Genomic DNA, 576,716 nt, shown 5'->3' with positions numbered 1-576,716 from the left:
CTATTTAAGCAATTTTCTCTGCACTGCTCACTCCACTCCAATATCTCCCTGGCCTGCCAATCCACCACTGGATTGTGCGCTACCAACCAGGGAAGACCCAGCACTACCGGAGTGGGAAGCCCCTCCAGAACATAACATGAAAGCATCTCGTTATGGTGGTCCCCTACCCGAAGGTGTAAATTATGAACAATGTGGGTGAGGTTTCTCTGAGACAGAGGAGCAGAATCAATAGCGAATATGGGAATAGGTCTCTGTAGCGTACAGAGAGACAAACCCATAGTGCGGGCAAAATGGGCATCTATCAAATTTACTCCTGCTCCACTGTCTAGAAAGAAAGAAATAGTCTCCGTCTTATCACCAAAAACAATAACCGCTGGTAACACAAATTGCGATGTACGTATGGAGGAAACGTATACCCCCCGGCTGACATCCTCCACACAGCCTGGGGTTAGTAGTTTTCCGACGGTCTTTTGTTTCTGAGGAAAGAAGGACAGACATTAATGAAATGACCCCTCTCCCCACAAAAAAAAAAAAAAAACACGCCTACGGCGAGCCTCAGGAGGATGGACCTGACGAGTAGTTCCTCCTAGCTGCATAGGCTCGTCTAAGTCCGTACAGACTAACTGCTGCTTGGGAGGGGTTACCAATGGTTCCGGTTTTTTCAACCTGTCCCTAAGGCGTCTATCTATTCGGATAGAAAGGGACATAACCGCATCAAGGGAAAAGGGGGTCTCATATAATGCAAGCGCATCCTTAACCCTTTCGGATAACCCAGAGCAGAACTGACTCCTGAGAGCCGGGTCGTTCCATTGGGTATCCGTAGCCCACCTACGGAAGTCAGAGCAATACTCTACCGGCCGCTCTCCTTGTAGGAGTCTCCGTAATCTTGATTCAGCCAGTGCGACTCGGTCAGGGTCGTCATATATGAGACCCAAGGCCCCGAAAAACTCATCCACTGACCGAAGAGCCTGGGAATCAGTAGGTAAAGAGAACGCCCAGGACTGCGGGTCCCCCTGCAGCAGGGAAATAACAACCCCCACCCGCTGTTCTTCATTACCAGAGGAGCAAGGGCGCAGTTTAAAATATAATTTACAGGCCTCACGGAATGTCAAAAACTTGTCCCTTCCCCCAGAAAATCTGTCAGGGAGAGGGACCTTGGGTTCCGCAACAACCTGGTTACCAGTAGCAACCGCTGGGCTTGCAGTCAGTTGTAATTGCTGCTGTTGCTGGAGGACCGACGCCTTCAATCCTGCCACCTCCAAAGACAGGCCATGAAACGGTTTGGACAGAGCAGCAATTTGATCCATACTGGATTCTAAGTAGGTAAAAAAAAAAAAAGTTTTTTTACCTACACAAAATAAGGGCCAGATATAATCTAATGACCGGCGTCACGCACAGGGAGGGAAAAGGGAAAGCCCTGCCCAAGGGAGAAGGAAAGGTGGTGACCCCTGACTCACCTTGCGGCTGGCACCTGACTGCCCTGACGTCCCTAGACGGGTTCCTCACCCGTGCGGCGATCACGTGCCTAAACCCTGGCTTTCCCTGAAATGAGCCCTAGATAGTGAACGGGCCGGTGGGATCGCTAGTCCGCACCACTCACACTAAGAGGGAAACACCAGGGAGAGGACTAGGGTGGCCACTTGCAGAGCCCCAAAAAGGAGGACACCACATCCTGAAAAGGAGGACATCGTACCGGGGACAGTGGCGCACAATAGTACTACATGCTCAGGTTATACCAGCATGCTCCATATAACTATATACAAGAAGATGTATAACTTATACCAGCTGTACATATATAATTCTATACAGGTGATACACAAGTTATACCAGCATGGTCCATATCACTATATACAAGAAGATGTATAACTTATACCAGCTGTACATATATAATTATATACAGGAGATGCCCAGGTTATACCAGCATGGTCCATATCACTATATACAAGAAGATGTATGACTTATACCAGCTGTACATATATAATTATATACAGGAGATGCCCAGGTTATACCAGCATGGTCCATATCACTGTATACAAGAAGATGGACTATGCTGGTATAACCTGGGTATCTCCTGTATATAATTATATATGTACAGCTGGTATAAGTTATATATCTTCTTGTATATAGTGATATAGTGCATGCTGATATAACAATGGGCATCTCCTGTATATAATTATATTTGTGTAAGGGGCTTACGGTAGTACAGTGAAGAGTCCTGGGAAAGCAGGGAATTGATGTATCAATAGCTTAACCCGACATGTTTTGGAAAGCCACTCTTAAACTCTTGTGTTGGATTGGGAATGTATTGCGCGTAAGCGGATGACTCCCAGCGCCCCAATCCCCTGATGACATGACATGAGTGAGGATGTTGGCACTGGAGGCCGTGGACGCTTGATGGGAGGGTCAGAATAGATGTCCAGGCAGGACATAATTATATACAGGAGATATCCAGGTTATACCAGCATGGTCCATATCACTGTATACAAGAAGATGGACTATGCTGGTATAACCTGGGTATCTCCTGTATATAATTATATATGTACAGCTGGTATAAGTTATATATCTTCTTGTATATAGTGATATAGTGCATGCTGATATAACAATGGGCATCTCCTGTATATAATTATATTTGTGTAAGGGGCTTACGTTAGTACAGTGAAGAGTCCTGGGAAAGCAGGGAATGAGTGCAGTCGGTTGTGGTGTGCAGAAACCGAGGATGAGGTAGGCCTGAGAAAGAATAGGGCCTACCCAATGGAAAAGATATGGAAGAAATGAGTTGTAAATGAGTGGAGTGGTGGGAGGGTCAAAAGCTCAGACCTTAATGATGCAGAAGCCAGGTATGGGGAGTGCCCTAAATAGGCTGGAGGCGGACCTCAGCCCCTCCCACAAATCCAGGCAATCTGCCTTAATACTTGTGTAAGGGGCTTACGGTAGTACAGTGAAGAGTCCTGGGAAAGCAGGGAATGAGTGCAGTCGGTTGTGGTGTGCAGAAACCGAGGATGAGGTAGGCCTGAGAAAGAATAGGGCCTACCCAATGGAAAAGATATGGAAGAAATGAGTTATAAATGAGTGGAGTGGTGGGAGGGTCAAAAGCTCAGACCTTAATGATGCAGAAGCCAGGTATGGGGAGTGCCCTAAATAGGCTGGAGGCGGACCTCAGCCCCTCCCACAAATCCAGGCAATCTGCCTTAATACTTGTGTAAGGGGCTTACGGTAGTACAGTGAAGAGTCCTGGGAAAGCAGGGAATGAGTGCAGTCGGTTGTGGTGTGCCGAAACCGAGGATGAGGTAGGCCTGAGAAAGAAGAGGGCAAAAATGGAAATAACCAGTTTATTGTAGCCAATTGATGTATCAATAGCTTAACCCGACATGTTTTGGAAAGCCACTCTTAAACTCTTGTGTTGGATTGGGAATGTATTGCACGTAAGCGGATGACTCCTAGCGCCCCAATCCCCTGATGACATGAGTGAGGATGTTGGCACTGGAGGCCGTGGACGTGGCTTCAATGCGAAAGGAGTGCCCTGAGTAGTTGGCTGCGTTGAGGCCTAGTTGTGTGAGGGATGACCCGACATGGGTCATGAAGGTGGTGGTGGTGAGTACCGAACCATGTAGTTGAATTAGCGGTTGAGAGGGTAGAACTTGTGACGCTGATTGTGAGCATCCAGGACCCTGACTGGACACCATCTGTTGTGCGTGGGGTAATATGAAATGTTGACGGGTAAGTGCTGACTATTCTTGGAGTGAGGTAAGGACAGGATGTAGTGAACCATGTGTTTCGACAAGTGGGAGACAAGAAGACAAGGTGAGGTTCGGGTCGTGGAGGCTGTAGTGAATTTCCCGGAACTCAGGAATCCGTAGAAGGCCAAGTAAATGCCGTATTGATGATGGAGTTGGTATCTGTTTCCAGAGGCGTCGTGTCCAGTAAGTCGGATAATGCTTTGAAGATATGATTGATTATGGGTAGCCCCTGGGCTGGACGTGCGGGTTCCGTTTCCTGAATACCTCTGAGTATGGATTTGATCTGGTGCGAGGACATGAAGCTGATGTTATCGGGGTGTATGATTAGCATATGATGTTGAAATGCCAGTGAGATATGGTTTGATGGTGTTGTATGACATGAGTTTGAGGTGGCAAAAAGAAGCCAACCCCGGAAGAGACGTCATGACAAAAGGGGGTGCGTGATGTTGTGTTCCAACAGGACCTGTTGAATAGTGTGAATGCTCTGTCGTATGTTCTATGTGTAACGTCTGATAGTGCTAAGCGGGACAAAGACTGGCTATGCCGCATGATGCCTTCTAATCCAGAATGAGCTGTTTGAAATGATGGAGTGATGGAGGCCGTGGGTGACGCTTGATGGGAGAGCTTGATGAAATGCCTGAAATTTGACGCGAGACAGACTGACAGCTGCCGTATTGCCCACCCCCGGAACATGGAAACAATGTAAGAAGAAATTATTGCAAGTGGCCAACCAAGGAAGTCTCTGCAGAAACCTCCCGATTGTGAGAGATTTGGAACAATCCTGTTGAGAACTGGCAGGTCGTATGGTTTGTCTGAATAGCACCGGACCGACATGTTTGCCCATGAATGACCCCACGCTACGGCAGCCGCCACGATGGGGTAGATCTGAAAAGCGCTGAGGCAGTGGAGAATCCTTCCAAACCCCGGACCGCAGGAGGCCAGCTGCCCCACAGCCAATCGTTCCCAAAAAAAACCTGCGAAGCCTGGTAGATGCCGCATCTGACCAGATAGAGGGGGAAGAGTCCGACGGCTGAGGGAGAAACAAGCTCCCGCCATTCCAGGTGGACAGAAATCTCCCCCACATGCCCAGACCTGCCTGTAGCGTGGGCATCCAGGGACAACCCGTGCGAGTCGTGTAGGAAAAAAGGGGAGAGGTGCAGGAGTCGTGATATAAATGAGCGACCCTGAGGTGGATGCGCATGGCAAAGATCAGGGAGCCCATCAGGGACTGCAATTCTTTGCGGTTGCCGGTGCTGAGTTGAAGGTAGTTGACTATGTGGGCGAGAATGTCCTGGATCTTCCCGGATGGCAAACTGGCTTGCATTGAGGCTGAATCCAACTGGGTACCCAGGAAAGGTGATGACCGTGTCTGGCCCTTCTGTCTTCTTGGTGGCGATGGGTACCCCAGGTTCCTCCTCCGGTATTATGTGCGCCGGGCTGACTTCTTGGTCGACGTGATCACTGGCAATCCGGCCGGCGCCGGTGACGCTGCCGGTGGTGGCCCTGCCAAGGAGAGGGTCACGGTGACCGATTCCAGCCTCTCCAACCTGGCGTTGACTTTAGACATGGATGACATTTAGGGAGGACAGCATGGTATGTATATCCCCTGTGCTGGACTGGCTAGGTCCTTCCCCTGCCTCCCTGTTATCGATTGGCGTGCGCAGCAGCCGGAAAAGCTCTGCTTCCCTCGCCGTGGCGGGGAAGGGAACATGCCGTCACCTTAACTCCGTCGTTATGCGCGGGATTGTCCAGGATCTGATGGGTGCTGGACTGGCTAGACCGTCTCCCTGGGTAGCAGTGACGGATCTAGCAGGGGTGCCAGGTAGGGAGAAGTTCTCTATCCCTTCCAGAGACATAGTAAAACAAAACAGTTGATTAGCTTGGGAAAACACAGGATCGTGCTGGCAAGCTAGCTAGGCCGGACGGCGAAAAATTATAATTGCATGGTGACAGATGAGGCCCTGCTAATTTGCCAAGCGGCTTGAGAGGCTCTACCTATGATTTGGCGCGAGGGGATAATGAGGCCGCTCGTGGTAGTGGCAGGAGCGTTGGCCTCTCGGTGACTGTAAGACAGGACTAGGGGAAGGGAGTGACAGGTGAGGCCCTCTCTGTGCAACACGCGAGGCGGCTTACTAACGAGTTGGCGCGGTGGGCGGTTGCCTCTGCACGTTTGAGGCGGGGTGTCGGCCTCGCGGGACCAATAACTGATGGCGAAGCCAAGAAGGGGGTAACCTAGTGGGATGATAGTGCCCCTAAAGCCAGCACGCTGACCCTAACTGGACCTTTCGAAATGTAAGGAAGATTTTGGTAAATGAGCATGTGAACGTACCTGGTAGCAAGAAAAATTCTCCGGATACACAGTAGTGTAAAACCAGTATGGGTTGACCGCCTGAAAAAGGGGGAGGGTAGACATAACATAGTGTGATGAAATGTGCAAATGCATATGGTACATATACATGACTCGGAAGATCATGGCGGTTGTTCATGAAATGACAGCTTGCGTCTGGTGTGAAAAGAGACCAGTGCGGGCCGTGTGGCCATGCCCAGGCGGAATGCGCGTGCCTGCAATTTAATGGAACATTTTGGTCCCTGTCCCTGCAATTCCCTCCTATTTATTTATTATGACGCAACCAATTTACTATATTTTTCTTTTTTTTTTTTCTTTTTGATGACCAGATGATAACTCCTCCCCCCTGTGCTTTTATTGTTATTTATTATTTATTTATTATTATAATTTTTTTATTTTTTTTTCGTTGGGGCTGCTGGGGTGTTATATGACTGGAGGGGCGTGCTGGAAGGCCCTCCTGCCGCTCGACGGCGGCCCCCCCAACGGATGCGGCGCGCACGGCCGCCGGGACACCGCACATGCGCCAACGGAATCGCCGCGCATGCGCAGAACCCCGGCCGCGCATGCGCAGACCAGGCACCAGGACGCGGCCGGGCGCCATCGGCCGCGCGGCAGGAGGAGCGGTAAAACAGGCAGTAGGCGGGTGGGAGGGGATGTCTGCGCAGCGGTCAGCCCAGAGGAGGTTGGAATGAATAGGGGGTGTGCCGGTTGCACCGCTCCTGGCCCCTGTAGCTGCGCACGAGAATATCTGGGGGGGGGGGGCTATGAACGTTGTTGGTGAAGTAAGTGAAACATGGAGATCATGCTTGCAGTTTATATGATTGTTGTGAGGAGTAACCTTTGGAGCATAGGAAAACAAAACCCATTTATTTTGATCCCATTCGTCCGAAGTCCCCCCACGGCCGCCGGGACACCGCGCATGCGCCGACGAAAATGCCGCGCATGCGCAGAACCCCGGCCGCGCATGCGCAGACCAGGCACCAGGACGCGGCCGTGCGCCATCGGCCGCGCGGCAGGAGGAGCGGTAACCAGGCAGGAGGCGGTGGGGGAGGGGATGTCAGTGCAGCGGTAAGCCCAGTGAAGGTTGAAAATTAATGGGGGGTGTACCGCGGCTGGCCCCTGTGCTGTGTACATGAATACGAGGAGGGGAGGGGGAGGAGGGCATGAATGTTGGATGTTGAGGGGTGAAATGAAATGACCAAAAAATGGGGAATGGGCTGGAACCATCAGGGAGCTGACCGGAGTGACGGTCCTGTGGTGAGACGCCAGAATAGGCATGAGCAATGAGCTGCCGGTGATTGCTGCGAGCAGCCGTGACATGGATGCAGCGTGTGTGAAAAGAACCATGGAAAAAGGGGGGATTTAATCCACGAACCATTGGTCGCATGCTGCCAGAGCTGTTGACCGGAATGGTGGTGTGGTTTGTGAATGAATACGCATGAAACAGGTGTGACAGAAATGAATGCTGGTGACTTGCATGAAAACCGTGACATTGGTGCGCATTGATGAAATGAGATGAACCGGTACAGGGGCAACCGTGAGGCCCTGCTGTACCGTACGAAATGACTCATACGCATTTGTGCTCCTGCAGCCGTGCATATGAACATGAGGAGGGGGGGGCATGAATGTGGATGATTGTGGGGTGATATGGACTGAAAAAGAAATGGGGAACGAGCCTGGAACCCCAGGGTTGCTGCCCGCAGTGTTGTGCCTGTGGGAAGATTGCTGAACGAGACATGACAAAATGAGATGCTGGTGACTGTGAGAAAGCCGTGACATTGGCACAGCGTCTATGAAATGAAATGAAACAGAAATGGGGGATTAGGCCAGAAACCATGCCGCATGCTGCAGAGGTGTGGATAGATTGCGCATGAACAAGGCGTGACAGAAATGAAATGCTGGTGACCTGGGCGAGAAAGCCGTGACATTAGTGCAGCGTTTGGTGAAATGAAATGAACAGAAATGGGGGATTGCCCAGGAAACGACTGCATGCATGCCGCAGGGGTGCTGACCGGAATGGTGGTACCATGTAGACAACTTGTGCATGAACAAAGGCGTGACAGAAATGAAATACTGGTGACTTGTATGAGAAAACAGTGACATTGGTGCAGCGTTTGGTGAAATGAATTGAACCGGTACAGGGGGCAAACCGTGAGGCCCCGGCTGCACCGTATGGATGACTCGCAGTTTAACGGGCAAACGTGACCCACAGTGAACCTGAGTAAAGCCGGAAAAATAGAACCGAAATGCTCCAAATCCAGAACTGATGGCAACGAAAAACTCCCAGGAATTCAGCGACTCGCAGGCAACTCTCCAGACACTCCACAAGAGACCTCCTCTCTCAAAAGCTCAGACCTCAATGATGCAGGAGCCAGGTAAGGGGAGTGCCCTAAATAGGCTGGAGGCGGACCTCAGCCCCTCCCACAAATCCAGGCAATCTGCCTTAATACATGTACAGTATAACTTATACCAGTTGTACATATATAATAATATACAGATATACTCAAGTTATACCAGCATACTCCATATAACTAAATACAAGAAGATGTATGACTTATACTAGGCCAGCTGACAGTAATATATAACTATATACAAGACATGCCCTAACCATGTTGATAAGTTAGGGCAGGCCAGGGGCATAGTCAGTTTAAGTACCTGGGCTGTGTGTGGACACAATAAATAAGTCATGGCCAGGCCAAAGAAAGGAAGACTGGAAGAGGCAGATAGCGGCGCTAGACCGGCATGGATGCTGGCAGTGGCAGCCGTGCTCCGTCCTGCCTGCTGTAGATAACAGTTCTCTCCGACGACGCAGGCAGCGCTGGATGGCGTTGTGACATCATGACATAAAGCACACTGTGCGGACGACGTGCTGCCTGCCTGCCCCTGCCTTAAATGGACCCTGGACCTGTACCACGCTCAAAAGGAGGACTCCTGGCTGTGGGTCCTGGCCTTGAGCCGGACAGAGGACCAGGAGTCTAAAAACCGGACTGTCCGGCCTAAAACCGGATGTCTGGCCACCCTAGAGAGGACAGACAAAACAGACAAACACATGCACCCAGGTGGGCGACCACAGCAGACCATAAAGGTGTAACAGGGATCCGGAGGGTAGCGTTCTGGACCAACAACCAGAGAACGCAGCAACACAGCTCCAGAGGGTCAGAATAGATGTCCAGGCAGGAAGCTCTATATCTGGCAACCAGAGGAGTGTGAGAGGGGAATGTAAGGAGGTTGGGAGTGCTGGACAAGGAACAGCTGAGGAGAAAGAGCTACGGATCCCTGAGTGAGCCAAAAGGGTTTGCAAAGCAAACCCAGAAAGCTACCACAAGGAAACAGCCCTATCTTACATATAAAGCGCAGCCAACCGCTGCGACTTCCTGACCCCGGGTATAACGGAGTCAGGCGTGGTTCTAGACACCCTCGTGACAACTATGGATGCAAACAAACAAGTCTGAGTAAACCCTCAAACTGGTGTTAAAATTGAGAATTTAGCCAATATATCCTTATATGAAGGACATATCTGAGTCTGATCACCACGCCAAGGATACATTAATGGATACAGCAGTTTTTATGGATTCTCTGGGCATCCAGCAACCTCTGGCCAAGGCAAATACTTCCTAAGGATAGTTTCTTCAGAGTTTATTATCTCTGTACAATGGAGCTAACTCTACTGAGAATTAGCATCACTAGTATAGTCAACCTACAGCCTCCTCTCACCAGTTAATTCTACCAACTTTGCCTATCTGTACTGGAACTACGGAGGCAAGGCACATTTTCCCTTTCATTGGATGCCACACCATTAGACACTATAATCCCATTTGAGGAAAGCTGTCTGTCTAGATCTGTATCTGGCAACATATCTGAGGGGATGGACCGAAGAACAGGATTGGTTTCTAACACAACAGTATTATCCTCAATGTCATCTAAGGCTACTTTCAGACTTGCGTTCAGAGAGGATCCGTCTGGTGTCTGCACAGACGGATCCTCTCCTATAATGCAGACGTTTGGATCCGTTCAGAACGGATCCGTCTGCATTATAGTTTAGAAAAAATTCTAAGTCTGAAAGTTGTTCAGACGGATCCGTCCAGACTTTACATTGAAAGTCAATGGGGGACGGATCCGTTTGAAAATTGAGCCATATTGTGTGGAATTCAAACGGATCCGTCCCCATTGACTTACATTGTACGGTGTCCGCCTGCTGAGCGGAGCAGAGGCTGAACGCTGCCAGACTGATGCATTCTGAGCGGATCCGCATCCACTCAGAATGCATTGGTAGCTGGACGGATGCGTTCGGGCCGCTTGTGAGACCCTTCAAACGGAGCTCACAAGCGGAGCCCCGAACGCTAGTGTGAAAGTAGCCTTAAGCATGTAGTGCACACATACTACCTGGTGGACTATTACTTGACACATGAGAACTGTTGGCCACTGTCCCTACCGCAGGTGAGGATGTAGGTGAATAAGCAGAGTTATATTATGACATATTGCCAACAGTATCATCTCAAACCATCCTGCCTAAGTCAGTGCCCAACAAAATATTTGTAGGCATATTGTCAAGTACCCTGACCTCTATCACTCCCTGCCCCGCCACACCCAGACCATAGGCACAGCAGGGTGGATTCCTCCCACTGCTCTCACAGAAATAGTCTTGCCCTCAATTATGTCCTCAACACTCACAAGCACAGGAAGTACAAAGGTAAGGTCAGCCTAGGGTTGCCACCTTTTCTTCAAGCCAAACCCGAACAGAAGGGAGGGAGGGCCCCCTTCCAGGCCCCACCCATGTCCCACCTCCAGCCACGCCCATGTCCCACCTCCAACCACGCCCATATCCCGCCTCCACACCTGGTCGCACCGCGATCGTTACGCCCCTGATCCCATGCCTGCGCCGTCCTGTTTAGTATTTGGCGCAGGCGCGGGATTTACGGGACGAAGAGGAGAACTCGGACGTCAATCAACTGGACATGGGTGTGCCACTGCCAAAGGGTGAATAGACGGAGCCTCTAGGTGCTGCGGCAACGCCCTCATAGCACCTAGAGGCTCATTAGCATATTATAAGTCTTTATTTTAAGAGAACAGCGGCAGGCAGGGAGTTATAAATCACACTGTTATGTAGCTAATGTCAGTCAGCTACATAACATAACGTTTTTTCTGATTGACAGATTCAGAAACCTGTTTAAACACTGTTACATACACACTTCAAATGTTTTATATTTATACCTTTTTAGAAGTGAGTGATTATCAGGTGTCAGGACTCAGGACTGTCTTGGTCAGGTTGAAAAACCACTGCTGCACTGTCTGCAGGCAGGGCACAGTGGGCACTGGGCTGGACACTAGTTGGGCAGGCTGCTGGAGCCTGGAGCTGCTGGACTGGAGAAGAAGAATGATTTCAATTCTCCCTCCCTGCCTCTCTCTCTGATGTCACTTCCTGTGTGGACCTGACTTCCTTATCAGAGAGAAGGAGGGAGGGACTGGGAGGCAGGGGAGGAGCGAGGAGACCGGAGACTGATTGAACAGTGAGTGAGCCGCTGCGCTGCCTGGCATCACTGTAGTGTAGACTGGAGGGGAGGGAGGGAGCGCTGCGCTCAGCTGATCACCCGGCCGCCGCAGTGAGTGAGTCACTAGTGACAGGCAGCTTAAATATGCGATCGGACTCAGTCTCGGTCGGACGTCCACACTGCAGTTTGAATGAATAATCCTGTGCCCGGGTCTAAGAAAGGCTTGTACCCTGGCACAGGATTACAAACCCGGACTGTCCGGGTCAATCCCGGACGGGTGGCAACCCTAGGTCAGCCCCTGTATCTCTCAAACCCACTGTCACCTTGTCACCCACTGTGACCAATTGCAGGTTGTCCTTGTGGATTTCTCTGTATCCTGCTGCACACAGACTGCTGGGGGTGATCTTGAGGCTGGTATCACTCCAGTGGATGCTGGTCTCCTCTTCTTGGGACAGGTGGCACTGAGGTGGTAACACCCCAGAGTTGTGTTGCTAACGCCTCTACCCCGCTACTATCTACTAAGAGCCTTTATATTGTCATCTAATATTATTTTGCTCATGTCTTCACAACTGTTCATCTAAAACTTTGTTAAATGTAAATTTCCTTGTAATTTTCCATGTTCACCAGCAGGTGGCAGCAATGGATTGGTAAGGAATTTGTTTCAGTGTAGTACATCTAGGCTGGAATGGTTCATTCCAGCTTAGCTCCCCCTCTGTGGAGGTGTGGACTGTTTCCACATCCTGAACTTGGGTGGAGAAGGAAGTTAGAGAGTAGTGTAGCCCACCCTATGCTTGCAGTATGGTGTGTGTGTTAAGAGCTCCCCGATATAGGGAAGAAAGCCAGGATCTTGTCTCGGCTGAGACATTGATCACAACCCCCAGCCTGAGCCCTGCAGCCTCAGCTGGATGACAAGACAGCAGACAACCTCCAGAGTTCCAGGATGAAAGCAATCCCTGAGAATATATCTGTTAGTAAAGTCCAGAGACCCAGGAGAAGCCATATTCCTCCTCAGCTAGTCAGTCCCCATAAAGCAGTAGATATAGAGAAGTGCAGAAGCCAAATTCCTGCCACAGTTTCAGAGCAACTAAGCAGACATTCTTTCCTGCAAGCTCCAGATTGATAGAGCAGAAGATTCATTCCTGCCAACCATTGCCAAAGCCTGCTGGGACCTAAGACCAAAGCTGTACATTGCTTGGATAAAAGTTATCTTCAGTAAAAACAAGTTTGAACTTCACCAAAGGTCTGGACCTCAATTTCTGCTGCAAAATCCCTCTATTACTCCTATTATCACTACACTCAATTTATTGCAAGTGAGCCAGGAGTCAGGAGTCCAGCCGTACCCAGGTAGGAGACATATCATCGCCATACAGAGACATTATAGGCAATCACACCACTCTGGCATTCCTAACCTGGGACGTGCGTTGTAACACCATGGGAGGGCCCTGTGATAGTACCCTGCGCACGCTGCAATTGGTGTCACGAACTACAAAACATAGACTATCATCTACACCTGACCCAGTCATTGCATAATTTGGCGTCAGTGTGTATACCCTGTATCCTGCTCATTGCAGGTGCACAACCTCGTGGTAAACAAAATACTGTTATCTTTAATATTAGGCTTTGTTCCCATGCCCCCAGAAACAGAATAAATAAAAGGTGTAGTCTCCTCCTAGCTGCTAGAGATGTTGCGAACATAAAATTTTCCGTTCGCGAGCGGCGAACGCGAGTTTCCGCAAATGTTTACGAACAGGCGAACCGCCATAGACTTCAATAGGCAGGCGAATTTTAAAACCCACAGGGACTCTTTCTGGCCACAATATTGATGGAAAAGTTTTTTTTTAAGGGGACTAACACCTGGACTGTGGCATGCCGGAGGGGGATCCATGGCAAAACTCCCATGGAAAATTACGTAGTTGACGCAGAGTGTGGTAAGTTAAATTCGCAATGCGATTAATATAACTTGTATTAATCGCATTGCGATTACAACTTAGATCTGAGTTCCTAATGGTTGTATTGCTAGAATATAACGAAGATTGAGAATATAGTGCTATATCCGTCAATTCTAGCAATGCGATTAATATAACCTGTATTAATCGCATTGCGATTACAACTTAGATCCAGTGGCGTTGCGAGGGGGGTGCAGTGGGTACGGGCCGCACCGGGTGACACCAGTCTGATGGGGTGTCACCCGCGGCCCGCCGGCGCAGGAGTTCTCACTCACAAGTTCAACTTCTAAACTTCGCAAGCAAGCAAGCACGTCGCGCCGTCACGTGGTAAAGGGGGACGGGGTTGTGACCCACTGCAGCCTGGTGAGTGGTGGGGCGCCGCGGCAGCTGCCCTGCAGGAGTCTCTGGTGCCGGGAGGAGGAGGTAGGTAGAGCGGCTCCGACTTTATAGACCAAATTATTTTAATAATACCCCAATAATAATAAGTTAATAACCTAACCCCATTCATAAATTACTGGATGATTATTATAGAGACGGCCCCAGGCAGGAGACATAAGGGGTTGGGTTGAACTGTGGGCTGAGGCCACCCGGCCACATTTACTCATCTTTGCTCAGGGGGGCCCTCATAAATATAAACCCACATGGTGTGGACTGGTCATTTTTACTAAGGAATATAGTTTGAACGTTTATGTGCAAAAGAGAAAATAAGAAGTCAGCTCCAATCAGATATCTGCACATAGACCAAGACTCTGGGACTATGCAGATATCTGATTGGAGCTGACTTAGTGACTTCATTTTTTTCTCTCTTTATCTCTTTATTATGGCTTCGGGGGGGGAGGGGCGGGGGTGACACCATTTTCTACCGCACCGGGTGACACCAGCCATAGCAACTCCAACCATTAGGAACCCAGCTCTAAGTTGAATTCGCAATGCAATTAATATAACCTGTCAAATTTGTGACACTGCAGCTTCTGAATGAATCTAAAATGGATGCTGTCCAGGAGGTCGGAGGGTATGATGCTGATTGGCTGGAATGTGTCTGCTGACTGTGAGGTACAGGGTCAAAGTTTACACAATGATAAAGAATAGGGGGCGGACCGAACATCGCATATGTTCGCCTGCCGCGGCGATAGCGAACAAGCGATGTTCGCCGGGAACTATTCGCCGGCGAATAGTTCGGGACATCTCTACTAGCTGCCCATATCTCCCAGTGGAAATGCTCCTTTTGTATTTGCTGGTGCCCGAGTAGCAGTATATCAATCCGCCAACCTGGTGACTTCCTCCAATGACGCAGGTTCCCAATCCATCACCCATTCTTTCACATCTGCTGGGCTCAATGGAACTGCTCTTGAATCATAAGATCCTTTAGTCCATCAAAGCTGGTGATTTTCATCCCCTCCAACCATTTGTTGGATAATAGTAGATAAGTTGGCCACAAGTCCACAGTAGGTTTCAGAAGCATTGTGCTTTCAGCTTCTGAACTTTTGTCTGTGAGCCTCTGGGGAAAATTTAAGATGTCGCAGCAGGGCACTTTTGTTTGCCTCATAATCCTGATCCAGCTCAGGTGAAAGATCTACAAAGGCTTTAAAGGCTTTCCTTTCCGTCCAGATGTTAAGTACCGCGCCCAATGACTGCAGGTCAGCTGGTACTGTCTCTAGGTTTTCTCAAATCCCTGCAAGAAAGTGTCAAGATATCCATCTTTCTCCAAAAGAGTGGTCTGTGAAAACTAGTCTCTCTGGTCTCTGGTTGCCTGGAGAGTATCGCAAGATGCATTCTGCAGTGTCTCTTTGCTGATATTGTTGTATAAGCTTTAGCTTTGTATCCAGATCCACTGGGCCAAGAAATTTTATAGCACTTTGTAGAAAAGTATCCATAGTACTATCCGGATGTGAGCAGATAGAATCCTCAGATAATTGTACAGCCCATAACTAGTGTTGGTCAAGCACCAAAGTGCTCGTGTAGAACACTTCCCGATGCTCGGGTGCTCTACAGAGCACCCGAGCACAATGGAAGTAAATGGGAAAACCCGAGCATTAAACCAGGCACCCCCTTCTCTGAAGAGGGGAGGGTGTCCGGACTCTAGTTCGGCTTAGGAGTCCCTGCTCTGACTCTATATATAGCCATGTTCATATATGGAGTCAGTGCTTGGGGACACCCAGTGTACTTAAATCTAATTTAGCCTCTATTTCTGAAAAATGTCTGGTGGGATTTGAACTCACAACCTTCTACATTACAGCCAAGAATCTTAACCACTACACTATAGAGCTGCAGGTCCCGCTACTTGAAAAAAAATAATAATAATAATAAAGTATGAGACTTCTGCTGTATACGAATACTTATTAGTAGTAAGTATTTCTACGCAGCAGAAGTCTCATATTTGTATTTTTGTAACTGGCCATGAAGCTCTATAGTGTAGTGGTTAACATTCTTGGCTGTATTGTAGAAGGTTGTGAGTTTGAATTCCGTCAGATATAGAGGCTAAATTTAATTTAAACATATATATATAAATTTTTAGCCATAATATATTTACATATATTATTATATATTTAAAATATATAATATATGTAAATATATTATGGCTAAGTTTGGACACACCTTCTCATTCAAAGAGTTTTCTTTATTTTCATGACTATGAATATTGTAGATTCACACTGAAGGCATCAAAACTATGAATTAACACATGTGGAATTATATACATAACAAACAAGTGTGAAACAACTGAAAATCTGTCATATTCTAGGTTCTTCAAAGTAGCCACCTTTTGCTTTAATTCCTGCTTTGCACACTTTTGGCATTCTCTTGATGAGCTTCAAGAGGTAGTCCTCTGAAATGGTTTTCACTTCACAGGTGTGCCCTGTCAGGTTTAATAAGTGGGATTTCTTGCCTTATAAATGGGGTTGGGACCATCAGTTGCGCTGAGGAGAAGTCAGGTGGATACACAGCTGATAGTCCTACTGAATAGTCTGTTAGAATTTGTATTATGGCAAGAAAAAAGCAGCTAAGTAAAGAAAAACGAGTGGCCATCATTACTTTAAGAAATGAAGGTCAGTCAGTCAGCCGAAAAATTGGGAAAACTTTGAAAGTAAGGGCTATTTGACCATGAAGGAGAGTGATGGGGTGCTGCGCCAGATGACCTGGCCTCCACAGTCACCGGACCTGAACCCAATCGAGATGGTTTAGGGTGAGCTGGACCGCAGAGTGAAGGCAAAAGGGCCAACAAGTGCTAAGCATCTCTGGGAACTCCTTCAAGACTGTTGGAAGACCATTTCAGGGGACTACCTCTTGAAGCTCATCAAGAGAATGCCAAGAGTGTGCAAAGCAGTAATCAAAGCAAAAGGTGGCTACTTTGAAGAATCTAAAATATGACATATTTTCAGTTGTTTCACACTTGTTTGTTATGTATATAATTCCACATGTGTTAATTCATAGTTTTGATGCCTTCATAGTCATGAAAATAAAGAAAACTCTTTGAATGAGTAGGTGTGTCCAAACTTTTGGTCTGTACTGTATATATATATTTTTTTTTTTACAATTACTAAAAAAAAATATAAAATATATATATATATTTTTTTATTTTTTTTATTTTTTTTTGTAACTGGCCATGCATCTCTATAGTGTAGTGGTTAACATTCTTGGCTGTAATGTAGAAGGTTGTGAGTTTGAATGCTGTCAGAAATAGAGGCTAAATTAGATTTAAATACACTGACTTAAGCATCGCGCTCGAGCACACGCGATATTCGGCCAAACACCGCGATGCTCCAACCGAACTGGTGTTCGTCCGAGCATGCTCGCCCAACACTACCCATGACGCAACTTCCACAGCCAGACCAGTCTCGCAAAACTCTCGGTCATTGGGTAATCCGATTGTTTTTGCACACACACCAAAACGATTATTGACCAGTAGCAGATCGTGCGGTATAAACATGATCTCCTAAACAACAAACAACAAGTCCTTATAGGGAAGAGCGATGACAATAGTGATCGCTCTTCCCCATACTTTGGAGAAGATCGCTGCATGTAAATGCACAGGTCTCCTCCGCTGGTGATCAGCAGATTATCAGAAAGGAATGCTTCCTTCCCGACAATCTGCTGTAATATCATATATATTAGACGGGCAGATTTTCTGCCCAATAATGGTTGACGAGTGTTCCTATGAATGCTTGTTAGCGATCATCTGGCAGTCTAATGCTGCCTTCGATTGCTTGTCCATTGGACAAATCATATCTTTTGGCAATAGAAATATAGGCTGGCTCACAGTATTTTTGCATTTAAAAATTTATTAGTACAATAAATCAAATGACTTGTAACAACATACAGCATACATACATGAATAAATGTGTAAATATAGGTATAAAAGTGCGGAGCTCACGCACAATCCTATATATCTGGAGTACTCCTAATAGGACCAAATGGCTAGAGTGAGGCTGCAATATTTCTATTGATTTAACCCTTTTTTCAGCTGGTAACTGAAAGGCTGAGCTCCAGTAGTTTGCTGGTGGAGCCTTTTCTAATTATTTGATAATAGCTTTATTCCATATCTTTTGGCATGCTGAAAGATCTGGATTTGCTAGTGGCAGATCATGCTGTGTAATCATGATCTGCCACCGGCTGTCACGACTGTGACTGATCCAGACAGGTCTGGGAGGAGAAGGTCGCAGCGACTTGCTACTCGCGATAGCTTGTGAGTTTGCTCCGTGGTTCAGGGTATGTCATCTGGGTTTTGCCTTGTGAACCTTTTTGTCCTGACTGGGAGTTTGTAGGCATCCTTCTCAGGTGAGTCCTGTCTGCCGCTCCCAGCTACTATATTAGTTTCACTTTCACTTGCAGTCATTGCCAGATATAGTCTTTACTTCCAGTTCTATTCTGACCTTTGAAGGAGATCGTTTGATGGTGTTGCTGTGGAGCTCTTGTCCGGCGTGGACTGTCGTGATTGGGATCGCCTTCTCTGCTCGTGACTGGATAAGTCTATCTCTTATATAGTTTGTTTGTTGCTGTCTTCCCCTGCTGTTCTCCTAGACATGAGTGATGGTGACTAGTGCTCCCATCGGCCTTCCCCACTCTAGGCTTTTTAGGGTGACTGAGGGTTTAGGCATCCTGCTCGCCGCACGGGTTCACACCCCGTCTAGGGTATCAGGGCAGACAGGTGCCAGCTTAGGGTTAGTCAGGGGTGGCCATACTATTCCCATCCGTAGATAAGGGTCCCCCTTCCCCTCCGTCTGGTGCGACACGACTGCTGCTGGGGTAGCGGTCGTGACAGTATATCTGGCCCTTTAAAAAAAAAAAAAAAGTGACATTTCTTTTTTTTTTTTTGCTTGCTGTTTTGCTTTGTATTTTTCTGTTCCACTATGGATACGGTTACGGTTTTGGCGAAACAATTGCAGGTATTATCCCTTGAAGTGGCAGGATTAAAAGCAACAGTGCTGCAGCAGCAGCAGCCATCCTTGGGTTCCACCGTTGCTACGGGAAACCAAGGTACTCCTGAGCCAAAAGTGGCTTTACCTGATAGGTTCTCAGGAGGGAGAGACCAATTTGTAACCTTCAGAGAAGCTTGCAAATTGTTCTTCAGGTTACGCCCTAGATCCTCCGGCGGTGAGGAACAACGGGTGGGTATTGTAATTTCTCTCCTGCAAGGAGATCCGCAGGCTTGGGCTTTCTCCCTACCATCAGACTCTCTGGCCTTACGATCAGTGGAGGAGTTTTTTGAAGCCCTGGGTCTCGTATATGATGACCCGGACAGGATCTCACTGGCTGAGTCTAAGCTACGTAGACTTCGGCAAGAGAACCGGTCTGCTGAACTATATTGTTCCGAATTCCGTAGGTGGGCTACTGATACGTTATGGAACGACTCGGCCCTTAGGAGTCAGTTCTGCCAGGGGTTGTCTGAAAAATTAAAAGACGCGCTGGCAGTATACGAGGTCCCTGGGTCTCTGGAGGCTGCTATGTCTCTGTCCATAAGAATCGACAGACGACTCAGGGAGAGACTATTCAATTTTACGGAGGCCTCTATAGGGCAGGGATCGGTTTGTTATGATCCAGTCGAACCAATGCAAATAGGGGGCGCCACTAGACGGGTGAATCCTCCTAAGTTCCGCTGTAGGTCAGAGGTTTGTTTTCGTTGTGGGGGGAGGGGTCATTTTGTAAAGGTTTGTCCCTCAGAACCCAAGAGACCACAAACAAAGGAGCCGCCGGGAAAACTAGAGTCCCCAGATTGTGTGGAGGATAACAGTCTGGGCGTATTCGTTTCCTCCATACGCATGTCTCAGTTTTTGTTGTCCGCTACCGTTGAGGCGGGCAATAAGACTGAGATCTGTTCCGTCTTTTTGGACAGTGGGGCGGGGGTCAACTTGGTGGATTCACGGTTTGCTCAGGCTCTAGGTTTTACTCCAGAACCGATACGCAGAACTATTCCTGTTTTTGCCATCGACTCCTCCCCTCTTACTCAGAAAGAGTTAACTCAGATCATTCATAATATCCATCTGCAGGTAGGGGACCTCAATAAAGAGCATATCTCGTGTTATGTCCTGGACGGTCTTCCGGCTCCTATGGTATTGGGGTTTCCCTGGCTGGTGACTCACAATCCAGTGGTGGATTGGCAGGCCGGGGAGATTGTGGAGTGGAGTGAACATTGTAAGGACAACTGCTTGAGTAGTAGGTGCTCTACACTCTCTGTAACATCTTTACCTGCCTTTCTGTCAGATTTTATGGATTTGTTCTCTGAGAAGGGTTGTCAGGGGTTACCACCTCATCGTCCATATGATTGCCCGATTAATCTACTACCTGGGGCCAAACTACCTAAAACCCGTTTATACAATCTTTCCGGCCCGGAGAGGAAGGCTATGAAAGATTATATTTCGGAGAGTTTGGCTAAGGGACACATCAGACCCTCTTCTTCACCTGTGGCTGCAGGGTTCTTTTTCATTAAAAAGAAAGATGGGGGCCTACGTCCTTGCCTGGATTTCCGGGAATTAAACCGGATAACTATCCGAGATCCCTATCCTCTTCCTCTCATTCCCGACCTCTTTAATCAGGTTGCTGGTGCTAAATGGTTCTCCAAAATGGATCTCAGAGGAGCCTATAACCTGGTTCGCATCAAAGAGGGGGATGAGTGGAAGACGGCTTTTAATACTCCGGAAGGGCATTACGAAAATCTGGTCATGCCATTTGGTCTTACTAATGCGCCTGCGGTATTCCAACATTTTGTCAACGATATTTTTAGTCACCTTATCGGGAGATTTGTTGTGATATATATTGATGACATCCTGGTCTATTCCCCGGATCTGGATACACATAAGATCCATGTGAGACAAGTGCTGCAGATATTAAGGGCCAACAAATTGTTTGCTAAGTTAGAAAAATGTGTGTTCGCCGTAAAAGAACTGCCATCTCTAGGGTATGTGTTGTCAGATTCAGGTTTCCGCATGGATCCAGAGAAAGTCCGGGCGATTATAGACTGGGATCTGCCTGAGAACCTGAAGGCATTGCAACGCTTCCTGGGGTTTGCCAATTTTTATAGAAAGTTTATAAAAAACTATTCCTTGGTGGTCAAACCACTGACGGACATGACCCGAAAGGGATCCGATTTTTCCAAATGGTCACATGCAGCCAAAACTGCCTTTGCATCTCTAAAGGAGAGATTCACCTCGGCCCCTATTCTCGTACAGCCAGATGTCTCGCTTCCTTTTATTGTAGAGGTTGACGCATCAGAGGTGGGGGTGGGAGCGGTACTATCTCAGGGCCCGTCCCCTGGTGAATGGCGTCCGTGTGCTTTCTTTTCGAAGAAATTGTCTACTGCAGAAAGGAACTATGATATTGGCAACAGGGAACTTTTGGCTATTAAGTTGGCTTTTGAGGAGTGGCGTCATTTTTTGGAGGGGACGGTTCATCCCGTCACGGTGATTACTGATCACAAAAACTTATTATATCTGGAGTCTGCTAAACGTCTCACCCCTAGACAGGCTCGGTGGTCGTTATTTTTTACTAGGTTTAATTTTGTAATAACTTATCGCCCGGGGGCAAAAAATACTAAGGCGGAAGTATTGTCTCGAAGTTTTCCTGGAGGGGGTGATGTTGAGGTACCAGAGCCCATTTTGCAAAAGGGGGTGGTGGTCTCTGCATTACACTCAGGTTTGGAGGGGAGGGTGTTGGAAGCTCAGGGGGACGCCCCGGCCTCCTGCCCCTCGGGTAAACTGTTTGTGCCAGAAAATTTACGACTGGAGATACTAAAAGAACACCATAACTCCACACTGGCAGGACACCCAGGTAGTAGGGCAACCTCTGAGTTAGTGTCTCGTCGGTTCTGGTGGCCTAAATGGCGCCAGGAGGTGTTGAATTTTGTGTCTGCATGTGCTACCTGTGCTCGTTCTAAGGTAGATCATACTCGTCCGGCAGGGCGTCTTTTACCTCTGGCCATCCCCAACAGGCCTTGGACGCACCTGTCAATGGATTTCATTACGGATCTACCAGTATCAGCGGGGAAGACTGTTATTCTGGTAGTCGTTGACAGATTCAGTAAAATGGTGCACTTTATTGCTCTTGCCGCATTGCCTAATGCTAACACACTGGCTCAGGTTTTTATTGACCACATCGTGAAGCTTCACGGGGTCCCTTCCTATATTGTTTCGGATCGTGGTACCCAATTCGTTTCTAAATTTTGGAAAGCTTTTTGTTCTCGTTTAGGGGTTCATCTGTCGTTTTCTTCATCTTTCCATCCACAGTCCAACGGTCAGACTGAACGTACCAATCAAAACTGTAACGGATCACCGGGCACCCCGACTGAGTACCTCCGTTTACGGATGCGCCTAGCGTTTCCTGAGGCTTCCAAGCACTCTGGCAGACACCACAATCACCAAACCGAAGAAGCAGATAAATCCTCTTGATGCATATGAATGCTGTAGGCAGTTGAATAGGAAACCATACGAATAGGTTTTCACTCCTAGCAGTCAAACTGGGACAGCATGCAATAAATCCTCCCCCAAGAATGAGACGACACTTCACCTTGAGGGTTAAAACAGGAACTCCCTGTCCTGGGGCATACAGCCTCTTTTATTTACAATCCACAAACATAGTACTGCCCACAGGGGTTTGAAATACAACCAATCAATCCGTACAATAAACACAGACACTCCCACACAAAATCCTCCTCTCGGCCTGTGATAAGATTACTGAACACAATGGCGAATATAATTATCACAGGCAGAGAAATACAGTTTTATAAAACATATCACAGGAACCCCAAAACATGCAATAACCCCATAACCAGTATATCCTCGGAACCGGGGGATCTGGGTGAACCACATATCCAAAATTCACCCAGATCCGTCCAGTAGTTTTCTAGATACAGTTTTATGCCAGTTACACCGAAAATACACAAGTTATACAGAAAATAGTCACTAATAAATGTGTCCCCTGGTTGGTAGTTTCAAACTACTGAATGATGTCTCTGTGCACCAAATACAGGCAAGATAGCACCGTGTTGAAAAGTCAGAACAGTGTCTGGGAGTTAAAATGGCCGCTATCTATTGTTCTCACCATGTGCTTCATCCATTGTTCTCACCATGGGAATAGTAAAATCCAAGCAAGTAAGGCAAATGATGCAATCCAGGGACAGAGGGCTCAGTCCCAAGTGCCTTAAGACCCAATAATTTAAGGGACCATAATCCCAGGGCAAGAGGCGGGCACGCAGCCCCCTCCAAAAGCTCATGGCAAACTCTGGCAAAAAGGTGAGTTTGCTACATTTCTCCCCTTTACCAAAAAGACTATCCAGACTCCAGACCTTCAATCGGTCTGGGGTTCTGATAGTCGGCCGGCCTTTCTCACCCAGTGTAGCTGTCCCAGTGTCCTCCTGCCACATGCTCCGTTATAAACCCATAGTCTGGTGGAAAGGTACCCAGGGCGCGCTCTCCCCCAGTTGGACAAAGCTGTTGCTGAAGGGGAAGACCGACTGTCTCCCCTTGGGATAAACATCCCTGCTGCTGGGGAACAGGACCGACTGTCCCTACTACCCGTATTCTATGTGCAGAGACTGCAGTCCCATCTGTACCGGTGTGGAGCTTTGTGTCTCCCCTTTGTGGGCTAAGCTGCCACTGGGGAGAGGGGGTAACAAGCTCCTCTCCCTTAGATACTTTCAGCCGCTGAGAAGTAGTACTGGCTGTCTCTACTCCGGGTACATCCAGCTGTAGTAGGGGATCTGGGACGACTGTCCAGCATCTCTGTAGAGTTGGTACAGTGACCTCGGTCCCATCTGCACCATCCATGCTGAATGGGCAGAGGCCAGCAGCGCTCTGCACAGTTGCCAGCTCTTCTGCTGGAGGGACTGGAGTACAGTCCTGCTGGGTAGTAAGGGGACAAGTAGGGCAGAGGCCAGCGGCGCTCTGCCCAGCTGCCAGCTCTTCTGCTGGGAGGGGGCCAGAGGGGGCTAACGACTCCTCTACTGACCCCAGTACCTGGTTTGGAGTTGGCTGTGGAGGGGAGGGGTTGCTTACCTCCTCCTCCTGGTACTGCTGCTGTTGGGGAGAGAGACCGACTGTCTCCCCTCCCTGTAAAGCACTTCACCGCTGGGAAGGAAGGACGACACACTTCTCTCCCTGTATTACCCCCATCTGGAGTTGGAGATCTGGGCCGGCTGCCCAGTACCCCTGTAGGGCCGGTAGAGAGATCTCGGTCCCATCTCCACCTGCCATCTGTGGGTCTTCCCAGGACCAGTCGATAAGGTCCCTCATTTCTGGGCTGGTTGGGGAGTAGGAGGTACCGAATGCAGGTCTCCTGATGACGGGCTTAGTTGTTGGGGAGGGGGAACAAAACTCCACGCTCCAAATGGTGTACAGTCCATAAGCCCCATCAGGTTAGAGACAGGCGGTGTCACTTGATCATATAAGTCCGCATAATTCAGTTCGATCTCCCACTGCTCTGGTGGTACTTGCAGGGTATAGGGTGACTGATTGGAGCTGACCAGGTGCTGGTAATTCTGCTCCAGTTCCCATTCCTGGACAGCCAGTTCAATCAGGTCTGGCCTTAGGTCTTCGGCCATAGAGAGATCCAGCACGGCCTCTCTGTAGTCAAGTATGTCCCAAAGCCGTGACTCTGCCGCACTCCCAAATTCCGGTTCTGCAAAGGCCCCCCATAATAAGCCAGGGCCATTATAATCCTTGCCCTCGGGTTTGTCAAATTTGGCCATTCCGGGAACTCGCTGAACCGCGTACCAACATAGCGCTTGGTATGAATCATCGAGACCCAGTTCCCTCCATGCCAGTGAATCAAGTTGCCTCACCAATTCCTCCTGGGCCTGTTCTCCCAGCATAGGTATCCGTAGGGCCACTCTGGCTTGTAACCGCTGCTCCTTGCTGGGAAGACGCTCACCTCGCCAACGCTGGACACCTTCTAGGGTTTCTTCCCACATCTCTTGTCGGGCGCTCTCTCTGCAGTCCAACCTGGTTGCTTCTCCTATTGGCTTGACCAGTGGTGCCAAGAGGTTCTGTAACCTCCGGTTACATTCCTTTTCTACCTCGAGCGTTGTCCAGGGACTCGCTGGTTCTATGCCGCTCCATAATAATTCCTGTGTCTCCAGGGTGTTTTTCCTCTCACACCAGGACGCCATCCCACTGCTTGCCACCAATGTAACGGATCACCGGGCACCCCGACTGAGTACATCCGTTTACGGATGCGCCTAGCGTTTCCTGAGGCTTCCAAGCACTCTGGCAGATACCACAATCACCAAACCGAAGAAGCAGATAAATCCTCTTGATGCATATGAATGCTGTAGGCAGTTGAATAGGAAACCATACGAATAGGTTTTCACTCCTAGCAGTCAAACTGGGACAGCATGCAATAAATCCTCCCCCCAAGAATGAGACGACACTTCACCTTGAGGGTTAAAACAGGAACTCCCTGTCCTGGGGCATACAGCCTCTTTTATTTACAATCCACAAACATAGTACTGCCCACAGGGGTTTGAAATACAACCAATCAATCCGTACAATAAACACAGACACTCCCTTACAAAATCCTCCTCTCGGCCTGTGATAAGATTACTGAACACAATGGCGAATATAATTATCACAGGCAGAGAAATACAGTTTTATAAAACATATCACAGGAACCCCAAAACATGCAATAACCCCATAACCAGTATATCCTCGGAACCGGGGGATCTGGGTGAACCACATATCCAAAATTCACCCAGATCCGTCCAGTAGTTTTCTAGATACAGTTTTATGCCAGTTACACCGAAAATACACAAGTTATACAGAAAATAGTCACTAATAAATGTGTCCCCTGGTTGGTAGTTTCAAACTACTGAATGATGTCTCTGTGCACCAAATACAGGCAAGATAGCACCGTGTTGAAAAGTCAGAACAGTGTCTGGGAGTTAAAATGGCCGCTATCTATTGTTCTCACCATGTGCTTCATCCATTGTTCTCACCATGGGAATAGTAAAATCCAAGCAAGTAAGGCAAATGATGCAATCCAGGGACAGAGGGCTCAGTCCCAAGTGCCTTAAGACCCAATAATTTAAGGGACCATAATCCCAGGGCAAGAGGCGGGCACGCAGCCCCCTCCAAAAGCTCATGGCAAACTCTGGCAAAGAGGTGAGTTTGCTACAAAAACCTAGAGACATATTTGAGATGCTTTGTTTCCGAAAATCAGGAGGAATGGTCATCTTATTTACCGTTAGTCGAGTTTGCCATTAATAATCGTCGTCAAGAATCCACCGATAAGTCACCATTTTTTGGTGCGTATGGTTTCCATCCTCAGTTTTTTACGTTTAGTGAGGGGGGGCCGTCTGGGATTCCCGAGGAGGAACGATTTGCGTCTTCACTTTCTTCAGTGTGGCAGAGTGTGCAAGAAAGTTTGAAGAGAATTGGTGGTAGATACAAACGTGCGGCTCATAGGAAGCGCACTGAAGGTCCGGACCTTGGGGTGAATGACTTGGTGTGGTTGTCTACCAGAAATATCAAGTTGAAGGTTTCCTCGTGGAAATTAGGTCCGAGATTTATTGGTCCTTATAGGGTAATTAAGATCATTAACCCGGTGGCTTTTCGTCTGGAGCTACCTCAGACTCTAAGGATCCATAATGTCTTCCACAGATCTCTGCTTAAGAGATATGTAGAACCTCCTGAACCATTGCCACTACCGCCTCCACCAGTGGTTGTTGATGGCAGTCTTGAGTTTCAGGTAGAAAAGATTGTTGATTCACGATATGTTCGCCGCTCTCTTCAGTACCTGGTGCACTGGAAAGGTTATGGTTCCGAAGAGAGAATGTGGGTTCCAGCATCAGAGATAAAAGCGGACAGACTCATTCGGGCTTTTCATAGCTCCCATCCGGAGAGGCCTGGTCTTGAGGGTCCAGGGGCCCCTCGTAGAAAGGGGGGTACTGTCACGACTGTGACTGATCCAGACAGGTCTGGGAGGAGAAGGTCGCAGCGACTTGCTACTCGCGATAGCTTGTGAGTTTGCTCCGTGGTTCAGGGTATGTCATCTGGGTTTTGCCTTGTGAACCTTTTTGTCCTGACTGGGAGTTTGTAGGCATCCTTCTCAGGTGAGTCCTGTCTGCCACTCCCAGCTACTATATTAGTTTCACTTTCACTTGCAGTCATTGCCAGATATAGTCTTTACTTCCAGTTCTATTCTGACCTTTGAAGGAGATCGTTTGATGGTGTTGCTGTGGAGCTCTTGTCCGGCGTGGACTGTCGTGATTGGGATCGCCTTCTCTGCTCGTGACTGGATAAGTCTATCTCTTATATAGTTTGTTTGTTGCTGTCTTCCCCTGCTGTTCTCCTAGACATGAGTGATGGTGACTAGTGCTCCCATCGGCCTTCCCCACTCTAGGCTTTTTAGGGTGACTGAGGGTTTAGGCATCCTGCTCGCAGCACGGGTTCACACCCCGTCTAGGGTATCAGGGCAGACAGGTGCCAGCTTAGGGTTAGTCAGGGGTGGCCATACTATTCCCATCCGTAGATAAGGGTCCCCCTTCCCCTCCGTCTGGTGCGACACGACTGCTGCTGGGGTAGCGGTCGTGACACCGGCATACTGCTTTCCTGCATAGGGACAAGCGATGGCATAACGATCACTCTTCCCCAAGGGTGCTGAGGATCTCCTGCCCAGTAACAATATATATGTATGAGAATGAGTGGTAGCAGCAGCCATTGCTCATCCTCATACAGGGAGGTGATCTCTGCATGTAAATGCAGCATTTCACCTCCACTAACAAGCAGACACTTCCTTTACGACAATCGTCTGCTCATCGGCACAATGTAAATGCACTTTAAATAGTTAGGGCCTATTTGTAGCGTTTTGTTTTACTGGCCATAAGCGACATCAATATCCCATAAAATGTAGAAGGTGCGCTCATGGACGCATACCGTACAATGTGATTTGGGTACGAGCTTACAAAGCCTGTGGAGCAGCCAGTAGATTGTGGGGCATAGCTCTTATTGGGCATTCTGAGATAGAGTGGGCACTGCAGGAATAACGACATTGGTGCAGCTGGGGGAAGAGGAAACTCCTTCTGGGCTGTGATATATAGCCTTGGTTTATAATGTACCTAAGTGCCAAGTGTTGTAGTCTTATGTACAAAGCCTGTCCACAGGGAGAGACCGTCATATCTCCTGAGGGATTTTCCTCAGGTAACGGCAGAGATGAAATTATGAAACCCAGCACAAGATGTGGTGAAAACCAAAACCTTCCATGCCCAAAAAGATGACTCAAATAAATGAGCTTATAATGTATTGTATTTGTAGGATCATATAAAGGTTCTGAGGGACTGTCTTTTTTTCCCTTTATGTTTCTCAAGCTCATGTAAGAAAGTCTGTTTTTTATTTTTCTGGTATGCTTTTTTCCCTCTTGTACACCAACTACAGAAAAGTGTTTTTTTTCACCCCCTCCATAGTGGTAGAGAGAAGATCCTTCTGGTCTCTTTCACATTACCGGTTTTATTTTGTTTGTATGTCTAAAATGTGACAGCCCCACCACCTCCCACATACTGTAGAGTGAGCATCTGACAACAGGAGGAAATGTTACCGGACATCACAGTTCTGAGCCAGACCCCCAGTCCTACAACCACATAACTGAAAATGGATGTAGTATATACTGCAATTATTCTGTGAGCTATTACATCTGGTCATTGTGCTACTTGTTAGCTTTTCAAAGATCCTCAGTATAGGAAGGGCTCAGAGTAAATCTGGTAAAAAGGCAAATAGACAAAATGCCCTTGGACAACAGATTGAAAGTTGTTTTTGTAGTTGTAACGCCCCAGAGTGGCATTACCACTTTTGCACCTCACTACTGTCTTCATAATTGCGACATATCTGGATTCCGAGTTAAGCTCATTGATCATCTCCTTGAGAGAGGGCAACTGGAGAAAACTGTTGGCTCAAAAAGAGTTACTTTTTGGCTGTTGAGATACCTGTAACCTGTCGGTGGAGTGAGATAACACAAAATAGATGGAGACATACTTACCAATTCATGGCGAATCAATCTGGATGATGTGCGGGATAGGTGTAATTTGTGGACGGTTCTCAAACACTGGATGAATTGATCCATCATTGAATTACTTTTAATACACTCTCTCATTTTTTGCTTTCAATGAATTTACACATATCCTACATAGTTGATCTTGCTGGTATTATCATTTTTGTGAAACACATTTACTTTTGGACTAGTTTGTGTGTATTTTGGTTCACACATTGGATTTCATGCACTGCACTATGCACTTGGCACTTTATTGTTTTGAGTTATTAGTTCATGTTTTATAATATTTACTTATTTTACTTTTGGTGTCAATCAAGGTTAAGCACACTGACATTGTGGTTGAGTGTACATACACGGATGTTAAATATACACTCACCTAAAGAATTATTAGGAACACCTGTTCTATTTCTCATTAATGCAATTATCTAGTCAACCAATCACATGGCAGTTGCTTCAATGCATTTAGGGGGGTGGTCCTGGTCAAGACAATCTCCTGAACTCCAAACTGAATGTCAGAATGGGAAAAAAAGGTGATTTAAGCAATTTTGAGCGTGGCATGGTTGTTGGTGCCAGACGGGCCGGTCTGAGTATTTCACAATCTGCTCAGTTACTGGGATTTTCACGCACAACCATTTCTAGGGTTTACAAAGAATGGTGTGAAAAGGGAAAAACATCCAGTATGCGGCAGTCCTGTGGGCAAAAATGCCTTGTGGATGCTAGAGGTCAGAGGAGAATGGGCCGACTGATTCAAGCTGATAGAAGAGCAACGTTGACTGAAATAACCACTGGTTACAACCGAGGTATGCAGCAAAGCATTTGTGAAGCCACAACACGCACAACCTTGAGGCGGATGGGCTACAACAGCAGAAGACCCCACCGGGTACCACTCATCTCCACTACAAATAGGAAAAAGAGGCTACAATTTGCACGAGCTCACCAAAATTGGACTGTTGAAGACTGGAAAAATGTTGCCTGGTCTGATGAGTCTCGATTTCTGTTTAGACATTCAAATGGTAGAGTCCGAATTTGGCGTAAACGGAATGAGAACATGTATCCATCCTCTGATGGCTACTTCCAGCAGGATAATGCACCATGTCACAAAGCTCGAATCATTTCAAATTGGTTTCTTGAACATGACAATGAGTTCACTGTACTAAAATGGCCCCACAGTCACCAGATCTCAACCCAATAGAGCATCTTTGGGATGTGGTGGAACGGGAGCTTCGTGCCCTGGATGTGCATCCCTCAAATCTCCATCAACTGCAAGATGCTATCCTATCAATATGGGTCAACATTTCTAAAGAATGCTATCAGCACCTTGTTGAATCAATGCCACGTAGAATTAAGGCAGTTCTGAAGGGAAAAGGGGGTCCAACACCGTATTAGTATGGTGTTCCTAATAATTCTTTAGGTGAGTGTATATTAATCATGTATGCGTTCACTTCTATTTTAATCCCCCCTAACTAATAATTGGTGCGTAATTATTATCTATTGATTAGCTTTACTTTTTCCACACAGTCACTTAAAATCATGTTAATTATCTTGCAATATGTATTTTGCACAATCGTGAGTCAAATTTGTATGTATTATGTCTTTGATCACAGGGCTATTATGCTTATGAGGTGTCTTCTGTCTGGCAATTATTTTCTGTACTGCGGGAGTGTCTTGGGCCTGCCCGCCCCACGCTGGAGCGCACTATAGTTCGACTTTGCTGGCTGTGCGCTCCAGCGTGGAACGCGTGGCAATGTTTTCTTTCGAGTGTGAGTCATGTGATGCGCGTGCTGTGGGTCACGTAGTGGCGCGGCCCTGATGCTCATTCCGGTGTAGTCCTGTCTCCATCCGCCGAGACGTAGTTTGATTATACAATGGGTAATAGCCGTACATGTGTTTTTAATTGGTTGAATTGTGTGGCAATAAAAGGAGGAGGTGATATTCGATCTACATCCCCTGAAGAAGTCTTTGAGGCGAAACGGCGTTGGGAGGAGGCGGCTGCAGAGTTGGCGTGCTACACATGGTACCATTATTTTATGTCATTCCACTTTGTCCTTCTTTTATTCTGTATTTAATGTTGTGGGTTATTCTCATCATTGACATTTAAGGTGTACAAGGGGCACCTATAAGTGGTATTGTTTCATTGTCAAGCTGTTCCATTTGTTTGTGGCTGGCCGGCTTTGTGGCCCCCTCGGGATCGTCATCTGGGGGGTCTCATTTGCCGCTAATTGTTTGCACGTGTTTTAATATGTATTAATTGTGTATCTAATAAAGATTTTGGTATTTATTCTGAATGGAGGCTAATAGTCTATTGTGTAGGTTGTAGTTTAAATGAACAGTAGTCCTTCCAGTTATAACTAACATAGGCACACGAGTTTATTATTTGGTGTTATAAAGTTTATTCAAGTAAAGCTGTTGTTCAACGTTATAACAAGTCTGGACTCCAATTTATTTCTTCATCCCTGCATTCAACCATCCCTTTTATGCAGGGAGGCCGCTGTGTGCTGGTGTCTTCTGTGTAATGTGTTGTCATTGTATCTTAATGTCATGTCCATTGCTTTGTCACCTCTATAAGTATTTTTAGAGATAAATATCTGCCAGGGTTGTAGGTTGCCCCTGGGGTGTTCTTAGGACTGGAGGGAGTGTATATGACACACAAGGTAAGTGAGTTCTATAGGAAACAAAGACGACAGCCTAGGAACGAGACGGAAAACGCAGATAGAAATCTCCCATTTCCAAGACACATTTCCTTTATCGATAGCGAGCCATTGTCCAACTGTTAAATCAAAAGTATAAAACCCTCTAAAAAATGTCACCTTTTTATTGTAGATATTGAATTATGTCAGAAGTTAATGTAGTCAGCGCAACGACTTGGATGACTGAAGTGCATGTGGCATAACTGATTTTAGCCTTTAGTCTTCTTCAGTTTAGCTGTATGAGACCTTGAATTTTGCGGGATGAGTTATGTTTTTTTCTAGGAACTATTTTATGGTATATATGGTGCAGTATATAACTTTCACTATTTTCTTTTTAGTGGGAAAGATTAAAAAAACAGCAATTTTAACATTATTTTGTGTGATTTATTTTTAAAGCATTCACTGTGTGGTATAAAATGATGATGTTGGCAAATTTATTTTATGCACTTATATAGCGCTACTATATTAGCATCAGGCTGTCCCCAATGGGGCTCATATTCTAAGGTCCCTATCAGTATGTCTTTGTAGTGTGGGAGGAAACTGGAGAACCCAGAGGAAACCCACACAAACACGGGCAGAACATACCTAAGAGAATATCTGCCTGGAGTTTGTAAGATTTTAACTTAGGACCCCAGAGCTGCAACGCAACAGTGCTAACCACTGAGCCACCATGCTATATTTTCTCTGCCAGACCCCATTATAGTAAATGGGGTCAGATGGGAAGGCGGTAGTATCTGGCAGTGCCGGATCCGCAGAACAACATGCCGGAGTTCCCTGCCGCAGATGGGAAACTAGCCTTGGAAATCGGGTCGGAAGTGAAAGCATCTGAAATCTTCTGTTTATTTTCAGCTGCTATCCCTCATGACCTGATTTCTAATGGCGGGTTTACATGGCCCGATTGTGGGGCAGATTATTGGGTACATATGAATGCTCCATCTCGATAATCTGCCTGTCTAAAGGTGCAGCCGATCACCTCCTCGGATGAAACATTTTCTTGTGCAGGCAACTAAATGATCGCTTCTGGGCAGCAGATCATGCGGTCTAAACAGCCCAGAAATAATATAGCTGTAGAAGGCGAGCGATCACAGTAAATGCAGCGCTTCACCCCCACTGAACGAGCAGACAGTGGTCAGGAAGGAACGCTTCCTTCCCGATAATCCCCTGCTCCTCGAAGCATGTAACCGACTTTAAAGTATAACTGTCATATTTTTTATTTTTTTTTGGAGTATTGGATTGTGGTGATTAATATCTCCTTGGTGGCCCTATTTCAACTTTTCACTGTGTATTCAATTACCCCTTAAAGGGAATCTGTCACTAGCATATTATCAAAAATTATTTTTTTATGAATCCATGTGTAATAAAGTACCTTATTTCCATATGTCTTGTTCTTTTTATTCTGTGTCTTGTCATTACTTTAAAAAAACGCTTTTTATGATATTCAAATGAAGCTGTAAGGAGCCCAGAGGGGCGTTATTCTTTGTCCACGGTGCCCAGGAACGCCCCTCTGAAGTGCCGTGCCCGCCTAAATTTGAAAACTAAGAACTCCTCCAAGATCGCCTAAATCGCCTCCCAGAGGCGAGGCTAAGTGCTCCCCCCCCCAGCGCCGCGCTCTGCGGCAAACACCCCCGATCCTCCTCCCGCCCGCATCCGAAATCCCGCGCAGGCGCAGTGCCGGCGATTGCCTGCGCGATGATAAGACGACTGAGGGCAACAGCTTCAACAGTGTCACTGGGCATGCGCCGATCCCAGTGACGTGTTCGCTGTTTCCTCAGCCAGCTGGGATAGGCGCATGCCAGTGACGCTGTTGAAGCTGTTGCCTTCAGTCGTCTTATCATCGCGCAGGCGCAGGCAATCGCCGGCACTGCGCCTGCGCGGGATTTCGGATGCGGGCGAGAGGAGGATCGGGGGTGTTTGCCGCAGAGCGCGGCGCTGAGGGGCGGAGGACTTAGCCTCGCCTATGGGAGGCGATTTAGGCGATCTTGGAGAAGTTCTTAGTTTTCACATTTAGGCGGGCACGGCACTTCAGAGGGGCGTTCCTGGGCACCGTGGACAAAGAATAACGCCCCTCTGTGCTCCTTACAGCTTTATTTGAATATCATAAAAAGCGTTTTTTTGAAGAAATGACAAGACAGAATAAAAAGAACAAGACATATGGAAATAAGGTACTTTATTACACATGGGTTCATAAAAAATTTTTTTTTGCTAATATGCTAGTGACAGATTCCCTTTAATTCCACAGTTTTGTTCCCTGTACTGCCTATTTTTACCTCTGCTTAAAATCAGGTTGCTAGGCATGGTCCGTCCTCTGTGTTGAAGGACGGAGGACGCAGAAGCGCAGCCTGCAAGGTCAGATTACAGACAGCAAGGGACTGTAAGCAAATGATAAAAGCCAGGTCCTCCCCAGCAGCTGATAACAGTGCCTGGGCTGTGTGCACTTCTCCCTGTCCCTGCGCTTGTCAGACGCTCCCTCACTCAGCAGAGCTGGAGAATGCAGTGTTGAAGCAGCGCACAACAGGGAAGGGAGATCTGCCATCTGCTCAGTGTATAAATGAAAGCAACATGTGGTAAGAGGACCCCTTTGTGCTGCAGGAGATTAACCCTTTAGGGGGAGGGCTCTGGTTACTGACACTTTTGGGGGGCTATTGTTACTGGCTAGTGAGGGCAGGCGGGATTAGCCTCAGGGTGAGGGCAGTGGCGGCCATCTTAACTGAATAGTCAAATTGTAGTTTTATGCAGACTGGTTGCTAAGGGCTGAATCTTATTAAATATGGGGTAAGTCAGTCTAATAGTAACTGATTCTGGAATATCATGTTATTACTAACTACATATATGAAAATTGAAATTAGGGTCTAAGTGTGACAGTTATCCTTTAAAAGGGTTTTCAGAGATTTTTATACTGATGACCTATCCTGTGGATAGCAGAAAAAGGAAGGCAGGAGCAGCACTCAAATTGGCTTATCCAGAGCTGTAGTGTTATCTCAAACTGTCACGGAAAATACAAATCTACCCGAACGGAACCCCAAAGTGTATCGAGTATTCATAGGAAGAGAAGATCACATGTCATAAGTTATTATGATACTTAGTATAGTAACGCTCCCACAATAGGTGCCCCGCAATACCTAGGCATAGAGATCATTACATAGATATATCTGCATCAATAAGATGATTTAACCAGGGGGTGCACATAAATATCAATGTAAAAGCATATATAACAATATTCATGACGGATGAAGTTCAATGTTGCAGGGATCGGTTAGGCCTTCATCCGTCATGAATATTGTTATATATGCTTTTACATTGATATTTATGTGCACCCCCTGGTTAAATCATCTTATTGATGCAGATATATCTATGTAATGATCTCTATGCCTAGGTATTGCGGGGCACCTATTTTGGGTTACCTTGCTATAGCGTTACTATACTAAGTATCATAATAACTTATGACATGTGATCTTCTCTTCCTATGAATACTCGAAACACTTTGGGGTTCCGTTCGGGTAGATTTGTATTTTCCGTGACAGTTTGAGATAACACTACAGCGTGGCTATTAATAACATATAAACTTACAGCGGTCATGTGATCGAGATCTTCGTTCACGTGACTTGCACGTCGGCTATGATGCCGCCGGTGCGGGCGTCTCTCATTGGTTGTTGACGCCGCTGGTCTAAGCCCGCGAGATTTGACTCACTGTCGCGGACGATTGACGTATATTGACGTGCGCAGTTACTGTTGCGGACAATTGACGTATATTGACATGCGCAGTTACTCTATGGGCACGCCGAGGGTTGCACGAGTCCCGATCATGGAAGCCTATACAGGTGAGCCAGATAGGCGCATACACATTAAGCAAGTACAGCTGTGAGATCCCATTACTATTGGCTATAACTAGATTTCCTCCATCAATTCTTCTCTTGATTGGGTGAACAACTTTGTGGGTGTGCATGTTTTTAACTATTTATATGTGGGCATTATCACTTGTAATGTATGCTTGACAAAGGCTAGATGTAGCCGAAACGTTGCATTTTATTGTACACCGCGCCATGGATTTTTGAATAAAGAGGTAACTGTTGGGAGATGCTGCTGTAGCCTTCGCTTTCTACTATCCTGTGGATAGGTCATCAGTATCTGATTGGTGGAGGTGCGACACCGGGGATCTCCGCCGATCAGCTGTTTGAGAAGGCACCGGTGATCCTGTGAGCGCTGAGGCCTTCTCCACACTCACCAAGCACAGCACAGTACATAGTATAGCAGCTGTGCTTGGTACTGCCCCCACGATGAGATATTGATATATCGGTGTGAGGTAGAGGACGGCGTGAGGTAGATGACGGCGTGAGGTAGAGGACGGCGTGAGGTAGAGGACGGCGTGAGGTAGAGGACGGCGTGAGGTAGAGGACGGCGTGAGGTAGATGACGGCGTGAGGTAGAGGACGGTGTGAGGTAGAGGACGGCGTGAGGTAGAGGACAGCGTGAGGTAGAGGACGGCGTGAGGTAGAGGACGGCATGAGGTAGATGACGGCGTGAGGTAGAGGACGGCGTGAGGTAGATGACGGTGTGAGGTAGAGGACGGCGTGAGGTAGAGGACGGCGTGAGGTAGAGGACGGCGTGAGGTAAATATCAATGTGAGGTAAATGGTGGGAGGTAAAGGCCGGTGTAAGGTAAAGACCAGTGTGAGGTAAATTCCGGTGTAACGTAAACGCCAGTGCGAGATAAAGGCCGGTGTGAGGTAAAAGCCGGTGTTAGGTAAATGTCAGTGTGAGGTAAATAATGTGAGGCGCAGTAAATGTTAGTGTGAGGTAAATGTCGGCGTGAAGTACAGTGTGAGTTAAATGCTTGTGTGAGATAAAGGCCGGTTCGAGGTAAATGTCGCTGTGAGGTAATTGTCGTTGTGAGGTAAAGGCCGGTGTGAGGTAAATGTCAGTGTGAAAGCACAGTAAATGTTGGTGTGAGGTAAATGCAGGTGTGAGGTGAATGTCGTTGTGAGGTGTTACCAGGGATCTCAAGTCTCCCGGAGGTTCAGGGAGTCTCCCGCTATTAGATAGCGGCTCCCTGACACCCGCATGTGAAACAATATATCCCGGAAAGGTTTACTGATAGCAGAGCAGAGAGATAAGAGAAGTGACAGGACAGAGTTTAGATTACAGGTTGAATTAACCCTTTAGGGTCAAATTGGCTTCTCAAGGAGATATATATGTTAAAGGCATCCCTTCTTCTGTCTCATTCAGTAACTATAGAACTATTGAGAGAGATGTATTTTTTTTTAAATACATTTACACATTTAACCCTCCATTTTAATTATATTATTTACCCCAGTGTTAAATTCACACCCCCTGGATGCTTGATTTTTGTTCCTACAGTGGGGTAGATAATTACACACAGGGTTTTAAAGAATAAACTTCCTGACTCAGACCAAGAGCCGACTCAGCGAGTCAGCAAGTGAATCAAAGCATCCGCACATGCGCATTGCGCAACCTAAGCTTCGGTTCACTTGCTTCTTGTCAGCTCAGCGAATGAACCGAAGATTCGATTCATGAATCGGTTCATTTGAATGAACTGATTCAAATGAACCGATTCATGTGAAAGATCTGAACTTCCCATCTCTAGTTTACTCGCAGTAAACCTTTCCGGCAACCTGTAGCAGTGTCCCCTTCTCAGCGCGTGCGCACAGTGCAAAAAGAAGCCGATACCAGCAGTCCGCAACGGCGCATCAGGCTGAGCCTGTGCGCACGCGCGGGATCTCAAAGCGGGAGGAGGGGGAGGGAGGGAGGGAGAGGGGGCACTGAGGAGTAGAAGGCGGCGCTGGGCACGAACGGCGATGCGTGCGGCCGGGCACCATGCATCCACAGACCTCCCCTGCTTGGGCACCTTAATTCAATGATTGACAGGTTAGTGAAACCTGTTTTTCCGCAGAATAAAGCCACAAATAGCTTTTATAAGGCCACCTTAGAAATCCGAATGCTACCCTGGACATGAGCAGATGTTTAGCTCACAGGGCTTATAGGTGGTGACAGAATACCTTTAATCATATACAGAAATATGATAATTTGGGGCAGGGTAATGAGCCCCGTCCTCCACACCATAGAGCACAGTGTGCAGATACTGCATATGTTTGGAAAATGTACTAAAAAGTTTGTGAAAGAAAAAAAAAAGAAAACCTCCCTGAAATGAGAAGTGCACCTCCCTGAAATGAGTTTTTGCAGGTTGGGATGTCTGTGTTACTTTCAGTTAAATCCTGCTGTTTATTGAGAGGAACAAAGTAGGACAGATTGGAAATTGGCTAATGTCGTGCCCATTCACAAGAAAGGTAGTAGGGAGGAATCGAGCAACTATAGACCAGTGAGTCTGACATCAATAGTAGGCAAATTAATAGAAACCCTATTAAAGGATAGGATTGTGGAACATCTAAAATCCCATGGATTGCAAGATGAAAAACAACATGGGTTTACTTCAGGGAGATCATGTCAAACAAATCTTATAGATTTTTTTGACTGGGTGACTAAAATAATAGACGGTGGAGGTGCAGTAGACATCGCATATCTAGATTTTAGTAAGGCTTTTGACACTGTCCCACATAGAAGACTTATCAATAAACTGCAGTCATTGAGCATGGACTCCCATATTGTTGAGTGGATTAGGCAGTGGCTGAGTGACAGACAACAGAGGGTTGTAGTCAATGAGAACATTCAAAACAAGGTCATGTTACCAGTGGGGTTTCACAGGGATCTGTACTGGGACCAATTTTGTTTAATATCTTCATAAGTGATATTGCAAAAGGCCTCGATGGTAAGGTTTGTCTTTTTGCTGATGACACAAAGATAGGTAACAGGGTTGATGTTCCTGGAGGGAAACGCCAAATGGAAAAGGATTTAGGAAAACTAGAAGAATGGTCAGAACTCTGGCAACTGAAATTTAATGTGGATAAGTGCAAGATAATGCACCTGGGGCGTAAAAACCCAAGGGCAGAATATAGAATATTTGACACAGTCCTGACCTCAGTATCTGAGGAAAGGGATTTAGGAGTAATTATTTCAGAAGACTTAAAGGTGGGAAGACAATGTAATAGAGCAGCACGAAATGCCAGCAGAATGCTTGGATGTATAGGGAGAGGTATAAGCAGTAGAAAGAGTGAAGTGCTTATGCCGCTGTACAGAACACTGGTGAGACCTCACTTGGAGTATTGTGCGCAGTACTGGAGGCCATATCTCCAGAAGGATATAGATACTCTAGAGAGAGTTCAGAGAAGAGCTACTAAACTAGTACATGGATTGCAGGATAAAACTTACCAGGAAAGGTTAAAGGCCCTTAATATGTATAGCTTGGAAGAAAGACGAGACAGAGGGGATATGATAGAAACTTTTAAATACATAAAGGGAATCAACTCGGTAAAGGAGGAGAGAATATTTATAAGAAGAAAAACTACCACACGAGGACACAGTTTTAAATTAGAGGGGCAAAGGTTTAAAAGTAATATAAGGAAGTATTACTTTACTGAGAGAGTAGTGGATGCATGGAATAGCCTTCCTGCAGAAGTGGTAGCTGCAAATACAGTGAAGGGGTTTAAGCATGCATGGGATTGGCATAAGGCCATCCTTCATATAAGATAGGGCCAAGTGCTATTCATAGTATTCAGTATATTGGGCAGACTAGATGGGCCAAATGGTTCTTATCTGCCGACACATTCTATGTTTCTATGTTTCTATGACATGGGACTTGTGACTTGTGGGACTTTAACCCTGTAGTTCCCACCATATATGAACCATTAGACCAGGACAATTCCTATGACAGACTACATATTACGTAGTGTATAAAACCAAACCTCTAAACGGCCTGCACACACTTGTTAGGCTGGTCCTGCAGTTTTGAGGAGGACCTTTGTAAGTTGGAGAAGGTCAAGCAGCAGGAAAGCCAGAGGAAAATGTCTCGGAAACTTTACATTTCCAGTGTTGTGCAGAAAGGGTTAAACAGGTTTGAAGCTTAGAGACAAAACTGAAGAGACCGTAGAGAAAGCTATGCAGATAAGCACGCTGCAGTCTCAGTTATGTGAGAAGGATGATGCAGATGTGGAGAAGGTGTTCATACTGCTGTATAGTGGCGTCGCTACAGGGGGGCGAGGGGGGGCAATTGCCCCCCCTATGTTATTCCTTGCCCGCCCCAAGTGTCCCCCCCGCTGATTCCCCCCAAAGCAGGCCGGTGAATGCTAATGAGCGCTTCCATTATGGAAGCGCTCATTAGTACCGAAGGACCAGGAAGCGGTGAACGCTCTGTACTTACCACTTCCTCGGCTGTGCAGGGCTGCGCACAGTGTGATGGCGCTCTGTGACCTCACGCTGTGCATGCCAGTTCAGAGCACAGTCGACTGGGGAGAGAGAAAATTGCAGGCGGCGTCCAGGAGCAGGAGAGGTAAGTGTTTTTTTATTTTATAAAAAATGTGGCTGCTGGGGGCATAATAGGGGCTAATCATGAGAGGCATAATGGGGGCTAATTGGAGGCATATGGGGGCTAATTAGAGGCATATGGGGGCTAATAGAGGCATATGGGGGCTAGTGAGGCATATGGGGGCTAGTGAGGCATATGGGGGCTAATGAGGCATATGGGCGCTAATAAGAGGCATAATGGGGGCAAATTAGAGACATAATGGGGCTAATTTGGCATATAGGGGATAATAAGAGGCATAATGTGGGCTAATGAGGCATAATGGCTATAATAGGGGCTAATGAGGATAAGGGCTGATATGGGGGCTAATGAGAGGCATGGGGGCTGATATGGGGGTTATAAGAGGCATAATGGGGGCTAATAAAAAGGAATAATGGGGGCTAATGAGGCATAAGGGATTATAATGGGGGCTAATGAGGCATAAGGGCTGATATGGGGGCCAGTGGCGTTGCTAGGGCTGGTGTCACCCGGTGCAGTAGAAAATGGTGTCACCACCCCCCCCCCCCCCCCAAAGCAATAATATTTTAGTCATATAACCATAAATTATGTTATTATAATGTGGGCAAAATATACCTTAATTACATAACTTTCCAAAACTTAAACTTATTGTTATGTGAAAAATGGCTATTTACATTTTTTTTAAAGTGATACACTTTGGTGCCAGGTGGTGTACCATAATAAAAATGCCAGGGTACACCCCTGTCACCAAAGAGTATCACTAATAAAAATGTAAAATAGCCTTTTTTACACATAAAAATAAGTTATATTTATTGGGAATGATATGAAATTAAGTATATTTTTGCCCACATTAAGTACTGTGGGACGCTTTATTTATTACATATAAAAATAGGGGACACGTACTGTGCAGTAAAAATATTGCTATTGCCAAAGTCAGGAGGTAGGCAGGCTGGCAGCTCCAACACTTCGTGGAGCTCTGAACAGCCCTCCGATGCGGCGCTTGCCGGAGTGTCACTGTACGGGCCTGCGCCTGCGCACTGGATACTCCGATGCTTCTGCCAGTAATCGGAAACCAGTGCGCAGCGCGGACATCCGGATCCTCGGCACAGGCGCGGGATTTGGCCACTGGAGGAGAGGACAAGCTGAAGACACTGGGCGGGCCACCTGTGTGAGTGAGTCACACTGCTGTCACGTGGACGAGACCAGGCAGGTGCAAGGATTTTTTGGCAACACAAGCGAACTACATCTTTGGCAAACCCCCCCCCGCAGCTCACCTGGTCCTGGTCCCGACTGCAGCAGCTGGCTTTCTCCTCTGTGTGGTCCTGGTATCTTCGCTCTGCTTCAATCGCTGGTTTGAGGACTGTACTTTTCACCCTATAAGACGCACATAGGTTTTAGAGGAGTATAATAAGAAACAATATTTTCCATTATACCTCAGGTCAGACCAGCAATCAGACCCCCAATGTTAATCATACCTCAGATCAGCCCCCATCTATCATCCCCCCATGTCAGCCATCATGCCCTCATGTCAGGCTCCCATGTCAGCCGTCAGCACCCCATCCATCATGCCCATGACAGCCGTCAGCCCCCATCCATCATGCCCCCCCCATGTCAGCACCCCATCCATCATGCCCCCCATGTCAGTCGTCAACCCCCTATCCATCATGCCCCCCATGTCAGCCGTCAGCCCCCCATCCATTATGCTCCCTAATGGGGGACAATGTTGGAGTCTGCACCATCAGGGGGGGTGACATGATGAGGGACAATGTTGGAGTCTGTGCCAAAGGGGGGGGTGACATGATGTCACCCCCCCCCCCCCCTTCCCCATGGCACAGACTCCAACATTGTCCCTCCCTTCATCATTGTCCCGGGTCCCCTCATCATGTCATCCCCTCCTCCCCCCCATGGGTGGCACATTTCTTTTCCTCCCCTCCAGGCTCCATGGCACAGACATGTTGTACATTTTGTCCCTCATCTCTTTTCTTCCCCTCTCTGTTACAATACAGTCGTGTCCCCCCCCCCCCCCCCCCCCCCCCCCCCCCAATCAGCTCAGCAGCTCCTCTGGGCTGAGAATGATCAGTAGTACTGTACCTGATATATCACTGGGGGTCTGGCTGGAGTGGGGTCGGGTCCTGGCTCCAGTCTCAGCCTTAAGTTGTCTGTGTCCTTCTGCTGCCAGCCTGGTAGAGGCAACTTTACAGGCCACAGCAGAGCAGCTCCGCATCCTCGCCTCCCTCCATCCAGAGTCCTCCAGACAGCTGCGCCGGCTCCTGCCTCCGCCGCGGCCGCCACTGACAGACTCAGTCACGCCCCCTTGGCCCTGAGCGCCGGACGCACCGCACGGCACACACGTAGGCTGGCCAGACAAGACAGTAGCAGCCGCCAGCCAGACCTACCTAGGTGATTAATTTAATTATTTTTAAACACATTCAAATTGCACTGCAGTAAGTCAGTCCGGCGGCCGGTGGGGGCGGGTGACACCCCATTGTAGCAGCCGCCATCCAGACCTACCTAGGTGATGAATTTAACACATTTAAATTGTACTGCAGTAAGTCAGTCCGGCGGCCGGTGGGGGCGGGTGACACCCCATCAGACTGGTGTCACCTGATGCGGCCCGCACCCCCCGCACCCCCCTTGCAACGCCACTGATGGGGGCTGATATGGGAGTGATGAGAGGCATAATGAGGGCTAATGAGAGGCATAATAAGTGTCACCCACAGATGCCCCCATAACAGTGTGTCTTCCACAGATCCACCATAACAGTACGCCTGCGCACTGACGAGAGACAGAAAGAAGGGGAAAGAATCCGCGGAAGCAAGCAGAGGAATGCACAGCAGGCGACTGAATGGCTTCTTTTGTAAGTAAATTGTTTTATTATAAATGTATCCCTGCATACCACAATTCTCTCGTATTTTGTAATCTTATTTATATATACTTATTTTGTTTTTGCCCTCCCCCATTTTTGACTGTGGTATCTTTGTTGCCCCCCCCCCCCCCCCCCCCCCTATATATTGTTCCTAGAGTCGCCACTGCCGCTGTATATGGAGATCACTGGGCTGGTTTCGCACCTCTGGTGTGAATTCCTTCGGTCTGTTCTGGCAGACAATACAGCATGCAACGGTTTGTGTCCAGCTGACTCTCCGCTTGTCTGCCGAAACAGCGCACGGATCTCCGACTGACCCCATTATACTTATTGGGGCCGGTGGGCATTTCGGAGGGATCCAGTAAATTCCATCAGAATGTTCTCTGCCAGAACAGCCTGATAGAATTCACACCGCAGGTGAGAAACTAGCCTTAGGCCTCTTTCACACGGGCGAGATTTCCGCGCGGGTGCAATGTGTGAGGTGAATGCATTGCACCCGCACTGAATCCGGATCCATTCATTTCTATGGGGCTGTGCACATGAGCGGTGATTTTCACGCATCACTTGTTCCGTTTTTTGCTGAACAGATCTGGACCAGATCTGGACCCATTCATTTTCAATGGGTCCTGAAAAAAATCTGACATTGAGCTGTCCGTTTTTTTCCAGGACCCATTGAAAATGAATGGGTCCAGATCTGGTCCAGATCTGTTCAGCAAAAAACGGAACAGATCAGGAAAGAAAAAACGGACGTGTGAATGGAGATGCCATGACTCCGGTGATAGAGCAGGTCAGGTGGAATGTGCTAAATAATCTTAAGACCCTAATAATCAGGAAAAAAGTTAGGGGTTATTAAAACCGGCTCGTAGGCAAATACCTGTCTGCTGTAATGTACCTCCTCTGGGGAAATAGGGGATGTCCGCTGCTTCCACTGTCTACAGTATGGACAAAACAGTTCTGTCCACGGAGACTTCTCAAGTATGTAAGGTGGGGTGTCTCATTACATGGGCAGAGACATGTTTTACTTCTGAGCACACACAGGGGTGTAACTAAAAAAGACTGGGCCCCACTGCAAATTTTTAAATAGCTCCCCCCCACTCCCGAGCAATATACCCTCTCATGGCTAGTCAAGACACCCCAAACCTCCCCCCACTCATTAGTTATGCCTTCTTAATGCCCCCACACAGTAGTGCTCCCCCAGGGAATGAGGCCCAGGCCATAATGGATGACAGACATCGCCTGTGTCCACAATGCAGTAGAGGAGCCACTTTCATAACCCCAAAAGGAGGACATCACACCTCTAAAAGAAGGACATCTCACCCGGGACAGTGGGGGACAATCCTCTATATCCCACAGACACATTACACTAGAAATCTACAACAATCTTCTCTTTTCTCACCAGACTTGGCGTCTCCTGTGATATTTAACGCCTTTCCTCACTTTCCTCCAAGAGATTGCTACTGGACATTACAGGGAGGAGGTATACGAGGAGAGAACTGCAACTCCCAGCATGCCCAGGCTGATATTAAGTGATATCATATGTAGAGTTGAGCGGACACCTGATGTTCGGTTCGACAGTTCGGGCCGAACTTGAAAAAAAAGTTCGGGTTCGGACCCGAACTTAACCCCGAACCCCATTGAAGTCAATGGGGACCCAAACTTTTGGGCACTAAAATGCTCTAAAATAGTCCTAGAAAGGGCTAGAGGGCTGCAAAATGCATCAAAATGTGCTTAAGAGCATGGCAACTGTTCTGCAACAAATGTGGATAGGGGAATGACTTAAAATAACATAAAATACAGAAAAATTAAAAATAACAATCTGGATGCTAGGAGTAGGAGGTTGAGGAGGCGGTGGATGTGGCGGTGTAGGTTGACGTGGCGGTGTAGGTAGAAGCGGCGGTGAAGGAGGAATAGTTACCAACACTGTATTTGTGCTATTTTATATTTTAAATTGGGTATCCCCCAAAATATTGGGACATATAGCAAAATAAAAACAAAGAATAAGTGCACTTGAGTACAAGAATGGATGGTTGAGGCTGTATAAATGTCTGTTCTGCAACAAGGTACGGACAAGTCCTGTGGATCCATGCCTGGTTCATTTTAATAAACGTACGCTAGTCCACATTGGCTGCGGCCTGTGATAATGCTCTCTGCTGCGCTAAACACACGTTCACACTATACACTGGCTGCAGGGCAGGTCAGCACCTCCAAGGCTGACAAAGCTTTTCCACGTTTTCCACATTTGGACCATGCTAACCCTGCCTTCTCAGGTGCTGGCGGTGCCCCAGCTGCGTTGGCGACCCCTTCCTCCTCCTCTGCCTTCGCCTTGTGCTTCCACTGTGCCCCCGCTGTCAGGTAGGAATGCTATCATCAGCTTGCGCTTGTAGTCGCGCATCTTCCGATCAGTAACAGATGTTTTCACTAAATTCAGTTTCCTGTCAGCAATGCAGAGCAGGGGTTCATTCACGGCAAAAGGGGGTTCTTGTCACCCAGCAATACAACAGAGGATTTTGAGAGATTTAGGCCCCTGTCACCCAGGCTCAGCAGGGGTTTTTATACGCCAAAAATGGTAAAATGTCACTCGACAATTGAAAATAAGATTTTTTTCAATTTAGGGCACTAAAATTGGCACTTTTTTGCATTAAAATGTCTATTAAATAGTCCTTGAAAAGGCTAGAGGGATGTAAAAGGCAGTAAAATGTGCTTAAGAGCATGGCAACGTGCTCTGCAAACAAATGTGGATAGGGAAATAACTTAAAATAAAATAACTAAAAATTACAAATGATTAACCTGCAACTCAGAGAAGGAGGTGGAAATGGAGTCAGAGGTTGAGGAGGCGGTGAATGTGGTGTTGTAGGTGGAGGCAGCAATGGAGGAGGAGGAGGCAGCCAACAATGTTATTTTTTAATTTTTTTATTGGGGTAGGTACCCCCCAAAATATTGTGACAAATAAAATAAAAAATAAAACTAAGAATCATTGCACTTGACTTGAGTACAAGAATGTATGTTTGATGGTGGTATAAATGTCTATTCTGCACAAGTTACGGACAAGTCCTGAGGGATCCAAGCCTGGTTCATTTTAATAAAAGTGAGCTTGTCCACATTGGCTCTGGACAGGCGGCTGAGCTTGTCTGTGATAATGCCCCCTGCCGTGCTAAATACACGTTCAGACAATACACTGGCTGCAGGGCAGGCCAGCACCTCAAAGGTGTAAAGGGCAAGCTCAGGCCATGTGCCCAATTTGGAGACTCAGAAGTTGAAGGGGGCAGACCCGTCATTCAGTACATGTAGGCGTGTGCACACATACTGCTCCACCATGTTGGTGAAATACTGCCTCCTGCTAAGACGTTCCATATCAGCTGGTGGTGCTGGTTGTTGTGGCGTGCTGACAAAGCTTTTCCACATGTCGGCCATGCTAACCCTGCCTTCTGAGGTGCTGGTGGTGCCCCAGCTGTGATGGCGACCTCTTCCTCTGCCTTCGCCTTGTGCTTCCACTGTGCCCCCGCTGTCAGGTGGGAATGCCACCAGCAGCGCGTCTACCAGCGTGTGCTTGTACTCGCGCATCTTACGATCACGCTCCAGTGACGGAATTAAGGACGGTACGTTGTCCTTGTAACAGGGATCCAGCAGCGTGGCCACCCAGTAATCAGCACAAGTTAGAATGTGGGCAACTCGGCGGTCGTTGCGGAGACACTGCAGCATGTAATCGCTCATGTGTGCCAGGCTGCCCAGTGGCAATGAAAAGCTGTCCTCTATGGGAGGTGTATCGTCTGTGTCCTTTGTATCCCCCCATCCACGCACCAGTGATGGCCATGAGCTGTTCTGGGTGCCATCCCGCTGTGAACATGGTTCCTCCTCCTCCATCTCCTCCTCCTCATCCTCCAGAACTGTGCCCTAGCTGGACAATTATGTGCCTTGGGTTTGTGGGTGCAGGAACCCACCCTCGGAGCCACTTGGGAATGACTGGCCGGAAACCCTACGAAATGATCCCTCTTCCTCCTCCTCCTCCTCCTGTGCCACATCCTCTTCCATCATCGCCAGGAGCATTTTTTCAAGGAGGCATAGAAGTGGGATAGTAACGCTGAGAACAGCGTTATCGGCACTGGCCATGTTGGTGAAGTACTCGCATGGAGGCCCGGTCATTGGTGGTGAAGTGGTGCTGTTCCGCCCAGCGACTCACCCATGCGTGCTGCAGCTGAAACTCCACTATCGCCTGCTGCTGCTCGCACAGTCTGGCCAGCATGTGCAAGTTGGAGTTTCACCTTGTGGGCACGTCGCATATGAGGCGGTGAGCGGGAAGGCCAGCGCTGACAGGCGAACAGCAGCATGGTGAGAACGCTGAAAGCGCGCACAGACGGCCCGCACTTTAAGCAGCAGCTCTGACATGGGGTAATTTTTAAGGAATCTCTGCACCACCAAATTCAGCACATGCGCCAGGCAAGGGATGTGTGTCAAACTGGCTAGTCCCAGAGCTACTACGAGATTTTGCCCATTATCGCACACCACCAGGCCGGGCTTGAGGCTGACTGGCACAAACCACTCATTGGTCTGTTGTTCAAGGCCCGTCCACAGCTCCTGTGGGGTTTGTCCCCCAAACAGATACGTTTTAAAACTGCCTGCTGTCGTTTACCCCTGGCTGTGCCGAAGTTGGTGGTGAAGGTGTTACGCTGACCGGATGAGGAGCTGGTAGAGCAACAGGAGGCAAACTGAAGCGCCCTGCAATCCTCGGTGGTGGAAGGACATGCGCCAAACTGCTATCCGCCCCAGGCCCAGCCGTGCTGTTATGGAGATATAACGGCCCTGACCGTGCTTACTGGTCCACGTATCCGTAGTCAGGTGCACCTTGCCACAGATGGCGTTGCGCAGTGCACACCTGATTTTGTCCCCTACTTGGTTGTGAAGGGAAGGGATGGCTCGCCTTGAAAAGTAGTGGCGGCTGGGCACGACGTACTGAGGGACAGCCACCGCCATAAGGCCTTTAAAACTATCCATCTCCACCAGATGGAATGACATAATTTCAAAGGCAAGTAATTTAGAAATGCTGGCATTCAGGGCTAGGGATCGCGGGTGGGTAGGGGGGCACTTCCTCTTCCTCTCCAGCGTTTGGGATATGGAGAGCTAAACGCTTCCGTGTGACATTGTGGAGATGCTTGGTGATCCAGGTGTTGGTGTTGCTGGCAGATCCTCACTTCAGAGGTGGATGAAGAGGCCGCGACTGCAGCAGAAGAGGATGCAGGAGGATCCAGAGACCTTTCTTGGTTTTTGAGGTGTCCACTCCACTGCAGCTCGTGCTTTGCACTTAAATTCCTTGTAATGCAGGTTGTGCTCAGGTTGAGAACATTTATGCCTCACTTCAGGCTCTGATTGCACAGCGTGCAAACCACTCATGTCTTCTCGTCAGCACATTGTCTGAAGAATTGTCACGCCAGGGAACTCCTTGGAGCTGGCTTTGGTGTGCTCGGTCACTTGCTGCGGTGGGCAGTAGGAGGCGTACTGTCTAGAGGACGGCCACTCCGCTTTTGCACCCTGCTCCCTCTTCTGCTGTGCTGGTGGCTCTGTGCGACCACCGCCTCTTCCTTCGAACTACATCGGTCACTCGTATGACCTTGATTCCATGTGGGGTCGAGGACCTCATCGTCCTCCACATCATCTTCCACCCAGTCTTCACCTCTGACTTCCTTGTCGGTCTGCACGCTTTCGAAAGCCCCAGCAGTTGGCACCTATGTTTTGTCATCATCCGAGACGTGCTGCGATGGTCCTCCCATGTACTGATCTTGAAAAATAAGTGGTTGGGGCATCGGTGCACTCAATCTCTTCACTTTTGGGGCAGGGCTAGGTGGATGGCCCTGGAAACCCTGCTAACAGAGTCATCAAAAAGCAGAAGAGACTGCTGCATGACTTGGGGCTCAGACTGCTTGGCTGATTTGCAAGGGGGTGAGATGAAAGACTGATGGACATCGGCTGCAGGTGCCAACTGTGGTCTTTCAGCAGGATGCCTGTACTTTGTTCTGGCCTCACTATTCGTAGAGCCGCATTAGGCCCGACCAAATACCGCTGCAGGTTCTGTCGCCTACTCGCACCTTCACTTGTGCGTGTAGCTGGCACTAATCGACCACGTCCTCTCCCTGCAACAGGAGCTCCACCAGCAGCACCACGACCTGGGCCACGTCCCTTATTTGACGCTCTCCTCATATTTTTTGAATTTAGGATCTTGCCCTAAATGGGTGTTTAATTAATAGTAAAAAAGCATTGCTTATCAGCATAAACAGTATACTTCCCTAATCTACATACTGTACACGAGGCATTAGTATATGTTTTGATCAAAATGCATGGTCCCCCTCAACACGCCAAGGTTGCCTCTACGAGTGGGTACCTACTCTAAATTGGTGCAGAGCCACATAGAGACCACCTACACTACAGCACTGCACCAGCAGGCGGCGCGACCCAGCAGTCCAACAGTGCCCCTGCTGTCAGACTAAGGTCCCTTTCACACAAGCGACTTGTCTTGTAGTTTTATTCCGGCCGCCTCTCAGCATGTTTTCCATGTTGTGGACGGACCTCCACCATTATAGTGAATGGGGCCGGAGCGGACTTTAGGTGGCTCGGTGCACTATTGGTAGTACGTATCCAGAAGGCTGTTCCCCCGCCAGAACAGCCTGCCAGAGAAGGCTGCTGCTAGTGTGAAAGTAGCCTAAGAGATGTTGTTTGTAAACCTTCATTTTTGCATCACGCGTGTGCAAAACACATCAAAACGCGTTGTACCCGCGCGAAAAAAACTGAACGCAATCGCAAACAACAGTGAGTGAACTTGCTTGCAAAATGGTGCAAGTTTCACTGAACGTAGCCTGAATGCATCCGGAGCGAATCCGTATCGTTCATGTGAAAGAGACCGCATGACTAGGGTGTCCTAATTAACAGTTTCCTAATCGGTATAACCAGTGAACCAAAGGTCTGCACTAAGCAATCACTACTGACTGACTTTGAAGTATTTTGGATCCTAATACCAAAGAAAGCATGGGGGTGTCTTTACTCCGTAATCCCACCATGGTGTAATAAAATACTTGCAAATGGAAGGGTGGCTTTATCCTGTATTCCCTTCTTAGCAACAAAGTCAAAATATAAGGCTTTAAGCACACGATCACTATGTGACTATGGATAGCAAAAAGGCTCTAAGATGGAGGCGCCATACCTTAGACAAAGGTACAGAAGAGGAAGTCATGAGCTTCTCCAAATGCTTCTGGCAGTCACAGGAGGTGGGTATAGTAATCCCATGGAACTCCTGGAAGACACACCAGGATGCGTGTTTAGTAATCCCATTATCAATCCTGGCACATATAACAAACATGAAGGAGGGGTATATTATTCCCCTAGCCGTTCCCGAAGCAGCGGGGTTACCCTTGCTAGACCTGCCTGGGACTTACCACTTGGTCCTACCTGGATACCCGGGATATATGACTCCAGATGTAGGCCATTAGAATTAAGCGTCCGCAGAGGCAGTCCATATAAAGAGAACAGAGCTGTAAATCAAGGCACTCAGAAGCAAGGTGCTACTGAACTAGCTAAAGAGTCTATACAATGGGCATAAGTACTTGAACATTGCTCAACCTGTAAACATTTAAGCAAAATGAGTGCAAGATTAGAACAGTATAAGTCACAAAGAGCTCAGGTACACGTTTGAGTCCTTTCTTTGGGTGCAAGCTTGTAACGTTGCATAACTTGTAACAAGAAGAAAAAAAACACAAAAATCATTTGTAATCCAACATGAGGTATGGCTTGGCTGATAGTTGGAGTCCATGAAGTCCAGTGCATATAAAAGTCCTGTCTTTGTTTTTGTTGGGCCTTCTCTATTTTAGAGTCCACTATTTCTTTGGCGTCCTCCAGGCGCTTCTGATGCTCTTTGACCCACTCAGATTGGGGAAGGAGTGGTTCAGAGTCCGGTACAGGGACATCAAGGGCAAGATCTGTAGGTAGACGGCCAAGTCTTCCGAACATGAGGTAGTATTGCGTGTACCCAGTGGAGCAATGAGTTTGTATTGTTGTACAGTGTAGGTATTTGCTCTGGTAGGCATGGTAAGCAGACGCAATACAGAGGCAAAACCACGGTTGAAAAGCAAAAGTCAGTAAAAGGTAGAAAAGAAACACAATACTTGGCAGGGCCCTGGTGTTAATTCACACCGCAGGAATCCTCGTGTTAATTCACATAGCAAAAGTCCACAGAACTCAAAAACACGTCACCTGGCAGTCCACAGCAGCTTTAGGGCGCCTGGCTTCCAGCTAGCAGCTCTCATGCAGCTCTCAGCCTTGCAGTATGGCAGAACTCCTCAGCTCCCAAAACACAGAGCTCCACTATCACCTGGAGGTTCATTCCACACCCAGCTCTTTTTTGGCAGAATGAAATGACCGATTGTTACTATTACTTGTATTTTTTTTTTTATTGTTTATTTATTTTAAATTTTACAGTGTTCACCTGAGGGGTTAGATCATAGGATATTTTTATAGAGACGGTCGATATGTACACGGCGGTACTAAATATGTCTGTTTGTCTATTTTTTTACTTTTCTTTATTTTTCTTTAACCACCTCCGGACCGCCGAACGCAGCGACGCATCCTGGAGGTGGTTGATTGATTCCTCCTGGACGCGCCGGCGCGTCATCTCGCGAGACGCGAGATTTCCTGTAAACGCGCGCACACAGGCGCGTGCGTTCACAGGAGCGGAAGGTAAGCGAGTGGATCTCCAGCCTGCCAGCGGCGATCGTTCGCTGGCAGGCTGGAGATGTGATTTTTTTAACCCCTAACAGGTATATTAGACGCTGTTTTGATAACAGCGTCTAATATACCTGCTACCTGGTCCTCTGGTGGTCCCTTTTGTTTGGATCGACCACCAGAGGTAGCTCAGTAATATGTAGCACCAAATACCACTACACTACACCCCCCTGTCACTTATAAACCCCTTATTCACCCCTGATCACCCCAGATCACCCCATATAGACTCCCTGATCACCCCCCTGTCATTGATCACTCCCCTGTAAGGCTCCATTCAGACATCCGTATGATTTTTACGGATCCACTGATAGATGGATCGGATCCGCAAAACACATACGGACGTCTGAATGGACCCTTACAGGGGAGTGATCAATGACGGAGGTGATCACCCCATATAGACTCCCTGATCACCCCCCTGTCATTGATCACCCCCCTGTCATTGATCACTCCCACTTAAGGCTTCCATTCAGACGTCCGGTATGATTTTTACGGATCCAATGATAGATGGATCGGATCCGCAAAACACATACAGACATCTGAATGGAGCCTTACAGGTGGGTAATCACCCCATATAGACTCACTGATCACCCCCCTGTCATTGATCACTCCCCTGTAAGGCTCCATTCAGACATCCGTATGATTTTTAACGGATCCACTGATAGATGGATCGGATCCGCAAAACACATACGGACGTCTGAATGGAGCCTTACAGGGGAGTGATCAATGACGGAGGTGATCACCCCATATAGACTCCCTGATCACCCCCCTGTCATTGATCACCCCCCTGTCATTGATCACTCCCCTGTAAGGCTCCATTCAGACGTCCGTATGATTTTTACGGATCCAATGATAGATGGATCGGATCCGCAAAACACATACAGACGTCTGAATGGAGACTTACAGGTGGGTGATCACCCCATATAGACTCCCTGATCACCCCCCTGTCATTGATCACTCCCCTGTAAGGCTCCATTCAGACATCCGTATGATTTTTACGGATCCACTGATAGATGGATCGGATCCGCAAAACACATACGGACGTCTGAATGGAGCCTTATAGGGGAGTGATCAATGACGGAGGTGATCACCCCATATAGACTCCCTGATCACCCCCCTGTCATTGATCACCCCCCTGTCATTGATCACTCCCCTGTAAGGCTCCATTCAGACGTCCGTATGATTTTTACGGATCCACTGATAGATGGATCAGATCCGCAAAACACATACAAACGTCTGAATGGAGCCTTACAGGTGGGTGATCACCCCATATAGACTCCCTGATCACCCCCCTGTCATTGATCACCCCCCTGTCATTGATCACCCCCCCTGTAAGGGCTGCATTCAGATGTCCGTATGTTTTTTACGGATCCACGGATACATGGATCGGATCCGCAAAACACATACAGACATCTGAATGGAGCCTTATAGGGGGGTGATCAATGACAGGGGGGTGATCACCCCATATAGACTCCCTGGTCACCCCCCTGTCATTGATCACCCCCCTGTCATTGATCACCCCCCTGTAAGGCTCCATTCAGACATTTTTTTGGCCCAAGTTAGCGGAAATTATTATTTTTTTTCTTACAAAGTCTCATATTCCACTAACTTGTGTCAAAAAATAAAATCTCACGTGAAATCACCATACCCCTCACGAAATCCTAATGCGTAAAATTTTTTAGACATTTATATTCCAGACTTCTTCTCACGCTTTAGGGCCCCTAGAATGCCAGGGCAGTATAAATACCCCACATGTGACCCCATTTCGGAAAGAAGACACCCAAGGTATTCCATGAGGGGCATATTGAGTCCATGAAAGATTGAAATTTTTGTCCCAAGTTAGCGGAAAGGGAGACTTTGTGAGAAAAAAAAAATATATCAATTTCCGCTAACTTTTGCCAAAAAAAAAAAATTCTATGAACTCGCCATGCCCCTCATTAAATACCTTGGGGTGTCTTCTTTCCAAAATGGGGGTCACATGTGGGTATTTATACTGCCCTGGCATTCTAGGGGCCCTAAAGCGTGAGAAGCAGTCTGGGATCCAAATGTCTAAAAATGCCCTCAAAATAGGAATGTGGGCCCCTTTGCGCATCTAGGCTGCAAAAAAGTGTCACACATCTGGTATCGCCGTACTCAGGAGAAGTTGGGCAATGTGTTTTGGGGGTGTCATTTTACATATACCCATGCTGGGTGAGATAAATATCTTGGTCAAATGCCAACTTTGTATAAAAAAATGGGAAAAGTTGTCTTTTGCCGAGATATTTCTCTCACCCAGCATGAGTATATGTAAAAAGACACCCCAAACCACATTGCCCAACTTCTCCTGAATACGGCGATACCACATGTGTGACAATTTTTTGCAGCCTAGGTGGGCAAAGGGGCCCACATTCCAAAGAGCACCTTTCGGATTTCACAGGTCATTTACCTACTTACCACACATTAGGGCCCCTAGAATGCCAGGGCAGTATAACTACCCTACAAGTGACCCCATTTTGGAAAGAAGACACCCCAAGGTATTCCGTGAGGGGCATGGCGAGTTCCTAGAATTTTATATTTTTTGTCACAAGTTAGCGGAAAATGATGATTTTTTTTTTTTCCTTACAAAGTCTCATATTCCACTAACTCGTGACAAAAAATAAAAACTTCCATGAACTCACTATGCCCATCACGAAATACCTTGGGGTGTCTTCTTTCCAAAATGGGGTCACTTGTGGGGTAGTTATACTGCCCTGGCATTTTAGGGGCCGAATGTGTGAGAAGTGGTTTGAAATCAAAATCTGTAAAAAATTGGCCGGTGAAATCCGAAAGGTGCTCTTTGGAATGTGGGCCCCTTTGCCCACCTAGGCTGCAAAAAGTGTCACACATCTGGTATCCCCGTACTCAGGAGAAGTTGGGCAATGTGTTTTGGGGTGTCTTTTTACATATACCCATTCTGGGTGAGAGAAATATCTTGGCAAAAGACAACTTTTGCAATTTTTTTATACAAAGTTGGCATTTGACCGAGATATTTCTCTCACCCAGCATGGGTATATGTAAAATGACACCCCAAAACACATTTCCCAACTTCTCCTGAGTACGGGGATACCAGATGTGTGACACTTTTTTGCAGCCTAGGTGGGCAAAGGGGCCCACATTCCAAAGAGCACCTTTCGGATTTCACCGGCCATTTTTTACAGATTTTGATTTCAAACTACTTACCACACATTAGGGCCCCTAGAATCCCAGGGCAGTATAACTACCCCACAAGTGACCCCATTTTGGAAGAAGACACCCCAAGGTATTCGCTGATGGGCATAGTGAGTTCATGGAAGTTTTTATTTTTTGTCACAAGTTAGTGGAATATGAGACTTTGTAAGAAAAAAACAAAAAAAAAAAACATCATTTTCCGCTAACTTGTGACAAAAATAAAAAAATTCTAGGAACTCGCCATGCCCCTCACGGAATACCCTGGGTGTCTTCTTTCCAAAATGGGGTCACTTGTGGGGTAGTTATACTGCCCTGGCATTCTAGGGGCCCGAATGTGTGGTAAGTAGTTTGAAATCAAAATCTGTAAAAAATGGCCGGTGAAATCCGAAAGGTGCTCTTTGGAATGTGGGCCCCTTTGCCCACCTAGGCTGCAAAAAAGTGTCACACATGTGGTATCTCCGTACTCAGGAGAAGTTGGGCAATGTGTTTTGGGTGTCATTTTACATATACCCATGCTGGGTGAGATAAATATCTTGGTCAAATGCCAACTTTGTATAAAAAAATGGGAAAAGTTGTCTTTTGCCAAGATATTTCTCTCACCCAGCATGGGTATATGTAAAATGACACCCCAAAACACATTGCCCAACTTCTCCTGAGTATGGAGATACCACATGTGTGACACTTTTTTGCAGCCTAGGTGGGCAAAAGGGCCCACATTCCAAAGAGAACCTTTCGGATTTCACCGGCCATTTTTTACAGATTTTGATTTCAAACTACTTACCAAACATTAGGGCCCCTAGAATGCCAGGGCAGTATAACTACCCCACAAGTGACCCCATTTTGGAAAGAAGACACCCCAAGGTATTCGCTGATCGGCATAGTGAGTTCATAGAAGTTTCTATTTTTTGTCACAAGTTAGTGGAATATGAGACTTTGTAAGGAAAAACTTGTGACAAAAAATAAAAAGTTCTATGGACTCACTATGCCCATCAGCGAATACCTTAGGGTGTCTACTTTCCGAAATGGGGTCATTTGTGGGGTGTTTGTACTGTCTGGCCATTGTAGAACCTCAGGAAACATGACAGGTGCTCAGAAAGTCAGAGCTGCTTCAAAAAGCGGAAATTCACATTTTTGTACCATAGTTTGTAAACGCTATAACTTTTACCCAAAACATTTTTTTTTTCACCCAAACATTTTTTTTTATCAAAGACATGTAGAACAATAAATTTAGAGAAAAATGTATATGGATGTCGTTTTTTTTGCAAAATTTTACAACTGAAAGTGAAAAATGTCATTTTTTTGCAAAAAAATCGTTAAATTTCGATTAATAACAAAAAAAGTTAAAATGTCAGCAGCAATGAAATACCACCAAATGAAAGCTCTATTAGTGAGAAGAAAAGGAGGTAAAATTAATTTGGGTGGTAAGTTGCATGACCGAGCAATAAACGGTTAAAGTAGTGTAGGTCAGAAGTGTAAAAAGTGGCCTGGTCATTAAGGGTGTTTAAGCTAAGGGGGCTGAGGTGGTTAAAGCCTTTATACACATTGGCGGTTTAAATCTCAGTACGTTAGTTTGTGATATTTATGATGATTATATAGTTTATTAGTTAGTGATTTTTCAGTACAGTATAATTTTATTTTGTTTGTTAGTTAGTGATAGTTATATAGAGTTTAATATTATTTATTTGTTAAGTTAATGGATTTAATGCAGATTAAAGAGTTATTGTCCAGTGTTCTTTTTTGTATTACTATAGTGTATGTTGTAACCTCATTGTTGGCCCTTTTAATGTTTATGTACATGTTATGGATACATAGTCATATTGCTATGTGCACATATTTACCCTCCTCTGAGTCCTGAGATGGGGTGGAGCTGGAGGGTCCAGCACTTTCCACCTCCACCACTTTAACTTCTCCCACATCTGGTGTGGGTGGCTCAATAGGCTGGGAGGGTCCGGCCTCTTCCTCCTCAACCTCCACCACCTTCACGGCCTCCACTGATCGCCTTCTCCGAATGGAGGGAATAGGAACGTCTGTGATCACAGAATGTTCAGATTTTAGATAAACAACTCCAAAATCTTAACACATTAGATATAAAGAAATTCAAATATGGAGGGATCTATATATAATTGCAGTGGCTGCCAGCTTTATGACGCATAACTCATTCAAAAATGAACAGCATGCAAAAAGACATCCCCTCCACAGTGTCTTAATGAAACAACAGGGCAAGAGGAGACCCATGGGATGGGATTATCTACAGAGTGTATCATAGGAGGATCTACTACTCTACACCAGAGTCGGCTACTTCTTAATCCCATCACTAACACAATAGAACAAAGGGACAAATAAACTAACACATTCATTGGGAGTCTCAGAGCAGAGTTAACCCTTATTACGTTTATGGATTCACACCATGCTACTTTAATGGGGAATAGGAAAGATGTGGCCTATAAAATCAACCAAAAAATAATGGTTTATAGTTCCCTCTAAACCAAATAGGTCAGAGTGGGGTCTCCATAGTCCTGGGTCCATAGCCCGTAGGAAGGAGGCTAGCCCTCAGGCTTCTACTGCAGACACAGTGATGGTTCAGTCCGTCACTTGTCTGGCACAAAGCCAACACATCACATCACCCAAAGAACACCATCCCCACAGTGAAACATGGAGGTGGCAGCATCATGCTGGGGGGATGTTTTTCAGCAGCCGGGACTGGGAAACTGGTCAGAGTTGAGGAAAACATGGACAGAGATATTCTTGAGCAAAACCTGTACCAATCCGTGCGTGATTTGAGGCTGGACGGAGGTTCACCTTCCAGCAGGACAATGACCCCAAACACTCTGCTAAAGCAACACTTGACTGGTCTAAGCGGAGACATGTAAATGTGTTGGAATGGCCGAGTCAAAGCCCTAATCTCAATCCAATAGAAAATCTGTGGTCAGACTTAAAGATTGCTGTTCACAAGCGCAAACCATCCAACCTGAAGGAGCTGGAGCAGTTTTGCGAGGAGGAATGTGCAAAAATCCCAGTGGTAAGATGTGGCAAGCTCATGGAGACTTATCCAAAGCGACTTGGAGCTGTGATTGCTGCAAAAGGCGGCTCTACAAAGTATTGACTTTAGGGGGGTGAATAGTTATGCACATTGACCTTTTCTATTATTTTGTCCTATATGTTGTTTGCTTTACAATTAACCAATTTAAAAGAAGGTCTAAGTTGTGGGCATGTTCTACAAATTAAATTATGCAAATCCTCAAACAATCCATGTTAATTCCAGGGGGTGAGGCAACAAAAAAAAGAACGAACTCAAGGGGGGTGAATACTTTTGCTTAGCACTGTATACATTACAGAGTGTTGGCAAAACATACAAAAGTTATTTACGCATCTAACTGGGCATTTCTCGTCCCGGATTCTTTTTATAAACCGGGACTGTCTTCTCTTCATGTCTGACCATTTGTTTATAATGGCCAGACGGCGGTGTTTTATACCCGTTTGGCGCCAGATCTCATAGGCCAGCTCCCGCACAATTTGCTGCTTCTCGGCGTGGGACCGGGTGGGTCATATCCCCGAACCAACATCCGCTGCAAGATAAAAATGCAAGCATATAATCCCAATTTTTAACAATAACAGTATTGAAAATAATTTACTCAAGAAAACTGCAAAAAGTATTTAATGCTTTGAAGTAGAAACATTAGATTTAGGCCGCCTGCACACGGGCGTGTTTTTTCACAACTACGGACTGTACAAACCCGTCCTGCAGAGTGAACGAGCGCACGGCGTCATTGGTTGCTATGACGACGTGCGCTTCTGGCCACCACCGCTGTACTGTGATACACTTGTATGATCTATACAAGTGTATTAATGTACAGCGGTGGCAGCAAGAAGCGCACGGCGTCATAGTGAGTTAGCAACCAATGATGCCGTGCGCTCGTCCACTCTGCAGGACAGCAGCCCGGGTTTTTACGGTCCGTAGTTGTGAAAAAACACGCGCGTGTGCATGCGGCCTTACTGTTACGGTTAGAGGATGGGATTGTATTACGACTGTATGTGGGTGGGGTCTGAGCTATCAGATATTGTCCAGCTAAGCAGAGATGTACCTCTATAGTGAAGTGACAGTACGGTATGGGGTGTATAGCTGGTTTGCCTCCCGGGGATGCACCCTGGGTAACTGTAAATGAACCAGCAAATACTGGCGGTCTGACAAAGAAAGCTTCTCCTGAGTCCTGACCAACAGGACACAAACTATAATCTATAGACTCTGTGTGTGTGTGCGGTATATAGTGTGTGTGTGCGGTATATAGTGTGTGTCTGTGCGGTATATAGTGTGTGTGTGCGGTATATAGTGTGTGTGTGCGGTATATAGTGTTTGTGTGCGGTATATAGTGTGTGTCTGCAGTATATAGTGTGTGTGTGCGGTGTATACTGTAGTGTGTGTGCGGAATATTGTGTGCGGCATGACAATGGATGTGCAATGTGCATGTTAAATATATTTCTCTGCTTTCAATACAATGACTTAAGGAGGTAAGATCATTTCCAGATCCTTCCCACCAACCACTTCCCCCTACCCCCAGTAAGCACACAAAACCTGAATTCTTGGTGGAAAGGCCATAGCAGCCGTTTATTAAATAACAATATTTTAATCCAACATCATTATAATGCAAACATGAGATATACATATATGCAAACATCAACAGTACAATGTCCCAACAATCACTTTGCGGAAGGATCCTAGAAGGTAACCCAAGCAAGCTGCTATCTTCACTCCTCACATCTTATCCTTTTACCCTCGGCCGCACTCTCCGACCCAAGGGCACCGAATCCTCCAGAATCCATATCTTCCTCTACCCCTGTAGGCCTTTTAGCCCAACAGGAGCCCCCCAGTTTTCAGCTTACCAAACCACATAAGATGCACGCTCCAACGTGTCATGCACCTAATAAAACGTAGAATTGCCTTCCAGGACCCCCCGTTAACCTGCCATCGACGCACATAGGAGACACCTCACCTATGGACGTCCCGCCAAACCCTGAACGCTGTCTCCAAACCCTCCTGAAGCCCCAGCGCCCACAAGTCCATCCCAATCTCGTTAAGATGAACCCCATCAGCCCTGAGGAATTGAGGTGACGCAACCTCCAATTCCCGGTGACGTACCACAAAACCACCCTGCCGCTGCACAAAGCGCCCCACCTCCTTGTTCACCTTCGCACGCGCCTTGTTGATACGCTCTACCGACCTTGCAAAACGCCAAGCACTCCTCGCCACCACATCAGACCAAACTACCAACAAATCCGGGAACTCCTCAGTCAAACGCAGCAAATCCAACTTAACATCACGAATGACATCCCTCGAGCGACGAACCCCCAAATCGTTCCCACCCACATGCAGAACCACAATGTCAGGGCACCTGTCCAGGGAAGCATATTCATGGAATACAGGTAAAACACGCCCCCACAGCATACCCCGCACGCCAATCCACCGGACCTGCAAGTCCTCCGGCCGGAAACCTAACTGCCGTCCGTTCCTCCGCACGTCTGCTCTCAACGCTCCCCAATACACATAAGAATGGCCTAAAATCCAGGCCAAACAAGAAGAAGGCGATCCTGAAAACAAACAAAAGAAATTAGCACCCCAACCTACAATAACAAGTTAAATAAAATTAACACACACACTCCACCCACCAACCTTACAACATATGAGGACGAATATAGGAACGAAAGCAAGCGGACTCCCACCTGCCAATCCTCCTAATGGCCTCGTCCCCCAAACCCCATCTGGCGGCTTCAGTTGCCGCCCCAATACGAAATGAATGAGACGCAAACTCACTTGCCGCATAACCCGCCGCTGTCAAACATTTCCGGAAAACCGCAACGAATTGATAACGAGACAAAGCCGAACCGTCCATATGAACCAGCAACGAAGCCGGCCCTTCCGGCCGGACCGCCAGAAAAACCTCCAAACACCGCACAGGGCACAACACTGACCCCAGCAGAGGCCGCAACCAAACGCACACCCCTTTTCCCACCTGGTCCGTCTTGGACCTACGCAACCTACACCGCAATCCATCCTCACCAACGCTCACATCCTCCCGCAGCAAACCACCGCCACTCACTCGACTGTTATCCACAAGCTCCGAGACCCGAAAAGCCCCAAAGAAAGCCAAAGAAAACGCCGCCCGAAACAAACACACCTCATACCAGGACTTGCACACCGCCTCCGCCCGGTCCCACAACGACTGCAACACCTGAAAAGAAACCGGGCGACGGACATCTTTCCCAACCCCACTACGACGATACCCCTTCAAAGCCTGCCGCACCAAAAAACTTCTGGAAACATCCGCCAAACCCCGCAACTTTAACCAAAAGGCCACCGCCGCCACCCTTTTTGCCGCCGCCGAGAACGACAAACCTGCACTAAACGACACACCCACAAAATACACCAACAACGAATGAAAATCCTCAACCCCTTCGCACCCCCCCACCTGCTCTATCAAACGTTCCCACTGAGACCACACAGAAGAATAAGCCGACCACGTACTGCTACTCACGGACCGCTGAATCAGGTCTAACGAGACCCCAAGGCCACGCTCCAGAGCCACTGAGGACACGGCAGACCCGTCACTTCCGCGCCCGGAACCAAACTGCGAAAACGATCCCACTGGAAACGAGAAAGAGCGTCAGCTATGCAATTATCAACACCTGGAACATGCACAGCCACAAAACACGCATTCAACCTCAAACCGTTCAGAACCAGGTGCCGAAGCAACCGCACCACTGGTGGGGAATTGGCCGACTGACTATTCACCGCCTGCACCACCCCCAAATTGTCACAACAGAAACGCACCCGTTTGTTCCTCAACAACTCACCCCACAACTCAGTAGCCAAAACTATAGGGAACAACTCCAACAACGCCAGGTTCCCAAGCAATCCAGCAACCCGCCATTCCTCAGGCCAAATCCCCGCACTCCACTGCCCCTGACAAAAGGCACCATAACCACATGACCCCGACGCGTCCGTGAACAATTCCAAATCTACATTAGAAATGGGCACCTCCATCCAAACCGAACGACCGTTAAATTCCTTCAAAAAACGCTCCCACACTTCCAAATCCGCACGCACCTCACCCCCCAACCGCACAAAATGAAAGGGAGCTTTCACACCCGCCGTGGCTCTGGACAGACGCCTACAAAAAACTCGCCCCATGGGCAAAATCCTACAGGCAAAGTTCAATTTACCCAAAACCGACTGTACCCGCCTGAGCTGCACCTTCCTCGTCTTACGCAAAAACCCACCTCACTACACAAATCAACCACCTTATCCTCGGGCAGCCTACACTCCATAGCCACGCTATCAATCACGATCCCCAAAAACTTCACAGTTGTAGATGGACCCTCCGTCTTCTCCTTTGCTAACGGAACCCCAAATCTCCCCGCCACCCGCTCCATGGTATGCAACAACACTGAGCACACCCTTGACCCAGCCGGGCCCAAAAACAGAAAGTCGTCCAGGTAATGCAACACTGAACTCCATCCCGCCTCTCGCCGCACTACCCACTCCAAAAAAGAACTAAGCATTTCAAACAACGAACACGAAATCGCACACCCCATGGGTAAGCAACAATCCACAAAAAACCGCCCTTCCCACTTAAAACCCAGTAAACGAAAACTATCAGGATGAATTGGCAACAGGCGAAACGCCGCCTCAATATCCGTCTTAGCTAACAATGTCCCTTGCCCAAAACGCCGCACCCACCTAATCGCCTCGTCAAACGACGTATACGACACGGAGCACAAAACCTCATCAATGCCGTCATTCACGGAACCCCCAGCCGGGTAAGACAAGTTGTGAATGAGCCGAAATTTGTTAGGTTCCTTCTTAGGAACTAATCCCAAAGGCGAAACCCACAAATCCGGCAATGGACACTCCACAAAGGGGCCTACCACCCTACCAGCAGCCACCTCTTTCGCAATCTTATCAGACACCACCTCAGGACGCTGCAACGCGGAAGCCAGATTACGCGCCGCAACTACCGAACCCACTGCTGTGCACGGAATCCGAAAACCGTCCCGAAAACCGGCCAATAACACTGCCGCCGCCTCCCTATTTGGATAGTTCTCTAGAAACGGCTCCATCACGTCCACCCTCACCGGGGTCACCCCTCTTCTGCGTAACCTCCAATCCCTTCCCCCTACCGCGCTTGAAACACCGCGCAAAACTATGGGCTCCCCCACAACCTGAACACTCATGCTTGAAACGGCACTCCGAAAGATACTTGCAGTGTCCCTCATTGAACTGCCAGCAACATCCCCTTTTGCTCCCTCCAGCCGCATCGGACGCCGAGGGACCCCCGGCCGCCCCACGAAAGGGCTGGCTAACCCCTTTTGGCGCCGCCATCAACCGCATCCACAGACCAATGTCCTTATGGTCCCAACGAATACTAGGCCTAACCGCCTTCCTCTGGCGAAACTGCTCATCGTACCTGAGCCACGCCACCCCACCATATGTACGATACGCCTCCCCTATGGCGTCCATATAGCAAAAAAGGGCCGAACAGTGTTCAGGCGCCTTTTCCCCCACCACACTGGCGAAAATAGCAAAAGCCTGCAGCCAATTAAAAAACGTACGCGGAATCAACCTGTACCTCAGCTTCTCCTCCTCCTCCTTTTTACTCTCATACGGCTTTCCACTATCCAAATTAAATTTGTCCAACGGAAGTAACGAGAATATCTCGACATACTCGTCCTTCCAAATCTTCTCCCTGACCTCACTCTTCAAATGAGCCCCCAACGGCCCCTCAAAGCACACATATACCTCCCCTTTTGCAGCATCCGCCAACCGAACCTCGTCCACGGCAGCCCCTTTACCGCCTCCACTCCCGGCGACCTCAACCACCGCCGACCCTGCCCCCATGACAGGGGTGTCACCAACTCCAGCCCCACTTAAACGCACCCCCTCCTCAACTGCCGGCGCAGCAGCCCAAACGGCGGCTCGAGACGACACCGCCCCGGTCTTCCACCGCGACAATAACGACCACATACCCGACAACAATTCGTGAGCCAACCCCTCCTCCCTGGCAACGAAGTCCCACCCCCCCCCCACCAGGAACCTGACACGATGTCCTCTCACCTGGCTGTCCCTGGGGCATCCTCCCAGCAGCCGCTGACCTCACCGATGTTCCTCTCTGCGTCGACCCAGCCGAAGACCTGGACGTCGAGGGACCCGCGCCGTCCGCATCATCCATCCGACCTCCGATCTCCCACGCTTCCTGGCTGACTTCTCCTTCCTCCAAAGACTGATCGGCCGAGAAACCCCCGCCAGAATCCCCGTGGCGTGGCTGCGTAGGCGCCAATTCCCTGTGTGCCGACCCACCGTCAAGTGGCCGCTGCAAAACTCTCGATCCAAGGACATCCCGCCCAAGCTCCGCAGCCTGTCCGCTGCGAGCCGCAACTTGCGATCCTGTGAAAAAATCGTTAGCTTGCTGCACCGTGGGTGAAACAAAGTCCAGTCCCCCGGCCAGCGCATCACTCAGCAAACTTCTGCCTGGTACAGAGGACCGACCAGCAGGTGGCAGCATAGCATCACTCCTTAGACCACTGCCTGGTACTAAGGATCGACCAGCAGGTGGCGACATAGAAGCACTCCTCAGCCCTCTGCCTGGTGTCGAGGACCGACCAGCAGGTGGCGACATCTCCTCATTCCTCTCACTGCTGCCTGATACCACAGACCTACCAGCAGGTGGCGCCGATCCCGAACCATCCAGACAAGACTGCACTTCAGAAGACTGCCGCCGTCCCTCAGACCTGGACCGTGACGCTGCTCGCCTTCTCCTGGAATCACCCCCAGCTGCCAGGCCACCACCGGAGGTAAGTGAGGCCGCGTCCGCACATGTCTGCCCTCTCTGCTGCTGCCGCCGGTCACTCTTACCGACCGCTGCGCTGCCCGCTGTTCCATGCCAGATCCGCCGACCACAAGGCCCCCACCAGACACCAGTGAAGCCGCATCAGGCCGGCCTCCTCCATCACTGCCGCTACCGGACTCAATATCAGCCCGGCCGCCCCCCCGCACACCGCGCCGAGACACAGAACCGCCGCGCGCCCCCCCCCCCCCCCGCCGGGAACGGGACACCCGCTGGGCACTAACTCTCGCCTCCACCGCAAGCGCACTACGCTGCACAGAATTCCTCCCGCTGCGCCGGCTGGCAGAAACACTTGCCACCCCAGCCGATCGCAGCGGAGGGTCCCCAGGAGGGCTCCTCAAACGCCGCCGAGCCCGAGGGGTCGCCTCCGGGCTCAGACGTTCAGGCGGCACCGATCTCCTAGCCCTCAACCTCCCCCCTGCCGCAACCGGAGGCACGCTAGGGGCCCCCACTGCAGCCTGCAAACTACTCACCAGCCAAGCCGAACCATGCTGTTCGGCCGCTGCCCGCACCGCCGCCATCAATTCTTCCAGAGACGCCATATCACTACACTATCCCGCACACAACCAACTCGCCTAGGCGCAACGGACACTGATGCCGATCCCGCCCCTAACCCCAGCCTATATACGGCGCGCGAACCCCCTGCCACCCCCACAGACCCTCCCCAGAAACACTCCACCCTTTCCTAACCACATTAACCCTAACCTGCCTGGACACTTCCCCCTTCCAGTCAATTTCCACTGCGCTACGTCTGCGCCTCGCTCCGTTGTCATACATATGCTACTAACATAGTGGGTGTGATCTCACAGGAATACTTAGTGCAACAATCCCAAATATCTAGTGAGACCTTATAAAATGTGAAGTTTTGTGCACTTAAGAAAATGTAGAATCGCAGAAGTTCGCACTGGCGATTTTTTTATAACACTCTTTATGCATATAAAGCGATTGTTCAGACACGCAGGTGAAATGTAATCAAATACACTAATGTAAGATTACTTACAGTCACCAGGAGTTCTTCCTCTTCGTCGCTGAACTTCGTTCCAACCGTCGCATCCATCTAATTGCTAGTCGGTGTAAACCAGTTGCTTTACGCCACGCCTTCAGAACGCATGTGCTCTTGCGATTAATACTTTGCCGAAATATCTCCGATAAAAAAAGAATGCTTGTAGATTGCAGATTCGCTTAATACTTCTGGTATGTCAGTGTCCATGTTGTGGGACTATGTGCGCGCATCTACTAAGTATTTTGTGGCTGCAAATATGACCTGGAGGTTTTTCATGTTCGCCTGCCATTAAAATGAATGGGACACACCGCAAACCTGAGGTTCGCGAACATTTGAGCGAGTTCGAGCAATCGCGTTCGCGAACCGTCCCATCAGATGTTCGTCCATCACTACTTTTCATCCAGTTGAGCTGCAGGGCTCAGACTGGGAATTTGATTAAGTCTCAGCACTAGACTTGGTTCTTGCTGTCTTCCCTATGCAGGGGTCAAAACTAGATCTAACATTCCCTTTACGTCCTACCAGCAGCACAGATGGGGTTAACTGACCCTGTGGACTGGTAGGACCGGCGGAATTTTTAATTTTTAAGCCCAAGAACCAATAAACGATCTTCAGCTCCCTGAAAGGGAGGAGATCGCCCCCCAGCCCACCGTGTTTTTTTCTGTCCTTTGGACAGGTGGACTGGCGTGTCGCTCCTCCTTCAGGGAGCTGAAGAGTGCTGAGGGGGCTCTCTTGTTTTTATCTAAAGAAATCGCCCCTTTGTTGCCCTTTGCCTTTATTTTAGGCTTAATCGCGGCTATATTTGAAACAGGGTACCGTGAGGGGGGGGGTGGCTTCCCTCCCCTCTTCTTCCGCCTGGTTTTTGGCGTCTCAGCGGTGTCCCGTTCTCTTTCTCGCCGCATGTGCGCTACGTCACTTCAGTTTTTTCGTATCTCCGATGCGGTGGGGTTTTCTTCTCACCGCTCGGTTGTTTTCCTCCTAAGGACATCCTGAACTGTCAGGATAGTTTAGGGAGACATATAGGTTTAAACTGAGCCTAGAATAAGGCTCGATTACATCTCTGGGCTTTGTTCCCTTGAGGTCCCGCCCAGGGGGCGGGGCTTCCCTTTTTTAATCGCCCAGAGCCGGTCATTCAGTCTCTGGTTGCATCGCTTTGACAAGCTAGCTCCAGAGTTCCCTGTGCTTGGATATATTGCTTAGATATATTGCTTTGCTTTGGGTATTTTATTCCAGCTCTATTTGCTTCAAGTGCTGGTGGGCGCCCATATGGTCTCTCTTTCACCTCCACCTGGTGTTTGTAGGTGTTATGACCTGTCTTTTTTTCTTTACAGTAATGGCTTCCCCTAGGGATTCTGATCAACAGCGGAAGTCCGGGGCCAAAAGAAAGCACTTGGCCTGTTACGATTGTAACACACCCTTGGACGACAACTGCCCTTACTCAAGGTGTGAAAGTTGTCGCACACAGGCATCCACGGAACCCACAATGCAGAAGATGTTCCAGTGGACGAAAACCTACGTGGATGATTCCATAAAGAGAGTGGTGCGCCTGCTTAATGAGAGGTTACCAGGATCCTCCCAGACTCCCATGGAAGTGGCTGCACCAGTCGAGAGACCTACCCCCTGTTCGTTGGGGTCATCTTCTGAGGAAGAAGAACTAACTTCTTGTTTTTTTCCTCCAGAGAAAACACAGAAGTTGCTGAAGTTCATCAGGTCGGGGGACCAGGATGTTGACATGGGGGAGTCCTCCGATCCCGCCGGACGGACACAGAGTGTCTTTAAAGCGGATGAGACCCTTCTCTCTGTGATGCGCACAGAGTGGAGAAAGCCTGAAAAAGGTCCAGTTCTCACCAGGAAATTCAAGCTGATGTACCCAATGGCTAAACCCTTGGTGGAATCGTGGGGTTCTGTTCCCAAGGTGGACATGGCAATAGCCAAGTTGTCCAGGCGCACTCTGGTCCCTGCAGATGATGGGTCTAGTCTGCAGGACCCTCTAGACCGGAGGGCAGAGTGCACCCTTAGAAGGGGTTACGCGGCGGCCGCTGCCTCCGCATCAACATCTATTGCGGCCACTGAAGTAGCCTCCTTCCTACGCTCCAAACTGAATCAGATCCAGACAAACGTGGACCAGAGCGTTTCCAGAGATGACATCTTGACCGCTTTCAAGTCAGTCAATCTGGCTATGGATTTTTTGTGTGATTCCACCCAGATGCAATTGAAACTGGCAGCCAAAACAATGGCTCTGGTTTCAGCTGCCCGCAGACCACTATGGCTAAAGCCGTGGAATGCGGACAACGCGTCCAAATTTTATTTATGTGGGCTCCCCTTCGAGCCAGATAGGCTGTTCGGGTCCGAATTGGACAAGATTATGGAGGGACTCTCCGACAAGAAAGGGAAGAGTCTCCCCCAGCTGCCCTTTCAGGGACGTCCTAGACAGGACCAAAAAGGCGGAGGCCGTTCAGGGCAGCAGGCTAGGCGCAGAGATTGGAGGGGGCCGTCTCGTAGATCCTCGAAATTCCCCCGCAAACCCACCAAGGAGGCGAAACCCTCCTGACTATGGGCCTCCCCGAGGCTCTTGGTTAAGCCCTGCTGCCCCTGCAGTATCTCCTCTAGTTTTTCCCGTACCCCTCCCCCAGAATCCTGTGGGGGGCCGTCTCTCCTACTTCAAAAACATTTGGGCCCAGCAGATTGCAGACCCCTGGGTTCAGGGTATAGTTTCTGCCGGTTACCGGGTAGATCTCATCTCCCTCCCCCCAGAGAGATTCATCGCCACGCGAAACTTCGGGTCTGCCAAACAAAAGATCCTAGAGTCTTACATTCAGGACTATATCTCCAAGGGAGCTCTGGAGGAGGTGCCGGCAGGGGAGAGAGGCCTAGGGATTTATTCTCCAGTGTTCCTGGTTCCCAAGAAGACGGGAGATCTCCGGATGATCATCGACTTGAGATTCCTCAATCGATTTGTAAGGAAAACCAGGTTTCGGATGGAAACCATACGGTCAGTCAGCCATATCCTCAATCCCGGGGACGTCATGGCTACTCTGGACCTCAAGGATGCTTACCTTCACATCCCGATCCATTCCGCCTCCCGGGAAGTTCCTCAGGATCGTGGTCCAGATTTCAGGGGTTCGCAGGCACTTTCAGTTCGCCGCGCTTCCCTTCGGAATCTCTTCTGCCCCTCTTATCTTCACGAAGGTGGTGGTGTCGGTGGTGGCAGCTTTGAGACTTCAAGGACTGACTATTATTCCTTATCTGGACGATTGGCTTTTCATAGCCTTTTCAGTTCCGATCCTTACCCACCATCTTCAGATCGCAATCTCTTTTCTCCTCCGCCTGGGCTGGATTATCAACTGGCAGAAGTCGAATGTGAGCCCATCGACTTCAATCCATTATTTAGGATTCGTGGTCGACTCTGTGGAGATGTCCCTCCAGTTGACTCTAGAAAGGAGAGCGTGGATTTAGGACCTGGCAAGGGTCCTTTATGTCCCTCGTCGAGTCTCTATCCGGACTCTCATGAAGATGCTGGGGCTCATGTCAGCGGCTGCGGACGCGGTCCCTTGGGCGCTATGGCACCTCCGTCCCCTTCAGTCGGAGGTCTTACACTTATGGAACGGCAGCCCTGCGGGGCTAGATTCCCTGTGCTCCCTGTCCGGTCAAACCCGGAATTCCCTCAGATGGTGGTTCCAGCTACCAGCAGGGAAGTCTATGACCCAACCAGTTTGGCTCATATTGACTACAGATGCGTCCCTTGTAGGCTGGGGCGCTCACCTGGACGGATCCCCAGTACAGGGATCTTGGTCTCCTCTGGAGCGGCGTCTCTCTTCCAATCTTCGCGAGATGCGAGCTATTCGGCTAGCCCTCCTTCACTTCGCCCCTCAGATCCGGGGCAAAGCAGTGAAAGTCCAGTCAGACAAAATGACTGCGGTTCTCTATATAAACAAGCAGGGAGGCACAAGATCATTGCCCCTTCTATCAGAGATCGGGGTAATTCTTCGGTGGGCAGAGACAAACCTTTCCCATCTATCTGCCACTCATATTCGAGGCTCCCTCAATATGATAGCGGACCGCTTAAAGGGTTTCTGTCACCCCGCAAAACTCTTTTTTTTTTTTTGGGATAGTTAGATTCCTCATAGTGCGATATAGGAGAATATAATGCTCTTACTTACTTTCATGCGGCCGATTCTTTATAAAACGAACTTTTATAATATGTAAATGAGGGCTCTACCAGCAAGTAGGGCGTCTACTTGCTGGTAGCTGCTGCAGAAATCCGCCCCCTCGCCGTGTTGATTGACAGGGCCAGCCGTGATCTCCTCCTCCGGCCGGCCCTGTCAGTAATTCAAAAATCGCGCGCCTCGCGTCATTCGGCGCAGGCGCTCTGAGATGAGGAGGCTCGTCTCCTCAGCACTCCCTCAGTGCGCCTGCGCCGATGACGTCTTCTCTTTCGGTGATGTCATCGGCGCAGGCGCACTGAGGGAGTGCTGAGGATACGAGCCTCCTCATCTCAGAGCGCCTGCGCCGAATGACGCGAGGCGCGCGATTTTTGAATTACTGACAGGGCCGGCCGGAGGAGGAGATCACGGCTGGCCCTGTCAATCAACACGGCGAGGGGGCGGATTTCTGCAGCAGCTACCAGCAAGTAGACGCCCTACTTGCTGGTAGAGCCCTCATTTACATATTATAAAAGTTCGTTTTATAAAGAATCGGCCGCATGAAAGTAAGTAAGAGCATTATATTCTCCTACATCGCACTATGAGGAATCTAACTATCCAAAAAAAAAAAAAAGAGTTTTGCGGGGTGACAGAAACCCTTTAAGTCGAGGAATACCGACCATGGAGTGGTCTCTGCACCCGGAGATCTTCAGGCAGTTAGTTCACAGATGGGGTATGCCAGAGGTGGATCTCATGGCGACCAGGTTCAACGCCAAGGTGCTGAGGTTCTGTTCCCTGTACAGGGAAGACAACCCCTTGGCGATAGATGCTCTGTCAATACCGTGGAGGTTCAGGCTGGCTTACATGTTCCCTCCGTTTTCCATGATACCGAGGGTATTGATGAAAATCCGTCAGGATCAGGCCTCGGTAATAGCCATCATACTGTTCTGGCCCAGGAGATCCTGGTTTACCCAGCTCATTCAGATGAGTCGGGGACAATACTGGAGACTCCCCCCGGAGCAGACCCTGGTGTCGTGGGACACTCACCTCTGCCCAGATCTGCACAGGTTCAACCTGACAGCCTGGAGGTTGATCAGTCCCTTCCCAACATAGAAGGGCTTTCCGAGTCGGTCCTGAGAACTTTGTCGCATTCCAGAGCAGAGTCTACGAAGAAGGCCTACTCCAGGATCATGAGAATCTTCGTGTCATGGTGTGATTCCAAACAGGTGGCGTCTGCAGATCCACCCCTTCCTGCGATATTGTAATTCCTTCAAGATGGATTAGATAAAGGTCTTTCTCCAGCTACCTTGAGGGTACAGATTTGTGCCATCTCGGCCTGTCTTAACAGGCCACATTCTCGGGACCCACTCATCAAACGCTTCCTGAAGGGAGCTGAAAGACTAAAGCCTACTATACTGAAACCTATTCCCCAGTGGGATCTTTCAGTAGTGCTCAGGGGGCTAGCATCTCCCCCCTTCGAGCCATTGGAGGAGGTGGAATTCAGATTTTTGATCTTAAAGATGGTTCTTCTTCTGGCTGTAGCTTCAGCCAAAAGGATCTCTGAATTACAGGCTTTTTCTGCAATTCACCCTTACATCATTTTCTTGCAGGACAGAGTACTCCTGAAGTTTTTACCCTACTTCAGGCCTAAGGTTCCAACCTTCCAAAATATTAACCAGGTAATCTCTTTACCAGTTTTGTTTTCAGCCTCCTCCTCTGATACTCCAGCTAGAGACCCGCTGGATATTTCAAGGTGCCTCCAGGTCTATGTGGATAGATCCAGAGAGTTCAGGATAGATGAGAATCTCCTCATCCTGTTTGCCGGTAAGTCTAAAGGCCGTAAAGCGTCTAAAGCTACCATTAGTCGCTGGATCAAGGAAGCCATTAGAGAGGCTTTCGTCTCCCAATCTATAGATCCTCCAGAGTTTGTGAGAGCCCATTCTACTAGGGCTGTCTCCACCTCTGTTGCGGAGAGAAGACTTCTACCCTTAGAGTTGATCTGTAAGGCGGCTTCCTGGAGTTCTGAGTCAACCTTTATCTCCCATTATAGGATAGGTGCTAGGATGGCAGAGTTTTCGGCTTTTGGGCAGACAGTTCTTAGTTCTGCCAGGCATGAGGACCCTCCCTAGGGGATTCTTCTTGCTATCTCCCCATCTGTGCTGCTGGTAGGATGTAAGGGAATCATTAATTACTAACGATAATTTGTTTTCCCTTAGTCCTAACAGCAGCACACAAATATCCCACCCTAAGTACATTATGCTTGTTAAAAACACGGTGGGCTGGGGGGCGATCTCCTCCCTTTCAGGGAGCTGAAGATCGTTTATTGGTTCTTGGGCTCATTAAAAATTCCTCCGGTCCTACCAGTTCACAGGGGCAGTTAACCCCATCTGTGCTGCTGTTAGGACTAAGGAAAAACAAATTATCGTTAGAAATTAACACGTTTTTTTCCTCCCTTGCTGCAGGATGTGGAAGCCTCCATTTCTCTTTAGCAGGGGGGCAGAACAGAACAGTATCGTTCCACTCCGAACGGCCATAACATTAAAACTATCCCTACCAATGATGCTGCCACCTGCTGGTCAACCTAGAACATTACAAGGAAAAAATTATCTTTAACATGGTTTTATGCACATTTCAGAATGACATAATCAAAATCACATCAGATGACAATATAATGGCTCCTGAAGGGCAGTAGCGGAGTAGCGGAGTAGAGGAGTGTAGTAACACAACTCTGGGGAGTTACAGATGTGAGATACATGTTTGTTTAATTTTTTCTTTTTTTAAGCTCAGAGGGTGTGAGAGGCTTCAAAGAGTCTTTCATAACGACATGTTTTTTTTTTTAGGCCCCTTTCACACGGGCGAGTTTTCCGCGCGGGTGCAATGCGTGAGTTGAACTCATTGCACCCGCACTGAATCAGGACCGATTCATTTCTATGGGGCTGTTCACATTAGCAGTGATTTTCACGCATCACTTGTGCGTTTCGTGAAAATCGCAGCAAGCTCTATTTTGTGCGTTTTTCACGCAACGCAGGCCCCATAGAAGTGAATGGGGCTGCGTGAAAATCGCAGTGCGGATGAGGTGCGATTTTCACGCACGGATGCTAGGAGACGATCGGCATATAGACCCGATCATTATTATTTTCCCTTATAACATGTTTATAAGGGAAAATAATAGCATTCTGAATACAGAATGCATAGTACAATAGCGCTAGAGGGGTTAAAAAAAATAAAAAAATAATTAAACTCACCTTAATCCACTTGATCGCGCAGCCCGGCTTCTCTTCTGTCTCCTTCTTTGCTGATTGCAGGAAAAGGACCTGTGGTGACGTCACTCCGGTCATCACATGATCCATCACCATGGTAAAAGATCATGTGATGGATCATGTGATGACCGGAGTGACGTCACCACAGGTCCTTTTCCTGCAATCAGCAAAGAAGGAGACAGAAGAGAAGTCGGGCTGCGCGATCAAGTGGATTAAGGTGAGTTTAATTTTATTTATTTTTTTAATTAACCCCTCCAGCCCTATTGTACTATGCATTCTGTATTCAGAATGCTATTATTTTCCCTTATAACCATGTTATAAGGGAAAATAATACAATCTACAGAACACCGATCCCAAGCCCGAACTTCTGTGAAGAAGTTCGGGTTTGGGTACCAAACATGCACGATTTTTCTCACGCGAGTGCAAAACGCATTACAATGTTTTGCACTCGCGCGGAAAAATCGCGCGTGTTCCCGCAACGCACCCGCACATTTTCCCGAAACGCCCGTGTGAAAGAGGCCTTACTATCCAACCTGCAAAAAAAATCTCAGTTGTCATTGGTGAAAGGATTTGTACCAAGATTAAAACGTATCCCCAATATAAGGGACAAGTATCGGATAATGTCTGACTGCTGGGAACCCTATCAATCTCAGGAATGATGGTAGACTTTGCCTGATTAAACTTCTTCTCTTCTCCTTTCAGCTGAGACTCTGGTCTATATCGCGCAGTGACACCATGTCGGTTCCAAAAATAGATTTTTCGCCTGCAACGGCAGAAGACTATGAAGAACTGATGTCTATCTCTAGTGGGTTATTCAACGGAACAGACTATGTGCCTGGGATGTACCGGTCACCTGAAACTGCGAAACAGTTTTACAGAGATCTGCTACCTCCAATGAAAGACCCTGCATTTGTTCAGTCAAAAGTGAAACCGGATCCATGCTTGAAACGGTTTTGGCGGTTTATAATGTCACGGAAGGTGTACAGCAAACTAGAAGAGACAAAAGGAAGATCCGACTGACTGGATCCAAAACTAAGGAACCAAAGGGATAGCCTTGCAACAGACCTGGCTCTCTCCCTAACTGCTCAGCATATGCAAAATTCTCAATGGTAGAAGATCGCATATCCTCGTACCTCGACTGTATAACCCCTGAACACCCTATAATAGTGAGGGGACACGACCACCGGCTCCCTACACTTGATACGGAGGGAGTCAGGGTCACCTGGGATCCAGCAACCAGGAAAATACAAATGAATGAACAAAACTTATCTGTAGAAGACTCAGTAGTAGCATCCAGCATGTATACACTCCAGGAAGTTGTATAAACCGCAAAGTGATGCAGTATGGGAAGGGATTTAAAGGGATGCAATCAGTGCAACTACATGACAGCTGAGAGAGGCTAACGAGATGAGGAAACTAAAGCAAAACAAAAGAAACCTCAAGTGGGAGGTTCTGAAGAACGTCTGTCAGAGCTTATCAGATGTCTGGTGGTGACAGGGTTTCTACTGTAGGAGTACCTTAGATTCTCATAAAATGTGACATGGTGCCCAAAAACCATTTCAGCTAAATCTGCTCTCCAAAAACCATATGGTGCACTTTTCCTTCTGCGCCCTGCCGTGTGCCCATACAGCACCCCACATAAGGTGTGTTACTGTAGAATTGGTAATATGTTGAAGTTTGTTTGACTTTTAATGTGACAGGCGCAGCACTATAAAGTGCCTTTTGCGCTGTGGCATTAGAAGAATTTTGATATCTCTGACTAGAGATGGCCTTGCGGTTCGCCCGGCGGTCGTTTCGCAGCGAACTTTGCTTGTTCGCGATTCGCCGAACATGCGGACATAAGGAGATATTCGCGCCCGCCATATTCTTTTACATTGTGAAGAACTTTGACCCATGACACATCCATCAGGTGGTACAGGACAGCCAATTGAGACGTTTCAGCACATGGACATACCACCTAGCTTATAAACAAACCTGATCTGGCCGCCATTTTACATTCAGTGTTTTGCAGTGTAGGGAGAGGTTGCTGTGTGGAGCAGGGGCAGGCTGTTAGGGACACAAAATGCTAGCTAATAGTGCCACAAAAGTCCATTTAAAGGACTGGTATAGTATGTGATACACAGAGGGGTGCGATATACTTATAATATACTTTTATAATGAGTCAAAAGCACATAGATCTATATAGTGATAACCTGGAAGTCAGTGGCCTAGGGGCTTACTAGGGCCATTTTTATATAGGGTAAGGTTCCGGACGGGGTCGCATTTATCAGAGTGGGTGGTCTGTGGTTAGGCTATCAGGGCCAGAATAGCACCCCCTGTAGGGCAATATCGGGGACAGTTCTTTGCCCACCCTGTCCTTCAATACCACATCATTATCTAGCCCAGGGATAGATGTTTTTGCATTCCTTCCCGGATTCATGAATGTGCACTGGAACCCCCTGGATTGTGTTACGACATATGGTTTCTGATTTGGTGCCGCCGAGCACTTGTTATTGCCGACCACATCTATGCTTTTTGCTTAACTTTAATAATTTAATTTACTTTCATTTTGAGGGATATCTTTTCTATTCACACGTCTGCAAAATGGGTCCGCATCCGTTCCGCAATTTTGCGGAACGGGTGCAGACCCATTCATTTTCAATGGGGCTGGAATGTGCTGTCCGCATCCGTATTTGCGGATCCGCACTTCCGCATCTGTGCTTCCGTTTCCGCAAAAAAATAGAACATGTCCTATTCTTGTCCGCAATTGCAGACAAGATTAGGCATTTTCTATTATAGTGCCGGCGATGTGCGGTCCACAAATTGCATAATGCACATTGCCGGTGCCCGTGTTTTGCGGATCCACAAAACACTTACGGACGTGTGAATGGACCCTCATAGTAACATTATTAAAGGTTACGTTTTATCTTTATGTATATTCTAATGGATTGCCTTCCTTGTACAATGTTATAATATACTTTCTATGTTAGAAAGTATATTATAGAGCAGGCAAGCTCAACCTGCGGCCCTCCAGCTGTTGTAAAACTACAACTCCCACAATGCCCTGCTGTAGGCTGTTCGGGCATGCTGGGAGTTGTAGTTTTGCAACAGCTGGAGGGCCGCAGGTTGAGCATGCCTGTTATAGTGCATATGTATTGTGCGGCAGTTGTGTGCGGTTCTGCTGCGATACTGCAGGTATATAGAGGGACAAGCGTTATTGGAACAAATAATTTCTACTGGTGTGATATACCAGTCGTCCCCCAAAAAAACTGATTGAAGCGGGGTGTTATATAACAATATACTTTCTTTATAGTGCATTTGGGTACTGTATAGTGCATTTGCGCATGCGCGTACGCGAAAATTATATTGCCAATATTTAGCATTGAAAAAAATAATGAATGAAGATCGCAAATTCGAATAATACATCTGGTATGTCACTGTCCATGTTGTGGAACTATTGGTGCACTTCTAGTAATTATTTCTTGGCTGCAAATATGAGTTGAAAATTTTTCAGGTTCGTCTGCAATTTAAATTAATGGGACCTGCCGCGAACTTGCGGTTCACGAACATTTGATCGCGTTCCCGTCAGATGTTCGTCCATTACTATCTCTGACTGTTAGTCTAACCAGACTGTCTATTTGTCTGTAATTCCTCCAGCGCCGTTTTAAAGAGCACACCAAATGCTGGAAATAACTTCTTTATTAAGGGTACTTTCACACTAGCGTTTTTCTTTTCCGGCATAGAGTTCCGTCACAGGGGCTCTATACCGGAAAAGAACTGATCAGTTTCATCCCCATGCATTCTGAATGGAGAGTAATCCGTTCAGGATGCATCAGGATGTCTTCAGTTCAGTCATTTTAACTGATCAGGCAAAAGAGAAAACCGTAGCATGCTACGGTTTTATCTCCAGCGAAAAAAACTGAAGACTTGATCCGGCATTTTTCCCCATAGGAATGTATTAGTGCCGGATCCAGTATTGAAAATACCGGCATGCCAGATCCGTCCTTCCGGTCTGCGCATGCGGAGACCGGTAAAAATTTGAAAAAAGATACAAGACGGATCCGTCTATCCACATGACAAGCGGAGAGATGGATCCGTTCTTGCAATGCATTTGTGAGATGGATCCGCATCCGGATGCGTCTCACAAGTGCTTTCAGTCACATCCAGATCGGCGGATCTGGCGGGCAGTTCCGACGACGAAACTGCTTGCCGGATCACACTGCCGCAAGTGTAAAAGTAGCCTAACTCCAACTTTTCTTCATATAACACTGTTGCCTCCCCAGCAGATAGTCCATGTACAAAACACGTGTTGAATAAAGTATCACAAAATGGCGGTATGCATAAGATCAACTGTTCAATCTTGTCATTCAACATAAAATGTTATATATATTTCTCTCTTCAGTATCTGTACTCTCACTTTAAGTTATTTAAGCACTTTATGATCTCTCTGAGAGGTATATCTGAGGTCTAACTAATAGTTCACTTGCTGAATTTGGTTGCAATTTGCAGTATGCAGTTAGCAGTAACTATTTGCAGATTGGTTGAGTATGATCTGTAGCGTTGAGCGTGAATTTTCGAATATTCGAAATATTACGAATATTTATAGCGAATATCGCAACTTCGAGAATTCACAAATATTTCGAATATAGTGCTATATATTCATTTTTCAAATATTCGTCATTTTTTTACGCGAAAAATCGGAAATGTAATCACGATCAATGCAGGTGTGGGTCATATATCCGATACAGTGCTATATATTCGTTTTTTACAATATTCGTCATTTTTTTTCCATCTGAAGTTATGATTCCTCACTGCTTAAGTTGCTTGTCAAGCAACTTAAGCAGGGAGGAATCATGACTTCAGATGGAAAAAAATGACGAATATTCTAAAAAACAAATATATAGCACTATATTCAATATAGTGCTATATATTCGTTTTTTTTAGAATATTCATCGATGACCCATATTACGTGATCATTACATTGCCGATTTTTCGAAAAAAGTAGACTATAACGAATATTCAAATTCACGATTATTCATTGAATATTCTACAAAATATTTGTGAAATATCCCAAATTCGAATATGACCCCTGCCGCTCATCACTATATGATCTTGTATGGTTGTATGCAATTTGGATTGCAATATGGAATTTGAATTGTGAACTTTGTAGTTTTCAATTTGTGGAACTATAAGAAAACACATATATAACTGGTTCAGTATACAGTTCTAATCACTATATTACCAGTAGGAACATTATATAACTGTTTTAAATACTTATTTTGGCCTCTCTGCTTCCATAAAACACAGCTCTTAGTGGAGTGAATGTCTGTTCAGCTTCTCTCCTCTGCTGTAATGATTCCAGCTAGAGGAATTTCCCAGACATGGCTGTGTGTGAGGCCGGCTGTGATTGGTCTAGACTCCTGTCCAGCATCAGCAGTTTAACTCTATGCTTTCTGTTTGCTGTGTCATTGAGCTTACCTTACATCATACTGTATAATGAATCTTAAAGGCATATTATCTTTTCTAAACGGAAAATGCAAATGTGATCGCACACTACATCCAGCACTCTGCCCTCCATGCTGGATGAGACATTGGTTTATATTTTGGCCAAAGCATAGTAAGCCACTCACCGCGTCAAGGCTGTCTCATGAGTGGTCCCTAACTCTTGTTCCTACCTGTTCATGGGCCATGACAGCCACATAAAATCCAGGGAATGCAGGTCAGCATGCAAGCCAAGTACACTTTGCTTGTAACCCCGTCCGGTGCCATTACAGCTTTCATCGGATCCAGGGATGCAAGTACCAACATGCATGCTGAACCTACCATATACTTCTCCTGGAGCCAGATGGCTAATGGTAGGTTCTATACAAGCAGACTCAGTTTTATACTGACTTTAAAACCAGCCTCAAGGACAGATTAACTGGTCAGGTGTGCAATGACTCCAAGGAGATCGCCACGCCTCCAATATATACTACAAAGAAAAAAATAAGGGGTTGGGTCAGCACAACCTGCCTGCAGGTGCACATCACTATGGCGAAATACATATACAAACGGAAAATGCAAATGTGATCGCACACTACATCCAGCACTCTGCCCTCCATGCTGGATGAGACATTGGTTTATATTTTGGCCAAAGCATAGTAAGCCACTCACCGCGTCAAGGCTGTCTCATGAGTGGTCCCTAACTCTTGTTCCTACCTGTTCATGGGCCATGACAGCCACATAAAATCCAGGGAATGCAGGTCAGCATGCAAGCCAAGTACACTTTGCTTGTAACCCCGTCCGGTGCCATTACAGCTTTCATCGGATCCAGGGATGCAAGTACCAACATGCATGCTGAACCTACCATATACTTCTCCTGGAGCCAGATGGCTAATGGTAGGTTCTATACAAGCAGAGTCAGTTTTATACTGACTTTAAAACCAGCCTCAAAGACAGATTAACTGGTCAGGTGTGCAATGACTCCAAGGAGATCGCCACGCCTCCAATATATACTACAAAGAAAAAAATAAGGGGTTGGGTCAGCACAACCTGCCTGCAGGTGCACATCACTATGGCGAAATACATATACAAACGGAAAATGCAAATGTGATCGCACACTACATCCAGCACTCTGCCCTCCATGCTGGATGAGACATTGGTTTATATTTTGGCCAAAGCATAGTAAGCCACTCACCGCGTCAAGGCTGTCTCATGAGTGGTCCCTAACTCTTGTTCCTACCTGTTCATGGGCCATGACAGCCACATAAAATCCAGGGAATGCAGGTCAGCATGCAAGCCAAGTACACTTTGCTTGTAACCCCGTCCGGTGCCATTACAGCTTTCATCGGATCCAGGGATGCAAGTACCAACATGCATGCTGAACCTACCATATACTTCTCCTGGAGCCAGATGGCTAATGGTAGGTTCTATACAAGCAGACTCAGTTTTATACTGACTTTAAAACCAGCCTCAAGGACAGATTAACTGGTCAGGTGTGCAATGACTCCAAGGAGATCGCCACGCCTCCAATATATACTACAAAGAAAAAAATAAGGGGTTGGGTCAGCACAACCTGCCTGCAGGTGCACATCACTATGGCGAAATACATATACAAACGGAAAATGCAAATGTGATCGCACACTACATCCAGCACTCTGCCCTCCATGCTGGATGAGACATTGGTTTATATTTTGGCCAAAGCATAGTAAGCCACTCACCGCGTCAAGGCTGTCTCATGAGTGGTCCCTAACTCTTGTTCCTACCTGTTCATGGGCCATGACAGCCACATAAAATCCAGGGAATGCAGGTCAGCATGCAAGCCAAGTACACTTTGCTTGTAACCCCGTCCGGTGCCATTACAGCTTTCATCGGATCCAGGGATGCAAGTACCAACATGCATGCTGAACCTACCATATACTTCTCCTGGAGCCAGATGGCTAATGGTAGGTTCTATACAAGCAGACTCAGTTTTATACTGACTTTAAAACCAGCCTCAAGGACAGATTAACTGGTCAGGTGTGCAATGACTCCAAGGAGATCGCCACGCCTCCAATATATACTACAAAGAAAAAAATAAGGGGTTGGGTCAGCACAACCTGCCTGCAGGTGCACATCACTATGGCGAAATACATATACAAACGGAAAATGCAAATGTGATCGCACACTACATCCAGCACTCTGCCCTCCATGCTGGATGAGACATTGGTTTATATTTTGGCCAAAGCATAGTAAGCCACTCACCGCGTCAAGGCTGTCTCATGAGTGGTCCCTAACTCTTGTTCCTACCTGTTCATGGGCCATGACAGCCACATAAAATCCAGGGAATGCAGGTCAGCATGCAAGCCAAGTACACTTTGCTTGTAACCCCGTCCGGTGCCATTACAGCTTTCATCGGATCCAGGGATGCAAGTACCAACATGCATGCTGAACCTACCATATACTTCTCCTGGAGCCAGATGGCTAATGGTAGGTTCTATACAAGCAGACTCAGTTTTATACTGACTTTAAAACCAGCCTCATGGACAGATTAACTGGTCAGGTGTGCAATGACTCCAAGGAGATCGCCACGCCTCCAATATATACTACAAAGAAAAAAATAAGGGGTTGGGTCAGCACAACCTGCCTGCAGGTGCACATCACTATGGCGAAATACATATACAAACGGAAAATGCAAATGTGATCGCACACTACATCCAGCACTCTGCCCTCCATGCTGGATGAGACATTGGTTTATATTTTGGCCAAAGCATAGTAAGCCACTCACCGCGTCAAGGCTGTCTCATGAGTGGTCCCTAACTCTTGTTCCTACCTGTTCATGGGCCATGACAGCCACATAAAATCCAGGGAATGCAGGTCAGCATGCAAGCCAAGTACACTTTGCTTGTAACCCCGTCCGGTGCCATTACAGCTTTCATCGGATCCAGGGATGCAAGTACCAACATGCATGCTGAACCTACCATATACTTCTCCTGGAGCCAGATGGCTAATGGTAGGTTCTATACAAGCAGACTCAGTTTTATACTGACTTTAAAACCAGCCTCAAGGACAGATTAACTGGTCAGGTGTGCAATGACTCCAAGGAGATCGCCACGCCTCCAATATATACTACAAAGAAAAAAATAAGGGGTTGGGTCAGCACAACCTGCCTGCAGGTGCACATCACTATGGCGAAATACATATACAAACGGAAAATGCAAATGTGATCGCACACTACATCCAGCACTCTGCCCTCCATGCTGGATGAGACATTGGTTTATATTTTGGCCAAAGCATAGTAAGCCACTCACCGCGTACTTCATTCCCTGGATTTTATGTGGCTGTCATGGCCCATGAACAGGTAGGAACAAGAGTTAGGGACCACTCATGAGACAGCCTTGACGCGGTGAGTGGCTTACTATGCTTTGGCCAAAATATAAACCAATGTCTCATCCAGCATGGAGGGCAGAGTGCTGGATGTAGTGTGCGATCACATTTGCATTTTCCGTTTGTATATGTATTTCGCCATAGTGATGTGCACCTGCAGGCAGGTTGTGCTGACCCAACCCCTTATTTTTTTCTTTGTAGTATATTATCTTTTCTGCTTCTGTGAACACAATATATATAACAGTCATATGACATCCAAACATGAAGTCACTGTAAATAACTCTGCTTTTGTCTTTAACACACATACATAGGAACTGTATTTAGGTTATTGGCAGGTCTAGCTGCATAAAGACACAAGCTATATTAGCAACCTAGAACAGGTCTTAGCTGGCCAGCTACAGTTAACCCTTGCTGCTTTCCCAGTTAAAATGAGTTCAAATGGAAAATCAGAAAAAAAATAAAAATATTAAAATTTCCCCTCCATTTTGCATTAATTCTTTTGGAACACCAAAATTTTGTAAAATCTGTTTTAAATAATTTGAGGGGAGTAAATTCTAAAATGGGGTCATTTAAGGATGGTTTCTACTATGTAAGCCCCATAAAATGACTATATAACTGAACTGGTCCTTAAACAAATGGGTTTAGAAATTTTCTTAAATTCAAAAATGCTTTTAAAATTCTAAGCCTTCTAATGTCCTAAAAAAATAAAATGTCATTTGGAAATTGATACCAACATAAAAGACATATGGTGAATGTTAAGTAAAATATTTAGAGGTATTACTATTTGTGGTGAATTTTTCAAAATTTTCTGTAATTTTTTTTGTTTTAATAAATAAAGGTAAAACATAGACTCAAATTGTACTTCATGTTAGTGGTAAATGTGTCAAGAGAAAACAGTCTCAGAATCGCTTGGATAAGTAAAAGCATTCCAAAGTTATTACCACAGAGTGAAATATGCCAGATTTGCAAAATGTGGCTTGATCCTTACGGTCAAAACTGGCTTGGCCTTGAAGGTCTTAAAGTTCCCCACCTCTAAAATAGTCAGATGACAGCAGACAAGTTGCACGTGTTTTTAAGATGCATGACTTGACGTTGTCCCACCAAGGTCACTTTGTAGCCTTACATTGCAATTATCTTTCGAGGACCAGATGGGTGGGCCAGATGGGTTTTGGACTGATAATATAAAAAAGAAGTTCCATTCACTGTCAAAAGGAATTCAAACACAAAGTATACTAGAAAGTTAAAGATGTGTTCACAAAATATGACAAAGTACTGCTTGTATGTCCTCCTGTATGGTCAGATCTTAGAGCAGAAACTCCATGACCTACTCTATGCTCATCTTGTTCTTCTCCTTATGGATCGTCAGGTGGGCTTTGAGTCATTCATACTGGTTGATGATGGAACTACTGCTGTGGTGGAAGGTCTTCGTGTAGCCGCCGAGATGAGAAGACGTGGAGTGGCTGGAGTGATTGAGAGGTTTTGCTTTAAAGTTTTATGTTCTGACCACCCGGAGGTTAAAAAAGTTCGATTCGCTCTATCTGAGAATCCACCAGCTATTATGTTGAAAACATGCAAAATGATCACCTGTAAGGTAGGTTCAATCTTTCTTTTATTTTTCTTTATTATTTTATTTTATTTGTATTTTTTAACTCTTTATTTAATGGCATTTCAGCAAGAAAAAAGAAAAATGCAGAACCCACAGTGTAAGTGTTCCTCCCCATAATCCCCATGAGCAGAGAGATAAAAACGTATCTAGATCATTCACTTGTTTTTGATTCAACCACGGTGTCCAAGAGTCAATAAATGCCTCATAATTGGTTAAATTATAAATAGGTTAAATAGGTTAAATTATTGTCCAGATATCTTAGTGTAGGGGTGTTACGGGAAAGCCAGAACCGTTCAGTTGCCTTGTATGCAATAAATAAAAGGGACTTCAGCAAGTCACATTTATCCTGTAGAGGAAGTTAATACAAGGCACTTACTAATGTATTGTGATTGTCCATATTGCTTCCTTTGCTGGTTGGAGTCATTTTTCCATCACATTATACAGGGTGGGCCATTTATATGGATACACCTTAATAAAATGGGAATGGTTGGTGATATTAACTTCCTGTTTGTGGCACATTAGTATATGTGAGGGGGGAAACTTTTCAAGATGGGTGGTGACCATAGCGGCCATTTTGAAGTCGGCCATTTTGAAGTCGGCCATTTTGAATCCAACTTTTATTTTTTCAATAGGAAGAGGGTCATGTAACACATCAAACTTATTGGGAATTTCACAAGAAAAACAATGGTGTGATTGGTTTTAACATAACTTTATTCTTTCATGAGTAATTTACGAGTTTCTGACCACTTATAAAATGTGCTCAATGTGCTGCCGATTGTGTTGGATTGTCAATGCAACCCTCTTCTCCCACTCTTCACACACTGATAGCAACACCGCAGGAGAAATGCTAGCACAGGCTTCCAGTAACCGTAGTTTCAGGTGCTGCACAACTCGTATCTTCACAGCATAGACAATTGCCTTCAGATGACCCCAAAGATAAAAGTCTAAGGGGGTCAGATCGGGAGACCTTGGGGGCCATTCAACTGGCCCACGATGACCAATCCACTTTCCAGGAAACTGTTCATCTAGGAATGCTCGGACCTGACACCCATAATGTGGTGGTGCACCATCTTGCTGGAAAAACTCAGGGAACGTGCCAGCTTCAGTGCATAAAGAGGGAAACACATCATCATGTAGCAATTTCGCATATCCAGTGGCCTTGAGGTTTCCATTGATGAAGAATGGCCCCACTATCTTTGTACCCCATATACCACACCATACCATCAATTTTTTTGTTCCAACAGTCTTGGAGGGATCTATCCAATGTGGGTTAGTGTCAGACCAATAGCGGTGGTTTTTTTGTTAACTTCACCATTCACATAAAAGTTTGCCTCATCACTGAACAAAGTCTTCTGCATAAACTGAGGGTCCTGTTCCAATTTTTGTTTTGCCCATTCTGCAAATTCAGTGCGCCGATCTGGGTCATCCTCGTTGAGATGCTGCAGTAGCTGGAGTTTGTAAGGTGCCATTTGTGAGTAGCTAATATCCGCCGAAGGGATGTTCGACTAATGCCCCTCTCCAGTGACATGCGGCGAGTGCTACGCTGTGGGCTCTTGCTGAATGAAGCTAGGACAGCCACTGATGTTTCTTCATTAGAGACAGATTTCATGCGTCCACATTTTGGCAAATCCAACACTGAACCAGTTTCACGAAACTTAGCAAGCAGTTTGCTAACTGTAGCATGGGAGATGGGTGGTCTCGTAGGGTGTCTTGCATTGAAATCTGCTGCAATAACCCGGTTACTGCGTTCACCAGACATCAACACAATTTCTATCCGCTCCTCACGTGTTAACCTCGGCGACATTTCAATGGCTGTAAACAAAGAGAAACTTGTAAATAACTCAAGAAAGAATAAAGTTACGTTAAAACCAAGCACACCATTGTTTTTCGTGTGAAATTCCCAATAAGTTTGATGTGTCACATGACCCTCTTCCTATTGAAAAAACAAAAGTTGGATTCAAAATGTCCGACTTCAAAATGGCCGCCATGGTCACCACCCATCTTGAAAAGTTTCCCCCCTCACATATACTAATGTGCCACAAACAGGAAGTTAATATCACCAACCATTCCCATTTTATTAAGGTGTATCCATATAAATGGCCCACCCTGTACACTGATCGTTTCCATGGTTTACGACCACCCTGCAATCCAGCAGCAGTGGTCGTGCTTGCACACTGTAGGAAAAAATCACCAGCCTATGTGCGCTCCCCATGGTCCTGGCCACCAGAGAGGCCGGCGCTTTTTCCTATAGTGTGCAAGCACGACCACTGCTTATGGATTGCAGGGTGGTCGTAACCATGGAAATAATCAGTGTATAATGTGATGGGGGGGATGAATCCAGCCAGCAAAGGAAGCATTATGGACAATCACAATACATTAGTAAGTGCCTTGTATTTAACTTTCTTTATATCAGGAATGCTCAACCTGCGGCCCTACAGCTGTTGTAAAACTACAACTCCCACCATGTCCTGCTGTAGGCTGATAGCTGTAAGCTGTTCGGGCATTCTGGAAGTTGTAGTTTTGCAACAGTTGGAGGGCCTCTTTCCAGGACCAAATTAATTTAGGACGTCTCCAAGTAATGTGGTGGCCCCAGACATCTCGGTACATCTGTTTTTTGTAATCAAGTTTATGAAGAAAACTGGAAGAGTGATGTGTGATGTATGAAAGTACAGTATTGTGCAAAAGTTTCAGGCAGGTGCAGTATAAATTCTGCAAAGTAAAAATACGTGCAGACATAGTGTTAATAGTCTATTGTTATCAATTAACAACATAAAGTCTTCCCTTTGAAGAGACACTGGAGTTATGGGGTCCTCTCACTTCAGCAAAAGGCATTTATCCTGTAGAGAAAGTTAATACAAGGCACTTACTAATTAGAGATGAGCGAATCGAATCCCACAAAGTGGAATTCGATCCGAATTTTAGGATAATTTCCTCGTGCTTTGTGTCAGCGAATCGATTTAACCTGAAATTGTAAAAAAAAACTAAAAAATTCAAACTTACCTCCTCAATTTGTTCACGACGGCCTTGCTCGAAGATCTAGGCCAAAATCCCGTGCGGTGCGAGATTACATCGTCACGCCAGCCCGTGTGATGACGTAATCTCGCGCCGCACAGGATTTCAGCTGAGATCTTCAAGCAAGATGGCGGCAGCCCGGCCCTTCGTGAGCAAATAGAGGTGGTAAGTTTAATTAAAAAGATATATATTTATTGTTCATTTTACACTCAGATTCCGCAATCATGTATGGACCTTGCATCAGTGGGGTACAAGGACGGGGGCGGCGCTATCACAGCTCCCTGTAATTCACACGCTACTTACAAAAAAATGTGCTTCATGACGAGGTAATTAGTCACGAAGCAAATTTTTTGGTGAAATTCGGAGAATCAGCCGAAGTTTCAAGAAATTCGCTCATCTCTACTACTAATGTATTGTGATTATCCAGATTGCTTCCTTTGCTGGCTGGATTCATTTTTCTATTACGCTATACACGGTGGCCGGAATCATGGCACCGCACACATGCTAGTGATTTTCCTATAGTGTGCAAGCACGACCACCACTGATGGATTGCAGGGTGGTCATAACCATAGAAACGAGCAGTGTATAGTGTGATAGAAAAATGAATCCAGCCAGCAAAGGAAGCAATCTGAATAGTCACAATACATTAGTAATAGAAGTGAGCAAATTATAATCCCAATACCTTAGTAAATTCCTTGTATCAACTACAGGATAAATGCTATTTGCTGAAGTGAGACAATCCCTTTAAAGGGCTAGAGTCGGGGAGTGGTTATTTAAGTTTTGTTTTTTTGGGGGGGGGGGTTTCACACTTTAGTGTGGTGTTTGTAATGGAGGCTTCTGAGGGGGATGTCATGGGTCACCGCGCACAAGATTTTGCGCTGGAACTTCAAGCAAGATGGCTGTGGCAGTTAAGTATGTTAAGTATGATTTTATATTTAAAGGGGCTGTCCGAGTTATGAAAAAAATATATATAGCACTGTAAATCTAATGGGCAGCAATATACACTGCTCAAAAAAATAAAGGGAACACAAAAATAACACATCCTAGATCTGAATTAATTAAATATTCTTCTGAAATACTTTGTTCTTTACATAGTTGAATGTGCTGACAACAAAATCACACAAAAATAAAAAATGGAAATCAAATTTTTCAACCCATGGAGGTCTGGATTTGGAGTCACCCTCAAAATTAAAGTGGAAAAACACACTACAGGCTGATCCAACTTTGATGTAATGTCCTTAAAACAAGTCAAAATGAGGCTCAGTAGTGTGTGGCCTCCACGTGCCTGTATGACCTCCCTACAACGCCTGTGCATGCTCCTGATGAGGTGGCGGACGGTCTCCTGAGGGATCTCTTCCCAGACCTGGACTAAAGCATCTGCCAACTCCTGGACAGTCTCTGGTGCAACGTGACGTTGGTGGATAGAGCGAGACATGATGTCCCAGATGTGCTCAATTGGATTCAGGTCTGGGGAACGGGCAGGCCAGTCCATAGCATTAATGCCTTCGTCTTGCAGGAACTGCTGACACACTCCAGCAACATGAGGTCTAGCATTGTCTTGCATTAGGAGGAACCCAGGGCCAACCGCACCAGCATATGGTCTCACAAGGGGTCTGAGGATCTCATCTCGGTACCTAATGGCAGTCAGGCTACCTCTGGCGAGCACATGGAGGGCTGTGCAGCCCTCCAAAGAAATGCCACCCCACACCATTACTGACCCAATGCCAAACCGGTCATGCTGGAGGATGTTGCAGGCAGCAGAACGTTCTCTACGGCGTCTCAAGACTCTGTCACGTCTGTCACATGTGCTCAGTGTGAACCTGCTTTCATCTGTGAAGAGCACAGGGCGCCAGTGGTGAATTTGCCAATATTGGTGTTCTCTGGAAAATGCCAAACGCCCTGCACGGTGTTGGGCTGTAAGCACAACCCCCACCTGTGGACGTCGGGCCCTCATATCACCCTCATGGAGTCTGTTTCTGACCGTTTGAGCAGACACATGCACATTTGTGGCCTGCTGGAGGTCATTTTGCAGGGCTCTGGCAGTGCTCCTCCTGTTCCTCCTTGCACAAAGGCGGAGGTAGCGGTCCTGCTGCTGGGTTGTTGCCCTCCTACGGCCTCCTCCACGTCTCCTGATGTACTGGCCTGTCTCCTGGTAGCGCCTCCATGCTCTGGACACTACGCTGACAGACACAGCAAACCTTCTTGCCACAGCTCGTAATGATGTGCCATCCTGGATAAGCTGCACTACCTGAGCCACTTGTGTGGGTTGTAGACTCCGTCTCATGCTACCACTAGAGTGAAAGCACCGCCAGCATTCAAAAGTGACCAAAACATCAGCCAGGAAGCATAGGAACTGAGAAGTGATCTGTGGTCACCACCTGAAGAACCACTCCTTTATTGGGGGTGTCTTGCTAATTGCCTATAATTTCCACCTGTTGTCTATCCCATTTGCACAACAGCATGTGAAATTGATTGTCACTCAGTGTTGCTTCCTAAGTGGACAGTTTGATTTCACAGAAGTGTGATTGACTTGGAGTTACATTGTGTTGTTTAAGTGTTCCCTTTATTTTTTTGAGCAGTGTATAACTAAGCTAAGCAAGTTTTAGGCAAAAAATCTATATTTCCTCATTTTCCTGATTCTCTTCTGGCCCTTTGTTTACCTGCTATAACAACAATCTCTGCCCCTCCCCCTTCTCTGCAAAGGGAGTGAATACAAGTGCTGCCCTGAGTGACATGTCTGCCTGCTGGGAGACTCTGCAGCATGTTGTATTTGTAGCACTACAAGTCCCATCTGTACAATGACATTGCTCATACACACAGGATATTCCCCCTACCTGTTCTTGTGCAATGCGCTGCAGAACTCCTCTGTCAGTTCCTGTGCCCAGCATTTGCCTCCTGACTTCCTGCAGCTACTCAGTAAAGCCTTCAGCCCTGAGTCTGTGCAGCTGAAGGAGTTAATGTTTTTCCTCAAGAATCCAGGGAGAGAGCAATAAGGAGCACTTGGCAGTGCAGATAGGCGTGGCCAGCACAGTGATATTTTGTGTACAGGCACATATCTGCACTCTCAGGCTTGTGTATGAAACATCATCAGCGCAGGGAGAGAGGCTGACATCACAGGTCATGTGACCCTCAGTGAAATCTGATAAAGCAGCAACTTTCATTTGCCTAGTTATAAACATACAAAGTAAGAAAAAAATATCTCAGACAACATCTTTAATGCCTTTTCAGAGAAAATTGAATTGTTACCATGAAGCACAAGGAAATTTGGCTTCGCAGCAAATTAGATTTTCCCTGAAATTTGGATTGAAGTCCACTTTGAATACTTTATTTCGCTCAGAACTAGCCTTGTTGTTTTCCATTTGTTTCTCTTCTACTTTTATAACAATTCATCGATGTATTTCATGAAATCTTTTGAATCTGAACCTCTCTCCTATGTTCATTGTGTTCCCCATTAGGCAGTGATGCCTGTGCTTGTTTCTGCTGACCAGTTGGAAGCAAAACTCAGGCTACTGGAGTCTCGAGTGAATAATGAAGACAGATCCAAAAAGCTATCTGTTCTGGGACCAGAGGAAATTCTCAGATTCTTTGAGGAATCCAAGACGGGAGAGCAATTGTTTCCTGGTGGATTGCTAGTTCAAGGTTGGTTTCCTATTGCCGCTCAGAAGTCCAACCTAGATCTTCTACTGAAACGAGAGATTGTCTGGATTTATTCACATCCTGGGGATTCTAGTGACTCTGCATCTTCTTCCAAGGTCACACCTGGCAGTGATGGCCCCCATGCCTCTCCAGAAGGGTTTCTTAGCCTTGGTTCTCAACCATTTCCAGTGCCTATTGCAGACAGAGCATACTATATAGATATCGACCTGTTTGGAAATGATCCATCTTGTGCTAAGGTCCATGTTTTAGAGCAGTTGAAAATCGGAGTAAAAGGATTGCCTGCAAGGAGTGGTGTACTATTTGTCCTATATGCAGAGGAGAGTCTCCGGACTGAGCTTGTCCAACTGTGTGAAGGGTTGAATATACTCAATTCTATTAACGAGCAGATTATTTTTGAAAGAGAGACCAGGTTTGAATAAATTTAACTTCCTAGTCTCGGCAAGCTCTTATTTTGCATTTAGGAATCTGTCCAAAGACCTCATTTCTATGGCCTCCTTCACACGAGCGGGTTTTCTGCATGGGTGCAATGTGTGACGTGAACGCATAGCACCCGCACTGAATCTTGACCCATTCATTTCAATAGGTCTGTGTACATTAGCCTTTTTTTTTTACTCATTAGTTCTGCGTTGCGTGCAAAAGGCAGCATGTTCTATATTCAGCGTTTTTCACGCAGCCCTGGCCCCATAGAAGTGAACGGGGCTTCAGTGGAAAAATGCAGTGCATCCGCAAGCAAGTCCGCATGAAATGCGTTTTTCACTGATGGTTGCTAAGATATGTTTGTAAACCTTCAGGTTTTTTTTATCACACGCGTGAAAAATGCATCAAAACTCAGAAGCTGTTCTTCTGTCATCCTTTATTGCATCAGCTTGAGTGTTTTCTGTAACATAAATACGCGGGTGATGATAGTGTATTCTGCAGTTGTCCTTACTGACAAATCTGTTGGCCTATTTGAAGGACCTGAGTATGCAATCTTGATGAGCTGGAGTTGGTGATGAGACAGCTAGTGGGATATTTGCTGCTTAATGCACTTTAGCAAAAGGAATGGCTATGGGGCTGCTCTTGTCCAGCGTGAGGGGGTGTAGAAGCAATGTCCTGCCCTGTTTCTGTTGGAGACGGGCAGATTTCCATTGAGGAGGAGTCAATAGTACATGGCCTCATTGCTCTGGTGCTGCGTCGCTGCTGTGAAAGACATGTCTTGTGCCTGCCTCTAACAGCTGCTTCAGGTGCACTTTGCTCTGCAGCAGCAATTGCAAAGAGCAGCTCTCATTCTCTGTCATGTGAGAGTACAAGGCAGAATTGGCCTTTTTGGAGAAATAACGGTTGCTAGGTATCTTCCATTGCGGCTGGGCAAACGCCATCAAGTCCCTAAAGGCAGCGGAATAAACTTGGTGAAAAGGCAGCAACTGCGCTGCTAACAACTTGTCGAGGTTGGAGATAAGCTTGCATACCATCAGATTGCTGGGCACATCATAGTTGTTTCCTGGCCAAACATTCCATTATGGCTACGTGCACATGACCGTATGTTTTGCAGTCTGCAAATTGCGGATACGCAAAAATAAACGGATTACATCCGTATGCCATCAGTTTTTTTTGAGGATTCATTGTAACAATGCCTAAAAGGGACAAGAATAGGACATGTTCTATTTTTTTTTGCGGGGCTATGGAACGGACATACTCATGCGGACAGCACACGATTTGCTGTCCGCATTTTTTGCGGATCCATTGAAATGAATGGGTCCGCATACTATCCACAAAAAAAAAACGGAACGGACACGGAAACAAACAACGTTCATGTGCATGTAGCCTATCAGTGACTAATGATGGACTGGTCTTACTGGTAGAAGCAGTAACTGTACTACATGTGGATGTGGTCTGGCTGACCCCAAGAACATCAGAAGGAGGAGAACATGTTCTGATTGCTGGTGGTCAGTTCTATTTTCCCACTGGATCTGATAATACCACTTCATATGCTGCAGTATAGCATGAGCGAATTTTTGGTGACCCTTCCGGGCCCTAGCAACTATTCTTCCCCTGTAATACCTCCATCCTTTAACCTCCCCCTTACCAATAAGACACAGAGACTTGAGTCGGATTTAAATCGGCCACAGCAGCCATAATTTATTAAACAAAAATACAATAAGTTAACAATGAATTACCCCAGACGAGGGAGGTCCTAGAAGCCCCAACATGTATACATCCAGAACAACCACCAACTGGACAATCCACCTTGCCTCCAGCCGTAAACACCCAGCTCGGAGCCACCAACTGATGGATGCCTCACCGATTAACCGAGTGTCCAATCCGGAGAATCTAGCCCCACCATTGAGGCCCTCTCATTCTCAAGCACCAACCCATTCCACCAGCTCCGAGGACCTCCCCCCGCCAACAACGCGCAACTTGATCACTCAAACCTCATGATTGCGCTTTCCTCCACATCTCCAGAGCCCTCTCGATTCCACCCTGTATTCCCAGGGACCACAGATCAATCCCAACCGCAATAAGGTGAACACCATCCGCTCTCCAAAACCCCCCAAGGCCCAACTCAAGATCCACATGCCTAACCGCCACCGCCCCACTGTTAGCCACAAACCGTCCAATCGCCCCGTTAATCTTAATGCGAGCCCTGTTCACCCCATCAACAGACCGCGCCTCCCGCCACGTTTTCCTAGGCACAATATCCAACCACACAGTTATCATTTTAGGGAACAATGACCAAAGCCGTAAGAGATCAAATTTGATATCCCTGATCAATTCTCTTGCCGGTCTAACCCCCAAATCATTGCCCCCAACATGGAGCACTAAAATTTCTGGAGCTCTGTCTAACCTCACAAAACGATGAACCTCCCTCAGCACACTGCCCCACAACATACCTCTAGATCCTGGCCACTTCACAACCGCAACATCCCTGCCAAACCCCAATTGACGTCCGTTTTCCCGAACATCCGCCCTCAACGCCCCCCCAGAAAACTAAAGAGTGTCCAATGATCCAAACTAGCGCTGGACTGGAGCCTGCAATAGAACGCAAACAAAAGAAACACATTACTATCACGGTCACCAACACTCCTTACAAACTACCCAAACGCACATATGACCGGAACCTGATAGATTCCCAACTTCGTCACTTAACCCCAACCTAGCCGCCTCAGTTGCTGCCCCAATCCTGAAGGAGTGACCCGTGAAATCTGCTGGGTCCACCCCTGCCCCTACCAGACATTTTTTAAACACCGCCACAAATTGAAATCTGGAAAGAAATGATCCATCACCGTGCCTCAGCAGCGGGCCATCATCAAAAAACACCCCTTCCCTATACACCCGCAAACATCTGACTGGACACAACTTACCCTCCATATCCATTTTTGACGTCCGCAGCCGGACCACCACCCTGTCCTGAAGCAAATCCACATCCTCCCCACACAAACCCCCGCAACCCTGACGCTCCTGGACACCAATTCCCCCAAACGGAAAGCCCCAAAAAAAGATAAAGAAAAAGCCAACTGAAACAAGCTAACCTCCCCCACGGAATTACAAACCAACTCGACCTGTCCACCAATCCTCAACAGCAAAGAGAACGACACTGGCCTTCTACGATCCTCCGTCCGCTGCCCCCTCCTCCAACCTTTCAATACCTGCCTCACCAAAAAGGTCTTCGTAACATCAGCCATGCCCCGTAGCTTGAAACCAAATGCCAGACCAGCTACACACTTATTCAACTGCGCCACAGACCAACCTTGCTCCTTACCCTGCCCCAAGAACAATAAAGGTATCTCCCCCTCATCTACCCCATCCCCAAAACCGAACACCACTGCTCCCATTCTCTCCAAGCCTTCCAGTACGCAGCCCAAGAACCCTTGCTCAATGACGCCCGCAACAATCCTGCTACAGTACCTTCAATAGTCCCCACAGCGACCCCGGGCACTCCAGGCCTTCCGCTTCCGCCTCCGGAGCCAACTGCCGAAATCGTCCCCACTGCAAAAGAGAAAGAGCATCCGCAATGTTGTTGGAAGCCCCGGGCACATGAAGTGCTACCACCCATGCATTAAACGATAAACAAAGCAACACAAGATGCTGCAACAAGCGAACCACGGGTGGAGACGAAGCCGTCAAGCCATTGATCGCCTGCAACACCCCCATGTTATCGCAATGAAACCTCACCTTCTTGTCCCCAAATCTATCCCCCCACAACGCCATTGCAAGAACAAGAACTATGGGAAAAAGCTCAAGGAGACACAAATTCATGACCCACCCCCGCTCAACCCAAGACTCCGGCCAACGAGCCGCACACCACTGGCCATGACAATAAGCCCCAAACCCCACCCCGCCAGCCGCATTCGTCAATAACTCAAAGTCAAAACTATCCACCACCTCGCCCATCATTAACGTTCTACCATTAAAACCCCTCAAAAAACCAGACCAAACCTCCATATCCCTTTTTTAACTCCCGCCCCAACCTAAAGAAATGATGTGGTGCAACCACCCCCGTCGTAGCCGCCGCCAACCGACGACAAAACACTCGGCCCATAGGCATGATCCTACACGCGAAGTTCAATTTCCCTAAAAGAGACTGCAGATCCCGCAACCGAACCTTCGCCGACTGTCTCACCCTCTCGACTGCTGCCCGCAAATCAACCACTTTATCCTCCGGAAGCCGACATTCCATCCTTTCCGTATCAATTACAATGCCCAAAAACGTAATTCCGTCGCCGGGCCGACAGTCTTATCCACAGCTAACGGCACCCCAAACTTCGCAAAAACCGACTGCAACGTAGCCAACAAAAGCGAACAAACCCGCGAGCCCGCCGATCCCAAACACAAAAAATCATCCAAGTAATGGATAATGGATGAACACCCCGCCACATCCACCGCCACCCATTCCAAGAATGAACTAAATGCCTCAAAGTACGCGCATGACACGGAACAACCCATAGGCAAACATCTGTCCTCAAAATACCCCCCATCCCAAAATGTCCGGATCTATACCATCATTGACCGACGCCCCCTTCGAAAAAGACAAATGATGTATAAGCCGAAACTTGTTCTGCTCTTTTTTAGGCACTAGCCCCAGCGGCAACACCCTCAAGCCAGCTAACGGCACTCCCTCAAATGGCCCATCCATCCTGCCCAAGGCAACCTCCTTTGCCAACTTTTCGGAGACTACCTCCGGAAACTCCAAAGCCGATCGCAAATTTCTTTGCGGTACGACCACAGGCAATGGGTTCGACAGAATACGAAACCCCTCAGAAAACCCACGTTTTAACAATTCCGCCGCCTCACGCCTGGGATACCAGAGTCCGACCCTTTTACAGCCGAGTCTGACCCCCTGTGTTTACCGCCTCTGAAGCACCGGTTAGCCCCGTGGGTACCCCTGCAAGTTGTGCACTCATGCTTGAACTTGCATTTTGCGCCAAACCTGCAGCTCCCCTCATTAAAGAGGAAACACAAACCTCTTGCTGACGCTGCAGACACCGCAGACTGACCTGGTGCCCCTCCCGCATCCCCCCGAAAGGACTGCCCCTGCCGCCCCGGTGCAGTCACCCGCAACCCTAAACTGATATCTTTATGGTCCCACCGAATATTAGGCCTAACCGCCTTCCTCTGTCTGAATTACTCGTCGTTCCTAAGCCACCCAGTACCACCATATACCCTGTATGCCTCCCCAATCGCATCCAGATAGCAAAACAAGGCTGAGCAACACTCAGGCGTTTTTTCCCCGATGACACTTGCCAAGATCGCAAACGTACGCGGTATGAGTCTATGCCGGCGCTTTTCATCGTCTTCCTTTTTCCCCTCACCCCCTCGTTCCCTATCCAGATTAAACCGCTCCAGGGGGAGAAGCGAATTTTTTTTGACATACTCCCCCCGCCATATCCGCTCACGAACATCCTGCTTTAAGTGCGCCCCCAACAGCCCCTCAAAACACACATACACCTCACCCTTCGCCGCGTCGCTAACCTTAGGCCTCTCTTCCTCGCCCCCCACCTGCGTCTGAACCGACACCGATCCTACCCCCCGAAACTGCCCGTCCCCAGGCGCCCCCCCTAAACCCCCACCGACCCCCCATGTCGGTAACGGAGACGAACCTGTCACCCCCAAACCTGAAATCCAACCCGCCAAACTCATCAAAAACTGCCCCAAACCCCCCACTATTTCCCCGTGACCTCCCCCAGCCCCCACACCCCCCGGGCTACTAATAAAATTCTGCAAAGCACCCCACATGTTCTCACCTGGCTGCCTGGGCGCTGTGAACCCATCAGCCGCTGATCCTGACTCCAGACGAACGGACCTCACCGACGACTCTACGGATGTTCCCGCTGTGCTGGATCCGCACGATGTCTGCACCCCAACAGCGTCCATGCTGGGTGCGCCCTCAAACTCTTCAGCCCTCACAGACTCCTCCTGCAGACCCAAGCCAGAAGACACCTGCCCGTGATCCCTTGGAGCCCTGCGCCCTCTAGTGGCCACTACCGACACAGGCTACGTCCTCCTGCTGCACAATCTCCCACGACGAGCGGATGTTCCTGCCACTAGGGGGAGCAAGGAACCCGCCGACCCAGCTCCGGATCCCACGCTGGCTGCAGATGAAGAAAGAGAAGATGTGGCCCTGCCTCCTTCTGGGCTCCGCTGCGCACCCAGATTCCTCCCACTTCTAGAGGCCGGGGGCAAGATGCTCCCACCATTTCCTGCATGTGGAGGGTCCCTAGACCCTTGTGCACATGGCGACGGGCCAGCTATACCCGCCGCCTCCCCCTGAAGCACACCAGCCAGCTGCTCCTGTAACCACTCCGGTCCACGGGCCTCCCCTGCCGCCCGCAACCGCTCCAGCATCACCTCAACTGCCTGCATGGTAGGTGCTTCTCCGCTTTTACAACTAACTCTAAAATGGCCACCGGGCTACACCCCCCTTAAATAACCTCCCCCCTAACTCCACCTTTACTATCCCGCCCCTCCGCTTCCCGCCTCACATTAACCCTACCTCTACCAGGCCCCTGGCACCAAATTCGTCATGAAGGCCTACCCTTATGGTAAACCTATAGTCCAGCCTTACTGGAGTGCCTTTGTTGGTGCTCAAATGTTCCTAGCTTATTTTCATCCTGTAGATCTTGCACACAGCAGGGTTTTTGTCTGCTGACACTGGAGAAAAAACTGCTATACAGGAGATACTCCCATACAGCTATCAGAAGCGGAGCTGGATCTAGGTCTGCCACGTTTGGAGCATGTGGCCACAGTATTAGTGGAGTCACTGGTTTCTGAGCAGACCACAATAGAAGCAGATATCTCCCTGGCAGTTTTTTGGAGATTACCTCTGTATTGTTAAAGATGTGTGAATTTGACTGTTAAAGATGTGTGAATTTTATTCTATATTTTTTGTATATCTAGGACTGTAATGAGTTAAACTTTTTCTCTTCCAAGTGCCTCCCTCCCACCCCTCTCTTTGTCTCAAGCCGGAGAAGAGAGGAAGGGGGGCAAAGATCTGTGCTGTGGGCAGTGTCTGATTTCTCACCTTTCTGCAGGTGTCCCATGGAGTGTGGTGGAATGTGTAAACCAATCATATGACTTGATGATATATGTTATTCACTGCCTATAGAGAAGCACCTCTTTGAAGTGTCACATATGACGTATGCAGTAGTAATGTTAGACTGTCCACCATTATAAAATGGCGACACTTAGATGTTTACATTAGCTTAACATTCCAAAGTGGCACCCACTGCGCAGATGTTAAGAGTGTTCTCTGTTTCTCTTATCTCTTTTTCTCTTTGACCAATGAAACAATGGTTTGTGTCTCAGTGAGGACTGCCCTCTTCTGAAGATATATATATGCTTACCTCATGTAATAAAAGTTAGAGATTGCTTTGACCAAATTCTGTGTCAGTGTTCAGTCTTTCTACCACGCGTGGATATTAAACCCCTGAGGGTACATTGATTCGGAACACCAGAGTGTATCTTAAATGCCCTAATTTAGGTGTGACTTTAACAAATGGCGCTGTGAACAGGGACTCTGAGCGAAAGTAGCTTCCAACAGCCGACAAGACGGGCCCTGAGCTTGACGAACGGTAGAGGGGAGAGGACTGCAGCCTCAAAGAAAGGTGAGAAAACTTTTATCTTATCTGCCTTTCTGCTATTTACTTTGTCATGCTCAGATAGCTCATTCTGCTGTGGGGTGGTACTGATGTAAGTATAGTAGTCGGCTGTAATGCTGAAAGCTTAGAGTCTATTGAACCAATAGTCTGAAATCATAGATCACTCTGGTGTGTATATGTTTTGTGTGTGTCTGTGATTTATGTGAGGAGTGAGTTGAGCACAGACGGTAAAACCACAGACAAAGGGAGGGGACAGTAACCTCCTGGTTTGGAAGGGGGCGCTGTAGCGCCGAGGTGTGGGACAAAGTAAACTCTGGCTGACCTGACCAGGAAGATGGTAGAGCCTCATGACCCGAGATGGAAGACTGCGGAGATATTCTCTACCTGACCTGACCCCAGGAAGACGCGGCGGAGCCCGCCTGACCCTCTAGGAGGAAGACGTGCGGGGATCCCAGCTGACTAGTCAGACATGATAGTCAGATTTGAGCAAACCAGTGGGGAGGAGGGTGAATCCTTTGTCTGCAGAGGAAAGGGTTAAAGGTGCTGATCACTCCTCTCCTTGGAGAAGGAGATATACTGCTCCTCAGATTGTAGCGAGAGAAGAAGGAAGTCAACATGTGAAGAATTATAAGAAGTTAATGAAGATTGCAGGATGTGATATAAATGGAGAATTGAATGTTGAAATATTGAAACGACTGGTACAGCGATGTCAGGGAAAGCTGAGTGATGAAGGATTATTAGGTGCAGCACAGGCATGGCACCGAGCGGCAAGTCGATTTATGGCAACTGGAGGGACAGAAAGATGGGATGAAAAAACAAAGATGTATATGTATACTGTGGGACCAGATGAACCACCACCATATCATGGTGCTCACAAACAAAAGAACTCGCAGCCCCTGTTGAAAAGTGCCCTCCCCCAACAGAGACCTGAGGGGTGGGTTTGTACTGGCTGCAGGCAGAAAAATCCAGATGCACATAACACTTGCCTGGCATGTGGAGCCCCCATGCTTCGTAACGCCTCCTCTCTGATAGCAGTAGCTGCAAACCCCTCAGCCCCCCCCCCCCCCCCCTGTGGCTGCAGATAATGTACCGCCTCTCATCTCCCTTGGGGAAACACAGGAGACAACTCAGCCCATGCCACCCCTGCCAGCGCCCATATATCCAGTCTTAAATGCTGACGGCACCTACTACGTACCAGACAGGGGAGTGTCACAAAGAGGGAAATCAGTGGTGTCAATCATGATGGGGGCAGGAGAGGGGGGGGGAGTGAAGAGAACAGGAGCTGCAAAATCTAACAGAACGGAGGATCAGAAAACAGACGATGAGGACAAGGAGAGTACAGGTGTACCAGAAGGTGTAGCAGATGAGGAACCATCTGAGTTGGATGATATGTCCAGAGTAGAGAAAGAGAAGGAACTGCATCTGATGGTAGCCAAACTGCCAACTATGGACAAATAGACATCCTAACACGACAAGCCCAGACCTCAACAGCCAGGTCCAGTGAGGAGTATAAAACAGGAGGAAGATATGTTACGTTTAGCCCCACCCAAGCCACAAACTTAGTGAACTCACTCCCAGATCCAGAACTGCACCCTATGCCTTTCTACAGAGCAATAGAGCAGATAAGGAAGACGCATTCAGCTGCATGGAGAGACTTGTCTTGGCTGGTACAAATCAAAGCAGAGGACTCCTTCTGGCCCACTATGCAGTGAGAATTGAATCAGAAGAACACTTAAAGACATATGAGTCAGGGGAGGAGTTTAGTCAGAAATTGGAGGAATGGCCAAGGGGGAGATTGGCTGATCAAGCTACTCAGATACAAGATATGAAGCAGGATAAAAGTGAATCCGTAGAAAAATTTGCTAACAGGATGGAACAGATGTTCTGGGATCTAGGATTCAATCGTAATGATACAGTACAAGTAAGAATGTTATCCAGTGCCTTTGTGGATGGGCTAAAAATACCTATCCAAAAAGCCTTAAAAATTGCCCGCCCTGAGTATCGGACGGTTGACCTGGAAACACTTGTAGTAATAGCAAAAAGCATTGAGGCGGCCCCTCGAACTCATCCTGTCATGGTTAGCAGGGAAGGGCCCAGGGGAGCAGAAGACAGATTTCAGGACCCAGCCTGGAGAGCCCGTATCACCTGCTATGGATGTGGACAACAGGGACATTTCAAACGGGAATGCCCAAATCGGCCAAGGGAGGGGCAGAGGAGACCTTCCCAATTTCCTTGGGCACCGGCCCAAACTGCCCAGGCAGTTCAACAAATGGGGGCACCCCCAAATCAACCGTAGGACGGGGGCAAGCCAGATCCACAAGTCGGAGAGGCCATTAATACTATGGCTTTGTGTCCTCCCAGTGTGGCCCTACACCAACTGTGCAGCTGCAGGTGGGGGGGAACCCACACACCTTTCTTGTGGATACTGGTGCAGCCAGAAGTGTGCTCCGACTTGAAGAGATCTATGACCCGTCCTTTCTGGACAATATTACTGTACAATGTATTGGCATTGATGGAGCGGCAAGAACATCTGTCCTGACTAAACCATTGCCTGTGTCCTCAGGTTTAGTCCTTTCTCCCACGGTCCTGTCACAATTTGTAGTGTCTACTACCTGCCCTCTCAACCTCTTGGGGGCAGACCTACTCCAGAAAATGCAAGCAAACATCCAGTTCCATGAAGACGGAACAATTACACTTTCTTCCCTCCTACAACCAGAAGAGACAGTTATGCTTGCTGCCCTACAAATAATACAGGATGAGATATCTGGAACAGCTATCCCATCAGATGTAATGAGGCTGATACCTCCCCATTTATGGTCCTCAGGGCCACAAGATATTGGAAGACTAGTAGTCATGCTCAAGCCAGGTGCCATCCTACCACGCAAACCCCAATATCCATTGTCAGTGGCACAAATAGATGCGGTGACTAAGCAAATCCTGGCATTCCAGGAAAAGGGAGCAAAAATTAAACAACCTCTCCGTGTAACACGCCCCTTTTCCCAGTTAAAAAGAAGGGGAAAAAAGGACAGCCAGACACTTATCGTATGGTACAAGATCTACGGGCTGTCAATGAAGTTACAATCCTGGAAACACCAGAGGTATCAAACCCATATACCCTTTTGTCATGTGTGCCTCCAGAAGCCACCCGTTTCACTGTAATTGATTTAGCAAACGCCTTCTTCTCTGTGCCACTTCATCCAGACAGTCAATATCTGTTTGCTTTCACACATGCTGGATGCCAATATACCTGGACGGTCATGTCCCAAGGAGCACAGAACAGTCCTTCTCAGTTCAGTAAAGCCATGTCTTCCATACTGGATGAATGGAGAATGGAGCATGATACAGTGACACTCCTGCAATATGTGGATGATTTGCTCTTGTGTGCTGACACTGCACAAACATGCAGAGAAGCTTCTGTTGCACTACTACTCTTCTTGGCTCGACAAGGATGCAAGGTCAGTCTTGCGAAAATCCAGTGGTGTCAGGACAAGGTGGTCTTCCTGGGCCATTGTCTCAGCCCTGGGGCTAAACACCTGACTGAAGATAGAAAGACAGCGGTTATGAAGATGACTGAGCCTACAACACCAAAACAACTTCAAGCCTTTCTAGGACTCATCTCATACTGTCGACCATGGATTCTGGATGCTTCAATCCTCATGCAGCCCTTGTATGATTGTGTTCCTACTCAGCCTTTCTACCTCACCTCTGAGGCCAAACAATGCTTTGAACTATTAAAACAAGCAGTCATATCCTCTCCAGCCTTGGGTCTCCCGAACTACAACTTACCATTCAGACTCTACGTCATGGAACGTCAAGGATATGCCACAGGTGTGGTAACCCAACTACATGGAGGCCGCAGTCGCCCTCTGGGCTTCTACTCTGCCAGGCTTGACCCAGTGGCCAGAGGAAGTCCATCATGTATCTGAGCCATTCATGCATGTCACTTGCTATTGGACAAAACGGCTGATGTTGTCCTGGGTTATTCACTTCAAATCCTGGCCCCTCATGACATATCAGCCATCCTTCAGCAGACTCAGCCAAAACACTTGTCAGCAGCTAGACATCTCAGAATGCAGTGTTCTCTCTTACTTCCGGATACGGTCACTATCAGCAGATGCCATGTCCTCAATCCAGCTTCACTCCTTCCTTTCCCTCAAGGGGGGTCTCAAGAAGGGAAGGACGACAACATCGATGCCACATACTCACATGATGAGTTTTATAACGGGGAAGCCCATGATTGCCTACAATTAATTGAACAAGAAACTGAGCCCCTATGGAACATCAAAGAAACTCCTATTCTGGACCCGGACTTGACACTGTTTGTGGATGGATCTAGATACGCAGATGAAACAGGAAAATTCCACACAGGATATGCAGTTACCTCAATGGAAACAGTATTACAGCAACAACCCCTTCCACCGGATAAATCAGCACAGGAGGCTGAATTAATAGCTCTGACTGAGGCTTGCAAGATGGCAGAAGGGAAAACTGCAAACATCTATTCTGATTCACGTTATGCCTTTGGAGTAGCCCATGACTTTGGACCAATATGGAGAAGCAGGAAGTTTCTGACAGCAGGAGGCACACCTGTGAAGAATGCGGAAGCTGTGCAGGCCCTGATGGAAGCTCTGAGCCTCCCTATACAAGCTGCAATTTTGAAGATCAAAGCCCATTCAAAAGTGGAAACTCCAGAGGCCCAGGGGAATGCTCTAGCAGACAAGGCAGCTAAAGAAGCGGCAGTGAAGGAAATGAAGGATCTCAGCACCATAATGGCTTTCGCTCCGGGTAAAGTGGCCAGGAAAGAAGGTGGAATTCCAAAGGGATTGTTCCTCACTAAGGATATCTTGGAAGACAGACAATGTGAGGCTACAGATGATGAGCATGAGGTGTGGGCTCGGAAAAATGCTGGCCCAGATAAAGATCGAATATGGAGATTGGGCCACCTTCTGTTTCTACCGAGAAGTTTATATCCAAATGTAGTCTGTTGGGCTCATGGACCCACACATCTAGGGAAGACAGCCATGAACAATCTCATATCCTCCATATGGTTTGCACCCGCCATCTCCACCTACACCTCTCGATATGTGAACAGCTGCATGGTCTGTGCCAAGTGCAATCCAGGGAAGCTGGAGAAGGTTCCCACAAAGTGCCTAGCAAAACCCTTGTACCCTTTCCAAAGGATCCAAATCGACCACATCCAAATGCCCCCTGCACAGGGGTTCCATTATGCTTTGGTGGTTGCAGACATGTTCTCTGGACGGCCAGAAGCCTACCCCGTGAAGAACCAGACAGCGAAAACTACTGTGAAGAAGTTGTTGTACAAAGTGGTTTTGCCGGTTCGGGGTACCTAAAGTGATCGAGAGTGATCAAGGGACTGCTTTCACTACGGACATTGCAGAGGAAATATGGACAGCTCTGGGAACGCACTTGGCCTTTCATACACCATACCGACCACAAAGCAGCGGAAAAGTAGAGAGAATGAACGGCACTCTGAAACTAAAGATGCTGAAGATGGCCCAAGAGACTGGCAAACCATAGCCAGAAACCCTTCCAATTGCCCTGGCCAGTGTTCGCCATACTCCCAGGGAAAAAGACAAACTATCCCCCTTTGAGATCCTATTTGGTAGTGCCCCTAAGCTAGGACAGTATTTTCCAGAACAGCTTGCATTACAGTATGACTGTCTAGCTGATTATGTGATTGCTCTATGTAAACATTTGACTGATCTACATTTTCAAGTTTTTTCCTCAATTCCAGATCCTGAACAGATTCCTCGAAGTCACAAGTTGCAGCCCAGAGACTGGGTCCTGGTAAAGAAACACGTCAGAAAGACACTGGAACCCAGATTTGAGGGGCCTTACCAAGTACTGCTCACCACAGCTACCTCAGTGAAACTTGAGGGAAAAAAGACTTGGATACACGCATCCCACTGTAAAAGAATCACGAATCCTGACCCTCCTCCTGAACAATGATGATATCCTTTTTTCCTTCTATTCATCATATGGGGGGGTTATGTAAGCTCAGACAAATGTTTCTACAAAGATGTGTGCCCAAAACCTCCGCTGAAATGTCATTATTGGGAACCACATTCAGACAGAAGTCCTTTGGTCTTCTGGGTCAACTTAACTAAAGAACTTCAAGTATATGACTTTGATTACTGTGATGTTGCTGATTGCAGATGTTATGATTTGATGACCATACAGGAGTATAAAATCCATTTGGTGAACCAAACCCAGGCTCTAGGAGATATAGTATGGATATGTGCAGACATGAAATTGAGAACAAAAATCAAGGTACAATGGCATGGTCAGTGTGCATTAGCCATGGTATTGATGCCCTTCCATATTTTCGATATCCCTGATTGGAAGAAGGTTGTAAGTCCTATACAGCAGTCTCCAAGATCCCAGGAGCACATAGGGACGAGGGGAAAACGGGAGTCTATTCCAGGTGGTAGTTTGGATGCCCATGTATATATAGATGCTATTGGAGTCCCGAGGGGGGTCCCTGATGAATTTAAGGCACAAAATCAAGTTGCAGCAGGATTTGAATCTATATTCCCAATAATTGTGGTAAACAAAAATGTGGATTGGATAAATTATATCTACTATAACCAGCAACGCTTTGTGAATTACACTTGGGATGCCCTAAAAGGTATAATAGAACAATTGGGTCCCACTAGTACTATGGCATTCCAGAACAGAATGGCTTTGGACATGTTGCTGGCAGAGAAAGGAGGAGTTTGCAAAATGATAGGAGAATCCTGCTGTACTGTCATACCCGATAATCTAGGGCCCAATGGGCAGGTCATGAGTGCTTTAAAGGGATTGACCTCCCTATCTGAAGAATTAAAAAGGAATTCGGGAATAGACAATTCATGGGCAGAAGGGCTAGAGAACTGGTTCAAAAATTGGAAGCAGATGTTGTTGCAAATTGGTATCATAATCATCGTTGTTTTGATTTTGCTTGTTCTAATTATCTGCTGTATTATTCCCTGTGTAAAGAAATTGTTCAACAAGGCAGTTGATGAGGCCACACCAGAGATGATGATGGGAGAAGTGTATGAAGACTTCGATCCAGAAAATCAGGAGCACTGATGACCTCCAGTCCCCCCATATAATGTCAACGCCGGATAGGGAAAGATCATCTGACTTCCCCGTGCTCAAATCCAGTGTCACAGGAGGTTGTTCGCTAGGAATGGCTTGTCGTGGAAGCTGGTGAAGAGGAGGCGGAGCATTGGGACAGATGGTTAGGTTTAGGGAGAGAATGAAATTCAAGGGGGGACTGTTAAAGATGTGTGAATTTGACTGTTAAAGATGTGTGAATTTTATTCTATATTTTTTGTATATCTAGGACTGTAATGAGTTAAACTTTTTCTCTTTCAAGTGCCTCCCTCCCACCCCTCTCTTTGTCTCAAGCCGGAGAAGAGAGGAAGGGGGACAAAGATCTGTGCTGTGGGCAGAGTCTGATTTCTCACCTTTCTGCAGGTGTCCCATGGAGTGTGGTGGAATGTGTAAACCAATCATATGACTTGATGATATATGTTATTCACTGCCTATAGAGAAGCACCTCTTTGAAGTGTCACATATGACGTATGCAGTAGTAATGTTAGACTGTCCACCATTATAAAATGGCGACACTTAGATGTTTACATTAGCTTAACATTCCAAAGTGGTACCCACTGCGCAGATGTTAAGCGTGTTCTCTGTTTCTCTTATCTCTTTTTCTCTTTGACCAATAAAACAATAGTTTGTGTCTCAGTGAGGACTGCCCTCTTCTGAAGATATATATATGCTTACCTCATGTAATAAAAGTTAGAGATTGCTTTGACCAACTTCTGTGTCAGTGTTCAGTCTTTCTACCACGCGTGGATATTAAACCCCTGAGGGTACATTGATTCGGAACACCAGAGTGTATCTTAAATGCCCTAATTTAGGTGTGACTTTAACAGTATATTAACTACCTTTCTCCTCTGATGTCACCTCCTCCTCATCACCCAATCTGGCTCCCAGATCCTGTTGAACATACAATCCTCATTATGGTCTTCCTGCTCACTATACAAACTACACATTGGCGTGGTATTAAAAAGCAGGAAGCGCTCAACCCCATATGCAGTGGTGCATCTATACCGGGGCAGGGCAGATCCTGCACTTGTGGTCCGCTGCTAATGGTAATCCCCAGCAAAAATGCATACAATGGAGGATGCCTGCAGCAGACCACAAGTACCACAATGGACATCCTACACAGAATAGAAAATGTGTGGATGTGATAAACAGTAAAAATAATATAACAAAAACAAAGACAGGTGCACTCTGCAGTCTTACTAATCCTCACACTGGAGTAAAATTTAGAGATTAGCGAACATTTCCTGCTTGGAGGACATGTCTGAGCCTGAGCACCGCACCAAGGTTTCTCAAGTAGCTCGGGACCTAACACTAAACATACCTGAGCCGTATGGGCAGAAACCTTGGCGCGGTGCTCGGGCTCAGACATGTCATCCAAGCAGGATATGTGCTGGGAAAGATTATTTGGGGATCCAAATAGCCATTAGACAGCTCTGTCATTGCAGCTATTTGTTGGTGGGATGCAAGTGCTATGTTGAAAAGCCTTTAGTGGCTTATATCGGTGGAAAAACAAAAATATATATGCACTGCACTGCTGCAGGTTTTTATTGAAAAAGCGTATAGGGAAGTATTTCAGTAAAAAAAGAAAAATATATACGCACTGCACTGTTGCAGTGATTTCTGGTGAAAGCGCAGAGGGGCGTCTTTCAGTCCTACAAGAAAAATCTATACGCACTTCACTGTTTACGTTTTTTCCAGTTAAAGCGTATAGGGGCGTATTTCATAAAAAAAAGAAAAATATATACGCACTGAACTGTTGCAGTGATTTCTATTGAAAACGTATAGGGGCGTATTTCAGTCCTACAAAAAATTTGATATGCACTTCACTGTTTAAGTTTTTGCCGGTGAAAGCGTATAGGGGCGTATTTCATTTTAAAAATAATAATATATACGCACTGGACTGTTGCAGTGATATCTGGTGAAATCGTATAGGGGCGTATTTCATTAACAACTAGAAAAATCTATACACACTTCACTGCTTAATTTTTCCTGGTGAAATCGTATAGGGGCAGTTTTCTTTAATCACAGGAAAAATCTATACACACTTCACTGCTTAATTTTTTTCCCGTTGAACGCTTATAGGGGTGTATTTCAGTAAGAAAAATATATTATCAATTCTCTTCTACAATTATTTTTGGGTGAAATTGTATAGTGCCCTATTTCAGTACAACAAGAAAAATATATTTGTCGCTTTTAAAGGTGTTTTTAATTTTTTTATTTTATTTATTTAGTTCAGCTAAATGTATGTCAGACAGAGAAGTGCCAGGCCATGCACAGAGGAGTGGCAGAGGCCTAAATGTTTCTGGTGCAGGCAGAGGTCGCAGCAGAGAAAGGGGTCATGGCAGAAGGAGTCACATTGAGCGGTCTGAGCTCCCGGTGTCATCTAGCGGCCGTGTCTTAACCAGCAACCCAGCAGTTCTTCATTGGTTAACTCGGTCATCCATGTCATCACAAGTGACCTCAGACACCCCCAGCCAACAGTCGGTGGGTTCGTCAGGCACAACCCTTAGTTAGCATGGCCCTGGAGCAGGCTCTGTGCCCTCACCTATCCTCAACCTGCCTCTGTCATTTGCTGTTCCATCACTCACAGAAGTATTGCATGCTGTGGGCTCAGCTCCACTATACAGCGAGGACGAGATAATAGAGGGCGGTCAGCAGCTACTGACCAGCCAAGATCTGAAGGAGACATCCGCCGCTTCCTCTGCTAGGCGGGCAAGTAGTAATGAGGAGAGTGGCGCTGGAGGTGGTGTTTCGAGCAGTCAGGCTCCTGACCCAGAGAGCATTGAGGAGGATCAGTGACGTGCAGACACTACCCGATGAAGCCGTCGCACTTGCCTGCCGGGTGCAGAAGGAGCTTCATCATTATCATCAGGAGAAGAGGGTGGCAGCTTGCCTGTGAGCCAGCAAGTCAATAGGGTGGCCAGGAGTCAGCAGGGTGGCAGCAGTGTGAGGTTGGGAGCCAAACAGGCACGGGGTAGACCACCTGCTTTGCAGCAGCCTACCTACCCGGGAAGGAGTGGTGCAGGGGTTCACAGAGGCAGTGGTGGTAGCAGTCAGTCAGGGCGGACTGTTGGCGGAAAAATTACCTACTCTGCGGTGTGGCAGTTTTTTGTAAAGCCGCTGTAGGAGGTGAACATGACCATATGTAAAATCTGTGGGCAGAAAGTAAAGCGTGGCCAGGGGGCCAATGTTGGCACAACGGCCCTGCGTCAACATATGCAGCGTCACCATCCAGTGGCCTGGGAGAACCATGGCTCTGATGTGGTGGTACAGCCTGCCGCAGCAACCGCTGCATCACCCAGTGGCACGCACCCGGTTTCAGCCAGTCAAGGCTCCACCACCTCAGACGAAGGGAGCTGTCTGTCATTTCCATCATCTGCTGATCCAGATGCTCCTGCTCCTCCAACTCCTCGTCAGGCATTCTGTCAGCAATCCATCACTAAGCGATTGCCAAGAGACAACAGTATGCGTGCACGCATCCAACGGCGCAGAAGCTGAACGTGCTCCTGTCCAGGTTGCTGGTGCTGCAGTCCCTCGCTTTCCAAGTGGTGGACTCTGCACCTTTCAGGGAACTGATGGCTTGTGCCAAGCCGAGGTGGAGAGTCCCAAGCCATAATTTCTTTGCCAAAAAGGCAGTGCCAGTCCTGCGCAAACATGTAGAACAGAAGGGGACCAGTCCTTGCCCCCTGTCGGTGGCTGCCAAAATGCACGGCAGCGCCGACGTGTGGAGCTGTAACTACTGCCGCCAGGTCTACCTGCTGCTGGTGATAAGTAGTTTCTTCACTATGCGGATGAAGAAAGCTACTTATTAGCGACTGTGGACTCAGGCTCCTGCTGATGGAGGTGGTACTGCTCCCGGAAGACTTCAGGAACCGCTTGACAACCAGATTGAACACGTGTGCCATGCAGGGCACATGGCTTAGCCTTCTTTGATGCAGCGCCGACACCATGTTCTTCCCATTGTCGGTCACCATGGTTCCGATTTCAGTTGTCGCGGAGAAAGCCAGGATTCGATTTCTTGATGAATCACACGGAGCAGTTCCTCCCCTGTGTGACTCCGTTCACCAAGGCAAACTAGGTGCAGAACAGCGAGACACTGCCATGCCCTGCACATGTGGTATGCTGGAGGGGCACTGTGACTTGTCCTTGCAGTGGAGGCTGAGGACATGGTGGAGGATGAGGAGGCTGAGGCGGACATTGTCACTGGACCAACGGCGTGAGAATGTGGAGGTGGAAGCGGCGTCACCTGGCCAAGTTGCTGGTGTGGCTGTGCAGGAACCACATTCACCTAATGGGCCGTAAAGGACATGTATTGTCCCTGACTGTAGTTACAGCTCCACATGTCAGCATTGCCATGCACTTTGACAGGCTCAAGGACTGGCCCACCTTCTGTTCTACATGTTTGTGTAGGGCTGGTACTGCCTTTTTGGCAAAGAAATGACAGTTTGGGACTCTCTACCTTGGCACGGCACAAGCCATCAGTTCTCTGAAAGGTTCAGAGTCCACCACTTGGAACGGAAGGGACTGCAGCACCAGCAAATTGGACAGGAGCATGTTCAGCTTCTGCATCGTTGGATGTGTGCACACATACACTGCGTGCAGAATTATTAGGCAAATGAGTATTTTGACCACATCATCCTCTTTATGCATGTTGTCTTACTCCAAGCTGTATAGGCTTGAAAGCCTACTACCAATTAAGCATATTAGGTGATGTGCATCTCTGTAATGAGAAGGGGTGTGGTCTAATGACATCAACACCCTATATCAGGTGTGCATAATTATTAGGCAACTTCCTTTCCTTTGGCAAAATGGGTCAAAAGAAGGACTTGACAGGCTCAGAAAAGACAAAAATAGTGAGATATCTTGCAGAGGGATGCAGCACTCTTAAAATTGCAAAGCTTCTGAAGCGTGATCATCGAACAATCAAGCGTTTCATTCAAAATAGTCAACAGGGTCGCAAGAAGCGTGTGGAAAAACCAAGGCGCAAAATAACTGCCCATGAACTGAGAAAAGTCAAGCGTGCAGCTGCCAAGATGCCACTTGCCACCAGTTTGGCCATATTTCAGAGCTGCAACATCACTGGAGTGCCCAAAAGCACAAGGTGTGCAATACTCAGAGACATGGCCAAGGTAAGAAAGGCTGAAAGACGACCACCACTGAACAAGACAAACAAGCTGAAACGTCAAGACTGGGCCAAGAAATATCTCAAGACTGATTTTTCTAAGATTTTATGGACTGATGAAATGAGAGTGAGTCTTGATGGGCCAGATGGATGGGCCCGTGGCTGGATTGGTAAAGGGCAGAGAGCTCCAGTCCGACTCAGACGCCAGCAAGGTGGAGGTGGAGTACTGGTTTGGGCTGGTATCATCAAAGATGAGCTTGTGGGGCCTTTTCGGGTTGAGGATGGAGTCAAGCTCAACTCCCAGTCCTACTGACAGTTTCTGGAAGACACCTTCTTCAAGCAGTGGTACAGGAAGAAGTCTGCATCCTTCAAGAAAAACATGATTTTCATGCAGGACAATGCTCCATCACATGCGTCCAAGTACTCCTCAGCGTGGCTGGCAAGAAAGGGTATAAAAGAAGAAAATCTAATGACATGGCCTCCTTGTTCACCTGATCTGAACCCCATTGAGAACCTGTGGTCCATCATCAAATGTGAGATTTACAAGGAGGGAAAACAGTACACCTCTCTGAACAGTGTCTGGGAGGCTGTGGTTGCTGCTGCACGCAATGTTGATGGTGAACAGATCAAAACACTGACAGAATCCATGGATGGCAGGCTTTTGAGTGTCCTTGCAAAGAAAGGTGGCTATATTGGTCACTGATTTGTTTTTGTTTTGTTTTTGAATGTCAGAAATGTATATTTGTGAATGTTGAGATGTTATATTGGTTTCACTGGTAAAAATAAATAATTGAAATGGGTATATATTTGTTTTTTGTTAAGTTGCCTAATAATTATGCACAGTAATAGTCACCTGCACACACAGATATCCCCCTAAAATAGCTAAAACTAAAAACAAACTAAAAACTACTTCCAAAAATATTCAGCTTTGATATTAATGAGTTTTTTGGGTTCATTGAGAACATGGTTGTTGTTCAATAATAAAATTAATCCTCAAAAATACAACTTGCCTAATAATTCTGCACTCCCTGTACTGTTGTCTCTTGGGAATCACTTTGGTGATCGATTGCTGACGGAATGACTGATGAGGAGTAGGAGGAGCAGGAGCACCACGAACAGCAGACAATGGGAACGACAGACAGCTTCCTTCGGCTGGGGTGGTGGAGACTTGACCGCCTGAAATTGGGTGTGGCGTGCCACTGGGTGATGCAGCGTTACTGTGGCAGGCTGGACCACCACATCTGAGCCACGGTTCTCCCAGGTCACTTTATGGTGACACTGCATATGTTGACGAAGTGCCGTGGTGCCAACATTGGCACCCTGGCCACGCTTCATTTTCTGCCCACATAGCCTACATATGGCCATGTTGACCTCCTCTGGCGGCTTCACAAAAAACTGCCACACCGCCGAGTAGCTGATTTTACCCCCAGCACTGCGCACTGGCTGACTGCTTCCGCCGCTGCTTCCGTGAACTCATGCACCACTCCTTTCCGGGCAGGTAAGCTGCTGCAAAGTGGGTGGTCTACCCTGTGCCCGTTTGGCTCCCGACCTCCCACTGCTGCCACCCTGCTGACTCCCAGCCACGCTAGCGACTTGCTGGCTCAGCCGCTGCCTCACGGGCAATCTGCCACCCTCTTCTCCTGATGATGATGAAGTCCCTTCTTCACCCGTCTCGCAAGTGCGATTGGCATCATCATCATCGAGTACTGTCTGCACGCCACTTATGTCCCCCTCAAAGTTCTCTGGGTCAGGAGCCTGACCAGTCACAACACCAGCTCTAACGCCACTCTCCTCATCACTACTTGCACGTCTAGCGGCGGATTTCTCCTTCAGATCTTGGCTGGGCAGTAGCTGCTGACTGTCCTCTAGTAGCTCGCCCTCGCTGGATAGTGGAGCTGAGCCCTCAGCATACATAACTTCTCTGACTGAGGGAACAGCAAAGGACAGAGGCAGGTTGAGGACAGGTGATGGCACATGGCCTTCTCCCGGGCCATGCCAATTAAGGGTTGTGTCTGACGAACCCACCGACTGTTGGCTGGGGGTGTCTGATGTCACTTGGGATGAAGTGGATGACTGAGTTGACCAATCGAAAACCGCTGTGTTGCTGGTCAAGACACGACCGCTAGATGACACCGGGAGCTCAGGCCTCTCGCTGCGACTTCTGCTGCCATGCCCCCTTACTCTGCTGCGACCTCTGCCTGCGCCAGAAACATTTAGGCCTCTGCTACTCCTCTGTCTGACATACTTTTAGCTGAAAATTTTTTATTAAAAGCAGATTAAAACAACCCTAATAGTGACAAATATATTTTTCTTTTTGTACTGAAATAGGCCACTAAAAGCTTTTACCACAAATAACTGCAGAAGTGAACTGAGAATATTTTTTTTCTTGTACTGAAATATGCCACTAAACGCTTTTGCCACAAATAACTGCAACAGTGAAGTGCGTATATGTTTTTATTTCTGTACTGAAATAGGCCACTAAAGGTTTTTCATCATAGCACTTGCACCCCAATAACAAGAACAAATTGCTCGAATGACAGAGCTGTATAATTGCTATTTGGATCCCCAAATAATCTTTCCCTGCACTTGTAAATCGCTTTTCTAGCACTTCCCTAACGCCTTCTGACGTCTCTCCCTGCACAAAGATGCTGTGAAATGATTCCTCCCTATCCTTTCCCTGCACTTGTAAATCACTTTCCTATCAATGTCCCTAGCGCCTTCTGACGTCTCTCCCTGCACTAAGATTCTGTGATATGTTTCCTGCCTATCCTTTACCTGCACTTATAAATCGTTTTTTCAGGGTTTTTTTTCACAATGAGGTTTTTCCTATTGCTGTCTCTAGCGCCTTCTCACATCTGTCCCTGTCACAGAGGTCCATATGGAGTAGGAGGTTGAGGAGGTGGTGGATGTGGCGGTGTAGGTGGAAGCGGCGGTGGAGGAGGAGGAGGTAGCCAACACTGGTTTTTTGTTTTGTATTTTATTTTATTATTTTATTTTTTTGTTTAAATTTGGGTGCACCCCAAAACATTGGGAAATATAACCTGTGATAAAGGGCAAGCTCAGGCCATGTGCCCAATTTGGAGACCCAGAAGTTGAAGGGGGCAGACCGATCAGTCGGTACGTGTAGGCGTGTGCACACATACTGCTTGACCATGTCGCACGTCCCCGTGATGTCCACGATCCAATTGGATATCTTCTCTATCAACTTTGGATGTTCTTTTCTGCGCCTACCATGTTGATCACGGTTAGCCGAGAATCAGGGTTCCACGCTGGAGAGGAAGCGTGAGAACGGGATACCACATCCAAGGGAGGTCAATGGCTGAAATGTGATCGAGCGGAAATGTGGGACAAGTTGTTAAAGCAGAATGATCGAATGAAAGGAGGGGGCGCGCGTCAATTAAAGACGAATTTTAGAAATTTAAGTCCCTGTCACCTATGCAGAGCAGGGGTTTTTCATTGGCAAAAATGGGTTAATGTCACTCACCAATGGAACAGACGATTTTTAAAGATTTCGGTCCCTGTCAACTATGCAGAGCGGGGGTTTATTCACGTCCAAAATTGTAAAATGTCAACCCAAGAATGTAACAGAAAAATTTGTGAAATTTATTAACCTGTCTACTAGGTAGAGCAGGGGTCTATCACAGCCAAACAATGGTTAATTTCACCCGAAAATGTAACAGACAAATTAGTGAATTTTTTAAAATCTGTCTACTAGGTATAGCAGTAGTATATCACAGCCAAAAATTAGTGAATTTCACCCGAAAATGTAACTGACAAATTAGTGAATTTTTTTAACCTGTCTACTAGGTATAGCAGTGGTATATCACACCCAAAAATAGCTGAATTTAACCCTAAAATGTAACAGACAAATTAGTGATTTTTTTTAACCTGTGTACTAGGTATAGCAGTGGTATATCACACCCAAAAATTGGTGAATCTCACCCGAAAATGTAACAAAGTAGTGAGATATTTTTTTTAATTAGGGTACACTCCAAAAGAGTGTGAAATATCCGAAATACATGAATGAGCAATTGCGCTGCAGTATAACAATGGCTGCTTAGTGCCGGTATACATGTCTATTCTGCACAAGGTACGGACAAGTCCTGAGGGATCCATGCCTGGTTAATTTCTAATAAACGTGAAATTGTCCACATTGGCTGTGGACAGGCGGCTGCGCTTGTCTGTGATGACGCCCCCTGCCGTGCTAAACACACGTTCAGACAATACACTGGCTGCAGGGCAGGCTAGAACCTCCAAGGCGTAAAGGGCAAGCTCAGGCCATGTGCCCAATTTAAAGACCCAGAAGTTGAAGGGGGCAGACCCATCATTCAGTACATGTAGGCGTGTGCACACATACTGCTCCACCATGTTGGTGAAATGCTCCCTCCTGCTAAGACGTTCCATATCAGCTGGTGGTGCTGGTTGTTGTGGCGTGCTGACAAAGCTTTTCCATATTTCGGCCATGCTAACCCTGCCTTCTGAGGTGCTGGCGGTGCCCCAGCTGCGTTGGCGACCTCTTCCTCCTCCTCTGCCTTCGCCTTGTGCTTCCACTGTGCCCCCGCTGTCAGGTGGGAATGCCACCAGCAGCGCGTCTACTAGAGTGCGCTTGTACTCGCGCATCTTACGATCACGCTCCAGTGACGGAATTAAGGACGGTACGTTGTCCTTGTAACAGGGATCCAGCAGCGTGGCCACCCAGTAATCAGCACAAGTTAGAATGTGGGCAACTCGGCGGTCGTTGCAGAGACACTGCAGCATGTAATCGCTCATGTGTGCCAGGCTGCCCAGAGGCAACGAAAAGCTGTCCTCTGTGGGAGGTGTATCGTCTGTATCCCCCCATCCACGCCCCAGTGATGGCCATGAGCTGGTCTGGGTGCCACCCTGCTGTGAACATGGTTCCTCTTCCTCCACCTCCTCCTCCTCATCCTCCACCTAGTCATCCTCCAGTACTTTGCCCTGGCTGGAAAATTGTGTACCTGGCGTTTGTGGGTGCAGGAACCCACCCTCGGAGCCACTTGTGAATGACTGGCCGGAAACCCTACAAAATGATCCCTTTTCCTCCTCCTCCTCCTGTGCCACATCCTCTTCCATCATCGCCGGACGAACATTTGCCGGGACGGTTCGCGAACGCAATCGTGCTAACACGATCAAATGTTCGCGAACCGCAAGTTCGCGGCGGGTCCCATTCCTTTTTAATGGCAGGCGAACCTGAAAAACCTTCAGCTCATATTTGCAGCCAAGAAATAATTACTAGAAGTGCACAAATAGTCCCACAACATGGACAGTGACATACCAGATGTATTATTCGAATTCGCGATCTCCATTTATAATTTTCACGTACGCGCATGCACAAATGCACTATACAGTACCCAAATGCACTATAAAGAAAGTATATTGTTATATAACACCCCGCTTCAATCAGTTTTTTGGGGGGCGGCTGGTATCTCACACCAGTAGAAATTATTTGTTCCAATAACGCTTGTCCCTCTATATACCTGCAGTATCGCAGCAGAACCGCACACAACTGCCGCACAATACAAATGCACTATAATATACTGTACTTTCTAACATAGAAAGTATATTATAACATTGTACAAGGAAGGCAATCCATTAGAATATACATAAAGATAAAACATAACTTTTAATAATGTTACTATGAGGGTCCATTCACGCGTCCGTAAGTGTTTTGCGGATCCGCAAAACACGGACACCGGCAATGTTCATTACATCGCCGGCACTATAATAGAAAATGCCTAATCTTGTCTGCAGTTGCGGACAAGAATAGAACATGTTCTTTTTTTTTGCGGAAACGGAAGCACGGATGAGGAAGTGCGGATCCGCAAATGCGGATGCGGACAGCACATTCCGGCCCCATTGAAAATGAATGGGTCTGCACCCGTTCCGCAAAATTGCGGAAAGGATGCGGACCCATTTTGCAGACGTGTGAATGAAAAAGATATCCCTCAAAATGAAAATAAATTAAATTATTAAAGTTAAGCAAAAAGCATAGATGTGGTATGGTAGGCAATAACAAGTGCTCGGTGGCACTAAATCAGGTGCTCGGCGGCACCAAATCAGAAACCATATGTCCTACCACAATCCGGGGGGTTCCAGTGCACATCTATGAATCCCGCAGGGAAAGCAAAAAACATCTATCCCTGGGCTAGATGATGATGTGGTATTGAAGGCCAGGGTGGGCAAAGAACTGTCCCTGATATTGCCCTACAGGGGTGTGCTATTCTGGCCCTGATAGCCTAACCACAGACCACCCTCCCTGATAAGAGCGACCCCGTCCGGAACCTCACCCTATATAGAAATGGCCCTAGTAAGCCCCTAGCCCCTAGGCCCCTGACTTCCAGGTGATCATTATATAGATCTATGTGTTTATGACTCATTATAAAAGTATATTATAAGTATATCGCACCCCTCTGTGTATCACACCTCTCGATAGCACACCTATGCCAGTCCTTAAAAATACTTTTGCGGCCCTATTAGCTAGCGTTTGGTGTCCCAAACAGCCTGTCCCTGCTCCACACAGCAACCTCTCCCTACACTGGCAAAACACTGAATGTAAAATGGTGGCCAGATCAGGTTTATTTATAAGGTGGGGGGGGGGGTATGTCCATGTGCTGAAACGTCTCAATTGGCTGTCCTGTACCACCTGATGGATGTGTCATGGGTCAAAGTTCTTCATAATGTAAAAGAATTTGGTGGGTGCGAATATCTCCATATATTCGCATGTTCGGCGAATCGTGAACACGCAAAGTTCGCCGCGAAACGACCGCCAGGCGAACCGCAAGGCCATCTCTAATCGCCAGCAGCATTTGTTCAAGGAGGCATAGAAGTGGGATAGTTATGCTGAGAATGGCGTTATCGGCACTGCCCATGTTGGTGAAGTACTCAAAACAGCGCAACAAGGAACACAGGTCTCGCATGGAGGCCCAGTCATTGGTGGTGAAGTGGTGCTGTTCCGCAGAGCGACTCACCCATGCGTGCTGCAGCTGAAACTCCACTATCGCCTTCTGCTGCTCGCACTGTCTGGCCAGCATGTGCAAGGTGGAGTTCCACCTTGTGGGCTCATCGCATATGAGGCGGTGAGCGGGAAGGCCGAAGTTACGCTGCAGCGCTGACAAGCGAGCAGCAGCAGGGTGAGAACGCCGAAAGCGCGCACAGACGGCCCGCACTTTATGCAGCAGCTCTGACATATCGGGGTAATTTTTAAGAAATCTCTGCACCACCAAATTCAGCACATGCGCCAGGCAAGGGATGTGCATCTAACCGGCTAGTCCCAGAGCTGCTACGAGATTTCGCCCATTATCGCACACCACCAAGCCGGGCTTGAGGCTGACTGGCACCAACCACTCATCGGTCTGTTGTTCAAGGCCCGTCCACAGCTCCTGCGCGGTGTGGGGTTTGTCCCCCAAAAAGATAAGTTTTAAAACTGCCTGCTGTCGTTTACTCCTGGCTGTGCTGAAGTTGGTGGTGAAGGTGTTACGCTGACCAGATGAGGAGCTGGTAGAGGATGAGGAAGCGGAGTAAGAGTAGGAAGCAACAGGAGGCAAACTGAAGCGCCCTGCAATCCTCGGTGGTGGAAGGACATGCGCCAAACTGCTATCCGCCTCAGGCCCAGCCGCCACTGCATTTACCCAGTGTGCTGTTATGGAGATATAACGGCCCTGACCGCGCTTACTGATCCATGTATCTGTCACGAATGGTGTTGCAGAAAACTAGAAGACACTAATGAAGATCCGACTGACTTGATCCAAAACTAAGGAACAAGAGGGTAAGCCCTGTAACAGCCCTAACACTCAAACCTTACTGCTCAGCCTATGCAAAAATCTCTATGGTAGATAATTGCATGCCCTCGTTCCTCGACTGTATGACACCTGAACACCCTATAATAGTGAGGGGACACGACCACCGGCTCCCTACACTAAATACGGAGGGAGTCAGGGTCACCTAGGACCAAGACCACAGGAAAACAGAAATAAAGGAACAGACTTATCTTGTGGATGCAGCACAGTCCAGGAAGTTGTATAAACCGCAAGGTGAGGCAGTATGGGGAGGAGATATATAGGGAGGCAATCACTGCTAATAGATGACAGCTGGGAGAGGGAGGAGAGATGTCAAAATGAAAGCAAAACAAAAGAAGATCATGCAGGAAGTACTGAAGAACGTCTATCAGAACTTCTCAAAGATCTGGTGGTGACAGTATCCGTAGCGAGGTGCACCTTGCCACAGATGGCGTTGCGCAGTGCACACCTGATTTTGTCCCCCACTTGGTTGTGCAGGGAAGGGATGGCTGGCCTGGAAAAGTAGTGGCGGCAGTGCATGACGTACTGTGGGACAGCCACCGCCATAAGGTCTTTAAAACTCTCCGTCTCCACCAGACGGAATAACAGCATTTCAAAGGCCAGTAATTTAGAAATGCTGGCATTCAGGGCCAGGGATCACCAGGGTGGGTAGGGGGGTACTTCCTCTTCCGCTCCAGTGTTTGGGAGATGGAGAGCTGAACGCTTCCGTGGGACATTGTGGAGATGCTTGGTGACCCAGGTGGTGGTGTTGCTGGCAGATCCTCTGTTTGTGGGGTGCCAGGTGGCACTGTCACTCCAGAGGTGGATGAAGAGGCCGAGACTGCAGCAGAAGAGGAAGCAGGAGGAGCCAGAGACCTTTCTTGGTTTTTGAGGTGTCTACTCCACTGCAGCTAGTGCTTTGCACTTAAATGCCTGGTCATGCAGGTTGTGCTCAGGTTGAGAACGTTTATTCCTCGCTTCAGGCTCTGATTGCACAGCGTGTAAACCACTCGTGTCTTGTCGTCAGCACATTGTCTGAAGAACTGCCACGGCAGGGAACTCCTTGGAGCTGGCTTTGGTGTCCTCGGTCCCTTGCTGCGGTGGGCAGTAGAAGGCGTACTGTCTAGGGGACGGCCGCTCTGCTTTTGCACCCTGCTCCCTCTTCTGCTGTGCTGGTGGCTCTGTGCGACCACCGCCTCTTCCTCCGAACTACACAGGTCACTCGCATGACCTTAATTCCATGTGGGGTCGAGGACCTCATCGTCCTCCACATCATCTTCCACTCAGTCTTCAGTCTTCACCCTTGCCCTCCTTGTCAGTCTGCACACTTTTGAAAGCCCCAGCAGTTGCACCTGTGTTTCGTCATCATCCGAGACGTGCTGCGATGGTCCTCCCATGTACTCATCTTGAAACATAAGTGGTTGGGCATCAGTGCACTCAATTTCTTCCACTTCTGGGGCAGGGATAGATGGATGGCCCTCATCAAAAAGCAGAAGAGACTGCTGCATGACTTGGGGCTCAGACTGCTTGGCTAATTTGCAAGGGGGTGAGGTGAAAGACTGATATATTTATTAATGATCTTGTAGAAGGCTTGCATAGTAAAGTGTCAATTTTCACAGATGACACTAAACTGTGTAAAGTAATTAACACTGAAGAGGACAGTATACTACTACAGAGGGATCTGGATAGATTGGAGGCTTGGGCAGATAAGTTGCAGATGAGGTTTAACACTGACAAATGTAAAGTTATGCACATGGGAAGGAATAATGCAAGTCACCCGTACATACTAAATGGTAAAACACTCGGTAACACTGACATGGAAAAGGATCTAGGAATTTTTATAAACAGCAAACTAAGCTGCAAAAAACAGTGTCAGGCAGCTGCTGCCAAGGCCAATGAGATAATGGGTTGCATCAGAAGGGGCATAAATGCCCGTGATAAGAACATAGTCCTACCACTTTACAAAACGCTAGTCAGACCACACATGGAGTACTGTGTACAGTTCTGGGCTCCTGTAAACAGGGCAGACATAGCAGAGCTGGAGAGGGTCCAGAGGAGGGCAACTAAAGTAATAACTGGAATGGGGCAACTACAGTACCCTGAAAGATTATCAAAATTAGGGTTATTCATTTTAGAAAAAAGACGACTGAGGGGAGATCTAATTAATATGTATAAATATATCAGGGGTCAGTACAGAGATCTATCCCATCATCTATTTATCCCCAGGACTGTGACTGTGACGAGGGGACATCCTCTGCGTCTGGAGGAAAGAAGGTTTGTACACAAACATAGAAGAGGATTCTTTACGGTAAGAGCAGTGAGACTATGGAACTCTCTGCCTGAGGAGGTGGTGATGGTGAGTACAATAAAGGAATTCAAGAGGGGCCTGGATGTATTTCTGGAGCGTAATAATATTACAGGCTATAGCTACTAGTGAGGGGTCGTTGATCCAGGGAGTTATTCTGATTGCCTGATTGGAGTCGGAAGGAATTTTTTATTCCCTTAAAGTGGGGAAAATTGGCTTCTACCTCACAGTTTTTTTTTTTGCCTTCCTCTGGATCAACTTGCAGGATGACAGGCCGAACTGGATGGACAAATGTCTTTTTTCGGCCTTATGTACTATGTTACTATGTTACATGGGCTGCAGGTTCCAACTCTGATCTTTCAGCAGGAGACTGGGTGGGAGACAATGTGAAGGAACTGGATCCACTGTCAGCAACCCAATCTACTATCGCCTGTACTTTGTTCTGGCCTCACTATTCGTAGAGCCGCATTAGGCCCGACCAAATACCGCTGCAGGTTCTGTCGCCTACTCGCACCTTCACTTGTGCATGTAGCTGGCACTGATTGACCACGTCCTCTCCCTGCAACAGGAGCTCCTCCAGCAGCACCACGACCTGGGCCACGTCCCTTATTTGACGCTCTCCTCATATTTCTCAAATTTAGGATCTTGCGCTAAATGGGTGTTTAATTGATAGCAGAATAGAACGACAGTATGTAAAGGTTGTATCTTACACGTACAGATGCAGACTAGGCCGCAATTTAAGTTTTTTGGCCAAAATTGTTGTTTTTCAAGTAACAGAATAGAAACACAGTATGTAAAGTGTGTATCTCACACGTACAGATCCAGACTAGGCCGCAATTAAAGATGTTTGCACAAAATTTGTGTTTTTCTAATAGCAGACTAAAACGGCAGTATGTAAAGGGTGTATCTCACATGTACAGATCCAGACTAGGCCGCAATTAAAGATTTTTTGCCAAAATGGGTGTTTTGCTAATAGCAGAATAGAACCACAGTATCTAAAGGGTGTATCTCACAATTACATATGCAGCAAAATTAAGTTTTTTTGTTCAAAATGGGTGTTTTTTTTTAAATAACAGAATATGACAGCTGTATATAACGCTTGAATTTCAGACGTGCAGATGCAGCAAGGGCTGTAAAATAGTGTATTTTGCCCAAAAAGGGTGTTTTTAAAAACCCAGAAAATTATAGCTGTATTTCTAGCTTAACCCTTTCATGACCAAAGGTCATTGATGCCCCAGTGTCCAGGTCAAAATTTACAAATCTGACATGCGTCACTTTAAGTGGTAAACACTTTTACTTATCCACGCCATTCTGAGATTGTTTTCTCGTGACACATTGTACTTCATGACAGTCATAAATTTGAGTCAATATATATCACCTTTATTTATGAAAAAATCCCAAATTTACCAAAAATAAATAAAAATTAGCAATTTTCTAAATTTCTATTTCTCTGCTTCTAAAACAGAAAGTGATACCTCATAAAATATTTATTACATAACATTCCCCATATGTCTACTTTATGTTGGCATCATTTTGGAAATGTTATTTAATTTTTTTAGGACGTTACAAGGCTTAGAAGTTTAGAAGCAATTCTTAAAATTTTTAAGAAAATTTCCAAAACCCACTTTATAGGGACTAGTTCAGGTCTGAAGTCACTTTGTGGGGCCTATATAGTAGATACCCCCATAAATGACCCCATTGTAGAAACTACACCCCTCAAGTTACTTACAACCAATTTTACAAACGTTATTAACCCTTTAGGTGTTCCACAAGAATTAAAGGAAAATGGAGAGGAAATTTCAAAATTTCACTTTTTTAGCAGATTTTCTATTTTATTACATTTTTTTCTTTAACACATTAAGGGTTAACAGCCAAACAAAACTCAATATTTATTACTCTTATTCTGCGGTTTACAGAAACACCCAACATGTGGTCGTAAACTGATGTAAGGGCGCACTGCAGGGCACAGAAGGAAAGGAACACCGTATGGTTTTTGGAAGGCAGATTTTGCTGGATTGGTTTTCTGAACGCCATATGTTTTTTATTTTTCTACCGATCGTCTTGTGCAGGGGCTCATTTTTTGCAGAAAGAGTTGAGGTTTTTATTGGTACCATTTTTGGGTACATAGGATTTTTTGATCATTCATTATTACGCTTTATGGGACAAGGTGGCCAAAAAATTGGCTGTTTTGGAACCTTTTTTTTTTTTTTTTTTTTTACAGCGTTCATCTGAGGGGTTAGGTCATGTGACAGTTTTATAGAGCAGATCGTTACGGACGTGGCAATACCCAATATGTATACTTTTTCTTATTTATTTAAGTTTTACACAATAATAGCATTTCTGAAACCAAAAAATGATGTTTAAGTGTCTCCATAGTCTGAGAGCCGTAGCTTTTTTATTTTTTGGGCGATTGTCTTAAATATGGGCTTTTTTTGCGGGATGAGGTAACGGTTTGATTAGTACTATTTTGGGGTATATACGCCTTTTTTGATCGCTTGCTGTTGCACTTTTTGTGATGTAAGGTGACAAAAATGGCTTATTTTTTTACACCGTTTTTATTTTTTATGGTGTTTATTGGACGGGGTTGATGATGTGATATATTTATAGAGATGGTCGCTACGGACGCGGTGACACCTAATATGTGTGTTTTTGTTAGTTTTTTTTTTTTTTTTATAGGAAAAGGAATTTCTTTTTTTACATTTTTATTTATTTATTTTTACTTTTATTATTTTCAATTTTTTTTTTTATCAGTTCCCTCTTGGATCTTGAAGATCCAATGGGGCTGATGGTTGTACTATACTTTGCAATGCTTTTGTATTGCAAAGTATAATACAATCAGATGCCTGTAGGTGGCAGCACCGGACGCCTATGCCATGGCAACCATCGGGCGCTGCGATCGCAGCAGCCCTGATGGTTGAGAGAGGGAGACCCTCCCTCTATTAACCCCATGGATGCCGCTACTGCGGCATCTATGCGGTTACAGCAGTGTCAGCATAGAGCTGACACACGCTGCTGATGGCGGCGGCTCAGGAATGGAGCCGCCGCCATCACACACAGAAGGGGGACCGAATCGGGGGCAGCATTTTACTTATTACAGATCGGGGCAGGAGGGGGCGGACCGCATCGGGGGCAGCATTTTACTTATTACAGATCGGGGCAGGAGGGGGCGGACGCATCGGGGGCAGGGGGCAGCATTTTACTTATTACAGATCGGGGCAGGAGGGGGCGGACCGCATCGGGGGCAGGGTAAGAAGAAGGACAAGAAGGGGGCACAGATCGGGGGCTTCAGGACACATTACCGATTTCAGGCTGTGATCTGCAGAGCGCAGATCAGAGCCTGAAACCGGCATTTTAACACTGCCGCGATCCGATTGGTTAGTCTGCACAGACTAACCAATCGGATCGATTGCCGGCAAGGGGCCACTCTGATTGGCCCCTTGCTGGCATTACTAGACTGTATGCTGTCCGTGACAGCAGCAGGGCTCGGGCAGAAGCTTTAATCCAAGCGCTTTGCAGCGCTTGGATTAAAGAGCTGGCTTGACGTCTATACACGTGATAGCTGCACGGGGTATGTGCAGCTATCACGTATATATACAGATTGCGGTCGTGAAGAGGTTAAATTGCAAACTGACTAATCCTGCAAAGGTACCAGATGTTGGATATTGCCAAAAAAGGGGTGTTTTTTTTAAACTAGATTATTATTGCAGTATTTCAAGCTTGGATTTGAATGTCACAAAAGCACAGATGCAGTGCTGGTGCACTGATCTTGAATAAAATGGCCGCGGCCGCCCACCTGACTAACAGATGGATAAAAGTTATTTTTCTCTGTCACTGGGCCCAAGGCAGGGTAAAAAGATTGTGCACTGCACCCACACAACTAAATCTATGTAGATTGCTGAGTTCAATTGGAGTTCTGATAACAGATTCTGTCCTATTCTGTCCCTCACAGCAGCAGCATCCTCTCCCTACATTAAGCACAGCAGAGTGACGTGCAGCGCTACTTGACTCCAGCTTATATAGAGGCTGGGTTACGTGCTGCACTTGCCAATCACAGCCATGTCATTATAAGGCATGGCTGTGATGGCTTCTAAGGTCACACAGTTAAACGCTTGTTGATTGGCTGCTCTGCAGCCTTTCAAAAAGCGCCAAGAAATCGCCGAACACCGAACCCGAACTTTTACTGAAATGTTCGGATTCGGGTCCAGGGTGCAAAAATCCTAAAGTTCGGTACGAACCCGAACTTTACAGTTCGGGTTCGCTCAATCCTAGTTCTGAAGCATTTGGCTGAATATGAGCAAATAATATTGCCCGAAACACTTCAGAATTCATCCTGCTGCTTTTGTCAGCAGTCACATCATCAATAAATACAAGAGAACCAGTTCCATTGGCAGCCACACATGCCCACGCCATGACACTACCACCACCATGCTTCACTGATGAGGTGGTATGCTTAGGATCATGAGCAGTTCCTTTCCATCTCCATACTCTTCTCTTCCCATCACTCTGGTACAAGTTGATCTTGGGCTCATCTGTCCATAGGATGTTGTTCCAGAACTGTGAAGGCTTTTTTAGATGTCGTTTGGCAAACTCTAATCTGGCCTTCCTGTTTTTGAGGCTCACCAATGGTTTACATCTTGTGGTGAACCCTCTGTATTCATTCTGGTGAAGTCTTCTCCTGATTGTTGACTTTGACACACATACACCTACCTCCTGGCCAATGCTGTGAAGGGTGTTTTCACCAGGGAAAGAATTATTCGGTCATCCACCACAGTTATTTACAGGTCTTCCGGGTCTTTTGGTGTTGCTGAGCTCACAGATGCGTTCAGTTGTTTTGGCGACGCCTAATGTTTTTGCTATCTCTCTGACGGGTTTGTTTTGTTTTTTTCAGCCTAATGATGGCTTGCTTCACTGATAGTGACAGCTCTTTAGATCTCATCTTGAGAGTTGACAGCAACAGATTCCAAATGCAAATAGCAGACTTGAAATGAACGCTAAACCTTTTATCTGCTCATTGTAATTGGGATAATGAGGGAATAATGCAGCGTCCCACTCGGTACCCGTGGGAACTGCAAAATAGCTTTAACGGCATTATCCTACTGCATGTCTTACAACCCCTGTTGTATCCCTGTTCATAGGCTGGTCTGGTGTAATTTATACATCCCACCACTAGATGGGGATAGCACTTAGGTCATATAAATACTTAGGTCAGGCCTAGTGGGAGGAAGTTAGGGAGTAGTCAGTTGGTAGTTGAAGTAAAGTGAGAGAGAGAGAGTAGCAGAGTCAGTGGTTACTCTGGGGCTACATACCACAGATTAGTGGGTGAAGCCAAATGCAGAAATGAGGTAGAGCCAAGGTATGAGGCGCAGGAGATCGCTTTCCTCCTGTGACCTTCTTAGATCCCATAACCTACAACCAGAGGATATCGTTTTCGTCCCTGGAAGAAGTTAACCAAGCCAAAGAGAGACATTGGTGATAAGAGCCATTACTAAAGGCTTAATGGGCACCTTTGCACATGGTGAAGGACAATCTAGCTACAGGCAGCCTCACCATAAGTTGAAGAATACAGATTAGCTACCTGTTCAAGGGCTTGGAAGAAATAGAAACGAGAAGGACTAAGCATACCAAATAAGTATTACAGGCAACCTCACCAAATAGCTCTGGTTCACTAGGGACCTGAAGCAGAGAGAACCTACCAGCTAAGCTAATCCCAGCCAAACCTATTAACAGTGGATCAACAGAATTCCTCTAAATTGCAAAAGACTGTATTCTGTCTGGATGTAAATGCTGCAACTGGAACCAACATCAGTAAAAGTTAATCACCAAAAAATGAAGCTGACTTTCGTATATATGAAAATCACAAAAACTTTATTGTAAATATATATGAACAATACATACATGTATGATAAAAGAGGCAGCACAAGGCGGGACACACAGATGAGGAGCAGGACCCAAGGAGAGGCCGGGAGATCGGTGCACGAAATAACAGGGAAAAAGAATGCTAGCTGAAAGAGCAAACCTCAGAGTCTCATAGCAGCAACGCCCCATGACGCTCGGCCGCACCTACCGCGCCGCCCCCGGCCCCTCCTCCATATGATTACATGAGCCACTGATTGGCTTTTCTGGTATGGTCTGGGTGTGCCTTATGATGCACCTCTGACACTGCGGTCATGTGTTTGCTCACATGATCGCTCTGTCAGCCCAGTCCCGCCCCCATTAGGTGCTTTTGCCTCCACTGATTGGCTCTCAAGTACTGGGGCTCCAACTCCATTGGTGCTGACGTCATTCAGGTCCTGCAACCTTAATTATCTTCCACACACCTGTGTGGGCACTATATATGGGGGAGATGTTTTTATATGTTTCCATATCCCCGGAAGAGGCCAGGTCTACTGGTGAAACGGCGTTGGGTCAGGAGTCGGCCGAGAGATCTTTGCACCACTCAGGGTATGTCTAATTTTGTTCCTTTCATCTTAACCTCAATCTCTATAATTGCCTCCTTTGCACTTTGTTTGGGGCGTTGCTGCTATGAGACTCTGAGGTTTGCTCTTTTAGCTAGCATTCTTTTTCCCTGTTATTTCGTGCACTGATCTCCTGGCCTCTCCTTGGGTCCTGCTCCTCATCTGTGTGTCCCGCCTTGTGCTGCCTCTTTTATCATACATGTATGTATTGTTCATATATATTTACAATAAAGTTTTTTGGATTTTCATATATACGAAAGTCAGCTTCATTTTTTCGTGATTATTACGACTCCTTGGGGGTCCGTCTTTTCGATATTATTCTGTCCGGTTAATATTGGTTGAACAAAAGTTGTGAGTTGTATCTTACCACTGTCTACATCATTCTTACCACTGGTTGTACCACCATTAACGGTACTGGTGTCACGACAAATACCATCAAGGGACTCAGCCGCAACAAGCACTATAAGCACCCCTGACATCAAGGGCACCTCAACCTCCATCTTGGCTAATGCTTCCCTACCACAGAGCGTGCCCAGGAGGATTTCATGCTGTCTTCCTCAACACTGTGCTGTCAGCCCAGGGAGGCTTTCTGCTAACCGTGAGTAAACCGATGAACTGTGTGTTATTGTTTGGCCCCTCATCGGCCCACCGTGCACCTCACGTGTTGCCCCTGCGCTACTGGCTGGCTGCATATCTTTTCTTGGCATCACGAACGGGATATTAACCCTTGCGCCATATTTGAGAGACTGTCGCATGTGAATAAGCCCCTTTACTTTATTGAGAGACTTTTGCTTATTGTGCACTGTATTGGGCTACAGAACTGTTTAAACTGCTTGAAAATTGCATGGAAGTGCTATACTTGTCACCAGCATAAAAATTGCAGTGTTAAAAGTGAAAAAAAGCAGACATTTGTGTGTCACTAAAACGGCTTGCTGTCATTGAATAGACTGTTTCTGTACACTTAAGATGGCTGCCGGAGTTCTTGTTTGAAAATATACTGCGCCATCAATGTGGACAAGTTAGTTACACGCCCTGAAGAGCGGGAAAACGTAGTGCCGCCCATTTATGCAAAATTCTCTGATCAAGCCCATCCTACCTTTACAGGCGAACCCTGTATGCAAACGCAGCGCCGCCTCCTCTCTCCTATGAAAAGGGAACGTAGTGTGGACCGCAATACTGAATCTGCGGATTACAGTGCAGGTCAGCGCGCAGGCGCGATGCTGCGACACCAGCCTCCAAAGTATGCCGAAAGGTCCGGTCTGGTTGCTGATGCCCCCGCCATAGCGTGGCCCACTACGGAACAGACAGTCCTTTGGGCTAAGTTGTCCGCGGAGATTAAGTCAGCTCGACACCCGCGCACCCATGCTTGCAAAAAGTATAATGAAGAAGGTCTAACTCGTAAATTACTGGAGGAACCTGTAAAGGACTTACCGGTTCCAGTACGGCCGAGTTCTCGACTTCTGCAAACAACAGAGATTTGGATTTATCCGCGATATGAAGACCAATCGTGACTATTATGTAAATTGCTGGTCTGTGAAGAAGAAGGAGCTCCTGCTTGGCTACATAGCCTATATGTTAACGAGGTGGTTGAGTTCACCCCTGCAGAGGGTACACGTGGACCTTATGCTACCGCAGTATGTCGGCCAGGACAGCCCACGGAGACCCAGGAGATTGACAGAGACTCTGAGTCTGAGGAGGATCTAGAACAGGAACCTTCTACCGCCCCCGTGCGGCCTGCTGCAAAGTATGTGCCACCCAGCACTCAGAACCAGTATGCCACGGGATTTGCAGGTACCAACATTTTATTGCAACCCGCCATTGTTACCAGAGACCCTGTCAGTAAATGTAGACCCCAGAGGGAACGGGTTAGAAGAAGAAGGCCCGAGCCACCAAGCCTCAGTACAGCTGTAGAGGACTGTGCAGTTCTATTTCAGCAACTGGCTGTACAACAGCATCAGGGATTCACTATCCAAGAGAAACCAGCAAATTCTTCATCAATAAAAGATCCACCAGAGGAATCAAACCCTGTAACCAGGATTGACCCTGCGAGAGGGCTGGATTACAACATAAAGGAAGGACAGCCCCCTATCTTTGAAAAGGTGAAAAGGAATTGAACTTGCCATCCACACCTAAACAGCAGATAATGGAGGGACAACCGGAAGGATCTTCCCCTGATTCCGGGGTTTCTGGAAGTCCAATCCCTACGGATGTGTCATCTTCTTCAGATCCCTACTGTCATGCCCTGCTCTGACTATGTGCGGAGGTCGGCCAGAATAGCAGCACGTGTTTAGTTTTGTTTTGTTTTGAAGTCGTGCTGAACCCGCCTCCCATCAGGTGCACTGGGTGGGGTCACTGGTTTAAATATTACTCTAGTCCAGTGTTCTGAGCGGGTTATAGAAATCAGTCTGGGCTCGGAAGCAAGGAAGGAAGGTTGTCTGTTCCAGCTCAGAAAAGATAAGTGTGGTTTCAGTTTTTGTTGATTGATGTCTAGGTTTTGTTTGTGTCATCTTTCCCATCCAGGTTCTGTGCGAGCAGGCTGCTCCTTTTCCCCTTTTCACCATCTCAGGGAATCTAGGGTGTTTTAGCCCAGGCACGAGGACACATCATTCCTACCTTCAAGGTCTGAATGTGGGCTGAGCAGTGCAGGGAAAGAGGTCAGGGTTTAGCTAGGAGGTGACCCTTCCCCTGCTTCTCGCCTAGAGCCTGGTTGTTGTTTTATCTGTGTGTCTGAGTTCCCTGTCCGCCATGACACCTACAATTAAAGTAGGCCGTTGCTGAATCACTTATATGGAGCAGGAGCTGCCATTTGTTTGAGAGGACTTCTCTGATTGTTTTTGTTTTGAGCCCCTCTCTGTGTTGGGCCACTTGAATCCGGAAGAAAATTTTGCACTTCATTTGTATGTTTTATCCTGTTTAACCCCTTTTTAACCCATTTTCAGGTTATCAAGGGACTATGTTAATGCAACGTTTAAAGTATACTACTACCCAGAAAGACTTTTCTGTGCTCATCCTTTTTATACCATATTTTTGCACTTTAAAAATTTTTGTACATGTTTTATACCCCATTTTAGGTATGGACTCTGTCTTTTGAACCATATCATGCACTTTACTGCCCTTATGTGAGATCATTCTTTAATCACCATTTTTGGCCATAACTAGAGTTGAGCGAACACCTGGATGTTCGGGTTCGAGAAGTTCGGCCGAACTTCCCGGAAATGTTCGGGTTCGGGATCCGAACCCGACCCGAACTTCGTCCCGAACCTGAACCCCATTGAAGTCAATAGGGACCCGAACTTTTGGGCACTAAAAAGGCTGTAAAACAGCCCAGGAAAGAGCTAGAGGGCTGCAAAAGGCAGCAACATGTAGGTAAATCCCCTGCAAACAAATGTGGATAGGGAAATGAATTAAAATAAAAATTAAAAAAATAAAAATGACCCAATATCAATTGGACAGAGGTCCCATAGCAGAGAATCTGGCTTCACGTCAGCAGAGAATCAGTCTCTTCATGCCATAGCAAAGAATCTGGCTTCATGTCAGCACAGAATCAGTCTCTTCATGCCATAGCAGAGAATCTGGCTTCATGTCAGCACAGAATCAGTCTTCATGTCATAGCAGAGAATCAGGCTTCACGTCACCCACCACTGGAACAGGCCACTGTCACACATTTAGGCCCCGGCACCCAGACAGAGGAGAGCGGTCCCGTAACAGAGAATCTGGCCTTATGTCAGCGCAGAATCAGTCTTCATGTCATAGCAGAGAATCAGGCTTCACGTCACCCACCACTGGAACAGGCCACTGTCACACATTTAGGCCCCGGCACCCAGACAGAGGAGAGCGGTCCCGTAACAGAGAATCTGGCCTTATGTCAGCGCAGAATCAGTCTTCATGTCATAGCAGAGAATCAGGCTTCACGTCACCCACCACTGGAACAGGCCACTGTCACACATTTAGGCCCAGGCACCCAGGCAGAGGAGAGAGGTCCCGTAACAGAGAATCTGGCCTTATGTCAGCGCAGAATCAGTCTTCATGTCATAGCAGAGAATCAGGCTTCACGTCACCCACCACTGGAACAGGCCACTGTCACATATTTAGGCCCAGGCACCCAGGCAGAGGAGAGAGGTCCCGTAACAGAGAATCTGGCCTTATGTCAGCACAGAATCTGTCTTCATGTCATAGCAGAGAATCAGGCATCACGTCACCCACCACTGGAACAGGCCACTGTCACACATTTAGGCCCAGGCACCCAGGCAGAGGAGAGAGGTCCCGTAACAGAGAATCTGGCCTTATGTCAGCACAGAATCTGTCTTCATGTCATAGCAGAGAATCAGGCATCACGTCACCCACCACTGGAACAGGCCACTGTCACACATTTAGGCCCCGGCACCCAGACAGAGGAGAGGTTCATTCAACTTTGGGTTGCCCCGCAATATAATGGTAAAATGAAATTAAAAATAGTATTGAATGAGGAAGTGCCCTGGAGTAGAATAATATATTGTTAAGGGGAGGTAGTTAATATTTAATCTGCACAAGGGATGGACAGGTCCTGTGGGATCCATGCCTGGTTCATTTTTATGAACGTCAGCTTGTCCACATTGGCTGTAGACAGGCGGCTGCGTTTGTCTGTAATGACTCCCCCTGCCGTGCTGAATACACGTTCAGACAAAACGCTGGCCGCCGGGCAGGCCAGCACCTCCAGGGCATAAAAGGCTAGCTCTGGCCACGAGGACAATTTGGAGACCCAGAAGTTGAATGGGGCCGAACCATCAGTAAGTACGTGGAGGGGTGTGCACAGGTACTGTTAGTGAAATGGGGTGTACACCACCATGTTAGTGAAATGTTGCCTCCTGCTAACACGTTCCGTATCAGGTGGTGGTGCACTTAGCTGTGGCGTGTTGACAAAACTTTTCCACATCTCTGCCATGCTAACCCTGCCCTCAGAGGAGCTGGGCGTGACACAGCTGCGTTGGCGACCTCTTGCTCCTCCTCTGCCTTCGCCTTGGGCTTCCACTGGTTCCCCTGTGACATTTGGGAATGCTCTCAGTAGCGCGTCTACCAACGTGCGCTTGTACTCGCGCATCTTCCTATCACGCTCCAGTGTAGGAAGTAAGGTGGGCACATTGTCTTTGTACCGGGGATCCAGCAGGGTGGCAACACAGTAGTCCGCACACGTTAAAATGTGGGCAACTCTGCTGTCGTTGCGCAGGCACTGCAGCATGTAGTCGCTCATGTGTGCCAGGCTGCCCAGAGTTAAGGACAAGCTGTCCTCTGTGGGAGGCGTATCGTCATCGTCCTGTGTTTCCCCCCAGCCACGCACCAGTGATGGGCCCGAGCTGCTTTGGGTGCCACCCCGCTGTGAACATGCTTCATCCTCATCCTCCTCCACCTCCTCCTCATCCTCGTCCTCCTCGTCCTCCAGTAGTGGGCCCTGTCTGGCCACATTTGTACCTGGCCTCTGGTGTTGCAAAAAAACTCCCTCTGAGTCACTTCGAAGAGACTGGCCTGAAAATGCTAAAAATGACCCCTCTTCCTCCTCTTCCTCCTGGGCCACCTCCTCTTCCACCATCGCCCTAAGTGTTTTCTCAAGGAGACATAGAAGTGGTATTGTAACGCTGATAACGGCGTCATCTCCACTGGCCATGTTGGTGGAGTACTCGAAACAGCGCAACAGGGCACACAGGTCTCGCATGGAGGCCCAGTCATTGGTGGTGAAGTGTGTCTGATCCACAGTGCGACTGACCCGTGCGTGCTGCAGCTGAAACTCCACTATGGCCTGCTGCTGCTCGCACAGTCTGTCCAGCATATGCAAGGTGGAGTTCCACCTGGTGGGTACGTCGCATATGAGGCGGTGAGCGGGAAGGCGGAAGTTATGCTGTAGCGCAGACAGGCGAGCAGCGGCAGGGTGTGAACGCCGGAAGCGCGAACAGACGGCCCGCACTTTATGCAGCAGCTCTGACATGTCGGGGTAGTTGCGAATGAACTTCTGCACCACCAAATTCAGCACATGCGCCAGGCAAGGGATGTGCGTCAAACCGGCTAGTCCCAGAGCTGCAACGAGATTTCGCCCATTATCGCACACCACCAGGCCGGGCTTGAGGCTCACCGGCAGCAACCACTCGTCAGTCTGTTGTTCTATACCCCGCCACAACTCCTGTGCGGTGTGGGGCCTGTCCCCCAAACATATGAGTTTCAGAATGGCCTGCTGACGTTTACCCCGGGCTGTGCTGAAGTTGGTGGTGAAGGTGTGTGGCTGACTGGATGAGCAGGTGGAAGAAGAGGAGGAGGAAGCTGAGTAGGAGGAGGAGGAGACAGGAGGCAAAGAATGTTGCCCTGCGATCCTTGGTGGCGGAAGGACGTGCGCCAAACAGCTCTCCGCCTGGGGCCCAGCCGCCACTACATTTACCCAGTGTGCAGTTAGGGAGATATAGCGTCCCTGGCCGTGCTTACTGGTCCACGTATCTGTGGTTAGGTGGACCTTGCCACAGATGGCGTTGCGCAGTGCACACTTGATTTTATCGGACACTTGTTTGTGCAGGGAAGGCACGGCTCTATTGGAGAAGTAGTGGCGGATGGGAACAACATACTGTGGGACAGCAAGTGACATGAGCTGTTTGAAGCTGTGTGTGTCCACCAGCCTAAATGACAGCATTTCATAGGCCAGTAGTTTAGAAATGCTGGCATTGGGTGCCAGGGATCGAGGGTGGCTAGTTGGGAATTTACGCTTTCTCTCAAATGTTTGTGAGATGGAGAGCTGAACGCTGCCGTGTGACATGGTTGAGATGCTTGGTGACGCAGGTGGAGGTGTTGGTGGTACATCCCATGTTTGCTGGGCGGCAGGTGCCAACGTTCCTCCAGAGGCAGAGGAAGAGGCCGAGGCGGCGGCAGCAGCAGCAGAAGAGGCCGAGGCGGCGGCAGCAGCAGAAGAGGCCGAGGCGGCGGCAGCAGCAGAAGAGGCCGAGGTGGCAGCAGCAGAAGAGGCAGCAGGGGGAGCCTGAGTGACTTCCTTGTTTTTAAGGTGTTTACTCCACTGCAGTTCATGCTTTGCATGCAGGTGCCTGGTCATGCAGGTTGAGCTAAGGTTCAGAACGTTAATGCCTCGCTTCAGGCTCTGATGGCACAGCGTGCAAACCACTCGGGTCTTGTCGTCAGCACATTGTTTGAAGAAGTGCCATGCCAGGGAACTCCTTGAAGCTGCCTTTGGGGTGCTCGGTCCCAGATGGCGGCAGTCAGTAGCAGGCGGAGTCTCATGGCGGCGGGTGTTCTGATTTTGCCCACTGCTCCCTCTTTTGCTACGCTGTTGGCTCGGTCTCACCACTGCCTCTTCCTCTGAACTCTGAAAGTCAGTGGCACGACCTTCATTCCATGTGGGGTCTAGGACCTTATTGTCCCCTGCATCGTCTTCCACCCAGTCTTGACCCCTGACCTCCTGTTCAGTCTGCACACTGCAGAAAGACGCAGCAGTTGGCACCTGTGTTTCGTCATCATCAGAGACGTGCTGAGGTGGTATTCCCATGTCCTCATCATCAGGAAACATAAGTGGTTGTGCGTTAGTGCATTCTATCTCTTCCACCCCTGGTGAAGAGCTAGGTGGATGCCCTTGGGAAACCCTGGCAGCAGAGTCTTCAAACAGCATAAGAGACTGCTGCATAACTTGAGGCTCAGACAGTTTCCCTGATATGCATGGGGGTGATGTGACAGACTGATGGGCTTGGTTTTCATGCGCCATCTGTGCGCTTTCTGCAGAAGACTGGGTGGGAGATAATGTGAACGTGCTAGATGCACTGTCGGCCACCCAATTGACTAATGCCTGTACCTGCTCAGGCCTTACCATCCTTAGAACGGCATTGGGCCCCACCAAATATGGCTGTAAATTCTGGCGGCTACTGGGACCTGAGGTAGTTGGTACACTAGGACGTTTGGTTGTGGCAGAACGGCCACGTCCTCTCCCAGCACCAGAGGGTCCACTAACACCACCACGACCATGTCCACGTCCGCGTCCCTTATTAGATGTTTTCCTCATTGTTCCCGTTCACCACAATTTTGAGAATGGCAAATTTGGGAATAGTTTTTCAACCCAGAAAAAAAAGTGTGCTTTTACGGTCGCTACAAATAACTTGACCAGCTAAAACAGTACAGATTTGCTTGAATAGAAATGTGAGACCTGTTTTTTTTTGCACTGTGTGACAGGTTAAGGTTTATTCACAGAATCAGACTTCTATCTGCACGGTAGCGTGTGTCTTAGGTTTTTCGTAATGACACTACCAGTACCTTCAATGTAAGATATCCTTTTAGGGATAGATTTCAAGTAGGCTTCATATACCAGAAACTAGTTATTTTGAGAATGGCAAATTTGGGAATAGTTTTTCAACCCAGAAAAAAAAGTGTGCTTTTACGGTCACTACAAATAACTTGACCAGCTAAAACAGTACAGATTTGGTTGAATAGAAATGTCAGGTCTATTTTTTAGGCGCAGGGTGACAGGCTCAACTTGCCCCTGATGTAGTATATGGCCAAAAAATAACCACACTGTTGATGGTTAAATGCACTTGGGTGACACAGGCTCAGCCTGCAGCTGATGTAGGATATAGCACAAAATAACCACACTATTGATGGTTAAATACACTTGGTGATAGCTTGTGCTGGCACACCACAAGTCACAAAATGGCCGCCGATCACCCCAGAAAAAAAGTGATCTAAAAACGCTCTGGGCAGCCTCAAAAAAGTGAGCAAGTCAATACTAGCACTTCAATGATCCACAGCTGCAGATCGATCACAGAATGAAGTCTTTTGGAGGAGTTAATCACTGCCTAATCTCGCCCTAACGTCGCAGCTGCAACCTCTCCCTATGCTTGAATCAGCAGAGTGACGTGCAGCGCAACGTGACCCAAGCTTATATAGAGGCTGGGTCACATGCTGCACTGGCCAATCACAGCCATGCCAATAGTAGGCATGGCTGTGATGTCCTCTTGGGGCAAGTAGTATGACGCTTGTTGATTGGTTGCTTTGCAGCCTTTCAAAAAGCGCCAAGAAAGCGCCGAACACCGAACACGGACTTTTACGAAAATGTTCGGGTTCGGGTCCGTGTCACCGACACCCCAAAATTCGGTACGAACCTGAACTATACAGTTCGGGTTCGCTCATCCCTAGCCATAACACATCTACCACGAAAAATAAAAAGTGTATGTGATATTTCTTATATATTTGCCTAGAATGTATTTTTGTGCATAACCCTTTTTTTAAAGGAGGTTATTGAAGAGTCATGATAATGCATTGCAATGTCTATATTCACATGTGCATATTTGGTGGTGTGTATTTGGTGTATTTCAGGAATCGGCTTAGATATCCACAGCTTCAGATATTACCAACGTCGAGGTCGACTTATATTTTACCATGGGTGTATGCAGTGTCCCACTCGGTACCCGTGGGAACTGCAAAATAGCTTAAAATGGCATTATCCTACTGCATGTCATTTTGTATTACAACCCCTGTTGTATCCCTGTTCATAGGCTGGTCTGGTGTAATTTATACATCCCACCACTAGATGGGGATAGCACTTAGGTCATATAAATACTTAGGTCAGGCCTAGTGGGAGGAAGTTAGGGAGTAGTCAGTTGGTAGTTGAAGTAAAGTGAGAGAGAGAGTAGCAGAGTCAATGGTTACTCTGGGGCTACATACCACAGATTAGTGGGTGAAGCCAAATGCAGAAATGAGGTAGAGCCAAGGTATGAGGCGCAGGAGAGCGTTTTCCTCCTGTGACCTTCTTAAATCCCAGAACCTACAACCAGAGGATAGCGTTTTCGTCCCTGGAAGAAGTTAACCAAGCTAAAGAGAGACATTGGTGATAAGAGCCATTACTAAAGGCTTAATGGGCTTCTTTGCACATGGTGAAGGACAATCTAGCTACAGGCAGCCTCACCATACTTTGAAGAATAAAGATTAGCTACCTGTTCAAGGGCTTGGAAGAAATAGAAACGAGAAGGACTAAGCATACCAAATAAGTATTACAGGCAACCTCACCAAATAGCTTTGGTTCACTAGGGACCTGAAGCAGAGTCACCTACCAGAATTACTTCTACAGAACCTACCAGCTAAGCTAATCCCAGCCAAACCTATTAACAGTGGATCAACAGAATTCCTCTAAATTGCAAAAGACTGTATTCTGTATGGATGTAAATGCTGCAACTGGAACCAACATCAGTAAAAGTTGTGAGTTGTATCTTACCACTGTCTACTTCATTCTTACTTCTGGTTGTACCACCATTAACTGTACTGGCGTCACGACAAATACCATCAAGATACTCAGCCGCAACAAGCACCCTAAGCACCCCTGACATCAAGGGCACCTCAACCTCCATCTTGGCTGATGCTTCCCTACCACAGAGCGTGCCCCGGAGGATTTTGTGCTGTCTTCCTCAACACCCAGGGAGGCTTTCTACTAACCGTGAGTAAACCAATGAACTGTGTGTTATTGTTTAGCCCCTCATCGGCCCACCGTGAACCTCACGTGTTGCCCCTGCGCTACTGGCTGGCTGCAATAACACACACCTAGCCATGGAACAGCTGAGAAGCCAATTGTCCCATTACTTTTGGTCCCTTAACATGTTGGAGGCACATATGCAAACTGTTGTAATTCCTACACCGTTCACCTGATTCGGATGTAAATACCCTCAAATTAAAGCTGACAGTCTGTAGTTAAAGCACAGTACAGTTTGTTTCATTTTAAATCCATTGTGGTGGTGTATACAGTCGTGGCTAAAAGTTTTGAGAATGACACAAATATTAGTTTTCACAAAGTTTGCTGCTAAACTGCTTTTAGATCTTTGTTTCAGTTGTTTCTGTGATGTAGTGAAATATAATTACACGCACTTCATACGTTTCAAAGGCTTTTATCGACAATTACATGACATTTATGCAAAGAGTCAGTGTTTGCAGTGTTGGCCCTTCTTTTTTTTTAGGACCTCTGCAATTCGACTGGTCATGCTCTCAATCAACTTCTGGGCCAATTCCTGACTGATAGCAGCCCATTCTTTCATAATCACTTCTTGGAGTTTGTCAGAATTAGTGGGTTTTTGTTTGTCCACCCGCCTCTTGAGGATTGACCACAAGTTCTCAATGGGATTAAGATCTGGGGAGTTTCCAGGCCATGGACCCAAAATGTCAACATTTTGGTCCCCGAGCCACTTAGTTATCACTTTTGCCTTATGGCACGGTGCTCCATCGTGCTGGAAAATGTATTGTTCTTCACCAAACTGTTGTTGGATTGTTGGAAGACGTTGCTGTTGGAGGGTGTTTTGGTACCAATCTTTATTCATGGCTGTGTTTTTGGGCAAAATTGTGAGTGAGCCCACTCCCTTGGATGAGAAGCAAGCCCACACATGAATGGTCTCAGGATGCTTTACTGTTGGCATGACACAGGACTGATGGTAGCGCTCACCTTTTCTTCTCCGGACAAGCCTTTTTCCAGATGCCCCAAACAATCGGAAAGAGGCTTCATCGGAGAATATGACTTTGCCCCAGTCCTCAGCAGTCCATTCACCAAACTTTCTGCAGAAGATCAATCTGTCCCTGATGTTTTTTGTGGAGAGAAGTGGCTTCTTTGCTGCCCTTCTTGACACCAGGCCATCTTCCAAAATTCTTCGCCTCACTGTGCGTGCAGATGCGCTCACACCTGCCTGCTGCCATTCCTGAGCAAGCTCTGCACTGGTGGCACTCCGATCCCGCAGCTGAATCCTCTTTAGGAGACGATCCTGGCGCTTACTGGACTTTCTTGGACGCCCTGAAGCCTTCTTAAGAAGAATTGAACCTCTTTCCTTGAAGTTCTCGATGATCCTATAAATTGTTGATTGAGGTGCAATCTTAGTAGCCACAATATCCTTGCCTGTGAAGCCATTTTTATGCAACGCAATGATGGCTGCACGCGTTTCTTTGCAGGTCACCATGGTTAACAATGGAAGAACAATGATTTCAAGCATCACCCTCCTTTTAACATGTCAAGTCTGCCATTTTAACCCAATCAGCCTGACATAATGATCTCCAGCCTTGTGCTCGTCAACATTCTCACCTGAGTTAACAAGACTGAAATGATCTCAGCAGGTCTTTTAATGACAGCAATGAAATACAGTGGAAAGTTTTTTTTGGGATTAAGTTAATTTTCATGGCAAAGAAGGACTATGCAATTCATCTGATCACTCTTCATAACATTCTGGAGTATATGCAAATTGCTATTATAAAAACTTAAGCAGCAACTTTTCCAATTTCCAATATTTATGTAATTCTCAAAACTTTTGGCCACGACTGTAGAGCCAAAAATGTTAGAATTGTGCCGATGTCACAATATATATGGACCTGACTGTATGTTTATATGGCTAGACCTGCAAATAATGTTAATACAGTTCCTATGTTTATATGTTAGAGACAGAAAGAGAGTTATTTACAATGACTTCATGTTTGAATGTCATATAACTGTTATATATATATATATATATATATATATATTGTGTTCACAGAAGCAGAAAAGATAATATGCCTTTAAGATTCATTAAATGAATGTAAGGTAAGCTCAATCACACATCAGAATTATCAACAGAAAGCATAGAGTTAAGGCTACTTAACTCGCGTTTGGTGCGGATCCGTCATGGATCTGCACAGACGGATCCGTGCCAATAATACAACTGCATGCAGGGGCGGACTGAGAACCCTCAGGGCCCCCGGGCAAAATAAATCAAGGGCCCCCTTACAGGCCCCACCCATGTTCTGCTGCAAGCCCCACCCTTGTCCCGCCTCCATGCCCCGCCTCCAGCCACACCCTACACAATCTTTAATAAGATTTCAAAGTTAAAGCGACACAAAAGGCACCCAGACCACTTCAGCTCATTGAAGTGGTCTGGGTACAGTGTCCCTTTTGCAAATCGAGCTGCAATGTTCTAGAGAAGCTGCATTGTTTACGTTCCAGCAATAAGTCAGCCTCTAGTCGCTGGCAACCACCTGAGGGCTTCCTGGAGTAAAACAGACCTTTGGTCCGGTATCTGACGCTAGACGTCCTCACACTCTGCATGATGACCTCCAGGGTCAGATTTCTCCCCATAGGAAAGCATTGATTCAATGCTTTCGTATGGGGTGATCTAATCTCAGCGTCCATTAGTGAGCCTTTGTTAGAAACAGTCCCCTCCACCTTGTACTTGTTCCACTGATCTGCAACTTGCGGGCTACGTGGGCATGAGTTCAGTCACTTCGGCGCGTGATCCCACGAGACCCGTGACCTACAGCGGCGGGTCTCGCGGGACCACGCGCTGCAGGACGGGATTGCGCACCGAAGTGACTGAACTCATGCCCGCGCAGCCCACAAGTAGCGGAACAATTACAAGAGGGGTGGGGAATAGCCAAATAAAAAAATATTTTGAACCAAAAGGTGTGCTTTTGGTGGGTTTTGAACTAATGGTGGTCTGTGGATGACACTGTTGTGGGGGCTCTGTGGATGACACTGTTGTGGGGGCTCTGTGGATGACACTGTTGTGGGGGCTCTGTGGATGACACTGTTGTGGGGGCTCTGTGGGTGGCACTGTTGTGGGGGCTCTGTGGGTGGCACTGTTGTGGGGGCTCTGTGGGTGGCACTGTTGTGGGGGCTCTGTGGGTGGCACTGTTGTGGGGGCTCTGTGGGTGGCACTGTTGGCGATAAAGTCTCAGTGGGTCCCCCTATACAGTGATAATTCTCTGAGTACAGAAAATATAGTAGATGTCCCCTGCAGTCCTATGTAACACCACAGATAACACAGTGATGGCTATCTGAGTACAGAAATTGTAGTAGTGTTACCTGCAGTCCTATGTAAAACTACAAATAACACTAGTGCTGATAATGTGGTAGTGTTACCTACGTCCTTAGGGTGCCTCCCTATTAGTGTTGAGCGAACTTGTGTTTTAAGTTCGGCGTCTAAAGTTCGGGTTCAGGTTATCAAAGTATCCCGTTATGGATTCTAAATTCCGTTATGGTCCGTGGTAGCAGAATCCATAACGGGATACTTTGATAATCCGAACCCGAACTTTAGATGCCGAACTTAAAACACAAGTTCGCTCAACACACTTCCCTATGTCTCTCCCACGGACTCCATGCTGGCGGCGCTGCCTCCTCCTTTTCTTCTTGCCCCGCACAGAATGTCTTGATGCATCTGCGTCAAGACATAGGAACACTGTGGGCATGGTGATGGTGACACACAGGGAGAGACACACACACACACAGGGAGAGCCACAGACACACACACACACGGAGAGACACAGACACACACACACACACGGAGAGACACAGACAGACACACGGAGAGACACAGACAGACACACGGAGAGACACAGACAGACACACGGAGAGACACAGACACAGGGAGAGACACAGACACACACACGGAGAGACACACACACACGGAGAGACACAGACACACACACGGAGAGACACAGACACACATACACACGGAGAACCACAGACACACACACACACACACGGAGAGCTACAGACAGACACACACACATGGAGAGACACACACACACAGGGAGAGACTCTCACAGAGTACTGTAGACAGATCCCAGAAATCACAGAGAACATCTGGCTGAAAGAAAGAACCGAGCAGCTTCAGGTGGATCTCACCCTGGAAAAGCTTATGTTAGATGGAGACAGTCAGCAGGTTGTATGCAGGGCTCTCTGTGGGCTGACACACTGTAACACAGGTGCTGTAATGGAGGCACCAAGGTACAGAAGGGCTGGGACCACCACTAGGATGAGGTAAGGGGCAGGCAGACACACACAGTTGTGCTAATTAATGAACATATAAAACATAGGCCCCTTCTAGGACCAATCTAGGATACCCTAATAGGATAATTGACAACCCTTTAAAATATAAAAGTTGTTGGATCCCTGATGCCATTGGAGGTTAGGAGGTGCCAATTTCACTAAGAGGACAAAAGGGAATTTGATATATTTCAAGTAGTGTACATTCACAAAGAAACTCAGAAACTATAGACCAAGAAGGAAAGAAAATATTTATTTTAGACAAGCAAGTTTGAGCCTAGAGGATGACACAAATAAAGCCAAATGAACTATTACAAGGGCTCTTTCACACTTGCGTTCTTTTCTTCCGGCATAGAGTTCCGTCGTCGGGGCTCTATGTCGGAAGAATCCTGATCAGTTTTATCCTAATGCATTCTGAATGGAGAGAAATCCGTTCAGGATGCATCAGGATGTCTTCAGTTCCGGACCGGAACGTTTTTTGGCCGGAGAAAATACCGCAGCATGCTGCGCTTTTTTCTCCGGCCAAAAATCCTGAACACTTGCCGCAAGGCCGGATCCGGAATTAATGCCCATTGAAAGGCATTGATCCGGATCCAGCCTTAAGCTAAACGTCGTTTCGGCGCATTACCGGATCCGACGTTTAGCTTTTTCTGAATGGTTACCATGGCTGCCGGGACGCTAAAGTCCTGGCAGCCATGGTAAAGTGTAGCGGGGGAGCAGTATACTTACCGTCCGTGCGGCTCCCGGGGCGCTTCAGAGTGACGTTAGGGCGCCCCAAGCGCATGGATGACGTGATCGCATGGCACGTCATCCACGGACTGTAAGTATACTGCTCCCCCGCTTCCCACTACTACTATGGCAACCAGGACTTTAATAGCATCCTGGCTGCCATAGTAACACTGAACGCATTTTGAAGACGGATCCGTCTTCAAATGCTTTCAGTTCACTTGCGTTTTTCCGGATCCGGCGTGTAATTCCGGCAAATGGAGTACACGCCGGATCCGGACAACGCAAGTGTGAAAGAGGCCTTAAGATATATAAATAATTCTGTAGACCAATATTTTCCAACCTGTGGCTCTGAGGCTGCTGCTAAAACTCTGAGCATGTCCTGGCAGTCTTTGGTGGGCAAGAAGTTGTAGATCTGCAATATAGGTGGGGCCCTGGTCACAGACTTTACCTAGGGAATCTCACTTGACTTCGCCCATACAGCATCACAGGTCCTTTACCTCCTCCAGTTGCACTGCACAGCCTGTGAGCCTGACTCCTCCCACACAGGATCACATGGTCTTGACATCATCACAGGTCCTTTACCTCCTCCAGTTGCACAGCCTCTGAGCCTGACTCCTCCCACACAGGATCACATGGTCTTGACATCATCACAGGTCCTTTACCTCCTCACGCTGAACAGCCAGCCCAGGAGACTGACTCCGCCCACGCAGGATCACGTGGTCGTGACATCATGAAAGGTCTTTTAGCCTCTTCCAACTAGAAAAAGCCTGTAATGTATGGGCTACTGGGAGGAATAGGTCACGTGACGAGGGGACGCGAAATAGGCGGTGAAAAAAAACTCTTTAGTACAGCTGCGGCGGGCCCCTATCCTGGCCGGGCCCTCGGACCACGTCCGAAATGCCCGACCTGTCAGTCCGCCCCTGACTGCATGCATCTGTTCAGAACGGATCCGTTTGTATTATCTTTAACATTGCCAAAACGGATCCGTCTTGAACACCATTGAAAGTCAATGGGACGGATCCGTTTTCTATTGTGCCAGATTGTGTCAGTGAAAACGGATCCGTCCCCATTGACTTACATTATGTGTCAGGACGGATCCGTTTGCCTCTGCATCGTCAGGCGGACACCAAAACGCCACCGTTCAGTTGTCCCCTGGGCAGTGTTGGGGAAAACAGCACTAAATCCTCCAGGGCACTCTCTATTGCAGGGAACACCAGCCAGATGGAAGTTGATATGCCCTTGATGGTAATGGGTATTTAAGGTGCTTTTGCGGCTGGGCCCCTGTGTTGTTGTTCGTGACCCCAGCACCGTTAGGTGCAATAAGAAGATGGAGTAGAATGATGAGAGAGGCAGTTGTTGAACCAAACGTGAACTTTACTTGTAAACTGTAGTCTTGCAATAAGTATCATTCAATAGCAGCACTTCGTCTTAGCTTGAAGTTTGTTACAATTGTAAAGCTGCAAATCCCAATTAGCAGGCTTTGTGATGTGATATATGTAGGTTTCAGCTCAACTTGTACAGGATTGATGATCTCACTTGTGCTTGGTTCCTGATCTTGTTCTGGCTATTCAGTCTTGCAAAAATATGGATCCTCTGATACTAATAGTATACAACCCAAGGGCGATCTCCCTTATGGCAGGCAAACTCTTTGCTTCATTCTTTGAAAAGGTTGTCTCAACTATAGTCCAAGTAGTGCCTTGGCTTAGGGCTCTAGAATGCAGGATTACTAATTCCTACTGCTGGATTCCAAAAGTTCAAGTATTTTTCCCAATGTTTGACTCCTCTCCTCCTCCTCCTAATCTCATCTTCGCTAACTTCCTGTGTGCTGACCTAAATAAATGGTGTGAAAGTGTCACCTAGTGTTGACTGTGTGTAATGCATTGAACCAGCCTGAAATGGGAATTTAGCAGCTGTGACAAATAAAAATACAATAAAAAGTGCAAAAAAACATAGGATGGCACAGACAATTTTGGAGTGTTCTGTTCCCATGCACCTGGAGTGGGACACTACACAGGTAGGTCTGTATTGTGAGAGAAGGATTTATTATTTTATCCATATATAATTGGAATATTCTGTAGTACACATTTTTGTCCACTAGATGGCCGCAAACCATATGTATGAGAAGGTCAATAATGGAGGGGGAAGAGGGGATTACATTACAGTCTTCAAATACACCTATAGACTCAGTGAAACCACTCCTATCAGGTTAAGGAGCCAATAGTCTCTTCTTAAGGAACACCCCTTTTGTGATGTCATGTCTGCTATTTAAGTGAATGTACTGTGAATAAAAAGTCTCGCCTGCTCTTCCACCAAGGCTCAAGGAAGATGATAAGATGCTTTCATGAAACCACCTAGTTTGTCTGGTCTCATTATAAAGCTGTATGGCATGCACATACTTATTCTTCTAATTGATTTGGCACCACACAAAGAAGAAGAAGAAGCGCATGAATTGCGCTAACAAAATGGCGCCGAGCGTGGGGCAGATAGCTTGCGTAACTTCCGATTCAAACGCCACGAGAGCAACTTAAACGGAACCATCAGACGAGATCACATGCCGGCAAGGTAAGAAAGCTTTATTTCTTACGAATCTCCTCTGTAACTTCCGCTTTTGTGGGTTCTCAAGAGTTGAATTGGTGTTATCGCGATATAAGGGTTCAAATTATAGCTGATCTGTCTGTTAGAAAGAACCTGTTGAAATATTCCTTCTTTGTGTGGTAGAACATGCTGAAACTAAACGGAAATTGTCAGACAGCTGAGCCGGATATCCTGTGACGTAGAATTAGTTCCCAGTCAAGGTTCTGACGAGAACCTTGGGAAAAGGGTTAATACCAATTGTCTCATAGGCAATTGGAAGTTATTAAGATTTTGTATCCCGGTGAATTGACGAGGGGTCTTCACTTTGAGAGATTGTGGGCTCAATACTATTATATCATTTGATCTTTGTGCAACTGCGCTTAAGTTTGTGGGTTCGGTGGCGATTACTTATAGTAATCGGATTCCGTTTGATCTTTGTGCAACTACGCTTAAGTTTGCGGGTTTGATAAGTAGCAATTGTTTGATCTTCGTGCAACTACAATAATGGGAAATTCTAATGTTGCAGGACAGAGTGAAAAGAGATATTAACGGCGGCTCAGTTGATGAGAGAAAAAGAAAGGAAAAGTTTCAGTTAGAAATAAAAGTTGAAAGCATTCTGTCATTCTAAGTAGCAGCGATTTCCGGTATTATCCGTAAATATGCAGCTTTGTGTAAAAGTTCCCCCTAGATGTTGCAAATGCAGTAGGAGATAGATTAAATTAAAGTTTGTGGAAAAGTGTATATGGAAAGTTGAAAGTAATTGAGGAGAATGGACAATACTGCTATAGTAAAATTGAGGATTTGGGTGTGGTAAGGGAACAAAGAGAGTTGGCCATGCGGCATTCCCTTCCCCCCCACCACGTGTTGTAAAAAAAAAAAAAAGTAATCCTGGGTCTTGTGGTCCATCAAAGACTACCTATTGCTTTTTCTGTCAGCCCCTCCTATACACCAGGTGCTGGAATGTGCTAATCAGCACCACCCACTGTGGCTTTTGTGCTCCCTCTAGCCCTTCCCCACCCCCCAAAAACTCTTTCCTTAGGCCTTATGGGGGATGAGTGTGTGTGCAAGTAACATGTTTGATTATATCCAGTGATGTCTGAAAATAACCCTTCCCAATTGTATGTCCCATCAGTTAAAAAGGTACCTGCAGTAATTGCCCCTATGATGCCTACTAGAAATATTCCAGGCCAGTCTACTCAATCTAGATTGCACCCATTCTAAGTCCTTAGTCAGGTATGAGTGAAAAGTGTAGGGATATCTGCATCATTATATGATATATGACATATACTATACCCAGTAGTAACATCAATTTTGCCACGATGAATAGAATTCCCAATTCAGAGGACTTACTTATGCTGCTTTATAGAAAATTAGTTAAAATATGGAGAGTTTTCTCATATTATTTATGAGATTTGGAAAATTGAGTCCAATGTAGAGCTGGGGATTTAATGCATAGTGAAGATCAGTGAGTCTGTGATGAAGTGTTTAGATCATCAGTCAGTCACATTGTCCTCAGGACAGAGTGTGTGGAGAAAGTTTTCACTAGACTCCAGAAAAGTTGGGTGGATTTGGATTTTTGAGATTACTTTAGCTATGCATGAGAAAATCCTAAGTACTGCCTTTGTGTATGATCTTGAGAATCATCTAGAAAGGTCTAGTGTTGGCTAGGCTTGAGAGAAGTTCATTTTGTCCCTATTTTGTCATATTGTTAAAGTTAAATCAAACAAAGAACTAAGGCGGGGGTGGCTGCATATCAGTCCTGCCCACAAGGGGGAAAGGAAGACTTTGTATGTACTTGCCCACTTCCTCGCCTGTGGGAGGAAGACAAATGTTCAGACCCTTCAAATGAAACACCCATAGGAAATTAACAACCCAGAATCAAATACTGGATCCCTATTATTTATATAATCCTTGGGATCTAATTCCATTGCTTCATAGCAAACATGTTCCATGATCTCTCATGACTGAAGGTAGTATCACATGTGTAGGAGCATATAGTAATGCAATTCCTAATCCTCTCACCAATTAATCACTGTCTTAAGGGTGTGCAAAAATTAGATCCGATCACTCTGCTGCATCTGGAAGGGGGGAGGCTGGGAGTAGTAAATACAAATACTTTTTCCCACCTCTGTAAATAAAAATATAAAAATTCTAATTCAAATTTAATGTCTCCATTTAATAACCACATTTTTGAGTTTCTGGTAGATCATTTCAGGTTCCTGGAAGATGGATCATTTCGGACAGGATATGCTGTTCCTACTTAATCTGATGTTGTCAAGAAAGAACCACTCCGTCCAGCAATGGTAGTGCAGGAGACAGAGCTGAAGACACTCGCTGAGGTTGGTAAGATGGCTGAGGGTAAGACTGCTAACATCCAGGTATGCCTTCGGTATCACTCATTATTATGGTCTAATCTAGTGAAGCAGAGATTTTGTTGGATCCATGGCTAAGCCCATCAATAATGAATGCTGAGTGTATGAAAGATGTTTGATGCCCTGATGCTGCCTGAGGAGGTAGAGGTTACATTATTACCTGAAGTCTACCCTAAGTGGAAATCTGTGTGATATAGGATGGCTTAAGGCCAGTGGACTTCCAAAAAGTTTGTCTTTTTCAGATACAGGTTACAGAGGCTGAAAGGAAACATCAAAGGATAAAGGTAGAAGTGATAATAGGACTCTGGAGAGTTGGTAAGAAACTTTTCCTTCAGAGGGCACTCTACCTAAAGAGGATGGATTTAGAACATGGGCAAATCGAGAGAGAGAAGGTGTGATTGGGTTCTGTGGTGGATGACTCCTGGGTTCAACAATGCTGCCACTAGGTTAGTTGCTGTAATAATGATGGGAGAACTATGGGAGTTCCAGGAAGGCATATGCCAAGGTCATCTTACCCATTTCAGAGACTGCGGATTGACTACATTCAGAACAAAGGTGGAACAGTGTGAATATGTCTGTGTCTATATTGATCTCTTTCCAGGATATTCGGAGATTTGGCCTGTAGCAAAGGCTACAGCTAAAAGATACTGACTGAGGTGAGAGTACCTATCCCTGGGGTTTTTCTCCATCCGATATACATCTAACCGGAAGATAGCCCTAAGTCCTTATGAAGTACTCTTTGGGAATGCTCCTGGATTAGGTGTCTATTTCCCCAATAGTTCTAGATGCAGCATAGTAGTTTTCCAAAATTATGTTGTCTGTTGCACAAGTTTTTGTCTAATGTGTATTTCCAAGTTTTAGTTGTTTCCTAGAATCCAGACTGTATAGAAGCGATTCATTCTTCACAATCAGGAGATTGGATAGTGGTGAAAGATGTGCGGAAAGTCCTAGAGCTACGGTTTGAAGACCTACATCAGGTCCTGATAACCGCCGCCACTGCTGTCGAATTGCAAGGAGAAACTGATCGTATTGCAATCAAGTGCCAGGACTATAAGAGCCATAATGTCGTTTCATGCCTTATTGTTTGTTCCATATTGTACAAAGGGGAAATCAGTCAAATCAAATTCCAACGGTGATATATTATCAAGATGAGTCAGGAACAACTAAGTTGACTTTTGCAGTATAGTGGACTGTAAGACAGATGACAGATAGGACACTTGGTTTTGGTCTGATAAGTACATCTGTGTGACGGGGACTGACCCAGTCTATGTAATTGTGTTTAAATATGACCATACCAACTGTGCATATTGGAAATTAACAGAATGGAGTACTAGTCTAAAGTGTTAGAAATATAAACTAGTGGAAACTACCTCTAGAGTCAGTAAAGCTGAAGGTTTGTCGCAAAGGATGACTATCCTGAAGGGAACCCCACCAAACAGTTGTAAACATGATGAGTGTAATCCTCTGTTCCTGTCCATTAGAAATCCTATCCAACAGGATTTGGGGATATATGTGTTAGGAGCATGTGTAAGTGACCAACATCCCCTAGGCAAATCTAGAATGTTGGTAAGGGAGAAACCTCAATGTTCAGTTGCATCTGTGGCTCCTACATCCTTACCTATAGTTGGCATTAAATATTTGGCCAAATTTAAAATATAATGACAAACGGACCTTAGAGACAGGATTTATACAGGAAAGCCCTTTGGTGTTTTCCCTCCAGGATATTGATCTTACATAATTCAGCTGAAGAAGACAAGTAGTGACTCTAACGTTTACTCTGACAGTTGGTTTATCAACCAAAATGATCAAAACGCAGATATCTGGTGATTGTGTGGAGATTTGAAACTCCGACCCAGGATGCAGGTGGAATGAAGTGGTCAATGTACCCTGATCAAGTCCTGATCGGGTGCTGATGCCATTTGTTCTATTCTCACCTCCTGAGTGGGATCAAATCAGAAAACAATGTCCGGTCACGACTAAGGAGGTCACTGCCTACATCTTTTGACTCACATTTATACATGGATACATGGATGCCATAGGAGTCTGTAGAAGAGTTTCTGATTAATTTAAAGCTAAAAGTCAGATAGTTGCAGGATTTGAGTCATTAACTCCCATGATTAGTAAAAATAAAAAAATAAAAAATAAAAATAATTTTTTTTGATTGGATTAACATCTCTATTGTCATCAACAGAGATTTGTGAATTATATCCGTGATGCTGTTAAGGGAATGGTGGAACAACTGAGCTCTTTTCCAGTGATGACTCTACAGAACCGACTGGTCCTTGACAGCAGAAAAAGGAGGGGTCTACAGGAACTGCTGCATCTACATCCCGGACAACACTGCCCCTGATGGAAGGATCACCAAGGATCTGAAGAAACTGATGGAAGGATCACCAAGGATCTGAAGAAACTGATGGAAGGATCACCAAGGATCTGAAGAAACTGATGAACTTTATCAAATGAACTGACGGGAAAAATGGCCAGAATAATGTTTTGGGAACTGGTTCAGTGACTACAATGTTATTAGAATTTGGTTTTAACAGGCTGTCATATAGTTCTACATTTTAGGAAAATTGTTTTGGAAAATGTATAATACATCCATGCCCACACTATGTATATGTGCTGTGCCCCTGTCAAAGACACAGATTATTCCATCCTTAAGTAAATAAAACCTTGTTGATGGTTGCGGGGTAAATAGGACAAGGTGAAGGCAAACCCGAAAGGGAGTTGAGGGGATCTGGTGAAGCAATAAGGAAAGTCCAGCTCTTCGCTGTTTAGGGCGTTGGGAGAGTACCTCACTTTGCCTGTTCACCTCTGGTCTATTGCCCGCAAAAGGAGGGATTTGTGAGAGAAGGATTTATTATTTTATCCATATATAATTGGAATATTCTGTAGTACACATTTTTGTCCACTAGATGGCCGCAAACCATATGTATGAGAAGGTCAATAATGGAGGGGGAAGAGGGGATTACATTACAGTCTTCAAATACACCTATAGACTCAGTGAAACCACTCCTATCAGGTTAAGGAGCCAATAGTCTCTTCTTAAGGAACACCCCTTTTGTGATGTTATGTCTGCTATTTAAGTGAATGTACTGTGAATAAAAAGTCTCGCCTGCTCTTCCACCAAGGCTCAAGGAAGATGAGAAGATGCTTTCATGAAACCACCTAGTTTGTCTGGTCTCATTATAAAGCTGTATGGCATGCACATACTTATTCTTCTAATTGATTTGGCACCACACAAAGAAGAAGGAGAAGCGCATGAATTGCGCTAACAGTATCTGCAAGGCCCATACAAGTGCAAGGCACTCCTTTTCATTTACAGTATAGGCCACCTCTCTGGGGAACAGTTTTCTTATGAGGTACATTATGGGATGCTCTTCCCCTCGTTCATTTATCTGTCACAGCTCCTAGCCCATAGTTGGAGGCATCTGTCTGTACTATGAACCTTCAAAAAAAATTGGGGGCCTGCTGTACTGGAGATTGTAAGAGCACTAATTTCAGAGTGGAGAAAGCCTGCCCACACTCTGGAGTCCAAGTGCAGCGGCCAACCGACCGAGGCCATGGGCGTTCCCTTTAAGAGGGGCAAAGGCTATAGTTTCTTGCGTGTCGTGACACCAGTTGCATTGAAGCAACGAGGGCACAGGGCCCACTTTAGTGATATGATGATATCCAGTGTAGGAATGCCAGAATGGTGCAGGGTGGCCTAAATGTCCCTTAATGGTGTTGCACGTGTCACGGTGCTCCTACCTTGATACGCTGATCCCCAGGGGTTGGTTCCGCAGCAAATGAAAAGGGGTTGTTGATGAAGGAGATGATGAAATAAATTTAATCCAGACTTTGTATGTAGTTGATAACAGCTTTACTTGAATAAACGTTCATCAGGAACAATCTTCAAACTTTGGCTTGGCTCTCAGCAGGCTTTGGCATTAATTCTGGCAGGCAAACACACTCGGCTCTGCTACGTCTGTTGTTCTCTGGCTCTGCTGTGCTAACAGGATTAAATATGAATCTTTCCTTGGCACCAGGTAACTTAGACTGACTTCTAACTAACTAAACCCTTCCCTTTCTTAGAGAGAGTTAGAATGGAAAGAAGGGTTCCATTCTAGATAAACTAGCTCTGCCAATGTTGCCGCCATCTGCTGGTTACAAAATCAGGAATACAAATACACATTTTGCAGGATCTAGAAATTAATGCATAAGGTGACATTAGGTTAACCATAGGAGGTAGTGGGGAGGTGCAGAAGTGGTAATGCACCTCTGGGGCGTTACACAACTAACTACTTGGGGAAACTTTTTAGTCAGGTCGGTCAAGGGCTTAGCTAGGGTGCTGTAATGGGGTTACAAGCTTCCGGTAGTATTCAGAAGTCCCTAGAAAAAAAGTTACTGTTTTTTTAGTTGTTGGAGTGGGCCAAGCAGTAATAACTTTTACTTTAGTTGGCTCAGGGTGTAGGACACCACAATGTCATCAAGGTAGGCCAGTGCATACCCCTCCTGACCCTCTAGAAAGTGATTCACGACCATCTGGAAGGTGGCAGTAGCATTTTTCATACCAAAAGGCATGTTCAGGAACTCATATAACCAAAAGGGTGTAATAAAGGCAGAACGTTCCTGGGCTTCTGGTGTCAGGGGAATCTGCCAGTATCCCCTACTTAGATCCATAATGGTTATATAGTGAGCACTGACTATTCACTCCTCTTCCTCCTCCCCTGCCTTGGCCTTGTGCTTCCACTTGTCCCCGGCATCAGTCGGGAATGCTCTCAGGAGCGCGTCTACCAGCGTGCGCCTGTAGTCGCGCATCTTCCGATCACGCTCCAGTGAGGGAATTAAGGACGGCACATTGTCTTTGTAACGGGTATCCAGCAGGGTGGCAACCCAGTAGTCCGCACACGTTAAAATGTGGGCAATTCTGCTGTCGTTGCGCAGGCACTGCAGCATGTAGTCGCTCATGTGTGCCAGGCTGCCCAGAGGTAAGGACAAGCTGTCCTCTGTGGGAGGCGTATCATCTGCGTCCCCCGTATCCCCCCAGCCACGCACAAGTGATGGGCCCGAGCTGCGTTGGATGCCACCATGCTGTGAACATGCTTCATCCCCATCCTTCTCCTCCACATCCTCCTCGTCCTCAAGTAGTGGGCCCTGGCTGGCCAAATTTGTACCTTGCCTCTGCTGTTGCAAAAATCCTCTTTCTGAGCCACTTCTAAAAGACTGGCCTGAAAGTGTTAGAGATGACCCCTCTTCCTCTTCATCGTCCTGGGCCACATCCTCTTCCATCATCGCCCTAATTGTTTTCTCAAGGAGACATACAAGTGGTATTGTAACGCTGATTACGGCGTCATCACCACTGGCCATGTTGGTGGAGTACTCGAAACAGCGCAACAGGGCACACAGGTCTCGCATGGAGGCCCAGTCATTGGTGCTGAAGAGGTGCTGTTCTGCAGTGCGACTCACCCGTGTGTGCTGCAGCTGAAACTCCACTATGGCCTCTGCTGCTTGCACAGTCTCTCCAGCAAGTGCATGGTGGAGTTCCACCTGGTGGGCACGTCGCATATAAGGCGGTGAGCGGGAAGGCCGAAGTTACGCTGTAAAGCAGACAGCCGAGCAGCGGCAGGATGAGAACGCCGGAAGCGCGCACAGACGGCCCGCACTTTATGCAGAAGCTCTGACATGTTGGGGTAGTTGTGAATGAATTTCTGCACCACCAAATTCAGCACATGTGTAGTGTACGGGAACTGTAATACCCGTCACTACCAAAGTGTCACTTGGTGTGCTGTCGTCTCTCCTTAATCATGGGGAAGTTGGTATATGTTGTTTTTATAAAATGTTATGTAATGTACTGCTATGTATTTCCCTGTTACTGTGACACTTGCATGTACAGGCCTGCTAGGGGTGTCATTCCAGCTCTTAGTCAGTAGAGGGAGCTAGGGAGCCCTAGGTTATATAAGGCCCAGTCAGGGAAAGGGCAGGGAGACGGAGTCTAGTGTCTGTAATCTACAGTTGGAGATTAGACAATGTCAGAGACCAGTCCAGGCCTGAAGCCTGCGTTCCAGGAGAAGGTTCTCCTCCTGAATTCCCATATGCAGAAACAGGAATATTAAAGTCATAGAGCCTGAGGAAGCGGAGAGAGAGACAGAGGCAAAGCGCAGAGAAGCAAGAGGTACTCAAGAGAACAGAGGAGGTACTTTATAAAGCTAAAACCAAGGATATAAGCCAGAACTAGGTTATTGGGCCTTGGTGAAGAATTGCTACATTCCAGGATCAGACAGAAATAGAGTGCAAGCTCCTGTACTGCAAGTCCTGTGTCTTTAACACTCTGTAATCACCTTGCTAAAGCTGTATTGCCTGCATCGACCGTATTGCAAAATCGACTGTATGCCAAGGAACTGCGATTCCGTTATTGTCTCTTCATGAAAACTTACTAAAGTTGGAGTTCTGCTTTAACCTCACGGTGTGCCTCATTTATTCCGGTTATCAGCAAACGGCGTGCCACCGTTTACTTGGCACTGGCTTCACGAACATTTTCCTACCATCACCTGCCTATGCAGAGAGTCAGCCGTCTCAGGTTAGTGTCATTGCACTACTACACCCAGGAACACTATTACACACAACTTGAGTACGCTGCACATCTCTTTTGGCGTCACGAACAGGATACCCACGCTTTCTAGTGCAAGAAGCGTGAACTTTGTGCCTTATACAGTCTGCCCTGTGACCAAAGTGACAAATTACCTGTTTATTGAAAGTGGACTTTGTGGACTGAAAAACATACCCAAAGTGTACCTAAAACTTCTAAAAAGCACTGTGCAGTGTTGCGCTACCAAGAGGAAGAAAATCGCCACATTGGAGTGTGGTTTTATGGACTTTTTACATTCCTGCTTGCTGTCAGTGAATAGACAGCGTTTATACCCAAAGATGGCTGCTGGGCTTGCTGAAATAGCTGCTGCGTCATCTTCATCCCGAAAAGGCGGGAAAAATTGGCGCCTTTCTGAGGAAAGAGCGGGAAAGAGTTCAAGGTCAGGCGCCACTGCTTATCTGGACATTTGCATGTCTGCCGGCATGGACACCGCCTTCCATATACTGGAATACCTGGGGGGCGGCCTCCCAGTGCAATGGGAGGAGCTGGCTGCTTTAATTGACATGACCCTATCGCTCTCCTCAGAAGGATCGAGCATGTTGGAAAGCGAACAGAGCGTTGCTGCAACGTCCGCACCTGAGATTGCAAAGATGTCTGATGTTGGTGTAGAGCCAGAGGAGGCTCCACCGGCTTACTCTCCGGGACCGGAGCAACCCGCCTGCCGCCCAAGGGAGAAAGAACCAGAGCACTGTTACGGCTTCTGGAGGGACTTTTTCCAACCATCTTTCAAATGGTCCTCCCTGATGGCGGAGATCCGAGAGGCTGCTATAAAGCGGAATACCAAGACCAAGATCTACTATGAAGAATTGACTAAGACAATACATGAACGACACACTAACACCCAACCCCGCCTGGAAAGGAGAAAGGGAGTGGTGGTGTCATTTGACAAAACCCGTGGCTACGGGTTCATCCAGGACTATCTAACTGGCAGAGACCTCTATGTGAATCGAAGGTCTGTCAAGAGAGACTACCTCCCTTCCTATCAACACAGCCTCCGCGAGGGAGAGGAAGTGGAATACACCCCTGCCGAGAGCCTACGAGGCCCTTATGCTACTGCCGTGACCCGTCCCAAGCGAGCACCGGAGGACTGGGAGGCAGAAGAGGAAGAAGACTACTCTGGCTGCGAGCGGGAACCGGAACGCTCTCCAGAGCCGGCCCATCACGCTTTCCAGGAGCGGAGCTCCTTCATTGGGCCTAACGTCTTCTGGCAGCCAACCGTGTTGGAGAAATGGGTGAGCCCCTATCCTTCCCCCGAGCTGCCTCGTCGGGAGAGAACCATATCCGAGATGGAACAGTTAAAAGGACTTAGTGATACCTTCAAGAACATCCGGATAGGTCAGGGACCAGACGCATCGCCAGAACCTGCAAAGGCCGAGTCCGAGCCATCGCTTCCTGTACCTGTGCCGGCGGCGCCAGCAGATGACAGCGACTCTGACGCAGAGAGCATCGGTGACCAGATTGTCCGGCTGGAGGAGAAGTTGCGGGAGCTGCGCAAGATACACACCGCCAGGATCCGGACACCGCCAAGGAAGGATGAGGTAAGGGTGCCTGTCTCCACCCGTAGACCGCCTTCTGCTACTATTGCTCCGTCGGTGCCCCAAAGAGGACCCGCGATTGCTGTAAACTGCTGCACACAGCGCACCGGACCGCTTGCGGCGGCGGTGCCTAGTGCATCACATCCCACAGTCATCATGCCGGGATCGGTTCGGTCCACAAGAGGGTTTACCCCTAGGCCCATGGGGCCAATACCTATTAGGGGCCCCTTTACCCTACAGCTGCCCCCTGACACAGTTATGTGGGCACATCCTCCTGTAGAGGACTACTACCGGCCGTACTTGCCAGCAGAGCCAAGTGGTTATGACATGCCACTGTGAACCAGCCTGCTAGGCCTTTGATTTATTGCACCAAGGAGATATGGTGTTAACCCTTTCAGGACAGGAGTCCTATGTTTCTGGTCCTTTGTTGCGGCTGCCAGTTTGTCCACGGCTCAGTGGTAGGTGTTGACCACTGAAGTAATAAAGCTAACAAAGCCAAGTTTGTTTCCAGGATCTCCTGCCTGCTTTTGCTAGTATTCACCAAGTTGTGCCTGTTCCGTTGTTGCACTTTTACCCTTACCCCACTTTTCAGGTTGATCAGGGGTACTACAGCGCTTGTGTTAAATTATGCAATTTTACTGTGCAACTTCTTACTAAGGAACCGTGCCCGGAGACAGACTCAAAAGTACCTGAGCCTCTGAGATTCTTATTCTGTTAAAAGTAATGTGCCCAGAGAAGGACTCCACCGCCTGAGAGCCTCTGTGATTCATTGAAAGTAACCTGGGTACGGACTCATGTTTGTTCTTTGAGCCTCCAAGAACTTTTATACTGTATTATCCATTTTACTGTTCTATTATGGACTTATTCATTGTCATGGACTATCCTGGTTATAATGTTACGCTGTGCCAGATCAGCGCCCCCGTTCCATTCATTATCCTGAGAGAAGAGAACGACGCCCCTTGTCACCACACTTCACCTTTGCCAATTGGACCTGATGTAAATGTAAATGCAGATGAATTACGTGTATGTATGCCTGCATGTCTCTTTTTCTATTTCAGGTAGAGATTCCAGTTGGGCGACCCATGATGGAGTACGAGGTCGTACTCAGCTTAAAGCAGTGGGGTATGTAGTGTACGGGAACTGTAATACCCGTCACTACCAAAGTGTCACTTGGTGTGCTGTCGTCTCTCCTTAATCATGGGGAAGTTGGTATATGTTGTTTTTATAAAATGTTATGTAATGTACTGCTATGTATTTCCCTGTTACTGTGACACTTGCATGTACAGGCCTGCTAGGGGTGTCATTCCAGCTCTTAGTCAGTAGAGGGAGCTAGGGAGCCCTAGGTTATATAAGGCCCAGTCAGGGAAAGGGCAGGGAGACGGAGTCTAGTGTCTGTAATCTACAGTTGGAGATTAGACAATGTCAGAGACCAGTCCAGGCCTGAAGCCTGCGTTCCAGGAGAAGGTTCTCCTCCTGAATTCCCATATGCAGAAACAGGAATATTAAAGTCATAGAGCCTGAGGAAGCGGAGAGAGAGACAGAGGCAAAGCGCAGAGAAGCAAGAGGTACTCAAGAGAACAGAGGAGGTACTTTATAAAGCTAAAACCAAGGATATAAGCCAGAACTAGGTTATTGGGCCTTGGTGAAGAATTGCTACATTCCAGGATCAGACAGAAATAGAGTGCAAGCTCCTGTACTGCAAGTCCTGTGTCTTTAACACTCTGTAATCACCTTGCTAAAGCTGTATTGCCTGCATCGACCGTATTGCAAAATCGACTGTATGCCAAGGAACTGCGATTCCGTTATTGTCTCTTCATGAAAACTTACTAAAGTTGGAGTTCTGCTTTAACCTCACGGTGTGCCTCATTTATTCCGGTTATCAGCAAACGGCGTGCCACCGTTTACTTGGCACTGGCGTCACGAACATTTTCCTACCATCACCTGCCTATGCAGAGAGTCAGCCGTCTCAGGTTAGTGTCATTGCACTACTACACCCAGGAACACTATTACACACAACTTGAGTACGCTGCACATGCGCCAGGCAAGGGATGTGGGTCAAACCGGCTAGTCCCAGAGCTGCAACGAGATTTCGCCCATTATCGCACACCACCAGGCCGGGCTTGAGGCTCACCGGCAGCAACCACTCGTCGGTCTGTTCTATACCCCGCCACAACTCCTGCACGGTGTGGGGCCTGTCCCCCAAACACATCAGTTTCAGAACGGCTTGCTGACGTTTACCCCGGGCTGTGCTGAAGTTGGTGGTGAAGGTCTGTCGCTGACCGGATGAGCAGGTAGTAGAAGAGGAGGAGGAAGCTGAGTAGGAAGAGGAGGCAACAGGAGGCAAAGAATGATGCCCTGCGATCCTTGGTGGTGGAAGGACGTGCGCCAAACAGCTCTCCGCCTGTGGCCCAGCCGCCACTACATTTACCCAGTGTGCAGTTAGAGAGATATAGCGTCCCTGGCCGTGCTTACTGGTCCACGTATCTGTGGTTAGGTGGACCTTGCCACAGATGGCGTTGCGCAGTGCACACTTGATTTTATCCGATACTTGGTTGTGCAGGGAAGGCACGGCTCTCTTGGAGAAGTAGTGCCGGCTGGGAACAACGTACTGTGGGACAGCAAGCGACATGAGCTGTTTGAAGCTGTCTGTGTCCACCAGCCTGAATGCCAGCATTTCATAGGCCAGTAGTTAAGAAATGCTGGCATTCAGGGACAGGGATCGAGGGTGGCTAAGTGGGAATTTACGCTTTCTCTCAAAGGTTTGTGAGATGGAGAGCTGAACGCTTCCGTGTGACATGATGGAGATGCTTGGTGACGGAGATGGTGTTGTTGGTGGCACATCCTCTGTTTGCTAGGCGGCAGGTGCCAACGTTCCTCCAGAGGCGGAGGAAGAGGCAGAGGCAGCAGCAGAAGAGGGAGCAGGAGGGGCCTGAGCCCTTTCTTGGTTTTGAAGGTGCTTACTCCACTGCAGCCCGTGTCTCGCATGTAGATGCCTGGTCATGCAGGTTGTGCTAAGGTTCAGAACGTTAATGCCTCGCTTCAGGCTCTGATGGCACAGCGTGCAAACCACTCGGGTCTTGTCGTCAGCACATTGTGTTAAGAAGTGCCATGCCAGGGAACTCCTTGAAGCTGCCTTTTACAATGTAAACTGCTATATGTGAACGGTGAGATCAATATACCTACACCATAGGTTTTGAGGTAATACTGAAGAATTTAGTATACAATATAACAAATAAATTCTATATTTGTGTACAACCACAATGTTCTCGTATGTACATGCCTTAATAAGAGTGTGCAGATCCGTATCCAAGGAGATAGAGTGTTTCCTATAAGAATCTACTGGGGTCAAAATACAACAAATGAGTCTGAAGTCAAGATTCCCCAGTACCCCAGGAGACACAGCCTGAATGCGAATGAGACACCATAATTTGTGCTTCCAGCGTGAGCACCAGCCATTGTATTTTCTATTCAGTTTTACTCTATAGTATGCCGATTCTTACTTTTTATTTTATTTTACTTACTGTCTTTTTCTACATTTATACTTCAGTGTCTGATGAAGGCCTGCGAGCCGAAAACGTTCACACACTGCCGTTTAGCTATATGTACCGAGCAAACTGAGTAAAAAAAGATAAACTCAAAGAAACAGAATTTTGCTGTGATTTATATTTACTAGTGAAAAAAGGGGTGGGAACCCTATACACAGCACACCAGACGGGAAGCGACAAAGTCCGTCTTCACCATATCTGAGGGGACGGACCGAAGAACAGGCTTGGTTTCTAACACAACAGTATTACCCCCAATGTAATCTGGAGCATGTAGTGCACACATACTATCTGGTGGACTATTACTTGACACGTGAGAACTGTTGGCCACTGTCCCTACCTCATGTTGGCCACTGTCCCTACCTGAGGACCTAGGTGAATAAACAGTGTTAGATTCTGACATTTTGCCAACAGTATCATCTCAAACCATCCTGCCTAAGTCATTGCCCAGCAAAATATTTGTAGGCATATTGTCAAGTACCCTGACCTCTATCACTCCCCGCCCCGCCACACCCAGGCCATAGGCACAGCAGGGTGGATTCCTCCCACTGCTCTCACAGAAAAAGTCTTGCCCTCAACTATGTCCTCAGCACTCACAAGCACAGGAAGTACAAGGCATAAGGTCAGCCCCTGTATCTCTCAAACCCACTGTCACCCACTTTGACCAATTGCATGTTGTCCTTGTGGCTTTCTCTGTATCCTGCTGCACACAGAACTGCTGGGGGTGACCTTGAGGCTGGTATCACTCCAGTTGATGCTGGTCTCCTCTTCTTAGGACAGTTGTCACTGAGGTGCACAACCTCGTGGTAAACAAAACACTGACTTTGTTCCCATGCCCCCAGAAACAGAATAAATCTCTCTCGGTGGAATGGCTCCTTTTCTATTTCCTGGCGCCCAAGTAGCAGAATATTTATCCGCCAACCGGGCGACTTCTGCAATATACGTCGGGCGCACTACTTGGGGTCTCTTAAAGTACATATTTGTAGTGACACCAGTTGCAGTGAAGCAACAAGGGCACAGGGCCCCTTTTTAGTGATACTGTAGATGGTGGTACCCAGTTGTAGGAATGCCAGAGTGGTGTAGGGTGGCCTAATGTCCCTTAATGGTGTTGCACGTGTCACGGTGCTCCTACCTGAATATTCTGGAACCCCTGACGTTGCCCTCCGTTTGCAGAAAAGGGGGTAGTTCTATGATGGGATGGAGAATAACTTGAGTCCAGACTTTGTGATGAAGTTGAAAACAGCTTTACTTGCCATTAAACTTTCTCCAAACAGTTTGCAGACTTTGTCTTGGTTTCCAGCAGGCTTTGGCATCTGTTGCTCTCTGGCTCTGCTGTGCTAACAGGATAGCTATGGAACTCAGCTTTCTATGGCTGCTGCAACTTCTTTTTTGTAGTTAGACTTTGAATTAATACCATGGAGACTCCCTCTCCTGGCTCCTGAGGCTTCAGGCTTTGGCCTCCTGATATAGCTGAGCTGAAGGTGCTCTCAATGTCTTAGGCAGGGCTCGTCCAGCAGGGACGAGCTCCTGCTTCCTTTCCCTAGCAGGGGATAAGCTACATTTACTCCAAATTAACTAGTCCCTCCCTCTATTAGGATAGAGCTAGAATGAAAACAAGTGTTCCATTCTAGGCAAAATAGCTCTGCCATGCTTGCTGCCACCTGCTGGTGTACCAGGCACATTACATTATAACAGTTACATAATAAGAAATATGAATACACATTTTGCAGGACCTGAAAATACATAGGATGACATGAGGTTAACCATAGGAGATAGTAGTGAGGCGCAAAGGTGGTAACGACACTCTGGGGCGTTACACTTCCTCCGATGAAGCAGGTTCCCGATCCATCACCCATTCTTTCACATCTGCTGGGCTCAATGTAAGGAATAGTGATGAGCAGCATAGGCAATATTCGTTTTCATGATATTTCGCAAATTTTTGGCCTAATATTCGCCATAAATTTTCAAATTCTAGAATTCGTGATCTCCAGTCATTATTTTCTTCATTGCGAAAATCGGCAATGTAATATGCTCGTATTTCACACGCAATACAGGCGTGGCTCACTTTTGCTACACTTTTCAAGCTGCTTGAAGTTTCCTGAGACTGGAGAAAATGGTTGGCAGCAACTTTCTTGAGAGTGAGGAAGAACTGATCACTGTAAGTAATTTTACATTACAGCACTGTTTTTGATTACATTTCACATACATGGTAGAACAATAGCTTTATATGTAGATAGAATGCTCCAATATATTCGTGATTGCGCAAATCGACACAAATGATGTGCATATTTTTTGGCGCAATACATGCAACTTCACATTTTATCAGGTCTGAGTAGATATTACTGATTGGTGCACTAAGTATTGTTGTGACATCAGTAATTCCTATCACACTACCCAAAACCCTTTACTGGAACCTATCAGCTACACTATATCAGGATCTAACCTACACTGACTATCTCCCACTAACTATCTGTATTATATATATCACCTAACTAACTAACTAATGTAATTGGATAAGTAATAGGATCCAGATGAAAGCACAGAGCACAGCAATGTCACTGCTCTCTCTCTCAGAACTGCAAATAACAGCAGAAAATGGCTGCTGGGGAGGTTCTTATATAGTAAGGGGTAGGCAACTTTCCTATTGGTTGCTAGGGATGTTGCTAAGCTCAGACAAAGACATTGCAACCTTCTCATTGGCCCACCAGTAAGAAGGGAGGTTACTGATGAAAAATAAATCTAGAATATTCGCGATTACGAATATATAGCACTATATTCTATATCTTCGTGAATTCTCAAAGTGCCGATATTCATGATAAAAATTAGTGATTAGAATATTTGCGCTCAACACTAGTCAGGAATAGAGATGTCCCGAATAGTTCGCCGGCGAATAGTTCCCGGCGAACATAGCTTGTTCGCGTTCGCCGCGTGCAGTTGCACACCAGTTGCACACCATTCATACAGGGTGTGACAGAAAATACCTCGCAGATAAAAAAAAATTCTATTTAATCTTTTTCTGTGATTTAATCACAGTTGCAAGCCAGTGTGTGTCAGGCCCACACAGACTGTACTGTGCCCACTGCCCACCACTTATATAGGGTGGCACAGTACCTTGCATGCATAGTAACACTTATCTAATAAAAAATGACAGGCAGAGGCAGGCCACCCCGCAGGGGCCGTCGTGGTCGTGATCGTGGTGCTGTGATTCCTCTGGCCCTGGAATAATGCCCAGTGTTCAGAGGCCACGTACCCTGAACCCAAAAAATTCGGAGAAAATAGTTGACTGGCTTACACATCTTCAACAGCTTCCGCTAAGAACCTTGACGCACCATCCTCCTCCAGCTCAGCTTTGGTCACCTGCTCTCAAGTTACCACTCTCCCGCCCGCCGCCACCACCACCACTACCACCACAGCCACCACAGCCGCTTCACTTGATCCCTCAGAGGAGTTATTTACACATCAGTGGGATGAAATTAGTGATGCACAACCATTATTGCCAGAGGATGTAGATAACAGGGATATGTCTCAGTCAGGCAGCATTACACACATGGACGTACAGTGTGATGATGATGTTGTACCCGCTGCTGCTTCCTTTGCTGAGGTGTCAGATACAAGTGAAGTGGTTGATGATGACGATGTGTCCGTGGATGCCACGTGGGTGCCTGCTCGAAGAGAAGAAGAAGAGGGTGGGTAGTTCAGAAGGGGAGACAGAGAGAAGGAGGAGACGAGTTGGAAGCAGGGGGAGGTCGTCGCAAGGAGCTAGTGGCACAGTCAGACAGCATGTATCGGCACCCGGGGTCAGCCAGACAGCACGCCAATCAACGCATGCTGTTGCCACCACCAGAATGCCGTCATTGCAAAGCTCAGCAGTGTGGCATTTTTTTTGTGTGTCTGCCTCTGACAACAGCGATGCCATTTGCAACCTGTGCCAAAAGAAACTGAGTCGTGGGAAATCCAACACCCACCTAGGTACAACTGCTTTGCGAAGGCACATGATCGCACATCACAAACGCCTATGGGATCAACACATGATGACGAGTAGAAGCAGCACACAAGCTCAAAGCCACCATCCTCCTCCTGGTCCAGCATCTTCAGCCACGTCAACCACTGCTGTCCTCCTTGCCCCCTCTCAACCACCCGCCACTCCGCCTCTCACCTTCAGCAGTTCCATCTCATCTGCCCACAGTCAGGTGTCTGCAATGGAAATGTTTGAGCGCAAGAAGCCAATGTCAAAGAGTCACCCCCTTGCCCGGCGTCTGACAGCTGGCTTGACGGAACTTTTAGCCCGCCAGCTTTTACCATACCAGCTGGTGGAGTCTGAGGCCTTCAAAAAATTTTACGCTATTGGGACACCACAGTGGAAGGTACCCGGACAAATTTTTTTTTCAAAAAAGGCAATCCCAAACCTCTACTCAGTGATTGAAAAAGAAGTCATGGCATCTCTGGCATACAGTGTTGGGGCAAGGGTCCATCTGACCACTGATACCTGGTCTGCAAAGCACGGTCAGGGCAGGTATATCACTTACACTGCGCATTGGGTCAACCTGCTGACGGCTGCCAAGCATAGAATGCGTGGCTCTGCAGCGGAGTTGGTGACACTGCGACGACTTGCAGGCAGGCCTACCTCTACTCCTCCTACTCCATCCTCTTCGATAACCTCCTCGGCTGAGTCCTCTTCTGCTGCGGCGTCTGGCTGCACATCAACTGAATCCCCCCAGCTCCCCAGGGGCTATTCCACATCCCGGATACGACAGTGTCACGCTGTCTTGGGGTTGACTTGCCTGAAAGCAGAGAGCCACACCGGACCAGCACTCCTGTCCGCCCTGAACGCACAGGTGGATCAGTGGCTGACCCCGCACCAACTGGAGATCGGCAAAGTGGTGTATGACAATGGAATCAATTTGTTGGCGGCATTGAATTTGGGCAAGTTGTCACATGTGCCGTGCATGGCACATGTGTTGAATCTCATCCTACAACGATTTGTGTCTAAGTACCCAGGCTTACAGGACGTCCTCAAGCAGGCCAGGAAGGTGTGTGGCCATTTCAGGCGTTCCTACATGGCCATGGCGCACTTTTCAGACATTCAGCGTCGAAACAACATGCCAGTGAGGCGCTTGATTTGCGACAGCCCGACACGTTGGAATTCAACACTCCTAATGTTCGACCGCCTGCTCCAACAAGAAAAAGCCGTCAACGAGTATTTGTATGACCGGGGTTCTAGGACAGCCACGTTACTGGATGCTCATGCGCAATGCCTGTAGGCTCATGCGTCCTTTTGAGGAGATGACAAACCTAGTCAGTCGCACCGAAGGCACCATCAGCGACCTCATCCCATTTGTTTTCTTCCTGGAGCGTGCCCTGCGAAGAGTGCTGGATCAGGCTGTAGATGAGCGTGAAGAGGAAGAGGAAGAGTTGTGGTCACCATCACCACCAGAAACAGCCTTGTAATCATCGCTTGCCGGACCTGCGGCAACGCTGCAAGAAGAGTATGAGGAAGAGGAGTCAGAGGAGGAATGTGGCTTTGAGGAGGAGGAAGACCAACCACAGCAGGCATCCCAGGGTGCTCGTTGTTGTCACCTATCTTGGACCCGTGGTGTTGTACGTGGCTGGGGTGAAGAACAGACCGTCAATGACATTAGTGAGGACGAGGAACGGGAAATGAGTAGCTCGGCATCCAACCTTGTGCAATTGGGGTCTTTCATGCTGTCATGTCTGTTGAGGGACCCTCGTATAAAAAGGATGAAGGAGAACGACCTGTACTGGGTGGCCACGCTACTAGGCCCCCGGTATAAACAGAAAGTGGCGGAAATGTTACCAAATTGCCGAAAGTCTGAAAGGATGCAGCAGTTCAAAACAAAACTAAAAAATATGCTTTACACAGCTTATAAGGGGGATGTCACAGCACAATGGGAATCTAACAGGGGAAGAGGTGAAAGTAATCCTCCTCCTACCACGACCACAGCGGCAAGGACAGGACGCTTTACAGATGTGTTGTTGATGGAGGACATGCGGAGCTTTTTCAGTCCTACACATCGCCACAGCCCTTCGGGATCCAGCCTTAGAGAATGACTCGACCGACAGGTAGCAGACTACCTCGCCTTAACTGCAGATATCGACACTCTGAGGAGCGATGAACCCCTTGACTACTGGGTGTGCAGGCTTGACCTGTGGCCTGAGCTATCCCAGTTTGCGATAGAACTTCTGGCCTGCCCCGCTTCAAGTGTCCTGTCAGAAAGGACCTTCAGTGCAGCAGGAGGCATTGTCACTGACAAAAGAAGTCGCCTCGGTCAAAAAAGTGTTGATTACCTCACCTTCATTAAGATGAATGAGGCATGGATCCCGAAGGGACTGACAGTGGGGGATACGTTTGACTAACAAAAGGCCTGATGACATGCCTTGGCCTCAAAATGGTCCCCACGCTGCTGTATTTAATGTCTGCATACCGGATGACTTTCGTGAATTCTCCGCCACCAACTAGGGTTCAAGCCGCAATGTTTTAGTCACCTTTCTGCCTTGAAAACATAAATTTTTCCGGCCGCTGCTACAACAGCGGCTGCAACAATAACATTATTTTTCAGGCATGTGTACATGCCTAATTTTTCTGGCCTCTAGTGCTGCACTTTGGCTGCAAAAACAAAACAAAAGAAAAAGGCACATACAAGTGTCAATTCCCCTTCGTGATCGTTACCTAGTTGTGGTGAAGAAGCTTGCGTATCACAATGAAGCGATCATCACCTCTATGAGTGTGTTGGCAATGTTGCCACACCCCAGATGATAAGGCCGTTGCTTCATTATGATCAGACCAAAAGCAATCGGCTGGATAATTTTTCATAGAAAAAACATAATTTTTTTTTTGTTTTAAGTTGTATGGGTGGGTTTTTAATACATAAAATAAAAAAATCATAATAAAGTCTCTTAATAGGTTATTAGAAATAATGCAGACAATTTAAAAAATCCCCATCAATTCCAATACAAAGCAAGTACAAAGCTCAGAACTAAATTATTGCAGGATGTCGTAATGGTTCGTTAATTCGACAATAGTTAATCAATTCGACACACGTCCCCGGATAAGGGACGTAACAGGGATTAAACTGATAGGAATAGTACTAGTTAAGACACCACTCATATAGGGTGTCACAGCACATTGCTCCGTGCACGTGCAGTGCCCCAACTTGGGAGTAAGAGGACCGACCAAGCTGCTTTTTCCATCTCCCGGTTCCTAAAATCAATTCAGTTTGGTGTATCAGAGTTTGGTCTGTCACTGTGAAGGCAGTCGAAGGTACCCGGCCTAAATTTTTTTTCACAAAAGCCAATCCCTGATATGGGACGTAACAGGGATAAAACTGATGAGAATAGTACTACAGAAAATACCACTCATATCGGGTGTGACAGTAAATTGCACGGCGCACACGCAGTGACCGTGGCGTGGATTCAAACAAAGGGGAGGGAGCCAGCGTTTTTTTTAACCATCTCCCCGTTCGAAAAATCAATTCAATTCACCTTTCGGGGACCCTTGGTGTTGTACGTGGCTGGGTGGAGGAAGAAACTATCACGATCGGCGTGACTATCACATACGTGACACAGAGGGAGGGAAAGAGGAAGGCCCTGCCCAAGTGAGAGGGAAGGTGGTGACCCCTGACTCACCTTGCGGCTGGCACCTGGCTGCCCTGACATCCCTAGACGGGTTCCTCACCTGTACGCCGATCACGTGCCTAAAACCCTGGCTTTCCCTGAGCTGAGAAACATAGAAACATAGAATGTGTCGGCAGATAAGAACCATTTGGCCCATCTAGTCTGCCCAATATACTGAATACTATGAATAGCACTTGGCCCTATCTTATATGAAGGATAGCCTTATGCCTATCCCATGCATGCTTAAACCCCTTCACTGTATTTGCAGCTACCACTTCTGCAGGAAGGCTATTCCATGCATCCACTACTCTCTCAGTAAAGTAATACTTCCTTATATTACTTTTAAACCTTTGCCCCTCTAATTTAAAACTGTGTCCTCTTGTGGTAGTTTTTCTTCTTATAAATATGCTCTCCTCCTTTACCGAGTTGATTCCCTTTATGTATTTAAAAGTTTCTATCATATCCCCTCTGTCTCTTCTTTCTTCCAAGCTATACATATTAAGGGCCTTTAACCTTTCCTGGTAAGTTTTATCCTGCAATCCATGTACTAGTTTAGTAGCTCTTCTCTGAACTCTCTCTAGAGTATCTATATCCTTCTGGAGATATGGCCTCCAGTACTGCGCACAATACTCCAAGTGAGGTCTCACCAGTGTTCTGTACAGCGGCATAAGCACTTCACTCTTTCTACTGCTTATACCTCTCCCTATACATCCAAGCATTCTGCTGGCATTTCGTGCTGCTCTATTACATTGTCTTCCCACCTTTAAGTCTTCTGAAATAATTACTCCTAAATCCCTTTCCTCAGATACTGAGGTCAGGACTGTGTCAAATATTCTATATTCTGCCCTTGGGTTTTTATGCCCCAGGTGCATTATCTTGCACTTATCCACATTAAATTTCAGTTGCCAGAGTTCTGACCATTCTTATAGTTTTCCTAAATCCTTTTCCATTTGGCGTTTCCCTCCAGGAACATCAACCCTGTTACCTATCTTTGTGTCATCAGGAAAAAGACAAACCTTACTATCGAGGCCTTTTGCAATATCACTTATGAAGATATTTAACAAAATTGGTCCCAGTACAGATCCCTGTGGAACCCCACTGGTAACATGACCTTGTTTTGAATGTTCTCCATTGACTACAACCCTCTGTTGTCTGTCACTCAGCCACTGCCTAATCCACTCAACAATATGGGAGTCCATGCTCAATGACTGCAGTTTATTGATAAGTCTTCTATGTGGGACAGTGTCAAAAGCCTTACTAAAATCTAGATATGCGATGTCTACTGCACCTCCACGGTCTATTATTTTAGTCACCCAGTCAAAAAAATCTATAAGATTTGTTTGACATGATCTCCCTGAAGTAAACCCATGTTGTTTTTCATCTTGCAATCCATGGGATTTTAGATGTTCCAGATCTGAGCCCTAGATAGTGAACAGGGCGGTGGGAACACTAGTCCGCACCACTAGCTCTAAAGGAAAACACCAAGGGGAGGACAGACAAAACAGACTCAACATATAATCCCAGGTGGGTGACAACAGGAGACAACAAAAAGCCCAACAGGGATCCGGAGGGAAGCACTCTGGAACTACAACCAGGATTCACAACTCCAGTGGGTCAGTATAGAAGTCCAGGCAGGAAGCTCTATAACTGGCAACTAGAGAAGTGTGAGAGGAGAATATAAGGAGGTTGGGAGTGGCAGACAAGAAACAGCTGAGGAGGAGAAGCTACGGATCCCTGAGTGAGACAAAAAGGATAGCAAGGCAAACACAGAAAACAATCACTAAGAAACAACGTGATCTTTAGATATAGAGCGCGCAGCCACCCGCTGCGACTTCCTGACCCCGGGTATAACGGAGTCAGACGTGGCTCTTGATACCCTCGTGACAGTACCCCCCCTTTCACGAGGGGCCTCCGGACACTCCGGACCCGGTCTCTCAGGATGAGAGGCATGAAAAGCCTGAATTAACCTGTTGGCGTTTACCTCTGACGCTGGAACCCACATTCTTTCCTCGGGACCGTAACCCCTCCAATGCACCAGATACTGAAGAGAGCGGCGGACCCGACGATAATCAACAATTCTGGCTATTTGAAACTCCAGATTACCATCCACAATAACAGGAGGAGGTGGCAGCGGTGATGGTTCTAGAGGTGGAACATACTTCTTGAGTAACGACTTATGGAAGACGTTATGGATCTTAAAAGTCTGTGGTAGCTCCAGGCGAAAAGCCACAGGGTTAATGACGGCTACTATTTTATAAGGACCAATGAACCTAGGGCCCAGTTTCCAAGAGGGAACCTTCAACTTAATATTCCTAGTAGACAACCACACATAGTCATTCACTCCTAGGTCCGGACCTGGCGACCGTTTCTTATCGGCCATGCATTTATATTTACCACTCATCTTTTTCAAGTTAGCTTGCACCTTCTGCCATACCGATGAAAGAGATGAAGAAAACCTTTCCTCTTCGGGAACCCCAGAAGACCCCCCCTCTTTGAAAGTACAAAATTGGGGATGAAAACCGTATGCACCAAGGAATGGTGACTTGCCAGTGGATTCCTGATAGTGATTATTTATGGCAAACTCAGCTAACGGTAAATATGATGACCACAACTCTTGGTTTTCAGATACAAAACACCTTAAATATGTTTCTAGGTTTTGGTTGGTACGCTCAGTCTGTCCATTCGACTGAGGATGGAAAGCTGAGGAAAAGGACAAGTGTACCCCCAAACGGGAACAAAAAGCTTTCCAAAACTTAGAAATAAACTGGGTTCCCCGATCCGAAACCACATCGGAAGGGACCCCGTGAAGCTTCACGATTTCACTGATAAACACCTGAGCAAGAGTCTTCGCATTAGGAAGTGCGGGTAGCGCAATAAAGTGTACCATTTTACTAAACCTGTCCACTACTACCAAGATAACTGTTTTACCCGCAGACAACGGTAAGTCAGTGATGAAATCCATTGACAGATGTGTCCATGGCCTATTGGGGATGAAAAGTGGCAATAAAGACCCTGCTGGACGTGTATGAGAGACTTTCGCGCGTGCACAAGTAGAGCAAGTAGACACGAAATCCATTACATCCTGACGCAACCATGGCCACCAAAAACGACGAGACAATAGCTCCAAGGTTGCTTTACTACCCGGGTGCCCAGCAAGTGCCGAATTATGATGTTCCTTTAATAACTCAAGAAGCAGGTTTAACGGTACAAACAATTTCTCTGAGGGGCAAGAGGCCAGGGCGTCCCCCTGGGCCTCCAACACCTTTACCTCTAGAACAGAGTGTACAGCAGAGACAACCACTCCTCTTTGTAAAATAGGTACCGGATCACAAACATTACCCCCTCCAGGGAAACTACGAGATAATGCGTCTGCCTTGGTATTTTTTGCCCCAGGACGATAGGTGATTACAAAGTTAAATCTGGTAAAGAATAGCGACCACCTAGCTTGTCTAGGGGTGAGACGCTTAGCCGATTCGAGGTACAGAAGGTTTTTGTGATCCGTAATCACCGAGACGGGGTGGATTGCTCCCTCTAAGAAGTGACGCCACTCTTCAAGCGCCAGTTTAATCGCCAACATTTCCCTATTTCCAATATCATAGTTCTTTTCTGCAGAAGATAACTTCTTGGAAAAGAAAGCGCAAGGACGCCATTTGCCAGGAGACGGACGCTGATACAATACCGCCCCCACTCCCACCTCTGACGCATCTACTTCAACAATAAAAGGCTGGGAGACATCAGGTTGAATTAGAACAGGTGCCGAGGTAAACCTCTCTTTTAGAGAGGAAAATGCATTTTTAGCGGCGTCAGACCATTTGGAAAAATCAGTCCCCTTCCTAGTCATGTCAGTAAGGGGTTTAACGATCACTGAATAATTTTTAATGAATTTTCTATAGAAATTTGCGAAACCCAAAAACTGTTGTAGGGCTTTAAGGTTCTCAGGAAGATCCCAATCTAAAATTGCCTGGACCTTCCCAGGATCCATACGGAAACCTGAAGCTGATAATAGATATCCCAGGAACTGTATTTCCTGAACGGCAAAGACACATTTTTCAATTTTCGCATATAATTTATTCGTCCGTAGGACCTGCAGTACTTGCCTGACATGTACTTCATGTGTTTTCAGATCAGCCGAATAAATTAAGATATCATCTAGGTATATGACTACAAACCTGCCGATGAGATGACTAAAAATATCATTAACGAAATGTTGGAAGACAGCAGGGGCATTGGTCAGACCGAAAGGCATAACAAGATTTACATAATGCCCCTCAGGGGTGTTAAACGCTGTCTTCCACTCATCCCCTTCCTTGATACGAATCAGATTGTAGGCCCCCCTAAGATCAAGTTTGGAGAACCACCTAGCACCCGCAATCTGATTAAAAAGGTCAGGAATGAGAGGAAGAGGGTAAGGGTCTCGGATGGTTATCCGGTTTAGCTCACGGAAATCTAGGCAAGGACGCAGGCCCCCATCTTTCTTTTTAACAAAGAAAAACCCTGCAGCCACGGGTGAAGAGGAGGGTCTGATGTGTCCCTTAGCCAGACTCTCGGAGATATAATCTTTCATGGCTTGTCTCTCGGGACCTGAAAGATTATACAACCTGGACTTGGGTAATTTTGCACCGGGAATCAGGTTAACCGGGCAATCATAAGGACGATGAGGTGGTAGCTTCTGACAACCCTTTTCAGAAAAAACGTCCTCAAAGTCCGAAATAAATGAAGGTAGGGAAGTTATGGAGGCGATTAAGCAATTGTTATTTAAGCAATTCTCTCTGCAATGCTCACTCCACTCCAATATCTCCCTGGCCTGCCAATCCACCACAGGATTGTGCGCTACCAACCAGGGAAGACCCAATACCACAGGAGAGGGAAGGCCCTCCAAAACGTAACATGAAAGACACTCATTATGGTGGTCCCCTACCCGAAGGTGTAAATTATGAACAACGTGGGTGAGGTTTCTCTGAGACAGAGGAGCAGAATCTATAGCGAATATGGGAATAGGTCTCTGCAGCGTACAGAGAGACAAACCCATAGTGCGAGCAAAATGGGCATCTATCAAATTTACCCCTGCTCCACTGTCTAGAAAAAAAGAAATAGACTCCGTCTTAACACCAAAAACAATAACCGCGGGCAACACAAATTGAGATGTTCGTATGGAGTAAACGTATACCCCCCGGCTGACATCCTCCGCACAGCCTGGGGTTAGTAGTTTTCCGACGGTCTTTTGTTTTTGAGAAAGGAGGGACAGACATTAATGAAATGACCCCGCCCCCCACAGAAAAAACAAGCCCCCCCCTACGGCGAACCTCAGGAGGACGGACCTGACGAGAAGTTCCGCCTAGCTGCATAGGCTCATCTAAGTCAGTACAGACTAACTGTTGCTTGGGAGAGGTAACCAATTGCTCAGGAATTTTCGGTCTCTCCCTAAGACGTCTATCTATTCTGATAGAGAGAGACATAACAGCATCAAGGGAAAGGGGGGTCTCATACAGCGCCAGTGTATCCTTAACCCTTTCAGATAACCCAGAGCAGAACTGACTCCTGAGAGCCGGGTCGTTCCACTGAGTATCCGTAGCCCACCTACGGAACTCTGAGCAATATTCCTCTGCTGGCCGATCTCCCTGTAGGAGTCTCCGTAACTTCGACTCAGCCAGGGCGACTCGGTCAGGGTCATCATATATGAGACCCAAAGCCCCAAAAAATCCCTCCACTGACCGGAGAGCCTGGGAACCAGGGGGTAACGAGAACGCCCAGGATTGCGGGTCCCCCTGAAGCAGGGAAATGACAATCCCCACCCGCTGTTCTTCATTACCTGAGGAGTAAGGGCGCAGCTTAAAATATAATTTGCAGGCCTCACGGAACGTCACAAATTTGTCCCTTCCCCCAGAAAATCTGTCAGGAAGAACAACCTTGGGTTCTGTCACAACCTGGTTACCCATAGCAACCGCTGGGCTTGCGGTCTGCTGCATTTGCTGCTGTTGTTGGAGGACAGACGCCTTCAATCCTGCCACCTCCAAAGACAGGCCTTGAAGTTGTTTTGCCAAGGCAGCAATAGGATCCATATTGGATTCTAAGTAGAGAAAAAATAAAGGCCAGTTATAATATCACGATCGGCGTGACTATCACATACGTGACACAGAGGGAGGGAAAGAGGAAGGCCCTGCCCAAGTGAGAGGGAAGGTGGTGACCCCTGACTCACCTTGCGGCTGGCACCTGGCTGCCCTGACGTCCCTAGACGGGTTCCTCACCCGTTGTCATGGTCTTACCTGCTTGCTGCTCTCCTTCGTTTGACATGTGCTGGCGGCCATCTTGGTTTCTTGTAGCCTTCCACCCTGCGGCTCCTCCTTCCCCTGGGAGGAGCTGGATGCCTAGCTCATATATATAGGAGGTCTGTGGCTTCAGTTCCTTGCTTGGTCCTCTTGTGTTCACATGCTTCTAAGACTGCTGCTGCTTCTGGTTCCTGATCCTGGCTTCGTCTGACTACCCTTCTGGTTCCTGATCCTGGCTTCGTCTGACTACCCTGCTGGTTCCTGATCCTGGTTTCGTCTGACTACCCTGCTGGTTCCTGATCCTGGCTTCGTCTGACTACCCTGCTGGTTCCTGATCCTGGCTTCGTCTGACTACCCTTCTGGTTCCTGACCTCTGGCTTCGCAAAGACTCTGCTCGGTTTCACCATCCTTCTTATTTTCACTTATCTCTTGTTGTACGTCTGGTTCATGGTTCCGTGACATTAGGACCAAGCCATGAATTCTGACGGTACAGGGCCATCCTCGCTACCCACGCTGGTTGCCAGACTTGATCAGCAGGATCACCTGTTGGGTCGGTTCGCTGTGGCGTTGCAAACCCTGCTTGAACGCACGGCTCATTTCGCTCCCGTTGCCGATGGGTCGGTTGTCGCTCCTGGGCTCGCTCCTACTGCCGCTCCGGTTGTTGCGCCAGAGTCTACCCCGACACCTGTTGTTGCGCCTGCGGTGTTTCGGGGTATGACCGGTTCTGCCCCTCTTCCACAGCGCTTTGGGGGAGAGCCAACTCAGTGCCGAGGTTTCCTTAACCAGGTGGGCATTTATTTCGAGTTGCTGCCACATGCCTTTCCTACTGAGAGATCAAAGGTGGGCTTCTTGATCTCGCTGCTCTCGGACAAGGCCTTGGCCTGGGCCAGCCCTTTATGGGAGAACAACAATCCGGTGGTTGCCGAGTTTTCCGGTTTTGTTGCTTCTCTTCGGAAGGTATTCGATGTGCCGGCTCGTGCTGCCTCTGCTGCGAAGCTCCTTATGTCCATCAGACAGGGTTCACGATCCGTAGCTGAATACGCCATTGAGTTTCGTACCCTGGCAGCAGAGGTGGGCTGGAATAATGAGGCTCTGGTCGCTGCTTTCTCTCATGGTCTCTCGGATGCCTTGAAGGATGAGGTTGCAGCTAAGGACCTACCAGTTGAGCTCGAGTCTCTTATTTCTTTCCTGATTTTGATTGACACCAGACTCAGGGAGAGACCTTCCTTTAAGGAGAACCTGCGGAGGTCTTCTAACAGATTGGTGCCTACGTTTGCTGTCCCACCCGTGCCTCCCTCTCCTCCCACGCCTCCTGGGGATGACTTGTCTGGGGGTGAACCCATGCAGCTGGGGTTTGCTCGCCTGTCCGAGGGGGAGAGGGCACTCCGGAGACGTGAGGGCCGATGCATGTACTGTGGTCTCGGTGGGCATTTTCGGTTGGCATGTCCGAACCATCCGGGAAACGCTCGTACACTGAGATCCTGTCGGGGGCAGATCTTGGGTGGAGTCTCCTCGTCCCCGGTTTCCCGTGTTGACAAACCACTGATCACTGTTGTCCTCTCCTGGGTCGGGGGCTCGGTGACGACCCAGGCGTTGGTGGACTCTGGTGCTGGTGGTTTGTTCATTGATAGTGTGTTCGCTGCCGCCAATTCCATTCCTCTGCAGGCTCGAGGTTCCCCACTGGCTCTTGAGGCGATAGACGGCAGACCCCTTCTGCCGCCACACGTGACTCATGAGACCCTTCCAGTGGGGATAGCCATTGGTGCCGTTCACAGAGAGTCGGTCTGCCTCCAGGTTATTTCGTCTCCACACTACTCGGTGGTCTTGGGGTACCCCTGGCTCCAGAAGCATAATCCGACTTTCGATTGGAGATCGGTCGAGATCCTCTCGTGGTCACCGCAGTGTGGGGCTAGTTGCATCCATGGGTCTGTCAAGTTGCTGTGTACTTCCTCGGACTCTCTGTTGCCTCCTGAATATGAGGAGTACCGGGATGTATTCGATAAGGTGCGCGCGGTTGCCCTACCTCCGCACCGCCCATATGATTGTGCCATAGAGTTACAATCTGGTGCCGTTCCTCCTCGTGGCAAAGTCTATCCACTGTCGGTAGCGGAGAATGAGGCCATGGAGGAGTACGTGAGGGAGGCGCTTTCACGCGGACACATTCGCAAATCTTCGTCCCCGGCAGGGGCTGGATTTTTCTTTGTGAAAAAGAAGGGCGGTGAGTTGAGGCCTTGCATCGATTACAGGGGTCTCAATCGCATCACGATCAAGAACGCTTACCCGATACCCTTGATTTCCGAGCTGTTCGATCGCCTTAAAGGGGCCACGGTCTTTACCAAACTCGACCTGAGGGCGGCATATAACCTGGTAAGGATCAAGGCGGGCGATGAGTGGAAGACCGCGTTTAACACCAGGACCGGTCATTACGAATCCTTGGTTATGCCCTTTGGGTTGTGCAATGCGCCCGCAGTCTTTCAGGAATTCATCAACGATGTTTTCCGTGACCTGTTGCAGCAGTGTGTGGTAGTCTATTTGGATGACATCTTGGTATATTCTGAATCCATGGAGGCCCACATTCTGGATGTCAGACGAGTGTTGCAACGGTTACGAGAGAACAAGCTGTTCGGTAAGCTTGAGAAATGCGAATTTCACCGATCCCAGGTAACCTTCTTAGGTTACATCATTTCCGCTGAGGGGTTCTCCATGGATCCTGAGAAGGTTTCGGCTGTCTTACAGTGGCCCCAGCCCAGTGGTCTTCGTTCCCTGCAGCGCTTTTTGGGCTTCGCCAATTATTATCGGAAGTTCATCAGGGACTTTTCCATGCTGGCCAAGCCTCTCACGGATCTGACCAGGAAGGGCAGTAATTCCCAGGTCTGGCCGCTCGAGGCCATCCGAGCTTTTGAGGCCCTAAAGTCCGCCTTTGTGTCGGCTCCGATTCTGTCGCATCCCAACCCTGGGTTGCCCTTTGTCCTCGAGGTGGACGCGTCTGAGACGGGAGTAGGCGCCCTTCTGTCTCAGCGTAGAACACCAGAGGGTCCTCTGCTTCCTTGTGGGTTTTACTCCCGGAAACTGTCTTCCGCGGAGTGCAACTATCAGATTGGTGACAGGGAGTTATTGGCCATCGTGCAGGCCCTTAAAGAATGGAGGCACTTGCTCGAGGGTTCGGTGGTTCCGGTTCTCATCCTGACGGACCACAAGAATCTGACCTACCTTTCTGAGGCCAAGAGATTGACACCACGTCAGGCCAGATGGGCTCTGTTCTTGTCACGTTTTAATTACGTGGTCTCCTACCTACCCGGTTCCAAGAACATCAGGGCGGATGCCTTATCACGGCAGTACTCCGAGCTGTCCAGGGAGGAGTCGATTCCGACTTCGGTCATACCTCCGAATCAGATCCTGGCCGCCATTCGCACCAGCCTGACCTCTCCCCTGGGTGAGCAGATTTTGGCGGCTCAATCTGGTGCTCCCTCTGGGAGACCCAACGGCAGATGTTTTGTGCCTGAGGAGTTGCGCACTCGGTTGTTGCGAACCTACCATAACTCCAAGACCGCGGGGCATCCTGGAAAGAATCAGCTGTCCTGGGCTGTTTCACGTCTGTTCTGGTGGCCTTCCCTACGTTCCGACATCGCCGCATATGTAGCGGCATGCTCCGTTTGTGCCCAGAGTAAGTCCCCTCGGCACCTTCCGTTGGGACTTCTGCAACCCATAGCCACCGGGGAGCGTCCATGGTCACACCTGGGGATGGATTTCATTGTGGACCTCCCTGCATCCCGAGGCCATACGGTCATTCTCATGATTGTGGATCGGTTTTCCAAAATGTGCCACTGTGTTCCTCTCAAGAAGTTACCCTCTGCACAAGAGTTGGCCACGATTTTTGCCAGGGAGGTCTTCCGGTTGCACGGTTTGCCTAAGGAGATTGTGTCGGATCGGGGGAGTCAGTTTGTGTCCAGGTTCTGGCGCGCCTTTTGCTCCCAGTTGGGGATTCATCTCTCCTTCTCCTCGGCCTACCACCCTCAGTCCAATGGGGCCGCAGAACGATCCAATCAGGCCTTGGAGCAATTCCTTCGTTGCTATGTCTCCGATCACCAAGACAATTGGGTTGACCTCCTGCCTTGGGCTGAGTTTGCCAGGAACACGGCGGTGAACTCTTCCTCTGGGACGTCTCCCTTCATGGCCAATTATGGGTTCCAACCTGCCGTGTTACCGGAGGTATTCTCTCCCCAGGATATTCCGGCTGTGGAGGATCACCTTTCCGTCCTACGTGCTTCTTGGGTACAGATCCAGAAGTCCCTTGAGGTCTCTGCGCAGCGCCAGAGACTCCAGGCTGATCGCAGACGAGCGCCTGCTCCTTCCTACCAGGTCGGAGACCGTGTATGGTTGTCCACCCGCAACCTCAACCTTCGAGTGCCCACTCCCAAGCTGGCGCCTCGCTTTGTTGGTCCCTTCCGAGTGCTTCGCAGGGTAAACCCGGTAGCCTATGCCCTTGCGCTTCCTCCTGGCATGCGGATCTCCAACGTGTTTCATGTCTCCCTGTTGAAGCCACTGGTGTGTAATCGTTTCACTTCCTCGGTTCCTCGGCCTCGTCCGGTCCAAGTGGGCAATCGTGAGGAATATGAGGTGAGCAATATCCTGGACTCACGCCTGGTCCGCGGTTGGTTGCAGTTTCTGGTCCATTGGCGTGGTTATGGTCCAGAGGAGCGTTCCTGGGTTCCCTCCGCAGATGTCCATGCTCCTGCCTTGCTCCGAGCCTTCCACGCACGCTTCCCTCAGAAACCGTTTTGTGCTCCGCGGAGGAGGGGCCCTTGAGGGGGAGGTACTGTCATGGTCTTACCTGCTTGCTGCTCTCCTTCGTTTGACATGTGCTGGCGGCCATCTTGGTTTCTTGTAGCCTTCCACCCTGCGGCTCCTCCTTCCCCTGGGAGGAGCTGGATGCCTAGCTCATATATATAGGAGGTCTGTGGCTTCAGTTCCTTGCTTGGTCCTCTTGTGTTCACATGCTTCTAAGACTGCTGCTGCTTCTGGTTCCTGATCCTGGCTTCGTCTGACTACCCTTCTGGTTCCTGATCCTGGCTTCGTCTGACTACCCTGCTGGTTCCTGATCCTGGTTTCGTCTGACTACCCTGCTGGTTCCTGATCCTGGCTTCGTCTGACTACCCTGCTGGTTCCTGATCCTGGCTTCGTCTGACTACCCTTCTGGTTCCTGACCTCTGGCTTCGCAAAGACTCTGCTCGGTTTCACCATCCTTCTTATTTTCACTTATCTCTTGTTGTACGTCTGGTTCATGGTTCCGTGACACCCGTACGCCGATCACGTGCCTAAAACCCTGGCTTTCCCTGAGCTGAGCCCTAGATAGTGAACAGGGCGGTGGGAACACTAGTCCGCACCACTAGCTCTAAAGGAAAACACCAAGGGGAGGACAGACAAAACAGACTCAACATATAATCCCAGGTGGGTGACAACAGGAGACAACAAAAAGCCCAACAGGGATCCGGAGGGAAGCACTCTGGAACGACAACCAGGATTCACAACTCCAGTGGGTCAGTATAGAAGTCCAGGCAGGAAGCTCTATAACTGGCAACTAGAGAAGTGTGAGAGGAGAATATAAGGAGGTTGGGAGTGGCAGACAAGAAACAGCTGAGGAGGAGAAGCTACGGATCCCTGAGTGAGACAAAAAGGATAGCAAGGCAAACACAGAAAACAATCACTAAGAAACAACGTGATCTTTAGATATAGAGCGCGCAGCCACCCGCTGCGACTTCCTGACCCCGGGTATAACGGAGTCAGACGTGGCTCTTGATACCCTCGTGACAGAAACCTTCAATGACATCAACGGGGCATGGCTAGCTTGGTATCCAACCTTGTGCAAATGGGAAGTTTGCGGTTGGGCAAATGGACAGTTTGCGGTTGTTTGCGGTGCATTAAAAGGGGAGTTTGGTCTGTCAATGTCTGTGAAGCGGGCGTAACCCTTACACTACCTGATCGATACAACATCATACCTGATCGTATACACACACTGGATGTTTTAAACCACGTTGTTCAAAAAAAATTGGGATTGTTAGGTGATTTATGCCCTTTATGAATTAAAATCCAACTCTGCGTCAACTATGTAATTTTCCATGGGAGTTTTGCCATGGACCCCCCTCCGGCATGCCACAGTCCAGGTGTTAGTCCCCTTGAAACAACTTTTCCATCACTACTGTGGCTAGAAAGAGTGCCTGTGGGTTTTTGAAATTCGCCTGCCTATTGAAGTCTATGGCGGTTCGCCCGTACGCGAACATTTGCAGAAATTTGCAACGGGGTACTACCAGGGGTCCCTTTAAGGTGTTAGAAAAGTTTTTTTCATGACGCATGTTGCATTTGAGCAATGAGGGACAGAATCCCCCTAAGTAGATGGTGATAGTGGAACCCAGGTGTAGGAATGACAGAGTGATATAAGGGTTGTCCCTTTAGGTGTGTCTGTGCACTTGTCATGGTGCTCCTACCTGGATATCCTGGAACCCCAGGCGTAGTCGTCTGCAGCAGTGCAAATAGGGTGAAGTGAGACCAGACTTGGTATATGTCACGGCAAGTGGGGATAAGAGGAACACCAAGTAAACAAACAGCAACAGATAAACAGACTAAGCCCCAAAGCTAGGGAGTAGGGAATGGTAACCTCCTAACAATCCCTGAGCCTCTCCCTGACTGATGACAGTATGAGCAAGTCCTGATGGTGAACTAAATACGCTGGAACCTAAGCCCTGCTGACACTGTCGCAAACCCTAACCGTGAAGGGACCAGCGTCTCCCTGAGACCTAGAAGCAACAAACACACAAAGGAGAAAACAGGAGGACTTAGCTTGAGACGAGCGGGAAGTAGAGGATCCACAAGCAACCAGTAAAGAACTCCATAAAGAAAATATCAAACGCAAAGTCAGCAGTAAGAGGAGGACTTAAATAGAGCCTCTTAAACAGCTAACGAGCAGAACCTATGGAGAGGTGGGATCCTGCCCACAACAACAAATAGAAAGGAAACACAGAAAGTCCTGTCAGATAGACTCACGTGCTGCAAGTCTATCCGATCTTCTCATATCTCTCACAGGGCAGGCAGTGACAGTAACCCGCCCCCCCACCCGCCTTCTACGGGTGACCTCCGGGCATCCAGGACCGACCTTATCCAGGTGCGCCCTGTGAAAAGCCTTCAGAGGGCGACTGGCACTGCCATCAGTCGCCGGAACCCACATTCTTTCTTCTGGACCGTAACGTACGAGGTACTGAAGGGAACCACGAAGAATACGCAAGTTAATTATTCTGGAGATCTGAAACTCCAGATTACTATCTACCAAGACAGGAGGAGATGGCAAGGGAGATGGTTCAGCAGGTTCAAAGTTTTTCAACAAAGACCTGTGAAACACATTATGGCTCTTCCAAGCCTACAGAAGTTCGAGATAAAACGCAACCGGATTAATAATGGCAAAGATCTTGTAAGGACCAATAAATCTTAGGCCCAACTTCCAAGAGGGTACCTTCAACTTAATGTTCTTAGTGGACAACCACACCAAATCACCCACACACAGGTCCGGACCAGTCATACGTCTCTTGTCCGCCATAAGTTTATATCTTTCGCCGATTTTTATTTTATTTTTTTCAAATTGATTTGAATCTTCCGCCAGATAGAGGACAACGAGGAAGAAAATCTTTCATCTTCAGGTATACCAGAGGACTCAGTCCCAGAAAAGGTACCAAACTGTGGGTGAAACCCATATGCACCAAAAAATGGTGACTTATCAGTGGACTCCTGTCGACGGTTATTTAAGGCAAACTCAGCCAAAGACAAAAATGAAGACCACACTTCCTGATTCTTGGAGACAAAACACCTCAAATAAGTTTCCAGATTCTGGTTAGTGCGCTCAGTTTGTCCGTTTGACTGAGGGTGGAAAGCCGAAGAAAAGGACAACTGAACTCCCAGATGAGTACCGAATGCCCTCCAGAACCTGGAAACAAATTGCGTCCCCCTATTAGACACCACATCAGATGGAATGCTGTGTAATTTAACGATGTTATCAATAAACACTTGAGCGAGAGTTTTGGCATTGGGCAAACCTGATAATGGTATAAAGTGCGCCATCTTACTGAAGTGGTACACCACCACCAAAATCACCGTCTTCCCATAAGAACTAGGCAAATCAGTGATGAAGTTCATGGACAAATGCGTTCAGGGACAGGATGGGATGGATAAAGGAAGAAGAGATCCTGAAGGCCGAGTATGAGTCACCTTGGCACGTGCACAGGTCTCACAGGCTGCCACATAACCCTCCACACCTTTACGTAAACCTGGCCACCAGAATCTCCAGCAAATAAGATCCACATAAGTAATTACCGTAATGGGATGAATTGCTTCTTCTAACCAATGACACCATTCTTCAAAGGCCAATTTAATGGCCAGCAACTCTCTATTACCAACATCATAATTTCTTTCGGCAGAAGAGAGTTTTTTTGAAAAAAAAAGCACAAAGGCGCCATTTGCCAGGAGAAGGACCCTGCGACAAAACTTCTCTGACTCCCACTTCTGACGCGTCAACCCCCTCCCCCCCCCCCACAATGAAAGGCTGAGACACATCAGGTTGCACCAGAATGGGAGCAGAAGTGAAACATTTCTTTAGTGCAGAAAAAGCATGTAATGCCTCTTCAGACCAGACTGAGAAATCCACAACTTTCTTGGTCATATCGGTCAAAGGCTTAACAACAGTAGAATAATTCAGGATACATTTTCTGTAGTAATTAGAAAACCCCAAAAACCACATCAGCGCTTTCTGATTCTCAGGTCGATCCCAGCCAAATACTGCACGGACCTTTTCAGGATCCATACGAAAACCTGAGGAAGAAAGCAGGTAGCCCAGGAACTGCAGCTCCTGAACAGCAAACACACATTTTTCTAACTTAGCATATAACTCATTTTACCAGAGGATCAGTAATACTTGTTTTAAAACGATCCTGATGAGTTTCCATATCGGGCGAGTAAATTAGTATGTCTTTGAGGTAAATAACAACAAACCTCCCCACCAAATGATGAAAAATGTCATTGATAAAGTGCTGAAAGACCGCCGGGGCATTAGTCAACCCAAAGGGCATGACCAAGTTCTCGAAGTGGCCCTCAGGGGTATTAGAGGCCGTCTTCCATTCGTCCCCTTCCCCGATTCTTATCAGATTATAAGCCCCTCTTAAATCCAACTTGGAAAACTCCTTGATCGAATAAATCCGGGATCAAGGGAAGGGGATAAGGATCACGGACAGTGATACGATTTAGCTCCCGGAAGTCTAAACACCGTCTAAGGGTCCGATCTTTTTTTTTAACAAAAAAGAAGCCGGCAGCCACCGGTGACTTAGATGGTCTAATATGTCAGTTTGCTAAACTCTCGGTAATATACTCTCGCATAGCTACTCTTTCGGATTGGGAAAGATTATACAACCGAGGCTTTGGCAATTTAGCTCCGGGAATAAGGTTGACTGCAAAATCATACTCTCGGTGAGGGGGGGTAACTCCTGATCTCCACCCTCAGAGAATACGTCAGAAAAATCAGAAATAAACGGGGGTAACACCTTAGTGGATACCACAGAAAGTGACGGCCGAGACAGTTGTCTATACAGAAATCACTCCAATTACAGATCTGTCTTGCTTGCCAATATATGGTAGGATAATGTCTGGTCAACGATGGTAAACCTAGCACTAGAGGGGCAAGCAAACCCTTCAGTACAAAACAAGAAATGGACTCAACATGGGAATCCCCCACCCTCAAATGAATATCATGCACCTTATAAGTCAGACACTTTTGTGAGAGAGGGGCGGAATCAATAGCAAACACAGATATCCCATTGTTTAATGCGTTTGTTATGAAACCATGACTCTGAACGAACTGATAGCCAACAAGGTTAACCCCTTCCCCACTGTCAACAAATACTTCCAATTCAATATTTTCGGAGTCTAGCGCCACCATGGCAGGCAGGAGAAATCGGGTACTACCGGTAAAAGACAAAAATACCTTCTCCGACTCCCCATCCACACTGCAAAGAGTAAGAGAACTAGACCTATTAGTTACAACATTTTTTTTGTTTTCCTTTTTCACCTTGAGGTTTAATATAAGGACATACGTTAATAAAATGTCCTTCTTTACCACAGAAGAAACAAAGCCTTCTCTGCACCCTGAAGTTCCTATTACCAGGGCATGAAGAGACCTGTCCCACTTGCATAGGCTCATCACCAGACACGAGCTTGAGTGTCTCTGTACCCCGAGGGACAGAAGAGACTGTTTTCTCATACGGTAGTGCATCCTGAGTAAGGGGAACCTTGCACCTCTCTCTCAGGTGTCTATCAATCCGTATGGCCAGGGACATAGCCACCTCAGGATTTTTGTGGAATGCCAGGGCGTCTTTTAGTCTCTAAGACAGCCCTTAACAGAATTGACTACGGAGTGCTGGGTCATTCCACTCCGAATCAGTCGCCCATCTCCTAAATTCAGAGCATTATGACTCTGCAGAACGTTCTCCCTGACTCAAACTACGCAGCATAGATTCGGCCAGAGAAACCCGGTCTGGGTCATCATAAATAAGGCCCAGGACTCTGAAAAATTCATCCACCGATCGGAGGGATTGGGAACCGATCAGTAGAGAAAAGGCCCAGGACTGAGCATCACCTTTCAGCAGAGAAATAATAATCCCCACTCTTTGATTTTCGCCCCCAGAGAAGAGCGGTCACAGTCGAAAATACAGTTTACAAGATTCTTTGAACCAAACAAAATTATCACTCCCCCCAGAAAACCTATCTGGGAGGGCGACTTTAGGTTCAAGGCTGCCCTGGTACCCACTGACGGAATCAGACGCCTGAGAATTCTGAAACTGTGCAACTGAATTACGGAGGTCAGCTACCTCCACAGATAATCCCTGCATGCGATCCACCAGTGCATTAACAGTATCCATATCTGTACAAAGCAAGGAAAATAATGATGGTAGGGGCGGTTGATAATGTCACGGCAAGTGGGGATAAGAGGAACACCAAGTAAACAAACAACAACAGGTAAACAGACTAGGCCCCAAAGCTAGGGAGGAGGGACTGGCAACCTCCGAACAATTCCTGAGCCTCTCCCTGACTGCTGACAGTATGAGCAAGTCCTGATGGTGAACAAACTTATATGCTGGAACCTAAGCCCTGCTGACACTGTTGCAAACCCTAACTTAGGGAGCGGGGAATGAGACAGCCGGTACCTTCCACCGTGAAGGGACCAGCGTCTCCCAGAGACCTAGAAGCAACACACACACAAAGGAGAAAACAGGAGGACTTAGCTTGAGGTTTTGGCATTAATTCTGGCCGGCAAACACATTCGGCTCTGCTACATCTGTACTCTTTAGCTCTGCTGTGCTGACAGGATTAAATAGAAAACTTTCCTTTCTGCTGTACTTTAGTCTCTGTAGTCTGGTCTGTCTTTATCTCTATCCAGGGAAGTATATCCTGGCTTATGAGGCTTGCAAATTGGGCCTCTGTGCCCAGCAGGGCTGAAAATGTGCTCTCCTGGCTTGCACACACACTTTGCCTTGATGGGGGTCATCTAGACTGACCTTCACAACTGAACTCCTCCATCTCTACAGAGGGCTAGAATGGAAAGAAGGGTTCCATTCTAGGTAAACTAGCTCTGCCAATGTTGCCGCCATCTGCTGGTGAACCAGGTACATTACATGTAAACACAACAGTTGCAAAATAGGAAATGCACATTGTGAAGGACTTGGAAATAAATACACATGACGACAATATATTAACCATAGTAGATATGTGACACCCCAGAGTTGTGTTACTAAACTCTTTTACCCAGCTACAATCTGTTAAAAGCATTTACCTTGTCATCTAATGTAATTTCACATAATACCCTCACAAATGTGCATTAAAAGCCTTGTTAAATGTATATTATTGTCATTCTCCATGTTTACCAGCAGGTGGCAGCAATGTTCTGGCAAGGACTTAAGTCAGTTTAGTGTTTCTGAGCTGTAATAGTTAGAAGTTAGTGTAGCCCACCCGCTGCTAGGGGTAGGGTGTGCATGTTAGGAGCTCCCTGAGATATAGGGATCCAAGCTAAGATCTTGTCTCGGCTGAGACATTGATCATCATCCCCAGCCTGAGCCTTGCAGTCTCAGCTGGAAGAAGCAAGCAGACAACTCCAGTTACAGGAAGAAAGCATACCCTGAGAAGATAACTGTGAGTACAGACCAGAGACTCAGGAGAAGCCATATTCCTCCTCAGCTAGTCAGTCCCCCATACAGCAGAAGATAGAGTGCAGAAGCCAAATTCCTGCCACAATATAAAGCTACTAAGCAGATGTCCTTTCCTGCAAAGCTCCAGGTACATGATAGAGCAGAAGATATATTCCTGCCACACATTGGCAATACCTGCTGGGACCTAAGACAAAGCCGTATCTTGCTTGGATGAAAGCTACAACCAGTAAAGACAAGTTTGAACTTTACCCAAGGTCTGGATCTCAATTTCTGCTGCAAATTCCTCTATTACTCCTACTAGCACTACACTAAATGTATTGCAAGTTAGCCAGGATCCAGGAGTCCAGCTGTACCCAGGTAGGAGACACCGTTGACACTGTTACCACTACCATATAGAGACATTACACCACTCTGGCATTTCTAACCTGGTACGTGAGTTACAACACCCTTAAAGGGCCCTGTGATTGTACCCTGCACATGCTGCAATTGGCGTCACGAATAAAACTATAGACTATCACCTACACCTGACCCAGCCATTGCATATTTTGGCATCAGAGTGCATACCCCGGTCCAGCTCATTGCAGATAGTAGAGGGGCACAAAAGGAAGTAATGCCACTCTGGGGCGTACAGATCTACAAAGGCTTCTAATGCTTTCCTTTCAGTCCAGATGTTAATTACCATGCCCAATGACTGCAGGGCAGCTGGTACTGTCTGTAGGTTTTCTCAAATCCCTGCAAGAACGTGTCCAGATATCTATCATTTTCCAAAACAGTGGCCTATGAAAACTAGTCTCTCTGGTCTCTAGTTGCCTGGAGAGTTTAGCAAGCTGCAGCTGACACTTCATTTCAGTGTCTTGATCTTCGAGCTCAGCTTGGCATTCTGCAGCTTGGCGTTCTGCAGCGTCTCTCTGCTGATATTGTTGTATAAGCTTTAGCTTTGCTTCCAGATCCACTGGGCCAAGAAATTTTAAAGCACTTTGTAGAAAAGTATTCATAGCACTATCTGGATGTGAGCAGTTAGAATCCTCATATAATTGTACAGCCCACAACTTCCACAGCCAGACCAGTCTCGCAAAACTTTCGTTCATCAGGAAATCCGATCGTTTGTACACACCAAAATGATCATTGCCCAGAAGCAGATCATGCCGTGTAAACATGATCTCCTGTACAGCAAACAACTAGTCCTTATGGGGAAGAGCGATGACATTAGTGATCGCTCTTCCCCATAGTTTGGAGAAGATCGCTGCATGTAAGGCTACTTTCACACTAAGTATAAACAAACAAGTTTTTCCAGCTCACCATATCTTTTCCCATGCACGGAACAGACCGGACCAGTCCTCACTTGAAACACGAAGAAAGAGAAGTTCCAGCATTCAGGATAAAACCTAGATGTTTTCTTTATTCATAATAGTCACAATTCACATGCATGGACAGCTTCTCCCTCCACCGTTAGGTTGACATGTTTCGGACTTGTTAGTCCTTACTCGAGGTTACGAGTAAGGACTAACAAGTCCGAAACATGTCAACCTAACGGTGGAAGGAGAAGCTGTCCATTTATGTGAATTGTGACCATTATGAATAAAGAAAACATCTAGGTTTTATACTGAATGCTTGAACTTCTCTTTCTTCGTAATTTCACACTAGCATTTTTACTGAATCCGGCAGGGTTCAGCAAAAACGCTTCCATTACTGATAATACAACCGTCTGCATCTGTTATGAATAGGGGGATGAGCGAACCAGTGGAAGTTCGGGTTCACCGGGTTTGGCCGAACTTCAGGTCAAAGTTCGGGTTCGGGACCCAAATTTGACCACAAACTCGGACCCCATTAAATCAATGGGGACCCGAACTTAAAGAATGAAGATAGAAGGACCTGCGGTGGTGAGTGCGGTGACGTCATCGCAGGTCCTTTTGCAGGTCCTGAAGAAAGAAGAGGATACCGGCTGCACGATCAAGTGGATGAGGTGAGTTTTTTTATTATTTTTAAGCCCTCAATGGACATTTTATTTAGCATTCTGTCTTAAGAATGCTATTATTTTCCGTTATAGCCATGTTATAACGGAAAATAATAAAATCACCTGAACCCCGAACTTCAGTGAAAAAGTCCGGGTTCGGGTTCCCAAACTCGCAAAGTTCAGTACGAACCCAAACTTTGCAGTTTGGGTTCGCTCATCCCTAGTTATGAACGGATCAAGTTGTATTATATTTAACATATCCAAGACGGGTCCGTCATGAACTCCATCTAAAGTCAATAGGGGAAGTATCCGTTTTCTATTGTGGCAGATTGTGGCAGAGACAACATATCCGTCCCCATTGACTTGCATTGGGGGTCATGCCCGGTCCATCTTGCTCCATATCCTAGGACAGAAAGCAAACTATAACATGTTGCGGTTTGCTCTCCGGTATGGCAACACAACTAAATAGAACGGAATGCATTTTGGAGCATTCCGTTCTGTTCAGTTCAGTTTTGTCCCCATTGACAATGAATGGGGACAAAACTGAAGCATTTTTTTCCAGTATTGAGCCCCTATGACGGATCTCAATACCGGAAAACTAAAACGCTAATGTGAAAGTAGCCTAAATGCACAGGTCTCCTCCGCTAGTGATCAGCAGATTATCAGAAATGAATGCTTCCTTCCCGACAATCTGCTGTAATATCATATATATTAGACTGGCAGATTTTCTGCCCAATAATCGTTGACGAGTGTTCCTATGAATGCTTGTTAGCGATCATCTGGCAGTCTAAGGCCTTCTGCACAGGAACTTTTTTTTTTTTCGTTTACGTTCCATTTTTTGCGTTCTGTATATGGACCGTATACGGAACCATTCATTTCAATGGATCCGCAAAAAAAACGGAAGGTACTCCGTATGCCTTCCGTTTACGTACAGTACAGACCAAAAGTTTGAAAACACCTTCTCATACAAAGAGTTTTCTTTATTTTCATGACTATGAAAATTGTAGATTCACACTGAATGCATCAAAACTATGAATTAACACATGTGGAATTATATACATAACAAACAAGTGTAAAACAACTGAAAATATGTAATATTCTAAGTTCTTCAAAGTAGACACCTTTTGCTTTGATTACTGCTTTGCACACTCTTGGCATTCTCTTGATGAGCTTCAAGAGGTGGTCCCCTGAAATGGTTTTCACTTCACAGGTGTGCCCTGTCAGGTTTATTAAGTGGGATTTCTTGCCTTATAAATGGGGTTGGGACCATCAGTTGCGTTGAGGAGAAGTCAAGTGGATACACAGCTGATAGTCTAAGAGTTTAAGAAATGAAGGTCAGTCAGTCAGCCGAAAAATTGGGAAAACTTTGAAAGTAAGGGCTATTTGACCATGAAGGAGAGTGATGGGGTGCTGCGCCAGATGACCTGGCCTCCACAGTCACCGGACCTGAACCCAATTGAGATGGTTTGGGGTGAGCTGGACCGCAGAGTGAAGGCAAAAGGGCCAAGAAGTGCTAAGCATCTCTGGGAACTCCTTCAAGACTGTTGGAAGACCATTTCAGGGGACTACCTCTTGAAGCTCATCAAGAGAATGCCAAGAGTGTGCAAAGCAGTAATCAAAGCAAAAGGTGGCTACTTTGAAGAACCTAGAATATTACATATTTTCAGTTGTTTCACACTTGTTTGTTATGTATATAATTCCACATGTGTTAATTCATAGTTTTGATGCCTTCATAGTCATGAAAATAAAGAAAACTCTTTGAATGAGAAGGTGTGTCCAAACTTTTGGTCTGTACTGTATTTCCGTTCAAAGATAGAACATGTCCTATTATTGTCCGCATAACGGACAAGGATAGTACTGTTCTGATAGGGGCCAAATGTTCCGTTCCACAAAAAACGGAATGCACACGGATGTCATCCGTATTTTTTGCGGATCCGTTTTTTGCGCAAAATACAGAAAAAGCCATACAGTCATGTGCAGACTGTTGGTACCATCAGGAAGGGATTAACCCCGTCCCTCCTATGGCCCCGCATACCAATCCCATAAAACCCTTCAATAATGACACTGACACCGTTCATCTTTTAACCCTTTTATTTTGTTGGGTGGTAATCGGCCACAGCTTAATTATTCAAACGGCAAAACCATAAACCTTGAACCGTGCTCTCCGCCAGCCGCTGGTCTCCCAGCGGGCAGATCCGCCCATTTTTCTCCAACACCTTTACGATGTAATAACTTGCCGCCAGCTGTGACTTAGAAATTCCAACGAGGCACTTTGCCTATATAAAAGTTCCACTGAACCACGTATAAACTCACCATTTGAAACGAAGAATCAAACTGCCAACTTACAAGGGAGGGAGGGACAAAGCGCTTCCGCTCAAAGAGGGAGAGGAGAGGCGGGACAGTGGCTTATATGCCCTGCTGGACGCCCGCCTCCTCCCATAAAACCGGATCCCTACATTAACCCCCTAACTGCCTAAACAAACGGGGCCAGGAAGAACAATGCAACAGAGGGAATAAGAAGGGGAGGAGGGGGACCACCAGTCCCTGCCCACCCTTCCTAAACCGTCGGGTGGCCACCAGACTGTTGGTACCATCAGGAGTGGGGAAGGGATTAACGCCGTCCCTCCTATGGCCCCGCATACCAATCCCATAAAACCCTTCAATAATAACACTGACACCGTTCATCTTTTAACACTTTTATTTTGTTGGGTGGTAATCGGCCACAGCTTAATTATTCAAACGGCAAAACCATAAACCTTGAACTGTGCTCTCCGCCAGCTGCTGGTCTCCCAGCGGGCAGATCCCCCCATTTTCCTCCAACACCTTTACGATGTAATAACTTGCCGCCACGGAGGAGAACCGCCCTCAAACGGGGCTCCGACCACCACCCAACAAAAACATGGCCTCCTCCACCCCATCCTGAAGACCAGAAAGGAATTTCCAAACCGATATCTGTCAAATGCACCCCATCGGGCCTCATTAATGAGCGATTATCGCCTTCAAGCTGCCGGTGTCGGACCACCACACCACCCCGGGACCTAACAAAGTGGGAAATACGGGCATTAACTGTCCTCCTACACCTCTCGACTGCCTCCCCACCCTGCCACACAACACGAGGGACAACTTCGGACCATACCAGAACCACTTCACGAAAAAAGGAAGGGAAACGCTCCAAGTCGGACCTGATGAGGGTCAACAATTCCACCAGAGGCACAGAACCTATATCGTTTCCCCCTGCATGTAGAACCAGAATAACCGGGCCATTGGCCTGCAAACCAATTTCAACCACTTGGGACAGGAGCTGCGCCCATCGTAAACCACGGATTTCTCTCCAGGATACATCCACCTCCCGGAAGCCGAGGGATGTCCCACCAGGCCGGCAATCAGCTCTCTGGGCCGCCCAGAAAATATATGAATGGCCAATAATCCAAATGGCTGGACGCCCTGGACCTGCAAGAAAATAGAATTAGCACCAAGCAGACGCCACACAAAACCAAGAGCCTCCTGTAATTAAAGCAGCTATATTAACAAAACATTTTTCATTTACAGTATATATATATATAATATATATATATACGGCCTAATATACCTCGCAAAGCAAGCCGACTTCCACCTGCCAATTCTCATAACTTCCGATTCGGGTAAACCTGCCCTGGCCGCTTCCGTAGTTGCCCCAATCCGGAATGAATGAGTACCGAATTCCCTGGGATTTACCCCGACTAACTCCAAACAAGACCGCAAAACCCTGGTGAACTGAAATTTGGTCAAGGGGGAACCATCTGCGTGCGCAAAGAAATTACAGCTCGCAGGGCGAACCGAACTATAGCTACCCACCAGCCGGACAGGGCAAGTAATACCCGAAACCGGGTATAGAGGAATCCAGGCACCTCTGCCAAACTAGTCTGTCTTAGACCGACTGACCCGAATCCTCAAAGAATCACTGCCTAACACCACATCCTGACCAGAAAGGCCACCCGGTTTGCTACAAGAGGGGGCAACCAACTCGCCCAACCGTAGGGCAGCAAAGAAGGCTACGCTAAAACTACATTAGAATAATGCTGTCTCAAATGGCGATGCGCAAACTTCAGGAAGCCTGGTAAGAAGCCTACCAAGCAAGCTAAACGAGATCGGTCTCCGACTCTCCTGTGATACAAACTCCTTCCTCCAACCCTTCAGAGCCTGACGAATAATAAACTGTTTGATCACATCTACCCAGCCGCGCAATTTGAAATGAAAAGCGACACCCGCCAGACGTCGTTGCGCGACCGCTGCAGAAACGCGCGTAGCTCGCAAACGCAATAACCACTCAGTTGTGACCTCCAATCGCAGGTCATCTCGGGAAACCACGTCTCTGTCATTCACCATTCCCAACCACTCAACCCACGCCTTATTAATCTCCCCTAAAAAATTCTCCAAAGATTCTTTACCGATTTCCAAATAAAAAGCACGTCATCTATATATCTTTGCCATAGCACCAGGTCCACCCCCAGTCGGGGGGGTAATATTGCGTTCCTCCCAATCCGCCATAAATAGATTTGCATAACTGGGGGCGAACCTGGTGCCCATGGCTGTGCCCCGGGTTTGAAGATAAAAATCTGTTTCAAAATTAAAATAATTATGCGCTAATATAAAATCTATACTTTGCGTTAAAAAATTAATTTGTTCCTCCTTCAGCCTCCCTTCTTGTCTTAATTGGGACTCAACTGCTCGTTTTCCTTGATCGTGGTTAATAACTGTGTATAAGGATTGGACATCCAATGTGCCCATCCACCAGTCATCTTCAAATTCCATATTTTCTACAATCTTTATTATTTGAGTTGAGTCTTTAGTGTATGAGGCAATCTTTTTGACTGTCGGCTGCAATAAGACGTCAATGTACTTAGATAGATTGCACGTTAAAGACTCTATCCCTGAAACTATGGGGCGACCTGGTGGGTTATTCATATCCTTATGCACCTTCGGTATGCAATAGAATACCGGTATTCTGGGATATTTGTTCAATATAAAATTATATTCATTCTCTGTTAAAATCCCTTTCACTTTGCCGTCTTCCACTAAATCCGTTAGTCCTATAAAAAAGTCACCTGTCGGGTCTTTCATTAATTTTTCATATGTATCCTTGTCTGATAGTTGTCTATAGCATTCCTGTTTGTATTTTTCTATGTCTTGTACAACTATTGACCCCCCTTTGTCGGCTGGGCGGATGATAATCCTATTATCTTTCTGTAATTGTTTTAAAGTACCAATTTCTCCCTTGGTTAAATTCTTGCGTCTATATTTATTAGTGTCTTTTATCCTACGTAGATCGTTCTCCACACTTTCTTTAAATGTCGCCATTTCATGGCTGATTTCGTTCCTCGGGTATTTTTTGGAACGGTTTTTGAGTTTAGTATGTATATATTTCTCCCTCTGGGTATTGTTCTCTATTTCTTTCTCAATCGGGTTTTTCGCAAAATATTTTTTATGGCATAGCCGCCGTATAAATTTCTCTACCCCTATGAAGGTTGAGAATTTGTTAAGTTTTTCTGTTGGGGCAAATTTTAAGCCTTTGTTTAAGAGGTGTTTTTGGACATTAGTTAATGTAATTGAGCTCAAGTTTATAATGGAGTCATTAATCACTTCTGATTCAACTACCTGTGGTGTCTTTCCCTTCCTCCTGATTAATGACTCCATTATAAACTTGAGCTCAATTACATTAACTAATGTCCAAAAACACCTCTTAAACAAAGGCTTAAAATTTGCCCCAACAGAAAAACTTAACAAATTCTCAACCTTCATAGGAGTAGAGAAATTTATACGGCGGCTATGCCTTAAAAAATATTTTGCGAAAAACCCGATTGAGAAAGAAATAGAGAACAATACCCAGAGGGAGAAATATATACATACTAAACTCAAAAAACGTTCCAAAAAATACCCGAGGAACGAAATCAGCCATGAAATGGCGACATTTAAAGAAAGTGTGGAGAACGATCTACGTAGGATAAAAGACACTAATAAATATAGACGCAAGAATTTAACCAAGGGAGAAATTGGTACTTTAAAACAATTACAGAAAGATAATAGGATTATCATGCGCCCAGCCGACAAAGGGGGGTCAATAGTTGTACAAGACGTAGAAAAATACAAACAGGAATGCTATAGACAACTATCAGACAAGGATACATATGAAAAATTAATGAAAGACCCGACAGGTGACTTTTTTATAGGACTAACGGATTTAGTGGAAGACGGCAAAGTGAAAGGGATTTTAACAGAGAATGAATATAATTTTATATTGAACAAATATCCCAGAATACCGGTATTCTATTGCATACCGAAGTTGCATAAGGATATGAATAACCCACCAGGTCGCCCCATAGTTTCAGGGATAGAGTCTTTAACGTGCAATCTATCTAAGTACATTGACGTCTTATTGCAGCCGACAGTCAAAAAGATTGCCCCATACACTAAAGACTCGACACAAATAATAAAGATTGTAGAAAATATGGAATTTGAAGATGACTGGTGGATGGGCACATTGGATGTCCAATCCTTATACACAGTTATTAACCACGATCAAGGAAAACGAGCAGTTGAGTCCCAATTAAGACAAGAAGGGAGGCTGAAGGAGGAACAAATTAATTTTTTAACGCAAAGTATAGATTTTATATTAACGCATAATTATTTTAATTTTGAAACAGATTTTTATCTTCAAACCCGGGGCACAGCCATGGGCACCAGGTTCGCCCCCAGTTATGCAAATCTATTTATGGCGGATTGGGAGGAACACAATATTACCCCCAGACTGGGGGTGGACCTGGTGCTATGGCAAAGATATATAGATGACGTGCTTTTTATTTGGAAATCGGGTAAAGAATCTTTGGAGAATTTTTTAGGGGAGATTAATTGTAATAATCTTAATTTAAAATTCACCCATAATATCAGTAAGGAGACATTAGAATTTTTAGATTTGAAACTTTTTGTAGAGGATAGGGTATTAAAAAGCTGTACTTTTATGAAACCCACCATGAGAAATAGTTATACATTATATAACAGCTGCCACTTACCTAGCTGGTTGATCAACATACCGCAGGGCCAGTTCCAAAGAATAAAGCGTAATTGCACATTAGAAGATCAATTTGAAAAAGAAGCAAATAAGATGAAAGAGGCATTTTTAGAAAAAAATTACCCAGAGGAGTTAATAACTGGATCCTTGATCAAAGTGAGAAACATGAGAAGGGAAGATTTCTTTTTAGAAAAGGTGAAGAATATAGATGGGGAAAAGGAAGAGATACGGATCATTTTACCTTTTAATGATGAGTATAGGAAGATCCAAAGGATAATAGGGAGGCATTGGTATTTATTAAAAAAAGGACAAAACAATAGGCCCCCTAATTCCAGAAAAACCTAGGATAACCTTCTCTAAAGCCCCTAGTTTAGGGAATAAGGTGGCTCCAACAGTAAAAAGAGGAGATAAAGGAAGTACCTCTCTACAAAATTGGCTGAATATGGAGGGTTTCCATAGATGCGGGAAATGTGGGAACTGTAGGATAACCTCTTTCCCCCGGAAGACAAAAGAGATTATATCTTCGGTCAATAATCACAAACATATAATAAAGGATTTTTTGACATGCAACTCTGACAATGTTATATATATTATCGAGTGCCCATGTGGACGCCAATATGTTGGGAGAACAAAAAGACTTTTAAAAAATTGCATCTCCGAACATATTACTAATATCAAAAAGGGCTTAGAAACCCACACACTGTCCAAACATTTTAAGTTGATGCATGACAAAAACCCTACAGGTATTAAATTTGCAGCAATCGACAAGGTGGACAAAGGATGGAGGGGAGGGGACCATATAAGTAAAATGTCCAGACTAGAGTCCCAACGAAAATATGAATTAAATACACTGATGCCGGGCGGATTGAACGCAGAGTTCGAGTTGTTCGGATTTCTGTAAATTGGTGGATGTCCCCCGTGGACGGCAAAACCCCTGCAGGTTTTCCCTCTCCTGGGGGGTTCGGCCCTTCGTGGGGGACCTCCACCCACCATCTTATCCCCCATTTTGGGAAGACTCAATCCACCCCTGATTCTAAATTATGAAGAACAATAGAACAGTTGAAAATTGTTTTTAGAAAAATAAAATAAACTAATATATACAAAAATATTAAAAATAATAAATTAACAAAATAATGAAAAAGGATTGTCCGTTGGGAATGTGGGAATAATGAATATGGTACCTATAGGATATTTGAACATTGGGACATGGAAGATTGAGAGATAAGGCAGCATGAAGATTAACATCGGATTTGGCTATTAGGGGGTTAAAGCCTCTTTTCCAGTCCCTTGGAACATAAAAGAGTAATCTGTTTAATCCATTGCTGGTTTATTTCAAAGTTATGTCATTTTTGTTATATATATTTGACAGGGGGAATAAGAGAGTGATCTATATATAACTTGTCATTTAAAACCCTCCGATTAACAAATTAAGCCGCATAGATACCGCAAGGAATGTCCTCAGGCTGTTTTTTGTTTGAAAGTAAATAGGGTGAAGCAAATATTATAGTATTTTAGCCCAGGATTGTATTGAATATATAGGGGTCGGCGAATACTAATGTGCATTAAGTAACATGCAGTCTTAAATCCAAGAGTGTTTTTATGGACAATTAGGTTGAAATTCAAATGGAATGGATTACAATTCCGTATCAGCTTTTGAGGAAAATGAGGAGGATTAACACCTGTTTGAATAATTTGAACCTTTATGGCTCTATAAAAGTAGACATTTGTGGGGGAGTCACTACCACTGAGGAAGGGGCAAAGTACCCCGAAACGCGTTTGGTGAAGAGACCCCCAGAGTAATCATAAGAAGTATATGCTGGAATTATAAAGGCTGCGCTGTACTCAAAATCAATTGAGGATTCCGTGATTTAGTAAGCCCTGACACGCCGGCGGCTACAAGCGCAAAACACGAGGATACAAAGTATCGTGACGCAGGTCAGCCGACGTGGGGAAAGGAACTGTGAGTCCCAGGGCTTGCCGGCTCTAAGCCACTACGGAGCGGTAGCCAGAGGACCCCAAAGACACGGGAAAGAAAGCCACAGCATTATACAGCTACGGCAGGAGCACTCAGGAGTAGAGTTGAGCGAACACCTGGATGTTCGGGTTCGAGAAGTTCGGCCGAACTTCCCGGAAATGTTCGGGTTCGGGATCCGAACCCGACCCGAACTTCGTCCCGAACCCGAACCCCATTGAAGTCAATGGGGACCCGAACTTTTGGGCACTAAAAAGGCTGTAAAACAGCCCAGGAAAGAGCTAGAGGGCTGCAAAAGGCAGCAAAATGTAGGTACAGTAAATCCCCTGCAAACAAATGTGGATAGGGAAATGAATTAAAATTAAAATAAAAAAAATAAAAATGAACCAATATCAATTGGACAGAGGTCCCATAGCAGAGAATCTGGCTTCACATCAGCAGAGAATCAGTCTCTTCATGCCATAGCAAAGAATCTGGCTTCATGTCAGCAGAGAATCAGTCTCTTCATGCCATAGCAGAGAATCTGGCTTCATGTCAGCGCAGAATCAGTCTTCATGTCATAGCAGAGAATCAGGCTTCACGTCACCCACCACTGGAACAGGCCACTGTCACACATTTAGGCCCCGGCACCCAGACAGAGGAGAGCGGTCCCGTAACAGAGAATCTGGCCTTATGTCAGCGCAGAATCTGTCTTCATGTCATAGCAGAGAATCAGGCTTCACGTCAGCCACCACTGGAACAGGCCACTGTCACACATTTAGTCCCCGGCACCCAGACAGAGGAGAGCGGTCCCGTAACAGAGAATCTGGCCTTATGTCAGCGCAGAATCTGTCTTCATGTCATAGCAGAGAATCAGGCTTCACGTCAGCCACCACTGGAACAGGCCACTGTCACACATTTAGGCCCAGGCACCCAGGCAGAGGAGAGAGGTCCCGTAACAGAGAATCTGGCCTTATGTCAGCGCAGAATCTGTATTCATGTCATAGCAGAGAATCAGGCTTCACGTCACCCACCACTGGAACAGGCCACTGTCACACATTTAGGCCCCGGCACCCAGACAGAGGAGAGCGGTCCCGTAACAGAGAATCTGGCCTTATGTCAGCGCAGAATCTGTCTTCATGTCATAGCAGAGAATCAGGCTTCACGTCAGCCACCACTGGAACAGGCCACTGTCACACATTTAGGCCCAGGCACCCAGGCAGAGGAGAGAGGTCCCGTAACAGAGAATCTGGCCTTATGTCAGCGCAGAATCTGTATTCATGTCATAGCAGAGAATCAGGCTTCACGTCACCCACCACTGGAACAGGCCACTGTCACACATTTAGGCCCAGGCACCCAGGCAGAGGAGAGAGGTCCCGTAACAGAGAATCTGGCCTTATGTCAGCGCAGAATCTGTATTCATGTCATAGCAGAGAATCAGGCTTCACGTCACCCACCACTGGAACAGGCCACTGTCACACATTTAGGCCCAGGCAGAGAAGAGAGGTCCCGTAACAGAGAATCTGGCCTTATGTCAGCGCAGAATCTGTATTCATGTCATAGCAGAGAATCAGGCTTCACGTCACCCACCACTGGAACAGGCCACTGTCACACATTTAGGCCCCGGCACCCAGACAGAGGAGAGCGGTCCCGTAACAGAGAATCTGGCCTTATGTCAGCGCAGAATCTGTCTTCATGTCATAGCAGAGAATCAGGCTTCACGTCAGCCACCACTGGAACAGGCCACTGTCACACATTTAGGCCCAGGCACCCAGGCAGAAGAGAGAGGTCCCGTAACAGAGAATCTGGCCTTATGTCAGCGCAGAATCTGTATTCATGTCATAGCAGAGAATCAGGCTTCACGTCACCCACCACTGGAACAGGCCACTGTCACACATTTAGGCCCCGGCACCCAGACAGAGGAGAGGTTCATTCAACTTTGGGTTGCCCCACAATATAATGGTAAAATGAAATTAAAAATAGTATTGAATGAGGAAGTGCCCTGGAGTAGAATAATATATTGTTAAGGGGAGGTAGTTAATATCTAATCTGCACAAGGGATGGACAGGTCCTGTGGGATCCATGCCTGGTTCATTTTTATGAACGTCAGCTTGTCCACATTGGCTGTAGACAGGCGGCTGCGTTTGTCTGTAATGACGCCCCCTGCCGTGCTGAATACACGTTCAGACAAAACGCTGGCCGCCGGGCAGGCCAGCACCTCCAAGGCATAAAAGGCTAGCTCTGGCCACGTGGACAATTTGGAGACCCAGAAGTTGAATGGGGCCGAACCATCAGTCAGTACGTGGAGGGGTGTGCACAGGTACTGTTCCACCATGTTAGTGAAATGATGCCTCCTGCTAACACGTTCCGTATCAGGAGGTGGTGCAGTTAGCTGTGGCGTGGTGACAAAACTTTTCCACATCTCTGCCATGCTAACCCTGCCCTCAGAGGAGCTGGCCGTGACACAGCTGCGTTGGCGACCTCTTGCTCCTCCTCTGCCTTCGCCTTGGGCTTCCACTGGTTCCCCTGTGACATTTGGGAATGCTCTCAGTAGCGCGTCTACCAACGTGCGCTTGTACTCGCGCATCTTCCTATCACGCTCCAGTGTAGGAAGTATGGTGGGCACATTGTCTTTGTACCGGGGATCCAGCAGGGTGGCAACCCAGTAGTCTGCACACGTTAAAATGTTGGCAACTCTGCTGTCGTTGCGCAGGCACTGCAGCATGTAGTTGCTCATGTGTGCCAGGCTGCCCAGAGGTAAGGACAAGCTGTCCTCTGTGGGAGGCGTATCGTCATCGTCCTGTGTTTCCCCCCAGCCACGCACCAGTGATGGGCCCGAGCTGCTTTGGGTGCCAGCCCGCTGTGAACATGCTTCATCCTCATCCTCCTCCACCTCCTCCTCATCCTCGTCCTCCTCGTCCTCCAGTAGTGGGCCCTGTCTGGCCACATTTGTACCTGGCCTCTGGTGTTGCAAAAAACCTCCCTCTGAGTCACTTTGAAGAGACTGGCCTGAAAGTGCTAAAAATGACCCCTCTTCCTCCTCCTCCTCCTGGGCCACCTCCTCTTCCATCATCGCCCTAAGTGTTTTCTCATGGAGACATAGAAGTGGTATTGTAACGCTGATAACGGCGTCATCGCCACTGGCCATGTTGGTGGAGTACTCGAAACAGCGCATCAGGGCACACAGGTCTCGCATGGAGGCCCAGTCATTGGTGGTGAAGTGGGTCTGATCCGCAGTGCGACTGACCCGTGCGTGCTGCAGCTGAAACTCCACTATGGCCTGCTGCTGCTCGCACAGTCTGTCCAGCATATGCAAGGTGGAGTTCCACCTGGTGGGCACGTCGCATATGAGGCGGTGAGCGGGAAGGCCGAAGTTACGCTGTAGCGCAGACAGGCGAGCAGCGGCAGGGTGTGAATGCCGGAAGCGCGAACAGACGGCCCGCACTTTATGCAGCAGCTCTGACATGTCGGGGTAGTTGCGAATAAACTTCTGCACCACCAAATTCAGCACATGCGCCAGGCAAGGGATGTGCGTCAAACCGGCTAGTCCCAGAGCTGCAACGAGATTTCGCCCATTATCGCACACCACCAGGCCGGGCTTGAGGCTCACCGGCAGCAACCACTCGTCGGTCTGTTGTTCTATACCCCGCCACAACTCCTGTGCGGTGTGGGGCCTGTCCCCCAAACATATGAGTTTCAGAATGGCCTGCTGACGTTTACCCCGTGCTGTGCTGAAGTTGGTGGTGAAGGTGTGTGGCTGACTGGATGAGCAGGTGGAAGAAGAGGAGGAGGAAGCTGAGTAGGAGGAGGAGGAGACAGGAGGCAAAGAATGTTGCCCTGCGATCCTTGGTGGCGGAAGGACGTGCGCCAAATAGCTCTCCGCCTGGGGCCCAGCCGCCACTACATTTACCCAGTGTGCAGTTAGGGAGATATAGCGTCCCTGGCCGTGCTTACTGGTCCACGTATCTGTGGTTAGGTGGACCTTGCCACAGATGGCGTTCCGCAGTGCACACTTGATTTTATCGGACACTTGTTTGTGCAGGGAAGGCACGGCTCTCTTAGAGAAGTAGTGGCGGCTGGGAACAACATACTGTGGGACAGCAAGTGACATGAGCTGTTTGAAGCTGTGTGTGTCCACCAGCCTAAATGACAGCATTTCATAGGCCAGTAGTTTAGAAATGCTGGCATTCAGGGCCAGGGATCGAGGGTGGCTAGGTGAGAATTTACGCTTTCTCTCAAATGTTTGTGAGATGGAGAGCTGAACGCTGCCGTGTGACATGGTTGAGATGCTTGGTGACGCAGGTGGTGGTGTTGGTGGTACATCCCATGTTTGCTGGGCGGCAGGTGCCAACGTTCCTCCAGAGGCGGAGGAAGAGGCCGAGGCGGCGGCAGCAGCAGCAGACGAGGCCGAGGCGGCGGCAGCAGCAGAAGAGGCCGAGGCGGCAGCAGCAGAAGAGGTAGCAGGGGGAGCCTGAGTGACTTCCTTGTTTTTAAGGTGTTTACTCCACTGCAGTTCATGCTTTGCATGCAGGTGCCTGGTCATGCAGGTTGTGCTAAGGTTCAGAACGTTAATGCCTCGCTTCAGGCTCTGATGGCACAGCGTGCAAACCACTCGGGTCTTGTCGTCAGCACATTGTTTGAAGAAGTGCCATGCCAGGGAACTCCTTGAAGCTGCCTTTGGGGTGCTCGGTCCCAGATGGCGGCGGTCAGTAGCAGGCGGAGTCTCTTGGCGGCGGGTGTTCTGATTTTGCCCACTGCTCCCTCTTTTGCTACGCTGTTGGCTCGGTCTCACCACTGCCTCTTCCTCCGAACTGTGAAAGTCAGTGGCACGACCTTCATTCCATGTGGGGTCTAGGACCTCATCGTCCCCTGCATCGTCTTCCACCCAGTCTTAATCCCTGACCTCCTGTTCAGTCTGCACACTGCAGAAAGACGCAGCAGTTGGCACCTGTGTTTCGTCATCATCAGAGACGTGCTGAGGTGGTATTCCCATGTCCTCATCATCAGGAAAAATAAGTGGTTGTGCGTTAGTGCATTCTATCTCTTCCACCCCTGGGGAAGGGCTAGGTGGATGCCCTTGGGAAACCCTGCCAGCAGAGTCTTCAAACAGCATAAGAGACTGCTGCATAACTTGAGGCTCAGACAGTTTCCCTGATATGCATGGGGGTGATGTGACAGACCGATGGGCTTGGTTTTCATGCGCCATCTGTGCGCTTTCTGCAGAAGACTGGGTGGGAGATAATGTGAACGTGCTGGATCCACTGTCGGCCACCCAATTGACTAATGCCTGTACCTGCTCAGGCCTTACCATCCTTAGAACGGCATTGGGCCCCACCAAATATCGCTGTAAATTCTGCTGGCTACTGGGACCTGAGGTAGTTGGTTCACTAGGACGTGTGGCTGTGGCAGAATGGCCACGTCCTCTCCCAGCACCAGAGGGTCCACTAACAACACCACGACCATGTCCACGTCCGCGTCCCTTATTAGATGTTTTCCTCATTGTTCCCGTTCACCACAATTTTGAGAACGGCAAATTTGGGAATGCTTTTTCAACCCAGAACAAAAAGTCTGCTTTGACGGTCACTACAAATAACTAGACCAGCTAAAACTGTGCAGATTTGGTTGAATAGAGATGTGAGACCTGTTTTTTTTTGCGCTGTGTGACAGTTATAGGTTTAATCACAGAATGACACTTCTATCAGCACGCTAGCGTGTGTCTTAGGTTTTTCTGAATGATACTATCAATAACTTCAATGTAAGATTTTCTTTTTGGGATAGATTTCAAGTAGGCCTGAAATACCACAAACTAGTTATTTTCAGAATGGCAAATTTGGGAATGCTTTTTCAACCCAGAACAAAAAGTCTGCTTTGACGGTCACTACAAATAACTTGACCAGCTAAAACTGTGCAGATTTGGTTGAATAGAGATGTCAGGTCTATTTCTTAGGCGCTGGGTGACAGGCTCAACTTGCCCCTGATGTAATATATGGCCAAAAAATAACCAGACTGTTGATGGTTAAATGCCCTTCGGTGACACAGGCTCAGCCTGCAGCTGATGTAGTATATGGCCAAAATATAATCAGACTGTTGATGGTTAAATGCACTTGGGTGAAACAGGCTCAGCCTGCAGCTGATGTAGTATATGGCCAAAAAATAACCAGACTGTTGATGGTTAAATGCACTTTGGTGACACAGGCTCAGCCTGCAGCTGATGTAGGATATAGCACAAAATAACCACACTATTGATGGTTAAATACACTTGGTGATAGCTCGTGCTGGCGCACCACAAGTCACAAAATGGCCGCCGATCACCCCAGAAAAAAAGTGATCTAAAAACGCTCTGGGCAGCCTCAAAAAAGTGAGCAAGTCAATAATAGCACTTCAATGATCCACAGCTGCAGATCGATCACAGAATGAAGTCTTTTGGAGGAGTTAATCTGCCTAATCTCGCCCTAACGTCGCAGCTGCAACCTCTCCCTATACTGATCATAGCAGAGTGACGTGCGGCGCTACGTGACTCCAGCTTAAATAGAGGCTGGGTCACATGGTGCACTGGCCAATCACAGCCATGCCAATAGTAGGCATGGCTGTGATGGCCTCTTGGGCCAAGTAGTATGACGCTTGTTTATTGGCTGCTTTGCAGCCTTTCAAAAAGCGCCAAGAAAGCGCCGAACACCGAACCCGAACCCGGACTTTTACGAAAATGTACTATACAGTTCGGGTTCGCTAATCCCTACTCAGGAGCGCTTGGATCACAAGTTTACCAACAAAGAGAAACACATTGCACAGTGAGTAATAGCGGGACGCCGCGAATATACTCACCCAAGTGAACTATTTTAACCGCAGCATTCTTATTCTCCTTAAAAGGACTAGTATTGTGGACTCCATATGACATTGCGAGATTATCACATATAGTTACAAGACTATTATTAGCCAACAGTCAGGATTACCTTGCTTATTTATTTATATGGACTGGTCACCTTTTTTAGTCCTATCGTGGCAATATATATCCATCTTATACTCATATTGTTGAATTTTTAGGTGTTGTTTTAGTGTTTTATCTATCCTATTTTAAGTCCAACCAATGGTTTTATTATGACTATGCGTGCATATACCAATTAATTATATGTATAAATAAAGTGTATGATTCAACATAAAGCGAGAGTGCCCAGTATTTTTTATCTTTATTTATCCAATTGTTAGAGGAAGGGCGGATCCTCTTTACTGGAAGCACCTCCACCTGATTTTTCTTCAGTCCTGTGCGTCTCATAAGTAGTGTTGAGCGAACAGTTCGAGCATAGTTCAGGTCCGTACCGAATTTTGGGGTGTTCGTGACACGGACCCGAACCCGAACTTTTTCGTAAAAGTTCGGGTTCGGGTTCGTCGTTCGGCATGTATTTTGGCGCATTTTGAAAGGCTGCAAAGCAGCCAATCAACATGCATCATACTACTTGCCCTAAGATGCCATCGCAGCCATGCCTACTATTGGCAAGGCTGTGATTGGCCAAGTGCAGCATGTGACTCAGCCTCTTATAAGCTTGTGCGCACGTCGGGACGTGCTCACTCCCGATGTGAATAGAACAGGGTTAGACGCAGCTGATGCTAGGGCGAGAATAGGCAGGGATAATTGAATAACTGGAAGCAAATTTCTCTCCTCCACCTGTGATTCATCTGAACAACTGCAGCTGAGCTGCTTTTTTGATAGGGATTGGCTATTTTTAGAGTGGCCAGAGTGATTTTTCCATCCACATGTACCTGGGCTGACCGCCGGCCGCCATTTTGCGACTTGTAGTGCTGCAGCAGAAGCTGCCACAGTGTGCATTCCAAAGCTCCAAACAAGTCAGACATCTACACCTGGGATTCAGACCAATAGCGATTTAGCAGCACAGTCCAAGGCTATTTTTTTTAAAGGTTGTGCAGACCATTTTGTGGCACATGTTACTGGGCTGATAGGCGGCGGCCATCTTGGGACTAGTGCTGCAGCACAATCTCTCCCAACGTCCATTAATCACTTGTAATAGTGGTCTGTGCCATAGAAATCCTACATCAGGGACTTGGGTGTGCTTGTGTCACCCCTACTAATACCAGTCCACCTGTAATCCATACAGTGAAAAGCCATAAAGTATTCCAGTGAGGGAATTTTTTTTTTATTTAAAAAAGGCCAAGTTAGTTTATCTGGCGTTCAATATACTAGATACAGTTAGGCCTGCGTTTCATACATCTGGAATTAGCAAACTAATGTGCTGGGGTTGGGAAAACATATATGTACCCATACTAGAATCTGTCAAAGAAAGCGGTACTCACATATAACAGTCATTCCATCTGTAATCCATACAGTCAAAAGACTGAAAGTATTCCAGTGAGGGGATTTTTTTTATTTAAAAAAGGCCAAGTTAGTTTATCTGGCGTTCAATATACTAGATACAGTTAGGCCTGCGTTTCATACATCTGGAATTAGCAAACTAATGTGCTGGGGTTGGGAAAACATATATGTACCCATACTAGAATCTGTCAAAGAAAGCGGTACTCACATATAACAGTCATTCCATCTGTAATCCATACAGTCAAAAGACTGAAAGTATTCCAGTGAGGGGATTTTTTTTATTTAAAAAAGGCCAAGTTAGTTTATCTGGCGTTCAATATACTAGATACAGTTAGGCCTGCGTTTCATACATCTGGAATTAGCAAACTAATGTGCTGGGGTTGGGAAAACATATATGTACCCATACTAGAATCTGTCAAAGAAAGCGGTACTCACATATAACAGTCATTCCATCTGTAATCCATACAGTCAAAAGACTGAAAGTATTCCAGTGAGGGGATTTTGCTTATAAAAAATAATATATTTCATTGTGGTGCGAGTTGAATCGCAACAATGAAGAAAAATACTATTAAGGGACGAGGACGCGGTCGTGGTGGTGTCCGTGGAGCCTCTGTTGCTGGTAGAGGACGTGGCCGTTCGGCCCCAGGCGCACACAGTAGGGAACGAACTCCCTCAACTAGCCGGCAGAATGTACCGCAATATCTCGTGGGGCCCAATGCCGCTCTTAGGATGGTAAGGCCTGAGCAGGTACAGGCATTAATCGATTGGGTGGCCGACAGTGCTTCCAGCACGTTCACCACATGGTCTTCCACCCAGTCTTCTGCGGAAAGCGCACAGGTGGCACCTGAAAACCAAGCCCATCAGTCTGTCACATCACCCCCAAGCATATCAGGGAAACGGTCTGAGCCACAAGTTATGCAGCAGTCTGTTCTTCTGTTTGAAGACTCTGCTTCCAGGGTTTCCCAGGGGCGTCCACCTAGCCCTTCCCCAGTGGAGGAAGACATACCATGCACTGACGCACAACCACTTATGTCTCCAGATGAAGAGGACATGGGAATACCACCACAGCAGAGTCACCGACTCTCTGATGATGACGAAACACAGGTGCCCACTGCCGCGTCTTTTTGCAGTGTGCAGACTGAACAGGAGGAGGTCAGGGAGGGAGACTGGGTGGAAGACGATGCAGAGGACGATGAGGTCTTAGACCCCACATGGACTGAAGGTCGTGGCGATGACTTTCACAGTTCAGAGGAAGAGGTAGTGGTGAGACCGAGACAACAGCGAAGCCAAAGAGGGAGCAGGGGGCCAAAGCAGACGAGCCGCCGCCCCCAGAGTTCGCCTGCTACTGGACATCGCCAACAGGGACCCAGCCCCACAAAGGCAGCTTCAAAGAGTTCCCTGGCATGGCACTTCTTTAAACAATGTCCTACCGACAAGACCCGAGTGACTTGCACGCTCTGCCATCAGAGCCTGAGGCGAGGCATTAACGTTCTGAACCTCAGCACAACCTGCATGACCAGGCATCTACATGCAAAGCATGAACTGCAGTGGGGTACACACCTTAAAAACCAGGCTCCCCCTGCTCCCTCTACCGCTGCTGCCTCGGCTTCCGCCTCGAGAGGAATGTTGCCACCTGCCGAGCAGCAAACAGAGGATGTGCCACCGCCACCACCACCACCGCCACCGTCAACTAGCGTCTCCACTATATCACACAGCAGCGTTCAGCTCTCAATATCTCAAACCTTAGAGAGGAAGCGCAAATTCCCCCCGAGTCACCCTCGAGCCCTTGGCCTGAACGCCAGCATTTCTAAACTGCTGGCCTTTGAAATGCTGTCATTCCGGCTGGTGGACACAGACAGCTTCAAACAGCTGATGGCCATGGCTGTCCCGCAGTATGTGGTTCCCAGCCGCCACTACTTCTCCAAGACAGCCGTGCCTTCCCTGCACATGCAAGTGTCCGATAAAATCAAGTGTGCACTGCGCAACGCCATTTGTGGCAAGGTCCACCTAACCACAGATACGTGGACCAGTAAGCACGGCCAGGGACGCTATATCTCACTAACTGCACACTGGATGAATGTAGTGGCGGCTGGGCCCCCGGCGGACAGTTCCTTGGCGCACGTCCTTCCGCCCCCTAGGATCGCAGGGCATCATTATCTGCCTCCTGTAGCCTCCTCCTCCTACTCGGCTTCCTCCTCCACTGCTTCCACCAGCTCATCCGGTCAGCCACACACCTTCACCACCAACTTCAGCACAGCCCGGGGTAAACGTCAGCAGGCCATTCTGAAACTCATATGTTTGGGGGACAGGCCCCACAGCGCAAAGGAGTTGTGGCGGGGTATTGAACAACAGACCGACGAGTGGTTTCTGCCGGTGGGCCTCAAGCCAGGCCTGGTGGTATGCGATAATGGGCGAAATCTCGTGGCAGCTCTGGGACTAGCCGGTTTGACGCACATCCCTTGCCTGGCGCATGTGCTGAACTTGGTGGTGCAGAGGTTCATTCACCACTACCCCAACATGTCAGAGCTGCTGCATAAAGTGCGGGCCGTCTGTGCGCGCTTCCGCCGTTCACATCCTGCCGCTGCTCGCCTGTCTGCGCTACAGCGGAACTTCGGCCTTCCCGCTCACCGCCTCATATGCGACGTGCCCACCCGGTGGAACTCCACCTTGCACATGCTGGAGAGACTGTGCGAGCAGCAGCAGGCCATAGTGGAGTTTCAGCTGCAGCACGCTCGCGTCAGTCGTACTGCCGAACAGCACCACTTCACCACCAATGATTGGGCCTCCATGCGAGACCTGTGTGCCCTGCTGCGCTGTTTCGAGTACTCCACCAACATGGCCAGTGGTGATGACACTGTTATCAGCGTTACAATACCACTTCTATGTCTCCTTGAGAAAACACTTAGGGCAATGATGTTAGAGGAGGTGGCCCAGGTGGAGGAGGAGGAGGAGGATGAGGGCTCGTTTCTAACACTTTCGGGCCAGTCTGTTCGAAGTGGCTCAGAGGGAGGTTTGTTTAAGCAGCAGAGGACAGGTTCACAAGTCGCCAGCCAAGGCACTGTACTGGAGGACGAGGAGGATGAGGAGGAGGAGGTGGAGGGGGACGAGGATGACGCAAGTTCACAGCGGGGTGGCAGCCCAGGCCCATCACTGGTGCGTGGCTGGGGGGATACGGTGGACGATGACGATACGCCTCCCACAGAGGACAGCTTGTCCTTACCCATGGGTAGCCTGGCCCACATGAGCGAATATATGCTCCAATGCCTGCGCAACGACAGCAGAGTTGCCCACGTTTTAACGTGTGCAGACTACTGGGTGGCCACCCTGCTGGATCCCCGGTATAAAGACAATGTGCCCACTTTAATTCCTGAACTGGAGCGCGACCGTAAGATGCGCGAGTACAAGCGCACGCTGATAGAGGCGCTCTTGAGAGCATTCCCACATGTCACAGGGGAACAGGTGGAAGGTGAAGGCAGAGGAGTGGCAAGAGGTCGCCAACGCAGCTGTGTCACGGCCAGCTCATCTGAGGGCAGGGTTAGCATGGCAGAAATATGGAAAAGTTTTGTCTCCACGCCACAGCTATCTGCACCGACACCTGATACGGAACGTGTTAGCAGGAGGCAGCATTTCACTAACATGGTTGAACAGTATGTCTGCACACCCCTCCACATCCTGACGGATGGTTCGGCCCCATTCAACTACTGGGTTTCGAAATTGTCCACGTGGCCAGAGTTAGCATGTTATGCCTTGGAGGTGCTTTCCTGCCCGGCGGCCAGCGTTTTATCTGAACGCGTATTCAGCACGGCAGGGGGCGTCATTACTGACAAGCGCAGCCGCCTGTCCACAGCCAACGTGGACAAGCTGACCTTCATAAAGATGAACCAGGCATGGATCCCACAGGACCTGTCCCTCCCTTGTGCAGAGTAGTCCTTATTAACTGCCTAAAACATGTCTTGTTGTGCTACGGGCCACTTCTTTATTTGATACAAATTTTATGAAACCCACAGTTGAATGAAACTCTTCTCTGTCTGGGCGCCGGGGCCTAACCAGATGAAAGTGGCCGGTTAAACTAACGGGTGACATGAAGCCATAACCTCTGCCATGCTACCTCTGTCTTCTGTCTGGGTGCTGAGGCCTAAGTCAAATAAAGCGGTCTTCTGCTGTGCTGGGGGATATGAAGCTAATCTCTGACCTCTCTCCTCTGTCTGGGTCCAAAGGCCTAAATCACTGAAAGAGGCCTTCTCCTGTGGTGTGTGATATGATGCCAGAATATGTGCTGTGGGGCCTCTCTCCTCTTCCTGGGTGCAGGGGTCAAATAAACTAAATTGTGGCCTACTCCTGTGGTGGTTGATATGATGCCTGATTCTCTGATGTGGAACCTCTCTCCTCTGTTTGGGTGAAGGGGTCAAAGTAACTAAATGGTGGCTTCTCCTGTGGTGGCTGATATGATGCCAGAATATGTGCTGTGGTGCCTCTCTCCTCTTCCTGGGTGCAGGGGTCAAAGTAACTCAATGGTGGCTTCTCCTGTGGTGGCTGATATGATGCCAGAATATGTGCTGTGGGGCCTCTCTCCTCTTCCTGGATGCAGGGGTCAAAGTAACTCAATGGTGGCTTCTCCTGTGGTGGCTGATATGATGCCAGAATATGTGCTGTGGTGCCTCTCTCCTCTTCCTGGGTGCAGGGGTCAAAGTAACTAAATGGTGGCTTCTCCTGTGGTGGTTGATATGATGCCTGATTCTCTGCTGTGAAACCTCTCTCCTCCATCTGGGTGTAGGGGTCAAAGTCTTTCAAAGTCGCCTTCTCCTGTGCTGATTAATATAAAGCTGATGGTTGTGCCATCTGACATGGTTGCCAGGGTCTGATTCAATGGGGGCCTACTCCTGTGGTGGGTGATCTAAATGCCTGATTCTCTGCTGTGAAACCTCTCTCCTCCGTCTGGGTGTAGGGGTCAAAGTCTTTCAAAGTCGCCTTCTCCTGTGCTGATTGATATGAAGCTGATGGTTGTGCCATCTGACATGGTTGCCGGGGTCCCATTAAATTGGGGCCTACTCCTGTGGTGGTTGATATGATGCCTGATTCTCTGATGTGGAACCTCTCTCCTCTGTTTGGGTGAAGGGGTCAAAGTAACTAAATGGTGGCTTCTCCTGTGGTGGCTGATATGATGCCAGAATATGTGCTGTGGTGCCTCTCTCCTCTTCCTGGGTGCAGGGGTCAAAGTAACTCAATGGTGGCTTCTCCTGTGGTGGCTGATATGATGCCAGAATATGTGCTGTGGGGCCTCTCTCCTCTTCCTGGGTGCAGGGGTCAAAGTAACTCAATGGTGGCTTCTCCTGTGGTGGCTGATATGATGCCAGAATATGTGCTGTGGTGCCTCTCTCCTCTTCCTGGGTGCAGGGGTCAAAGTAACTAAATGGTGGCTTCTCCTGTGGTGGTTGATATGATGCCTGATTCTCTGCTGTGAAACCTCTCTCCTCCATCTGGGTGTAGGGGTCAAAGTCTTTCAAAGTCGCCTTCTCCTGTGCTGATTAATATAAAGCTGATGGTTGTGCCATCTGACATGGTTGCCAGGGTCTGATTCAATGGGGGCCTACTCCTGTGGTGGGTGATCTAAATGCCTGATTCTCTGCTGTGAAACCTCTCTCCTCCGTCTGGGTGTAGGGGTCAAAGTCTTTCAAAGTCGCCTTCTCCTGTGCTGATTGATATGAAGCTGATGGTTGTGCCATCTGACATGGTTGCCGGGGTCCCATTAAATTGGGGCCTACTCCTGTGGTGGTTGATATGATGCCTGATTCTCTGATGTGGAACCTCTCTCCTCTGTTTGGGTGAAGGGGTCAAAGTAACTAAATGGTGGCTTCTCCTGTGGTGGCTGATATGATGCCAGAATATGTGCTGTGGGGCCTCTCTCCTCTTCCTGGGTGCAGGGGTCAAAGTAACTCAATGGTGGCTTCTCCTGTGGTGGCTGATATGATGCCAGAATATGTGCTGTGGTGCCTCTCTCCTCTTCCTGGGTGCGGGGGTCAAAGTAACTCAATGGTGGCTTCTCCTGTGGTGGCTGATATGATGCCAGAATATGTGCTGTGGTGCCTCTCTCCTCTTCCTGGGTGCGGGGGTCAAAGTAACTCAATGGTGGCTTCTCCTGTGGTGGCTGATATGATGCCAGAATATGTGCTGTGGTGCCTCTCTCCTCTTCCTGGGTGCAGGGGTCAAAGTAACTAAATGGTGGCTTCTCCTGTGGTGGTTGATATGATGCCTGATTCTCTGCTGTGAAACCTCTCTCCTCCATCTGGGTGTAGGGGTCAAAGTCTTTCAAAGTCGCCTTCTCCTGTGCTGATTAATATAAAGCTGATGGTTGTGCCATCTGACATGGTTGCCAGGGTCTGATTCAATGGGGGCCTACTCCTGTGGTGGGTGATCTAAATGCCTGATTCTCTGCTGTGTAACCTCTCTCCTCCGTCTGGGTGTAGGGGTCAAAGTAACTAAATGGTGGCCTACTCCTGTGGTGGGTGATATGATGCCTGGTTCTCTGCTGTGGGACCTCTCTCCTTTGTCTGGGTGCTGTGGTCAAAATAATAGTAAGTGACCTTCTCCATTGGTGGGTGACTTGAAGCCTGATTCTGTGCTATGGGACCTCACTCCAATTAATATTGTTTAATTTTTATTTATTTTATGTTAACTCATCATTTCCCTATCTACATTTGTTTGCAGGGGATTTAACTACATTTTGCTGCCTTTTGCAGCCCTCTAGCCCTTTCCGGGTGTGTTTTACAGCCTTTTTAGTGCCCAAAAGTTCGGGTCCCCATTGACTTCTATGGGGTTCGGGTTCGGGATGAAGTTCGGGTCGAGTTCGGATCCCGAACCCGAACATTTTTCGAAAGTTCGGCCGAACTCGTCGAACCCGAACATCCAGGTGTTCGCTCAACTCTACTCATAAGCCTTTTTTTCATTCCTCAAAAGCTAACTTGATGGCCAACAACTCCCTATCTCCCACATCGTAATTTCTCTCTGTGGAGGAGAGTTTCTTCGAGAAAAAGGCACAAGGTCGCCATTTGGCAGGAGAGGGACCCTGTGACAAGACCGCACCCACACCCACCTCAGAAGCGTCCACCTCAACTATGAAGGGCAGAGAGATATCAGGTTGTACCAAGATGGGAGCGGAAGCAAAACCATCCTCGATACTAGAAAAGGCCTTACGCGCCTCTACCGACCAGGAGGAAAAATCTACCCACTTTCTAGTCATATCAGTGAGTGGTTTAACAACAGAGGAATAATTCAAAATAAACTTCCTGTAATAATTGGCAAAACCCAAAAAAAACGCATCAGCGCCTTCTGATTCTCAGTAAGCTCCCATTCAAGCACAGCGCGGACCTTCTCGGGGTCCATGCGAAAACCAGAAGCGTAGAGAAGAAACCCCAGAAATTGAACTTCTGGAACCGCAAGCACACATTTTTCCAGTTTAGCGTACAATTTATTCTCCCGCAGGATGAGCAAGACCTGACGTAGGTGGTCCTTATGAGTTTTGAAATCAGGAGAAAAAAATCAAAATGTCATCTAGATACACTAGTACAAATTTCCCCATTAAATAATAAAAAAATGCTGTTCACAAAATGCTGAAAGACGGCTGGATCATTCATCAAACCAAAAGGCATAACCAAATTATTAAAATGGCCCTCAGGGGTATTGAAGGCCGTCTTCCATTCGTCTCCTTCTCTGACCCTGACCAGGTTGTATGCCCCTCTTAGATCCAACTTGGAAAAAACTTTAGCCCCAACAATCTGGTTAAACAGGTCCGGGATCAGAGGAAGCGGATAAGGGTCACGAATTGTGATACTGTTCAGCTCCCTGAAATCCAGACATGGTCTTAAAGAACCATCTTTTTTCTTAACAAAGAAAAAAACAGCGGCAACAGGTGACTTCGAGGGTCATATGTGTCCCTTTCTCAGGCTCTCAGAGATATAAGCACGCATAGCGACCCTTTCAGGTTGGGAGAGATTGTATAAACGAGATTTTGGCAGCTTGGCGCCTGGGATGAGATTAATAGGGCAATCGTACTCCCTGTGAGGGGGCAGCTCCTGAACACCACTCTCAGAAAACACATCCAAAAATTCAGAGAGAAAAGATGGTACAGTCTTAGTTGAAACCTCTGAAACAGATGTCGTGAGGCAATTCTCTCTGCAAGTCACTCCAACCATTTATTTGCCTCGCTTGCCAATCAATGGTGGGGTTATGTTTAGTGAGCCAGGGTAGCCCCAACACCAGAGGAGTAGGCAACCCGCTTAGAACGAAACATGACACATCCTCAACATGAGTATCACTCACAATCAAATGGATATTGTGAACTATGCCCTTTAACGATTTCTGAGAAATTGGAGCGTCATCAATAGCAAAAACAGGTATATCCTTACCCAAAGAGCATACCTGGAAACCATCTGTTATAGCAAATTGATTATCAATGAGATTGACAGCTGCTCCACTATCTACAAAAATCTCACAAAAAATGTTCTTGCTCTCTAGCGCCACCCTGGCAGGTAGGACAAAACCTTCAATTTCCGCATCAACCTTGCCAATAGTAACAGATGGAACGTTTTTAGAGGATTTTTTTCTTTTTGTTTCTTTATTACTCTAAAAAAACTGCCTGAATCTCCTAGAGGGACAAACATTTGCCAAATGATTTATACCTCCACAACAGAAACAAACCCTCCTCTGAGAGCTGAATCTTCTATTGTCAGAGGCAAGCAAACCCAGCTGCATGGACTCCTGCTCAGAGGGGATTGAGAGAGACTGAGACCCCTGCGCACTGAAAGAGGCCACCGTACTGTCCTTGGAGTGAGTATGACAGGAAGGAGTGATCTCTCCTCTCTCTCTAAGACGCCTGTCAATACGAACGGCCCGAGACATGGCAGAGTCCAAGGAGGTAGGTCTCTCATGAAAGGCAAATGCATCTTTCAATCCCTCTGAAAGACCATGGCAAAATTGACTTCGGAGTGCAGCATCATTCCAACCAGTATCAGCTGCCCATCTCCGAAATTCTGAACAGTATATCTCTGCGGACTGTTTACCCTGGCATAAAAGACGTAGTCTAGACTCAGCCAGAGCAATACGATCCGGATCATCATATATCTGACCCAGGGCTAAAAAAAATTCATCCACTGAACGGAGGGGCCGTGCCGCCACCGGCAGCGAAAAGGCCCAAGACTGTGCGTTATCCCTGAGCAACGAGATGATGATCCCCACCCTCTGCTCCTCATCACCAGAGGAATGGGGAAGTAGGCAAAAATGGAGTTTGCAAGCCTCTCTAAACCGAACAAAATTCTCACTACCCCTGGAGAACGTATCCGGGAGCGAGATCTTAGGCTCAGAACAAACTCCATGAACGCAAGCTGAACCGGTCACCTGAAACTGAGATACAGTTTTACGGAGATCTGCTACCTCCAATGAAAGACCCTGCATGTGTTCAGTCAAAAGTGAAACCGGATCCATGCTTGAGACGGTTTTGGCGGTTTATAATGTCACGGAAGGTGTTACAGAAAACTAGAAGACACAAATGAAGATCCGAGTGACTTGATCCAAAACTAAGGAACCAAAGGGTAAACCTGCAACAGCCTTAGCTCTCTCCCTTACTGCTCAGCCTATGCAAGAATCTCTATGGTAGATAATTGCATACCCTCGTTCCTCGACTGTATGAAACCTGAACACCCTATAATAGTGAGGGGACACGACCACCGGCTCCCTACACTTAATACGGAGGGAGTCAGGGTCACCTATGATCAAGCAAACAGGAAAACATAGATAAATGAACAGACTTATCTGTAGAAGCATCAGTTGAAGCATCCAGCATGCACACATTCCAGGAAGTTGTATAAACCGCAAAGTGATGCAGTATGGGAGGGGATTTAAAGGGATGCAATCAGTGCAACTAGATGACAGCTGAGAGAGGGAAACGAGATGACAAAACGAAAGCAAAACAAAAGAACCTCAAGCAGGAGGTTCTGAAGTACGTCTGTCAGAGCTTCTCAGATATCTGGCGGTGAAACCCCCTGAACCAGCGGCCGCCGCTGGAAAGGGAGAGGGCCTCTGCGCCACCATTAATCTCAACCACACATCCGTCGCTTTTACCCCCCACCCAATCTCTGGATGTAACGCCAAACGACGGCGGAACTCCTCATCGTATCGCCAACAGGCGCTGCCCCCGTGCGATTTATAGGCACTATATATTATATCCTGATAAACGAACAGCTCGGAACACCGCTCAGGATGACGCTGTCCCATAATACAACCCAAGACAGAAAAGGCCTGCAACCAATTGTTCATGGTCTTAGCCACCCGGGGTTTACGCTCAGAAGGCTTATCCGAGAAACGCCTCTCCTTGTCCACCATGTGCTGGTCAACCGATATGAGGGACCAAACATCCACATACTGGTTAGCCCACACCTTCTCCCTCACCGCTTCATCCAGGTGGGTCCCAAGGAAGCTAACCCCGCAAAAGCACGAATCCTTGTGTACCCCCGCCAGTACGGGCGCCTGTTTAACACTGGGAGGAGGGGGTCCCTGAACCTGGGCAGGCTGTTGCAAACACTCTAACAGCATCTTCAATAACTCGGCTGTGTTCGCATCCCCTGCCCCCAACACTCCCGTAGATTGGTACTCACCGGAAGAAGAGACTGGAACCACCGGAGGAACAGGCACCGAAACCTCAGGCTGAACAGACGTCGCAGGAACCAGGCTACGGACCCTGGAGCAATGATGACGCGACCGCCCACTGTGACGCGAACGTGCTGCTCGACCAGACTCCACCGATGCCGCCAATGGCCCTTCAGAGGAGGACGGCGAGCGTCATCTGGAGGATCTGGAGCTCCTGCTCCACGCCGAGCCACCTGACCTGCGACGGGAGTGACGCCTGTGGGAACCGCGTCGACCGCGTCTCCTGCTCTCCGGAGAAGAAGACGACGAACTGGACCGGACCCTGCGCTGGCGTGACCCATGGGGGAGGACCGGGGGGGGGGGTGGCAGAGGGTAAGAATTAAATGCAGGGGTGGAAAGGGGGTCCACCTGCACCACATCATCACTGTGAGAAGGGGGGGCAGCCACCTCTATAACTGCTGCTGGTGGCAAAGCCCCATCCACTTGTAGCTGACCCTGGGACACATGAGGGGCTAAGGGCTGAGAAGCTGGAGGGGTGAGGGGGAGACCCTGGGAGGAGGAGCTGCTTGCCTGCGCTCCCATGATCACACTACTGCCCCAAGCCGCAGTTACACAAGCGGCAGCAGGACGGGACATGAGGGGAGAGGGAACAGGAAGGGCCGGAGCCACCGCTGCCTCGGCAGCACAGGGGACCTGCCGGCCAGCCTGAGCTGCATCAGCGCCGATAGCAGCACCTAAGGTATGGGGAAATGAAGGGGGGGGGGGGGGACTGTGCCCTAACCTAGCGGGGGCGGATGAGCCGAGTTGACCGCTGGCCCCCCACTGCAGTACTGGGATCAGCAGAAATTACCTCCCAGGGGTGCACGCCAAGCCAGGGGAGGAGGAAGGCTGAGGGGAACCGAGGCTGCTCAAAAATGAGCGCAGCCATCCCTCACCCCCCTCCGCCATTCTCGCCCTCAAAGCCTCCAGCAGGGGGGCATCTGAGGCGGACATCTTCATGCGGACAGAGCGCTTGCTTATTCACAAAGCGCTTCCGCTCAAAGAGGGAGAGGAGAGGCGGGACAGTGGCTTATATGCCCTCCTGGACGCCTGCCTCCTCCCATAAAACCGGATCCCTACATTAACCCCCTAACTGCCTAAACAAACGGGGCCAGGAAGAACAATGCAACAGAGGGAATAAGAAGGGGAGGGGGGGACCACCAGTCCCTGCCCACCCTCCCTAAACCGTCGGGTGGCCACCAGGAGGCCTAATACTGCCTCCTATTGCTTGTTCATTGGACAAATAATATCATTTGGCATGCTGAAAGATCTGTGTAATCATGATCTGCCGCCGGCATACTGCTCTCCTGCATGGGGATGAGTGATGGCATAACGATCACTCTTCCCCATGCTGCTGAGGACATCTCTGCATGTAATAGCAGCAGTGTCCTCTGCTAGCTACCTGGCCACTGGCGTGAGGGAATGGTTCCCTCCTGACAATCGCTTGCAGCATTGAGGTGTCTAATACACCCTATGGTGCCCAATTGTTGGGCAGATTATCGTGAATAAACGTTCCTACAAATGCTCCTTCCTGATAATCTACCTGTCTAAGGCGCCTTTTTACACGGGCGAGATTTCCGCGCGGGTGCAATGCGTGAGGTGAAGGCATTGCACCCGCACTGAATCCTGACCCATTCATTTCTATGGGGCTGTGCACATGAGCGGTGATTTTCACGCATCACTTGTGCGCTGCGTGAAAATCGCAGCTTGCTCCTCTTTGTGCGTTTTCCACGCAACGCAGGCCCCATAGAAGTGAATGGGGCTGCGTGAAAATCGCAAGCGTCCGCAAGCAAGTGCGGATGCGGTGCGATTTTCACGCACGGTTGCTAGGAGATGATTGGGATGGAGACCCGATCATTATTATTTCCCTTATAACATGTAACTATGCTTAACACAGAATGCATAGCACAATAGGGCTGGAGGGGTTAAAAAATTTTTTTAATAATTTAACTCGCCTTAATCCACTTGTTCGCGCAGCCCGGCTTCTCTTCTGTCTTCATCTTTGCTGTGCAGGAAAAGGACCTATGGTGACGTCACTGCGGTCATCACATGGTCCGTCACATGATCCATGTGATGGACCATGTGATAAGCGCAGTGACGTCATCAAAGGTCCTATTCCTCAAAGAAGAAGACAGAAGAGAAGTCCGGCTGCGCGAGCAAGTGGATTAAGGTGAGTTACATTTATTTTTTTATCCCCTCCAGCCCTATTGTACTATGCATTCAGTATTAAGAATGCTATTATTTTCCCTTATAACCATGTTATAGGGGAAACTATTACAATCTACACAACACCTAACCCAAACCCGAACTTCTGTGAAAAAGTCCGGGTTCGGGTCTGGGTACCAAACATGCCGATTTTTCTCACGCGTGTGCAAAACGCATTACAATGTTTTGCCCTTGCGCGAAAAAAAAAAAAAACATGACGCCCATGTGAAAGAGGCCTAAAGGTGCCGCAGATCATCCGAGGACTGAACGAAATGTTCATTCATTAGGTGAAGTGATTGTTGGTGCAGACACCTAAATCACCATTTTTGGGCAGCAGATCATGCTGTCCAAACAGCGATCTGCTTCCTAGTAACAATATACTGTATATGTATAAGGATGAGTGTTAGCCAGGAACCATGTAAATGCAGCTTTTCACCTCCACTAACGAGCAGCCACTTCCTTTACGACAATCGTCTGCTCATCGGCACAATGTAAATGCACTTTAAATAGTTAGGGCCTATTTGTAGCGTTTTGTTTTACTGGCCATAAGCGACATCAATATCCCATAAAATGTAGAAGGTGCGGTCATGGACGCATACAGTACAATGTGATTTGGGTACGAGCTTACAAAGTCTGTGGTGCAGCCAGCAGATTGTGGGGCATAGCTCTTATTGGGAATTCTGCGATGGAGTGGGCACTGCAGGAATAACAACATTGGTGCAGCTGGGGGAAGAGGGAACTCCTTCTGGGCTGTGATATATAGCCTTGGTTTATAATGCACCTACTAAGTGCCAAGTGTTGTAGTCTTATGTACAAAACCTGTCCACAGGGAGAGACCGTCATATCTCCTGAGGGATTTTCCTCATGTAATGGCAGAGATGAAATGCTATTAACAACGGCAGGTGTTGAGGAGCACTCCTCCAAAAAGCATGCCATTCTCTTAATACCAGCCATGAATGCCAATGATTGGAGAAAGTGACCAGGCAAATCATGAAGACACCAGACGATCCATTTCTTAAGGAAACCCAGCACAAGATGTGGTGAAAACCAAAACCATCCATGCACAAAAAGATGACTCAAATAAATGAGCTTATAATTAGAGTTGAGCGAACACCTGGATGTTCGGGTTCGAGAAGTTCGGCCGAACTTCCCGGAAATGTTCGGGTTCGGGATCCGAACCCGACCCGAACTTCGTCCCGAACCCCATTGAAGTCAATGGGGACCCGAACTTTTCGGCACTAAAAAGGCTGTAAAACAGCCCAGGAAAGGGCTAGAGTGCTGCAAAAGGCAGCAAAATGTAGTTAAATCCCTGCAAACAAATGTGGATAGGGAAATGAATAAAAATAAAATAAATAAAAATTAACCAATATCAATTGGAGAGAGGTCCCATAGCAGAGAATCAGGCTTCATGTCACCGACCACTGGAACAGGCCACTGTAAGATATTTAGACCCCGGCACCCAGACAGAGGAGAGAGGTCCCATTGCAGAGAATCAGGCTTCATGTCATAGCAGAAAATCATGCTTCATGTCACCCAACACTGGAACAGGCCACTGTCAGATATTTTTAGGCCCCGGCACCCAGACAGAGGAAAGAGGTCCCATAGCCGAGAATCAGGCTTCATGTCATAGCAGAGAATCAGGCTTCATGTCACTCACCACTGGAACAGGCCATTTTCAGATATTTTTAGGCCCCGGCACCCAGACAGAGGAGAGAGGTCCCATAGCAGAGAATCAGGCTTCATGTCATAGCAGAGAATCAGGCTTCATGTCACCCAACACTGGAACAGGCCACTGTCAGATATTTTTAGGCCCCGGCACCCAGACAGAGGAGAGGTTCATTCAACTTTGGGTTGCCCCGACAATATAATGGTAAAATGAAAATAAAAATAGGATTGAATGAGGAAGTGCCCTGGAGTACAATAATATATGGTTAAGGGGAGGTAGTTATAAATGTCTAATCTGCACAAGGGATGGACAGGTCCTGTGGGATCCATGCTTGGTTCATTTTTATGAACGTCAGCTCAGACATCCCAACCTGCAAAAACTTCAGGGAGGTGCACTTCTCATTTCAGGGAGGTTTTTTTTTTTTTTTTTCACAAACTTTTTATTACATTTTCCAAACCTATGCAGTATCTGCAACTTTTTCCCTATGGTGTGGAGGACTGGGCTCATTACCCTGCCCCAATTATCATATTTATATATATGATTAAAGCATCCAGGGGGTGTGAATTTAACACTGGGGTAAATAATAGAATTAAAATGGAGGGTTAAATGTGTAAATGTATTTAAAAAAAAATACATCTCTCTCAATAGTTCTATAGCTACTGAATGAGGCAGAAGAAGGGATGCCTTTAACATATATATCTCCTTGAGAAGCCAATTTGACCCTAAAGGGTTAATTCAACCTGTAATCTAAACTCTGTCCTGTCACTTCTCTTATCTCTCTGCTCTGCTATCTGACTGAGATAAACCTTTCCGGGATATATTGTTTCACATGCGGGTGTCAGGGAGCCGCTATCTAATAGCGGGAGACTCCCTGAACCTCCGGGAGACTTGAGATCCCTGTCAGCTTGTCCACATTGGCTGTAGACAGGCGGCTGCGTTTGTCTGTAATGACGCCCCCTGCCGTGCTGAATACACGTTCAGACAAAATGCTGGCCGCCGGGCAGGCCAGCACCTCCAAGGCATAAAAGGCTAGCTCTGGCCACGTGGACAATTTGGAGACCCAGAAGTTGAATGGGGCCGAACCATCAGTCAGTACGTGGAGGGGTGTGCACAGGTACTGTTCCACCATGTTAGTGAAATGTTGCCTCCTGCTAACACGTTCCGTATCAGGTGGTGGTGCAGTTAGCTGTGGCGTGTTGACAAAACTTTTCCACATCTCTGCCATGCTAACCCTGCCCTCAGAGGAGCTTGCCGTGACACAGCTGCGTTGGCGACCTCTTGCTCCTCCTCTGCCTTTGCCTTGGGCTTCCACTTGTTCCCCTGTGACATTTGGGAATGCTCTCAGTAGCGCGTCTACCAATGTGCGCTTGTACTCGCGCATCTTCCTATCACGCTCCAGTGCAGGAAGTAAGGTGGGCACATTGTCTTTGTACCGGGGATCCAGCAGGATGGCAACCCAGTAGTCCGCACACGTTAAAATGTGGGCAACTCTGCTGTCGTTGCAGCATGTAGTCGCTCATGTGTGCCAGGCTGCCCAGAGGTAAGGACAAGCTGTCCTCTGTGGGAGGCGTATAGTCATCGTCCTGCGTTTCCCCCCAGCCACGCACCAGTGATGGGCCTGAGCTGCGTTGGGTGCCAGCCCGCTGTGAACATGCTTCATCCTCATCCTCCTCCACCTCCTCCTCATCCTCGTCCTCCTCATCCTCCAGTAGTGGGCCCTGTCTGGCCACATTTGTACCTGGCCTCTGCTGTTGCAAAAAACCTCCCTCTGAGTCACTTCGAAGAGACTGGCCTGAAAGTGCTAAAAATGACCCCTCTTCCTCCTCCTCCTCCTCCTGGGCCACCTCCTCTTCCATCATCGCCCTAAGTGTTTTATCAAGGAGACATAGAAGTGGTATTGTAACGCTGATAACAGCGTCATCGCCACTGGCCATGTTGGTGGAGTACTCGAAACAGCGCAACAGGGCACACAGGTCTCGCATGGAGGCCCAGTCATTGGTGGTGAAGTGTGTCTGATCCGCAGAGCGACTGACCCGTGCGTGCTGCAGCTGAAACTCCACTATGGCCTGCTGCTGCTCGCACAGTCTGTCCAGCATGTGCAAGGTGGAGTTCCACCTGGTGGGCACGTCACATATAAGGCGGTGAGCGGGAAGGCCGAAGTTACGCTGTAGCGCAGACAGGCGAGCAGTGGCAGGATGTGAACGCCGGAAGCGCGCACAGACGGCCCGCACTTTATGCAGCAGCTCTGACATGTCGGGGTAGTTGTGAATGAACTTCTGCACCACCAAATTCAGCACATGCGCCAGGCAAGGGATGTGCGTCAAACCGGCTAGTCCCAGAGCTGCAATGAGATTTCGCCCATTATCGCACACCACCAGGCTGGGCTTGAGGCTCACCGGCAGCAACCACTCGTCGGTCTGTTGTTCTATACCCCGCCACAACTCCTGTGCGGTGTGGGGCCTGTCCCCCAAACATATGAGTTTCAGAATGGCCTGCTGACGTTTACCCCGTGCTGTGCTGAAGTTGGTGGTGAAGGTGTGTGGCTGACTGGATGAGCAGGTGGAAGAGGAGGAGGAGGAAGCCGAGTAGGAGGAGGAGGCAACATGAGGCAAAGAATGTTGCCCTGCGATCCTTGGCGGCGGAAGGACGTGCGCCAAACAGCTCTTCGCCTGGGGCCCAGCCGCCACTACATTTACCCAGTGTGCAGTTAGGGAGATATAGCGTCCCTGGCCGTGCTTACTGGTCCACACATCTGTGGTTAGGTGGACCTTGCCACAGATGGCGTTGCGCAGTGCACACTTGATTTTATCGGATACTTGGTTGTGCAGGGAAGGCACGGCTCTCTTGGAGAAGTAGTGGCGGCTCGGAACAACATACTGTGGAACAGCAAGCGACATGAGCTGTTTGAAGCTGTCTGTGTCCACCAGCCTGAATGACAGCATTTCATAGGCCAGTAGTTTAGAAATGCTGGCATTCAGGGCCAGGGATCGAGGGTGGCTAGGTGGGAATTTACGCTTTCTCTCAAATGTTTGTGAGATGGAGAGCTGAACGCTGCCGTGTGACATGGTTGAGATGCTTGGTGACGGAGGTGGTGGTGTTGGTGGTACATCCTCTATTTGCTGGGCGGCAGGTGCCAATGTTCCTCCAGAGGTGGAGGAAGAGGCTGAGGCGGCAGCAGCAGAAGAGGTAGCAGGGGCAGCCTTCTAGTGAGTTCCTTGTTTTTAAGGTGTTTACTCCACTGCAGTTCATGCTTTGCATGCAGGTGCCTGGTCATGCAGGTTGTGCTAAGGTTCAGAACGTTAATGCCTCGCTTCAGGCTCTGATGGCACAGCGTGCAAACCACTCGGGTCTTGTCGTCAGCACATTGTTTGAAGAACTGCCACGCCAGGGAACTCCTTGAAGCTGCCTTTGGGGTGCTCGGTCCCAGATGGCGTGGCCAGTAGCAGACGGACTCTCTTGGCGGCGGGTGTTCTGCTTTTGCCCACTGCTCCCTCTTTTGCTACGCTGTTGGCTCGGTCTCACCACTGCCTCTTCCTCCAAATTCTGAAAGTCAGTGGCACGACCTTCATTCCATGTGGGGTCTAGGACCTCATCGTCCCCTGCATCGTCTTCCACCCAGTCTTCCTCCCTGACCTCCTGTTCAGTCTGCACACTGCAGAAAGACGCAGCAGTTGGCACCTGTGTTTCCTCATCATCAGAGACGTGCTGAGGTGGTATTCCCATGTCCTCATCATCAGGAAACATAAGTGGTTGTGTGTTAGTGCATTCTATCTCTTCCACCCCTGGGGAAGGGCTAGGTGGATGCCCTTGGGAAACCCTGCCAGCAGAGTCTTCAAACAGCATAAGAGACTGCTGCATAACTTGAGGCTCAGACAGTTTCCCTGATATGCATGGGGGTGATGTGACAGACCGATGGGCTTGGTTTTCATGCGCCATCTGTGCGCTTTCTGCAGAAGACTGGGTGGGAGATAATGTGAACGTGCTGGATCCACTGTCGGCCACCCAATTGACTAATGCCTGTACCTGCTCAGGCCTTACCATCCTTAGAATGGCATTGGGCCCCACCAAATATCGCTGTAAATTCTGCTGGCTACTGGGACCTGAGGTAGTTGGTTCACTAGGACGTGTGGCTGTGGCAGAACGGCCACGTCCTCTCCCAGCACCAGAGGGTCCACTAACACCACCACGACCATGTTCGCGTCCGCGTCCCTTACTAGATGTTTTCCTCATTGTTACCGTTCACCACAATAAGAAAAAAATTATTTGGCCCAATGTATTGAATTCAAATTCAGGCCTTTTTTTTACAGGCACCTAACACTATCTGGCTATCTATTTAGGTACCGTATTACACTAATACAGGCACAGCAGTAACGACAGATTTAGCTGAATATAAATTGTAGGCCTAGTATTTAGGCGCTGGATGACAGGTATGGATCGATTTAACCTTGGCCTGATAGAGCAGAAACCACTGATTTAGGGAATTGCTAAGTTGGGAATTGTATTCAACCCAGAACAAAAACTGTGCTTTGGCAGACACTAAATAGATTGACCAGCCACAGCAGTAACAGATTTAGCTGAATATAAATTGTAGGCCTAGTATTTAGGCGCTGGATGACAGGTATCCCTTTTACGGACAGAATTAGACTTGGAAATGCACGGTAGCGTGTGAAGTTATTGAGGATGACCCTATCCGCACCTTCAATCTAATATACCCTTTTATGGATAGATTTAACCTTGGCCTGATAGAGCAGAAACCACTGATTTAGGGAATTGCTAAGTTGGGAATTGTATTCAACCCAGAACAAAAACTGTGCTTCGGCAGACAGCAGACATTACAATTGGCTAGCCACAGCTGAAACACCAGATTTAGGGTACTGCTATTTTGGCAATTGTATTTTTACCCCTCAATAAAATAGCAAGCACAGCCAAGCCCCTGATGTAGGATATAGCAAAAAAAAAAAAAAACACACTATTGATGGTTAAAAATGGACTTGGTGGCAGCTTGTGCTGGCGCACCACAAGACACAAAATGGCCGCCGATCACCCCAGAAAAAAAGTGACTGAAAAACGCTCTGGGCAGCCTTAAAACAGTGAGCAATTGAATAGCAGAGGTTGTATGATACACAGCTGTATATCGATCACTTCAGTAAATAAATCCCTGCCTAATCTCGCCCTAACAGCAGCAGCTGCATCCTCTCCCTACACTGATCAGAGCAGAGTGACGTGCGGTGCTACGTGACTCCAGCTTAAATAGAGGCTGGGTCACATGCTGCACTGGCCAATCACGGCCATGCCAATAGTAGGCATGGCTGTGATGGCCTCTTGGGGCAAGTAGTATGACGCTTGTTGATTGGCTGCTTTGCAGCCTTTCAAAAAGCGCCTAGAAAGCGCCGAACACCGAACCCGGACTTTTACGAAAATGTTCGGGTCCGTGTTACGGACACCCCAAAATTCGGTACGAACCCGAACTATACAGTTCGGGTTCGCTCATCCCTACTTATAATGTATTGTATTTGTAGGATCATATAAAGGTACTGAGGGACTGTCTTTTTTCCCTTTATGTTTCTCATGCTCATGTAAGAAAGTTTGTTTTTTATTTTCTGGTATGCTTTTTTCCCTCTCGTACACCAACTACACGTTCCCCCCCCCCCCCCCTCCATAGTGGTAGAGAGAAGATCCTTCTGGTCTCTCTCACATTTACTGGTTTTATTTTGTTTGTATGTCTGAAATGTGACAGCCCCACCACCTCCCACATACTGTAGAGTGAGCATCTGACAACAGGAGGAAATGTTACCGGACATCATAGTTCTCAGCCAGACCCCCAGTCCTACAACCACATAACTGAAAATGGATGTAGTATATACTGCTATTATTCTGTGAGCTATTAGTAGGCTCAGAAGACATCTGGTCATTCTGCTACTTGTTAGCTTTTCAAAGATCCTCAGTATAGGAAGGGTTCAGAAAGGGAGATAGACAAAATTTCCTTTGCCAGCAGATTGTAAGTGGTTTTTGTAGTTAATGGGTGGAGTCCATGGAGGGGGCTGAGACATGGGAACATGTATTTCATGTAGAGCATGAGGAGTCTCCTTCTTGCTGTCTCCCTCGAACAGCTCTTACTTCAAGAACAGGTTGGATTACATCTACTTTCTGTGTATGTCTAGTATAATATAAGTATTATTTATTATTATTTTATTATTAAAGCACCATTCATTCCATAGCGCTGTACATATGAGAAGAGGTATACATACATAATACAGGCAATTGCACTAATCATAAACAAAACAAGTTACAAACTGGTACAGAAGGAGAGAGGGCTCTGCCTGTGAGGGCTGACAATCTACATGGTATGGGAGAAGGACACAGTAGGTGCAGGTAGATATAATATCTCAGGAGTAGTGTTGAGCGAACTTGTGTTTTAAGTTCGGCGTCTAAAGCTCGGGTTCGGGTTATCAAAGTATCCCGTTATGGATTCCGCTACCATGGACCATAACGGAATTTAGAATCCATAACGGGTTATTTCGATAACCTGAACTCGAACTTTAGACGCCGAACTTAAAACACAAGTTCGCTCAACACTAATCAGGAGGCTTTATAGATATTTTCAGCCTGTTACTGACCACATTTGCTGAGTATCCAGGTCGGGCAGGACAGGAGGCCGCTGTGTGCTGGTGTCTTCTGTGTAATGTGTTGTGATTGTATCTTAATGTCATGTCCATTGCTTTGTCACCTCTATAAGTATTTTTAGAGATAAATGTCTGCCAGGGCTGTAGGTTGCCCCTGGGGTGTTCTTAGGACTGGAGGGAGTGTATATGACACACAAGGTAAGTGAGTTCTATAGGAAACAAAGACGACAGCCTAGGAACGAGACGGAACTCGCAGATAGAAATCTCCCATTTCCAAGACACATTTACTCTATCGATAGCGAGCCACGGTCCAACTGTCACATCAAAAGTAGAAAAATCCTCTAAAAAAATGTCACCTTTTTATTGTAGATATTGAATTATGTCAGAAGTTAATGTAGTCAGCGCAACGACTTGGATGACTGAAGTGCATGTGACATAACTGATTTTAGCCTTTAGTCTTCTTCAGTTTAGCTGTATGAGACCTTGAATTTTGCAGGACGAGTTGTGTTTTTTTCTAGGAACTATTTTAGGGTACCGTATTTTATATAAAACACACCTGCCCATAAGACGCACCTAGGTTTTTAAGGAGGAAAATAAGAAAAAAATTTTTTTTGAACCAATGGTGTTCTGTGGATGACACTATTATGAGGGATCTGTGGATGACGCACTGTTATGGGGGAGATCTGTGGATGACACTGTTATGGGTGGGATCTGTGGATGACACTGTTATGGGGGGATCTGTGGATGACACTGTTATGGGGGGATCTGTGGATGACACTGTTATGGGGGATCTGTGGATGACACTGTTATGGGGGGGGATCTGTGGATGACACTGTTATGGGGGGGGATCTGTGGATGACACTGTTATGGGGGGGATCTGTGGATGACACTGTTATGGGGGGGATCTGTGGATGACACTGTTATGGGGGATCTGTGGATGACACTGTTATGGGGGGATCTGTGGATGACACTGTTATGGGGGGATCTGTGGATGACACTGTTATGGGGGGATCTGTGGATGACACTGTTATGGGGGGGATCTGTGGATGACACTGTTATGGGGGATCTGTGGATGACACTGTTATGGGGGGATCTGTGGATGACACTGTTATGGGGGGATCTGTGGATGACACTGTTATGGGGGGATCTGTGGATGACACTGTTATGGGGGGGATCTGTGGATGACACTGTTATGGGGGGATCTGTGGATGACACTGCTATGGGGGGATCTGTGTATGACACTGCTATGGGGGGGATCTGTGGATGACACATATATAGCATTGTATGTGTCATCCACAGATCCCCCCCATAACAGTGTCCCTGTGTAAATAGTGACCCCCAATACAAGGGGTGGAGTTCGGGAACTGGTTTTAAAATCGCGGCGGGGCCCGGTGCAGTCACTGTACTATATTACACCGGGCCCTGCACACAGCAGTATTCATATGTAAAGTGTAGGCAATCCATATGTAAAGTATAGCAATCCTCTGTGGTAGCGCAATCCATGTAGTACTCACTATGAAACTCCTGTACTAGCAGGAGGGCTGGCCGGTCACTCACTTCGTCATGCACATGCCCCTCCCACTTTATTAATGAAGCAGGCGGAGCATGTGCATGACGAAGTGAGTGACCGGCCAGCCTGCCTGCTAGTATGGGAGTTTCATAGTGAGTACTACGTGGATTGCGCTACCGCAGAGGATTGCTATACTTTACATATGGATTGCCTACACTTTACACATGAATACTGCTGTGTGCGGGGCCCGGTGTAATATAGTACAGTGACTGCACCAGGCCCCGTCGCGATTCCAACAGCAGCTGCTGGCCTCCAGCCCCATCTCCGGGGAGCGCTGATACATCGCAGGCCACGCTGTGCATTATGGCGGCCCGGGATGTATCAGTGTTAGCAGAAAATTTTTAATGGTAAAGAAAAAAAAAACTGCAATTTTAACATTATTTTGTGTGATTTATTTTTAAAGCATTAACTGTGTGGTATAAAATTATGATGTTGGCAAATTTATTTTATAGCGCTACAATATTCCGCAGTGCTTTACAGACATTAGCATCAGGCTGTCCCCAATGGGGCTCATAATCTAAGGTCCCTATCAGTATGTCTTTGGAGTGTGGGAGAACCCGGAGGAAACCAACACAAACACGGGGAGAACATACAAACTCCATGCAGATGTTGTCCTTGGTAAGATTCAAACGCAGGACCCCAGAGCTGTAACGCAACAGTACTAACCACTGAGCCACCGTGCTATATTTTCTCTGCCAGACCCCATTATAGTAAATGGGGTCAGACAGGAAGGCGGTAGTATCTGGCAGTGCCGGATCCGCAGAACAATATGCCGGAGTTCCCTGCTGCAGATGTGAAACTAGCCTTAAAAATCGGGTCGGAAGTGAAAGCAGCTGTATGCTGTTACACAGTTAATATTTGCATTAATGTATATGGGAATTTATATAGTTTATTCTTTGAACTATTTCCTACAGATATTTGAATGGTTAGTTATATGCTGCCATCTAGTGGCCTTTTTTGGAATAGGATAGGTCATCAGTATCTGATTGGTGGAGGTGCGACACCAGGGACCTCAGCCGATCAGCTGTTTGAGAAGGCACCGGTGATCCTGTGAGCGCTGAGGCCTTCTCCACACTCACCAAGCACAGCACCTCACATAGTATAGCGGCTGTGCTTGGTATCGCTCTCAGCCTCATTCACTTCTGATGAATGTGTCGTCAATGGCCCAGAAAAAGATGAGAGAAAGCCACCGCACTACTGCCCCCCACGATCAGATATTAATACATTGGTGTGAGGTAAACGCCGGTGTGAGGTAAATATAAATGTGAGGTAAGGCCGGTGTGAGGTAAATATCAATGTGAGGTAAACTTTTGTGTGAGGTAAAGGCCGGTGTAAGGTAAATAATGTGAGGCGCAGTAAATGTTGGTGTGAGGTAAAGGGCGGAGTGAGGTAAATGTTGATGTGAGTTAAATTCTTGTGTGAGGTAAAGGCCGGTGTGAGGTAATTGTCAGTGTGAGGTGTTAATTTCAGTTGAATCCTGCTGTTTATTGAGAGGAACAAAGCAGGACATGGGACTTGTGGGACTTTAACCCTGTAGTACCCACCATGTATGAAACATTAAACTAGGACAATTCCTATGACAGACTACATATTACGTAGTGTATAAAACCAAACCTCTAAACGGCTGCACACACTTGTTAGGCTGGTCTGCAGTTTTGAGGAGGACCTTTGTAAGTTGGAGAAGGTCAAGAAGCACGGAAAGCCAGAGGAAAATGTCTCGGAAACTTTACATTTCCAGTGTTGTGCAGAAAGGATTAAACAGGTTTGAAGCTTAGAGACAAAACTGAAGAGACCGTAGAGAAAGCTATGCAGATAAGCACGCTGCAGTCTCAGTTATGTGAGAAGGATGATGCAGATGTGGAGAAGGTGTTCATACTGCTGTATATTCTCTGCCGGAACAGCCTGATGTGGGAAACTAGCCTTAGAAAGAAAAACTCCCAAGGAGTTACTTGATGCCATGACTCCGGTGATAGAGCAGGTCAGGTGGGATGTGCTTAATAATCATAAGACCCTAATAATGGGGAAAAAAGTTAGGGGTTATTAAAACCGGCTCGTAGGCAAATACCTGTCTGCTCTAATCTACCTCATCTGGGGAAATAGGGGATGTCCGCTGCTTCCACTGTCTACAGTATGGACAAAACAGTTCTGTCCACGGAGACTTCTCAAGTATGTAAGGTGGGGTGTCTCATACCCACCCATACCATTACATGGGCAGAGACATATTTCACTTCTCTGCCCATGTAACTAAAAAAGGCTGGGCCCCAATGGGCCCCTTACTGACACATGACGTACCGGTACGGCATGTTTCCCGAGTCCTTAAGGACACATGATGTACCGGTACGTCATGGGTTTAAAACGCGATTGCGGCGCGGCGGGGGTTAATCGGAACAGGATGCCCGCTGAAATCATTCAGCGGGCATCCTGTCACAACGGCGGTGGGGGGGGGGGGGGTCAGGTGACCCCCCCGTATCGGCGATCGCAGCAAACCGCAGATCAATTCAGACCTGCGGTTTGCTGCGTTTCCAGTCCATTCGGGTCTCCGGTGACCCGATGAACCGGTAAAGACTGTGATCGGTGGTGTGATTACACACCACCAATCACAGTCCGAGCATTTGGGAGAGGCAGTGCTGGCCGTGGTGCTGATGGCCGCAGTCCAGGGTGCTGATTAGTGCTGGAGAGAGGCGGGAGATTCAAACTCCCGGCGCTCCTCTCTCCCCTCCTCTTCCTGTTTAAGCACCTGCACCGTCCAGCACCGTCCTCACCAGGCTCCTGCGATCCCCCCATCGGCACCCATCACCCTCCTGCACCCATCACCCTCCAGGTAGGTTAGGGTCAGTGAGGGAGAGGCACCGTTAGGCAGGGATAGAAGGGAAAAGTTAGTTAGGAACAAAAAAAAAACACTTTATCTAAATTTATTGTTTTTTAGCTTTGAGACCCTAGACCCCCCTGCCACTTGCCCCCCCCCCCCACCTCCACCACCACCAGCGTGCGCTGACTGGCCGGCACTCTTAGCGTCCGGCCACTGTTAGTGCATCGCCCGCCCCACCGCCGATCAGCGTTGTACCGCTGATCAACAAGTTTGAACTTTTATTTATTTATTTTTCCTAACACTTGTCCATTTTTTTTTTTACTTTTTAGTACGAGAACACCCGTGCCCCCACACACACGCATATACAATAAAGTTTTACACGCACGCACATACACACGCACACACATATACCCATGGCCCGCCGGATGATCTCGGTGGAGGAGGCATACGCCCAGCTTGCCTCCGACTCAGAGAGCCCCAATGAGGATGAGGATGACCCCATGTTCCTCTTGTCATCCGCATCCTCCTCATCATCATCTGATGACGATGAGCCCCCAAGGCGGCGGAGACGCCGCCAGGCGGAGCCAGGGGCCCCACATGCTAGGGACCCTGTGGCTCACCCTAGTACGAGCAGCCCTCGGGCTCGTACTGGTTTCCCGGCCCACCAAATAAGCCCACCGGAGCCCCCTGCCGGTGAACTTAGCTGGTGTCCCCAGTGGATTTTGAGCCCGAGATTCCGGATTTTGTTGGCAATCCAGGAATCCAGATTCCCACAGTGGGGTTTACTGAAATGGACTTTTTTAGTTTTTTTTTCAGTGACCATTTGTGAATCTGATGGTGGAGCAGACGAACCTGTACACCCAACAGTTCATTGCTCAGCACCCGGGCTCCTTTTTGGCTAGACCCGGTGGCTGGACGCCGGTCAGTGCAGCCGAGATGAGGACATTTTGGGGCCTCATGCTGCACATGGGTCTAGTGCAAAAACCCAGTGTCAGGCAATACTGGAGTGGGGACGTCCTCTACCAGACCCCACTCTACAGTACGGCCATGACACGCTCCCGGTTTGAGGCCATCCGGAAATGTCTGCATTATTCAGATAATGCAGCATGTCCCCCCCGAGGTGATCCTGCCTATGACCGTCTGTATAAGATACGGCCGGTCATCGATCACTTTGGGGCCAAATTTGCGCAGGCCTACGTACCTGGAAGTGAGGTCGCGGTTGATGAGTCTCTCGTTGCGTTCAAGGGGAGACTCAGTTTCCGCCAATACATTCCCACTAAGCGGGCGAGGTATGGCGTGAAGCTGTACAAAATTTGTGAGAGTACCTCAGGGTACACTTACAAATTTTGTGTGTACGAGGGGCGAGATTCCCGTATTCAACCCCCAGAATGTCCCCCCACTCTGGGTGTTAGCGGGAAACTCGTGTGGGACCTTATGTACCCACTGCTAGATAAGGGTTACCACTTGTACGTAAATAACTTTTATACTAACATTCCCTTGTTCAGGTCCCTTGTCGCCAGATCCACATTCGCTTGTGGGACCGTGCAGAATAATCAGCGCGGCCTCCCTGCCTACCCCCTCCAGGTACCTATCCCCAGGGGTGAGACCCGTGCTCTTACCAGTGGAAACCTGTTGCTGGTCAGGTATAAGGACAAGAGGGATGTCCTTGTACTGTCCACAATTCATGGTAACGGCACCACCCCTGTCCCTGTGTGAGGTACCGCGGCAACGGTCCTCAAGCCCGATTGTATCGTCGACTACAATCAGTATATGGGTGGAGTTGATCTCTCTGATCAAGTCCTCAAGCCATATAATGCCATGCGCAAAACCCGGGCATGGTACAAAAAAGTTGCAGTCTACTTGGTACAGGTTGCCTTGTACAACTCTTTTGTACTATTCCGAAGTGCTGGCAGCACAGGGACATTCCTCCAATTCTATGAGGCAGTCCTCAAAGACCTGATTTTCTTCAGACCGGGAAAGAGCAGGCTGGAGTACCTCGGGAATTGGAGGCGCCCGGATCGTCCCTGGCCAACATTTTCCAGGTGTGGTCCCCCATACTGGAAAGAAGGGACGAACCCAAAAAAGATGCAGTGTGTGTCACAAGAGGGGGATACGGAAGGACACCACCACTCAATGTGACACTTGCCCCGATCATCTGGGCCTCTGCGTTATCAATTGCTTCAGGGAGTATCACACTTCCATGGAGTACTAAATTTTTATAATCCCCAACAGTCCCCTAGAGAACATAAAAAACTATGGCTCTCAGACTTTGGAGATACGGAAAAAAAAAATTTCCCAAAAATATTAGTTTTAGTGCAGGCATCCTCAAACTGTGGCCCTCCAGATGTTGTAAAACTATAACTCCCAGCATGCCCAGACAACCTACAGCCATCAGCAGGGCATGGTGGGAATTGTAGTTTTACAACATCTGGAGGGCCGCAGTTTGAGGATGCCTGCTTAGTGTCTCCAAAGTCTGAGAGCCATACATATTGGGCATCGCCACGTCCGTAAAAATCTTCTCTATAAAAATAACATTTAACTCAACCCCCCCGGATGAACAGCATTAGAAAACGTGTAAAAAAAAGCCATTTTTTGTCACCTAACATTACAAAAAGTGTAATAGCGAGCGATCAAAATGTCATATGCACCCCCAATTAGTGCCATCTCATCCCGCAAAAAATAATTTTTTGGGTTCCTAAAATGATAATATAGTGTAAAATCTAAATACATTTTAAAATGTAGACATATTAGGTATTGCCGCGTCCGTAAGAATATTCCCTATAAAAATAACATTTGACCAAACCCCTCGGATGAACAGCGTTAAAAATATAAAATAAAAACGGTGCCAAAACACCAATTTTTTCCGGTAATAAAGCAAGGGTTAATAGCCAAACAAAACTAAATATTTATTGCCCTGATTCTGTAGTTTGCAGAAACACCCCATATGTGGTCGTAAATGGCTATATAGCCACACGGCAGGGCATAGAACGAAGGGAACGCCATATGGTTTCTGGAAGGCAGATTTTGATGGACTGGTTTATTTACACCATGTCCCATTAGAAGGCCCCCTGATGTAGCCTAGACTAGAAACTCCAAAAAAGTGACCCCATCTAAGAAACTACACCCCTCAAGGTATTCAAAAGTTACTTTACAAACTTTGTTAACTCTTTAGGTGTTCCACAAAACTAAATAGCGAATGTAGAAACAATTTTAGAATTAAAATTTTTTGTTACCTTGCCTCAAAAAAGTGTAATATAGAGCAACCAAAAATCATATTTACCCTAAAATAGTCCCAAAACAACAACCACCTTATCCCGTAGTTTCCTAGATGGGGTCACTTTTATGGAGTTTCTACTCTAGGGGTGCATCAGGGGGCTTGAAAGGGTACATGGTGTAAATAAACCAGTCCAGCAAAATCTTCCTTCCAAAAACCATATGGCGTTCCCCTTCTTCTATGTCCTGCCGTTTAGCCAAATAGTAGTTTACGACCACATATGGGGTGTTTCTGCAAACTACAGAATCAGGGCAACCCATATTGAGTTTTGTTTGGCAGTAAACCCTTGCTTTGTTCCTGGAAAAAATTGATTATATTGGAAAACTGGTCCATAAAAAGTGGGATTTGGAAAATTTCTGAAACATTTCAAAATTTGCTTCTAAACTTCTAAGCTATGTAACATCCCCAAAAAATAAAATATAATTCCCAAAATTATACAAACATGAAGTAGACATATGGGGAATGTAAAGTCATCACAATTTTTGGGGGTATTACAGAAGTAGAGAAACTGAAACTTTGAAATTTGCTAATTTTTTCAAATTTTTGGTAAATTTGGTATTTTTAATGCAAAAAAATTTACTTTTTTCACGCAATTTTAGCAGTGTCATGAAGTACAATATGTGACACAAAAACAATCTCAGAACGGCCTGGGTAAGTAAAAGTGTTTTAAAGTTATCAGCACTTAAAGTGACACTGGTCAGATTTGTAAAAAATGGCCTGGTCCTTAAGGTGAAATAGGGCTGTGTCCTTAAGGGGTTAAACAGCCCCTCCACTCCCGAGCAATTTCCCCTCCCATGGCTAGTCAAGACACCCCAAACCTCCCCCCACTCATTAGTTATGCCTTCTTAGTGGCCCCACAGAGTATTGCTCTCCCTTAATGCTCCCACACAGTAGTGCTCCCCCTGGGGGACTGCTCGAGAGAGCACGGTCGGGGAATGAGGCCCAGGCCGTAATGGATGACAGACATCGCCTGGGCCTCGCCTGAGTCCACAATGGACATTATTACCATGTGTACTTGCAGTATGGGGGCCACTTTTATAACCCCAAAACGAGGACATCACACCCCTTAAGGAGGATGACATCATAGCCCTAAAAGAAGGACATCTCACCCGGGACAGTGGGGGACAATCCTCTATATCCCACTGTCAGACACATTACACTAGCAATCTACAATCTTCGCTTTTCTCACCAGACTCGGCGCCTCCTGTCTCCAAGAGATTACTACTGGACATTATAGAGAGGAGGTATACGAGGAGAGGACTACAACTCCCAGCATGCCCAGGCTGATATTAAGTGATATCATAGGATATTACAGGGAGGAAGTGTGAGAGGAGAGGACTACAACTCCCCGCATTTCCAGGCTGATAATATGATATCAGAGGACATTACAGGGAGGAGGTATAAGAGAAGGAAACTACAACTCTCAACATTCCCAGACTGTTATGTGATATCTGTGGAGAGAGCTACCACTCCCAACCATATATGTAATCTGTAGTGCACACACAGCCGTCCACAAGGTGCTCCTCAAGCTTCTGCCATAAGCCATTTAGGAGAGATATTGCAGACAAAGAACCTTTCCTTCCGCCACTCTACTTCCATCTTGTCTAAATCCCATGCACCATGACATCACAGGGTCACGTGACACTGGAAGCCTCAATTCCATAGTGATCATGCGCCTCACCATTAACACCATCATTAGGGTCAGTTATGTTATATCACTAATCTGCATTACCAGAGCACATGTGATAAAAGTCAACATGCTGGACGTAGTTCTGTCTTCTTATAACCCTCTCCATGTCTTGTCCACTGATGCCCCAAAATAACAGTCTAGCTCCAAGTTGTAATTCTCTCTTCTTGTATTCCTGTCCCTATAATGGTCACCGAATCCCCCTTAATAGTCTGGACCTGCTGGGAGTTGTAGTATTCTTTAATACCCCTCTCCCTATATGTCCACTGATGACCCATAATAGCCTCACGTGCTTAAGTAATGATGTCTATCTCTGTGGCAGTATGTAGGAGTGAGGAGGGTTTAGTATTCTGCAGACTCCATTTCAGATCCATACGGAAGTAACCCAGCTTTCCTAGGAACCTAAAAGGCAAATCTGCTTTGCTATGGTAGTATTTAGGAGTGAGGAGGGGGATTTATCTCGGTAAATTTAGCATTCTGCAGTCATTTACAGTCCTGCATGGTGGTAATCCAGCTTTTTCAGAAACCTGAAAGGTTTACGGACTGTGTGGGACCAAAGTGAAGGACTAGTGCAAAGAACTGACAGTAAGTGCAATCACTCTTACGGCTGTTACACAGCCCGATGGGGCATATAGTTGTTGAGAGGGAAGCATGTTTGCTAGTTGAGGAGACTGCTGCTATTATATACAAATGATCCCCTCCACAACATGGAGGGCACTTGCCGGCAGTAGTTCATTATTAGACACCACGATATGCTGCCTGCAAACAATGATTTTTTTCAACATGTCAAAAGATTTGGATTGCCCAACGATCGAGCATTTGTTTTTCATTCATCAGGCAATCAGTGGCAGTATTACACTGCCAAATGATCGCTAATGATTGTTCATGCGAATGCTCGTTAGCGATTATATGCTGAAAAATCAGGCAGTGTAATACAGGCTTTATCCAACAACAAGCCTTAGGGATGTATTACACCAACAGATTATATGACCAGTGATTGGTCAGATGGCCGTTTACACACACAGATCTTTTGTTATACACACCAACTATTGGTCTGATTGGACAGAAATTGGTCCGATAATGTGTGGAAAGGGTACACCGCCTCGGACGCCATCATATGTTTGCCATGGACTAGCTACTTGTTGGAGAAGCTGCACCTCAGTATGGGGATTTTAGTACAATGTGTACCTCTGAGCCAGCCATCTCACTGCTGGTTGCACCATGTTCGACTTTAGATGTATTGTGAGTGTTTCCTGGGACGACTGAACTGAATACTATTATTGCCTGTGTTACGGACTGCCTGAACTACCTCAGTAAAGGGACTGTTGGCCTCATTATTGCCTTGCATCCATCACCTTCACTGCCCCACCATTGCATGGCCTACTTCACGAGGGAGCACAATCTAGCGCCCCAAAACCTCACATCAAGGGCACCTCACCTAACATTGGACAGAGACCCCAATACCAAGGTGTGTCCAGAGGGAAGAAAAGATGTGCCCTGCATTCACTGCACGCCATCATAGCCACTACCACTCCTCCCATCCTCGTTTCCCTTCACTATCAGTACGCCCAAAGACCATCTCGTTATTGTGTTACTTGTCAGCTGGTAGAAAATGCTGACAGATAACTTACAATTTACAGACCAAGAGAATGTTGTGTGTAGTCACAGGGTGGAGTCAATGGAGGGGGTTGAGACACGGGAACACACAGACGATGTAAAGCACGAGGGCTCTCAGTCTTCTTCTTGCCACCCCTGGACGAACAGCTCTTACTTCAGGAACAGGTTGTATTATATGTCTGATTTCTGTGTATGTCTATACTTTAGGCATAATATCTCAGGAGATTTTATATGTGTACATCTAGATATTTGTAGCCTGTAGTTATGTGTTTATGGATATGTACATTTATGTATGATATACTGTATATGCACACGTCTCTGTATCTACATGTACAAATGGTCAGATGCTGGAGGTGAGTTGGTTAGAAGTGTATATGCAGTAGATAGTTAGATATAAATATATATATTATATATTATATTAAGAAGGTACAAGGAATCATCGTGGATGATAGGTACATGTCACCGAGGTTGCTGGCCTCGGTGGAGTAAGACCTGGTTTTTATGTGTCGGCAGCAGTTGCTGTTTGACACCTTGTTACTTAGCATTGCTGTAATAGCTGATCCGGGACGGCTCTTACTGGGAGTAGTCAAAGTGCTGGGTCAGTGACTACTCCCCACGTTCCAGGCCAGGTTTTGCAAGGCATAAAAAACAGCCAGCACTGCCAGGTGGAGAGGATTACCTCTGTCTGACAGTGGAGCTCAGGAGGTCTGTGTGCTGGGATCTGGGCCCTGTGATAATCTGGAGAGCAGAGACCCATGTGTCAAAGCATATATTTGAACTTTCTGAGGCAGAACTGCCACCAAGGTGACTTTTGTTTTATTAACTTGCCTTTGGGTGTGAAGTAACACCTACACTGCAAAAGTGATGTTTTGTTTTTGGCATCATGTGTGAATAAACACTTTATTTTTGTTTTAATTACAAACTTGTATTTTGCCTCTGTTCTGCGCCGGTTTATCCTAACCACCAGAGTGAATCCACACAATTGGTGGAGGCTGGCGTGAACGCTGAATCATTTTGGTTAGCATTTTTGGGCACGGTGGCATGTCATACATCAAACCAGCGGTATTACAACCCGTGTCCCATGACAAAATGGAGGCTCTTGTGAAGGCCCTCATGGAGGCTAATCTGCAGCAACGAGAGACAAACCTCCAACAACGGGAGGCTAACAAGCAGCAGCAAGAGACCAACCAGTGCTTGCTACAACACGTGATGGCTTTGCAGACAGCAGGAGTAACCCAGACCGTCCACGATGCCCGGAAGGCAGTCCGTGCGGCGATTCCTAAGATGACACCCGCAGACGATATCGAAACCTACCTGGCGATGTACGAGAAAGTGGCCACAAGGTAGAAGCTACCCCGAGACCAGTGGGCTGAGGTAGTCGCTCCATTCCTGGCATCCGATTAACAGTGGTTGTATTTCGACTTGCCGGATCAAGCGGCCGACTACCAAAAAGTGAAGGGTAAGATTTTGGCAAGTCTGGGGGTCACTGTATTGGTCCGGGCCCAGCGGGTACATCAGTGGGGGTTTAAGCCGGCTAAGCCCGCGAGACCCCAGTATTATGACTTACTCCACCTTTTGCAAAAGTGGCTACAGCCCGAGGTGCTGAGTCCCATTGCTATGCTGGATAGACTATTGGCTGATATGTTCTGGAGGGTTTTGCCACCTCCTCTCCAGCAATGGATCGGCCAGGTCTCTCCAGGTAATGCCCTTGAGATGGTCGACCTGGTGAAACGCTATGAGGCTACCCGGAATCTACAGGTGGGTTCTTTTGGGAGGGGGGCAGTCAAATCCTGTAAATCTCCACCCCAGACCCGACGACTTGTGTCAACCAAACCCGCCCGGGATGTACCCCCTATGGATCCGGCTCCGATAGTCTGCTGGCGGTGTCGGGAGCCTGGCCATGTACGAGCTGACTGTCCACATCAGGTGGAACCCATAGACACGAACTATGGCTTCCGTCAGTCGTTATATGCCATGAAGCTGTGTGCAGCGTGTACCCCAGAAACTCTAAATCACTTGTGCCAGGTGGAAGTGGGAGACACTCCAGCAGAGGCCCTGCAGTACTCAGGGAGTCTGAAATCCCTAGTAAGGGCTCCCCTGGTACTGGCCGGAAAGTCAGGGTCATGTGCATTCATGGGACTTAAAAGACTATCCCACCGCCCTAGTGTCTCTAACCACGGGGCTGGCAGGTGGACTCACGAAGTGGCAGTTGCCACAAACTTACACACGAGAACTTATAATAGGGAGAGACTTGCAAATTTTTATCGCGAATATAGGTACTTCGAAAATTTGCGAATATTTCGAATATAGTGATATATATTCGTAATTTTGAATATTCAAGATTTTTTTATTGCGAATTTTCATAATGCAAATTTTTATTGCAAATTTTTCAATTGCTGAGTAAAAACCTGATTCCTCCCTGCTTCTTGCTTGTGGGCTAATGACTCATTGGCCCACAAGCAAGAAGCAGGGAGGAATCATGACTTTAAATGGGAAAAATTATGAATATTCTAAAAAACGAATATATAGCACTATATCGAATATATTTGTTTTTTCGAATATTCGTAATATTCTAAAACAAGAATATATAGCAATATAGCGAATATTCGAAAAAAAACTAATATAGAGCAATTGAGCTAATATAGTGCTATAATCTTTTTTTATTAATAGTTGTAATTTTTTTCTCATCTGAAGTTCAGATTGGAAAAAAATTACAACTATAAAAAAAAAAAGATTATAGCACTATATTAGCTAAATTGATCTACATTTGTTTTTTTTTTTCAATATTCGCTGTATTGCTATATATTCTTGTTTTAGAAAATTACAAATATTTTTAAAAAAAATATATTCGATATAGTGCTATGACTCTTTGGCTGTCACGGCGGGCGTGCACTCAGACTCACAGATAACCCACCAACCAGGCTCTGGGCGAGAGACAGGGGAAGGGTCACCTCCTGGCTAATCCCTGACCTCTTTCCCTGCACTGCTTAGCCCACATGCAGACCTTAATGGTAGGTATGATGTGTCCCCGTGCCTGGGCTGAATTCACCCTAAATTCCCTGAGATGGTGAAGAGGGGAAATAGGAGCAGCCTGCTCGCACAGAACCTGGATGGGAGAGATGACACAAAACAACCAAACTAGAAATCACACTTATCTTTCTGAGCTGGAACAGACAACCTTCCTTCCTAGCTTCCAAGACCACAATGATTCCTATAATCCGCTCAGAGCACTGGGCTGGTATGCTATTTAAACTAATGACCCCACCCAGTGCACCTGATGAGAGGCGGATCCAGCACGGCTCCAAAACAAATACTAAACTCGTGCTGCTATCCTGGCCGACCTCCGCACATCGTCAGAGCGTGGCATGACATTGGCCCACAAGCAAGAAGCAGGGAGGAATCATGTTTTTGCTCGGCAATTGAAAAATTTGCGATAAAAATTATGAAAATTCGCATATTACGTGATCATTACCTTGTGGATTTTTGGAGTAAAAAATCTTAGAATATAACGAATATTCGAATTCGCAAATATTCGCCGAATATTCTACTAAATATTAGCAAAATATCGTGAATTCGAATATGACCCCTGCCACTTATCACTAGTCAGTGTTCCCCTGTTTTGTTTTTCAGCAGGATATGTTGTATCGGGTAAAACAGCTGCGGGATGAACCCATTAAACAGTTGGTGGTGCCTCAGGCTTATCGCAAACTCGTGTTAGAGTTAGCCCACCAACATGTTCTCGGGGGTCATCTGGGAATGCAGAAAACACAGGATCGGATTCTACAACGGTTTTACTGGCCCAGTGTGCTTAGGGAAGTTGACGAATTCTGTAAGTCTTGCCCGACCTGCCAGACAACTAGCCCCGAGCACCTTTTCCATAGTCCCTTGGTACCTCTCCCGATCATGGAGGTACCGTTTGAGCGTATCTCTATGGACCTTGTAGTCCCAGTACCGAAGTCCGCTAGAGGACACCAACACATTTTGGTCATCCTAGACTATGCCACTCGGTACCCGTAGGCTGTGCCACTGCAACATACATCGGCTAAACCGTTCTCCCAATCCTAGCTACTTAAAGAGGTTCTGACTGACCAGGGGACCCCTTTTATGTCCAAGGTGATGAGGGAATTCTGTATGTTGCTGCACATAAAACAGCAACAGATGTCTGTTTACCATCCGCAAACAAATGGTCTGGTAAAAAAGGTTCAACCAAACATTAAAAAATATGTTGAAAAGGGTGGTGGCTAAAGATGAGAAGGACTGGGACCTTCTTCTGCCCTATCATGTTCGCAGTGCGAGAGGTATCCGAGACCTCTACTCTGTTCTCACCCTTTGAACTACTATATGGCAGACACCCTCGCGGTCTCTTGGATGTAGCCCAAGAATGGGTAGAGACAGTGTTGCCTCTTGTTAGGGAGCATATGGAGGCAGCTCAGCGAGCCCAGAGTCGGGCCTATAATTGACAGGATCGGGTCCGGATGTTTAACCCAGGTCATCGGGTTTTGGTTCTGGTATCGACCGTGGACAGCAAGTGGCTAGGTGGCAGGGGCCCTACGAGGTACTCGAGAAAGTTGGAGAGGTGAACTACAAGGTAGACCAGCCAGGGTGGCGGATGCCAGAACAGATCTACCGTGTTAATTTACTTAAGCTGTGGATGTTTAGGGAGACCTCTTCGGAAGCCCGCGTCCGCGTTTTCAAGGGGAAGAGGTTCCAGCCCCTTTGTCTGATGCAAGGGAAGCTGTTGCCGCTGTAAAAGTTGCTGACAGCCTCTCCTCTAAGCAGGCTCAGGAGGCCAGGGAGTTTCTTAGTCGGAACACAGATATGTTCTCGGACCTCCCTGGATGCACTTCCACAATCCAGCATGACATTGTCACGGAACCTCAGGCCAAAGTCCGGTAAAACCATACTAGGTACCCGAGGCTTGGCGACAAGCCATCTCGGAGGAAGTGCAGTTAATGCTGTCATTAAGGAGTCTAAAAGGGAGTGGGCCAGTCCTATAGTCTTAATACCCAAGCCAGACCGGACGTTACGGTTCTGTAACGATTTTCGTAAACTGAACGAGATTTCAAAATTCGATGCATATCCCATGCCCCGGGTGGATGAGCTTATCAAAAGGTTAGGAATAGCCCGGTATTTTTCTGTTTTGGACCTCACGAAAGGGTACTGGTAGGTTCCATTAACAGAGGCTGCCAAAGAGAAAACTGTCTTCATCATACCTGAAGGGCTGTATCAGTACAAGGTGCTACCCTTTAGTCTGCATGGTGCCCTCGCCACTTTTCAACGGCTTATGGACATTGTGCTGCGACCACATCGTCGGTATGCTTCAGCTGACCTGGACGATATTGTCATCCACAGTACCGACTGGGAAAGTCACCTACCCAAAGTACAGGCTGTAGTGGACTCCCTTCGGAAGGCGGGACTAACTGCTAACCCAAAAAAATGCGCGATAGGGTTAGAAGAGACCAAGTACCTGGGGTAAGTCATTGGGCGCGGAGTCATTAAACCCCAAGTGAACAAAATAGAGGCAATACAAAATTGGCCCCAACCTGTCACCACTAGGCAAGTAAAGAAAAAAGTGTTTGTAGAGCAGCACCCACGGACATAAATGGCCACACCGATAATGCAACAGCCGAGCCACGACCACAGATCCTCAGCATTCGACCATATAGCAAATGAAGAGAGGTAGCGGCAGCATCTCCAGTGAATCCTTTATTGTACTGACTTTACAGAAAGTGTGCCATAATATCAAGCAGCAACGTTTCGACTGTGTAACAGCCTTTGTCAAGCCTAATGGCTTTAGGCTTGACAAAGGCTGGGACACTGCCGAAACGTTGCTGCTTGATTTTATGGCACACTTTCTGTAAAGTCAGTGCAATAAAGGATTCACTAGAGATGCTGCCGCTACCTCTCTTCATTCACTAGGCAAGTAAAGTCATTTCTGGGAATGGTGGACTGTTATATGAGGTTTGTCCCCCACTTTGCTACGGTGGCCGCACCATTGACAGGGCTCTTGAAGGGACACAAGTCAGTGATGGTTTGCTGGGATGTTCGGGCGGAAGAGGCTTTCTCCGCTTTGAAATCGGCCCTGTTCAGGTCCCCAGTTTTGGTGACACCTGACTTCAAAAGGGAGTTTATAGTACAGACCGATTCCTCCAAAGTGGGCCTCGGTGCTGTACTGTCTCAGGAAGTCAACGGAGAGGAGCATCCCGCTGTCTTCCTCAGCTGTAAGCTCACCCCAGCCGAAACCCGGTATAGTATAGTGGAGAGAGAGTGCCTGGTTTTCAAGTCTCTCAATAATTATTTGTTGGGGAGAACATTCCGCCTGGTGACCGACCACTTCCCTCTCAAGTGGATGAGCAAGGCCAAAGAGAGAAATGCTTGAGTCACCATGTGGTTCCTGTCCTTACAAAACTTTAAGTTCTCCGTAAAACACAGGGCCAGCCGGTTGCAGGGAAATGCGGATGCCCTGTCCCGAGTATACCTTGGTACTTAGCATGGCTGTAATAGCTAATCCGGGACGGCTCTTACTGGGGGTAGTCAAAGTGCTGGGTGGGTGACTACTCCCCACGTTCCAGGCCGGGTTTGCCAGGCATAAAAACCAGCCAGCACTGGCAGGTGGAGAGGATTACCTCTGTCTGACAGTGGAGCTCAGGAGGTCTGTGTGCTGGGATCTGGGGCCTGTGCTGGGCAGGAAAGAAGAGACCTATGTGTCAGGGGAACAGGCCGCCTAAAGCCTGTATTTGAACTTTCTGAGGCAGAACTGCCACCAAGGTGACTTTTGTTTTATTACTTGCCTTTGGGTGTGAAGTAACACCAACACTGCAAAAGTGATGTTTTGTTTTGGGCATCATGTGTGAATAAACACTGAAGTTTGAATTGCAAACTTGTATTTTACCTCTGTACTTCGCCCGCTTATCCTAACCACCAGAGCGAATCCCACAATATATATATATATATATATATATATACACACATATACACACACATATACACACACACACTATTGACTGTTTAGTTTCCACTACAAGAAAATTTTAACTAGCACGTTCATGGTCATAGGTGCATATCCATAAAGCAAGCATACAGAGAACTAATAAAAGCATGGCTGCACAACATTTCACATGCAAACAATAGAACTGAGAAATGGGGATCATTCTAAATTAAAGTGGTATTATACCTACTATAAATAAAAAAATAGAAGCTCTTTGTGCACATTTCTGATCAAACATGTGTTGGGCCCATCTACCAGGCATCAAGGTGGCTTCTGCAGATTGGTACCTAATACTAACAGAACTGCCTCTCTTGGACTTACCTAAGCCTACATTATTCAGGGCAGTGTAGGAACCAGCAAAATTTATACTCTGCTCAAATGTGCGCAAAGAGCTTCTATTTTTTCATTTATAGTAGGTATAATACCACTTTAATTTAGAATGATCCCAATTTCTCAGTTCTATTGTGTGCATGTGAAATGTTGTCCAGCCATGCTTTTATTAGTTCTCTGTTAAGTATCCAGAGAGGGCAGTAAAGTATACTGTATTTTTCACCCTATAAGACACACCTGAACATAAGACGCACCTATGTTTTAGAGGAGGACAATAAAAAAAATATATAAAATTTTAATTAGACCACAGCTCACAGCCCCAATCAGACCCCCAATGTTAATAAGACCTCAATAAGACTTCAGATCAGCCACCCAATCAGACCTCAGCTCAGACCCCAATGTGAATGACCCCCAATCAGACCTCAGATAAGAGCCCCAATATAAATAAGACCCCCCATTAAGACCTCAGATGAGACCTCCAGACCTCAGATGAGACCCCTATGCCTCAGATCAGCACCCATGTCTAAGATCAGCCCCATGCATTAGATTAAAGGGTAGAGCTGGTCACTACTTATTCAGTGCACGCTGCACGGAAGAAGGAGAAATCTCCACAATCAATGGATTAATGAATCCCAGCAGCTGTGTCTTTGCTGTATAAATTAATTCCAGATATGTCCTACAACCAGGACGCGTTTCGGCAAACATGCCTTCATCAACATGCCTCAGATCAGCCCCCATGCCATAGAGCAAAAAAAAAAATATATAAAATCGACTTACATCTCCTGCTCCTGTCGGCTCCCAGGATCCAGCTCTCTTCTTCTTCCTGCCATGGCTGGTCACAGAGCGTCCTCACGCTGTTCAAAGTCACAGCACAGCCGACGGCAGAGGACCAGGAAGCGGTGAGTACAGAGCCTGGGAAGTGCTGCATTCACCACTTCCCAGTCCTCTGGTACCAATGAGAGCTTCCATAATGGAATCACTCATTAGTATTCACTCCATAAGACACAGGGACATTTTCCCCCCACTTGGGGGGGGGGGGAGTTAGGCAAAAAATACGGTATATAAGTATCTGAGAGGGTTGTCCCCTGGGGTGTATGAAGGATTGGAGGGGTTCTGTTATACACACAATAAGGGGGTTATATAGGAAACAAACAGCCTAGGAACGGAACAACAGGACGGAACACCTACAGTCGTGGCCAAAAGTTTTGAGAATTACATAAATATTAGAAATTGTATAAGTTGCTGCTTAAGTTTTTATAATAGCAATTTGCTGATACTCCAGAATGTTATGAAGAGTGATCAGATGAATTGCATAGTCCTTCTTTGCCATGAAAATTAACTTAATCCCAAAAAAAAACTTTCCACTGCATTTCATTGCTGTCATTAAAGGACCTGCTGAGATCATTTCAGTAATCGTCTTGTTAACTCAGGTGAGAATGTTGATGAGCACAAGGCTGGAGATCATTATGTCAGGCTGATTGGGTTAAAATGCAGACTTGACATGTTAAAAGGAGGGTGATGCTTGAAATCATTGTTAACCATGGTGACCTGCAAAGAAACGCGTGCAGCCATCATTGCGTTGCATAAAAATGGCTTCACAGGCAAGGATATTGTGGCTACTAAGATTGCACCTCAATCAACAATTTATAGGATCATCAAGAACTTCAAGGAAAGAGGTTCAATTCTTGTTAAGAAGGCTTCAGTGCATCCAAGAAAGTCCAGCAAGCGCCAGGATCGTCTCCTAAAGAGGATTCAGCTGCGGGATCGGAGTGCCACCAGTGCGGAGCTTGCTCAGGAATGGCAGCAGGCAGGTGTGAGCGTATCTGCACGCACAGTGAGGCAAAGACTTTTGGAAGATGGCCTGGTGTCAAGAAGGGCAGCAAATAAGCCACTTCTCTCCAAAAAAAACATCAGGGACAGATTGATCTTCTGCAGAAAGTATGGTGAATGGACTGCTGAGGACTGGGGCAAAGTCATATTCCCCGATGAAGCCTCTTTCCGATTGTTTGGGGCATCTGGAAAAAGGCTTGTCCGGAGAAGAAAAGGTGAGCGCTAGCATCAGTCCTGTGTCATGCCAACAGTAAAGCATCCTGAGACCATTCATGTGTGGGGTTGCTTCTCATCCAAGGGATTACTCACAATTTTGCCCAAAAACACGGCCATGAATAAAGAATGGTACCAAAACACCCTCCAACAGCAACTTCTTCCAACAATCCAACAACAGTTTGGTGAAGAACCTTCCAGCACGATGGAGCACCGTGCCATAAGGCAAAAGTGATAACTAAGTGGCTCGGGGAACAAAACGTTGACATTTTGGGTCCATGGCCTGGAAACTCCCCAGATCTTAATCCCATTGAGAACTTGTGGTCAATCCTCAAGAGGCGGGTGGACAAACAAAAACCCACTAATTCTGACAAACTCCAAGAAGTGATTATGAAAGAATGGGTTGCTATCAGTCAGGAATTGGCCCAGAAGTTAATTGAGAGCATGCCCAGTCGAATTGCAGAGGTCCTGATAAAGAAGGGCCAACACTGCAAATACTGACTCTTTGCATAAATGTCATGTAATTGTAGATAAAAGCCTTTGAAACGTATGAAGTGCGTGTAATTATATTTCACTACATCACAGAAACAACTGAAACAAAGATCTAAAAGCAGTTTAGCAGCAAACTTTGTGAAAACTAATATTTGTGTCATTCTCAAAACTTTTGGCCACGACTGTAGATAGAAATCTCCCATTTTCCAAGACCAATTTCCTTTATCAGCAGAAAAACTGCAACTGGTTTCCAAAAAGAAAAAGGTGGAAGGTGACGTGATGATGTAGGGAGTAGCTACGTCGAGCCTCCCCCCTCTCCTCCTACATCGCTTCGGTGAATTGTGGCATCCGCATGGAACGGAGCTGCTCTGGATAATGGTGGTGCCGCCGTGCTGCCTGTTAAGTTGGCGCTCTCTGGACCTAGGAGGCTGCGGGCTCCCACAGGCTCAATTTGTCCTCTCCACTTATCATAGACAGGACTGGAAGGCTGGCGGTCTGACCAGGATACATGTATTGAAATAGTTATATTACCTTACAGTGCGGCCCCCAGTGATGTCTTTCCGCTTTTTTTATTTTTGAAAGGACCCCCCCTTTCGTCCGCTGTGGTCCCCGTTTGTTTTGGCGCATCATAAGCTAATAAGGTGATTCGGTTCAACTAGGCGGGGACTTGAATTTGTCCTAGGCGCGGTTCTCTTCTCCCTGGCTGCGAGTGTAACACCCCAGAGTTGTGTTACTACACGCCTCTACCCCGCTACTGCCCTTTAAGAGCTTTTACATTGTCATCAGATATAATTTGTATTATGTGTCCACAAATGTGCATCTAAAACTGTGTTAAATGTAATTTTTTCCTTGTAATTTTACAGGTCCACCAGCAGGTGGCAGCATCATTGGTAGAGATAGTTTTAATGTTATGGCCGTTCAGAGTGGAACGATCCTGTTCTATTCTGCCCCCCTGCTGAAGAGAAGTGGAGGATTCCATCTTCCTGCAGCAAGGAAGGAAAAAAACTGTTAGATCCAGTTTTCGTTTCCCCTGCATAGGGAAGACAGCAAGGACCAAGTCTTGTTCTGAGACTTGATCAAATTCCCAGTCTGAGCCCTGCAGCTCAACTGGATGAAAAGAAGCAGAAAGTTGCAGACAACCTCCAGTTCCAGGAAGAAAGCATCCCCTGAGAATATAACTGTGAGTCAAGTCCAGAGACCTAGTAGAAGTCATTCATCCGCAGCTAGTCTGTCCCCACAAAGCAGAAGGTACAGTTCAAAGCAGAAGCATTTATTCCTGCCAATAATTGCCAAAACCTGCTCGGACCAAAGACCAAAGCTGTATTCTGTTTGGATACAAGTTATCTTCAGTAAATAAAAGTTTGAACTTCATCTAAAGGTCTGGACATCATTTCTGCTGCAAAATTCCTCTATTACTCCTCCTATTACTACACTCAAATTTATTGCAAGTGAGCCAGGAGCTAGGAGTCCAGCCGTACCAACAGGGGCGTAGCTAGAAATGACTGGGCCCCATAGCAAAAAAAATTTATGCCCCCCCCTCCCGGATCTCCCACCACCACATACCTCTCGGACCTCGCCGCCACATCCGCAGCTCCTCATGCACTTGTGGCGGTTACGTGTAGGACTGAGCACAGACAGTTGGTCACTGGCAACGCATTTGTGCCAGTGTAGGAAATGTATGAATCTAAATGTCTGTGTATTAAAGAAGATTGTTAAATTGTACAGGGGTCTGTAACACAAGAAGGTGAAAGTACATATCGTGGGGTGTGTATGTGTATTAGACAGAAGGTAGGGATATGTATCTTGTGTAGTTTGGGTATTAGGGAGAGTAAGAGGTATATATCTAGTCAGGGCTTTTTTTCTCAGAGAAAAGGTGGTGGAACTCACCCCCCCCTCCCCTGGCCACGCCCCTACCCACCCCTAGGACCGCCCCCTAAAACCGCCCCTTTAGAGATCAGGGGCTGACTGATTCATAACAAAGCACAAGGTGCATATTAAAATATATAACACTATATAACGACTATATAAACTTACTATGGTCTCTGCTGCACTGGTCTCTGCTGCACTGGTCTCTGCTGCACTGTACCGTATTTTTCGCCCTATAAGATGCACCTAGTTTTAGAGGAGAACAATAAAAAAAAAATATTCATTACACCTCAGGTCAGACCAGCAATCAGACCCCCAATGTTAATCAGACCTCAGATTAGACCCCCAATGGCTCAGATCAACCCCCAAACCTTTAGCCATCTATCAGCCCCCAATGTCAGCCATAAACCCCCCCAATGTCAGCCATAAGCCCCCCAATGTCAGCCATAAGCCCCCCATTAGCCCCTCATGTCAGCCATAAGCCCCCTATTAGCCCCTCATGTCAGCCATAAGCTCCCCCATTAGCCCCTCATGTCAGCCATAAGCCCCCCATTAGCCCCTCATGTCAGCCATAAGCCCCCCCATTAGCCCCTCATGTCAGCCATAAGCCCCTCATTAGCCCCTCATGTCAGCCATAAGCCCCCATTAGCCCCTCATGTCATCCATAAGCCCCCCATTAGCCCCTCATGTTAGCCATAAGCCCCCCATTAGCCCCTCATGTCAGCCATAAGCCCCCCATTAGCCCCTCATGTCAGCCATAAGCCCCCCATTAGCCCCTCATGTCAGCCATAAGCCCCCATTAGCCCCTCATGTCAGCCATAAGCCCCCCCATTAGCCCCTCATGTCAGCCATAAGCCCCCCCATTAGCCCCTCATGTCAGCCATAAGCCCCCCATTAGCCCCTCATGTCAGCCATAAGCCCCCATTAGCCCCTCATGTCAGCCATAAGCCCCCCCATTAGCCCCTCATGTCAGCCATAAGCCCCCCCATTAGCCCCTCATGTCAGCCATAAGCCCCCCATTAGCCCCTCATGTCAGCCATAAGCTCCCCCATTAGCCCCTCATGTCAGCCATAAGCCCCCCATTAGCCCCTCATGTCAGCCATAAGCCCCCCATTAGCCCCTCATGTCAGCTATAAGCCCCCCATTAGCCCCTCATGTCAGCCATAAGCCCCCCATTAGCCCCTCATGTCAGCCATAAACCCCCCATTAGCCCCTCATGTCAGCCATAGGCCCCCCATTAGCCACTCATGTCAGCCATAAGCCCCCCATTAGCCCCTAATATCAGCCATAAGCCCCCATTAGCCCCTCATGTCAGCCATAAGCCCCCCCATTAGCCCCTCATGTCAGCCATAAGCCCCCCATTAGCCCCTCATGTCAGCCATAAGCCCCCCATTACCCCCTCATGTCAGCCATAAGCCCCCCATTAGCCCCTCATGTCAGCCATAAGCCCCCCATTAGCCCCTCATGTCAGCCATAAGCCCCCCATTAGCCCCTCATGTCAGCCATAAGCCCCCATTAGCCCCTCATGTCAGCCATAAGCCCCTCATTAGCCCCTCATGTCAGCCATAAGCCCCCATTAGCCCCTCATGTCATCCATAAGCCCCCCATTAGCCCCTCATGTTAGCCATAAGCCCCCCATTAGCCCCTCATGTCAGCCATAAGCCCCCCATTAGCCCCTCATGTCAGCCATAAGCCCCCATTAGCCCCTCATGTCAGCCATAAGCCCCCATTAGCCCCTCATGTCAGCCATAAGCCCCCCCATTAGCCCCTCATGTCAGCCATAAGCCCCCCATTAGCCCCTCATGTTAGCCATAAGCCACCCATTAGCCCCTCATGTCAGCCATAAGCCCCCCATTAGCCCCTCATGTCAGCCATAAGCCCCCCATTAGCCCCTCATGTCAGCCATAAGCCCCCATTAGCCCCTCATGTCAGCCATAAGCCCCCCCATTAGCCCCTCATGTCAGCCATAAGCCCCCCCATTAGCCCCTCATGTCAGCCATAAGCCCCCCATTAGCCCCTCATGTCAGACATAAGCCCCCATTAGCCCCTCATGTCAGCCATAAGCCCCTCATGTCTGCCCAATGTCCCCCAGGTCAGCCATCAGCCCCCAGTGCAAATAAAATAAAAAAAACACTTACCTCTCCTGCTCCTAGTCACCATCGCGATCCTCTTCATTCTGCTGTCGGCTGGCTGTGTATAGCGGCGCACAGTGTGAGGTCACAGAGCGACCTCACACTGTGCGCAGCCTTGCACAGCCGATAGCCGAGCCGTGGACCAGGAAGTGGTGAGTACAGATCCTTCACCACTCCCTGGTCCTTCTGTACTAATGAAGCGCTTCCATAATGGAAGCGCTTCATTAGTACAGCGTTAAAGACTGCCCTGATCGCCGCGGCCCGGCAAACCATCCTCCAGGGCCCGGTCCTGGGCCGCGGCCCGGCGGTTGGGGACTGCTGATGTAAACTGTCTGTACTAAAGGGGGGCGGGGCGAGGAAAATAGGTGGCGGAACATCGTTCCTGGGCGTTCCGCCAGAAAAAAAGCCCTGTATCTAGTGCTGATACACATGTAGGTGAAGAGCTGCTCTGACATAATTCGTCTCTTTCATATTATAAGCTCCCCTTATATATAATTTACTCACAGTTCTGAAGACTCAGGGGTGCTGGCAAGCTTGGCCTCAGGGGTGCTGGCAGGCTTGGCCGGGCAGAAGGAGTGTGGGAGACTGTGAGGCCTTTTTTCTCCAAGCTGCTCCGTAAAAAAAAATTATTACACCTCAGGTCAGACCACCAATCAGACCCCCAATGTTAATCAGACCTCAGCTGACAGCCCCAATAAGATCCACAATGTTAATAAGACCCCAATAAGCCATCAGATCAGACCTCTGCTCTGACCCCAATATGAATGACCCCCAATCAGACCTCAGATAAGAGCCCCATGCCTCATAGCAGCCCTCAGTAGCCTCATAGCAGCCCCCAGTAGCCTCTCCATCAGCCCCCAGTGCCGTTCCATCAGCCCCCAGTGCCTCTCCACAGCCCCCAGTGCCTCTCACCAGCCCCCCAGTGCCCTCTCCATCAGCCCCCAGTGCCTCTCACCAGCCCCCAGTACCATCTCCATCAGCCCCCAGTGTGCCCTCCCCGGTATTAAAATCATTGGTGGGCAGTGCACGCTCCCCCCCCTCGGTATTAAAATCATTGGTGGGCAGTGCACCCTCCCCCCAAATCATTGTTGGGCACTGCACCCTCCCCCCCCGGTATTAAAATCATTGGTGGGCAGTGTGCCCCCCCCGTATTAAAATCATTGGTGGGCAGTGTCCCGTCCCCCCCCGTATTAAAATCATTGGTGGGCAGTGTCGTCCCCCCCCCCCCCGCGTATTAAAATCATTGGTGGGCAGTGTGCCCTCCCCCCTCCTCTGTATTTAAATCATTAGTGGGCAGTGCGGACCCCCCCCCCATCATTGGTGGCAGCGGCAGTTCCGACCGGAGTCCCAGCAGTGTAATGCTGGGACTCCGATCGGAACTGCCGCTGCCACCAATGAAGGGGGGGGCCTATCGCACAGCTGGCAGCCCGGGCCCCCAGTGGCGTAGGGCCCCATAGCCATTGCTATGGCTGCTATGGCGATCCCTAGGCCATTGCGTACCAAGGTAGGAGACACCGTTGACACAATTACCACCACCTATAGAGATATTATAAGCCATTACACCACTCTAGCATTCCTAACCTGGGATGGGCGTTATAGCACCTTGGAAGAGCCCTGTGATAGTACCCTGCGCACGCTGCAATTGGCGTCACGAACAAAATACAGACTATTATCCACCTGACCCAGCCACTGCATTAAAGTGGCGTCAGCATACCCGTTTCCTGGTCACTGCATAAAGTGGCGTCACTAGAACAGGTTCGAACTGTGTGCCAACAGGGTCGGATTGTGTGCCTATCTCTGCTAGAACAGGATTTACCTTTGTGCCTATAATTCTGGCTATAGTAATCACCAAAACCCTGAAAATGTACTTTTATTGCATGTACTTATTGCTGAAGAGTGTGGGTTTGCATCAGCTGCAGCACAGTGGCAGAGCAGGGGTTAATCGTCCATCCCAGATATCTCCACCCAGCAGAGGGGAGGGGACCAGACAGTCTTTTCTTCATTGGATGTTGGAGAAGCACCTGCCCTTGGATCTGAGCGAGTACAACTGTGCAAATAACCTTGCTAAAGACTGTTAAGAGTTATAATCTGTCTGCCAGAGCACCATACTTCCCGAAATTGAGCAGTTGCAGCGACTCTTAAATGAGCCACGCACCAATTCTGCTGCAGTCACCCATAGCAACCTGCATCTAAATTGCATTGTAGCCAGTAATAATTCCTCTAATCTGGTACTGGGTATCAAGGGCCATGTCTGACAACGAAGATAGCACCCACTAGGACCGCAGTGATTCACCAGCAGCAGCGGCAGCCACCTGCGTTATGCCTCTTACTATGCCATACTATTTTGGGGCACCCTGGCTACCAAGTTACTGAGGAGGACCCCATTCACTCAGGGAATTCCGTGATCAAATGCTAGCCACGTTTAAGCTATATCCATTATCACAGGATCAGAAAGTGGAAATCCTGATTGGCCAGTTATTCAGGTCCCAGATGATGACAATTGCCCTGTGGTCCTGGGGATGAATGTACTCGGCAACTGTTACCCTGAAGTGCTGAAAGCCTTAAAGAAAACCCTACTGACTACACCCCGTGCAACTCAATGGGTTATAAACCAGACCATTAAAGTGCTAGCCGCCCAACAAAAATTCAGCAATCAACGGGGCAAAATCTGCTGTGTCCGCATCAAGGATGCTCACCCTATCAAACTCCAGCCTGGAGCAGAGACTCTGATATGGTGCAAGGCTTGCATCGGTATCCAATGTCAGGATTATCAGGCCCTTGTGGAACCAATACATCTTCAGGATCACCCCCTTGTCCTAGCCGCTAGGAGCGTGGTCACTGTGTCCCAAGGAAAGGTACCCATACGCTTAATCAATCTGGGTGATGAAGCTGTGAAATAAAAAAAGCACTACCCAGTTGCCTGCCTATATCACATCCGTCAGCAGGATATCCTGGATTACCCTACTGCTGCAGCTCAACAATCACTCCAAACAGTGGAGGAAGCCAAAGACCCGCCGGAACAGTCCTGGTGGACCGAACTACATATTGGGGATACCACAACCTCTGCCGAGCAGACTTAGTCAAACAACACCAAGTCTTCAGCAAACATCCTCTGGACTATGGTCAAACTCACCTAATACAGCACATCATTCCAACCGGCGCTCATCCTCCAATCAAGGAGAGATACCGACCAGTCCCTCCTGCCAGCAGGTGAAGAAGATGGTGCAGGAGATGAAGACAGCTAATGTCATCCAGGATAGTCACAGCCCCTGGGCTGCCCCCTTAGTCCTGGTGAAGAAGGATGGAACCATCCGTTTTTGTGTGGACTACCGTAAGATCAACAACATTATGCACAAGGATTCGTACCCCCTGCCACGAATTGAGGAATCCCTGGCAGCTCTGGGATCCGCTGCTTACTTTTCAATTCTGGATCTAACCAGTGGCTATTGGCAAGTCGAGTAACTATATATTGTGATCTGTTTGCGAACTTGATTGGAATAACTTTTTACTGCCTGAGTAAGAACGCTTAAAATATTACATTATTCTGATAACGGTTAAAATGTTGCGGCTACCCGCCAACAATACAAATCAGGCTAGGTGCAATGAAGCAGTGGACTGCTTGTATAATATACTTGCTATGATGGCCGTCATAGAGCCGGAGGCTGTGCGATTACTCAGCTGCACGAGTGGCTCCTCCAGCGTGCAGCGCTACCCCCTGTTCTCTCCCAGATGCAGTCACACTAAAGTACACAGGCGAGATGCAATGGGAGCCAAGTTACTCTGCTCCTGATGAAAGACTGCCCCTAGTGGTCAGCATAAGAAACGCGGCGAATGGACGCTATACTAGGCAGGGATTATGCACATAAGAGCCGTATACTAGGTCCCAGAGTGTGACAGCTGTGTGGGGTTGTTTGCTGTGAGTGCTGTTACTAGCTCTGACTGACCTATCAACTCTAGATACACATTACAAATATTCAGTGTATCTATTCTGAGAGCAGCTATTCTGGTGTAACTATTCCAGTGCTGCACACAGAAAAATTAATGGTACCAGTGAAGCCAGTGACTGTATATTATACAAGCAGTCCACTGCTTCATTGCACCTAGCCTGATTTGTATTGTTGGCGGGTAGCCACAACATTTTAACCGTTATCAGAATAAAGTAATATTTTAAGCGTTCTTACTCAGGCAGTAAAAAGCTATTGGCAAGTCCCCATGGCACCAGAAGATAAAGAAAAAACAGCTTTTGCCACCCCAATGGGTCTGTTTGAGTTCAAATACATGCCATTCGGGTTGTGTATAGCCCCTCGGACGTTTCAGAGACTCATGGAAAGATGTCTTGGACACAAAAACTTTGAAACCGTGTTGCTGTACCTGGATGATGTGATCATCTACTCTAAGACCTACGAAGAGCATTTACAGCACTTGGCGGAAGTGTTCCAGACCTTGACCCAACATGGACTGAAAGTGAAACTTTCAAAGTGTCACATACTGAAGCCCCAAGTTAAATATCTGGGACATGTCGTGAGTGCAGAGGGCATGAGACCGGACCCCAACAAGATACGGTAGCTGCAGTACAAAGAGGTCAAGAGCTTCCTCGGATTTTCAAGTTACTATCGGAGGTTTATCCCGCACTTCGCTCAGATTGCGGAACTTATCCAGGAGCTTGTGAAAGGTCACCCTAAAAGCTGTCAGAATGCTAAAATACCAGTGGAGTGGAATGAAGAGAGAGAAACTGCTTTCCGACTGTTGAAAGAAAAACTTACAGAACCTCCAGTCCTAGGTTACCCTGACTACAGCCTATCATTTTGCCTCTATACTGACGCAGGTAAGAAAGGTTTGGAAGCTGTACTATCTCAGACACAAGCTGGAACTGAAAGAGTCATCGCCTATGTCAGCAGATCTTTACGAGAGCCAGAGTGGAATGACCATAACTACAGTTCATTCAAACTGGAGTTTCTAGCCTTGGTCTGGGCTGTAACTGAGAAATTCAAGGACTACCTAGCTGCCACACCTTTCACGGTCTACACCGACAATAATCCGCTAGCTCACTTGAACACTGCACGTCTGGGAGCTCTAGAAAAAAGATGGGCCTCTAGACTGGCGAACTTCAACTTCACCATTAAGTACCAAACTGGAAAATCTAATGACAATGCTGACGCTTTGTCTAGGCTACCTGCTCAGAAGGAATCAATTTTTACCGATGATCAGTGGGAAGATGTGGAAATGCCAATATTCTACTCCCGATTTGCCCGGCAGGAGGCCTTACACACTAGACGCCCGACCTCTAAAGCCACTTGTTTTCCTCAGACCTGTGACCCCTCATCTCCAGTTGAGAAAGAGCTCTGGATTAAACTACAATCAGAGAGCAGAACCATTGGAGAACTGCTGGATAATTTTTACAGCGGGCACATACTGGAGAGATCCCGACGGCGGAGAGCTGACTCGGAAACTACTCTTCCTACAAAGAGACCTACTCCTCAAGAGAACGCTTGATACAGTCACCTGTGAGCGCCTCCATCAGATAGTGGTGCCTCGAAGAGATGCCAAGATGGTGATGGACATGTACCATAACCGGTCTGGTCACTTTGGAACTCAAAAAACGGAAGCCACCATCAGACGACGTTTCTACTGGATTGGCATGAGAAGTGAAATTGAAACCTGGTATCGGCAGTGTCCCACCTGTGCTATGGCTAAAGGGGAACGACATGATCAACGAGCCCCCCCTTCATCCAATAGTGAGTAGAGATCCTCTTGAAATCGTGGCAATCGACCATGTGAAACTGGAACCCAGCAGATCCGGGTATGTCTATGCTATGACAATCATAGACCACTATACCAAGTTAGTTGTGGCTGTACCTGTAAAAGACTTAACTGCAAAAACTACAGCTGCTGCCATGTGGAAGAGCTTCATTCTGCCGTATGGGTGTCCTGACAAGATACTCACTGATCAGGGATCTGCATTCGAGTCTCAGTTATTCTATAAACTTTGTGCCTTGTACAACTGCAAAAAACTGATGACTACCGCATACCACCCTCAGGGAACGGGCTGTGCGAAAAAATTATACCAGACACTGATCAACATGCTCAAGGCTGTGCAGCCTCACAAGAGGGCCGAATGGCCATTACTGGAGGGTACCCCGAAGAACACGTGAGTCGAGAATCCTAGAGATCTCAAACTCTAAATTGCCATCCACCAGGACAGGAGGAGGTGGCAATGGAGATGGTTCCACAGGTTCCACATATTTATTCAGTAAGGACCTGTGAAACACATTATGGATCTTCCAGGTCTGCGGAAGATCCAGACGGAACGCCACCGGGTTGACCACAGCAGAGATTTTGTAAGAGCCAAAAAATCTTGGACCCAGTTTCCAAGATGGTACCTTCAGCTTAATGTTTTTAGTGGACAACCACACCGAATCACCCACACACAGGTCCGGACCAGTCATACGTCTCCTGTCAGCCATCCATTTATATCTTTCACCCATCTTTTCCAAATTAACTTGGATCCTCCGCCAGATAGATGACAAGGAGGAAGAGAATCTCTCCTCTTCTGGCATCCCAGAAGATCCAGTCCCAGAAAAAGTACCAAACTGTGGGTGAAAACCATATGTGCCAAAAAATGGCGACTTATCAGTGGACTCCTGCCTACAGTTATTCAAGGCAAATTCAGCTAGAGACAAGAACGAGAACCAGTCATCCTGGTTCTCGGCAACAAAACACCTCAAATAGGTCTCCAGGTTTTGGTTAGTGCGCTCTGTCTGACCATTCGACTGGGGATGAAAAGCCGAAGAGAAAGACAGTTGAATTCCCAGACGAGAGCAAAACGCCCTCCAAAACCTGGAAACAAATTGCCTTCCCCTATCATACACCACATCAGAGGGAATGCCATGTAGTTTTACAATGTTATCGATAAAAACCTGAGCGGGAGTTTAGCGTTGGGCAAGCTATTTAACGGTATAAAGTGAGCCATCTTACTGAAGTGGTCCACTACCACCAAAATCAGTTTTCCCAGAGGAACTCGGTAAATCGGTAATAAAGTCCATGGACAAATGCGTCCAAGGACGAGACGGGATGGACAAAGGAAGAAGGGATCCTGAAGGCCTAGTGTGAGCCACCTTTGCCCGTGCACAGGTCTCACAAGCTGCCACATAACCCTCCACACCCTTGCGCAACCCTGGCCACCAGAATCTCCGGGAAATAAGATCTATGGTGGATTTGCTTCCAGGATGTCCCGCAAGAACCGTATCATGATGTTCCTTGAACACCTCGTATAACAGTTCAGCAGGAACAAACAACTTGCCTGGAGGACGGGAATCAGGAGCCTCCTCCTCGGCCCCCAACACCTCCATCTCTAACTCGTCGGGGTACAGAGCAGAAACCACCACCCTATCAACCAAAATCAGAGTGGGATCCTCCGAATCACTCCCCCCAGGAAAACTTTGTGACAACGCATCTGCCTTGATGTTTTTAACCCCAGGGCGAAAGGTGACCACAAAATTGAACCTAGTAAAAAACAGTGACCACCTAGCCTGTCTAGAGGATTCAGGCGCTTAGCAGACTGCAGATAACCAAATTCTTGTGGTCAGTATATACCGTGATAGGATGAGTAGCCCCTTCCAACCAGTGACGCAATTCTTTAAAGGCCAATTTAATGGCCAGTGATTCTCTATCTCCTACATCATAATTTCTTTCAGCGGCGGAGAGATTTTTGGAGAAAAAAGCACACGGATGCCATTTGCTAGGGGATGGACCCTGCGACAGAACTGCTCCGACCCCCACTTCTGATGCATCAACCTCCATGACGAACGGTTGAGACACATCAGGTTGCATCAGAATAGGAGCAGACGCAAAACATTTCTTAATAGCAGAAAAGGCCTGTAATGCCTCATCCGACCAGACAGAGAGGTCGGCGCCTATTTTAGTCATATCTGTCAAAGGTTTTACAATGGTGGAATAATTCAAGATGAATTTTCTGTAGTAATTGGTAAAACCCCAAAACCGCATCAGAGCTTTCTGATTCTCAGGCCGGTCCCATTCCAGAACTGCCCAAACCTTTTCGGGGTCCATATGAAAACATGAGTCAGAAAGCAGGTATCCCAAAAACGGTAGCTCCTGGACAGCAAATACACATTTTTCCAATTTTTCATACAATTTATTCTCCCAAAGGATCGACAACACCTGTCTCACGTGATCTTGATGGGTCTCCAAATCGGGTGAGTAAATTAGTATGTCATCAAGATAAATAACAACAAACCATCCCACTAAATGATGGAAAATATCATTGACAAATCGCTGAAAGACCGCTGGCGCATTAGTTAAACCAAAGGGCATGACAAGATTCTCGAAATGACCTTCGGGTGTATTGAAGGCCATTTTCCACTCATCTCCTTCCTTTATTCTGATCAAATTATAGGATCCTCTTAAATCCAACTTGGAGAACACCTTGGCTCCGACAATTTGATCAAATAGATCAGAAATCAAAGGAAGGGGATACGGATCACGGACCATAATAAGATTCAATTTCCAGAAATCCAAACACAGTCTAAGTGATCCGTCTTTCTTTTTTTTACGAAAAAGAAGCCGGCGGCCACAGGAGGCTTGGATGGCCTAATATGTCCTTTTGCCAAACTCTCGGCAATATACTTCCGCATAGCCTCTCTTTCGGGTTGGGAAAGGTTGTATAGCCGAGATTTTGGCAGTTTAGCTCCAGGGATGAGATTGACCGGACAATCATATTCTCGATGGGTGGGCAGATCCTGAGCTCCACCCTCCGAGAATACGTCCGCAAAATCTGAGAGAAACTGAGGTAGGACCGTAGTTGACACCCCTGAGATAGAAGCACAGAGACAGTCGTCCGTACAAAATTCACTCCAGCTACTGATTTGTCTTGTTCGCCAGTCAATAGTAGGGTTATGCTTTACCAACCATGGTAAACCTAGAACCATCGGAGCAGGCAAGCCCCTTATAACAAGAAATGGACTCAACATGTGAATCACCCATCCTTAACTGACTGTCATGAACAATATTAGTAAGACTCTTTTGTGAGAGAGGGGAGGAATCAATAGCAAACACTGGTTTTACCTTTTCTAATGCGCTAGTTCTAAAACCAAAATTTTAGAGAAAACAAAAGTCAATAAGGTTTATCCCTGAACAACTGTCTACAAATATATCAAAATCAAAATTTCCTGAGTCTAGCGCCACCATGGCAGGCAGGAGAAAACGGGTATTGCAGGGAGAATGCATATTAGCTTGCTCAGACTCCCCATTCACACTACCAAGAGTCAGGGAGGCTTTTTCTTTCTCTTTATGTGAGTACCTCCGTAGTTTTTCATTACCATTTTGAGGTTAACAAAAGGACATGCATAAACAAAATGACCTTTTTTTTACCACAGTAGTAACATAGCTTATTCAGCTTCCTAAAGTTCCTATCACCTAAGCGAAAGGAAAGCTGGCCCAACTACATAGGCTCCTCTCCTGCCCCAGATTCAAAAGTCATATCACCCCGGGGACTAGGTGGGACGGATCCACTTACAGACGGGACCCCCCACTCGAGAGGAATCTTATACCTTTCTCTAAGACGTCTATCAAGCCGCACTGCCAAATGAATCGGGATACTCATGAAAAGCAAGGGCATCTTTCAACCTCTCAGATAGCCCCTGACAAAACTGACTCCGGAGTGCAGGATCATTCCACCCCGAGTCAGTTGCCCGTCTTCTAAATTGTGCACAATAAGACTCTGCAGTACGTTCTCCCTGTAACAAACTGCGCAGCTTCGATTCAGCCATAGAGATTCGGTCTGGGTCATCATAAATCAAGCCTAAGGCTCTAAAAAACCGGTCGGCAGAGAAAAAGCCAAGGACTGCGCGTCGCCTTTGAGCAAAGATATAATGATCCCCACTCTTTGATTCTCGTCACCAGATGACATCGGCCGCAGACGAAAATACAACCTGCAGGACTCCCTGAACCGAATAAAGTCATCACCACCCCCTGAGAACCTATCAGGGAGAGCGACTTTAGGCTCTAAGCAGACCTGATTTCCTCCAACGGCACCAGACACCAGAGCATTCTGACACCGTGCAACAGAACTGCGGAGGTCAGCATGAGAACTGCAGAGTAATCCCTGCATGCGATCAGCTAAAGCATCCATAGCCTCCATTTCGTAAACAGCAGGGATATGACAGTTTTATGGGGGGTATAATGTCATGGAAGGTATATCAGCAGGGAAATAACTAAACACAGGGAAAACAAACAGAACAATAGACTAGGCCCAAAAGCTAGGGAGAAAGGGTCACCTCCCAGTGATCCCTGAAGCTTTCCCTATACTGCTGTGCACATGTGCATACCCTTATAATGGCTATGCACATGCCCTCGTGCCTACGTTTATATACCCTGGGACAACCCTGAGCAGAAGGGGAAGGGGAAGAGACAACCTGCTTCCTCAAGCAGCAGGAAGCAAACGTCTTCCTAGAGGCCTAGACAAAAGACAACAAGAGAAGAAACAGAGAGGACTTATCTTGAGTTGAGCTGAAGCAGACAATCCACAACACATCCAAAGCCCACAGGAATGAACTATAACCCGCACAGGCCACTGGGAGAAGGAGGAATAAATAGCCTCGCTAACAATCAAACCAGTACACCTGAGGGAAGGTGGATCCAACTCAACGCAAACCAAAACAAAGAGACAAGTCAAACATGTGCAGCCAGCCTGGCAGATCTCCGCACATTTCACAGGGCAAGGCGTGACAGTATTAATGTTATGGCCATTCAGAGTGGAACGATCCTGTTCTATTCTGCCCCCCTGCTGAAGAGAAGTGGAGGATTCCATCTTCCTGCAGCAAGGGAGGAAAAAAACTGTTAGATCCAGTTTTTAGTTTCCCCTGCATAGGGAAGACAGCAAGGACCAAGTCTTGTTCTGAGACTTGATCAAATTCCCAGTCTGAGCCCTGCAGCTCAACTGGATGAAAAGAAGCAGAAAGTTGCAGACAACCTCCAGTTCCAGGAAGAAAGCATCCCCTGAGAATATAACTGTGAGTCAAGTCCAGAGACCTAGGAGAACCCATTCCTCCTCAGCTAGTCTGTCCCCACAAAGCAGAAGGTACAGTTCAAAGCAGAAGCATTTATTCCTGCCAATGATTTCCAAAACCTGCTCAGACCAAAGACGAAAGCTACATACTGTTTGGATACAAGTTATCTTCAGTAAATAAAAGTTTGAACTTCATCTAAAGGTCTGGACATCATTTCTGCTGCAAAATTCCTCTATTACTCCTCCTATCACTACACTCAAATTTATTGCAAGTGAGCCAGGAGCTAGAAGTCCAGCCGTACCCAGGTAGGAGACACCGTTGACACAATTACCACCACCTATAGAGACATTATAAGCCATTACACCACTCTGGCATTCCTAACCTGGGATGTGCGTTATAACACCTTGGAAGGGCCCTGTGATAGTACCCTGCTCACGCTGCAATTGGCATCACAAACAAAATACAGACTATTATCCACTGCATTAAAGTGGCGTCAGCGTACCCATTTCCTGGTCGCTGCACGAGCGCATCCAATCAGAGAGCCCCGCTCTTAGCCAAGGAGAAGGAGCTCAAGTTCTCACGGGAGAAGGAGCTGCGGTTCTCGCGAGAACTTAAGCTCCTTCTCCCTGGCTAAGAGCGGGGCGCTCTGATTGGATGCGCTCGCAGCCAGGGAGAAGATAACCACGCCAAGGACAAATTCAAGTCACCGCCTAGTTGAACCAAATCGCCTCATTAGCATATGAGGCGCCAAAACAAACGGGGACCACAGCGGACGAAAGGGGGAGTCCTTAAAAAAAAAAAAAGGGGATAGACATCACTGGGGGCCACACTGTAAGGTAATCTAATTATTTCAATACATGTATCCTGGTGAAAGGTCCTCCTTAAACCTATGTGAGTTATGTAGGTGTAGCAGGGAGTTACTGTAATATTCACTGTTAAAGGAGCGGTCATTGTAAAAGTCACTGTTAAAGGGCGGTCACTGTTAAAAAGGCGGTCACTGTGAAAGTCACTTTTAAAGGGGTGGGCACTGTGGAAGTTACTGTTAAAGGGGCGGGTACTGTAGAGGTTACTGTTATGGGGGAAACGCGGAATGGAATTGCGGATGTGTGAATGGAGCCTTACGGCAGGAAAAATCCTCTGCTCCATTATTTGCACTGGTTTGCTTTCATAAACTCTAGTCCACAATGTCCACAGAAGTATGTGCTACTGGACAACCTTGTGCCTAGACGTCCGGCTGTGTCCAGGTGCTTTTAGGCTTCTCCCGGTCACTGATGCTGTGGAGTCCATAAGCTAATGCTGCTTCTATCTCCACTAGACTTTCTCTATATCCATACATTGACTCTCTGGTCTGTGCTAGGTAGCTGTAGGGAATTTGTCTACCCTCCCTCAGCTTGATCAGGGCCAAGGGGCTAAAGTGGCAGCCAGGGACGTCGTTAGGTCAAAAAATTCGGGGCTTGAGCCCCAGATGTTTTGTCCAGTGCCCCGAATGTTATGCTGGCCTGATAGCATTTTATTTTTTGATTTGGCTATTCCAGGGCCTTTTAATTTTCTCCCATACCATGTAGATTGTAAGCCCTCACGGGCAGGGCCCTCTCTCCTTCTGTACCAGTTTGTAACTCGTCTTGTTCCTGCTTAGTGCACTTGTCTGTATTATGTATGTGCGCCCCTTATCATATGTACAGCGCTATGGAATGAATTGCGCTTTAATAATAAAAAATAATAATAATAAATAGGACCTGGGCAACCCACCACAGATCATCCCCCCAGGACAGAATTGCACACCGAAGTGACTGAACTCATGTCAGCGCAGCCCGCAAGGAGCGGATCAGCGGAACAAGTACAAGGGGGGTGAGGAATGATCTGTGGGGTGGCCCAGGGTCCACTCCCATCAATATTAAAGGGCCCCAGCAAAGATTTCTGCAGTGGTGAGGAAATGAAACATAACAGATATTGGAAAGTTACCCAATGTTGTATTATATAATGACTGCAGTACTGCACTTCATTTGCGTAAACCAGAACACCCCTTTAAGCATGCCTTTAATGTGCAATTTCAACATAGTGGGCGTGTGTCCTCGATGTTTTCAGACCCTAGCAACACCCTTGGTGGCAGCTACATCTTGGACTTGTGTGGAGGCTGCCCGACTGTTTAGGGAGGGTAGCTAGTGACTGGTGGTCCTCCCCCCTTTAGTTCTCTGGGGGTGTTATTTATATGTCACCCCCCCCCCCTTTCCCCCTTTTTTCATGCAGTTTGGGGATTTAGGGGGTTGAGGGACCTTTAGGGGTTAATTGGTAGTTCAGGGAGTCTAGGGTCCGTCAGGGGTTAACTTGGGGATCCTGCAGTAAGGGGAGGGTGCGTAGTAAAGTGAGGGTACTTAAGCTGGGTTCCGCCTATTCTCTCCCTCTTGAACGGAAGTGCGGTATCTGGTGAGTGGTATCTGCGCTCTGTCCGAACAAGAGGGAGAGATGGCCGCTGGCGATGCGCCATTGAGAGAGGTCCTGTTAGCGGATGACGGCGAGGGATGGCTGCGCTCCTTTTTTGGCAGTCTTGGTTACCCCCTGCCCTCGTCTCCCTCTGGCCTTAGAGAGGCGGCAGGGTGCGCAGCTCTATCAGGAAGAGAGTCCGGAACTCCAGCGGGGGGCAGGCGGTCTGCTCGGCGCATCCGCCCCCCCCCCCGTGCGACTCGGGCATAGTCCCCCCCCTCCTCATCTACCCTGTGCGCTAGCAATAGCGCTGGAGGAGGTGCACAGCTGGGTTTCAATGCTGCCGTCTCGGCGTCTGGGGCGGTAGCTCCGCCCATTCCTTCCTTCTGTTTGCCCCTGGCATTTCCTGTTGCCTCGTGTCTGCAGTGTAGGCGGCAGAATGGGGTCTAATAATAGCAGTTTTCCTTCAGGGATCCTTTGGACCCGGGATTTAAATATTTAAGGTTCAAATAGCCTGCGGCTAATGGATTCCCGTTTAAGGTCTGATTTTAAAACGTAGCATTTACTTCATACTTTAAAATATACGGGAAGACAATAAAGAAAAAAGAAAAAAAGAAAAAAATTGTCTTAAAATTAAAGTGCAGCTGTGCTGCACAGCTGCACTTTAATTTTAAGACAATTTTTTTCTTTATTGTCTTCCCGTATATTTTAAAGTATGAAGTAAATGCTACGTTTTAAAATCAGACCTTAAACGGGAATCCATTAGCCTCAGGCTATTTGAACCTTAAATAATAATAGCAGTGCCTCCTCACAGGGTCTTCCTCCTACCCCCCCCCCCCCCCCCTTCCACTCAGCTCACAGTGCTTCCTGCTGTTCAGAGCCAGCAGGCTAACATGGATCCCATAGCTCCTACCATGGCCGTGGATCCAAATGGGAACCCTGGTAGTATTAGTGGTGTATTTGAAGGCCCTTCCACCATACTTGCCCTTCCGCTACCCCACGATCTCGCACGCGCAGGGGACGGTCGAGCTCCTCATCTTCCTCTCAGGAGAGTCGGAGGCGGGGGCGTCGCGGTTCACAAAGGAGTCAGTCCAGTCGCAGGTCTGGCAACTCATCTTGGAGCAGGTGATCCAGATCTTCCCGGTGGCAGTCTCCATCATCCTCGGAGGGGTCCTTGGCCGCTTCAGGAGAGTCTGGGCGGTGGTCGCGGACCAAGCGCAAGGGGCGGATGCCTGGTCAGTCTTCCAGGGCCCAGAGCCTGGTTCCCATGTCTTCGCTTCAGCCCGAGGTTTCTGTGCCTGTTTCTTCGGTGGTGCCAATGCTGTCTCGTCTGTTGAGTACCAATTTAGGGGTGCGTGGGGGGCGGGTTGTGGGGTTTCAGACACATCTACTCTGTTGAAAATGCTTCTACAGATGTACCATGGTTAGCACTCCCGCTGTTAACTCAAATTTCTTAACTCATTTCATTATCTTGAGACAAAAGCCATTGAAAAGCAATTGAAGGTGTTTGCTTAGATTAGATAACCAAACTCAGAAATCTCAAAAAAAAGGAGTGCTAACCATGGTACATCTGTAAAACGTTTGCAGCCTGCTCCCGAGCAGTCCCACCCACCTCTTCCTGTTAAGTCTGCCCCAGTATTAGCGGGGGTACATAAGGAGTCGTGTTTTTGTGGAGTTAGCTTTCTGGGTGCCCATTTAGACGAGGCCATCTGTGAGAAGGTTTGGGCTAATCAATACGTTGACGTCTGGTCCCTCATATCTGTGGATCAGTATACGGTGGATAAGGAGAGGCATTTTTCAGATAAACCTTACGAGCGCAGGCCCAAGGTCGCCAAGACCATGAATAATTGGTTGCAGGCTTTTTCGGTTTTGGGCTGCATTATGGGGCAGCGTCACCCCGAACGTTGTTCTGAGCTGTTTATTTATCAGGACATCATCTATAGCGCTTACAAATCCCATGAGGGCAGCGCCTGGTGGCCACAGATGTCTGGTTGAGGCTGATGGTGGCACAGAGACCCCCTCCCTTTTCAGGGGCGGACACTGTTTCAGGGGGATCTCCTTCCCATGGATCGGTGGCCGTCCGACGGCCCGGGTCGTGCTGGCTGTTTAATGAAGGTATCTGCAGGTTCGCAGGTTTGTGCAGATTCAAACATAAGTGCTCAGCTTACGGCGGCTCTCATCCGGTGACTAAGTGCCCCTGTCCTCCCGCTAAGGTTCCCATACAGTTTGAACATAGTGGCCAGAAGGACCCCGGTGAGCGTGGTAGAGATGGGCCCATGGTTAGACAGATACCCCAATAGGCAAGTGGCCACTCAGCTTCGTGTGGGTTTTTCATCCCTTTTGTTCTCAATCGTTCCCCAGTTTTTTCAGATAATTTAAAATCAGCCCGGGACCTACCGGAAGTTCTCCGGGAGAAGGTCAATAAGGAGGTTTCCCTGGGCAGGATTAGGGGTCCGTTTTTTGATTTGCCTTTTCCCAACCTACGAGTTTCCCCTCTCGGTGTGGTCCCTAAAAAAGAGCCTGGTAAGTTCCGGTTAATTCATCATCTCTCTCACCCGAAGGGTTCATCAGTAAATGACGCCATTACTTCTGAGGATGCGTCAGTGTCATATGTGTCCTTTGAGACGGCGGTTGCACTTGTTAGGGAGGCGGGTTGAGGGGCCCTCCTGGCTAAGTAGGATATCGAATCGGCTTTTCGTCCCCTTCCCGTTCACCCAGATTTTTTTCATTTGTTAGGTTGCCGTGTGGATGGCCATTTTTATTATGACACATGCCTTCCTATGGGTTGTTCTATTTCTTGTCATTACTTTGAGATGTTTGGGTCTTTACTAGAGTGGGTTGTCCGTTATGATTTGGGTTCCACATCAGTTTTGCATTATTTGGATGATTTTCTTTTTTTGTCCCCCGGGGGTGGCGACGGTTGCCTATCCCTGTTGAATATTTTTCTGGAGAGAATGGCTCAGTTCGGGGTTCCCATTTCGAAGGAAAAAACTGAGGGCCCGGTGACGCGGCTGTCATTTTTGGGTATTGAAATCGACACGGTGGACATGCTTTTTCGGTTGCCGCGGGAGAAGTTGCAGAAGCTTCTGGGGTTGATTGATGGGTTTTTAGCGGTCAGAAAGGTTACCCTTCTCCAAATTCAGTCCCTTTTAGGCCTTTTATGTTTCGCATGGCCACTAGAGTAGTTAGATCTCCGCGGCACCGCATTCGGCTTTCCAAGTTCCTGAAAGAAGACTTGGGGATCTGGAGGGCATTTTTGCTATCGTACAATGGTCATACGTGCTACATGGACAAAGAAATCCCTAACGCTGAGTTGTTCCTGTTTTCAGATGCGTCCGGGTCATGTGGTTTTGGGACTATTTTTGGGACTGAGTGGTGTGCCTCCTCGTGGCCTGGATTCCTGGCGGTCATCTGGAATATGTAAGAACCTTACTTTACTCGAGTTGCTCCCCATTGTTGTAGTGGTGGAGCTATGGAGAGACAGACTGTCCAACAGGCACGTTTCATTTTGGACCGACAAATTGGGGGTTGTTTGCTGCGTCAACAGGTTATCTTCTTCTTCCCTCCAGGTTTTGGCCTTGCTGCGGCACTTGGTTCTTCAATGCCTTACGTTTAATATTTATTTTAGGGCCCATCACATTCCAGGTGTTGAGAATAAGGTAGCTGATGCCCTTTCTCGTTTTCGTTTACAGGAATTTTTTTCCCTTCTCCCGGAAGTGGAGCAGGAGGGCAGGAAATGCCCGCAGCACCTTTGGGGTTTGGTGGGCAGCAGTTGATGTCCCTGGTCAGATCTTCAGTTTCCCCTGCTACCTGGCAGGCGCACGGCTCGGGCAGGCCGGTCGTGTGGATGATCGGCCATTCCTATGTTTTTTGGGAGGCGCAGTGATCCGAATGCAGATCTGGCGGGAGATCCCTCGGTTTCCAGGAAGTGGATGTGTCATGGAGAGGGATTCGTGGCCTCAGATGGTTGCAGCTCCTCTAGCAGGTGGTGGAGATAGGTCTTCAGCCGGGTGGTCCAGTGATCCTGGTAGTCCATGCCGGGGGTAATGATACTGGTTCTACGCCCTTAATGGAGCGGTCAGATTTGGAGCGGTTCCTGTCCTTTTTTAGGGAAGTTGTGGTCTGAAATCGTGCCACGGGGCGCTTTGGCAAGATGGGGGAGTGGTTGAACGATGCAGGCGCACAGTGAACTTGCACATTTCCCGTTTTGTTAGGGGGTGTTGTGGTTCGCCACCGGCAGTTGGAAGGGGACAATCGTGCATTGATGAGGCCTGATGGGGTACACCTATCCGACATTGGCTTAGATATCTTCCTTTTGGGTCTTCAGGATGGAGTGGAGCAAGCTTTGTTCTTGTTGGGTGGTGGTCAGAGCCCCTGTTTGAGGGCGGGTCTCCTCCGTGGCGGCAAGTTAAGGCAAATTAGATGTGCTAAAAGAAAGAGTTGGCGGAACTGCCCCCTGGGAGGCCAGCGGCTGGCAGATCGCATGGTTTATATGTTTGCCGTTTTGGAATAAAATAGCTGTGGCCGACTACCATCCAACAATAAAGAGTTAAAAGAAGTATGTGTTCGCTGTCTTTATTTGCGGGGATGGTTTGTGTATGGGGACAGTGGGTATAGGAGGTTAACCCCTCCCCTCCCCTCCTCATCCTTCGGGTCATTACTAACAGTCCTGCTCCACACCTCCTCACACATAACTAACTTCCTTCTTCTTTCTACTCTACTGTTCTACACTGCATTAGCACACCCTCCGCTATATATATGTGGTGCCAGCACCACCTAGGGGTGAATAGATGTAATGATACTAGAACAGCCTTCTATGAGGACTTACAGCTTGATACAACAATACATTTGGTATACATATGCCCAAAGTTATACAGGGGCCCACGACCGTCACTGAGTGGGACACTGCATTCCCCCCTGCTTTAAGTTAATTCAAATTACTTCATCACAAAGCGAATTTCTTTGTAAGTAGCGGGCGCAATGGCGGGGAATGGCGATATCACCACCCCTCATCATTGAACCCGTCAGATGCCGCATTCATCGCTGATCGCGGCATCTGAGATAAATATTCAGGGGTTGATGATTTTAAAATATCATACTCACCTCATCCATTTGAGCACGCAGAGGCCCCTGCGGCCATTTTGCTTAAAGATCCTGAGTGAAATCTTGTGCGTTGCGTGATGATGTCATCATACTGGCCGGCGTGGTGATGTCATAGGACAAAGCGCACGAGATTTATTGTGGGATCTTCAAGCAAGATGGCTGCGACTCAAATGGATGAGGCAAGTGTGATTTATTTTTTATTTTTGTTACCGCCATTCAAGGGAAAATAGATTTGTTACCATGAAGCACGAGGAATTCAGCTTCATGGCAAATTTAATTTTCCCTGAAAATCAGATCAAACTCCACTTCGGATACTTAGATTCACTCAATACTAATCACCATGTTCCATTAGCTCCATAGCTGGTGCTTTCATGCCTTTGTCATCATCATTCGGTTTCCTGTCATCTTTTGTTACTTTTAAGGCCTCATGCACACGACCGTGCCGTTTTTTGCGGTCCGCAAACCGCGGATCCGCAAAAAACGGAAGCCACCCGTGTGCTTTCCGCAATTTTCGGAACGGAACGGGCGGCCCATTGTAGAAATGCCTATTTTTGTCGGCAAAACGGACAAGAATAGGACATGTTATATTTTTTTTGCGGGGCCACGGAACGGAGCAACGGATGCGGACAGCACACGGAGTGCTGTCCGCATCTATTGCGGCCCCATTGAAGTGAATGAGTCCGCACCCGAGCTGCAAAAACTGCGGCTCGGATGGGGACCTGAACAACGGTCGTGTGCATGAGGCCTAACACCAGGATTGGAGCCTCCACAGACATCAGATATAAGGGAAAGATCTGCTCCTGTTCTGTGTTTAGAGCCGCACCTGGTTTTGGCTCAAAATCACTGATGAAAACTACTGATGGAAATCACTGACGTGTGAATACTAAAGCCTCATGCACACGTCCGTGGAACACTGACCGTGAGATACCGGCCGGGATTCCTGCTGAGCGCAGGCGCGCACGGCGTCATTGGTTGTTATGACGCCATGCGCCCGCTGCTGTACAGTAATACACTCGTATAAATAATACGAGTGTATCACTGTACAGCAGCGGCGGCACGAAGCGCACGGCGTCATAGAAACCAATGACGCCGTGGGCTCCTGCACTCACCAGGAATCCAGGCCGGTATCTCACGGTCAGTGTTCCACGGACTTGTGCGTGAGGCTTAAGGCATTAGTTTTGTATATTTGTGAAGGTTAGTAAGTGCTTTATAATAGGACTAGTGATGAGCAAAGTTATGAAAAATTAGAATCAGCTGCTTTGCCGAATTTCACAAAAAAAAATTGGTTTTGCGATGAATGACTTTGTCATGAAGTACATTCCGTTGAATGTAGCTGGTGCAATGGGAATGGCAATTGCGCTGCCCCCCCTTCATTGAACCCCTCGTATGCTGCGTTCATCGCTGATCCCGGAGCAAGGAAATTCGGATTTGCGGCTAATCAAACTTTTCCTGAAATTCGGATTGAAGTCAATTTGTTTGGCTTCAATTCGCTCAACACTACATATGATTCTTGCAATCGCCTGGTGGTTAGTAGTGATAAGCGACAGGGGTCATATTCGAATTCGCAATATTTTGCGAATATTTTGTAGAATATACGTCGAAAATTCGAAAATTCACGATTTTTTTTTCTTGAAAAATCGGAAAGGTAATGATTGTGTAATATGCGAATTTTCGGAATTCGAATTTTCGTATTCGAATTTTTTATTGAGAATTTTTCAACTTACAACTATTAGACAAAGAAGATTATAGCACTATATTTGCTAAATTGCTCTATATTCGATTTTTTCGAATATTCTCTATATTGCTATAACTTAGTTTTTTCGAATATTCGTAATATTCTAAAACAAGAATATATAGCAATATAGCGAATATTAAAAAAAAACTAATATAGAGCAAAATTCGCAAACACTACTACTCCTAAAATCAAGTATATTGCAGCCTTCTTATTGGCCCACAAGCTAGAAGCAGTGAGGGATCATGTGTACTGATAAAAAAAAATCGAAAAAAAAATCGGAAAAAAAAATCGGAAAATAAATTTGAATATTCGAAATTACGAATATATATAACTATATTCAAAATATTCGCAAATTTTCGAAATGCCTATATTTGCGAAAAAAAAATCGAAATTAGAATATTTGTGATCAACACTAGTGGTTAGGGCTCATGCACACGGCCATTGGTCAGATGTTCTGTGCATTGGGGACCGCAAATTGCACGGGCAACATCCGTGCAGATTCCGCAGACGGATCCAGACCCATTTAACTTGAATGGGTCCGTGATCCGTCTGCACCGCAAAAACATGTTCTATTTTTTTGTGGTGTGAAGGCACGGAGAGAAACCAGAATTTTACAGACAAATTTGCGTAGTGGGAAGGGTGATTGCGCTGCTCCCCATCATTGTACCCCTCAGATGCCGCGTTCATAGCTGATCGCGGCATCTGACATTAATAACAGTGTAATAAAAATAAATAAGTAAAATCATACTTGGGGCTCATGCACACGACTAGGGATGAGCGAATCAACTTCGGATGAAACATCCAAAGTCGATTCACATAAAACTTTGTTTCAATACTGTACGGAGCGAGCGCTCCTTATTGGCTCCGATGAGCCGAAGTTAAAGTCTCGCGAGACTTCGCATATTAACTTCAGAAATTGAGATATACTGTAAAAAACTATTTCCCGAACTCGGGTTTGGTTCCAAGTGGTGCTGAGCGAAGTGAAGCCAAACAAATAGATTTCAATCAATTGATTAGCCGCTCAATATAGTATTGAAACAAAGTTTTATGTGAATCGACTTCGGCTGTTTCATCCGAAGTCAATTCGCTCATCCCTACACACGACCGTAAGTGTCTGCAAAAAAAAGATCCGTAAAAATGTCCGTGTGCATACCGTATTTTGCAGAACGGAACAGTCGGACCCTAATAGAACAGTACTATCCTTGTCCGTAATGCGGGAAAGCACACGGAGTAACTTCAGTTCTTTTTGCCGACCCGTTGAAATGAATGGTTCTGCATAAAAAATGGAATGGACACGGAAAGAAAATACGTTCGTGTGCATGACCCCTTACCCTCATCCAGTTGATTGCGAAGAGCCAGCCGCCGCCATTTTGAGGCCCATTACGTTGAATGGTGTGGTGATGTCACACATTACTGCCCACAGGATTTTGCGCGGGTTCTTCAATCAAGATGGCGGCGATCGTCTCTTTGCGCTCAAAAGGATGAGGTAAGTATGATTTTTTACAGCCATTCAGGAAAAATTAATTAATTACCACGAAGCACAAGGAAATTCAGCTTTGCGGCGATTCGAATTTTCCCTGAAATTCGGATCGAGGTCTACTTCATGGACTTCGATTCACTCAACACTAGTCATTATATGTAGCTGTCTGAGAGCTATGCTTAGGCCTCGCCCACTCTTCCATGTCAGTATGACGTACGCAAATTAAAACGTCGACATATAATCCGTGACGATGCACAGATGATAATTAATTTTATCTGCATTTTCTATCTGGCTTCTGTGAAAAACGGATGCACCATAGATGCCATCCGAGTTGTCGTTCTGATTTTCACAGACCCATAGGCCTCTTTCACACGGGCGTTGCGGGAAAATGTGTGGGTGCGTTACGGGAACACCCGCGATTTTTCCACGCGAGTGCAAAACATTGTAATGCGTTTTGCACTCGCGTGAGAAAAATCGCGTATGTTTGGTACCCAAACCCGAACTTCTTCACAGAAGTTCGGTCTTGGGATCGGTGTTGTGTAGATTGTATTATTTCCCCTTATAACATGGTTATAAGGGAAAATAATAGCATTCTGAATACAGAATGCATAGTAAAATAGGGCTGGAGGGGTTAAAAAAAAATAAAAAAAATAATTTAACTCACCTTAGTCCATTTGATAGCGCAGCCCGGCATCTCCTTCTGTCTCCTTTCTTCAGGACGTGGGTAAAGGACCTGTGGTGACGTCACTCCGGTCGTCACATGGTCCATCACATGATTCATCACCATGGTAAAAGATCATGTGATGACCAAAGTGACGTCACCACAGGTCCTTTACCCAGGTCCTGAAGAAAGGAGACAGAAGGAGATGCCGGGCTGCGCGAACAAGTGGACTAAGGTGAGTTAAATTATTTATTTATTTATTTTAACCCCTCCAGCGATGTTTTACTATGCATTCTGTATTCAGAATGCTATTATTTTCCCTTATAACCATGTTATAAGGGAAAATAATAAGGATCGGGTCTCCATCCCGATCGTCTCCTAGCAACCGTGCGTGAAAATCGCACCGCATCCGCACTTGCTTGCGGATGCTTGCGATTTTCATGCAACCCCATTCACTTCAATGGGACCTGCGTTGCGTGAAAAACGCAGAATATAGAGCATGCTGCGATTTACACGCAACGCACAAGTGATGCGTGAAAATCACCGCTCATGTGAACGGCCCCATAGAAATGAATAGGTCGGTATTCAGTGTGGGTGCAATGCGTTCACCTCACGCATCGCATCCGCGCGGAATACTCACCCGTGTGAAAGGGGCCATAGACTTTAATGGATGTGGGCAGTTTTGGGGCACTGATGAAAGTAGTGCATGCATCCGTGGATTTTTTGTGGACACACGAATCACGGAAATGTGGACAAACATTAAAATAAATCGATCAGTATGCAGTCCGTAAAAAAAGCGGACAGCATGCGTCCCTGAAAAAACGGAAGTGTGGACGAAGCCTTACTTTATTCTACTGGTGGATATGACTGTGGTGGTACCAAATATGTATTTTTATGTAAAGCTAATAAATATTTTTCATTTATTTATTTTTAATAGTTTAGTTATTTTTCGGGAGACATTTTTAAATTACATTTTATTATTACATTGATTTTTCACTTTATAAAGGGACTTGATTCATTTGATTGCATACAAAGTGCTTTAAAAAAATCCAAAAAAGGGAAAAAATGTATACTGCCCTAATCTACATACTGTACACGAGGCATTAGTATAGTCCCCCTCACCACGCCAAGGTTGCCTCTACGAGTGGGTACCTACTCTAAATTGGTGCAGAGCCGCATGGAGACAGCAGGCGGCGCGACTCAGCAGTCCAACAGCGCCCCTGCTGTCAGACTAAGGTCCCTTTCACACGAGCGACTTGTCTTGTCGTAGTTCTATTCTGGCCGCCTCTCAGCATGTTTGCCGTGTTGCGGACAGACATCCGGCCCACCCCCATTATAGTGAATGGGGACGTAGCGGACTTCCGGTGGCTCGGTGCACTATCGGTAGTACGTATCCAGCAGGCTGCTCTCCTGCCGGAACAGCCTGCCAGAGAAGGCTGCCGCTAGTGTGAAAGTAGATGTTGTTTGTAAACCTTCATTTTTTTATCACGCTCGTGAAAAACGCATCAAAACGTGTGCGATTCATGCCAAAAAAGTGAACGCAATCGCAGACAAAACTGACTGAACTTGCTTGCAAAATGGTGCGAGTTTCACTGAACGCATCTGGAGCCGATCCGTATGATTCATGTGAAAGAGGCCCAAGCCCCCATGGCACTGCGCAGCACCACAGCCACACCCTGTACTCACCTCTCCATGTGCTCTCAGGAACTACATACCGGGACCTAGTAGGAGTTTATTAACCCTTCTGTAGTCTCCTGCTAATTAAAAGCAACTAGGGCAAATAGGAGGAGCGCTGATACCATAGGAAAGAGACAGGGACACATTTACTAAAGTGCCGCTGCCGCCTGTTTTCAGGAGTAGAAAGCTGTTTACCACTGTCTTATTTTTTAAGTCTCATTTACCGTTTTTGCACCTGTTGCGCCTATTTATGTAGGTGCGCCTTATTTTTCTACACCACCCCAGGGCTGTCTTACTTTTCTATCTCTGTTTTGAGTGTTGAGTTGTGCCACAATTTGCCTACTTTTATGGAGACATGCGCCAAATTTCATCTCACTTGCGCCACATATTCATGCGTATACTATTTAGAACAGTTTAGCGAATTTGAATCTGTCTTACAAGAAAACGACCACTAGGGGTCAGACTTAAACCAAAAAAGACAAACCAGATTTATGAAAGGATAATAAATGAGCCGCAAATTGAAGACAGACTTTGCCAATACTCAAAAGAAGGTGAGCTTAGTAAATGTGCCCCACAAACTATGATAACATTTCAAAAAAAGAGAAAAAAACATGGATCGCACGTCCCCATGCTGTGCTTTGGTCTAAAATTGCGTCTCAGCATAAGGGCTTGTTCACACGGACGTTGTGTTCCCGCGGCTGTATTGAGGGCCGCATACGGCAGTTCCGCAATACACGGGGCATCAGCCGTGTGCAATCTGCATCACAGATGCGGACCCATTCACTTGAATAGGTCTGCAAATCCGGAGGTGTGGTGCGTAACGGAAGCACGGAACAGAACCCCACGGAAGCACTGCGGAGTGCTTCTGTTCCGCAACAAATTAGAACTTGTTCTATCTTTTTGCGGAATGGACGGATCACGGACCCATTTAAGTTGAATGGGTCCCGGCCGCACCACAGATGTTGCCCGTGCATTAGGGGCCGCAAATTGCGGTCCCCAATGCTCATAATGGAACCACATAGGCTGTGTGAACAAGCCCTAAGGGCGCATTGTAGTGTTTTGCGGATCCGGAAACTGCGCAAAACGGATACAGGCCCACAATTTATGGACCGCACATGGCTGCAACTATATTTGAAAATGCCAATTCTTGTTCGCGATTGCAGGGCCGTGGAACAGAACCACGGATGTGCTGTTCACATCTTATACGGCCCCATTAAAATAAATGGGTCCGCACCCGTTCCGCAAAATTGCGGAATGGATGCGGACTCATTCATATGGTCGTGTGAATGAGCCCTAAACAGTATACCAAGCCCTAATCTACATAGCCTTCACGAGGCTTTAGTATATACGTTTTGATAAAAATGCATGGTCCCCCCTCACCACACCTAGGTTGCCTACTCTAAATTGGTGCAGCACCACATGGCGAACACCTAGGGTTGCCACCCGTACGGGAATGACCCAGAAAGCGATCAGCTGGGAGTGATGCGGTGCTAGCCCAGGGCGGTCTACCCTCCCTCCCTTCTGTTTGGGTTTGGCTTTAAAAAAAGGTGGCAACCCTACGACCACTGACACTACAGGACTGCACCAGCAAGAGGCGTGACCCAGTAGTCCAACAGCGCCCCTGCTGTCAGACTAAGCCCCCATGGCACTGGGCAGCACCAACCCACAGGCGCAGCACCAACCCACAGGCACAGCAACAACAGCCGCCATGCAGCACCACACTATGTGAACAGATTTTAAAAGCTTTTGACACCTGTTCACATGGTGCAGTATTAGTGTAGGTCGCACTCGAGGAGACAACCTTGGCGTGGTGAGTGGGCTTATACACTCTGATCAAAACGTGTACCAGTGCCTCATGTACAGTACGTGTATCAGGGGGTTGTATACCATTTATTACACCGAGAAGCAGTTATAGACCAATGCACAGCATGCGGATGTGAGATACATGTGTGTTTTTTTTAGCTCAGAGGATGTGAGAGGCTTCTAAGGGTCTTTCATAATGACATGGTTTTTGTTTTTGTTTTTACTATCCAACCTGCAAAAAAATCTCAGTTGTGATTGGTGAAAGGATTTGTACCAAGATTAAAACATATCCCCAATATAAGGGACAAGTATCGGATTATGGTTGTGACTTCTGGGAACCCTATCAATCTCAGGAATGATGGTAGACTTTGCCTGATTGAACTTCTTCTCTTCTCCTTTCAGCTGAGACTCTGGTCTATATCGCGCAGTGACACCATGTCGGTTCCAAAAATTGATTTTTCGCCTGCAACGGCAGAAGACTATGAAGAACTGATGTCTATCTCTAGTGGGTTATTCAACGGAACGGACTATGTGCCTGTGAAGTACCATACATGGCTGAAGGAACCCCAGAGAAGAATGTTCGTGGGCAGGTGTGAAGGGAAAGTGGTGAGTAGAAAAGAGTAAATTATTCATGACTGATGGTCACATTTATTTAGAATATTAATAGGGAGATAGAAATAAGTCACTGCTAGACACCTCTGGTAGAGTCTGATCTCCTGCAGGACCATAGGATCAGACATGTTGAAATCCAGCATGTCCAATCATTTTTTTTAGTCCCTGTGGGTGGGGTCGCTCCATTTCATGCATTATCACTTGGCCAGTGATGCGGCCCGGCTCCTCCCCCTCTTGTTTGATGGACAGTCCCTGAGATTTTATAGCTGGTAGCAGTGACACAGGAGGCGCCAGGTCTACTGCACAGAGTGGCCCCACCCACAGTGCACCAAAAAAACGAATTTGCTTAAAATTAAAGTATTTTTCAGGATTAGAGGAACAAATTTACACAAGAAAAGGATGGCTATACTTTGGGGAACCTACCTTATATAGCCGTATGCCTTCTTTGAAACTGAGTTTGGAGTTGACTGACTTTCTTAAAGCCAATTATGCTAAAAGTGGTTTTCTGTGAAAAGTAAGTTAAATGAGTTTTCAACATTTTCTTACTCGTGATCGGTGGGGGATTCGACCCCCGGGACCCCCGCCGATCAGCTGTTTGAGAAGGCAGAGGCGCTCTTGTGGCTTTCTCTGCTTTTCCTAGACCAGTGACGACACGATCATTGCAGCTCAGCCTCATAGAAGTAAATGGGGCTGAGCGCGATACCAAGCTCAGCCACTATACAATGTGTGGCGCTGTGGCTGTTTTAACCCTTAGGACCCTGGAGATTTTTGTGTTTTCATTTTTCTTGCCTATCTTCCTGGATCCAGAATTTTCTTTCTGTTCACATCCATATAAGGGCAGAGGTGGTGATGTCCATGATTAGTGTTGAGAAAACTTGCGTTTTGCAAGTTCCAGTTATCTAAGAAATCTGTTACCACGGACCATGATGGAATTCTATGACGGCATGCACCACGGAAGTTTATAAGAGGCATTCTGTCATAATGGAAGTCTAGGCCGGCCATAGACTTCTATTATGACGGAATGCCTCTTATAGGCTTCCGTGGTGCATGCCGTCATAGAATTCCATTATGGTCAGTGGTAACGGAATCCATCACGGAATTCTTGGATAACCCAAACAACACTACAGGTGAAATCCGAAAAATTTGAATATTGTGCAAAAGTCCATTTATTTCAGTAATGCAAATTAAAAGGAATTGCATTAATGCAGCTTAAAATTAGAATTTTGTGAAAAGATTCTATATTCTAGGCTCAAAGTGTAACACTCTAGTCAGCTAATTAATCCATACCCCCTGAGCAAAGGGTACCTGAGATTGAGACTTTGGGGTTTCATAAGCTGTAAGCCATAATCATCCATATTATTACAAATAAAGGCTTGAAATATCTCGCTTTGCATGTAATGAGTCTATCTCATATGTTAGTTTCACCTTTTAAGTTGCATTACTGAAATAAATGAACTTTGCACGATATTCAAATTTTTCGAGTTTCACGTGTGTGTGTGTATATATATATATATATATATATATATATACACACTGCTCAAAAAAATAAAGGGAACACAAAAATAACACATCCTAGATCTGAATTAATTAAATATTCTTCTGAAATACTTTGTTCTTTACATAGTTGAATGTGCTGACAACAAAATCACACAAAAATAAAAAAATGGAAATCAAATTTTTCAACCAATGGAGGTCTGGATTTGGAGTCACACTCAAAATTTAAGTGGAAAAACACACTACAGGCTGATCCAACTTTGATGTAATGTCCTTAAAACAAGTCAAAATGAGGCTCAGTAGTGTGTGTGGCCTCCACGTGCCTGTATGACCTCCCTACAACGCCTGTGCATGCTCCTGATGAGGTGGCGGACGGTCTCCTGAGGGATCTCCTCCCAGACCTGGACTAAAGCATCTGCCAACTCCTGGACAGTCTGTGGTGCAACGTGACGTTGGTGGATAGAGCGAGACATGATGTCCCAGATGTGCTCAATTGGATTCAGGTCTGGGGAACGGGCGGGCCAGTCCATAGCATCAATGCCTTCGTCTTGTAGAAACTGCTGACACACTCCAGCCACATGAGGTCTAGCATTGTCTTGCATTAGGAGGAACCCAGGGCCAACCGCACCAGCATATGGTCTCACAAGGGGTCTGAGGATCTGATCTCGGTACCTAATGGCAGTCAGGCTACCTCTGGCGAGCACATGGAGGGCTGTGCGGCCCTCCAAAGAAATGCCACCCCACACCATTACTGACCCAATGCCAAATCGGTCATGCTGGAGGATGTTGCAGGCAGCAGAACGTTCTCCACGGCGTCTCAAGACTCTGTCACATCTGTCACATGTGCTCAGTGTGAACCTGCTTTCATCTGTGAAGAGCACAGGGCGCCAGTGGCGAATTTGCCAATCTTGGTGTTCTCTGGCAAATGCCAAACGTCCTGCACGGTGTTGGGCTGTAAGCACTACCCCCACCTGTGGACGTCGGGCCCTCATATCACCCTCATGGAGTCTGTTTCTGACCGTTTGAGCAGACACATGCACATTTGTGGCCTGCTGGAGGTCATTTTGCAGGGCTCTGGCAGTGCTCCTCCTGTTCCTCCATGCACAAAGGCGGAGGTAACGGTCCTGCTGCTGGGTTGTTGCCCTCCTACGGCCTCCTCCACGTCTCCTGATGTACTGGCCTGTCTCCTGGTAGCGCCTCCATGCTCTGGACACTACGCTGACAGACACAGCAAACCTTCTTGCCACAGCTCGCATTGATGTGCCATCCTGGATAAGCTGCACTACCTGAGCCACTTGTGTGGGTTGTGGACTCCGTCTCATGCTACCACTAGAGTGAAAGCACCGCCAGCATTCAAAAGTGACCAAAACATCAGCCAGGAAGCATAGGAACTGAGAAGTGGTCTGTGGTCACCACCTGCAGAACCACTCCTTTATTGGGGGTGTCTTGCTAATTGCCTACAATTTCCACCTGTTGTCTATCCCATTTGCACAACAACATGTGAAATTCAGTGTTGCTTCCTAAGTGGACAGTTTGATTTCACAGATGTGTGATTGACTTGGAGTTACATTGTGTTGTTTAAGTGTTCCCTTTATTTTTTTGAGCAGTGTATATACACTCACCTAAAGAATTATTAGGAACACCATACTAATACGGTGTTGGACCCCCTTTTGCCTTCAGAACTGCCTTAATTCTACGTGGCATTGATTCAACAAGGTGCTGATAGCATTCTTTAGAAATGTTGGCCCATATTGATAGGATAGCATCTTGCAGTTGATGGAGATTTGAGGGATGCACATCCAGGGCACGAAGCTCCCGTTCCACCACATCCCAAAGATGCTCTATTGGGTTGAGATCTGGTGACTGTGGGGGCCATTTTAGTACAGTGAACTCATTGTCATGTTCAAGAAACCAATTTGAAATGATTCGAGCTTTGTGACATGGTGCATTATCCTGCTGGAAGTAGCCATCAGAGGATGGGTACATGGTGGTCATGAAGGGATGGACATGGTCAGAAACAATGCTCAGGAAGACCGTGACATTTAAACGATGCCCAATTGGCGCTAAGGGGCCTAAAGTGTGCCCAGAAAACATCCCCCACACCATTACACCACCACCACCAGCCTGCACAGTGGTAACAAGGCATGATGGATACATGTTCTCATTCTGTTTACGCCAAATTTGGACTCTACCATTTGAATGTCTCAACGGAAATCGAGACTCATCAGACCAGGCAACATTTTCCCAGTCTTTAACAGTCCAATTTTGGTGAGCTCATGCAAATTGTAGCCTCTTTTTCCTATTTGTAGTGGAGATGAGTGGTACCCGGTGGGGTCTTCTGCTGTTGTAGCCCATCCGCCTCAAGGTTGTGCGTGTTGTGGCTTTACAAATGCTTTGCTGCATACCTCGGTTGTAACGAGTGGTTATTTCAGTCAACGTTGCTCTTCTATCAGCTTGAATCAGTCGGCCCATTCTCCTCTGACCTCTAGCATCCACAAGGCATTTTTGCCCACAGGACTGCCGCATACTGGATGTTTTTCCCTTTTCACACCATTCTTTGTAAACCCTAGAAATGGTTGTGCATGAAAATCCCAGTAACTGAGCAGATTGTGAAATACTCAGACCGGCCCGTCTGGCACCAACAACCATGCCACGCTCAAAATTGCTTAAATCATCTTTCTTTCCCATTCTGACATTCAGTTTGGAGATTGTCTGGACCAGGACCAAACCCCTAAATGCATTGAAGCAACTGCCATGTGATTGGTTGACTAGATAATTGCATTAATGAGAAATAGAACAGGTGTTCCTAATAATTCTTTAGGTGAGTGTATATTAGATTTCTATACACCAATATAGTGTATAGTATTACATAAATTACTGATTTCCTATATTTGACTGCTGGACGATATAGCAACTGAACTTTTAATATCCTGGGTCTCACAAAAATAAGGTACACAGTACATTGTGCATAAAATAAAGGACGTAGTGTCCAGTCAAGTAGACACTTCAAACAAATAATACAAAGAACAAAAAGACATAGAATAAATTAATCAAAAATAAGAGAAATATCAGATAGTCAGGGGTAGCAGTCATGCAGTTCAAAATCTCATGCGATAAGTCTCGGATGGCGATCAACAAAAAGAAGGCCCATATTCACTTCCATCTCTTAGTACCATATGAAATATACTGTATCCTATCAAAGTTCAGGGTAGAGATAAAGGTTGACAGAGTGGGGGGAGGACGACCAGGGCTCCCAGACACCCTCAAACAAGGAAAATGTATCTGAGCGGATAGCCGACATCCGTTCGTATTGGTAAATCTTGTTAACCCTATCAATCACTGCTTGATAGCTCAATGATAAGGAACGCCACTGAGAAGCAATATGTATCCTAGTAGCAAGCAGGATGAATTGGGCTAACTTGAATTTAGCATTTGTTAATTTAGATGGCTTGTCTCCAAGCAAAAATACCGAGGGTGTAAGGGGGAGGGGGTGCTCCAACAAGGATGAGAGCAGATCACAAATGCGACCCCATAACCTGGAAGCCATGGGACATGTCCACCATGTATGGAACATCGTGCCCTCCTCTCCACAACCCCGGAAGCAAGTAGAGGGGACTTCTGGATAGAAGTGGTGTAATTTGGCCGGAACCAGATATGTCCGGTGAAGGATCTTAATAGAGGTCTCTGCCAGGGTAGTTTGCCACGACCCTTTAGAGAGTGTCTGGGAACGCTGGTGCCATCTAGATACACTGAATTCCTCTAACAGATCAGCCTCCCATTCCAACATATAACGAAGCTTAGAGTCCTCTGAAGGTGCAGTGAGAGTAGAATAAATCCGGGACAGTAGACCCTGCCTATATAGAGAGAAGGACATTAGCCTTTCAAAAGGTGTATAATCAATATTATGGGAACCATTCTTTAGGGAGTGGAGAAAGGAGAATACTCTCCGGACATTGAATTGCTCACGAGCTGGAGGGTGAATTTCTCAAGGAAATCAGGCATAGTTAGGATTTTACCCCGTACTAGGAAATCCCGGAGGGAGCACAATTTTTTTTCGACCCACCATGAAAAAGCCCCAGATTGAAGTCCAGGGGAGAAAGCCGGATTACCCAAAAGGTATTCAAAGGGGGACGGTTTGGATTGAAGGGAGCGCTTGAACCTAATGGATCTCCATAGGAGCAAAGCGTAATATGAGAGCTGGGATTTGGTACGGAGTGAAGAGGGCAATGAGGAGGTGGTCCAAATAAGGGCTCTCCAGGAGAACGGCCCCAACAGCGATTGTTCAAGGGAAACCCATATAGGTTGAGCTTGTGCAGAGAGATGTGTCAGGAATAGTTGAGCTAATCTGGCTGCCCTGTAGTACTGAGCTAAGTCTGGCACTGAAAGGCCACCATGAGCCTTATGGCGACACATAACAAGCTTAGAAATACGAGCTCGTTTATGGGCCCAAATAAACTTAAGGATGTCCGCCTGGAGAGCCCCCAGATCAGACGCTGGGACTGGGATCGGAAGGGTGCGGAATAGGTATAGTAGCCGTGGAAGGACCACCATTCTCACTATATGAATCTTACCCACCCAGGACACTGGAAGAGATTCCCATGACTGCAGGTCCTCCCGTATTTGAGTGAACATGGGAAGATAATTATATTTATATAGAGTGTTAAGTGTTTTGGTCAGCGATATGCCCAAATATGGAAGGAAGTGCAGGTTGTGTAGAAATGGAAACTCGCTCTGAAGAATCTCAGAAACCTGAGAGGTGACATTACTCAACAAAAGTTCCGACTTGGATTGGTTGACTTGTAAGCCTGACACATCTGAGAAAGATTTAAGAAGGGACAAAAGGGAGGGAAATGAAATGATAGGATTGGTGAGTGTTATCAAAAGGTCATCAGCAAAAAGGCTCAATTTGTACTCCACACCCCCAACCGAGATCCCTGTTATGTCTGGGTGAGATCTAATCTTTATCGCTAATGGTTCCATGGCTAAGGCAAAAAGGGCTGGGGAGAGGGGGCAACCTTGGCGTGTTCCTCTAAAAATTGGTATAAACGACGGATGTGAGGAAGGTAATTTGAGGCTAGCCTGAGGCGAAGAGTACAAAGCTTGAATAGCAGAGAGAAAAGGGCCTCTAATGTTGAAGTGGGAGAGAGTCCGCCAAAGGTAGGTCCAAGAGACTGTATCAAAGGCCTTCTCTATATCTAGCGCTAGTAAAGCTACTGGAGTTGAAGTCCTATTCGCCTCATGAACTAGACCCAAGACCTTCCGTATATTATCTGGGGCTTCCCTGCTGGGGATGAAACCAACCTGGTCTTTGTGTATCAGGCCAGGGAGAATTCTATTAAGTCTACGCGCTAAGATGGAGGTGAACAACTTGTTGTCTATATTCAAAAGTGAAATGGGTCTATAGTTGGAGGGTAGAAGAGGGTCTTTATGAGGTTTGGGGATCACAGTAATTTTGGCAGCTAAAAACTCGGGTGGGGGTGTGGAGCCTTGTAATAAATGGTTACAGTATTTAGTAATGAAGGGGATTAACTGGTCTGCAAATTTTTTAAAGTAAAGTGCTGTATAGCCATCTGGACCTGGGTCCTTCCTAGTTTCAGGGCTTTGATTGTGTAGGTCACCTCTTCTGCCGTGATGGGGCTATTGAGTTCCTCTAGCGCTGCAGATGAGACCCTTGGGAGGGAAGCGGAGGAGAGGAAGTCATCAGCCTTAATGCTGGGGTCACCTTTTTGTTCCGAGTATAGTTGTTTATAGAAGGATTGGAAGGTGGTATATATGATGTCTGGGTGAGTGGTAGTTCTACCAGACTGTGTACGGATTTGGTAAACTTGGTTAAGTCTCTGTGTGGCTTTGAGTTGGCGTGCCAACATCTTATCTGGTTTACTGGCATATTTGTAATAGTAGGAGGACGTCCAGCGGAGTGCTTTTTCAGTATTGTTTGAAAGTAGGGCATTCAGCTGAGTTTTAGTGTCTTTTATTTCCTTCAGTAGGTAAAGGGTTGGTGTTTGTTGATGGGCTCTCACCAGTTTAGCCAATTTAGACTCTAGTGTAACCTGAGCTGAAGATCTGTCCTTTTTAAGCCTTGAAGCTACCTGAATGAGTTTGCCCCGTATGAAAGCCTTGTAAGTCAGCCACAGGTTCATAGGATCAGAGTCCGGGGTGTTGTTTAATAAAAAGAAATGTTTAAGTTCCTCCAGTATCGCATTAAACACAACCGGTCGGGTCAGCAATGACTCATTCAGGCGCCAAGTAAAAGGGACACTGGAATTGGTGACTAAAGCGAAATCAGCTATGACCATGTCATGGTCCAACAAAGAGGACACAACATGTCTGGAGTAGGTTAGTGATGGGAGGTAAGAGGAAGAAGCTAGGATTAAATCAATCCGGGTGTACAGTTGGTGAGAAGGAGAATAATAAGTATATCCCCTTTGGGGGCCATTGTGCTCCCTCCAGGTATCCGCCAAGGACAGGGATTCCATCACTTGCTTAACTTTAAAGTTGTGGGATGAAGGGCACATTTGAGCCGGGAGGGTGGAGCGATCAAGTACTGGGTTAGGTACAAAATTAAAGTCACCACACCACAATAACTTGTGATAGGTGAGAAGTGCAATAATGGAATGCATAGAGACAAAAAAAGCAATAGGATCCTCAGTAGGCGCATACACATTTACAATACACAGGGTTTCTTCCCTGTAGGTGCCTAGAAGGATTACATATCTCCCTTTAGGGTCTATTATAGAGCGTAGTAGAGTAATAGGGAAGGAGTTACGCAATAAGATGATAGCCCCTCTACTTTTAGAAACATAAGTAGATGAATAGAAACGTGTGTAATGCGGATGGAAATATTTGGGGTGAGAGGTGGGCGTGAAGTGGGACTCCTGCAGGCAGATCACATCGGGTGCATGTTTGATATATGTAGAAAAAGCAGACTTACGTTTTCTGGGGGAGTTAAATCCCCTTACGTTGTGTGATTGTAACTTACACATGACCGGATAGCAAGGAGTACGCAGGAAAAGCGAAGTGAGCCCGTGCGATCCGCCTCAGGAGCGCCACCTCCAGCCGCCACCCATACATGAAAACAACACGAGCAATTCCCCTGACATAGACAAAAAAATAAAAGAAAAGAAAGAAAAAAAAAAGGAATCATAAATTGAGAACATATAAAACAATATAGAACTAAGCATAAATAGGCCTGAGAAAAATAGGTGGGAGCAGTAGAGTGGGGTGAGGACTCTAACAGAGTCTCCCAAACCAGCCCAGAGAACCCAAACATGGGGGCAAACATGACAGTCCTTCACGCCGAGTCCCTAAAAGGTGGTAAGCTTTGGGAAAATAGCAGCTATTAATAGAGGGACTATATAATGAAAGCTAGTGTCCTGTAATACTGAAAAAGGGAAAAGGGGTATGGAGCGGAACCATAGGATAGGATAACAACGACCCTAATGCCATGACAGGCCAGTAGATCACGAGCAGAAGTCCCGGACTTAAGTAGAAGGTGACGAAGTCGGTCTCCGCGAAGTCGAGGGTACAGTCGTCCAGACTCTGGCTGGCCGTTGTGGTTCTGGATCGGCTTCTGAAGCTGGATCATGGTCACAAGGAACTCCTGCTTTTCGAAGGATCTCGATTCCCTCTCTGGGTGAGTGTATAACATGATCCCGAGAGTTAAGTCGGAAAGAAAGGGAAAAGGGGAATCCCCATTTGTACCGCACCTGGGCATTTTGCAGAGCCAAAGTCACCGGCTTCATGTCCCTGCGTCTGCGGAGGGTAGAAGGAGCCAGGTCGGCATATCGATGCACTGTAGAGGGGAGACCTGGGAGTTCAGTGAGGTAACGGGCTGCTGCAAGAATTTGATCCCGTGTGCCCAGATGATGAAATTTGAGGATAACATCTCTCGGTAAAGCATCTGAGAGTGGTCTCCCTAGGGCTCTATGAACCCTATCCATCAGGAGTTTCGCTGGATCAGCCTGTGGAAGCAAGGCCTGGAACAACGCTGACAAAGTGGCCGAGAGGTCAGTGAAGATTTCAGGCAGACCTTTGATCCGGAGGTTACCCCTCCTGGTTCTATTCTCCAGGTCTTCTAGTTTGAGCTCCATCGCTGAAATCTGTGCCGCCTGAGATAGAATATCCGCCTTATCTGAGTGCAGGGCGTCCGATAGATCATCGGTGCGTGTCTCCAAGTCAGAGACCCGGGTGCCCAGGTCATGAATCTGGCGGGAAAACTCATCCACTGCTTGGGACAGTTCAGAGCGGAATAGAGAGGCAATATTTTTATAAAGTTCAGCCTGACCTGGATCTTGAATGTCCGGTGGCTGCGAGGTATTGCTGGCTTCAGAGGACGCTGGGCTCCGGGATGCAGGGACTGCTGCGGCCTGAGTTTCTGAAAAGCTCCGGTAGGGTCTGTGAAGGCACGGGTGTTCCTGTCGATTTTGTCTTCCCTTTGTTGCGGGTCATCATAGGAGTCCCTTGCATGAAGGTTCAAGCCCGTGGGGCTGAATAAACAGCGCTAAATGCGGGGTAAATTCGGCACGAGGAGCGGAGCTCAGGGGAACACGTCCGCCATTCGAGCCTCGCGCATGCGCCCATTGGGATCCAGGTTTAACCCAGAAGTGCGCTTCTGGGTTTTTCAGCCTTCAGATGCCATGAACGTTGCATCTAAAGGCTGTAATGACCACGATTGGCATTGACTTTCGCGGTCATTAGCAGCGGGCACTGGCATAGCTATAGGGGTCGCTGCGGTCACCTTGCCAGTGGTGTTGTACTTTTTAAGATGCAGTGCATCTTATAAAGGGAATATTAGTGAGCGCTTCCATAATGGAAGCGCTCAGTAGTCTGCCGGAGGGGGAGAGAAGCGCTGTACAGTAGTTACCCCTCCTTCTGCTTGCTCTTCTCAGGGCCCGCGCTGCTGTGCCCTGGCTGCCTGCAACATCAGGACGTACAGAGCGCACTCTGACCTGACGCTGCAGGAGGTCAGGTCACTGCAGTGCCGGCCCTGAGAAGAGAAGACAACCAGGACAGGGAGAGTCGTGGCAGGAGAGGTAAATTACTTTTATTATTTTACAGTCTGATCTGAGGGTCTTACTAGGGGGATCTGGAGGTCTAATGGGGGTCTGGGGGCATCTGGAGTGGTCTGTCTGGGGGTCAAGAGAGGTCTAAGTGGGGGTCTGATTGGGGGTCTTACATGGAGGTCTAATGGGAGTCTGATCTGAGGTTTAAAACTGGGGTCTTATATTGGGTCTGACAGATGTCTAAAGTGGGTTTGGTCTGAGATGGGGGTTGGCATCTCACGTAGGGTTTTATATGGGGGTCTGACCTGAAACTGGTACCAGTTTTTTCAGGGGGACTGTTTCTGCAGCAAAGTATTGGGGAGCACAATGGACACAGTATTGGGCGTGGGCAGGATGGGGTGTTGAGCAGGTGGGAGGAGGATGGAAAATAAGATATCAAACTCTGCAGAGACGAGGCAAGGCTGAAAGTCACCATGGTGGTCTGGTCTAACAGGATAAGAGGAAAGATAATATCTGCATCAGAGAGGAGACACCATTGGATGTAAGAGGTAAATATGTGGCACTGTATGACCCTGTATGTTCTGACGCGCTGTATGTAATGTTTTCCAAGTATGTCTTTAACCTCTTATGAACACCGGTACGCCCTGTGTATTTCCGATCACCGGCGGGCAGTGATCGGAACACAGTGCCTGCTGAAATCATTCAGCAGGCACTCTGTGACAATGCCGAGGGGGGTCCTTGTGAGGCAAGGTTACAAAAAATTGAAATTCTAAAATTTAATCTCCATTTGTCAATAACTCTTGTGGAACACCTAAAGGGTTAACAAAGTTTGTAAAATCTGATTTGAATACCTTGAGGGGTGTAGTTTACAAAATAGGGTCATTTTCGCGTGGTTTCTATTATGTAAGCCTCACAAAGTGACTTCAGACCTGAATTGGTCCTTTAAAAAGTGGGTTTTGGAAAATTTCTGAAATTTCAAGATTTGCTTCTAAACTTCTAAGCCTTGTAACGTCCCCAAAAAATAAAATGGCATTCCCAAAATGATCCAAACATGAAGTAGACATATGGGGAATGTAAAGTAATAACTATTTTTGGAGGTATTACTGTCACGGCGGACAGGATACAAGATACACAGAAAATAAACAAACAAGTGTCTAGGTAAGAAGCTGGGGATAAAGGTCACCTCCTGACAAATCCCTACCAGCTTTCCCTAGACTTCTATGCCCATGTTTAGACCCTGATGTTGGGAATAACGTGTCCTCGTGCCTAGGCTGAAGATACCCTAAAATCCCTAAGATGGTGAAAGGGGGAAAGAGGCAGCCTGCTCCATCAGAACCTGGAGGGGGCAGGCATCTCTCTAACAGCCTAGACAGACAACCACAAGAAAACAAAAACCAACTTCGCTTTACTGAGCAGGAACAACTAATCCTTCCTTCCTTCCTTCCTTCCTCTGAGCCAGACAGAAGCTATAACCCGCACAGGACACTGGGAGTGGGCGTAATTTAAACTCAAACCAACGACCACACCCAGTGCACCTGAAGGGAGGCGGATATAGCTCAACTCCAAAACAAAAAAAAAAGGCTACACATGAGCTGCTAACCTGGCAGACCTCCGCACATAGCCTGAGCAGGGCATGACAATTACTATGTATTATAGAAGTAGAGAAATTGAAACTTTGAAATTTGCTAATTTTTCCAAACTTTTGGTAAATTTTAGATATATATTTGTGCTCGGATCGGCTCATCATGAGGATCTACCTAATCTATACCTACCTGAAGCAGTAGAGTTATGCCGGAACTGCTGTAGGAGGGTAGCCTAAAGGGGCCAAAAACCTGAACCGATTCCCCAGGCCGGGCTGTCTTGCTGGAATCCAACTGGAGGATAAAGTGCGTGCCGTTGCAGTGTAGCTGGTTCCTCCGCAGATAGCCACCGGACGACTTGGCGCATGTGAACTCCCCCGGCTTGAGGAATCCATAGAAAGCCAAATACATAGCTGTTTTTATTAGTAAGTTAATGTATTGGCCGAATGGCTTGTTCAACAGTGCATCAGAAACAGACCTGATCATGCTACCGGAGAAAGGTCGCCTGGTGGGCCTTCTCTTGACTGACTGCTTCTGAATACCTTTCAACAAAGATCTGATTGGATGGGCTGAGAATAGAGAAGGTTGATCCGGAAACTGGATGTACCAATAATGCTGTATGCCAGCTAGGTACAGCTTGATGGTACTATGGGCCAGGTTTAAATGTGAGTGGCAAAAAGCTGCGAATGCTAGAAGATATGTGATGGGTCCTTCACCGGCAGAGGGGTAGGTGTTTTTAAACTTATTAAACAACCGCCAAGCTGTCTTGTATGCCTTTTGCGTGTTACTAGATAACGATTTGGACATCAGGCTCTTGGCCACCTCAAGAATGGGAGCTACTCCATCAGCAACTGGCCATGAAGCGGAGCTGGTGTTGGTAAATGGTCTGCCTCCGGGAAAACCTGAAAAAAGAGTGGAAAATTAAAGCGGGACAGTGCATCGGCTGCGACATTATGTAGCCCACTAATATGTGTGCAAACGAAATTATAGTTATGATGTAACGACAGCCAAACGAGCTTCCGTACGAAAGCCATTATGTGCCTGGATCCAGATCTACCCTTCATCAGAATGTCTGCGAGTGCCACATTGTCGGTTAGAAATAACACTGTCTGGTTTCTCCACCATTCACCCCATATCATAGCTGCCCCTACTATGGGATAAACTTCAAACGGTGAGGAGTTCCTTGAAAACCCAGGTATGCTGGTGATTTCTGTTGGCCATGGTTTCAGCAAACCAATGGGTGCCATGTATGGCTGAGAAGCCGGCAGTGGGAGAAGCGTCTGTGTGAACTACTGGCGAATGATTGGATACCACTGGAATAAATAAGGAGACTCCATTCCAGTGAGAGAGGAAGTTGTCCCACATCAATAAATCAGAAATGGCATCCTGATCTAGGTGAACTGGGCTATCTTGGCATGGTGCCTAAGGGAGGAGCACCAACAGTCTTGAAATAAATGATCTGCCCTGTGGAATGATCCGCATGGCAAAATTCAGCATGCCGAGAAGTGACTAAAGATCTGCCTTGGTGGTGACCCTTACATGGGCTAGCCTGTGCAGAACTGCCTTGATTCTGGCCAACTTCATCCTGTGGAAGACTGGCTTGCATATTTACTGTATCTAGGTGTATGCCTAGAAACGTGATCCCTGTGCTGGAGCCTTCGACCTTGTGTGGGGCCACTGGAACTTTGAGGTCTTCCAATGCTGTACACAAGACCTGTAAGTCTTGAGGCTCCTGAATTGGGGATTCTAACAGGAAAAAGTCGTCCAGGTAATGAATAATATGATTCACCCTGAAAGTATTGGACAAGACCCAATGCAGGGCGCTGGCAAACTGGTCAAATAACCAAGGGCTGGATTTTGACCCGAAAGTCCATTTATTAGCAAAATAATATAACCCCTGCCATTTCATGCCGTGCCATTGCCATAAGTCTGGTTGGATGGGCAGTAACTTAAATGCATCGGTAATGTCTGCTTTTGATAACCAAGCACCCTTCCCTAATCTAATTATGACCTGGATAGCTTTGTTTATAGATGCATATCTCATGGAGAATTCCTCTGAAGGAATTAATGAATTCAAGCTCGGTATTTGTAATGAATGCGGGGCCGACAAGTCATAAATTAACCGTTTTTTATTTGAGAACTTTCCAGTCACGATGCCTACTGGATTGATCCTCCAGCATGCAAAGGGAGGTTGGCTAAAAGGACCTATTTGATAACCCCTGTCTAATTCTGTCTGGATTAGTTGTGTGACTGCCTCCAGGTCTCTGGATGCTGATTGCAAATTCCCGCACTCGTATGAGGTCTGCGAGAGGGCGAGAAGACCTGTGTGGTAGCCGCTGACTAAACCCTTGACCACGAACTGCACCCACTCTGGATCTGGATGAGCAGTCAAGAACCGAGCCAGAAGCTCCACGTTAACCACGCTTAGTCATGCCGGGCCTTGATTTTTCTGAGGGCACGCAACGCGAGGATGGGCTCTGAAACAGATAGCACATAAGTGTAGTAACCTACACTGACTATAATGACAAGCTTTGTAAATGAAGTTATTGCATATCTGAGACTTCCCTAGGTATTTGATGGGATGTCCTAACTTATCGACCCCGGAGGCTGATTTATTACTGGACGGACCTGGGGCAGAACTAGGCTAAATAGATTCTGCATTGTTGTTCGCATTTGAACACCAACCTGCCATGTGGGAATAAGAATTACAGACGGTGCAGGTCGGAGCTTTCAGGCCTGCGAAATGGCAACAAAATAATTCAGTGTCTATATTAGACCAATCAAGGATATGTTGGCACTGTGTCAGGTTGGCTGCTGCTTTTGCCAAGAATGAGCGATGATAATCGAAAAAGGCTGTACCGCCATACTTATAACCTAATTCAACCAATTTGTACATGTATATGTCTAGCTCTGCCCTCCTATGCGGGTTGGCTGTACAAATAACGTCTCGGTATAAGCAAAACGCTAACACGAACTCGATATTGAGCTTCCTGTTTAACCTGGCATCCTTAGACTTCAGGATGACAGATACCTCTCTGCATGCTATGGTCTTATTGTCCAGGGCCTCATGTGTGGCAATAAGTAGGGATGCCAGATTGACGTCCCTGCCCTCCAATATATCTTGCCTGATATTAGCAGGAATGGAGCGATTGTGGGAATTTGAGTAGACCCACCAGGAACGCTGGACTGCACCACTGTAGCTACCGCTGGTGTCGGTGCCACCAATGCTGTGACAGCAGTACTGGCTTCAACCGACTCCATCCTGGCCTGTAAGTCCGACATGGACGACGCCATGTTGTTGACGGCGTGTAGCTGCGTGAGCGAAGTCTGGATGGTATCCATTGACACCACCTCCTGGCTCACGGGTGGTGCATCCGTGATGAGGAGACGATATAGTTCCGCTTTCCTTGCGGAGGCGGGAAAGGAGATGCCCCTTTTCCGCAACTCGGCGGATAACTTTGGGATAGTCCAGGATCTTAAGGATAGCACTGCGCTTCGCTCAGACTGTGAGTCCCCACTGTCCCGCAATGCAGATGAGCCCCCTGGAATGAATTCTTGCGACATCTTCCTACCGGCCAGTAAATGAGAACAATTAGTACCCCATAACCCGAACTGCGACCCGCTAAAATTATGCCCAAGTACCTTGCATGTCGTGTTCACCAGTGGACCCCAACCAACTAGAACGATTTGCCATGGTGGCCCCTACTGTGCAACCGCCACCTGCTTCGTGCCTGATTGTGCCACCTATGTGACCAGGCCTGTAGGTGAGACTGAACTTATTTATCTATTGGCGTGGTAGATTAGCTACCTACCATATGACTTGGGTATCGATCTATGACCTGACCGTAGTGGTCGTCTAGCCGTGTCCGTACCAGACATGCCTGGTCTGTGCCTGAAGTCGTGACAGGACTTGGTGTCGAGTCTGTAGTCGTGACAGACATGACCTTGCTGCGCCTGTGGGCATGGCACTGGATGTACAAATGTAATACCGTGATTCCGTGCGCCTGTAGTCGTGACAGGACTTGGTATCGAGTCTGTAGACGTGACAAATGACCAGATGGAGCGCCTGTAGTCATGACAGGACTTTATGCAGAGTCTGTGGACGTGACAGACGTGTTAATAGAATGCCTGTAGTCGTGACAGGACTTATCTCTGAGTCTGAGGTCGTGACAGACATACCGATAATGCGACGGTGTAGTTGAGCATGAGTGACCGCTATGCATACCCTATGCTTATTTAGGGCTTGTTGTGCCACAACGAAGTGACATGTAACTGTGAAAATATGTTTTTTTTTTGTTTTTTTTTACATTGCACTGCACGGTGAAAGGCAATAGTACAATAGAAACATAGGAAAGGCCAGGGCAGGGAGGCTCCAGCCATGAAGCGATTGGACAATATGTGTCACGGGTAAGGAAGGTAGAGAGGAAGTGCACCCCCTAAACTGCCACCCTCAACCCTGCCTACTTGCACCACCCGCCCTAGGTGACGGAGTGCAACTGGGCGACGATCCCTGTCCTACGTAAGTGTAGAGCAGAGCGAACAGAGAAAGAGAGGAACAGACAGCCAAGGCAGAAGGCGGTACACAAGACTAAGGAAAACGGATAGACAGGGAGGTAGATAAGACAACAGTACTCAGTGATGGGAAAGGCAATGGCGGGTCAAGTAGCCGAGGTCAGTCCGGGAGGTCACGTCAATACAAGGGATGAGGCAGGAGACGAAATCCGAGAACGAGCCGAGGTCAAATCCGAGAGATAGCGTAGGTACCAAGGGAGCGGGCAAAGCGAGGTCAGGAAACAAACAAGGTCAATACCAGAGGTCAAGTAGGAAGCAATAATAATAGTACACACAGCCCTAGAGATGAAAATCACAGGCAACCTGTAGCCAGCAGGCCGCCTGTATTTATAGTGGGGAGTGAGGGTCATGTGACGTGGCCAGCGTCACATGACCGACCGACAGACAGACAAGTCGAGCACCGAGTGATCAGCTTGGCGCTCAAGGCAGACCTAGGAGCAGGGAGCCTCCCAGCTAACAAAGCCGCCCTGGGAACTAGGCCAAACACAGATCCTCGCTCCCGAAGCTAAGCAGCAGGTCTGCGGCTGATGGGAGACCGAGTGCACCTTCGGAGCCCCGTTACAATATGGCTCCCAGTCCTAGACTCAGCTAGTAGTATGTATGATGAAAGGTTGATAATACAGGGGTCTCTTGAATTGGTAAAGGTTAGTTTTAGTGATAGAACAAGGCTCTAAATAATGCCCTTACAGCTCAGGAGAAAAACCGCAGAATTGTATAAATGTAATAAGACAGCAAACTCTATTTACATAGAGTAGACAACAGCCCATTCAAAGAACCGTAAGTGAAACCATATTATGCTGCTATAATGTTTGTGAGCAGCAGAGGGCGCTCATACCCCATGCCAACCGTCAACAGCGCGCGCTAATGTGAGGTAGCCGGCGGGCATGCGAGCACTCCTACTGCCACAAAGAGCCCCTGGCTCCATACTGCCGCCCTCCCTCCTACTGCAACCCCGGCCGCCGTATGTTGTGCCCCTGGGGAAGACCCGGTCCGGTGTCCCCAAGAGCCTGGTCTCACTATGGCCAGAGCAGTCCTAGCTATAGCATGGCCAGCGCCCGAACGCTGACCTGAACAACCCGGAAGTTCAGGACTGACGTCGACCCCAGGAATGACGTTGATGCAGCAGGTATGTGCCGCTGTATTTTAACCGTGGTTGGCCCTGCCTCCCCTCGCACAAATATGGCAATATTAATTGCCTAACATATATATATATATATATATATATATATATATATATGTATACAATTTTAAAAAAATAAATACAATTTTTATAAATAAAAATTAATAATTTTTTTTACTCCATTTTACCAGTGTCATGAAGTACAATATGTGATGAAAAAACAATCTCAGAACGGCCTGGATAAGTAAAAGCCTTTTAAAGTTATTCACACAAAAAGTGACACTGGTTAGATTTGGAAAAAATGGCCTGGTCCTTAAGGTGAAAATGAGCCCGGTCCTAAAGGGGTTAAAGGGGTTGTCCGAATTATTATATTTTTTTTTTTAGTGCTGCCTTCTCTGCTCGGTTTACCTGCTCATCACTTCAAATGCTACGGTGAGCAGGTGAACAGAAAAAGCAGCTCTCATAGGAGCGTTGCCCTCTCTTCAAATAACTGGTCGTTGGGGGTGCCGGAGGACCCTGGCCGATCTGATATTGATGACCTATTCTGAGGATAGGTCATCAGTAGTTAAAAGAGGACAACCCTTCTAACAGTAGGACTGGAGGGAAGGGGTTAGGTTGAGAATTTGGCATGGGGGGGTTTCAATATTTGCCTCGGGCAACGGAAAAGCTAGGTGCACCAACACAGTGAAGGAGGGCCCAAGCTGAGCTCTTGCACCAGGGCCCGTGAGCCTTTAGCTACACCCCTGGCCGCGGGCCTCTGCTGTTTGAAACAGCAGAGAAAAGCTGGCAATGGCACGCGCAAGCTGGCGCAATGTTTAAACTTCGCTTCACATCACTCCATCGTACATGTAGGGAGTTGGTAGCGAAAGTGTTTAGGAAACAATATTGAAAGTCTTCTGTAAGGAGTGACCTCGTGTTTAGGTTGATGTCCTACATCTATTACTTTTGGGTTATATGTCAGCAGCATGTTCCAATTAAACAGGGGAAAAGTTAGGAGGATGTTTCATAGTTTAGTTGTATCTTGTGAGAACCTGCTGAATAGCTTTATATTTTAAGCATAAAGCTGCTTTCAAAATTTAAGGCCGACTCCAATATAATAAACACATATATCTCTTATCGGCTCTTTCTAGATCTGTGGTTGTGCCATGGTTAGAAAGATGGTTCCTAATGTAATACCCCAGAGTGGCATTACCACCTTTTACGCCTCGCCACTATCTTCTATGGTTAATATAATGTCATCAATGCACTTATTTCCAGATCCTGCAAAATGTGTACATGTATTTCTATGCAACTGTTGTGTTAAAGTGTAATGTGCCTGGTTCACCAGCAGATGGCGGCAACAATGGCAGTGCTAGTTTACATCGAATGGAACCTTTCCTTCCATTCTAGCCCTCTTTAGTCAGAGGGAGGAGTTTAGTGAAGGTCAGTCTGGCCTACCCCCTCTCCAAGGGAGGTTGTGCTGCTGAGAGCTCGTCCCTTCTGGACAAGGCCTGCTTAGGCCAGCAGAGCACTATCGGCAATGCTGGATGTGGAGGTTCCAGCTACAAGCCTCAGGAGCCTGGAGGAAAAGTTCCCTAGATAAAGACAGAGCCAGATTACAGAAAGTTAAGTTGCAGCATACAGCAAAGGAAAAGTTCCTATTTAATCCTAATAGCACAGCAGAGCCAAAGAGTAACAGATGTAGCAGAACCGAATGTGTTCGCCTGCCAGAATTAATGTAAAAGTCTGCTGAGAACCAAGATGGTCTGTAAACTGTTGGAGAAACGTTTATTCAAGTAATACTGTTATTCAACGTTATACCTCAATCTCTTTCTTGATCCCACCATTCAAATTCCCTTTTCATATGCAACGGATGGCTACTTCAGGGTGAGCATTATAACAGTAGGGGGTATTATAAATACTGGGGGAATGCTTGTATTGTGTTTAAAAAAAAAACACAAATTAGGTATCGCTGAGTCTGTAACAACCTTCTCTATAAAAATACCACATGAACTCACCCCCTCAGGTGAACACTGTAAAAAGTGTCAAAAAAGCCTTTTTTTTTTGTCACCTTACAATCACAAAAAATGCAATGGTAAGCGATCAAAAAGTCGTACGCACCCTAAAATAGTACTAATCAAACTGTCATCTCATACCGAAAAAAGAGCCCCTACATAAGACAGTCGCCCATAAAAGTAAAAAAAACTATAAAAAAAATAAAATTCAAAAATGCTTTATTATGTAAAACTGAAACAATATTTGGTATTTTCGTGTCCATAACAACCTGCTCTATAAAAATACCACATGATTTAACCATTCATTAATATTGTGCCAAAACAGCTTTTTTTTTTGTTTATGTGCCTTCACTTTATTACTTTACTGAGAGAGTAGTGGATGCATGGAATAGCCTTCCTGCAGAAGTGGTAGCTGCAAATACAGTGAAGGGGTTTAAGCATGCATGGGATAGGCATAAGGCCATCCTTCATATAAGATAGGGCCAGGGGCTATCCATAGTACTCATTATATTGGGCAGACTAGATGGGCCAAATGGTTCTTATCTGCCGACACATTCTATGTTTCACAAAAAGTGTAATATAGAGCAACCAAAAATCATATGTTCCCTAAAATAGTACCAACAAAACTGCCACCTTATCCCATAGTTTCCAAAATGGGGTCATTTTCTGCATCAGGGGGTCTTCAAATGTGACATGGCAACTTAAAATTATCCTAGTTAAATCTGCCTTCCAAAAACCATATGGCGTTCCTTTCCTTCTGCGCCCTGCAGTGTGCCTGTACAGCAGTTTACAACCACATATGGCGTGTTTCTGTAAATTACAGAACCGGGGCAATAAATATTGAGTTTTGTTTGGCTTTTAACCATTGTTTTGTTACTGGAAAAAATTAATTAAAATGGAAATTCTGCCAAAAAAGTGAAATTCTGAAATGTCATCTCCATTTTCCTTTAATTCTTGTGGAACACCTAAAGGGTTAACAAAGTTAGTAAAATCAGTTTTGAATACCTTGAGGGGTGTAGTTTCTAAAATGGGGTCATTTTTGGGTGGTTTCTATTATGTAAGCCTAACAAAAAGACTTCAGACCTAAACTGGTCCTGAAAAAGTGGGTTTTGGAAATTTTCAGAAAAATTTCGAGATTTGCTTCTAAACTTCAAAGCCTTCTAACGTCCCCAAAAAATAAAATGGCATTCGCAAAATGATCCAAACATGAAGTAGACATATGGGGAATGTAAAGTAATAACTATTTTGAGGTATTACTATCCATGGTGAATTTTTCCATTTTTTTTTTTTTTTTTTTATAAAGGTAAAACATAGACTCAAATTGTACTTCATGTTAGTGGTAAATGTGTCACAAGAAAACAGTCTCGGAATCGCTTGGATAAGTAAAAGCATTCTAAAGTTATTACCACAGAGTGAAATATGCCAGATTTGCAAAATGTGACATAGTCCTTACGGTCAAAACTGGCTTGGCCTTGAAGGTCTAAAAGTTCCCCACCTCTAAAATGGTCAGATGACAGCAGACAAGTTGCCCGTGTTTTTGAGATGCATGACTTGACGTTGCCCCACCAAGGTCACCATGTAGCCTTAGCCTTACATTGCAATTATGTTTTGAGGACCAGATGGGTGGGCCAGATGGGTTTTGGACTGATAATATAAAAAGTTTCCATTCACTGTCAAAAGGAATTCAAACATAAAGTATACTAGAAAATTGAAGATGTGTTCATAAAATATGACAAAGTACTGCTTGTATGTCCTCCTGTATGGTCAGATCTTAGAGCAGAAACTCCATGACTTACTCTATGCTCATCTTGTTGTTCTCCTTATGGATCGTCAGGTTGCCTTTGAGTCTTTCATAGTGCTTGATGATGGAACTACTGCTGTGATGGAAGGTCTTCGTGTAGCCGCCGAGATGAGAAGACGTGGAGTGGGTGGAGTGATTGATAGGTTTTGCTGGAATGTTTTATGTTCTGACCACCCGAAGGTTAAAATACTTCGATTCTCTCGATCTGAGAATCCACCAGCTATTATGCTGGAAACATGCAAAAGGATCACCTGTAAGGTAGGTTCAACCTTTCTTTTATTTTTCTTATTTTATTTTTATTTTTTTTATCTCTATTTAATGGCATTTCAGCAATAAGAAAAAAAAATTAAAATGCAGAACCGACAATGTAAGTGTTCCTCCCCATAATCCCCATGAGCAGAGAGATAAAAACTTATCTAGATCATTCACTTGTTTTTGATTCACCACGGCGTCCAAGAGTCAATAAATGCCTCATAATTGGTTAAATTATAAATAGGTTAAATAGGTTAAATTATTGTCCAGATATCTTAGTGTAGGGGTGTTATGGGAAAGCCAGAACCGTGCATTTGCCTTGTATGCAATAAATGAAAGGGACTTCAGCAAGTCACATTTATCCTGTAGAGGAAGTAAATACAAGGCACTTACAATACTAATGTATTGTGATTGTCCATATTGCTTCCTTTTGGATTCCTTTTCCCATCACATTATTCACTGATCGTTTCCATGGTTACGACCACCCTGCAATCCAGCAGCAGTGGTCGTGCTTGCACACTGTAGGAAAAAAGCACCAGCCTATGTGCGGTCCCCATGGTCCTGGCCACCAGAAAGGCCGGCGCTTTTTCCTATAGTGTGCAAGCACGACCACCGCTCATGGATTTCATGGTGGTCATTACTAGAGATGAGCTAATCTAATCCCACGTAGTGGAATTCGATCCAAATTTTAGGAATTATTCTTTTCGCCCAGAAGCAGAATTTCCTCATGCTTCGCGTCAGCGAAATAGCTTAAAGAGGACCTTTCATCGGTCACTTACTATTATCCCTGGGAGCCGCTCCGTTCTCCTGCTATGCCCTCCGGTATGTTCGGTCACTTGGTTATAGTAGGCGGAGACTTAGGGGACTTGGTTATAGTAGGAGGAGTCTGCCCTTGTTCTCCTGGGCGTCACCTTCTCCTAGGCTGTAGTGCTGGCCAATTGCAGCGCAGAGCTCACAGCCTGGGAGTTTTTTTTCTCCCAGGCTGTGAGCTCTGCTCTGCGATTGGCCAGTGCTACAGCCTAGGAGAAGGAGACGCCCAGGAGAACAAGGGCAGACTCCTCCTACTATAACCAAGTCCCCTAAGTCTCCTCCTACTATGACCAAGTGACCGAACATACCGGAGGGCATAGCAAAAGAACTGAGCGGCGCCCAGGGATAATAGTATGTGCAGTGAGATCCCTGGGCGCAGCTGTACAGATCATGACACTTAGTTCACAATGTTTGGACCGATGAAAGGTCCTCTTTAATCCTGAAATTCAAACGTGATGTAATCTCGCACTGCACGGGATTTCGGCCGAGATCTTAAAGCGAATGGCGGCGGCCAGCCCGTGGCGAGCAAATGGACGTGGTAAGTTTAATGTAATGTTTTTTTTATTTATGTTAATGTCACACTGTTTGTACCTTTCAGATGTTGCGTTCATACATGATCGTAGCATCTGAGTGTACAATGACGGGGGGCGACGCTATCGCAGCTCCCTGTCATTGCACCCGCTAATTTTAAAAAAATGCTCTTTGTGGCGAAGTAATCCGTCTCGAAGCGAATTTTATTTTATTTTTTGTGAAGTTCGGCGAATCAGCTGATTTGAATTTTCCGTAAATTTGCTCATCATTGTTCGTAACCATGGAAATAATCAGTGTAGAATATGGTGGTGGGGGGGGGAGGTGAATCCAGCCAGCAAAGGAGGCAATATGGACAATCGCAATACATTAGTAAGAGCCTTGTATTTAACTTTCTTTACATGATAACTGCCACTTGCTGAAGTGAGACAAACCCTTTAAGCACTGCAGATCGCAAGATGGTGAACTTAATAAAAATTATCCATCTCCAAGGGGACTAATTCTCGAGTCGAGTGGGATAGTCTCTAGAAAAATACATTGTAGACGAGATATGGCCTCTTTCCAGGACCTAATTAATTTAGGACGTCTCCAAGAAATGTGGTGGCCCCAGACATCTCGGTACATCTGTTTTTTGTTATCTGGCATAATGTGTGATGTATGAAAGTACAGTATTGTGCAGTATAAAATTCCTCTCTGGTGTATCTGAGATATAGTCCAGGAGGCTAATAGGGTGCAGAAATGCACAGTACTAGAGTAGGAAGTGCCCATACTGCACCATGAAAAAGGGATGGCGCATGCTTCAAGGAGTACTGGGCAGGGAATGTTAGTGTAATGGGGGCCATCAGGCTAAATTGTGCTAAGTAGGTGGGGAAGAATGAGAGTATTGGGCGTGGAGCTGCACTCCTGAGAGGTTCATTGGAGGATGCTGAGAAGAGCTGCCTGCATCATAAATGACACTCCGACAACATTGAAGAGTTCAAGCAAGAAGAGGTGGTTTTACATGGCTTATACAAAAGATGTAGTTTCTGTCAGGACTAGTTTAGCAAGCCATGATGTGCATGGTTCCTGGCTCAGCATACAAACCCAGAGCTAGGTGGAGGATTTAAGTCAGTTAATCATTACAAGTTTCCTGTGATTGCGTAAAGTCGCTCTTTTTGTACTTCTATGCTTTATGTCTGAACTGAAGATCTGCTTGTCAACACTGTGTACCTACCTTGGTTTGATTTGGCTTCTGATTTTCCTGCTATTCTGACCGTGTCAAGTTTCTGCATTAACCAATCTGCTGTTTAGACACAATCTGTCTCTCCTAGTTCTACAACTCTTTGCACCCATTCTGGTCTTTCTAGAATGTACTTGCACCAATTTTCTGCTACCTTACTCCAGACCTAATGTGATTTTATCCAGTCCAACTGGCCTTGCAGCAAGTTCTGGTGAAGAACCTAGTGTTAGCCTTAGCTTCCTATTAACAGGCAATTTCTAATTTTGATGACTGTAGTTCTGAACTGTGACCATAGTATTTCCTTACATAATATTTAGTCAGATAAGTTTCTGCTACCACAACTGTACCTGGTCTGTTTTTAATGAGCTTAAACACTGCTATAAGCTTAAGCCTACCTTTTAGCCCCTTAGTATTTCAAAATGACACCTTCAGCCTGTCTGCACAGGGAAGAAAAAGGAAGAAAACCATGGACCTCTTTGCTCGTGGAAAATTCAATCTCATCCAAAAACCAATTAACAGGTCCATTAGTCAAGTATAGCAAAATAAACCCTCCCCCACCATATCTTATCAACGCTAATGTCACGATTAGGGTTGAGCGAACCCGAACTGTAAAGTTCGGGTTCGTACCAAACTTTAGGATTTTTGGACCCCGGACCCGAACCTGAACATTTCTGTAAAGGTTCGGTTTCGGTGTTCAGCGCTTTCTTGGTGCTTTTTGAAAGGCTGCACAGCAGCCAATCAACAAGCGGTATGCTACTTGCCACAAGAGGCCATCACAGCCATGCCTACTAATGGCCTGGCTGTGATTGGCCAGAGCAGCATGTGACCCAGCCTCTATATAAGCTTGGGTCACGTAGCGCTGCACGTCACTCTTCTGTTACAAGTGTAGGGAGAGGATGCTGCTGGACTTGTGATTTCAGGGAGAGCATAGGAGAGAATCTAACTCAGCGATCTACAGAAAAATAGTTGTGTGGGTGCAGGGCACAATCGTTTTACCCTGCCCTGAGCTCATTGACAAAAAAATACAAACTTTTAGAATTCTGTTAGCTAGGTGGGTAGCGGCGGCGGCAGCCATTTTATGCATGCTCAGTGCACCAGCACTGCATCTGAGCTTTTGAAACATTGCAAATCACCATTTTTTTGGGGGGAAACTACAACATCTGGATTAGTCAGTGTGCAATTTAAGGTAGAAATACACCCATCATTTTCTAGGGTTTGAAAAACACACTCTTGACAAAAAACACTATTTTCAGGCCTTGCAGCATCAGCACATGTGAAATTACAGGCTTATATACTGCTGTCAAATTCAGTTTTTAAACAAACACTCATTTGGGCACAAAAAATTTAGTTGGCAGACTTTGATGCAGATGTCATTGTGAGATACACCCTTAATACATTTGGGTTACATTCAGAGATTTTAAATACCGCCATTTGGTGCACTAATATTGAATTCAGGCCTACACTGATTCAGGCCCTGTGAGATACCCCCTCTACATACAGGGGTTTGAATAAGGCATTTGAAAAACAGCCATTTGAAATACAGCCATTTTGTGCAAAGATATATTTACTTCAGGCCTACACTGTTCTGGCCGTGTGAGATACCCCCCTACATACAGGGGTTTGAATCAGGCATTTGAAATACAGCCATTTGAAATACCGCCATTTTGGGCAAAGATATATTTACTTCAGGCCTACAGAGGTTCAGGCCCTCTGAGATACTACCTCTACATACAGGGGTTTGAATTAGGTATTTGAAATACAGCCATTTGAAATACAGCCTTTTTGTGCAAAGATATATTTACTTCAGGCCTACACTGGTTCAGACCGTGTGAGATACCCCCCTACATACAGGGGTTTGAATTAAGCATTTGAAATACAGCCATTTGAAATACAGCCATTTTGTGCAAAGATATATTTACTTCAGGCCTACAGAGTTTCAGGCCCTGTGAGATACCACCTCTACATACAGGGGTTTGAATTAGGCATTTGAAATACAGCCATTTGAAATACAGCCATTTTGTGCAAAGAAATCTTTAATTGAGGCCTAGTCTGGTTCAGGCCGTGTGAGACACACTCTTTACATACTGTTGTTCTTTTCTACTATTAATTAAACACCCATTTAGGGCAAGATCCTAAATTCAAAAAAATATGAGGAGAGCGTCAAATAAGGGACGTGGCCCAGGTCGTAGTGCTGCTGGTGGAGCTCCTGTTGCAGGGAGAGGATGTGGTCGATCTGTGCCAGCTACACGCACAAGTGAAACCCCTTCCTCAGGTACGAGTAGGAGACAAAACCTGCAGCGGTATTTGGTCGGGCCTAATGCTGCTCTACGAATGGTGAGGCCTGAACAAGTACAGACGATAGTAGATTGGGTTGCTGACAGTGGATACAGAGCCACCAGCACAGCAGAAGAGGGAGCAGGGTGCAAAAGCGGAGCGGCCGTCCTCGAGACAGTACGCCTCCTACTGCCCACCGCAGCAAGGGACTGAGCACACCAAAGCCAGCTCCAAGGAGTTCCCTGGCGTGGCAGTTCTTCAGACAATGTGCTGACGACAAGACACGAGTGGTTTGCACGCTGTGCAATCAGAGCCTGAAGCGAGGAATAAACGTTCTCAACCTGAGCACAACCTGCATGACCAGGCATTTAAGTGCAAAGCACGAGCTGCAGTGGAGTAGACACCTCAAAAACCAAGAAAGGTCCCTGGCTCCTCCTGCTTCCTCTTCTGCTGCAGTTGCGGCCTCTTCATCCAGCTCTGGAGTGACAGTGCCACCTGGCACCTCACAAACAGAGGATCTGCCAGCAACACCACCACCTGGGTCACCAAGCATCTTCACAATGTCCCACGGAAGCGTTCAGCTCTCCATATCCCAAATGCTGAAGAGGAAGAAGAAGTGCCCCCCTACATACCCGTGATCCCTAGCCCTGAATGCCAGCATTTCTAAATTACTTACCTTTGAAATGCTGTCATTCCGTCTGGTGGAGACGGATAGTTTTAAAGGCCTTATGGTGGTGGCTGTCCCACAGTACGTCGTGCCCAGCCGCCACTACTTTTCAAATCGAGCCATCCCTTCCCTTCACAACCAAGTAGGGGACAAAATCAGGTGTGCACTGCGCAACGCCATCTGTGGCAAGGTGCACCTGACTACGGATACGTGGACCAGTAAGCACGGTAAGGGCCGTTATATCTCCATAACAGCACACTGAAAAAACAGAGCAGGAGGCGGATAGCAGTTTGGCGCATGTCCTTCCACCACCGAGGATTGCAGGGCGCTTCAGTTTGCCTACTGTTGCTTCCTCCTCCTCTACCAGCTCGTCATCCGGTCAGCGTAACACCTTCACCACCAACTTCAGCACAGCCAGGGGTAAATGACAGCAGGCGGTTTTAAAACTTATCTGTTTGGGGGACAAACCCCACACCGCGCAGGAGCTGTGGACGGGCCTTGAACAACAGACCGATGAGTGGTTTGTGCCAGTCAGCCGCCTCAAGCCCGGCCTGGTGGTGTGCGATAATGGGCGAAATCTCGTAGCAGCCCTGGGACTAGCCGGTTTGATGCACACCGCCTCCTCAAACTCCTACTCCATATGGAACTCCACCTCATAAATCCATATATTTTTTTTTGTGCGTGTTTTATTTTATATCATTTCAATACTTTGTCATTTACATTTTCTGGTGGAATTCACCAATTTTTGGGTGTATAGTACCACTGCTATACCTAGTAGGCCGGTTAACAGAAAATATATATTTGTCAGTTACATTTGCAGTTGAAATTCAACAATTTTTGGGTGTGAAGTACCACTGCTATACCTAGTAGACAGGTTAAATAATAAAAAAATTGTCTCTTGCATTTCATGGTGAAATTCACTAATTGTTGGGTGTGAAGTACCACTGCTATACCTAGTAGGCCGGTTAAAAAAAACAAAAACATTTCATTCAGCACAGCCAGGGGTAAATGACAGCAGGCGGTTTTAAAACTTATTTGTTTGGGGGACAAACCCCACACCGCGCAGGAGCTGTGGACGGCCCTTGAACAACAGACCGATGAGTGGTTTGTGCCAGTCAGCCTCAAGCCCGGCCTGGTGGTGTGCGATAATGGGCGAAATCTCGTAGCAGCTCTGGGACTAGCCGGTTTGATGCACATCCCTTGCCTGGCGCATGTGCTGAATTTGGTGGTGCAGAGATTCCTTAAAAATTACCCACGACATGTCAGAGCTGCTGCATAAAGTGCGGGCCGTCTGTGCGCGCTTTCGGTGTTCTCACCCTGCTGGTGCTCGCCTGTCAGCGCTGCAGCGTAACTTCGGCTTTCCCGCTGACCGCCTCATATGCGACGTGCCCACAAGGTGGAACTCCACCTTGCACATGCTGGCCACACTGTGCGAGCAGCAGCAGGCGATAGTGGAGTTTCAGCTGCAGCACGCACAAGTGAGTCGCTCGGCGGAACAGCACCACTTCACCACCAATGACTGGGCCTCCATGCGAGACCTGTGTTCCTTGTTGCACTGTTTCGAGTACTCCACCAACATGGCCAGTGCCGATAACGCCGTTCTCAGCGTTACTATCCCACTTCTATGCCTCCTTGAAAAAACGCTCCTGGCGATGATGGAAGAGGATGTGGCACAGGAGGAGGAGGAGGAGGAGAAGGAAGAGGGATCATTTCGTAGGAGTTCCTGCACCCAAAAACCCAAAGTACACAATTGTCCAGCCAGGGCATAGTTCTGGAGGATGAGGAGATGGAGGAGGAGGAACCATGTTCACAGCAGGGTGACACCCAGACCAGCTCATGGCCATCACTGGTGCGTGGATGGGGGGATACAGAGGACACAGACGATACACCTCCCACAGAGGACAGCTTTTCGTTGCCTCTGGGCAGCCTGGCACACATGAGCGATTACATGCTGCAGTGTCTCCGCAACGACCGCCGAGTTGCCCACATTCTAACTTGTGCTGATTACTGGGTAGCCACGCTGCTGGATCCCTGTTACAAGGACAACGTACCGTCCTTAATTCCGTCACTGGAGCGTGATCGTAAGATGCGCGAGTACAAGCGCACGCTGGTAGATCCGCTGCTGATGGCATTCTCACCTGACAGCGGGGGCACAGTGGAAGCACAAGGCGAAGGCAGAGGACGAGGAAGAGGTCGCCAACGCAGTTGGGGCACCACCAGCACCTCAGAAGGCAGGGTTAGCATGGCCGAAATGTGGAAAAGCTTTGTCAGCACACCACAACAACCAGCACCACCAGCTGATATGGAACGTCTTAGCAGGAGGCAGCATTTCACCAACATGGTCGAGCAGTATGTGTGCACACGCCTACATGTACTGAATGACTGGTCCTTCCCCTTAAACTTCTGGGTCTCCAAATTGGGCACATGGCCTGAGCTTGCCCTTTACGCCTTGGAGGTGCTGACCTGCCCTGCAGCCAGTATATTATCTGAACGTGTGTTTAGCACAGCAGGGGGCGTCATCACAGACAAGCGCAGCCGCCTGTCCACAGCCAATGTGGACAAGCTCACGTTCATTAAAATGAACCAGGCATGGATCCCTCAGGACTTGTCCGTACCTTGTGCAGAATAGACATGTATACCGGCACTAAGCAGCCATTGTTATACTGCAGCGCAATTGCTCATGTTTGTATTTTGGATATTTCACACTCTTTTGGAGTGTACCTTAATTTTACAAAATTAAATTAAAACCAAAAACCTGTGTTGACTATCTCATCCTCCTCCACCGCCGCTTACACCTACTCCGCTACGTCCACCGCCTCCTCAAACTCCTACTCCATATGGAACTCCACCTCATAAATCCATTTATTTTTTTTTGTACGTGATTTATTTTATATAATTTCACTACTTTGTCATTTACATTTTCTGGTGGAATTCACAAATTTTTGGGTGTATAGTACCACTGCTATACCTAGTAGGCCGGTTAACAGAAAATATATATTTGTCAGTTACATTTGCAGTTGAAATTCAACAATTTTTGGGTGTGAAGTACCACTGCTATACCTACAGGGAGTGCAGAATTATTAGGCAAGTTGTATTTTTGAGGATTAATTTTATTATTGAACAACAACCATGTTCTCAATGAACCCAAAAAACTCATTAATATCAAAGCTGAATATTTTTGGAAGTAGTTTTTAGTTTGTTTTTAGTTTTAGCTATTTTAGGGGGATATCTGTGTGTGCAGGTGACTATTACTGTGCATAATTATTAGGCAACTTAACAAAAAACAAATATATACCCATTTCAATTATTTATTTTTACCAGTGAAACCAATATAACATCTCAACATTCACAAATATACATTTCTGACATTCAAAAACAAAACAAAAACAAATCAGTGACCAATATAGCCACCTTTCTTTGCAAGGACACTCAAAAGCCTGCCATCCATGGATTCTGTCAGTGTTTTGATCTGTTCACCATCAACATTGCGTGCAGCAGCAACCACAGCCTCCCAGACACTGTTCAGAGAGGTGTACTGTTTTCCCTCCTTGTAAATCTCACATTTGATGATGGACCACAGGTTCTCAATGGGGTTCAGATCAGGTGAACAAGGAGGCCATGTCATTAGATTTTCTTCTTTTATACCCTTTCTTGCCAGCCACGCTGTGGAGTACTTGGACGCGTGTGATGGAGCATTGTCCTGCATGAAAATCATGTTTTTCTTGAAGGATGCAGACTTCTTCCTGTACCACTGCTTGAAGAAGGTGTCTTCCAGAAACTGGCAGTAGGACTGGGAGTTGAGCTTGACTCCATCCTCAACCCGAAAAGGCCCCACAAGCTCATCTTTGATGATACCAGCCCAAACCAGTACTCCACCTCCACCTTGCTGGCGTCTGAGTCGGACTGGAGCTCTCTGCCCTTTACCAATCCAGCCACGGGCCCATCCATCTGGCCCATCAAGACTCACTCTCATTTCATCAGTCCATAAAACCTTAGAAAAATCAGTCTTGAGATATTTCTTGGCCCAGTCTTGACGTTTCGGCTTGTGTATCTTGTTCAGTGGTGGTCGTCTTTCAGCCTTTCTTACCTTGGCCATGTCTCTGAGTATTGCACACCTTGTGCTTTGGGCACTCCAGTGATGTTGCAGCTCTGAAATATGGCCAAACTGGTGGCAAGTGGCATCTTGGCAGCTGCACGCTTGACTTTTCTCAGTTCATGGGCAGTTATTTTGCGCCTTGGTTTTTCCACACGCTTCTTGCGACCCTGTTGACTATTTTGAATGAAACGCTTGATTGTTCGATGATCACGCTTCAGAAGCTTTGCAATTTTAAGAGTGCTGCATCCCTCTGCAAGATATCTCACTATTTTTGACTTTTCTGAGCCTGTCAAGTCCTTCTTTTGACCCATTTTGCCAAAGGAAAAGAAGTTGCCTAATAATTATGCACACCTGATATAGGGTGTTGATGTCATTAGACCACACCCCTTTTCATTACAGAGATGCACATCACCTAATATGCGTAATTGGTAGTAGGCTTTCGAGCCTATACAGCTTGGAGTAAGACAACATGCATAAAGAGGATGATGTGGTCAAAATACTCATTTGCCTAATAATTCTGTACAGGGTGTAGTAGACAGGTTAAATAATAAAAAAATTGTCTCTTACATTTCATGGTGAAATTCACTAATTGTTGGGTGTGATGTACCACTGCTATACCTAGTAGGCCGGTTAAAAAAAAAAATAATTGGCAGTTACATTTTATAGTGAAATTCAGCAATTTTTTGGTGTGATGTACCTATTAGACCGGTAAAAAAACCAAAAACTTTTGTCATTTACATTTTTGGTCAAATTCATAAATTTTTGGGTGTAATATGCACCTCCTCTACCTAGTTGACAGCTTAATAAATTTCAATAATTTTTATTTTACATTTTCGGGTGACAATAAACAATTGTTTTCTGTCATAGACCCCTGCTCTACCAAGTAGACAGGCTAATTAATTTCTGTAATTTTTCTGTTACATTCTTGGGTTGACATTATACAATTTTAGACGTGAATAAACCCCTGCTCTGCATAGGTGACGGGGAATACAATTTCTGAAATGCTTCTTTAATTGATGCGCGCAACCTCCTTTGATTCAATGCTTAAACTTAAGCAAGTTGTACCACATTTAAGCTTCAATACTTTGTCCCACATTTCCGCTATACTCTTTTGGCCAACATTTGCGCCTCAATAGCTTTTCCCACAATTCCGCTTGACTCTTTTGGCCCACATTTGGGCTCCTGTAATTTGTCCCACATTTGCGCCTCAATAACTTTTCCCACATTTCTTCTTGATCCCAATTTTTTTTAGAAATTTATCTCCCTTAAATTTGGTCTCTTTTTCTCACGCTCCCTCTCCGGCCTGGAACCCTGATTCCCCGCCACCCATAATCACCATGGTAGGCGCATAAAAGAACATCGAAAGTTGATAGGGCAGATATCGAATTGGATCGTGAACATCACGGGGACGTGCGACATGGTGGTTGGGTCAGTAAGTATGCACAGGCCTACACAAACTAAATGACAGGGGTCAGCCCCTGCAACTTCTGGGTCTCCAAATTGGGCACATGGCCTGAGCTTGCCCTTTACGCCTTGGAGGTGCTGGCCTGCCCTGCAGCCGGTGTATTGTCTGAACGTGTGTTTAGCACGACTGGAGGGTTATATTTCCCAATGTTTTGGGGTGTACCCTAATTTAAAAATAGAAAACGAAAATTAAAACCAAAAAGCAGTGTAGGCTACCTCCTCCTCCTCCACCGCGACTTCCACCTACACCGCCACATCCACCGCCTCCTCAACCTTCTCTCCATATGGACCTGGTCTTCCTAGATCAAGATTATTATTTTATTTTTTTACGTATTTTATGTTATTTTAAGTCATTTCCCTATCCACATTTGTTTGTACAGCACTTACCATGCTCTTAAACACATTTTGACGCCATTTGCTGCCCTCTAGCCCTTTCCATGACATTTTTACAGCCATTTTAGTGCTCAAAAGTTCGGGTCCCCATTGACTTCAATGGGAATCGGGTTCGGGGTCAAGTTCGGTTCGAGTTCGGGTCCCGGACTCGAACTTTTTTCCTTAGTTCGGCAGAACCCGTCGAACCCGAACATCCAGGTGTCCGCTCAACTCTAGTCACGATCCCTACTCAATAGGTCACGTCACTGGGAAGAATTATACTAGTGAGCTCATCAAGTTACCACATAAATTTCCACCCACCTATTCTAGATGACGGAATTATGATAACTTACTCTTCTAGGTTCTAACACCCCAATATTTTCTATCTATAAGGCAATAGGGACCTATACTCAGATATTCTCTCAACCCAAATTTAACACAGCAACACAAGCTATCTATATGGGACCTAAAATCCTCTGAAACACTACTGGTAACGTTATTCCCTCCGAAAGAGCAAGTTCTATAAGACCACATGGAAGGGACTTATTAATGTTTAAATTTAATACACGGGATGTCTGATATTATTCAGGTTTCTGCCCCACCTTCCCAGAAGACTGACTGAGGTGGCAATATAAATCACGGCGATTCCTCGCTGTATGACAGGGACTGCGGGTACAGGTATGATCCCATATTCTGAGTCGCTTTGTCCCGGTCATACAGACACCAAATATGATTGAGTTATGATTTCCAGAAGGCCAGATCCTGAATACCAAGAAATGCCTCCTGTCCAGTATGGCGCGCATAGACTCTGCCCGAAGCCCATGTCAGGCTGAACACAATTATTAGGGTTCTGAGGCTGTGGGTGCCACGAGGTCGGAGTTATGACTTCTGATATTATTTCATTCATCTACTGAATGGCTTAGACCACCCACTGGTCTAGCAGCCAACATATCTAGGGTGGCTGTGCATTTTAAGTAACCCCCTCCCAGGTGTTTATTAGGATGTCCAAATGGTTTTCAATTAGCAGGCCTGTGCTAAATGGGGCTTCCCCTGATAATGTGGAGTTTCTCACCAAGTCTTCAGATGGGCTGGCATCGAGAGGCACCAGTTGCATTTGCTTAATAGATCAATTAGCCACTGCTATATAATCAGTTATTGATAATGTAAGTCTAGGAGAATATGAGATCTGTCTATCTATCTATCTATCTATCTATCTATCTATCTATTTACCTACCTACAGCTAATATTTAACTAGACTAACAAACCAATGTTGTAATGCATTTCTGCACCTTGTCATTAAATGTCCAGTGTATCAAACTGAGATCATCAATAATACTATAATAGTATGAGCAGAGCAAAAGTATTACAACTTCATTGGCAAACGGGTGATACATGTGTTTGAATGTTCAATCTTCTTCAATTTACAAACTTTAAGAATAAACAGATTAAAAAAAGATAAGTTATTTTAACCAATAGTCAAATAATTAATGTTTCCTATTTGTTTTTGTTTTTTTTCCATTTAGAGTATCGATTCGGCTGCATTGCCAAATCTTACAAAAAATTTGCTTGACGAATTGTTTCGTCACAAAGCGCATTTCTTTTTAAGTACCGGGCGCAATGACTACTGGGGATGGCAATTGTTCCACCACTTGTCATTCAACGCTCTCAGATGCCAGGTTCATTGCTGATCGTGGCATCTGAGATGAATATTAAGGTCTTACAGGGGTTGATCAGTTAAAAAAAAAAAAAATTGTACTTGCCTTATCCAGCACAAAATCTCATGCGGCGGGGGATGTCATGCGTCACCGCGCACAAGATTTTGCTCTGGAACTTTAAGCAAGATGGCTGCGGCAGCCTCTTCACTCTCAAATGGATGAGTTAAGTATGATTTTTATTTTTAATGGCATTTCAGAGAAAATTGATTTGTTACCATGAAACACAAGGAATTTTGGCTTTGCAGCAAATTTTATTTTCCCTGAAATTTGGATTGAAGTCCACTTTGATTACTTTGATTCGCTTAGAACTAGCCTTGTTTTCCATTTGTTCCTCTTCTACTTTATAACAATTCATCTATGTATTGCATTAAATCTTTTGAATCTGAACCTCTCTCCTATGTTCATTGTGTTCCCCATTAGGCAGTGATACCTGTACTTGTTACTGCTGACCAGTTGGAAGCAAAACTCAGGTTACTGGAGTCTCGAGTGAATAATGAAGACAAATCCAAAAAGCTATCTGTTCTGGGACCAGAGGAAATTCTCAGATTCTTTGAGTCCAAGACAAAAGAACAATTGCTTCCTGGTGGATTGCTAGTTCAAGGTTGGTTTCCTATTGCCGCTCAGAAGTCCAACCTAGATCTTCTACTGAAACGAGAGATTGTCTGGATATATTCACATCCTGAGGATTCTAGTGACTCTGCATCTTCTTCCAAGGTCACACCTGGCAGTAATGGCCCCCATGCCTCTCCAGAAGGGTTTCTTAGCCTTGGTTCTCAACCATTTCTAGTGCCTATTGCAGACAAAGTATACTATATAGATATCGACCTGTTTGGAAATGATCCATCTTGTGCTAAGGTCCATGTTCTAGAGCAGTTGAAAATCGGGGTAAAAGGATTGCCAGCAGGGAGTGGTATACTATTTATCCTATATGCAGAGGAGAGTCTCCGGACTGAGCTTGTCCAACTGTGTGAAGGGTTGAATATATTCTATTTTTTGAGGGAGCAGAATATTTTTGAACTAGAGACCAAGCTTGATTAAATTCCACTTCCCAGTCTCTGCAAGCTCTTATTTAGCATTTACGAATCTGTCCAAAGACCCCACGTTTAACACATGGTTGAAAAATGCATCAAAATGCATTGCAACTGCGCAGAAAAAAACAACGCAATCGCAGACAAAACGAACTGAATTGCTTGCAAAATCGTGCAAATTTCACTGATTGTATCCTGAGCCAATCCGTTTCGTTTGTGTGAAAGGCGCCTATAGGTTTGATGTTAATGCAGTGCTAAAAGCTTTTCAAATCATTGATTCCTATTAATCTGTCTTCCATTCCTTCAATCAAAAAGAATCCTACAGATTAGGAGAACTGGTGTTAAACCTCCATTGTGCTGATGGCCATAACAAGGAAGAGAAGCGGGTGACAACTGGTTACACATAAGTTCAGATTTCTCCTTCTATGGAGGTTAGAGGGTAGTAATCCCAGACCTAGTGCCTGGGCGCCCAAAAGTGCATCTACCAAATAAAAACATGCCAATTTTACAAATAGTACAAGCTATTGGTGATACAGTAGCAGATTTAGTTAAGTGACGCACTTCTCCTCCTACTGACCACGCAACGTAAATATACCTTGGGAGTCGGGTATTTAAAGATGGCACCCGCTTGCGAGCACTGTGGGCACCATAGCTGCCAGGAGCCTGCTTTTTTAAACAGATACCTGATGCTAATGTATTAAACAGCTACCCATAGTGTGGATCGAGGAAGCCGGATGGTGGGTGTAGCAGCCTTGGTCCTCCTGAATGATCCGAGGATTCCACAGCTACAGTATGTTCCTATGAAGACCTTGGGGGAAAAAAAATAATAATAAAATATATATATATATATATATATATATATATACACTATCAATCTGATTTTTACGCATGCAGAACGCTGTAAATGATGTCATTAGAAAGTATAACTGGCTCCGTAAAAGATGAGCCTTCATACGGCTGTGAATGGAAAAATTAAGTTATGGCTTCAGGAAGGCAAGGCATAAAAAAAAGCAAAAAAATGGAATGTGGCATGGTCTTGAAGGGCTTAGAGGAAGTGATAAGGTTTCTAAACTTCAAATTGGTATAATTCAATCTTAGAAGACAATAGGCCACCAATACAAAAACTATGGTTTGACACAACCCCGAATGTGTATGGCTAAGATTGTAGGATTGTTGTCTTATTGCTATATTTGTTGTGCTGGCTGTACAATTTATGGTATCCTGATTAAAACCTAATAAAAACTGTTTAAAAAATATATATATTTTGGAAAGATGATTGGCAAGCATAGATGAGCGAATTTCTTGAACTTCTTTGAGTTCGATTTGACTGAATTGGTCCAAAAGTAAATGTCAGTGTGACACTGACAGATATAGCTATGGGTAAATGTATGGCTGATATTAACAAACACACTGCACTGTCGCATTTGTTATGCTTTTTAAACTAAAGGGGTTTTACAGGATTTTAATATTAATGACCTATCCTCGGGATAGGTCATGAATATCAGATCGGCGTGGACCCGACACCTGGGACCCCCATCAATCAGCTGGTTGAAGGAAAGGTTGGTATCTCTGACTTTGGATACCGGCTTTAAAATGATTTTAAAGTCGTAGAATCGAAGGCCAATGTTGTTCATCAAAGTCGTGCACCACTTCGGACGTACAGCATTAAAACAAAGTTTTGGAACGAATTGACTCGATTAATCTGATGACCTATACTCGGGATAGGTCATCAATATTAAAATCCGGGAAAACCCCTTTAAACAAACATTCCAAAAATGTTCCCATATTGGGAGCAGATGGTGCCTAAATACACACGGGGTCCTTTACTAACCAGAAATATGTCTTAGGTGTATTTTTGGCACAGATTGCAGTGCAAAGGTTATTTGCGCCGCAATCTGTGACTTTTTCTCACGCCAGGTCTAAAAAAGGGGACAGGCCAGCAGGTCCATCTCATCATTTTCTACACCTGTTTTAGGTGTAGAAAATGGTCTAAATTTACACCAGCAGAAGACCTGGCGTAGATTTCGATGCAATGGTGGATCTGCCGAAGTTATGTTCTAAATGAGCCTCAAAAATGTCTCCTTTTTTTATTTGGGAACAGCAGCAGTACAAATGTATGGATGTAGAAAGGCTAAGGTGTTTAGGAGTAATAGCAGCAGCAGCAGTAGCAGCGCAGCATAAAACAGACAAGGAAGTAGTTGAGTGTGGCTGTATAGGAGTAGTAGTAGTAGTGGTGGGTGTGTAGGGGTAATGGTAGTGGCAGAAGGGGGATTAGCAGTGATGTTGGCAGCAGCTATACAGTATGTAACATTATGACAAGCAGACAATGGCAGTGGCATGATTAGGCTGACAATAAATAGCCACCGTCAGCAATGACAGATCTATTCATTGGACTCAACCGAATGTGTGTGTGTGTCTGTCTGTCTGTGAAAATCCTAATTGATCCATGCAGGTTCATTATGACAAAAGTGATGTTTTGTACGCTTGTGGAGGACAATTTTGTCTGTTTTGGTGTGATGATGCCACCTTCTGTGCTGAATACCCTCTCTGAGATGACCCTGGAGGCTGGACAAGACAGTAAAGCAAGAGCAAATTGAGCCAGTTCTGGCCCCTGTTCCAATCTGCTGGCCTAGACGTCCATGGGGTCGGGGAACATGGTATGTGCCAGAGAGAGGCCAGAGTCCTGGTAGGACTGAACCTGGGTGTTCAGGCAGTATATCTCAATTTGCTGATTTGCATCAGCCTGGTGCGACACATGAAAAAACTGCTCTATCATATTAATGACATGCAAGCATACAGTTTGCAATGCTCTCTAGCATGCCCGACGACCCAGTTCTTTCCAGCTCTGCTCACCACTGCGATGATTGGTCATCATGGACAATGTCTTCATTATCGGCCTCGTCCTTCTGCACCACCAACTCCTCCTCCTGCTCTTCCACCTCCTCTAGTGGTAGCTCCTCATCCTCCTCCTTCACTTCCTCCTCCATGAGAATTTGTCTGTGTGGGTACCCAACAGCTACAAGGCTGCCAATGAGATGCGGAAAGCTGTTCTTCTGTCATCCTTTGTTGCATCAGCTTGAGTGTTTTCTGTAACATAAATATGCGGGTGATGACAGTGTATTCTGCAGTTGTCCTTACTGACAAATCTGGTGGCCTATTTGAACGACCTGAGTATGCGATCTTGACGAGCTGGAGTTGGTGATGAGACAGCCAGTGGGATATTTGCTGCTTAATGCACTTTAGCAAAAGGAATGGCTATGGGGGTGCTCTTGTCCAGCTTTAACACAGCATTCAAATGCTTCACTTTACTCATATGTTAGAGTGAGGGGGTGTAGAAGCAATGTTCTGCCCTGTTTCTGTTGGAGACAGGAAGATTTCAATTGAGGAGGAGTCAATAGTACATGGCCTCATTGCTCTGGTGCTGCGTCGCTGCTGTGAAAGACATGTAATGTGCCTGCCTCTAACAGCTGCTTCAGGTGTCCATGGTGGCGTGCACTTTGCTCTGCAGCAGCAATTGCAAAGAGCAGCCCTCATTCTCTGTCATGTGAGATTACAAGGCAGGAATGGCCTTTTTGGAGAAATAACGGTCGCTAGGTATCTTCCATTGCGGCTGGGCACACGCCATCAATTCCCTAATGGCAGAGGAGTAAACTTGGTGAAAATGCAGCAACTGCGCTGCTAACAACTTGTCGAGGTTGGAGCTAAGCTTGCATACCATCCGATTGTTGGGCACATCATAGTTGTTTCCTGGCCAAACATTCCATTATGGCTACATGCACATGACCGTATGTGTTTTACAGTCTGCAAATTGCGGATCCGCCCAAAAAAAAAGTATTACATCCGTATGCCATCCGTTTTTTTGTGGATCCATTGTAACAATGCCTAAAAGGGACAAGAATAGGACATGTCCTATTTTTTTTGCGGGGGCTACGTAACGGACATACTGAGGTGGACAGCACACGGTTGAAATGAATAGGTCCGCATACTATCCACAAAAAAACGGAACGGAAACCAACAACTTTCGTGTGCATGTAGCCTATCAGTGACTAATGATGGACTGAAGTAGGAGTCTTAGTGGTAGAAGCAGTAACTGTACTACATGTGGATGTGGCCTGGCTGACCCCAAGAACATCAGGAGGAGGAGAACATGTTCTGATTGCTGGTTGTCAGTTCTATTTTCCCACTGGATCTGATAATCCCACTTCATATGCTGCAGTATAGCAGGAGTGCCTTTGTTGGTGTTCGAATATTCCTAGCTTATTTTCATCCTGTAGATCTTGCACACAGCAGGGTTTTTGTCTGCTGACACTGTGGAGAAAAAACTGCCATACAGGAGATACTCCCATACAGCTATCAGAAGCGGAGCTGGGTCTAGGTCTGCCACGTTTGGAGCATGTGGCCACAGTATTAGTGGAGTCACTGGTTTCTAAGCAGACCACAATAGAAGCAGATATCTCCCTAGCAGTTTTTTGGAGGTTACCTCTGTATATTAACTACCTTCCTCCTCTGATGTCACCTCCTCCTCCTCCTCCTCATCACCCAATCTGGCTCCGAGGTCCTGTTGAACATACAATCCTCATTATGGTCTTTCTGCTCCCTATACAAACTACAGATTGACGTGGTATTAAATAAAAAATCAGGAAGTTCTCAACCCCATATGCAGTGGTGCATCTATACGGGGGGGGGGGGGGGGGGGGCAGATCCTGCACTTGTGGTCCACTGCTAATGGCAATGCCCAGCAAAAATGCATACAATGGAGGATGCCTGCAGCAGACCACAAGTACCACAATGGACATCCTACACAGGATAGCAAATGTGTGGATGTGATAAACAGTAAAAATAATATAACAAAAACAAAGACAGGTGCACTCTGCGGTTTTACTAATCCTCACACTGGTGTAAAATTGAGAAATTAGCCAACATATCCTGCTTGGAGGACATGTCTGAGCCTGAGCACCGCGCCAAGGTTTCTCAAGTAGCTCGGGACCTAACGCTAAACCTACCTGGGCCGTATGGGCAGAAACCTTGGCGCGGTGCTCGAGCTCAGACATGTCCTCCAAGCAGGATTTGTTGGCTAATCTCTCAATTTTACACCAGTGTGAGGATTAGTAAAACTGCAGAGTGCACCTGTCTTTGTTTTTGTCATATTATTCTTCCTGCTCCCTGCCATATTTATGAGCATGTGATATGTTATCATGAGCTCCTTTGCCCTATTCACGATTCTCTCCTCTGTACTGCCCAAGTGCCAGTGTCAACACAGCTACCACTGCTCCAACCAAGACCACCATGGCCACAGATACACCGGGCCCTTCTCCTTCACTTTAACCTCCTCCTCTTAGCAGTCCAAACTCAGACTTTTCTCACAAGTCATCAACAGGGAGACTATTTTGAGTATCTTCCATAGCACATGTGGTGTTGGTTCTTTTTAAAAGAAAAAAGAAACAACCCTACTAGGAGGGGGAAGTAAAGTCAGAGATTATGCAAGTGATAGGCTTATCTGCAAGGAGGAAGAGCAGGAGGAATGCGCTGAGCCCTGACTCAAAGTCATGGTGTCAGACTTATGCATGCGCTGCAGGTTGTAATGCCAAACTAGGATCACATGCCCAAGCATGTGATCGCGACACAACTGGATAATCCTTTGAACAAACAGGGATCTATCAAAGTATTATCTTCATACCACAGGTTTGTGGAAGTGTTTCATGGCGCGAACAAAGGCGATTTCTGAGGATTTATGCTCATAAGGCTGCAAAAGGTTACAAAACAATCTTTAAATAGTTTTGACACCACCGAGTCAGGAAAATAGTGCATTTTCCCGGCGCCTCCCCAGCGGCACTCAACAGGAGGGTGTCCCCGCTCCCCGGACAGGAAACAACACGGAAGCTGAACTTTAACAGGCCTCCTCTCCTTACCTAGGTCAGTGTTGTTTCCTGTCCCCGGGTTGCGCGGGAGCTCCTCCTGTTGTGTTCCAGGAATTTTTTTCATCGGTGCACGGTCTGGTCTCTTCCCCAGATTCTGGGAGGGCCGTGCACAGGATAGGGGATCTTGGGGATGCGGTGCCTCCCTTCTACATCCCCCGGCATAAGTCCTTCATTGAAAGGCTGCCCCGGGCTCAAGTTGCTTGCTCCCTGTAGCCGGAGCAAGGAATAGTATTAGCAGGCGTTCTGTGGGCGGAGACTCCCCATGTCAGACCGGGGAGAGTCTCCTATTGGCTGAAGAGCGGCGTTTACGGGATGACGTCTTCACGGCGTCACGTGGGGACGTTCGCCGTGACGTCACACTATATGCCGGCATTTGAAAAGAGCCGGGAACGCTGGCGTCTTCCCTGCGGTGTACCCAGCGCTGGTATGCCGGCTCCTATTGATTTGGACTCTGCTCGCAGGCCAATGGATCCAGCCTCAGTCGCCCTTAGCCCGGTAAGCCTCCTCTCTGTATCTAGGTTACACCTTTATCACCCTGGGTGCCTGGTGCTGGGGGAATCTCTCATATTAAACTTTTGTCCCTAAGGGCAAGAAATCTTTATGTACAAAATGTACGGAAAAAATTGTGACCGAAGAATCCCCCTCTATTTTGGATTCTCTGTGCAATATAATTAAAGAAGAAGGGAATGCAGCAGTGGAATCCAGGCTGCCGCCCTTAAAGAGGACCTTTCACTAGATTAAAAAATCTAAACTAAGTATACAGACATGGAGAGCGGCGCCCAGAGGTCCCCCTGCACTTACTATTATCCCTGGGTGCCGCTACATTGGCCCGGTATAGCCTCCGGTATCTTCACATGTTAGGCTCCACCCAGTGGAACCTGCCGGCGTCTCTTTCTCCCATGCTGTATCTCTGGCCAATCACTGCGCTCAGCTCATAGCCTGAGAGAAAAAAAAAACCTCTCAGGCTATGAGCTGAGCGCTGCGATTGGCCAACGCTACAGCATGGGAGAAGGAGACGCCGGCAGGTTCCACTGGGTGGAGCCTAACATGTGACGATACCGGAGGCTATACCAGGTGAACGAAGCGGCGCCCAGGGATAATAGTAAGTGCAGGTGGATCCCTGGGCGCCGCTCTACATGTCTGTATAGTTAGTTTAGATTTTTTAATCAAGTGAAAGGTCCTCTTTAACTCCCCAGGCCTCTATTTACCATAGATCTCTGGGCTCCCTGTCATATGGGTTGGAGTTAGACGAAGGTGAAATTACCTCCAGTAATGATTGTGACTCCTCAGAAGATGAGTCGGGTAGACCATTATTTCTACCAGAAGACACCCAAGGTCTCTTGAAAACTATAAGAGCCACTATGAACCTGGAAGATACCAAGGAAAGCGTATCCTTACAAGACCAGATGTTCCAGGGTCTGGGGGAGAGGAAAAGGCGGGTATTTCCGATCCACAATAATATAAAGTCACTCATATTCAGAGAGTGGAAGGATCCAGAAAACGTACGCCTATTTCAGGTTCCTACAAAAGAAAATACCTGTTTGCAGAATCCGATTCCGGCCTTTGGGACAAGACCCCAAAGATTGATGCTCCAGTGGCTCGGATCTCAAAAAAGTTCTCACTCCCGTTTGAAGACATGGGCCTACTTCGGGATCCGATGGATAAGAAATGCGAGAGCCTGTTGAAAAGGGCCTGGGAGACTAACACAGCCATGTTCAGGCCTAGTATTTCAGCTACCTGCACCGCAAGATCATTATCTGTGTGGTTATCTCAGCTAGAAGATCATTTGGCGGCAGGTACTCCCAGAGAAGAGATCCTGGCATCCCTATCGGTACTTAAACAGGCTTCAAATTTTTTTGCGGACGCCTCAGCAGACTTGGTGAAGCTTTCTGCAAGATCCGCAGCTTTATCAAATGCCACCCGCAGAGCTGTGTGGCTTCGATCCTGGTCAGGAGATACAGGTTCACAGAACCGTCTTTGCTCGATCCCTTGCAAAGAGGATAGACTTTTTGGCTCAGTCTTGGACGACATATTAGAAAAAGCATCCGACAAGAAAAAAGGTTTCCCATCAGAGCCAAAATATTTTCACCAGAGGCGGTCCTTTCGTTTCCAAAACAAGTCCAGAGGAGACCAGAAAAGGAGAGAATCCTCAGGAAGATGGCAGGCTTCAAAGGGCAGAGGCAAAGGTTTCCTTTTCAATCCAGATAAGTCATCAAAATCCTTCCAATGACGCCAGAGGTCAAGTGGGGGCAAGACTAAGAAATTTAGCTCCAAGCTGAAAGAAAATGGGAGCCTCTCCTTGGATACTGGCCGCCATTCAAGAAGGATTCAAGCTAGAGTTCGATTCCTACCCACCACATAATTTCGTTATAAACAAGCCATTACCCAGAAAGGAAGAACAACTGTGTCTAGAATCCGAAATAATGAGCCTGATCCTAAAAGAAGTCTTGCTTCCTGTTCCGGAGCACCAACATCAACAGCGAGTTTATTCCCCAGTATTTCTGGTCCAGAAACCTGGAGGCTCCTTCAGACTAATCATAAATCTAAAAGAGCTAAACAGATCCTTGACCTACAAGAGGTTCAAAATGAAAACCATCAGACGACAGAAAATCTCCTGCCTCAATTTTGTTTCATGGTGACCATGGACTTGCAAGATGCCTACTATCATGTGCCCATATCAAGAGACCATCCGAAACTCCTCAGAATTGCAGTCTTTGTAAGAGGCCACCTCAGTCACTTCCAATTTCAGGCTCTCCCTTTTGGCTTAGCATCGGCCCCAAGAATTTTCACAAAAATTATCGGAGAAGTAACAGCTCATTTAAATCTACAAGGTATCCTTATTATCCCATACCTGGACGATTTTTTTTATTGCAGCAGACTCAGAAGACCGTCTCATCTCTCATCTAAACATTGTGCAAACTAGAAACCGGATTCCAAAAAAGTTGGGACACTAAACAAATTGTGAATAAAAACTGAATGCAATGATGTGGAGATGGCAAATGTCAATATTTTATTTGTAATAGAACGTAGATGACAGATCAAACATTTAATCCGAGTAAATGTATCATTTTAAAGTAAAAATACGTTGATTCCAATTTTCACGGTGTCAACAAATCCCAAAAAAGTTAGGACAAGTAGCAATAAGAGGCTGGAAAAAGTAAATTTGAGCATAACGAAGAGCTGGAAGACCAATTAACACTAATTAGGTCAATTGGCAACATGATTGGGTATAAAAAGAGCTTCTCAGAGTGGCAGTGTCTCTCAGAAGCCAAGATGGGTAGAGGATCACCAATTCCCACAATGTTGCGCAGAAAGATAGTGGAGCAATATCAGAAAGGTGTTACCCAGCGAAAAATTGCAAAGACTTTGCATCTATCATCATCAACTGTGCATAACATCATCCGAAGATTCTGAGAATCTGGAACAATCTCTGTGCGCAAGGGTCAAGGCCGTAAAACCATACTGGATGCCTGTGATCTCCGGGCCCTTAAACGACACTGCACCACAAACAGGAATGCTACTGTAAAGGAAATCACAGAATGGGCTCAGGAATACTTCCAGAAACCATTGTCAGTGAACACAATCCACCGTGCCATCCGCCGTTGCCAGCTGAAACTATACAGTGCAAAGAAGAAGCCATTTCTAATCAAGATCCACAAGGTTGTGCGGGCTCAACCCCCCACATTTTTTCTTTGTAGCATATATTGGAGGCGTGGCGATCTCCTTTGAGTCAAGCACACCTGACCAGTTAATCTGTCCTGGAGGCTGGTTTTAAAGTCAGTATAAAACTGAGTCTGCTTATATAGAACCTACCATTAGCCATTTGGCTCCAGGAGAAGTATATGGTGGGCTCAGCATGCATGTTGGTACTTGCATCCCTGGATCCGATGAAAGCTGTAATGGCACCGGACGGGGTTAAAAGCAGAGTGTACTTGGCTTGCATGCTGACCTGCATTCCCTGGACTTTATGTGGCTGTCATGGCCCATAAACAGGTAGGAACAAGAGTTAGGGACCACTCAAATGAGACGACCTTGACGCGGTGAGTGGCTTATTACGCTTTGGCCAAAATGTACACCAATGTCTCATCCAGCATGGAGGGCAGAGTGCTGGATGTAGTGTGCGATCACATTTGCATTTTCCGTTTGTATATGTATTTCGCCATAGTGATCTGCACCTACAGGCAGGTTGTGCGGGCTCAACCCCCCACAATATCAGAAAGGTGTTACCCAGCGAAAAATTGCAAAGACTTTGCATCTATCATCATCAACTGTGCATAACATCATCCGAAGATTCGGAGAATCTGGAACAATCTCTGTGCGTAAGGGTCAAGGCCGTAAAACCATACTGGATGCCCGTGATCTCCGGGCCCTTAAACGACACTGCACCACAAACAGGAATGCTACTGTAAAGGAAATCACAGAATGGGCTCAGGAATACTTCCAGAAACCATTGTCAGTGAACACAATCCACCGTGCCATCCGCCGTTGCCAGCTGAAACTCTACAGTGCAAAGAAGAAGCCATTTCTAATCAAGATCCACAAGCTCAGGCGTTTTCACTGGGCCAGGGATCATTTAAAATGGAGTGTGGCAAAATGGAAGACTGTTCTGTGGTCAGACGAGTCACGAAGTTCTTTTTGGAAATCTGGGACGCCATGTCATCCGGACCAAAGAGGACAAGGACAACCCAAGTTGTTATCAACGCTCAGTTCAGAAGCCTGCATCTCTGATGATATGGGGTTGCATGAGTGCGTGTGGCATGGGCAGCTTGCATGTCTGGAAAGGCACCATCAATGCAGAAAAATATATTCAGGTTCTAGAACAACATATGCTCCCATCCAGACGTCATCTCTTTCAGGGAAGACCCTGCATTTTTCAACAAGATAATGCCAGACCACATTCTGCATCAATCACAACATCATGGCTGGGTAGGAGAAGGATCCGGGTACTGAAATGGCCAGTCTGCAGTCCAGATCTTTCACCTATAGAGAACATTTGGCGCATCATAAAGAGGAAGGTGCAACAAAGAATGCCCAAGACGATTGAACAGTTAGAGGCCTGTATTAGACAAGAATGGGAGAGCATTCCTATTTCTAAACTTGAGAAACTGGTCTCCTCGGTCCCCAGACGTCTGTTGAGTGTTGTAAGAAGAAGGGAAGATGCCACACAGTGGTGAAAATGGCCTTGTCCCAACTTTTTTGGGATTTGTTGACACCATGAAATTCAGATTCAACATATTTTTCCCTTAAAATGGTACATTTTCTCAGTTTAAACTTTTGTTCCGTGATTTATGTTCTATTCTGAATAAAATATTAGAAGTTGGCACCTCCACATCATTGCATTCAGTTTTTATTCACGATTTGTATAGTGTCCCAACTTTTTTGGAATCCGGTTTGTACTTTCTCAGAACTAGGATGGGTAATTTCAAAAAGTCTGATTTCGCTCCCTCCCAGCGGAAGGTCTTTTTAGGAGTCCTCCTCGACTCCCGTTCGTTAATGTCCTTTCTCCCCGAAGACAGATTACCCTTTATTAAAAAGTAAGTCTTTTCCTGCAAGTTAAGAACCATGACCATCAGGAATGTCATGACCATATTAGGATCACTAAGAGCAACAATTCCCGCAGTCGGGTGGGCACAAAGCCACAAAAGAATTCTACAGGCTTTTCTTCTGGATTCCTGGGACGGCAACAGAAAGTCCTTAGACAAAAAGGTTGTTATTCCACCATAAGTGAAATACTATCTGGCCTGGTGGAAGGTTAAGAAAAATCTACAATTTGGAGTCTTTTGGCGTCAAGAAGATCAACTCGTGGTTACTACAGACGCCAGCAGTCGAGGCTGGGGAGGTCACACCAAGGACTTAGTGGTTCAAGGTATCTGGGACCAATTCATGTCAGATGCTTCTTCAAATTTAAGGGAGCTCACGGCGGTTCACAAGGTCCTTCTAGCACTTCAAGCAAAAAAGCCTCTAGGTCACATAAGGGTCCTCTCGGACAATACTACCTCTGCGGCCTACCTAAACAGACAGGGTGGTACCCGAAACAAAGCCCTGGCATCTGTGGCAAGAAGAATATTTCTGTGGGCAGAAGACCACCTGCTGTCTCTTACGGCGGTTCACCTGAAAGGGAGCAACAAATCAATAGCAGACTTCCTCAGCAGACAAACTCTGAAGGAAGGTGAGTGGTCTTTGAACACCGAGTTGTTTCATCAGATCACGGAAAAATGGGGCATGCCTATCATGGATCTATTCGCAAACAAAGCCAACAGAAAAGTGGCACAGTTTTGTTCCCTATCTCCTCAGGATCATCCGGAGGTCTTAGACGCCCTGTCTTGCCCTTGGCCTCAGGGGCTCTTGTACGCATTTCTCCCCTTTAGCCTGATTCCTTGATGAAGGAGGCAGAGTAGAAAGCGCAAATAATTATGATTGCTCCTTACTGGCCCAGAAGGGCCTGGTTTCCGCTACGTCTAAGCCTGTCATCCGGAATTTCCTGGACCCTTCCTGTGAGTCCAGGTCTCTCACATCAAGGTCCGGTACCTCATCCAGAGGTCTCCCATCTGAGATTGACAGCCTGGAAATTGAGCGGCTAAGTTTGAAGAAAGGGCTCTCTGACGCTGTAATATCCACCTTACTGAAAAGCAGGAAGAAAATAACCTCCAGAATATACCTCAGGGCTTGGAAGGCCTTTTTGCTGTTCGTTGGAGATGAAGTTCACCAGGAACCTTTAGAGAACATCCCCAAAATCCTAGATTTTCTACAGACGGGCCTGGAAAAAGGTCTCAAGCCCTCCACCCTTAAAGTCCATATTACGGCTCTAGGGGTCTTCTTGGATACCAAACTATCAGAACACCCCTTAATCAAACGTTTTATTAAAGGGGCTATCATAGACTCCCCTACCATCCGTACTTCTGTCCCTCCCTGGGACTTAAATTTAGTCCTCTCGGTCCTCATGAATCCTCCTTTTGAGCCCATTGAGGAAATCTCTTTGAAACTCCTAACTCTGAAGACCACCTTCCTTCTCGCCATCACTACAGCCAGCAGAAGCTTTCTCCTGCCGTTCTCCTTATCTCCAGATTTTTGATGATCGCATCATAATGAAGCACTGCCCGTCATTTCTACTGAAGGTGGTATCTAGTTTCCACTGTAATCTAGAAATTGCTTTACCCTCGTTTTGCCCGAATCCTTCATCACATCAAGAGGAAGAGTTTCATAACTTGGATGTAAGGCGGTGCGTGCTGGCCTGTCTAAAACATTCTGAGTCGTTCAGGATTTCAGACCATCTCTTTGTCCAGATCCAGGGGCCTAATAGGGGTAAAGCAGCCAGCAAAGCCTCAATCGCCAGATGGATCAGAGACATTATCACTTTATGTTATAATATCACGATCGGCGTGACTATCACATACGTGACACAGAGGGAGGAAACGAGGAAGGCCCTGCCCAAGTGAGAGGGAAGGTGGTGACCCCTGACTCACCTTGCGGCTGGCACCTAGCTGCCCTGATGTCCCTAGACGGGTTCCTCACCCGTACGCCGATCACGTGCCTAAACCCTGGCTTTCCCTAAGCTGAGCCCTAGATAGTGAACAGGGCGGTGGGAACACTAGTCCGCACCACTAGCTCTAAAGGAAAACACCAAGGGGAGGACAGACAATACAGACTCAACATATAATCCCAGGTGGGCGACAACAGGAGACAACAAGAAGTCCAACAGGGATCCGGAGGGTAGCACTCTGGAACGGCAACCAGGATTCACGACTCCAGTGGGTCAGTATAGAAGTCCAGGCAGGAAGCTCTATAATTGGCAACTAGAGAAGTGTGAGGGGAGAATATAAGGAGATTGGGAGTGGCAGACAAGAAACAGCTGAGGAGGAGAAGCTACGGATCCCTGAGTGAGACAAAAAGGATAGCAAGGCAAACACAGAAAACAATCACTAAGAAACAACGTGATCTTTAGATATAGAGTGCGCAGCCACCCGCTGCGACTTCCTGACCCCGGGTATAACGGAGTCAGACGTGGCTCTTGATACCCTCGTGACAGTACCCCCCCTTTCACGAGGGGCCTCCGGACACTCAGGACCAGGTCTCTCCGGATGAGAGGCATGGAAAGCCTGAATTAACCTGTTGGCGTTTACCTCTGACGCTGGAACCCACATTCTTTCCTCGGGACCGTAACCCCTCCAATGCACCAGATACTGAAGAGAGCGGCGGACCCGACGAGAATCAACAATTCTGGCTATTTGAAACTCCAGATTACCTTCCACAATAACAGGAGGAGGTGGCAGCGGTGATGGTTCTAGAGGTGGAACATACTTCTTGAGTAACAATTTATGGAAGACGTTATGGATCTTAAAAGTCTGAGGTAGCTCCAAGCGAAAAGCCACAGGGTTAATGATGGCTACTATTTTATAAGGACCAATGAACCTAGGGCCCAGTTTCCAAGAGGGAACCTTCAACTTAATATTCCTAGTAGACAACCACACATAGTCATTCACTCCTAGGTCCGGACCTGGCGACCGTTTCTTATCGGCCATGCATTTATATTTACCACTCATCTTTTTCAAGTTAGCTTGCACCTTCTGCCATACCGATGAAAGAGATGAAGAAAACCTTTCCTCTTCGGGAACCCCAGAAGACCCCCCCTCTTTGAAAGTACAAAATTGGGGATGAAAACCGTATGCACCAAGGAATGGTGACTTGCCAGTGGACTCCTGATAATGATTATTTATGGCAAACTCAGCTAACGGTAAATATGATGACCACAACCCTTGGTTTTCAGAGACAAAACACCTTAAATATGTTTCTAGGTTTTGGTTGATACGCTCAGTCTGTCCATTCGACTGAGGATGGAAGGCTGAGGAAAAGGACAAGTGTACCCCCAAACGGGAACAAAAAGCTTTCCAAAACTTAGAAATAAACTGGGTTCCCCGATCTGAAACCACATCGGAAGGGACCCCGTGAAGCTTCACGATTTCACTGATAAACACCTGAGCAAGAGACTTAGCATTAGGAAGTGCGGGTAGCGCAATAAAGTGTACCATTTTGCTAAACCTGTCTACTACTACCAAGATAACTGTTTTACCTGCAGACAACGGTAAGTCAGTGATGAAATCCATTGACAGATGTGTCCATGGGCTATTGGGGATGAAAAGTGGCAATAAAGACCCTGCTGGACGTGTATGAGAGACTTTCGCGCGTGCACAAGTAGAGCAAGTAGACACGAAATCCATTACATCCTGACGCAACCTTGGCCACCAAAAACGACGAGATAATAGCTCCAAGGTTGCTTTACTACCCGGGTGCCCAGCAAGTGCCGAATTATGATGTTCTTTTAATAATTCAAGACGCAGGTTTAACGGTACAAACAATTTCTCTGAGGGGCAAGAGGCCGGGGCGTCCCCCTGGGCCTCTAACACCTTTCCCTCTAGAACAGAGTGTACAGCAGAGACAACCACTCCTCTTTGTAAAATAGGTACCGGATCACTAACATTACCCCCTCCAGGGAAACTACGAGATAATGCGTCTGCCTTGGTATTTTTTGCCCCAGGACGATAGGTGATTACAAAGTTAAATCTGGTAAAGAATAGCGACCACCTAGCTTGTCTAGGGGTGAGACGCTTAGCCGATTCTAGGTACGGAAGGTTTTTGTGATCCGTAATCACCGTGACGGGGTGGATAGCTCCCTCTAAGAAGTGACGCCACTCTTCAAGCGCCAGTTTAATCGCCAACAGTTCCCTATTTCCAATATCATAGTTCTTCTCTGCAGAAGACAATTTTTTGGAAAAGAAAGCGCAAGGACGCCATTTGCCAGGAGACGGACCCTGAGACAATACAGCCCCCACTCCCACCTCTGACGCATCTACCTCAACAATAAAAGGCTGGGAGACATCAGGTTGAATTAGAACAGGTGCCGAGGTAAACCTCTCTTTTAGAGAGGAAAATGCATTTTTAGCGGCGTCAGACCATTTGGAAAAATCAGTCCCCTTCCTAGTCATGTCGGTAAGGGGTTTAACGATCACTGAATAATTTTTAATGAACTTTCTATAGAAATTTGCGAAACCCAAAAACCGTTGTAGGGCTTTAAGGTTCTCAGGAAGATCCCAATCTAAAATTGCCTGGACCTTCCCAGGATCCATACGGAAACCTGAAGCAGATAATAGATATCCCAGGAACTGTAATTCGCATATAATTTATTCGTCCGTAGGACCTGCAGTACTTGCCTGACATGCACCTCATGTGTTTTCAGATCAGCCGAATAAATTAAGATATCATCTAGGTATATTACTACAAACCTGCCGATGAGATGACTTAAAATATCATTAACGAAATGTTGGAAGACAGCAGGGGCATTGGTCAGACCGAAAGGCATAACTAGATTTTCATAATGCCCCTCAGGGGTGTTAAAAGCTGTCTTCCACTCATCCCCTTCCTTGATACGAATCAGATTGTAGGCCCCCCTAAGATCAAGTTTGGAGAACCACCTAGCACCCGCAATCTGATTAAAAAGGTCAGGAATGAGAGGAAGAGGGTATGGGTCTCGGATGGTTATCCGGTTTAGCTCACGGAAATCTAGGCAAGGACGCAGGCCCCCATCTTTCTTTTTAACAAAGAAAAACCCTGCAGCCACGGGTGAAGAAGAGGGTCTGATGTGTCCCTTTGCCAGACTCTCGGAGATATAATCTTTCATGGCTTGTCTCTCGGGACCCGAAAGATTATACAACCTGGACTTGGGTAATTTTGCACCGGGAATCAGGTTAACCGGGCAATCATAAGGACGATGAGGTGGTAGCTTCTGACAACCCTTTTCAGAAAAAACGTCCTCAAAGTCCGAAATAAATGTAGGTAGGGAAGCTATGGAGGCGATTAAGCAATTGTTATTTAAGCAATTCTCTCTGCAATGCTCACTCCACTCCAATATCTCCCTGGCCTGCCAATCCACCACTGGATTGTGCGCTACCAACCAGGGAAGACCCAATACCACAGGAGAGGGAAGGCCCTCCAGAACGTAACATGAAAGACACTCATTATAGTGGTCCCCTACCCGAAGGTGTAAATTATGAACAACGTGGGTGAGGTTTCTCTGAGACAGAGGAGCAGAATCTATAGCGAATACGGGAATAGGTCTCTGCAGCGTACAGAGAGACAAACCCATAGTGCGGGCAAAATGGGCATCTATCAAATTTACCCCTGCTCCACTGTCTAGAAAAAAAGAAATAGACTCCGTCTTAACACCAAAAACAATAACCGCTGGTAACACAAATTGAGATGTTCGTATGGACCAAACGTATACCCCCCGGCTGACATCCTCCGCACAGCCTGGGGTTAGTAGTTTTCCGACGGTCTTTTGTTTTTGAGAAAGGAGGGACAGACATTAATGAAATGACCCTTCCCCCCACAGAAAAAACAAGCCCCCCCCTACGGCGAACCTCAGGAGGACGGACCTGACGAGAAGTTCCGCCTAGCTGCATAGGCTCATCTAAGTCAGTACAGACTAATTGTTGCTTGGGAGAGGTAACCAATTGCTCAGGAATTTTCGATCTCTCCCTAAGACGTCTATCAATTCTGATAGAGAGGGACATAACAGCATCAAGGGAAAGGGGGGTCTCATACAGCGCCAGTGCATCCTTAACCCTTTCAGATAACCCAGAGCAGAACTGACTCCTGAGAGCCGGGTCGTTCCACTGAGTATCCGTAGCCCACCTACGGAACTCTGAGCAATATTCCTCTGCTGACCGATCTCCCTGTAAGAGTCTCCGTAACTTCGACTCAGCCAGGGCGACTCGGTCAGGGTCATCATATATGAGACCCAAAGCCCCAAAAAATCCCTCCACTGACTGGAGAGCCTGGGAACCAGGGGGTAACAAGAACGCCCAGGATTGCGGGTCCCCCTGAAGCAGGGAAATGACAATCCCTACCCGCTGTTCTTCATTACCTGAGGAGTAAGGGCGCAACTTAAAATATAATTTGCAGGCCTCACGGAACGTAGCAAATTTGTCCCTTCCCCCAGAGAATCTGTCAGGAAGAACAACCTTGGGTTCTGTAACAACCTGGTTACCCATAGCAACCGCTGGGGGTGCGGTCTGCTGTATTTGCTGCTGTTGTTGGAGGACAGACGCCTTCAATCCTGCCACCTCCAAAGACAGGCCTTTTTTTTTTTTTTCTCAAAAAGTAATGGCCAGGTATAATATCACGATCGGCGTGACTATCACATACGTGACACAGAGGGAGGGAACGAGGAAGGCCCTGCCCAAGTGAGAGGAAAGGTGGTGACCCCTGACTCACCTTGCGGCTGGCACCTAGCTGCCCTGACGTCCCTAGACGGGTTCCTCACCCGTACGCCGATCACGTGCCTAAACCCTGGCTTTCCCTAAGCTGAGCCCTAGATAGTGAACAGGGCGGTGGGAACACTAGTCCGCACCACTAGTGTGCTGTTCCTTTCATATTGAATTTCTGCACTGTATTATTTCTTGTTTTACCTATGTTGTTTAAGTCTATTGTTCTCTGCTGCCATCTGCTGGCCGGAATTTGTATGCTGCACGCCTCGTTCGTTGTCTATAAAGTTTTATCTTTGGGCGTGGTTTTAGCAGCCTTGGGCCTGGTCACTTCCTGTAGCCTTTTTCAGTGCTGCATTCCTTGTGACTGGAGACACACACCTCGGCTTGTGAAGGCATCAGTTTTTGACCAGCAGTTGCCTCAGCAGTTAGCCTCAGAAAAGACATCCACATGACAGCATCTACTGCATTCCTGTATTGCATCACTGTATGTCACTGCTCTGGATCAAATAAACCCACGTTTGATTGCATCCTCATGTCTACGTCTGGATCCATCTAACCTGAGCATCTGCCGGTCCGCTCTGCTCCACTGCTTGGATACGAAGGTAGGACAGTCACAAGGCCATTATCAGTTACACCTTCATTCGCCTTTATGTGGGGACAGAACAACTAGCTCTAAAGGAAAACACCAAGGGGAGGACAGACAATACAGACTCAACATATAATCCCAGGTGGGCGACAACAGGAGACAACAAGAAGTCCAACAGGGATCCGGAGGGTAGCACTCTGGAACGACAACCAGGATTCACGACTCCAGTGGGTCAGTATAGAAGTCCAGGCAGGAAGCTCTATAACTGGCAACTAGAGAAGTGTGAGGGGAGAATATAAGGAGATTGGGAGTGGCAGACAAGAAACAGCTGAGGAGGAGAAGCTACGGATCCCTGAGTGAGACAAAAAGGATAGCAAGGCAAACACAGAAAACAATCACTAAGAAACAACGTGATCTTTAGATATAGAGCGAACAGCCACCCGCTGTGACTTCCTGACCCCGGGTATAACGGAGTCAGACGTGGCTCTTGATACCCTCGTGACACATAATCAACGGAATCAAGATCCCCCAGCAGGCCTTAAAGCCCACTCGACAAGAGCCGTGTCAGCTTCCTGGCCCGAATCTGCCTCTGTCTCTATTGAACAGATCTGTAGAGCAGCAGCATGGGCAAATCCGATGACTTTTTTCAAGCATTATAGATTGGACGTGGTCCATAACCAGGACCACTCTTTTGGACGCAGAATACTTTCTGCAGTGGTCCCCCCCTAGTTTATTTCTCTGTAAATCCTCCTGTTGAGTGCCGTTGGGGAGGCGCCAGGGGAAAAGGGTTAATTACTCTTACCGGTAATTGGATTTTCCAATAGCCTCCCCAACGGCACTGGGATTTCCCTCCCTTACACAAAACTTTCTCTGGAGTTTCAGTCTCTTTGTTTTTTTGTATATGAATTAATATAAAAAAAAATTTGTTTGGCATCTCTACCGTGTACTTTGCTATTTACTGACCTAGGTAAGGAGAGGAGGCATTTTAAAGTTCAGCTTCCGTGTTTTTTCCTGTCCGGGGGCGGGGACACCCTCCTGTTGAGTGCCGTTGGGGAGGCTATTGGAAAATCCAGTTACCGGTAAGAGTAATTAACCCTTTCAGCATGAAAGCCTCATTGTATCTATGAAACGTAATGGTAGTTTCATGTTTTGGACCTGTTTTGCTGCATCTGGGCAAGGAAGGCTTGCCCTAAGAGATGAGTGAATCTAAGCTGACGAATGCGAATTTCATCGCGCTTCGTGGTAACAAATCAAATTTTTCCTAAAATGGCGGCTACACGTGTGAGGACTGAGGACATGGGGCAAGGAACTCTAGGAAGGCGGGATCACCCAGATTGACATGCATGTATGCAGCCAATCAGCAGCCAGCCAGCACTGTGATGTCACAGCCCTATAAATGCCTCGGCCAAATTGGATTCAGACATTTTCCAGCGTTCAGAGTGCAGGGACAGACATGAGAAGGTGCTAGGGCCAGAAATTGCAAAAACCTTATTGTGGAAAAAAAAAGACAGACAAAACTATTTATAAGTGCAGGGAACGGATAGGGAGGAATCATTTCACAGCATCTTAGTGCAGGTAGAGACGTCAGAAAGCGCTAGGGACAGTGATAGGAAAGCAATTTGCAGAGAAAGATTATTTGGGGATCCAAATAGCCATTAGACAGCTCTGTCATTGCAGCTATTTGTTGTTGGGATTCAAGTGCTATGTTGAAAAGCCTTTAGTGGCTTATATCTGTGGAAAAACAAAAATATACACTCACCTAAAGAATTATTAGGAACACGTGGCATGGTTGTTGGTGCCAGACGAGCCGGTCTGAGTATTTCACAATCTGCTCAGTTACTGGGATTTTCACGCACAACCATTTCTACGGTTTACAAAGAATGGTGTGAAAGGGAAAAACATCCAGTATGCGGCAGTCCTGTGGGCAAACATGCCTTGTGGATGCTAGAGGTCAGAGGAGAATGGGCCGACTGATTCAAGCTGATAGAAGAGCAACGTTGACTGAAATAACCACTCGTTACAACCGAGGTATGCAGCAAAGCATTTGTGAAGCTACAACACGCACAACCTTGAGGCGGATGGGCTACAACAGCAGAAGACCCCACCGGGTACCACTCATCTCCACTACAAATAGGAAAAAGAGGCTACAATTTGCACGAGCTCACCAAAATTGGACTGTTGAAGACTGGAAAAATGTTGCCTGGTCGGATGAGTCTCGATTTCTGTTGAGACATTCAAATGAGTCCGAATTTGGCGTAAACAGAATGAGAACATGTATCCATCCTCTGATGGCTACTTCCAGCAGGATAATGCACCATGTCACAAAGCTCAAATCATTTCAAATTGGTTTCTTGAACATGACAAAGAGTTCACTGTACTAATATGGCCCCCACAGTCACCAGATCTGAACCCAATAGAACATCTTTGGGATGTGGTGGAACGGGAGCTTTGTGCCCTGGATGTGCATCCCTCAAATCTCCATCAACTGCAAGATGCTATCCTATCAATATGGCCCAACATTTCTAAAGAATGCTATCAGCACCTTGTTGAATCAATGCCACGTAGAATTAAGGCAGTTCTGAAGGCAAAAGGGGGTCCAACACCGTATTAGTATGGTGTTCCTAATAATTCTTTAGGTGAGTGTATATGAACTGCACTGCTGCAGGTTTTTCTTGTAAAAGCGTATAGAAGGCGTATTTCAGTAAGAAAATAAAAATATACATGCACTGCACGGTTGCTGTTATTTCTGGTGAAAGTGCATAGGGGCTTATTTCAGTCCTACAAGAAAAATAATATACACACTTCAATGTTTACGTTATTTCTGGTGAAGGCGTATAGGGGCACATTTTTGTAAAAAAAATAAAAATATACATGCACTGCACGGTTGCAGTGATTTCTGGTAAAAGCGAATAGGGGCGTATTTCAGTCCTACAAGAAAAAAATATTCGCACTTCATTGTTTACGGTTTTTCCAGTTAAAGTGTATAGGGGCGTATTTCATTTGAAAAATAATAATATATACGCACTGGACTGTTGCAGTGATATCTGGTGAAATCGTATAGGGGCGTATTTCATTAACAACAAGAAAAATCTATACGCACTTCGCTGCTTAATTTTAACCAGTTGAAAGCGTTTGCTGGCCTATTTCAGTAACAGAAAGAAAAATCTATACACACTTTACTGCTTAATTTTTCCTGGTGAAATCGTATAGGAGCAGTTTACTTTATCCACAGGAAAAATCTATACACACTTCACTGCTTAATTTGTTCCCGTTGAACGCTTATAGGGGTGTATTTCAGTAACAACAAGAAAAATATATTATCAATTCTCTTCTACAATTATTTTTGGGTGAAATCGTATAGTGCCCTATTTCAGTACAACAATTAAAATATATTAGTCGCTTTTAGGGGTGTTTTATTTTGCTTTTGATTTATTTAATTCAGCTAAAAGTATGTCAGACAGAGAAGTGCCAGGCCATGCACAGAGGAGTGGCAGAGGCCTAAATGTTTCTGGTGCAGGCAGAGGTTGCAGCAGAGTAAGGGGTCGTGGCAGAAGGAGTCGCATTGAGCGGTCTGAGCTCCCGGTGTCATCTAGCGGGCGTGTCTTGACCAGCAACCCAGCGGTTCTTCATTGGTTAACTCGGTCATCCATGTCATCACAAGTGACCTCAGACACCCCCAGCCAACAGTCGGTGGGTTCGTCAGGCACAACCCTTAGTTAGCATGGCCCTGGAGCAGGCTCTGTGCCCTCACCTGTCCTCAACCGGCCTCTGTCATTTGCTGTTCCATCACTCACAGAAGTATTGCAAACTGTGGGCTCAGCTCCACTATACAGCGAGGACAAGCTAATAGAGGGCGGTCAGCAGCTACTGCCCAGCCAAGATCTGAAAGAGACATCCGCCACTTCCTCAGCTAGGCGGGCATGTGGTGATGAGGAGAGTGGCGTTGGAGGTGGTGTTTTCAGTGGTCAGGCTCCTGACCCAGAGAGTGTTGAGGAGGATATCAGGGACGTGCAGACACTACTCGATGATGATGATGAAGCCGATCGCACTTGCGAGCCGGGTGCAGAAGGGGCTTCATCATCATCAGGAGAAGAGGTTGGCAGCTTGCCTATGAGCCAGCAAGTCGATAGGGTAGCCAGGAGTCAGCAGGGTGGCAGCAGTGTAAGGTTGGGAGCCAAACTGGCACAGGGTAGACTACCTGCTTCGCAGCAGCCTACCTACCCGGGAAGTAGTGGTGCAGGGGTTCACAGAGGCAGTGGTGGTAGCAGTCAGTCGGTGCGGACTGTTGGCGGAAAAATCACCTACTCGGCGGTGTGGCAGTTTTTGGTGAAGCCGCCGGAGGAGGTGAACATAGTCATATGTAGAATCTGTGGGCAGAAAGTGAAGCATGGCTATGGGGCCAATGTTGGCACAACGGCCCTGCGTCAACATATGCAGCGTCACTATCCAGTGGCCTGGGAGAACCGTGGCTCCGATGTGGTGGTACAGCCTGCCGCAGCAACCGCTGCATCATCCTGTGGCACGCACCAGGTTTCAGCCAGTCAAGGCTCCACCACCTCAGAAGGGAGCTGTCTGTAATTTCCATCTTCTGCTGGTCCAGATGCTCCTACTTCTCCAACTCCTCGTCAGGCATTCTGTCAGCAATCCTTTACAAAGCGATTGCCAAGAGACAGCAGTATGCTGCTGCTGGTGAGTAGTTTCTTCACTATGCGCATGAAGAAAGCTACTTATCAGCGACTGTAGACTCTGGCTTCTGCTGATTGGAGTTGGTACTGCTGCTGCCATCCCACTGCTCCCCAGCAGCCATGGCAGTGGAACGTGAGTTCAGGAGGCACCCCCAGTCAGACCTACGAGAGGATGGACAATGGCACAGATAGGCAGCGGCCAACTGACTACATAGGACTTCTTTGTAGTAGTTCAATTTGTCCTCCCTCTCAGTGGGTTTAAAAAAAGCACCCATTCTGGACCGATATCGAGGGTCCAACAAGGTGGAGAGCCAGAAGTCATCCCTCTGCCGAATGGTGACAATTCGACTGTCACTACACAAGCAAGTGAGCATGCATCGGGCCCTTTGTGCAAGTGACTTGGAGGGACTCCCTGCCTCGATCTCCATTGCATACTGCCACGGTGTCTGGGTCCTCTGTCTCGTCTTCCTAATCGCCCTGTAGCTCCTCTGGCTGCTCCTCCTCTCCTGTCAGCTGAGTAGAAAAACCACCCATTTCACTACACAATGCCTGTGCTCCAATGTCCATCTCCTCTGCCTGTTCAGCCCTGATAGGGCTCATGTGGCCGTGAGATCTAGGCGCCACGTCTCCTGTCCCCTGACCAGCCATTGTTACCACCATCTGTTCTAGGACATGAAGCAGTGGAATGACGTTGTTCATCCCGTAGTTTTGGCGACTGACAAATAACGTGGTGTCCTCAAAGGGCCTGAGCAAATGGCAGGTGTCATGCATGAGCTGCCACTGGCTGACATAGAAGTTACACAGGGGAGTACTCCTATCCACTTGCATAATCAAGAAATCGTTGATGGCCTTTCTCTGTTCGTATAGTCGGTCCAACATATGGAGGGTGGAAATCCAACGGGTGGATACGTTGCATATCAGCCTATGTTGGAGGATGCCGTTCTGCCGCTGCAGCTCAAGGAGGGTAAGCTTTGCGGTGTACGAGTGGCAGAAGTGCATGCAAAGTTTCCTGGCAATTTTTAGGATGTCTTGCAGATGGGTGGAAGACTTCAGGAACCACTTGACAACCAGATTGAACACATGTGCCATGCAGGGCACATGGCTTAGCCTTTCTTGATGCAGCGCCGACACCATGTTCTTCCCGTTGTCGGTCACCATGGTTCCGATTTCAGCTGTCGTGGAGGAAGCCAAGATTCACTGTGACTTGTACCTGCAGTGGAGGCTGAGGACATGGTGGAGGATGAGGAGGCAGAGGCTGACATTGTCACTGGACCAACGGCGTGAGAATGTGGAGGCGGAAGCGGCGTCACCTGGCCAGGTTGTTGGTGTGGCTGTGCAGGAACCACATTCACCTAATGGGCCGTAAAGGACATGTATTGTCCGTGACTGTAGTTACAGCTCCACACGTCAGCGCTGCCGTGCACTTTTACAGGCTCAAGGACTGGCCCACCTTCTGTTCTACATGTTTGTGCAGGGCTGGTACTGCCTTTTTGGCAAAGAAATGACAGCTTGGGACTCTCCACCTCGGCACGGCACAAGCCATCAGTTCTCTGAAAGGTGCAGAGTCCACCACTTGGAACGGGAGGGACTGCAGCACCAGCAACTTGGACAGGAGCATGTTCAGCTTCTGCATCGTTGGATGTGTGCACGCATACTGTTGTCTCTTGGCAATCACTTCGGTGATCGATTGCTGACGGAATGACCGATGAGGAGTAGGAGGAGCAAAAGCACCAGGAACAGCAGATGATTGGATCGACAGACTGCTTACTTCGGCTGAGGTGGTGGAGCCTTGACCGCCTGAAATTGGGTGTGGCGTGCCATTGGGTGATGCAGCGTTGCTGTGGCAGGCTGGACCACCACATCGGAGCCACGGTATCTCCCAGGTCACTTTATGGTGATGCTGCATATGTTGATGAAGGGTCGTCGTGCCAACATTGGCACCCTGGCCACACTTCACTTTCTGCCCACATATTCTACATATGGCCATGTTGACCTCCTCCGGCGGCTTCACCAAAAACTGCTACACCGCCGAGTAGCTGATTTTACCCCCAACACTGTGTACTGGCTGACTGCTACCGCCGCTGCTTCCGTGAATTTATGCACCACTCCTTTCCGGGCAGGTAAGCTGCAGCAAAGTGGGTGGTCTACCCCGGCCATGCTAGCGACTTTCTGGCTCAGCTGCTGCCTCACGGGCAAGCTGCCACCCTCTTCTCCTGATGATGATGATGAAGCCCCTTCTTCACCCGGCTCCCAAGTGCGATCGGCATCATCATCATCATCAAGTACTGTCTGCACGCCACTTATGTCCTCCTCAACGTTCTCTGGGTCAGGAGCCTGACCGCTCAGAACACCAGCTCTCACGACACTTTCCTCATCACTACTTGCCCGCCTAGAGGCGCATATCTCCTCCAGATCTTGGCTGGGCAGTAGCTGCTGACTGTCCTCTAGTAGCTCGCCCTCGCTGGATAGTGGAGCTGAGCCCTCAGCATACATGACTTCTCTGGCTTAGGGAACAGAAAAGGACAGAGGCAGGTTGAGGACCGGTGAGGGCACATGGCCAATTAAGGGTTGTGTCTGATGAACCCACCGACTGTTGGCTGGGGGTGTCTGATGTTACTTGGGATGAAGTGGATGACCGAGTTGACCAATCAAGAACTGCTGGGTTGCTGATCAAGAAACGACCGCTAGATATCACCGGGAGCTCAGGCCTCTCGCTGCGACTCCTACTGCCATGCCCCCTTACTCTGCTGTGACCTCTGCCTGCGCCAGAAACATTTAGGCACCTGACACTCCTCTGTGCATTACCTGCTTTAAACACAAATAACTGCAGAAGTGAACTGAGAATATATTTTTCTTCTTGTACTAAAATACGCTACTAAACGCTTTCACCACATATAACTGTAACAGTGAAGTGAGTATATATTTTTCTTTTTGTACTGAAATATGTCACTAAATGCTTTCACCACATATAACTGCAGAAGTGAACTGAGAATATATATTTCTTCTTGTGCTGAAATACGCCACTAAACGCTTTCACCACATATAACTGCAGAAGAGAAATGCAGATATATTTTTCTTTTTGTACTGAAATACGTCACTAAACGCTTTTACCGCATAAAGCTGCAACAGTAACCTGTGTACGGTATATATTTTTCTTCTTGTACTGAAATACGTCACTAAACGCTTTCACCACATATAGCTGCAGAAGTGAACTGAGAATATATTTTTCTTTTAGTACTGAAATAGTTCACTAAATGCTTTTACCTCAAATAACTGCAACAGTGAACTGCGTATATACACTGAGCAAAAATATAAATGCAATCCAAGATGGCTGCCTTATTTATAGGGCTGTGACATCACAGGGCTGGCTGCTGATTGGCTGCATGCAGGCATGTCAATCTGGGTGATCCCGCCTTCCCCGAGTTCCTTCCCGTATGTTTTCACACATGCAGAAGCCATTTTAGGAAAAAGGCGATTCGTTACCACGAAGTGCGAGGAAATTCGCATTCATTGCGAATCAAATTTTTCCTGAAATTCAGAACAAATTCCACTTCGTCGGCTTCGATTTGCTCATCTCTAGTCACACCTACTGGGAACCTCATGAATCAGGGACTTATTCATTTGTCCCTCATAGTTCACTCAAGTCTCTTTTCACACTTCAACAGTCAAGGTTCCTCATAATATCTGCTTTTACTACATTCAGACAATTTACCATTCAGGATTTCTCACTCATAAACATTCATTTCCAAGGTCCAAATATCTGATAGTTTTCCCTTGGAAGACAAATCTAATATCTATAGGAGTCTATATTCACTTTGCAACCGGCACAGAATTGGTTCCAATGTGAATTAAGCTCACAAACTTTGAACCTATATTTCTACATTACAGAAGATTTGTCTAACAGTACAACAGTGATATTCCTTATTAAGGGTCTTAATAGGTACATATGTAGTGTCCCACTAGGTAGATGTGGGCACTACACAAGGGTTAATATGATCATTATAATTGATATCATGTGTTATGTGTAATGTATATTTTTCCTGTGTTATCTGGGTATCAGGCCTGTTAGGGTGCAGTTCCTCCTCCTAGACGTTAGAGGGAGCTAGGGAACCCCTTATATATATAGTTAGGCCCAGACAGGAAAGAGTAGTGTAATCCAGGTGGCTAGTAAGTGCAGACTAGCCAGCCTGTGGAGATTGAGCCAGAGTTAGCTCAGAAAATTTACCCCAAGAGAAGAGTTTGCCTCCTGGGAGAAACCTGCAGTCCCTAACCAGAGCAGAGCAGAGCAGAGCCAGTGTTCCAGCTAGTCAAGTAAGCTGAAGGGCAGAAGGATCTTTAAACTAAAGCAAGGGATATATACCTGAGGAGAATTGCTACCAAGGATAAAAGCCAGCATTAGGGCATACAGGCCTTAGGATACAGACAGCCAGGATATCTGAGGAATAGTGCAGCCTGGTCTGTGAGTGTTGATTTTATCCTCTGAGTATCTTGCAAAGAACATTACCTGCCATTGATGTAAAGCCTGCTAAATGATTACTGCTGCAAATTGGAGCTGAATTTAAAATTGTATAAAGTTGAACTGTTTCCAGTAAAGAAAAGTTTGGTTCACCACAACACTGTGTTCCTCACTTATTACAACTATAAATCGGTGTGCCACCGTTACAGGCACTGGCGTCACGAACCTTAAAGGGACCTTGCCCTAGGCACATTAAACATCTGCAACATCCAGGGCACCTCACCTACCATCAGGCCTGGTCCCTATATACAGAGAGTGTAACGCACCTAGTTGATCAGTTAGGATCTCAACTGTGGAAGCAATGGACATCCACTATTATCCCACCGCCCTTGTTTTTGGCTGTGGGATTCGCGGTTACTCAGTATGTACCCCAGGCGTCTCTCTCAGTCCTGGGCGGAGAGTTTGGGGTAACAAAATCATTTACCGCTATCCATCTAATTAGTTACTGCTGGAAAGGAAGGTCCCCCAGTATTACAGGAGTCACAAGTTAATATAAGCTTGTGCACAGTCCAGAGTTAGTATCTAGTATGCGCTAGGTTCAGAGTTAGAATATAGCATGCGCCCAGTTTAGTATATAGTATGCCATAGGTTCAGGGTTAGTATATAGCATGTCCTCAGTTTAGTATATAGTATGCAGTAGGTTCAGAGTTAGTATAGCATATCCTCAGTTTAGTATATAATATGCAGCAGGTTCAGAGTTAGTATAGCATGTCCTCCGTTTAGTATATACTATGCAGCAGGTTCAGAGTTAGTATAGCATGTCCTCAGTTTAGTATATAATATGCAGCAGGTTCAGAGTTTGTATAGCATGTCCTGAGTTCAGAGTTGGTTTGGGAATATCGCCTCACACCAGCAGGAACCACCCCACTCTGAGTTCCAGGACCTTAATCAGAGCAGGTAACAGGTATATACTTGCGGTTAGTTGGTCCTGGCTAGGAAGCCAGCAGTGGGGGAGCCAGTGGCAAGAAGGTAGGCAGTCCTTCACAATGTTGTTAGGGATCCAGGTCTGGATATGTGGACAGAGTCCTCAGATGCAATGGAGCTAGCAGGGTGCGCACTCCATTAGTAGAACACCCTGCTTAGCACCTGTCTTCTATTTAACCACTTCCCATCTGGGCCCTTTGCCCCCTTCCTGACCAGGCCAAATTTTGCAAAACTGACATATCTCACTTTATGTGGTAATAACTTTGGAACGCCTTTATTTATCCAAGTCATTCAGAGATTGTTTTCTCGTGACACATTGTACTTCATGATAGTCATAAATTTGAGTCAAAATATTTCACCTTTATTTATGAAAAAATCCCAAATTTACCCAAAAATTTAAAAAAAATCGCAATTTTCTAAATTTCAATTTCTCTGCTTTTAAAACAGAAAGTGATACCTCATAAAATATTTATTATTTAACATTCCCCATATGTCTACTTTATGTTGGCATCATTTTGGAAATGTCATTTTATTTTTTTAGGACGTTAGAAGGCTTAGAAGTTTAGAAGCAATTCTTCAAATTTTTAAGAAAATTGCCAAAACCCACTTTATAAGAACCAGTTCAGGTCTGAAGTCACTTTGTGGGGCCTACATAGTGGATACCCCCATAAATGACCCCATTGTAGAAACTACACCCCTCAAGGTATTCAAAACCGATTTTACAAACTTTGTTAACCCTTTAGGCGTTCCACAAGAATTAAAGGAAAATGGAGATCAAATTTTTACATTTCACTTTTTTGGCAGATTTTCCATTTTAATCAATTTTTTTCTCTAACACATCGATGGTTAACAGCCAAACAAAACTCAATATTTATTACCCAGATTCTGCGGTTTACAGAAACACCCCACATGTGGTCGTAAACTGCTGTATGGGCACACGGCAGGGCGCAGAAGGAAAGGAACTCCACATGGTTTTTAGATGCCATGTCCCATTTGAAGCCCCCTGATGCACCCTTACAGTAGAAACTCCCAAGAAGTGACCCCATTTTGGAAACTAGGGGATAAGGTGCCAGTTTTATTAGTACTATTTTTGGGTACATATGATTTTTTGATCATTCAATATAACACTTTATGGGGCAAGGTGACCAAAAAATTGGTTGTTTTAGCACAGTTTCTATTTATTTATTTTTACAGCGTTCACCTTAGGGGTTCAGTCAAGTGACATTTTTATAGAGCAGATTGTTACGGACGTGGCGATACCTAATATGTATACTTTTTCTCATTTATTAAAGTTTTACACAATAATAGCATTTTTGAAACCAAAAAATTATGTTTTAATGTGTCCATGTTCTGAGAGCTATAGTTTTTTTATTTTTTGAGAGATTTTCTTATGTAGGGGCTCATTTTTTGCGGGATGAGGTGACGGTTTTATTGGTACCATTTTGTGGGACATACGCGTTTTTGATCACTTGGTGTTGCACCTTTTGTGATGCAAGGTGACAAAAATTGCTTGTTTTGACACAGTTTTTTTTTTTTTTTTTTTACGGTGTTCACCCGAGGGGTTAGCTCATGTGATATTTTTATAGAGATGGTTTTTACGGACGCGGCAATACCTAATATGTATACTTTTTTTTATTTGTTTCACTTTAACACAATAATAGCATTTTTGAAACCAAAAAAATGATGTTTTAGTGTCTCCATGTTCTAAGAGCTATAGTTTTTTTATTTTTTGAGAGATTTTCTTATGTAGGGGCTCATTTTTTGCGGGATGAGGTGACGGTTTTATTGGTACCATTTTGTGGGACATACGCATTTTTGATCACTTGGTGTTGCACCTTTTGTGATGCAAGGTGACAAAAATTGCTTGTTTTGACACAGTTTTTTTTTTTTTTTTTTTACGGTGTTCACCCGAGGGGTTAGCTCATGTGATATTTTTATAGAGATGGTTTTTACGGACGCGGCAATACCTAATATGTATACTTTTTTTTATTTGTTTCACTTTAACACAATAATAGCATTTTTGAAACCAAAAAAATTATGTTTTAGTGTCTCCATGTTCTAAGAGCTATAGTTTTTTTATTTTTTGAGAGATTTTCTTATGTAGGGGCTCATTTTTTGCGGGATGAGGTGACGGTTTTATTGGTACCATTTTGTGGGACATACGCGTTTTTGATCACTTGGTGTTGCACCTTTTGTGATGCAAGGTGACAAAAATTGCTTGTTTTGACACAGTTTTTTTTATTTATTTTTTACGGTGTTCATCCGAGGGGTTAGGTCATGTGATATTTTTATAGAGCTGGTTTTTACGGACGCGGCAATACTAAATATGTCTATTTTACTTTATTTTTTCTATTTTTAATTTTTTATTTTTATTCCTAACTTGGGAACTTTTTTTTTTTTTACATGTGAAACTTTATTTTATTTGATTTTTTCAACCCTTTATTTTTTTTATTTTTTTTTACACTTTTCGTCCCCCATAAGGTCATACAAGACCTCTGGGGGACATTTGCTTCACTTTTTCTTTTTTTTTTTCACAGTTGATTTCTCCTGTAACTGGGGCTGAGATTGTAGCCCCAGTTACAGGACAAATGCACCCCTATAGAGGCTGTACAGCAGCAATCCTGCGCTGTACAGCCTCACAGCAGGGCTGATCGAGGTCTCTGAGAGACCTCACACAGCTCCTGCACACTCCGGTCACGGCGGTCACATGACCGCCGGGCCGGAACAGGAAGCGCACAGCGCTTCCTGCTCTGCAGACACAGCGCTCGGTGAGCGCTGTGTCTGCAGCGATCGTGAAGGCAGGGACACCTGGGCACTGTCCCTGCCTCCTCTCTGGGTTGCCCTGCTGTCACTGACAGCGGGCAACCCGATCAGCAGCTGCACGATTAGCGTGCAGCTGCTATTTCTGACAGGACGTTTTAAAACGTGCTGTCAGAAATAGACGTCCACCCATAGGACGTTTATATCCTATGGGCGGACGTGAGGCGGTTAAGGCCCGGAGGTAAGTGGGCGGAGTCATAGGACGGCCCAGCGGCCACTGCGTTCCACGCTGGAGCGCAAGCCAGCGTAACAACACAGGCGGTCGCTGCGTTCCACGCTGGAACGCAAGCCAGCGTATCATTGCAGACGGCCGGTGCATTCCACGCTGGAGCGCACGCCAGCATATCGTCACAGGGAGCCGCTGCGATCCAGGCTGTACTGTTACAGTACCCCCCCCCCCTTAAGGGACCCCTCCGGGGTACCCCACTAGGAGAGGGTCGGTTGGGAAATCTTCTATGGAACAATCTTTGGAGTCTGGGAGCATGAACGTTTTGCACATCTTCCCAAGAGTCATCCTGGGGACCATACCCCTTCCATCTAACGAGATACTGGATCTTCCCCCGTCTTCTTCTGGAATCAATGAGCTGCTCAACTTCAAATTCTTCTTCTCCTTGGACCTCTATCGACGGCAAGGGTCGACGATCATTTAATGGGAACGGCCTAGGTCTAAACGGCTTCAGTAGTGACACGTGGAATGTGGGATGTACCTGTAATCGAGGAGGAAGGGCGAGTCTCACCGTGTTGGGGTTAATAATCCTTTCTATCGGAAAAGGACCCAGGAATTGTCGTCCCAATTTCTTGGAAGGTACCCCCAACCGAAGGTTTCTTGTTGATAACCAAACCGAGTCCCCGACCTGGTAGGGAGGATTTTCTCTCCTACGCCGGTCGTAGTAAAACTTCTGTCTTTCCTTTGCCCGTTGAAGGTTGTCTTTTAGCGTCTTAAGGGTAGTTTGCAAAGTGGTCAGATAATCGTCTGTGGCTGGAACGTTTGTGGGAAGGCTGGTTTGAGGAAGAGACCTAGGGTGAAATCCGTAATTAGCAAAGAATGGAGTATGTAATGTGGAGGAATTCGTAGAATTATTATAAGCAAATTCAGCGAGAGGAAGTAGGCCCTCCCAGTCATCCTGGAGAAATGAGCAGTGACATCTGAGAAACTGTTCCAGACACTGATTCACCCTTTCAGTCTGCCCATTAGTTTGGGGGTGATAGGCGGTAGACATTCTGTGGTCGATTTGAAGTCTGGAACAAAGTGCTCTCCAGAATTTGGATACGAATTGCGAACCCCTGTCTGATATGACCTGGCTAGGAATTCCATGTAACTTAATAATATTAGACAGGAATACCACGGCCGTTTCCTTGGAGGAGGGTAACTTCTTGAGGGGCACGAAGTGTGCCATCTTAGTCAGCAAATCCACTACCACCATGATGGTGTTGTTTCCTCTGGAAAGGGGAAGTTCAACTATGAAATCCATCGAGACCCATTCCCAGGGTCTGTTGGCGATGGGAAGACTCATTAGGAGACCATAAGGTCGGTTCCTGTCAGTTTTACATGAGGCACAGGTCTCGCACGTGGAAACGTATTCCTCGATTTGTTTGGTCATCTTTGGCCACCAGAAGTTCCTGCGTATCAGGGTTGTGGTTTTAGCAATGCCGGTATGTCCCGCGAGGGGTAAATCATGGCAAAGTTTGATCACCTGATTGGTGAGGGAGGGTGGTATATACAGTTGGCTGTCATTGTAAAGGAGACCCTGTTGGTTCTGCGAAAGACCAGGGGGGGTATTAGCATGGTCATTAATTAGAGCATCCTTGAGCTGGGTTTCCAACGTTATGGTGGCAAGGACGAGTTTCTTCGGTGGAATGATCCATGTGGGGGCCGTGTCTGAGGTGCGAATTTCAGCCAGTCGTGACAAGGCGTCGGCATTCACATTTTTTGAGCCTGGTCGGTATGTAATTTGGAAGTTAAACCTGTCGGAAAAAAAACTCCACCGTACTTGACGGCCTGATAGTGTTTTATTGGTTTTCAGGTATTGTAGATTACGGTGATCCGTATAAATTGTGATGGGGTGTATTGATCCTTCAAGTAAATGCCTCCAATTTTCCAGGGAGCATTTTATGGCGAGGAGTTCCTTTTCGCCTATGGGGTAATTGAATTCGGCGGTATTTAGCATCCGGGAGTAGAACCCGATAGGATGTAACAGAGTTGAAAAAGAGCTTCGCTGGGACAGAACAGCTCCTATGGCTGCCTGGGATGCGTCTACTTCCAGCACGTAGTGATGGTTCGGATTTGGGAGAGTCAGTATCGGTGCCGTAGTGAACCTGTTCTTTAATAACTCAAACGCTGATGGGGCGTCCTTGAACCAAACGAACTTCGTGTTGACACTAGTTAAGCGGGTTAGTGGTTTAGTGGTAGCGGAGAAATCTTTAATAAATTTCCTATAGAAGTTTGAAAACCCCAGGAACCGTTGAAGAGCTTTCCTGGAATCCGGGATCGGCCAATTTTGGATGCAAGTGATTTTTGAGTGATCCATCTGGATACCCTTGGGTGAAATTATGTATCCGAGGAAGGGAAGAGAAGTAGTCTCGAACACACATTTTTCCTGTTTGACGTATAAGCGATGAACACTTAACCGTGCAAGAACCCAACGGACATGTTTCCTGTGATCGTTTAAGTTATCGGAATACACTAGAATATCATCAAGATAGATGATTACACATACGTCCAGTAGATCCCTGAAGATGTCGTTAATAAAATTTTGGAATGTGGCAGGGGCGTTGCACAACCCAAAGGGCATCACTGTATACTCGAAGAGTCCATACCAAGTGCGGAAAGCTGTCTTCCATTCATCACCTTTTCTGATCCTAATTAAGTTGTATGCGCCTCTCAAATCCAGCTTGGTGTAGATTGTTGCTGTTTGTAATCTTTCTATGAGTTCGGATATTAGCGGCAAGGGGTACCGATTTTTGATTGTTACTTTGTTCAAGGCTCTGTAATCTATGATGGGCCTTAGGCTTGAGTCTTTGTTTCTCACGAAGAACATCCCTGCTGCTGCCGGGGAGGTTGAAGGCTGAATAAAACCTTTTCGTAAATTCTCTTCTAGGTACTGTTTGAGGTGAACAAGTTCTGGTTGTGCCAATGGATAAATTCTACCCGTGGGTATCTCACTACCCGGCAGCAAGTCTATGGGGCAATCGTAAGATCTATGGGGCGGAAGAGATTCCGCCTTCTTTGCGCTGAATACCTCAGCAAAGTCTGCGTATTGGCTGGGAACCTGGTTCACTCCCACGTGCATGAGAGATTTGAGAGGAAAGCAGGTCTACATACAATAAGGTGAAGTAAACTGAACTCTCCCCTGTTTCCATAGGAGGGTTGGCTGGTGTATTTGCAACCATGGCAACCCAAGAATCACGGGAAACAATGGAGAGTGTATGATATCAAGGGATAAGAATTCTGTGTGGGTTTTTCACATGTCACCATGAGGGGTTGAGTCTGACTGTGGATAGGACTAGAAGTGGTACCGTCAATGAAACTCACGGATATCGGAACGTTGTTTCTCATGTGGGGAATTTTATTTCGCTCAACCAGATGCATGTCGATAAAATTCCCCGAAGCTCCCGTGTCCACCATGGCTTCAACGATAATCCGGTTTTGGTCCCACTGTAAGGTGAGAGACGTGTATATGTAACCACCAGTACTATTTTTTGTACTGCCTAAGGTACAAAACGTGCCGCTCTTACCTTCGCACTTCTTACGTATCGCGGGGCATCCGTCAACGGTATGGTCAGCAGACGCACAGTATAAACAGAGGTTGAGGTTACGTCTCCTGGCTTTCTCTCTCTCGGTCAGAGGTCCTCGGATCGCCCCAATCTCCATCATCTCTACAGCAGGACCCTGGCTGGACGGTCTTGGGTTGGGTGTGAAGCCTGAGACTCTCTCGGCTCTGCGTTCCCTCAGCCGTCTGTCAATGGTGGTGGCCTTCTGCATCAAGGCATTAAGTGTAAGTGGTAATTCTCCTCGGGCTAATTCGTCCTTCAGGGCCTCGGAAAGGCCTAGGCGGAACTGATTCCTAAGAGTGAGGTCATTCCATTCAGTCTCCCGGGCCCAGCGAGTGTATTCCGCAATAAAGTCCTCTACAGGTCGTCTCCCTTGTTTAAGGCTGCGTATAGCGGTCTCAGCGGTCAGCTGTTTACTATGGTCCTCGTAGAGAAGGGCCATTTTTTCAAGGAACAGAGGGAAGGAATCCCGGACTGGGTCTTCTTTTTCTAAATACGTATTGGCCCATGCTCTGGGCTCCCCCCTGTGGTAAGAGATCATGGTAAGTACTTTTGTTCTGTCAGTTGGGTAAGTCCGGGGCTGCAGCTCAAACATTAGTTTGCACGCGTTCAGGAAATCCCTGAACTGCCTTCGGTCACCCGATAATAACTCAGGTGGGCTGACCTTGGGTTCTGGTCCATCACGGGGGTGTCCTGGCCCCTGAGTGACAAGTTGCCGTAGTGCCTGGTTTTCTAGCTGGAGATGTTGTACAGTCACATTGAGGGTCTCCACCCTCTTAGTGAGGGTGACGAGGTGACCTGCAACTTCCGCTGGATCCATGATGGTTCCACTAATATGTAACGCACCTAGTTGATCAGTTAGGATCTCAACTGCGGAAGCAATGGACATCCACTATTATCCCACCGCCCTTGTTTTTGGCTGTGGGATCCGCAGTTACTCAGTATGTACCCCAGGCGTCTCTCTCAGTCTTGGGCGGAGAGTTTGGGGTAACAAAATCATTTACCGCTATCCATCTAATTAGTTACTGCTGGAAAGGAAGGTCCCCCAGTATTACAGGAGTCACAAGTTAATATAAGCTTGTGCACAGTCCAGAGTTAGTATCTAGTATGCGCTAGGTTCAGAGTTAGAATATAGCATGCGCCCAGTTTAGTATATAGTATGCCATAGGTTCAGGGTTAGTATATAGCATGTCCTCAGTTTAGTATATAGTATGCAGTAGGTTCAGAGTTAGTATAGCATGTCCTCAGTTTAGTATATAATATGCAGCAGGTTCAGAGTTAGTATAGCATGTCCTCAGTTTAGTATATACTATGCAGCAGGTTCAGAGTTAGTATAGCATGTCCTCAGTTTAGTATATATTATGCAGCAGGTTCAGAGTTTGTATAGCATGTCCTGAGTTCAGAGTTGGTTTGGGAATATCGCCTCACACCAGCAGGAACCACCCCACTCTGAGTTCCAGGACCTTAATCAGAGCAGGTAACAGGCATATACTTGCGGTTAGTTGGTCCTGGCTAGGAAGCCAGCAGTGGGGGAGCCAGTGGCAAGAAGGTAGGCAGTCCTTCACAATGTTGTTAGGGATCCAGGTCTGGATATGTGGACAGAGTCCTCAGATGCAATGAAGCTAGCAGGGTGCGCACTCCATTAGTGGAACACCCTGCTTAGCACCTGTCTTCTATTTAAGGCCCGGAGGTAAGTGGGCGGAGTCACAGGACGGCCCAGCGGCCACTGCGTTCCACGCTGGAGCGCAAGCCAGCGTAACAACACAGGCGGTCGCTGCGTTCCACGCTGGAACGCAAGCCAGCGTATCATTGCAGACGGCCGGTGCGTGACACGCTGGAGCGCAAGCCAGCGTATCGTCACAGGGAGCCGCTGCGATCCAGGCTGTACTGTTACAGAGAGTGCCCCAGAGGACTTCTGTGCCAGCCTCTCCATCACTGCTGTACACCTGCCCAGGGTCATCCCAGAAACTGTGAGTAACCGATAGCAACCCTCGTTTGCCTAAGTAACCGTGACCTCACATCGCAATACACTGCAGTGCTGCGTACCGCTTATTTTGGCGCCACGAACAGGATTTACGGATCATTCCTGTCCATTGTGGAATATAAAACTGTGTGCCATTATATGCCCAAAAAGTGACTAAGCCCTACTTGTTTATTGGCAAAATTGCTGGGCCAAAGAACTGTAATAATCGCAGTGTGAAGACTTTATTGCATGGACTGTTTGCCGTTTATTTAAGTCACCGCTTGCTGTCAGTGAATAGACAGCGATGTGCTCAAAGATGGCCGCTTAACCTGACTGGATTATTTGTGCGCCTCGTTGTGTCCGTTTGGCACGGAAAAAAAAAGACAAAGAGAAGGTACCGCCCAGCCGGCAAGAAAGAAACGCCGCCCTGTCTGTAAAGAGGATACCGCCTACCTTGAATCCCGGAGCTCCAAGAGGCCGCGCCTACCTTCTGACGCCGCGCGTGGGACTCCCGTCTGACGTAATCACGCATCTCGCGAGATTTGGAGCGAGCACCGCCGGAGTAAGTACAAACTTTCATATTCACCGGCCCCTTCATATATCTGTACCGGGAAGGTCCCGATCCTTGCCAGGAGACTGGGGAAGGTTCCCCACTAGCAATAAGAGACTTGACCTGGGGGAAAAATACGTCCACCTTAGCTCCAGTCAGCTCCGGAGTTTCTTAAAGGGCCATACTCACTCCATAGCCTCCTTAGGAACGCTAGGTCCGCACCTGAAGAAGCGGGGCAGGCGGCCCCCGATGTGCCCTCTTAAGTACACGCAGCTGATAATAGGGTGCCTGCCGCGGCGGCAGCATCAAGCCTAATGCCCCTGACCATGGCATATTATTTCGGGGCCCCCTGGTTCCCGCGATATTCCGGGGAGGCCCATAAATTTAAGGACTTTAGAGACCAGATCCTGGCCTTATTTCGGCTTTACCCTATATCTGCTGAACAACAAATGGAGATCCTCCTAGCTCAGTTAGAAGGGGCCGCCTGCAGGGAAGTCATGTCATGGCCCCATTCTGATAAGAGTAGCCTAGAACAAATCTTTGATTGCCTCGGCACCACGTTTGAGGCCAGAGCGGTGTCCGAAGTTAAGATGCGATTTTTCAGCAGTAAGCAACAGCCTGGGGAGTCGCTAAGCGATTTTGCTCTGTCCTTGCAAGAGACCCTGAGACCAGGAGAGGACCAGGACAGGACTCTAAGAGAGCAGTTCATTGCGGGTATAAATACTGAGCATTTAAAGGGCCAGCTGAGGATGCTGTCGGCCCAACACCCCAATTGTGCGTTTTTGGACTTTAAAGAACTGGCCATCAGTATCCTAGGCCAACACCCGGCCACGGGGCCCGCAGCCCCCCTGGAACCTCAGGCCTGTCGGCCGAAAACCGTTAATGTAAGTCCGTCTGGGGTCAGTCAAGCCACGCAGGCTCCAGTGACAGATGTGGTGGCGGCACTAATGGAGCAGGTAAATCATCTCACTAAGAGCCTGGAGAAGGTGTGCAGGAAAATAGAGGAATGGGAGAGACCATTGTTACTGGAAGACGAAAGCCCCCTGCCTCCAAGGTTCCCGTCTGCATATGTTACCGGTCCAGGAGTCGCAAGCAGCCTGTCTGCCACTATTGTAAAAAGTATGAACACACTGAATCAACGTGTTGGCAGTTAAACAGGCCACCCCGGAGGCCGAGGACCGCCCCTCGGAAGGTAGAACAATAGGTCCAAAGGATCCAAGCTGGATGCTCAGATACGTAGGATCTCGTCCAAAAATTAACATATGCATCAACGGGATACCTTTTGAAGCCCTGCTGGATACTGGGTCTCAGGTCACCACCATCCAACGACCCGCCTTTGACAAATTCTGGGATTCAAGTCTCCTAACCCAGCCGCCAGAATCCTGGCTGGATATCATTGCCAGCAACAGTAAGCCAGTGAAAGTTCATGGGTACTGGGAACCTACCCTTCAGGTGGGAGAAGCCACCTTACCACAGCAAGGTGTGATTGAGGTACAAGCCAGAGATAAAGGGGGACATCCTGTGATCCTAGGGATTAATGTCTTTAAAAATTGTTACTCCGAAGTGCTTGAAGCATTGAACCAAACTATACCCTCAGCCTCACCTGCTTCTAAAAGAGTCATTCAAAAGACTTTCAGTGTGCTGTGTGCTCAACAAAGGTTCGCAAATGGAAAAGGAGAAATCTGTACTGTCCGGATCCGGAATAACCGGCAGGTAATGCTGCCTCCAAATTCCCAGATTATCCTGTGGTGTCATGCTGTGTTAGGGATCCAGGGCCAGGACTATCAAGCCCTAGTGGAACCTGATAATCATCCCTTCGTGCGAACAGCCAAGAGTCTGGTGACTGTGTCTCAAGGTAAAGTGCCTGTCTGTTTGATTAATTTTGGTGATCACCCCATTACTCTTTTTAAACACTGCCCCGTGGCTCAGCTTTTCCAGGTGTCGTTCCAGGATGTGATCCGTCTGCCTGCCACGGAGACGTTCCAGACCACACAGAGCAGCAGCGCCCCTGCCAGCGCCTTATCAGTAACCTGGTGGGAAGAACTTAATGTGGGGAACGAATCCACCCCGAAGGAGCAAATAGAGGGAGTCCTGAGTTTGGTGAAAGAGCACCACAAGGCCTTTAGCAAGCACTCCACGGACTACGGAGAGGTCAGTGTAATCAAACACACCATACCCACTGGCTCTCATCCTCCTATCAAGGAGAGATACAGACCCATACCACCGACTACCTATCAGTCTGTGAAAGAGATGATACAAGAGATGAAGGACTCTAATATAATCCGGGACAGTCATAGTCCCTGGGCTGCGCCCCTAGTTCTTGTCCAAAAAAAGGAGGCAGCATAAGGTTCTGCGTGGATTATAGAAAAATCAATCAAAATCACCCACAAAGACGCTTATCCATTACCACGCATTGAGGAGTCCTTGACTGCCCTGGGGTCATCAGCCTACTTCTCCACTCTGGACTTAACTAGCGGGTACTGGCAGGTACCTATGGCCCCAGAAGATCGAGAGAAGACCGCTTTCACTACGCCTATGGGCCTGTTTGAGTTTAATTATATGCCGTTCGGATTGTGCAACGCTCCAGGGACATTCCAGCGGTTGATGGAGTGTTGTTTAGGCCATAGGAACTTTGAGACTGTACTACTATACCTGGATGACGTCATTATCTACTCCAAGACGTATGAGGACCATCTAAAACACCTGGCTGAAGTGTTTCAAGTCCTTGTTAAATATGGCCTTAAAATTAAGCCATCCAAGTGCCACCTGCTGAAACCAGCAGTAAAGTACCTAGGGCACGTTGTTAGTGCTGAAGGAGTCCAGCCTGATCCTGATAAACTTGCTGCTGTCCGTAATTGGCCTACTCCCACACCCGTGAAAGAGGTGAGAAGTTTCCTCAGCTTTGCAGGATATTATAGACGCTTCATCCCGCATTTTGCACAAATTGCGGATCCAATCCAGGAACTCCTAAGGGGGCATCCCAAGAAGAGTCCAAAGACTCCCATCCCTGTGGAATGGAATGAAGAATGGGATATTGCCTTCCAGCTCCTAAAGAAGAAGCTGACTGAACCCCCTGTCCTGGGTTACCCGGATTATCAGAAGCCGTTTCACCTCTACACGGATGCCAGTAAAAGAGGCCTGGGAGCCGTGTTGGCTCAAGTGCAGGACAATAAAGAGAGGGTGATTTCCTACACCAGCAGATCCCTGAGGGGAGCTGAGAAAAACAATCAGAATTATAGTTCCTTCAAGCTGGAGTTCCTTGCCTTAGTGTGGGCTGTGACTGAAAAATTCAAGGACTATCTCGCTGCCACTCCATTTGTTGCCTTCACAGACAATAACCCCCTGGCGCATCTGAATACAGCCAAGTTAGGGGCACTGGAGCAGAGATGGGCCTCCCGCCTTGCCAACTATGACTTCACTGTGAAATACCGAGCAGGCCGCTCTAATGATAATGCTGATGCCCTGTCTCGGCTCCCCACTACAGAAGCACCAGATGAACCAAGGGATGCCTGGGAAGAAGTGGAGATGCCGGCGTTTTACAACAAATTTGCTCAGCAAGATAATGTTCGCACTGAAAATCACTCAGCTGCTGATCCCTCTACATCAAACATTCCTGAGTCCAGGGGCGAACAAGAAAGGTGGATTAAGCTCCAGTCAGAAAGTAGAGTCCTCGGTGAACTGCTCAACTTCCTTACTAGTGGGAGAACTCCTGAGAGAGTCCACAGGAAGAGTGCAGACCCAGAACTGTTGAGACTGTGGAGATATCGCCACCAACTCTTCCTTCAAAAAGGCCTGTTGCTTAGAAGGAGCCTGGATCCAGTGTCCTGCGATAGGGTGTACCAGATCCTCATACTGTACCACGTCGAGACGCCAGTCTGGTGTTAGAGATGTATCACAACCAGTCCGGACACTTCTGCGTGCAGAAAACCGAGGCCACCATTCACAGGAGGTTCTATTGGATCAGGATGAGAGAAGACATTGAGAAACGGTGCCGGGAGTGCACTGCCTGTGCTGTGGGGAGAAGTGAACGCCATGACCAGAGGGCGCCTCTCCATCCTATCGTAAGTAAAACTCCCTTAAGCTTGTTGCCATTGATCATGTGAAGTTGGAGCCAAGTCGATCAGGGTATACTTATGCCATGACCATTATTGATCAGTTCACTAAGTTTGTCGTAGCAGTGCCTGTGAAAGACCTGACAGCCAAGACTGCGGCGGAGGCGTTCTGGAAGCATTTCCTCCTACCCTATGGCTGCCCAGAGAGGATCCTCACCAACCAGGGGTCCACGTTTGAATCACAGCTGTTCCAGGAGATGTGCCTGCTACATAATTGCCAGAAAGTCCGGACCACTGCCTATCATCCGCAAGGTAACGGACTCTGTGAAAAGATGAATCAAACTCTCATTGAAATGCTGAGAGCAGTACCCCCTGAGACAAGGGGTAACTGGCCTACTCTGCTGCCACAACTCATGTATACTTACAACAATACAATTCACTGCTCCACCGGGAATACGCCCTTCTATCTGATGTTCGGCCGTCAAGGGAGGTTACCTGCTGACCACTCCCTGGATGTACAGGTGCCTGATGTCATCAATCCACTACCAAAAACTGATTGGGTAGTGGAGCATCAAAGGCGTCTCCTAAATGCTAATGAGATTGTCCAGGAGCTCATGGAAAATGCACGGCAGCGACAGCAGAGAGACTATGACCTGGCTGCTCATGCAGAGCCTCTAGCTATAGGAGACATGGTGCAGCTGAAAAATAACCACCGACAGTAAGTGGGAAAGGACCCCCTATGTCATTTCTGCCATCCCTAATGCTGAGGCCCATATTTATCAAATTTCCAGAGAAGATAAAGGCTCCCAAATTGTACATAGGAATCGTTTAAAACCTTGCATAGAAGGAGAAATTGCAGCAGAGTACATTGAGCCGGAGTCTCCTGAGCCTGAGTTGCCAGCCCAACCTGCTGATCCTATGCAGGCTGTTGAGAACCTGATACATGATAAAGAGCCACTTCATTGGTTCCTCACACCCTGTTGAACTTGGTAGTACCAGCTCCGGTTCCTGCTAGTTCTCAACCCCAGGATGAACCAGCTTCGGTTCCTGCTAGTCCTCTGCCTCAGGATGACCTGTCCCAGAGTGTACCTGAAAGAGCTCCAGAGCCTGTGGACTCCTCTGACTCTCCTGAACCAAGGCAGGAAGAACCTCTGCCAGTAAGAAGATCCACACTGTCTACTAAGGGGCACCCACCTGTGAGATTCGGGGACTACATTGTGGGCCCAAGTAGCCCCTCCCGGGAAACCCCTGTTTAACTATTTACAAGACCCGGGCACAGACTCATTTTGTTCTTTTGAGCCTCCAGGAACTTATCTCGTATTTGCATTTTCTATCATTATCAATATAGACTATCATTATGGACTATCCTGGTTATCCTTGATACGCTGTACTAGGTCAGCGCCCCCTGTTCCCTTATACTATCCTGAGAGAAGAGAACGACGCCCCTTTCCAATGCACTTTCCAGAGGAACTGCTTGATATATTTTTACTGTAACAGTGGTGACTATTGTATATGCCTGCTTTCCGTTTTGTCTTTCGGGCTGCGGTTTCCTGCTGGGCGGGCCCCTTATGTTGCGCCGAGGACGGGCAACGTCACAGCAACGGGTTATGTAGTGTCCCACTAGGTAAATGTGGGCACTACACAAGGGTTAATATGATAATTATAATTGATATGATGTGTTATGTGTATTTTTCCTGTGTTATCTGGGTATCAGGCCTGTTAGGGTGCAGTTCCTCCTCCTAGACGTTAGAGGGCGCTAGGGAACCCCTTTTATATATATAGTTAGGCCCAGACAGGAAAGAGTAGTGTAATCCAGGTGGCTAGTAAGTGCAGACTAGCCAGCCTGTGGAGATTGAGCAAGAGTTAGCTCAGAAGATTTACCCCAAGAGAAGAGTTTGCCTCCTGGGAGAAACCTGCAGTTCCCTAACCAGAGCAGAGCAGAACCAGTGTTCCAGCTAGTCAAGTAAGCTGAAGGGCAGAAGGATCATTAAACTAAAGCAAGGGATATATATCTGAGGAGGATTGCTACCAAGGATAAAAGCCAGCATTAGGGCATACAGGCCTTGGGATACAGACAGCCATGATATCTGAGGAATAGTGCAGCCTGGTCTGTGAGTGTTGATTTTACCCTCTGAGTATCTTGCAAAGAACATTACCTGCCATTGATGTAAAGCCTGCTAAATGATTACTGCTGCAAATTGGAGCTGAATTTAAAATTGTATAAAGTTGAACTGTTTCAAGTAAAGAAAAGTTTGGTTCACCACAACACTGTGTTCCTCACTTATTACAACTATAAATTGGTGTGCCACCGTTACAGGCACTGGCATCATGAACCTTAAAGGGACCTTGCCCTAGGCACATTAAACATCTGCAACATCCAGGGCACCTCACCTACCATCAGGCCTGGTCCCTATATACAGAGAGTGCCACAGAGGACTTCTGTGCCAGCCTCTCCATCACTGCTGTACGCCTGCCCAGGGTCATCCCAGAAACTGTGAGTAACCCATAGCAACCCTCGTTTGCCTAAGTAACCGTGACCTCACATCGCAATACCCTGCAGGGCTGCGTACCGCACATATTACTTGAAACTGACCGTCTCTCACATCCAATATGTCACGGGGCGCCAAAGGCGCACTCGGTCTCCCATCAGCCGCAGACCTGCTGCTTAGCTTTGGGAGCGAGGATCTGTGTTTGGCCTCTTTCCCAGGGCGGCTTTGCTAGCTGGGAGGCTCCCTGCTCCTAGGTCTGCCTTGAGCGCCGAGCTGATCACTCGGTGCTCGACTTGTCTGTCTGTCGGTCATAAGACCACAGGTTGCCTGTTAATTCTAGGTTCCTGGCTATTTGTTGGACTACTGAATACTCACCTGATCCTGTTCCCTGACGATCCTTTGCCTGCTCCACCTGTACTGCGCATCCCTCCTGGTATTGTGACCTCGGCTCCCGCCTGAGTACTCTTTGCAGACTTCTCTGGTACTTCTCTACTCTCCTGGTATTTGACCCCGGCTTCTCCTGACCATTCTTTGCTTAACCCTTTGTACTGCTTAGCTCTCATGGTTCTGACCCGGTCCGTTCACGTTCCGTATTTTGTCTTGTCTGTCTTCCCTGCACATATCCTAAGTAAGGGACTGTCGTCCAGTTGTCCCCTGTCATCAGGACTTGTGAGGCAAGTAGGCAGGGCCAGGGGTGAGGGTGGAGCGCAGTGGTCACTATCCTTCCCCCTGTGTGTGGATGTGACCGTTACACAATACCGCCTCTACAGCACACTGACATTGATCACAGCACAGGGAATTAGCAGTTGTACATTACACCTGCATGCCTCCCAAGTGTCCCTCTTTTTCACCCAAGTTCCTCTGTCCTATTTTATCCATAAATGTCCCCCTTTTTGACCTGGGGAATTAATGTATAAATATGCCTTACTACATTGCTCCTTACTAAACTCTACCTGTATATTAGACCAGAACTTCATTATTAGTGATGAGCGGCAAGGGCAATATTCGAAATCGCAATATTTAGCAAATATTTGGTAGAATATTCGTCATATATTTGTGAATTTGAGATTATTTTCTTGATCGCAAAAAATTGGCAATGTTATATTCGCGTAATACAGACGTGGGTCACTTCTGCAAAATTTTTCAAGCTGCTAGAAGTTTCCTGAGACTGGAGAAAATGGTTGGCACGGCAGAACATTGCAATAGCTTTATATGCAGATAGAGTGCTCCAATATATTCGCTGTTGAAAAATCGGCACTAATAATGCGAATATTCTGGCGCAATACGTGCAACTTTTAACAGGTCTGACTACTCTTAGTGATTGGTGCACTAAGTATTGTTGTGAACTTGTGACATCACAGCACTATGTATGTATGTATGTATGTAACAGTCGTGGCCAAAAGTTTTGAGAATTACATAAATATTGGAAATTGGAAAAGTTGCTGCTTAAGTTTTTATAATAACAATTTGCATATACTCCAGAATGTTATGAAGAGTGATCAGATGAATTGCATAGTCCTTCTTTGCTATGAAAATTAACTTAATCCCAAAAAAACCTTTTCACTGCATTTCATTGCTGTCATTAAAGGACCTGCTGAGATCATTTCAGTAATCATCTTGTTAACTCAGGTAAGAATGTTGACGAGCACAAGGCTGGAGATCATTATGTCAGGCTGATTGGGTAAAATGGCAGACTTGACATGTTAAAAGGAGGGTGATGCTTGAAATCATTGTTCTTCCATTGTTAACCATGGTGACCTGCAAAGAAACGCGTGCAGCCATCATTGCGTTGCATAAAAATGGCTTCACAGGCAAGGATATTGTGGCTACTAAGATTGCACCTCAATCAACAATTTATAGGATCATCAAGAACTTCAAGGAAAGAGGTTCAATTCTTGTTAAGAAGGCTTCAGGGCGTCCAAGAAAGTCCAGCAAGCGCCAGAATCGTCTCCTAAAGAGGATTCAGCTGCGGGATCGGAGTGCCACCAGTGCAGAGCTTGCTCAGGAATGGCAGCAGGCAGGTGTGAGCGCATCTGCACGCACAGTGAGGCGAAGACTTTTGGAAGATGGCCTGGTGTCAAGAAGGGCAGCAAAGAAGCCACTTCTCTCTAATAAAAACATCAGGGACAGATTGATCTTCTGCAGAAAGTATGGTGAATGGACTGCTGAGAACTGGGGCAAAGTCATATTCTCCGATGAAGCCTCTTTCCGATTGTTTGGGGCATCTGGAAAAAGGCTTGTCCGGAGAAGAAAAGGTAAGCGCTACCATCAGTCCTGTGTCATGCCAACAGTAAAGCATCCTGAGACCATTCATGTGTGGGGTTGCTTCTCATCCAAGGGAGTGGGCTCACTCACAATTTTGCCCAAAAACACAGCCATGAATAAAGAATGGTACCAAAACACCCTCCAACAGCAACTTCTTCCAACAATCCAACAACAGTTTGGTGAAGAACAATGCATTTTCCAGCACGATGGAGCACCGTGCCATAAGGCAAAAGTGATAACTAAGTGGCTCGGGGACCAAAACGTTGACATTTTGGGTCCATGGCCTGGAAACTCCCCAGATCTTAATCCCATTGAGAACTTGTGGTCAATCCTCAAGAGGCGGGTGGACAAACAAAAACCCACTAATTCTGACAAACTCCAAGAAGTGATTATGAAAGAATGGGTTGCTATCAGTCAGGAATTGGCCCAGAAGTTGATTGATAGCATGCCCAGTCGAATTGCAGAGGTCCTGAAAAAGAAGGGCCAACACTGCAAATACTGACTCTTTACATAAATGTCATGTAATTGTCGATAAAAGCCTTTGAAACGTATGAAGTGCGTGTAATTATACACTGCTCAAAAAAATAAAGGGAACACTTAAACAACACAATTTAACTCCAAGTCAATCTCACTTCTGTGAAATCAAACTGTCCACTTAGGAAGCAACACTGAGTGACAATCAATTTCACATGCTGTTGTGCAAATGGGATAGACAACAGGTGGAAATTATAGGCAATTAGCAAGACACCCCCAATAAAGGAGTGGTTCTGCAGGTGGTGACCACAGACCACTTCTCAGTTCCTATGCTTCCTGGCTGATGTTTTGGTCACTTTTGAATGCTGGCGGTGCTTTCACTCTAGTGGTAGCATGAGACGGAGTCTACAACCCACACAAGTGGCTCAGGTAGTGCAGCTTATCCAGGATGGCACATCAATGCGAGCTGTGGCAAGAAGGTTTGCTGTGTCTGTCAGCGTAGTGTCCAGAGCATGGAGGCGCTACCAGGAGACAGGCCAGTACATCAGGAGACGTGGAGGAGGCCGTAGGAGGGCAACAACCCAGAAGCAGGACCGCTACCTCCGCCTTTGGGCAAGGAGGAACAGGAGGAGCACTGCCAGAGCCCTGCAAAATGACCTCCAGCAGGCCACAAATGTGCACGTGTCTGCTCAAACGGTCAGAAACAGACTCCATGAGGGTGATATGAGGGCCCGACGTCCACAGGTGGGGGTTGTGCTTACAGCCCAACACCGTGCAGGACGTTTGGCATTTGCCAGAGAACACCAAGATTGGCAAATTCGCCACTGGCACCCTGTGCTCTTCACAGATGAAAGCAGGTTCACACTGAGCACATGTGACAGACGTGACAGAGTCTTGAGACGCCGTGGAGAACGTTCTGCTGCCTGCAACATCCTCCAGCATGACCGATTTGGCATTGGGTCAGTAATGGTGTGGGGTGGCATTTCTTTGGAGGGCCGCACAGCCCTCCATGTGCTCGCCAGAGGTAGCCTGACTGCCATTAGGTACCGAGATCAGATCCTCAGACCCCTTGTGAGACCATATGCTGGTGCGGTTGGCCCTGGGTTCCTCCTAATGCAAGACAATGCTAGACCTCATGTGGCTGGAGTGTGTCAGCAGTTCCTGCAAGACGAAGGCATTGATGCTATGGACTGGCCCGCCCGTTCCCCAGACCTGAATCCAATTGAGCACATCTGGGACATCATGTCTCACTCTATCCACCAACGTCACGTTGCACCACAGACTGTCCAGGAGTTGACAGATGCTTTAGTCCAGGTCTGGGAGGAGATCCCTCAGGAGACCGTCCGCCACCTCATCAGGAGCATGCACAGGCATTGTAGGGAGGTCATACAGGCACGTGGAGGCCACACACACTACTGAGCCTCATTTTGACTTGTTTTAAGGACATTACATCCAAGTTGGATCAGCCTGTAGTGTGTTTTTACACTTAAATTTTGAGTGTGACTCCAAATCCAGACCATTTTTTTTATTTTTGTGTGATTTTGTTGTCAGCACATTCAACTATGTAAAGAACAAAGTATTTCAGAAGAATATTTAATTAATTCAGATCTAGGATGTGTTATTTTTGTGTTCCCTTAATTTTTTTGAGCAGTGTATTTCACTACATCACAGAAACAACTGAAACAAAGATCTAAAAGCAGTTTAGCAGCAAACTTTGTGAAAACTAATATTTTTGTCATTCTCAAAACTTTTGGCCACGACTGTATGTATATACAGTATGTAGCATGTATGTATGGACAGCAGACACTATATCACTATCTAACCTGCACTGACTATCTCCCACTAATTATCTATATTATATATATAAACTAACTAACTAACTAACTATCTAATGCAATGACACAGGAAAGCAGAGAGCACAGCAATAACACTGCTGTTTCTCTCAGATCGGCAAAATACTGCATACAAGGGCTGCTGGGGAGGTTCTTATATAGTAAGGGGTAAGCAACTTTCCTATTGGTTGCTAGGGATATTGCTAAGCTCAGACAAAGACATTGCAGTCTTCTCATTGGCCGACAAGCAAGATGGAAGGTTACTGATGAAAAAAATCTAGAATATTCGAAATTACAAATATATATCACTATATTCTAAATATTCGCAAATTATCGAAGTGCCGATATTTGCGATTAATATTCGCGCCATACACTATTTATTACTTGGTGCAATTTGGACCTTAGAATGTCTACAATCTGATGATTTATGTGAAAAAATTTATATGGGTATTGAAGCACAAGAAGAAAATTGTCCCAGGGTCTTCACATGCTGTAAATAAATAAAGGAACTTATACTCACCTAACCGATCCCCAGCTGCTGCAGTTGTGACTATGCTTTGGGTGGAGTTAGCGGCGTGACCTGGTATGTGAAAAACTGCCGTGATGTGCATTGCACATATTGTCCTTCTTTGCAATTTTCAAAAGTTGGGAGGTATGCACCTGTTCAGATGGAGATTTAGGTCATAAAGCAGAATTCCAGACCTTATGAATTTCTTTAGCACTATCATCCTGCAGCTCAGTAAAAAGATGAAGAATTCCCTCCTTACATTACTATACATAGCTGTAACAGATATCTTACAAGACTGACAATTACGTACATTCACACAGTCCGCCTGTTAGTTCAATTATGAAGCTACAGTGCTCGCTGCATTCTGGGAAGGCCCTGGGCTGCTTACCAAAACAAGCTGTGAGATACTTTAACCGGTCACTCAAAAGTGAACCCTGCCATCCACAGATTGTCTTAACTGTAGACTTAAAGGGGTATTCCCATCACAGACAATTGGCGGCATATCGATATGATATGCCCCCATTGTCTGATAGGTGCTGGTCCCACCTCTGGGACCCACACCTACAATGAGAACGGAGCGGGGAGATCTGTGGCTGGAGGACCCCGAATTTCCCAGGGTCTGTCCACCACCAAGCACTGCTCCCTGCTGCTCCCATAGAAGTGAATGGGAGCGCACCGCACACTCGCAGCCCCTGCTCCCATTAATTTCTATGGGGCAGACGGAAATATCCGAGCCAGTGCTTAGCTATTTACAGCAGCCCCATAAAAATTAATGTAGGGTGGCTGCGCATGCGCAGTGCGCCCTTCGTTCATTTCCCCACTCCGTTTTCATTGTAGGTGCGGGTCGCAGAGGTGGGACCTGCACCTATCAGACAATGGGGGCATATCCTAGCGATATGCCCCCATTGTCTGTGATGGGAATAGCCCTTTAAAGGGGCTGTCTGGGTTCAGAGCTGAATCTGGACATTAGGACATATCCCCATCTTCACACCTTCAGCCCCCCTGACATTTAATGCATTTCATGCTCCGATGCTCTCCTTTGCCATCTGCTGAATCACGGAAGACAAAGGCATTTTTTTGAGATCCAGAGACATCCCGGGCTCTCCATGGGGAAAGCTAGGCGAAGGCTTCCATCTAGCAGTGAGTCCGCTATTATCACCAGCACTAATGGGTGGGCTTTAGCGTTGCCCTAACCTGTAAAATGGCTAGGGAAGCATTAAAGCCCGCCAATCAGAGCCGGTGACATCACCAGGAACATTGCTAGGTGGAAGCCTCTGCCTAGCAGTGTAATAATATAAACAAAAAAGCCCTTGCCCAGCACAGGGCAAGGAAGGTCATCGGGGCATGAAATGCTCCGATGTTCATGTCATGGGGCTGGAGGGGTGAAGATGGGGATATGTCTGGTTTCAGCTCTGAACTCGGAAAACCCCATTAACACAGGTTAGTTAGTCTTAACCATCATCACATCTAAAACTTAATTAATTTACAAAAGGTTCTTGGACTGGACATTATAGACACAGAAGTCACCCAGATCAGAAGACTCGGCACAGGGAGGGACAGAGGAAGAGATTTGATTTAGACAAACAGATACTGAGTTAAACATACACCAGAAAGCAAATAGTTTCCAAATCGGTTCTTTTGTCTAGACCTTGCCTGCAAAAACAACTCACCCGGGATGGGAGGCTTTGACTCACAGGGAAGGCAGAATAGAAAGGTGCACGAAAAAAGTTTCTTACCTTTGCAGCTACTGATTTATTCTGCTGTCCCCGGGTGTCTGTCCTCCTCTCTGGTCCCGGATGGGTTAATGCTGGTTTGTCAAATCTCTGCTCCAGAGGCCAATTTACTGTCAGAGAAATTATCTCTTGACCTATGTGCCCTCGTTTCCAAATTATGTAATAAGTTCAACGCCCATTAGAGAATCAACAAACAACAGACGCACGTGGGTGGGATCAATGAGGATTTCTGTATATGATTTCACAGCGGGGGTGTACATGTAATTTCCAGGTCCTGCATCATGTTCATATTCATTTCCTTATAACTGTTATGTTATAATGTAATATGCCTGGTACACCAGCAGGTGGCAGCATAAATGGCAGAGCTACAGGGACATAGAATGGAGCTTTCTTTCCATTATAACACCCCCCTCTGTGGTGTGGTGGGCGTTTTCCCACTTGCTGCAGGGAGGGAGGAGTTTAGTTTAGAGTTCAGCTTACCCCTGGTAGGGGAAGGAAGCAGGAGCTCGTCCCTTCTGGGTGAGCCCTGTCTACACCAGCTTGAGTACCTTCATCTCTGCTGGGTAAGAAGGCCAAAGCCTTAAGCCTCAGAGACCAGGAGTGAAGTGTTCCCTGTGTGACAGGCGCAGCACAATGAAGTGCCTTTTGCGCTGTGGCATTAGAAGAATTTGATATATCTAACTTTTTAGTCCAACCACACTGTCTTTTACTCTGCTTTAATTCTTCTAGCGCCGTTCTACGGAAACAGTAGGCTTAAAGAGCACACCAAATGCTTAAATTAACTTCTTTATTAACTTCAACTTTTCTTCATATATAAATAACACTGCCACCTCCGCAGCAGATAGTCCATGTACAAACACGTGTTGCATATAGTATCACAAAATGGCGGTATGCATAAGATGGTGGTTTAACTGTTCAATCTTGTCATTCAACATAAATGGTGGATATATTTCTCTCTTTAGTATCTGTACTCTCACTTTAAGTTATTTAAGTACTTTATATTCTCTTTGAGAGGTATATCTGAGATTTGCTATTGGTTTGTTTGATTAACTCAGTTTTTGCCCAGTTCGCTTTTATGATATGAATTGCGTAGTTTGTTTGGTGGAACTGTGAACAAACATATAACTGGTTCAGTATACAGTCCAAATCACAACATTAATAATATGAACATTATATAACCGTTCTAAATACCTATTTGTCCTCTTGTTCCCATAAAACACAGCTCTGACTGGATCTGTCTGTTCAGCTCCTCTCCTCTTGTCTATAATAACTCAGGAAGGTTCTGCTAGTGGATTTCCCACACAGGCTCAGTGTGAGGCTGGCTGTGATTGGTCAAGACTCCTGGGCAGTAACAACTCTATGCTTTCTGTTGAAAACCCTGCTGTGCCATTGAGCTTACATTAAATTCACTTACTGAATTTTAAAGGTATATTATCATTTCTGCTTCTTTGAACACAATATATAACTGTTATATGACATCCAGAAACATGAAGTCACTGTAAACAACTCTCTTTCTGTCTCTAACATATAAACATAGGAACTGTATTAACATTATTGGCAGGTCTAGCTGTATAAACATATAAGTCATATTAGCAACCTAGGACAGGTCTTAGCTGGCCAGTTACACTCCCACCAAAATTACCTATTATTCTATGTTCTTAGTGGTAGGACTTGAACATGAATTTGGGGAATGTTCCATCGGGTTCTTAAATTTCTAAGTGTCTTTTATCACTCTCAAGTAGAACAATTAACTTCTGTATAGGACGTTCCAACTTCAGTGGAGTAGTGAGATGTTTTCCTTTCTTGTCAAGTTTTGAGTCTCCTATTTGTAACAACACTCTTCTTACTAGTCTGTCTTCATCCTTTTAAACTTCTTGAACTTTGGCCAATTTCCATTGACTTCTAGGTAAATCTTCTTCTTTTACTAACAAAGTCAACAGTGTATATTTCCAACAACACCCTATCCTAGATCAGTTTGAACACTGTAGGGTTCACCCTTTCCTCCTGTGATTACCTTTTGTGGTACCAAGGCTTCGGGACAATCTTAACCTATCAACAGTCCAACACCAAACTCCTTCAGCGGGGACATTTCATTAGATATGACAGATAGGTGCTCCCATTTATTGGCTGTTTCATAGGTAGGTATGCGATCTCGATCTAGTGGTATATCGTCCTTTGTATAAGCTGGAGGTAGATCTAATGTGAAGTTTGAATTAAGTCCTCTAACTCTCAGTCCTCTAACTCTTTCACTGTTCACTAATGTGTCTTTTTCAGTCATTGTGGTGAGTGTAAGCTTCACTGGTTCTGTAGCCACTTGTAATTTCTTGCAGATTTCTTGATCAATGAAGGTGATGTCACTCTGGGCATCCAGTAGCGCATAGGCATATACCTTCTTGTTCCTCCATTGATGTGCCATTGTTTTCACCTTTACTCAAATCTTTCTTTGGACGTTCTTCATGTAGTGGTGTAGGATGGCGTCCTTTGCAAAAGCTACATGGGGCCTTTTTCTCACACTCCTTAGTAACATGGCCTTTTCTTAGACATCGGAAACACAGTTGGTTATCCAGTACACATTTTTTCATTTCATCTGGGGACTTCTCCTTCAATTTTTGGCATTGTGTATGGAGTGGCTCTTACCACAGAACATACATTTGAAGGTAGTCTAAAGATTTGTCGGTTCTGTCTCTCTACTGATCCCAGTAGTGACTTTGAACTTGCTCTCGTAGGAATCTCGACATTTAGCTGCTGTGTTGGTTGCAAAGCTAGTTGCTCTTGCACGTCTTATATCTCTCACAGGCCTTTCTTCTAAGGATTTTAAGATGTAAGATGCTGTTACTGGATGTACTCTTTAGCTCTGCTGTGCTGACAGGATTAAATAGAAAACTTTCCTTTCTGCTGTACTTTAGTCTCTGTAGTCTGGTCTGTCTTTATCTCTATCCAGGGAAGTATCTCCTGGCTTGTGAAGCTTACAAATTGTGCCTCTATGCCCAGCAGGGCTGAAAATGTGCTCTCCTGGCTTGCACACACACTTTGCCTTGATGGGGGTCGACTAGACTGACCTTCACAACTGAACTCCTCCCTCTCTACAGAGGGCTAGAATGGAAAGAAGGGTTCCATTCTAGGTACACTAGCTCTGCCAATGTTTCCGCCATCTGCTGGTGAACCAGGTACATTACATGTAAACATAACAGTTGCAAAATAGGAAATGCACATTGTGACTTGGAAATAAATACACATGACGACAATATATTAACCATAGCAGATAGGGGCACAAAAGGTGGTAATGCCACTCTGGGACGTTACATTCCCCGGCACTTAAGAATCAAGCCACCCTCGGCTTGTGCTTAGGGTGTGCGCTAAGGTTACCCAAGGAAGGTTAGAGTGCTGCATGAGAATATAGACTATTAATGACTGATATAGCAATGGCTACCACTAGGTCTCTGCCTGCATTAGTAGGGTATCTATTCACCGTTTCCCTCTCAGTATAAACCAGAGAACCCAAAAAGTCTGCATAAAGCGCTCATTCCTGGCTTTCTTTTGAATATACTGAGCTCTAGTTACAAAGAAAGCATAGGGGTATCTTCACTCTGTAATACCACCACTATGCAATGAAACGCCCGCAAAAGGAAGTGGCGTTTCATCCAGTAATCCCTTTCAAGCACCAAGGTTTAATTATGCTTTACGCTTCATCAACTTGATGACTAAATTGGTAGCTAAACTTATTTCCTTAAGGCTGCACACAAGACCATAGGACATCTAGAACTAAGAGGAGGAACCAGCCTGCTTTTCATAGCTCCACTGAGTTATAATCCCTTCTTAACACACATCTCAGCGTGGTCACCCTTTAAATATGTTGAGACTGCTTGTGACATTTACCACTTGGTCCTCCCTGTGTAGCAACAGCACATGGTCCCAAAGACCAAGAAAATACTGGCTCCTTCCCCTCCCAAGTCTGTGGAGAGAACAAGGGTAAGAGCATATGCAAATCATACAATATAATACCTAGGCTTTCTGAACTAACACAAGGCAAAGTGGGACCATTAATATTCAGTGTCCTCAGAGGCAGTCCATATGAGCAATGGAGTAAGGATATTAACTATCTGACTAACAGCATAAAGTCCAGAGTCCATTCAAAAAGAGCATAAGAGGTCACATTGTGGTCCATACAATGGGCAAAAGTGCTTAAATGTTGCTAAATGGTAAACTTGAGTGCGAAAACATAATAATAACGACACCTACTCCAGGTTGGATTGAATTATCCACAACAGCCGTTTTATTAAATACATATTTAAACTTTTCTTGAAAAATATAACCAACCCATATGCCACAGCATATGCCAACACACCCCCAACATATGTATAACATATATGAACACACTAACGACGAGGGAGGTCCTCGAAGCCCCAAATAAAATATTATTAAAACCTTACTCCGCAGGGTACTCCATCTTTTTGCCCCCAGCCGATGAGCGCCAGCTCGGAGGCACCACTGATGGACCTACAAACCCTGCCCAGAAAATACCAACCATGGGAGCCCAGCCCGAACCATGGAGCCCTCCTATCCTCCAGAATCTGTTATTCCACCAACTCCGAGGACCACCCGCCGCCAAGAATGCATTTTTTGAGCCCTTAACCATGTGCATCCCTCCAAATACCTAAGGCAGTCTCAATGCCCCCTTGCAATCCCAGACTCCACAAATCCATACCAATTGCATTGGGATGCACCCCATCACTCCGCCAAAACGCCCCGGAGCCTTGCTCCAACTCACAGCTACGGTCCCATTCTGCAACATAAATCTCCCCACTGCCCTATTCACTTATCCTGGCTTTGTTCAAGCGATCCGATGACAGAGCCCTGCACCACACATGCCTATAGACCACGTCTGAATTTAATTTCACTGATCAGCTCCCTGAAAGGCCTTGCCTCTAGGTCATTACCACCTATGTGTAATACTAACACGTAGTGAGGTCTGTCCAATCGCACCAGCCTGTGTATCTCTGGCAACAGACTACCCCAAACCATACCTCTCTTTCCTATCCAGCGGATCACTGCAGCATCCCTTGCAAAACCTAACTGCCGTCTGTCCTGTCGTACTGCTGCTCTCAAAGCTCCCCAAAAAATGAACTAGTGGCCTAGGATCCACACTAAGTCCGGTTGCCGTCCTGTAAGAGAGGAAAAAGAAAACAGAGCACCTCTAAAAATATATACCCAATTCTGAACATAACTGCCATTTTTTAACAAACACCCAAATAATTTCCCTCTAAACCTTAAAGGCAATCCGGCCGTACATATGACCGAAAACAACGAGATTTCCACTGATACGCTTAACCATCTCCTCACCTGCCCCTTTTCTTGCTGCCTCAGTAGCTGCCCTATGCGAAAAGAATGACCCGTGTAACCCGCTCCCTCTAAACCCAGACACTTTAAACACAGACGGAAAACTGCAAGAAACTGAAAATGGGACAAAAAGGATCCATTGTCGTAAATTAACAGCAGCCCCAACGAATGTTGGGACACACAGCCTTCCGCTGGCGAAATTGTTCATCATAGCGGAGCCCGCCATAAACCTGGTGTGCCTCGTTAATCGTGTCAAGGTAGCAAAAAAGCGCCGAGCAACATTCAGGTGCTTTTTCACCAATGACACTGGCTAAAATAGTAAAAGATTGCAGCCAATTAGCAAAAGTGTGCGGGATTAAATGGTACCGGCGCTTCTCTTCTTCCTCTTTTTTCCCATAGTCCTTTCTGGCCCTATCCAAATTAAAACGTTCGCGGGGGAGTAGTAAAAATATATCAACATACTCCCCATTTCCAATCCGATGCCTCACGTCTTGTTTCAAATGTGCTCCTAAAGGGTCCTCAAAGTAGGGGTGGACGATATGGCCTAAAATCTATATTGCGATATAATTTTAAGCATGTGCGATATGCGATATATATTGCGATATATTGTTTTCTATATTGGGGGTGGTTAAACTTTTTTTTTACTTTTTATTTAATAACTATTAGCCTCCTTAAGGGCTAGAACCCTTGTCATATTCACCCTAATAGAGCTCTATTAGGGTGAATAGGACTTTACACTCTCCCTGCTGCCCTGTGCTTTGTGCACACAACAGCAGGGAGCTGACCATGGCAGCCAGCCTCTGATGTGCCCCCCCCCAGCCTCTGATGTGCCCCCCCAGCCTCTGATGTGCCCCCCCAGCCTCTGATGTGCCCCCCCCAGCCCCTGATCTGCCCCCCCCCAGCCTCTGATCCGCCCCCTCTGGTAACTCAAACCCACCCCCCTCCCTCCCCAGTATTAATCATTGGTGGCAGTGGCCACAGGGTCCCCCTACCCCCCCATCATTGGTGGCAGTGGGCAGTTCCGATCGGAGTCCCAGCAGTGTAATGCTGGGGCTCCGATCGGTTACCATGGCAGCCAGGACGCTACTGAAGTCCTGGCTGCGATGGTATGTTAGTGAGCAGCATTAACATACCATCGCAGCCAGGACTTCAGTAGCGTCCTGGCTGCCATGGTAACCGATCGGAGCCCCAGCATTACACTGCTGGGACTCCGATCGGAACTGCCACTAATGATGGGGGGAAGGAGAGGGACCCTGTGGGATATGGCCGGCACATTCATTGGTGGTGCAGTGGCCACAGTCCCTCCCCTCCTCCTCCTACTCTGTCCTCATTGGTGTTCAGCGGCAGCCGTGCCAAGTGGGGAGGGAGGGACTCCCTCCTTCTCCCTCCACTGTGCCGGCCGGCTCATCAGGAGAAAATGGTACGCGCAGAGAGCGCGATCATATCGCGGTCCGGCGATATAGGCGATATGGCAAAAATCCATATCGTGGCCCAAATTTATATCGCATATCGCCTATATCGCCTATACCGCCCACCCCTACCTCAAAGCATACATAAACTTCCCCCTTTGAAGCGTCATCCATCCTAACTGAGTCTTTCTCAACCGAGCCCCCAGCCTGTCTCTTTATCAATACAGAACTCGTTCCCGATGTTCCCGCAGACTGTACTTGGGCTGCCCTTGTAAAACCCGGACCCTGATAAACCCCATGCTGGTAGCGGCGACCCCCCTCCGGGACCCCATCCCGCTGCTAATGACGCTAAATCCCCCAATACATTAACCAACCCCCACCCTAACTCCCCAGAAGGTCCCTCACCCCCTTACCCCCTCCTCCCCCAAGAGCACTGATATTATATAGGAAAGGTCCCCAAGGGAACTCACCAGGCTGCTTGGGCGCTGTGTTCCCAGCAGCCGTCAATCCTGCTTCTCATCCTGACACCTCTCCTGGAAACTGTCCATCCAACGATCCGGAATCTTGACGCAACGTTCCACCACAAACGAATGATGAAGCCCCCCCTAGGAGGGGCCAGCCTTCTGCTGCCCGTGATCCCCTGCTTCCCCCCTACTGGCGATGGCACTGGCAAAGAGAGGGGGGCCAGTTGCCTGCTGCCTGCTCGATATCCCAAGCCTGCCCCCCCCCATACTGCTGCAAGGGGATCTGCCGAACCTGGGCCTGCTCCAATAGGCTCACCAGCAGGGGGAGTGCTGGTTGCCTTCTGCTGCCCTTCAAAGTCCCGCCATGCATGTGGATTCCTCCCACGGTGGGACAGCCGAGCAGAAAGCTGCTGCTCAGCCGTCCGTCATGGAGGGTCCCTGGTGGGGCTCCGGACTCTAGGTTTTTGATCCGGGCTAAGGCGCACCGGTGGCCGTGAGCTTCGTGGCAGGCGCGACTCCTGCTGCAGGGAACTGCTCTCAGACTCTGTTTCCACCAGCAGTCCCTGCAGCTGAGTGTGAAACCAATTCGGACCTTGAGCTGCGGCCGCCTCACGCAGCTGGCGAAGTAAAACTTTGATTTCAGCCATGTCAAAGGTAAGCAGAGCTGCCTATCGAAATTACCCCGTCTGCTTCTGTGCTTTCTTAAAAAAAGCTACCTCTTCTTCTCCCGCCACCCTATTTAAGAACCCCCTTTTACTCCACCCTTCCCCTTTAAACCCACCAATCCCTGCCTAGCAACATTCACTGAGGCCCCCCTTCGTCATGCTGGCCTCCCCCTAGGCTTTTCCCTCTAGTCCGGCCACACTGAAATATCACAATAGAAATCACAAAATGCTCAGGTACACGTTTGAGTCCTTTCTTTGGGTGCAGACTTGTAACTTGCAAAACTGGAACATACAGTATAGTGAAAAAAAATCATATATAATCCACATAAGGTAGTAGATAATTCCCACAGTGGGTAGTTATATAATATAGCAGCACAGGTTATGAGAACCGCTAGGAAAAGGAGGCTCCCAAATACCCTGAAAAGGGGGAAAAACTGAAAAAATGTTGCGCTATAAAACCGCAACCGAGATTTAATGCTGAAAATGGGGGAAGTCCTAACTCACATGGCCATCCGGGTGAGAGCTAAAAACGAGGGCAACCTGCAAACCGAAAACATATAGAACAATGCCAACAGGCCCTCACCCCTCAGACACAGTTCACGAAGTGGCTCCAGTAGTCGAATGGAGGGTTTTTCCTCTTTTTTTTTTTCCTTTTCACAGCACTGGTTCACTTACAGGAAGGGCTGGAAGTCTCCGCCTGGGTCCCATAGTTGAGGACGCAAAAGTCCTTCGTTAAGCTGCGCAACCTCCTCATCGCTGTTACTGATAGATAGGTCTGGTGCTCTCTGCAGCTGTAACTCCGGCAGAAACTTCATCTGCGATCTCCTGGTGGCTTTCTGTGGCAGGACGTTTAATTGCCTGATCGCCCTCTTCTGGAGGATCCTCTGCGAGCCTTGGCTTTTTCCGGGTAGGTGACTGACTCTCCGGACAGCAATAAAGGATAGACCCATGGTCTTTCATAGCAAGAAGCTCTGGATTCGGGGGTGGTTCCGGAGTGCATGGAGCAGTATCAGTGGATTCCTCCTCATCCTCGCACACCTCAGGACGGTGCTCCTGTTTGGTGGGCTCACGCTGTACAGTAGAAGTAGTAGTAGGCCCGAAGATTTCTGCAGTGGCAGTGATAATGGCCACAGAGTGGCTCTTCTCTGGCTCTGCTACTCCAGTAATCAGGGGCAACAGTGGTAAACTTTGCGTGGCAGATGGCCCACTGCTCCCTATCGGAGGGACTGGAAGTCTTCTTCACTGTTGTTGCAGCGGTTGAAAGTTCCTAGTTGCAAAGACAATGGCCACAGAGCAATCCTTCTCCGACACCATTAATGTAATAGTTAGAGGCATGATGCACGTGGCTGCAGCTGCTGCTGGTGGATCACTGCGGTCCGAGTGAGTGTAATCTTCACTGTCAGACATGGCTTCTAATACCCTGGACCAGACTAGAGGGGTCAGCGTAAGCTAAGATGCAATTTAAGTGCACGTTGCTATGGGCAACAGCAGCAGAATTGGTGCGTGGCTCCTTTAAGAGTCGCTTAAACTGCTCAATTTTGGGGAATATGATGCTCTGACAGGTAGATTATATTCCTAAACAGTTTTTAACAAGGTTATTTTCCCCAGAAGTACTTACTCAGACATTGCTTCTCAGGATCCCCTTTTCCAAGATGGCTGCCACTTCACTTACTATTTGTCCTCCTGGGAACTCGTACTAAGCACTTTAGTTCCTCCTGCTATAAGAATGGTTACACTGTGGAGGCAGGCCTTTTTGGGTCCCTCCCCTCTGCTGGGTGGATGCCTTCCCTCCACTACACGAGGGGTACTACCAGGGGTCCCTTTAAGGTGTTAGAAGAGTTTTTGTCATGACGCCAGTTGCATTTCAGCAACGAGGGACAGAATCCCCCTAAGTAGATGGTGATAGTGGAACCCAGGTGTAGGAATGCCAGAGTGGTATAAGGGTTGTCTATAGTGTCCCTTTAGGTGTGGCTGTGCACTTGTCATGGTGCTCCTACCTGGATATCCTGGAACCCCAGGTGTGATGGTCTGCAGCAGTGCAAATAGGGTGAATGGTTGATGAAGGGGGTGATGAAATAAATTGGAGTCCAGACTTGGTATAACATTGAACAGCAGATTTACTTGAATAAACTTGCATCACAAACAATCTTCAAGCTTTATATTGGTCATCAGCAGGTTTTGGCATTAATTCTGGCCGGCAAACATATTCGGCTCTGCTACATCTGTACTCTTTAGCTCTGCTGTGCTGACAGGATTTAATAGTGTCCCACTACGTAAAGGTGGGCATGTATGTGCACTAAGAGCTTCCATTACTCATTTATAGTCGCTATTGTACCACTTTTATCTAGAATGACCCCCATTTCTTAGCTCTATTGTTTGTATATATAACGGTGTGCAGCCATTTTGTTTTTTAAGATCCTGTCTGGCTTTCACCAAGGCCCGTAGGCCCTATTGCTGGCTTTATTCTTGGGTAGGGAAACCTTCCTCTGGTATATATCCTCTTGCTGTAAATATCCTTCTGCCCTTCAGCTTTCTATTTGGCTGGATAAAAGGTGCTATATATCTTCAGGAGGTAACTTCTTCCCCTGGATTAACTTCTGAGCTTCTCTTGCTCAGGGACCTCAGGCAGGCTAGCCTGAGCTACTTAGCCTCCTGGATTAGACTGAACTAACTCTTTCCTGTCCGGACCTAACTATATATACTAGGGGTTTCCCTAGCTCCCACTACAGCTTGGGAGGAGAAACTACACCCCTAACAGGCCTGGTACACAGGAATTAACATGGCATTACACATTACAATGCAATACAAAATACCAATCTCCCACAGGAGGTGGGAGCAACATGAAGCAGGCATTGGCTATTCGTTCAGTCCTATAAGCCTACCCATCCCATAACCTCCACCCCTCACCCTAACCCATATAAATAAACACACCACACCACTGCTTGGATTTAATCGGCCACAGCAGCCGTTTATTAAATAAATACAACATAAATATAACATGAGTTAACCCCTGACGAGGGAGGTCCTAGAAGCCCCAATAACTTTATAAACACTGGAACACCTGCGTCTCCATCTTGCCCCCAGCCGTTGAACCCAGCTCGGAGGCAGCAACTGATGGACGCGTAATTAGTTCCTACCAGCTCCTCAATGAGAGTCCAGCCCCTCCCGCGGGGCCCTCCCATCCTCAGGTACCACCATATTTCACCACTTCAAGGACCTCCCCCGCCTCCAAGAACGCGCAGCTTGACTACCTCAACCCTGCGCGTCCCTCCACATCCGCAAAGCTATCTCCACTCCACTCTGGAGCCCCAGAGCCCACAAATCCGTACCTACCGCATTCAGGTGCACTCCATCTGCTCTCCAAAACGCACCCTCACCCTTCTCCAATACCTCATGCCGCACCACCACACCACCATTCCTTGCCATAAAACGGCCCACCGCTCTGTTTACCTTTATCCTAGCCTTATTAAGGCTCTCCACTGACCTCGCACCTCTCCACGCCTCTCGCGGCACAATGTCAGACCAGACAATGATCACCCCCGGAAACAACGCCCAAATCCTGAGTAAGTCAAACTTGACATCCCGAACCAATTCCCTAAACGGACGCTTTCCTACATCATTCCCCCCACATGCAAAACCAACACATCAGGAGGACGATCTAAACGAACGAAATGATGCACCTCCCGCAACACTCCGCCCCACAACATACCTCTGACGCCTAACCACCTGACCGTAGCCAACTCCGGACTCACACCCAACTGCCGCCCACTCGGCCTCACATCCGCTCTGATCGCACCCCAGAACACATAGGAGTGCTCCAAAATCCACACCAACGCCGCCATCATTCGACCTGTGAACATAAAAGAACAAAATCAACATCACCTACCTACATCCTTACTCTACAACAATGCAGGCCGCACATACGATTTAAAACGAACCGACTCCCAACGCCCAATCCTCCTAATCACCTCCTCACTGGCGCCCAACCTGGCTGCCTCAGTTGCCGCACCAATTCTGAATGAATGCCCAGAATAATCTTTGACCGGCACCCCCAAAACTTTTAAACATTTTTTAAAGACCGCCAGAAACTGAAACCTAGACAAAAAGGAACCGTCCTCATGCCTCAAAAACGGGACCTCGTTCCTCTGCAGACTCGCGCCATACGATCCCGCACACCTCACCGGGCACATACTACACCCCGGCACTGCAAACAACGTAAAACGCTGCCCCCTACCCTCCTGATCCGTCTTTGACCTGCGAATCCGGACATGCAACCTATCCCCCACCCACTCAATATCCTCACTCCTAAGGCCCCCCGCTCTCCTAACACTATCACACACCAACTCCCCCAAGCGGAAAGCCCCAAAAAACGCCAAAGCAAACGCAGCCTTAAACAGCCCCAGCTCCCACCCTGAACTACAAACACCACTCAACTTATCACCCATTTGCACCAACAACTCAAAAGACACCGGCCTCCGACAGTCCGGCACCCTGCCTGCACCCCTACGCCAACCCTTCAAAACCTGTCGCACCAAAAAACTCTTAGTCAAATCAGGTAACCCCCGCCACTTAAAACCAAACGCTATACCTGAAATAAGATGATTCACCTTTGACACCGACCACCCCTCGCTCTTCAACTGCCCCAACAACATCAACAACCGCACATCACCATCCACTCCACCAGCACCCCAAGTCCCATTCCACGCCTCCCAGGTCGTCCACGCCTTACCATACTCCCTCCAAGTACCCGGACTCAACAAATCCCTCAACAACCCCATCACTTCTCCTCCAGGATCGCCCACAACCACGACGGACACTCCAGACCCTCCACCTCTGCTTCTGGCGCAAGAAGCCGGAATCGCTCCCACTGTAAACGAGAAAGAGAATCCGCCACTGAATTAGCCACTCCAGCCACATGTTCCGCCACCAACCACACGTTAATCGACAAACCTCGCAATACCAAAAACTGTAACAGCCTAACCACCGGCGGGGAAGATGCGGACAAACTGTTGATAGCCTGAACCACCCCCAAATTGTCACAATGAAAGCGCACCTTCCTGTTTTCCAATTTCTCGCCCCACAACACCACCGCCATTACAATGGGAAAAAGTTCTAACAAGGCCATGTTTTTTACCCACCCACGACTAAGGCTACTTTCACACTTGCGGCAGAGAGATCCGGCAGGCAGTTCCGTCGCAGGAACTGCCTGCCGGATCAGGCAAAATGTATGCTAACTGATGGCATTAGTAAGACTGATCAGGATCCTGATCAGTCTTAAAAATGCCTGATCAGTCGAAAAAATGCATTGAAATGCCGGATCCGTCTTTCCGGTGTCATCCGGCAAAAACGGATCCGGCATTTATTTTTTAACCTTTTTTTCAGTCTGCGCATGCGCATACCGGAACGACGGATCCGGCATTCCGGTATTCTGAATGCCGGATCCGGCACTAATACATTCCTATGGGAAAAAATGCCTGATCCGGCGTTCAGGCAAGTCTTCAGTTTTTTTCGCCGGAGATAAAACCGTAGCATGCTACGGTTTTATCTTTTGCCTGATCAGTCAAAACGACTGAACTGAAGACATACTGATGCAAACTGAACGGATTACTCTCCATTCAGAATGCATGGGGACATACCTGATCAGTTCTTTTCCGGTATAGAGCCCCTGTGACGGAACTCTATGCCGGAAAAGAACAACGCAAGTGTGAAAGTAGCCTTACCCACGACTCTGGCCACACGCCTGCACACCATTGTCCCTGGCAATAGGCCCCAAAACCCACCCCCCCGACGCGTCTGTATATAACTCAAAATCCACGCTATCACACAACTCCGCCATCACCAAAGACCTACCATTGTACTGACCCAAAAACTCCGCCCACACCCTCAGATCCCCTTTTAACTCTTTACGTAACCTGATAAAATGATACGGCACCGATACCCCCGCCGTAGCCGCGGCCAATCTTCTACAAAAAATTCTACCCATAGGCATAATGTGACACGCAAAATTCAATTTATCTAACAATGACTGCAACTCCCGCAACCTAATCTTCTCCCTCCCAATGGCCCTATCAATCTCCTGACGCAAATCCACCAACTTATCCTGGGGAAGCCTACACTCCATCAGTTCCGTATCTATAACAATCCCCAAAAAACACAATTCAGTCACCGGACCCAACGTCTTCTCCTGCGCCAACGGTACCCCAAAGCGCGCAAAAACCGACTGCACTGTATGCAGCAACAAAGAACAAACCCGTGAATTCGCCGGCCCTAAACATAAAAAATCGTCTAAATAATGGATAACGGATGAACAACCTGAAACTTCCACCACTACCCATTCCAAAAATGAGCTAAAGGTCTCAAAATACGCACACGAAAGAGAGCAGCCCATCGGCAAGCACCTATCTACGAAATATTCCCCATCCCAAAAACAACCCAACAATCCCATGCTCTCTACGTGTACCGGAAGCAAGCGAAAAGCCGCCTCCACATCAACCTTAGCCATCAATGCCCCCCGCCCCAACCGCCTCACCCATTTTACAGCCGCATCAAATGAAGTGTAGACCACCGAACAAAGTTCAGGATCTATACCATCATTGACCGACGCACCTTTCGGGTAAGACAAGTGATGAATGAGCCGAAACTTGTTCGGCTCTTTCTTCGGCACTACCCCCAGCGGAGACACCCTCAACCCCCCAATCGGCGGCTCCTTGAATGGACCCGCCATCCGCCCCAACTCCACTTCCTTCCTCAACTTCTCCGTCACTACTTCCGCGTGAACAAGCGCAGACCTAAGATTCTTATGAACCATAGGCCCCGCCGTAACAACCGATGGAATCCGAAAACCAAACCTAAAACCATCCCCCAACAAACCAGCCGCAACCCGATCCGGGTATCTATCTAGGAACACCTGCATCTCTTCCACCCGCACCGGCGTCCGTCCCTTTTCCAGAACCATCACCCCCCTTATTCCTTCCCCCTTTGAAACAACGGTTAGCTCCATGAGCTCCCCCACACCCCGTGCACTCGTGCTTAAATTTGCACTTGGCCCCAAATCTGCAATTTCCTTCGTTGAAAAGGAAACACAACCCTTTTGCCGATGCCGCTGCCAACGCCCCCGGGGATGATCCCCCGGACTCCCCCCGAAAGGACTGCCCAGCCCTAGGAGGCGCCGTCACCCTCAACCACAACCCAATATCCTTATGATCCCACCGGATATCAGGCCTCACCGCCATACGCTGCCGGAACTGCTCATCGTACCTGAGCCAGCCCACCCCCCCATAAACCCTATAAGCCTCCCCAATAGCGTCCTGGTAGCAAAAAAGCGCCGAACAACATTCCGGAGCCCTTTCCCCAATGACACTTGCTAATATGGCAAACGCCTGAAGCCAATTAGCAAAAGTACGTGGGATCAAACGGTGCCGCCGCTTCTCCTCCTCCTCCTTTTTTCCCTCATCCTTCTTACCCCTATCCAAATTAAACCTTTCTAATGGGAGCAGCGAGAATATCTCCACGTACTCACCTTTCCAAATCTTTTCCCTCACCTCTTGCTTCAAATGAGCCCCCAGCGGCCCCTCAAAGCACACATACACCTCCCCACGAGCCCTATCATCTAACCTCTGCCCCTCCCCTTCTCCACCAGCCTGCGTCTCCACTGACACCGACCCCAACCCCGCCACAACCCCTTGCGCACCAGCCTCTGACCCCGGCACCACTCCCCACCCAGGCAACGGAGACCCCCCGCCAGCTCCCATACCTGACAACCATCCCGCCAATCCCCCCAAAAACTGCCCCAAACCCTTACTAAAATCCCCCATGGTCCCCCCCCCACCAACCGGGAGACCCTGCGCTAACATGGAGCCCCAAGCAATCTCACCAGGCACCACGGGCGCTGTGACTCCCGCTGCCGTAGATCCTGACTCCTGCCGCACGGACACTGCCCCATCATAGCTCCTGGACGTCGACGGTTGCTCCTCCTGGACCACTTGCACGACCCTCTGCACCACACTGGCCGGACACCGGGACGAGACCGCGGCCTCCACCACTGCAAGGGGACCTTCTTCCACGCTGCTCAAATCTTCTCTGGACCTGCGCTGGTATTCGTCCTCCACCAGCGCAGTCCGAGGAACCCGGACATCATCAAACAGCCGAGTGGACCGCCCGCTAAAGGAGGGCATGGGCCGGTCCACTGTACCTGGTCTCGAATCCAGCTGCACAGCCGCAGGGAGCGGGGGAAGGGGCGTCCCACTCCTCACAGGGCCCCGCCGCGTATCGGGATTCCTCCCACGGCGAGAGCGGCTCGCAGAAGGCTGAGCGGCCGCTCTCTGCCGCCGAGGGTCCACAGGGGGGCTCCCTACTCGGCGCCGGGCCCGGGGTGTGACTTCAGGGCTTAGGCGCGCCGGTGGAATACTCCGCCGCGGCCGGGCAGCCCGAACATTAGGGGTAGCCACAGGAGCAGGTGAAACTATGCATGCACCAACCTGCTCCTGCAGCCAGCCAGGCCCCCGCACCTCCGCTTCTCTCCTCAACCTCTCCAACATCTCCTCCACTGTCATCACAGGCGCCGACATGCTGCAGTCCGTCCGATTCAGTCTCCTGGCCAGCACTGCTTTCACTTCCGCCTTCTTCCTCCTTCTCACCTCTGGCCACGCCCCCCGTCGCCCTAGCAACTCCCGCCTCACCTCCGCTCCCGCCCCCACTCACCACTGACCCTTTCCTCACCAGTCCTGCCCTGCCAAGCCTCTTCATGAATGTCCTCCCCCACCGCTGCGCTCCTTGTCCGGACTGACTTAACCCTTAGTAGTGCCCACCTTTACGTAGTGGGACTCTACATAATCATGACCTGCCGCCGGCATACTGCTCTCCTGCATGGGGACAAGTGATGGCATAACGATCACTCTTCCCCAAGGGTGCTGAGGACTTCTCTGCATGTAATAGCAGCAGTGTCCTCTGCTAGCTATCTGGCCACTGCCGTGAGGGAATGCTTCCCTCCTGACAATCGCTTGCAGCATTGGGGTGTCTAATACACCCTTTGGTGCCAAATTGTTGGGCAGATTATCGGGAATGAACGTTCCTGCAAATGCTCCTTCCTGATAATCTGCCTGTCTAAAGGTGCCACAGATCATCCGAAGACTGAGCGAAATGTTCATTCATTGGGTGAAGTGACTGTTGGTGCAGACACCTAAATCACCATTTTTGGGCAGACGATCATACTGTCCAAACAGCAATCTGCTGCCCAGTAACAATATATATGTATGAGGATGAGTGGCAGCAGCAGCCATCGCTCGTCCTCATACAGCGGAGGTGATCTCTGCATGTAAATGCAGCTTTTCACCTCCACTAACGAGCAGCCACTTCCTTTACGACAATCGTCTGCTCATCGGCACAATGTAAATGCACTTTAAATAGTTAGGGCCTATTTGTAGCGTTTTGTTTTGCTGGCCATAAGCGACATCAATATCCCATAAAATGTAGAAGGTGCGCTCATGGACGCATACCGTACAATGTGATTTGGGTACGAGCTTACAAAGTCTGTGGTGCAGCCAGCAGATTGTGGGGCATAGCTCTTATTGGGGATTCTGCGATGGAGTGGGCACTGCAGGAATAACGACTGTCCATGGGCGTCCGCAGGGGGAGGCGCCGCAAACTAACCCAGTACTATTAAGTAAGTTACTACTATTTAGTTGCGGGCGGCTGCCGGCCGACTAACAACAGCTGACAGCACTGACTGAGTGAAAGCGCACGCCCGGCCTGAAAGAGTGAGGAGGGGGCGGGGCCCACGGCCGCTCTGAGCTCCACTGCCTGGCCTGCCTGTCTCTAGACTCAGACAGTGGCTGCTGGAGCGTGCCGCAGGCTCGCAGCTGCCGCACAGCACAGGCACGTGAACGTGATGTTTCCAGTGAGCTCCGCCCCCAGAGTAGAGCTGCCTGTCACTGACCCTGAGCCAAGTTCGGTGACGGCTCCAACAAGTTCCAAGTGAAGTTTCCTATTCCAACTGTCCAACAATCATAGAAGTAGTAAGTTAACATTAGTACAGCCTTTATATTGTACAAAGAAAAAGAAAGATAAATCATAACATAAGTACATAACAACAAGTGGATGGATGATGGATCATGATGACATGGTGGATGATGGCAGTGTCAGCAGCACATTTCTCCCCCTCGGGCACGGGCCCCTCCATGGGCCAGTGTCAGCAGCACATTTCTCCTTCCCCCAGGCACATTTCTCCCACTCCATCTCATGGGCCAGACCAGTGGCAGACATGGGATCCATGATGGAAGGTGCGCTCTGCATACATAAGTTAAATAATAATTTTCGTTCAGTAGAATTTGATAAAAAGCTATTTTTATAATATGTAAATTACCTTGCTACCAGCAAGTAGGGCGGCTACTTGCTGGTAGCAGCCGCATCCTCCGATCCTAATGACGCCCCCTCCGCTTGTTGATTGACAGGGCCAGGAATCGTTCTCTGCTGGCCCTGCCTGTTTTCATTCAATATCTGGCGCCTGCGCCGCGGCCGTACCTATCTTCAATCTGCGCAGGCGCACTGAGAGGCGGCCACTCGCTCTGCCGCTCCATCCTCAATGCGCCTGCGCCGATGACGTCACATCTACACCCGGCGCAGGCGCATTGAGGAGCGAGCAGCCGAGTGAGTGGCCGCCTCTCAGTGCGCCTGCGCAGATTGAAGATAGGTACGGCCGCGGCGCAGGCGCCAGATATTGAATGAAAACAGGCAGGGCCAGCAGAGAACGATTCCGTTCCCTGGCCCTGTCAATCAACAAGTGGAGGGGGCGTCATTAGGATCGGAGGATGCGGCTGCTACCAGCAAGTAGCCGCCCTACTTGCTGGTAGCAAGGTAATTTGCATATTTTAAAAATAGCTTTTTATCAAATTCTACTGAACGAAAATTATTATTTAACTTATGTATGCAGAGCTCGCAGTGTAGGGATTATTAGTAAACAAAAACAAAAAAAACGGTTTAGTGGGCTGACAGAAGCCCTTTAAGGCCGGGGCCCGGGGGGGGGGGGGGGGGCATCATTGGGGGCACTTTTTACTGGCACATTATTAGGTTGCACTATGGGGTCACTTCTTACTGGCACATTATTAGGTTGCACTATGGGGTCACTTCTTACTGGCACATTATTGGGGGGCACTAAGAAGGGGTATTTTATGCTTGCAAATTATGGGGGACACTGAGGGCATCTACTGGGGCATTTTATACTGGTACATTATGGGGGCACTAGGAGGAAGGGGGAGAGGAGCCCTATGTGGCATTTACTGGGGGCACTATATAGGGGTATTTTATGCTGGTACATTATGGTGGCACTATGGGAACATTAGCTCAACTGGGGGCATTACAAGTGGGTATTTTTTGCACTGTCTAATATAAGGAGAATTATTTCTACTGGGGGGGGCTTTATTACTCCCCCATGGTATGACCCCCTAGTAGCAGCACCAGCCTCTCCCTGCTCTGCTATCCCTCTGCCCCTTCTCCAAATCCTTATTATGAAATCTTTCTCATTAGGATAAAACACATCAGCTCCACCGAACCCCCGGCCTAAGTGGTGAAGTGGCGTCCGAGATCCCCAAGGGCCAAGCCAAGTAATTGTAAGTTTTCATGTAAAATATATTTGTTATACACATATAGCCTACACTGTGCCACACAATATACAGTTTCTTCTGTATGAACGTCCACAAATTAAATCTCCAAACTGATTGATGAACCAGATGTGTGGGCCAGCCACGATTAAACCTATTATTGTTTTTATTGATCACAGTACTGTTTTATGGTTTTATCGATATCACTGACGTGACGTTAAAGTCAGCAAGTGTCATGTGGGGGGGGGGGTGCCCTTATTGTTTTTCGCCCCAGGGCCCCATTTGACCTAGAACCGGCCCTGCCCCCTGGGGCCCTTCGAAATCTGTGAACTGAGTTCTGCCTCTGCTCTGAGGAGCGGTACGCCGGTATCTATCAGGAGCATGCACGCGCCCTGATGAATCACCATGCTTCAGGACTCCACAACCACAGGCAGCCTTAATGAATGAGTCCCCCCCCCGGAAAAATTTCTGCGGACGCCCATGCGATTGGTCATTGGTGCAGCTGGGGGAAGAGGAAACTCCTTCTGGGCTGTGATATATAGCCTTGGTTTATAATGCACCTACTAAGTGCCAAGTGTTGTAGTCTTATGTGCAAAGCCTGTCCGCAGGGAGAGAGCGTCATATCTCCTGAGGGATTTTCCTCATGTAACGGCAGAGATGAAATGCTATTAACAACGGCAGGTGTTGAGGAGCACTCCTCCAAAAAGCATGCCATTCTCTTGATACCAGCCATGAATGCCCATGATTGTAGAAAGTGACCAGGCACATCATGAAGACACCAGACGATCCCTTTCTTAAGGAAACCCAGCACAAGATGTGGTGAAAACCAAAACCATCCATGCCCAAAAAGATGACTCAAATAAATGAGCTTATAATGTATTGTATTTGTAGGATCATATAAAGGTTCTGAGGGACTGTCTTTTTTTCCCTTTATGTTTCTCATGCTCATGTAAGAAAGTCTGTTTTTTATTTTTCTGGTATGCTTTTTTCCCTCTTGTGCACCAACTACACAAAAGTTTTTTTTTTCACCCCCTCCATAGTGGTAGAGAGAAGATCCTTCTGGTCTCTCTCACATTTACTGGTTTTATGTTATTTGTATGTCTGAAATGTGACAGCCCCACCACCTCCCACATACTGTAGAGTGAGCATCTGACAACAGGAGGAAATGTTACTGGACAACATAGTTCTGAGCCAGACCCCCAGTCCTACAACCACATAGCTGAAAATGGATGTAGTCTATACTGCTATTATTCTGTGAGCTATTAGTAGGCCCAGAGGACATCTGGTCCTTGTGCTACTTGCAGAGCAGTCTTTAACAAGGGGCAGCCGCCGGGGGCCCAGTTGCTCCTGGGGGGCCCAAGGCAGCTCCCTCTTGAGCCCTGCTAGCCACTGCCCCGGGTGTCAGGCTGTCAGCTACACAGGGGGGTGCTGCCATGCCTGCCGGCACTCCAGGCGGCGAGCTGTGAGAGCTGTGATTCTCTTAGGACCAAGGACCTTAGATGACATCATCACCATGTGACCAGTAACCTAGAAATATTACTGGTCAAATGGCTATTAGGTCATCAAAAGTCCTCTCTACCAGGAATGTTGCTGCAGGAGAAGTTTGCCTTAACTGTGAAGCTTTTTTTGTGAAGCTTACATCAGGAAAAGGTGACAGGGGCTGTTATACTAATATACTGTAAGCTACTGTATACTGTGGGGGGCTGTACTGCTCTACTGTATACTATGGGGTGCTGTATACTGTGGGGGCTGTATACTGTGGGGTGCTGTATACTATAGGGTGCTGTGCTGTATACTATAGGGTGCTATACTGCATACTGTGGGGTGCTGTATACTATAGGGTGCTATACTGCATACTGTGGGGTGCTGTATACTACAGGGTGCTGTATACTATAGGGTGCTATACTGCATACTATAGGGTGCTATAATGCATACTACAGGGTGCTGTATACTATAGGGTGCTATACTGCTCTACTATATACTGTGGGGTACTGTATAGTGTGGGGTGCTATACTGCATACTGTGTGGTGCTGTATACTATAGGGTGCTATACTGCATACTGTGGGGTGCTGGGGTGCACTGTAACACTAGGGTGAGCCGAGCCCTGGTCTCTTACTTGCAGAGCGGTGCCCACTTCCAGCCTGAGCCCAGCTGCCCCGAGCACTGATCCTGAGCCGCTGGAGTCTTCAGAACTGGAAGTATTTACAGTCATTCGCTGGACTCTACCAGGTGTGTGGATTTTTTTTTTTTGTGTTGTGGTGGAGGACGTGATTGCATGCTAGGGTGTGGGAAGGCGGGATCCAGGGGGCCCAAGTAAATTTTTGCCCAGGGTCCAATCAATATTAAAGATGGCCCTGGCTACTTATTAGCTTTTCAAAGATCCTCAGTATAGGAAGGGCTCAGAAAGGGAGATAGACAAAATTTCCTTGGCCAGCAGATTGTAAGTTGTTTTTGTAGTTAATGGGTGGAGTCCATGGAGGGGGCTGAGACATGGGAACATGTATTTCATGTAGAGCACGAGGACTCTCCTTCTTGCTGTCTCCTTCTGCGGTATGCCAGATCTTGCAGGGGAATTATGTGTGAGGTCACGGTGTGAGCTATAGGTGGGCTGAGGTAAATACAGTTCTGGTTACTCACGGTCATGTCGTCCCTGGGCAGGCTCGCATAAGTGAAGAGGAGAACGGCACAGGAATTCTCTGGGGCACACTCTGGTGTAAGGGACACTGACCAGATGGTGGTTTGAGGTGCCCTTGATGGTCTGTATTAATGTGCCTATGGCACGGTCCCTTGTAGTCGTGACGCCAGTACCTTTTGTATGGAGGTACAACGATTTACCATAGTGTTAATTGAGGAACTTGAGACTGAGACAAGGATGGTGCAATCCAACTTGGAACTTTTACGGAACGTTGCTCCTGCTAACAGTAACATCCATAAAATAACAGTCTCTCTCTGCATCCATATATCAAGTACAGTCTCATGCATATGGGGTAAGGAGAATGCATGTCCTTAGTGGAAGACAGGCTCTTGGTGATGAATGTGAAAGCTACTGCTTCAGACTAGGCTTATAAAATATTACTCTGGTAAAAACTCCGGCCTTATCCTAACCTTGGTTGAAGGTGCTTTTCTAAATCCTTGAATAAAAGCAACGGAGCGGGGGCGCAGCCATAGCGCAGGGCGAGCTGACTTAGGGGGAAGACTGCAGGCTAGGAGAGGGTTAAATTGCTGGGTATGTTTAGGGGCTGGGTTGGAGTTAGGTGGGGAGGAATTGGTTTTACGGCGGGAAGTTATAAGACGGGGAGGTGGAGCTTTGGGTCAGTTGCAGCCTTTTCAGAGTGGAATTTAGTCGACATGGCCTCCTTGGACGAGTTGCTGGCGGCGGTGAGGGACGCGGTGCAGGTACATGGGGTGGATTTCATGCAGCAATCTATTCAGGCTGCCCTTCTCCCTCCCGCCCCTCCGGTTGCTGTAGCTCGCGCTGTCAGGGCCAGGAGATCTGTTCCCCCTGAGCGCTTGAGCCCAGAAGCTACCCCCCGGGTCCGCCGACGCATTAGAAGCCCCGCCAGGGACCCTCCGCTGAGGTCTGAGGTGTCCGTGGCCTCCCGGACCCCCAGACGCAGTGGGAGGAATTCAGCATCGCGTGGCGGGCCGGCGGGAGAGGGTCAGGCTTCTCCTAGACCCGTCTCCCTTGCAGCACGGGGGAGGGACCGTTCCCAGGCGGCGACGTCCCCGCGAGATGCTCCGCGTCGGGGTCGAGCCAGGAGGACATCACCTGTGGAGAGAAGGAGTTTGGCGGCCGGGCCGTCTCCCGGCTTGGGCCTACTTGTTAGTGAAGAGCTGGAGTGTCAGGCGCTGCGGCTGAGGGATTCGGGCCGGCAGCTTCAGAGTGAGGAGGATCGGAGCGCAGCGGCAGGACGTGATGTAGGTGCGTCGCGACCCCGTGTGGTGGGTCGGCGTCATGGCAGCCAGATGAACGTCAGGGAGGAGGTTGGGGCCATATACCCTGAACAGCGGCATGGTGTGGCGGCTGGCTGTCGGACGGCAGCAGAGTCGGTGTCTAGTGGAGCAGGAGGGATTTTAGAACTGCGGCCAGAGAATGAGGCCCGTCCGGCTGGGGTGCGGACTGTTACCCTCCCCTCACGTCGGCGTCCTGAGGGGGAGGCGGCGCTTCTGGAGGAAGGAGAATTGGAGTCTGGAGAGGATGTCGCGGCAGGCGGAAGGGACAACGCAATTCTGGAAGTGGCCGTGCCATGTGGACCTAGCTCGCCGGTGCGGACATCTATGAGGGAAGAGGCGGCTGCCGGAGGATCTGTCCGGGGACGGCCAGGTGAGATGACGACGTGTCAGATGCCAACTGGGGGTGCTGTTCAGTATAGTGGGGGGGGTGCTGATGTGTTGGCCCGGGAGGTTCTGTCAGGGATGTTGTCCTTGTTGTCACGGTTGGGGTCAGGAGCGCCTTCATCTCCGGCGGCGGTCTGGGCGCCTGGGCAGGCAGGCGGGACCTTGGAGCAGGGGACGGTGCAAGGTGCGGTGGGTGTTGGGGATAGCGGGGTTACAGGTGGTGTGCAGGCTTCTGGGTCTGGGACCGGGGGCAGAAGTGAGGTGGGGGATGGCGTTCGATTGTCGGATGCGGCAAAAGGTGAAATTTATGTGTGCTTTGAAGGGCCACTGGGGTCTCATTTAAAGCAAGAAGTCAGGGAGAAGATATGGAGGGATGAATATGTAGAAATATTTTCCTTGCTTCCTTTGGAAAAATTTTATTTGGATCGTGGGAGGCCAGATGACAGTAAAAAGGAGGATGAGGAAAGGAGGCGGTACAGGTTGATCCCACGTACTTTTCAGAATTGGCTTCAGGCATTTGCGATTTTGGCCAGCGTGGTTGGGGAAAAATCGCCTGAACATTGCTCAGCACTGTTCTGTTATATGGATGCGATAGGGGAGGCGCATCGGACGTATGGGGGTGTGGCGTGGCTCAGGTATGATGAGCAGTTCCGGCAACGGAAGGCGGTCAGGCCTAACATACGGTGGGACCATAAAGACATAGGTTTATGGATGCGATTGATGGCGGCGCCTAGCGGTGGCCCTCAGCCCTTTCGGGGATCAGCCGGGGGTTCCTCGGCTTCTGAATCACAGGGAGGAGGTAAAAAAGGCTGTTGTTGGCAATACAATGAGGGACATTGTAGGTTCTTGTCAGATTGCCGGTACAAGCACGAGTGTTCCGGTTGCGGTGGCTCCCATAGTTTGTCGCGCTGCTTCAAACGAGGGAAGGGTAAGGGACCCGAGGTTGTGCAGAAGAGGGGTGACTCCGGTGAGGGTGGGAGAGATGGAGCCCTATTTAAAGAGTTATCCAAATAGGGAGGTTGGGCGTTTTTTGCTGGCGGGGTTTACTAAGGGTTTTGTGATCCCGTGTAGTTCGGTTGTGCCGTGTTTGTCGGTGCGGAATTTGTCCTCGGCGTTGCGTCATCCGGATGTGGTGAGGGATAAGATTGAGAAGGAGGTCGCTGCAGGCAGAGTGGTAGGCCCCTTTAGTGAGCGCCCCTTGCCTGACTTGTGGGTGTCCCCGTTGGGATTGGTGCCTAAGAAGGAAGTTTAGACTTATTCATCATTTGTCCTATCCGCAAGGGGGGTCGGTGAATGATGGAATAGCGGATGAGTTGTGTTCTGTGTCTTACACGTCCTTTGATGCGGCGGTGCGATGGGTTAGGCGTTTTGGGCAGGGCGCCCTGCTTGCTAAGACGGACATTGAGGCTGCTTTTCGGTTGTTGCCCATTCACCCGGATAGTTTGCATTTGCTGGGATTTCAATGGGAGGGTTGTTATTATGTGGATTGTTGTTTGCCTATGGGCTGTGCAATTTCTTGTTCGCTGTTTGAATCGTTTAGTTCTTTTCTGGAGTGGGTGGTAAAGCAGGAGTCAGGATGGAACTCGGTGCTACATTATTTGGACGACTTCTTGTTCTTAGGTCCGGCCGGATCCAAGGTGTGTCCTGTGTTGTTGCACACGATGGAGCGTGTGGCGGCGAGGTTTGGTGTTCCTTTAGCGGGTGAAAAAACGGAAGGGCCTTCCACGGTCATTACGTTTCTGGGGATAGAAATTGACAGCATGGCCATGGAATGTCGGTTACCGGACAATAAGGTGTCTGATCTGTTAGAGGAGGTCGTTTTTCTGCGGAAAGCTAAGAAGGTTCAGCTTAAGCGGGTTCAATCTGTATTGGGAAAATTGAATTTCGCTTGTCGGATTTTGCCAATGGGGAGGGTTTTTTGTCGGCGTTTAGCGTTATCTACGGCGGGGGTGGTAGCCCCTTTTCATTATTTGCGTTTACCTGTTGCGGTAAAGGAGGATTTGGCGGTGTGGGAGAGTTTTCTGGGGGAATATAATGGGCGGTCAATGTGGATGGAGGAAGCGATCAGTAGTGTGGATCTGGAGTTGTTTTCTGATGCCGCGGGTTCGTGTGGATATGGTGTTTTTTGCCAGGGGCAATGGAGCGCGGGTGCGTGGCCGGTGGAGTGGGAGCGTGCTGGTTTCCTTAGCAACTTGGTTTTGTTGGAGCTTTTTCCCATAGTTTTGGCTACGGAGTTGTGGGGGGATTGGCTCAGGAATCGGCGAGTTCGTTTTTATTCTGACAACATGGGGGTAGTGCAGGCGATTAATAGCCAGACAGCTAATTCTCCGCCGGTGTTAAATTTACTCAGGCATTTGGTGTTGCGGGGGCTGCGTTTGAATGCATGTTTTGTTGCGGTACATGTTCCAGGTGTAGATAACTCACTCGCAGATTCCCTTTCTCGTTTTCAGTGGGATCGTTTCCGCAGCCTGGCGCCAGGCGCCGAAGTTCAGGGCTTACCTTGTCCCCAGTGGCTCTGGAGCGTGGCCTTGGGGTGTCAGCGGGCCTGATTGGTCAGTCACTCAGTAGAGGTACGTGGTCGGCCTATTCGTCAGTATGGTTGTTGTGGGAGGAGCTGATAGAGCGGGTTGGGGGGTATAGTTCGGTTGAGGAACTTCGGACTTTATTGGTTTTTTGGGTAGGTTCATGTTATGCGGAAGGTTTGTCTTTTTCTGTGGCGTCTAGGAGGGTGGCGGCTGTTGCCTTCTGGTTGCGCTTGTGGGGAATTGCGGATGTGTCTCGGTGTTTTATGGTTCGGCAGGCGCTGAAAGGTTATAGGCGGGGAACGATTCGTAAGGATGGTAGACGGCCGGTTTCTTTTGATGTGTTACAAGTCCTGTGGGAAAAAGCAGGTGTGGTTTGTGTGTCTGAATTTGAAGCGCTGTTGTTTAGGGCGGCGTTTTCGTTGGCCTTTTTCGGAGCCTTTCGGATTTCGGAATTGGTTTCTGCCAGTCGTACGGGGGATGGTGGTTTGTTGAGGGAGGATGTTTGGTTGGGAGATGGCGGTTTACGGTGCGTGATCCGCAGGTCAAAAACGGATCAGTTAGGTAAGGGTGCAGTTTTGTGGCTCAGGCCTTTGGCTGGGTCGGTGCTTTGTCCGGTGCGTTGTGTAAATGAGTATTTGGAGGTGCGGCCTGATGGTAGGGGTTCTTTGTTGGTTCACCGGGACGGTTCGCGGTTGTCGCGTTTTCAATTTATTGCTGTATTTAAAAAATGTCTGGGCGCAGCGGGTCTCCCTGTTAATGAATATGCGTCTCATTCTTTCCGGATAGGAGCCGCGACGGAGGCGGCCAAGTGGGGGCTCGGGGAAGAGGTTATTAAACGTATTGGGCGTTGGGAGTCGGATTGTTTTCACTCTTATATTCGGCCTCATCTGTTGTGATGGTTGGTGGGTGGTGTTTGTTAACGGGATTCGGTGTATTTTGAAGTGTTGTCACAACTATTTTATCTTGTTTTAGGGGCAGCGCCGTGTCTCGCATGGATCTTCGGGCATTCCTACGTCTACTGGGGGGCCTTACGCGCAGATGTTAGAAGGAATGGACGCCAGTTGGGTTTCCCGGTGGAGGAATTGCTGGTTCGTTGGATCGGTTTGAGGGGGCTACTGTGGGGGCGGGTTCTGCCTGAAATTCACATGAATGCCACTTTAGATCGGCCTCCTGATATATTGGTGCTTCACGTTGGAGGCAATGATTTGGGAGTGCGGCGTTCCCGGGATGTTATTCGGGATATCAAATTGGATGTGCTACGCCTATTGTCGGAGTTTCCGTATTTGTTGTTGGTCTGGTCGGAGGTGGTTGCGCGGCGTTGCTGGCGTTTTGCTAGGTCGGTGGAGCGAATTAACAAAGCCCGGGTAAAATTGAATAAGGAGGTGGGGCGTTTTGTGCGCAGGCAAGGTGGAATTGTAGTTCGTCATCGGGAATTGGAGGCGGCGTCGCCTCAATTCTTAAGGGATGATGGTGTACACCTGAATGATGTGGGCATAGATATGTGGGCTTTGGGTATCCAGGAGGGTTTGGAGACGGCCATTAGGGTGTGGCGGGACGCCCACAGGTGAGGTGTCACCGGTGGTTGTCTGTGGCTGAAGGAAATAGGATCCTGGGGAGCAATTCAATGGTTAAGAGGTGCAGGACATGTTGGAGCCTGCATCTCAGATGGTTTGTTAATGCCGAGGATGGGTCCCCTGTTGGGCTACAAGGCCTACAGGGGGGGATACTAGTATACTTCAAGGAGTTGGTGCCCTTGGGTCGGTGAGTGCGGCCAAGGGTAAGTCTTGAAGTGAGGCGGTGAAGGAGGATACGGCTCGTGTGGGTTGCCCTCCAGGATCCTTGTTATGTGTGGAAAATGCCGGATGTTATTATGGTTATTGTTATTATTGTTATTATTATTATTATTAATGATTATATGGTGTACGATGTGGTTTTGTTATGCGTGGAATAATAAAGTTGGCCACCATGGTCATTCTACCAAGCAAGTAAGTGTTGGTGTGGTTTATTTAAAGGGGTAGCAGGGTAGGTTGTGTAGCCGGAGGAGATTCTTCCATCCTATTAAGTCATAAAAGCAACGGAGCGGGGGCGCAGCCATAGCGCAGGGCGAGCTGACTTAGGGGGAAGACTGCAGGCTAGGAGAGGGTTAAATTGCTGGGTATGTTTAGGGGCTGGGTTGGAGTTAGGTGGGGAGGAGTTGGTTTTACGGCGGGAAGTTATAAGACGGGGAGGTGGAGCTTTGGGTCAGTTGCAGCCTTTTCAGAGTGGAATTTCCCTCCCTCCCACCCACTTTTTTGCGATTGTTTTGAGATAGGTGATATTAGTAAGGCTGAAGGAAATAGGATCCTGGGGAGCAATTCAATGGTTAAGAGGTGCAGGACATGTTGGAGCCTGCATCTCAGATGGTTTGTTAATGCCGAGGATGGGTCCCCTGTTGGGCTACAAGGCCTACAGGGGGGGATACTAGTATACTTCAAGGAGTTGGTGCCCTTGGGTCGGTGAGTGCGGCCAAGGGTAAGTCTTGAAGTGAGGCGGTGAAGGAGGATACGGCTCGTGTGGGTTGCCCTCCAGGATCCTTGTTATGTGTGGAAAATGCCGGATGTTATTATGGTTATTGTTATTATTGTTATTATTATTATTATTAATGATTATATGGTGTACGATGTGGTTTTGTTATGCGTGGAATAATAAAGTTGGCCACCATGGTCATTCTACCAAGCAAGTAAGTGTTGGTGTGGTTTATTTAAAGGGGTAGCAGGGTAGGTTGTGTAGCCGGAGGAGATTCTTCCATCCTATTAAGTCACCTCTATTCCAGTGTTGTTCTGACAGTTGGCCTAAACTGTCCTCAGGGTTTAAACTGGTGGTGAGGATGCCTGAAGCTGTCAACTACACCTGGTGCAAAGGTGCCTAGTAAGCCCTCAAGTAATGGCTGTCTTGCTATCCTTTGTCTTGAATAAAATGTGGTAATCCCTTGGATACTCGGCTGAATGCAGCTTGGACACTGGTCACTCCGGAGGGGTGATCTATAGGAGTGGATTGCTCACCTCTAGGTAGAATAGTTGCATAATAAAAACAAGTTTGCGGTGCCCACTGTCACGTAGTGGGACACTGCACTTCGAACAGCTCTTACTTCAAGAACAGGTTGGATTACATCTACTTTCTGTGTATGTCTAGTATAATATCTCAGGAGGCTTTATAGATATTTTCAGCCTGTTACTGACCACATTTGCTGAGTATCCAGGGAGGGCAGGACAGAAGGCCGCTGTGTGCTGGTGTCTTCTGTGTAATGTGTTGTGATTGTATCTTAATGTCATGTCCATTGCTTTGTCATCTCTATAAGTATTTTTAGAGATAAGTATCTGCCAGGGTTGTAGGTTGCCCCTGGGGTGTTCTTAGGACTGGAGGGAGTGTATATGACACACAAGGTAAGTGAGTTCTATAGGAAACAAAGACGACAGCCTAGGAACGAGACGGAAAACGCAGATAGAAATCTCCCATTTCCAAGACACATTTACTCTATCGATAGCGAGCCACGGTCCAACTGTCACATCAAAAGTACAAAAACCCTCTAAAAACGTCACCTTTTTATTGTAGATATTGAATTATGTCAGAAGTTAATGTAGTCAGCGCAACGACTTGGATGACTGAAGTGCATGTGACATAACTGATTTTAGCCTTTAGTCTTCTTCAGTTTAGCTGTATAAGACCTTGAATTTTGCAGGACGAGTTATGTTTTTATCCAGGAACTATTTTAGGGTACCGTATTTTATATAAGACGCACCTAAGTTTTTAAGGAGGAAAATAAGAAAAAAAAATTTTAACCAAAAGGTGTGCTTTTTGTGGGTTTTGAACTAATGGTGGTCTGTGGATGACACTATTATGGCGGATCTGTGGATGTCACTGTTAGGGGAATCTTTGGATGGCACTGTTATGGGGGATCTGTGGATGGCACTGTTAGGGGGGATCTGTGGATTGCACTGTTAGGGGGGGATCTGTGGATTGCACTGTTAGGGGGGGATCTGTGGATGGCACTGTGAAGGGGGATCTGTGGATGGCACTGTGAGGGGGGATCTGTGGATGGCACTGTGAGGGGGGATCTGTGGATGGCACTGTGAGGGGGGATCTGTGGATGGCACTGTGAGGGGGGATCTGTGGATGGCACTGTGAGGGGGGATCTGTGGATGGCACTGTGAGGGGGGATCTGTGGATGGCACTGTGAGGGGGGATCTGTGGATGGCACTGTGAGGGGGATCTGTGGATGGCACTGTGAGGGGGATCTGTGGATGGCACTGTGAGGGGGATCTGTGGATGGCACTGTGAGGGGGATCTGTGGATGGCACTGTGAAGGGGGATCTGTGGATGGCACTGTGAAGGGGGATCTGTGGATGGCACTGTGAAGGGGGATCTGTGGATGGCACTGTGAAGGGGGATCTGTGGATGGCACTGTGAGGGGGATCTGTGGATGGCACTGTGAGGGGGATCTGTGGATGGCACTGTGAAGGGGGATCTGTGGATGGCACTGTGAAGGGGGATCTGTGGATGGCACTGTGAAGGGGGATCTGTGGATGGCACTGTGAAGGGGGATCTGTGGATGGCACTGTGAAGGGGGATCTGTGGATGGCACTGTGAAGGGGGATCTGTGGATGGCACTGTGAAGGGGGATCTGTGGATGGCACTCTTATGGGGGGGATCTGTGGATGACACTGTTATGGGGGGGATCTGTGGATGATACATATATAGCATCGTATGTGTCATCTACAGATCCCCCCTATAACCGTGTCTCTGTGTAAATAGTGACCCCCAATACAGGGGGTGGAGGCCGGGAACTGGTTTTAAAATCATGGCGGGGTCCGGTGCAGTCACTGTACTATATTACACCGGGCCCTGCACACAGCAGTATTCATATGTAAAGTATAGCAATCCTCTGTGGTAGCGCAATCCATGTAGTACTCACTATGAAACTCCTGTACTAGCAGGAGGGCTGGCCGCTCACTCACTTCATCTCGCACATGCCCCTCCCACTTTATTAATGAAGCAGGCGGAGCATGTGCATGACGAAGTGAGTGACCGGCCAGCCTGCCTGCTAGTATGGGAGTTTCATAGTGAGTACTACGTGGATTGCGCTACCGCAGAGGATTGCCTACACTTTACACATGAATACTGCTGTGTGCGGGGCCCGGTGTAATAGAGTACAGTTACTGCACTGGGCCCCGCCGCGATTCCAACAGCAGCTGCTGGCCTCCAGCCCCATCTCCGGGGAGCGCTGATACATCGCAGGCCACGCTGTGCATTATGGCGGCCCGGGATGTATCAGTGTTAGCAGAGTAAAAATGGCAGCATTCGCCCCATAAGACTCACTGCCACTTTCCTCCCACTTTAGAGGGGGAAAAAGTGCGTCTTATGGGGCGAAAAAAGCGGTATATATAGTGTAGTAAATAACTTTTACTATTTTATTTTTAGTGGTAAAGATTTTAAAAAAAACAGCAATTTTAACATTATTTTGTGTGATTTCTTTTTAAAGCATTCACTGTGTGGTATAAAATTATGATGTTGGCAAATTTATTTTATGCACTTATATAGCGCTACTATATTCCGCAGCGCTTTACAGACATTAGCATCAGGCTGTCCCCAATGGGGCTCATAATCTAAGGCAGCGCTTGACAAATTTCCTTGGAATCTAGGAGCCAGCTAAAAAAGTTAGGAGCCGTTTGTTTTTGTTTTTATACCTTATAAAGCTTTATTTTCAGCGACAAAAATAACACCTCTTAAAGATATAAAGAAGTCTAGAACCAAACAACATGGGCATTAACAACATATACAGCGGCAGTGTACAGTACCGCACACACATATACAGTGGCAGTGTACAGAGTAGAGTTGTTGCGATACCAAATTTTTGATTCGATTTTGATACCATAAAGTATTGCGATACTCGATACCACGCGATAAAATAAACAAAAAAGCCACGTGCATTCCGCATTTAAAAAAAAATGGCGAATCGCGCATTTTTTTTTTTCTGTTCTGGGACTTTAACCCTGTAGTTCCCACCATGTATGAACCATTAGACCAGGACAATTCCTATGACAGATTACATATTACGTAGTGTATAAAACCAAACCTCTAAATGGCTGCACACACTTGTTAGGCTGGTCTGCAGTTTTGAGGAGGACCTTTGTAAGTTGGAGAAGGTCAAGAAGCACGGAAAGCCAGAGGAAAATGTCTCGGAAACTTTACATTTCCAGTGTTGTGCAGAAAGGGTTAAACAGGTTTGAAGTTTAGAGACAAAACTGAAGAGACCGTAGAGAAAGCTATGCAGATAAGCACGCTGCAGTCTCAGTTATGTGAGAAGGATGATGCAGATGTGGAGAAGGTGTTCATACGTCTGTATATTCTCTGCCGGAACAGCCTGATGTGGGAAACTAGCCTTAGAAAGAAAAAGCAGTATCTGCCAAGGAGTTACTTGATGCCATGACTCCGGTGATAGAGCAGGTCAGGTGGGATGTGTAACATCCCAGAGTTATGTTACTAAACTCTTTCACCCCGCTACAACCTGTTAAGTGTATCTGCATTGTCATCCTGTGTAATTTAATATCACATTCCTCACAAATGTGCATTTTCTAAGCCTGTTACATGTATTTGCTGTAATTTCCATGTACACCAGCAGGTGGCAGCAATGTTTAGCAAGGTCTTAGTTCAGTTTAGCATATCTAGACTGGAATAGTACATTCCAGTTTAGCTCCCCCCTCTTTGAGGAGGTGTGGAATGTTCCCACATTCTGCCTCATGGGTGGGGAAGGAAGTTATAGTTAGTGTGCCAGCCACCCCGGCTAGGGGAAGGCTGTGCTGGTAGGAGCTCATCGTTCTAGGGATCCCAACTCAGGATCGAGTATCGGCTTAGAGCAAAGATCTTCATCCCCAGTCTGAGCCCTTCAGCCTCAGATGGTTGACAAGCAAGCAGCACCTCCAGCTCTCCAGGAAGAGCCATTCTCTGTGAGCATAACTGTGAGTAACATCCAGAGACCAGGAGAAGCCAAATTCCTCCTCAGCTAGTCAGTCCCATACACAGCAGAAGACAGATTCCTGCCATATTCTCCAGGCATATGATAGAAGCAGAAGAGATATTGATCCCTGCCATACATTGCCAATACCTGCTGGGACCCAAGACTATAGCTGTAACTCATATGGATTAATGCTGCATCCAGTAAAGACAAGTTGAATTATAAGTCTGGATCTCAATCATTGCTACCAAAACCCTCTATTACTCCTACTAGCAACACACTCATTTATTGCAAGTGAGCCAGGATCCAGGAGTCCAGCCGTACCAAGGTAGGAGACACCGTTGACACTTACTACTACTACACAGAGACATTACCCCACTCTGGCATTCCTCACCTGGTACGTTAGTTGCAACACCTTAAAGGGCCCCGAGACTGTACCCTGCGCACGCTGCAATTGGCGTCACAAACAAAAACCATAGACTATTATACCCATATCCGGACCCACTGCATAATTTGGCATCTGTGTAACTGTACCGCGGTCCGGCTCATTGCAGATGTGCTTAATAATCATAAGACCATAATAATGAGGAAAAAAGTTAGGGGTTATTAAAACCGGCTCGTAGGCAAATACCTGTCTGCTGTAATGTACCTCATCTGGGGAAATAGGGGATGTCCGCTGCTTCCACTGTCTACAGTATGGACAAAACAGTTCTGTCCACGGAGACTTCTCAAGTATGTAAGGTGGGGTGTCTCATTACATGGGCAGAGACATGATTCACTTCTGAGCACACACAGGGGTGTAACTAAAAAAGACTGGGCCCCACTGCAAATTTTCAAACAGCCCCACTCCCGAGCAATTTCCCCTCCCATGGCTAGTCAAGGCACCCCAAACCTCCCCCCACTCATTAGTTATGCCTTCTTAGTGCCCCCACACAGTAGTGCTCCCCCTGGGGGACTGCTTGAGAGAGTACGGCCGGGGAATGAGGCCCAGGCCGTAATGGTCATTATTACCATGTGTACTTGCAGTATGGGGGCCACTTTTATAACCCCAAAACGAGGACATCACACTCCTTAAGGAGGATGACATCATACCTCTAAAAGAAGGGCATCACACTCCTAAAAGAAGGACATCTCACCCGGGACAGTGGGGGACAATCCTCTATATCCCACTGTCAGACACATTACACTAGCAATCTACAACAATCTTTGCTTTTCTCACCAGACTCGGCGCCTCCTGTCTCCAAGAGATTACTACTGGACATTATAGGGAGGAGGTATACGAGGAGAGGACTACAACTCCCAGCATGTCCAGGCTGATAATATGTGATACAGAGGACATTACAGGGAGGAGGTATACGAGGAGAGGACTACAACTCTCAGCATGTCCAGGCTGATAATATGTGATATCACAGGACATTACAGGGAGGAGGTATACGAGAAGAGAACTGCAACTCCCAGCATGCCCAGGCCGATATTAAGTGATCTCATAGGATATTACAGGGAGGAAGTGTGAGAGGAGAGGACTACAACTCCCAGCATGCCCAGGCTGATTTTAAGTGATATCATAGGATAGGACTACAACTCCCAGCATTTCCAGGCTGATCATATGATATCAGAGGACATTACAGGGAGGAGGTATAAGAGAAGGAAACTACAACTCCCAACATTCCCAGACTGTTATGTGATATCTGTGGAGAGAGCTACCACTCCCAACCATATATGTAATCTGTAGTGCACACACAGCCGTCCACAAGGTGCTCCTCAAGCTTCTGCCATAAGCCATTTAGGAGAGATATTGCAGACAAAGAACCTTTCCTTCCGCCACTCTACTTCCATCTTGTCTAAATCCCATGCACCATGACATCACAGGGTCACGTGACACTGGAAGCCTCAATTCCATAGTGATCATGCGCCTCACCATTAACACCATCATTAGGGTCAGTTATGTTATATCACTAATCTGCATTACCAGAGCACATGTGATAAAAGTCTCAACATGCTGGATGTAGTTCTGTCTTCTTATAACTCCCTCCATGTAATGTCCACTGATGCCCCAAAATAACGGTCTAGCTCAAAGTTGTAATTCTCTCTTCTTGTATTCCTGTCCCTATAATGGTCACTGATGCCCCATAACAGTCTGGACCTGCTGGGAGTTGTAGTATTCTTTAACACCCCTCTCCCTATATGTCCACTGATGACCCATAATAGCCTCACGTGCTTGAGTAATGATGTCTATCTCCGTGGCAGTATGTAGGAGTGAGGAGGGTTTAGTATTCTGCAGACGACATTACAGATCCATACGGAAGTAAGGCCTCTTTCACACTTGCGTTGTCCGGATCCGGCGTGCACTCCATTTGCCGGAGGTGCCCGCCGGATCTGGAAAAACGCAAGTGAACTGAAAGCATTTGAAGACTGATCCGTCTTCAAAATGCGTTCAGTGTTACTATGGCACCCAGGACGCTATTAAAGTCCTGGCTGCCATAGTAGTAGTGGGGAGCGGGGGAGCAGTATACTTACAGTCCGTGCGGCTCCCGGGGCGCTCCAGAATGACGTCAGAGCGCCCCATGCTCATGGATGACGTGTCCATGTGATCACGTCATCAATGCGCGTGGGGCGCCCTGACGTCACTCTGGAGCGCCCGGGGAGCCGCACGGACGGTAAGTATACTGCTCCCCCGCTCCCCACTACACTTTACCATGGCAAACAGGACTTTAGCGTCCTGGCAGCCATGGTAACCATTCAGAAAAAGCTAAACGTCGGATCCGGTAATGCGCCGAAACAACTCTTAGCTTAAGACTGGATCCGGATTAATGCCTTTCAATGGCCATTAATTCCGGATCCGGCCTTGCGGCAAGTGTTCAGGATTTTTGGCCGGAGCAAAAAGCGCAGCATGCTGCGGTATTTTCTCCTGCCAAAAAACGTTCCGTTCCGGAACTGAAGACATCCTGATGCATCCTGAACGGATTTCTCTCCATTCAGAATGCATTAGGATAAAACTGATCAGGATTCTTCCGGCATAGAGCCCCGACGATGGAACTCTATGCCGGAAGAAAAGAACGCAAGTGTGAAAGGGCCCTAACCCAGCTTGAAAATCCTGTCATCCCCCCCTCCAATGTGATGCTGAGAGACAGACCCCCACTGATCTGAGATTAATAACCTATCCTGAGCATACAGTAGGTCATCAATATCACAAAACTGGAATACCTCTTTAAGAGTACGTTCTTGAAGATGGTGGTTTTGGGTCCCGAACTTTAGGATTTTTGGACCCGAACATTTTAGTAAAAGTTCGGGTTCGTTGTTCGGCAATTTCTTGGTGCTTTTTAAGGCCAATCAACAAGCGTTTACCTGTGTGCCCTTAGAACCAGTGGCATACCTCTAATATAGGCAGACCACGCAGCTGCTACGGGGCCCGTAAAGCCCTGCCCCCTGATTATACTACAACAACAATAGATACTGCTTGAGTCCCTACCTGGGGCTCCGGTGGGCCCTGCTTCCCCTGCTCCCAGGGCCCCTACCCACTTACAAACGTTGTGTATGTTTCTGTGGCTGCCGTAGTTACAGACTGTCCCCGCTGTAAGCCGAGCTCTCTCTCCTGAACTGGCCAATCAGCGCAGCCGACAGATAGAGAAGCCAGAGAGAGTGAGGCCTGCTGCTCCCCTGTGAGACACCACGCTGGCCTGTCTCAGGGAAGGCTGACTGCCGGACAGGACCCGCACCGCCAGAGACTGAGTGAGTGACAAGAAGCTCAAGTTGTTGGAGGGGGCAGAGATTCTGACTTCCTGAGCAGCAGTGACCAGAGTTGTTTGTTTTTTGGGAGGGAAACACTTCTCTATATAATCATCAGTAGCAGAGTTCATGGCAGGGCCCCCCCCCTTCCCCCTTGAACTCTGCTTGCTGCTGTTTATATACAGGACATTGTGCCCTAGGCAGAATCCCCTCCCCATGTACTCTGCCTGGTGCACACTAAGTATCAGAAGCAAGCAGAGTTAATGGCAGGGAGGGAGGTCAGCTTGGGTAAAACAAAAATATATATAATTTCTTAATTGACTTTAAAAAAAAAAATGTTCAAGGCATTTATATACTACCGGTACTTCATTCCTTAAAATATAAGGATTTGTGTGTTTTTAAATATTTATAATTTAAGAATAGGGATGAGTGAACTTCTGTTTTCAAGTTTGCTGTACAAGGTTCGGGTTATCTAAGAATTCTGTTATGGATTCCGCTAACACAGACGATTAGTTATTGTCCGTGGTAGCGGAATCCATGACGGAATTCTTAGATCACCCGAACCTTGTAAGCCGGACTTAAAAAAACCCACAAATAGTTCACTCATCCCTATTTAGGAATTAATTGTAATATATATATATATATATATATATATATATATACATACACACACACACACACACACTACCTGAACAATATTTCGGTGACGTCATCGGCGCAGGTGCACTGAGGGAGTGCTGAGGAGGCGAGCCTCCTTCTCTCAGAGCGCCTGCGCCAAATGAAGACAGGCACGGGATTTGAAATGCTGACAGGGCCAGCCGGAGGAGGAGAGCGCTCGCTGGCCCTGTCAATCAACAGGAGGAGGGGGCGTTTTTTTGCGGCGGCTACCAGCAAGTAGACGCTCTACTTGCTGGTAGTGAAGTGATTTGCATATTTTAAAAGATCGATTTTTAAGGAAACAAACCCACAGATAAAGGTAAGAGCCCTATATAGGGAATAGTCGTTAAATAAGGATTTTAACAAGCCCAAAAAAAAAGTGTTTTGGGGGTGACAGAAGCCCTTTAAGCACAATTAGAGATGAGCGAATTTCAGCTTATGAAAATCGTTCACACTTCGTTTTGTGGTGAAAGGTGAATTGCATTATGGACTCCGTTACCAAGGACCATAACACAATTCTATGACGGAATGCATAACGGAATGTCTTTAGAGGCATTCAGTTATTCATTCCATCCTAATAGAAGTCTATGGGCTGCATAACGGATCTGTCCCGTTTCCGTTATGCAGGGGAGAACCCTTTGCAGCATTAGTCAGTGTGCAATTTAAGCTAGAAATACAGCTATCATTTTCTAGGTTTTAAAAAACACCCTTTTTGGGCAAAATATAAAATTTTACAGCCCTTGCTGCATCTGCACGTGTGATCTTCAAGCGTTATATACTGCTATCATATTGTGTTAGTAAAAAAAATTAAAAAAACACCCTTTTTGGGCAAAATACTTAATATTGCAGCCTTTGCTGCATCTGTGATTGTCAAAAACAAGCTTGAAATACTTCAATAATTTTCTGGCTTTGAAAAAACACCAATTTTTGGCAATACCCTCCATCTGGGGCTTCTGCCACATTAGTGTCACGGTGGGGAGTGGGGGAAACCCCCCACCATATAGTGGGAGCTGTTACTAGGCCAGACAACAATAAAGGGAGCAGGCTACAACCTACAGCCACCCTAATCCTGACCCTGATCTCCTGACCGCATGAGCAAACCCTGAAGGTGGTAAGGCTCATGCACTGGAACCTGGATCCTGCTGACCCCGACGGTCTCTGGCATAGGGGTCAGGAATAGGAGACAACCGGTTCCTCAGGGACTCAGATGAACTGAAGTCTCCAGCTGCCTAGTAACAGGTGGAAGGGAAATGACCATATGCAGCATCTGGATCGGCAAGTAAGAACACCGGAAAACTCACTTACCTGCCGCTGCCACCTCGACTGGAACCAGAGCATAAGTACAGGTGCCCACACACCAAACAGGACACTGTACAGACAACACACACACACACAGGTATCCAGCACTCCTGATACTGCCTGGACCCCATGCCACAAGGACCACGGCAGCCCCAGGCAGCACTGCATCCAGACTAATGGTTAACCCCTCCGGGAAACCAGCCCCCTCTCGGAGGTATCAACATACAGGGTAACGTATAGCATACAAGCAGGGACCAACACCAACAAAAGCCCAGACATGTAACAACCAACAAAACTCTACACACACCCAGAACATAAACCCACACCACACATACAACAAATGAGGGTAAAGGTACAAGGAGGGTACAAAAGGGAGGATAATTTATGTTCCATAAGGTGGCCCTCAAGGACTGGGCTGGAACACCCAGGCAAGGAGCAAAGCTCCAACACCAAGCAAGGCTGTAGTACAACTGCCCCCAGCCAGCAAGCCACAGGTTTATATCAAGCTTGCGGCCACACCCAGGAAACACCTTAATCCCCACTAGCCAGAAGATTAACCCCTTGCTCACCAAAAAGCAGAGAAGCACACCTTAAAGGGGAAGTGCACGTGCACACCACAAACTACACATTGCCTCTGGCAACCAGTCTGCACGGCAACCGCATCACGGTCAAACACGATTATGAGTGTGACAATTAGTCAGTGTGCATTTTAAGCTATAAATACAGCTATAATTTTCTGGGTTTAAAAAACACCCTTTTTGGGCAAAATACACAATTTTACAACCCTTTGCTGCATCTGCACGTGTGAAATTCAAGCGTTATATACAGCTGTCATATTCTGTTAGTAAAAAAAACACCCTTTTGGGGCAAAATACTTAATATTGCAGCCTTTGCTGCAACTGTGATTGTTAAAAACAAGCTTGAAATACTTCAATAATTTTCTGGCTTTGAAAAAAAACACCCATTTTTGGCAATAACCTTCATCTTGGGCCTCTGCCGCATTAGTCAGTGTGCAATTTAAGCTAGAAATACAGCTATAATTTTCTGGGTTTTAAAAAACACCCTTTTTGGGCAAAATATACAATTTTACAGCCCTTGCTGCATCTGCACGTGTGAAATTCAAGCATTATATACTGCTATCATATTGTGTTAGTAAAAAAACGCCCATTTAGGGCAAAAAAACGTAATTTTGCAGCCTTTGTGTCACGATAGGTAGGTAAGCGGGGAAATAACCAAACACGGGAAACAAACAGAACAAACGACTAGGCCCAAAAGCAAGGGAGAAAAGGGTCACCTCCTAGCGATCCCTAAAAGCTTTCCCTAAACTGCTGTGCTCATGCACATGCCCTCGTGCCTAAACATAAACACCCTGGGCAAACCCTAAGCAGCAGGGAAAAGGGAAGAGGAGGAAGTAACGCGCTGCTGGTGGCATTCCCACCTGACAGCGGGGGCACAGTGGAAGCACAAGGCGAAGGCAGAGGAGGAGGAAGAGGTCGCCAATGCAGCTGGGGCACCGCCAGCACCTCAGAAGGCAGGGTTAGCATGGCCAAAATGTCGAAAAGCTTTGTCAGCATGCCACAACAACCAGCACCACCAGCTGATATGGAACGTCTTAGCAGGAGGCAGCATTTCACCAACATGGTGGAGCAGTATGTGTGCACATGCCTACACGTACTGAATGACGGGTCTGCCCCCTTCTACTTCTGGGTCTCCAAATTGGGCACATGGCCTGAGCTTGCCCTTTACCCCTTGGAGGTGCTGGCCTGCCCTGCAGCCGGTGCATTGTCTGAACGTGTGTTTAGCACGACTGGAGGGAGTTATCACAGGTTATATTTCCCAATGTTTTGGGGTGTACCCTAATTTAAAATAAAAATAAAAAATTTAAAACCAAAAAGCAGTGTAGGCTACCTCCTCCTCTTCCTCCACCGCCACTTCCACCTACACCGCCACATCCATCGCTTTGTCAACCTCCTACTCCATATGGACCTCGTCCTCCTAGATCAAGATTATTATTTTTTATTTTTACGTATTTTATGTTATTTAAAGTCATTTCCCTATCCACATTTGTTTGCAGAGCACTTGCCATGCTCTTAACCACATTTTGATGCTGTTTGCAGCCCTCTAGCCCTTTCCATTACATTTTTACAGCCATTTTAGTGCTCCAAAGTTTGGGTCCCCATTGACTTCAATGGGCTTTGGGTTTGGGGTCAAGTTCGGGTCCCGAAATCAAACTTTTTTGTAAAGTTCGGCCGAACCCGTCGAACCCGAACATCCAGGTGTCCGCTCAACTCTAGTCCTGATGTATCTGCGCTAAGGTCTGTTGCTAATTAAACATGGCTCAGAGAGTCATAATGTCAAAATGGCTCTAGCACTAACATCACTTACAAGTTGGAGGATAGTCAGACCACAGTTAAAGACGGGTTTTCTATGTGATGTTTGTTAACCAAGACATGAAATGGGAACACTGTTTTTGTGTTCTAATAAGTAGGAAGGAAGCTCCCCCCCCCCCCCTTGAGTTAGGAAACATTTGCATGAAGCGATTACCTCCACAGTATGAGGACAAGCGATGTCTAATGCTATTGTTTATCCCTCTACAAAATTATTGTTATTATTATTATTATTGTTTTACACTGGCCGATATTTCGGCCGATAATCGCTAAGGAGCGTTCTCATGAACTTTCGTTAGCGATCATCTTGAAGTTTAATACTGGCCCCGATTGCCCAATGACACTAGACAGTATGGGGATGAGTGATGGCGTAAAGAGGGTTCCTCCCCATGCTGGGAAGGAGATCTCTGCATGTAACAGCACTGGTTTCCTCCACTAGCTAGCAAGCGATTGCCGGAAGGGGATGCTTCCCTCCAGACAATCACTTTTAGACCATCTACTGCCCGGGAACAAGGATTGAGTTGTCCGCACCTCAGATAATTTCATCCAGTGAAAGAGTTTTGCTCGTTCATCGGGTGAGGATGGTTATTCGCAGGAACGTTCATTCTCGATAACTGGTCCAAACCTCGGGCCATGTAAATCCAGCTTAAATGCTGCTTAACCACTTAAGGACCACAGGTTTATACCCCCCTAGTGACCAGGCCCTTTTTTACAAATCGGCACTTCACAACTTTAACGGTTTATTGCTCGATCATGCAACTTGGCACCCAAATTAATTTTACCTCCTTTTCTTCTCACAAATACAGCTTTCTTATGGTGGTATTTGATTGCTGCTGAGATTTTTCATTTTTCTGATATTAATCAAAAAAGACCGCAATTTTCTCAAAAAAAGTGTATTTTTAACTTTTTCTGGTAAAATTGTTCAAATATAATTGCATTTCTATACAAGTTTGTGTCAGAATTTATTGTGCTACATGTCTTTGATAAAAAAAAATCCAATAAGTGTAAATTTATTGGTTTGCGCAAAAGTTATAGTGTTTACAAACTATGGTACAAAAATTAGAATTTCCGCATTTTGAAGCAGCTCTGACTTTCTGAGAACCTGTCATGTTTCTTGAGGTGCTAGAATGCCAAGATAGTATAAATACCCCTCAAATGACCCCATTTTAGAAAGAAGACACCCCAAAGTATTCGCGGAGGGGCATGGCGAGTTTATGTATGATTTAATTTTTTTCACAAGTTAGCGGAAAATGACACTTTCTGAGGAAAAAAAATAATAATAAAGTTTCCATTTCTGCTAACTTCTGGCAAAAAAAAAAAAAATCTCCCACGGACTCACTATGCCCCTCAGTGAATACCTTGGGGTGTCTACTTTCCGAAATGGGGTCATTTGTGGGGTGTGTTTACTGTTCTGGCATTTTGGGCGGGGCTAAACTGTGAGCAACCCTGTAAAGCCTTAAGGTACTCGTTGGACTTTCGGCCCCTTTACGCACCTAGGCTGCAAAAAAGTGTCACACATGTGGTATCGCCGTACTCAGGAGAAGTAGGGCAATGTGTTTTGGGGTGTATTTTTACATATAACCATGCTGGGTGAGAGAAATATCTCTGTAAATGACAACTTAAAAAAAAATAATTATACAAAGTTGTCAATTTACAGAGATATTTCTCTCACCCAGAATGGGTATATGTAAAAATATACCCCAAAACACATTGCCCTACTTCTTCTGGGTACGGCGATACCACATGTGTGACACTTGTTTGCAGCCTAGATGCGCAAAGGGGCCCAAATTCAAATGAGTACCTTTAGGCCCTTTTCACACGGGCGAGTATTCCGCGCGGATGCGATGCGGTAGGTAAACGCATTGCACCCGCACTGAATACAGACCCATTCATTTCTATGGGGCTGTTCAGATGAGCGGTGATTTTCACGCATCACTTATGCGTTGCGTGAAAATCGCAGCATGCTCTATATTCTGCGTTTTTCACGCAACGCAGGCCCCATAGAAGTGAATAGGGTTGCGTGAAAATCGCAAGCATCCGCAAGCAAGTGCGGATGCGGTGCGATTTTCACGCACGGTTGCTAGGAGACGATCGGGATGGAGACCCGATCATTATTATTTTCCCTTATAACATGGTTATAAGGGGAAATATTAGCATTCTGAATACAGAATGCAAAGTAAAATAGCGCTGGAGGGGTTAAAAATAATTTAACTCACCTTAATCCACTTGCTCGCGTAGCCCGGCATCTCCTTGTGTCTCCTTTGTTGAAGGACCTATGGTGAGCATTAAATACAGTTACAGGACCTTTGATGACGTCACTCCGGTTATCACATGGTACGTCACATGATCTTTTACCATGGTGATTCACCATGGTAAAAGATCATGTGACGTACCATGTGATGACCGGAGTGACGTCATCAAAGGTCCTTTACCCAGGTCCTAAAGAAAGAATACTGAAGCAGATGCCGGCTGTGCTATCAAGTGGACTAAGGTGAGTTAAACATTTTTTTATTTTTTTTTAACCCCTCCAGCGCTTTTTTACTTTGCATTCTGTATTCAGAATGTTATTATTTTCCCTTATAACCATGTTATAAGGGAAAATAATACAATCTACAGAACATTGATCCCAAGCCCGAACTTCTTCACAGAAGTTCGGGTTTGGGTACCAAACATGCAAGATTTTTCTCACGCGCGTGCAAAACGCATTACAATGTTTTGCACTCGCGCGGAAAAATCGCGGGTGTTCCCGCAATGCACCCGCACATTTTCCCACAACGCCCGTGTGAAAGAGGCCTTAGGATTTCACAGGGCATTTTTACGCATTTGGATTCCAAACTACGCTTTAGGGTACCTAAAATGCAAGGGCAGTATAAATACCCAACAAGTGACCCCATTTTGGAAAGAAGACACCCCAAGGTATTCCGTGAGGGGTATGGTGAGTTCATGTAAGATTTTTTTTTTGTCACAAGTTAGTGGAATATGAGACTTTGTAAGAAAAAAAAATATATATATATAAATTCCCGCTAACTTGTGCCAAAAAAAAAACTTCTATGAACTCGCCATGCCCCTCACGGAATACCTTGGGGTGTCTTCTTTCAAAAATGGGGTCACTTGTGGTGTATTTATACTGCCCTGGCATTTTAGGGGCCCTAAAGCGTGAGAAGTAGTTTGGAATTCAAATGCGTAAAAATACCCCTTTTTTGATATTTTGGGCTAACTAAATTCCTCTGAGACTACCCAGGAAAAAGAGCACACCTGCCTAAAAAGGAGTGCTTGCGAAGTAAAGCTGCGATCGCTAATAAAGATCCAAAAATCTCAAAAGTGGTCTTTATAGCGGCGCAGCGATTTTACGGTGTTTTTGCAGTGATCAGAAAAAAAATTATTGAGGTAGTGAGGTCTTTGCCAAATCTACAAGTGTAGAAGATGTATACCTTAATCCTAACGCTTGATTTTAACTGTGGTGCAATGTTTATGTTTATTATTGTTTGTTTCTTGGTCGTCTTCTCACGACCTTGTCTTTTTTTTTTTTCTTTAATATAAATGAAGGCTTTTCATCCGATGTCTTCTATCCTGAATACTTGTAATGTGATGAACAAATTATACTGTAATTTACGGTAATATGTCACTGTGGAAGATGTTGTATGCTTCAATTTTCAAATAAAAAATTTGTGAAATAGAAAAAAAATTATTGTCACTGCGGTGGGGCCTGATCGGGCGAACACTGCGTTTTTTGTAGAGCCTAGGGTGACCCTAATGTACTGATATAGATCTGATTGCGATCAGTCTTGATCACTTACAGATACTATATAGTACTAATGCTGATTAGCGACAGCGATGACGCTAATCAGCGACTAATCAGTGACTGCGGTGCGGTGGGCTGGGCGCTTACTACCTAGCAAGTAGCTAAGTAACTGGCGGTGATAAGGGACCCTTACAGGGGGGTGATCAATGACAGGGGGGTGACAGGGGGGTGATCAGGGAGTCTATATGGGGTGATCAGGGGTTAATAAGTGACAGGGGGGGGTGGGTGTAATGTGTGTGTGGTGTTTGGTGCTACTTACAAAGCTGCCTGTGTCCTCTGGTGGTCGATCCAAGCAAAAGGGACCACCAGAGGAGCAGGTAGCAGGTATATTAGACGCTATTTACAAAATACTGTCTGATATCCCTATTTGATTGGTTATTTTAAAAATCTGGCAGGCTGTAGTTAAACTTGTATACAGCGCGATCCTGTGAACGCGCGCTCCTGTGACGCGCGCGTTCACAGGAAATCTCAAGCTGAGAGCGCTGCCGTCCGGACGCCTATCGGCGTTACCGTGACGGCAAGAGGTTAATTTACAATATAAATTACATTAAAGTCTTATCTTCTTTCTTTTCTTAGAAGTAAACTTTCATCCTTGCATGCCAACCAACCACCATCACCCTCTGAGAAAGAAGGACTTACAGAATCTATGAACTGTGTGGGACTAAAGTGAAGGACTGGTGCAAAGAACTGACAGTAAGTGCAATCACTCTTACGGCTGTTACACAGCCCGATGGGGCATATAGTTGTTGGGAGGGAAGCATGTTTGCTAGTGGAGGAGACTGCTGCTATTACATACAATGATCTCCTCCACAGCATGTGGAGGAGCGATCGCTATGTCATTGCTCGTCCCCATGCCGTCTAGTGGTTTGCCGGTAGAGATGTCGTGAACATAAAATTTTCCGTTCGCGGATGGCGAAGGTGAATTTCCGCAAGTGTTCGCGAACCAGGCGAACCACTATAGACTTCAATAGGCAGGCGAATTTTAAAACCCACAGGGACTCTTTCTGGCCACAGTAGTGATGGAAAGGTTGTTTCAAGGGGACTAACACCTGGACTGTGGCATGCCGGAGGGGGATCCATGGCAAAACTCCCATTGAAAATTACGTAGTTGACGCAGAGTCGGGTTTTAATCCATAAAGGGCATAAATCACCTAACATTCCTAAATTGTTTGGAATAACGTGCTTTAAAACTTCAGGTATGATGTTGTATCGATCAGGTAGTGTAAGGCCCCTTTCACACGGGCGAGTATTCCGCGCGGATGCGATGCGTGAGGTGAACGCATTGCACCCGCACTGAATACCGACCCATTAATTTCTATGGGGCTGTTCACATGAGCGGTGATTTTCACGCATCACTTGTGCGTTGCGTGAAAATCGCAGCATGCTCTATATTCTGCGTTTTTCACGCAACGCAGGCCCCATAGTAGTGAATGGGGTTGCGTGAAAATCGCAAGCATCCGCAAGCAAGTGCGGATGCGGTGCGATTTTCACGCATGGTTGCTAGGAGACAGTCTATTCACTGTATTATTTTCCCTTATAACATGGCTATAAGGGAAAATAATAGCATTCTGAATACAGAATGCATAGTACAATAGCGCTGGAGGGGTTAAAAAAAATATAAAAATTAACTCACCTTCTCCTCTTGTTCGCGTAGTTCCCGGTCTCTTCTTTACTTCTTTAATGATGAACTACCGGCTAGGACCTGTGTTGACGTCAGATCACATGCTCCAATCACATGGTCCATCACCACGGTGATGGACCATGTGATTGGAGCATGTGATCTGATGTCACCAAAGGTCCTTTAGCCCACAGCTCATCATTAAAGAAGTAAAGAAGAGACCGGGAACTACGCGAACAAGAGGAGAAGGTGAGTTAATTTTTTTATTTTATTTTAACCCTCAATTGATCACCTACTAAGCATTCTGTATTCAGAATGCTATTATTTTCCCTTATAACTATGTTATAAGGGAAAATAATAACATCTACACAACACCGAACCCAAACCTGAACTTCTGTGAAGAAGTTCAGGTTTGGGTACCAAACATGCGTGATTTTTCTCACGCGAGTGCAAAACGCATTACAATGTTTTGCACTCGCGCTCAAAAATCGCGGGTGTTCCCGCAACGCACCCGCACATTTTCCCGCAACGCCCGTGTGAAAGAGGCCTAAGGGTTACGCCCGCTTCACAGTGACAGACCAAACTCCCCGTTTATCGCACCGCAAACAACCGCAAACAGTCCATTTGCACAACCGCAAACTCCCCATAACTTGTTTTGGAACTGCTGCATCCTTTCCGACTTCTGGTAATTCGGTAACATTCCAGCCACCTTCTGCTTATACCGGGGGTCTAGTAGCGTTGCCACCCAGTGCAGGTCGTTCTCCTTCAGCCTTTTTATACGAGGGTCCCTCAACAGGCATGACAGCATGAAAGACCCCATTTGCACAAGGTTGGATGCCGAGCTACTCATGTCCCGTTCCTCGTCCTCACTGATCTCATTGAATTGTTTTACTGTTTTAACTGCAAGCTACTGTGCCACCAGATATGAGTGGTGGGCACTCGCAGTGGGCACAGTCCACTCTGTGGGCCTGACACACACACGCTGGCAGGCAACTGCAATTATATTACAGAGAAAAGAAAAAAAAAATCAGACTGATGTACTAGCCCTAAAAAGGGCTTTTTGGGGTGCTGTCAGGACGCTGTCCTTACAGCAGATCAGATGAGTCTTTGAGGACTGGAGTGGACACAGAACACTGGCCTAGCTAACGATTTCCCTATTGAATCAGCAGCAGCAGCACTGTCCCTCCTCTCACTAAGACTGCAGCTTCAGAATGAATCTAAGATGGATGCTGTCCTTGCTTTTTGATAGGAGGTGGGAGGGTCTGGGAGGGAGGGTCTGCTGCTGATTGGCTGGAATGTGTCTGCTGACTGTGAGGTACAGGGTCAAAGTTTGCTTGATGATGTATAGGTGGCGGACCGAACATCGCATATGTTCGCCCGCCGCGGCGAACGCGAACAAGCGATGTTCGCCGGGAACTATTCGCCGGCAAATAGTTCGGGACATCTCTATTTACCGGCAGCAGTTCATTATTAGACACCACGATCTGCTGCCTGCAAACGATGATTTTTTTAACATGTCAAAAGATTTGGATTGCCCAGTGATCGAGCATTTGTTTTTCATTCATCGGGCAATCAGCGGCAGTATTACACTGCCAAATGATCGCTAATGATTGTTCATGCGAATGCTCGTTAGCGATTATATGCCGAAAAATCAGGCAGTGTAATACAGGCTTTATCCAACAACAAGCCTTAGGGATGTATTACACCAACAGATTATATGACCAGTGATTGGTCAGATGGCCGTTTACACACACAGATCTTTTGTTATACACACCAACTATTGGTCTGATTGGACAGATATTTGTCCGATAACGTGTGGAAAGGGTACACCGCCTTGGACGCCATCATATGTTTACCATGGACTTCTGACGCGCAGGCGCACTAGGATCCATGAGACGCCGCGATTCAAAGTTTTTGGGCGCGCGTCCTGCCTCTGCACGCCTGCGCAGTCACAGGGGACACAGACATGCCGCTTAATATATTATAAACATATTCCGATCATATACCCCCACCAGCAGTCCACCAGGGTTTCCAAAGTAAGTGATGATTATTTATATATGTTTACAAATGTTGGAATGATGCTTAGCCTTACAGTTGTAAGAGTGTCCATGATGTATTATTGTTTTTGACATGTGTGTTAGCTCCTCCTAGTAGGAGGGTATTTAAGCCTGGTAATGATGTATTGTCAGTTGCTTGAAAAAGACCGTCCAGGTCGAAACGTCGCATGAATTTGATGGAATAAAGGAATTAATGAGACAAGAGAGTGCTGCGGTTTTACTACTTTTGGATGTTTACCATGGACTAGCTACTTGTTGGAGAAGCTGCACCTCAGTATGGGGATTTTAGTCCAATGTGTACCTCTGAGCCAGCCATCTCACTGCTGGTTGCACCATGTTCGACTTTTGATGTATATGTATAAACTGAATACTATTATTGCCTGTGTTACGGACTGCCTGAACTACCTCAGGAAAGGGACTGTTGGCCTCATTATTGCCTTGCATCCATCACCTTCACTGCCCCACCATTGCATGGCCTGCTTCACGAGGGAGCACAATCTAGCGCCCCAAAACCTCACATCAAGGGCACCTCACCTAACATCGGACAGAGACCTCAATACCAAGGTGTGTCCAGAGGGAAGAAAAGATGTGCCCTCCATTCACTGCACGCCATCATAGCCACTACCACTCCTCCCATCCTCGTTTCCCTTCACTATCAGTACGCCCAGAGACCATCTCGTTATTGTGTTATTTGCCAGCATTCCAAAGGTCATCAGTGCCTGAAGGACACAAGCTGGTAGAAAATGCTGACAGATAACATTCTCTTGGTCTGTAAATTGTAAGTTATGTGTGTAGTCACAGGGTGGAGTCAATGGAGGGGGTTGAGACACGGGAACACACAGACGATGTAAAGCACGAGGGCTCTCAGTCTTCTTCTGGCAACCCCTGGACGAACAGCTCTTACTTCAGGAACAGGTTGTATTATATGTCTGATTTCTGTGTATGTGTATAGGTATAATATCCCAGGAGATTTTACATGTGTACATATAGATATTTGTAGCCTGTAGTTATGTGTTTATGGATATGTACATTTATGTATGATATATATGCCCACGTCTCTGTATCTACATGTATAGTCGTGGCCAAAAGTTTTGAGAATGACACAAATATTAGTTTTCACAAAGTTTGCTGCTAAACTGCTTTTAGATCTTTGTTTCAGTTGTTTCTGTGATGTAGTGAAATATAATTACACGCACTTCATACGTTTCAAAGGCTTTTATCGACAATTACATGACATTTATGCAAAGAGTCAGTATTTGCAGTGTTGGCCCTTCTTTTTTAGGACCTCTGCAATTCGACTGGGCATGCTCTCAATCAACTTCTGTGCCAATTCCTGACTGATAGCAACCCATTATTTCATAATCACTTCTTGGAGTTTGTCAGAATTAGTGGGTTTTTCTTTGTCCACCCGCCTCTTGAGGATTGACCACAAGTTCTCAATGGGATTAAGATCTGGGGAGTTTCCAGGCCATGGAACCAAAATGTCAACGTTTTGGTCCCCGAGCCACTTAGTTATCACTTTTGCCTTATGACACGGTGCTCCATCGTGCTGGAAAATGCATTGTTCTTCACCAAACTGTTGTTGGATTGTTGGAAGAAGTTGCTGTTGGAGGGTGTTTTGGTGCCATTCTTTATTCATGGCTGTGTTTTTGGGCAAAATTGTGAGTGAGCCCACTCCCTTGGATGAGAAGCAACCCCACACATGAATGGTCTCAGGATGCTTTACTGTTGGCATGACACAGGACTGATGGTAGCGCTCACCTTTTCTTCTCCGGACAAGCCTTTTTCCAGATGCCCCGAACACTCGGAAAGAGCCTTCATCGGAGAATATGACTTTGCCCCAGTCCTCAGCAGTCCATTCACCATACTTTCTGCAGAAGATCAATCTGTCCCTGATGTTTTTTTTGGAGAGAAGTGGCTTCTTTGCTGCCCTTCTTGACACCAGGCCATCTTCCAAAAGTCTTCACCTCACTGTGCGTGCAGATGCGCTCACACCTGCCTGCTGCCATTCCTGAGCAAGCTCTGCTCTGGTGGCACTCTGATCCCGCAGCTGAATCCTCTTTAGGAGACGATCCTGGCGCTTGCTGAACTTTCTTTGACGCCCTGAAGCCTTCTTAACAAGAATTGAACCTCTTTCCTTGAAGTTCTTGATGATCCTATAAATTGTTGATTGAGGTGCAATCTTAGTAGCCACAATATCCTTGCCTGTGAAGGCATTTTTAGGCAACGCAATGATGGCTGCACGCGTTTCTTTGCAGGTCACCATGGTTAACAATGGAAGAACAATGATTTCAAGCATCACCCTCCTTTTAACATGTCAAGTCTGCCATTTTAACCCAATCAGCCTGACATAATGATCTCCAGCCTTGTGCTCGTCAACATTCTCACCTGAAATAACAAGACGATTACTGAAATAATCTCAGCAGGTCCTTTAATGACAGCAATGAAATGCAGTGGAAAGGTTTTTTTTGGGATTAAGTTAATTTTCATGGCAAAGAAGGACTATGCAATTCATCTGATCACTCTTCATAACATTCTGGAGTGTATGCAAATTGCTATTATAAAAACTTAAGCAGCAACTTTTCCAATTTCCAATATTTATGTAATTCTCAAAACTTTTGGCCACGACTGTACTAATGGTCAGATGCTGGAGGTGAGTTGGTTAGAAGTGTATATCCAGTAGATGGATTTTATATATATATATATATATATATATATATATATATATATATATACACACACTCACCTAAAGAATTATTAGGAACACCATACTAATATAGTGTTGGACCCCTTTTGCCTTCAGAACTGCCTTAATTCTACGTGGCATTAATTCAACAAGGTGCTGATAGCATTCTTTAGAAATGTTGGCCCATATTGATAGGATAGCATCTTGCAGTTGATGGAAATTTGAGGGATGCACATCCAGGGCACTAAGTAGCCATCAGAGGATGGATACATGTTCTCATTCTGTTTACTCCAAATTCGGACTCTACCATTTGAATGTCTCAACAGAAATCGAGACTCATCAGACCAGGCAACATTTTTCCAGTCTTTTCCAGTCTTTAACAGTCCAATTTTGGTGTAGCCTCTTTTTCCTATTTGTAGTGGAGATGAGTGGTACTCGGTGGGGTCTTCTGCTGTTGTAGCCCATCCGCCTCAAGGTTGTGCGTGTTGTGGCTTCACAAATGCTTTGCTGCATACCTCGGTTGTAACGAGTGGTTATTTCAGTCAACGTTGCTCTTCTATCAGCTTGAATCAGTCGGCCTATTCTCCTCTGACCTCTAGCATCCACAAGGCATTTTTGCCAACAGGACTGCCGCATACTGAATGTTTTTCCCTTTTCACACTATTCTTTGTAAACCCTAGAAATGGTTGTGCGTGAAAATCCCAGTAACTGAGCAGATTGTGAAATACTCAGACCGGCCCATCTGGCACCAACAACCATGCCACGCTCAAAATTGCTTAAATCACCTTTCTTTCCCATTCTGACATTCAGTTTGGAGTTCAGGAGATTGTCTTGACCAGGACCACCCCCCTAAATGCATTGAAGCAACTGCCATGTGATTGGTTGACTAGATAATTGCATTAATGAGAAATAGAACAGGTGTTCCTAATAATTCTTTAGGTGAGTGTATATAGAAGGTACAAGGAATCATCGTGGATGATAGGTACATGTCACCGAGGTTCCTGGCCTCGGTGGTGGAGTAAGAGCCAGTTTTTATGTTTTTATGTGTCAGCAGCAGTTGCTGTTTGACACCTTGTTACTTAGCATGGCTGTAATAGCTGATCTGGGATGGCTCTTACTGGGAGTAGTCAAAGTGCTGGGTGGGTGACTACTCCCCACGTTCCAGGTCTGGTTTTGCAAGGTATAAAAAACATCTGTGTACTGGGATCTGGGGGCTGTGCTAATCTGGAGAGCAGAGACCCGTGTGTCAAGGGAACAGGCCGCCTAAAGCCTGTATTTGAACTTTCTGAGGCAGAACTGCCGCCAAGGTGACTTTTGTTTTATTAACTTGCCTTTGGGTGTGTGTTTAGGGAGGTAGACAAATTCTGAAAGCCTTGCCCAACCTGCCAGGCAACTAGCCCCTAGCACCTTTTCCGTAGTCCCTTGGTACCTCTCCCGATCATGGAGGTACCGTTTGAGCGTATCGCTATGGACCTCGTAGGCCCAGTACCGAAGTCTGCTAGAGGACACCAGCACATTCTGGTCGTCCTAGACTATGCCACTCGGAACCCGGAGGCAGTGCCACTGCAACATACACTGGCTAAACTGATAGCTAAGTGGAGATACCTAAAGAGGTTCTGACTGACCAGGGGACCCCTTTTATATCCAAGGTGATGAGGGAACTCTGTAAGTTGCTGCACATAAAACAGCAACGGACGTCCGTTTACCATCCGCAAACAAACTGTCTGGTACAAAGTTTTAACCAAACATTAAAAAATATGTTGAAAAGGGTGGTGGATAAAGATGGGAAGGACTGGGACCTTCTTCTGCCCTATCTCATGTTCGCAGTGCGAGAGGTACCCCAGACCTCTACTGTGTTCTCACCCTTCAAACTGCTATATGGCAGACACCCTCACGGTCTCTTGGATGTAGCCAAAGAGACATGGGAACAACAGCCCACTCCGTATAAGTGTTTTTGAGTACGTTACCCAGATGCAAGAATGGATAGAGACAGTGTTGCCTCTAGTTAGGGAGTATATGGAGGCAGCTCAGCGAGCCCAGAGTTGGGTCTACAATTGGCAGGCTCGGGTCCGGATCTTTAAACCAGGTGATCAGATTTTGGTTCTGGTACCAACCGTGGACAGCAAGTTCCTGGCTAGATGGCAGAGGCCCTACGAGGTAATCGAGAATGTTGGAGAGGTGAACAACAAGGTAGACCAGCCAGGGCGGTGGAAGCCAGAACAGATCTACCGTGCTAATTTACTGACATTCAGTTAAGGGTGGGTGATTCAGATGTTGAGTCCATTTCTTGTTTTGCTATGAAGGGCTTGCCTGCTCCGATGGTTCTGGGTTTACCGTGGTTGATAAAGCATAATCCTACTATTGACTGGCAAACAAGACAAATCAGTAGCTGGAGTGAATTTTGTTAGGACAACTGTCTTTGTGCTTCTATCTCAGAAGTGTCCACTACGGTCCTACCTCAGTTTCTCTCTGATTTTGCGGACGTATTCTCGGAGGGTGGAGCTCAGGAGCTGCCTTCCCATCGAGAATATGATTGTCCGGTCAATCTCATCCCTGGAGCTAAACTGACAAAATCTCGACTATACAACCTTTCCCAACCTGAAAGAGAAGCTATGCGGAAGTATATTGCAGAGAGTTTGGCAAAGGCATATATTAGGCCATCTAAGTCTCCTGTGGCCGCCGGCTTCTTTTTCGTACAAAAGAAAGACGGATCACTTTGACCGTGTTTAGATTTCCGGGAATTGAATCTCATTACGGTCCATGATCCGTATCACCTTCCTTTGATTTCTGATCTATTTGATCAAATTGTCGGAGCCAAGCTGTTCTCCAAGTTGGATTTAAGAGGAGCTTATAAGGGTACTTTCACACTAGCGTTTTTCTTTTCCGGCATAGAGTTCCGTCACAGGGGCTCTATACCGGAAAAGAACTGATCAGGTATATCCCCATGCATTCTGAATGGATAGTAATCCGTTCAGGATGCATCAGGATGTCTTCAGTTCTGTCATTTTGACTGATCAGGCAAAAGAGAAAACCGTAGCATGCTACGGTTTTATCTCCGGCGAAAAAAACTGAAGACTTGCCTGAATGCCGGATCCGTCATTTTTTTCCATAGGAATGTATTAGTTCCGGATCCGGCATTCAAAATACCGGAATGCCGGATACGTCCTTCCGGTCTGCGCATGTGCAGACCAAAAAGAAGGTGAAAAAAGTAAATGCCGGGTCCGTTTCGCCAGATGACACCGGAAAGACTGATCCGGCATTTCAATGCATTTTTTCGACTGATCAGGCATTTTTAAGACTGATCATGATCCTAATCAGTCTTAGGGCTCTTTCACACTTGCGTTGTTCTGTTCCGGCATAGAGTTCCGTCGTCGGGGCTCTATGCCGGAAGAATCCTGATCAGGATTATCCCCATGCATTTTGAATGGAGAGAAATCCGTTCAGGATGCATCAGGATGTCTTCAGTTCCGGAACGGAACGTTTTTTGGCCGGAGAAAATACCGCAGCATGCTGCGCTTTTTGCTCCTGTCAAAAATCCTGAACACTTGCCGCAAGGCCGGATCCGGAATTAATGCCCATTGAAAGGCATTAATCTGGATCTGGCCTTAAGCTAATTGTCGTTTCGGCGCATTACCGGATCCGACGTTTAGCTTTTTCTGAATGGTTACCATGGCTGCCAGGACACTAAAGTCCTGTTTGCCATGGTAAAGTGTAGTGGGGAGCGGGGGAGCAGTATACCTACCATCCGTGCGGCTCCCGGGGCGCTTCAGTGTGACGTCAGGGCGCCCCACGCGCATGGATGACGTGGTCGCATGGATCACGTCATCCATGCGCATGGGGCGTCCTGACGTCATTCTGGAGCGCCCCGGGAGCCGCACGGACGGTAAGTATACTATTCCCCCGCTCCCCACTACTACTATGGCAACCAGGACTTTAATAGCGTCCTGGGTGCCATAGTAACACTGAACGCATTTTGAAGACGGATCCGTCTTCAAATGCTTTCAGTTCACTTGCGGTGTTACGGATCCGGCGGGCACTTCCGGCAAATTGAGTACACGACGGATCCGGACAACGCAAGTGTGAAAGAGGCCTTACTTATGCCATCAGTTGGCATACGTTTTGCTAGATCCGGCAGGCAGTTTCGGGGACGGAACTGCTTGCTGGATCTCTCTGTGTTAAAGTAGCCTAATCTGATCAGAATCAAGGAAGGAGATGAGTGGAAAACGGCCTTCAATACACCTGAAGGTCATTTCGAGAATCTTGTCATGCCCTTTGGTTTAACTAATGCGCCAGCGGTCTTTCAGCGATTTGTCAATGATATTTTCCATCATTTAGTAGGAAGGTTCATTGTTATTTACCTTGATGATATACTAATTTACTCACCCGATTTGGAGACCCATCAGGATCACGTGAGACAGGTGTTGTCGATCCTTTGGGAGAATAAATTGTATGCAAAATTTTAAAAATGTGTATTTGCTGTCCAGGAGCTACCGTTTTTAGGATACCTGCTTTCTGACTCTGTTTTTTTTATGGACCCCGAAAAAGGTCCGGGCGGTTCTGGAATGGGACCGGCCTGAGAATCAGAAAGCTCTGATGCGGTTTTGGGGTTTTACCAATTACTACAGAAAATTAATCTTGAATTATTCCACCATTGTAAAACCTTTGACAGATATGACTAAAATAGGCGCCGACTTTTCTGTCTGGTCGGATAAGGCATTACAGGCCTTCTCTGCTATTAAGAAATGTTTTGAGTCTGCTCCCATTCTGATGCAACCTGATGTATCTCAACCGTTCATCGTTGAGGTTGATGCATCAGAAGTGGGGGTCGGAGCAGTTCTGTCACAGGGTCCATCCCCTAGCAAATGGCATCTGTGTGCTTTTTTCTCCAAGAAACTCTCGGCCGCTGAAAGAAATTATGATATAGGAGATAGAGAATTGCTGGCCATTAAATTGGCCTTTGAAGAATGGCGTCATTGGTTGGAGGGGGCTACTCATCCTATTATGGTATATACTGACCATAAGAATTTGGCTTACTTGCAGTCTGCTAAGCGCCTGAATCCTAGACAGGCTAGATGGTCACCTGTTTTTTCCTAGGTTCAATTTTGTGGTCACCTTTCGCCCTGGGGTTAAAAACGTCAAGGCAGATGCGTTGTCATGTAGTTTTCCTGGGGGGAGTGATTCGGAAGATCCCGCTCTGATTTTGGCTGATGGGGTGGTGGTTTCCCCTCTGTACCCCGAGTTGAAGATGGAGGTGTTGGGGGCCCTCCAGACAAGTTGTTTGTTCCTGTTGAACTGCGATACAAGGTGTTCAAGGAACATCATGATACGGTCCTTGTGGAACAACCTGGAAGCAAATCCACCATAGATCTTATTTCCTGGAGATTCTGGTGGCCAGGGTTGTGCAAGGGTGTGGAGGGTTATGTGACAGCTTGTGAGACCTGTGCACGCGCGAAGGTGTCTCACATTTGGCCTTCTTCCTTTATCTATCCCGTCTCGTCCTTGGACGCATTTGTCCATGGACTTTATTACCGAGTTACCGAGGTACTCTGGGAAAACTGTGATTTTGGTGGTAGTGGACCGCTTCAGTAAGATGGCCCACTTTGTACCGTTGCCTAGCTTGCCCAATGCCAAAACTCTTGCTCAGGTTTTTATCGATAACATTGTAAAACTACATGGCATTCCCTTTGATGTCGTGTCTGATAGGGGGACACAATTTGTTTCCAGGTTTTGGAGGGCGTTCTGCTCTTATCTGCGAATTCAACTGTCTTTTTCTTCGGCTTTTCATCCCTAGTCGAATGGTCAGACAGAGTGCACTCACCAAAACCTGGAGATCTATTTGAGGTGCTTTGTTGCCGAGAACCAGGATGACTGGTCCTCATTCTTGTCTCTAGCCGAATTTGCCTTGAATAACCATAGACAGGAGTCCACTGATGAGTCGCCATTTTTTTGGAGCATCTGGTTTTCACCCACAGTTTGGTACTTTTTCTGGGACTGGATCTTCTGGGATGCCAGAAGAGGAGAGATTCTCTTCCGCCTTGTCATCTATCTGGCGGAAGGTCCAAGTTAATTTGGAAAAGATAGGTGAAAGATATAAACCGATGGCTGACAGGAGACGTATAACTGGTCCGGACCTGTGTGTCGGTTATTCGGTGTGGTTGTCCACTAGAAACATTAAGCTGAAGGTTCCATCTTGGAAATTGGGTCCAAGATTTATTGGCCCTTATAAAATCTCTGCGATTGTCAACCCGGTGGTGTTTCGTCTGGATCTTCCGCAGACCTGGAAGATCCATAATGTGTTTCACAGGTCTTTATTAAAGAAATATGTGGAACCTGTGAAACCATCGCCATTGCCACCTCCCCCTGTCCTGGTGGATGGTAATTTGGAGTTCGAAATCTCTAAGATTCTTGACTCATGTGTTCTTCGGGGTGCACTGGAAGGGATTCGGTCCCGAGGAAAGAATGTGGGTTCCGGCTGCTGATGACAGTGCTAGCCGCCTGGTGAGGGCCTTTCACAGGGCACACCCGGATAAAGTTGGTCCATGGGGTCCGGAGGTCGCCCGTAGAAGGGGGGGGGGGGGTACTGTCACGCCTTGCCCTGTGAATGTGCGGAGATCTGTCAGACTGGCTGCACATGTCTGACTTCTATGTTTGTTTTGATTTGGGTTTGAACTGGACCCACCTTTGCAATGAGCAGGACACTTGGTCAGTGGGGATGCTATGCAGTGGGTCAGTTTATATGTGTATAAGTTTGTGACGCCAGTTTCAGCTTGCGCAGGTACTGTAGCAGGGCCCTTTAAGATGGTATGAGCTCACGTACCAGGTGAGGAATGCCAGAGGGGGATATTGTCTCTGTATAGCAGATATAGTAGTGTCAACGGTGTCTCCTACCTGTGGTACGGCTGGACTCCTGTATCCTGGCTCACATGCAACAAAATGAGTGTTGTTAAAAGGAGTAATTGAGGAATGATGGAAATCCACACAGATAATAGGGTCCAACTTGTCTTTACTTGGTGTTATGATATGCAGCTTTGATCCATACAAGTTACTGCTTTAGTTTAGGATCCCAGCAGGTATTGGCAATATGTGGCAGGAATTTATATGTATTCTGCATCTGATCATACGCCTATTAGAATCTGGCAGGTATCTATCTTCTACTCTGTCTGTGGTCTGCTTAGTTTGGGTCTGACTAGCTGAAGAGGTACTTATCTTCTCTTTATCTTTGGATCTTTACTTACAGTACTGCTCGCATGGTATTATGGTGGCTTCCTGGAGATCTGATAGTTCTGTGAAGAGCTGCTTTCTTTGTCCACCAGCTGAGGTAAGGGACTCAGTCTGGGAAGGTTGATCTTGGGCCTCAGCAGAGGCTTGAATCCTTGGTTGGGGGATCCTGTTTCTGGGAGCTCCTACTAACACAGCCTACCCCAGCAGGGGGTGGCTCACACTCTGCTCTAACTTCCTTCTCCTCCTCATAAAGCATGGCATGGGACATCCCACTTCTGCTCATGTAGGGGAGACTAGACTGGAATGGTCTGTTCCAGGCTAGAAGCTAACTCTGACCTGCTGCATACTTCTGCCACCTGCTGGTGTACATTAAGAACTACAGCAAATATATATAAAACAGGCATAACAATATACATTTTGGCAAATACATGGTGATATTACACAAGATGATAAAACACATTTACATTTAACATTATGAAGCAGGGGAACAGAAGTTTAGTGACATACTTCAGGATGTTACACCTTCCCTCAGGTGTACTGGGTTTCATTGTTAGTGAGGCTATTTAACTCCAGTGGCCTGTGCGGGGTATCGTTTTTTCCTGGAAGCTCTTGATTTGTGGTGGATCGTCTGCTCCAGCTCTGCTCAAGATAAGTCCTCTCCTTCATTTCCCTTTGTGTGTTTTTCTAGGCCTCTAGGGAGACGCTTGCTTCTTCCTGGTTTGAAGAAGCAGGTTGCCTCTTCCCTACTGCTTAGGGTTTGCCTAGGACAGACATGCTCAACCTGCGGCCCTCCAGCTGTTGTAAAACTACAACTCCCACAATTCCCTGCTGTAGGCTGATAGCTGTAGGCTGTTCATGTATGCTGGGAGTTGTAGTTTTGCAACAGCTGGAGGGCCACAGGTTGAGCATGCCTGGCCGAGGGTGTTCAGGTTTAGGCACGAGGGCATGTGCATATCCACCCTAAGGGTATGCACATGGGCACAGCAGTTTAGGGAATGCTTTTAGAGATTGCTAGGAGGTGACCCTTTTCTCCCTAGCTTTTGGGCCTAGTCGTTTGTTCCGTTTGTTTTCCTGTGTTTGGTTATTTCCCCGCTTACCTACCTATCGTGACACATGCCTTCATCAACATGCCTCAGATCAGCCCCCATGCCACAGAGCAAAAAAATAGATAAAATCGACTTACATCTCCTGCTCCTGTCGGCTCCCAGGATCCAGCTCTTTTCTTCTTCCTGCCGCGACTGGTCACAGAACGTCCTCACGCTGTTCAAAGTCACAGCACAGCCGACGGCAGAGGACCAGGAAGCGGTGAGTACAGAGCCTGGGAAGTGCTGCATTCACCACTTCCCAGTCCTCTGGTACTAATGAGAGCTGGTACTAATCACTCATTTGAATTCACCCCATAAGACACAGGGACATTTTCCCCCCACTTAGGAAGTGGGGGAAGCTAGGCAAAAAATACGGTATATAAGAATCTGTGAGGGTTGTCCCCTGGGGTGTATGAAGGATTGGAGGGGTTCTGTTATACACACAATAAGGGGGTTATATAGGAAACAAACAGCCAAGGAACGAAACAACGGGACGGAACACCTAGATAGAAATCTCCCATTTTCCAAGACAAATTACCTTTATCAGCAGCAAAACTGCAACTGGTTCTGAAAAGAAAAAGGTGGAAGGTGACGTGATGATGTAGGGAGTAGCTACGTCGAGCCTCCCCCCTCTCCTCCTACCTCGCTTTGGTGAATTGTGGCGTCCGCATGGAACAGAGCCGCTCTGGATAATGGTGGTGCCGCCGTGCTGCCTGTTGGCGCTCCCTGGACCTAGGAGGCTGCGGGCCCCCACTGGCTCAATTTGTCCTCTCTACTTACCATAGACAGGACTGGAAGGCTGGCGGTCTGACTCTTTCATCTATATCTACCTCCTCCTGACTCAACGCTTCCTCCTGCCTCCCGGTTTTCTGAATAAGCTATCTCCTGCCTCCACTTCAATCCTGATAGCATCGGAAGATTTGGCTGTCTGAGTTTGTCGTTTTTATCTGTTTTCATCTCCCTTAATGCCATCTCCTGGCTCTTGGCTTTATGAAAAGTCATCTTCGGTCTCTATGAATAAGTTACCCTTCTTATGAGCTTTGAATGTGTCTCCCTGACCCCTCGGCCGTTTATTGGACATATATATGTGAATAAGTGCTCACAGCCTGTGCCGTTTGTGATACTCCTGATTCTGATATCAAATAAGCATTGGGACTGATTTGGATGAACTGTTGCTGAATCTTCTTAACCTGCTTGGAAATTATTGGAACGGTTTATATTGAGGCCATTTTTTTATTTTTGCTTTCTTTGGCTTGTTTTTTGTTTTTTCTTCCTCCCCCCTTGCTCCTCAACTTCATTTTGGAGTATTGAAATATAACTGAACCAGAGGAAAAGAAGGGAGAGGAGGAGGGGAGAGAGAGGGAAGGTGGAATGGAAAGTAAAAGGGAAGAGGGAAAAAGTTAGTTTAAAAAAAATGTGAAAAAAAAAATACACATAAAGAGAGGAAGGGAAAAGGGGGAAGGAGATGGCCCCTAAACAAAATAGATTTTCAGAGGAACATGTGTCTCAAAAAATGGGGCAGAAAACACTAGAAGCTGGAAAAATAGACCAGTTTTTGAAGTCTCCAAATGTAATTACAAGAGCAGGACAAAAAGGGACGGCTGATATAAATGGTGGGAAAAAAAAAAAAAGGTCAGATCCAGAGTGGGTGAACTAATGGAGGAGGATCTTCGGAATGACGAGGTGAGGAGGGAAGAGTTAAATGACTCATCTATTGTGGAGCCTTCCCCACTAAAATAAATCCTGGCCGCGGTTAAAAAAAAATTGAGATTTAATACAGAACATCTTAACGCAGCTCGTGGTAATTCAGAAAGATGTGGTCCTGATAAGGTCCATAGCGGCAGACCACGCAGTTGCTATGGGGCCCGGGAGTTTGAGGGGCCTGGGCAGGCTGATTGGCCCCGCCCGCTTTCCAATCGAAGAACGTCTCCCTTCCTCCTTGGCCCTGCAGCCAGCCACCAAATCCTCTCCTGTGCTGTGCTCTGCTGCTTCCCCTGCCTAGTATCGCTACAGCAGCAGAGCACTGTGTGAGAGAGAGGGTCCAGCAAGGTGCTTCACTGACCTCCTGACCACTGACCTGGAGAGCCCTGGCCTGCAAGGTAGAGCAAACTCCTTGAGCTGTTGGGATTCCCACATCCCACAGGGACATATGACCGTTATCTAATCGCTCATACGCAGAGTTGCAGAGGGGGAGGGGGACACACTAGGGTGCTGACGGCTGGTTAAACCTATGTGTGTTATGTAGGTGTAGCAGGGAGTTAGTGCTTCTACCCTCTTCATTGCTACTAGCCTTGACATTTGTTCTATCCTCATGAATCCTCTTGATTGTCCGTTTGTCGAGTTTAGTTTGTCTCGGAGTTCTAGATCTATCTTGACGGGCACATTTGGGTCAGATTTTGTCTGTTTCATGTATTAATATTCACCATCATTAATTTGTTTTGTATACCATCACCATTAGAGAGGAGTTGAAAATCTTAAAAATTAAATTCAAATTACTTCATCACAAAGCGAATTTCTTTGTAAGTAGCGGGCGCAATGGCGGAGAATGACGATATCACCGCCCCCCCCGTCATTTAAACCCTCAGTTGCCGCATTCATCGCTGATCGCGGCATCTGAGATGAATATTCAGGCCTCTCAGGGGTTGAGGAGTTAAAAATATCATCCATTTGAGCGCGCAGAGGCCCACAAGAGTGAAATCTTGCGCGGTGCGTGGTGAGGTCATAGTACAAGGCGCACGAGATTTTGTGTGGGATCTTGAAGCAAGATGGCTGTGACTCAAATGGATGAGGCAAGTATGATTTTATTTTTATTTTTACTGTCATTCAAGGGAAAATTGATTTGTTACCACGAAGCACGAGGAAATTCAGCTTCACGGCAAATTGAATTTTCCCTGAAAATCTGATCAAAATCCACATCGGATACTTCGATTCGCTCAATACTAATAACCATGTTCTTTTTGCTCCATAGCTGGTGCTTTCATCCCTTTGCCATCATCACTCGGTTTCCTGTCATCTATTGTTACTTTTAAGTCTCATTCATACGTCAGTGTTTGGTCAGTGATTTCCATCAGTGATTGTGAGCCAACACCAGGATTGGAGCTTCCACAGACATCAGGTATAGGCCTTATGCACACGACTGTTGTTTTATTCCGTGTCCGTTGTTCAGTTTTTCGTGATTTTCTGCGGACCCATTGACTTTCAATGGGTCCGTTGAAAACTCGGCTGATGCACCGTTTGTCATCCGCGTCCGTGATCCGTGGTTCCAGTCAGTCAAAAAAATATAACCTGTCCAATTTTTTTCACGGAAAACGGTTCGCGGACCCATTCAAGTCAATGGGACCGTGAAAAAACGCGGAGGCACACAAGGTTGTCATCCGCGTCCGTTTTTTTCCTATCATTTGCATGGCAAACTTGACTTAGACTTTTTTTTACTTTCCTTCATGTCTGGTGATCCTCCAAAAATAAAGGAAGACACACGGAAACAAAAACGGAAACGGATCACGGAACAACGGAACCCCATTTTGCGGAACGGAACACAACAACGGTCGTGTGCATGAGGCCATAAGGGAAAGATCTGCACCTGTTCTGTGTTTAGAGCCACACCTGGTTTTGGCTCAAAATCACTGATGAAAACTACTGATGGAAATCACTGAACAAACACTGACATGTGAACAGTGATGGCCAGTTCACCAGCGAACACATGCGATCTGCCATCTTAACTGACAAGTCCGGCGAGGCACAGGCAAGTCCTTACCTGTGCCTGTGCGCGAGCCGGTCTGAAATGAAATGCGGCCTCCGGGAGCAGGCAATTCCAAGAACGGCCCCCGGAGGCCGTTCTCGGAATTGCCTGCTCCCGGAGGCCGCATTTCATTTCAGACCGGCTCGCGCACAGGCACAGGTAAGGACTTGCCTGTGCCTCGCCGGACTTGTCAGTTAAGATGGCAGATCGCATGTGTTCGCTGGCGAACACTGCGAACTGGCCATCTCTACGTGTGAATACTAAGGCATTACGTTTGTATATTTGTGAAGGTTAGTAAGTGCTTTATAATAGGACTAGTGATGAGCAAAGTTATGAAAAATTTGAATCAGCTGCTTTGCTGAATTTCACAAAAAAAAATTGGTTTTGCGATGAATGACTTTGTCATGAAGTACATTCCGTTGAATGTAGCGGGTGCAATGGGAATGGCAATCGCGCCGCCCCCCTTCATTGAACCCCTCAGATGCTGCATTCATCGCTGATCCCGGAGCAAGGAAATTCGGATTTGCGGCTAATCAAATTTTTCCTGAAATTCGGATTGAAGTCAATTTGTTTGGCTTCAATTCGCTCAACACTACATATGATTCTTGCAATCGTCTGGTGGTTAGGGCTCATGCACACGGCCGTTGGTCGGATGTTCTGTGCATCGGGGACCGCAAATTGCTGATCGCGGCATCTGACATTAATAACACAGTGTAATAAAAATAAGTAAAATCATACTTGGGGCTCATGCACACGACTAGGGATGAGCGAATCAACTTTGGATGAAACATCCAAAGTCGGAGCGAGCGATCCTTATTGGCACTGATGAGCCGAAGTTAAAGTCTCGCGAGACTTCGCATATTAACTTCAGAAATTGATATATACTGTAAAAAAAACTATTTCCCGAACTCGGGTTCGGTTCCAAGCGGTGCTGAGCGAAGTGAAGCCAAACAAATTGATTTCAATCCGAATTTCAGAAAAAAATTTGATTTAGCAGCTCCGTATAGTATTGAAACAAAGTTTTATGTGAATCGACTTCGGCTGTTTCATCCGAAGTTGATTCGCTCATCCCTACACACGACCGTAAGTGTCTGCAAAAAATAGATCCGTAAAAATGTCCGTGTGCATACCGTATTTTGCAGAACGGAACAGTCGGCCCCTAATAGAACAGTCCTATCCTTGTCCGTAATGCGGACAATAACAGGACATGTTCTATTTTTTTTGCGAACATACGGAAACTGAATGCACACGGAGTAACTTCCGTTTTTTTTGCGGACCTATTGAAATGAATGGTTCCGCATAAAAAATGGAACAGACACGGAAAGAAAATATGTTTGTGTGCTTGAACCCCTACCCTCATCCATTTGATCGCGAAGAGTCAGCCGCCGCCATCTTGAGGCCCATGATGACATCATCATGTTGACCGGCATGGTGATGTCACACATCACTGCCCACAGGACTTTGCGCGGGTTCTTCAATAAAGATGGCGGCGATTTACTGCCATTCAGGAAAAATCTATTAATTACCACGAAGCACAAGGACATTCAGCTTTGTGACGATTCAAATTTTCCCTGAAATTCGGATCGAGGTCTACTTCATGGACTTCAATTCGCTCAACACTAGTCATTATATGCAGCTGTCTGAGAGCTATGCTTCGGCCTCGCCCACCCTTCCATGTCAGTATGACGTACGCAAATTAAAACGTCGTCATATAATCCGTGAAGATGTCCGTGAAGGATCCGTGGTTGGTTCGTCAGCTTTTACTCTCCCCGTGTCTCGACTGTAATCCACGGACGTTGCACAGATGAAAATTAATTTCATGAGCATTTTCTATCTGGCTTCTGTGAAAAACGGACGCACCATAGATGCCATCCGTGTTGTCGTTCTGATTTTCACGGACCCATAGACTTTAATGGATGTGGGCAGTTTTGGGGCACTGATGAAAGTAGTGCATGCATCCGTGGATTTTTTGTGGACACACGAATCACGGAAATATGGACAAACATTAAAATAAATCGATCAGTATGCAGTCTGTAAAAAAAGCGGTCAGCATGCGTCCCTGAAAAAAACGGAAGTGTGGACGAAGCCTTACTTTATTCTACTGGTGGATATGACTGTGGTGGTACCAAATATGTATTTTTATGTAAAACTAATAAACATTTTTCCTTTTTTTATTTTTAATAGTTTAGTCATTTTTGGGGAGACTTTTTTAAATTACATTTAATTTCACCTTATAAAATGGACTTGATTCATTTGATTGCATACAAAGTGCTTTGAAAAAATTAAAAAAAAAAGGGAAAAAATAACATGGACGGCACATCCCCACGCTGTGCATTGCTTCTCAGCATAAACAGTATACTGCCCTAATCTACATACTGTACACGAGGCATTAGTATAGTCCCCCTCACCACGCCAAGGTTGCCTCTACGAGTGGGTACCTACTCTAAATTGGTGCAGAGCCGCATGGAGACCACCGACACTACAGCACTGCACCAGCAGGCGGCGCGACCCAGCAGTCCAACAGCGCCCCTGCTGTCAGACTAAGGTCCCTTTCACACGGGCGACTTGTCTTGTAGTTTTATTCCGGCCGCCTCTCAGCATGTTTGCCGTGTTGCGGACGGACCTCCACCATTATAGTGAATGGGGCCGTAGCGGACTTCCAGCGGCTCGGTGCACTATCGGTAGTACGTATCCAGCAAGCTGTTCTCCTGCCGGAACAGAGAAGGCTGCCGCTAGTGTAAAAGCAGTCTAAGAGATGTTGTTTGTAAACCTTCATTTTTTTTATCACGCGTGTGAAAAAACGCATCAAAACGTGTGCGATTCATGCCAAAAAAGTGAACGCAATTTCAGACAAAACTGACTGAACTTGCTTGCAAAATGGTGCGAGTTTCACTGAACGCATCTGGAGCGAATCCGTATGATTCATGTGAAAGAGGCCCAAGCCCCCATGGCACTGCGCAGCACCACAGCCACACCCTGTACTCACCTCTCCATGTGCTCTCAGGAACTACATACCGGGACCTAGTAGGAGTTTATTAACCCTTCTGTAGTCTCCTGCTAATTAAAAGCAACTAGGGCAAATAGGAGGAGCGCTGATACCATAGGAAAGAGACAGGGACACATTTAGGCTAGGTCTACACGACGACATTTTGTTGCACCAATGTCGCGCGACAATTTTTATAATGGCAGTCTATGGTGTCGCACTGCAACATGCGACATGCTGCGACTGCGACGCAACAGTCGCAGAAAATCCATCGAGATGGATTTTTCTGCGACTGTTGCGTAGCAGTCGCAGCATGTCGCATGTTGCAGTGCGACACCATAGACTGCCATTATAAAAATTGTTGCGCGACATTGGTGCAACAAAATGTCGCGCGACAAATGTTGCGCCCTATTTGTCGCACGACTTACTGTCGCGCGACAAATGTCGTCGTGTAGACCTAGCCTTACTAAAGTGCCGCCGCCGCCTGTTTTCAGGAGTAAAAAGCCTGTTTACCACTGTCTTATTTTTTTAAGTCTCATTTACCGTTTTTGCGCCTGTTGCGCCTATTTATGTAGGTGCGCCTTATTTTTCTACACCACCCCAGGGCTGGTGTACTTTTCTATCTGTGTTTTGAGTGTTGAGTTGTGCCACAATTTGCCTACTTTTATGGAGACATACGCCAAATTTCATCTCACTTGCGCCACATATTCATGCGTATACTATTTAGAACAGTTTAGCGAATTTGAATCTGTCTTACAAGAAAACGACCACTAGGGGTCAGACTTAAACCAAAAAAGACAAACCAGATTTATGAAAGGATAATAAATAAGCCGCAAATTGAAGACAGACTTTGCCAATACTCAAAAAAGGCGAGCTTAGTAAATGTGCCCCACAAACTATGATAACATTTCAAAAAAAGAGAAAAAAGCATGGATCGCACGTCCCCATGCACAGCCGTTGTGTTCCCGCGGCTGTATTGAGGGCCGCATACGGCAGTTCCGCAATACACGGGGCACCAGCCGTGCGCAATCTGCATCACAGATGCGGACCCATTCACTTGAATAGGTCTGCAAATCCGGAGGTGTGGTGCGTAACGGAAGCACGCAACGGAACCCCACGGAAGCACTGCGGAGTGCTTCCATTTCACAACAAAATAGAACTTGTTCTATCTTTTTGCGGAACGGACGGATCACGGACCCATTTAAGTTAAATGGCTCTGGATCCGTCCCGGCCGCCCCACGGATGTTGCCCGTGCATTAGGGGCCGCAAATTGCGGTCGCCAATGCATGGAATGGAACCACAAAGGCTGTGTGAACAAGCACTAAGAGCGCATTGTAGTGTTTTGCGGATCTGAAAACTGCACAAAAGGATACAGGCCCGCAATTTACGGACCGCACACGGCTGCAACTATAATAGAAAATGCCTTTTCTTGTCCGCGATTGCAGGGCCGTGGAACAGTACCACGGATGTGCTGTTCACATCTTTTGCGGCCCCATTAAATCGAATAGGTCCGCACCCGTTCCGCAAAATTGTGGAATGTATGTGGACTCATTCATATGGTCGTGGGAATGAGCCCTAAACAGTATACCAAGCCCTAATCTACATAGCCTTCATGAAGCTTTAGTATACGTTTTGATAAAAATGCATGGTCCCCCTCACCACACCTAGGTTGCTTTCTCTGGTGCAGCGTCACATAACGACCACCGACACTACAGGACTGCAAGTGGCGCGACCCAGTAGTCCAACAGCGCCCCTGCTGTCAGACTAAGCCCCCCTGGCACTGGGCAGCACCAACCCACAGGCACAGCAACAACAGCCGCCATGCAGCACCACACTATGTGAACAGATTTTAAAAGCTTTTGACTCCTGTTCACATGGTGCAGTACTGCGTTGGTTGCCTTTCTTGCTGTGCTGGCTGGTTGGTGTGACCCAGTGCCAGGGTGGCGTTGTCTAGCAGCATGGGCGCTGTTAGACTGCCGGGTCCCTCCGCCTACTGGTGCAGCGCTTCTTCGGTGGTCATCATGTGATGCCGCGCCAAATTCGATTAGGTCCCACTTGAGGAAACAACCTTGGTGTGGTAGTTGTAGACCAGGGATCGGCACTCCAGCGGTTCTGAAACTACAACTCCCAGAATGCTCCATTCACTTCTATAGGAGTTGCAAGAGCAGCTGAGCCTGTGTGAATGCTGGGAGTTGTAGTTTCACAGCAGCTGGAGTGCCGGAGTGAAGGTGTGATCCATGTTTTAGATATTTCATTAGTGTCTTTCCTGCTCCCGTGGTGTCAGCACGCCTCCCTTTCTGCCCAGATGACTTTAATTAGCTGGAGACTTCATAAGGTTTCATGACCTCCTGCCAGTTCTCAGCCGGCGTTCCTGAGAGCATAGGATAAGGTGAGCTTTGGACATCTGCTCACGTGGTGGGTGGTTAACCCAGTGCCAGGGTGGCCTTGTCTAGCAGCAGGGTTGCTGTTGGGCTGCTGGGTTCTGCAGCGTAGTGGTGGGAAGTTTGAATCTTTTAAATGAATTGGTTAATTCAAAAGAACCAGTGAATCTACTTTCATACTTGCGGTAGAGTGATCCTGCAAGCAGTTCCGTCGCCGGAACAGCAGTTATGGCCGCTGTTTGGATGCTGGGTTCTGCCACCTGCTGCAGCGTAGTGATGGGAAGTTCGAATCTTTCCGTCGCCGGATCTGGTAAAATGCCTGCAGACGGAAAGCATTTGTAGTAAGATCTGGATGCGGATCCGTCCGTCTGTTTGTCATACGGACAAACGGATCAGTTTTGATATTTTTATTTTATTTTTTTCACACTTTTTTACTGGTCTGTGCATGCGCGGACCGGAAGGACGGATCTGGCACTAATACATTCCTATTGGGAAAAAAAAAAAAAAAATGCCGGATCTGGCTTTCAGGCAAGTCTTCAGTCTTTTTGGCCGGAGATAAAACCGTAGCATGCTGCAGTTTCATCTTTTGCCTGATCAGTCAAAACGACTGAACTGAAGACCTCCTGAACGGATTGCTCTCCATTCAGAATGCATGGGGATATAATTGATCAGTTCTTTTCCGGTATAGAGCCCCCAGGACAGAACTCGGTGCCGGAAAAGAAAACCACTAGTGTGAAAGTAGCCTCATGAATCAAATCTCCGATTCACTTGCTGAGTCGGCTGACAAGCAAGTGAACCGCAGCTCAGGACTTTAAGGCCTTGTTCACACGTCAGTTATTTACATCAGTTCTTGTGAGCTACACAGAGATAAGGTATAATGAAAAGTTCTGTGTTTTTGACCCGCACCTGGATTTGGCTCACAATAACGGAAGCGTGAACAAGGCCTAAAAAAAAAAAAAACATCCAGGGGGTGGGGAAAACTCAGGACTGGAGGGGTAATTAATATAATTAAAATGGTTGCAGACCTGGTGGGTTGTGAGGGCCCAGGCTTCGCTCTAGGATCATGTTACACAAGACCTGCTAGAGTCTCTGCTACCTCACACGTATCGGCTCCGTCAGATGAATCGACTGGACATCTCTACTGCAGCGTCAGTAGTTGCCACGTGGTACTGCGCCACATTAGAATAGGTCCCACTCAGCCAGGGTGGCTTTGTCTAGCAGCACCCCCGAGGCCATCACTGTCCCCAATATAACTGCAAAAAAAGGAGGTTAGTCAGCACCTCCCAGTGCGCAGGTGCACGCTGCCATGGCAAAAACCTAGAGGAAAAAAAGACAATGCAGCAGCACTCTGCAAATCAAAGTACAACAATGCTTACAAAAATTATGGTGCTATAAATAAGCGTAGTATTAGCACCATAATTTTTGTAAGCATTGTTGTACTTTATCTGATTTGCAGAGTGCTGCTGCATTGTCTCTTTTTTTTCCTCTAGGTTTTTGCCATGGCGGCGTGCACCTGCGCACTGGGAGGTGCTGACTAACCCCCTTTTTTTGCAGATTTACTATGCTGGAGATGTGGCACTCCGGTGAGTCGTGCACTCCTGATTAGCCTGTCTGCCCCATAGGCTGATTTTTAATTATTTTCAGTATAAGGCCTCATGCACACGACCGTTGTGCATCCGTGGCCGTTGTGCTGTTTTCAGTTTTTTTTTCGCTAACCCATTGACATTCAATGGGTCCATGGAAAAATCGGAAAACACACCGTATTGCAGCCGCATCCGTGATCCGTGTTTCCTGTCCGTCAAAAAAATAGGACCTGTCCTATTTTTTTGACGGACAACGGTTCACGGACCCATTCAAGTCAATGGGTCCGTGAAAAAACACGGATGCACACAAGATTGGCGTCCGTGGCCGTAGGCTACTTTCACACAGACGGATCCGCTGATCCGTCTGCATAAAAGTGTTTTCTGAGTTGAGTTTTCACTTCGTGAAAACTCAGATCTGACTGTATAATCTAACAGAGGCGTTCCCATAGTGATGGTGACGCTTCTAGTTAGAATATACTGAGAACTGTGTACATGACTGCCCCCTGCTGCCTGGCAGCACCCGATCTCTTACAGGGGGCTGTGATCCGCACAATTAACCCCTCAGGTGCTGCACCTGAGGGGTTAATTGTGCGTATCATAGCCCCCTGTAAGAGATCATGTGCTGCCAGGCAGGAGGGTGCAGACCCCCCTCCCTCCCCAGTTTTAAATTCATTGGTGGCCAGTGGGCCCCCCCTCCCTCTCTTGTATTTGACACATTGGTGGCCAGTGTGGCCGGCCTCCCTCCCTCCCCTGTAGTACTGTAGATTCATTGGTGACCAGTGGGCTCCCCCTCCTAATTAAAATCTCCCGCCCCCTATCATTGGTGGCAGCGGAGAGTACCGATCGGAGTCCCAGTTTAATCGCTGGGGCTCCGATCGGTAACCATGGCAACCAGGACGCTACTGCAGTCCTGGTTGCCATGATTACTTAGCAATTTTTAGAAGTATTATACTTACCTGCGAGCTGCTATGTCTGTGACCGGCCGGGCACTCCTCCTACTGGTAAGTGACAGGTCTGTGCTATAAGCAATGCGCCGCACAGACCTTTCACTTACCAGTAGGAGGAGCTCCCAGCCGGTCAGACAGCAGCAGGGGGCAGTCATGTACACAGTTCTTTTAGTATATTCTAACCTGAAGCGTCCCCATCACCATGGGAACGCCTCTGTGTTAGAATATACTGTCGGATCTGAGTTTCACGATCTAACTCAAATCCGATGGTATATTCTAACATAGAGGCGTTCCCATGGTGATAGGGACGCTTCAAGTTAAAATATAACATCGGATTGGAGAAAACTCCGATCTGATGGTATATTAATAGGGACTCCTGACTTTACATTGAAAGTCAATGGGGAACGGATCCGTTTGGCTCCGCACGGCCAGGCGGACACCAAAATGACTCTTTTTTTTTTCATGTCCGTGGATCCTCCAAAAATCAAGGGAAGACCCACGGACGAAAAAACGGTCACGGACCCCGTTTTTGCAGACCTTAAAAAAAAAACGGTTGTGTGCATGAGGCCTAAAGCTGTAGCCTGCTCTCACTACATCCTGGTGCTAGACAGCTTCCAATGAAAGGGTATAGAGTGGGCTCAGCATGCATGTTGGTACCTGCATCCCTTGTAACGGAGGCCATTTTGGCACAAAAAATGGAAAAAGGCAGAGTGGATCCGACATGCATGTGGGTCCAACACTCCCTGAACTTTATGGCGGTCATTATGGTGCATAACAGGTAGTATTTAGTGTTAGGACCCGTCTAACAGAGATCGCCTTGACGTTCGGCAGACGGGCTCAGATGGTTTTGTACAAAATGCATTGTCCAAGCATCTCACTTTATAAATAAGCGTAGTATTAGCACCATAATTTTTGTAAGCATTGTTGTACTTTGTCTGATTTGCAGAGTGCTGCTGCATTGTCTTTTTGTCCCCAGTATAAGGGACAAGTATCGGATAATGTCTGACTGCTGGGAACCCTATCAATCTCAGGAATGATGGTAGACTTTGCCTGATTGAACTTCTTCTCTTCTCCTTTCAGCTGAGACTCTGGTCTATATCGCGCAGTGACACCATGTCTGTTCCGACTTCAGTTCCAAAAATTGATTTTTCGCCTGCAACTGCAGAAGACTATGAAGATTTGATGTCTATCTCTAGTGGGTTATTCAACGGAACGGACTATGTGCCTGTGATGTACCATAAATGGCTGAAGGAACCCCAGAGAAGAATGTTTGTGGCCAGGTGTGAAGGGAAAGTGGTGAGTAGAAAAGAGTAAATTATCGATGACTGATGGTCACATTTATGAATATTATTTATAGGGAGAGGGAAATAAGTCACTGCTAGACACCACTGGTAGAGTCTTATCTCCTGCAGGACCATAGGATCAGACATGTTGAAATGCAGCATGTCCAATCATTCTTTAGCCCCTGTGGGTGGGGTCGCTCCATTTCATGCATTATCACTTGGCCAGTGATGCGGCCCGGCTCATCCCCCTCTTGTTTGATGGACAGTCCCTGAGATTTTATAGCTGGTAGCGGTGAGACAGGCTTAGGGGACCAGATTTAAACAGTAAAGGGATGGTTATACTTTGGGGAACCTACCCTATATAGCAGTATGCCTTCTTTGAAACTGAGTTTCGAGTTGCCTGACTTTCTTAAAGCCAATTATGCTAAAAGTGGTTTTCTGTGAAAAGTAAGTTAATTTAGTTCAACATTTTCTTACTCGTGACCTATCCTCAGCGTAGATCATCGGTATCTGATCGGAGGGGGTTGGACCCCCGCCGATCAGCTGTTTGAGAAGGCAGAGGCGCTCCTGTGGCTTTCTCTGCTTTTCCTAGACCAGTGACCAGCCTCATAGAAGTAAATGGGGCTGAGCGCGATACCAAGCTCAGCCACTATACAATGTGTGGCGCTGTGGCTGTTTTAACCCTTAGGACACTGGAGATTTTTGTGTTTTAATTTTTCTTGCCTATCTTCCTGGATCCAGAATTTTCTTTCTGTTCACATCCATATAAGGGCAGAGGTGGTGATGTCCATGATTAGTGTTGAGAAAACTTGCGTTTTGCAAGTTCCAGTTATCTAAGAAATCTGTTACCACGGACCATGATGGAATTCTATGACGGCATGCACCACGGAAATTTATAAGAGGCATTCTGTCATAATGGAAGTCTAGGCCGGCCATAGACTTCTATTATGATGGAATGCCTCTTATAGGCTTCTGTGGTGCATGCCGTCATAGAATTCCATTATGGTCAGTGGTGACGGAATTCTTGGATAACCTGAACTTACAAGTTCTGCTCAACCAGGACAGAATGGTGGCAGGAGAGGTAAGTTACTTTATTATTTTACAGTCTGATCTGAGGTCTTACTGGGGGCATCTGGTGTGGTCTGTCTTATTGGGGGTCTTACATGGAGGTCTAAAGGGGGTTTGGTCTGAGATGGGGGTTGGGGGAATCTCACTTAGGGTTTTATATGGGGGTCCGATCTGAAAGTTTTTTTGTACTGATGCATCTGGGTGGTACCAGTTTTTTTTAGGGGGACTGTTTCTGCAGCGAAGTATTGTGGAGCACAGTGGACACAGTATTGTGGGTGGGCAGGATGGGGTGTTGAGCAGGTGGGAGGATGATGGGGAAAAGTAGGAAAATAAGATGTCAAACTCTGCAGAGACTAGGCAAGGCTGAAAGTCACCATGGTTGTCTCCTCTAACAGAAGAGGAAAGATAATATCTACATCAGAGAGGAGACACCATTGGATGTAAGGGGTACATATGTGGTGCTGTGTCTTCTGTAGTGCTGTATGTAATGTTTTCCAAGTATGTCTTTAACCTCTTACGGACACAGGGCCGGTGCAAGAATTTTTGCCGCCCTAGGCAAGATAAAAATTGCTGCCCTGCCCCCTTATCAGATCTGCCCATATCATGACATCACATATGTTCCACCCCTTTCTCAGCTTTAAATGAAAAGAACTGCTATGTTTCCCTTACGGTTAATCCAGCTTCTTGTAGCCGTCTCTTTTTGCAGAACGGAATTGCGGACCCATACATTTCTGTTGTGCGGCCCCGATCTGGAATTGCGGACCCGGATCCGCAATTCCCATCCTGAAAGAAAATAGAACATGTCTTATTCTTGTCCGCAATAGCGGACAAGAATGGGCATATTCTAAGTGTCGGCAAAATGCGGAACGCACATTGCCACTGTCCGTGTTTTGTGGATCCGCAAAACACACACGGATGTGTGAATGGACCCTAAATGTGAGGTAAATTCGTTTCCAATGTAGTATTAATAATTAAATAATAAACATATTGCATTGTCTGCTTACCACCAGGACAATAAGATGATCTGGTCTCTGGCTGCAGTCTGGCTCTGGGGACTCCCTTGTCACTCTCATTCCCCCCCACCTCTAATGTAGCGTGGCCGAGCTCTGTTCGGTCCGCGGTACAGGAGCATTTGTTTCCTGTACCCGGCCGGACTGAAAGGAAGTGCACACTAAGTGAGCACTTCCTGTCAGTCCGGCCGGGTACAGGAAACAAAAGCTCCTGTATCGTGGACCGAACAGAGCTCGGCCACGCTACATTAACCGCAGTAGCACAGAGCAGACACAGCAGGCTGCGCAGCACTGAGCCGGAGATTCTTTAGAGCGGCAAGCGCTCAGCCTCTCAGGAGGCGCAGCATGATGAGGGGTGCCGCCGGCCGCCTGAACTTATATAACCAACATTTTATTTATTTTTCCACTTCACCACCATGACGGCCCAGAGAGATTGACCTCTGTAGGGGCAGGAACAGAGAGGTTTAAAAGGACCCCTCCCACCACCATTCGCCAGTGTGTTCCTGCCCCTATAGCGGCCAGGACAGAGAAAAGTCCTCTCTGGCTTTCAGGGAGGTGAAGTGGACCTCGTTTTATTATTTTTAGAGTACCTGGGTGACCGCATCGGTGGTGTTCCTTGCCTCCCTTGCGGGTCCTTTCACCCAGAGATGCGTCCCCTGCTCTCCGGCAGACTTTGTACTAAAGCTGACAGGGAGACGCTAGGGTCAGGCTCCCTGTTGTGGGAAGCCTGCCCTGAGTCGCCTACCTCCTGGTGAAGTAGCCGACCGGAAAGACTCTGCGCTGTCGCGCGCGTCTGACGTCACTTTCGGGCCGCCGGACGAAACCCGGAAGTAGACTAGCTTCTATAAAAAATGCTAACTAGCACCTTCCCGTTGCGCTCTCTGCATCGTGCTCTGACCGGAACATGTCGGACCAGTAGAAGGAGCCACAGCAGCAGGAGCAGACCGCTCCCGAGCGCCCCTGCGTGAGTAGCCCACCTGGGCAAGTCGACAGCTTCACAGGTGGCAGGGGGGGGATGGGTGCTTAGAGGTAACCACTGTTCCCCTCCCCCTGGTGTGTCTGCTGGTATACTGCATCTAATTATGCTTCTATACTAGACTGACCTAAATTTAATGGGCTGCCTCTCTCACTTTAGGCCAAACTTACTTTAAAAAAAGGAAAAAGGACCGCCAAATGCATCCAGTGCTCCGTCAGGCTTCCTGAGGACTATACTAAAAAGCTTTGCAAGCATTGCATTTCTAAAATGGTGAGAGACGAACAGCCCTCAATTATGCAGGAGTTTAGATCCATGATTCAGGAGGAGGCTAGGTCCTCACTGGCCTCCCTCAGTGAGGATACCAGGGGGAATCGCCCCCCTAAAAGCCCCAGGGGGGCGGACATTCCCTCTGACTCCGAGGATTTAGAAGACGATGCCTCATCCTCCCAGTGAAATGAGTGACCTTTTAAAGGCTGTCAGGGATACCATGGGGGTGGAGGACATTCAGCAACCCCATACAGTTCAGGAAGAGATGTTTGGGGGCTTGAGGGTCAAACGCTCCAGGGTATTCCCCATAAACAAAAACATTAAGGAGATGGTGATGGATGAATGGTCTCATCCTGAAAAAAAGCTGGGAATTTCCAAGGAATTCAGAAACCGCCTTGCATTTGACCCGTCAGACTCAAAATTTTTTGACTAGGTCCCTAGAATTGACGTCCAGGTGGCGAAAGTCAATAAGAAAACCTCACTTCCATTTGAAGACTCCTGTCAGTTAAGGGACACTATGGAAAGGAAGGCTGACAGCTTATTAAAAAGTTCCTGGGAGGCAGCTATGTTTAGTGTCAAGACAAACATAGCCGCTACTTCAGTCGCCAGGTCTATGTACCTGTGGCTGAATGAGTTAGAAGGTCATCTAAGCAGTAAAACTCCCAGGGAACAGATACTAGATTCTATTCCCTTGCTAAAATCTGCCACGGGTTTCTTAGCGGACGCCTCCGCAGAGACAATTCGATTTTCAGCCAAGGATGCAGCCTTGTCCAATGCGGCCCGGAGGGCACTTTGGATGAAATCTTAGTCGGGAGACTTCTCTTCCAAGATGAAGTTGTGTTCTATAGCCTTCTCGGGTGAATACGTGTTTGGTCCCGTATTAGACACTATCCTCGAGAAGGCTACTGATAAAAAGAAAGGGTTCCCTGAGGATAAGACCCCTAAAAAGAAACCCTCCTTTCGTGGTCAATATACCCAGAATAGTTCCTTTCATGGTAAAGGTAAAACCGGACGTTGGAGTTACCCAAAAGGGGGGAGGGGTAGAGGGTACCTCCTTAATCCCCAAAACAAGGGCGGTGAGAAACAGTGACGCCAGGATAGGGGGAAGACTATCCCAACATTTTGCTCAGTGGCAGCAGACTTCTCCAAGCCTCTGGGCGCAAAATCTTGTCAAGTCTGGATACAGGATGGAGTTATCCACCCCCCCCCCCCCCCTCCAGATGTATTTCTGATTTCTCACCACCCTTCTCCTTTTCAGCACAGCCAATTCTGGAAGGAGGTCCAAAATCTCCTGGACCTGGGAGTAGTAATTCCGGTTCCCGTGCCACAACGGGGGCGGGGGTTCTACTCCAGCCTTTTCTTGGTAAAAAAGCCGGGGGGCTTCTTCCGCATGATCATAAACCTCAAGAGGCTAAACAAATTTGTGATCTACAAAAGGTTCAAGATGGAATCTTTAAATTCTACAATCCCCTTAATTCAAAGGGACGCGTCCCTCTGTACAATCAACCTGAAGGACGCATACTATCATGTTCCCATTCACTCCCAGTCTCAGAAGTTCCTGCGTTTTGCAGTAAGGGATCACAGAGGGTCTGTTCACCACTTCCAGTTCGTGGCTCTCCCCTTCGGGCTGGCCTCAGCCCCAAGGATTTTCACGAAGCTGGTGGTAGAGCTGGTCGCCTCCCTGAGACCTCAGGGCGTGACGGTCGTCCCTTATCTAGACGACTTTCTGCTAATTTCAAACACGGTGGATCAATCTATAGCAGATCGAGAAATCTTCTGTTCCCTTCTGACATATATCTAGGTTGGGTGATAAACCTAAAAAAGTCATCCCTAGTTCCGAATACCAGGGTATAGTTCCTGGGGGTTTTGCTGGAATCGGAAAAACAAACAACCTTCCTTCCAGCAGAAAGAATCCAGAACCTACAGTCATCAATCAGGGCCTTCCTGAGACGTCGCTCCTTCTCGTTCAGAGAAACGATGGGCCTTTTAGGTCAGATGACAGCCTGCATCGTAGCAGTCCCGTGGTGCCAGGCCCATTACAGAGCCCTTCAGTCCTGGCTTCTAAGAAAATGGGACAAAAATCTGACCTCTTTAGACAGGAAGATCCTGATCCCGGGCCACATAAAATCTTCAGTCCGGTGGTGGCTTCAAACAAAAATTTTTAAAAAAAGCATGGTCTGGTTCAAGACCCCCGGCAGTACATATTCAGACCGATGCCAGCATAAAAGGGTGGGGTGCAAAAATCTACTCTGATCTCTACCAGGGAGACTGGCCTCTGAAAATTGCAGCTCAGTCCTCCAACTACAGGGAGCTCAGGGCAGTTTGGGGAAACAATACGAGCAGCCGCTCCAAAACTAAGGAACCAACATATAAAGGTCTATTCAGACAATGTAACGACCGTGTCCTACCTCAAGCATCAGGGGGGCACACTGTCTCAAAAACTGGAAGGTCTGTCCAGAAAAATCTTCCTCTGGGGGGAAAAAAATGTAAGATCAATATCGGCAGTTCATTTAAAAGGAAGCCTAAACTGTGCGGCGGACTTCCTCAGCAGGACTACCATAGACCAGGGAGAATGGTCCTTAAACATCAAGATCTTCAATCTGATTGTCCAGAGATGGGGCCTTCCAGTGGTAGATCTCTTCGCTACAAGGATAAACGCAAAGGTATCAACCTTTTGCTCCCTAAACCCAAGGGACAGGCCCCTAGCGATCGACGCCTTCTCCCTGCACTGGGACCTTGCATATGCCTTCCCTCCGTTCCCATTAATGGGATTAATTAGGGTTCTCCAAAAAATCATCAGGGACAGAGCCAGAGTTATCCTGGTCACCCCGTACTGGCCCAAGAGGAGCTGGTTCTCGATTCTAACCAAGCTCTCCCCACAGGAAGCATTTATTCCAGGGAGAAAGGATATCCTGATCCAGGGGCCGGTTCTCCATCCTCATCCGGAAATCTCGGCCTGGATCCTGAGTCCAACCTCCTGAGACAGAGGTCTCTCTGAGGATGTTATATCTACCTTGAAGGCCAGCAGAAAGAAGGTGACTAACTCCATTTATTTTAAGATCTGGAAAAGATTCTGCACCTGGTCAGGCAACGAGGCCCCAGACCAAACCAGATCAAATATACAGAAGATTCTGGATTTCCTTCAAAAGGGTTAAGTCCTTCCACCCTGAGAGTCCAGGTCTCAGCGCTTAGTGCCTATTTTGATTCCGAATTAGCCAGCCATAGATGGATCCACCTTATGAACCCGTGGACGCAAGTTCCCTGAAGAATCTTTCTCAGAAGGTGGCTTTTCTTATAGCCATAACATCGGCAAAAAGACTGAGTGAGATCCAAGCATTGTCAATAAGACAACCATATCTCACAATACAGGAGGATCGTATTACCTTGAGGTTAGACACGACATTTTTGTCAAAGGTAGTAACAGACTTCCATAGAAACCAGGAGATCATTCTTCCCTCGTTTTTGTGTGAATCCTAAAAATCCTGGAGAGGAACGTTTCCATACCCTGGACGTCAAACAAACAGTACTAAAATACCTAGAGGTCACTAGAGACCTGAGGAAGGTGGACAACTTACTAGTGCTCTTCTGTGGTAAAAATAAGGGGAAGGCAGCTTCCAGATCTACCATTGCCCGATGTGTAAAACAGACTATTACAGACTGCTACAAGATCGAAGGCATCAGTTGTCCAGAGGTCATTCGGGCTCACTCCACAAGAGCTATATCTGCCTCTTTCGCTGAAAGGGCAGGCGCTTCCCTAGATCAAATATGCCGGGCTGCAACTTGATCTAATGTAAACACCTTCATTAAACATTATAGGCTCGACTTATCCAGGTCTTCCGACCTCGCATTTGGTCGCAAGGTCCTTCAGGCCGTTGCCCCACCCTAAGACGTATATAATCTGTTATGTCTCTCTGGGCCGTCATGGTGGTGAAGTGGAAAGCCGGAATTAGACTTACAAGATCGAAGGCATCAGTTGTCCAGAGGTCATTCGGGCTCACTCCACAAGAGCTATATCTGCCTCTTTCGCTGAAAGGGCAGGCGCTTCCCTAGATCAAATATATAGGAGATGAAAAACGGACAGCACTCCAGATAAAAGATAGTGGTGTTTATTCACCCATGTGGATGGCAACGTTTCAGCTCATACAAGAGCCTTTTTCAAGCTCTTGTATGAGCTGAAACGTTGCCATCCACATGGGTGAATAAACACCACTATCTTTTATCTGGAGTGCTGTCCGTTTTTCATCTCTTATTGACTGGGTAAGCTGCTACATCCCTGGACTTAGCACCCTCTTTGTGTTTTTTCCGGTGCCGCCACTATTTTCCATATATATATATATATATATATATATATATATATATATATATATATATATATAATATATTCCAATGACTTGGTATGAGTTAATACCAGGGAAGAGGAAAAAAAAAAAAAAACACTTGGAGTTGTTTCACTTGTAACTGGTGGTGGGAGGGGTCCTTTTAAACCGATCTCTGTTCCTGCCCCTACAGAGGTCAGGGGTCAATCTCTCTGGGCCGTCATGGTGGATTTGTGGAAAATGAATTACCGGTAAGTCTAATTCCGGCTTTTTACACCGCAACGGGCGCCCCCTGCTAAATGGCGCCCTAGGCGACTGCGTAAGTTGTCTTATTGGTGGCGCCGGCCCTGTATGGACACAGGGCGTAGAGTTGACCCCCCCCCCCCCGTATCAGCGATCGCAGCAAACCGCAGGTCAGTTCAGACCTGCAGTTTGCTGCGTTTCCGGTTCATTCAGGACTCCGGTGACCCGATAACCCAGAATAGGATGGTGATCGGTGGTGTGATAATACACCACCATTCTTAGATCCTGAGAGGTGGCAGTGACATCACCACCTCTCAGGATCGCTTCCTTTTGGCTGGATGGATGGGGGTTAACTTCCCCCAGCTCTGCTCTCCTCCACACTGCTTCTGTGGAGAGGTAAGCCCAGCACCCCCCATGTGAGCCACAAACATTTGCAGGGACAGGTTTTAGGGAAAGATTACATTGGGCAGGGAGACTTTAGGAAAAGTGTGGTGGTTTTTTTTTGTTTTTTTTTCCCCGGCTTCACCCTGATCGGGGCTCCAGCTTGCCCCCCCCCCCCCCCCCCCCCACGCACACTAAAGTTTTAGGCACACACACTCCCCTATGGCCCGTACTAGTTTTCCGGCCCACCAGATAAGTCCACCTAAGCCCCCTACCGGTGAACTTGCATGGTGTACCCCAGAGGATTTGGAGCCTGTGATTCCTGACTTTGTTGGCCAATCAGGAATCCAGATTCCCACAGTGGGCTTCACTGTGTGTGTGTGTGTGTGACCACTTTGAATCTAATGGTGGAGCAAACAAACTTGTTAGCCCAACAGTTCATTGCTCAACACCCGGGCTCCTTCTTGGCTAGGCCCGGTGGCTGAACTCAGTGCAGCCGAGATGAGGACGTTTTGGGGCCTCCTGCTGCACATGTGCAATGAGCAGGACCGTGGTACGGTGGCCAATTATGCAGTGGGTCAGGATATGTGTATAAAAGTCTATGGTTTGTTCGTGACACCAATTGCAGTTTTCGCAGCGTACTGTTGCAGGGCTCTTTAAGATGTTGTAACTCACGTACCAGGTGAGGAATGCCAGAGTGGGGATAATGTCTCTGTGTAATGTCAACGGTGTCTCCTACCTTGGTACGGCTGGACTCCTGGATCCTGGCTCACTTGCAATAAATTGAGTGTTAGTAGGAGTAACTGAGGAACTTTGATGGCAGTAAATGAGATCCAGACTTGTAATAAAGTTCAACTTGTCTTTACTGGTTGCAGCTTTAATCCATACAGCATTAGCCTTGGGTCCCAGCAGGTATTGGCAATATGTGGCAGGAATCAATATCTCTTCTGCTTCTTATCATATGCCTGGAGAATCTGGCAGGTATCTATCTTCTGCTCTGTCTGTCTTCTGCTTGATATGGGCCTGACTAGCTTAGGAGGAATTTGGCTTCTCCTGGTCTCTGGATCTGTACTCACAGCTATGCTCACAGGGAATGCTCTTCCTGGAGGACTGGAGTTGCTGCTTGCTTTCTACCAGCACTGAGGCTGATGGCTCAGTCTGGGAATGGAGACCTTTGGCCTCAGCCGAGGCTGGCTCCAAGGTTGGGATCCCTGTAACTGGGAGTTCCTACCAACACAGCCTTCCCCCTAGCTGGGGTGGCTGGTAAACTAACTAAAACTTTCCTTCCTCCCCATGAGACAGGACATGGGCCAGCCCACTTCTGCTCAAAGAGGGGGGAGGTATACTGGAATGAACTATTCCAGTCCAGATATACTAAACTGGCTAAGGTCCTGCTACATACTGCTGCCACCTGCTGGTGTACATTACAAATTACAGCATAATATACACAACAGGCCTGGAAAATACATATACAGAAAAATGCAAGGTTAGATTACACAAGATGACAATAAATATACACCTAACATGTTGTAGCGGGGAGAAAGCATTTAGTAACCCCACTCTGGGATGTTACACATGGGCCTAGTAAAAAAAAAACATTGTCACGCAGTACTGGAGTGGGGATGTCCTCTACCAGACCCCACTCTACTGTATAGCCATGACACATTCCCGTTTTGAGCCCTTACCAGTGGAAACCTGTTGCTGGTCAGATGTAAGGACAAGAGGGATGTCCTTGTACCGTCCACAATTCACGGTTACTGCATCACCCCTGTCCCTGTGCAAGGTACTACGGCAACGGTCCTCAAGCCCGATTGTATCGTGGACTACAATTGGTATATGGGAGGAGTTGATCTCTCTGATAAAGTCCTCGAGCCATATAATGCCATGCACAAACCTCGGGCATGGTACAAAAAAATTCTGGTCTACTTGGTGCAGGTTGCCATGTACAACTCTTTTTTTTTTTTTTTTTTTTTTTTTTTTTTTTGTACTGGCAACACAGGGACATTCCTTCAGTTCTATGAGGCAGTCCTCAAGGCCCTGATCTTTTCTGACCGGGAAAGAGCAGGCCGGAGTACCTCTGGAACTGGAGGCTTCCGGATTGTCCCTGGCCAACACTTTCCAGGTGTGGTCCCCCATACTGGAAAGAACGGACGGACCTAAAAAAAGTGCATAGTGTGTCACAGGAGGGGGATACGGAAGGACACCACTACTCAGTGCAACATGTGCCCCGAGCATCCGGGCCCCTGCATTATTGGTTGCTTCGGGGAGTACCACACTTCCATGGAGTACAAAATTTATAATCCCCCTTCCCCAATTTTAATTTTATTTGTCCAGACAATCGCCCAGAAAAAATCCTCTCATCCAGCAAAAAAAATTAGCCCCTACCTAAGACAATCGGCTAAAAAAAAAACTGACTGGCTACTTTCACACCTGCATTAGGTGCGGATCCGTCTGGTATCTGCACAGACGGGTCCGCACCTATAATGCAAACGCTTGTATCCGTTCACAACGGATCTGTTTGCATTACCTTGAACAAAGAAAAATATATATTTTGTTCATGATGATGCAAACGGATCTGTTTTGACTTGCACTAAAAGTCAATGGGGGACGGATCCGTTTTCAATTGCACCATATTATGTCAGTGAAAACGGATCTGTCCCCATTGACTTACATTGTAAGTCAGGACTGATCCTATTGGCTCCGCATCGCCAGGCGGAACCTCCAGAGCGGAATGGAGGCGGAACAGAGCCAAACTGATGCATTCTGAACGGATCCTTATCTATTCAGAATGCATTTGGGCTGAACTGATCCCTTTTGGGCCGCTTGTGAGAGCCTGAACGGATCTCTCAAGTGAACCTAGAAACGCCAGTGTGAAAGTAGCCTTAGACTATGGAGATGATTGTTGTGTGTTTTTTTTTTTTTTTTTTTTTTTTTTTTTTTTTTTTTTGTAAAAAAATTAATAAAAAATCTCCATAGTCTGAGTTATTTTTAGCCGATTATCTTAGGTAGGGGCTCATTTTTTCTGCTGGATGACGACCCCCCCCCCCCCCATCCTGTGGGCACACCCCTTTAAACAGATAATGTAGTAGATGTCACTTGCAGTCCTATGTAACACCTTAGATAACACAGTAATAACTCTGAGTACAGATAATGTAGTAGATGGGTGTGAGGCCCCACGAATTCAGAACACGCACAGTGTGACCTGAAGTCTGGGGCCAGGATGCGGCAGGGTGGGCCATATTCTCCATCTCCTCCCCCAACCCTTCCGTGAAACAGATATGTGGATGGACTTTATTACAGTAGAATACAGCACCACATACCTGTGATGTAGACTTTCCTCAACGTGTTCATCCTGAGAAGACCGCCATGATGCCTTCTTTCAGCCGCTTCTTGTCTCTGCAGAGTTTCACAGAATTTTTTTTTTTTTTTTTTTAGGTTCCTCACTTTACTATCATCCTCACCTTCCTGGTGTCTCAACAACTCATCCTGCTGCCCCCCAATATTGTGCTAGAGCCATACAGATTGTCCCCCATTCCCCATAATATTATTCCCCCTGTATATTATAATGGCCCCCTCTGTATTATTAATGTAAATTTCCCTCTGAGATTCTCATGGGGCCTAATGAGGACTAACAATGGATTAATACAAAGGATTATTACTGTGGGGGCCTAGGTGGAATCTGCTGCACAATAGGCCTATGGGAAAGAATATTACTAGTACTACTCATTGTGCATATTCCACCAAGGCCCCCACAATAATAATCCTCCATTATTAATACTGCTCCAGTATGACTCCTCCTAAAGCTGGCCTGAGACACTTTTTTTTCCCCCCACAAATTACCCCTCTGGGCAGCAAGCAATCGTTAAACTGAAGAAATACTGCTAACTGGTCTGAGTGGTGCCGCAGGCCAGGCACTGTTCAGTTTATAAAATGGTGCCTCAGCTCAGTGTCTAAGGCTACTTTCACACTAGCGGCAGGACAGATCTGACAGGCTGTTCACCCTGTCGGATCCATCCTGCCGCTATTTTGCCGTGCCGCTGCTCCGTCTCCATTGACTATAATGGGGGCGCAGTTCGCGGTGAGAGGCCGCCGGACTAAAGTCGGACATGCAGTACTTTTAGTCTGGCGGCCTTTTGCCGTGCTGCGCCGGAGCTCCACCCCGGTACCCATTATAGTCAATGGGGACGGAGCGGCAGTCCGGCGAAATTGAAGCAGGACAGATCCGAAAGGGTGAACAGCCTGTCTGATCCGTCCTGCCGCTAGTGTGAAAGTAGCTTTAGGCTGAGCCTCAGAGGGACTTAAACTTGGTCAGTGACTGTCTGGACCTGAGACTGAGAGGGGCGCCGACCTGGCGGCTGCCCTGAAGCTCACAGGGACCCAGATGAAAGCCTGATTCAAAAGCAGGATATAAAAGACCAAGAGGAAGCTGATAGCCAAGCAGCAGGCATTGAAGTGCCATGAGAGCCAGTCCAAGCAGGACCATGGCAGTCAGGCGGTGCTGGTGAAGGATGACCAGAGACAGTACTGCCTCTGGGATGCAATCTGCCCCATCTCTGTCCACTCCATATACCAGGGTAGGCCTGGTATATGGACAGCAGAGATGGTTAGAAAATGCAGATGGCATACTGTCTGTCAGTGTCCCTGGGCTGGTCATCCTTCACCAGCACCCTGACTGCCATGATGCCATCTACTTGGCAGCCGTGGCCTGGCTTTTATGGCACTGGCACAGTGGCACTTCACTAGTTCACTCATATATTACCCCTAACGCCTACCCTCAGCCCATGCCAACAAACGCACTATGACTGACTGACCGAATTCACTCATGGTGGGACTGGGAATGACAGTGACTGCAGTGTCACTCACTCTGTCAGGGTCTCTTTCAGGCTACCTGTCTGGATAAACTCTGACTGCTACAAGTACTGAAGCAGGTTCAGTGCGGCAGCCATCTTCTGCTTCTATCTTCTTGCTCCTGGCTCTGCACGGTCTTTCCCTCCTGGAAGGTCAGTGTGATCGTACTGCACTCACTCTGCGTGAAAAAAAAAAACCGCTGCGTCAGCCATTTTAAGATTGTTGCAGCGGCCTACGCCCCTGGCTGGAGGACCCTGGCCGATCTGATATTGATGACCTATTCTGAGGATAGGTCATCAGTAGTAAAGAGGACAACCCTTCTAACAGTAGGACTGGAGGGAAGGGGTTAGGTTGAGAATTTGGCTTGGGGGGGGGGGGGGGGGGGGTTCAATATTTGCTTCGGGCAATAGAAAAGCTAGATGCACCAACACAGTGAAGGGGGCCCAAGCTGAGCTCTTGCACCAGGGCCCGTGAGCCTTTAGCTACACCCCTGGCCGTGGGCCTCTGCTAAAACCGCAGAAAAAAGCTGGCTATGGCATGCGCAAGCTGGCGCCATGTTTAAACTTCGCTCCATCGTACACGTAGGGAGTTGGTAGTTAAAGGGTTTCTGAAACAATATTTCCATAGCATCATGATGGCATACAAGGAGATTGACCCCTGACCTCTGTAGGGGCAGGAACAGAGAGAGGTTAAATACCCCCCTCCCACCACCAGTGTTTCCTGTCCCTACAGAGGACAGGGCAGAGAAAGGTCTCCCTGTTTGCAGAGAGATGAAGCTAAGGAATTTGATTCTTTTTTTTTTTCGATTTTTACCTTGGAAAATCGCCGGCATCTTGCAGGCGTCCCCCTGCCCTCCCACGGTCCAATACTAACACTGGGCAGGGGGTGTGGGGTATTGTCTCATCCCGGTTAATCCGGGGCCTGTTCCCTCGGCGTCGACTCCCTCCTGGCCTACTGAGGCTTCAGCTGGGTTGCGTGCCGGCGCCCACGGCGCATAATTATTACGTTGCGGCTGTATATCAAATATTGTACGGGACGAAGCACCCTCTCTAAAGGAGGAATTAAAATCTATGATACAGGAGGAGATCGGTTCATCTTTAGCCCACCTATCTACTAATCCCCCTGATTTGCCGCAACCTAAGAGAAAGCGGGTTAGATCACCGTCCCCTTCTGACTTTGAGGCTATAGCGGATGAGAGCGTCCACTCCGCCAGGTCATGGGAAGAGGGGGGAAAAGAGTCTCTGATTCGGACTCGGTAGATAGTGGTCGTAGATACTATTTTTCTACTGGGGATATGTCCGACCTATTAAGGGCGGTCAGGTCTACTAAGGGAGTGGAGGAGGTACAACGTACCCATTCTGTACAAGAAGAAATGTTTGGGGGATTGAGAGTTAGGCCCCTTTCACACGGGTGAGTTTTCCGCGCGGGTGCAATGCGGGAGGTGAACGCATTGCACCCGCACTGAATCCGGACCCATTCATTTCTATGGGGCTGTTCAGATGAGCGGTGATTTTCACGCATCACTTATGCGTTGCGTGAAAATCGCAGCATGTTCTATATTCTGCGTTTTTCACGCAACGCAGGCCCCATAGAAGTGAATGGGGTTGCGTGAAAATCGCAAGCATCCGCAAGCAAGTGCGGATGCGGTGCGATTTTCACGCACGGTTGCTAGGAGACGATCGGGATGGAGACCCGATCATTATTATTTTCCCTTATAACATGGTTATAAGGGAAAATAATAGCATTCTGAATACAGAATGCAAAGTAAAATAGCACTGGAGGGGTTAAAAAAAAAAATTTAACTCACCTTAATCCACTTGCTCGCGATGCCCGGCATCTCCGTCTGACTCTTTACTGTATAGGACCTGTGGTGAGCATTAACTATAGTTTAAGGACCTGGGATGACGTCACTCCGGTCATCACATGGTACGTCAGATGATCTTTTACCATGTGATGACCAGAGTGACGTCATCCCAGGTCCTTAAACTATAGTTAATGCTCACCACAGGTCCTATACAGTAAAGAGTCAGACGGAGATGCCGGGCATCGCGAGCAAGTGGATTAAGGTGAGTTAAATTATTTTTTATTTTTTTTTAACCCCTCCAGCCCTGTTTTACTTAGCATTCTGTATTCAGAATGCTATTATTTTCCCTTATAACCATGTTATAAGGGAAAATAATACTATTTACAGAACACCTAACCCAAGACCGAACTTCTGTGAAGAAGTTCGGGTTTGGGTACCAAACACGCGCGATTTTTGTCACGCAAGTGCAAAACGCATTACAATGTTTTGCACTCGCGCGGAAAAATCGCGGGTGTTCCCGCAACGCACCCGCACCTTTTTCCGCAACGCCCGTGTGAAAGAGGCCTTAAAAAAACTTGTGTGTTTCCCATAAACGAGAGTATTAAAGATATGGTCCTTGATGAATGGGCAGACCCGGAAAGACGACTGGGTGTCTCGGCTTTGTTTAAAAATAGATTGCTATTTGATCCTGAGGAGTCAAATTTTCAATGAGATCCCCAAAATTGATCAAGTTGCTAAAGTGAACAAAAAACATCCCTTCCATTTGAGGAGGCCTCCCAACTCAAGGATTCTATGGATCGTAAAGCTGACAGTCTCAAAGTCTTGGGAGGATGCCATGTTTAATATTAAAACCAATATTGCGGCTACCTCAGTGGCTAGATCCATGTATCCCTGGTTGGGACAATTAGAAGCCCATATAAAAGATAAAACATCTAGAGAAGAAATCCTCAATTCTCTCCCTCTTTTAAAATCTGCCACGGCCTTCCTGGTGGATGCCTCGGCTGAGTCAGTCCGATTATTTTTTTTTTTTTTTGCCAGAGATGCGACACTTTCCAATTCGGCCAGACGAGCTCTTTGGATGAAGTGCTGGTCTGGGGACAAGACGTCTAAATTGAAACTCTGCTCTATACCCTTTTCTGGAGAATGTTTTCGGCCCGGTCCTAGATAAGATTTTGGAGAAGGCCGCGGACAAAAAAGGGGTTTCCGGAAGATCGTCCCTTCAGGCGCCAATTTCCCTTTCGCTCCTCCTCGAATCAAGAGAAGAGCTACAGGGGGAAAGGGAAATCGGGGCGTTGGAGTTATCCAAAACTGGGAAGAGGGCCAATCCTCCTCCCACCAGAAATCCTCTGATAAGCAATGACGCCGGAGTGGGGGGAAGACTCATAGAATTTCTGGGGACATGGGAATCTTTCCCAAAATCCCTGGATCTCCAAAGTAGTCGGTACAGGCTATCAAATAGAGTGGTCTTCAAAACCCCCAAACAAATTTTCACTGACACTGTTCCAAACCAACCTTTGGCAGGGAGTCCAGAAACTTCATCAGATGAATGTAATCTCCTCAGTTCCACCTCCAGAAAGAGGCAGGGGTTACTATTCAACATCATTTCTAATCAAGAAAAAAGAAGGCACATTTCGAACTATCATAAACCTGAAGCCATTAAGTTAATTCTTTATCAAATATTCAGGATGAAAACCCTGGCATCCACAATTCCACTTTTAAGCAAAGACGTCTTCATGTGTACAATAGACCTGCGAGACGCTTACTACCACATTCCCATTCACACCGATTCAGAGTCTTCTCCGATTTTTGCAATCCAGGATATATCAGGGAAAATTCATCACTACCAGTTCAGAGCCCTTCCCTTCGGGATTTCATCAGCCCCGAGAATATTTACCAAGGTAGTGGTAGAGATGGTCGCCTTCGTCCAGAGGAAGGGACTTGTGGTAATTCCCTACTTGGACGACTTTCTTCTGATCAGCGAAGACTTCAATCAACTCAAATCTGAGATTTTCTCTCCATCCTAAACGACCTCGGGTGGATTGTGAACGAAGAAAAGTCTGTCCTCACCCCCTCAAGGAAAGTTCAATTTCTAGGCATGATTCTGGACTCTCGAAAGCAAGCGGTATTCCTACCCCTAGACAAAATATTGATTCTTCAACAAAAAATCTAATCCTTTCAGAGAAGAAGATCTTGCTCCATCAGAGAGGCGATGAGTATGCTAGGTCTGTTAACATCCTGTATTCCGGCAGTTCCCTGGTGTCAAATTCACTTCAGACCTCTTCAGTCCTGGATTCTGAGAGTCTGGAACAGGTGCCAATCCTCTCTAGATCGTCAAGTGATCCCACCAACCCAGATACTGCAGACTCTAAATTGGTGGAAAAACCACAAACCTATCCCAGGGAACTCCCTGGCAGAAATCTCCCCTATTACAATCTATTTCAGGGCACTTGGCCACAATCAATCAGATCCCAGTCGTCAAATTTCAGGGAACTGAGAGCAGTCTGGGAAGCATTGAAGGTAGCAGAGAGAATGCTGTGTCATCATCACATAAAAGTGCTATCCGACAACACTACGGCCATTGCCTACCTTACCCATCAAGGGGGAACACTGTCAACAACCCTTCAAGCACTGACAACAAATCTTTTCATGGGCGGAGCAGAAGGTGGCCTCTATCTGCAGTTTATCTGAAAGGAACACTGAATCGGGAAGCAGATTTTCTCAGCCGCCACAGGATCGATCATACGGAATGGTCCCTAAACCCAGAAACATTCAGGTTAGTGGTAGGAAATTGGGGGATGCCCGACGTGGACCTATTTGCCACCAGGGCAAACTCAAAGGTGGAGACATTCTGTTATTTAAACCCCAGGGACAGACCTCATGCATTGGACGCCTTCGCCATCCGTTGGCATTGGAATCTGTGCTATGCCTTCCCTCCACTTCCCTTAATTCTGAAGGTGATACAAAAAATTTGCCAGGACAAGGCCACGGTAATTGTGATCGCTCCACTATGGCCAAAGAAGTTGGTTCACATCTCTCCAGAAATACTCCCTCCAGGATCCCTGGCCCCTTCCTATGCAGGGGGATCTACTCCAGCAGGGTCCAGTTCTGCACCCAAACCTGCAGTTTTTGAAATTGGCAGCATGGATCCTGAGTCCCAAACCCTGAGACTTCAGGGCCTGTCAAATAAAGTCATTACTACCTTGAAAGCTTCCAGAAAGAATATAACTTCAGCAATCTACCTTTAAAATCTGGAAGCGCTTCTGTTCCTGGAGTGGTGACAAGTCTCCACATTTGCATAGACCCAACATTCAAAGAATTCTGGATTTCCTACAACAGGGTCTTGACCTGGGGCTTAGACCCTCTACCCTGAAGGTCCAAATCTCAGCCCTAAGTTTTTTTTGACCAAGATATAGCTAGTCATCGTTGGATCAAAAGATTCGTTAGGGCAGCTACCAGACTCCGCCCAACAATCACCTCCCGTTTCCCTTCCTGGGATTTGAATATCGTTCATACATGTCTCACTCTACCACCTTTTGAGCCCATTTCCGATTGTTCAATAAAATTATTGTCCCTAAAGACTGCCTTCCTAATTGCAATAACTTCGGCCCGCAGACTAGGCGAGTTGCAAGCTCTGTCGGTCAGGGAACCCTACCTCCGCGTTCTAGATGATAGAATCATTCTCCGACTGGACCTGGGTTTCCTCCCTGAAGTTGTATCCAGTTTTCATGAGAGCCAGGAAATTACCCTACCTTCTTGTCAACACCCCTCTAATGACAAAGAATCCTCCTTCCACTCTCTGGACGTTAGAAGGGCAGTCCTAAACTATATTGCTGTGACTGGAAAGTTTAGAAAATCCGACAACTTGCTAGTTCTCTTTGGAGGAAGGTTTAAGGGCCAAAAAGCCTCCCGGTCCTCTATAGCTAGATGGCTCAAAGAAACTATTTCTGTTACCAAATACAAAATCTTCCGTGTCCAGTCAACATTAGGGCCCATTCCACTAGGGCCATGTCTTCCTCTCAGGCAGAGAGAGCGGGGGCTTCTCTGGAAGAAATCTGTCGTGCTGCCACTTGGTCTAGCATTAATACGTTTTTATAAAGCACTACCGCCTGGATCTTTCCAGATCCTCTGATCTGTCGTTCGGACAGAGCCTCCTAAACTTGTGTTTAGGTTGATGTCCTACATCTATTACTTTTGGGTTATGATATGTCGGCATGTTCCAATTAAACGGGGGAAAAGTTAGGAGTATGTTTCATAGTTTAGTTGTATCTTGTGAGAACCTGCTGAATAGCTTATTTTAAGCATGAAGCTGCTTTCGAAATTTAAGGCCGACCCCAGTATAATAATCACAAATATCTCTTATCTGATCTTTCTAGATCTGTGGTTGTGCCATGGTTAAGAAAGATGGTTCCTAATGTAATACCCCAGTGGCATTACCACCTTTTACGGCTCGCCACTATCTTCTAGGGTTAATATGTCCTTAATGCACTTATTTCAAGATCTTGCAAAATGTGTACATGTATTTCCATGCAACTGTTGTGTTAAAGTGTAATGTGCCTGGTTCACCAGCAGATGGTGGCAACAATGGCAGTGCAAGTTTACATCGAATGGAACCTTTCCTTCCATTCTAGCCCTCTTTAGTCAGAGGGAGGAGTTTAGTGAAGGTCAGTCTGGCCTACCCCCTCTCCAAGGGAGGTTGTGCTGCTGAGAGCTCGTCCCTTCTGGACAAGGCCTGCTTAGGCCAGCAGAGCACTATCGGCAATGCTGGATGTGGAGGTTCCAGCTACAAGCCTCAGGAGCCAGGAGGAAAAGTTCCCTAGATAAAGACAGAGCCAGATTACAGGAAGTTAAGTTGCAGCATACAGCAAAGGAAAAGTTCCTATTTAATCCTGATAGCACAGCAGAGCCAAAGAGTAATAGATGTAGCAGAACCGAATGTGTTCGCCTGCCAGAATTAATGTAAAAGTCTGCTGAGAACCAAGATGGTCTGTAAACTGTTGGAGAAACGTTTATTCAAGTAATACTGTTCAACGTTATACCTCAATCTCTTTCTTGATCCCACCTTTCAAATTCCCTTTTCATATGCAACAGATGGCTACTTCAGGGTGAGCATTATAACAGTAGGGGGTATTATAAATACTGGGGGAATGCTTGTATTGTGTTTAAAAAAAAAAATATTGGGTATCGCTGAGTCTGTAAAAGCCTGTAAAAATACCACATGAACTAACCCCTCAGATGAACACTGTAAAAAGTTGCAAAACTTTTTTTTTTTTTTTTTACCTTAACATCACGAAAAATGTAATGGTAAGTGATCAAAAAGTCGTACGCACCCCAAAATAGTACTAATCAAACTGTCATCTCATACCGAAGAGCCCCTACATAAGACGGTCGCCTAAAAAGTAAAAACTATAACAAAAATTTTTTTGTAAAACAAACAACCATATTTGGTGTTGTCGTGTCCATAACCACCTTCTCTATAAAAATACCACATGATCTAACCTGTCAAATTAATATTGTAAATAACAAAAAATGAACAGTGCCAAAACTGCTTTTTTTTTTTTTTTTGCCTTGCTTCACAAAGTGTAATAGAGCAACCAAAAATCATATGTACCCCAAAATAGTACCAACAAAACTGCCACCTTATCCCATAGTTTCCAAAATGGTAATTTTCTTGGAGTTTCTACTCTAGGGGTACATCAGTGGGTCCTCAAATGTAACAAGTGGCAAATTAAAATTATCTGCCTTCCAAAAACCGTATGGTGTTCCTTTCCTTCTGCACAATGCTGTCTGCCTGTACAGCAGTTTACAACCACATATGGGGTGTTTCTGTAAATTACCAAATCGGGGCAATAAATATTGAGTTTTGTTTTGGCTTTTAACCCTTGCTTTGTTACTGGAAAAAAATCATTAAAATGGAACTTCTGCCAAAAAAGTAAAATTCAGATTTTTATCTCCATTTTCCTTAATTCTTGTGGAACACCTAAAGGGTTAACAAAGTTTTGAAAAATCGGTTTTGAATACCTTGAGGGGTGTAGTTTCTAAAATGAGGTCATTTTTGGGTGGTTTCTATTATGTAAGCCTCACAAAATGACTTCAGACCTGAACTGGTCCTGAAAAAGTGGGTTTTGGACATTTTTCAGAAAAATTTCAAGATTTGCTTCTAAACTTCAAAGCCTTCCAACGTCCCAAAAAAAATAAAATGCCATTCCCAAAATGATCCGAACATGAAGTAGACATATGGGGAATGTAAAGTAATAACTATTAGAAAAGTAGAGAAATTGGTAAGAAGCGTGGGTTTCTGCGTATTTAGATGCCGTGATCTCACTTGGTCATGGCATTTAATTACCGCAATTGGCATTATTGCCGGTCACTGTAATTAGCCGCAGGTCTCTGCTGTTTTAAAACTGCAAAGATCTTCCGGCCATGGTGCCCGCTACACGTGCGAGCAGGCTCCATGTTTGCACATCGCTCCAGCGCCGTACTTGTATGGCCTGGTAGCAGAGGGGTTAATTTTAAAATTGCTTTTAAAATTTCTAAGCCTTCTAATGTCATGATACCAACATAAAATAGACATATGGTGAATGTTAAGTAATAAATATTTTGAGGTATTACTATCCGTGATGAATTTTTTTCCATAATTTAATTTTTTTTATAAATAAAGGTAAAACATAGACTCAAATTGTTTTCTTGTACCACTAACATGAAGTACAATCTCAGAATCACTTGGATAAGTAAAGGCATTCCAAAGTTATTACCAGAGTGAAATATGCCAGATTTGCAAAATGTGACATGGTCCTTATGGTCAAAACTGGCTTGGCCTTGAAGGTCTTAACTTCCCCCCCCCCCCCCCCCCCCCACATCTAAAATGGTCAGATAACAGACAAGTTGCACATGTTTTTGAGATGCATGACTTGACGTTGCCCCACCAAGGTCACTATGTAGCCATAGCCTTACATTGCAATTATGTTTTGAGGACCAGATGGGTTTTGGACTGATAATATAAAAAGTTTCCATTCACTGTCAAAAGGAGTTTAAACACAAAGTATACTAGAAAGTTGAAGATGTGTTCATAAAATATGACAAAGTACTGCTTGTATGTCCTCCTGTATGGTCAGATCTTAGAGCAGAAACTCCATGACCTACTCTATGCTCATCTTGTTCTTCTCCTTATGGATCGTCAGGTGGGCTTTGAGTCATTCATAGTGGTTGATGATGGAACTACTGCTGTGGTGGAAGGTCTTCGTGTAGCCGCCGAGATGAGAAGACGTGGAGTGGGTGGAGTGATTGAGAGGTTTTGCTGGGATGTTATATGTTCTGACCACCCGGAGGTTAAAATGGTTCGATTCTCTCGATCGGAGAATCCACCAGCTATTATGGTGGAAACATGCAAAAGGATCACCTGTAAGGTAGGTTCAATCTTTCTTTTAAAATATAAATATATATATTTAAATTTTTTTTGTTCTTTATTTAATGGCATTTCAGCAAGAAGAAAAAAATAAAAATGCAGAACCCACAATGTAAGTGTTTCTCCCCATGAGCAGAGAATTATATATATTTTTTTTTTTTGCTAGATTCTTGTTTTTGATTCAACCACGGCATCAAAGAGTCAAAAAATGCCTCATAATTAGTTACATTTTATAAATGGGTTTAAATTATTTTCCAGATATCTTAGTGTATCGGTGTTACAGGAAAGCCAGAACCGTGCAGTTGCCTTGTATGCAATAAATAAAGGACTTCAAGTCACATTTATCATGTTGAAGAAGTTAATACAAGGCACTTACTAATGTATTGTGATTGTCCATATTGCTTCCTTTTGGATTCCTTTTCCCATTAGATTACACTGATCGTTTCTATGGTTACGACCACCCTGCAATCCAGCAGCAGTGGTCGTGCTTGAACACTGTAGGGGGAAAAAAGCACCAGCCTATGTGCGCTCCCCATGGTCCTGGCCACCAGAGAGGCCGGTGCTTTTTCCCAAAGTGTGCAAGCACGACTACTGCTTATGGATTTCAGGGTGGTCGTAACTAGAGATGAGCGAATCTAATCCCACATAGTGGCATTTGATCCAAATTTTAGGAATTATTCGATTCGCCTAGAAGCAGAATTTCCTCATGCTTCGCGTCGGCGAAATGGATTAATCCTGAAATTCAAACGTGATGTAATCTCGCACTGCACGGGATTTCAGCCGAGATTTTCAAGCGAATGGCGGCGGCCAGCCTGTCGCAAGCAAATGGACGTGGTAAGTTTAATGTAATGTTTGTACCCCTCAGATGTCGCATTCATGCATGATCGTAGCATCTGAGTGTACAATGACAGGGGCGACGCTATCGCAGCTCCCTGTCATTGCACCCGCTAATTTAAAAAAAATGCTCTTCGTGGCGAAGTAATGTCTCGAAACTAATATTTTTTGAAGTTCGTCGAATAGGCTGAATCGAATTTTCGGTAAATTTGCTCCTCTCTGTTCGTAAACCGTGGAAATAATCAGTGTAGAATATGGTGTGGGGGGGGGGGGTTGCGGATTGAAGCCGGCAAAGGAGGCAATATGGACAATCGCAATACATTAGTAAGTGCCTTGTATTTAACTTTCTTTACATGATAACTGCCACTTGCTGAAGTGAGACAACCCCTTTTAAACACTGCGGATCGCAAGATGGTGAACTGAATAAAAATGATCCATCTCCAAGGGGACTAATTCTCGAGTCGAGTGGGATAGTCTCTAGAAAAATACATTGTAGACGAGATATGGCCTCTTTCCAGGTCCTAATTAATTTAGGACGTCTCCAAGTAATGTGGTGGTCCAGACATCTCGGTACATCTGTTTTTTGTTATCAAGTTTATGAAGAAAACTGGCAGAGTAATGTGTGAAGTATGAAAGTGCAGTATAAAATTCTGCAAGTAAAAATCTATGCAAACCTAGTGTTAATAGAACTGTACTCTGTACACTATTAGAATGTATTGGCTCAGATGAGCTGAAGTTATTACTTCGTAGTCTCGCAAGACTTCGCATAACTTCAGAAATTGATTTATACTGTAAAAAACTATTTCGCGAACTCTTGGTTCCAAAAATGTTATTACAGTATAAATCAATTTCTGAAGTTGTTTAAAGTCTCGCGAGACTTCGAAGTAATAACCAATATATTCTAATACTGTACGGAGCGCTCTCTGCGTACAGTATTGAAACAAAGTTTTATGCAAATTGACTTCGGATGTTTCATCCAATTCGCTCATCTCTAGTTGAGCCTAAAACTGTGCTGTCCCTGAAGAGACCCCCTATGAGTACTTCTCTCCCATTAATGTCACCCCCTTACAGTTGTGCTGTCCCTGTAGTTTTAAGTTAGGTTTAATTAGTTAAAACAAATAAAAATTCTTGCCTAGCCCCGCTCCCCTGGTGAACACGGCACATCATCCCCAGGCCTTTGTGGGTCCTACTGAGCATAGCAGGTGCCATGTCACCAAATCGGTACTGTTGCTGGGGCACAGGCCTGCAAATGGTGAAGCCGGGAGAAGAACGTTTCCTTCTCTGTAGCTGGTGTATCTGAGATATAGTCCAGGAGGATAATTGGGTGCAGAAATGCACAGTACTAGAGTAGGAAGTGCCCATACTGGTTCATGAAAAGGGGACTGGGCATGCTTTAAGGAGTACTGGGCAGGGAATGATAGTGTAATGGCCATCAGGCTAAATTGTGCTAAGTAGGTGGAGAATAGTGATGAGCGGGAGGTGCAATATTTGATTTTGCGATATTTCGTGAATATTCGTCGAAAATCTAATATTTGTCATTCTATATCACGAATAATATGTGATTTGATTATTCACGTATTGTGATTTTCTTAACTGTATAAGGCAACTTTCCTATTTGTTAGCTATGGGTAATATGTGTATTTTACGAATATTCGCTATATTGCTATAACATTGTTTTTTTTGTTTTTAGAATGTTCGTCATATTCTAAATTAGAATGACGAATATTCTAAAAAACTAAGATATAGCGACTATTTAGAATATTCAATCTGTAAGGTCGTTTCGCATACTCCTCCCCCGACAAGCATCCCTGTCACCATGGGAACGCCTGTGGGTTAGAAAATGCCATCGGATCTGAGTTTTCATGAACTCGGATCCGATGGTATTTTCTAACCCACAGGCATTCCCATGGTGACGGGGACACTTGTTGGGGAGGAGTATGCGAACGACTGTACAGATTGAAATAAAAATGTGAATGTTCGGCATTTTATTTTTCATATGAAAACATGATTCCTTCCTGCTTAAGTTGCTTGTTGGCCAATGACTAATTGACCCACAAGAAAGAAGCAGGGAGGAATCATGTTTTCAGATGTTAAGACGTTACAAATATTCCATATCGCGAATATAGTGCTATATATTCGTTAAGTTGCGATATTCGAGTATTCGCGCTCAACACTAGTGGAGAAGAATGAGTATTGGGCGTGGAGCTGCACTCTTGGTAGGTTCATTGGAGGATTCTGAGAAGAGCTGCCTGCATCATAAATGACACTCCGACAACGTTCAAGAAGAGGTGGTTTTCCATGGCTTGTACAAAAGATGGAGTTTCTGTCAGGACTAGTTTAGCAAGCCATTATGTGCATGGTTCCTGGCTCAGCATACAAACCCAGAGCTAGGTGGAGGATTTAAGTCAGTTAATCATTGCCAGTTTTCTGTGATTGCATAAAGTGGCTCTTTTTGTACTTCTATGCTTTGTCCGAACTGAAGATCTGCTTGTCAGCACAGTGTACCTACGTTGGCTTGTTTTCTTGATTTAACCCCTTGTTTCTTGATTTGGCTTCTGATTCTCCTGCTATTCTGACCGTGTCAAGTTTCTGCATCAACCAATCTGCTGTTTAGGCACGATCTGTCTCTCCTGGTTCTCGCCCTGCTTGTCTACAACTCTTTGCTTCCATTCTGGTCTTTCTAGAATTTCTGTCTGCTTCCAGTGAACTCTGTTACCTTAGGCCTCATGCACACGACCATGCTGTTTTTTGCGGTCCGCAAACCGCGGATACGCAAAAAAACTAAGCAGACTGTGTGCCTTCTGCAATTTGCGGAACAGAATGGGCGGCCCATTGTAGACATGCCTATTCTTGTCCGCAAAACGGACGAGTAGGACATGCTATATTTTTATTTTTGCGGGGCCTCTGAACGGAGCAACTGATGCGGACAGCAGACGGGAGTGCGGTCTGCTTCTTTTGTGGCCCCATTTAAGTGAATGGGTCCGCATCCGAGCAGCAAAAATTGCAACACAGATGCGGACCATAACTACGGTCGTGTGCATGAGGCCTTACTCCAGACATAATGTGTTAACCGGGCGCAATGACTACTGGGGATGGCTATTGTTCCACCACCTGTCATTCAACCCTCAGATGCCAGGTTCATTGCTGATTGTGGCATCTGAGATGAATATTAAGGTCTTACAGGGGTTGATCAGTTAAAAAAATAAAAAAAATTGTACTTGCCTTATCCATTTGAGCATAAAAAGGCCATCCTGGCCATCTGTTTGAAGATCCAGCACAAAATCTCATGCGGCGGGTGATGTCATGCGTCACCGCGCACAAGATTTTGCGCTGGAACTTCAAGCAAGATGGCTGCGGCAGCCTCTTCACTCTCAAATGGATGAGTTCAGTATGATTTTTATTTTTAATGCCACTTCAGAGAAAATTGCTTTGTTACCATGAAGCACGAGGAATATTGGCTTTGCAGCAAATTGAATTTTCCTTGACATTTGGATTGAAGTCCACTTTGATTCGCTCAGAACTAACCTTGTTCCTCTTCTACTTTTATAACAATTCATCTATGTATTGCATTGAATCTTTTGAATCTGAACCTGTCTCCTATGTTCATTGTGTTCCCCATTAGGCAGTGATACCTGTACTTGTTACTGCTGACCAGTTGGAAGCAAAACTCGGGTTACTGGAGTCTCGCGTGAATAATGAAGACAGATCCAAAAAGCTATCTGTTCTGGGACCAGAGGAAATTCTCAGATTCCTTGAGTCCAAGACAAAAGAACAATTGCTTCCCGGTGGAATGCTAGTTCAAGGTTGGTTTCCTATTGCTGCTCAGAAGTCCAACCTAGATCTTCTACTGAAACGAGAGATTGTCTGGATATATTCACATCCTGAGGATTCTAGTGACTCTGCATCTTCTTTCAAGGTCAAACCTGGCAGTGATGGCTCCCATGCCTCTCCAGAAGGGTTTCTTAGCCTTGGTTCTCAACCATTTCTAGTGCCTATTGCAGACAAAGTATACTATATAGATATCGACCTGTTTGGAAATGATCCATCTTGTGCTAAGGTCCATGTTCTAGAGCAGTTGAAAATCGGAGTAAAAGGATTGCCGGCAGGGAGTGGTGTACTATTTATACTATATGCAGAGGAGAGTCTCCGGACTGAGCTTGTCCAACTGTGTGAAGGGTTGAGTATATTCTATTTTTTGAGGGAGCAGAATATTTTTGAAAGGGAGACCAAGCTTGATTGAATTCCACTTCCTAGTCTCTGCAAGCTCTTATTTTGCATTTAAGAATCTGTCCAAAGACCCCATTTCTATGGCCTCTTTCACACGAGCTGGTTTTCCGCACTGGTGCTATGCGCTACGTGAACCATAGCACCCACACTGAATCCTGACCCTTTTAGTTCACTGGGTCTGTGTTCATGAGTTTTTTTTTTTTGTTTTTTTTGTTTTTTTTGTTTTTTTTTTCCCACGCAGCCCTGGCCCCATAGAAGTGAATAGGGCTTCAGTGAAAAAACGCCTTGCATCCTCATGCAAGTCCTGATGCAATGCGTTTTTCACTGATGGTTGGTAAGATATGTTTGTAAGGGCTCTTTCACACTTGCGGCAGGACGGATCCGACATGCTGTTCACCATGTCGGATCCGTCCTGCCGCTATTTCGCCGGACCGCCGCTCCGTCCCCATTGACTATAATGGGGACGGGGGCGGAGCTCTGTCGCAGCACGGCGGTGCACGGCGAAAGCCGCTGGACTAAAGTCCTGCATGTCCGACTTTTTAGTCCGGCGGCTTTCGCCGTGCTGCGCCGGAGCTCCGCCCCCATCCCCATTATAGTCAATGGGGACAGAGCGGCGGCACGGCGAAATAGCGGCAGGACGGATCCGTGTGGAAGAGCCCTAAACTTTCAGAGGTGTGCGTTTTTTTTTTTTTGTTTTTTTTTTTAACATGTGGTTGAAAAATGCATCAAAATACAATCGCAGACCAAACTAACTGAATTGCTTGCAAAATGGTGCAAATTTCACTGATTGTATCCTGAGCCAATTCGTTTTCTTTGTGTGAAAGGCACCTATAGGTTTGTTAAAATGCAGTGCTAAGTTTTTCAAAACCTTGATTCCTATGAATCTGTCTTCCATTCTTTCATCCAAAAATCCTACAGATTAGGAGAATCGGTGTTTAACCTCTATTGTGCTGTTGGCCAAAACAAGGAAGAGAAGCGGGTGACAACTGGTGGCACATAAGTTTTCTCCTTCCATGGAGGTTACAGGGTAGTAATCCCAGATCTAGTGCCTGGGCGCCCAAAAGTGCATCTACCAAATAAAAACACTCCAATATTACAAATGGAACAAGCTATTTGTGATACAGTAGCAGATTTAGTTGAGTGATGCACTTGACCTCCTCCCGACCACCCAACGTAAATATACCTTGGGAGTGGGTATTTAAAGATGGCACCCACTTGCGAGCACCATAGCTGCCAGGAGCCTGCTGTTTTAAACGGATACCTGATGCTAATGTATTAAACAGCTATCCATATTGGGGATCGAGGAAGCTGCATGGTGGGTGCGCAGCCTTGGTCCTCCTGAATGAGCCGAGGATTCCACAACTATAAAAATACAAAAAATCTATTTGTTGTGCTGGCTGTACAACTTATGGTTTCCTGATTAAAACCTAATAAAAACTGTTTAAAAAAATATATATTTTGGGAATATCATTGGCAAATGGGGATGAGCTCATTTGTTGAAATTCTGAGTCCGATTTTGACTTAATTGGTCAAAGTTCAATTCATGTCTGACTTCTACCCCAATCAAAAATGCTCCAACTGGCCTGATTGGTATGACACTGAGGTCTCCTAGGACTAATATTAATAAATATAATATTAAAATATATATATATATATATATATATATATATATAAATTTTTTTTTTTTTTTTTCCTTTCCTTCTCATAGCTGAGGTTGCTGCCTGGGAATTTAAATCCCAGCTCCAAAAACTGATTCTGGAACGTGGGGAGTAGGCACCCACCCAACTCTTTACCTACTCCCAATAAAAGTCGGCTCGGATTGGCTTTGCAGCCATACTCAGTATTAAAAGTGTCAACAGCCTCTGCTGTTAACACACAAAACTCGTCTCTTACTTCACCGAGGCCAGGAACCTCAGTGACCTGTCTCTGCCATCCAATGCGGTACCCTGCACCTTACCACTATGTTTCTCTGTCTATTAGTTGATGTTAACTAACACACTGCACCATCACATTTGTTATGCTTTTTTAAACTAAAGGGGTTTTCCTGGATTTTAATGACTTCTCCTCAGGATAGGTCATGAATATCAGATTGGTGGGGGTCTGACACTTGGGACCCCCATCAATCAGCTGGTTAAAGAGAAGGAGAGGTTGGTACCTCTGACTTTGGATTCCTGCTTTAATAATAATTCAAGTCATAGAATCGAAGGCCGACGTTCACCAAAGTCGTGCACAACTTCGGACGTACAGCATTAAAACAAAGTTTTGTAACCAATTGAGTTGCTAGGTTTTCAATATTAATCCTGGAAAACCCCTTTTAAACATTCCAAAAATTTCCCATATTGGGAGCAGATGGTGCTTAAATACACACGGGGTCATTTACTAACCAGAAATATGTCTATTAGGGGTGTTTCTAGCACAGATTGCAGTGCAAAGGTCATTTGCGCCGCAATCTGCAACTTTTTCTCACGCCAGGTCTAAAAAAAGGGGATGGGCCAGCAGGTCCATCTAGTCATTTTGTACAATTGTTTTAGGTGTAGAAAATGATCTAATTTTACACCAGCAAAAGACCTGACGTAGATTTAGATGCAACGGTGGATCTGCTGAAGTTATGTAGAGGCCGGTGCTTGTTCTAAATGAGCCTCAAAAAATATATTTTTTATTTATTTGGGAACAGCAGCAGTACAGCATGGATGTAGAAAGGCTATGGTGTTTAGGAGTAATAGCAGCCGTAGCTGCACAGCATGGGACAGACAAGGAAGTAGTTGTGAGTGTGGCTGTATAGGAGGAGTAGTTGGTGTGTAGGGGTAATGGTAGTGGCAGAAGGGGGATTAGCAGCAGCCATACAGTATGTAACATTATGGCAGGCAGTGGCATGATTAGGCTGGCGATAAATAGCCACCGTCAGCAATGGCAGATCTATGCATTGGCTTCAATCAAATGTGTGTGAAAATCCTAACTGATCCATGCAGGTTCATTATGACAAAAGTGATGTTTTCTACGCTTGTGGAGGACAATTTTGTCTGTTTGGGAGTGATGATGCCACCTTCTGTGCTGAATACACTCTGAGATGACCCTGGAGACTGGACAAGACAGTAAAGCAGCCAGTACTGGCCACTGTTATAATCTGCTGGCCATGGGGTCGGGGAACATGGTATGTGCCAGAGTCTTGGTAGGTCTGAACCTGGGTGTTCAGGCAGTATATCTCCATTTGCATCAGCCTGGTGCGACACATGAAGAAAACTGCTCTATCCTATTAAGGACGTGCAAGCATACAGTTAGCAATGCCCACCACTGCGATGATTGTTCATCATGGACAATGTCTTCCTTATCGGCCTTGTCCTTCTGCACCACCAACTCCTCCTCCTGCTCTTCCACCTCCTCTAGTGGTAGCTCCTCATCCTCCTCCTTCACTTCCTCCTCCATGAGAATTTGTCTGTGGGTACCCAACAGCTACAAGGCATGCAGATGACAGGCGTCGCTCTTAGAATCACTGCACACTTAACTTATTTTGGGAGTCACGGGGCAAAAACTGACCAAATAACTCAAGCATGAGCCTTACAGGTCGATGTTGGCGCAAAGAAGAAGCGCACTCCTTTTACGTCGTCATTAGCTGATTCCACATAGAGTCAACAGAACCTGTTCTGTTCTATTAAACGCTTATACAAGAAGAGCCTCCCTGAGGGTGTCGGCAGTAAATTTGAGTTGACATCACTGATTATTTTGCCCTTCCTCTGATCAGTCAGAACAATAACCCACAAAAACCGGATCCGGTCTGTGTCCTCCTTCACTTGGTCAGCATTAGAGATGGCATTGGGGTTCGCCTGGCAGTCGTTTCGCGGTGAACTTTGCACGTTTGCGATTCGCAGAACATGCGAACATATGACTATGTCCGCCAGCGTGATATTTTTTTGCATTGTGCAGAACTTTGATCCATGACACATCCATCAGGTAGGACAGGACAGCCAATTGAAAGGTTTTAGCACATGGACATACCCCCACCCTATAAAAGAACCCGATCTGGCAGCCATTTTAGATTGTGTTTTGCCAGTGTAGGGAGAGGTAGTTTTTTTGGAGTAGGGACAGGCTGTTCAGGACACCAAATGTTAAGTAATAGGGCCACAAAAGTCCTCAAGGACTGGTATAGATGTGTTATCGATAGGTGTGATATCTTTATAATATACTTTATAACATAGAAAGTATATTAGTGCATTTGTATTGTGCAGCAGTTGTGTGCGGTTCTGCTGCGATACTGCAGCTACACAAAATTGACATGCTACTGGAAGAACTAATTGCAATGGGTGTGATTATACCTGTTGCCCCCCAAAAAACTGATTAAGGCCTCATGCACACGACCGTTGTGTGCATCCGTGTCTGTTGTTCCGTGATTTTCTGCGGACCCATTGACAACTCGGAAAATGCACCGTTGTTCATCCGCAGCCGTGATCCGTGTTTCCTGTCCGTCAAAAAAATATGACCTGTCCTATTTTTTTGACGGACAACGGTTCACGGACCCATTCAAGTCAATGGGTCCATGAAAAAACACGGATGCACACAAGATAGACGTCCGTGGCCGTAGGCTACTTTCACACAGACGGATCCGCAGATCAGTCTGCATAAAAGCTTTTTCAGAGCTGAGTTTTCACTTAGTCAAAACTCAGATCCGACAGTATATTCTAACACAGAGGCGTTCCCATAGTGATGGGGATGCTTCAAGTTAGACTATACTACGAACTGTGTACATGACTGCTGCCTGGCAGCACCCAATCTCTTACAGGGGGCTGCGATCCGCACAATTAATCGCTGGGACTCTGATTGGTAACCAGGACGCTATTGCAGTCCTGGCTGCCATGGTTACTTAGCAATTTTAGAAGCATTATACTTACCTGCGATGTCTGTGACTGGCCGGGCGCTCCTCCTACTGGTAAGTGAAAGGTCTGTGCTATAAGCAATGCGCCGCACATATTTGTTTTGGACTGTATTTTGTCTAAGGGAACAGCTTTTGCTCATGTTAGTTTTTTTGTGTGTTATATTGCAAATGGAGGTATCAAACAATATATATACATTTATATGCAGGATAAATGCAGACATTTATCCTGCGCTGGTTGCAGACCGCTATTAAAACTAACCAAGGGGGGGGGGGGTTTAATTAGGAGGGGGGGCCGCACTGGCCACCAATGAATGTAATACAGGGGAGGGAGGGGGGTGTGCCTCCTCCTGCCTGGCAGCACCTGATCTCTTACAGGGGGCTATGATACGCACAATTAACCCCTCAGGTGTGGCACCTGACGGGTTAATTGTGCGGATCACAGCCCCCTGTAAGAGATCGGGTGCTGCCAGGCAGCAGGGGGCAGTCATGTACAAAGTTCTTTGTATATTCTAACTTGAAGCGTCCCCATCGCTATGGGAACACCTTTGTGTAAGAATATACTGTTGGATATGAGTTTTAACGATATAACTCAAATCCGATGGTATATTTTAACATGGAGGCGTTCCCATGGTGATGGGGACGCTTCAAGTTAAAATATACTATCGGATTGGAGAAAACTCCGATGGTATAATAGGGACTCCTGACTTTACACTGAAAGTCAATAGGGGACGGATCCGTTTGCAATTGCACCATATTGTGTCAACGTCAAACAGATCCGTCCCCATTGACTTGCATTGTAAGTCAGGACGGATCCGTTTGGCTCCGCACGGCCAGGCGGACACCAAAACGACTTTTTCCTTCATGTCCGTGGATCCTCCAAAAATCAAGGAAGACCCACGGAAGAAAAAACAGACACGAATCACGGACGTATGGACCCCGTTTTTGCGGACCGCAAAAAAAAATGGTCGTGTGCATGAGGCCTAAGTTTGATATGCCTGCTTCCACCAAATATTGATTGAGGGCTGCGATATACCTGTTTCCACAAAATACTGATTAAAGGGTTTGATAAACAGTGAGGAACAGAAGTATTTGACCACCCTGCGATTTTGCAAGTTCTCCCACTTAGAAATCATGGAGGGGTCTGAAATTCGCATTGTAGGTGCATTCCCACTCTGAGAAAAAAAAAAAATTCAGGAAATCGCATTGTATGGTTTTTAACCCCTTAACGCAAAACGCTGTGCATGTATGGCAGGGGATGCATTGCCGGAACGAGCACCCGATTACTGCAGGGGTTCGGCAGTCCCTGGTAGCCGGGCCCCTGCTGTATCCGCCAGTATCGCTAACCGCGACGTAGAAGTGGTTTGCGGCGGGTGAAGGAGCGCATGGAGTCCCCGCACTGCTGTGGCGGGGACTCGATGTGTCAGAAGGCAGCCCGATGCCTTGCACGGCATCGGGACCTGCCTTCTACGGGTGCCGAGGAGATCCAGCCTCAGGCTGGGTCTCCTAGGCAACCTGTTTGTGTACTACTCACTGTAGTACACGAACAGGCAATGCATTACAATACAGATGTATTGTAAAGCATTGCAGAGGGGATCATACCCCCAAAAGTTGGAAGTCCCAGAGTGGGACAGAAATAAAGTTTTTAAAATAAATAAAAAAGTAAAACAGTGTTTTCAATAAAATAAAGTTTAAAAAAGAAAAAAAAAATCCCCATTCACCTGATTTTATAATAAAAAATAAAAATATCAACTGATCCATCCCGTCTGATAGATACCGTTAAAAAAAAAAAAAAAACTGTCAAAAGCCATTTTTGTCACCATACATCGCTAAAAGTGCAATACCAAGCAATCAAAAAGGCATATGCCCCAAAAAATAGTACCAATCTGTCAACCTCATCCCGCAAATAAAAAAAAAACTATGGCTCTCAGACAGACACTAAAACATTATATTTGATTTTTTTTTTTAAATGCTTGTATTGTGTTAAATGTAAAAAATTATTTTAAAAAGCATACATATTGGGTATCGCCACATCTGTAACAGCCTGCTCTATAAAAATACCACATGACCTAACCCCTCAGGTGAACACCGTAAAAAAAATCTAATAAAAATGGTATCAAAAAGCCATTTTGTCACTTTACATCACAAAAAGTGTAATTGCAAGCGATCAAACAGTCATACGCACCCCAAATTAGTACCAATCAAACCGTCATCTGATACTGAAAAAAATGAGCCCCTACATAAGACAGTCACCCAAAAAATAAAAAAATATGGCTTTCAGAATATGGAAACACAAATATTTGGTATTGTTGCGTCCATAACAACATGCTCTATAAAAATGGCGCATAATCTAACTTGTCAGATGAATGTTGTAAATAAAATTAAAGTGCCAAAACGGCTATTTTTTGTTACCTTGCCTCATAAAAAGTGTAATATAGAGCAACCAAAATTCATCTGTACCCTAAAATAGTACCAACAAAACTGCCATCTTATCCCGTAGTTTCCAAAATGGGGTCACTTTTTTTGTAGTTTCTACTCTAGGGGTGCAAAAGGGGGTCTTCAAATGTGACATGGCAAGTAAAAATTATCCCGGTAAAATCTGCCCCCCAAAAACCATATGGCATTCCTTTCCGTCTGCGTCCTGACCGTACAGCTATTTACGACCACATATGGGGTGTTTCTGTAAACTACAGAATAAGGGCAATAACTATTGAGTTTTATTTGGCTGTTAACCTTTGCTTTGTTAGCGGAAAGAAAATGATTAAAATGGAAAATCTGCCAAAAAAGTGAAATTCGGAAATTTCATCTCCATTTAATTCTTGTGGAACACCTAAAGGGTTAACAATTAGGGATTCGCGAACCCGAACTGTATAGTTCGGGTTCGTACTGAATTTTGAGGTGTCTGTGACACGGACCCGAACCTGAACATTTTCATAAAAGTCCGGGTTCGGTGTTCTGCGCTTTCTTGCCGCTTTTTGAAAGGCTGCAAAGCAGCCAATCAACAAGCGTCATACTACTTGCCCCAAGAGGCCATCACAGCCTTGCCTACTATTGGCCTGGCTGTGATTGGCCAGTGCAGCATGTGACCCAGCCTCTATATAAGCTTGGGTCACGTAGCGCTGCACGTCACTCTGCTGATACAAATGTAGGGAGAGGTTGCAGCTGTGACGTTAGGGCGAGATTAGGCAGTGATTAACTCCTCCAAAAGACTTCATTCAGTGATCGATCTACAGCTGTGGATCATTGAAGTGCTGCTATTCAATTGCTCAGTGTTTTTAGGCTGCCCAGAGCGTTTTTCAGTCACTTTTTTCTGGGGTGATCGGCGGCCATTTTGTGGCTTGTGGTGCGCCAGCACAAGCTACCACCAAGTACATTTAACCATCAATAGTGTGGTTATTTTTTGCTATATCCTACATCAGGGTCAAGCTGTCATCAAGTGCATTTAACCATCAATAGTGTGGTTATTTTTTGGCCATATACTACATCTGGTGCAGGCTGAGCCTGTGTCACCCAAGTGCATTTAACCATCAATAGCGTGGTTATTTTTTGGCCATATACTGCTCAGGGGCAAGTTGAGCCTGTCACCCAGTGCCTAAAAAATAGGCCTCACATTTATATTCATCCAAATCTGTCATTACTGTTTTAGCTGGTCAAGTTATTTAATGTCCAACAAAGCACAGTTTTTGTTCTGGGTTGAAAAACAATTCCCAATTTTGCAATTCTCAAAATTAGTGGTTTCTGCTGTATCAGGCCTACTTTAAATCTATCCCTAAAAGGGTAGATTTAGATTCAAGGTGCTGATAGGGTCATTCTCAAGAACTTCACACACACGCTACAGTGCAGATCCAAGTCTAATTCTGTCCGTAAACGTATACCTGTCACCCAGCGCCTAAATAATAGGCCTCAAATTTATATTCAGCTAAATCTGTCATTACTGTTGTGCCTGTATTAGTGTAATACGGTACCTAAGTAGATAGCCAGACAGTGTTAGGTGTCTGTAAAAAAAAAAAAGGCCTGAATTTTGAATTCAATACATTGGCCCGAATAATATTTTTCTTATTGTGGTGAACGGTAACAATGAGGAAAACATCTAGTAAGGGACGCGGACGTGGACATGGTCGTGGTGGTGTTAGTGGACCCTCTGGTGCTGGGAGAGGACGTGGCCGTTCTGCCACAGCCACACGTCCTAGTGTACCAACTACCTCAGGTCCCAGTAGCCGCCAGAATTTACAGGGATATTTGGTGGGGCCCAATGCCGTTCTAAGGATGGTAAGGCCTGAGCAGGTACAGGCATTAGTCAATTGGGTGGCCGACAGTGCATCCAGCACGTTCACATTATCTCCCACCCAGTCTTCTGCAGAAAGCGCACAGATGGCGCATGAAAACCAAGCCCATCAGTCTGTCACATCACCCCCATGCATATCAGGGAAACTGTCTGAGCCTCAAGTTATGCAGCAGTCTCTTATGCTGTTTGAAGACTCTGCTGACAGGGTTTCCCAAGGGCATCCACCTAGCCCTTCCCCAGGGGTGGAAGAGATAGAATGCACTAACGCACAACCACTTATGTTTCCTGATGATGAGGACATGGGAATACCACCTCAGCATGTCTCTGATGATGACGAAACACAGGTGCCAACTGCTGCGTCTTTCTGCAGTGTGCAGACTGAACAGGAGGTCAGGGATCAAGACTGGGTGGAAGACGATGCAGGGGACGATGAGGTCCTAGACCCCACATGGAATGAAGGTCGTGCCACTGACTTTCACAGTTCGGAGGAAGAGGCAGTGGTGAGACCGAGCCAACAGCGTAGCCAAAGAGGGAGCAGTGGGCAAAAGCAGAACACCCGCCGCTAAGAGACTCTGCCTGCTACTGACCGCCGCCATCTGGGAGCGAGCACCCCAAAGGCAGCTTCAAGGAGTTCCCTGGCATGGCACTTCTTCAAACAATGTGCTGACGACAAGACCCGAGTGGTTTGCACGCTGTGCCATCAGAGCCTGAAGCGAGGCATTAACGTTCTGAACCTTAGCACAACCTGCATGACCAGGCACCTGCATGCAAAGCATGAACTGCAGTGGAGTAAACACCTTAAAAACAAGGAAGTAATTTAGGCTCCCCCTGTTACCTCTTCTGCTGCTGCCGCCTCGGCCTTTTCTGCTGCTGCTGCCGCCTCGGCCTCTTCCTCCGCCTCTGGAGGAACGTTGGCACCTGCCGCCCAGCAAACATGGGATGTACCACCAACACCACCTCCTGCGTCACCAAGCATCTCAACCATGTCACACGGCAGCGTTCAGCTCTCCATCTCACAAACATTTGAGAGAAAGCGTAAATTCCCACCTAGCCACCCTCTATCCCTGGCCCTGAATGCCAGCATTTCTAAACTACTGGCCTATGAAATGCTGTCATTTAGGCTGGTGGACACAGACAGCTTCAAACAGCTCATGTTGCTTTCTGTCCCACAGTATGTTGTTCCCAGCCGGCACTACTTCTCCAAGAGAGCCGTGCCTTCCCTGCACAACCAAGTATCCGATAAAATCAAGTGTGCACTGCGCAACGCCATCTGTGGCAAAGTCCACCTAACCACAGATACGTGGACCAGTAAGCACGGCCAGGGACGCTATATCTCCCTAACTGCACACTGGGTAAATGTAGTGGCGGCTGGGCCCCAGGCGGAGAGCTGTTTGGCGCATGTCCTTCCGCCGCCAAGGATCGCAGGGCAACATTTTTTGCCTCCTGTCTCCTCCTCCTCCTACTCAGCTTCCTCCTCCTCTTCTTCCACCTGCTCATCCAGTCAGCCACACACCTTCACCACCAACTTCAGCACAGCCCTGGGTAAACGTCAGCAGGCCGTTCTGAAACTCATATGTTTGGGGGACAGGCCCCACACCGCACAGGAGTTGTGCCGGGGTATAGAACAACAGACCGACGAGTGGTTGCTGCCGGTGAGCCTCAAGCCCGGCCTGGTGGTGTGCGATAATGGGCAAAATCTCGTTGCAGCTCTGGGACTAGCCGGTTTGACGCACATCCCTTGCCTGGCGCGTGTGCTGAATTTGGTGGTGCAGAAGTTCATTCACAACTACCCCGACATGTCAGAGCTGCTGCATAAAGTGCGGGCCGTCTGTTCGCGCTTCCGGCGTTCACATCCTGCCGCTGCTCGCCTGTCTGCGCTACAGCGTAACTTCGGCCTTCCCGCTCACCGCCTCATATGCGACGTGCCCACCAGGTGGAACTCCACCTTGCATATGCTGGACAGACTGTGCGAGCAGCAGCAGGCCATAGTGGAGTTTCAGCTGCAGCATGCACGGGTCAGTCGCACTGCGGAACAGCCCCACTTCACCACCAATGACTGGGCCTCCATGCGAGACCTGTGTGCCCTGTTGCGCTGTTTCAAGTACTCCACCAACATGGCCAGTGGCGATGACGCCATTATCAGCGTTACAATACCACTTCTATGTCTCCTTGAGAAAACACTTAGGGCGATGATGGAAGAGGAGGAAGAGGGGTCATTTTTAGCACTTTCAGGCCAGTCTCTTCGAAGTGACTCAGAGGGAGGTTTTTTGCAACACCAGAGGCCAGGTACAAATGTGGCCAGACAGGGCCCACTACTGGAGGAGGACGAGGATGAGGAGGAGGTGGAGGAGGATGAGGATGAAGCATGTTCACAGCGGGCTGGCACCCAACGCAGCTCGGGCCCATCACTGGTGCGTGGCTGGGGGGAAACGCAGGACGATGACGATACGCCTCCCACAGAGGACAGCTTGTCTTTACCTCTGGGCAGCCTGGCACACATGAGTGACTACATGCTGCAGTGCCTGCGCAACGACAGCAGAGTTGCCCACATTTTAACGTGTGCGGACTACTGGGTTGCCACCCCGCTGGATCCATGGTACAAAGACAATGTGCCCACCTTACTTCATGCACTGGAGCGTGATAGTAAGTTGCGCGAGTACAAGCGCACGTTGGTAGATGCGCTACTGAGAGCATTCCCAAATGTCACAGGGGAACAAGTGGAAGCCCAAGGCGAAGGCAGAGGAGGAGCAAGAGGTCGCCAACGCAGCTGTGTCACGGCCAGCTCCTCTGAGGGCAGGGTTAGCATGGCAGAGATGTGGAAAAGTTTTGTCACCACGCCACAGCTAACTGCACCACCACCTGATACGGAACGTGTTAGCAGGAGGCAACATTTCAATAACATGGTGGAACAGTACCTGTGCACACCCCTTCACGTACTGACTGATGGTTCGGCCCCATTCAACTTCTGGGTCTCCAAATTGTCCACGTGGCCAGAGCTAGCCTTTTATGCCTTGGAGGTGCTGGCCTGCCCGGCGGCCAGCGTTTTGTCTGAACGTGTATTCAGCACGGCAGGGGGCGTCATTACAGACAAACGCAGCCGCCTGTCTACAGCCAATGTGGACAAGCTGACGTTCATAAAAATGAACCAGGCATGGATCCCACAGGACCTGTCCATCCCTTGTGCAGATTAGATATTAACTACCTCCCCTTAACAATATATTATTCTACTCCAGGGCACTTCCTCATTCAATCCTATTTTTATTTTCATTTTACCATTATATTGCGGGGCAACCCAAAGTTGAATGAACCTCTCCTCTGTCTGGGTGCCGGGGCCTAAATGTGTGACAATGGCCTGTTCCAGTGGTGGGTGACGTGAAGCCTGATTCTCTGCTATGACATGAGGACTGATTCTCTGCTGACATGAAGCCAGATTCTCTGCTATGGGACCTCTCTCCAATTGATATTGGTTAATTTTTATTTATTTTAATTGATTTCCCTATCCACATTTGTTTGCAGGGGATTTACCTACATGTTGCTGCCTATTGCAGCCCTCTAGCTCTTTCCTGGGCTTTTTTGCAGCCTTTTTAGTGCCGAAAAGTTCGGATCCCCATTGACTTTAATGGGGTTCGGGACGAAGTTCGGGTCGGGTTCGGATCCCGAACCCGAACATTTCCGGGAAGTTCGGCCGAACTTTTCGAACCCGAACATCCAGGTGTTCGCTCAACTCTATTAACAATGTTTGTAAAATCAGTTTTTAATACCTTCAGGGGTGTAGTTTCTAAAATGGGGTAATTTTTGGGTGATTTCCATTATGTAAGCATCACAAAGTGACTTGAGACCTGAACTGGTCCTTTTTTAAAAAGTAGGTTTTGGAAATCTTCTGAAAAATTTCAAGATTTGCTTCTAAACTTATAAGCCGTCCCCAAAAAATAAAATGGCATTCACAAAAGAATCAAAAACATGGAGTAGACATATGGGAAATATAAAGTAATAACTCTTATATGAGATATCACTATCTGTTTTAAAAGCAGAGAAATAGAAATTTGTAAAGTTGCGAATTTTTCAAAATTTTTGGTAAATTTTGTATTTTTTTTTTTTTTAATAAAGAAAAATGAAATATTTTGATTCAAATTTACCACTGTCATGAAGTACAATATGTGATGAGAAAACAATAACTTTAAACCGCTTTTACTGAGATCACCACATAAAGTGACACAGGTCAGATTAGCAAAAATCTGTCTGGTCCTTAAGGTGAAAAATACTGATTAAGGGGTTTAATATATACCCGCTTTCACCAAATACGCAAGCACTATTCGCTACATAAGTGATGAAACTGGTTGGCATCAACTTTTGAGATAGTGGGGAAGAACTCCTGATCACGGTAAGTAATTGTACATCACAGCACGGTTTTAGATTAAAATTCCATGCATGTAATAACAATAGCTTTATATGCAGAGTTTTTCAAAGTTTTCGAGATAGCGCAAATCGCCACTATTGATTCGAATATTTTAGCGCAATACATACAACTTCACCTTTAATAAGGTCTGACAACATAATACTGATTGTTGAACTTAGTATTGTTGTGACATCACAGCACTATTTCTGTAGCATGTATGTATTGTGGGGGGTTAGCTCTTCTCCGGGGGTCATTCTCGCAGATACGACTTTAGGACACCAGGTTTCAGGTCTAAACAGTGCATTTATTTTACACACTCCAACCAATACAGGTCATCATGAAGTCGCAGCTTCACCTAACACATGTGACATCTACATAAAATAATAAACACTCGCCCGTCCAGGCTCTAACTAACACAGAGTTTTCTGACTCACCTAGGTCACAGTTCACACCCTGTGAACTCGTGCGGCTTTGTCTGCCAATGTCCCACAGCCTCCTGGCTGTACAGAGCACAGTACGCCCACTGTCTCTAGTTCACTGTTTCTAGTGGGGGATTGGGGGCTCAGTAGTCTGCCTGACTATGGCCCTGCGACACTCCCAGGCGTCGCTGCGTCCCCCAACTCCATGCTATCTCCCAGCCTCATGGTCCCTCAGCCTTGCCCAGCTGAGACCACACAGACAGAGCCTCCAGGCCTCTGTTTACAGGTAACACACTCCCCCCCCCTTCTGACACCCTGGGAGGTGCTTTATGCCAGCCTGACTACATCCAGCTGGTCTCACCTGTGGGGGAATAAGGGCGTGGACCGCACTATCCACCCCTTCCTTGCCTCCAACCCGCGTGAGACCTGTCACTGTCTCACAGTATGGACAGCATAGAAATCTCTCACATGCACATTTATTTTCCTGCCACACACTATAACCTACACTATCTAACACTAACTATATGGATTATATATTTCAGCTAACTATCTCTATAACCTACTCTACACCCTGCACTGGACCCTGTCAGCTACAATACAGATGTATTGTAATGCATTGCAGAGGGAATCGGACCCCCAAAAGTTGAAGTCCCAGAGTGGGACAGAAATAAAGTTTTTTTTAAAAGTAAGAAAAAGTGTTTTCAATAAAAAAAATAAAGTTTCAAGTTAAAAAAAAGAAAAAAAACCCTCCCCTTTCCCCTGATTTTATAATAAAAAAATAGAAAAAAAAAGAAAAAACACACATATTAGGTAGCGCCGCATCTGGAACAACCGGCTCTATAAATATATCACATTATCCACCCCGTCCGATAGACACCATAAAAAAATAAATAAATAAAAACTGTGTCAAAAAAAGCCATTTTTGTCATCTTAGATCACTAAAAGTGAAACGCTTAGCAATCAAAAAAGAGTATGGCCCCCCCCCCCCAAAAAAAAATTATAGTACCAATCTAACCATCACCTCACCCCGCAAAAAATGAACCCCTACATAGGACAATCGCCCCCCAAAAAAAATATATATATGGCTCTCAGTCTATGGAGACACTAAAACATGATATTTTTTATTTTTTTTTGTTTCAAAAATGCTTTTGTGTTAAATGTAAAAAAATAAAAATAAAAAGTATACATATTAGGTATTACCGCGTCCGTAACTACCTGCTCTATAAAAATACCACATGACCTAACCCCTCAGGTGAACACCATAAAAAAAACTGTCAAAAAAGCATTGTTTTTTTTCTTCACCTTACATCACAAAAACTGGAATAGCAAGCGATCAAAAAGTCATATGCACCCCAAAATTGTACCAATCAAACCGTTATCTCATCCCGCAAAAATGATACCCTACTGTGATGCTTTGTGATCTTGGCAATACGAATAAATCGCGAATGCATCCGGTTTTAAAATTACAAAAATCACAACTAGAGAGGGGGCGTTGATCCAGGGAGTTATTCTGATTGCCTGATTGGAGTCGGGAAGGAATTTTTTATTCCCCTAAAGTGGGGAAAATTGGCTTCTACATCACAGTTTTTTTTTTATTTTTTTGTCTTCCTCTGGATCAACTTGCAGGATAACAGGCCGAACTGGATGGACAAATGTCTTTTTTTGGCCTTATGTACTATGTTATGTACTATGTTACAAGAGCCCTCTCATTCACACAAAAAGTTAAAACTTTCAGGTACAGCTCACAGAGCAGAGGTAAATTAGCAAATCCTTGCCAAAGATTCTTCCTAACCCCATGCCGGGTTATACATCCATCAATCTAATATTGTCTTGACAAAACCCCATAAAAGTGCCCTCACTATAGTCTGAGCGGCCCGACACAGCAGGGGTCCAGACACCCTAAGCCTGGTCAGAAACTTCAGAGAAGAATGACAGATCCTTATTACACAGCTGGTTGTTACAAGAGGGAAGATGACCTGAAAGTCACCTCCAATCCATAGATTTCATATTTTTTCCATATTTTCCTCATATTTCATGGGTTAGGAAAATACGGAATGAACAATCTCTTCCGAAATGGTTGAGGTTATTCTAACACACCTTCCAGGAAATCTGCAAGAAAATCAGAGATTCCCGCTTCGAGATGTAAAGGTTCTCAGGCACACGGTATTGTCTTCCAGTCATATTTGGTATCAGATGATTCGTAAAGTTCTACTGATTATAAATATGAATTCTATTTCTTAATTTGACCTACGGATACTGAGAAACTGGCAAAGCAAGGATTCTGCCAGATTTTCTCTATCTGGGGAAAGAACTGCCCCCTGTTCCAATTACCTAAGGCTGGACTTGTGCGTGTCATAGCCACTCCCAGCTACAGAGTGGGTAAAACACAGCGACCCACTCAGGTCGGGGTCCTTCATCTACCATCTGAAGTCGAATAACATCACGACCGCCCGCTGGACACGGGCACCCTGCCATCTTGGATTATTCCTTGCAAAGACTTTATCTTTTACTGGACTCTACCACGGTAATTCTGAACTTACAGACATTCTATTCCCTTTCATCTCTTACTTATTTCTATCCAACCAATCTGTTCGACTGGCAGGTATATTTATCTGTCAGTTTTAATGTATATTTCTGTGAGTAGTTTTTATAATAAAAATAACGAATTAAGAGTTCCAGTTTTGCCCTTGTTACCTGATTATTTGGTCTATGCTAAGAACTCTGTCCTCAGAAGAGACATACTACCGCATTGTCTTATTTAAAAAAAATTGTTGATTTGTTAGCTAAGTTGCAAAAACCATTTCTTCCCTTTAGGAATAGCTAGCCGGGGTCTCTTCGCCCCGATTCAATACGAAGAGTGGTGGCAGCAAATTAAGTTGCTTTCCCGCGCAAAATCGATAATTTTATTTTACCGATTGTACATACAATCGCGATTGTATCATGTATGGGCACACCAACTAATCTTAAATGTTTACTCACAGTGGATTCGCCTCCAGAAGTCTCTAGTGGACGAGACCTGTATGGCAACTGTGGCATAGTACGACGGGATTGGCGGTTGGATGTCTCATTGGCTGGCAGCTAGTGGGATAGCAGAACCAAAAACCAGGCAGAAGTCAGCTTTTGGAAGATCAGAGCACAAAGAACTGACAAGTGCAGTTTGTCCTGTGGAACTTGAGTTCTGGGTGCAAAACGGTACACATTGATAGCGAATAGATTGGCATGCATTTTCCCACCTTTTCTTTGCTATATCCTATTCTTTTACTCTTCTCTTCTGAATGTCTGATTCAGTTCCAAATTACCAAAGTTAGTCTGTCGCCGACTTACAAGCCTTATGTGAGTCGCAAGGCATTGCCATTCTGAACAAAAATCGATCACAGCTGATCAAAGCTTTGACGGAGAGAGACGGCCAGGCGATGAAAGATTCCAATCCCATGTGGGAGGCTTCGCCGCCACTTCGTTCAATGTCACCCAGCACCGCAAGCTCTGTGAGTGCTGATTTTGCTACTTCAGCTCTGGGTGATGTGGATACCCTGAATAACACTATGTCCACAGCTCCTGCTAACCCTCAGCAAGGAACGAGCAGCTCTGGACTAAACCTCACTGCCTTAGGCCCTATGAGCCAGCAGTTGTTACCGGGCCTGACTGGTGCAGATTTACGTTTTTACCTGGAGATGCAGCAGTAAAGAGAGGAGCGGCAGTTCCAGCTTCAGAGACAAGCGCTGCAACACCAGCGTGCACTAGAACTGGCCCAAGTTAGACAGGCAGAGCGGTCTTCCTCTCCTAACACTCCTGTTGCAGGAGGCATACCTCTACCCGTGGTCCCCAAAGCAAGGTTTCCAGTTATGGAGAAAAATGGGGACATTGACTTATATTTACGCTCATTTGAGAGAGCGTGCTGCCAGTTCTGCATCCCTGAGGATTAGTGGGCTCTAGTGATTATCAGACTATCAAGGATGCCATAATCCCTAAGTTCCAGTTAACCCCCGAGGTTTACTGGAGAAATTTCCGTACCATCCAGAAAGGGTCCACAGACTCTTGCCATTCCGCCAATGGACTTGAACCCTTAAGGAAAAGACTTATGCTAACCTCGAGGATTTTATGATCCATGACCAGCTCTTCGCTGTATGCCCTACAGACGTGAGACAGTTTGTGCTGGAGCGCAAGCCCCAGTCTGCCAAAGAAGCCACTGAGCTGGCAGCCCAACCACCTAGCTAGGCAGCCAGTACCGCGAGGACGCCAATCCCTAAGGGGGCCAACGCCTTCACACCTGCCTCATCTGCTGTATTGCTGGTCGGGGGATCAGAGGTACACGGCGGATCCCAGAATCACCAGTCTGTCACTGTGAATGGCCAGACTCATTGGATTCCGCTACACCGGTGCAGATGTCACCATGGTCCGTTCACATCTTGCTACAGTAAAGGATATCCTTCCAGGAAAATACCTCACTTTGACTGGAGTTGGGGGCACTCAAACTCTAGTTGCCCTAGCCCAAGTCACCATCGATTGGGGAATTGGATGTCAAAAGCGGGTTGTTGGGGTTCTGGATGATATTCCTTTCGCCTCCGTGCTTGGCATGGATTTGGGCACCCTTGTTTGCCGTTACGAGTACCCTGTGGACACGCAGGAGACCCAAGCAGGCCTCCCTGACCAAAACCAGGTACTGTACAACCCTTTGGGGAAACAGGGAGACAGGGACACTTTATCTGCTATTTTTACCCTACCTAACGCATCTAGACGAGAGGTATCAGATTTAAACGTGCAAGCAACTGAATGTCATTTGCCTATTTTTGCACCTATTATTGCTGATCAAAATGCATGTGTCAGTGTTAACAATTGTGATATACATGATGATGTACCTGTCCTGGCCATTACACGAGCTATGACTAACCGCCTGAGCTCAGAACCTACAGAAGGGACCCCCTCGGGCGATTCTGACCTTCAGGCGGATGACAATAATGCAAGAAATACCTTGTCATGTGATAGTCATGACTGTGTAACTGCGCTGGCAGGCGCTTTTAGTGTCGCCAGTAACCTGGGCTCAGATGGGGCTGCGGGGACAGAACCAACCGTCCCTCTACCCGCATATGACCCCAGCATTGAAGGTAACTCTCTGCAGCTAACTTCATACATCACCGGTCAGCTGGAGGAGACCTGTGACACTGCATTCGTGTAGGCCTTGAGGAGTGACCCCAGTCTGGAGACGCTTCGGGCTCGAGCTGCCAGCCTCCAGACGAGGGCACTCCATATAAAGTCTATTGGGAAAACGACCGACTGTACTGCATAGCTGTGCAGCCTACAAAAGAGGACGCAGGTGAGAACACGAGACAGCTGGTAGTCCCTAGGGAATTTCGGGCACAGGTACTCAAAGCAGCCCACGACATTCCACTAGCAAGTCATTTGGGTATCAAAGACCCACAAACATGTTCAGAACCATTTTTACTGGCCCACAATGGGAAAGAACATAACCAATTACTGCCGATCGTGTACTACTTGCAAGAAGGTTAAGAAGGCTGGGGGTACCCGCAAAGCTCCTTTGCAGCCACTGCCGGTGATCACAGAGCCCTTCCAGAGGGTGACAGTGGATATAATTTGCCTCCTCCCCATTCCTAGCAGTTCTGGCAAGCGCTACATCTTAAGTCATGGACTATGCCACCCGTTATCCAGAGGCGGTGGCACTGTCTTCGCTTAGGTCTGCCATGGTAGCAGATGCCTTAATTGGGATTTTCTCTTGTGTGGGGTTCCCCGCTTAGATCTCTGATCAGGGCTCCTGCTTCATGTCGTAGCTAATGGAAGCCCTCTGTGAGAGGATGCAAATCGAGCACACCACTTCCAGCCCATATCACCTCCAAACCAACGGTTTGTGTGAGCGATTCAATGGAACGTTAAAGCAAATGCTGGCAACGTTCATAGAATCGCAGAGGAAGGACTGGGAGCGGCACATGCCTCATTTGCTGTTCGCTTACAGAGAAGTGCCACAGGAGTCCACTGGGTTCTCACCCTTTGAACTCCTATATGGATGAGACGTCCGAGGGCCCTTAAAACTGATTCGGGAAACCTGGGAGGGAAAAGGTTACCCCTCAGAAGTCTCCGTGGTTGAGTATGTCCTTAAATTTCAGGACAAGATGGCGTCCCTCATGGCCATGATGACGAAAAACCTCTCAAAGGCACAGGCCAAGCAGAAGGCCTGGTATGACCAGCACACCAGAGATCGGTCATACAAAGCAGATCAGAAGGCATACGTCCTACTCCCTGTCAGGCAGAACAAATTGGGAAGGGCCAAACACCGTTCTGAAACAGGTGAACCCAGTCACTTACCTAGTGGGGGGTAAGCGACAGAAAATGTTCTAGGTGAACATGTTAAAAGCACATGAGGAGAGCGAGCAGTATGTGCTAGCAGTATGCAGCCAGCTTGAACCAGAAGAGCCTGATGCACTGATAGACCTGCTAGCAGAGTTACGAGATTTGGCGGAGGATTGGAAAATCAACCTCCACCTCTTGTACCCACAGCAACTTCAGCTCACCGCCCTTCTGAGTGCACACGGCGCCACATTCTCAGGACTCCCTGGCCAAACCAACCTAGCAGTTCACCGAGTTGACACAGGGACCCACAAGCCCTTACGGCTGGGGCCCTATCGCACCTCACCTGAAGTGCAAGCTGAGATCAAGCGAGAAATTGAGGAAATGCTGCAGTTAGGAGTCATCCAGAAATCCGCTAGCCCATGGTCCGCTCAGGTTGTTTTAGTCCCCAAAAAGGACAAGACGACCCAGTTCTGTGTCAACTATCGGAGACTGAATGACATCACCACAAACGATGCATATCCCATGCCTCAAATTGATGAATTTCTGGATCAGCTGGCGTTCGCCAGCTATCTGACAATCATGGACTTGAGCCGTGGGTACTGTCAGATTCCGCTCGCGCCAGAGGCGAGAGCGAAGTCCGCATTCATCACCCCTTTTGACCTCTATGAGTTTACTCGTTTGCCCTTTGGGATGAAGAATGCGCCCGCCACCTTTCAGCGGGCCATGAATGAACTTCTGGAAAGAACGCAAGGTTACGCAGTAGCCTACCTGGATGACATCGCTGTATTCAGTCCAACCTGGGAAGATCACCTTGACCATTTGTCACAGGTATTGGGAAGACTGTCCGCTGCCAATCTGACTGTTAAGCCCAACAAATGTCAGATTGCCATAACAGAGGTTCAGTACCTAAAACACAGAGTAGGCAGCCAGACCCTGAAACCTCAGATAGGGAAGGTCAATGCCATTGTAACATGGCCGCAGCCTACCACCATAAAACAAATACAGGCTTTTCTGGGAACGGCAGGATACTATAGGAAGTTTGTTCCGTCCTATAGTACTCTGGCTAAACCACTGACCGATGCAACGGATAAAAAACAATCCAACAAGGTCACATGGAACCCAGAACTAGAAGAGCTGTTTCGGGCCTTGAAGGAAGCACTGGCTAGCGCTCCTGTCCTTCAAGCTCCTGACTTCTCCTGTCAGTTCCTCGTACAAACTGATGCCTCAGACCACGGTCTAGGAGCAGTACTTAGTCAGGTGGACGCAACCGGGAATGAGCACCCTGTCCTCTACCTGAGCAGGAAGCTACTTCCACGGGAAGCCGCGTACTCCACGAAAGAGAGAGAGAGTGTCTAGCGATTGTGTGGGCCCTACAGAAGTTACAATCGTATCTATACAGACGATCATTCACGGTCATCACAGACCACAACCCCCTCAGCTGGCTGAAACGTACTGCTGATACTAACTGAAAACTCCTCTGTTGGAGCTTGGCGCTCCAACAGTATGATTTCACGATCCAGCATAAACCGGGAAGTTGCCACCAGAATGCTGACTGACTTTCCCACTGTAAGGAACCTAAATAGCAAGTGGGGATTGCTTCAGTCACAGTCTTGCTGACCACTCCTTCCCCAATCTTCACAAGGGTGGAGGTGTGACGCTTCGCGATCTCGGCAATATGAATAAATCGCAAATGCATCCTGTTTTAAAATTACAAAAATCACAAGAGCCCTTTCATTCACACAAAGAGTTAAAACTTTCAGGTACAGCTCACAGAGCCGAGGTAAATTAGCAAATCCTTGCCAAAGATTCTTCCTGACCCCATGCCGGGTTATACATCAATCAATCTGATATTGTCTTGACAAAACCCCATAAAAGTGCCCTCTCTATAGTCTGAGCGGCCCCGGAACAGCAGGGATCCCAACACCCTAAACCTGGTCAGAAACTTTAGAGAATGACAGATCCTTATCACACAGCTGGTTGTTACAAGAAGGAAGATGACCTGAAAGTCATCTCTAATCCATAGATTTTAATTTTTTTTCCATATTTTTCTCATATTTAATGGGTTAGGAAAATACGAAATGAACAATCTCTTCCGAAATGGTTGAGGTTATTTTATTGTGACACACCTTCCAGAAAATCCACAAGCAAATCGGAGATTCCCGCTTCGAGATATAAAGGTTCTCAAGCACACGGTATTGTCTTCCAGTCATATTTGGTATCAGATGATTCATAAAGTTCTACTGATTATAAATATGAATTATATTTCTTAATTTGACCTACAGGTACTGAGAAACTGGCAAAGCAAGGATTCTGCCAGATTTTCTCTATCTGGGGAAAGAACTTCCCCCTGTTCCAATTACACAAGGCTGGACTTGTGCGTGTCATAGCCACTCCCAGCTACAGAGTGGGTAAAACACAGCGACCCACTCAGATCGGGGTCCTTCATCTACCATCTGAAGTGGAATAACATCACGACCGCCCGCTGGACATGGGCACCCTGCCATCTTGGATTATTCCTTGCAAAGACTTTATCTTTTACTGGACTCTACCACGGTAATTCGGAACTTACAGACATTCTATTCCCTTTCATCTCTTACTTATTTCTATCCAACCAATCTGTTCGACTGGCAGGTATATCTATCTGTCAGTTTTAATGTATATTTCTGTGAGTAGTTTTTATAATAAAAATAACGATTTAAGCGTTCCAGTTTTGCCCTTGTTACCTGATTATTTGGTCTATGCTAAGAACTCTGTCCTCAGAAGAGACATACTACCGCATTGTCTTATTTTTAAAAATTGTTGATTTGTTAGCTAGGTTTCAAAAACCATTTCTTCCCCTTAGGAATAGCTAGCCGGGGTCTCTTCGCCCCGATTCAATACGAAGAGTGGTGGCAGCAAATTAAGTTGCTTTCCCGCGCAAAATCGATAATTTTATTTTACCCATTGTACATACAATCGCGATTGTATCATGTATGGGCACACCAACTAATCTTAAATGTTTACTCACAGTGGATTCGCCTCCAGAAGTCTCTAGTGGACGAGACCTGTATGGCAACTGTGGCATAGTACGACGGGATTGGCGGTTGGTTGTCTCATTGGTTGGCAGCTAGTGAGATAGCAGAACCCAAAACCAGGCAGAAGTCAGCTTTTGGGAGATCAGAGCACAAAGAACTGACAAGTGCAGTTTGTCCTGTGGAACTTGAGTTCTGGGTGCAAAACGGTACACATTGATAGCGAATAGATTGGCATGCATTTTTCCACCTTTTCTTTGCTATATCCTATTCTTTTACTCTTCTCTTCTGAATGTCTGATTCAGTTCCAAATTTCCAAAGTTGGTCTGTCGCCGACTTATAAGCCTTATGTGAGTCGCAAGGCATTGCCATTCTGAACAAAAAACGATCACAGCTCATCAAAGCTTTGAAAATCGATCACAGCTGATCAAAGCTTTTACGGAGAGAGATGGGCAGGCGATGGAAGATTCCAATCCCATGTGGGAGGCTTCGCCGCCACTTCGTTCAATTTTATTCTACCGATTGTACATACAATCGCAATTGTATCATGTATGGGCAAAGGTTTATTGTGCTCACAGTTGATTCGCCTCCAGAAGTCTCTAGTGGACGAGACCTGTATGGCAACTGTGGCATAGTACGACGGTATTGGTGGGTGGTTGTCATATCTACCTAAGACAATCGCCCCAAAAAAAAAAAAAAAGCTATGGCTCTCAGACTATGGAGACAACAAAAACATGATATTTTTTTTGTATAAAACTTAAATAAAAAAAAGTATACATATGAGGTATCGCCGCATCCATAACGACCTGCTCTATAAAAATATGACATGATTTAACCCCTCAGATGAACAGCGTAAAAAAAAATCTAATAAAAATGGTGTCAAAAAGCCATTTTGTCACCTTACATCACAAAAAGTGTAATAGCAAGCGATCAAAAAGTCATACGCACCCCACAATAGTGCCAATCAAACCGTCACCTCATCCCACAAAATGATACTCTAAGACAATCGCTCAAAAAATAAAAAATAAACTATGGCTCTCAGACTATAGAGACACTAAAACATGACTTTTTTGTTTGTTTCAAAAATGCTGTTATTGTGTAGAACTTAAATTAATAAAAAAAGTAAATAAATTAGGTATTGCCACGTCAGTAACGACCTGCTCTATTTAAATATCACATGACGTAACCCCTCAGGTGAACACCTTAAAAAAATATATATATTCAACAGTGTCAAAAAAGCTATTTTTTTGTCACCTTACATCACAAAAAGTATAATACCAAGCGATCGAAAAGTAATATGCACGCTACAATCGTGCTAATCAAACCGGCATTTCATACCAAAAAAAATGAGTCCCTACATAAGACAGTCGCTGAAAAAAAAAAATGGCTTTTAGAATATGGAGACACAAAAAAAATATTTTTTTTCAAAAATGCTTTATTATGTAAAACTGAAAAAACAACTAAAAAAAGTTGTCATATTTAGTATTGTCACGTTCGTAACAACCTGCTCTATAAAAATAGCTCATGATCTAATCTGTCAGATGAACGTTGTAAATAAACTACAAGCTGACTTGAACACTCTGAGCGATTGGGCATCAACTTGGCAAATGAGGTTCAATGTGGACAAATGTAAAGTTATGCATCTTGGTAGTAATAATCTCTGTGCTTCATATGTCCTAGGGCAGTGGTCAGCAACCCGCGGCTCCGGAGCCGCATGCGGCTCTTTTGAACCTTTGCCGCGGCTCCGGCATGGGCATGAGCAGTGTGTGTGCGGCATGAGCAGTGTGTGTGCGGTGGCGGGGCAGGCACTGTGCGGCGGCGGCTGGGCAGGCACTGAGATGAGCGCTTCCATTGTGGAAGCGAAGCGCTCATCTCCATAGTGATCTGTTTGCATCGCCGTCCTCAGGACAGCGATACAAACAGAAGGCTGTGCGGATGAGCAGGGCAGGGAGGTGTGTCCCTTTCCTGTTCCTCTGATAGGCTGCCGGCACTACTAGGCCGGCAGCCTATCAGAGGCCGGCGTAGGTGGCGCGATGACTTCATCGCGCCACCTGAGCCGTACAGCGCTGGAGTCGGGACACAGGCCTGCATCGCATCGCTCCAAAGAGGTAAGTATAAGTGTTAATTAATTTTTTTTTTTTAACTGGCAGTCTGGCACATAATGGTATTATACTGGCACATGATTGGCAAATTTGGGGCGGCCCCTGGAATTACTGGCACATGATTGGGGGGGGTCTGGTATTACTACTGGCACATGATTGGGGGGGGGGGTCTGGTATTACTACTGGCACATGATTGGGGGGGTCTGGTATTACTACTGGCACATGATTGGGGGGGTCTGGTATTACTACTGGCACATGATTGGGGAGGTCTGGTATTACTGGCACATGATTGGAGGGGGGTCTGGTATTACTGGCACATGATTGGAGGGGGGTCTGGTATTACTGGCACATGATTGGAGGGGGGTCTGGTATTACTGGCACATGATTGGAGGGGGGTCTGGTATTACTGGCACATGATTGGGGGGTCTGGTATTACTGGCACATGATTGGGGGTGGTCTGGTAAAGGTAAATTAAATATTTTAATTAGCTATTAATTTGCAAAAATATATTTTACATTGTTAAGTGAAAAAGTCCTTTTTTTCTTCAGATTGACAGCTGACTGCACGGTCCTGTATATAGCATTAAGGTAAGAAACAATATATGCAGTGTTATATTTGTTTTAAATGTCGCAATGGTTTTGCGGCTCCCAGTTTTTTTTTCCCTTCAGAAACGGGTCCAAGTGGCTCTTTATGTCTTAAAGGTTGCAGACCCCTGTCCTAGGGGATGTAACACTGGGGGAGTCACTTAGAGAAGGATTTGGGTGTCCTTGTAGATGGTAGATTAAATAACAGCATACAATGTCAATCAGCTGCTTCTAAGGCCACCAGGATATTGTCATGCATTAAACGAGGCATGGACTCGCGGGGCAGGGATGTAATATTACCACTTTACAAAGCGCTGGTGCAGCCTCATCTGGAATACGCAGTTCAGTTCTGGGCACCAGTCCATAGAAAGAATGCACTGCAGCTGGAAAAAGTACAGAGGAGAGCGACTAAAATGATAAGGGGTATGGAGGGTCTCAGTTATGAAGAAAGATTAAAAGAATTTAATTTATTTAGTCCTGAGAAGAGACGTCTAAGGGGGGACATGATTAACCTGTACAAGTATATAAATAGGCCATACAAAAAATACGGCGAAAAGCTGTTCCATGTAAAATGTGCTCAAAAGACAAGGGGGCACTGCCTGAAGAGGAAAAAGTTCAGTCTCCAGAAGCGTCAAAGCTTCTTTACTGTGAGAACTGTGAATCTGTGGAATAGACTTCCTCAGGACGTGGTCACAGCAGGAACAGTGCACAGTTTCAAAAAGGGTTTAGACAAATTCTTAAAAGTAAAAAAACATTAATGCTTATGAAAACGTGTAGAAATCTGAGTCTCACTTCCTTCTGGGATTCGCGTCCCCACCTATCTCTTGATTGAACTTGATGGACGTTTGTCTTTTTTCAATCGTATTAACCATGTAACTATGTAACACTAAAGATGATTTAAATCTATTTGGAGACTGTCAGCCAAATGTGGGTTTAAAATTACTTATGAAGTGAATTCAGTAAAAGATTTATTCACCATGAGGTAAATTTTTCAGAAAATGAAAAAGTCTAGTCGAAGGCAGCCAATTTAGAAAAATATAAAAATCAATGGGGAATTTTCACCGATTTGATGCACTAGATATTCAATTCCATGACCAATTCTCCACAATTCTATCTGTGGGTTTTTCAGCCTCTGCGTTGTTTCTTGTGCACTCCAGTATTTTTTATTTCCTGTTGCTGGCTTATTATGTTATCTACAGCAGTGCAAAACCACCTATTCAAAGACCAGTGAAAAACACCTGAACTTCCAACATGCTAATGTTTTTTTGCAACTGTCCAGGTCAGGGATAAATATTCCTTATTTTTATCATCAGGTATGAAAATATTGGCAATGTCTGGAACTTATAAACACAAAAGTGGTACTATGAAAAGAAAGTTAAGTAGTCAAAGAAAACAAAATGAGGCATCTACTAGCAAAATTGAGTCATCCCTTGTTAAAAAAAAAAAGAGATTATGTTCCTCATGAAGATGCTCCTGTTGAGATCAGTGATGAACCAATGGAATCTGTGACAGAAGAAGATGTAAATCTTGAAACAGAGTCAAATGTTGAAATTGATCTACTGACTGAAGAAGATACACTGGAACCTCCTCCTGCCAAAATGCCATCTGGAATGGAAAAATCACCATTAAAAGAAGATTACTTTCTCTTTTCACAAGACTTGCATAAAGAAGGAATTACAATGGAAATGTTTTGGGACTTCCACCCTAACCAGCCCACAGAAAATATACCATTTAATTGTAATGTTTTCTATTTCCGAAAAGGCTTACAAAGGGCCCAGCGTTCATAGAAAATGGGTCACTTTTCATGAGAACAAAAACAGCATACATTGTTCCATCTGCTTATACTATTGCCAGGAAAAGTATAAGCAGATTCAGTTAATACAGGGTTGTAGCAACTGGAGACACATCACAACAAGATTATCGGAACATGAAATCTCTCAATGCCATAAACTTGCAAGTGATGCTTATTTTGTCAATATGAGAGGCAAATCCATTAAGCACGAATTGTTAGGTAGTCAGATGTCTCTAAGAAATCAGCAGGTACTCCAACATCGTACTCCACATACTTGATATTTGGTTTTTCTCATTGGTGTTCAAGCATTGCCATTCAGAAGCACTTAACAAATGTTATAGAGAAAGCAAAAATCTGCGATCCAGAGAAAAGGGGAAGAGGGAAGTTTGTCACTTTCATAAGTAAATGAACTGTAACAAAGTTATTTGTGATTATTGGTGACGTGGAAAAAGAGGAAATAGTAAAAGAAGTGGAGAATTCTGGTTGAACTTGATGGACGTTTGTCTTTTTTCAACCGTATTAACTATGTAACTATGTTTTCAATTCAAATGGACTCCACGCAAGATGTGTCAACTCATGATCAGTGTGCCATTGTTGTTCTGTATGTTGCTGGTGATAAAGTTAAATAAAGATTACTACATCTTGTTATAGTTGAAGATTCCAGCAGTAAAAACCTACATCCCATACTTACTGAATCAATAGCTGCTTTAGGACTTAATCTTGAAAAGTGCATAGGTGACTCTTTTGACAGAGCAGCCAATATGAGTAGGACTTACTCAGACTTGCAAGCATTAATGAAGGAGGTTCATCCTACACACATTCACACATGGTGTTACGCACATGTGCTTAACTTAGTTATTGGCAATGCAAGTACTGTGTGTGTTCCAGCAGTCAGTCTCTTTGGGCTCCTTAGCAACCTATCAACATTTTTCACTGAATCATACAAAAGGATGAAACTCTGGGATGACCAGATGAAAAAAAAACGACTGGCAGTTCTAAGCTTAAAAAGCTGGAACATATTGGCAGAACAAGGTGGTCAAGCAGAGCTAGAGCACTTTGAAAGTTATTTGGAAGCTTTGCCGATCATTCCAAAGATTATGCACTGATCTCTTAATTATCTTGAAACAAGTAAGCAAATACTCCGATTTTTGAACCTCTGTTCGCCACGAAGCTCTGAAATTAGGTGAAAGCCTCAGCAAATTTGAAACCATCCTGGTAACTTTTACTTTTGTTCGTATTTTTGACATTACTACCCCTGTATCAGATTATTTGCAATCAACAGGCCTTGATTTCATCCAGGCATGGAGAATGGTAGATGATGCTGTAAAGCGTTTGAATAAAATATGTAGAGATTTTGCTGGAGTTTTGCAGTCGGAAACTCATTTTATTGATTTTATAAGTGAGAAGTTGGCAAATGAAAACATTTGTTTGAATAGGAGCTTTTCAGACCTAAGATCCACAAGAAATGCAGAAGGTACTGATAATAAGAAACATTTTGAGATTTCTTGCTACAATGTTATTGTTGACACTGTTACAGAGAGCGTGAAGTCAAGATTTTCCACTCATGTGGAACTTTACTCACCAATTTCTTGCTTTGATCCCAATCAGTTTGAGGAAATACTGGCCTCTTCAGACAAAATGCAGTTGAATGTTATTTCAGAAGCAGTACCAGTAATAGACCCATTTGCTCTACGTGAAGAACTAATCTCATTTGCCTCCAGCTACAAAAATATCGGATGGCAGTGATGAGGAGAGTGAAGAATTGGTTTCAGATTTGGAAGAGGAACACGCCAGCTCTAGCTCTGAGCCATCTACTTCTACGGATGCTGTAAAGAAGTATAGTCAATGGGGACGGAGCAGCGGTCCTGCGGCACGGCGAAATAGTGGCAGGACGGATCCGACAGGATGAACAGTCTGTCGAATCCGTCCTGCCGCTAGTGTGAAAGTAGCCCAAGATCATCTCTTTCGCAGCAAAACCTGAAGCCATTGATGCTCATTGCAGTAGAAAAGCAAGTTGCACTAAACATAAAGAGTGACAAAGATAAAATCAATGACATATTTGCCAAGACGTCACCTGAACTTAGCTCTTTACTGCTTTTGTAACATGCAAGTCAGAGCTTCTTATTTGTTAACTTTTATGTGTTTACTTTTACTGAGTGAGTTTAACATTTTTATTTTTTTATTTAGCTTGTATGTGTTTATTTTACAAACATTTGTTTCCTAATATTGTGCAGGATTAGTTCTAAAATATGCTGTGAACCAAAGCTAAATATTTTGCAACAAGCATTCAAATGTTTACAATTTTTCCAGTGTTTTTTAATGATGCACTTTTTTCTTTTTTTTTAAGATGCACTGTAATGTGTTACAATTGATGCTCACATTTAGGTAATAGGAAGAGATTAGCTGTATTTTCTGTGATGTAAGTTTTTATATTCTCTATTTTGTTATCTTATTAAAATGTTCAGCTAAAAAGACTTGAGATTTGTTACACCTGTTATATTTTGTTAATTTATTATAACCTTCATTTTGGAAATGTACAATTGTTGCACTTTCGTTTATGTAAGTATTTCTATTTTATTTATTTTTTAATTAGTAAACATTTATTTTGACCATAGTGAAGAGAAATTCTGTACCAAGTGTAGGTGATGTGGGCGGCGCGATATGAAGGTGGGGCTGTGTGTGGGTGTGGCTTGAAGGTGGGTGACGACACAGGGGCCCTATAATCTCCTATTGCCCGGTTTCCCCATGAGTTTTCAATCCGCCCCTGTTTCATGCTAAAGCCTGCTGGGACCAAGTTAAATTATGCAAAGTAAAACTGCTTTCAAATTCATCACAAGGTCTGCACTCAATTTATTCTTCAGCTCACCATTCAACTACCCCCTTTTCATTGCTTCAGAGCCAACGCCTAGGGTCCAACGTATACAGCTAGGAGCACCGTGACACGTGCACCAACATTAAGGGACATTTAGGGTACCTTACACCACTCTGGCATTTCTACACCTGGGTACCATCTACTACATCACTAAAAGGGGCCCTGTGCCCTTGTTGCTTCACTGCAACTGGCATCACGAAAACAAGTACTTTTTTCCTCATAAAGCGTCTTGGGTGGAGGCGCCCGTTGCAAGAGTGATATGCCGCGTTGGTTTTCCACCACACAAACTGCTTCTGCAGCGGTACCATTACTGGGTACAGTCTGTGTACTGGTAAAATCCAGGGCTGCTGTGCAGAGGTCCCAACAAGCACTTCATGACCTCTGTATGATTCTGCTCACTCTATGGTGTTTCAGTCCTCTTCCTGTGTGAGCAGCAGCTTCCAACCCTCCTTCCATGGTGTTTCATACCTGAAGTATGAGGTAAAAGTTGCCAAGATGTAGGGCTCAAGCCTTCAAGAAACAAACAGGTATAGTACGTAAATGCAGGGGTGGTCGGTTGGAGTGTGATATTTGCTCAGTATGTAAATGTAGGAGTGTGTACTCTGTTTGTATATATGAATTTGAATAAATCTGCATCTACAAATATGCTTGTATAAATACATGTGTACTGTGGGTGACATTTTTTTAATACCTTACTTGCAAAGGTCCAGAAGACTAGTGGAAAAGAAAGGAGATCTCTTGGGCAAGCAAATCTCCCAGGTGGGTGCCACATCCTCTTCCATTTCCTGCAGTCCTCCTCATCATTTCTGGGTACCACTATAGACAATGTCCTGGACCAGCTGTATTAGAAAGAGAATAGGAGCGCACAAATAGGAAGAGGTGAGTATCTGAACGTCTGGGGTCTGTATTCAGATGTGCTCTGGTCTAGAGTTTTTATTAAAAGGTATTCTGGTCCAAGGCCTGTAGTACCTAAGGGTCTGTAATTATTTATTGGGTCTGGTATCTGTATTTGAATAGGGAGTCTGATCACAAAACACAGGTTGGAGATGTTATATATAAGTGGCTGGATCATTGAACACGTTGCTTAATACATTTCCGTGATGTCACTTCTCAAAAGTGGGTACGTTTGATTAAGGTGGTTGTCCAATATTTTCTAGTCCTGAGACTTCCCAGTTCCCCACCGTTCTCTACTTCCCGGTCCCTCTCAACACAAAAATATGACAGTTCAGCCAATCACTATGTCAGGTAAATCATCGCTGGGGTCAGTGATCGACTATGCAGTCAGATTTCCTGTGTTGAAAGAGAGAAGGTGATAGAGAACAGAGGACCATGAAAGGGTGGTTGAGGGATCAGATTTTTTTTAAAGTCATTCAGAATGTTTATTTTAAGTTTAACTCATCAAGTTTGCAAACTTCTGACTTGTCTCTGTCCACTTCACTACAACCCCTATCATGCTTAGTCAACAGTTGCAGGACCACAGGTTCCAGTCTACATAACAGTATAAATGCAGCTATACTGCTATGTATTTATAAGTGCCTAGGGCAGCACCACCTAAAAATACTGTCCTGCTTGATGAGCGTGTCTAAGAAAGCATAGAATCAGCTTTTTCCATCGAATCAAGTCCAAACTCTAGACAATCTCTGGGTTTAGCTTTGGAATTAGAATTTATTTAGTGGCTTGGCATAGGGTAAGAATTTTAGGGCCTGGCTTGTGGTCTAAATTTGGGGATTGATTTGGGCTCTGAACTTCTTAAGAGGTCTTGATTGAGATCTCAATTTATTTTGGGCTCTTAAATATTTCTGGATGTAAATTTACAGTATTTCCCAATGGCAGCATAATGGTTAGTTGAGCCACGATCTGCTACTTCTCCCCGCTTACACCATGTCTAGAAAAGTGGGCAAGGTGTGGGCGGGCGGGCAGGCCCGTCTCATTCACCATTTTCTGCACCTGTTTAAGGCACAGAAAATGGTGTAAAAGTAAAACAGCAAGGAAGCTGTATTACATTTAGAACTGGCGCTGAATGCTGCAAAGTTATGGAGAGGCCAATGCCTCTTCATAACTTCAGTGGATCCTTTGCCAGCTATATGCCTTTATTAAGACTGGTGTCTAAAACGCCGGTCTTAATAAATTTGCCCCTTAATCCACAAAAGTGTTGGACGAAGGTGGGTGCTGGAAATGTTCCCTACCTGGACTTCAGCAAAGCCTTTTTGTTTTTGTTTATTTTTTTTTTCTTTATTTTTTTTAATTGTCTGTTAATTCTGTGTGTGACCCTTTAACAATTTTTTGGGCCAGTATACTTCTCTACTCTGCCTATATAACAAATAATAACCTTGAACCAGGAGGTGGAGATCTGAGTGGAAGAGGAGGTGGACTTGGCAATGTAGGTAGAAGAGGCGCAGGAGGTAGGATGTAGCTAACACTGTTTCTGTGTTGTTTTATTATGAATTTTTTTATTAATTTTTTTGGGGGGATGACCCAAAACATTAGTAAATGGCAAACAGAACAAACTGCGCTGGAGCATAAAAATGGCTGGGTGCGGCCGTTATGCTTCTCTACTCTGCCAATATAATAAATAATTATCTTGAGGTGGAGGTCCGAATGGAAGAGGAGGTGGACATGGAGGTGTAGGTTGAGGAGGCGGAGGAGGTAGCCAACACTGTTTTTGTGTTGTTTTTTTATAAATTCTTTTATTTTTTGTATTTTTATTTTTTACTTGGGAAGACCCCAAAACTGTGAGAAATGGCAAACATAACAAATTGCGCTGGAGTATAACAATGGCTGGGTGAGGCCGGTATACAGTACCTATCTACTCTGCCCAAGGTACGGATAAGTCCTTTGGGATCCATGCCTAGTTCATTTTAATGAATGTGAGCTTGTCCACGTTGGCTGTGGACAGGCGGATGCGCTTGTCTGTGATCACCCCCTTTGCTGTGCTTTAAGGGCAATACATTTGCCACAGGGCAGGCCAGCACCCCCAAGGCTTTAGGGGCAAGCTCAGGCCATGTGTCCAAGTTGGAGCCCCAGAAGTTAAATGGGGCAGACTAATTAGACAGAAGGGGGCCCCCTGCGAAGGGGGGGAGTGTAATTATTTTAAAATATAACTTTTAATAAGGTCTAGAAATATCAGAATAATAAGACTCACTACAATATACAGACATACATACATACAGAGAGGGACCATATTAATGGTACCCTGGTGGCTGGTAGAGACAAAAAATCTGCTCCGTCTAATGAAAAGCGTGAGCAGTCTTACCAGACCCTTGTAGATACTGGGATAAGTCCGGGATGATACGGTACAGGAAACGATGGATGTATGCCGTACGGGAAGTTGTAGATTTGCTGTGTTGCTGTGTAGATGAAGCAGGACTTGTCCTGAATGACCCTACCAATGATGGAGGGGGCTATTTTACTTCTACCTACCTATACAGAGCACTCGCCCCGAAAGGGGCGACCCCGTCCGGATACCTGTCCCTATCTTGGACCTTATCCCTAGATCTACAATCTAATTGCCAGTGCAAAAATTATTATAGTGCTTCCAATGACCTCCCGACGTGGCACATTTCTGTCCGTGACTCTTCTGTCCTATTTCACTCCCTACACTGTCTGTCCCTTCCTCAGCACAGCTCTTCCCGACTAAGAATGAGCCGAACATGCGTCATCGGATGCTATTTAGCACCCGATGACGCGTTCCGACCAGCCAATCACTGTAATGCCAGCAGCCAACATAGCTACGGCATTACAGTGAAGGCAGTACTTACCTGCACGTAGCAGCCAAGAAACGTGCGGGGAAAAGAGTCGAGCATTGCGCTCAAGCACATGCGGTATTCGGCCGAATACCACTATGTGCAGAGCATCGAGATGCTCGAGCCGAACAGGTGTTCGGCCGAGCATGCTCGATCATCACTATTTATCACACTATTTCTTACATTTTCAGAAATATCCCCATCGTGGCCCTAATCCTTTGTATTGACACACATCAGAGCGCAAAAGAAAAGGTGCACCCAATGCATTCAAGGCACACATTTTGCTTGAAATTGTTTTAGAACCAGTGACACAAATGTACAGGCATATACTGTAGCTGATAAAATAATCACCTCCCCATAATTGTTTAAAAACACACTGTGCCATCTCATGTATTATACTTCAGATTGGAAAGCTACCAAAAATTGTCCTTTATTGGGGGCAATGGTGTTTTAACACACAGGGTGACATCTGGAAAAAACATATAGCGAAAAAGGACCGGCACTCACTGTCTTGATGATATGAAGAGACGTTTATTCAAGGCATAATAGCATCATCAATGAATAATGATGCTATTATGCCTTGAATAAACGTCTCTTCATATCATGAAGAAAGTGAGTGCCGGTACTTCTTCGCTATATACTAGTGGGACGCCTTCCATGGACGCGTGCACCACGTGCAAACCACAGTGCCGACCCATCTTCTTCAAATACAAATCTGGAAACAACTGTCGAGACTAAGCATCTAAAAATTATGCCTTAACCGTCAGAAGAGTCAGATCCACATGTTGCTGTCAGAAGAAAGAGTGACTAGTTCTTTACAAACTTCCTAAATGATGTAACAGTGGCAGAATGCTGGCTTGTTCTGAGCAGCAGCAGTGCAGTGTGGACAGGGAAAGGGTAGGATCATAGTGGCACATGGGGGCAATAGTAGCAGCACAGCATGTAACAGACAATGCAATAGTCTTAGTAGTGGCGACTTCAGACGTAGTGAAAGCAGAAGCAGCATACTGTAGCATGAAACATACAAGGCAGTAGATGTGTGTGAGGCTGTTTGGAGGCAATAGTATCAGTAGCAGTGGAAGCTGTGCAGGGTAACGGTGATGGCAGTAGGGCTAATATAAGTTGCAGTAGGTGAAGTAGATGCAGGGATTACTAGCTGCAGCGGTTGCGGCAGCAGCTATTTGGTATGGAACATGGTAAACAGATTGATAGCGACAGTGGCATGATTGTGGCAGTAGCAGCCCTATGGTACAGATGATGATGGTAGGCAGGCAGACAGCAGCAGTGGCATGATGAGGCACCATTAGCAAGGGCAGATATATTATTGGCCTCAGCTGGAGGAATGTGAAAATCCTAATGGATCCATGCCTCATTCATTTTGACAAAAAATATTTTTTATACTGATGGAGGACAGTTTGTTCATTTATATGTCACAACACCCCCTGCCATGCTGAAAGTGAAAACCTTTTCTGAGATGACGCTGGAAGTTGGACCAGACAAAACAAAGAGAGTTAACAGGGTAAATTCAGGCCACTGTTCTAATCTGCATGCCCAGAAGTCTATGGGATCAGGTAACACGGTATGCATGGAGAAAGGTCAGAATCCAGGTAGGACTGCAACTGTTGAGGAGGTACTTCTCCATTTACTAGTAACATAGTATATAAGGCCGAAAAAAGACATTTGTCCATCCAGTTCGGCCTGTTATCCTGCAAGTTGATCCAGAAGAAGGCAAAAAAAATTAACAAAATGTGAGGTAGAAGCCAATTTTCCCCACTTAAGGGGGAAAAATTCCTTCCCGACTCCAATCAGGCAATCAGAATAACTCCCTGGATCAACGACCCCTCTCTAGTAGCTGTAGCCTGTAATATTACACTCCAGAAACACATCCAGGCCCCTCTTGAATTCCTTTATTGTACTCCCCATCACCACCTCCTCAGGCAGAGAGCTCCATAGTCTCACTGCTCTTACCGTAAAGAATTCTTTTCTATGTTTGTGTACAAACCTTCTTTCCTCCAGACGCAGAGGATGTCCCCTTGTCACAGTCACAGTCCTGGGGATAAATAGATGATGGGAGAGATCTCTGTACTGACCCTTGATATATTTATACATAGTAATTAGATCTCCCCTCAGTCATCTTTTTTCTAAAGTGAATAACCCTAATTTTGATAATCTTTCAGGGTACTGTAGTTGCCCCATTCCAGTTATTACTTTAGTCACCCTCCTCTGAGCCCTCTCCAGCTCTGCTATGTCTGCCTTGTGCACAGGAGCCCAGAACTGTAAACAGTACTCCATGTGTAGTCTGACTAGTGATTTGTAAAGTGGTAGGACTATGTTCTCATCACGGGCATCTATGCCCCTTTTGATGCAACCCATTATCTTATTGGCCTTGGCAGCAGCTGCCTGACACTGGTTAGTTTGCTGTTTATTAAAATTCCTAGGTCCTTTTCCATGTCAGTGTTACTGAGTGTTTTACCATTTAGTATGTACGGGTGACTTGCATTATTCCTTCCCATGTGCATAACCTTACATTTGTCAGTGTTAAACCATATCTGCCACTTATCTACCCAAGCCTCTAATCTATCCAGATCCATCTGTAGCTGAATATTGTTCTCTTCAGTGTTAATTACTTTACACAGTTTAGTGTCATCTGCAAAAATTGATATTTTACTGTGCAAGCCTTCTACAAGATCATTAATAAATATATTGAAGAGAATAGGGCCCAATACTGACCCCTGAGGTTCCCCACTAGTGACAGTGACCCAATCTGAGTGTGTACCATTAATAACCACCCTCTGTTTTCTATTACTGAGCCAGTTACTTATCCACATACAGACATTTTCTCCCAGTCCGAGCATTCTAATTTTATATACTAACCTTTTATGTGGCACAGTGTCAAATGCTTTGGAGAAGTCCAGATATACGACATCCATTGATTCACCACTGTCAAGTCTAGAACTTACCTCCTCATATAAACTGATTAAATTAGTTTGACATGACCGATCCCTCATAAAGCCATGCTGATATGATGTTATTTGCTTGTTTTCATTGAGATCCGCCAAGATAGCATCTCATAGAAAACCTTCAAACAGTTTACCCACAACAGATATTAAACTTACCGGCCTATAGTTTCCGGGTCTGTTTTTGCACCCTTTTTGAATATTGGCACCACATTTGCTATGCGCCAATCCTGTGGAACACTCCCTGTCAGTATAGAGTCTGTAAATATCATAAATAAGGGTCTGGCTATGACATTACTTAATTCTCTTAGGATATGGGGGGTATGCCATCTGGTCCTGGCGATTTGTCTATTTTAATCTTTGTAAGTCGCTGTTGTACTTCTTCCTGGGTCAGACAGGGCACTTTTTTTTTTTTTTTTTCAATTTTCTTTTTATTGATTTTATGAAAAGAGAATAATTCAACAGTGGGAGTACATTGTATACATAAAGCAGGATATAGTTCGGTAATTGACAGATGTCGTTACAATGCACCGCATAAAGACAGTTAGTTTGACAATAACATAATCAAACTATTAATGCTGGGAGAAGAATAATAACAATGCGTGTGAATGGAAATACAGAGGTGCTAATCTGATAATGAGAAATTTCTCTATTCCATTTATCAGGAGACAGTAAACGTGATGTGGGGGGGAGCCAAGAACAGAAATGAATGTAAGAAAAAGAGAAAGACAGGGAGGGGGGAAGGAAGGGTGGAATAGGAGGGGAGGGGGGGCGGGGGGAGGGGAGTGGAAGGAGGACCTCCAATATATGAAGAAAGGTTGTGGTCACCTAGTGATTAATTACAGTGAGTCTGTTAGAATTTGAATAGCGGAAGTTGAGGAGCGGTACTTAACCCATCCATCCCATACTTTGAGGAATCTAGCATGTGTTCTAAGTTGCCACGCTGAAAGTTCTTCCATGTGAAAGATATGATTAACTTTATGTAGCCAATGTAAAAGGGTGGGGGAGCTAGGTTGATTCCAGTGTTTGGGTATTAGAAGCTTTGCAGCAGCGGTAAGGTATTGGAAGAGTGCTATTTTTTCTATAGGGATGATGTCAAGGCAGATGCTGAGGAAGATCGAGGCCGGAGTTGGATCTTGTGTTAAGGAGCACAACCCTTTAGTTATATTGAGTATCTGGTCCCAAAAAGGCTTAATCACCGGGCAGTCCCACCACATGTGGCTATACGTGCCTCTAGAGCTTTTGCACTTCCAACATGTGTCGGAGTTTAGGCAGGTCATCTGTTTAAGTCTCACTGGAGTACGGTACCACCTAGTGATTATCTTGTATGAATTTTCTTGAAGTCGTGTACATCTAGAGATGCCATGAGATTTGAGGAATATTTGTTTGGTCTCTTCAGAAGACCATGTGGTGTCTAAGTCCTTTTCCCAGTCTCCCAAATAGCTTCCAGTATGTGGGTGCTTAATATGTTGTATTATGTTGTAAATCCGCGATAGCAGATGTTTAGGAGGGTTGGAGGAGGCAGCCAGAGTCTCGAATTGTGTTAAATCTCTGGGACTAGAAGTTTGGGCGATATACGGTTTGATTAGCAAGCGGACATGTGATTTGAGTAATGTGTGTATTGGGAGGTGATTCAAAGGGTCGTCTAATAGATCTTGGTTAAGAAAGGAGTGCAGCGTGATGGATCTTTATATTTCCCTGTATAGCCCTGTATCTTTATATTTCTTCTGGTATAATTCTGGAATATCTGCAATCGTCATTAAGGGGGAAACTATGGGACTTAGGGAGCTCATATATTGGTACCAAATTGAGAGGGTGGCCTGGGTCAAGACATTTGACGTGAGTTGGGAGATGGGTTTATCTTTGTTCTTAATCCAAAGTAGAGCTCTGAGAGGGGCAGACGCTAGAAGGTTTTCTAATGAGAGCCAAAGTTTGCTTTCATCTGCTCTTAGCAAGTGTATTATCCTGGTGATTTGGGTGGATTCATAATAAAGTCTCCAGTCAAGAGTTGCCATGCTTCCCCCTTGATTTATGCTGGGATAATAAGTTCTGATTTAATCTGTTTTTTTTTGCCATTTTAGAGATAGTTGTTGACAATTTTACGCAAATTGTTAAAAAAGGTTACTGGGAGTGGTATCGAGAGGGTTTGAAACAAGTATGTCAATTTGGGAAGTAATATTGCTTTTATTAAGTTTTTACGACCCATCCAGGATAGGAAGGGTAAGGACCATGATGACAGTATTTGACTAAAGGTGTTCGGGATTTGGGCATAGTTGAGCAAGTATAATTCGTTCCAATTGGAGCTAATTTTAATGCCTAAGTATGTGATGTGTGATTTTGGCCAGTGAAAGGGGTGTTGGGAGCGCAGAATTCCTATTTCCTCCTTACTGATGTTGAGTCCAAGCGCTTCTGATTTGGAGTCGTTTATTTTGAAGTTTGAAATCATGCCATACTCCTGAAGGATACATTGCAACGCCGGCAAGGCTGAGAATGGGTTTGACAGTGTCAGCAAGATATCATCCGCATATGCCGCTGAGGTATGCACAAAATTGCCATCATCAAATCCTTTTATATCTGGGTGGAGTCTGATAGATGCTAATAGTGGTTCGAGAGAGAGGACAAACAGGATTGGAGATAAAGGGCAACCCTGTCGTGTGCCGTTAAGAATGTGAAAAGGTGCAGAGAGAGATTGGTTTATACGGAGTCTCGCTGAGGGGGTATCGTACATCAGGAATATGGCATTAACAAACTCTTTGGGTAAACCAAAGTGCAGAAGTACCTGTTTCATGTAGGACCAGTCCACTCTGTCGAAAGCTTTCTCCGCGTCAGTTCCCAGCAAGATCAGGGGAAATTTTCTTCTGGTTAGCTATTTGCATTATGGAGAGGATTCTCAGAGTGTTATCCTTCCCCTCCCGACCGGACACAAACCCTACCTGCTCAGGAGAAATCAGCGAGGGGATTAAAGGTTTAAGTCTGTTGGCCAGTAGACTTGCATAGAGTTTCAGGTCTGTGTTTAACAGAGAGATGGGTCTGTAACTACCGCATTGGGTGGCATCTTTCCCATCTTTGTGAATTAGGGTAATAGAAGCTTCGAGGAATTGTCTCTGTATGTTAGAGCCTGAGAGGTACGTATTAAATGTGTCCGTCAGGTGAGGGAGAAGGACATCCGAGAAAGAATCGTAATAAGAACAGGGAACGCCGTCTGGACCCGGCGCTTTCTGTTTAGGACACCTTCGCAGGGTGGACTGGACCTCACCTTGGGAGAAGGGTTTTAACAGGTTAAAATGCGTAGAAGGATCTAATTTGGGAAGGGAGGCATTATTTAGAAATTTGGAAATTGCTGCGATAGTGTCTTGTGGGTTTACTTGTTGGTCTAATGGATGTAGTTGATATAAAGAGGAATAAAAGGTAATAAATTATTTTTCGATCCTATCGGGATCGGTAATAATGGTCCCTGTTTTGTCCTTAATTTCTTTTATGAAAGTGTGGGGTTTCCTTCTCTTAATAAGGGACATCATTAGTTTGGATGCCTTATCTCCGTGGGCATAGAATGAATGTTTGACCGACATATATACGTTTTAGCGGAGTTTTTGTTCAGTAGGTCTCTAAGTTGTAGACGAAGTTCCGTCAGTTTTTGGAAAATAGGCGAAATAAGAGATTGTTTATGCAGTTTTTCGAAATGGGAAATCTCTGACTGTAGGGATCTTATTTGTTGGTCTCTCTGCCTTTTGCAGTATGTGCCGATGGAGATGAACTCGCCTCTGATGGTTGCCTTGTGTGCCTCCCACACTACCGGCATGGATACTTCAGTGTTTGTGTTTAGTTTAAAGTATGTGTTGAGACTGTCTGATATTTTTTTATGTGACTCTGGAATAGAGAGGAGAGTCTTGTTAAGTCTCCATGGCGACCTCGTTTTGGTGCGGTCCGACAGTAGTATGTGGATCCCTAGTGGGGAATGTTCTGAGTGTAACCCCGAGCCTATCGTAGAGGATTGTATTTTAGGGAGAGATGACTGCTGAAGGAAGAAGTAGTCAATTCTATTGTAAGAATTGTGTGGGGCTGAGTACAGGGTATAATGTTTCACTGAAGGATGGAGAAAATGCCACACATCTGTCAAGGAGAGCATTTGTAGGGATAGTTTAATGTGTCTTAAAGCCTTATATGATAGAGTGGAACGGCCAGAGCATGTGTCAATGAGCGAATTAAGGGCAACGTTGAGGTCACCCCCTATTATTAGCTCGCCCTTAGTCATACTATGTATCAGTGTAATGGATTCTCTAATCCATTGGGGTTGCTGTACATTAGGAGCGTAAAGGTTCGCCCAGTGTGACCTGTTTGCTGTTAAGTGAACCTATAAGAATAAGTAATCTGCCATCTTTATCATTATATAGGCTCTCTGTTTCGAATATAATGTGTTTGGAGAAGGCTATGGCTACTCCTCTGGAGTTCTTTATAGGAGAATGTGAGTGATACCAATGGGAATAGTAATGTTTTTGGAAAGAAGGAGTCTTTCCAGAGAGGAAGTGGGTTTCCTGTAGGAATAGGACATCGGCATGTGATTTTTTTTTAGTGTCTGGAGCAGTTGGCTACGTTTAATCGGTGAGTTAAGACCTCCAACGTTGTAAGAGATTAGGTGTACAGCGGTCATGGGGTGCGGTGGTAGAACGGTAGACGCTTGCCTGAAGTGTGTCTGAGTGACGAAAAGCTGTATGTTGGAAGGTCCCAGGTGAGTAGGTTGGGAATGGATATGGGGGGGATATCGAGTGTTGGGAATATGTCTGTAGGGACATTGGATAAAGCTACTAAAATAAAGAGAGATAATTGAAAGTACAATGAAAAACCTTGAACAATCAACATGCGTGCTAACATGCAAAGGCTATAGCCGTGAGGGCCATAATCATTTTGGTCTAGCTCTGTCTGATGTGAGAGAGCTAACATCTCGGAGAAAGGTGATGATGGGGGGCGAGGGAAGTGCCAGCGACATCCCCCAGTAGATGAGGGTATAACAGATGGACTAAAATATAATTTTCAAATACATCGTGCAAAGTCGCAGGCCCTTCCCCCGTCCCCCATATAGGGGATAATACACAAGTAGAGTTGAAAAAAACAGTAAATAGAACAACTATAAGCAAACAGTAAATGTATTCAATATAACTGTTGAAAAGAATTATACCCGGGGGGTATTATTAAGTGTAGATCACCTAGGTCAGATCAGTTCTCAGGTAGGATCAATGTCGAGCCTTCTCGGGGTCAGTTTCCCCTGGCGTCTTCCGCTGTGGCTCTTCCTCTCGGCTCCAACCGTTTCCCATGGTGTGGGTGGGGGGATTGTCGGGAGACTGGTAAGATCTAGTATTGGAGACCAGTCCGAGATGTCAATATCTGTGATCTGGAGTAAAGATAGGATGTCCGCCAATTCAGAGTGGTCTCTCAAGATGTAGCATTTCCCATCAACAGTAAAGGAGAGGCCGAATGGAAACAGCCACCTGTATGGAATGTTCCTATGACGTAGAACTTCTGTTAAGGGGCGGAGTATATTTCTCTTTGATAATGTGACTCTAGCTAGGTCTTGGTATATTGATACTTCAGATCCCTCCACATTAAACGCGGGTTTGCTGCGGGCGAACTTTAATATGTCGTCTCTCACTCTGGAATTGAAGAGGCGATAGATTACATCTCTTGGTGGATCTGATGCTTGTGGTTTGGCTCTCAGTGCCCTGTGAGCTCTTTCAATGGAAATCTCTAGGAGGTAGTTATCGCCCAATATGGTTGAGAACATTTGCTTGACTGTATCGGGTAGCGTCTCTGAGAGGATGGATTCCGGGATTCCTTTTAGACGTAAGTTGTTGCGTCTGGCTCTATTCTACTGGTCTTCCATCCAGTTAACAATTTTGTTCATGTGAGCCTGGCAAGATGAGAAATTAGCAGAGGACGCTTCTGTGTAAGAAACTAGCTGCGCCTGAGTATTTTCTAGTTGTTCAACTCTTCCACCCATGCTTTTCATTTCTTGTTTGATCTCTTGGAGCTCTTTTACCACTGGTTCAAGTGCCTTTGACAAGGCTTGTCCTAAAAAAAAAACTGGATATAGGTAGGCAAGCATCATCTTCTTGATCACTTTCCATCTCTGCAGGGTTATTGGTGTTGAGTAATTTGATTGAGGAACTAACAGGCGTCGATCTTTGCGTGCCAGAAGCCTTTGTTGGTGGTGCTATGGGGCGTTTCTGCATGTACGAATCTAATGAGCCCGAGAGACACTTGTTGGAGGAAGGCCTAGATTTACTTGGGCCGATTTTGACCATTACTGTTTAAGCAGATTTCTGAGATTGTCGACTCTATTATTGTGACTACTTTGAGTGAGGTAGAAGGTATAAAGAAAAAGGAGAATTAGTCCCTCATTTCTTGTGGTCCCCACTGGCCACGGTCACAGATTACATGTAGCTCAGCATTACAAAGTCCTACTTATCCTGGAAGAGGCCAAGTCAGGGACTTATTAACAATAAATGTAGTCAAACAGCCGCTGTACCTTTATGGTTATACCTGCTGCAACTATAATAATACACGGGAGCCTATTTATCTACTTGTAGTGGGATGGGGATTCTCATATAAGCAGTCCTACGATGGGTACTTAATTCAAAGTCCTCTCCCTCTACAATCAGGGGTCTAAGGTTGATGTAAAACTGAATAGGCTTACCGGCAGGTCAGAAGGGTTAGAAGCTGAAGACAAGATTGTTCGGTGGTAGGTTGGCTGCCTGGATGTAGGTCTGTCTGCAGTGTTGCAAGATTACTTGTGGGCCCGCTAAGCACTCTAGGTCAGCTGCTTGTTCTCGCTGAAGCCGGCTTCTCTTCACCGGGGCAGTATAGTGTAATTATGTCGTCTTGCGGCCCCTCTGGTTAATCACCGTAGCGATATTCACTGGGTCGAGTCCAGTGGCCGGACGGCTTATGGTTGGTGGCCGTCGGGTGCGATGTGTTCCGTGCAGCTCTCCTCTCACTGCTGTGTATCGTAGACCCTTCAGGGCTCGGTGGTTCTTGGTCGGAATGGGTCCCCCTGCCTTGGCCCAGGTGCGTGTCCGATAGGAGCGGAGGTCTACTTTCTTCTGGGCTAAAGCCTGGACCTTCCTGGGTTAGTGGCGAGCGGAGCGAGATATAGGGCTCTTCTATCTGCCGCCGGACAGGTGCCGAGAGCTGTGAGGTGATGCGATGAACGGGAAACAGCCTTGGCCTAATGCGATCCTTCAGCAGACCGACGACAGCTCTTGTATAAATCAGGGAGCAGAAATAGAGTTCACTCACCGACAGATAAGTGATTTGAAATAAGAGTCCAGGGTTACGGCAATCACTGGTGCTCAGTCTTTTGGACGCTAAGTCCGGGCTGCAAGATGGCGCCTGCTCAGCTAGAGCAGCCCTCGGTATGTCCCCTTTTGACTGCCGGCTAGAAGTAGGGAGCTTTTGGTGATAGAATATCTTGCGCTGAGGCTTGCGGTTGTGTTATTCTGTCCGACCGGGGCGAAAGGAGTTCCTATAGCCGACCGCACTCTCAGACAAATCTAGGCAGGTGATTCTTCTTCCGCTAGGCCTCTCTTGAAACTCCGGATCCGTGCGGTCCTGTAGCCCCAAAAAGGTCTCGAAACAGGGCTGATGTTAAGCGGAGTCGCTTGGGGTCCGAAGTGAGGTCCAAACTCTTTTTAAATGGAGCGGATGATGTTAGATTAGGTCTGCTATGGCAGAGCTGCAGTGAGAGACGTCTTTCCCAGTCAGCTGCAAGCCATGTCCCCCCCAGACAGGGCACTTTTAATGGGGAAATTACTTTAACATTCTGCATTTCATCTGACAGTTTATTTTCCTCAGTGAATACAGTGAAGAGAAAAATATTTAATAGCTTTGCTTTCTCCTTGTCGCTCTCTGCAACTCCCCCCTCATTGCTCTGTAGAAGGCCGACACCTTCAGATTTATACTTTTTACCATTTATATAATTGAAGAACATTTAAGGGATAGTTTTGCTCTCTTTGCCAATTAATCTCTTGGTCTCTAGTTTGGTGGCTTTTATTTGTTTTTTACATGTTCAAATTTTTTCCTTATAGTTTTCCAGTGCTTCCTCGCTACCTTCCTGTTTTAGTGATTTAAATGCTTTCTTTTTGTCATTTATTGCTTTCTTTACAGTTCTATTTATCCACATTGGTTTCTTCTTGTTCCTTAACCTTTTATTCCTATATGGCATGTACCTCTCACAATTAGATTTTAGGATGCTTTTAAAAATATCCTATTTTGTGGCGGTATTTTTATTTTTGAGGACTTTAGTTAGTTATGCCTATGTCCTCTCTTAGTTGGCAAAATTTTGCTTTTTTGAAGTTACGTATTTTTGTCCCTCCCTGTAGAAACGCTCGTTTGAAGGATAATTGGAAGGTTATTACTTGGTCACTATTTCCCAGGTGTCCCCCCATCTGCACATCCGTTGTTCTGTCAGGTCTATTGGTTAATACTAAGTCTAGTATGGCTGTCCCTCTAGTCGGGTTCTGAACCAGTTGGGAGAGGTAATTGTCTTTGGTTATTGCCAAGAACCTGTTTCCTTTATGAGATATACAAGTTTCAGTTTCTCAGTCTATATCTGGGTAGTTGAAGTCCCCAATAATAACCACCTCATTATGATTTGCCCCTTCGTCTATCTCGTTTAGTAGTAGATTTTCTGTGGACTCTGGTATATTAGGTGGTTTATAATAAACTCCTATTAGTAATTTATTATTATTTTTGCCTCCATGTATTTCTACCCACAGTGACTCCACATGTTCATGTCCCTCACTTATATCTTCCCGGACTGTGGGCTTTAGACAGGACTTTACATAAAGGAAAACCCCTCCCCCTCTCCGGTTTTGATGATCCTTTCTAAACAGACTGTAACCCTGTACATTAACTGCCCAGTCATAGTTATCATCCAGCCGTGTCTCAGTTATTCCCACTATGTCATAGTCCTCCTCACACATCACTAATTCCAGTTCACCAGTTTTATTAGTCAGGCTTCTGGCATTAATATACATACAATTAAGAGGTTTATGTATATTTTTTACCCTACACCTTTCCTTCTGAAATGTTCTAGTCCCTCCTTCCATTCCTCCCCCAGTCCCACTACCTTGCCCCCAGTCTCTATCTGCACTATCTTCCCATCCTATAACGTAATTACCCTTCCCCCCAGTCCCTAGTTTAAACACTCCTCCAACCTTCTAGCCATCTTTCCCCCCAACAAAGCTGCCCCTTCCCCATTGAGGTGCAGCCCATCTCTACGATAGAGCATGTAGCTCTCAGAGAAGTTGGCCCAATTCTCCAGGAACCCAAACCACTCCTTCCTATACCAGTTCTTGAGCCACTTGTTAACCTCCCTTATCTCCCGCTGCCTTTCTTGTGTGGCTCACGGTACAGGCAGTATTTTGGAAAACACTACCTTTGAGGTCCTTGCCCTAAGCTTTTGACCTAAATCCCTAAAATCATTTTAAGGACCCTCCACCTTCCTCTAACTCTGTCATTGGTTCCTATAAGGACCGTGACTGCTGGATCTTCTCCAGCCCCTCCCAGTAATCTATCAACCTGATCCGCGATGTGTTGAACTCTAGCGCCAGGAAGACAGGACACTGTTCGGCGATCACAGTCTTTGTGACAGATTTCCCTATCTGTTCCCCTAATAATGGAGTCTCCCACTAACAGCACCTATCTGCCCTGCCCTGCTCTCCTGGTCCCCTGCTTACCGGAGCTGACATTCCCCTGACTGGCAGAGGAAGTGTCCGGCTGCAGCAGTACTGTCCCTGAACCGACATCCCCTCATCTGCCAAACGTGCAAACTTGTTGGGGTGTGTCAGATCAGGGTTAGCCTCCCTGGCACTCTTCCCTCTACCCCGCTTTCTAACTGTTACCCAGCTAGCTACCTCACTTTCCTCAGCCTCCTCTCTGTCACCCCCCCCCCCCCCTCATCTTCTCCATAGAGTGCTTGCTCGGTGAGAAGCAAACTCTTTTCCAAATTGTTAACGCCTCTCAGTGTTGAAACTCGCCTGTTTAGATACTCAATTAGCGATTCCAAATGGGTAATTTGCTCACATTTTGAACAATGATATACACCCTCGAACGGCTGTTCCAGGACTGCATACATCAGACAAGATGTGCACTGGACTGCGCTGTCAATTATGGAACACATACTAGATGGGGATTACACAGCAAAAGCTAAAAATACAATAGAATGCAGTAATAAGAAACTGATTTACTGCATTCCCTGAATCTGAAGTCGCACACTTATGCAAACACACACTTAAATCAAACACGCGACGCGCAAACTCGTGTTATATGCCTGCTTATATAAATGGAGCTCTCAAAACCAGCCTGTTTTGTTTCCTCTGGATTCAAAGGACTAAGCTGCCCCTAAGGCTGGCTTTTTACCTTCTCCTAATTAGACAGACACAACCTAATTACACACCCTGGAGAAGAGATTTATTTTTTAATCACAGTATATTCTCAGCTGCTTTGCAATGAACCTTGCAGCAGAAGCAAGTCACAGTGTACAATAAAGTCAAATACAGTCCCTCAGCAATGCACACAAATAATTTAGCTCTCAGAAACTCCCTCACTTAATCTAAAGTCGCACACTTATACAAACACGCACTAAAATCAAACACGCGACGCGCAAACTCGCGTTATATGCCTGCTTATATAAATGGAGCTCTCAAAACCAGCCTGTTTTGTTCCCTCTGACTTGCCTTAGCCTGTTGTTCCATCATTTTGATAATGCTGCTGCTGCTTCTGCTGCTTGTGGCAGCGGAGACAGCGGGAGGTGGGCGACTTTGCAGGGAGGAAAGGGACTCCTGGACAGACGTGCTGGAGGCAGATGTCTGTTCATTGAAAGCTGCAGCAAGCTGGGTACACAGGGTTCCTAGTAATAAAGCAATTTGGCTTCGCTTTCGGTAATAGGAAAATATTCCCCCATTATGCATCAATAACGAGAGTCTAAAAACATGGTTATCATTAATCATCAGACTTCTTCACGTGAATGATATGCCTGTCAGTATGTAAGCAAGCATATAGCTTACCATTCTGCCTAGTGTGCCTGAGGACCCAGTTCTTTCTGGCTCTGCCCGCCACTAAGATGATTGGTTATTGTGGACGGTGTCATCATTATCATCAGCGTCCTGCTCTTCCTCTTCCACTGACTCCCCCACCTCCATGGGACTTTCTTTGTGTGGGTCTTCAACAGCTACAAGCTACCAGCAAAATGTGTTAGCTCTTTTTCTGCTGTCCCCTGTTGCATCAGCATGTGCATCTGTTCTAAGATAAATATCACAGTGATGACCATGCCAGAGGTGGAATGGGAACTTAAAATGGCCCTGGAAAAAATACTAAAAGTGGCCCCGTTTTGCAGTTGGGTCCAAATTGATGGAAGACAGGGCCAGCAATACCATATGGTGGCACATTATACCACCCCAACAGAGCCAAATACAACAGTCCATCACTAAATACTGCCAGCAGCACAAAATGCATCCCCAAAAACTTCCACTGGCTGGTCGTGAGGAGGGCATCGGCCCACCAGGAAATTTCCCGGTAAGGTCGATGGACAATCCGCCCCTGGACATTGCTGATGTTGCAGTTGTCCCTACTAAGAAATTTGGTGGCTTCTTCAAAGTTCCTGAATAAGCAACAGGCATCTCTAATGAGGTCTTCGCACTTGGAGCTCCTTTACCTCTATTGGTCGGATCATGTCTTCAGGTATGTCCCTTGTTAGATACAGTATGTCTATTAAGATACTGCTATGTCGCAGTGTTCATATTAGGCCTATGATATATACTGAGGCTGTAAGTTTAATAACTCTTATTTTATTGGTATACTGGGGGCTTATGCTGTGGATCTCATATTGCATGGTGACTATTATTGGGTTAGTAAATAGAGTCATACAACATATTCCCCTATAGGGGTGGGTGATATGTACTATTACCATAGTTGTTGTGCATATACTCTTCTAATTAAGAGACTTACTACCAGTTACTGTGAGACACAGCGTATAGCCTGGTATCTGGAAAGTGCTATTATAGCTCTGCGGAGGTACATGGCTGTCCAGTGAGGTTTTGCCCTTTGCTTCTCTGTATATCCTTTTCCAGTTTGCCCTTTTTTTCTTCCATATTTTATATACATTATTGTAATAAAGTTGATATTATTTTTGATAATTAGTTCCACTGTTTTTTTGTTATCTCTAATGAGCTGCCACTGCCTAATCTCGAAACAACACATGCTCCCTACTAAGGTGGTCTGCAGCATGACAAAATCATTCACCACTTTACACTCAAGCATATGCAAAGTGGAATTCCAATGAATTGGACCATCAAAGCTCAAGCAGTGTAACGGCAGACCATTCAGTCGCTGCAAGCCCAAGAGGGATTTCCTTGCCAGATAAGAGAAATGCAAGGACAGTCTCCTGGACTTGGCCAGGACCCACTGCAAGCCAGTGTACTTTTTCAAAAACCATAGTACTACTACATTAATCAAGTGTGCCATGCAGGGAGCATGTATTATTTCCCCCAAATTTAGTACCATCACAATTGTTGCTGAACACCTTGCCCAGTTGTAGTTGGCGGGGAGACAGCCAAGCAGAATGTTTTCTCCTTGAACTGCTGTGTATCTACTCTCGCCCAGCAACATTTCACCAGGGTAGGACAGAGGGGGGAGTGGGCGCAACATGCTTCCTTTCTTCTACAAAGGATAAAAGAATGTCCATGGAGGAGGATATGGAGGAGGACGATGAGTGCTTGCTGTGGGAACCAGACTGACACAAACCTGGATGTGTCAATAGGACCTGGCCTTGTTCTTGCAGTGCAATCTTGCCGCTGCTATAAAAAAAACAATGACCCAGTGGGCCGTGAAAGATGGCCCTACTGTCACGAGGGTATCAAGAGCCACGTCTGACTCCGTTATACCCGGGGTCAGGAAGTCGCAGCGGGTGGCTGCGCGCTCTATATCTAAAGATCACGGTGTTTCTTAGTTATTGTTTTCTGTGTTTGCCTTGCTATCCTTTTTGTCTCTCTCAGGGATCCGTAGCTTCTCCTCCTCAGCTGTTTCTTGTCTGCCACTCCCTACCTCCTTATATTCTCCCCTCACACTTCTCTAGTTGCCAGTTATAGAGCTTCCTGCCTGGACATCTATACTGACCCACTGGAGTGGTTAATCCTGGTTGTTGTTCCTGTGTGCTACCCTCCGGATCCCTGTTTGGCTTATTGTTGTCTCTTGTTGTCGCCCACCTGGGAATATATGTTGAGTCTGTGTTGTCTGTCCTTCCCTTGGTGTTTTCCCTTAGAGTTAGTGGTGCGGACTAGTGTTCCCATCGCCCTGTTCACTACCTAGGGCTCAGCTCAGGGAAAGCCAGGGCTTTAGGCACGCGATCGGCGTACGGGTGAGGAACCCGTCTAGGGACGTCAGGGCAGCCAGGTGCCAGCCGCCAGGTGAGTCAGGGGTCACCATCTTCCCTCTCACTTGGGCAGGGCCTTCCTCGTTCCCTCCCTCTGTGTCACGTATGTGATAGCCACGCCGACCGTGATATTATAACTGGCCCTTACTTTTTGAGAAAAAAATAAATAAAAATTTTTAAATTTTTTTTTTTTTTTTTTTTTTTCTCTCTCTACTTAGAATCCAATATGGATCCTATTGATGCCTTGGCAGAACAGCTTCAAAGCCTGTCTTTGGAGGTGGCAGGATTGAAGGCGTCTGTTCTCCAACAACAGCAGCAAATGCAGCAGACCGCACCCCCAGCGGTTGCTATGGGTAACCAGGTTGTCACTGAACCCAAGGTTGCTCTTCCCGACAGATTTTCTGGGGGAAGGGACAAATTTGCGACGTTCCGTGAGGCCTGCAAATTATATTTTAAGTTGCGCCCTTACTCCTCAGGTCATGAAGAACAGCGGGTAGGGATTGTTATTTCCCAGCTTCAGGGGGATCCGCAATCCTGGGCGTTCTCGTTACCCCCTGGTTCTCAGGCTCTTCGGTCAGTGGAGGGATTTTTTGGGGCTTTGGGTCTCATATATGATGACCCTGACCGAGTCGCCCTGGCTGAGTCGAAGTTACGAAGACTCCTACAGGGAGATCGGTCAGCAGAAGAATATTGCTCAGAGTTCCGTAGGTGGGCTACGGATACTCAGTGGAACGACCCGGCTCTCGCTCTCAGGAGTCAGTTCTGCTCTGGGTTATCTGAAAGGGTTAAGGATGCACTGGCGCTGTATGAGACCCCCCTTTCCCTTGATGCTGTTATGTCCCTCTCTATCAGAATAGATAGACGTCTTAGGGAGAGATCGAAAATTCCGGAGCAATTGGTTACCTCTCCCAAGCAACAGTCAGCCTGTACTGACTTAGATGAGCCTATGCAGCTAGGCGGAACTTCTCGTCAGGTCCGTCCTCCCGAGGTTCGCCGTAGGGGGGGGGCTTGTTTTTTCTGTGGGGGAGAGGGGTCATTTCATTAATGTCTGTCCCTCCTTTCTCAAAAACAAAAGACCGTCGGAAAACTACTAACCCCGGGCTGTGCGGAGGATGTCAGCCGGGGGGTATACGTTTCCTCCATACGAACATCTCAATTTGTGTTACCAGCGGTCATTGTTTTTGGTGTTAAGACGGAGTCTATTTCTGTTTTTCTAGACAGTGGAGCAGGGGTAAACTTGATTGATGCCCATTTTGCCCGCACTATGGGTTTGTCTCTCTGTACGCTGCAGAGACCTATTCCCGTATTCGCTATAGATTCTGCTCCTCTGTCTCAGAGAAACCTCACCCACATTGTTCGTAATTTACACCTTCGGGTAGGGGACCACCATAATGAGTGTCTTTCATGTTACGTTCTGGAGGGCCTTCCCTCTCCGGTGGTATTGGGTCTTCCCTGGTTGGTAGCGCACAATCCAGTGGTGGATTGGCAGGCCAGGGAGATATTGGAGTGGAGTGAGCATTGCAGAGAGAATTGCTTAAATAACAATTGCTTAATCGCCTCCATAGCTTCCCTACCTACATTTATTTCGGACTTTGAGGACGTTTTTTCTGAAAAGGGTTGTCAGAAACTACCACCTCATCGTCCTTATGATTGCCCGGTTAACCTGATTCCCGGGGCAAAATTACCCAAGTCCAGGTTGTATAATCTTTCGGGTCCCGAGAGACAAGCCATGAAAGATTATATCTCCGAGAGTCTGGCTAAGGGACACATCAGACCCTCTTCTTCACCCGTGGCTGCAGGGTTTTTCTTTGTTAAAAAGAAAGATGGGGGCCTGCGTCCTTGCTTAGATTTCCGTGAGTTAAACCAGATAACCATCCGTGACCCATACCCTCTTCCTCTCATTCCTGACCTTTTTAATCAGATTGCGGGTGCTAAGTGGTTCTCCAAACTTGATCTTAGGGGGGCCTACAATCTGATTCGTATCAGGGAAGGGGATGAGTGGAAGACAGCTTTTAACACCCCTGAGGGGCATTATGAAAATCTAGTTATGCCTTTCGGTCTGACCAATGCCCCTGCTGTCTTCCAACATTTCGTTAATGATATTTTTAGTCATCTCATCGGCAGGTTTGTAGTCATATACCTAGATGATATCTTAATTTATTCGGCTGATCTGAAAACACATGAGGTGCATGTCAGGCAAGTACTGCAGGTCCTACGGACAAATAAATTATATGCGAAAATTGAAAAATGTGTCTTCGCTGTTCAGGAATTACAGTTCCTGGGATATCTATTATCTGCTTCAGGTTTCCGCATGGATCCTGGGAAGGTCCAGGCAATTTTAGATTGGGATCTTCCTGAGAACCTTAAAGCCCTACAACGGTTTTTGGGTTTCGCTAATTTCTATAGAAAGTTCATTAAAAATTATTCAGTGATCGTTAAACCCCTTACCGACATGACTAGGAAGGGGACGGATTTTTCCAAATGGTCTGACGCCGCTAAAGATGCATTTTCCTCTCTAAAGGAGAGGTTTACTTCGGCACCTGTTCTAATTCAACCTGATGTCTCCCAGCCTTTTATTGTCGAGGTAGATGCGTCAGAGGTGGGAGTGGGAGCTGTATTGTCTCAGGGTCCGTCTCCTGGCAAATGGCGTCCTTGCGCTTTCTTTTCCAAAAAATTATCTTCTGCGGAGAAGAATTATGATATTGGAAATAGGGAACTGTTGGCGATTAAACTGGCGCTTGAAGAGTGGCGTCACTTCTTAGAGGGAGCAATCCACCCCGTCACGGTGATTACTGATCACAAGTACCTTCTGTACCTAGAATCGGCTAAACGTCTCACCCCTAGACAAGCTAGGTGGTCGCTATTCTTTACCAGATTTAACTTTGTAATCACCTATCGTCCTGGGGCAAAAAATACCAAGGCAGACGCATTATCTCGTAGTTTCCCTGGAGGGGGTAATGTTTGTGATCCGGTACCTATTTTACAAAGAGGAGTGGTTGTCTCTGCTGTACACTCTGTTCTAGAGGGAAAGGTGTTAGAGGCTCAGGGGGACGCCCCGGCCTCTTGCCCCTCAGAGAAATTGTCTGTACCGTTAAACCTGCGTCTTGAATTATTAAAAGAACATCATAATTCGGCACTTGCTGGACACCCGGGTAGTAAAGCAACCTTGGAGCTTTTATCTCGTCGTTTTTGGTGGCCAAGGTTGCGTCAGGATGTAATGGATTTCGTGTCTACTTGTTCTACTTGTGCACGTGCGAAAGTCTCTCATACACGTCCAGCAGGGTCTTTATTGCCACTTTTCATCCCCAATAGGCCATGGACACATCTGTCAATGGATTTCATCACTGACTTACCGTTGTCGGCGGGTAAAACAGTTATCTTGGTAGTAGTAGACAGGTTTAGCAAAATGGTACACTTTATTGCGCTACCCGCACTTCCTAATGCTAAAACTCTCGCTCAGGTGTTTATCAGTGAAATCGTGAAGCTTCACGGGGTCCCTTCCGATGTGGTTTCGGATCCGGGAACCCAGTTTATTTCTAAGTTTTGGAAAGCTTTTTGTTCCCGTTTGGGGGTTCACTTGTCCTTTTCCTCAGCTTTCCATCCTCAGTCGAATGGACAGACTGAGCGTACCAACCAAAACCTAGAAACATATTTAAGGTGTTTTGTGTCTGAAAACCAAGAGTTGTGGTCATCATATTTACCGTTAGCTGAGTTTGCCATAAATAATCATTATCAGGAGTCCACTGGCAAGTCACCATTCCTTGGTGCATACGGTTTTCATCCCCAATTTTGTACTTTCAAAGAGGGGGGGTCTTCTGGGGTTCCCGAAGAGGAAAGGTTTTCTTCATCTCTTTCATCGGTATGGCAGAAGGTGCAAGTTAACTTGAAAAAGATGAGTGGTAAATATAAATGCATGGCCGATAAGAAACGGTCGCCAGGTCCGGACCTAGGAGTGAATGACTATGTGTGGTTGTCTACTAGGAATATTAAGTTGAAGGTTCCTTCTTGGAAACTGGGTCCTAGGTTCATTGGTCCCTATAAAATAGTAGCCGTCATTAACCCTGTGGCTTTTCGCCTGGAGCTACCTCAGACTTTTAAGATCCATAACGTCTTCCATAAATCGTTACTCAAGAAGTATGTTCCACCTCTAGAACCATCGCCGCTGCCACCTCCTCCTGTTATTGTGGATGGTAATCTGGAGTTTCAAATAGCCAGAATTGTTGATTCTCGTCGGGTCCGCCACTCTCTTCAGTATCTGGTGCATTGGAGGCAGTGGCGTATCCAAGCTATGGCAGCCATGGCTAGTGCCATAGGCGCCAAGCGGGGGGGGCGACCAGGGCCGATCCTACACGGGGTGCAGCTGCAGTGGGTGCCCCGCACCCCAGCGCTGCGGCCCTGGTGACAAGTGGGGGCGGCCGCAGCCGGCGGCAGGGCAGAGCAGGAGATGAGCGCCTCCATTGCGGAAGCGCTCATCTCCATAGTCATCTGTATTGCCGTCCTCAGGACGGCAATACAGATGCCTGTCTGTGCTGCGGCAGAGGAGGGAGAGGTGTGTCCCCTCCTGTTCCTCTGATAGGCTGCCGGCTTAGTGCTGGCAGCCTATCAGAGGCCGGTGATGGCGCGATGACGTCATCGCGTCGCCTGAGCCGTATAGCGAGGGACACACAGACGGAAGAGGTGGCCTGCATCGCATCGCATTGCTGGAGGTAAGTATAAGTGTATTATTTTTTTTTATTTTTTTATATAGGTACAATACTGGGCTGGCACATGATAAGGGGGGCTACTGGGCTGGCACATAAGGGGGGCTACTGGGCTGGCACATAAGGGGGGACTACTGGGCTGGGCTGGCACATGATAAGGGGGGCTACTGGGCTGGCACATGATAAGGGGGGACTACTGGGCTGGCACATGATAAGGGGGGACTACTGGGCTGGCACATGATAAGGGGGGACTACTGGGCTGGCACATGATAAGGGGGGCTACTGGCACATGATATGGGGGGCTACTGGCACATGATATGGGGGCACTCTGGCTACTGGCACATGATATGGGGGCACTCTGGCTACTGACACATGATATGGGGGGGCTCTGGCTACTGACACATGATATGGGGGGGCTCTGGCTACTGGCACATGATGGTGGGGGGGGGGCTCTGGCTACTGGCACATGATATGGGGGGGGCTCTGGCTACTGGCACATGATATGGGGGGCTACTGGCACATGATAAGGGGGGCTACTGGCACATGATAAGGGGGCTACTGGCACATGATAAGGGGGGCTACTGGCACATGATAAGGAGGGCTACTGGCACATAGGGGGGCTACTGGCACATGATATGGGGGGGCTCTGGCTACTGGCATATGATATGGGGGGCTCTGGCTACTGGCACATGATGGTGGGGGGGCTCTTATTTCTGGCACATGATTGGGGGCACTCTGGCTACTGGCACATGATATGGGGGGCTCTGGCTACTGACACATGATATGGGGGGGCTCTGGCTACTGACATGATATGGGGGGGCTCTGGCTACTGGCACATGATGGTGGGGGGGCTCTTATTACTGGCACATGATTGGGGGCACATCTTACTGCAGATTATTGGGGGGCACTATAGGGGCATCTACTGAGGCTAAAAAAGAAGATATTTTATATGGGGGCTCTGTATAGGGGCATTTTATACTGGGACACATTATGGTGGGTACTATGGGGAAGGGGGGGCACTATGGGGGTCATCTACGGGGGCACTGAGAAGGGGTATTTTATATTGGCACATTATGGGAACATTAGCTCAACTGGGGGCATTACAAATGTTTTGCATATTATAAGGAGAATTATTACTACTGGGGGGGCATTATGGTGGGCTTTATTACTCCCCCATGGTATGACCCCCTAGTAGCAGCACCAGCCTCTCCCTGCTCTGCTATCCCTCTGCCCTTTCTCCAAATCCTTATTATGAAATCTTTCTCATTAGGTTAAAGCACAACATCAGCTCCGCCGAGCCCCCGGCCAAAGTGTTGAAGTGGCGTCCGAGATCCCCAAGGGCCAAGTCAAGTAACTGTAAGTTTTTATGGGGGTTCTACAAAAGAGCTATTGTGTTTTTTTTTTTTGTTAAGGTTATCTGAAAGATGGGTTTAAAATATTTTGACAGGGGCGCAGTTTCAGTGCTTGCCATAGGCGCCATTTTCACTAGATACGCCTCTGATTGGAGGGGTTACGGTCCCGAGGAAAGAATGTGGGTTCCAGCGTCAGAGGTAAACGCCAACAGGTTAATTCAGACTTTCCATGCCTCTCATCCGGAGAGACCTGGTCCTGAGTGTCCGGAGGCCCCTCGTGAAAGGGGGGGTACTGTCACGAGGGTATCAAGAGCCACGTCTGACTCCGTTATACCCGGGGTCAGGAAGTCGCAGCGGGTGGCTGCGCGCTCTATATCTAAAGATCACGGTGTTTCTTAGTTATTGGGAAAATAGAGACCCCCCTGCGCTCCTATTGAATAGATATGTGTCAATCTGCCTGGGTGGGGAGATCCTGCTGCTTAATGTCTTTGGGGAGCTATTGTTCTCCCTAGTAAAACTGTATATGGAGTAGGTATATCACCCGTAGGGGATATAAGACATAAGCGCTGGTGCACAATCAAATTCAGCTAGTCCTATGGAATTGGCACTATGCTTGGTGCCAATCTGAGTGATTCGGTGATTTTGCTGCACAATTAGGTGGTATTATAGTGTTAATAACTGTCGTGGTGGATCAGAATGTGTAGTCAACGGCTGAGAGTGGGCGGACAGTATGTAATATAAAGGTGTTAGCACTAGAAAAAAAAAAAAAAAAAAAGGCAAGTGGAAGGTGAATACTGGTATAAATACTATCCTGGGTACCTTGTTTGTTCTTTCTCCAAGGAGTTCGTGATGTGGGTGTTCGTTCTGTATTCTTCTTGTTGTTTCCGTGGGGATGTTGGTATCCTTTCAAGTCCCGGCGTTCTTCTTGCTCTCCTATCAGCAGCAGCGCGGCCCCGGCCGGAAGCACGCGCGTCGCGAGGGAGCTTGGTTCGTTACCCGGGAAACCGCTGGCGGTGACGTCACCTGGTACGAGTATGGTGGCCTCCGTGGGGCAAAAGACTGTAACCTACGCGTTTCGGAGCCAAAACGGGCTCCTTCGTCAGGGTTAGTTTGCCTGTTGTTCTTTGGAGGGTTAAATAGCTCGTCTGGTTTCCCATGGCAACGGGTAAACACTGGTTTTGAAGTGGAAGAGGTGCCGGTTTAGTAATGGATATTCTGGATACGATTGGTTTCCTCATGGATTGTATCAATAATCTATTATACGTTTGTTTTGTATAATCACTAGTGTAATATTCATTGCTAAATGGTAGTGAAAAACAACGGCTGCAATTTCTTTTGGTTTTTATACAAAATTTGTAGGGCACCAACATTATGTTATTTATTTTTTATTTTTTATTTTTTATTTTTTCTATATATGTTTGTTGGTAATTATTTATTAATGAAAGGCAAACAATTCTATTTCCTGGTTTAGTCCATTAGGGGCTAAGCTGTTGCATCTAAAAATCCACTTGCTCTCGGTCCTGGACATAATTTTAAAATATGATAAAATAATTGGCGACAAGATCCCCAATAACCCCACCTTTATCTTTAAAAAGGCTCCCAACTTGGCCAATTTGGTAGCCCCCTCCATTAGGAATGACACAGTAAATCTGAAAACATGTAGTAAAAAGGGTTGCAAATTGCTAATTGCAAAATCCTGAGGCACCAGGTAAAACCAATATTTCAAATAGACACCCCACAAGAAAAATATACGATAAAAGATTACATCACCTGCCACACTAAGGGAGTTATCTATCTCATCAAGTGCCCATGTGGTAAAATATATGTGGGGCGAACCAAAAGAGAACTAAGAGTTAGAATAAGAGAACACGTCAACAACATTAATAAGAAATCAGAGAATCATCCACTATCACGTCATTACACAGAATTTCACCAGGGAAAATTTTTAGGATCCTGCTTTGGGGGTATAGAAAGAGTTAAACAGGATAGGAGGGGAGGCGACTACATTAAAATTATGTCCAGGACCGAGAGCAAGTGGATTTTTAGATGCAACAGCTTAGCCCCTAATGGACTAAACCAGGAAATAGAATTGTTTGCCTTTCATTAATAAATAATTACCAACAAACATATATAGAAAAAATAAAAAATAAAAAATAAATAACATAATGTTGGTGCCCTACAAATTTTGTATAAAAACCAAAAGAAATTGCAGCCGTTGTTTTTCACTACCATTTAGCAATGAATATTACACTAGTGATTATACAAAACAAACGTATAATAGATTATTGATACAATCCATGAGGAAACCAATCGTATCCAGAATATCCATTACTAAACCGGCACCTCTTCCACTTCAAAACCAGTGTTTACCCGTTGCCATGGGAAACCAGACGAGCTATTTAACCCTCCAAAGAACAACAGGCAAACTAACCCTGACGAAGGAGCCCGTTTTGGCTCCGAAACGCGTAGGTTACAGTCTTTTGCCCCACGGAGGCCACCATACTCGTACCAGGTGACGTCACCGCCAGCGGTTTCCCGGGTAACGAACCAAGCTCCCTCGCGACGCGCGTGCTTCCGGCCGGGGCCGCGCTGCTGCTGATAGGAGAGCAAGAAGAACGCCGGGACTTGAAAGGATACCAACATCCCCACGGAAACAACAAGAAGAATACAGAACGAACACCCACATCACGAACTCCTTGGAGAAAGAACAAACAAGGTACCCAGGATAGTATTTATACCAGTATTCACCTTCCACTTGCCGTTTTTTTTTTTTTTTTTTTCTAGTGCTAACACCTTTATATTACATACTGTCCGCCCACTCTCAGCCGTTGACTACACATTCTGATCCACCACGACAGTTATTAACACTATAATACCACCTAATTGTGCAGCAAAATCACCGAATCACTCAGATTGGCACCAAGCATAGTGCCAATTCCATAGGACTAGCTGAATTTGATTGTGCACCAGCGATTATGTCTTATATCCCCTACGGGTGATATACCTACTCCATATACTGTTTCTTAGTTATTGTTTTCTGTGTTTGCCTTGCTATCCTTTTTTTCTCTCTCAGGGATCCGTAGCTTCTCCTCCTCAGCTGTTTCTTGTCTGCCACTCCCTACCTCCTTATATTCTCCCCTCACACTTCTCTAGTTGCCAGTTATAGAGCTTCCTGCCTGGACATCTATACTGACCCACTGGAGTGGTTAATCCTGGTTGTTGTTCCTGTGTGCTACCCTCCGGATCCCTGTTTGGCTTATTGTTGTCTCCTGTTGTCGCCCACCTGGGAATATATGTTAAGTCTGTGTTGTCTGTCCTCCCCTTGGTGTTTTCCCTTAGAGTTAGTGGTGCGGACTAGTGTTCCCATCGCCCTGTTCACTACCTAGGGCTCAGCTCAGGGAAAGCCAGGGCTTTAGGCACGCGATCGGCGTACGGGTGAGGAACCCGTCTAGGGACGTCAGGGCAGCCAGGTGCCAGCCGCCAGGTGAGTCAGGGGTCACCATCTTCCCTCTCACTTGGGCAGGGCCTTCCTCGTTCCCTCCCTCTGTGTCACGTATGTGATAGCCACGCCGACCGTGATACCTACCCAGAAGAGCTGCTTCAAGTGTCCATGATGGTGTTCACCTTGCTGAAAAACAACCATTTCAATATGTGGCCCACATTTTCCACCATATGAATCGCAATGGTCAAGCCCACCCATCAGTGCCAGTCGTCACCGGCAACATTTCTATGCGAAAGCCTCCGCCTAGCAGTGAAAATGTATATACTCCATGCTCCGATGCTTATCTCAGAGGGGCTGCCTGGGTGAAAAAGCTCTGAATCCAGTCAACCCCTTTAAATATCAGAAATAAGTGTCTGTCTATAACATTACCTAAATTGCTTAGGATACTGGGGTGTATGCCATCTGGATCCAGTGATTAGTCTATTTTAATCTTTTTAAGATGCTGCTGCACTTCTTCCTGGGTCAGACATGCCTTTTTTAGTGGGAAATTTACTTTTAAATTCTGCATTTCATTTGACAGTTTATTTTCCTCAGTGAATACAGCAGAGAAAAAAATACTTAAAACATTTGATTTCTTCTCTTCATTCTCTACAACTCCTCCCTAATCACTTACGGGTTTAAGCATTTTAACCTTTATATAATTGAAGAAGATTTCAGGGTTAGTTTTACTCTCTTTTGCAATGATCCTCATGTCTCCAAATTGGCTGCTATTATTTGTCTTTTACATATTCAGTTTTTTTCCTTATAGTTTTTCAATGCTTTCTCGCTACCCTCCTGTTTTAGTGATTTAAATGCTTCACATTTATTGCTCCTTTTATATTTTTATTTATCCACAATGTATTTTTTTTTTTTTCTTGTTCCTGAGCCTTTTATTCCCATAAGGGATGTACCTCTCACAATTAGTGTTTAGGATTATTTCAAAGATGAAAAAACCTGGCTCCTTAGGCACGCTAGCCAGAATGGCAAACTGGATGCACGCCTGCCTATGTACTGACAGGCATATCATTCACATGAAGAACTCAGATAAATACTGGATAGTCATGCTTTTAGACCCTCACTATCAAAGCAAAATGGGAAAATGTTTTCCTCGTTCTGAAAGTAAGGCCAATTACTTTATTACCAGGAAACAATGTGTCCGCAGCATACCACAGCTTTTTTTTAACCAATGCCTGCTGCCTGCATGTCTAAGACTCTGAGCCAATCAGGAAAAGTACTCCCTCCACTTCCTCCAGGTCATGTCATCCACCGTATTCTTCCTCTATCATGGTTTTTCCCTGCCAATATTAACAGTAAAATGGCCCTTGGCAATCATTTTACATGATTTCTCTGAAGAGAATTGCAATTGCTTTAGATGAATTTGAAGAACATATTTTTGTGAAGTTCCTAATAAATGCAATTAATTTTGAATCAGTGGGCTCATTCTTACTGTAGGGTTGTAATGGCAAGTTTATTCTTCATACAATGTCATACAATGTCACTTTAGTTCCATCAATGCCTATATGAGGTACAAATGTGCCAAGCGATGCGGTGCACCATAACAGGTCCCTACCCGGCAAGGTAGAAACCGCTATCCACAAAAAACAACCAATCAGCTGTAGGTTATATAAAAAGGAGGTGTCCACAAACATCTGCATAAACAGTAATGGATCACCAGTCCCCAAAAAGACATTAGTATCTCTAGAAGCATTGTAGGGTATAAGAGGTACAGCAAAAAACCATAACAAAACTGTAATAAAGCCCAAAGTATAAAGAACAGCTCGATAATCAGGAGTCCTCCAAATTAAACTATGTCCATATCACCAGTCAGTAATATGAATAGAGACTGCATCATGATATGGCAGGACATGTACGCACGACTAGTGTTGAGCGAACTTCTGTTTTAAGTTCGGCGTCTAAAGTTCAGCTTCCGGTTAGCGGAGAATCCCGATATGGATTCCGAATTCCGTTGTGGTCTGTGGTAGCGGAATCAATAATGGCCGATTATTGATTCCGCTACCACGAAACACAACGGAATTCGTAATCCATATCGGGATTCTCCGCTAACCGGAAGCCGAACTTTAGACGCCGAACTTAAAACAGAAGTTCGCTCAACACTAGTCGTGCGTACAAAATACTCATCTGGGGGTATAGTGGGATTTTTCAGAGTTTGGACAGGGTGGTAGAATATGATGAAAAAATATTATTACATAACACTTTAAATATGTAGAAGGGAATAATATCACTATTTTGGGGTGGTTTAAGGGACTTGTATTTCTTGCACTGCAGCACTACTCAGCCCTGCCACCTCAAAAATATTATTGGTCTGCAGTATCATCCCTAATAGAAGTGTCTGAAACACTGTCATCATTGCTGATGAAGAACTCTGCCTCTGAACTCTCCAAGACAAGCAAATGATACGCTTCCTCCAGGATATAACATCCTTAGTTATGTTCTAATTGTATATACTAATCATTCTATATACACATTTTATTTTTTACGTGACACCTTAACGTGACTCCATAACAGGATGTACTAACAGGATGCACTAAAAGAAAGCCCTAAAGTGATGCTCTAAGGTGACATCCTAACATGACATATTAATGTGATGCCCTAAAGGACATTTTAACATAATGTTGTTATGTTGTAACTTGATGGTCAAAGGTGACACCTTAATAGAGATGTCGCGAACATAAAATTTTCCGTTCGCGAACGGCGAACGCGAATTTCCGCAAATGTTCGCGAACGGGCGAACCGCCATAGACTTCAATAGACAGGTGAATTTAAAAAACCCACAGGGACTCTTTCTGGCCACAATAGTGATGGAAAAGTTGTTTCAAGGGGACTAACACCTGGACTGTGGCATGCCGGAGGGGGATCCATGGCAAAATTTCCATGGAAAATTACGTAGTTGACGCAGAGTGTGGTAAGTTGAATTCGCAATGAGATTAATATAACCTGCATTAATCGCATTGCGATTACAACTTAGATCTGAGTTCATAATGGTTATATTGGTCGCGCCGTCACGTGGTAAAGAGGGACGGGGGTGTGACTCACTGCAGCCTGGTGAGTGGTGGGGCGCCGCGGCAGCTGCCCTGCAGGAGTCTCTGGTGCCGGGAGGAGGAGGTAGGTAGAGCGACTCCGACTTTATAGACCAAATTATTTTAACCCCTTAACGACACAGCCTTATTTCACCTTAAGGACCAGTCCATTTTTTGCAAATCTGACCAGTGTCACTTTAAGTGCTGATAACTTTAAAACACTTTGACTTATCCAGGCCATTCTGAGAATGTTTTTTCGTCACATATTGTACTTCATGACACTGCTAAAATTGGGTCAAAAAAGTTAATTTTTTTACATAAAAAAATACTTATTTTCTAAAAAAATGGGAAAAATTGGCAAATTTCAAAGTTTCAGTTTCTCTACTTCTGTAATACATAGTAATACCCCCAAAAATTGTGATGACTTTACATTCCCCATATGTCTACTTCATGTTTGAATTATTTTGGGAATGATATTTTATTTTTTGGGGATGTTACAAGGCTTAGAAGTTTAGAAGCAAAACCCAATTTTTAGCGACCAGTTCAGGTCTGAAGTCACTTTGCGAGGCTTACATAATAGAAACCGCCCAAAAATGACCCCATTCTATAAACTACACCCCTCAAGGTATTCAAAACTGATTTTACAAACTTCGTTAACCCTTTAGGTGTTGCACAAGAGTTATTGGCAAATGGAGATGAAATTTGAGAATTTCATTTTTTTGCCTAATTTTCCATTCTAACCCATTTTTTCCACTAACAAAGCAAGGGTTAACAGACAAACAAGACTGTATCTTTATTGCCCTGACTCTGCCGTTTACAGAAACACCCCATATGTGGCCGTAAACTACTGTACGGCCACACAGTAGGGCGTAGAGGGAAAGGTGCGCAGTATGGTTTTTGGAAGCCAGATTTTGCTGGACTGGTTTTTTGACACCATGTCCCATTTGAAGCCCCCCTGATGCACCCCTAGAGTAGAAACTTCATAAAAGTGACCCCATCTAAGAAACTACACACCTCAAGGTATTCAAAACTGATTTTACAAACTTTGTTAACCCTTTAGGTGTTGCACAAGATTTAATGGAAAATAGAGATACAATTTCAAAATTTCACTTTTTTGGCAGATTTTCCATTTTAATATTTTTTTTTCCAGTTACAAAGCAAGGGTTAACAGCCAAACCAAACTCATTATTTATGGCCCTGATTCTGTAGTTTACAGAAACACCCCATATGTGGTCGTAAACCGCTGTATGGGCACAGAGTAGGGCATAGAGGGAAAGGAATGCCATACGATTTTTAGAAGGCAGATTTTGCTGGATTTTTTTTTTTTACACCATGTCCCATTTGAAGCCCCCCTGATGCACCCCTAGAGTAGAAATTCCAAAAAAGTGACCCAATTTTAGAAAGTACGGAATAGGGTGGCAGTATTGTTGGTACTAGTTTAGGGTACATATGATTTTTGGTTGCTCTATATTACACTTTTTTTGGGCAAGGTAACAAGAAATAGCTTTTTTGACCCGTTTTTTTTTTTTTGTTATTTACAACATTCATCTGACAGGTTAGATCATGTGATATTTTTATAGACCAGGTTGTCATGGACACGGCGATACCTAATATGTATACAATTTTTTTTATTTTTGTAAGTTTTATACAATAACTTCATTTTTAAAACCAAAAAAATGTTTTAGTGTCTCCATAATCTAAGAGCCATAGTTTTTTCAGTTTTTGGGCGATTATCTTGAGTAGGGTCTCATTTTTTGCGGGATAGGATGACGGTTTGATTGGCACTATTTTGGGGTGCATATGACTTTTTGATCGCTTGCTATTACACTTTTTGTGACGTAAGATGGCAAAAAATAGCTTTTTTTACACCGTTTTTTTTTTTTTTTTTTTTTTTTTTACGGTGGTCACCTGAGGGGTTAGGTCATGTAATATTTTTATAGAGCCGGTCGATACGGACGCGGCGATACCTAATATGTATACTTTATTTTTATTTATGTAAGTTTTACACAATGATTTCATTTTTGAAACAAAAAAAAATCATGTTTTAGTGTTTCCATAGTCTAAGAGCCATAGTTTTTTCAGTTTTTGGGCGATTATCTTGAGTAGGGTCTCATTTTTTGCGCGATGAGATGACGGTTTGCTTGCTACTATTTTGGCGTACATGCGACTTTTTTGATCACTTTTATTACCTTTTTTGGGAAGTAAGGTGGGCAAAATTTCAATTTTCTCATAGTTTTTATTTTTTTATTTTTATGGCGTTCACCATGCGGGGAAAGTAACATGACCGTTTTATAGATCAGGTCGTTACGGACGCGGCGATACCTAATATGTGTAGTGTATTTTATTTTTTTAATTTTTATTCAGTGATAAAAAAAAAAAATTTATCTTAACTTTTTTCACTTTTTTTTAACTTTTTTTTTGACCCAGACCCACTTGGTTCTTGAAGATCCAGTGGGTCTGATGTCTGAATAATACAGTACAGAACCCTATATAGGGCTCTGTACTGTATTTTACTTACACTGAACAGATCTATGCTTTTAGCATAGATCTGTTCAGCACCATGGACAGCAGGACGCCTGAGCAGGCGTCCTGTTGCCATGGGAACCTTCCCTGTCTGCCACAACTTCGCAGACGGGGAAGGGTGAGGACGGGGCTTCGGGGGGCTCTCTCCATCGGGGGGCTGCAAAGGCACAGCAGCCCCCCGATGGGAGAGGGAGGGAGCCCCTTGACCCTGACAGTTAACTTTTTCCATACAGCGGTCCGTACGGACCGCGGTATGGAAAGGGTTAAACGGCTGACATCTGCACAGATGTCAGCGGTTTATACCAGGGTGTCAGCAATGTGCTGGCACCCTGGTATAACCCACTAGAAGCCAACGAATTTTCAAGGGGAGGCGGGCGGGGGATCGTGATTCCGCCTGCCGCACCGCCCGCCTCCAGCAACGCCCCCACCGCCTGCACCACCCGCCGGCATCAAATCGTACAGGGGTGCAGGGGGGGTGCAAAATCTTGATTTTAGGCACTCTAAAGTTTCTGATCCCCGCGGATTATAAACTGCAAAAAGCGCGGCAAACCGCAGGTCTGAATTGACCTGCGGTTTGCTGCGATCGCCGACACGGGGGGGGGGGGGGGTCACATGACCCCCCTGGCGTTGTGACAGGATGCCGGCTGAATGATTTCAGCCGGCATCCTGTTCAGATTAACCCCTGGGGCGCCGGAATGCCTATTTAAAGTTAGGACGTACTGGTACGTCCTGTGTCCTTAAGGACTCGGGAAATAGGGCGTACCGGTACGCCCTGTGTCCTTAAGGGGTTAATAATACCCCAATAATAATAAGTTAATAACCTAACCCCATTCATAAATTACTGGTGGATTATTATAGAGACGGCCCCAGGCCAGGAGACATAAGGGGTTGGGTTAAACTGTGGGCTGGGGCCACCCGGCCACATTTACTAATCTTTGCTCATGGGGGCCTCATAAATATAAACCCACATGGTGTGGACTGGTCATTTTTACTAAGGAATATAGTGTAAACGTTTATGTGCAAAAGAGAAAATAAGAAGTCAGCTCCAATCAGATATCTGCACATAGACCAAGACTCCGGGTCCATGCAGATATCTGATTGGAGCTGACTTAGTGATTTCTTTTTTCTCTCTTTATCTCTTTATTATGGCTTTGGGGGGAGGGGGGGGGTTGGGGCGGGGGCAGGGGTGACACCATTTTCTACCGCACCGGGTGACACCAGCCATAGCAACGCCAACCATTAGGAACCCAGCTCTAAGTTGAATTTGCAATGCGATTAATATAACCTGTATTAATTGCATTGCGATTACAACTTAGTCAAATTTGTGACACTGCAGCTTCAGAATGAATCTAAGATGGATGCTGTCCCTAAAATGGATGCTGTCCTTGCTATTTGATAGGAGGTGGGAGGGTCTGGGAGGGAGGGTATGCTGATTGGCTGGAATGTGTCTGCTGACTGTGAGGTACAGGGTCAAAGTTTACTCAATGATGACGTATAGGGGGCGGACCGAACATTGCATATGTTCGCCCGCCGCGGCGAACGTGAACAAGCTATATTCGCCGGGAACTATTCACCGGCGAATAGTTCGGGACATCTCTACACCTTAACAGGACACCACTTGAAAAATCTAGCCTTGGTGATGCCTGGGCTAGGTTTTTCTGTGGACAGTATAGACAATGTATCTGTCAGAGGAGAGAAAGAGCTAAAGTGACGCTGCCTGTAAAGATATTAATTGAATACTGTGAATATGATCACCATGATTCATTCCCATGGAGATCACATGATCAGGGACACTGCTAATTAGTATCCAGGGTTTGAGCTGCCCATGGGACAGCTTTCCTCTGGAACAAAGCCAAGGATCAAACACCGTACATATACGTGCTTGGTCACAATCTGATTAAAAAAGAATGTTATCTTCTCCATGTGTCTCCATAAAGATAAATGATTTCTGCTTGAGTTTCTATCTCACCTTCATTCATCTCTCAAAACAGAATGGAGATGACGCATAAAGTTAACAAACTACAGAATGAAGGTATGCAAATCAGCTCTGCCTTTGATGTCCCCAGATGTAAGGTAGCTATCCTATAAGTCAATGTTCAACCCTTTAAATAGGCCTTGAGACATGACTCGGATATTAAGTAAGCCAGCATCTCATCTGCAGACAGCAGGCTCTGGGTGATTGTGCCTCATCAGTGCAGAGCAGAGAGTACTGGCTTAACTAGGGTGAGAGGCCAAGTCAAGATTTGGGGGTACTATCTCTTCTTGGGGAGAGAGCTCCTTAGTCGGTATGAGGAGACTTATAGGCCATACATGCATTTCTGGAATTCTGGGAAGAAAGGGGTGCAAATGAGATCTTAACAAGCTGTGCCTCTGATGCCACCAGATGTAAGGCAGCTATCCTATAAGTCAATGTTCAACCCTTTAAATAGGCCTTTAGACATTAACTAGATATTAAATAAGCCAGCACACCATCTGCAGATAGCTGTTTTGGGCTAATTGCCCCTCATCAGTGCAGAGCAGAGAGTACTGGCTTACTTGGGTGAGAAGCCTAAGTCAGGGTTTGGTGGGTACTATCTCTCCTTGGAGAGAGAGCGTATTAACCAGCATAAGGAGTCTTATTGGAAATACATTTTCCCCTGGAATTCTATGAAGAAAGGGCTGCAATGCTACCAGATGTAAGGCAGCTATTCTATAAGTCAATGTTCAACCTTATTTATTATCCAATTCATGTCTCAAGGCCTATTAAAAGGGTCAAACATTGACATTTACAGTAGAGTATCTATACTAATAAAAGCCCTGTGTACGTGCTCAGGGCTGTTGTCCGTGCGTGTGTGCCGAATATTGAAGTGCTCATGCGCGGCACACTGGCCAATCAACACACGACACACCACACACAGCCCGCCACGCCCACACTGAAGGACAGGGAAAATGGCAAAAGGCAGGAACCGAGACCGAGCTACACAGTGGCGTACTAAGGGGAGGCGCGCAGGGAGCTGATGTCCTGTCACTCACCGCTCAGCTCCCCGCGCTCCTTCCCTCCTTCAAGCCAGCGGCGCTCTGAATGGTGAAGCATGAAGACTTCTCCCCGCTCCACCATTCAGCCTGCAGGCACGGATCGCGTGGCCAGCAAGTGTGTGGGTGGAGCCTGCAGCCAGGAAATCTGCATAAGCTCCGCCCCCACACAGTGCTGCAGAGCGATCTGTGTCTGCAGGGAAGAAAGGACTGTGAGCTACAGGAGCGGCACAAGATGATTTTGTGTGTTTTTTTTTTTAATACAGAAGGGGCACAGAGGAGTTTATCAGTGTGTAGGGGGCAACAGAGGACTTTATCACTGTGGAGGGGGCAACAGAGGACTTTATCACTGAGGAGGGGGCAACAGAGGACTTTATCACAGTGGAATGGGCAACAGAGGACTTTATCACTGTGGAGGGGGCAACAGAGGACTTTATCATGGTGGAAGGGGCAACAGAGGACTTTATCACTGTGTAGGGGCAACAGAGGACTTTATCAGTGTGGAGGGGGCAACAGAGGACTTTATCACTGTGGAGGGGGCAACAGAGGACTTTATCACTGTGGAGGGGGCAACAGAGGACTTTATCAGTGTGGAAGGGGCAACAGAGGACTTTATCACTGTGGAGGGGCAACAGAGGACTTTATCACTGTGGAGGGGGCAACAGAGGACTTTATCACTGAGGAGGGGGCAACAGAGGACTTTATCACAGTGGAATGGGCAACAGAGGACTTTATCACTGTGGAGGGGGCAACAGAGGACTTTATCAGTGTGGAAGGGGCAACAGAGGACTTTATCAGTGTGGAGGGGGCAACAGAGGACTTTATCACTGTGGAAGGGGCAACAGAGGACTTTATCATGGTGGAAGGGGCAACAGAGGACTTTATCACTGTGTAGGGGCAACAGACGACTTTATCACTGTGGAGGGGGCAACAGAGGACTTTATCAGTGTGGAGGGGGCAACAGAGGACTTTATCACAGTGGAATGGGCAACAGAGGACTTTATCACTGTGGAGGGGGCAACAGAGGACTTTATCAGTGTGGAAGGGGCAACAGAGGACTTTATCATGGTGGAAGGGGCAACAGAGGACTTTATCACTGTGTAGGGGCAACAGACGACTTTATCACTGTGGAGGGGGCAACAGAGGACTTTATCAGTGTGGAAGGGGCAACAGAGGACTTTATCACTGTGGAGGGGGCAACAGAGGACTTTATCAGTGTGGAGGGTGCAACATAGGACTTTATCAGTGTGGAGGGGTCAAGGGCAGATCTATTATTGGCCTCTGGAGGACTTTGAAAATCCTAATGGATCCATGCCTCATTCATTTTGACAAAAAATATTTTTTATACTGATGGAGGACAGTTTCTTCATTTATATGTCACAACACCCCCTGCCATGCTGAAAGTGAAAACCTTTTCTGAGATGACGCTGGAAGTTGGACCAGACAAAACAAAGAGAGTTAACAGGGTAAATTCAGGCCACGGTTTTACTCTGCATGCCCAGAAGTCTATGGGATCAGGTAACACGGTATGCATGGAGAAAGGTTAGAATCCAGGTAGGACTGCAACATACTAACATAGTACGGTATATAAGGCCGAAAAAATACATTTGTCCATCCAGTTCGGCCTGTTATCCTGCAAGTTGATCCAGAGGAAGGCAAAAAAAAAAAAAAAACTGTGAGGTACAAGCCAATTTAAAAAAATCCTTCCCGACTCCAATCAGTCAATCAGACTAACTCCCTTGATCAACGACCCCTCTCTAGTAGCCATAGCCTGTAATATTATTACACTCCAGAAATACATCCAGGCCCCTCTTGAATTCCTTCATTGTACTCACCATCACCACCTCCTCAGGCAGAGAGTTCCATAGTCTCACTGCTCTTACCGTAAAGAATCCTCTTCTATGTTTGTGTACAAACCTTCTTTCCTCCAGATGCAGAGGATGTCCCCTCGTCACAGTCACAGTCCTGGGGATAAATAGATGATGGGATAGATCTCTGTACTGCCCCCTGATATATTTATACATAGTAATTAGATCTCCCCTCAGTCGTCTTTTTTCTAAAGTGAATAACCCTAATGTTGATAATCTTTCAGGGTCCTGTAGTTGCCCCATTCCAGTTATTACTTTAGTTGCCCTCCTCTGGACCCTCTCCTGCTCTGCTATGTCTGACTTGTGCACAGGATCCCAGACCTGTACACAGTACTCCATGTGTGGTCTGACTAGCGATTTGAAAAGTGGTAGGACTATGTTCTCATTATGGGCATCTATGCCCCTTTTGATGCAACCCATTATCTTATTGGCCTTGGCAGCAGCTGCCTGACACTGGTTAGTTTGCTGTTTATTCAAATTCCTAGGTCCTTTTCCATGTCAGTGTTACTGAGTGTTTTACCATTTAGTATGTACGGGTGATTTTCATTATTCCTTCCCATGTGCATAACCTTACATTTGTCAGTGTTAAACCATATCTGCCACTTATCTGCCCAAGCCTCTAATCTATCCAGATCCATCTGTAGCTGAATATTGTTCTCTTCAGTGTTAATTACTTTACACAGTTTAGTGTCATCTGCAAAAATTGATATTTTACTATGCAAGCCTTCTACAAGATCATTAATAAATATATTAAAGAGAATAGGGCCCAATACTGACCCCTGAGGTACTCCACTAGTTACAGTGACCCAATCTGAGTGTGTACCATTAATAACCACCCTCTGTTTTCTATCATTGAGGCAGTTACTTACCCACATACAGACGTTTTCTCCCAGTCCGAGCATTCTTATTTTATATACTAACCTTTTATGTGGTACAGTGTCAAATGCTTTGGAGAAGTCCAGATATACGACATCCATTGATTTACCACTGTCAAGTCTAGAACTTACCTCCTCATATAAACTGATTAAATTAGTTTGACATGACCGATCCCTCATAAAGCCATGCTGATATGATGTTATTTGCTTGTTTTCATTGAGATCCGCCGAGATAGCATCACATAGAAAACCTTCAAACAGTTTACCCACAACAGATGTTAAACTTACCGGCCTATAGTTTCCGAGTCTGTTTTTGCACCCTTTTTGAATATTGGCACCACATTTGCTATGCGCCAATCCTGTGGAACACTCCCTGTCAGTATAGAGTCTGTAAATATCATAAATAAGGGTCTGGCTATGACATTACTTAATTCTCTTAGGATATGGGGGTGCATGCCATCTGGTCCTGGCGATTTGTCTATTTTAATCTTTGTAAGTCGCTGTTGTACTTCTTCCTGGGTCAGACAGGACACTTTTAATTGGGGATTTACTTTAACATTCTGCATTTCATCTGACAGTTTATTTTCCTCAGTGAATACAGTGGAGAGAAAAATATTTAATAGCTTTGCTTTCTCCTCGTCGCTCTCTGCGACTCCCCCCTCATTGCTCTGTAGAAGGCCGACACCTTCAGATTTATACTTTTTACCATTTATACAATTGAAGAACATTTTAGGGATAGTTTTTCTCTCTTTGCCAATTAATCTCTCGGTCTCTAGTTTGGCCGCTTTTATTTGTTTTTTACACGTTCTAATTTTTTCCTTATAGTCTTCCAGTGCTTCCTTGCTACCTTCCTGTTTTAGTGATTTAAATGCTTTCTTTTTGTCATTTATTGTTTTCTTTACAGTTCTATTTATCCACATTGGTTTCTTCTTGTTCCTTAACCTTTTATTCCTATACGGTATGTACCTCTCACAATTAGATTTTAGGATGCTTTTAAAAATATCCTATTTTGTGGCGGTATTTTTATTTTTGAGGACTTTGTCCCAGTTATGCCTATGTCCTCTCCTAGTTGGCAAAATTTTGATTTTTTGAAGTTAGGTATTTTTGTCTCTCCCTGTAGAAACGCTCATTTGAAGGATAATTGGAAGGTTATTACTTGGTCACTATTTACCAGGTGTCCCCCCACCTGCACATCCGTTGTTCTGTCAGGTCTATTGGTTAATACTAAGTCCAGTATGGCTGTCCCTCTAGTCGGGTTCTGAACCAGTTGGGAAGTGTCCGGCTGCAGCAGTGCCGTCCCTGAACCGACATTCCCCTGATCTGACAACCGTGCAAACTTGTCGGGGTGTGACAGATCAGGGCTAGCCTCCCTGGCACTCTTCCCTCTACCCCGCTTTCTAACTGTTACCCATCTAGCTACCTCACTTAACTCAGCCTCCTCTCTGTCACCCCCCCCCCCCCCCTCATCTACTCCATAGAGTGCTTGCTCGGTGAGCAGCAAACTCTTTTCCAAATTGTTAACGCCTCTCAGTGTTGAAACTCGCCTGTTTAGATACTCAATTTGCGATTCCAAATGGGTAATTTGCTCACATTTTTAACAATGATATACACCCTCGAACGGCTGTTCCAGGACTGCATACATCATGCAAGATGTGCACTGGACTGTGTTGTCAATTATGGAACACATACTAGATGGGGATTACACAACAAAAGCGAAAAATACTATAGAATGCAGTAATAAGAAACTGATTTACTGCATTCCCTGAATCTGAAGTCGCACACTTATGCAAACACACACTTAAATCAAACACGCGACGCGCAAACTCGTGTTATATGCCTGCTTATATAAATGGAGCTCTCAAAACCAGCCTGTTTTGTTTCCTCTGGATTCAAAGGACTAAGCTGCCCCTAAGGCTGGCTTTTTACCTTCTCCTAATTAGACAGACACAACCTAATTACACACCCTGGAGAAGAGATTTATTTTTTAATCACAGTATATTCTCAGCTGCTTTGCAATGAACCTTGCAGCAGAAGCAAGTCACAGTGTACAATAAAGTCAAATACAGTCCCTCAGCAATGCACACAAATAATTTAGCTCTCAGAAACTCCCTCACTTAATCTAAAGTCGCACACTTATACACACACGCACTAAAATCAAACACGCGACGCGCAAACTCGCGTTATATGCCTGCTTATATAAATGGAGCTCTCAAAACCAGCCTGTTTTGTTCCCTCTGACTTGCCTTAGCCTGTTGTTCCATCATTTTGATAATGCTGCTGCTGCTTCTGCTGCTTGTGGCAGCGGAGACAGCGGGAGGTGGGCGACTTTGCAGGGAGGAAAGGGACTCCTGGACAGACGTGCTGGAGGCAGATGTCTGTTCATTGAAAGCTGCAGCAAGCTGGGTACACAGGGTTCCTAGTAATAAAGCAATTTGGCTTCGCTTTCGGTAATAGGAAAATATTCCCCCATTATGCATCAATAACGAGAGTCTAAAAACATGGTTATCATTAATCATCAGACTTCTTCACGTGAATGATATGCCTGTCAGTATGTAAGCAAGCATATAGCTTACCATTCTGCCTAGTGTGCCTGAGGACCCAGTTCTTTCTGGCTCTGCCCGCCACTAAGATGATTGGTTATTGTGGACGGTGTCATCATTATCATCAGCGTCCTGCTCTTCCTCTTCCACTGACTCCCCCACCTCCATGGGACTTTCTTTGTGTGGGTCTTCAACAGCTACAAGCTACCAGCAAAATTTGTTAGCTCTTTTTCTGCTGTCCCCTGTTGCATCAGCATGCGCGTCTGTTCTAAGATAAATATCACAGTGATGACCATGCCAGAGGTGGAATGGGAACTTAAAATGGCCCTGGAAAAAATACTAAAAGTGGCCCCGTTTTGCAGTTGGGTCCAAATTGATGGAAGACAGGGCCAGCAATATCATATGGTGGCACATTATACCACCCCAACAGAGCCAAATACAACAGTCCATCACAAAATACTGCCAGCAGCACAAAATGCTTCCCCAAAAACTTCCACTGGCTGGCCGTGAGGAGGGCATCGGCCCACCAGGAAATTTCCCGGTAAGGTCGATGGACAATCCGCCCCTGGACATTGCTGATGTTGCAGTTGTCCCTACTAAGAAATTTGGTGGCTTCTTCAAAGTTCCTGAATAAGCAACAGGCATCTCTAATGAGGTCTTCGCACTTGGAGCTCCTTTACCTCTATTGGTCGGATCATGTCTTCAGGTATGTCCCTTGTTAGATACAGTATGTCTATTAAGATACTGCTATGTCGCAGTGTTCATATTAGGCCTATGATATATACTGAGGCTGTGATTTAATAACTCTTATTTTATTGGTATACACTGTCTTTCATGGTTACTGGGGGCTTAATGCTGTGGATCTCATATTGCATGGTGACTATTATTGGGTTAGTAAATAGAGTCATACAACATATTCCCCTATAAGTGTGGGTGATATGTACTATTACCATAGTTGTTGTGCATATACTCTTCTAATTAAGAGACTTACTACCAGTTCCTGTGAGACACAGCGTATAGCCTGGTATCTGGAAAGTGCTATTATAGCTCTGCGAAGGTACATGTCTGTCCAGTGAGGTTTTGCCCTTTGCTTCTCTGTATATCCTTTTCCAGTTTGCCCTTTTTTTCTTCCATGTTTTATATACATTATTATAATAAAGTTGATATTATTTTTGATAATTAGTTCCACTGGCTTTTTTGTTATCTCTAATGAGCTGCCACTGCCTAATCTCGAAACAACACATGCTCCCTACTAAGGTGGTCTGCAGCATGACAAAATCATTCACCACTTTACACACAAGCATATGCAAAGTGGAATTCCAATGAATTGGACCGTCAAAGCTCAAGCAGTGTAACGGCAGACCATTCAGTCGCTGCAAGCCCAAGAGGGCTTTCCTTGCCAGATAAGAGAAATGCAAGGACAGTCTCCTGGACTTGGCCAGGACCCACTGCAAGCCAGTGTACTTTTTCAAAAACCATAGTACTACTACATTAATCAAGTGTGCCATGCAGGGAGCATGTATTATTTCCCCCAAATTTAGTACCATCACAATTGTTGCTGAACACCTTGCCCAGTTGTAGTTGGCGGGGAGACAGCCAAGCAGAATGTTTTCTCCTTGAACTGCTGTGTATCTACTCTCGCCCAGCAACGTTTCACCAGGGTAGGACAGAGGGGGAGTGGGCGCAACATGCTTCCTTTCTTCTACGGTGGATGAAAGAATGTCCATGGAGGAGGATGTGGAGGAGGACGATGAGTGCCTGCTGTGGGAACCAGACTGACACAAACCTGGAGGTGTCAATAGGACCTGGCCTTGTTCTTGCAGTGCAATCTTGCCGCTGCTATAAAAAAACAATGACCCAGTGGGCCGTGAAAGATGGCCCTACCCAGAAGAGCTGCTTCAAGTGTCCATGATGGTGTTCACCTTGCTGAAAAACAACCATTTCAATATGTGGCCCACATTTTCCACCATATGAATCGCAATGGTCAAGCCCACCCATCAGTGCCAGTCGTCACCGGCAACATTTCTATGCGAAAGCCTCCGCCTAGCAGTGAAAATGTATATGCTCCATGCTCCGATGCTTATCTCAGAGGGGCTGCCTGGGTGAAAAAGCTCTGAATCCAGTCAACCCCTTTAAATATCAGAAATAAGTGTCTGTCTATAAAATTACTTAAATCGCTTAGGATACAGGGGTGTATGCCATCTGGATCCAGTGATTAGTCTATTTTAATCTTTTTAAGATGCTGCTGCACTTCTTCCTGGGTCAGACATGCCTTTTTTAGTGGGAAATTTACTTTTACATTTGCATTTCATTTGACAGTTTATTTTCCTCAGTGAATACAGCAGAGAAAAAAATACTTAAAACATTTGATTTCTTCACTTCATTCTCTACAACTCCTCCCTCATCACTTACAGGTTTAAGCCTTTTACCCTTTATATAATTGAAGAAGATTTCAGGGTTAGTTTTACTCTCTTTTGCAATGATCCTCATGTCTCCAAATTGGCTGCTATTATTTGTCTTTTACATATTCAGTTTTTTTCCTTATAGTTTTTCAATGCTTTTTCGCTACCCTCCTGTTTTAGTGATTTAAATGCTTTCTTCTTCACATTTATTGCTCCTTTTATATTTTTATTTATCCACAATGTATTATTTATTTTTTTCTTGTTCCTGAGCCTTTTATTCCCATAAGGGATGTACCTCTCACAATTAGTGTTAAGGATTATTTCAAAGATGAAAAAACCTGGCTCCTTAGGCACGCTAGCCAGAATGGCAAACTGGATGCACGCCTGCCTATGTACTGACAGGCATATCATTCACATGAAGAACTCTGATAAATACTGGATAGTCATGCTTTTAGACCCTCACTATCAAAGCAAAATGGGAAAATGTTTTCCTCGTTCTGAAAGTAAGGCCAATTACTTTATTACCAGGAAACAATGTGTCCGCAGCATGCCACAGCTTTTTTTTTAACCAATGCCTGCTGCCTGCATGTCTAAGACTCTGAGCCAATCAGGAAAAGTACTCCCTCCACTTCCTCCAGGTCATGTCATCCACCGTATTCTTCCTCTATCATGGTTTTTCCCTGCCAATATTAACAGTAAAATGGCCCTTGGCAATCATTTTACATGATTTCTCTGAAGAAAATTGCAATTGCTTTAGATGAATTTGAAGAACATATTTTTGTGAAGTTCCTAATAAATGCAATTAATTTTGAATCAGTGGGCTCATTCTTACTGTAGGGTTGTAATGGCAAGTTTATTCTTCATACAATGTCATACAATGTCACTTTAGTTCCATCAATGCCTATATGAGGTACACATGTGCCAAGCGATGCGGTGCACCATAACAGGTCCCTACCCGGCAAGGTAGAAACCCCTATGCACAAAAAACAACCAATCAGATGTAGGTTATATAAAAAGGAGGTGTCCACAAACATCTGCATAAACAGTACTGGATCACCAGTCCCCAAAAAGACATTAGTATCTCTAGAAGCATTGTAGGGTATAAGAGGTACAGCAAAAAACCATAACAAAACTGTAATAAAGCCCAAAGTATAAAGAACAGCTCGATAATCAGGAGTCCTCCAAATTAAACTATGTCCATATCACCAGTCAGTAATATGAATAGAGACTGCATCATGATATGGCAGGACATATGAACATTCAGTCATATTAACTGTCAAAAGAAAACTAAATGGTACAAAAATGTAATATAGCCAAGAACTATATCATGTTGTTTTTACTCACGCAACAACATAAAAAAAAAAAAAAATAATACAAAAATGGTCGTGCGTACAAAATACTCATCTGGGGGTATAGTGGGATTTTTCAGAGTTTGGACCGGGTGGTAGAATATGATGAAAATATATTATTACATAACACTTTGAATATGTAGCAGGGAATAATATCACTATTTTGGGGTGGTTTAAGGGACTTGTATTTCTTGCACTGCAGCACTACTCAGCCCTGCCACCTCAAAAATATTATTGGTCTGCAGTATCATCCCTAATAGAAGTGTCTGAAACACTGTCATCATTGCTGATGAAGAACTCTGCCTCTGAACTCTCCAAGACGAGCAAATGATACGCTTCCTCCAGGATATAACATCCTTAGTTATGTTCTAATTGTATATACTAATCATTCTATTTACACTTTTTTTTTTTTATGTGACACCTTAACGTGACTCCATAACAGGATGCACTAACTTGATGCTCTAAGGGGACACCATAACAGGATGTACTAACAGGATGCACTAAAAGAAAGCCCTAAAGTGATGCTCTAAGGTGACATCCTAACATGACATATTAATGTGATGCCCTAAAGGACATTTTAACATAATGTTGTTAAGTTGTAACTTGATGGTCAAAGGTGACACCTTAATAAAGATGTCGCAAACATAAAATTTTCCGTTGGCGAACGCGAATTTCCGCAAATGTTCGCGAACGGGCGAACCGCCATAGACTTCAATAGACAGGCGAATTTTAAAACCCACAGGGACTCTATCTAGCACAGTAGTGATGGAAAAGTTGTTTCAAGGGGACTAACACCTGGACTGTGGCATGCCGGAGGGGGATCCATGGCAAAACTCCCATGGAAAATTACATAGTTGACGCAGAGTGTGGTAAGTTGAATTCGCAATGCGATTAATATAACCTGTATTAATCGCATTGCGATTACAACTTAGATCTGAGTTCCTAATGGTTGTATTGCTAGAATTGACGAATATAACGAATATAGCACTATATTCTCAATCTTCGTTATTTTCTAGCAATACAACAACCATTAGGAACCCAGCTCTAAGTTGAATTGGCAATGCGATTAATATAACCCGTATTAGACGCATTGTGATTACAACTTAGTCAAATTTGTGACACTGCAGCTTCAGAATGAATCTAAGATGGATGCTGTCCCTAAGATGGATGCTGTCCTTGCTATTTGATAGGAGGTGGGAGGGTCTGGGAGGGAGGGTCTGCTGCTGATTGGCTGGAATGTGTCTGCTGACTGTGAGGTACAGGGTCAAAGTTTGCTCAATGATGACGTATAGAGGGGCGTACCGAACATCGCATATGTTCGCCCGCCGCGGCGAACGCGAACAAGCTATGTTCGCCGGGAACTATTCACCGGCGAATAGTTCGGGACATCTCTACACCTTAACAGGACACCACTTGAAAAATCTAGCCTTGGTGATGCGCTAGGTTTTTCTGTGGACAGTATAGACAATGTATCTGTCAGAGGAGAGAAAGAGCTAAAGTGACGCTGCCTGTAAAGATATTAATTGAATACTGTGAATGTGATCACCATGATTCATTCCCATGGAGATCACATGATCAGGGACACTGCTAATTAGTATCCAGGGTTTGAGCTGCCCATGGGACAGCTTTCCTCTGGAACAAAGCCAAGGATCAAACACCGTACATATACGTGCTTGGTCACAATCTGATTAAAAAAGAATGTTATCTTCTCCATGTGTCTCCATAAAGATAAATGATTTCTGCTTGAGTTTCTATCTCACCTTCATTCATCTCTCAAAACAGAATGGAGATGACGCATAAAGTTAACAAACTACAGAATCAAGGTATGCAAATCAGCTCTGCCTTTGATGTCCCCAGATGTAAGGTAGTTATCCTATAAGTCAATGTTCAACCCTTTAAATAGGCCTTGAGACATGACTCGGATATTAAGTAAGCCAGCATCTCATCTGCAGACAGCAGGCTCTGGGTGATTGTGCCTCATCAGTGCAGAGCAGAGAGTATTGGCTTAACTAGGGTGAGAGGCCAAGTCAGGATTTGGGGGTACTATCTCTTCTTGGGGAGAGAGCTCCTTAGTCGGTATGAGGAGACTTATAGGCCATACATGCATTTCTGGAATTCTGGGAAGAAAGGGGTGTAAATGAGATCTTAACAAGCTGTGCCTCTGATGCCACCAGATGTAAGGCAGCTATCCTATAAGTCAATGTTCAACCCTTTAAATAGGCCTTTAGACATTAACTAGATATTAAATAAGCCAGCACACCATCTGCAGATAGCTGTTTTGGGCTAATTGCCCCTCATCAGTGCAGAGCAGAGAGTACTGGCTTACTAGGGTGAGAGGCCTAAGTCAGGGTTTGGCGGGTACTATCTCTCCTTGGAGAGAGAGCGTATTAACCAGCATAAGGAGTCTTATTGGAAATACATTTTCCTCTGGAATTCTATGAAGAAAGGGCTGCAATGCTACCAGATGTAAGGCAGCTATTCTATAAGTCAATGTTCAACCTTATTTATTATCCAATTCATGTCTCAAGGCCTATTAAAAGGGTCAAACATTGACATTTACAGTAGAGTATCTATACTAATAAAAGCCCTGTGTACGTGCTCAGGGCTGTTGTCCGTGCATGTGTGCCGAATATTGAAGTGCTCATGCGCGGCACACTGGCCAATTAACACACGGCGCACCACACACAGCCCGCACCGCCCACACTAAAAGGCAGGGAAAATGGCAAAAGGCAGGAACCGAGACCTAGCTACACAGTGGCGTACTAAGGGGGGGCGCAGGGAGCTGATGTCCTGTCACTCACCGCTCAGCTCACCACGCTCCTCCCCTCCTTCAAGCCAGCGGCGCTCTGAATGGTGAAGCATGAAGACTTCTCCCCGCTCCACCATTCAGCCTGCAGGCACAGATCGCGCGGCCAGCAAGTGTGTGGGCGGAGCCTGCAGCCAGTAATCTGCATAAATCCGCCCCCACACAGTGCTGCAGAGCGATCTGTGTCTGCAGGGAAGAAAGGACTGTGAGCTACAGGAGCGGGACAAGATGAGTTTGTGTGGGTTTTTTTTAATACAGAAGGGGCACAGAGGTCTTTATCAGTGTGTAGGGGGCAACAGAGGACTTTATCACTGTGGAGGGGGCAACAGAGGACTTTATCACAGTGGAGGGGGCAACAGAGGACTTTATCACGGTGGAAGGGGCAACAGAGGACTTTATCACTGTGGAGGGGCAACAGAGGACTTTATCACTGTGGAGGGGGCAACAGAGGACTTTATCACTGTGGAGGGGGCAACAGAGGACTTTATCAGTGTGGAAGGGGCAACAGAGGACTTTATCACTGTTGAGGGGCAACAGAGGACTTTATCACTGTGGAGGGGGCAACAGAGGACTTTATCACTGTGGAGGGGGCAACAGAGGACTTTATCAGTGTAGAGGGGTCAACAGAGGACTTTATCAGTGTGGAGGGGGCAGCAGAGGACTTTATCACTGTGGAGGGGGCAACAGAGGACTTTATCAGTGTGGAAGGGGCAACAGAGGACTTTATCACTGTGGAGGGGCAACAGACGACTTTATCACCGTGGAGGGGGCAACAGAGGACTTTATCACTGTGGAGGGGCAACAGAGGACTTTATCACTGTGGAGGGGCAACAGAGGACTTTATCACTGTGGAGGGGCAACAGAGGACTTTATCACTGTGGAGGGGCAACAGAGGACTTTATCACTGTGGAGGGGCAACAGAGGACTTTATCACTGTGGAGGGGCAACAGAGGACTTTATCACGGTGGAAGGGGCAACAGAGGACTTTATCACTGTGGAGGGGGCAACAGAGGACATTATCAGTGTGGATGGGCAACAGAGGACTTTATCAGTGTGGAGGGGGCAACATAGGACTTTATCATCGTGGAAGGGGCAACAAAGGACTTTATCACTGTGGAGGGGGCAACAGAGGACTTTATCACTGTGGAGGGGGCAACAGAGGACTCTATCTATTAAGCGGGCACAAAGAGGGCATTACAACTGTGAAAGGGGCACAGAGAGGGCATAGCTACTGTGAGGGGACACACATCTGTACAAAACTACTGTGAGGGGGTACAATTTTTTTTAAAGTAGGGGGGTGCCAGAGAAAGGACCCGCCTGAGGTGCCAGACACCCTAGGCACGCCACTGGTGCTACAGCCAGACAAAAATAACCTGAAAAGTATTCTTAAACAAGACAGTAAAACATGATAATATACAACTGATGTCAGTATAACACAAAAATATACCACTATATGTCAGTATCTTTTGTAATAAAAGCCCTATGTGCGTGCTCAGGGCTGCATGTCCGTGCGTGTGTGCCGATAATTAAACTGCGCATGCGTGGCGCGCTTACCAATCAACACACGACGTTCCACTTGCAACCGTGCTGCCCACACCAGTGCCAGACAGTGCCAGCATTCTCAGCCATCAGTCAGTGCCACCAGCCACAGCCACCAGTCAGTGCCACCAGCCACAGCCACCAGTCAGTGCCAGCCGTCTCAGCCATGAGTTGCAGCCAGCAGTCTCAGCCACAGTCAACGCTCAATGCCAGCAGTCTCAGCCACAGCCACCAGTCAGTGCCAACAGTCTCAGCCGCAGTCAGCAGTCTTAGCCACAGCCAGCAGTCTCAGCCACAACCACCAGTCAGTGCCAGCAGTCTCAGCCACAGCCACCAGTCAGTGCCAGCAGTCAGTTCCCTTGCCATTTAATATAGACTGTTCCTACTAATGTTTATGCACTACTGTTCTAGCGCCCGTTATTGTAACGGGCTTAATGTCTAGTATACATAAAAAAAAATGAGAAACTAATTAATACAATTGTAAAATTAATTTGCAGTTCTTAAAGGACTCACCTCTAAAATAGATGACAGCAAATAGCAGACAATACAACTTGATGTTTCTCCACCAAGGTCACATTGCTGCTGGGTTCAGAGGACGGTCTACATTGATACATTACAACAACTCCATCTGTCCTGTGGGCCAGTTGAGTTTTGGTCTCTTGGGTACGATTACACGCATTGTCACGCAACATTCCATGTATTGTATGGCAATGGCGTGGCAACCCAAGATGTGACATGCTGTGGCTCGAAGCCAAATTTCCTCACACGTGTTAGTAAATCGATTTAACCTGAAATAGTTAAAAAAATAAAAAAAATACTTACCTCCTCCATTTGCTTGCGACGGGCCGCCAGCCTTGATTGAAGATCTCAGCCAAAATCCCGTGTGCGGTGTCGCGAGCAAATGGAGGCTGTTCATGTATGAACGAGGCATCTGAGGGGTACAATGACGGGGCTCGGCGCCATCGCAGCTCCCTGTCATTGCACCCACTACTTACAAAAAAATGCGCTTCGTGACAAAGTAATTCGTCAGAAGGTGAATTTCTTTTTTTAATTCGGCAAATCAGCCGAATCAAACTTTTCAATAATTAGCTCATCTCTAGTGAGGACTTCATCACGCACGAGATTTGCGGGATCTTCAATCAAGAGGACCGCATCGGCCTCTTCATGCTCAAATGGATGAGGTGAGTATTATTTGTTTTTCCAACGAAGCACAAAGAAAATTCGGCTTAGCGGTGAATTGAATTTTCCCTAAAATTCAGATCGAAGTCCACTTCGAAAACTTTAATTCACTCAGCCCTAGTGAAGAACAGTGGGGGGGAAAAGGCTAGAAAGAAGAATTGTGTAGAATAGGGAAAGGCAGGTAAAGCTTTCAGCTAGGGAGTGAGAAGTGAGGATCTGAGGCTTGGTGTGCCTGGCAGTACAATCCAGCTGCAATTACTGCCTTATAACACAGCTGCAGCTGCTGCACAACCTGAAAAGCAACCTCTTGCAAGAATATTTCTTTTTTTTTTTCATTTAAACAAAAATGCATTTTTTTGGTAAAATAGGCTCAAAACTATAAAATGCATGTTTTGCCTACCAGAGGGTTTGAAATCTCAGCAAAAGCACCTGAAGTATTAGTTCGAAGTCAGGGCATCTCCAGAGAGTTAAAAAAAAATTCACGGTTTGGTAAAATAGCAATACACATGCATCTTACAATACAGAGAGGGTAAAGTTTTAAATCTCCGAATAATAACATGAAATACTAGTCCAAAATCTGTGTCTGGGCATCTCCAGACAGTTCAAATGTTGTTGGGGGAAGGGGGATAATCTCATAGTTGACAACTAGTGTTTTACACTAGAAAAAGCTTTTTTCTGAGTCTGCATATTTGAACGCACATAATACATTAGGCCCAAATCTGTTAGTGGCACCAATACCGCAATATTTCCAAACTCAATTGTCAGTAGCAGCATCTTCCGTGAGGTTGTGGAAAGAGAAGGACGTTTTATTGCACCCTCCCTGTCTTCAAGTTCTGGAAAACAGACTTGCAAACCATTCCATACTTTGTATGACTGTGTACATTTAGTGTCACGAAACTGGGCACACACAGTAATGGCCACGGGTAGAATCAAGGGCAGACACGTAGATACAAATGGATAAGTGCAGCCCTAGTTTTACCCAGCCCCTTACCCTGCCTACTTGCACAATCACCTTAGTAGTGGCCACAACTGGACGACAGTCCCTATTCTAAATAAGTGCGGGAAGGACAAGAACAACACACAGAAGACGAGACGCAAACAAATAAGAGTAGTCAGACAAGCTCAATACCAGGAGGACCAAACTGAACCAAATTGCCAGAGGCTAGATGCAGTGAGAGGGATGCCAATAGTCAAAGCCAGAGTCAGAAAAAACAAGAATAACTCACACTTTGAGCAACAGTAGTCCAGGAGCCAGGGAACCGTAAAATTCACAGGCACCTGCAATTGCAGGAGCCTGGTTTTTCCCTCTCATAGTAGTTATGCCCACATTGTGCCCCTTCACAGTAGTAATGCACTTTCTTTAGTAGAAGGCTCTTAAGGGGATGCCAGAACAGAAGCAATGAGTGCTTCCATCAATATAGATGGAAGCGCTCATTCCTTTTACCTTTATAAGATGCAGTGCATCTTATAAAGGGAATACTAGTGAGCGCTTCCATAATGGAATCGCTCACTAGTCTGCAGGAGGAGGGGGAGAGAAGCGCTGTACAGTATTTACTACTCCTCCTGCTCGCTCTTCTCAGGGCCCGCACTGCTGTGCCCTGGCTGCCTGCAGCATCAGGACGTACAGAGCGCACTCTGACCTGGCGCTACAGGAGGTCAGGTGACTGCAGTGCAGCGCGGGCACTGAAAAGAGAAGACAACCAGGACAGGGAGAGTGGCAATAGGAGAGGTAAGTTACTTTATTATTTTGCAATCTGATCTGAGGTCTGATATAGAGGTCTAATGGGGGTCTGGAGTGGTCTAATGGGGGTCTGGAGTGGTCTAATGGGGGTCTGGAGTGGTCTATGGGGGGTCTGGACGTCTGACTGGGGGGGTCAGGAGGTCTGACGGCGGAGGTCTGGAGGTCTGACTGGAGTGTCTGGAGGGTCTAATGGGGGTCTGATTGGGGATCTGGAGGTCTGACTGGGGATCTGGAGGTCTGATATGGGGGTCTGGTCTGAAATCTGATATGGGGATCTGGTCTGAGGTCTGATATGTGGGTCTGGAGGTCTGATATGGAGGTCTGGAGGTCTAATGGGGGTCTTATATGGGGATCTTATCTGAGGTCTGATATTGGGTCGGGGTCTTACATGGACATCTAATGGGGGTCTGATCTGAGGTTTAAAACTGGGGTCTTATATGGGGTCTGACATAGAGGTCTAAAGGGGGTTTGGTCTGAGATGTAGGGATCTCATTTAGGGTTTTATATGGGGGTCTGATCTGAAAGGAAGGGTTTTTTTTTTTGTAGTAGTGCACAATATAAAGGGGTGTTTTTGTACTGATGCACTATCTGTGTGGTACCAGTATTTTCAGGGGGACTGTTTCTGCAGGAAAGTATTGGGGAGCACAGTGGACACAGTATTGGGGGTGGCAGGATGTGGTGTTGAGAAGGTAGGAGGATGATGGAAAAGTAGGAAAGTAAGATGTCTGTTTGTAAACTCTGCAGAGGCGCGGCTGAAAGAAGTCATCATGGTGGTCTGGTCTAACAGGAGAAGAAGAGGAAAGAGAATATCTATATCAGAGAAGAGAAGTCACTGGATGTAAGAGGTATGTGGCGCTGTATTATCCTGTAGTGCTGTATGTAATGTTTTCCAAGTATGTCTTTAAAGGGGTTATCCGCTTTCTTTTTGCATGAGCGCTGCCTTCTCTGCTCTGTTTACCTGCTCATCACGGCAAATGCTATGGTGAGCAGGTGAACAGAACAGAGAAAGAAGCTCTCATATGAGCTCTGCCCTCTCTTCAAACAGCTGGGGGCTGGGGGCACAGAGGGCATTACTAATGTGAAGGGGGCACAATGGGTTTTCTACTATGGAGGGGGCACAGAGCCAGAGGGCATTACTACAATGAAGGGGGCACAGTGGGCATTATTACTGTGAAGGGGCCACAGTGGGCATTATTACTGTGAAGGGGGCACAATGGGGATTTCTACTATAGAGGGGGCACAGAGGGCATTACTAGCAAAGTGGGCATTACTACTATTAAGGGGGCACAATGGGCATTATTACTGTGAAGGGGGCAAAATGGGCATTATTACTATGAAGGGGCACAGTGGGCATTATTACTATAAAGGGGGCACAATGGGGATTATTACTATTAAGGGGACACAATGGGGATTATTACTGTGAAGGGGGCACAAAGAGGGCATTACAACTGTGAAAGGGGCACAGAGAAGGCATAACTACTGGAGGGGGCAGACATCTGTACAAAACTACTGTGAAGGTTGTACAATGAGGGCTGTGAGGGGGTACAATTTTTTTTAAAGTACTGGGGGGAAGGGGTGCCAAAGAAAGGAACCGCCCTGGGTGCCAAACACCCTAGGCACGCTATTGATTACCGGCATTGGCAGGAGCACTAAATTACCGGCTTGGCCTGTGAGTTATCGGCTGGGTGGCAACCCTACCTGTAGTTACACCACTGTTGTAGGGGGTCATTTACAAACACCAATAAAAATTTGTAAACCCCCTCTCTGCAACATTTTTCATGTCCATGCGACCATATCTTGCCGTTTGTTGTGCTTTTTCATAAGTGCAAACAGTTATAGCTACTTATTTTAGTTATAATAGGTATTCATCGCCTTTAAGAGCAATGTTCATTTATATTCACTGTTTTGTATGGATTTTCATGTAGGCCAAAGTAAGTCCATGAGAAGATTACTGTGCTGTTCAAAAGCTAGTGTTATAGTAACAATATATTATACATTTAGAAAGCTAGAAGATACACCGCACCTGCAGATTCTGAGGCTTCATTGTTTTTCCTATCTGAACATGAATTCCACAGTGTGAGAATTGTCTAGATGTTCCTCAAAGTATACATTAATGACAAGGCCTCTAGACGTCAGAGGTGTAGTAGTGAAAATATCAGGCATGTATGAGTTAACCCTTAATGGTATGATGCCTATTGCTTACACAACATTGCCACCTAGATATGAGCAGTTAATACTACATCAGTAGCAAAAGTGCATTCTGGGTAGTATTATGACATCATGATCCTTATCTATGCACACACCCATCCCACAATGATTGGAAAGTTCCAAACTCGGAGGGCGTGTTCATCTGATAAGTTTTGGGTTAAGAAACCAGTTACCAGAAAGAAAAAAAAAAAAAAAAGGAGAGAGAAAAAAACAAACAAACAAAGAAACATTGGGATTATAGATCTCTGGAGAATCATTTCGGATTATCGGGAAAAACGCTTGAGAGCTGGCTGCCCCAAGACTCTGCACATCACTTGACCCTTGGGTAATGTATATTTTTGTTTTATGTAGTATTGATCTAAATTAATTGGCGTGATACTTAATCAGATACCCGCTCATTTGCGGACGTGTAACCTTAGTAGCTACATCAGTATTTTCTCTGATTTCAGTTACGATGCATATAACTGAATAAAGGGGATAATATTGGAGAAACTCTCTGTTGGGAATCTTAATATTCCCTAGTTTGATATCAAGCCAATAATTTATAAGTTTTGTTGCAATGCTACGAGTTTGGTCATCATTTTTTTTGGGCGGAACAAGGGCTCGTATCTGTCATCTTCTTGATTGAGTTTTCCACATGATCCATTGATTGTATCTCTCTCACAAATTTAAAGCTGTATTGCATAATATTCTTGTGTTGGTTGAGTATTGTTTTGTTGGCATCATATAGTGGCGAATTCTGGGTACTGCATATCATTGTATATTATTGAAATTTATGTTGATTTATTTTTGATTGTATATTAAACTATTGTATAATAAACCATTTATATTTTTGCATAGACGCTGCACTCTGTTTGATTGATTGCACAAAATAATCAGGTTCTTGATCAAACTCGTTTTGAGATGATTATATCCATCTCCCGGATCAATATCGTTTGCATAATTTTTCTTTTGATCCGCTAAATTTTTGTTTTTAAATCTTTTTTTTTTTAAAGCATTTGCTTTATATACCCGACACGTTCTGGTGTTTTTTTCTCTGTTCTCTCTACTTAGGAGTGGGGAGGGAGTGTCAGGGGCTGGACTAGTTTTTACTCCAGATGCACGGCGCACACTATGCCTGTTTTAAGCATACAAAAAGTTTCAAACTTAATTTTTGTTTCATTTTTGCGCGATGCTCACCACTTAGGAGTGGTGTGGCAGCCTCAACAAATTTGGACTGGAGTAGTTTTTCCTCCCGAAGTGCAGATTGTTGGAGGTGTGTCCAATTTATGTACATAAAATTATGTGCATTCCCCACTAGCGCAAAGAGGAAACAAATACTGGTGTAACTAACTTTATAAATGACCCCCACGAACTGCTGGTGTTGCTACCAAGTTATGACTGGGCCCCTGGCTGCAGTAGTTTTTTTTTGTCAACATTTGCACCTGTTTCCAGACATAGATCTTAAAATTGCCAGGGCCCCAGGCATGCCCTCATCCTGTCCAACTGTTGAACACAGCATAAAACAAGGCGTACAACTAAATATTCCCACGGTCAAAAAAGGGACTTGTGACTTTTTTTGCATTTAAAAAAGTTGCAACTCCCTTGATAAATCGCCCCTGTTATTTACAAGAGATAAGCAAATCGATTTGTTAACCTCAATTAATTTTACACCTGCGAAGGAGCATCGCCACAGCTGTAGATTACAGGGTTGGACATCTGGTTGCTGTGCGGCGCATGCGCAGAAGCTCTGCCTACGGATCCCCGGTGAAAATTTTTCATTGAAGAGCCTCTGCGCCGATACTGTAAGGGCTGCGCAAGATGTTCGGTCCTACGTATCAAGCGACATCGTGGAGATTTTTCTGTAGGTGGACAGATCCTCACAAATGCAGAATTCGTTGATCCCTGGTATACACTGATATTATTCTGTGATAATCACCATTCACCTATCAGTATGCCCAGAGGACATCAGGACATTGTGCTTCTTGTTAGAGTTTCAAAGATCCTTAGTACTGGTAGGACACGTTCGTGAAAAGCTAGTGGAAAAAACAGGTAGACAACATTCTCTTGGACAGAAAAATAGAAGGTATTTGGGCTATCATAAGGTGGAGTTTATGGAGTTTGGGGTTGGGGGGGTTGAGACATGGGAACATACAGTGGGGGAAATAATTATTTGACCCCTCACTGATTTTGTAAGTTTGTCCAATGACAAAGAAATGAAAAGTCTCAGAACAGTATCATTTCAATGGTAGGTTTATTGTAACAGTGGCAGATAGCACATCAAAAGGAAAATCGAAAAAAATCTTTAAATAAAAGATAGCAACTGATTTGCATTTCATTGAGTGAAATAAGTATTTGAACTCCTACCAACCATTAAGAGTTCTGGCTCCCACAGAGTGGTTAGACACTTCTACTCAATTAGTCACCCTCATTAAGGACACCTGTCTTAACTAGTCACCTGTATAAAAGACACCTGTCCACAGAATCAATCAATCAAGCAGACTCCAAACTCTCCAACATGGGAAAGACCAAAGAGCTGTCCAAGGATGTCAGAGACAAAATTGTAGACCTGCACAAGGCTGGAATGGGCTACAAAACCATTAGCAAGAAGCTGGGAGAGAAGGTGACAACTGTTGGTGCGATTGTTCGAAAATGGAAGGAGCACAAAATGACCATCAATCGACCTCGCTCTGGGGCTCCACGCAAGATCTCACCTCGTGGGGTGTCAATGGTTCTGAGAAAGGTGAAAAAGCATCCTAGAACTACACGGGAGGAGTTAGTTAATGACCTCAAATTAGCAGGGACCACAGTCACCAAGAAAACCATTGGAAACACATTACACCGCAATGGATTAAAATCCTGCAGGGCTCGCAAGGTCCCCCTGCTCAGGAAGGCACATGTGCAGGCCTGTCTGAAGTTTGCCAATGAACACCTGAATGATTCAGAGAGTGACTGGGAGAAGGTGCTGTGGTCTGATGAGACCAAAATAGAGCTCTTTGGCATTAACTCAACTCGCTGTGTTTGGAGGAAGAAAAATGCTGCCTATGACCCCCAAAACACCGTCCCCACCGTCAAGCATGGGGGTGGAAACATTTTGCTTTGGGGGTGTTTTTCTGCTTAGGGCACAGGACAACTTATTCGCATAAACGGGAAAATGGACGGAGCCATGTATCGTGAAATCCTGAGCGACAACCTCCTTCCCTCTGCCAGGAAACTGAAAATGGGTCGTGGATGGGTGTTCCAGCACGACAATGACCCAAAACATACAGCAAAGGCAACAAAGGAGTGGCTCAAGAAGAAGCACATTAAGGTCATGGAGTGGCCTAGTCAGTCTCCGGACCTTAATCCAATCGAAAACCTATGGAGGGAGCTCAAGCTCAGAGTTGCACAGAGACAGCCTCGAAACCTTAGGGATTTAGAGATGATCTGCAAAGAGGAGTGGACCAACATTCCTCCTAAAATGTGCGCAAACTTGGTCATCAATTACAAGAAACGTTTGACCTCTGTGCTTGCAAACAAGGGTTTTTCCACCAAGTATTAAGTCTTTTTTTGTTAGAGGGTTCAAATACTTATTTCACTCAATGAAATGCAAATCAGTTGCTATCTTTTATTTAAAGTTATTTTTTCGATTTTCCTTTTGATGTGCTATCTGCCACTGTTACAATAAACCTACCATTGAAATGATACTGTTCTGAGACTTTTTATTTCTTTGTCATTGGACAAACTTACAAAATCAGTGAGGGGTCAAATAATTATTTCCCCCACTGTATAAGCCATGTAAAGCATGAGGGCTCTCAGTCTTCTTCTTGCCACCCCTGGATGAACAGCTCTAACTTCAGGAACACAGTAGCGCCAAGGCCTCCTTGCAGCTCACCAAGCACAGCGCTATCCATTTGATAGCGGCTGTGCTTAGTATCGCAGCTCAGCCTCATTCATTTTTATGGAGCTGAGCTGCACTCCATGGGTGGGCAACCTGAGTCACTCCAGCAGTTGTGAAACTATAATTGCCAGCATGCTCCATTAATTTCTATGAGAGTTCTGAGAAAAGCAGAGCAAGTTTGCATGCTGGGAGTTGTAGTTTTACAACAGCTGGAGTGACACAGGTTAACAACTCCTGGCCTAGGTCATGTGACCGATGAACGTAACATTACTCAGCTTAGTCTAAGCTGGAGTGGTGCTACTGTGAGCTCTGGTGTCGCTGATTGGTGGAGGTCCCGGGTGTCGGACCCCCAATGATCAGATACTGATGACGTGTCCAGAGGTTAAGTCATCAGTAAAAAAAACTCTCAAAAAAGATCCTTAAAGGATAACTGTCACATTTAGACCCTAATTTCAATTTTCATATATGTAGTTAGTAATAACATGATATTCCAGGATCAGTTACTATTAGACTGACTTACCCCATATTTAATAAGATTCAGCCCTTAGCAACCAGTCTGCATAAAACTGCAATTTGACTATTCAGTTAAGATGGCCGCCACTGCCCTCACCCTGAGGCTAATCCCGCCTGCCCTCACTAGCCAGTAACAATAGCCCCCCAAAAGTGTCAGTAACCAGAGCCCTCCCCCTAAAGGGTTAATCTCCTGCAGCACAAAGGGGTCCTCTTACCACATGTTGCTTTCATTTATACACTGAGCAGATGGAAGATCTCCCTTCCCTGGTCTGCGCTGATTCAACTCTGCATTCTCCAGCTCTGCTGAGTGAGGGAGCGTCTGCCAAGTGCAGAGACAGGGAGAAGTGCACACAGCCCAGGCACTGTTATCAGCTGCTGGGGAGGACCTGGCTTTTATCATTTACTTACAGTCCCTGGCTGTCAGTAATGTGAGCCTGTGTGAGATTGTAAATAAGCTCTGCCTGTATAAGGTTTAAGTTTAAAGTGTACTTAGACTGTCATTTGGCATTCCGGGCACTAGGGGCCACTGTTTTGCAGCTACAACCAGCACACTCTGGTTGCTGTTGCTTGTGAGTGAACCAGGAAGTGTTGATCTGACATGGTGGAAGGATTGTGCTGTGAGGGACTGAATCCGATTCCATCCTGGCTTGCAGATGTCCGGCAGTGAATGGACACTCAAAGGAAGGAGAGTAGCTGTCATCTCCTTACTGAATCCAGCTCTTTGAAAGAGAGGTTGTCCCAGGAAGACCAGTTTCAGTGTGTGGACAGAAAGCCTCATCATCAAGTAAGGCCGCACGGTTGCTGAGAGCTTGGTGGCCACCCCGGGTAAGCGGCATCCTAGGGCCCAGAACGGACGAAGGTTTTTAAGTGCAGTACAGGGAACAAAAATGTCTAATTAACCCCTTAAGGACGCAGGGCGTACCGGTACGCCCTATTTCCCGAGTCCTTAAGGACCAAGGGCGTACAGGTACGTCCTGACTTAAATTCGGAATTCCGGCGCCGCAGGGGTTAATCGGAACGGGACGCCGGCTGAAATCATTCAGCCGGCATCCCGTAACAACGCAGGGGGGGGTCATTTGACCCCCCCGTATCGGCGATCGCAGAAAACCGCAGGTCAATTCAGACCTGCGGTTTTCTGCGTTTCCGGTCCATTCGGGTGTCCTGTGACCCGATGAACCGGAAAAAGACTGCGATCGGTGGCGTAATTTTACACCACCTATCGCAGTCCGAGGATTTGGAGAGGCGGTGCTGGCCCTGGTGCTGAACGCCGCTGTCCAGGGTGCTGATTGGTGCAGGGGAGAGAGGCGCGAGATTCAAACTTCCTGCGCTCCTCTCTCCCCTCCTCTTCCTGTCCAGCACCCTGACCGTGCAGCACCGTCCAGAACGAGCTCCTGTGTCCCCCTAATCGCCATCCATCACCCTCCTGCACCCATCGCCACCCAGGTAGGTTAGGGTCAGTGAGGGAGAGGCACCGTTAGGCAGGGAAAGAAGGGAAAAGTTAGTTAGGAAAAAAAAAAAAAAAAAAACTTTTATTCCAAACTTCCATCTATCCATCTAACCCTAACCCAGACCCCCCCTGCCACTTGTCAGGCTCAGTTTTGGCTAGACCCGGTGGCTGGACGCCGGTCAGTGCAGCCGAGATGAGGACATTTTGGGGCCTCGTGCTGCATATGGGTCTAGTCCAAAAACCCAGTGTCAGGCAATACTGGAGTGGGGACGTCCTATACCAGACCCCACTGTACAGTATGGTCATGACACGTACACGGTTTGAGGCCATCCGGAAATGTCTGCATTATTCCGATAATGCAGCATGTCCACCCCGAGGTGATCCTGCCTATGACCGGCTGTATAAGATACGGCCGGTCATCGATCACTTTGGGGCCAAATTCATGGAGGCCTACGTACCTGGAAGGGAGGTCGCGGTTGATGAGTCTCTCGTTGCGTTCAAGGGGAGACTCAGTTTCCGCCAATACATTCCCACAAAGCGGGCGAGGTATGGCGTGAAGCTATACAAAATTTGTGAGAGTGCCTCAGGGTACACTTACAAATTTCGTGTGTACGAGGGGCGAGATTCCCGTATTCAACCCCCAGAATGTCCCCCCACTCTGGGTGTTAGCGGGAAACTCGTGTGGGACCTTATGTACCCACTGCTGGATAATGGTTACCACTTGTACGTGGATAACTTTTATACCAGCATTCCCTTGTTCAGGTCCCTTGCCGCCAGATCCACGTTCGCTTGTGGGACCGTGCGGAAAAATCAACGCGGCCTCCCTGCCTACCCCCTCCAGGTACCTATCCCCAGGGGTGAGACCCGTGCCCTTACCAGTGGAAACCTGTTGCTGGTCAGGTATAAGGACAAGAGGGATGTCCTTATGCTGTCCACAATCCACGGTAACGGCACCACCCCTGTCCCTGTGCGAGGTACCGCGGCAACGGTCCTCAAGCCCGATTGTATCGTCGACTACAATCGGTATATGGGAGGAGTTGATCTCTCTGATCAAGTCCTCACGCCATATAACGCCATGCGCAAAACCCGGGCATGGTACAAAAAAGTTGCGGTCTACTTGGTACAGGTTGCCATGTACAACTCTTTTGTACTATCCCGAAGCGCTGGCAGCACAGGGACATTCCTCCAGTTCTATGAGGCAGTCCTCAAAGACCTGATCTTTTCGGACCGGGAAAGAGCAGGCCGGAGTACCTCGGGAATTGGAGGCGCCCGGATCGTCCCTGGCCAACACTTTCCAGGTGTGGTCCCCCATACTGGAAAGAAGGGACGAACCCAAAAAAAGTGCAGAGTGTGTCGCAGGAGGGGGATACGGAAGGACACCACTACTCAATGTGACACTTGCCCCGATCATCCGGGCCTCTGCATTGACGGTTGCTTCAGGGAGTATCACACTTCCATGGAGTACTAAATTTTTATAATCCTCAACAGTCCACTAGAGAACATAAAACACTATGGCTCTCAGACTTTGGAGACACGGAAACAATTTTTCTTTCCCCAAAAAATATTAGTTTTAGAGCAGGCATCCTCAAACTGCGGCCCTCCAGATGTTGTAAAACTATAACTCCCAGCATGCCCAGACAACCTACAGCCATCAGCAGGGCATGGTGGGAATTGTAGTTTTACAATATCTGGAGGGCCGCAGTTTTAGGATGCCTGCTTAGTGTCTCCAAAGTCTGAGAGCCATACATATTGGGCATCGTCGCGTGCGTAAAAGTCGTCGCTATAAAAATAACTTTTGACCAAACGCCTCGGATGAACGGTGTTAAAAATATAAAATAAAAACTGTGCCAAAACACCAATTTTTGGGCAAAATTTCAATTTGAATCCATTTTGCCGGTAATAAAGCAAGGGTTAACAGCCAAACAAAACTAAATATTTATTGCCCCGATTCTGTAGTTTGCAGAAACACCCCATATGTGGTCGTAAATGGTTATATAGCCGCACGGCAGGGCATAGAACGAAGGGAACTCCATATGGTTTCTGGAAGGCAGATTTTGATGGACAGTTTTTTTTTTGACACCATGTCCCATTAGAAGCCCCCCCTGATGTAGCCTAGACTAGAAACTCCAAAAAAGTGACCCCATCTAAGAAACTACACCCCTCAAGGTATTCAAAAGTTACTTTACAAACTATGTTAACCCTTTAGGTGTTCCACAAAACCAAATAGTGAATGTAGAAACAATTTTAGAATTACATTTTTTTGTTACATTGCCTCAAAAAAGAGTAATATAGAGCAACCAAAAATCAAATTTACCCCAAAAATAGTCCCAAAACAACAACCACCTTATCCCGTAGTTTCCTAGATGGGGTCACTTTTATGGAGTTTCTACTCTAGGGGTGCATCAGGGGGCTTGAAAGGGTACATGGTGTCAATAAACCAGTCCAGCAAAATCTGCCTTCCAAAAATGACGTTCCCCTTCTTCTATGTCCTGCCGTTTAGCCAAATAGTAGTTTACGACCACATATGGGGTGTTTTTGCAAACTACAGAATCAGGGCAACCCATTTTGAGTGTTGTTTGGCAGTTAACCCTTGTTTTACTCCTGGAAAAAATTGATTATATTGGAAAATTTTCCAAAAAATATAAATTTCAAAATTGTTTCTCCATCTGCCATTAACTCTTGTGGAACACCTAAAGGGTTAACAAAGTTTGTAAACCCAGTTTTGAATACCTTGAGGGGTGTACTTTCTTAGATGGAGTCACTTTTTTGAAATTTCTATTCTAGGGGTGCAACAGGGGGCTTCAAATGGGACATGGTATAAACAAAACCAGTCCTGCCAAATCTGCCTTCCAAAACCCATATGGTGTTCCCCTCCTTCTATGTGCTACCGTTCGGCCAAACAGTAGTTTACAACCACATATGGGGTGTTTATGAAAACTACAGAATCAGGGCAACCCATTTTGAGTGTTGTTTGGCAGTTAACCCTTGTTTTACTCCTGGAAAAAATTGATTATATTGGAAAATTTTCCAAAAAATATAAATTTCAAAATTGTTTCTCCATCTGCCATTAACTCTTGTGGAACACCTAAAGGGTTAACAAAGTTTGTAAACCCAGTTTTGAATACCTTGAGGGGTGTACTTTCTTAGATGGAGTCACTTTTTTGAAATTTCTATTCTAGGGGTGCAACAGGGGGCTTCAAATGGGACATGGTATAAACAAAACCAGTCCTACCAAATCTGCCTTCCAAAACCCATATGGTGTTCCCCTCCTTCTATGTGCTACCGTTCGGCCAAACAGTAGTTTACGACCACATATGGGGTGTTTTTGCAAACTACAGAATCAGGGCAACCCATTTTGAGTGTTGTTTGGCAGTTAACCCTTGTTTTACTCCTGGAAAAAATTGATTATATTGGAAAATTTTCCAAAAAATATAAATTTCAAAATTGTTTCTCCATCTGCCATTAACTCTTGTGGAACACCTAAAGGGTTAACAAAGTTTGTAAACCCAGTTTTGAATACCTTGAGGGGTGTACTTTCTTAGATGGAGTCACTTTTTTGAAATTTCTATTTTAGGGGTGCAACAGGGGGCTTCAAATGGGACATGGTATAAACAAAACCAGTCCTACCAAATCTGCCTTCCAAAACCCATATGGTGTTCCCCTCCTTCTATGTGCTACCGTTCGGCCAAACAGTAGTTTACGACCACATATGGGGTGTTTTTGCAAACTACAGAATCAGGGCAACCCATTTTGAGTGTTGTTTGGCAGTTAACCCTTGTTTTACTCCTGGAAAAAATTGATTATATTGGAAAGTTTTCCAAAAAATATAAATTTCAAAATTGTTTCTCCATCTGCCATTAACTCTTGTGGAACACCTAAAGGGTTAACAAAGTTTGTAAACCCAGTTTTGAATACCTTGAGGGGTGTACTTTCTTAGATGGAGTCACTTTTTTGAAATTTCTATTCTAGGGGTGCAACAGGGGGCTTCAAATGGGACATGGTATAAACAAAACCAGTCCTACCAAATCTGCCTTCCAAAACCCATATGGTGTTCCCCTCCTTCTATGTGCTACCGTTCGGCCAAACAGTAGTTTACGACCACATATGGGGTGTTTTTGCAAACTACAGAATCAGGGCAACCCATTTTGAGTGTTGTTTGGCAGTTAACCCTTGTTTTACTCCTGGAAAAAATTGATTATATTGGAAAATTTTCCAAAAAATAGAAATTTCAAAATTGTTTCTCCATCTGCCATTAACTCTTATGGAACACCTAAAGGGTTAACAAAGTTTGTAAACCCAGTTTTGAATACCTTGAGGGGTGTACTTTCTTAGATGGAGTCACTTTTTTGAAATTTCTATTCTAGGGGTGCAACAGGGGGCTTCAAATGGGACATGGTATAAACAAAACCAGTCCTGCCAAATCTGCCTTCCAAAACCCATATGGTGTTCCCCTCCTTCTATGTGCTACCGTTCGGCCAAACAGTAGTTTACGACCACATATGGGGTGTTTTTGCAAACTACAGAATCAGGGCAACCCATTTTGAGTGTTGTTTGGCAGTTAACCCTTGTTTTACTCCTGGAAAAAATTGATTATATTGGAAAATTTTCCAAAAAATATAAATTTCAAAATTGTTTCTCCATCTGCCATTAACTCTTGTGGAACACCTAAAGGGTTAACAAAGTTTGAAAAAACAGTTTTGAATACCTTGAGGGGTGTAGTTTCTAGAATGGGGTCATTTTTGGGAGGTTTCTATTATCTAAGCCTCACAATATGACTTCAAACCTGAACTGGTCCATAAAAAGTGGGATTTTGAAGATTTCTGAAAATTTCAAAATTTGCTTCTAAACTTCTAAGCCTTGTAACATCCCCAAAAAATAAAATATCATTCCCAAAACAATTCAAGCATGAAGTAGACATATGGGGAATGTAAAGTCATCACAATTTTTGGGGGTATTACTATGTATTACAGAGGTAGAGAAACTGAAAATTTGAAATTTGCTAATTTTTCAAAATTTACGGTAAAAATTGTATTTTTTTATGCAAAAAAATTAACTTTTTTGACCCAATTTTAGCAGTGTCATGAAGTACAATATGTGACGAAAAAACAATCTCAGAACGGCCTGGGTAAGTCAAAGTGTTTTAAAGTTATGAGCACTTAAAGTGACACTGGTCAGATTTGCAAAAAATGGCCTGGTCCTTAAGGTGAAAATGAGCCCGGTCCTTAAGGGGTTAAGGGGTAATTGAATACACAGTGAAAATTTGAAATAGGGCCACCAAGGAGATATTAATCACCACAATACAATACTCAAAAAAAAAATTAAAAAAAATACAACAGTTATCCTTTAACCTTTTAAAAAGGGCAATCACAGATGACAATATCTGTAATTTTTACCACTGCCACTATATCATATTGTATAAAATAGGAAAGTAGAACAAAAACCTGCCTCAGAAAATCCTTGGAATGTGTATCATACCCTATAATTATTGTCCAGCAGTGTGGATAAGATCAAGCACATGATATTTGGTGAAGTAAATAGAATTTAAGTGTAGCCTCCAGCCTATTCTGCAGCGCTGTGCTGTCAGGAGGCTGATAGAGAGTGGTTCCCGGGATGTGAACTGACCGAACTGGATGAACTACTGGTTTAGTACCGCCGCAAGCAAATCCTGACAGTCTAGTTCAATTAGATGCAGAAGGCTGAGTGCAGCAGCATAACCTATAGTACTATAGAGGTACTACTGACTCCTGGTGGCTGTGTATGAGGGCTGAAAAGCAGGGCAGCAGCGCCACCTATAGTACTATAGAGGTACTGACTGATAGTGACTGTGTATGAGAGAGCTGAAAAGCAGGGCAGCAGCGCCACCTATAGTACTATAGAGGTACTGACTGATAGTGACTGTGTATGAGAGAGCTGAAAAGCAGTGAAGCATCGCCACCTACATTTTTTTTTTTAAATTAGAATATTTTTATTTTTCCCTTTCATCATATAAAAATTCTGAAAAAAGACATGACAATAAACAATAATACAAAATGACATAAGCGAAGATATTTCCTGTATATACACATTCATTTGTTACTCACTTAGACATCAGGAATCTATCCCTATCCTATTTCTTTTCTCATGTCATACCTATATAAAAAGCAAATGTAACCCCCCCTCCCCCCCCCCCATGGTTGTCTTGATGGTTACTACAAGAAGAAAAAACAAAACCAAAAAGAAGAAATTGATTTCATGATCTCATATCAGGGGTTTCCCTCATATCTCAATCGTTTATTTATCACTTCCTTCCTGCTCCTTAATCCCCTCTTTTCTACTGTTCATTTCTATTTTCCTTATTTATTTTTGGGTACAGGCATATTCATATATACGCACCCTCCCGCATAAGTTCTTCCACTCTTCGATATTTGGTGGTGTGTCCACCCCCCACTCTCTGGCCACTACAACCCGCGCCAGCATTAATCCTTTGGCCCATTTCATTTCGATTTCTCTGTCGAGACCTATTTTCCTGATATATCCAAGCACCGCTATAGAGATCTCCAGTGGAGCGGAACACCCAGTCGATCTGGTCAGCTCCCGAAAAACCTGAGTCCAATAATCCTGAATTAGGGGGCAGTACCAGATCAAGTGGGTGAAATCCGCATTATCCATCCTGCACTTCCAGCATCTAGAGTCCCTTGTTTCATACATCCTACTCAACACCCATGGAGTGATGTAGGTACGATGGATAATAAAGAACTGTATCAGTCGAAAATTACTCGATACTGTACTTCTTTTTGTACTTTTATAAATGCATCTCCAGTCTAGAGCGTTAGGTTCCACTTCTAGTGCCCATTTTCGATCACTATTAAACTTAATCACTCCCCCTAAACCCCTTTTAATTTTTTTTTATATATCTGTGATATTGATATTTTGGTCCCCTTATTGAGACAACAAAATTCTACAAATTCTGATTGTTTGGTGATTAAATACTCTTTATTCTCGGTGGTGTCAAATGCGTGTTTTAACCGAAAGTATCTGAAACGTGTGAGGGTGTCTAGTTTTATACTAAGCCCTAATTCTTCTAGTGTCCTGAGCTTTCCTTTTATCTCAATCTGTGAAATAAACTTAATGCCATTTTTTCCCCAAAATACATAATCATCTAACCTCTGAAACTCGCCTAAGTTTATATTCCCCCATAAAGGGGTAATCTTTAATGAATAATTTATACCCAGTCATTTTTTAACATTCACCCATGTCAAGTGCATCATATTACTGATAGGGCACTTCTTACCCTTTAATTTTAATATCCCGGCTTCCAGGACACTAAAAATATTGTATTGGAGACCTACAAACTCACCAGCTAGATAATGCCGTAGTCTGTCGTCCTCTGTCATTAACCATTGTAGCTGGGATGCGTAATAGTAGCCTCTGAAGCAGGGCACGGACAAACCACCATCTTCTTCATCGAGCCATGAATATTTTTGTTTAAGCCTGACCCTTTTTTTTCCCCATATAAGATCATTTATCAATCCTTCCAATACATTAAGAAGGTGGTCACCTATCCAAACAGGGCAGGAGGATATAACATAAAGGATCTGTGGCAGCAGAATCATCTTGATGATGGCGATGCGATCTGCCTGTCTTATCAGTAATTTTGGCCAGATACTTATTTTATTTTTAACCCTTTTGAGCAGAGGGGAAATATTCAGTTCTATATACGCCTGGATCCTCGCACTAATTTTTATTCCAAGATATTCCAGTGCGTCTGTGGGTTTTAGTATTTTAACATTAATATCCGTTCTCCTGGTTTCATAACCGATTGGGAGCAGCACCGATTTCATCCAATTCACCCTAAAGCCAGAAATTTGGCCAAATTGATTTACAATTCGCATCAGGTATGGAACCGTCGTCGCCCCCCTCCTTTCAAAAAAAACAAGACATCATCCGCATATTCATTTGAGCCTGACGTTTAGGTATAAACCCCGATTGGTCTGGGTGTATTATTTTGCCTATAACTTTTTTTAGGCGATTTGCCAGCAATTTAGCGCATATTTTAAAATCCGTGTTGAGAAGAGAGATGGGGCGATACGAGTCCACCTTACTCTCGTCTTTCCCCTTTTCCCCTATCAGGGTTATTACAGCCTCTGAAAGGGAGGCAGGGAGTTCGCCCCTGTCCATAGATTCGTTAAGGACCCGCAGGAGTACTCGGAGGATAACCTCCCCATATCTTCTATATATCTCAAAGGGAAGACCATCCAGCCCGGGGCTAGAGTTACCCTTTATCGATTTCAGAGTGTCCCGTAATTCCTCCAGTTCTATTGGTCCATTCAAGCGCTCCCTGTCCTCCTCGGAGAGGGTAGGGAGCGGGACCCCCTCCAAAAAGAGTTTTATGTCTCCACAATCCCCCACTCCCTCCGAGGAGTAGAGGTCCTTGTAATATTTAACAAATTCCTGCTCAATTTCTCCCGGGCTGGATGTTATCCCCCCATCTCTCCTCTCAACACACTTAACTCTGCCGTCCCCCCTTTGATTCTGTATAAGGGTGGAGAGCAGTCTACCTGGTTTCCCGGATTCCCTGAAATATCGAGCCCCCTCAAAAAACACTCTTTGTTGTGCCTTATTCTCCAGGTAATTAGTTAAAGAGATTTTAGACTCTTCTAACTGAGCCGTCGTTTCAGGGCAATTGTTAACCAGGAGATCCTCCTCTAATTTCTTTATTTTATCGCCCAACTCTCTCTCCTTTTTGGCGAATTCGGTTTTTAAACCCTGAATTCTACCAACGAGGATACCCCGTAAATATGCTTTAAATGCATCCCATACATACCCTATTTGTGCAGATCCTAGATTAATTTTTCAGTACTCCGCTATATCCGCGCTAATACTTTCATCTTTATTTATCAGATTTAGCCAGTGCGGATTTAGCCGGAACACTCTACTTTTTTGGTTTAACCGCTGTTTTAAATGTCAGGCTAATTGGGGAGTGGTCTGAAATGTGACCAGGAAGTGTTGATCTGACATGGTGGAAGGATTGTGCTGTGAGGGACTGAATCCGATTCCATCCTGGCTTGCAGATGTCCGGCAGTGAATGGACACTCAAAGGAAGGAGAGTAGCTGTCATCTCCTTACTGAATCCAGCTCTTTGAAAGAGAGGTTGTCCCAGGAAGACCAGTTTCAGTGTGTGGACAGAAAGCCTCATCATCGAGTAAGGCCGCACGGTTGCTGAGAGCTTGGTGGCCATCCCGGGTAAGCGGCATCCTAGGGCCCAGAACGGACGAAGGTTTTTAAGTGCAGTACAGGGAACAAAAATGTCTAATTAAGGGGTAATTGAATACACAGTGAAAAGTTGAAATAGGGCCACCAAGGTGATATTAATCACCACAATACAATACTCAAAAAAAAAAAATACGACAGTTATCCTTTAACCTTTTAAAAAGGGCAATCACAGATGACAATATCTGTAATTTTTACCACTGCCACTATATCATATTGTATAAAATAGGAAAGTAGAACAAAAACCTGCCTCAGAAAATCCTTGGAATGTGTATCATACCCTATAATTATTGTCCAGCAGTGTGGATAAGATCAAGCACATGATATTTGGTGAAGTAAATAGAATTGAAGTGTAGCCTCCAGCCTATTCTGCAGCGCTGTGCTGTCAGGAGGCTGATAAGGAGTGGTTCCCGGGATGTGAACTGACCGAACTGGATGAACTACTGGTTTAGTACCGCCGCAAGCAAATCCTGACAGTCTAGTTCAATTAGATGCAGAAGGCTGAGTGCAGCAGCATAACCTATAGTACTATAGAGGTACTACTGACTCCTGGTGGCTGTGTATGAGGGCTGAAAAGCAGGGCAGCAGCGCCACCTATAGTACTATAGAGGTACTGACTGATAGTGACTGTGTATGAGAGCTGAAAAGCAGTGAAGCATCGCCACCTATAGTACTATAGAGGTACTGACTGATAGTGAATATGGATGACAGTGGATCATAAACACAAGAGACTGATTTCTCTCTCACGTTCCCTCTCTAGTACTTCATTGGCCTCAGAAGAAGGATGTGGAGATCGTGGGCTAGACAAACTGGGATTGGTAGTGAATGGAAACTATTCAAAAGACTATCCTTAAAGGACTCCATCAGTAAAGGAGAAAACAGGATGTACAAAGAGACTGGAGGAAAAGCACAGCAGACATTAAAGGTAATCAGTTTATTATATCATACTTTAAGTAGGTCATAGGTGGACGTTCTTAACCACCTCCGGACCGCCTAACGCAGGATTGCGTTCCGGAGGTGGCAGCGCTGCGCAGAGTCACGCATATACGCGTCATCTCGCGAGACGCGAGATTTCGCTCAAAGCCGGCCCGCGCATGCGCATCGCGGGCCGGCAAAATTAAAAGAAGTATTTCGTCACCAGCCTGCCAGCAACGATCATTGGCTGGCAGGCTGGCGATTTTCAAAAAATCCAATCCAAAGTCATATAACAGATCATATTAGTAAATATGATCTGTTATATGGCTTCTCTGCTCCTGTGCTGGTCCTTTTCGTCGGTTGGATCCAGCACAGGAGCAGACTGAACTGTGAGTACACCAACACTACACCTTAGCCCCAGATCACCCACCTGCACCCCAATTAACCCTTTGATCACACCTTTGATCGCCCCTGTCAATCACTAGTGAAAGGAAAAAAAGTGATCAGTGTAAACTGTCACTTTTTTTTTTTTACTGGTATTGGCTGTTAGGTTTTAGGGATAGTTTAGGCCCCTTGGTTAGGTAGTTAGCGTCAGTTAGCGCCCACCCCACCGCACCGCAGTCACTTTTATTCGCTGTTTAGCGTATCGCTAATCAGCATTTGTAGTTTTATAGTATCTGTAAGTGATCAAAACTGATCACGGTCAGATCTATAATAGTATTAGTGTCACCTTAGCTCGCCCTCCACCCAAAACGCAGTGTTTGCCCGATCAGGCCTGATCGGTCGCCCACACGTGCGTTCACCCACGCCCGCCCCACCGCAGTGACAAAAAAAATATATTTTTTGATCACTGCACATTCATTTTACACGCACTGCGGCGATAAAAAAATCAGTTTTGATATTTTTTATCAACCGCAGCGGCCTCCGGTACTTCGCTAGCCTCCCCTTTGTAAGACAGGTTTGCTTTTTTTCTTGGGTAGTCTCAGGGAATACCCCTAAATTTAGTAGTCCAAAATGTCAAACAGGGGGTATTCTTCTGAAGAGGCCTACAGGATTCTGACCCAGTCGGATGAGGAGTGGGAACCCTCATCTGACGAATCTAGCGGGTCAGAATATGAACCTGTGGAAAGCAGTGGCTCTCTGACCCAAAGTTCGGACGAGGAGGTGGAGGTCCCTGGCAGCACCAGGCGTATCCGGCCCCATGTCGCTAGACCACAGGTTACGCAGGATCCGCTTCAAGAGCAGCAGAGTGGGGCTGTCGCTGCCGGATCACGTGGTGAGGCATACACCAGCAGCGCAGCCCTTCCTGGACCTAGTACCAGCACTGCCGTACAACCTGGTGAAGTAGCGAGCACCAGAAGGGCAGTTGAAGCTGGTACGGTGGCACGTGCAATAGTTACCCCGTCGCAGCCACCGCAAAGACGGGCCCGTAGAGCCCCTAGAGTCCCTGAGGTGCTGGCAAATCCTGATTGGCAGTCACCAACTTCAGCCGCACCAGTAGTTCCCCCTTTCACCGCCCAGTCTGGAGTTCGGGTTGAGACAGCTCAAATCGGTTCGGCCCTGGGATTTTTTGAGCTGTTCTTGACTGCGGAGCTCTTGGACTTAGTCGTGGCAGAGACCAACCAGTATGCCACACAATTTATAACCGCTAACCCGGGAAGCTATTATGCCCAGCCTTTCCGGTGGAAACCAGTCCAAGTTTCCGAACTTAAAATTTTTTTGGGCCTTCTCCTCAACATGGGCCTGACAAAAAAGCATGAATTGCGGTCATATTGGTCAACGCACCCAATTCATCACATGCCCATGTTCTCTGTTGCTATGTCCAGGACACGATTTGAGACCATCCTACGTTTTCTGCATTTTAGCGACAATACCACCTCCCGTCCCAGAGGCCACCCTGCTTTTGACCGGCTCCACAAAATTTGGCCCCTCATAGACCATTTCAACCTGAAATTTGCAGATTTGTATACCCCTGAGCAAAACATCTGCGTAGACGAGTCCCTAATACATTTTACCGGGCGCCTTGGCTTCAAACAATACATCCCAAGCAAGCGTGCCCGGTATGGGGTCAAATTGTATAAGCTCTGTGAAAGGGCCACAGGCTATACCCACAAATTTCGGATCTATGAGGGAAAAGATCAGACCCTGGAGCCGGTCGGTTGCCCTGACTACCTGGGGAGCAGTGGGAAGACAGTCTGGGACTTGGTGTCACCCTTATTCGGCAAGGGGTACCATCTTTATGTGGACAATTTCTACACAAGTGTGGCCCTCTTTAGGCATTTGTTTCTAGAACGGATTTGCGCCTGTGGCACCGCGCGAACTAGTCGCGTGGGCTTCCCCCAACGGCTTGTAACCACCCGTCTTGCAAGGGGGCAGAGGGCTGCCTTGTGTAACGAAGAACTGCTCGCGGTGAAATGGAGAGACAAGCGTGACGTTTACATGCTCTCCTCCATTCACGCAGACACGACAATCCAAATTGAGCGAGCAACCCGTGTCATTGAAAAGCCCCTCTGTGTCCACGACTATAATGCGCTCATGGGAGGGGTGGACTTCAATGACCAGATGTTGTCTCCGTATTTAATTTCCCGCAGAACCAGACGCTGGTATAAGAAGGTGTCTGTATATTTGATTCAATTGGCGCTGTACAATAGTTTTGTTCTCTACAGTAAGGCTGGGAGAACAGGATCCTTCCTCAAATTCCAGGAAGAGATCATCGAGAACCTCCTTTATCCAGGAGGTTCCGTGGCCCCATCCCCCAGTGTAGTTAGCCGTCTACACGAGCGACATTTCCCCAGTGTCGTTCCTGGTACCTCAACCCAACCGTCACCCCGAAAAAGATGTCGTGTCTGTAGCAGGAGTGGAATAAGGCGTGACACCCGCTATTTCTGTCCTGACTGTGCTGACCACCCTGCCCTATGCTATGGAGAGTGTTTCCGGAAGTACCACACACAGGTACACCTAGCATAGGGATCACATCTCACCAGGACAGGCACACAGGGCTATTAGGGCCCATTCACTCACAGCTGCTGCAAACCTCTCCTTTCACCTGGGATAAAGTGCATAACGTACTTCGCCACATCTTTGGGCGATTTGCGCTTTGCACATTGTCCCATGGGGAAGGAGAGGTTTGTTCTATAAAAGGTAAAAAAAACTAAACAAAAAAAAAAATACCGGTAAGTAAAAAAGTTAAATGTTCAGTTAAAAAAGTTTTAAAAAAGTTTCTATGTTCTGTTCAACAGTTAATAAAGTTATTGCTTTGCGGCCTGGTTTTTTCTTTTTTGTTTTGTTTTTTTTACCTTTCAGGTGGACCAACCGATCGACTAGCTGCAGCACTGATGTGCATTCGGACAGAAGCATTGCGCTGCTGTCAGATTACACGCAAGTCGGTGTATGCGGCGCTGCAAGACGAGATTTCTCCTCTGCAGTAAAAGATACGTTTGCCGAGGCATATGAGCTGAGGAGGTGGCGGTGTTCCTATACTTTGGCAAACACTTTGTATATATAAAAAAAAAAATCCCGGCAATGATTTATTCATCCACATCGATTGATGTGAATGGAGAAATCTGGTTTGCCAGGGCATACGAGCTGAAGTGGGTATGGATGTTGGGCGGAGCTCCTATATCCTGGCAGACGCCTTTCCCCTCCTTTTTCTTTTTTTGGCAGAGATTTTTTCATTCACATTGATCGATGCGAATGAAGAAATCTGTGCCGTTCATTTTTTTCTTTCAGCCCAGAGGCTGAACGGAAAAAAAAAATCTCATTACCCGTATGCTCAATATAAGGAGAATAGCAGAAACTCCTAATGCTGGGCATACATGTAATGATTGCGGAGACCCTCAAATGCCAGGGCAGTACAAACACCCCACAAATAACACCATTTTGGAAAGAAGACACCCCAAGGTATTCGCTGAGGGGCATATTGAGTCCATGAAAGATTGAAATTTTTGTCCCAAGTTAGCGGAAAGGGAGACTTTGTGAGAACAAAATCAAAAAAATCAATTTCCGCTAACTTGTGCCAAAAATTTTTTTTTTCAATGAACTCGCCATGCCCCTCATTGAATACCTTGGGGTGTCTTCTTTCCAAAATGGGGTCACATGTGGGGTATTTATACTGCCCTGGCATTTTAGGGGCCCCAAAGCGTGAGAAGAAGTCTGGTATCCAAATGTCTAAAAATGCCCTCCTAAAAGGAATTTGGGCACCTTTGCCCACCTAGGCTGCAAAAAAGTGTCACACATGTGGTATCTCCGTATTCAGCAGAAGCTGGGTGAGATAAATATCTTGGTCAAATGCCAACTTTGCATAAAAAAAATGGGAAAAGTTGTCTTTTGCCAAGATATTTCTCTCACCCAGCATGGGTATATGTAAAATGACACCCCAAAACACATTCCCCACCTTCTCCTGAGTACGGAGATACCAGATGTGTGACACTTTTTTGCAGCCTAGGTGGGCAAAGGGGCCCACATTCCAAAGAGCACCTTTCGGATTTCACAGGTCATTTACCTACTTACCAGACATTACGGCCCCTGGAAAATGCCAGGGCAGTATAACTACCCCACAAGTGACCCCATTTTGGAAAGAAGACACCCCAAGGTATTCCGTGAGGGGCATGGCAAGTTCCTAGAATTTTTTATTTTTTGTCACAAGTTAGTGGAAAATGTTGATTTTTTTTATTTATTTTTTTTCATACAAAGTCTCATATTCCACTAACTTGTGACAAAAAATAAAAATTTCCATGAACTCACTATGCCCATCAGCGAATACCTTGGGGTCTCTTCTTTCCAAAATGGGGTCACTTGTGGGGTAGTTATACTGCCCTGGCATTCTAGGGGCCCAAATGTGTGGTAAGGAGTTTGAAATCAAATTCTGTAAAAAATGACCTGTGAAATCCGAAAGGTGCTCTTTGGAATATGGGCCCCTTTGCCCACCTAGGCTGCAAAAAAGTGTCACACATCTGGTATCTCCGTACTCAGGAGAAGGTGGAGAATGTGTTTTGGGGTGTCATTTTACATATACCCATGCTGGGTGAGAGAAATATCTTGGCAAAAGACAACTTTTCCCATTTTTTTATACAAAGTTGGCATTTGACCAAGATATTTATCTCACCCAGCATGGGTATATGTAAAAAGACACCCCAAAACACATTCCTCAACTTCTCCTGAGTACGGGGATACCAGATGTGTGACACTTTTTTGCAGCCTAGGTGGGCAAAGGGGCCCACATTCCAAAGAGCACCTTTTGGATTTCATAGGTCATTTTTTACTGAATTTGATTTCAAACTCCTTACCACACATTTGGGCCCCTAGAATGCCAGGGCAGTATAACTACCCCACAAGTGACCCCATTTTGGAAAGAAGAGACCCCAAGGTATTCGCTGATGGGCATAGTGAGTTCATGGAAGTTTTTATTTTTTGTCACAAGTTAGTGGAATATGAGACTTTGTATGAAAAAAAAAAAAAAAAAAAAAATCATCATTTTCCACTAACTTGTGACAAAAAATAAAAAATTCTAGGAACTCGCCATGCCCCTCACGGAATACCTTGGGGTGTCTTCTTTCCAAAATGGGGTCACTTGTGGGGTAGTTATACTGCCCTGGCATTCTAGGGGCCCAAATGTGTGGTAAGGAGTTTGAAATCAAATTCAGTAAAAAATGACCTGTGAAATCCGAAAGGTGCTCTTTGGAATATGGGCCCCTTTGCCCACCTAGGCTGCAAAAAAGTGTCACACATCTGGTATCTCCGTACTCAGGAGAAGGTGGGGAATGTGTTTTGGGGTGTCATTTTATATATACCCATGCTGGGTGAGAGAAATATCTTGGCAAAAGACAACTTTTCCCATTTTTTATACAAAGTTGGCATTTGACCAAGATATTTATCTCACCCAGCATGGGTATATGTAAAAAGACACCCCAAAACACATTCCTCAACTTCTCCTGAGTACGGGGATACCAGATGTGTGACACTTTTTTGCAGCCTAGGTGGGCAAAGGGGCCCACATTCCAAAGAGCACCTTTTGGATTTCATAGGTCATTTTTTACTGAATTTGATTTCAAACTCCTTACCACACATTTGGGCCCCTAGAATGCCAGGGCAGTATAACTACCCCACAAGTGACCCCATTTTGGAAAGAAGAGACCCCAAGGTATTCGCTGATGGGCATAGTGAGTTCATGGAAGTTTTTATTTTTTGTCACAAGTTAGTGGAATATGAGACTTTGTATGAAAAAATAAATAAATAAAAAAATCATCATTTTCCACTAACTTGTGACAAAAAATAAAAAATTCTAGGAACTCGCCATGCCCCTCACGGAATACATTGGGGTGTCTTCTTTCCAAAATGGGGTCACTTGTGGGGTAGTTATACTGCCCTGGCATTCTAGGGGCCCAAATGTGTGGTAAGGAGTTTGAAATCAAATTCTGTAAAAAATGACCTGTGAAATCCGAAAGGTGCTCTTTGGAATATGGGCCCCTTTGCCCACCTAGGCTGCAAAAAAGTGTCACACATCTGGTATCTCCGTACTCAGGAGAAGTTGAGGAATGTGTTTTGGGGTGTCTTTTTACATATACCCATGCTGGGTGAGATAAATATCTTGGTCAAATGCCAACTTTGTATAAAAAATGGGAAAAGTTGTCTTTTGCCAAGATATTTCTCTCACCCAGCATGGGTATATATAAAATGACACCCCAAAACACATTCCCCACCTTCTCCTGAGTACGGAGATACCAGATGTGTGACACTTTTTTGCAGCCTAGGTGGGCAAAGGGGCCCATATTCCAAAGAGCACCTTTCGGATTTCACAGGTCATTTTTTACTGAATTTGATTTCAAACTCCTTACCACACATTTGGGCCCCTAGAATGCCAGGGCAGTATAACCACCCCACAAGTGACCCCATTTTGGAAAGAAGAGACCCCAAGGTATTTCGTGATGGGCATAGTGAGTTCATAGAAGTTTTTATTTTTTGTCACAAGTTAGTGGAATATGAGACTTTGTAAGAAAAAAAAAAAAATAATAAAATCATAATTTTCCGCTAACTTGTGACAAAAAATAAAAAGTTCTATGAACTCACTATGCCCATCAGCGAATACCTTAGGGTGTGTACTTTCCGAAATGGGGTCATTTGTGGGGTGTTTGTACTGTCTGGCCATTGTAGAACCTCAGGAAACATGACAGGTGCTCAGAAAGTCAGAGCTGCTTCAAAAAGCGGAAATTCACATTTTTGTACCATAGTTTGTAAACACTATAACTTTTACCCAAACCATTTTTTTTTTACACAAACATTTTTTTTTTATCAAAGACATGTAGAACTATAAATTTAGAGCAAAATTTCTATATGGATCTCGTTTTTTTTGCAAAATTTTACAACTGAAAGTGAAAAATGTCATTTTTTTGCAAAAAAATCGTTAAATTTCGATTAATAACAAAAAAAGTAAAAATGTCAGCAGCAATGAAATACCACCAAATGAAAGCTCTATTAGTGAGAAGAAAAGGAGGTAAAATTCATTTGGGTGGTAAGTTGCATGACCGAGCAATAAACGGTGAAAGTAGTGTAGGTCAGAAGTGTAAAAAGTGGCCTGGTCTTTCAGGGTGTTTAAGCACTGGGGGCTGAAGTGGTTAAAAAAGGTTCTTTTTTTTCTGTTAATATTTTTTATTATTTTATAGCTGTTAAGGATCTAGAGCTTTTTTGGGGGTAGATGCTATAAAAAAAATTAAAAAAAATGGGGAGCAGTGAAGACCTTCACCTTCTCATTAATGGAGAGGCAGGCTTTGAGGGATTTGCACTCTTTTGGAGGAACAAAGAGAGGAACTTTCCCCTAAGTTTCCCTACAACTGTGCCACTGGTCCCAGTATTTCCCACCCTTGTCATTATGTCCCTTAGTTTTTTAATTTTTGTTAATTTAGTAAAAAGAGAAATTGGGCTCAGCCACAGGCAATAAAAGAGTTGAGCAATAGAGATGGCCTTGCGGTTCGCCCGGCGGTCTTTTCGCGGCGAACTTTGCTTGTTTTCGGTTTGCCGAACGGGCGAACATATGGAAATGTCCGCCGGCACCATATTCTTTTACATTGTGAAGAACTTTGCCCCATGACACATCCATCAGGTGGTACAGGACAACCAATTGAGACGTTTCAGCACATGGACTCACCCCCTACCTTATAAATAAACCTGATCTGGCCGCCATTTTACATTCAGTCTTTTGCCAGTGTAGTGAGAGGTTGCTGTGTGGAGCAGGGACAGGCTGTTAGGGACACCAAACGCTAGATAATAGGGCCACAAAAGTCCTTTTAAGGACTGGTATAGGTGTGCTATCGATAGGTGTGACTTACTGAGGGGTGGGATATACTTATAATATACTTTCTAACATAGAAAGTGTATTATAGTGCAATTGTATTGTGCAGCAGTTATGTGCGGTTCCGCTGTGATACTGCAGCCACACAGAGGGACAAACGCTATTGGAACAAATAATTTCTACTGCTGTGATATACCAGTTGCCCCCCAAAAAACTGATTGAAGCAGGGGTGTTGTATACCAATAATATACTTTCTATATAGTGCATTTGGGTACTGCAGCATTTGTTTGCGGTTCTGCTGCATTACCTCAGCTACAGATAGTGACAAACGCCATTGGAACAAATAATTTCTTCTGTATCAGCTCAGTCCCGAAATGTTCATCCGAGCCTTCCCCTTGGGAGACAAATAGCAACCGATCCTTT

At 46.5% G+C, this 576,716-nt stretch overlaps 3 protein-coding genes across 3 annotated transcripts in view; all 3 read left to right on the top strand.

Moving 5' to 3' along the window:
- LOC120986519 (histidine N-acetyltransferase-like) overlaps positions 1-90,716 on the top strand; it is a 392,349-nt gene extending 301,633 nt beyond the window's left edge. The window contains exons 2-3 of the mRNA XM_040415145.1: positions 83,352-83,576; positions 90,059-90,716. Of these exons, the coding sequence (XP_040271079.1) occupies positions 83,352-83,576; positions 90,059-90,679 (846 nt within the window). The 3' untranslated portion in view covers positions 90,680-90,716. The remainder of the gene's footprint in view (positions 1-83,351; positions 83,577-90,058) is intronic.
- Positions 90,717-236,907: 146,191 nt separating this feature from the next.
- Positions 236,908-464,864, top strand: LOC120986516 (histidine N-acetyltransferase-like). Its single transcript, XM_040415139.1, has 4 exons — positions 236,908-236,976; positions 437,087-437,302; positions 459,381-459,605; positions 464,061-464,864. The coding sequence occupies exons 2-4, from the start codon at positions 437,120-437,122 to the stop codon at positions 464,676-464,678; spliced, it is 1,026 nt and encodes a 341-aa protein (XP_040271073.1). The 5' UTR covers positions 236,908-236,976; positions 437,087-437,119; the 3' UTR covers positions 464,679-464,864.
- Positions 276,986-313,226, top strand: LOC120986517 (histidine N-acetyltransferase-like). The gene is made up of 3 exons (XM_040415143.1): positions 276,986-277,172; positions 298,775-298,999; positions 312,559-313,226. Exons 1-3 carry the CDS (start codon positions 277,002-277,004, stop codon positions 313,174-313,176), a joined length of 1,014 nt encoding a protein of 337 aa, XP_040271077.1. The 5' UTR covers positions 276,986-277,001; the 3' UTR covers positions 313,177-313,226.
- Positions 464,865-576,716: the final 111,852 nt, after the last annotated feature.

This window comes from Bufo bufo, chromosome 1 (genome assembly GCF_905171765.1).
Source record: "Bufo bufo chromosome 1, aBufBuf1.1, whole genome shotgun sequence".
NCBI lineage: Eukaryota > Metazoa > Chordata > Amphibia > Anura > Bufonidae > Bufo > Bufo bufo.
Note: the sequence above shows the minus strand (reverse complement) of the source record. Positions and strands in the feature narration are given on the sequence as shown.

Coding starts and splice junctions, on each gene's coding strand:
- LOC120986517 (XM_040415143.1), top strand. CDS start 277,002: ATGTCGGTTCCAAAAATTGATTTTTCGCCTGCAACGGCAGAAGACTAT. Junction 277,173..298,774: donor GCAGGTGTGAAGGGAAAGTG/GTGAGTAGAAAA, acceptor ATGGATCGTCAG/GTTGCCTTTGAGTCTTTCAT. Junction 299,000..312,558: donor GCAAAAGGATCACCTGTAAG/GTAGGTTCAACC, acceptor GTTCCCCATTAG/GCAGTGATACCTGTACTTGT.
- LOC120986516 (XM_040415139.1), top strand. CDS start 437,120: ATGTCTGTTCCGACTTCAGTTCCAAAAATTGATTTTTCGCCTGCAACT. Junction 437,303..459,380: donor CCAGGTGTGAAGGGAAAGTG/GTGAGTAGAAAA, acceptor ATGGATCGTCAG/GTGGGCTTTGAGTCATTCAT. Junction 459,606..464,060: donor GCAAAAGGATCACCTGTAAG/GTAGGTTCAATC, acceptor GTTCCCCATTAG/GCAGTGATACCTGTACTTGT.